General features: G+C 44.0%; 1 protein-coding gene across 1 annotated transcript; it reads right to left on the bottom strand.

Annotated features, from left to right (window-relative positions):
- Nucleotides 1-120,578: 120,578 nt before the first annotated feature.
- On the bottom strand, nt 120,579-487,295 carry ABCA13 (ATP binding cassette subfamily A member 13). Its single transcript, XM_065938900.1, has 65 exons — nt 487,227-487,295; nt 468,408-468,501; nt 466,384-466,507; nt 449,768-449,922; nt 448,442-448,470; nt 446,500-446,663; nt 443,491-443,621; nt 441,217-441,350; nt 439,920-440,084; nt 437,380-437,579; nt 435,632-435,759; nt 434,854-434,942; nt 434,330-434,509; nt 431,673-431,860; nt 430,427-430,566; nt 423,873-423,987; nt 415,596-420,365; nt 412,059-413,834; nt 410,154-410,263; nt 403,662-403,780; nt 400,836-401,011; nt 400,003-400,085; nt 399,209-399,330; nt 389,109-389,303; nt 384,725-384,889; nt 383,670-383,847; nt 380,714-380,853; nt 368,117-368,230; nt 363,806-363,896; nt 359,338-359,514; nt 357,169-357,475; nt 352,269-352,383; nt 350,805-351,134; nt 347,428-347,497; nt 345,025-345,156; nt 325,739-325,876; nt 324,693-324,873; nt 322,110-322,328; nt 317,868-318,064; nt 313,044-313,201; nt 311,635-311,865; nt 297,904-297,962; nt 289,737-289,750; nt 285,360-285,397; nt 280,238-280,251; nt 272,372-272,602; nt 263,285-263,374; nt 258,962-259,031; nt 256,265-256,383; nt 254,593-254,680; nt 248,968-249,076; nt 232,191-232,245; nt 229,993-230,170; nt 227,464-227,579; nt 222,270-222,426; nt 218,190-218,443; nt 213,587-213,779; nt 210,811-210,920; nt 161,830-161,980; nt 155,902-156,036; nt 153,776-153,879; nt 145,747-145,839; nt 123,079-123,184; nt 121,532-121,669; nt 120,579-120,711 (listed from the first exon to the last, which is right to left on the bottom strand). The coding sequence occupies exons 1-65, from the start codon at nt 487,293-487,295 to the stop codon at nt 120,619-120,621; spliced, it is 15,114 nt and encodes a 5,037-aa protein (XP_065794972.1). The 3' UTR covers nt 120,579-120,618.
- Nucleotides 487,296-504,865: the final 17,570 nt, after the last annotated feature.

A 504,865-nucleotide genomic window follows, 5' to 3' on the forward strand; every position in this document is an offset into this window, starting at 1 on the left:
TCTTTGGAATTAGATTGTAAACTTTCCCTTTCCAGTCCTGTGGCCACTGCTGAATTATACAAATTTGCTGACATAATGAGTGCAGCACTTTCACAGCATCATCTTTTAGCATTTTAAATAGCTCATCGGGAATTCCATCACTTCCATTAGCTTTGTTCTTGCATTTCTTTTTTTTTGTGGGATGATTTTGGTCACTCCCTCCTGTATAATGTTATGAACCTCTTCAGGCATTCTGTCTACCAGACATAATCCCTTGAATCTATTTGTCACTCTACTACAAAGAGATCAGACCAGTCAATCCTAAAGGAAATCAACCCTGAGTATTCTTTGGAAGGACTGATGCTGAAGCTGAAGCTCCAGCACTTTGGTCACCTAATGAGAAGAGCTGAATCAATAGAAAAGACCCTGATACTGGGAAAGATTGAAGGCAGAAGGAGAGGTGGACAACAGAGAATGAGATGGTTGGATGACATCACCAACTCAATGGAAATGAGTTTAAGCAAGTTCCAGGAGATGATGAAGGACAGGGAAGCTTGGCATACTGCAGCCCATGGGGTCACAAAAGGGTTGGATATGACTGAGCAACTGAACTGAACTGTATAACCATAAAGGATTTGACTTAGGTCATACCGGAATGACATAGTGGTTTTCCCTACTTTTTCAATTTAAGCCGGATTTTTGCAATAAGGGGCTCATGATCTGAGCTATAGTCAGTGCCAGGTCTTGTTTTCACTGACTGTGGAATTCTTTATAGAGATTCTTTATCTTTGGCTGCAAAGAACATAATCTGATTTCAATAGTGACCATCTGGCGATGTCCTTGTGTAGAGTCATCTTTTGGGCTATTGATAAAGGGTGTTTGCTATAATCAGTATATTCTCTTAACAAAACTCTGTTAGTCTTTTCCCTGCTTCATTTTGTACGGCAAGGCCAAATTTGCCTCTTTTTCCAAGTATCTCTTGACTTGCTATTTTTCATTCCCATCTCTTATGTTGAAAAAGACATCTTTTTTGGTGTTAGTTCTAGAAGATGTTGTAAGTTTTCATGTAGATGTTGTAGAACCAGTCAAATTCAGCTTCTTCAGCGTCAGTGGTTGGGGCATAGACTTGAATTACTGTGATATTGAATGGTTTGCCTTGGAAACGAACAGAGATCTTTCTGTTGTTTTTGAGATTGTACCCAAGTACTCCATGTCAGACTCTTATGTTGAGTATGAGAACTATTCCATTTCTTCTAAGAGATTCTCACCCATAATGGTCATCTGAATTAAATTTATCACTTCCTGTCCACTTTAGTTCACTGATTCCCAATATGTCGATATTCAATCTTGCCATCTCCTTCTTGACCAAATCCAATTTACCTTGATTCATGGACCTAACATTCCACATTCCTATGCAATATTGTTCATTACAGCATCCAACTTTACTTTCACCACCAGACACATCCACTTAGGTCCAGTTACTTTGTTCTTTCTGGAACTATTAATAGTTGCTGTCCACTCTTCCCCAGTAGCATACTGGACACCTTCTGACCTGGGGTGGGGGGAGGAGCTCGTCTTGTGGTGTTATATCTTTTAGCCTTTTCATACTGTTCATGAGGTTCTCGAAGCAAGAATACTGGAGTGCGTTACCATTTCTTTCTCCAGCAGATCATGTTTTGTCAGAACTCTTCACTATGCCCCATCAGTCCTGGGTGGTCCTGCAAAGCATGGCTAATAGCTTCATTGAGTTATGCGAGCCCCTTTGCCACGACAAGGCTGTGATCCATGAAGAGGTTATGACTTTGTACTGGTTGATAAATTACTGACTCTGTAAATATTTGGTAAGGTCACACGTTTCTTAGAGAATGACCTTAAGCAATAAATGTGGAAGAAGGGAGGGGAATAGTGAGGAGAATAGAAAACTGCTGTTAGAGTGATAGCTGCTGGCAAAACCTGCCTGTAAGTGAGAACTCAGTAGAAAAACTTTTGTACAGAAATTATATCCTTACAAAACTACTATGGTGGCTGAAACTTACTTCCATAAATTATTTGAAACTTCTCTTTCTGGAAAGTGGAGCTGAATTACCCTGTCCTTTAGTATAGGCTGGATTTAACAAGTCACATCTAACAAAAAGGAGATCAGAAGTACAAAAATAACATAAGATACAACTTAATGAAATGTTTGAGCTAATATCAATGGTAAATCATGTGTCTTCTGGTTTGATACAATGAAAAAGAAAAACATTTTGCCTCTGATATTCTTTCCCCAGTCCATAGCCTATCTAATAAGGAGAAAATATCAGACAAACCCAAATTGGGAAAACCTTATAAATTTCAAAACTGGTGATTTTCAAATGTGTCATGGGCAAGACAAGCAATAGGAAAAAAAACCGAGAAACTGTCATAGAATGGTGGAGACTAAGGAAACACGATGACTAAATGCAGCATGGTTTCCTAGATTGGGAAATAGTGTGAAAGCTGGTGAAATTCACATAAATAAATCAAGAAATTCTATTTTAAATAAGAATAATGTACTACCTGTATGTCCATCCACAGATGAATGGATAAAGAAAGTGTGGTACATATATACAATGAAATATTACTCATCCATTAAAAAGAAGAAATAATGCCATTTGCAACAACATGGGTAGACCTGGAGATGATCAAACTACATGAATTCAGACAGAGAAAGACAAGTGTTATGTGATATTCTTACATGAGGAACCTAAAATAAAATATGCAAATGAACTTATCTACGAAACAGAAACAGACTCACAGACAGAGAATAAGTGTCTGGTTACCAGGAAGAAAGGGTGGGGTAGGGACAGATTGAGACTTTGGGACCGACATGTCCACACTGCTATATTTAAATTAGACAACCAACAAAGACCTACTGTATAGCACAGGGAGCTCTGCTCAATATTCTGTGATCAACCAAAATGCGAAAAGAATTTGAAAAAAATGTTGTTGCTTTGTTGCCCAGTCGTGTCCGACTCTTTGCAACCCCATGGGCTGCAGCATGACAGGCTTCCCTGTCCATCACCATCTCCGGAAGTTTGCCCAAGTTCATGTCCATTGCATCGGTGATGCTGTCCAGCCGTCTCATTCTCTGACGACTCCTCCTCTTTCTGCCCTCAATCTTTCCCCGCATCAGGGACTTCTCCAATAAGTCAGCTGCTTGCATCAGATGGCCAACATGTATGTGTATGACTGAATCACTCTGCCATACACCTGATACTGATGCAACATTGTTAATCACTATATTCTAATATAAAACTTACATTTCAAAGAAAGAAAAAAGAGAGTAGTGTGCTGATGCTAATTTTTTAGTTTTGATAAATCTACCATTTCAGTGTAAGCTAGAATTTGAGGGAGATCATGTCAGAAGCTTCAGTTTCCTCATGGAGGAATAAGAATCTTCAACTGAGAGGGTGGGGAGGGTGCCAGGGGGCCTTGAACATGGAGGGGAAGCTAGGGGTGTGCCCACTGGGAGGTCTGCTATGGGTAGATTAGTAGGCAAAGCGATGAGAGAAGTGCTGACAGGAAGGTACAAAGACCCCTGAGGGGATGAAAAGAATGAATTTGTGAATTTAAGGGGTTTAGGGGATTTGGATTCCAAAATTAGTATATCAGTGCATAAATTTTTAGAGTTAAATAAAAGCATAAGATGTTGGACCACATTAATAAAGCTTTGGTAAAATAGTTTTTTGGAAAACTTTAAAAAAATAATGATACCCAATATTTGCAATAGTATGAGAACCCAGGGGTGTAACACACTCTTGCATGAGTATAAATCGATAAAAATTTCTCTAGAAGCAATCAAGACATATTTTCAAATACATCCAAGCTAATAAGAAACAAATCTTTGCAGAAAGAAATATCACTTCCAGAAACACATGTCAAAGAAATAAACAGAAATTGCAGAGATGTGTACATAAAGATATTCACTGTAGCTATTTTTAATGTCTTTATTTTTTTAAGCAGTGCTAGATTTATAGAAAAAAGGAGAAAATAGTACAGAAAGTTTCCATATACCCCACACTGTTTCCTCTGTTATCATTCCCATGTGAAATGCATTCTACAGTTTTAAAATTGTGAACTGGTGTGACTCATTGTTATCATGATTAATATCCAACCATAAATGTTCATTATTTATTTAAATCTTCATAGTTTTTACCTATTGTCCATTTTAGGTTTCTGAGTCCCATGCTGCTGCTAAGTCACTTCAGTCGTGTCCGACTCTGTGTGACCCTGTAGACGACAGCCCACCAGGCTCCCCCGTTCCTGGGATTCTCCAGGCAAGAACACTGGAGTGGGTTGCCATTTCCTTCTCCAATGCATGAAAGTGAAAGTGAAAGTGAAGTCGCTCAGTCGTGTCCGACTCTTAGCAACTCCATGGACTGCAGCCCACCAGGCTCCTCTGTCCATGGGATTTTCCAGGCGAGAGGACTGGAGTGGGGTGCATTGCCTTCTCCGGAATCCCACGCAGGTACCACGTTAAACTGAGTTGTCATGTCTCTTTAAGCTTCTCTTGGCTATGGCGGTTTCTCAGACTTTCCTTGTTGTTGTTTTGTTTGTTTGTTTATTCCTTTTCTTAATGACCTTAACCAATTTTGAGGTGTAAAATCAGTTTGATCACTTTCTCATAATAAGACTGGAGTTGTGAGTTATTGGGAAGGAGAACACAGTGCAGGGTCAGGGGTCAACGAGTGTCAACATTTGCCCTGAGTCAGGGGTCAACACGATTGCTGATGTTGACCTTGCCCACACAGCAGGGGGCTTTTTTTGTCAGGCTTCTCCACTGCAACGTGACCCTCCCTCCTTTACTTCCACGCCATGCACTTTGGAAACACGTGGATCTATGAGGTTCACACCTCAGGAACGGGAGTGATACCCCCCTTCCTTGAGGCTGGAGTTCCTACACAAATAGTTCAGAATTCTTCTGCATGAAAAGTTTGTCTCTATGCCTTTATCTATTAATTTATTCTATCACTTATTTATATCAGTATGGCTCATGGATGTGTATGCTATACTTTTTGAGTTATAATTCAAAACTACTATGTGTATTTTGATGCTAAAATTGTTTCCGTTTTAAATATTGGGAGCATTGTGAGTCAGCTTCTGCATTTTTTCTCTGAAATATCCTCAACAACTGTGTGTGGGCATGTGAGTGTGGGTATGTGTGAGTTTGTGGTGTGTCTTTGTGTGTGTGTCCATGTGCGGACATGCATTTGTGTGAGCACGTGTGCTTGAGTGTTTCCTTATTTTCTAGCACTTCAAGAGGCTTCAGGCTTATCTTCTATATTTTTTCCACAAATCACCACTTCTGCAAGGAGCCCTCATGTATTTTATTGGAAAATAGTGCCTGCTAAATTGCTTCAGTTGTGTCCAACTTTTTGTGACCCCATGGACTGCAGCCCACCAGGTTCCTCTGTCCACGAGATTCTTACAGAGAAGAGAGACTCTTCTCTCCATGGAATTTTGCAAGCAAGAATACTGGAGTGGGTTGCCAAGCCCTCCTCCAGGGGATCTTCCAAACCCTGGGATCACACCCCAGTCTCTGGTGTCTCCTGCATTGGCAGGTGGATTCTTTACTACTATACCACCTGGGAAGTCCTGCCTCTTCTAATACTTCTTATTGCAGATACTAAGTTGCTGCCCTTGGTGCCAAACTCACCCTTCTGTCCCTTGCTTTGTGAGTTTGGGGCTGTGATGTTTCCAGCACGTGGAGGGACCGGAGCTGCAGAAGTGGTGGCCGGCCCCCTCCTGTCGTCCCCTTGTCCCTCCTGAGGCCCCTACAGCAATGCATCCTGTCTCCAGCAGCTGCAGCTCTTGCGGGAGGGCAAGGCTTACAGGCACCTCCTCTGGGTTTAGAGCAGAAGAACCTGCTGGAGGTTCTCAGAGGACTGAGTGTCCGCATCCCCTCCTCCATTGCCATACCTTCCTATTGATCCTGCTCCCTGATTAACTTAGAGGTCATGCTCTACATGCCCAGCAGTTAGCATTTTTATAACTAAACGTTTAGTATTGAATTCTCTTTTGACTGATAGAGCATTAAATTGATGCACATAATTGATTAAACATTTTTATAATTAAAAGAATATCTGTAACAGGAACAAAAGATGGTTGGAATAGCTTGTATGTAGCAATGTCAAGACTCTAAGAAATAAAGGTCATAAAGATACATGTTGCCTATGTATTTTATACTACTGCTGCTAATTACTAATAATGGCTATTATTATTACTACTACTACTAATGGTAATTAAAACTACATTAAAGAATAGAAGAAAGGTTTAAACCTAAAAGCCTTACAGTTTATGTAGCAAAATTTTCTAATTACCATTGATGATGGTTTAATAACACACATTGTAATAAATCGTTCAGATCTGTAAATTGAAATATCTGTCTTAGAAAGGCAATTTGGCACAGATTTCAAGACCTGAATAGGAGCCAAATCCAGGAAAGTCACTCTTCAAATTTACAATGAGTATTTTGATAAAAGAAATCCTCTAGGAATAAAAATAATTATTTCATTTAGTATCCTGTGCTAATGAAAAATTGGAAAGAAAACAGATCTCCAAAAGAGGATACTATTTAATTATGCAAAGTGAACTGTAGTTTACTGGCCTGATGAAATATAATGTAGCCATTAATGATTTTTAAAACTATCTATCTACATGAGGGGGTTTCCCTGGTGGTTCAGTGGTAAAGAAGGCACTTGCCAATGCAAGAGATCTGGGTTCGATCCCTGGATCAGGAAGATCCCCCAGAGTAGGAAATGGCAACCCATTCCAGTATTCTCGCCTGGGAGATCCCATGGACAGAGGAGACTGGCAGGCTATAGCCCATGGAGTCACAAAAGTGTCAGACACAACCTAGTGACTAAAAACATTAAAATGAGAAAACAATTTAATTAGTGTAAAGTAACCAAATGAGAGTACAAAACAGTAATACGGTGTTAATATGTTAGAATTTATATATGAATGCAGAAAAAATAGATAGGAATGTGAAAACAAAAACAGAGAGGCAAAAGGATCATGAAATGATTTTTAAGAGCTAAAATTATATTGTTTTATTTACTACATTCAGTTCAGTTCAGTCATTCAGTCGTGTCCAACTCTTTGTGACCCCACAGACTGCAGCACGTCAGGCCTCCCTGTCCATCACCAACTCCCAGGTTTACCCAAACTCATGTCCATTGAGTCGGTGATGCCATCCAATCATCTTATCCTCTGTCGTCCCCTTCTCCTCCTGCCCTCAATCCCTCCCAGCATCAGGGTCTTTTCCAATGAGTCAGTTCCTCGCATGAGGTAGCCAAAGTACTGGAGTTTCAGCTTCAGCATCAGTCCTTCCAATGAACACCCAGGACTGATTCCCTTTAGGATGGACTGGTTGGAGCTCCTTGCAGTCCAAGGGACTCTCAAGAGTCTTCTGCAACACCACAGTTCAAACGCATCAATTCTTTGGTGCTCGGCTTTTTTTATAGTCCAACTCTCACATCCGTACATGACTACTGGAAAAACCATAGCCTTGACTAGATGGACCTTTGTTGGCAAAGTAATGTCTCTACTTTTTAATATGCTGTCTAAGTTGGCCATAACTTTCCTTCCAAGGAGTAAGCATCTTTTAATTTCATGGCTGCAGTCACCATCTGCAGTGATTTTGATGTAGTAAGTAAATATTTTTAAAATTTTGTTGGAATTTTTAAGTTTTATTTTCAAGTGACTTTACAAATACTAATTTTAATGAGTAGTACAATTTAACTTTAAAAGATTGAGAAAAGCATTGAGTTAGTCTCAATGTTACAGAAAGCAATCACTAAAGAGAGGAATTTTGTTTGTTGGAAATGTTGCCAAAAGTAGAATCCAGCTGCTCACCTCCTCTCAAAAGTCAATAAAGAGGTGAGGTTGGTGGAACGGAAACTTTTGTTTTGTTTCTGAGGCTGGCAACCATGGGTGAAGAGGTGGGGCAATGTGGAGGGGTGAACTCCTGTCCAAACGCTGACTTCCCCCAACTCCTACACTCCCCACCAGCCATCAGTGGGCAGGAGGCAACAGCTTTTATAGGCAGGAGGATGGGGCTATATGTAAAAACAGCAGGATCAGCTCTAACAGTCATCTTGAATTTGGTCATACAGTGGTCTGATCAGTGCCATCTTGATTGCTTTAGGTACAGTTAATCTTCAGTTCCATAGTTGGTTTGTTCCCTCTCTTTGAAGTCAGTACTCAGAATCTGGCAGCTTATGTCATGGCTATAGCCTGGCCATCATATAACTTCTTCTTCAGCAGGTAACTTCTTCTACCTGGTGGGGATTTCAGTACCTATAAGACAGCTCACAGGATATGGCTCAGAATACTATTTACAGCCGTGTAAATGTCCTTAACTTTGTTAATTATTAAACTATTATTGTTTTGTCCTGTTTGATTTCTCGCTTTTGCTTCTGCTTTTTCTCACTTCTTCTATTAGGCTTATTCTTTAGCTAAAATTTTTCCACAAACAAAAGGCAGGTGGAAAGATGGTGTGGAGGGAACCCCAGGGCCCTGCTCCATTTCACAAAGAAGAAAGGAAATGTTTCCAGAGGGTCAGGAGATAGATGGTGGCTTTCAGCAGACAGAGCTGCTGACTGTTCATCAAATTGGTACAATTTGAACAGTGCCAATGCAGCCTCAAAAGTATTAGTTCACCGTCAATTTTACATAATTTCTTGTGCCTCATTTGTTCCAGTGTCTAAAGACGAATTTTAAAATGATAATTTTTTTTAAAGATTTGATGAACTAAAAGACCTACCTCATCAAATAATGCACTCTTCCTTTTTGCTGGTGAGTGGGAAGGCAAGGGCTGAATATTACAAAGAAACGTGGCATAAACACATAAAAGACCCACAGAAATTCTGCTTTCTGGACCCTGTTTACACCCTGACTCCTCCATGCTTTGGAAATGGTTTGATTTGTGCCTGTAAATATTTTTAAGCTGTAAACTGAATAAATCCCTAATGTAGTTCCCAAATGACAGTTTTTTCCTGAGTCGTGTCGACTCCTAGGGCAGTTAGCAGGCTGTTATCTAAGCGACACGAGTCACCAGAGACATTTAATATTAAGATTAAATGATGACATTGTTCATCTAGCATTTCAGCTAAGGATGTGGAGTAAGGAAGGAAAGAAAACAGATTGTAAGTATTATATGAAAAATGAAGACACGGTTTTGATACAATGTTATACACATGAGTAGAGACTGCTACATTAAAATGCAGTAGGTTGTGTCTCAGAACAGCCTGAGAGCATGGCAGTTGCCCCAGACTCTGTTATTGCTCAAAGACTTGTGGCTTCTCCGTGGGCTGGATTGTCCTTCCTGCCTTAGTGACTGTAGACTTGGCCTCCCGCGTTGCTCTGCCCGCTGAGAGCACAGTTCACCTGAGCCCCTGGGTGCAGAGCCTCTGAGAAGCACTGGGCAGTTCTGCCACATCTTTTATCTCCTCTTCTATGAGACAAGAAAGTCCTCAGGTGAGAGCTGCTTGTTCAGGAAGAATCTCAGAGCAGCAGCGATGTGGGATGAACAGCAGCTGCCCACAGCTTCATATTCAACATCAAAATAAGGCCCAGAGACAGTCCTACACTCGCAGACTATGTAAGCAAATCTCAACATGTTCCAACATTAATTTTAAGAAGAACACATGAAAACATACTTATAGAGTATTATGCAACAAACATGAAACAAGTCAAACAATCTAAAACTCCTCTGATCTAAAATGACAATATTTAAATAGAGTTCGGAAAGAAGTCTACAAAGTCAGGAACTATGGCACATTTTACTGTTTTTTTTATTTACAAATTCTCTTTTTAAATGAATTCAAAAAAATATAGCATAATTTGATACTTTCTGGTGATAGCTGATTCTAGTCACACACTTTATTTCTTATTTTTGAAGGTATATTTAAGAATATATTTCCGTGGTCTTCTGTACCTATTTTGTTACAAAGAACACTTGGGCAGAGAGTGTACTGCAATCCATCCAGAGGTGGTAGAAAGGCAGCAGTGAACAAAATGGAACATTAGAACTATTGACATAAATCAAAATGATGCATCACCTTGGCTTCCCACTCAGATACTTTAGAAAAATGAAGCTGCCCTGAGTTTTAGAGCAAGAGGAGAAAGTACCCACGTGGTCCTTCTCAGGCCAAGACAGCAGCTGGAGGAAAAGCCTTTGGTTCCCCCTTTCCATTTCAACATCTCCGCTTGGTGGGTCCCATGAGAACGTTTTCAGAAACTCTTTGTCTCGGAATCATAATATTTTATTTATGTGAAAGGGCCTCTACTATAACCATTTGAAATAAAGCCAGAGTTAATCAAAAGGATTTATCTAAGGGATTTGCATTTCTAAACACTATGTATGCATTTTCATGCACTTAAATAAGAAAATAATCTTGCACTACTTTCTGACTTTGACACAGCGCACGATGAACAGTGACTGCATTTAAAGGAACACCTGGCATGCAAAGAGAGCTGCCGAACTAAATGACAACATATGTATGCACTATGACATCAATTCACTTGAAAACAGCTCTGTATTTAATACTTAGCAAAGAACCAAATATATGTATATTACTCACTACATATTCCCTTATGAGGCTGCACAGAATCAACTCCTCGTGTCGCCAGTTCTGGAAAGCAGCTGGTGTACAGGGGCTAGCATCAAGTGAACAGACAAGAAGCGTTACTGACTAGAGGAGGGAAAGGAGGTGGGAGATGGTGAAGTGGAAGGATCATCAGCAATAAGGGACAGAGGGCAAGCTGCAATTTCACTGATGCCTGATGTTGATGCAAAGGTTCTGGTTCCCTAGAATCAGATGCACGTTAGTATGTGAAAGTCTGCAAATTGACGTTTCATATGGAGGGGGCTGACTGTTGGGTATTGATCAGGATTGTTGTTTTGCAGAAAGTTTTTACTTTTGTCTCAGGTTCAAAGGATTTGTTAACCAAATAAGCCTCTCGTCCTATACAAATAAATAATACCAGTATTTATTAGAGAATTATCTAGTTTATTTTCAATATGCTAACATTAAAAGAAAAGAGAAATAGAAACACCAGAGGTTACATCACCAAATCGGGTTTTGATAAACATCCAGATTCAAACAGCGCTGGGAAGTCCCGTGTCACAGCACATCTGGAGTCCCAAGTGGGAAAAGGCCCCAGGCACTGTCCCCTCCATGGGTGAGACTTCAAAGATTGCAGTTAGGAGTTCTTGCTTATAATCCCAGGATGCAAATCAATATCATCATCAGTCTGTGAGCAAATTGCAGCTCTGGTTTCGTGTTAATGCTAACTGTTTTGTCTTGTCAAACTTGGAATGTTGTTAAGCCTGGAGCTTGGTTGGCCAAACTGCCCTCCCTCCCAGGGCTCAACAATCTCAAGATTCCTCCCCCATCTTACCTGTGATGCCACAAGACTTGCACTCACAGCATGCAATCAGGACACTCATAGTCAGGGCAGTGGCCAGGCAGGTTAGAAGCAAGGTCAGAGACCCACTCTGCTTTGTGTCTGAAGCTTATTTAATTTCCCCAAACAATTGTCACTTCGTAATTGTGATGCATGTGCCTCCTAAGTAGCTTCAGTCCTGTCCAGACTCTTTGTGACCCCATGGACTGTAGCCTGCCAGACTCCTCTGTCCATGTGTTTCTCCAGGCAAAAATACTGGAATAGGTTGCCATGCCCTCCTCCAGGGGATCTTTCCAACTCAGAGATCAAACCCACGTCTCTTGAATCTCCTGCATTGGCTAGCACTTATGGGAAGCCCGGTAATTGTGGTAGGAAACAGTTAAATTCTTCCATCCTCTGTCTGTAACTTTCCAAGGCGGTAGTTTTTCACAAACACCTGGCAGAATTATGGCAGGAGACGCTGATGGCTAGGAGTGAGTTAGGGACCAAATGAGTACTTGAGATGGAGAAACCTATCAGTCAAAGGGTGCTGCAGGCTCCTCTCGATTCCAGAAAATGAAAAGTTTATGAGCTTCATGTCTTAGGATCTTTAAAGACCGCAGGGTGTGTTTTGAATGATGGTTTTAAAAGAGCAGAACTATTTTCACTCACTGATTAAGTAGGGAATGTTGCAAACATAACCACGTTACCTGTCCCCTCCACACTGATTAAAACACAAACCCAAATCTTATTTCAGCAGCTCACACTGTAGACTTTGAATGGCTGTTGCTTATCGAGTGAGCTTTCCTTTGCCACAGGGTGTTTAGAACACTCTTAGGTTTTCAAGGGGAAATGACACCACAAAATAGAACATGTAAATCAAAAAGGACTTATTTGGAGAAAGAATTTTAACAGCTACTAAACAAATAGCAGGAAAACTATGACACTTTAGTGGGAAAATGAGTTAGATACCTTTTCCTTTCACCTGTGAAATGGCTCAGACAATAAAGATTCTGCCTGCAATGCAGGAGATCCTGATTCAATCTCTGGGTTGGGAAGATCCCCTGGAGAAGGGCATGGCAACCCACTCCAGTGTTCTTGCCTGGAAAATTCTATGGACAGAGGAGCCTGGTGGGCTACAGTCCATGGGGTTGCAAAGAGTTGGATACCAGTGAGGACTAACACTTTCACTTCACTTCACTGAAGTTTCCCACTCATAACACAAAGTAACATTATTCTGCTGATAATTTTACAGGCTATACTGTATTCTTCAGGGCTTATGAAAATATTATTAACATCTCCCAAGCACCAAATTATGTGAAAATGAAACATCTTTAGGCTGTAGACACAGGCTTTCCTTACAGAACTAATTACAGATCTGAGAAAAATCTCAGACCTTAGGCCCTTCATTGACACCCCAGGAAGCTGTAAGTTCACAGAAACTTCTCAAGATGGACACGTAGATGGTGTCAGGTGCTCCTACAAGGCAAGCAGCAGAGTTAGAGCAGGAGTTACCAGCAACACGAGTTACATTCACTTTGAATCATTACAGGAACAGTTTTCTGCAAGCCTCCTGGAAAAAGCCAGAAGGCCTTTGTCTCTCTGTATCATTGTTTCCATGGCTCCTGCACACACCTATGGAGCGAGTGCCCAAAGGTGCCTGCACTGTTCTCGATACTGAAAGTCAGCCTGGACCAGACCTGGTGTCTGTGTGGCCGAGGGTGACCTCCACGGGGCTGGTGGGCGGATACAGGTATAATTTGTACTTGCATGGGCTTCGGGTCATGAGAAATTGAGTGACTCAGGTCAACCATTCTGATGAAGACTTGTAAAAATACGTTATATCAGTTGTAAGTGGAATCTAAAACATGAAGGAATTCCGTGGAGGTCCAGTTGTTAGAACTCCAGGCAACCACTGCCAGGGGCCTGGTTCAGGGAACTAAGATCCCATAAGATGCAAGGTGTGGCCAAAAAATAAATGAATATAAAATAATTTAAAATAATAAAAAGTGATACAAATGAGTTTATTTACAAGACAGAAACAGACTCGTAGACATAGGAAAGATACTTATGGTTACCAAAGGGAAAAGGAGTGGGTAGGAGGATAAAGCAGGAGTTTCAGACTAACATATACAGACTACTGTATGTGAAAGATTTAACCAACAAGGACTTACTGTATAGCACAGGGAACTATATTCTGTATCTTATAATAACCTATAAAGGAAAAAAATCTGAAAAAAAATATATATACACATATATACAAACTGATTCACTTTGCTTTCACCTGAAACTGATACAATGCTATAAACCAACTGTACCTCACTATAAGATACCGCATATGTGTTATTGAAGGCTCTGGAGTTGTAATAAGTTGTTTAAGACAAAGCCACCCTGGATGCAAGAGTGAGAGAGCAGCCCAGGCTTCAAAGTCTTGCACTTGCAGATAGTTTTGTTGGTGGCTCAGATGGGAAAGACTCTGCCTGAAATGTGGGTGATCCAAGTTCGATCCCTGGGTCAGGAGGATCCCCTGGAGGAGGGCATGGCAACCCACTCCAGTATTCTTGCCTGGAGAGTTCCATGGACAGAGGAGCCTGGTTGGACACGACCGAGGAGCTGAGGCACTTTGCCTGTATCCCTGGGATCTCAGTAGAAAGTAGGCGGCATGATGTCACCGTCCTGAATGTCTAGGAGGAAAGCTGGCGTTGCTCAGGGTCCCCAGTGGAAGAGTCCTGGGAACCCTCCCACCCTCTAGGTCAGAAAAGAAGTGACAGAAGTGACCATCCCAGGCCTGCACTCGGCCTCCAACCGTCCCACTGCCTAGAAGTGACTGCAGAGATGCCAGAGGCCCATTGTGTCAGATGCCCAGCCAAAGAAAAGCTGACTCTCTTCAATAAAAGGTACCATTATCCTAGACTTGAAATTACTTTTTTTATAATCAATATTTCAAATACACAATTTAAGCAGCACAGTTAAAAATAACTGGATAAACAAATGAAATTCAAAGGAAACAAACTATACAAAGGCATATGTAGGAATTCATAAATAAGAATTATTAGGTAAATATCTTAAAATAACCATTCTTGAACTTTTTAATGGGATCAGAGAAATCATACAAAACAACCAAACACAACTTATGGAAGTAATAACAAAATTAAAGACATTGAATTGACTTAACAATAGATTAAACACACAAAATGAAAATCAGCCAACTGCATGATAGATCAAAATAAAATATTCAAAATAAATCACAAAAAGATAAAAGTAGAGAAAATACAGAAAAGAAAGTAATAGAAAAGAGGATTTGAGGATCAGGGTTAATAGATATATGATCTGAGTCCAAGACAGAAATGGAAGAATTGAGAAAAAGCAAGACTTGAAGAGATCAAAGCTAAGCAACTTTCTAGAGCTTATGCAATGTGTCAAACCAGTTTCAAGCAACCTCAAGAAAGTATGATGGTGGGAGGGAGATGGAGGCGAGGGGCTGATCATATTGAAAACATTGAAAAATAAAACAAAAATAAATGATAGAAATATCCAGTAAAGAAAAAAAAAAAAAAAAAACAGCAGCCATTTGGTTGTGAGTTGATTTTCTCAGAAACAACGGAAGCCTGGGGGAAAAAAAAGGAAGGAAGGTATCTTTAAAACATTGAAGGAATATAACTCCTAGGTTAGAATTCTATGCTTGGTGAAAATAACTTTAAAAAATGAAGATGAAATTTTAAAATTTCAAACAACCACTTGCTGAGGCCATTTGTCACCAGCAGATCTACAGGAAATGCATCAAAAAGTAGAATATTCTAGAGGAAAAGAAAAATAATAAGTCCTGTCTGACACAGATGAACAGGCAGAAAAATGCTCAATCTGTATATGAATGTAAATGGACTCTTATCTGTCAAACAAGAATGATAATTACTTATTTTAATTATTATCATGTAACATATGAAAACAATATAGAATGTGTATAATGTGTATAAATGTGTGTGAAATATGTATAAATGTGTATAAAATAATAAATAAAGGAGGAATAAAATGACTCAGTTTCAGGAGAAGGATTAAAATAACAAATAATGTAGATCCTGAGGAGTAGTTGGTACGTAGTCTATCTCAGAGCAACTATTGATATTAAAGGATAGCAAGAGTATAGAATAGAAAACCTAATGCAGAGTAAAAGAGAAACATAAACCATTCAGTCCAAATGTATGAAAGAAAGAAAAAAGGAAGATAGAAGAGGTGAGGCAAATAGAAAGTGAACCTAAATATTTAAACCTCCAAGTATCAATGATTCCAGTTAATAAATACACAGAGTACTCTAATTAAAAGATAATGATTTTAAAACATCAAGCTATATACTAATTTCAGACACACATAAAACATAAGAATGTGAAAATGGTAAAATAAACAGTGTACAAATAACATATGTATCACCTGAACATGGGCCAAAGGGATGCTGGTATGCCAACCAAAGCAGAATTTAAGACAAAAGTATTACTAGATTTTGTAGTGATGTGAATGGACTTAGAGTTTGTTATTCAGAGTGAAGTAAGTCAGAAAGAGAAAATCAAATATCATATATTGACACATGTAAGCTGCTGCTGCTGCTAAGTCGCTTCAGTCATGTCCGACTCTGCGACCCCATAGACGGCCGCCCACCAGGCTCCTCTGTCCACAGGATTCTCCAGGCAAGAACACTGGAGTGGGTTGCCATTTCCTTCTCCAGACACATGTATGAGGAATCTAAAAAAATCTAAAACTGCAGGGCAGGAATAAAGGCGCAGGCCTAGAGAACAGACATGGACAGGGCCAGGGGTAGGGAAGGGGAGGGTGGGCGAACTGACAGAATAGCACTGACATGTGTACACCCCTGTGTAAAGCAGAGAGCAGCAGGGAGCCGCTGCAAGGCCGGGGGAGCTCAGCCCAGAGCTCTGTGATGACCTGAAGGGGTGGGAAGCGGGGAGGAACAGAGGGAGGCCCAAGAGGGGAGGGATACGTGTGTGCATACAGCTGATTCATGTCATCGTACGGGAGAAACCAACACAGTGCTATAAAACAACTATCTTCCAATAAAAACTATTGCTTGAGTTAAAGAATGATTTCCTTTTTCACCCATAACAGCCATGAAATTATCAGAAATTTAAAATAATACTAAATCGGCATATACGTAGAACTAGCCTAAAAATATAAAAGGCCAAATTGACAGAACTAAAACTAGAAATAAACAAATCCACAATATTACTGGAAGATATTAACACACCTCTTTCAGTAACTTAAAAACAAGTGCACTGGGATGACCCAGAGGGATGAGATGGGGAGGGAGGTGGGAGGGGGGTTCAGGATGGGGGACACATGTGCACCCATGACTGATTCATGTCAATGTATGGCAAAAACCACTACAATATTGTAAAGTCATTAACCTCCAATTAAAATAAATAAATTAAAAAAACAACTATAAAAATCATGTTATTGTTGTTTAGTCTCTCGGTCATGTCCAGCTCTTTGCAACCCCATGGAAGGTAACCCACCAGGCTCCTCTGTCCATGGGATTCCTCCAGGCAGGAATGCTGGAGTGGGTTGCCATTTCCTTCTCCAGGGATCTTCTCAACCCAGGGATCAAACCCACATCTCCTGCCTGGCAGACAGATTATTAACCACTGAGCCACCTGGGAAGCCCATACTTTATGGTAAAACACTAAAATTTGTCTTTAATGTGGACCACAAGAAGAGATATCATTATAAGTAGGATATGCAGGAGACCACAGACAGTCTCCCTTCTGCCATGTTGGCACCTTGGCTATTTCTCCCTGAAGGGGACATCCAAGGCTTCCTTCCCAGAACCCCTGCCTTCAGAGGAGATGACTTTGTTGGTTAGCCTATATTTCCTGTTAAATGCTACTGATGGGTTGGAAGAACCACAAAGCATGATAGCGAACCCCTTGAGTTCCAGACTCAGTCTTTTTGGAGCAATTGTTCAATTTCCCCCTGACATTTGGAATCAATGATCCTAGAATAATAACCCCTGTCCACTGAGTGAAGTGATGGTCCTCACAGCAAGGCCAGGGCAGTGTCAGCCTTCCTGATAACGGGACTGACTGTGACTCCTGGTAGAAGAATGCTTCTCTGAGGACTAAGACTTTCCAAGTGCAGGAGGTCAAGGATATGGGAACAGGAAGTGAGAGCTGAGCCCACAGGTGAGTAGGGGTGGCCTTGGTGAGGCCAGGGCTGCTTCTATCACGTCATTCCCAGGTAGCGTATTCTGGTTATAAGGGAAGAAATTCTCCTGCCTGTCATCTTCCCACCAAAACTGGACAGAAATACAGAAAAGGGTGATGCAGTCCATAAACCAGTCCACGCTAATGTGGTCCATCAGCACCCTGGGGCAAATGTGAAGGGAGCAGAGTCACGGGGAAGTGGAGTAGACTGAAAAGTCAAGGCAAGCTTCCTGGAAGAGGAGACACCTGAGCTGGCAGGTAATGAACAGAATGTCATTCCTGTGATTCTGCCCACCCCAGGCCTCCCAGAATATTCCACCCATCACACCTGTCTACCCAGGCTTTCCTGTGCCACGTGACCTCCGTCCCAGGTTGGATCATTCACCAACCTGGCCAGGACCGTCCGAGTGTGGCATCATCAGGACCTCACCGGGGGTCAGTGACCTGGAAGACCCTGTGCTGAATCCACCCTTTTCCTCCCCCTCCATCTGCACATCAGCTCCACTGCATCAGCCGGGTTCTGTGCTGTGAAGTCAAGAAGAAAAAGCAAAGTAGGTTCGGGGAGAACGTCCAGGCAGAATTGTTGGCATCCCTAAGCATTCTGTCCCCACTCTGACCACAACTAGACATGTGATCTTTTTATAACTACCGATTACAGATCCCATGAAATATCCTTTTACTCAGAATAAAAAGCAGAGGGTTGACACATGTGAGTAACATGATTAACTTGTTTTTCTCACTCAAACAGGAAATAGTGGCTGAATCCCTGAGATGTGAATGAAGCAGATCAAGTTCAGTTCTGTTAATCAGGAATGAAATCACACGGAAAGGGTAAAACAGGAAACATTTCCTGAAAGCTGAGTTTTATTCTCTTCCCTGTGAAGAGCTAGCAGAGTGTCAGTCGTCCTCATGCTGTTCAACCCCTGAAAACATAACATTCTCTAGAATAGCTCTTCAGGCTTAGGACACCAAGTCTCAGCACCCGAATTAAGCCAAACAGTGAAGGACCTGTATCTGCATTCTTTTCTTCTAACAAAGGCAATGGTTTTGCTATTGCATAATTTTTAAATTATTTGGAGAAGGATACAGCAACCCACTCCAGTATTATTGCTTGGAAAATCCTGTGAATATAGGAGCTTGGTGGGCTACAGTCCATAGGGTTGCAAAGAGTTGGAGGTGACTGAGTCACTAAACAAAAAATTTTAAGATACTGCCATTTGCTTGTTGGCAATATTGAGCTCAGGTCTTTTGTGAAGGATGAAACGCTTTCTCCCACTTTATGGGGTTTCTTTAGGAGAGAACTTTTCCTCAGCTTACATGCCCATTTCTAACATCTGATCTTGCCTCAGTAAAGAGAAGACAATCATTTTATTGGTGATTTCAAGGAAAGCTGAGTAAAAATGGCTTTTCTCCTTCCCTTAGATGTCTTGCTTCCCAGAAGAAGCACTTGGGCCCACTCCTCTAGGTCACACATTTCTCAGAGCAAGTCTTTACCTGTATATATATAATTTATGCATATTATATATTTTTTATATATTATATATCTAACATGTATAATATATAATTATATTATATTATATTTATATATAATAATATATTATATTATATTTATATATAATAATATATTATTTTATATATTGTATATGCTATTATTACATTATATATTTAATATATTATATATTAATTATATAATTATAATATATAATATTATTATATGATTATTAGGTATATTATATATTTATATATAAATTATATATACAGGTAAAGACTGGCTCTGAGATACATATATAACATTATATTTATATATTATATTATATCTATTATATATTATATAGTAATTATAATATAATTATATTAATTATATATAATAGAATTAATATTATATTAATTGCATTATATATAATTAATATATTAAATATAATCTATATAATCTTATGGGAGGCAAGACATCTATATTATATATATTATAAACATATATCATTATATATAATTATAATTATATAATATATATTATATAATGATATAATATAACATTATATCATTATAATATATGGAGTATATGCAATATTGTTATATTAGATTTTATTATATTATAATGAATTATAATTATAAATTATATTATAGAATATTATATATTATATATTTATAATATATATTAATATGCCATTTTATATGATATTTATTGCATATTATATATTATAGTATAATATATAATATAATATTTATAATATATTTATTTTATATTTATAAATATATTATAAATATAATATCATAAATATATTTATAATATTATAATATATTATATCACATTTAAAATTGTTTATAATATTGTTATATATTTATATTATAATTATATTATTACTTTAATATTAATATTAATAGCATTAACAATATTAATGATATAATATTAATAATATTAATATATGATTATATATTATAGTAACATATAATGTTGATATTATAATATATTATTATATTATATATGTTACATTGTATTTATATGTTGTTATATATAATAATATATGATATATAATATATTATTAAAATATAATATTATATATAATATATAATATCATATATATAATTATATATATTAGTGAATCACTTTGCCTTATGCTTGAAGCTAAACACAACATTATAAATCAACTATACTTCAATAAAATAAAAATTAAGAAAAAAAAGATGGCCAAGTGGGTGGTCTATGGAGATAAAGATTAGAATCCCTGCCATCACTGGGTGAAAAGCTAAAACATCAAGATGGTCCCAAGGAAGCAGCTTTTACCTGTAGGCCTACCAAGATTTCCATAGTATATTTTAATTTTAGCAAATCCTAGTGTGATCATAAGTCATCCCACAACCAAATTTCTGTAGGAAGGCCTTAAGGGAGAAAGCATAGTTAATTCACATAATTAATTCACATAATTAACTATAGTCTGGTGTCCTCTCTGATCCCTTCCCAGCCTTCTGGTCGAAATATCACCTGTGTTTCCTAAGACGTAACTTGCATAAGACAAGATTAAAACTCAACATCTGTAATTCTCATAAGAAGTTCTCCTTTAACCCTTGAGACTCTTTCCCATCACACTCTTGTAGCTTCATCAGTTTCCTTGGCAACTATTTAGTCACATTTTGAGCCCAGTTTTTGGTTCCATTGTGTCTTTTTGCCTCAACTTAGTGTAAACAACCTACAATATCCAATTGTTGAGAGTCAGGGTGGGGCTCAGGTCAGCTTCTCAAACTTCAGGCGTCTAAACAAACCTATTTAATATTATGGTCCTCTTGGGATATAAAGCTATCTAGGCGAAGCCATCTCTTCATCCCTCCCAGGGTAGACACAGCTAGAAACAGAGAGCCTGGTTTTATGTTTGCTGGTTTTGCTTATTTGCTTGTTTTTTAATCTGGCAAATCCATGGAGAGTACACTGTTGGCTCTAACGAGATCAACCCTCTCTAAATAAATAAGTAGCACTGCTCAGGTGGGATGGACAGTGTGCAAGAATCCAGAAAACCTTGCTCTGGGCATTGCTTAAATTTCCTACTGGATAGTTTTCACCTTGGGTTTTATAGTGGTTAATTTTATACGTCAACTGAACTTGTCATAAGGTGCTTAGACATTTGGTCAAACATGATTCTGATATCTGGAAGGGTGTTTCCAGATGGAATTCATTTATCCAGTGAATAGGAAGACTGAACAAGCTGATGCTGTTCCCTAATGTGGGCCTCATCCCATCAGTTGAAGACTCAAGTAGAGCAAAAGGATTAGGGAAAAGGGACCTCTTCCTGACTGACTGCAAGAGCTGGGACATCAGTCTTTTTATTGCCTTTAGACTCAAACTGAAACATAGACTCCTTGTGGGTCTTGAATCTGCCGATTTCAGACTGGAAATTAAAATTCAGGGCCCCCGGGTTCTCAGGCCTTTGGGCTGAGACTGCAAGCTCGGTTCCCAGCCAACTTGGACTGCACGTTGGCTCTCCTGGGTGCCCAGCTCCTGCCTAATCACCCTGCAGCATGCGGGACTCCTCAGAATCATGCGTGCCAAGGTCTTAAAATTAATCATTATAGTTATTTCTTGATTAATTTTATTGCAGCATAGTTGCTTTACAATTTGTGTTAGTTTCTGCCTCACAGCAAAGTGAATCAGCCACACGTATACATTTATCCCCTGTTTCTTGGATTTCCTTCCCATTTAGATCATCACAGAGCACCAAGGAGAGTTCCCTGTGCTGCACATTAGGTTCTCATCAGTCATCAACAGTGTATATGCATCAACCTCAGTCTCCTAATTCAGCCCACCCACCCACACTCCCCCTTAGTGTCTATATCTGTGTTCTCTACATCTGTGTCTCTATCTCTATTTTGCAATAGTCACGTGTTTATGTATTTCCTATCAGTTCTGCTTCTCTGGAGAACCTTGACTAATTCAGGGTTAGATCACCAGATAAATTCTAAAGGACTTCTTACCTTCAAATCTATATTTTACTTGAAGGAGACAAAAAAATTATCTTTACCGTAATACAATACACTTTAATTTTGGAAATATACTTAGAGAGATGGAATTACTGCCTGGTGTAGATTTGCTTACAGCACAAACTGGTGGGCACCCTGGACAAGCAGTGCTGACGGCAGGAAGGCAAGCAGAGGTGACCACCCGGGGCTTGGCGCTGAGTTCCTGCTGAGCATGAACAAGGCCCCTCTGTGACGTGACAGGACAAGAAAACTGCAAGATCACTCTACACTCTTGTCAGAACACAGTATCATGGATATTGTCCATACTGCAAAAATAACCAAACAGCCCTTACCCCAGCTATTGTAAGTGACATGACTGCTACTTTACATGTAGGAGTTTTGACTCTACTCACTCTTTCTAACTTACAGATATGTTGTATTAAAATAAAACTCCTAGAGGAGAACATAGGCAAAACACTCTCCAACATAAATCACAGCAGGATCCTCTATGATCCACCTCCCAGAGTAATGGAAATAAAAGCAAAAATAAACAAATGGGACCTAATCAAACTTAAAAGCTTTTGCACAACAAAGGAAACTATAAGCTAGGTGGAAAGACAACCTTTAGAATGGGAGAAAATAATAGCAAATGAAGCAACTGACAAAGGATTAATCTCAAAAATATGCAAGCAACTCCTGCAGCTCAATTCCAGAAAAATAAGTGACCCAATCAAAAAATGGACCAAAGAACTAAACAGACATTTCTCCAAAGAAGACATAAAGATGGCTAACAAACACATGAAAAGATGCTCAATATCACTCATTATCAGAGAAATGCAAATCAAAACCACAATGATGTACCATTACACGCCAGTCAGGATGGCTGCCATCCAAAAGTCTACAAGCAATAAATGCTGGGAGAGGGTGTGGAGAAAAGGGAACCCTCTTACACTGTTGGTGGGAATACAAACTAGTAGAGCCACTATGGAAAACAGTGTGGAGATTGCTTAAAAAACTGGAAATAGAACTGCCATATGACCCAGCAATCCCACTTCTGGACATACACACCGAGGAAACCAGAATTGAAAGAGACACATGTACCCCAGTGTTCATCGTAGCAGTGTTTATAATAGCCAGGATATGGAAGCAACCTAGGTATGTCCATCAGTTGACAAATGGATAAGAAAGCTGTGGTACATATACACAGTGGAATATTACTCAGCCATTAAAAAGAATACATTTTAAACAGCTCTAATGAGGTGGATGAAACTACAGAGCAAAGTAAGTCAAAAAGAAAAACACCAATACAGTATACTAACGCATATATATGGAATTTAGAAAGATGGTAACGATAACCCTATATGTGAGACATCAAAAGAGACACAGATGTATAGAACAGCCTTTTGGACTCTGTGGGAAAAGGCGAGGGTGGGATGATTTGAGAGAATAGCATTGAAACATGGATATTATCATATGTGAAATGGATTGCCCATCCAGGTTTGTTGCATGAGACAGGGTGCTCGGGCCTGGTGCACTGGGATGACCCCGAGGGATGGGATGGGGAGGGAGGGGGGAGGGGGGCTCAGGATGGGGATACATGTACACCCATGGCTGATTCATGTCAATGTATGGCAAAACCACTCCAATTAAAATAAATAATTTTAAAAATAATAATAATAATTAATAAAATAAAATATTAGTTGTAACATTTTCACTACTTCGTGGCAGCATCCTTTCTAGAGTAGAACTCCATTTTCTTTGACCTTACCCCCAAAATTGCCTAACAGGAGCACAGCTCCTAAAAGTTCTTCCCTTGGAGATGCTCCATAACTCTTTCTCTTTGCTTCAAGTCTTAAACCCAAATTGTTCACCGACAGGTGTCCCTGGTGGTCTATGGCTTGAGGACCTTGGTGCAGAAAAGGTAGACATGTGACTTGCTCACTACTATGGTTCTGATTTCTACAGTTCTTGATTTAGAGACAGAAGAGAGAGAAGCAGAGAGAGAATCTGATGGGTCTTCCCTACCCCAGCTTAACTCCTCACAGTATGTTGCTGGGTTTCCAATGCATAGATTTGATTGCCTCTTTTCATGTCCTTATGATGAAAGGTCCTGCCATTCTCTGCTGTCTTGGGAAACTAAATCAATTTGGCCTATTGGAAGATTTTTTTTTTTTTTTTTTTGCTTCCTTTCCATTCTTGGCCAGGCTTCAATGCAAGATTGACATAATGACAGAATAAAATGCTCTCAGGGATAACATACAAAAATACACACACACACAGACATGGCTGTTTCTTCCTGCCTGCTCTGCCTTTGAGCAAAGGCCTTGATTACCTAGCAAGAGAAACAGAGATCTGAATTCACCCACTACTGTCCCCTGTGGCCAAAAAAAGAGAGTTATGTCCTTTTACTATCCTGACTGCAATGTCTCTGAGCCTTTATGTGACAACTTTCTATGAATTCTACCTGCTCTACCTCCAATATTTCTGAGATTATTTCCTAGATGCTACTGCTCAAATGATGCTCCAGAGTTCATAGTCCATGAATTACTTGCTATAGTTTACTCCAAACAAATGCAAAAACTGAGATAAATTCTATTCACATTAGAATTCTTTAGAAACAACTGCCTCTTTGCTAAGCTGCTCTAATCTGGTTACAAAAGAGAATAAAGGAAAAGATCTATTTAAAACCAAGGCTAAAATAAATGTACCTTGCCCTCAGAACACAGTCCAGGTTTCCCAAAAGTCATCTTGGGAATCAGTCTGCACCCCAATACATGGAAATAGCTCTTCATCACTAGCTTTTGTATCAGCATTGACAGAAATGTCACTGGTTCAGCAAAAATTCCTAGACTGTGTTTATTCCTTAAGAATATGCTACTCACAGATATACGTAGGATGCTAGAGCTGGAGAAGTCACTATTCAGTCCAGCAATTACCTTTACGTAGTGAAGTTGAGATGCAGTCAGTGCCATGACTCTACCCCAACCACATGGAACGAAGTGTGCTCCGGACTCATGACTGAGATAGTGGTTTTCCATGTGTGGTCCTTGGACCAGTAGCACTTGTATCACCTGGGAACTTGCGGAAATGCAAATTCCTGAGCCACATCCCAGAACCGCTAAATCAGAAACTCTGGTGTTTTTAACCAGCCTTCTGGGTGGTCGGGACACAAACCAAAATTTGAGAATTACTCACCTGAAGACTGAGATTCCGTCCAGCACAGGGAAAAAAAACCATTTTCCCTTGAACTTTGAGTCCTGGTCACTTGATTCATTTTCAATCACCATTTATTAAGCATTTGCATTGTGAATGAACTCCACATTCACAACACAAATGCAGTGTGCCGGCTTTTTAAAAAATATTCATTTACTTATTTGACTGTGCTGGGCCTTAGTTGCCTCATGTGGGATGTTTTAGCTGTGGCATGCTAACTCTTAGTTCCCTGACCAGGGACTGAACCCAAGCCCCCTGCAGTGGAAGTGCAGTCTTAACCACTGGACCACCAAGGGAATCCCATCTTTTTTTCTGAATTCTAAAGTCAATAATTCAATGAAATAATCATCAGTGGAAAATGAACATATTCGTGGCACTGAGGAAAGCTGAACATTTTAAAAACAGTGGCCTCTTACTTTAAGGGATGAATGCAAAGACACAATATCCTAATACCTGAGATGAAGCTCTTGTAACAGCAGTGGCAGACCAGAGACAGCAGAGACTAGGTTAAACTGGCTCCTCTCTGGATAATTTCTCGAAAGAGGGGGCCATTTTTAGGATATGAAAGGCTTCTGAGAACAGAGATAGGGTGATGTCGAGGGAGAGCATTTGAGGAAGAGAGAACTAAATTGGGAACACTAAATCAGGGCAGAAGAGGAGAACACGTGTCGTTCAGGGCACAGAGAGCAGCCTCTTGCAGGAGGAGCCCAGGAATGGTGTCAGGCGGAACATTTTAAAATTAAAATCTGAGATATCAAATTCCTATCAAGTCATGGAATATTGGAGTCGTGACTTTATCTGTGGCCAAGTGGCAGTTTCCATAGTCACTACGTGAGGAGCAATATGATGAAAGCTACAACCTGCAAGACGATTCAAGAGCACATGAGAAGGAGAAGCAGAGGCTGAAAATGGGGAGGATAATTCAGATGTAATTGTCAGAGATAAAGCAAGAAAAAACAAGATACAGATCTAGAAAATGATAGTAAAAAGAACTAAGGCCATAAAAATTCCAGAAAGTAAAGCCAAAGAAGGAACTTGGGGCTGATTCCCATGAGGACTGAGTAATGGTTTTATTTCTGCTGTCCAGGGGACAGCGGTCTGGAAAGTGGATGATAAACTCAGAGTTGTCTGTGGTGAATTTGAAGAGTCCTATAGGAACCTCAAGAAGCTTCCCAGATGGCTCAGTGGTGAAGAATCCCCCTGCCAATTTAGGAGACAGAAGAGATATGGGTTCAACCCCTGAATCAGGAAGATCTCCTGGGGAAGGAAATGGCAACCCACTCCAGTATTCTTGCCTGGAAAATTCTATGGACAGAGAAGCCTGGCGGGCTATAGTCCATGGGGTCACAAAGAGATGGACATGACTAAGCCCACTTGCACAAGGGACCTCAAGGTGAATCCTCAGGAAAACGTTTTAAAGTAAGGATCAATATTCCCACTGTATAGATGAGCAAAACAGATTTCATAACCCTCAATTTCCCAACCAGGCTCATTCAGTTGGAAAGCAGTGGAACCAAAGCTCCAGAGTTAGACCCAAGAGACAATGCTTCCTCCACTACTCAAAATGATATTTTGGGAGAAACACCTTTTCTGCTCAGTGGTCCAGAGAGAGGGAATTGAAAAGCTACACATCAAATGTGGAATCACCATGTTCTTGGTGATGTTTAAGTGTATGATTTCCAGAAACAGGAAACTGATCGCTATGAAATGAGAGTGAACCTGGGGTCAGGATGTAATGCCAAGAATACATACTGCACTATAAATGATTTTGGTGGGGGGAGGGCATAAGAAGGACAGTCAGGGACCTGGGGGACTTAACACATCTTGGATGTGAAGTACCGAGTGTATCATAGGCAGCAAGGAAGAACCTATGAAGAGAATGAGAGAAAGCAAGATGATGCTCACCATTGGAGAGGAAGTTCAAGGTCCTGCCTTTTAAAAGAAGATGAGTATCTGAAATTTGATGACAGGAGGACGAGAATGGGCATGATATTTCTGTCAAACTCCCTTCCTTATAAAAGCAAATCATGCTCACACAAGCAAAACGCTCAATTGTGGGCAGGGATCTTTATCTACCCCTCTACTAAGGTCAGCTGGACATCCTCAAGAGCCACAGGGAAGAAAACCCAAGGCCAAGTCACTGAGTCAGCAGAAGCAGACCAGGGACTCATAAGGTGCAGGCCAGCGTGGCTGCGATTGTTCTGTCCAGAGTCGGACCGGCCCTGATCTGGGTCACCTTTGGTGCCACTGGAATTGTGGCATCATTTCAAGTGGGGATGAATAAAATCTCAGAGGACAAATTCACAAGACTGGGGATTCTGCAGAATTGAGTGTGGAAGGGTCGAAGGCTGTGTGAACTTCAGATTCAGAAGAGATTGACTGAAACACTCCCTGTGATGCTCTCCACCCTCCCCGATTCTCAATTGCTATTCTGTTGGTAAGTTACCAATTTTCAGGAACTTCAGGGAAACTTGACAAGCTCTCTGTGACATTTGCTGTAACCACAGTAGTGTTTCTAACATAACCTTTGAGAAAATTCAATCTGATACCCGAGACGTGAAGGCTTTCATTTTGTCAAATTGCTCCCCATTTCTGACTCACCAAAGGGGAAATCAGGCCAGAGATGCATACAGATGGGGCTGGTGGCAGCACCCCTGGAGTAATGACGATCCAGGAGGCTTTGCTTCATTTCCCGCACAACTTTACAATCCTCACTCTAGACAATTCCCCACTTTTTCACCTGCTGTGAGGAATCCTTCCTCCCCCAGGATCTGGCCACTGACACAGGAAAAATAGCAGGCACTCCTGGGTGTCAGGTTCTTTGAGAAAAGTTCCTCTGCTCCTTAGAGTACTTTGTATACTCAGCCAACATTTTGCCTGCCTCTTGAGTTTTTGTTTCTTATCTTCCAAGTTGAAATCATTCTGGTTGGGAAAAGTCAACAGATACAGTGCACCAAGCAGAATTTAGACATATTATATTATTATATGATGTTATGTCATGTCATATCATACATTACCATGTCATTTTATATTGTACTATAGTCATGTAGGGATGTGAGTGGAGAAGGCAGCCCACTCCAGGATTCTAGTCTGGAGAATCCCATGGACAGAGGAGCCTGGCAGGCTACAGTCCAGGAGGGTCTCAAAGAGTCAGACATGACTGGCTGAGAGACTGAGCTCAGAGATGTGAGGGTTGGACGGTGAAGAAAGATGAGCACTGAAGAATGGGTGCTTTTGAGCTGTGGTGCTGGAGAAGACTCTTGAGAGCCCCTTGGGCTGCAAGGAGATCCAACCAGTCCATCCTAAAGGAGATCAACCCTGAATCCTCATTGAAAGGATCAATGCTGAAGCTGAAGCTCCAATACTTTGGCCACCTAATGTAAAGAGCTGGCTCATTGAAAAACACCCTGACACTGGGAAAGATTGAAGGCAAAAGAAGGGGTCAGCAGAGGATGAGATCTTTAGATGTCATCATGGACTCAATGGACATGAATTTAACAAACTCCAGGAAACAGTGAAGGACAGAGCCGGGCATGCTGCAGTCCGTGCGGGTACAGAGAGTTAGAGACTGAACAACAGTATATTAACAAAATATGTATTAACAGATTTACTTTTTCACTGGATTATAATTGCTTTAAGATGCAATTTATGCTGTTTATGTGACTTCATCCCGAACTGTGTCACAGCACCAGGTGCAATGCCTAGACTAATTATGTTCCTTTGGTGTCTATTGAATGAGGAAACAAAAGAATGAGTGAAGAAATGGAAAAATGAGCAAAAGTCAGATAATCTATATGACCAATAAGTGCAGCATTTTTTGCTTTTCTAACACATGCTAGTAAAGTAATGCTCAAAATTCTCCAAGCCAGGCTTCAGCAGTACATGAACCATGAACTTCCAGATGTTCAAACTGGTTTTAGAAAAGGCAGAGGAACAAGAGATCAAATTGCCAACATCTGCTGGCTCATCAAAAAAAGCAAGAGAGTTCCAGAAAACATCTATTTCTGCTCTATTGACTACGCCAAAGCCTTTGACTGTGTGGATCACAATAAACTGTGGAAAATTCTGAAAGAGATGGGAATACTAGACCACCTGACCTGCCTCTTGAGAAACCTGTATTCAGGTCAGGAAGCAACAGTTAGAACTGGACATGGAACAACAGACTGGTTCCAAACAGAAAAAGGAGTATGCCAAGGCTGTATATTGTCACCCTGCTTATTTAACTTATATGCAGAGTACATCATGAGAAATGTTGGGCTGGAGGAAGCACAAGCTGGAATCAAGATTGCCGGAAGAAATATCAATAACCTCAGATATGCAGATGACACCACCTTTATGGCAGAAAGTGAAGAAGAACTAAAGAGCCTCTTGATGAAAGTGAAAGAGGAGAGTGAAAAAGTTGGCTTAAAGCTTAACATTCAGAAAACTAAGATCATGGCATCTGGTCCCATCACCTCATGGGAAATAGATGGGGAGACAGTGGAAACAGTGTCAGACTTTAATTTTTTGGACTCCAAAATCACTGCAGATGGTGATTGCAGCCATGAAATTAAAAGAGTTTACTCCTTGGAAGGAAAGTTATGACCAACCTAGATAGCATATTAAAAAGCAGAGACATTACTTTGCCAACAAAGGTCCATCTGGTTAAGGCTATGGTTTTTCCAGTGGTCATGTATGGATGTGAGAGTTGGACTGTGAAGAAAGCTGAGCCCCGAAGAATTGATGCTTTTGAACTGTGATGTTGCAGAAGACTCTTGAGAGTCCCTTGGACTGCAAGAAGATCCAACCAGTTTATCCTGAAGGAGATAAGTCCTGGGTGTTCATTGGAAGGACTGATGCTGAAGCTGAAACTCCAATACTTTGGCCACCTCATGCGAAGAGTTGACTCATTGGAAAAGACCCTGATACTGGGAGGGATTGGGGGCAGGAGGAGAAGGGGATGAAAAAAAGAGGATGAGATGGCTGGATGGCATCACCGACTCGATGGACATGGGTTTGTGTAAACTCTGGGAGTTGGTAATGGATAGGGAGGCCTGGCGTGCTGTGGTTCATGGGGTCACAAAGAGTCGGACATGAATGAGCGACTGAACTGAACTGAACCTACTAAGAAGCAGCAGACCCCACCCAGTGCTGCGGACTCCACTCCAACTTGCCCGTCCCACCAACTGAAGCCTTAGTCAAGGTTGAGTTCTACAGTGTAGCCCAAGGCTACAGTGTGTACAAAAGTCTGAACCAACAGCCCTTCCAAGTGGCCTGGTCCTGTGTTCGCTCCATTATGCTGGGGAAAGCCCACATTACTCCACAGCTTCAGTTTCTTCACATATTAAATGTATTTCTCTCAGCAAGATTGAAAAGAGCAAGTGAGAGAATAATTAGGAAAGCATTTTTCTGAAGTTCAGGAAGGTATTTTTCTGGAAGTAGTTTTATTCAATTATACAATTGCCTCTGGGACTTCTTCTTTCAGAAAACCCCCCAACAGGGTACGTTTAAATCTAAGCTCATAAGCATCTTCGTCACCTGAGTTCCCCTCAATGATGAAAAGCCAAATCTATGGGGTCTCCCTGGGTTCAGTAATGACAGATGCCCTCCACCTCCAGGTTCTACCTCAGGCCCATAGCAAAGCCTGTTGATCTATTTTTCCTCCTTAAACCCCAACTTTTACCCTTCCTGCTTTTTTCTTTGACGTTTGTGTCTCCATTCTCAAGCACAGGGCTTGTCACCTACCACAGGTAGAGATCTATTTAACACTTAGGATTTGTTTTTTCACTTCTGCCTCCACTTTGTTCAGAGGGAAAAGGATTTGAGGCATTTGCAAATAATAGGGCAAAGAATAGGGATTGAATACTTGAGTACATTTCATGCAAGAAAGATAAAACCTCAGGTGAGGCATGAAGGAAACTTCATGCATACTTGTCAGTAACCTGCTATTCTTCTTTGCTGACAGAGCTCTGTCTATTTCATTTACCTGTGCTACCAAGTCATGTGCAAAGGGAATAGACCTTCAGCTCTAGGAAGGATCTGTCCTGAAAGTCTAATTCAGTGTTGATCATTCTGTTCCCTTCTCCTGGTTATTAGATGAGGAAAAGCATGTGAAACAATTTGCCGAGAGGCATGTGCAAAAGTTTGCGTGCACCCTCTCCTTCCTGCCTTCAACATGGTCATGTACTCATGTGATGAATACACCTACCGAGTCTTCCTGGCCTTCTGAAGAGAAGTCAACAACAAAACCAACATACTGAGGCAAAAACATGCAGACAGAAAGGGAGTAGCCTCACTGAGTCATCAAATTAACCAAAACCAGAACCACCACTGCTCCAAACTTCTTGAGTAATTCCATGCTCTCCCCAAATTTTCTTTAACATCAGTGGAGTAGGAGTTCCCCAGGGCCCATATCCTAAACGTTGCTGAAAGTTAATATATGAATGTGCATATGAGAACCAGTTGAAATAGTGTTCAATATGGTTCACAATCCTTGTTAAAGCAGATAGATAAATAAAATTGCAACTCTGTGTCCTAAATATCAAAACCAGTCATTTGCACAGAAAGAAGGAGATGTTTTCTGTGCCAAGACAAAGGAATCAACAATCAAAAAGAGAAGTTCCTCTTGTGGGCTGTTACAAAGGAACAAAAATTTATATGTTTGTGTTTCTGAAAAATCCTACCTGTAGGCCAGGGAGGCTGTTCGAGAAAACCATTCCCAAGCGGGCACAGAAGGGTGATGGGGGGCAGTCTTAGCTGTGTGGTGGTTCTGGGTGGCTCTGGGAGTAATATTTCAGATGCTTAGATTCTAGTCCACAAATAAGCATTTTGCAGACCTGCTCCTGATAGCAAAGTGAAATGTCCTGAGCAGAATAGGAATATTCCTCAGTTATTCTGTGCTGCGCTCCGGGTCTGGCACACAGGAGAAACTCAATGTATGAGATGAAATTTTAGTGGTAAAGAGTCCTTTAATGTATCAGACACTCATTCGAATAATTAACACTGACATTTTTTTGGAGGTGTACACAAATTTATTTCCTTCACTTTAATCCTCTAAATAAGCTAGTTGAAGACAGGCTTCCTGTAGTTGAAGGCCTCTGAGGACATTTCTAGAACTTTCTAAAAAGGACTGAACTTTCTCACTTGGTAGTTCTTATTTGAATAACGTCCTTCTGTTCTAACAGACCATCTGTATCCCAGAGACAGATGTGCCAACCAGGGTCTTCCCAGGGGCCCCAGGTCCAGCTCAATGCTCAGCTCAGATGATCAATAAATATTTGTCATGACAGTGAATAAAACATGAGAAAACTTGTTTTTTTCCTATGAAACAAAGCAGACTCAGACATAGATTTGCAACTGCCAAGGGAGTAGGGAGGGAAGTATTGGGAGTCTGACATTAGCAGATGCAAACTATGATATATAGGATGGATGAACAACAAGGTCCTACTGTAAGGCACAGGGAACTATATTCAGTATCCTCAGATAAACCATAATTGAATATATAAAAAATAAAGAATACATATGTGTGTGTGTGTGCATATATAACTGAATCACTCTGCTGTACATAGAAAACTAAGACAACATTGTAAATCAACTGTACTTCAAAAAAATTTTTTAATAAAATAATTAAAGGCATGCAATGGGAAAAAAAAAGAAAAATATGGCCTTCCCTGCTGGCTCAGACGGTAAAGCGCCTGCCTGTAGTGCAGGAGAACCGGGTTTGATCCCTGGGTTGGGAAGATCCCCTGGAGAAGGTAATGGAAACCCATTCCAGTATTCTTGCCTGGAAAATCCCATGGACTGAAGAGCCTGATGGGCTACAGTCCATGGGGTCGCAAAGAGTCGGACACAACTGAGAGACTTCACTTTCACTGGGAAAAAATCTGTACACTGTTAGTTTTTTTAAAGAATAGGGGTAGAGAATAAGGACCCTAAATGATTGAGAGTGAAGGTCAGGGTCGAGGCAGAGAGACTGAAAGAAGCTAAACACAAAACTTCCCACCTTCTCTGGCACAAAGTGCGATGTGGCTCAGAGAATCACAGAGATTTTAGTCAGGCAAACCCTGGGCTTTGGTAGATGTGTTTACTCCCATAAAATAGAAAACAACTTCAATTTACCTCAAAGTCAATAGTCAGGATACTAATTTTATCTCCAGTTGGAAAGCCTGACTGCAGACTGAGGCTTGTTATAACGCCAGGTTTTCCCACCCACATCAGCGCTAGCATCAAGGATAGTAGTGACAGCACTTGGTTTGCACAGGTGACTGACACGGGTGCCACATGAGCCAGTACCCTATTCTGCCACCGGCTCGGAGTCAAGGTCATGTCTGTCTGTTCTCAGCTGTGAAACCCAGCTCCCATTAGAACTAAAGGGGCAGTCAGGATTCCAATCCAAATGGGTGTGACTCCAAGGAAATGTTCATGGATGATCATTTCATTCTTGATAACAACCCTATCCAGTTTTCAGGTAAGCACTTTTAAATGCATCTCTTCTAAAGTAAATTATTTTTATTTGTTCCTGCTATTGCTACTAGTAATACTTCCTGCCCTAACAGGTCAAGCCTGCTCCATTAACAGGATGATGTCAGCTTTTGTTCATATTTTCTTTCTCTCCGGGGTTTGCACCTCTCCTCTCTGCCACAAGGCTGACTCCAGTGCTGGCAAGTACTCACACAAGACAGTCTGACCACACAGAGCATCTGATCCCCTAAGTTTAGATATGTTGCATGTCCCAAAAAGCAGCTAAAACCTCAAAGGGCAAACCTAACTTTTTTGCTCCTCCTAGCAGAAAATTGCTGGTTGCTTCAAGGATATCAGTTACCAGGTCGAAAACTTCATAGTTTATTTCTATCTATTTAAAAAAGAGGGAAAGAAAGAAAACAGAAAATGAATCCTGCTGAAATCTACAATCAGTGCCCCAAGCGTCGCAGTTTATTAGGTGATTCTGGCCATGTGGTATCTGCAATTTGAAGTGCAGAAAGATAATCGCTGCAATTAGGTGAACCCTCTCGTACCATTTGAGCAAAAACATCTCCGAGATAGCTATAAATTTTCTGTTTAATACATGTAACTCTTCCAGAGAAATCACCTTTGTTCTTTGGGGAATAATTGATGCACAGGCAATGCTCATTAGATGAATTTAACACTCACCTTAATTGGGCACTCCCGTATTTCATTAATTCCAAAGTAGCACATTTTCCAAATGGGTGATTAGGATACACAAATATTGCTATCTTATCATCATTGCTGCATAATATTTGTGAACCTCAGAGGCTTTGAAATTTCTCTGAAAATAAGGACCTAAGCTGATACTAACAATACTTTAAATTATCATCACAATGAAATAAACATATAAAGTGTCTTATAAAATAAAACGATAATAAAACATAATTTTTCTCCATTAAATGTCACAACATCCTTGTGTGAAATGTATAGGCCTTCTGTATTGTCACCATTTGTAACAAGGAAACGGGATTAGAATCCAAGGTTAAAAAGTCAGGTGAGTGACCCTAACTTGAATTGTTTTCACTTGTTAGTTCCGTGTCATACCCTGCTTTTTACTAGTTGAGAAATCTCTTTTTTTATAATGTGGCAAAATGTTCACATTCTTCTTCTGCAGCCTAGCAATGCATTGTGACAATACTGGTGCAAGAAAATAACTCTGTCAGTTTCTTTCACACACCTCTGATCACCTCCTCCTTTCCCTTTTAAGAATTCTTCACCATCCTAAATATTCTAAGATAATCTCTGACCTTTAAGTCAACCAGACCTGCGTGTTTCTTTTACCATATAAGGAAAGTTATTCACAAGTTCCAGAGACTAGGAAATAGACATCTTTGAGGGGCCATTATTCTTTATAGTCACTAAAAGCTGGTATTAAATTTACTGTTGTGTAACCATCATCATTAAAAAGAGATATATTTGTGAAGATTTTGAATTGCTCAGATTGGATTGCTATATGTGTAAATCAAAATATAAATGAATGACAATAGCTTTGAACTGGCCGAGGATGGACAAGCCTTGGTTACAGAAGTCCTAGGGCCAAACTATGTCCTTGACTTTGTCCAACTTTCATTTTTTCTTTTTTTGAACATCCAACTTTTTCCAGCTTTACTGAAATACAATTGACATGATGTTGTATAAGTTTAAGGTGTACAATGTGTTGACTTGACACACCTACACGTTACAGTATGATTGCGACTGTGGCATTAGCCAACACATCACCCAATTACCACTTCTCTTTTGTTGTGAGAACATTTAAGATCTAATCCCATAGCAACTCTGAGGAATAAAGCAGCATTGTTGACTATAATCACAATGCTGTGCATTAGATCTCCAGAACGTATTGATCTTCTAACTGGAAGTTTGTGACCTTTGACCACAATCTCCCTAATTCCTCTGTCCTTAATAACCACCATTATACTCTCTCACCATTCAACTTTCACAGCATCATTTTGAACATCATAATAGAAGACCATCATCAAATCGTTAGCCATTGTGAAATCTGGAAAGAGTATAAACTTCTGCTCATATGCCAATTTAGAAAGTTCTTCTAAAGGCTTAATTAATAAGTTTAATCTTGTGGGATGGATTTCAATAGATATTCATGTAAAACATCTTGCCTGAGTCCAAAAAGGAAATGGTATAATCACAGGATGAGGGACACACACTCTTGCAGCGGTGATAGTGATGACTTCTAAATACTCACTCTCAGGGGGGTTGTCACACCTCTGAGGAGGATGTGCATTCCTTTCACTGGAATTGAAGTTGTGATGAGGCCCCACAAAGGAAGAGCCTGAACTTAAAATGAACCCAACAAGAAGCAAAACAGAAATATAGAGAAAAGTTATTTGCAAGTGCCTTGATCAACATGCATCTGAAGCCATTGCTCCTGGATTTTTCAGTTCTGTCTGCCAATATGGCCTCTTTTTTGTTTAAACTCATTTGCATTAGGTTTCTCTCACTTTCCAGCAAATGTCCTGCCTGTTCCAAAGCTATAACACCAAGACCTTTTGCCTGTTTTAGTCACAAACTTGGACAATGTCTTTCTTTCTCTTTACAGTTGAAGATACAACTATGGGCCTAGTCCAATGGGAGTCTGATCACAGGCAGAGGTTTTTGGGTGAGCATGCTAATCTCCTTTCATTTACAATTTCATTTCATCCTCCCAATAACCATTTGAGTTAGCTGCTGCACTTTGCAAGGGACCTAATCATAGCTTGTATGATTTTCAGATATTGTCCACTTACTAAGTAACTCCCAATTCCTCAATCCCAATGTGGCTGCCTTTGCTTGCTTTATATTGTTCATTATGACCTCACACGCTGGCAGCATAAAAACCTGCAACATATCATTCATCCTTGAGCTCCGTGCTTGATTTCTCTGCTGAGGATGTGTTTCCCCAGAAGCACATAAAGAACCAAGAATGTGCATATAAGTCATCCCAGGAAACAAATGTAAGGGTAGTGGGAGGTGAGTCGACAAAATGAAGAGAGCTCATAAAGAAGGCTAACGAGCTGTGAGCCCATGGTGGGACTGGGAAACACTGCAAGCCTCGCCTGAGACTCCCTCCATCCAGGGCAGGACGCTGGCGCTTCTCTGGTCTCGGTTCACTTTCAACCTAGGACCATAGTCCTGAGCAGAATTCCTCTGAGCCTTTCTCCCCAACACTGACTGGGACAGACCCTAAGGGTTCTCAGCAGACCGGCCAGCAGGGACCCTGCGTGAGGAAAGGGCTGGTCTCCCCTGGCCAGAGCTGTAGGGCTGCAGGAAGTAAGGATACCCAGCCCTGGCTACGAGTGCAGAAAGTGGCCCTTCAGTGACCTTGAAGCTCTGGTCCAGCCAGACAATCCCCTCCCCTGCCTCCTTAAGCAGGTTTGCTGCCCCACACACTCCTGCCCATGTTGGTACATGCACCCTCCGTGCACCCACATGCCTGCCGGGGCCCTGGCTCATGGCTTCCTGGTTGCTCAGGAGCTGAGGATCAACTCTGAGCCCAGGACGCCTTCTGGCAGACTGCCCCTGTATTTCCTCTGGGGAGGCAGGAAGCCCAGCTGTGGGGATGCGGGCATCTGCCAAGTCTGAGGGGCATCCTCAGGTCCTCTCTACCCATCCTGGGCGCCTTGTGCCGTTTCCTTATACCTTAAGGTTACTCTTTGATCACATTTTACTATTTACACTCCAAGTGTTTTCAGTTGCAGTATGCTTTCTCTCAGATGAATATAAGGGGTCTGCCGCCAGTCCATCAGGTGAAGGTTGATCCCAGGAGGGTGTGGGGTCCCCAGCTTGCCGGCCAGACTGGCACTCAGGCTGAGTACTCATCTCCCATCGAGAATCGTCTCCTGGGATGGTGGCAGCCAGGGGTATCAGGCAGGGGCAGGGACAGAGGTCTACTTGGTCCAGCCCCACATGCTGGGGCCGCCGTTGCAGGGAAGCCTGGGGTGTGGGCAGGAGAGGCTGGGAGGCCGTCAGCAGGCAGGAAGCCAGGCTGACACATGGTCAGTGGTCTCCTGCCCTCGGGGCCGACGATGGTCAGGCACAGGGGACATGAGGTGATAAAATGCATTTTCCAAAACCCAGGACCCTGTCTTCCCATCCCCCTGTGGACAGGTCTGGATTTGAACTGTGGCTACACTTTTTTGTTTTTTTTCTAATTGAATTATAGTTGTTAACAATGGTGTAATAATTTTTGCTGCACAGCAAAGTGATTCAGTTTTACATATATATTCAAGACTTCCCAGGTGGCGCTAGCGATAAAGAACCTACCTGCCAATGCAGGAGATGTCAGAGACATGGGTTCGATCCCTGGGTCAGGAAGATGCCCTGGAGGAAGGAATGGCAACCCACTCCAGTATTCTTGCCTGGAGAATCCCATGGACAGAGGAGCCTGGCAGGCTACAGTCCACAGGGTCACAGAGAGTCGGACACGACTGAAGTGACTTTAACACACATATATTCGGTTTATATGCATATTTGTTGTTGTATTCTTTTCCATTATGCCTCCCTGTGCTGTATGCAGGACCTCGTGGTTTATCCATCCTGTAGGTAATAGTTCACACCCCCATTCGGAAGCCTTGGGAGGTAAACCCGGTGAACCACGCCTCCGGCACGAGGAGGTCAACAGGCTTTCCACACAAGTTTAAACTAAATCACAGAACCACTGCACATGCCTCCACTCTGAGGGGCTGGCTCTCCATGCCCAGAGGTGTTTCCATGGCCCTATCGCATCCACGGCTGAGGAAGAACACTCTACCTGACCAGAGGCTGCTGCACTCACCCTGCTGAAATTGGCCAGAGAGTGGAGACCCAGGCCACCCTCAGAGTAAGCTGCTGGAGGCTCAAAGGCTGAACCTGGGATGAGGGGGGCTGAGGAGAGTGGGAGAGGGGTGGTTAGCCCTGGAAACCCCCGTAACCAATCCCAGGCCACCTACCATAGATGAACTCAGCTGAACAACGCTCCTGAGAGGCAAGTGGACATCCCAGAGCCAGGAGTTGGGTCGTAAGTGAGGGACTGTTAGGGAAATTAAATCTAGTCTTGTTTAGGCTTCAGAGACAAAGCAGAGCGGGCCTCTGACCCGCTCTGCTTCTAACCTGCCTGGACACTGCCCTGGCTCTGAGTGTCCCGACTGCCTGCTCTGAGGGCAAGCCCTGTGGCACCACAGGTAAGATGGGGGGAGAATCTTGAGACTGTTGAGCCCTGGAGGGTGTCTGGCCAACCACGCCCTGGATTTAACAGCATTCCAAGTTTTACAAGACAAAACAAACAGCATTAGGTGGCACTAGTGGTAAAGAATCCACCTACGCTTCCAGAGATGCAAGAGTACTGGTTTGATCCCAGGGTGGGGAAGATCCCGTGGAGGAGGAAATGGCAACAACTCACTGCAGACTTCTTGCCTAGAAAAATTCAATGGACAGAGGATCCTGGCAGTCTTCAGTCCAAGGGGTCACAAAGAGTCAGATAGACTGAGCACACACACAGAGCTGCAAGCTGCTCACAGACTGATGACGCATCAATTTGCACTTTGGGATTATCATTATAAGAAGGAACCTGAATTGCAATCTTTGAAGTCTCACTCATGGAGTGGACATGCTGTCTGGGATTTTTTTCCCAGTTGGGACTCCAGATGTGCTGTGACATCCCAGTGCTATTTAAGTTTGGATGTTGGCCAAAACCTAATTTGCAGATGCACCCTCTGCTGTTTGTATTTTTCTTTTCTTTTAATATCAGTATATTGGAAGTGAGCTAGATAATTCTCTAGTAAATATTGGTATTATTTATTTATATGTAGCAGTAGTAGTATTAGTCACTCAGTCATGTCTGACTGTTTGTAAACCCATATTCTGTAGCCCGCCAGGCTCCTCTGTCCATGGAATTCTCCAGGCAAGAATACTGCAGTGGGTTGCTATGCCCTCCTCCAGGGAATCTTCCTGACCCAGGGATCAAACCCAAGTCTCCTGCATGGCAGGAGGATTCTTTACCGTCTGAGCCGCCAGAGTAGCCCTTTTGTAGGGCTTATTTTGTTAACAAATCCTTTAAACCTGAGACAAAAGTTAAAGCTTTCTGCAACACGGGGTCAAGGCGCAGAGTCCAGGAGAGGAAAAGATGGGACAGGCCTCGCTCTGCTCCCACAGTCGTGGTGGACGCCTAGAAGGGGGTCAGAGTTCACAGAGGTGCTGCTAGTCGGCACTTCTTATAAAGATGCTACTTTAGAGAAGGCCTGGTCTGGCCCTGTAATTCACAGACAGGGTCTGAATTGGGCGGATCATTCCGGACACTTAGTCAGACTCGTAATGCCAGGAAGGAAGAGAAGACAGCCTTTCCTTCCAGGATGTTCTAGGAAACAGGGCTACTTCTGTGCAGTGGCTCTACTGAAGGATTGTTGGGATGTGTGTGGGCTCTCCCGAGGTTGCGATGGTTGGCATTCAGCCAGCATTGACTGCATGCCTGCCGTGCAGAGTGAGGCCCCGGGGATCCACAAGGAGACAGGACTCCCCGTCTGGCCTCGAAGCTGGAGAGGACTGTGTGGAGAGCATCCCAAAGCACGGGCAAGAGCTCGCCGGGGATGCAGGGAAGGCCCCGGGGAGGTGCGCAGGGATGGACTGGAGCAGCAGAGCAGCCGCAGATGAGAATTTCAAGCAGACACCTCTAAACCCTGAATGTCCACCCTTGTGCACTGTGACAGTTAATTTTATATGCCAACTTGGAAGGAACCTTTGGATAAGATTGACACTGAATCTGTGAACTTTGAATAGGCAGATCACTCTCCATAATATGAGTGGGCCTTGTCTGACCAGTTGAAGGCCAGAATAGAACAGAACGTCTGGCTTCTCCTGCCCCTACCCCCAGCAGGGGAAGTGCACAGCCAACGGCTGACCTTGGACTTGACCTGCACCACTGGCTCAGCTGGGTCTTGAGCCGGTGGCCACACTGCAGACATAAACACGGCAGCCTCTATAATCACATGAGCCAATCCCCTATAATAAATCTCTGTATAGTATATATAAACACACGCATACACACAAGCACACACGTGTTTTCATTCACCATTGGTTCTGTTTCCCTGGAGAACCCGGATTGACATATTTCTGCTCACATCAAGAAGGCAGTCTGAGGGCCTGGCTTCATTCTGGTGGCATGGAGTGGTGCGGGAGCGGGGTGGGGTGGGGGGCCAGGCGCAGGGCAGATGGCTGAGGTGGACCTCCGCTGGCTAAAGCCCTTGGACAGAACTTTAAACTCACAAGAGTTTAGAGGTTCCAGAAATCCAGGCCGCCCACGCCCTAAGCGCTCTGTTAAAGGCTGTTATTCAGCCAGGTGTAATTGGAGCTTTTATCCCAGCAATATAGATTGTCCATTTAGTTGGAAATGGGTGATTCCACTACCGATCAATTTTTAAATTGTTCCTTTCTAGGACAAATTGTGTGTCTGACACATGTGAAAAAGAATCTTCAAAACAAGCTGGGCAAAAAAACAACATTTCAAAATAATGCACCCAGTATGATTCCTTTGGAAAAAGCTCAAACCCTGCTAAAACCAGACAATATAATGCTTAGAGATGCACATATTGCTGATGGGGTAAGGAGAATAAAGAAAAATAGGTGGATAATTAAGATAAAATGCATGGTAGTGATTTTCTCTGGGCGGGGCGGGGGGGAGTGCAGGGAAATGTGAACCAAGAGGGTAGGCAGGAGTTTCAGCAGTGAGGTAATTTCCTGTTTGTGCTGTTTGAGGCTCATTTTAATATAATCCCCAAGGCATTTGTGTGTGTGTCTCCATTCAAATTCTGTGCATTCAAACTAAAAAAAAAAATTTTTAATGACTACATGATAAGAAACATGATTTGTGATTTCCTGGTCCAAAACAACTTAAAGTTGTTGTTACAGGAATACAGAAAATAATCATAAATAGATATTCTTGCCCTCATCATGCATTCCAACGGTGGCTGCCACCATGCATTAGTGTAATATCTAATTTGCTTAAAGGCAATATCCGGCCTTTGAAAATATGAATGACTAAAACTAGCCCTTTGCCAATGTAACATGAATAAAAGGTGATCACTATGTGGAAAGCAGGTAAGATTGAAAAGAAAAAGGTACATTTAAAATGCAGTTCATTCTAATGCAATGCATCTTTGTTTGCTTTTAATAATTTTTAATTTGGTCTTAATTGCAGCATGTGCGTTCTTTAGTTGTAGCATGCAGAATCTAGTTCCCTGACCAGGGATGGAAAACAGATCACCTGCATTGGGAGCTCAGAGTCTTAACCACTGGACCACAAGGAAAGTCCCACAATGCATCTTTAAAGACTGTTTGAAACATTACTGTGTTCAATCAGAAACATCACTGTGTTTGATATTTAGAAAAAACAGAGAGCGAGAAAGACCCAGTGACTCCAGCATTGTGACAACTCTGCCCTGCACAGTTGCATTCACCCCAAATTGCAGAGGTTTCACTTTAGAGAGCCTGGTCCATAATCAGAGATCTTGGCCTCTGTCCCCACAAAGCCACAAGCCCTGTCTGGCCCTGACTCAGAGCACCTCTTGTTTAGTCACTCAGTTGTGCCCGACTCTTTGTGACCTATGGTCAGCAGCCCACCAGGCTCCTCTGTCCATGGGATTTTCCAGGCAAGATACTGGAGTAGGCTGCCATTTCCTCCTCCAGGCAGAGCACCTTACTGCCTTGCTTTTAGCCACGATTCTTTCATCAAGGTTCAAACAAATGCTTTGTTACAAGGGGCTTCAAAAGGCTTACATATGAGCATATACTTCAAAAATGTAATGGAAAGTAAAAAAAAAAAAAAAAGGCCATGCAAATTTTAATCATTATTGTTTTGAAGAATGTTCTAAGGCTCCCAAATTTTAGCTCATGAAAGATAAACAAGTATATAGTAGAAAGTAGCATAGTGGGGCTATTATTCTGGGTTCTTCAGAGAAACAGAATGAATTTTATACACACATATAGTATGAATATATTCTGGGAAAGAGAAAGATTGAGGGCAGGAGGAGAAGGGGATGACAGAGGATGAGGTGGTTGGATGGCACCATCGACTCAATGGACATGAATCTGAGCAAAATCCAGGAGAAGGACAGGGAAGCCTGGAGTGCAGCAGTCCATGAAATCACAAGGAGTTGGACACAACTTAGAAACTGAAGAACAATAATATTACTATATATATAACATGTATTTATATATGTAAGATTAATTGCTATAGGAAATGGAATTGGATTTGGCTCAAGCAAATTAGATGCTGAGAAATCCCACCTCTCCAGCCAGCTGGAAGGAAGGATGCTGTAAGTTCTGGTAGAAGTCCAAGCCTGAAGGCAGGAGCACGCGAACAGGCAAGCAGAGTAAAAGAACTCTTCCATCCTCAGTCTTTTATTTTCTTTGGGCCTTTGGAGATGAGGCATTGAGAAGGGCAGGCTGTTGCACTCCATCATCAATTCAAATGTTCATTTCATCCGGAAACACCCTCACGAACAGACCAGAAAAATGTCAGTGAATGGACATCCTGTGTTCCTGTGAGTTGACATATAAAATTACCCTTCACAGCAAGTTTAGTGCAGAGATGTTCAGACCAGCAGAGACCTGTCTGGAGCGGCAGCAAAGCTTTGTCCACTTTGACCTTCAGCACGTGCCCTGCATCTCCCCACGTTGGTCCTCTCCTTGCGGCTCCTTTGAAATGGATAATACGCAACCCCCTGAGGACCCAGTTCCCAGTCTGGGTTCTGCCACATGTTTGCTATAGGAACTCATACAAACTCCTGAGCCTCATTTTGTTTCTCTTAGAGATATATCTGTGCAGAAAGGTCACTTTGAGGGCCAAGGGAGATTTGTAAAATAGAAAGTATTTGGAAATAAAGAATAGGACAAAAAATAATAATAAGAGAGAAGACATTAAAGGCAACTAAAAGTTTCAATCCCAAAAAAATTCTAGCAAGTTATTTCATGGATATCAAAAAAAGTAATTCCAAAGTTTTTATGGCAAGGAGGCAAAAGATCCAGAATAGCCAACACAGTATTGAAGGAGAACAAAGTTACAGGACTGACCTACTCAACTTCAAGACTTACTATAAAGCTACCGTAATCAAAACAGTCTGATATTGGTGACAGGACAGGCAAATAGATCGATGGAGCCAAATAGAGAGGCCAGGAATAGACCCCCATGAATGTAGCCAATTGATTTTTGACAGAGGAGCAAAGGTAACACAAATGATGCTGGAGGAACTGAATACTGACACATACAAAAATGAATCTAGACACAGATCTCACACCCTTCATGAGAATTAATTCAAAATGGATCACAGATGTAAGTGTAAAGCACAAACCTATGAAACTCCCAGAAGATAATGTAACAGAAAATCTGGATAAGCTTGGGCAGGGTCAATGATTTTTCAGATATAAGACCAATGACATGATCCATGAAGAAGATACTTGATAGGGTTCCTTAAAATTAAAAATTCCTACTCTGTGAAAGATGGTATAAAGACAATTTGAGGATAAGCCACAGCCTAGAAGGGATTTGAAAAGACACATCTGATCAAGGGCTGTTATCTAAAATATACAAAAACTTTTAATATGTGGAATCTATAAGAATGGTACAGATTTGCACAGCAGAAGTAGAGCCATGACATAGAGAACGAATGTATGGAAACCAAGGGGAAAGGGGGAGTGAGATGAACTGGGAGGCCGGGATTGACATGTAAGTACTGACTATGATAGAACAGATAACTAATGGAAAGCTAAAGGGAACTCTACTCAGGGCTCTGTGGTGACATAAATGGGAAGAAGATACAAAAAAGGAGGGTGTATGTATATGTATGCCTACACAGCAGAAAATAACACAGCATAATAAAGCAAATATGCTCCAATAATTTTTTTTTAAACTCAACAAGAAGAAAACAAGCAATCTGATTTTTAAAATGGGCCCGAGACCTTAAGCAAAAAAGATGCACAAATGGCAAATAAGAATATGAAAAGACACACCACATCATATGTCATCAGAAAAAGGAAAATTAGAACAACAGTAAGATCATACTACACACCTATCAGAATGACCAAAATCCAGAACACCGACATCACCAAATGCTGGTGAAAATGTGGAGCCCCAGGAACTCTCATCATCGCTACTGGGGATGCAAGATGTTGCAGTTATTCTGGAAGACAGGCAACTGGCTTCTTACACAGCTAAATGTGCTGTCACCATAGGAGCCAGCAATCACGCTCCTTGGTATTTACCCAGAGGAACTGAAAACATGTTCACACAGAAACCTGCACATGGATTTTTATAGAAGCTTTATTCACAGTTGCCAAAACTGGGAAGCACTTCAGATGTCCTTCAGTAGGAGAATAGATAAATAAACAGCAGTCCATGCAGACAATGGAATATCATTCAGTGATAAAAAGAAATAAACTACCAGAGCACGAAGAGACACAGAGGAAATTTAAACGCATATTACTAAGTGAAAGAATCTGATTAGAAAAGGCTACATACAGCGTAATTTCCTTGATGACATTTGAAAAAGGCAAAACTATGGAAACAGTAAAAGGATCAGGGTTCCAGGGGTTGGGGGACAGGGGAGGAATGGGTTGAGCACAGAGAATTTCCATGCCAATGAAAATACTCTGTATGATTCTATAATGATGGATACGCTGGTCCAAACCCGTAGACCATACAACACCAAGAGTGAACTCCAAGATAAGCTGTAGAATGTGGGTCACATAATCTGTCAATGTAGATTCATCAGTTGTAACAAATGCACCATCTGGTGAAGGATATTCACAGTTGGGGAGTCTGCATATGTGGAGCAGCGGGTATTTGAGAAGTCTCTGTTCCTTCTCAATTTCTCTGGAAACATAAAACTGCTTCCAAAAAAAAAAAAAACATTTTAAAAATCCCTAAGAGTTTTATAAAAAGTAGCTTGCAAGTAAAGCTTAGATTAAACTTTGAAATTGACTATCATCCCCATGATGAGTGATCCTAATGAGTAAACACAATGAGTTTACCACAATGGGCAAATATAGCTGTACACACAACACAGCTCACGGATTTGTCACTGAGTAAACCCATCCATTCCACGGAGCAAATGAACATTTTCTTTTTGTCACTGATTTTCATGTTTAACTCTGAATTAATCCATAATATAAACAGTAACAAGAAAACTTTGCCTTATAATTTTACTAGGTCTAGAAGAATTTGCATCAGGCTTCTGAGGAGCCCCAGTTCTGCAATATTTAAACATTCATAACAGTCACAGCAGGGACCACTGCAAATCTGCACAGGCCAGGCAACTGTGTCATCCACAAATACCTTCATGGAGTATACCCCCAGAATGCTTCAGAATAATTTAGTTATCTAGACTTTCAAACCACTTTTCCTTCCTCCAAATAAGAAGGTGCTTTGATTAAAGATGACCTGTCAGGCCTTCCTTACCTTGTCCAGATGCCAGACCTCCCAGTGTCCCCAAGTCACCTCAAAGACATCTGTGTCTCCAGAACCTTTGTGTAAAGTCTCTGCTTGAGGCCATCAAAGTGCCTGAAGAAGCATGGATGGAAAGATAAAAGGAGGTGGAGATGAAAGGATGGAAGGATGGATGGGTGCATGGGTGAGTAAGTGGATGGATGGATGGACGGATGAGTGAGTGGATAGTTAGAGGGGTGGGTGTATGTATGGGTAAGAGAATGGGAAAATGGAAGGATGACTGGGAGATGAAGCAATGGCTTGCACAACTGTGATTTTGGCTGCCAGGATAGCTGCTGCAACATGGTATTGTCCAGTTCAGTTCAGTCACTCAGTTGTGTCAGACTCTTTGTGACCTCATGGACTGCAGCACGCCAAGTTTCCCTGTCCATCACCAACTCCTAGAGCTTGCTCAAACTCATGTCCATTGAGTCAGTGATGCCATCCAACCATCTCATAATTTGTTGTCCCCTTCTCCTCCTGCCTTCAATCTTTCCCAGTATCAGACTTTTCAAATGAGTCAGTTCTTCACATCAGGTGGCCAAAGTATTGGAGCTTCAGCTTCAGCTTCAGTCCTTCCAATGGATATTCAGGACTTATTTCCTTTAGGATTGACTGGTGTTTACTGGTTGCTAATTATCCAAATGCATACTGGGTAATTGTGCTAAGCATTTTAGTTTCTTAAGGAACCTCCTTAGGAACACTATGAAAGACTTAGAATTATTTTCTCTAAACCTGAAGGAACACAAGCTTTACTTATTAAATGGGGATCTGGAACTTGTATCCTTGTCTGTCTAACCCCAAAGACTGCTGTTGACCTCACTCTCCTGCAGCTACACATGACAGATACTGGTTACAGGACAACCATGGTTTCTGCCTAAGGACACAGAGCTTGACTTTCATCTCTGATTAAGTCAATGATTATTGCATTGCAAAGGAGGTTTCATTTGCTTTCCACATCTGCCCTGCAGAATTTTTCTTTAAACAATGTCTGCATTCAATTTCTTGCTGAGACTACTTCCCAGGGTTCAGTTACTAGACACCCAATGGTTTAAAAATAGTTCTGACTATGATCCAGATGCTGCACTTTACAAGGATCTTTCGTCTTTACAAGTATACTTTACAAGTATCTTTACAAGGCTCTTTCATCCTTCATGCCACTATGATTATTACACCTCCACATTTCAGGTGAGCAAATGGAGGCTCATATGAGTCTTATGTCCAAAGTGTGTACAAGCAGTAAGCGGCACACCTGGGATTCCAGCCCATGTTTCTTCTTTCCCTAAAGTCTATATCCTTAACATCTGTGTCTGAGGAAAAAAAGCGGTCCTAGGACAAGAGGAAGTAGAAGATAAAGGAGGACCCCTCCACACCTGACAAAAACCCTACTGGCTTGTCATCACCATGGCCACGTTGCTATGTCTCTGAAGTGTGTGTCTGTGTGTGTGTGTTCAGTTGCTCAGTTGTGTCTGACTCATTGTGGTCCCATGGACTGTAGCCCAACAGTCTCCTCTGTCCATGGAATTTCCCAGGCAAGAATACTGGAGTGAGTTGCCATTTTCTTGTCCAGGGAATCTTCCCAACCCAGGGACCAAACCTATGTCTCTTGCATATCCTGCATTGACAGGTGGATTTTTTACCACTAGCCCTACCTGCAAAGCCCATGTCTCTGGTAGGTTGTCAAAATCACCAACACAAACCATTAGGATCACCCAGTGCATTGTCTTTTGCCCCAGTCCAGGCTCACAGGGCCATCTTTGTTTCCAATAGGAATGTCATTTAGATATCCCTGTATGGGATAAACTTGTGGCCCAAGAAGTGTAGGTACCTGCAAGCTTTACCTCCCACACCTGAGGGTCAGTCTCCTGAAATTTCCTTGATGAGCATCAAAATTCTGAGGTCCTCACAAGGCCTAGTTGCTCTGAAAAGCCTAGTTTCTGGGCCTCAGTGACCTCTTGGAAGGCTTTCCCCTCCTTCTGCTGTATCCTGCTCTTAACCCAACTCCACCCAGACACAGGGTCACAATGCTTACTCTTCCTTTAGGTTCAGAATTAGAGACACAAACCAGGGTTAGATGAGAATAGAATTATCAGCAATTGATAACTGTCCTAAAAAGTACGATTTAGAATGAGATTGAAAAAGATGCCCCCTCCCCATCCCCAACTTGGTCTTGGAATCAGTATCCAGGCTTAGTGGAATATACACACTGACCCAATCTGCTGCCGTGACAATCGTGACAGTCTTGGTCTTCAGGGAACAGGCTAGAAAGAATGAGAATCATGTTGCTTATTGTCATGCAGGTTGGAGAGAAAAATGAAACAAGGGTGGAGGTTCCATATACAAAGTGACTTTTACCCCTAGCCTCACCCAACTGGTGAAGTGTCCTTCCCTGATGTGGAGGAAGAAGTGGGACTGGAGGAGATGGCAGACCCTTGCTCATAGCACTTTCCTAAGAGGGCAAAAGTGTCGGCAAAAGCCCATGCATACATTCCAAGAGGACTGGACCGTCCAAGAACGGTCATAAATTAAGGATGAACATAGAAATATGGGAGCTTCCCCGATGGCTCAACAGGTAAAGAATCCACCCACAATGCAAGAGACACATGAGACATGGGTTCAATTCCTGGATCAGGAAGATCCCATGGAGGAAGAAAATGGCAACCCACTCCAGTATTCTTGCCTGGGAAGTCCCATGGACAGAGGAGACCAGCAGGCTACAGTCCATGGGGTTGCAAAGAGTCAGACACAACCAAGTGACTGAGCGTGTCATAGAAACGTGAGGAGAAAAGGTCAGCTTTCTCCATGGATTCTAATACTCCACTGGACAGTTTCCTACCAGTGCTGTCTCCTCTTTGCCTTTCTGCTGAATGACAGCACAGGACTCTGTCAGCTATAGACTGATAGTGGATATTAGGAGCACTCAAATCTTTCCTGCTAATTTTTCCATTTTAACCTTCTAATTTTTTATGATACTTCTCCAAACTTGCACATGTCCTTTCCATTTCCTCCTTGTGGAGTGCATATTAAGTAAAGGTGACACGAATTTCCAAATATGACTTTTTCATTTTATTGAACTATAGTTGATTTACAGTGGTGTTAGTTTCTGCAGTACAGCAAACTGAACCATCTACACATATACATATATCGACTCCTTTTTAGATTATTTTCCCTGTGCTATCCAGTAAGTTCTTATTAGTTATCTATTTTACATATAGTCCAAACACTACCTTTTCCCTTGTGGACCAGTGATTAAGACTCAGTGCACTCACTGCCAATGCCCTGGGTTCAATCCCTGGTCAAAGAACTAATATCCCAAATGTGACACAGCCAAAAAAATTAAAATGAGAAAGAATTCCAAACACGTCCTTAAAAATTTTGTATCGCTGTGGGGTTTTTTTTTTTTTTCCTGCCAGAAGTTGTAATGATATTGGGTGATGAAACACCAGAGGTGAAAGATAAAGCAAACATGTTTTTCATTTGCATTTTTGGAAGAGGGTATACAGTACACCCTGAGTCCCAGCATCACCTAAAGACAGAATCAATGGTTGGAAGGTGCCAGTAATTTATCACCTGCCCAACTCCACTGCAAAATCTGTACAGGAAACAGAAACTGTAGTTTTTCTGCTCTAGTAAGAATAAAATAAACTTGTGGCTGCTTGACAGAGTCTGATCTTGTGATTTAGGTGTCCTTAATCAGAGAAGTCTCAGAAAGGGAAAGTAAAGTGCATTGGAATAATAAACAGGAAAACAGGAGAAATAGAAAAGTGGGTGCAAGCAGGTTGCTGCCCACTCACATCACTGATAGCCATGGAGGAAAAAGTGTGTGACTTTTCCCACAGAGGGTCCTGGGGTCCTATCCTCACATGACCGCTGACTTGGTGGGTAAGTGTGGGTGTATTACAGAACTTTAGCTTTCTTATTTATAAACTCTTGATAATTCATTCCTGCCTTGTACAGTTTTCTGATGGTGATGTAAAACCATAAGTGATTCAGCAAGGTAATGTGTAAGGTTGTGAACATATTGCAGTTATATTATTAATAATATGTTATCAATAATAGTATTTTGCAAGTATTAGACTTTTTCTTCACTTTAAGACTTCCTCAGAAATGATGTCTCCCAAAGCAAGCTACTCCCCTTTGCTTAAGAACTCACGTTTGTTAACTTGGAAACAATGGAGCCAATCACTTGCCCTATTTACTCTCTGAGTGATCCAGCTCCCCCTAGTCTCCCTAAGCTGCAGACAGTGGTTAAACCATAAGTTTGGTGAGACAGTGAGAAGGTCTACACCTCCCTTCATGGCCCACAGAAGGGGGACAAAAGCATGAAATCATGGTGTCTTGGAGAAAACCCAGAATCAAGCATCCTGGGTGGAAGACCAGGCTGGTCCATCCCAAACACACACCCACACATATGCACCTCACCATCTGATCTCACTAATGCCCTTTGAGCTTGACAGTGTGGAACATAAGTCAAATTACTTAAAAGATAACAATTAAATAGTACAATTGAACATATTTTACAAATTGCACAATACTGTACAAGTATTAACAATGTAAGCCTCTGACTAAAATTCAACACAGAAATTATATATTAATGTATATATGTGGAATTTAGAAAAGTGGTATAATTGATCTTACTTGCAAAGCAGAAATAAAATACACAGACATAGGGAACAAACACATGGACACCTAGAGGGGGAAGCAGGAGTGGGATGAGCTGGGAGATTGGGATTGACATATATACACTATTGACCATGTATAAAACAGATAACTAATGAGAACCTACTGTATAGCACAGGGAACTCTACACAATGCTCTGTGGGGACCTACGTAGAAGAAAATCCGAAAAACAGGGGATATATGTTTATACATATGGGCTTCCCTCGTGGCTCAGATGGTAAAGAATTGGCCTGCAATGCAGAAGACCTTGGTTTGATCACTGGATGGGGAAGACCTCCTGGAGAAGGGAATAGTTACCCATTCCAGTACTCTTGCCTGGAGAATTCCATAGACAGAGGAGTCTGGAGGGCTACAGTCCATGGGGTGACGAAGAGTTGGACACAAGAGCAACTAACACACACACACGTATACATATAGCTGATTCACTTTGCTATAAGGCAGAAACTAACAACATAGTATAGCATTTATACTCCAATAAAAATTAATAAAAAATAAAATTAAAAAATTATAATGCTCATTCTTCAGCACAGGAAGTCTCTAACTGCTCTCTTCCTCCACGATGAGAAAGGAAGTGCTCAAATAAAGAAGATGTAAGCACAATCTGGGTACACTGCAGGATATCCACAACTCCCAGACTCCCAGAACTGCAGCATTACGCAAGTCTTTGCAAACAGGAGGGGAAAGAGAGGAAGACAGAGAAGTATGTATAATTTAAAGACATCATCGTTCACAAAAGAAGGACTCTTTTCAACCTATATTTCACTTCTGATGAAAAGTCATGGACAGCCTAGAGGAGTGAATCGGAGAAGAGACCCACAGGTTCTCTCTGCCTTCAGCAACCAGGCAGAAAGCTGAAATTCATGAAGGAGGAAGACATAAATGCTGCAGTCACATCTTTCAGAGAGGTCTGTGGCAGGTGCCAGAGGTTCATGCCCACCTAACAGGGTCACGCCGGGTGTGGGGTCCAAAGGCACTAGCTTAGTGCCTTTCCTTGTCTGAGAAAATTGGGAAGCAGATTAGCAGTGTTTCATGTCGGCTTAAATTCAAAAACACAAACAGCGTATCTAAATCTCAGTGGAAGTCAACAAAGTGTGAGAGCAAAACCAGCGCCTCCAAGGGCTGCATTCATAGTCCTAGAGCATGATAAAGACAGGGACAATCAGGACTCCAGACTTCGGTCCCCACTTTACACTAAGGAAGGAGCTGAGATCATTACAGTGAACAAGAGCCAGCTAACGGCGCCTATCTGTGTATCTGTGATAAATTAATAGTTTAGTAAATAGCTACTTCACAGTATGTTGATTTCTTCCCAATGAGTAATTTTGCTAGTTCTTCTAAAAAACATGAGTTGTTCAGCTTTTTGTGTCTATTGAATCAAATAACGTATTATTAACATTTATTTTCCCTGTTTTTTTTTAATGAGGCTACTAGGAAATTTTTCATTTCATATAGAGATCTCCTTGTGAGACAAACCTGGAACCTGGGACCCTTTTGTAGCAGTGCATGCACCTGGATACACCTCTCCCTGAGCAACAAAATACAAAGAAACTATACAGGACTGAAAATAACTGGGTGTATGGGGAGTTAGGGCAAATTCTGGACAAAAAGATACAAAGAAACCAAAACACCCAACTGCCACTTTTGAAGAGCCTGGAGCAAAAGCTGGGGTTGTGGAGCAAAAGCAGGTTTCTGTGGGTGACCCCTGCACTCAATATCACCAAAGGAATGGGCAAAACACCTAAGCCTCCCTTTAAGCTCAAATCCTGGACACATCCCTACCCTTACCGGGTGAACTAGTTCTCCACCACCCTTGGCAAGCAAGCAAGAGAACTTGTTTGTTATCATTCCCCCTTGCTGCAGCAGGGGCTCCAATAAAGCCTTGCCTGATTTTCTGTTCTGGTCGCTGATCAATTTCTATTGATTAAGGGGGCAAAGTGATTAAAGAACCCTGGTGAGTAACACTTGTATTTATATTGGACAGCTCTGGTTTAGGCCAGACTAGAAACACACTATAACTGTGACATTGACCAATGACAATAACAAATGCAGTGGCACCTATGAACAATGCTTAAAGGTGAGTGCAGGGTCATGGAACCATCAAAAAGAAATGGTAGAGCTGATTAAAGGAAAAAGCATAATTCTGAGCAAGAGCAGAGACTAACATTTCATGCAAAAATCTGAATGCGCCTGGGTACAGGAGGGTGTTAATAGATCTCAGCAAGAGGAACACTATCAACACAGTCAATCAAGTTTTACTCAACTTGTTAGGACTCATTTGACTGTTGTTAACAAAAGATACATCAATGCAATCCAGTTCACACAATAAACATACTCATTCTCTGGCATGTCAGTGTCCCTGCAGGGTCCACCGGGAGTCCTGGGTTCTGCTTTGTTCAGGCTGGCCGCACATTGGCTGCCGTGCTGTGCTTCATCGCTCAGTCATTTCTGACTCTTTGCAACCCCATGGACTGTAGCCCACCAGGCTCCTCTGTCCATGGGGATTCTCCAGGCAAGAATACTGCAGTGGGTTGCCATGCCCTCCTCCAGGGGATCTTCCCAACCCGGGGATGGAACCCAGGTCTCCCACATTGCAGGCAACAGTGGCCGCTACACCTCCAACAGCCGCATCCAATCATAAAAAGATGCCTCCAGCTCAGACTCATGGCTAAGGTCGGTGCCACGCCTACTCCTAAACCAAGCACTTAGGCTCAGCATGGAGTCATCAGGATTGGCTTGCAGCAGTCATTTTGCATATAATAGGTTTGGGGACATCAAATACCACTGCCACTACTAAAAAAGAGAGGAAGCGGACCACATGGGAAATGACTACTGAACTGTACCATGACCAAGAGTGCCACGGAGACGCAGCACAGGCCAGATGTGACACACCAACACCTTCATAAGCTTCCTGGATTTTATGTGAGGGCAGAAAGTGCAGCTTGTCGTTGAAACTGAATCGAGAGCTTCTACACAACATCACTCCAGGACTCATAGCCCTGAGGGAGCTTGTAAACAGAATATGTGAGTGTGTATGTGTGTGCAGTGTGTGTGTGTGACTACAGATGTTTGTAGATGAAACTCTGCCATGGAAAATTAGTGGTTTGTCCTACTGTTCTACAAGGGGTCATATTGTAAGATACACTACTTGCTTTAATTTATAAAACTCAGGCTATATGTTGACAATTTTGTTAACTCAATACAATACATTGGGATCACAAACAGTCATAAATATATCCATATCTACCTATCTATACATATATATCTGCTTATATAAATGTGTTATATACTTACTTTTAATTAAGTTTTATTGGAGTATAGATGCTTCCCTGGTGGCTCAGATGATAAAGAATCTGCCTGCAATGCAGGAGACCTGGGTTCGATCCCTGGGTTGGGAAGGGCACAATTCTGGGTTCAATCCCTGAGGGAGGGCACAGCAACCCACTCTAGTATTCTTGCCTGGAGAATCCCCATGGACAGAGGAACCTGGCAGGCTGTAGACCATAGGGTAACAAAGAGCCAGACACGACTGAGCGGCTAAGCACACAGACCTTGGAGTATAGTTGCTTTCAATGGTGCATTAGTTTCTGCTGTACACCGAGGTGAATCAGCTATATGTATACATATAGCCCCAATATTTAAAAATACATTTGTATATACTAGTGTTTGAATAAAAACATTAGTTTAGAATAAAACTAATTTTATTCTTTCCTATTTCTAGTCACCTGTTATAGTAATGCTGCTTAACCTGCAAATGTGAAGATTTAATGCTAAAAATTGATATATATAATTTATGTAAATGATGAAGATATATATTCATATATTCTATTTTATAGCAATCTTTTATCTCTAGGAATTTCTGAAGTTTTAGGTTAAAACATAATAATATAAGATAAAATTTAGAAATTTAAAAAATTAAGATAAATAAACTAGAAAAAACTAAAGCTATGTTAACAATAATTTTCAAATGATAAATTTTAAATGATAATTTTTTCTTTCTATAAAGAACAAATACAGCCAAAGTCTGCTGTTAAAACTTTTCAGTTCCTCTATGGCCATGCTTAATGTTAACTACCTGTTACCTGATCTGTCAGGAACAAAGTTTAAGAATATTTATTGAAAAGGCCAGAATTAACCAGTCTTCCACATTTTTGCCCTTCCAAGAGGGGACATTCACTTCAGGAATTCCCCGAGAGTTTAAGTCCCAGACAGAGATTTCAGAGTTTTCTAGCTGGAGCCTTGATTCCCTCTCAATACAGACACACTAGAAGTACAAGAGAAGGTCATAAAAATTTACAGATGGGTATAAAAGAAGACTTGGATAGATGCAGAGAAATTGCAAATTTTTTTTTTTTTATGAGGAGCACAAATACCAATTTTCCAACCTAATTTCTGTACTTTAATGAAATATCAGTCAAAAATGCAAAGGAAAAACTTAGATAAATTACCTAATTGATTTTAAAATTCTCCTAGAAAAATAGAAACTGACACCATCCAAGATTGCTGTTAAAGGTAGCAGCGGCTGAAGTAAGCAATCCAATGTGTAAACCATGTGTATACAATGTGTAAACCATATCAGGTCACCATAACACTATAAATGAAATGTTAAGTATTTTGCACATTCAAATACTTACTTGTGAATGTAGTTGACAATCATACATCACTAAGACATAGCAGTAAATGAATCCACTGGTGGAATTTTGCAAAATCAACAAATTTGGGGTTGTGATTAATTACATTCAGGGAATTAGACGCTGATGGAAGCATTCTGGATCATGTGTGTGATCTAAGTAGCTCTCCCGTGGAACCCCGATAATCAGCCACAGTAACAGTGACATCTCAGACACTGAACTGAGTTGTTTCGTTAGGACTGCATTAGAATGTTTCTCAGCATGCTTACTCCTGTCTGTTATTATTGCTGCGTTCCTCACCATGGTGCCCCATCTGTCCTGACTCCTGCTCTCCCCCAGGACAACAGTCCTGAGCATCCCCTTCCTCCACACCACCAACCTTGCTATGAACCACACTCCTGTCCAACCTGGAAGAGCCTGCAACTGTTCATCTCCAGGGCCCGTCTGCTCTTGATTTCTTTGCTTTCTTGCCGCCTCATCCTCTTCCCCCTGGCGGGCATCGGGATCTTTCTCTCCTGGTTCGAACATCTATGGCAGAATTTCAAGAATGTACACTTACTCATTCTTTAGCCATTTATTAAGAAAAGGTGTCCAAATTGAAACACGGGCAATTTCATAAATATTTACAACATGTCTGTCAATTTATATCTCATGTTGTAGAAAGTCAAAGTTTATTTTAAAATTGGGTAAATAATTGCCTAAGCATACATCACATAATTAACAACCAAGTCCCTCTCTCCTCTCAATCCAACATCTATTAACTGACAGATATGCTGTGTAGTCTATGTCACAGTAGGTTCACATCTCCACAGATTGAAAAGATATTGTGAGTCAGCCCCACATCAGTGAATTGTTGGAAAAGCTTCCCTAACTCTAAGGATAGAGTTAGGGAAGACATTCTATCTAAGGATAGATAGAAATGATAACTAGAAGTCTGCTAATTGCTTAATATCAAGATATTTGAACAAATAAAAGAGAATTCAAAGAATAAAAATAAATATACATCAAGTACTAAATATACCTAAAAATGTTAATACAGAAAGTTTAACAATTTAAAGTTCACTAAAAAGCTTGATATAACTCCAATTATATGGGCAATATGTGATTTTCCAAACATAAAAGAAAACGCAAACACAGAATGAAAAATATTTCATTATTTAAATACTGAAGAATTTTGCTCAATAAGAATCCAATAAAAATTTAAAAATTAACTGAAAATGATTAAATGTAGCAAAGTTATTTTCAATTTCATATAAAAAGATCAGAAATTTAATAAAACATCGATTTTCAAAAGATAAGTAGCAAAGTAAATTGGTAAAAGATCAAACACTAAGACATAAAAAATTCTTACAATTTTTACCCTTAAATATATGCCTATGTATTCAATCCCCTTCATCTCCATTTCTGCTGCTTAATTCCAGAATATTTTCTCTTGTAAGCTCCACAAAGGCTGTGATTTTGTCTGTTATAATCACAGTTGGGTCACAAGTGTTTGGAAGAATTCTAGGCACATGACTATTTTTTGATTAATACTTGTTGAATAAACAGAAGAATGAACTTTTAAAACATTCTGCTACTTGTTCTCACTGAATCTATTTGCTTATTCATGTGACACATTTTTATAATATTGACCAAAATAATCCTTCCTAATATAAACACATTTTTTGAGTGAGAATGTTGTGACATCAGAAGACTGTCAGTTCATTGGACTCGTGTTATCAAAGAGGAGTCACAAGACAACAATCCTCTGGTATCAGGAACTATGTCATCTGTGCATCTGTCCTAGAAGAATCTCTTAATAAAGTGCGTTATCTCACTGCTACAGAAAGTGTTCCTTGAACCAGACTACCTGAGGATTTGCACCACCTTGGAGCTTGTAAGAAATTTACCACCTCAGGTGCACCTACACCATTTGAATTAATATCTGCTTTTTCACAAGATCCCAAAGTGATTTGTGTGCACATTAAATTTTGGAAAGCATCTTTGTGACCAAGATGTGGCTCAAGGATAAGAGAAACCTGACAGACATGGGAATACCAGACCACCTGACCTGCCTCTTGAAAAACCTGTATGCAGGTCAGGAAGCAACAGTTAGAACTGGACTTGGAACCACAGACTGGTTCCAAAGAGGAAAAGGAGAATGTCAGGGCTGTATATTGTCATCCTGCTTATTTAACTTATATGCAGTGTACATCAGGAGAAACGCTGGATTGGAGGAAGCACAAGCTGGAATCAAGATTGCAGGGAGAAATATCAATAACCTCAGATATGCAGATGACACCACCCTTATGGCAGAAAGTGAAGAAGAACTAAAGATCTTCTTGATGAAAGTGAAAGAGGAGAGTGAAAAACTGGCTTTAAAACTCAACATTCAGAAAACTAAGATCATGGCATCTGGTCCCATCACTTCATGGCAAATAGATGGGGAAACAGTGGAAACAGTGGTTGACTTTATTTTGGGGAGCTCCAAAATCACTGCAGATGGTGACTGCAGCCATTAAATTAAAAGATGCTTACTCCTTGGAAGGAAAGTTATGACCAACCTAGATAGCATACTAAAAAGCAGAGACATTACTTTGCCAACAAAGGTCCGTCTAAGCAAGGCTATGATTTTTCCATTAGTCATGTATGGATGTGAGAGTTGGACTATAAAGAAAGCTGAGTGCCAAAGAATTGATGCTTTTGAACTGTGGTGTTGGAGAAGACTTTTGAGAGTCCCTTGGACTGCAAGGAGATCCAACCAGTCCATCCTAAAGGAAATCAGTCCTTTAGGACTGAATATTCATTGGAAGGACTGATGTTGAAGCTGAAATTCCAATACTTTGGCCACCTGATGCAAGGAACTGACTCATTTGAAAAGACCCTGATGGTGGGAAAGATTGAAGGCGGGAGGAGAAGGGGACGACAGAGGATGAGATGGTTGGATGGCATCACCGACTCAATGGGCATGAATTTGAGTAAACTCCAGGAGTTGGTGATGGACAGGGATTCCTGACGTGCTGCAGTCCATGAGGTTGCAAAGAGTCAGACATGACTGCTCAACTGAACTGACGGAATAGATAATAGAGTGAATCTATTTTATATTTATGTGACTAGGAAATAAAGTGACTATCAGAATATTTTAAAATTAATAGTTATCATCTGATTCAAAAATCCTATATTTGTGAAAGGAGACAGAAAAGGGAATTATGATCCCTCAGAAGAGGTGGTGCCTATTTAATCCATAAAAGAAAAGGTATGTTTTCAGACAGTTTCTAAGACATTCTTCAGAATTTCTTAGTAAATTGGTTTTGGCTCTCTTGACCTTTTCCTGTAACTCCCATTTTCTTCAAAGAAATTTTATGCTCTTCTCTGAAGTCCTCTACAGTTTTGCTATTTGTTCAAATCTGTGTATTCTTCAACTGGTCACAGTATTGTAATTAAAGATTTACCAGTAAAAAAAAAAAATCCCCTATTAGTAAAAAATTAGCAAAATAAAGTATTTTTAGAGAGAAAGAAAATAACAGAAAAAGTGATAAAATTAAATTTTCACCTTACTTTGGGAAATATTGTATTATCTGAGATATCTTTATTCTCATTATAAAAACAAAGTATCAAGTATGTTTTGAAATGATAAGAGGATAAATATTGGAATTATGATTTTCAGAACAATGGGGAAAGTCATGAAAACTTAAACATATAGTAATAAAACAGGAAATGAAAAGAGTGAAGGAATATATAAAGTATAGAGGACATATCTTATAAAACCAAATGACACAAAATGGTTAAAAATAAAATTATGGTCAAAGGCATTAAAATAAAAAGCAAAAATGAGACAAAGAAAATCATTGTCAAATAAGATCAAATTGAAGACATAAAGGATTAGTGGAGCCAAGAAAACGTGAGTATTTTTATTGATTGATAATTGGTGCAACCCAGCATCCTGACCCAGACTCCCGGGACACAGCGCTGGCAAACTGGCCCAGGTGAAACCACGTGGCCAGTGTCAGACAGGGCAGGAGTGAGAAAAAACTGATGCCACCAGTATTTACGTTTGATTCACAACTAAAGCTTAGTTTAGTATAAGTGCATTGACTAATGCACCCCCCTCCTGGTAATTCTAAACCTAAAGGACACACTTGAAGAAAAGTGATGCAAGGCAAGTTACCCTGAAGACAAAAGGTGGTGAGCAGCAAAGAAAGTGAAAAATAAATGTGAAAACCCAAATGAATATTGATGAATAAACTAGAAAAATAATAATGCTTTGGAAGGTGAAGTAAACACACTCTACCAACAGAACAATTTGCTAGAAAAATATAACATCCTGAGAGTTTTTAAAAACACCCTTCTGAGGAAGAGATACAACACAGAAATGAAATACTTTGAAGATTTAAGCACACTTCATTAAGCATCAAGAAAAATAAATTCAACAGTTGCAAAATATACAACATGAACAAAGGAAGACTACTTATTTTATAATTAAATTTTACAGAATTAAATTCTACAGAATGTATCTCTTTAGCACAATGCAATTAGAAACCAATAAAAGAGAAATAACTAGAAATAACTTATATCTCTTTAAAGATTAAAACCATAATTATGGATAACACATTGTCAAAGAAGAAATCATAAAGGAAAATATACATTACTATGAATTAAAGGATAATTAAAATAATCCATCTCAAAAGTATTTGCTAAAGCCCCAACTAGAAGGAAATTTATTATCTTATGTGCAACTTTCTTGCGACTGAACTGACTGAACTAACATTCTTAGAAAATATAAGAGAAAAAACTGATAAATCTCTGAGTGAAGCATCCCTCACAGAACATAGGAAAATTTAAAAAATTAAAAACAAGAAAACAAAGATCAATAATCAAGGGAGATGCTAATATAGATAAGAGTAGCTATTACTGAAATAGAAAACAAGCATAAAGAGATGGCAGATAAGGCCAAAATTTAGTTCTTTAAAATGAATATTGAACCCACTACAATATTGTAAAGTAATTATCCTTCAACTAATAAAAATAAATGAAAAAAATAAAAATAAAATGAATATTGACACATTTTTAGCAGACTGAACTAGAAAAAAGAAAGAAGAGGCAAAGACAACCAATATAAAGAATGGGGGGAAAAATCACTACCAATTCTGCAGACATTATACAGATAATAAAAGGATATTATGAATACCCTTATACCAATCATTTAAAATTTTACCTATAATAAGAAAAAATAAAAATAATTGATTCAAAGATAAATTGGTAACTTGAATATATGAAAAATATAAATATTTTTAGTTTAAATTTAAAATCTATATTAAAAATGCAGAATATGTAATCAAACATCTTCCCACAATGAAACCCCAGCACTGCATGGTATCACTGGCAAAAAGTACTAGATATTCAAGAAAGAAATGTTTCAATCTCTATCCACTCTTAGAGAAAACCGAGAGGGAAGCTTACATTCTCCAACAAAAAAAGTGAGCTTGTATCTCATCTCTTTCATTAAAAAGGTGCATATATTCAGAGTAAAATATTAGCAAACTAAATCTAGCACAGATTTCCTAGAAAAAGGAAACTATATAATTACCAAGTTGTATTTATTCTGGAAATTCAACCTTAACATTTAAAAATTATTTCATGCAAAAGGAAAACATATGTAACCATCTTAAGAGACAGATTTAAGCTTTTTATAAAGCTCAATTTTCATTCAGGATTCTTGGCCGTCTAGAAAGAAAAGAGTTCTTTCTGAAATTAAAAAAAAAAAAAAAGAAAAGGAAAAGCTGAGTTTAGTAACTGGCCAGGGAAAGCAATGGAACCAGGGAGGCATTTCACTGATCAGCTGAATGAGGCAGAAAGTCAGAAGCTTTTCATGGCTAGATGGGGAGCAGGGAGCATAACATGCTGGTAGAACCATCCAGGATCCAACAGCCAGCCTCCGGGAGAACAGAAATAGTTCCTGCACTCCTACATGGTTGGTACAAAAGAATGTCCTTTATCCATTCGTCAGGAGACCCGCGGTGTATGGCATACTTGGGCTGCTCAAAGTTTATGATTTCTAAACAGCTCAGCTGGTAAAAATACGTGTCCCCCAGACACATGGTGCTATAAAGGAGTTTCTCTTCTCCATGCCTTATACCTTTTGGTGAAACAGTGAAGTGTTTTCACTGAGGTCTGCGGTCAGACAAGGATGGCCCACGCCTCCATCCATCCTGATGCCCCTGTGCCAGGGCTTACAGCAATAAAGGCACAAGAAACAGAGAAGGAGAGAAGGGCTTGGAAAGGAAAGAAGTTATGTGCAGACTCAGGACTGTAGAATTAGAAAATGCAAGTCGTCTACAGGAAAACAGTCAGAATCGCTGAGATTATTTAGCAAGTTTGTCAGATAACAAATAAATATATATATTAAAAAAAAAGCAAAGGTATTTGTTTAACAAAACTTTATTGAGGGCTTCCCTGGTAGTCTAGTGGTAAAGAATCCACTTGTCAATGCAGGGAACACAGGTTCAATGCACGGTCTGGGAAGATCCTGCATTCTGCAGAGAGCTAAGCCTGTGCACCACAGCTGCCGAGTGCTGGGACCACAATGACTAAAGGCCCGGACATCTAGAGCCAAGCTCTGCAGCAGGGGATGCCACCGCCTGCCGTCAGCTAGAGAAGAGCCTGACAGCAATGAAGACCCAAAAGTATTAAATAAATCCGAAACAAATGCTTTCAGATAGCGCCCCATACAGTAACGGCATTCCATAAAACGCACAACTCTACAGAATAAGTCCCGTCAGTTCAGTTCAGTCCCTCAGTCACGTCTGACTCTTTGCGATCCCATGGACTGCAGCATGACAGGCCTCTCTATCCATCTCCAATTCCTGGAGTTTGCTGAGACTCATCTCCATTGAGTCACTGATGCCATCCAACCAACTCATCCTCTATCGTCCCCTTCTCCTCTTGCCCTCAATCTTTCCCAACATCAGGGTCTTTTCCAATGAGTCAGTTCTTTACATCAGGTGGCCAAAGTATTGGAGTTTCAGCTTCAGCATCAGTCCTTCCAATGAATACTTGGGACTGATTTCTTTTAGGTTGGACTGGTTGAATCTCCTTGCAGTTCAAGGGACTCTCAAGAGTCTTCTCCAACACCACAGTTCAAAAGCATCAATTCTTCGGCACTCAGCTTTCTTTATAGTCCAACTCTCACATCCATACATGACTGCTAGAAAAACTATAGCTTTGACTAGACAGAGCTTTGTTGGCAAAGTAATGTCTCTGCTTTTTATATGCTATCTAAGTTGGTCATAACTTTCCTTCCAAGGAGTAAGTATCTTTTAATTTCATGGCTGCAATCACCATCTGCAGTGATTTTGGAGTCCAAAAAAATAAAGTCAGCCACTGTTTCCACTGTTTCCCCATCTATTTGTCTTGAAGTAAGGGGACTGGATGCCATGATCTTCATTTTATGAATGTTGATATTTAAGCCAGCTTTTTCACTCTCCTCTTTCACCCTCGTCAAGAGGCTCTTTAACTCCTGTTTGCTTTCTGCCATAAGGGTAGTGTCATCTATATATCTAAGGTTATTGATATGTCTCCCAGTGGTCCTGATTCTAGCTTGTGCTTCATCCAGCCTGGCATTTTGCATGATGTACCCTTGACATACTCCTTTCCCAGTTTGGAACTAGTCTGTTATTCCATGTGTGGTTCTAACTGTTGCTTCCAGACCTGCATACAGATTTCTCAGTAGACAGGTAAGGTGGTCTAGTATTCCCAACTCTAAGAATTTTCCACAGTTTGTCATGATCCACACAGTCAAAGGTTTTGGTGTAGTCAATAACGCAGAAGTAGATGTTTTTCTGCAACTCTCTTGTTTTCTCGATGATCCAACAGATGTTGGCATTTTGATCTCTGGTTCCTCTGCCTTTTCTAAATCCAGCATGAACATCTGGTAGTTCATGGTTCACATACTGTTGAAGCCTGGCTTGTAGAATTTTGAGCATTACTTTGCTAGCATATGAGATGAGTGCAATTGTGCAGTAGTTAGAACATTCTTTGGCATTGCCTTTCTTTGGGATTGGAATGAAAACTGACTTTTCCAGTCCTGTGGCCACTGGTGAGTTTCCCAAATTTGCTGGCATATTGAGTGCAGCACTTCCACAGCATCATCCTTTAGGATTTGGAATAGTCCAACTGGAATTCCATCACCTCCAGTAGCTTGGTTTGGAGTGATGCATCCCAAGGCCCACTTGACTTCACATTCCAGGATGTCTGGCTCTAAGTAAGTGATCACACCATCATGGCTATCTGGGTCATTAAGATCTTTTTTGTACAGTTCCTCTGTGTATTCTTGCCATCTCTTCTTAGTATCTTCTGCTTCTATTAGGTCCATACCATTTCTGTCCTTTATAGTGCCCATCTTTGCACGATAAGTTCCCTTAGTATCTCTGATTTTCTTGAAGATAGCTCTAGTCTTTCCCAGTATGTTCTTTTCCTCTCTTTGCACTTATCACTGAGGAAGGCTTTCTTAGCTCTCCTTGCTATTCTTTGGAACTCTGCATTCAGATGGGTATATCTTTCCTTTTCTCCTTTGCCTTTCGCTTCTCTTCTTTTCACAGCTATTTGTAAGGCCTCCTCAGACAACTGTTTTGCCTTTTTTCATTTCTTTTTCTTGATGGTGCTGCTGCTGCTAAGTCGCTTCAGTCATGTCCGACTCTGTGCGACCCCATAGACGGCAGCCCACCAGGCTCCCCTGTCCCTGGGGTTCTCCAGGCAAGAGTACTGGAGTGGGTTGCCATTTCCTTCTCCAATGCATGAAAGTGAAGTCGCTCAGTTGTGTCTGACTTGTAGCGACCCCATGGACAGCAGCCTACCAGGCTCTTCCGTCCATGGGATTTTCCAGGCAAGAGTACTGGGGTGGGGTGCCATCGCCTTCCCTGTTCTTTTTCTTGGGGATGGTCTTTATCACTGCCTTCTGTACAATGTAACAAACCTCCATCCATAGTTTTTCAGGCACTGTCTATCAAATCTAATCCATTGAATCTGTTTCTCACTTCCACTGTATAATCATAAGGGAATTGATATAGGTCATACCTGAATGGTCCAGTGGTTTATCCTGCTTCCTTCAATTTACATCTGAATTTTGCAATAAAGAGTTCATGATCTGAGCCACTATCAGCTCCCACTCTTTGTTTTTGCTGACTGTATAGAGTTTCTCCATCTTCAGCTGTAAAGAATATAATCAATCTGATTTCAATATTGACCATCTGGTGATGTCCATGTGTAGAATTATGTCTTGTGTTGTTGGAAGAGGGTATTTGCTATGACCAGTGTGTTCTCTTGGCAGAACTCTGTTAGACTTTGCCCTGCTTCATTCTGTACTCCAAGGCCAAACTTGCTTGTTACTCCAGGTATCTCTTGACTTCCTATTTTTCCATTCTAGTCCCCTGTTATGAAAAGGATTTCTTTTTTGGTGTTAGTTCTATAAGGTCTTATAGGTCTTCATAGAACCATTCAGCTTCAGCTTCTTCAGCATTACTGGTTGGACCATAGACTTGGATTACTGTGACATTGAATAGTTTGCCTTGGAAATGAACAGAGATCATTCTGTCATTTTTGTAGAGTTAGTCCCCTACACATGAATAAATTCCATCCTGAGAGCATGTTTATAAGTCCAGTTTGCTTGTAAGTACAGCAAAGTTAGCCTAGTTACCCACCTAGCACAATCAGATATATGGTACTATACTGTAATAAGTTTATGTTTTCCCACAACTAGTGCATAAAAAAAAAACACGAGACAGTACTGCAAAGTACACAACAGCACAAACACTTGTAGAGGATGCACACACATGCCAGTGTATGCCAGACACATGAGCTAATCTGTGACTGGACATTCAAATGCATATTCTCATCTTTGAAAGTTACAGCTTGAAGGTTCCTGTGTAGGAGACTCACTGTAAATGCACAGGAAGAAAGAAAAGCCCTAATAGGAAAAAAATTGGAAATAATTGGGTAAAAAAAAAAAAAAAAAAAAATATATATATATATATATATAAGCTTTTAAGAAGCAGATTTCATGTCTACCTTTTGGTTTTTAAGGCAATTTTTCAATTTTTTCCATATTTTCCAAGAATTGTTTTTTTTTTGTTGTTGTTAAATAACAAGTTTTTTGTTGTTGTTCAGTCATTAGGCCATGTCCTACTCTTTGCAACCCCATGGACAGTAGCGCACCAGGCTTCCCTGTCCTTCACCGTCTCCCTGATCTTGCTCAAACTCATATCCATTGAGCTGGTGATGCCATCCAACCATCTCATCCTCTGTCATCCCTCTCTTCCTGCCCTCAATCTTTCCCAGCGTAAGGGTCTTTTCCAAGTCTTACACTGAATACAAATACTTTTTTTCAATAAATGCTATTATTCTGACACTGATCCTAGACAAATCACTCACAAAAATTATAGATCAATCTTACTAATGAACATAGCTGCCTAGTAGAAAGACTAACACCTCCCTTCAAAATTTCCACATCTTTCTCCCAGAACCTGTGAGTAAGTTACCTTGCATGACATAAAGCCCTTGAAGTTGTGGTTAAAGTAAGCCTCTGAGATGAGGAGATGCTCCTGGATTATTCAGGTGTAAGCAGGAGATGCAGTGGTATACTTCCCACGTGGAGGAAGGACCACAGCAGGAAAACACAAGGAAACAGATTCTCCCTGGAGCCTCCAGAAGAAACCACAGTTGCACCATCCCATGTGAGGATGCTGAGCCTGATCCATAAGAAGATACATTTGTACTTCTTTTTTTAATTTATTTTTTAATTGCAGAATAATTGCTTTATATAATTTCGATGTTTTCTGTCAAACTTCAACATGAATCAGTCATAGGTACACACATACCCCCTCCCTTTTGAACCTCCCTCCCATCTCCCTCCCCATCCCATCCCTCTAGGTTGATACAGAGCCCCTTTTGAGTTTTTTAAGCCATGCAGCAATTTCCTGTTGGCTATCTATTTTGCATATGGTAATGTAAGTTTCCATGTTACTCCTCCATACATTTCGCCCTCTCCTCCCCTCTCTCCATGTCCATAAGTCTATTTTCTATGTCTGTTTCTCCATTTAGTCTGTTAGTGTTAGTCACTCAGTCGTGTCCAGCTCTTTGTGACTCTATGGACTATAGCCCACCAGGCTCCTCTCCATGGAATTCTCCAGGCAAGAATACTGGAGTGGGTTTCTCCACTGCTGCCCTGTAAATAAATTCTTTAGTACCATTTTTCTAGATTCCACGTATATGCATTAGAGTACAATATTTATCTTTCTCTTTCTGACTTACTTCACTCTGTATAATAGGTTCTAGGTTCATGCACTTCATCAGAACTGACTCAAATGCATTCCTTTTTATAGCTGAGTCATATTCCATGGTGTATATATATCACAGTTTCTTTATCCATTCATCTGTCAGTGGACATCTAGGTTGCTTCCATCTTCTAGCTATTGTAAATAGTGCTGCAATGAACAATGAGATACATGTGTCTTTTTCAATTTTGGTTTCCTCAGGGCATATGCCTAGGAGTGGGATTGCTGGGTCATATGGTAATTTTATTCCTAATGTTTTTAAGGAATCTCCATACTGTCTTCCACAGTGGCTGCATCAATTTACATTCCCACCAATGGTTCAAGAGTGTTCCCTTTTCTCCACACCCTCTCCAGTATTTATTGTTTTTAGACTTTTTGATGATGGCCATTCTGACTGGTGTGAAGTGATATCTCATTGTAGTTTTGATTTGCAGTTCTCTAATAATGAGCAAGGCTATGGTTTTTCCAGTACTCATGTATGGATGTGAGAGTTGGACTGTGAAGAAAGCTGAGTGCCGAAAAATTGATGCTTTTGAACTATGGTGTTGGAGAAGACTCTTGAGAGTCCCTTGAACTGCAAGGGGATCAAACCAGTCCATCCTGAAGGAGATCAGTCCTGGGTGTTCATTGGTAGGACTGATGCTGAAGATGAAACTCCAATACTTTGGCCACCTGATGCGAAGAACTGACTCATTGGATAAAACCCTGATGCTGGGAGGGATTGGGGGCAGGAGAAGAAGGAGACAACAGAAGATGAGATGGCTGGATGGCATCACCGACTCGATGGACATGAGTTTGAGTAAACTCCGGGAGTTGGTGATGGACAGGGAGGCCTGGCGTGCTGCGATTCATGGGGTTGCAAAGAGTCAGACACGACTTAGTGACTGAACTGAATAATGAGAGATGTTGAGCATCTTTTCATGTGTTTGTTAGCCATCTGTATGTCTTCTTTGAAGAAATGTCTTTTTAGGTCTTTTCCCCATTGTCTGTTTGGGTTGTTTGTTTTTCTGGTATTGAGTTATATGAGTTGCTTGTATATTTTGGAAATTAACGCTTTGTCAGTTATATCATTTGCTATTATTTCCTCCCATTCTGAGGGATGTCTTTTCACCTTACTTAAAGTTCCCCTTTGCTGTGCAAAAGCTTGTAAGTTTAATCAGGTCCCACTTGTTTACCTTTGTTTTTATTTCCATTACTCTAGGAGTTGGGTCATAGAGAATCTTTCTTTGATTTATGTCATCAAGTGTTCTGCCTATGTTTTCCTCTGAGTTTTTTTTTTCCCTCTAAGAGTTTTATAATTTCTGTTCTTTTAGGTCTTTAATCCATTTTGAGTTTATCTTTGTGTATGGTATTAGGAAGTGTTCTTATTTCATTCTTTTACATGCAGCTGTCCAGTTTTCCCAGCACCATTTATTGAAGAGGCTGTCTTTGCCCCCACTGTATATTCTTGCCTCCTTTGTCAAAAATAGGTACCCATAGGTACATGGATTTATTTCTGGGTTTTCTATCTTGTTCCATTGGTCTATATTTCTGTTTTTGTGCCAGTACCATATTGTCTTGATGACCATAGCTTGTAGTATAATCTGAAGTCAGGAAGTGTGATTCCTCCAGCTCCATTCTTCTTTCTCAAGACTGTTTTGGCTATTCGGGGTCTTTTCTATTTCCATATGAATTGTGAAATTCTTTGTTCTAATTCTGTAAAAATGCCATTGGTGATTTGATAGGGATCACATTGAATCTGTAGCTTGTGTTTAGTATAGTCATTTTTACAATATTGATTCTTCCTACCCAGGAACATGGAATATCTCTCCATCTGTTTATGTCATCTTTGATTTCTTTCACTAGTGTCTTATAATTTTCTGTGTACAATTCTTCTGTCTCTTTAGGTAAGTTTATTCCTAGATATTTAATTATTTTTGTTGCAGTGGTGAATGGGATTGATTCCATAGTTTCTCTGTCTGATTTTTCATTGTTAGTATATAGAAATGCAAGTGATTTCTGTGTATTAATTTTGTGTCCTGCAACTTTGTTAAATTCACAGATTAGCTCTAGTAATTTTCTGATACTATCTTTAGGGTTTTCTATGTACAGTATTATGACATCTGTAAACAGTGAGAGCTTAACTTCTTCTTTTCCAATCTGGACTCCTTTTATTTCTTTTTCTTCTCTAATTGCTGTAGCTAGAGCTTCCAGAACTATGCTGAATAATAGTGGTGAAAGTGGACACCCTTGTCTTGTTCCTGATCTTAGGGGGAATGCTTTCAATTTTCACCTTTGACAATAATGTTTGCTGTTGACTTACCATATATGGCCTTTACAACATTGAAGAAGTTTCCTTATATGATCATTTTTTGAAGAGTTTTAATCATAAATGGGTGTTGAATTTTGTCAAAGGCTTTTTCTGCATCTATTGAGATGATCATATGGTTTTTATCTTTCAATTTGTTAACATGGTGTATCACATTGATTGATTTGCATACATTGAAGAATCCTTGTATCCCTGGAATAAACCCAACTTGATCATGGTGTATGAGCTTTTTAATGTGTTGCTGAATTCTGTTTGCTAAAATTTTGTTAAGGATTTTTGCATCTATGTTCATCAGTGATGTTGGCCTGTAGTTTTCTTTTTCGTGTGCTGTCTTTGTCTGATTTTGGTATCAGGGTGATGGTGGCCTTGTAGAATGAGTTTGGACGTGTTCCTTCCTCTGCAATTTTTTGAAAGAGTTTAAGAAGGATAGACATTAGCTCTTCTCTAAATGTTTGATAGAACTCTCTTGTGAAGCCAACTGGTCCTGGGCTTTTGTTTTAGGGGACACTTTTGATCATGGCTTCAGTTTCAGTGCTTGTAATTGGGTTGTTCATAATTTCTATTTCTTCCAGGTTCAGTCTTGGAAGATTGAACTTTTCTAAGAAAGAGTCCATTTCTTCCAGGTAATCCATTTTATTGCCATATAGTTGTCCATAGTAATCTCTTATAATCCTTTGTATTTCTGAATTGTTTATAACCTCTTTTTTTTTCATTTCTAATTTTGTTGATTTGATTCTTATTTTTTTTCTTGATGAGTCTAGCTAAATGTTTGTCAATTTTGTTTATCTTCTCAAAGAACAAGCTTTTAGTTTTATTAATGTTTACTATTGTTTATTTCATTTCTTTTTAATTTATTTCTGCTTTGATCTTTATGATTTCTTTCCTTCTACTAGTTTTGGGGGGTTTTTTGTTCTTCTTTTTCAAGTTGTTTTAGGTGTAAAGTTAGGTTGCCTATTCGATGTTTTTCTTATTTCTTGAGGTAGGATTGTATTGCTATAAACTTCCATCTTAGAACTGCTTTTGCTGCATCCCATAGGTCTTGAGTTCGCATGTTTTCATTGTCATTTGTTTCTAGAATTTTTTTTTTTTTGTTTCTCTTTTGATTTCTTCAGTAACCTGTTGGTTATTTAGAAACATGTTGCTTAATCTCCATGTGTTTGTGTTTTTTACAGCTTTTTTCTTGTAATTCATATCTAGTCTTATAGCGTTATGGTCAGAGAAGATGCTTGATATGATTCAATTTTCCTAAATTTACTGAGGCTTGATTTATGACCCAAGATGTGGTTTATCCTGGAGAATGTTCCATGTGCACTTGAGAAGGTATATTCTTTTGCATTTGGATGGAATGTCCTGAAGATATCAATGAGATCCATCTCATCTAATGTATCATTTAAGACTTGTGTTTCCTTATTAATTTTCTGTTTTGATGATCTGTCCATTGGTGTAAGTGGGGTGTTAAAGTCTGCTACTATTATTGTGTTGCTGTCAGTTTCTCCTTTTATGTCTCTTAGTGTTTGTCTTATATACTGAGGTGCTCCTATGTTGGGTGCATAGATATTTGCAATTATTATGTATTCCTCTTGGATTGATCCATTGATCATTATTTAGTGTCCTACCTTATCTCTTGTACTCTTCTTTAAGTTCTATTTTGTCTGATATGAGGACAGCTACTCCAGCTTTCTTTTGCTTCCCGTTTGCATGGAATATATTTTTCCATCCCCTCACTTTCAGTTTATATGTGTCTATAGGTCTGAAGTGGGTTTCTTGTAGACAGCATATATATGGATCTTGTTTATGTATCCATTCAGCCAGTCTGTGTCTTTTGGTTGGAACATTTAATCCATTTACATTTAAAGCAGTTGTTGATATATATGTTCCCATTGCCATTTTCTTAATTTGTGGTTGATTTTGTAGATCTTTTTCTGCTCTTGTATTTCTTAACTATATAAGTTCCTTTAACATTTGTTGTAAAGCTGGTTTGGTGGTACTGAATTCTCTTAACTTTTGCTTGTCTGAAAAGTTTTTCTTTCTCCATCAATTTTGAATGAGATCCTTGCTGGTTACAGTAATCTTGGTTGTAGATTTGTCCCTTTCAGTACTTTAAATATATCCTACCATTCCCTCTGGCCTGCAGAAAGATCAGCTGTTAAACGTATGGGGTTTCCCTTGTATGTTACTTGTTGCTTCTTCCTTGCTGCTCTTAATATTCTTTCTTAGTCTTTGTTAGTTTGATTAGTACATGTCTTGGTGTGTTTCTCCTTGGGTTTATCCTGTGTGGGACTCTTTGCACCTCTTGGACTTGACTGACATTCCTTTTCCATGCTGGGGGGATTGTCAACTATAATCTCTTCAAAAATTTTCTCATACCCTTTCTTTATCTCTTCTTCTTCTGGGACCCCTATAACTCAAATGTTGCTGCATTTGATATTGTCCCAGAGGTCTCTGAGACTATCCACAGTTTTTTTTTTTAATTTGTTCTGCTCTTCAGAAGTTATTTCTATCATTTTATCTTCCATCTCACTGATTCATTCTTCTTCAGATATTGTGCTTTTGATCCCTTCCAGAGTATTTTTAATTTCAGTAATTGTGTTGTTTGTCTCTGTATGTTTATTCTTTAACTCTTCTAGGTCTTTCTTAATTGATTCTTGCATTTTCTCCATTTTGTTTTCAAGATTTTTGATCATCTTTACTATCATTATTTGGAATTCTTTTTCAGGTAGTTCACCTATTTCCTCTTCAGTTATTTGGACTTCTGTGTTTCTAGTTTGTTCCTTCATTTGTGTAGTATTTCTCTGCCTTTTCATTATTTTTCTTAACTTATTGTGTTTGAGGTCTCCTTTTCCCAGGCTTCAAGGTTGAATTCTTTCCTCCTTTGTTTCTGCTTTTCTAAGGTTGGTCTAGTGGTTTCTGTAAGCTTCGAATAGGGTGAGATTTCTGCTGAGTTTTTTATTTGTTTTTCCTCTGGTGGGCAAGACTGAGTGAGGTGGTAATACCATCTGCTGATGATTGGGTTTGTGGTTTTGTTTTGTTTGTTGTTTAGATGAGGCATCCTGCACAGGGTGCTACTGGTGGTTGGGTGATGCTGGATCTCATATTCAAGTGGTTTCCTTAGTGTGAGTTCTCACTATTTGATAGTCCCTAGAGTTAGTTCTCTGGTAGTCTAGGGTTTTGGAGTCAGTGTTCCCATTCCAAAGGCTCAGGGCTTGATCTCTGGTCAGGAATGAAGACTCCACAAGTGGTTTGTTATGGCATTACGTGAGGTTAAAACAAATACCGAAAAATAAGAAAGCAAAGATGAAACTCAGACAAATGGCAGTTACAAAATCAGGCAAATAATAATTAAAATATGGAATATGCACATATACATTTCCACCCATAAGCAAAATCAAAACAGTCCAACAAAAACAAAGTACAGTAGAGTGACCTGGCAAACAAAGGAAATCAAAAATGATATCTACCAGTTAAGAACAAAACGTATCTACAGCACAACAAACTGGAAAACAAAACTAAAGCAAGGTTCCAAGTGGGGAATAAAGCAATAAAAATAAACCAACAAATATGTTGAGAGGAAAGCAAAGAAAGAATAGAAATACAAAGTTAAATAGAGGTAGATAAAGAAGAATTACATACATTAAAGATTAACTGCAAGGGGGAAAGAACAGTAGGAAAAGGAAACAAAGGAATAAGTGTAGAAAAAATAATAATAGTTTCCAAAAAATTAAAATTAAAGAGAAAAGCAAAAAAAAAAAAAAGAAAAAGAAAAAAAGAAGGAAGGAAGAAGAAAGAAAAAAGGAAAACTCCTCAGAACTGCAAAAGCCCAACATAGAGGCAGAGGTTTGTAACAACAATTAAAAAATATGACTGAGGGGAAAAAAAAGTTCAAAAGCTTAACTAGATTTCATAGTGTCAATAAAATCAACAACTACACTAGGGGAGAGGAAAGGAAAAAGAAAAAAATCCAAAAGAATCTACAAAAGAATCTACAAAACATCATAATAATAATGTTTTCCTTGAGCCTCTGCTGTCAGAGTCCTTTCCCTCGCTGGGAGTCACAGTCCTCCTCGCCCCCCTAGGATGCCCTGCTGGCCTCTGGCCCCGCCGTGGGGGCAGCTCAGACTCTAACCTGGTCCTGCTCCTGTGTGTCCTCGCCTCCAGTGTCCACAGCTGTCAGCACTCGTGCGCTTTCTTCTGGGGGAGCTCTCAGTGACCTTCTATATATTCCATAGACGCAGAGTCTGCCCAGTTGATCGTGTGGATTTAACCTGCAGCTTGTGCAGCTGGTGGGGGGGTTTGGGGCCTTCTTCCTTAGCCACACCGCCCCTGGGTTTCACTTGTGGCTTTATTCCCACCTCTGCATGCGGGCCGTCCGCTGGGGTTTGCTCCTGAGGCTGCCCTGGGGGACTTGGGTTTGCCCCTCTGAGGGCCAGGTGCGGAGATGGTGCAGCTGCTTGGGGCGCAGGGGTTCTGGCAGCACCTGGTACTCAGGGGAGCCGGCGGCTGGGGCAGCAGGAGGTATAGTGCCCTAGAAGGGCATGGCCACCAGTGCTGGCCAATACGCTCCAGTATTCCTGCCTGGAGAAACGCCTCCCTGACATGGAAGCCTGGCAGGCCACAGTCTACAGAGACGGTGCAGAGTCAGACACTACCAAAGCGACCCTGCAGGCATAGACGTTAGACGTTTTTTGCCTGTGGCAGCTCTGCCCCCGTGAGGGTTGAACATGAAGGTGGCGCAGCTGCTTGGCTTGTGGGCACCCTGGCAGCACCCAGTGTGCAGGGACACGGACGCCTCCACTGCAGGAGTTATGGCGCTCTCAGAGCCTTTTTTTGAGCCTCTGGTAGCTGGCGATCAGAAAGCCTCTTTGGCCAGTCTTTTCCCATAGCTCTGCCTGTTCAGGCACTTAGAGGGCTCCCTTGCCTGGGGTCCTTCTCTGTTGTTTAGCACATAGAGGGGTACATAGAGGGGCCCCCTGGCTGGGATCCTACTCTGTAGATCTACACATCAGGCACTTAAAGGGGCCCCCTGGGTGGGGTCCTACTCTGTAGTTCAGTGGTGAGGCATTTGATGGGCCAGCGTCTCTATTGCTCAGCTGCCGATTCTGGCGTGTGGGGAGAGAGCGGCTATGGGGATGGTTCCACCCCGCTACGTGTGACTCAGCAGCATCACCTTGCTTCCATGGCTGCCTGACTTTCCTTCATAGTTATTTCCCACCACAATCTCCTCCCTCACATCCCCTTGATCTCTCTCTGCAGTCAGCAGCAGCCCTCGCCCTGGGATCGTTCCACACTCTCTAAACTCCAGCTCCCAGCCGCTGTGCCTTCAGGGGACCTGTGTTCCTGTCTGGGGTATGCATGGCTGCCGCAAAACTCTCTGATTCTCATTCCATTTAGGCCGCCACAGATCAGCTCTTTCCCTCTCAGCCTTAAATGTTTCTCCTCTGACTCAGACAATTGCCCCGATGTGGGGAATCGGACCCCTGCTTCAGTTCCCCCACCTGCTGAGGGCAGGGCCAGTCCTACTAACACTCCCGTGTTTCCCCCTCGTTCCTTCATCCCATCGAGTTTTGCATGGTTCTGTACATTCTTTTCCACTGGTCAGGTCCTCCTGTCGGCTCTCAGCTGGTGGTCTGCATGTACTTCTGTGTCTGAAGGTGTATTCCTGATATATACGTGGAGAGAGATGTCAACCTTCTTCTCCACCGCTTTGTTCTCCCCCAAATTTGTACTTCTTTAATGCACTACATTTGTGGTGTTTTTTGTTACAGGAGCAACAGAAAATCCATACATAGGCTAAAATCAAAGCTTAACATTAGCAAATCCAATCCTGTAGCTCAGCGGTCCCCAAACTCTTTGGCACCAGGGACCAGTTTCTTGGAAGACAATTTCTCTACAGACTGAGGCAGTGGGGTGGTTTCAGGATAATTCAAGCGCATTGCGTTTATTGTGCACTTTCTATTACTATTTTATCAGCTCCAGCTCAGATCATCAGGCAAGAAACCGTGGAGGTTGGGAACACCTGATCTAGTGCATTTATTTCAGGCCAGCTGTCCAGAAGCAAACAGTAGGACAGAGATTCCAAACACCATTGATTTATTTAGGAAACTCATCAAGGAAAACAGGCAAGAGAGGAGAGAAGGAGTGAAGGGAGGAGGCAAGTCAGAGAGGGCTCAGGTCAGGCAGAGTCCCAGGCACAGCAGCTTCAGCCACATCCTTGAGGGAGACTCCAGGGGTATAGGCATCTCAGGGATGCATCCTAGCTCCAGCCAAGTAGGAGCTGGGTTTTCATCCTCCTTAGGCTCTGACCATGAACTGATCCATGCTGCAAGTGTATGTCAAGTCACTTTAGTCGTGTCCAACTCTTTACAACCCTATGGGCCATAGCCCAGGAGGCTCCTCTGTCCATGGGATTCTCCAGGCAAGAATACTGGAGTAGGTTGCCATGCCCTCCTCCAGGAGATCTTGCAGACCCAGGGACTGAAGCCAAGTCTCTTATGTCTCCTACAGTGGCAGGTGTGTTCTTTACCACTAGCACCACCTGGGAAGCCTGCAGGCTGCTCCAGGGAGTATAAAATCACAGGCACTCTGCTTTCTGTGCATCTGCAAAGTGGATCAGGAGGTTCCAGTAGCCCAAGGGCAGGACTCCAAAACACCTTCCAGGTGTGGGTGTTCAGAACCTGGAGGAGGGGCAAAAGAACCTGCAGATGGAGCCCATGGGAGTAGAGTGTGGGCAAAATCCTCAAAGCAAATTTGACAGGTTGCATATGATAATCACCCAAGGACTAACTCTGCAATTCACTGGTATTTTTTAATTAAGAAATATATTAACATAACATAGTAAATCAATAGCTAAAGGGAAAGAAACTGCTTGATCATGTCACTGATGCTGTGAAGCCATTCATTCATCCTTGTCGAAATTTCTTCATCAAGCACATCTATTCCATACATCATATTCACATCTGATGTTTACATGTTTTATCCCACAGTCCTTTTTGCCCATCACCCAGGCTGCATGCACAGGCAGTCTTGCAGTCATGTAATTTTAGGACCAGTGTGAGGTGGGGGCACCAGTGGAGATTTAAAATAATGATAACAGGATATTCTTTGCTCTTCAGGAATTTTTTACACAAAGATAAATGCCACAAACCCTTTCAGGCAAACCCAGAATAACCAAATTGATTTATCATCCACTAATAGGGCATTTCCCTGGTGGTTGAGATGGTAAAGTATCTGCCTACAATGTGGGAGACCCAGGTTCAATCCCTGGGTTGGGAAGATCATCTGGAGAAGGAAATGGCAATCCACTCCAGTACTCTTACCTTGAAAATCCCATGAATGGAGGACAATGGTAAGCTACAGTCCATGGGATCACAAAGAGTCAGCCATGACTGAGCGACTTCACTAATAGGGCATTTCACATTACTTTTCCCCACAAATATAAGAATTTTATGCTGAATTTTCTGTAACCCTCAGGTCTTTCTGTCTGTCTAGTGCCCACTTGTACTAACAGGTCTGTTTCTGCTGAAAATAACTACACAAAAATTTCTCTCTGTGTTTGATACTTAATCAATTCAACTGACATTACTGTAAGTTTTTTAGTCCATCTTCTTATTATTAGGGATTCTGAGAGCAGCTGTGGAGTAGAAGGAGCTGAACCTACATCCAAGTTGGCTCGTTTGCCTACTTTGCATGCTGCCTGATTTATTTAGTCTTCTTCCCATTGTGTGAGGACTGCAGAGCTGGAAGAGTCAAGGATACTCAAATCCCAGATCATGACTGAGTGTAGGTGATCCTGACCTGACACATTCTCTGGGGACAGTCAGGAAGTTGCCTCATCGCCTAAAGCTTCAACACGGTTAACAGCATGTAGCTGCTCAGAAACACCAGAATGGGAATTCCAGAACTATCAGCCTTCTGACTTCTCACAACTAACGCTGATGCTGGAGCTCCAATACTGTGGCCACCTGATGCGAAGAGCCAGTTCACTGGAAAAGACCCTGATGCTGGGAAAGATTGAAGGCAGGAGGAGAAGGGGACGACAGAGGATGGATGGCACCACTGACTCAATGGACATGAGTTTAAGCAAACTCTGAGCAATAGTGAGGGACAGGGAAACCTGGCATGCTGTAGCCCACAGAGTCGCAGATTCGGACACGTCTGAGTGAAAGAACAGCAGCAAGGAGTCGTTATTCCAGCCAATAATGTCTTCATATTTCTGTTGATGTGTTTAGACTGAGTAAATCCCCAAAAGTGCTAAATATTAAGCTAAGTAATACAGAAGTTAATTTTTTTTCTCCCATCTCAGATATCAGGGCAGGAGAGAGGGAAAGCAAAAATATTGGATGAAATTCCACAGTGTTTTGCCCTGGGGTTACTAGTGCTGGTATCTGATCCATCACCAAGTCCCAGTCATTGAATGTCCGCTGTGCTAAAGAGGGCAGAAGAGCCAACATTCATGAGCCTTGAGATCGACTGTTTGAACTTCCAACAAACCCTCTTCCTTCCGAGCTGTTATGTTTTTCACACCCACTTAATTTCACCATGTGCAGCATCATAAAACCATAAACTTTTTGGTCATACCTGTGTGGCCTAACCCAAGTTTCCAAGAATGCTGAATGAATTGCCAAATTTAATCATTGGGAAGTTGTTCATTTAAAAAATCTGGATTTCCAACTTCTCTCTGAAAACCAGAAGGTCTGGTAAATCTGGGCTGACATTCCTCTCAGATTGCTATCAGCTAAACTCTAGGACAAGCTGCTCCTTTTAAGTACAACCACTGGGCTCCAGTCTCCACCAGCTGGTTTTTCTGATGGAACCTCTCCTACTTGCCTTCTCTGAGGCAGTGGTTCTTTATTTTCTTCTGAATTTATGAGTTTTTTTTCCACTTTCCTTCTGGTTTTATTGAGATATATATAATTGACATGCAGCACTGTCAACTGTGGCCTCCCTTGTGGCTCAGATGGTAAAGAATTTGCTGCAATGCAAGAGACCCAAGTTTGATCCTTGGGTCAGGACGATGCCCTGGAGAAGAAAATGGTAACCCAGTCCAGTATTGTTGCCTCGAGAATTCCATGAACAGGGAAGCCTGGCGGGCTATAGTCCATGGGGTCGCAAAGAGTCAGACACAACTGAGTTACAATCATACTGCAAAGTATAAGGTGTACAGCATCATGATTTGACTTACATACATCACAAAATGATGACCACAGTAAGTTTACAATCTTCTCATATAGATACAAAAGTAAAGAGCTAGAAAAATGTTCCGTGTGGTGAGAACTCTTAAAATTTACTACCTTAACAACTGTCATATGTAACACACAGTGGTGTTAATTATACTCATCCTGTTGTATATTTACATCCCTCGAACTGACTTATCTTACAACTAGAAGTTCGTAACTTTCAACACCTTTCCTCCAATCCCCTCCCCGTACCTCCTGTCTCTGGAAACCACAAATTGGGTCTCTTTTTCAGTCTGTTTTTTGTTTGTTTTTAGGTATAATTGACTTACAACATTATATTAGCTCCTGTTACACAACACAGCATTATACATGACTTTTTAAATAGTAATGAGTCCATAGTGTAAGAGAATAGTGGCCATGGTGAGTTAGATAGAATGTGACACATAAAGTGCGGAGAGCTGATCCAATGCTTCTCTGCAGTCTCACACTCACGTGACATCAGGAATTTCATTCCCTGGGTCTTCTTCCTCACATTAGCAAAATTTATTTGTTGAACAAAGGTTTAGTGAAATGCCTTTCCTAAGTCTGGACCTAAACACGAAGTCCAGAGAGATGGGACCTTAAACAGGTGCAACACCAGTCGTTTCCATGAGATGCACTGTTGTTGATGCCTATTCATTGTTTTTGTAGCAAGTTTTCCACTTGATCTTGCCTTTCCAGAGCCGAATCTTTTCTAGTTATGTCATTAGAGAAGTGCTCTACAGCTGGGCCAGAAAGCACTGCTGAAATGATCATAAATACAGCTGGATTTCAAAACAGGTGTGTGTGTGTGTGTGTGTGTGTGTGTGTGTGTACATGCACATACACACCCATGTGTCTGATCTGAGGCACCAGTTTGAGGGGATCTTGGAAAGGCAGGTTCAGGCACCTTGCCACACCATTAAACGCTGATACGAGAAACCTTGAAAAGTGTGATTTCCGTCCTCCATCATGGGTGATGATTTAAGTCAGCAATATTTCTTTCAGAGCAGAATTGGAAAGACTTTCCATTTTCTCGGCAATATTGGAGAAAAAGAGTTACAAAAGTAAGTGCCCATTCCTATGCCCTGTTGTCTGGAAAGTGTCTCTTCATTTTGTACTATAAGTAACTGCTCTTGAATTTCAGATTATTACTAATGAAAGAAAACCACTCTCCCAAGTTAAGGAATTTAGTGCTTTTCTATGTATGGGAAGATGCAGGAGTCTGGGCTCACTGGGGCCAGTTTCCTGTGTTTTCACATCCTGAGTTTCCTCAGCGCTCACCTCAGGGGGTGGCTATACCTGGAGGCTGCTGGATGGAAGGTATTCTTTCCTTCCTGAGTTCTCTCAGGGCTCACCATTGTGGTGGCTGCAATTGCTGATGACTGTGACATCTTTGCTTATTGATATGGCAAGAAATATCCCATTTTTCATGAAAAACATATAAACATCCTAATAAATACATCAAATGAATAATAATAATTGCAGTCAATTGAAAGTAATAAATGTCCTATCTTGAATGTTCTCTGTGTCACTGAAATCATGTGTTTTTCTGGACAGGAGGAATGCCTTGAGCGTGCCTCTGGCACGCATAAATGTGGGATAGACACTAATATGGCCATTGTTAGGCACTTAAGCCAAAGTCAGTACTGTAGAGTCCCTATCCTCATCCAGGGAGACCACACCACACAACTGTTGAAATAAAACCAAAGCATCTCTTGGAACCCAGAGAAGGGAAATGTAGGGATGGTTCACAGATGCCAACACTACAGGCATCCACTTAAAAGGAGAGTTTGCCAGATTAAAAATCTGAGGTTGGGGCTTTCCGTAAGAAGCAGGGGAGGTGATAACTCTGAGAATCACAGAATAAGACAGGGCTCCTGAATCACCAGGAGGAGGAGGAAAGACTTGAAAGCCGCATAGAGGATTTTTATGTTGTCACATGAAAACAGGAGTATCCTCTGTGAGACCACCCTGTCAGTGGAATGATTTGGCTTTGGGTTTTCTTTCCTATTCTCAGGTGACACTTGAAATCCTGCTTTTGAAAAATAAACACCGACCCTGAACTCTTGTCACCAAAATGACAATTCTATGATAGGTTTTAAAACTCAATTTTCATTAGAGTATAGTTATTTTAGAATGTGTGTTAGTTTCAGGGGTACAGCAAAGTGATTCAGCTATACATTATACAGATGGCCCTTCTGTCTCAAGCAGAGTTCCCTCTTTTACACATGGGTGCATGCTCAGTCATTTCTGACTCTTTAGAACCCCATGGACTGTAGCCCACCAGGCTCCTCTGTCTATGGAATTTTCCAGGCAAAAATAATGGAGTTGGTTGCTGTTTCCTACTCCAAGGGATCTTCTCCGCCCAGGAATTGAACCCACATCTCCTGCATTGACAGGCGATTCTTTAGCACTGCACCACTTGGGAAGGCCCTCCCTGTGCTACATAGCAGATCCTTATTAGCTCTCCAGTTGGCACATAGTAGGGTCTATACGGCAATTCCAACCTCCCAATGCATCCCTCCCCAAATTCTTTTCCCCTTTAGTAACTGTAATTTATTTTCTACATCTGTGACTCTATTTCTATTTTTTAAAGAAATTCATTTGTATAATTTTTTCAGATTCCACATATAACTGGTATCATATGATATTTTTCTATGGCACTTGTTGAAAGACAGGATGTTAGAGCTTCTGATCTTAGACTTAATTCACTTAATGATGAAGAGGTTACCCAAGACAATAAAGGAAACGGCTCCGATTCACCCAGCCATCATCCCAAAATCTAAGTCAGTTTACAAACCAAGACTCCTTGATTGAAGAGTTGGCCAGGGGTCCTTGAGGAATGTCCCTGCAACACTGTCATGAATATAACATGTAAACCTTCCTCTACATTTTTCCCAAGGTGGCCTGCAACTGTACCCCAGGACAGCAGTGCTTGGAGGGTGAAAATACCAGGACTTTTGGAGGATTTTGAGAGAGTGAGTCAGTTAATACTAATACCTGGGGTCCAAATTATCCCATCCACCACTGGTTTGAATGAAGGCACAAGGGGGTCAGAAGATGAATGGGTTTCTGACCCAAACCTCCGTTAAACGGGCCCAATGCCAATGGATTCATATACATACATGTATATACTTTCACTATTTAACTTCTTTTGTTGGGAGAAATATCAATAACCTCAGATATGCAGATGACACCACCCTTATGGCAGAAAGTGAAGAACTAAAGAGCCTCTTGATGAAAGTGAAAGAAGAGAGTGAAAAAGTTGGCTTAAACCTCAACATTCAGAAAATTAAGATCATGGCATCCAGTCCCATCACTTCACGGCAGATAGATAAGGAAACAGTGGAAACAGTGGCTGACTTTATTTTTCTGGACTCCAAAATCACTGCAGATGGTGATTGCAGCCATGAAATTAAAAGATGCTTACTCCTCGGAGGAAAGTTATGACCAACCCTATGGACTATAACCCACCATGCTCCTCTGCCCATAGGCAGTAAGACATACTTTCTTATGTCAAGACATACTTCTTGACATAAGAAAGTATTAAATAGCAGAGACATTACTTTGCCAACAAAGGTCCATCTAGTCAAGGCTATGGTTTTTCCAGTAGTCATGTATGAATGTGAGAGTTGGACTGTAAAGAAAGATGAGCGCCAAAGAATTGATGCTTTTGAACTGTGGTGTTGGAGAAGACTCTTGAGAGTCCCTTGAACTGCAAGGAGATCCAACCAGTCCATCCTAAAGGAGGTCAGTCCTGAGTGTTCATTGGAAGGACTGATGCTGAGGCTGAAACTCCAATACTTTGGCCACCTCATGTGAAGAGTTGACTCATTTGAAAAGACCCTGATGCTGGGAAAGATTGGGGGCAGGAGGAGAAGGGGACGACAGAGGATGAGATGGTTGGATGGCATCACTGATTCAATGGACATTGGTTTGAGTGGACTCCGGAAGTTGGTGATGGACAGGGAGGCCTGGCATGCTGTGGTTCGTGGGGTTGCAAAGAGTTGGACATGGCTGAGTGACTGAACTGAACTGAATTGAACTGATGTACTTTCACATACACACATGCATACATAGATACAAACATGTACACACACATATGGGCTTTCCAGGTGGCACTAGTGGTAAAGAACCTGCCTGCCAATGCAGGAGGTGCAAAAGACATTGGTTTAATCTCTGGATTGGGAAGATTCCCTGGAGGAGGGCATGGCAACCCTCTCCGGTGTTCTTGCCTGGAGAATCCTATGGGCAGAGGAGCCTGGTGGGTTATAGCCCATAGGGTTGCAAAGAGTCTGACATGCCTGAAGGGACTCAGCACGCATGCATACACATACACATATATACATGCATATGCATACACATGGGTAATCAATCACGCACATACTTGTTTATTTTTTTTCATTTATTTTTATTAGTTGGAGGCTAATCACTTTACAATATTGTAGTGGCTTTTGCCATACACTGACATGAATCAGCCATGGATTTACATGCATTCCCCATCCCGATCCCCCCTCCCACCTCCCTCTCCACCCGATTCCTCTGGGTCATCCCAGTGCACCAGCCCTGAGCACTTGTCTCATGCATCCAACCTGGGCTGGTGATCTGTTTCACCATAGATAATACACATGTTTCGATGCTGTTCTCTCAGATCCTCCCACACTCACCTTCTCCCATGTGATCTGGATGGTGGTCGCTGATCTCTGCAAGTCACCTAGGGCCCTGGTATTGGCTACAGTTTACTGTTTATATAGACAGAGGCAAGGGGAGCCACTAGACACACAAACACAAAACATGGAAACAGGAAAATTAATCACATCATCACAAAGAGTGATAAGTATTATGGAAACTTGAACACTAACAGAAACTGATCACTCTGGGGAGTTAAGGAAAGCCTTTAATTATTTCTTAATTAAATGTAATGTTTTCGAACATTGTTTTAAATGATTATATCAAATTGATATCAAATATGAATTTAATAGCTGCTATTACTCTCAATGCTTTCCATTTCTAAGACATATTTATCATCTGTGTAGAATCAGAACATCATCATCACAACTAATTAAATAAATTTCTAATATCTATTCATAGTCCCATTTCTTCAGTTCTACAGAATCTCTAGGGATAAAATTTAGGCATTAGTATGGTCTCACTTTGTAGGGTGATCACAGTGCATAGCCAAGATTGGGGAATCTTGCCCTTTCCTGAATGAAAGTTGGGTCTAAAGATTTGATTAGATTCAGTTTAAACATTTGCCTTAAGAGATTCCCAAGTGATGCTGTACCTTTTCTACTAAGCCACATCAGTGGGCACGAGTTAGTCAGGACATCACACTACCAGACATGCTCAGATCTTCAACGAAAGTCACATGTTCTCCTTTGCAATGAGCAAGTTATTTGTGGAGGTTCTGTTTCTTTTTGCACTGAAAAATTCTCTTCATCAGCAACCATCACATAGTTTAGCAACCATTGAAATTTCTGTCTTAATTGAATTTTTTCCAGAGTGTTGGAAAATGATGATTTTTCTAATTCTCTCATTCTTTCTTCATTTATGAGTTAGAATTATTCTTTAAAACAAAACATGAGCTTACCTTCATCAAAAGAGGCTTCTTTAAAAAAGAATTTGAACTATGGTGTATTTACAATGTGTTAGTTTCAGCTATGCAGCAAAGTGATTCAGTGTTATATATATTTGTGTGTGTGTATATATATTCTGTTTTATATATATATTCAGTTATACATTTTTTCAGTTTTTATATATGTTCAGTTTCATGTATTTATATTCTTCTGCAAATTCTTTTCCCTTATAGGTTATTATAAAATATTGAGTGTAGTTCTCTGTGCTATACAGTGGGTCTTCGTTGGCTATCTATTTTATATATAGTGGTGTGTATACGTTAATACCCAACTCCTGATTTATCCCTTCCCACTCTTGACCCCTAGTAATGATCCGTTTGCTTTCACAGTGAACACTGGGGTGTATTTTTTGAATTAAACTTTTCTCCAGGTATAGGCCCAGGAGTGGGACTGCTGTGTCATACACTAGTTCTGTTTTCAGTTTTTTAAGGAACCTCCATACTACTCTCCCTAGGGGCTGTTTTCATCCCCACTATCCATGTAGGCGTGTTCCCCCTTCTCCACGCCCTCTCCAGCATTTACAATAATAGAGTTTTTGATGATGACCATTCTGAAGAGTAGGAAGCGGTACCTCATTGTAGTTTTGATTTGCATTTCTCTACTAACTAGCAATGATGAGCATCTTTTCATATGCCTCTTGGCCATCTGTATGTCTTCTTTGGAGAAATATCTACTCAAGTCTTCTGCCTATTTTTTGATTGAGTGGTTTATTAAGAGTTTTAAAATTACAGTATTAATATTGCTACTTTCATAATACAGTTAATAGAATTATAAAATTCTTTTCAGTTTTTTTTTTTTACTCTTAAGACATAACCAACTGAAAGGTCTATGATAATATCACTGCATTGAAAATTCATTTTTGTGGTTATATTAATATATGGGTTAATTTGTTTCTGTTTCTTTTCAGTTTCAGCATGTGCTTTTTAAATAAATTTTATTTTTTTATTCTTTAACATGTAAAATATTTCTATGTTTCAAAAGTCCAAACTATATTAAAAGAAACACTCAGGAAAGTCTTGGTTTCATCCATATATCCTTCATCCAAATTCTCCCTTCCTGCCAAACAGGTATTTGTATTAGATTTTAGCTCATCCTTTGAGAGTTCTTTTCTCTAGCAAATAATAAAAGTATCATTTATTCATTCTTTCATTGGTTGATTCATTCAGAATGTATTCAGGAAGTGCCAACTATGGGACAGTAAGCTCAGCACAGGAAATATAGAGACAGGATGTTACAACTAAACAGAAAAAATAATCAGGAGAAAAAAATCATGACAAAAGAAATAAAAATGTTATTAAAGAAGAAGACTGCGTTAAACCTGGAGATTTCACACACTCAGTTCAGTTCAGTTCAGTAGCTCAGTTGTGTCCGACTTTTTGCGAGCCCATAAATCAGCATGCCAGGCCTCCCTGTCCATCACCAACTCCCGGAGTTTACTCAAACTCATGTCCATCGAGTTAGTGATGCCATCGAGCCATCTCATCCTCTGTCGTCCCCTTCTCCTCCTGCCCCCAATCCCTCCCAGCTTCAGGGTCTTTTCCAATGAGGTAACTCTTAGCATGAGGTGGCCACAGTATTGGAATTTCAGCTTCAGCATCAGTCCTTCCAATGAACACCCAGGACTGATCTCCTTTAGGATGGACTGGTTGGATCTCCTTACAGTCCAAGGGACTCTCAAGAGTCTTCTCCAACACCACAGTTCAAAAGCATCAATTCTTTGGCTCTCAACTTTCCTCACCGTCCAACTCTCACATCCATACATGACCACTGGGAAAACCATAGCCTTGACCAGATGGACCTTTGTTGGCAAAGTAATGTCTCTGCTTTTTATTATGATATCTAGGTTGGTCATAACTTTCCTTCCAAAGAGTAAGCTTCTTTTAATTTCATGGCTGCAGTCACCATCTGCAGTGATTTTGGAGCCCAAAAAAATAAAGTCTGACACTGTTTCCATTGTCTCCCCATCTACTTGCCAGGAAGTGATGGGACCAGATGCCATGATCTTAGTTTTCTGAAATTTGAGCTTTAAGCCAACTTTTTCACTTATGGATGCAAACATAGCTCCGGAAGGAAGTGATGCTTAATTGAAACTTGATGGGTGGGCAGGACAGAGCCAGAAGCATGGGTTAGGTTGAATATTTTACTTGCAAAGTGTAGTGTTTGTGCAAAGACCTTGTCATGGAAAAGAGCTTGGTTACAGATGAGAAGTTTTTAGCAATCCAACTGTGATGGAGCCCCTCATTAAGCTCAGCTTTCTCTCCAAAATGCTTCTTTCTTCTGCTTTTCTCAAGCTCATTCCTGTGATTCCAGCACCCATCTGGAAAATAGCATAATCTTCAGTTCCTCCTTGTTCAAGCCTCACATCCACCGCCTGATATCATCTGTTTTTCTTCTGTCTCCTCCCCTCCATTTCTCTGATACTTCGTAATTCAGAGCCACTTACCCAAATGTCAATTTTCACAACACATCTCTGCACAGTCAATGCAGTTCCTCGAATTCTCTGTTAAATTCAAACATTATCACAGTCACACTCTGTTTCAAACTGGTGCCTTGGGCACAGAGGCTTTCAGTACATTTTCTTCTTACCTTTTCCCCTGATCTTCAAATCTGAGTCCCAGGGTGCTTCTTGTGAGAGATCGTGGTATTTTCCCAATCTTTCACTCTGCATTCACATCCTTTGCCAGTAACTCTGCAGTTTCTCCACTAAAGGAGAGACAGGAGTGAGGCTGGAGGCAAAACCACACCCAGCAAGGCAGGATTCCAGGGAAGGGCTGCAGGGAAATGCAGGAAAGGACTGACCTTGCCCAGAGAAAGCTTAGGCCCTTGCTTGGCTCATGGAGGTAAACTCTAAGCCCTGGAATGTCCTGGTGGGAGCGCTTAGCATCTTGTTTGGCCCTGTGATGAAGCACGCGGGGCCCTGTAAACCTTCACCAGGCCCGCCTACCTAAACACGCCCCGGCCCCATCACTTCTGCTCCTCTGATGAAAACGCGGTACTTCTGAGAGTGGGACCTCTGAGCACTCACAGCCCCGGCTCTGCTCCACAAGGCAGCCGGACAGACTGACGACTGACAGATCTGTCTGATACCGTCTAAATGTGACTAGCTTCTGCCTCTCCAAAACTGGGTCAAGACAGAATCTTTTACAAACCTGTATTACTGTGGTCAGTACACATTTGTAAAGGTACATCACACCATTGCTTGTCAGGAAAATGTCATTCAAACCACAGTGTGATAGCATTACAATTGTCCTAAGGGCTGACATTTATGAAAATGGACAGTATCGTGTGCAGGGAGAATGTGGGACCATGAGCGTCCAGACACTGCTAGTTGCAGGTAAATTGGGAGTCTCCATGCAAACCTATGTGATGATATACTTAGCACTAAAGGTACCCATTAAAGGTAACACAACTCTTACATCAGTGGAAGTGTATTCATATAGTTATCAAAAGTCACTACAAAATATTAACAGAAATACCACTGACAGTAGCAAAGCTCAGAAAACTACCCAAATACCCATAAGCAACTGAAGAGATAAATAAATCCTGGGAGGTTTCTACGTGGAATATCATACAGCAAAGAAAAATATTAAAGAACTGCTATATGCAACAGCACAAGAAATTTCACAGATAGATGTTGAGAAAAGATATAAACACAAAAAGAAAATCCAGACACAAAGAAGTACTTACCACATAATTCAATTTATTGTATGTTCTAAAACAGAAAACGAATTTGTGGTGAATGACATGAAAACGGCATTGTTTCTGACTGTATGATGAAGGGGAGAAGTTATGAGAAAGTTTCTGGGGGTGCTGACCGTGTCCTGATCTGGGTGATAGTTACGTGGGTGTGTTCCGTTTGTTTTTTTAAAAAAAACTAACAACGAGATGTCTAACGAAGATTTGCTAATTCAAGTGTATGTTTGTTTTACTACAACAACCATTAAAAAGAAAAACAGTCAACTTATTTTGGGCTCGTCCAACACTGCAAGCTGCCATAATTCCACTGAGTATATCAGAAGGGAGAATTGTCTTGATAACGCCTGAACTTAAGTGGAACTTCAAGATATCCCTGAGGGAAAGAAAAAATTAATGCTAACAATGATAATTATCCTTTATGAATATCAGACAGTTTGCATACATGATTTTATTTGCTTCTTTCAGTAATCTCATGGAATAGCCATAACATACTCCCATAGCGTGTAAGAGGGAGCTGAGGCTTCCATAGCTGATTTATGTCAATGTATGACAAAACCCACTGCAATATTGTGAAGTAATTAGCCTCCAACTAATAAAAATAATTGAAAAAAAATTTAAAAAAAAAAGACTATACAGCTGCCCAGATGTGGGCTTGGAGACTGGCTTTATTCAAAGCTTGTGCTATTACACAATAATGCCTCTTTATAATGATCGCCTCAAACAGAAGAAAGTTCCATCTTGTGGAATTTGTAGAAAAGGTTGGATGCACTTTTGTAAAAAGATAGAGCCAGGGTTGCCAGATCAAGTGCAGGATATTTGGTTAAACCTGAATTTCAGATAAACTATGGATAATTTTTTACTGTAAGTAAATACTGTAAGTATTCCCCTTTTCAATATTTCAGATATATTAAACATATAATTAACCTATAATTATCCTATGCAACTATATATATATATATGTGATTATATTTATATATATATTATATGTATATACACACCAAGGGCTTCCCTGGTGGCTTAGATGGTGACAAATCTGCCTTCAGAGATTGAACTTCGGAGACACAGGTTCAATTCCTGGATCGGGAAGATTCCCTGGAAGAGGGCATGGCAACCCACTCTAGTATTCTTGCCTGGAAAATTCCATGGATGGAGAAGCCTGATGGGTTACAGTCCACGGGGTCATGAAGAGTTGGACATGACTGAGCAACTAACACACACACACACACACACACACACACACACACACACACACTTATATACTAAAATATGAGAATCAGATTTAACTGGGCACCCATTATTTTTATGTACTAAATGTGGAAACCCCAGTTAGGGTGTGGTTTCTGCATGCTGGTACTACTGCCATTATGAACTGGGTTCTTCAGTGTGAGTAGCTGTCCTGCACATTGTAGGATGTTTAGCAGCATCCCTGTTCACTCTCAACTAGATGCCACAAGTATCCTCCTTTGGTTGCAGCTCTGACAACTAAAAATGTTTCTGCAGATGTTGTCAAACAGCCACTTGGTTGGGGGAGGCAAATGTCCTGATGGTTCAGAACCTCTTGATGTGAGAAACCCAGGGGAGCATCCCCTCACCTGATGGTGCTGGTTAAAGAGTCTGCCAAACACAAGTGCAGCAAAAGCCAAGCTGATAACAAGATTCAGGGTAAATCAGATCATCTGCACCACTTTTCTAGATTTTATATATGTTAATATACAATATTTGTTTTGCTCTGTCTGACTTACTTCACTCAATATGACAGTCTCTAGGTCCAACCACGTCTCTATGAATAACCCAATTTTGTTCCTTTTTATGGCTGAGTAATATTTCATTGTGTACATGCACCAAATCTCCTGCATCATATAACCAATGAGAGCCTACTGTATACTGCAGCAAACTCTACTCAGGGCTCTGTGGTGACCAAAATGGGAAAGAAATCCAAAAAGAGGGGTTATATGTGTACATGGGCTTCTCCGGGGGCTCAGCAGTAAAGAATCAGCCTGCCAATGCAGAAGACACAGGTTTGATCCCCGGGTCTGGAAGATCCCCTGGAGAAGGAAATGACAACCCACTCCAGTATTCTTGCCTGGGAACTCCCATGGACAGAGGAGCCTGACAGGCTACAGTCCATGGGGTCACAAAGAGTCAGACAAGACTTAACGACTAAACAACAGCAATATGTATAAGCTGAATAATATGTATGACTGATTCACTTTGCTGCACAGCAGAAACTAACTGTAAAGAAACTACACTGCAAAAAAATTAATCTTAAAAAGTACTCAGGGTGTAGCATCGAAACTAGTCAGTAATTCTTTAAAATGTGTAGGGGAGAAATTTAAATTATCTCTGCATCAAAGCTTCTAAGGAGCCTCCTTCTAGGTCTTAACTAGCTCACTGGTCAGAGTTTGCAAGCTGGTGGAAGTTCTGCAAGTGACTCTCCCCCAGAGGTCACAGCACCTCCTTTGCCCTGAGAATACCTGAACCCAGATTTCTACTCCCGAGTTTATCAGTCTCCATATTTCTCTCAAGGAGGCACCAGACTCATTAAACAATCTCCTCAGGTGTGTGACTAAGGAGGCAGTGTTTGCAGGCAGATGAATGAAACAGGAGGTTTTCTTACATTCCCAGAACCTCGTGGTCACCTGGAACTATTTCCCGATCTGCCTGGAGGAGAGGAGACTGATTCTGACTCACTCATCACTGAGTGGAGCCTGAGTGGAGCAGGCTGGCCATGCGGAGTGCAACCATACAACACACTCGGTGTAGAAATCTTTCCCCTGGGGTGTCATTTTGCCCCAAACTTCTCCATCATCTCCTGAGCGTAATGGGTCAGCACTCCCTCCCTGACTTCAAAATTGACTTCTGGACTTGGAAAGCCACTGATGAGTCTGTCTTCCAAACACCAATTTCTCAGCGAGGTCACGTCCTGGATCTTGGTGGAGAAAAGGTTCATTGCTGAATCTACTTCAGTTGTAGAGTCGGGCTGACCCAGACTCCACTCAGTACATGAGGGGCTGAAGATGGTCTTAGTTTCTGGGCCAGCTGCCTGAAAAACAGGCCCACCCCCACCTGCCGTCACCAGCACTACTGCTCACAGTCTGGCCTCTGGTTTGCACTGTACCCCTGCTGTCCAGACCGCCTGGTGTGAAGATCTCATGCGTGTAACCTATTAAGGGGGCTTAGGGACTGCTCAGAGTATCCTAATTACAACAACCACAGCGCTGGCAAATGTCTGTTTCTAATTTTTTCCCCTTCTCCAGATCTCTTTGCCCCTGGGAGGTGTGACTCCTGCACAGAAGTCCACTTCTCCGGGGCTCAGGACTTCCCCTCATCTTCACGGAAACTGGAGGTGTGTTCCTTACCCACCCCAACCCGTAGGAATCCATCTTTATGACTAATGGACCCTCACCCACTGGGGGTCAAAACAGGAGCACGCCTGAGACCAGGCCCACCTGAGGGTCAGAAACCCCACTGCTGGCAGGATCCTGCCCCCAGGATTCCTGTTCTGACGCTAGGACTAGACAAGGAGCGCCCAAAAGAAAGCCTCAAGAAACCTTGAGTCCTTCCTGGGATGGGGTCAGGGCTCCTAAGCACAGCTGACTTAGCTCACGCTTCATTTTCAGGCCCCACTTCTTTCCCTGAAGTCAACCCTTTTTGCAACAGAAGCCACTTTAACTAAAGCTTGACTAAAAACACTCAGGGAGTATCTGCCTGGGAATCCCAGGTCAGCCTCCAGGCGTCCTCTGCCAGGGGCTCTTCTCTGGAAGACAACTTTTCAGGGCAGGGGTCCCCAACTCCCCAGATCTGATGCCTGATGGTCTGAGGCGGAGGTCCTCCTGATGGGAAGAGCCAACTGATTGGAAAAGACCCTGATGCTGGGAAAGATTTAAAGCAGGAGGAGAGGGGGACGACAGAGGATGAGATGGCTGGATGGCATCACTGACATAATGGACATGAGTCTGAGAAATCTCTGGGAGTTGGGGAAGGACAGGGAAGCCTTGAGTGCTGCAGTCCATGGGGTCACAAAAGGCTGGACAGGACTTAGAGATTGAACAACAAATATGATGCATTTGAATCATCCTGAGGCCATCTCCCACCCCGTCTGTGGAGAAAATTGTCTCCCACAAAACTGGTCCCAGGGGCCAAAAATATTGGGGATCGCTGCCTTAGTGGACCCTTTGGAGCATCACTCCCATCCCGAGATTTTGCAGTGTAATAGGGCCCGAGCTGTCAGACGTGTGGAAGCGGCTTCCTCATCAGTAGTGGGCAGGTATGCTCCAGTGGGGGATGCGCACAGGTGGGTGGCAGGTGAGCAGCCAGCCATGGAGGAGGTCTCTGCGACCACGTGTGCTGCTCACAGCCCGCCCCCCACTGTGAAAACAGACGTGGTGCTTCGTGCTGGGGAAGGCATATAATTTGCCAGGCGGCTTCGAAGCAGAGGGGGACCAGTAGATAGGATGATTTTAAAGGAAATGCATGAGTAACAGATTTTTGAAAAAAAAAAAAACCCAGTAAATAGCTCTTTCCCCTTCTAATTTTAAGCGTTGGGTTATTTGTTTTCCTCAAGACGTTCATTAGCCTCAGGCAGCACGTGCCGCTCAAGTGCCATTCAGAGAACAGCTGTGCGGAGCGGCTCCTTCCCAGTCCCCAGCCTCGCTGAAAGGGGCCTGCCACGCGAGCGCCGTTCTCTAGCCCCAATCAACCCTCCTCTTTCAGATGCTGAAATTGCGTGTTTTCTCTACGAAGCAGATGCTCCCATGGTTTACGACTAAATTATCTGAAGAGGTTAGGGAAAGGGTCTCAGGATGAGCCAAAACAGGAAGTCTGCTGTAGGTTTTAAATGCTGCTAAAATCCAGCCTTTGTTTATGTTGAAAAGAATGCAGTGAAAGAAGAGGACAGATGACAAGTGACATTAAATTCCAACCAAAGCTGGGGAAAAAATGAGCTCGTAGCTAGGTTTCTGTTGAAAGACACTGTGTGATGTTAACTCGATGTGTTGTCCAAATTCAGCCTCTGTCCACTGGTGCTGGATTAAATCTCAGAAACAGAGTGTTGGGTGAAATAGAAAGAGTTTAATTACTTTGCCAGGCAAAGAGGGAAACTGTGGGCTAATGCCCTCCTAACTGTGTGTCCTGATCTGGAAGGTGTAGTGAGTTTTACAGTAACGGTTCAAAGACGGCATGGTTAGTTTGTGGACATTCTTCTGATGGGTTGGTGATGAGGTCATCAAGAGTTATCGTCATCAACCTTCTGGTCTCAACCAGTCTACATGCTTGTGGGCAGCTTATAGTTAACTTCTTCCACTTGGTGGGGTTTTAGTATCTGTAAAACACCTCAAAGGACATGGCTCAGAGTATTATCCATGTTCCTTGGAAAGAACTAAAGTTCCCTGGAAAGAACTAAAGTTCCCTGGCTTTGTTCAATGGCTAAAGTATTATTATTTTATCCTATATGGCTGTTTTCCTTCCTGCATTTTCTCACTTCTCTGATTAAGTTTATTCTTTAAAGTTTATTCTTTGACAAAGGCAGGCAGAGGACATGCTGGGGGTCTTTTCTGGGAAGGTCCTGTTTGGTTACAGTTACAATTATTGAGGGTCTGACTAAAGGGGATAAGCCACCCCTGGGGCAGTGCCTGAGAGTGGGGGCTCAGGATGGTCTACCTGACTCGGATGTCACAATCTGGGGTGGCTCCTTAGAGTCGTCCAGGACTCAGCATGAAATTAAAATATTTCTTCACTCCAGCAGCCCACCTTGGGCTGGTACACAATTTCAGTTCCCTTATTTATTATGTATTATTAGTATTATTTTACTAGCAAGGTCATTAGAGAACGTCCTGGGTAGAACTGGAGGAATAGAACAGGCCTGGTAGCTGCCCAGAGAGAGGGAATGTCATAAGGCACCCACTTTAATGCAGGTGCTCAGAGATAGTACCTGTTTGATTAGTGTCACTTTATTATTTTTTGTAAGTTTGGGGATGGTAACTTTAATCCATAACCCATACCCAATGGTTTGCCCCTCCTTTTAGAGCCTCTTAAATTGTTCCTCTACCAAGTGGTCCTCCACTGGACTGCAAGAACCTCTAAAAGTCAGAGATATTCTCTGTGTCAGATTTGTTCAGCAAGCTTCAGGGTCTAAAACTGTGCATTACACTTTAATTCATTAAAATCTATATTAGATAGATAGATAACATAGCTGATAGGTAAGATAGATACATGATAGATAAGTAGATAGAGATGGATGGACGGATAAATAGATGATAGATAGGTAAATGATAGATGATAGATAAGACAGAGGATACATAGGTAGATGAGAGATAAATAGGTAAATAGATATAGAGAGAGATGAATAGAGAAATGATAGAGATGGGTGGACAGATAAATAGAGATAGATTGATAATAGATAGATAAATGCTAGATGATAGATGGATGATAGATAAGAAAGATGATAGATAGGTAGATAGACACAGAGAGATCATAAGTAGACAGATGGATAGACAGATAATAGATGATAAATAGGTAGATAGATGACAGATAGATAAGATGGATGATAGATAGGTAGACTGACACACACACAGAGACCTAGCTAGCTATATAGATAGTGGATAGACAATAGCTGAGAAATGGGTGGTAGGCTCTGGGAGGAAAGAATAGGAAGACAACCCTGGAAAATACTTATGGTCATTGGAGTCATACGTGGCCTAATAGAGAAGAAAATCTAGATTTTTAAGCTTCATATTTCCATCCTAATCTTAAATCTTCAATCTATCTCATTCTTAGTTTATTTTATATGTAAAAGAAGATCTTTCCAAGACTCTTCCATTTCCCCCTCTCTATTTATTTTAGACTCTCAGCTGTGAAGATGAGAAACCAAAATGATTTGAGCACTGGAAAAGAATTCTAGGCAGAAGATGATGAGTACCTTGACGTAAGATCTAACTCTCACACACACCTGGAAAGGTGAAACAAAAACCATGGGAAGCGGGTATAAGGCCATAGCCTGCATCCCACCAGGAGACAGACTTGCTGAGGGCTGGCAACAGAGAGAGTCTGGTAAAAAACAGATGTGGACGAAAGGTAGGACCAGATTGGAGAGTGCTGAGTGCCAAGAAAAGACATCAGATATTAAGGGGAAGAAATTATCCATCATGGAAGCAACTTAACTTGGGAATATTTTATATATGGTCCAACAGCATAAAGAAAAGGACCATCATGTAACTGAAAGTGGCATCTAGTTGATTGCCGCTCAAAAGCCAATAAAGAGGTCAGAAAGGTTGTCCTACTTCAGAGGCTGGCAACCAGGGCTGGGTGGGAAGGAGGGTGGATGCCTGTCCAAAGGCTGACTCCACCACTGATCAGTGGGCAAAAGCTTTTATAGACAAAGCGAGGGCGCTGCGTTCAGAAACAGCCAGTCCTCTCTGACAATCATCTTGAAATTTGTCCTGGGTGGTCTGACCAGTGTCATCTTGATTATTTTATGTACAGTTTATCTTCAGTTCCAGGATCAGTGTGTTCCCATTTCCTTGAGGGGAGGAACTGTGGCAGCTTACGTCATGGCTACAGTCTGGTCACCGTAGAGTTAACTTTTTCCAGCTGGTGGGGGTTTCAGTATCTAAAGGAACTAAAGGTCCTTGACTTTGCCTAATGACTAAACGATTACTATTTGGTCTCTTTTGACTGTTTTCCTTTGTTTCTACATGTTCTTGCTTCTCTGATTAAACTTACCCTCTGGCTAAAGTTTTTCCTCAGGCAGAAATCAGGCAGAGGCCATGAGGGCAAGGACCACAGGGTTCTGCTCCATTTCTGTTGAAGACTAGTCCCAAAGTTATTTCAGCTGATAGCACCCAATAAAAAGCAGAGATATCACTTCGCCAACAAAGGCCTGCCTAGTCAAAGCTATGGTTTTTCCAGTAGTCATGTATGGATGTGAGAGTTGGACAATAAAGCTGAGCACCGAAGAATTGATGCTTTCAAACTGTGGTGTCTCTTGATCTGCAAGGAGATCCAACCAGTCCATCCTGAAGGAAATCAGTCCTGAATATTCATTAGAAGGACTGATGCTGAAACTGAAGCTCCAATACTTCTAAGCTACCTGATGGGAAGAACTGACTCATTGGAAAAGACCCTGATGCTGGGAAGGATTGAGGGCAGGAGGAGAAGGGGACGACAGAGGATGAGATGGTTGGATGGCATCAGTGACTCAATGGACATGAGTTTGAGCAAACTCCAGGAGATAGTGAGGGACAGGGAAGCCTGGCATGCTGCAGCCTATGGGGTCACAAAGAGTCAGACATGACGTAGCTACTGAACATCAACAATAGGTGAAGATTATATTAAAGGGAATAGAGAATGGAGAGATTTGCTATAAAATAAGATTTTCAGGAATAATCAGAGGCCCTAATGGCTTTTCTTTTTCCCAGGGAAATCAGTAAATCAATAAAAGAAAAATAAAAGATGATTTTTATAGCACAGCTTTCAGAGACCCTGGAGGGGAAACCTGCAAGGCCAGCAAACAGCCAAGGCTCACCACACCTTCAGAATATCCTCTTACCCTTGTCTGAGATGGGTCTCAGCATCTGAAAACTTCATCTACTATGAAACTTACAGTTGTACCTTCACAATTTCAAAGTCAGTAATTCTGAACTAAAATATTTACTAAATCTCTGTTTGACAGTTTATAGGAAAAAAGAAAAACTCTAAATAAATCTATAAAGAATTTTAGACAAGAAATACATACAATATCAAAAAAAGTAAAAGACACATGAACAAAAGCAGTAAATCAATTTTCATTCAAGGGAAAGATTAGTCCTAAAATAAATACTATCAGATCTTATACATGTGCTATATTTGGAACACAGGTTTGGCGTCTCAGCAGCCAGAGAGGATGGGAGCTCTTCTCAAATACTATTCAGAAAGTTTCGCTGCCAACATAAACCAAGTGCATGGATTTCATTGTTCCCCAAACAATGCAACTTTCTCAACAAACTTTCTCAAACAAAAAAACTTTCTCCCAGTGTCTTCACGGTAATTTATCTATCCCTGCCCCCACAGTATCCAAGGCTGCTATTCTAGTCCATGAAAAAGAGGAGTCTCTTTTTTTTCCCACCGTGAATAACAGGTGATTTTGTGTTATTAGCTTCGGAGGTCCGAACGTCCTCCCCCAAGCGCTCACCTTTCTGTTACCAATTCCCTACTCAACAACTCAATTACTGCAGCTTTAAATTACAAGCAATAAAAAGTCCTGGTGAAAAGAGATATTACCCCTCTAAGGTGTATTTTATGACAACTGCAAGGAAGAGGCAAAATGGCCATTTATTGAAGTAAAGTCTCTCACGCCACACCTGCAGGGCAAGTTAGCTTCTGAGTCTGGGCATCAGTACTGGCCAGGAGCTATGCCTTCACCCCAGCTAACAGCACCTTGATTTTGCAAGAGGCACAATAACTTAATGAGGAGAAATAAATAAATAGCTAAAGAAAGGCACCTCTTTGGATGGTTTACCAGAGTGACAAGGAGCTGTGACGGGGTTCACAAGGAAAGCAAAGATATCTCTACTGCTACCATCAAATTTTAAATTATTACTTAGGAAGCATCAGGAAGCATATCTCTTTTAAAGAGCCCTGAATTTCTTTAAAAAAACAAGCAACAAACTGAAAAAGATAACTTTCAACACGTTTGATGAATTAGCACGTTTTATAAATTTATTTTTATTGAAGCATAATTGAGTTACAATGTTGTATTAATTTCTTATGGACAGCAAAATGACTCAGTTATACACACACACACATATATATATACATTCTTTTATATTTTTTCCATTATGGTTTATCACAGGATACTGAGTATAGCTGCCTGTGGTGTACAGTAGGACCGTGTTGTTTACTCGTCCCGTATGTAATAGATTGCACCCACCAAGTCCAAAACAACTAGTCAACCCATCCCCCACTCCTCCTCCCTGTTAGCAATCAGGTCTGTTCTCCAATGCATGCAATTCTGAAAATAATTACTTATATAAACTCAAATTCTTCTAATTAATATCCCCTCCTTTGTTTTCCTTCCCAAGGATCTGTTCACACATGACTCACATTTCTGGAGGAACTGGGAGGTTGGGATTGATACATATACACTACTGATAACATGTACAAAACAGCCATCTGGTGAGCGCACGCTCTACAGCCCGGGAACTGGACTGCACGCCTGGAGGTGACCTGGATGGGGGGACGTCCAAACAGGAGCAGTGTACGCATGCGTGCGCGCTGAGTCGCTTCAGTCGTGTCTGACTCTGCGGCCCTATGGACTGTGGCCCGCCAGGCTCCTCTGTCCATGCGGTTCTCCAGGCAGGAATGCTACAGTGGGTTTCTGTGCCGTCCTCCAGGAGATCTTCCCGACCCAGGGATCGAACTTGTGTCTCCTGCCTCTAGGCGGGTCCTTTAGACCACTCGTGCCCCCTGGGAAGCCCAGATGTGTGTAAACATGGATGGTTCACTTTGCTGTACATCGAAAGGAGCCCCACCCTGCAAAGCAACTAAGCTCCAATAAAAATAAACTCTGCTCACAAATATTATGAGTGTGACTTTTAAGAGCTATCTTATGAAGATGCCAGCCATCAGATTTAGCTGCCATCACTGTGCTATAATACTGGAATGGATCATTCCTTCCTTGTTTCGGGCTTTGAGTTTAGCATGTTTTATGTAGTCATGCTTTGATGAAGGATTATAGCCCTCTCTCCTTTTCATCCCTATATAATAGAGACAGTCAATTAGGATGCAAAAGTCTTGATTTCTGCACAATTAGATTTGAATCTTTGTTCTGTCCAGCACGACATTGATGAACCCCCATCAGACCGCCTAGTCTCACCCCGTCCCCGCTTCAAAATTACTTGTCTCAGGCTCTGCTTCAGAAAGAGTCCACTCATATACCGAGTGTAGGGGCCCTGCCACGGAGCAGGTGTTTCATCATAACTAATCTTGCATCTCCTTCTCTCCAAACAGCATTTCTAATTAGTGTGTGTTTGAGAGGATTTCTTAAGTAATTTCTTTAAGTAAGTTTACAGATCCCAACCGATGTGAGTTTTGTGACTCTTATTTGCTAAAGGACAAACAGAATCCTATAGCGATTTTGTAGACAAATTTCTTTATTTCTATTTGTCCAAATGTTGCCTTGCAAGAGGTCAACTACCCTGGAAAGTTTAAAGCAGACCCTCAAGACTGATTTCCTGAGGTTTGTTTATCTGGGAGGGAATCTCCAACCTGTGGCCACTGACACATGAACAAGTGGTAGGCCACAGCTTTCTTTACATAATGAAAGAAACACCGCTATAGAGATTAAAAGTCATTCTTTTAATGGAGAATGGGGAAAGAATCTAGGCTGAATCGTTTATTTGTCCCAGCACCAGTGATTTAGAGCCTACTTGATTTTAAAGTTTGCTGTGTAATCTACAGTTAACTTGTGTTCAAGAAAATGTACTGACCACCTACCGTGCATCAGACATGCTGCTAAGAACAAGAGGAATGAAACATTCAATTTCCTTGTCACTCACAACAAAGGTATAATCTGACTATTAGAAGACAGGCTGTGTGTGCTGTAGTGAAGCAGATACATGCCCTGGGGGAAAGCAGCATCCCCGCACAAGGGTGGGCTCTGGATCCATGCACACTGGATGCCAACCCCTCACACCTCCCTAATCACTGCTCTGACCGTGACCTCACAGGAGCCCAGTGTATCATTCATTCAGTGAATAGATGCTTGCAGAACATTTTTGACTTGGGAAACATTGAGTCTGATTCAAGATAGATGCTAAATAGATCACAATAGATCTGGATTGGTTTTGAAACAGACTAGAAACTTGTTACATGCGGCCATTTTTATCATGCTATCCCTGAGTATAAATTTCATTTAAAAAGCTAAAGGTAGGTGCTTCAAATGGTTTTTTGCTCCTATGCTATTTATAGACACTGTGCAAATCCATAATTTCTTTGACAAGCTGAAAACATTCAGGGCAGACACCTGAACAGGTGATTACTGTGGGTTGTCATAAGATGCCTGTTGGGAGGATGCCTGCCAAGTATCTTCTTGTGCAACACCTTCTTATTACATTTAATCAGTGACTTTTAGAAATTTAAAGTCAGACGAGTGTCTCTGTGGTGCTGACATGCTCCTGGAACACATTGTGGATGCGTGCGGACGCAGACAGTAAGTGATGGCAATGCTTGTTCCAGATGCACATCTGCTCTTGTGAGTTTCAAGATGGCGTGAAGAACAAAAGGAATCAACGCGCAAAGCAGGCACAGTCATTCTGCTGGCGAGTGCTGACGTTCATAAAATGCTGTTATATTTTTAGAATAGGAAGTAATGTATTGTGCTTTTTGCAACAAAATGTCATGATCTCTTCTTTTCAATGTTTTCATGACTATTCTGGACTTTTTGCCTGATTTACAAGTGTGATTTACAGGTATGAATGGGTGATGCTTGATGTTCCTTTTTGTAATTAATACAAAAAAGTATAAGCACACAACAGGGAAAAATCAAAATAGACTGATAACTGTATACTATATATAAATGCAGTACATTTACTTTATCATAAAAATCTTTGAGGTGGACGAACCTAGAGCCTATTATACAGAGTGAAGTCAGAAAGAGAAAGATAAATATCATATACTGATGCACATATATGGACTCTAGAAAGATGGTACTGATGAATTTATTTTCAGGGCAGCAGTGGAGAAACAGACATAGAGAACAGACCTATGGACATGAGGGGAGAGGAGGAGAGGGCGAGATGTGTGGAGAGAGTAACAAGGAAACTTACACCACCATGAGTAAAATAGACAGCCGCCGGGAATTTACTGAATGGCTCAAGGAACTCAAACAGGGGCTCTGTGTCAGCTCACAGGGGTGGGATGGGGCAGGAGATGGGAGGGAGGTTGGGGGGGGGCATGGGTGCACCTCTGGCTGATTCTGGTTGATGTTTGACAGGAAACAGCAAAATTCTGTAAAGCGATTATCCTTCAATTACAAAATAAAGTGGCAAAACCTCTCTTTTCTGAGAATATTTTTATCCATTTTTAAATGAATGTTTATCGGGGCACAGCTGCTCTGTAACATCGTCTTGGTTTCTGCCGGCCAGCACGTGAGTCAGCCACACACGCACATTGCTGTTGCCGCTCAGTCATTACGTGCTGGTGCAGCACCCCAGGCTTCCCTGTCCCGCACCATCTCCTGGCACTTGCTCAAACTCCTGTCCATCGACTCAGTGATGCCATCCAGCCATCTCCTCCTCTGTCGTCCCCTTCTCCTCATCTATCCCCTCGTTTTTGGGCTCCCTTCCCATTTAGATCACACCAGAGCACTGAGTAGAATTCCCTGAGCTATGCAGTAGGTTCTTACTAATTATCTGATAAGGAATATGTGGTTCATATACACAAACATTACTCAGCTATAAACAGGAAGGACAGGGGCTCACTGCAGAGATGTGGCGAACCCTAGAGACTGTCATACAGAATGCAGAAAGTCACAGAAAAACAAATACCACGTATTAATGCATATATGTGGAGTCTATAAAGATGGTATATAGATGATCTTATTTGCAAATCAGAAATAGGAAATAATATTTTTGTGCCATTTTCCCCAGTTTATTAGGGCTTCCCTGGTAGCTCAGTTGGTAAAGAATCTGCCTGCACTGCAGGAGACCCCAGTTCAATTCCTGGGTCGGGAAGATCCCTGGAGAAGGGGAAGGCGACCCACTCCAGTATTCTGGCCTGGAGAATTCCATGGACTGTATAGTCCACGGGGCTGCAAAGAATCGGACATGACTGAGAGACTTTCACTTCACTTCACTTCCAGTTTATCAACTGCAGAAAAGATTCACAATGATCATTTCATTTGATTTTTATTACCCATCAGTTCAACCCCCTCAAGCAGAATGCATCAATGTTATCACGGAATATTATTGAGGTCTTCAAAGTCATTGAGTCTCCGCTCTGGCTCTAAAGGAGGTCACAGGGAGCAGGGAGGAAGGCGGGCTTGAGGTTAGAGAGGGGAAATAATGTACTGAAGCCCCTGAGGAAAGTTGCCTCAACGTCTTGAGTCTTTCTGTTCTCCCTCCCTAAATCCTCCACCTGAAGGAAAAAGCAAAGCTACAAGAGTAGGCCATGCCACGGACAACCTCCCAAGAGGACCCAGTGTTCCTAAACTGTAGACATAATTTCATTGCAGCCCCTGCCACCTTGGACCCATCATGATATGTGGACAAGGTTCACAGTCAGAGAGAACTTGGGTCAAATTCTATCTTTCCCTTGTGACCTTCAGCAACTTACCAACCTCTCCGAAGCTCCGTGTTTCATCACGGTTTACTCACTTCTGTCTATTATTCTATTGGACTGTGAAGAAAACAAGGCAAAATTTGAGTAATTTTGATTCCACTTGTTTGACTTAGTATGAATAGAATGCTAGATTTCTAATTGAAAGAAAAAAGATATGCAACAAGCAACAGAGGTTTACTGTATAGCACAAACCACTACAGTCAATATCTTGCAATAACCTATCATGGGAAATAATTTCAAAAATAAGATATGTGCATGTGTGTAACTGAATCACTTCACTGTGCAGCCGAAACACTGTAAGTTAGTTGTGCTTCAGTAAAATATACACATAGAGAAAAAATACCCAACGTAAACAGGACGCCACGGTGGATGCCTACAAGTACAGTGAAGCAGGACAGAGGGTGAAATGAGGAGGCCCACTGACATGTGTAGCTTAGGCTGTGCGCTCCCGGGCATGTGGCCTCTGTGTCTGCTCTGCGTTTTGTCTTGGTGTCTCGATTCTGCTGGATTGGCCAAAACATTCTCTTAGGGTTTTCCATATGATGTTACAGAAAAATCCAAATGAACTTTTTGGCCAACTCAATACTTTACCAACTTAAAAACAAAAAATCGCTAAATATGAAAGTCTGTAGCATCTTAATGTCTTCTCATCCCAATCTCCACAAGCCTATACTTGATAAATAAGATAATGATAACTCTTTTCACTTCCATAATTGATTTCACAATGGGAATCCATTTATTCATTTTATCCTCTTTTAAAAAAGATTTTTATTTTATATTGGAGTGGAGTTTATTAACATCATATTAAAGTGCACAGCAAACTGATTCAGTTACACATATACATGTATCTACTATTGCAAAGTATGATCTCTGCTTCACTGCCTGAGTCTCTTCTCCCTCCTTAAATCCCTGAGCCTCAGTTTTCTCATCAGTAAAATGGGTGTATCTGTGTCTGTCCAGCAGGGCCAGTATAACATGAACACAAGATAAATTATGTATATAACAACACAGTTCACAGCTGGCTCATACCAAATGTGCATAAGATGATTGCAATATGATAACAAATTGTTTCACAATATTTTGTGATAATTCTTGCCCCTAGAAGAAGAAATCTTTTTCTCATACAGACATGTATCTCAAGGTTTGCACCCTGAGCTTAAACGTGTTTTATAAAAGTGTTAGACTGCCTACAAGGAAGGGGCAGAGTTTCTCTTAGATTTCAGATGTTCATTCTGCCTTCAAGGCTACCTGTGACAACTGCCATTTGGATAGTTACCCATACGTTACTAGTTCTGTCGTGCTGGACCAGTTGACTTTTCCATTTCCTCATCTCCTAACCAGAAGTCAGCCTCTTCCAGACCATCGGGACCCTAGAAGCAGAAAGGAGTGCAGAGGCTGCATGCCAGTGACAGTTGGTTTAGAATTCAAGAAGAAGCTACAAAGTAAGCATTTTCCAAGTTTCAGCCTCAATTTCCTCTCCAGTCAAAATGCCAGGAAAACCAGAAATTTTATCTTTCTGAACAGATGGGATTGTTGAAATCAGAAAGAACCACATCCCAGCCCCACAATGGAACCTGCAAGAGGCAGCCACTGCTCTTAGAATAGCAAATATTCAGGCAAAACCATGCTGATCGAAGCACAGCACAAACACAACCCAAGGTATTTTTTCTTGACACTTTCACATAAAAAGGTGAACAAGATTGATAAAAAGAAAAATAACTTTCAGTGAATCTCATTATGCAGCAACCGATTTTATGGTAAAACTATGTGAAAACACCTTTCTTAGACAAACTCCTACATATGTAGACACTGACAACCTGCTACTTGTAATAAGAGATAAATATAGTGAATGCCTACCCTCAAAATTTCTTGTTCAATAAGGGGATTTTCAAGGCCCTCAAACAAAAAGCAGCCTTGATGGAGTTGACCCTGGCCAGGGCCTCAAGACCTGAACATTCCTCAAGGACAATTCCCGATCATGGGCCTCCCCAGACTGGGCACCTGACTGTTTTGAATTCTAATCTTTCAGAAAGTCTAGACTCTCCTTTCAATTCCATGAGTCAACTTTTCTCTCTGAGGACACCTTCATGGAAACAAATGTACATTTCCTCTACCATTTCTTCACTCCAGCAATCCGACAGATTTGGTCTCTGGTTACACTGAGAAAGAAAGCGTCCTTCAAGAGCTAAGAAACATTCAAGCTCCAGTCATCTTCAGTGATCTTGGTTTTGTTTAAACAAAATCCAGAAAAGGATGAAACTTTCTAAAGTTCCTTCCACCAAAAATTGTGCTCACTGCAAATACTTTATTACCTTGATGCATTTTGCTAAAGTTATCAGTTATATTAGACTTTTGCAGACACCATTTTTATCTGCTAGGATTGTATTATGAGGAAATTTTAGTACCTATGTTGAAATTTCTATGTGATGAAATTTGGATTATATTTTCTATTTATTTATTGTATAATGTGATTTGAGATTACTAAAAGAGGAACCACAGACTCCCTGCTGTAACTGAATGAATGCATGTATATACAGAAATACATATATTATGACAGCAGTAGAAATTTTTTCTCTTGTGTACAACCCCTTCGGCAAGAAAGAGGATGCGTTTCAAATGTATTCAAAGTGAATGACTCTCAAAATGGTAATTCAGTGAAAATCTGCCGTCTTCAGAAACAGTGCATCTAAGAATCAGAATAATTAAAATTGAAATGGGTCACATGCCTTTAATTAGACATCTTCCTCTACTTGGAAGACTTCAATAAAATTGAAAGGTTAATTTTAGCCAGCAGGATAGAGAAAAAGCATAGATGTGTGTGTGTGTGTATGTGTGCAAATATTCTTAATAAAACAGAATACCCATTCAAGCTCCACTTGGCCACTCATCCTCTAGGAGACATATCATCCAGGGGCTCAGATGAGTACAGCTAACTAGTCCTAACATATGAGCATGTCCAAGTCTGTGCATCATGCCTGCAAATGCCTTATTATTCAGGGCAAGCTCCATAGACAAGCCCAGGTTCACAGGGCTCATACTGGACTCCATCAAGTATGCACTGATCAATCTCATTGCTTCAATCAAGTGGCCATGGTCAGCGTTCCATGGACCATGATTATCTTTGGGTGAGGAGCCTGGGACATGCATATTACAGGGTATTCATTCACTCTCTCATTCGGCAAGTGTTCATTACACTTGTTTATTATATTGCAGTGGTTTGAATATGTGACCCCCCCAAAACTTATGTCCAAGTGGAACCTCAAATCTCATTTGCCTGTAAGGTCTTTGCAGATGCAATCAGTTAAGACAGGATCATCCTGGGTTGGCTTGGGCCCTAAGTCATATGAGTGGTGTCCTTATAAGAAGAGAGATGCAGATGCATGAAGGATGACCTTTATGACCAGGAAGCAGAGACTGTGATGATGGGCTAGAAGCCAAGGACACCAAGGATTGACAGGAGTTGCCAGAGACACAAGCCTTCAAACAGACATGGCATTGCCCCAAATCTTCATTTTGGATTTTGATAAGAGAATAAATATCTGCTGCTTCAGACCATCTGGTTCGTGGTAATTTGTTACAGTAACACTAGGAAACAATTACATCTACTAAATGCCAATCACTGTTTTTCAAGAGCTGAGAGCAGATGAGCAGGTGACCAGGTAAGCAGATTACTATGTGAGCAGGATGGCACTTTGCAAAGAAGAGCAGAGAGCAGATGCCGCAAATTTTACCTCTTTCCACCTTGCCTTCTGCTTTATTTTCACGTGGAATTATTAATTTAGGAGAGAAATTTTGAGAAAAAGGAAAGTATGCTTCATCATTGGAAAAGAATTGCTTTAAAGTCAAACTTATCTTGGTTTGAGCTGCATCTCAACTATTTTTTTGCTAACTTAGTGAATACCATTTTTTTTTTCTTTACCTCATCTGTAAAATGGACATAATAACCCATGCTGGACAGTGCTGTAGGGAAGACTAGACCAATTAAGGCATATAAAGTGCCTGCTGGGATTTCCCTGGTGGTCCAGTAGTTAAGACTCTGTACTTCCACTGCAGGGCTTCCGTGGTGGTCCAGTACTAAAGAATCTGCCTGCAATGCAGGAGCTACAGGAGATTTCGGTTCAATTCCTGGGTCGGGAAGATCTCCTGGAGGAGAAAATGGCAACCCATTCAGTATTCTTGCCTGGAGAATCCTGTGGACAGAGGAACCTGGCAGGCTACAGTTCATAGAGTTGCAAAGAGTTGGACAGGACTGAAGCAACTTAGCACGCCTGCACGCACTTCCCCGCAGGGGACGCAGGTTCCAACCCAGGTCAGATCTCATCTGCTATGTGGTGCAGCCAAAAGTAAGGAAATAAATAAATACTTGCATAGAAGAAGCAGGTAACAGAAGAGAATGTGTTGGCTAGTTATGCTTGGTGTCAGCTCCATACACAGACCCCCTAAAACTTGAATTCATGTTTGATTTACCTTCATACTCTCCTCCCTTCACCCCTCAACTCTTTACGTGGTACCTGTCATCACGATACAAATGTCTGTGAAACACTCAAGGAATGAGTGAGTGAACGAAGAAACAAACCTCTGGATGTGTCTCCTGGTCTTCAGTCTGGCTGGGATGCCCTTGTCCCTCTGCTTTTCTAGCAACTTCCACCTACCCCTCTTAAAGTTTGTCTCTTACTCACCAGATCATGAGCACCTTGAGATACCCCTTAAACTCCCAGTAAATAATGCCATTAATGGAATTTAATCCAGTAGACAAGACAGTTTGAGCTCTTTGAGACCTTTTATTTTGAAAACTCAGGAACTCTCCCTTCCTCTGTTCAAAAGATGCTGTAATATTGTTAGATGATTTCTTAAAATTGGTTAAGGTTTAAAAAGAAAAAGAAGAAGGATCTGGTGTTAGCACAGTACAAATTGAGAGTTTCTTAAAAGCACTCGGGTACATAATTGAAAACTAATTGAATGTTCTAATCCATATGCATGAAAAACAATTTGCATTGCTTCATTACTTAAAAGCAGTGTGAAGATGAGGATGTGCTGGGAATCTACAGGAGAAGCATTCTTTTGAGAAAATTCATGCAAATGAAGCTTAACTCTTTAGGTCTTGGAAATAAATTTTGGAAATACCCAAACACTCCAAATAACCTGCATATTTTGATTTTGATTAATAAAAATTGCATTAGAGCTGGTTGTATCCACAATTCACACCATAACAGAACTCCAATGTTGACAGTATTTATTCTAGACAAAGAAAAATAGACAACTTGGTGTTCAAACAAACTTGTATTGAAACCTCCGTGAATGTGTGATCAGTAGTTCCACAACCAGTGTTGGTTCAGAAAATCAAAGGACATTCAACAATAGACCATGAGCAGAATTGCAGGTCACCACCACTGCCCTTGTCCTGCAATGGGGGAGTTCAGAATCTGGGTCAAAACTGTGCTGGACATTTTAATATAAGTCTTGCCACTTAGATGCATTCCAGGTAGTGTGGACTCTGGTTTACTCTGCTTCTAAGACGTCCCCTTTGTGTCACAAAGTGAGACTCCTGTGCCTTGAAGTCAGGTGGGTGTGGGTGTGTGTGTTTGTGTGCAGCTGTGTTTGATTCTCGCGACTCCACAGACTGCAGCCCATCAGGAAATCCACGGGATTTCCGAGGTAAGAATGATGGAGTGGGCTGCCATTTCCTACTCCAAGGGATCTTCCCAACCCAAGGATCAAACCTGCATCTCCTGGCACTGGTAGGCAGATTTGCCACTGAACCATCTGTTGTCAGGGAAAGCCTAGTATTCTTCCTACCTGGTTTCTCTTCTCCTCTGTCCAAACGATCTTTACAGAGAGACTTCTGTTTCCAATAAGACGGAAAACCAGGAACCAGATTTGCCTTCTCACCTTAAAGAACTAAAAGAATGAGAAACATATACATTTATAGAACAATGGTTTTCAGACACGAGAGTTCTCTGAGAACAGAACCGAAGGGTGAAAGCCCTCTGCTTGCCCTGCTGCCTGCCTGGGGAAGGATTCTGGGTCGTGACTGTTGGAGAAGAACACAGACGGAGCCTAGTGATTGCCATGGTGACAAGGGATGGAGTGGGGATTCTGGAGAGAATGAGTCAGAGATTGCAGGGCCAAGAACCACGGAGAGCTGAGGGGATTGGGTCTCCGAAGTTTGCAGAGGGCACCCCTCGCTGTTAGCTGAGGGGTGATGGGAGCACAGGCTGAGGAATATGCCTGAAGCTCTGGGAGAACCATCCCACAGGAGCGGGTGGAACCATCTTCAAAGCTCCCTCAGGCCAGGATAGTTGGTACCTCCACTGTACAAAGTGGAAAAGAGTCATAACACACGAGGATTGGGGAGAGAGAGTAACCCCATGGGAGGGTTGTGTTTCAACTGTGAGAAAATATGTCCCACACCAAATGCTGGTGTGGTTCAGTCTAAGAAAGCTGAAAAGCAAGTCTCAAAAACACCCCACTGTTTCAAAGTAATTTAACAGAATAAAAATGAAGAGTTGTTGAAAGTAAAAGGAGGTACAGAACTCAAAAAAGTAAAATTACAACATCGTCAGACATCTAATTAAACATTTCCATACATGAAAAGAAGCATAAAAATCTATCAAAGCTGATCCAGAAAGAGATGACGATGACAGAATTATTGTAGCAGGAACATTCAGACACTCATTACAACTTTATTTCATATATTCAAGAAAGCAGAGCATAGCAAAGTACGAGATGTAGAGGACATAAAATATGCAGCCCAAATTGAATTTCTAGAAATGAAAACTACAATGTCTAAGATGAAAAATAACTGGGTAAGAGTAACGGAGGGGACAGGTTATCAAATGTGAAGACACAGCAACAAGAGGATCTGAAAGGAAACTAGAGAGACCAAAAGCAGAGGAGCGGCTGTGAGCAGACCCCGGGCACCAGCAACATTTAGATGTTTCCAAACATGCAACTGAGGCCAGGGATTCAGGATGCCAAGAACTCAAGTCTCATAGCAGGAAATACATACATGTGTATCGTGATGTATATGCCTAATCATCCAGGCAAATGCCAAGCGCAAATGATTTCTGGGAAGTAAAGAAAGGCTTAAAAGTAGATGATATTCAAGGCAGATGGGTGGGGGATGGACTAGCCGTTGGGGTAGCAGATGCAAACTGTTATAGATATGATGGATAAACTACAAGGTAAGAATAAGATGGTGGAGGAGGAGGACGTGTGTTCAGCTTCTCCTGAGAGAACTCCAAAATTACAACTCACTGCTGAACAACCATTGATAGGAGAATGTTGGGTCCCACAGAAAAAAGGTAGCCCACGTCCAAAGGCAAAGGAGAAACCCCAGCAAGATGGTAGGAGGGATGAAATCACATTTAGAATCAAACTTCATACATGCCAGTGATGCTTGGAGGGTTCAAACAAACTTTGCACACACCAGGACCCAGAGACCCCACAGAGACTGAGCCAGAACTGTGTCTGAGTGTCTCCTGTAGAGGTCTGGGTCAGGAGCGGGCTGCCGCAGGGACCGGAGCTCTGGGTGCAGGAGACCTGGGTGTGGCAGAAGCCCTCTTGGAGGACGTTGCCACTAGCCCCACCACAGAGTCACCAAAACTTACACAGGACTGGAAAACAGGCTCTTGGAGGGCACAAACAAAAGCTTGTGTGCACCAGGACCCAGGAGAAAGTAGCAAAGACCCCACAAGAGACTGACCAGACTCGCCCGTGAGTGTCCAGGAGTCTCTGGTGGAGGCGTGGGTCGGCAGTGACCTGCTGCAGGGTTGGGGCACCGAGTGAAGTAGTGTGTGATGGGACCTTTTGAAGGAAGTCACCATTATCTCCATTACCTCTACTATAGTTTGGCCTCATGTCAAACAACAGGGAGGGGACACATCCCCACCCATCAACAGAAAATTGGGTTAAAGATTTGCTGAGCACGGCCCTGCCCATCAGAACAAGCCCCAGTTTATCCCTCAGTCAGTCTCCCCTATCAGAAGCTTCCATAAGCCTCTTATCTTTCCCCATCAGAGGGCAGACAGAATGAAAACCACAATCACAGGAAACTAGCCAATCTGATCACAGAATCACAGCCTTGTCTAACTCAATGAAACTAAGCCATGCCGTGTGGGGCCACCCAAGACGGATGGGTCACGGTGGAGAGGTCTGACAGAATGTGGTCCACTGGAGAAGGGAATGGCAAACCACTTCAGTATTCTTGCCTTGAGAACCCCATGAACAGTATGAGAAGGCAAAATATAGGATACTGAAAGAGGACCTCCCCAGGTCAGTGAAAGGTTGTTGCTGAACGATAAGATGCCGCGATTCTTGGCCTTCAGAGGAGACAAATTCAATTCGGGGCCACAGACGAGGCTGGATTGCTCAGAGCTTTTGTGTAATAAAGTTTTATTAAAATATAAAGTAGATAGAGAAAGCTTCTGACATAGGCATCAGAACACGGCAAAAGAGTACCCCCCTCCTAGTCTTTAGCTGTATATTATATAGTCACTCACAGTCTGTTAATGAAAGAAAGGAATGTAATAAAATTTAGAATGGCACCAGACAATTCATCCCTGACTTGAATCTTGTAGAAGGGCAGAATACCAACTAATAGTTTCCTTTACATAGATTAGGGGAACAATACCTGAGTAAGTAAGTTAGGCCGTTTGGTGGAACCAACTTGAAGATAGAGTCTGGGGTACATTAACATAGCTTAAGACAACATTTCCATACGAAAAAGAAATGTATTGGTTAACTCAAGGTTTGAGAGTAGTTAGCTTTAGGTGAGACCAGGTGTCATGGCAACACAGCATTTTAAGAGAAATCGCCTTTTAAATTTGTATAGAGAAGGAAAAACATATCGCTGGTTTGTTTCTTCCTGTCACTTAAGAGAGATAAAAATGTCTGGCACTTGTAGCCTCTTTCCTCCGTTTAGAGACCCCTGGCCTTCCTGCCTGTTACCCACTCATCAGTAGGTGCCCAATATGCTACTGGAGATCAGTGGAGAAGTAACTCCACAAACAATGAAGAGACGGAGCCAAGGCAAAAACAAAGTTCAGTTGTGGATGTGATTGGTGATAGAAGTAAGGCTGATGCTGTAAAGAGGAATATTGCATAGGAACCTGGAATGTTAGGTCCATGAATCAAGAAAATTTGTAAGTGGTCATACAGGAGATGGCAAGAGGGAACATTGACATTTTAGGAGCAAACTAAAATGGACTGGAATGAGCAAATGTAACTCAGATGACCATTATATCTACTACTGTGGGCAAGTATCCCTTAGAAGAAATGGAGTAGCCATCATAGTCAACAAGACTCCAAAATGCAGTACTTGGATGCAAACTCCAAAACAACAGAATGATCTCCGTTAGTTTCTAAGGCAAACCATTCAATATCACAGTAATCCAAGTCTATGCCCTGACCAGTAATGCTGAAGAAGCTGAAGTTAAACAGTTCTATGAAGACCTACAAGACTTTCTAGAATTAACACCCCAAAAATATGTCATTTTCACTATACGGGACTATAATGCAAACATAGGAAGTCAAGAGATACCTGGAGTAACAGGCAAATTTGGCCTTGGAGTACACAGTAAAGCTGGTCAAAGGCTAACAGAGATTTTCCAAGAGAATGCACTGGTCATAGCAAACACCCTCTTCCAACAACACAAGAGAAGACACTACACATGGACATCATCAGGTGGTCAATACCAAAATCAGACTGATTATATTCTTTGCAGCCAAAGATGGAGAAGCTCTATACAGTCAGCAAAAACAAGATCGGGAGCTGACTGTGTCTCAGATCACGAATTCCTTATTGCAAAATTCAGATGTAAATTGAAGAAAGTAGCAAAAACCACTAGACCATTCAGGTATGACCTAAATCAAACCCCTTACAATTATACAGTGGCAAACAGATTCAAAGGATGAGATATGATACAATACCTGAAGAACTATGGACAAAGGTTTGTGACATTGTACAGGAGGCAGTGATCAAGATTATTCCTAAGAGAAAGAAATGCAAAATGGCAAAATGGTTGTCTGAGGAGGCCTTACAAATAGCTGAGAAAAGAAGAGAAGCCAAAGTCAAAGGAGAAAAGGAAAGATATAACTATTGGAATGGAGAGTTCTAAAGAATAGCACAGAGAAATACGAAAGCCTGGGTCAGTGATCAATGTAAAGAAATAGAGGAAAACAATAGGAAAGGCTAGAGATCTCTTCAAGAAAATTAGAGATACCAAGGGAACATTTCATGCAAAGATGGGCTCAATAAAGGACAGAAATGAATGGATGTAACAGAAGCAAAAGGTATTAAGAAAAGGTGGCAAGAATACACAGAAAAACTATACAAAAAAGATCTTCATGACCCAGTAACCATGATGGTGTAATCACTCACCTAGAGCCAGACATCCTGGAAGGTGAAGTCAAGTGGGCCTTAGAAAGCATCACTACAAACAAAGCTAGTGGAGGTGATGGAATTCCAGTTGAACTATTTCAAATCCTAAAAGATGATGCTGTGAAAGTGCTGCACTCAATATGCCAGCAAATTTGGAAAACTCAGCAGTGGTCACAGGACTGGAAAAGGTCAGTTTTCATTCCAATCCCAAAAAAAGGCAATGTCAAAGGATGCTCAAACTAACGCACAATTGTACTCATCTCACACGCTAGCAAAGTAATGCTCAAAATTCTAAAAGCCAGGCTTCAACAGTAGGTAAATTGAGAAATTCCAGATGTTCAAGCTGGATTTAGAAAAGGTAGAGGAACCAGAGATCAAATTGCCAACATCTGTTGGATCATCAACAAAGCAAATGAGTTCCAGAAAAACATCTGCTTTATTGACCATGCCAAATCCTTTGACTGTGTGGATCACAACAAACTGTGGAAAATTGTTAAAGAGATGGGAATACCAGACTACCTGACCTGCCTCCTGAGAAATCTCTATACAGGTCCAGAAGCAACAGTTAGACCTGGATATGGAACAACAGACTGGTTTCAAATTGGGAAAGGAGTCCATCAAGGCTGTATATTGTCACCCTGCTGATTTAACTTACATGCAGAGTACATCATGAGAAACACTAGAATGGATGAAGCACAGGCTGGAATCAAAATTGCAGGGAGAAATATCAAGAACCTCAGATATACAGATGATACCACGTTTATGGCAGAAAGCAAAGAAGAACTAAAGAGCCTCTTGATGAAAGTGAAAGAGGACAGTGAAAAGGTTGGCTTACTCCTCAAATTCATAAAACTAAGATCATGGCATCCGGTCCCATCATGTCATGGCAAATAGATGGGGAAACAATGGAAACAGTGACAGACTTCACTTTTGCGGGCTCCAAAATCACTGGACATGGTGACTGCAGCCATGAAATTAAAAGACGTTTGCTTTTTGGAAGAAATGCAGTGACAAACCTAGACAGCATTATTAAAAATCAAAGACATTGCTTTGCCAACAAAGGTCTGTCTAGTCAAAGCTATGGTTTTTTCCAATAGTCATATATGGATGTGACGGTTGAACTATAAATGAAGCTGAACACCAAAGAATTGATGCTTTTGAACTGTGGTGTTGGAGAAGACTCTTGAGAGTCCCTTAGACTGCAAGGAGATCCAACCTGTCAATCCTGAAGGAAATCAGTCCTAAATATTCATTGGAAGGACTGATGGTGAAGCTGAACCTCCAATACTTTGGCTACCTGATGTGAAGAACTCACTCATTGGAAAAGACCCTGATGCTGGGAAAGACTGAAGTCAGGAGGAGACGGGGACAACAGAGGATGAGATGGTTGGATGGCATCACTGACTCGATGGACATGAGTTTGAGCAAGCTCTGGGAGTTTCTTATGGACAGGGAGGCCTGGCGTGCTGCGGTTCATGGGGTCCCAAAGAGTCAGACACGACTGAGCGACTGAACTGAAACAACAAGGTCCTACGTTATAGCACAGGGAACTATATTCAATCTCCTGGGATAAATCATAATGGAAAAGAATATAAAAAGCAATATATATATATATATCTGAATCACTTTGTTGTATTGCACAGTTTAACACAATGTTGTAAAGCAACAATATTCAGTAAAATAAATTTTTTAAAAGTAAAACAAATAGAGTGATTTGGAAGATTGAGATGGACACATATACACTATTGATACTATGTATAAAATAGATAACTAATGAAACCTACTGTATAGCCCAGGGAACTCTACTCAACGCTCTGTGGTAACCTAAATGGGAAGGAAATCCAAAAATGAGGGGATATATGTATATGTACAGCTGGTTCACTTTACTGCAGAAATGTAATGTTGTAAAGCAACTATACACCAACAAAAATTAATGTAAAAAATATATTTGAAATAATAGGATGATATCTGTGTTGAACTGTAAATAATAATGACAGGAATGATAACAGTGCTTTGGATGGAATGTTTGTGTCTCCCACAAATTCATATGTTGAAGTCTTCACTTCTGACATGGCTAAATTTGGAGACTGGCCATTACAGAATTATAGCTCAATGAGGTCACAGGAAGGGCCTGGTCTGATAGGATCAGCGTCCTTAGAGGAACAGAAGGCAGCAGCTCACTCTCTCTGAGAGCTCAGACCAGCCGAGTGCTCAGCCCTGAAAGCCAGGAAGAGAGCTGAGAATCAGACCCGCCTCCAGGCACTTGGGGCCTGCAGCCCCCAGGATCTGAGAGAAGTAGATTTCTTTTGTTTCAGCCCCCCAGTCCATGACATGATGTTATGGCAGACCTGGGGCAGTGATGCTGATAGCAATAACAAGACCATTTATTAAGTGTTCACCACATGAAAGCTCTACACGGGTCATATCACTGAGTTCCTACAATAGCAGTGATCAATATGCATATTTTATGTAAAAGCTGAATCATAGACAGTTAAGTAAGCTCTCAAGTTTGCACCACTAGGACCTACAGACAAAGCCCAGACTATTCATGTCAGTACAATCCTGCCTTGCAGTCTAAGGGACTCTCAAGGACTGATTCCAAGAGCTGCTAATATCACTGAACATCTACTGCATGCTGGACAGTGATGAAGAGATATTTGCATTAATGATCTAGCTTGATCCTGAGTTACAAGTGCCCTCCACATCTAGGGAGGTCAAGTAACATCCCCAAAGTTAAAGTGTTAGTCACTCAATTGTGTCTGATTCTTTGCAACCCCATAGATTATAGCCCGCCAGGCTCCTCTATCCATGGGATTTCCCAGGCAAGAATACTGGAATGGGCCATTTTCTCCTCCAAAGAATCTTCCCAACCCAGGGATTGAACCCAGGCTCTTGCATTGCAGGCAGATTCTTTACTGTCTGAGCCACCAGAGAAGCCCAGCACCCCCAGAAGACCCACTACTCTCAGGTCAAAGAGGCAAGACTTGAAAGTACGTCCTTCTGATTTCAGGAACCATCCTTCCACTGCCCTAAATTTTAGAGCATTTCTGCAAAGAGAGGAGAAACGTGCTTTTCAGAGGAACTACAGAGAAAATACTCATAAGCTTTGACATATTGGAGGAAAGTGTACATCACAAAGTGGGCTGAAGAAGATCACATTTGAGCTGGAAGCAGAGCCAGATCTGCTGGCACCCAGCTGGTGATCTTGCCCTTGACCCACTGTCTGACCCTGGCTCATAACCCAGGTTCAGTTCAGTTTATGCAAAGGTAAATGAAGCCTTCATCCGATTACATTTGGGTGGGGTAACTATGGGGCTGCCATGGTAGCTCAGCTGGTAAAGAATCCACCTGCAATGCAGGAGACCCTGATTCAATTCCTGGGTGGGAAAGATCTCCTGGAGAAGGGATAGGCTACCCACTCCAGTATTCTTGGACTTCCCTGAGGCTCAGGTGGTAAAGAATCTGCCTACAATGCAGGAGACCTGGGTTCTATCCTTTGGCTGGGAAGATCCCTTGGAGGAGGGAATAGTAACCCACTCCAGTATTCTTGTCTGGAGAATCTCCATGGACAGAGGAGCCCAGCAGGCTACAGTCCGTGGGGTCACAAAGAGTCGGACACAGCTGAGTGACTAAGCATAGCCCAGCACGGGGTAATTATGAATGGGGGGGGGTGTGGAGGAACAATGACCAATCAGCCATCATGACACCATAGGAAGGGTTTGTCTGAAGTTACATCCTGATGTTTAATGAAAAAAACCACAAATATATCCCCACAATTTGGTGACCCATTGGATTCAGTGTACAAAGTCACACCCTGGGACATAAGAAATTGAAAGTGAAAGCTGCTCAGTCCTGTCTGACTCTTTGCAACCCCATGTATACAGTCCATTGAATGTACAGTCCTGGGACATGCCATATGCCATGGCAAATACGGTATTCACAACAATGCCTCCCATTTGAAAGACAGTCTCGTGAAGCTTCTAGATGTGTTTTTTAACCAGTACATTTTATTGGGTTTGAGAAATTCATTCACCTCAGTAGACTCCATTTTCTCCTCGGAACATTTGAATGTAAAGAAAAATGTGATAAATTTACTGGTAAGATAGTGAAATATCCCCCATGCAATGACATGCAATAGCAAATAATTAAGAAAAATGCTTCTGACTTCTTTCAGCAATTTGAAACTCTTTCCGGCAAGAAAAATTTATCCATTAAAGCTCTCCATAGGAATCCTCACTGGGAGAAAATGTCAATGATATATTTTTAGCCCAAATGGAAAATATACATAAAATTTGTTCTTTTCTTTATCTATTGGATCCAATTTGATAATGCTTGTGAACACAAACAGCACCTGACCTACAGATGTTAATGTGTGGTCTGTGTATTAGTCATTCAGTTGTGTCTGACTCTTTGCAACTCCATGGACTGCAACCCTCCAGGCTCCTCTGTCCAAGGGATTCTCCTGGAAAATATACTGGAGTGGGTAACCATGCCCTTCTCCAGGGGATCTCCCTGACCCAGGGATCAAACCCAGGTCTCCTGCATTGCCGGTGAATTCTTTACCATCTGAGCTACTAGGGGAGCCCACAGGTGTTAATAACACTATGCTCATCCTAAAAATACTAGTGCTCTCAGAGTCTGGGCTGCACCAAAATAGTCACCTAGTTCCCTTGTCATGGCCAAAACTGATTTCATTCTGTTCTCACGGTGAAATGACCACAAAACCTGAGTGTGTTCCTGCGGTAGTAACAGCTGGCTGCCTATCCATCATCTATTTTATTCTTGCATAGAATCAGAACCCACATTTCATTTTAGGGTCATGGCTGACAGTGTATTGCCCAAACATTTGCAGTTAAGCTATGGCTATGTGATTATTTCTGGCCAATATCATATAAGCCAGGAGACTTCTTTAAAATTTGTGCTTCCCCCCACCCCACCCCAATCCAATTTTTTTTTTCGCTTCTTTGATTATATTGCAATAGCTAGAGCTCTAGCAGCCACTTTGGAATATAAGGGAAACTCTAAAGATGGCAGATCTGGGTTCTCAGCGTCTATGGATCCACTGTATGTTTCCTCCAGAACTGTAGGCAAATAGCCACTGCTCACTGAACAGTGTTTATCTGCTCTAAAATTCTCTTACCCTCAATATCCTTCTTCCTGTTCTCCATCTCTGGAGGCCCATCCAGATGGTGAGGATTCCATGAGGTCAGTACCCACACCGCTGGTTGCAGAGCAGAGGGTGGTCAGTGCTCACAGGTCTCAACCTGCCATCTCTACCAACTGCCTGCTTCTCAAGCTTTTCACTGAATACACTACCTCTTGCTTACTGCACTCACCTTTCATTTAGTACACAGAAAGGGCTTGATAATATTAATTGAAAAAATGAAAAAAAAAAGAAAAAATGATCATGTGCATGCACACTTGTGTGACTGAAAGGGCTTTGGACCATTCGAGGGTATGAAATAGAGCTGAGACATACCACAGACAGACCGCCCCCAAACCATCACTAAGCAGGACTAATGCAACAGCCAACAATAGCAAGGAGAAAACATGGCCATACCCGTTTGGAAATTTAAAATCTCTATATCCTCCATTTGGCTAGGAGTATCTGTGATTAAGCTGAAGTATTCGTATCCTACTTATGACATGAAATATCAAAGGGAGGGTATGTGAGAAGCATGCACTTCATAAGATGATTTGGAGGGATAATGTTATTGCTGTTCAGTCACTAAGTCATGTCCAACTCTTTGTGACCCCACAGACTTCAGCACGCCACGCTTCCCTGTCCTTCACTATCTCCTGGAGTTTGCTCTAGCTCCACTTTTTAATTTAATATCCACTAAACCAAACTAAGTGTAAGTTTAAGGCTCTTACTCTTTACTATTCCAAAAATATACTTCTTGTTTGCTTTTTACACTCTTGATTTTTCATGAGGGTCTTAATACATCCTCTGTTTAAACATCTGGGTAAAGATACACCATATAATAAAAGCCAGATCAGTGGAAGGGGAATCATCATGGCTGTGTCTGCCTTACAAAGTACTCCACTCATAAGGCTTTCAAAGGTGGGAGTTTGTTTAAAAGTCTCAGTTGTGTGACCTTAAGCCCAAAGGTCTTAAGACAAATGTTCGATTCCAAAGGCATAACATATCTGCATAACTTATGAATGCAATGACATTTTCAACATTAACGTAAGCTTTGACCTTTTGTGTCCAGTCCTCCGGGATACGGCATGTTAGCACGTAGAGTTTCTCTATGCCTTCCAGTGTATTGTTCAGAGGTACAACTTGAAGCATAAACTTCAAGATTACAGCATCTCAAAGCCTAGAAAACAATCCCTAAGAGCAGATTGTAGCAGAGTAACACTCAATGAAATTTTAACCTTTTCAAGCTTTAAAAGATCTAGTAGTTTCATTTCCTGCTTACCAAAATTAAATTCAATTCCTAAAGATGCAAGGAAATATACCGGTGGAAACACAATTACATTCCAAGAATCAAGTTAAATTAAAGCACATCTCATTTATTCACAGCAGTATAAACATGTTCATTATTCACAGATTTTATCTACTGATTCAACAACAACAAAAGATTACATCTTCCATTTTGACAAGGAGACAATGTGAGAATTTGGGGAAAATCATAAAACCCCGAATTATAACTTCTTCAAGAAAGCATAATTCAAGTGATACAAAGTGAATCAAAACCATTCCACCAAAACAATTCATGATTGGCTTAATCCTTACCATTTAAAAAATCTCTAGTGTAGAGTTATAGTCAGGAAAGATTATATTTTAATGAAATCTTGCTTCAGCAAAGAAATAGCATAAGAAGGTGTTTTGCTTTGATCACAAGCTACTATTATTCAATAACTTAATTGGATAAAGTTAAATTTTAAAATAAAGTCAGTACAGTCCTCTATTTAAGAAAAATGTTATTCAATGAAGGTTGAGAAAACTTTCAACTCAGAAGTGTCTGACTAGAAACTCTTTTGAGGAGCAGACATGGTGATTTTATTCAAGTTTACACAGCCTTTTAGAGCCACACTTTTAGAGCACTTTATATCTGAGAATACTCTGAGGACAACAATTCTGAGAATGACATAATTTTAGAAATATAAAACTTTTCTAAAAATCAGTGTTTCCTACATATGGTGCTAATTCTGCTTCTATAATTAGAAGGTACCTAGGTATTTCTTAGATCATTGATTTTAAAACTGACAAGTGCTTCAGAAACCCAGGGGACTTGTTTAAACTGAGACACAGGGCCCCCACCCCACAGTTTTAGATTCTGGGGTCGGGGCTGAAAACCTGGATTTCTACCAAGCTCCCAGGAGATGCTGGTGCAGCTGTTATGGGCACCAGCACACTCTGAAAACCACTGACTTAGAACAACTTTAAGGACAATAATAACTAATTCAAATTAATAAAAGGAAAATATGTCTATATCACAATTCTTTCTATATTTCCCTAAATCTATAATCTGTGAAATTCTGGTAAAATTTTTTGTAAATGATACAGAGCCCCCAGTTCAATTTACTTAATTTTGATAAAGCAAAATTGACTAAAAATTTCTTTAATTCCTATTTTTAAAAAGACTCTTTTATAAGGAAGAAATGGTATGCTTTCATCTCATACCATATAATGTCATCCAGGGTTATGGAAAGGGTGCATTTAAATCATTGAATTTTTACTTAGACACATGTAAAGATAACTCCCCTCGAGAAGGAAATGGCAACTTACTCTAGTATTCTTGCCTGGGAAATTCCATGGACAGAGGAGCCTGGTGGACCACAGTCAAAGGGGTCGCAGAGAGTCAGACATGACCGAGCGACTGAACAACAACAAAGACAACCTAGCAAACGGATTACAAAAATAGGAAACAATCCTGGGTGTTATTTTCTATGCACATAAGGTAAGAAAGTCTTTAACTTTGGGGGCCTCAGTTTCTTTAAAACTAAAATGGAATGTTTGACCCGGACAACCTCTGACAGCCTTTCTAGCTCCTGAAGGCATGTTAGTTTCTTCCTGTGTCCCAGGAAGCCACCTCGGCTTGGCAAAAAGAGTAACTAAATCAGAGAAACTGTCCAAAAGTCTGCAGAAAAGCATGACCTTTCAGCGTGTTCATTATTAACTAACAGGGAGCTTCAAAACAGAATATGAAGGAGAGAATGAGACTGGACTACCACCCGTGTCTTCCACCTTCTCTGCGGCCCACTTGCTTCTTTGATCTTTGAACTTAATTAAAACAAAAGATAAGGTTTTATTTCCCTGAAAAACGTCTTCTTAGTGCTTAGATAGGCAGGTGCCGTGGTTGATCACACTCGGCGGACAGATACGAAGGCGATGGAGTTTGCCACTGCTCAGTCGCAAAATTAACAAATATCTGAAAGAAATGATGAACACAATTGCTAACTTCCAGGAACCCTCAACCCTTTGTTCTCATACAAGGAACATCTTCTCTAAGCCCTGTTCAAATTTTCCTAAGAATCACAACCATTCATTCACACCAATCCTTCTCAATCACCTTCAACATGTAGGTTCGAACTTCAGGAATGATAAACATTTCCAGACACAATAAATTGCCAGGAAATTCTCGATGCCTTAAGCACGATTTTAGATTAACCTATAATCTAATTTCACCCGCCAGGACTCTTAGGGAACCAAGCATGTTTCTTCCTAAAGTCAGCTCACAGTGAAGCCCCTTTAATTATTAGCGGTGTGCGTGGGTGCTAAGTCACTTCAGTCATGTCTGACTCTTTGCAACCCTATGGACTGTAGCCCACCAGGCTCCTCCATCCAGGAGTTCCTCCAGGCAAGAATACTGGAGTGGGTTGCCATGTCCTCCTCCAGGGGATTCTCCTGACCCACGTCTCTTATATCTCCTGCATTGGCAGGAGGGTTCTTTACTGCTAGCGCCACCTGGGAAGCCTGGTTACTAGTGGGGGTGGGGAATAACTGGAGATGCAGTGGATGACAGCCTGACCTGCTTATTGAACAACCAGTGAAACTAGGAGCAGATGGAAGCCCTGAATGTTGAATACTTACCTTGAGTGGAGAGCACACAATAAACAGACCTCCTTTATAAACTCAAATGGTGATTAATAAAAGAAATGGTGACCTCAAGAAGTAATCTGACCCTTTTTTAAATCAGCTGGAGCAGGCCTCAAGAAAAACAACCCCGTGTCTCCTTCAAGGTACTATACCTGCTCCAGAGTGGTTTGGTTGATGGAGTAATGTCTGATATTCAGGAAGCTTTTATTGTCTTCTAGAACTCTGAACAGGTTGGCTAAGCACGCTTGTCTTTTTGGCATGTGATATTCCAACAAATTAAGGCGCTGTCCCTGAAAGAAAAAAAAAAACAAGATTGAATCATAGGATTAGGAATCATTAAATCTGACCACACTATAGTTAATTGCCAAATAAATTATCTCTTTTCAAAGCACAGCCTTTTCAAACCCTTTTCAAACTCTTTTCAAACACTTAGACACCAGCTAAAGTCAGAGGTCAGTTTTGTGAGCCTTCCAAGAATGTTCATGGGCTAAGCTTTACCACGAGGCATATATGATAAGAGGTATCCCCCAGCGGTGGTGCTGCTCTGCCCATTTCTGTCCCCACTGTGCCACAAGCCTGGGAAACCCTTTCTCGGGGAAAGAAGACACCCGTTGACAGCTAGGGAGAGGGAGGTAGACATGGTATCACAGAGAGAGATGCACGGAGACCCTTGAACCTCATACCAGAGCATCCGCCGTCCTCACCACTGGCTGAGCGACTCCTGGGAAGATGCTTAACTCTCTGAGCCTCATTTTCATAGGGGCATGTGGAGATCCCAGTAGAAGCTTCATGGGGTAGAATGCCTTGAATGTGGACCCCTGTAACCTAGACAGTATGCCTCTTGCTGGGTAGGATTTTACCCAGTGGCTGTAGATGAAATAGACAAGCAATAGCTCCTTTAAGGACGACATCTATTAGAAGCTATGGCAAACTGCAATCTTGGGGTCCTCCAAGTGAACTGCAAACGGTGCCTCTCAGAGGTTCCTGCGCACGGGGGTTGCTTGGTCCCCTTGGTAACACACAGGTCTAGGGTTAGGAGGCTGGGGATGGAGATGCTACGCGTCTCACCCACTCCCAGGTGAGGAACACCCACTGGGTCGGGGATCGCACTTTGCATCAAGTGTGTGGAGGGTTTTGACCTCAAGCCCAGGGCCGTTCTTGTGAATTAATGCTGAAACCACAGAAGCTACAAACCCCCTAGTAAATGTATGGAAGAAGCTAACTTGTGTATCTTCCCTCCTGAAGAAAATGAACTATGTGATGAAGTTGTGCCCACAGGAAAAGGAAGAAGAATAAGAACTAGCTGCACTGGGAGACCTCTTAACGGGACCAGACGCTTGCCATCCTTCAGAGAGGCCAGGTGACACCCACAGACAGCCCCTGCTGTTTTGGGGGAAGAGGCATGGCCTGTACTTTGCAGTGAGCTCACAACAGTAGACAGGAAAGGGAAGATGAGTAAGAACTAGCTGCACTGGGAGACCTCATAATGAGACCAGACGCTTGCCATCCTTCAGAGAGGTCAGGTGACACCCACAGACAGCCCCTGCTGTTTTGGGGGAAGAGGCATGGCCCGTACTTTGCAATGAGCTCACAACAGTAGGCAGTGTCTTTGAAGCATAGACTTAAAATAGGGGAAAGACAAGGGCATTTGTGAGAGGTTTTTAGCTCAAAATGAAGTAATGTACAATATTAGCACTACCTTAAACTGGATTCCTGGAAAATAGAGCTTCAAGCAGTCAGAAACAGCACTGTGTTGATCTGCTTCCTTGTGGAGCCAAACCTTGACTGTATAAACATCACCAAACCTGAGAGTTGAATTTAAAAAATACGGTTACTATTATATAGATCTAAGATGGATAAACTCTAAGTCCATTTTCACAGGAAGGCAGCAAAAGTAAGTAACTATTCCAAATTGTTGGAAGATTATATGTTCTCAAAAACAGAATATTCAAGAATTAATAATAATTCAGTTATGTAGTTTGCTGTGACTCATTGATACAGACTGATTTATCTGTTTGAAAAATTAGCAAATCTTAGAATCAACACCTGGTTCAATACAAAACGGAGGGTGAAAATGCAAGCTGTGAAAAACAAAGTGCTAAGTTAAGAAGCCAGAGCTGACTTGGAAATGAACCCTGAGACCATCCAGTGTCAGAGACTGCACTGATGCCCAAGTGGCTGGAAAAATGGAAGGTAACAGGGACTAATTATGGGATCAAGACAGACACTTGCTTATCATGAAAAACAATTCCCTCAACTGTTCGTCAACCCCAAGGGCCCAGAAACTGTAGGTGGCAAGGCCCTGACCTCACAGAGCTGTGAATGGAGGTCTGCTGGGGTCTGAGCAACAACACCTGAGGTGATGCTCATACCACACACAACCTCAAATAGTGGAGGAAAAAAAAAAACCCCAAGAGAAAGTGCTTCTGAAATAGGTTGCAAACTCCTCAGGATCTCTCTAGAATACTTGATAAGACATGCAGACAGAAAATTATACAATCACAGCATCTTCAATAATTGAGACAATCTTTGCAGATTATCAAATTATGATGTGAGTATCTAATTTACATTATTCTTACTTTCTGACTTCTGCCATAACCTACACTTATGCCAATGATCTAAATTCCATGAAGGATTTATTCAATTCGTGCACTTTCCATTCTAAAAGCTTTCAAAGTAGCAAAGGAGTCATTTGTGTAAACTCACTCATCCCTCTCACATTTGGAGATAACCGATCACATCCACATCATTTGCAAAGCTGGCGATAGCATAAAGACCTGCCACTGAAAATGCCTGTAAGAAGCACTCAATCACTCTTGAGACTCAGCATTTAGGTACCACAAATGTTCAGTGTAACATATGCAATAAACAGTAAAACAGGGGGGTAGTAATGGACTAGTGGAATAAGAAATGTACACACGTATACTGTAAAAGCCAGTGAGGAAATAAGGAGGGAGTGACTGAGTGATGGATACTCATCAGTTATATTCAGCTTCCGGAGGATCCTCGGCAAATCACTCACACTCATGGCATTCATTTAAAAAAAAAAAAAATTTATTTAGTTGCAGCATGCGGGCTTTTGTGAAATATATCTCCTGCTATATAAACAAACAAGAATGTCAAAGCTATCCTGACCTCCAAATGTGAATTTCTGAGCCATGAAGACAACAAGCGTGCCACTCCCTACACAACTTAAGGATGTCACAGCCATCAGTGATTAAAAATCTACCCCAGGGTGAGCCCTAAGGGAATTCAAGAAAGAAAGGAATACCTCTGTAAAAATACACAATGCTTGGCCTTAGATAGTTGAGATGCATACAAAAGGAATGACTTCAATAACCCCAGACTCCTGCATCTTCCCATACATAGAAGAATACTAAATTCCTAAACTTGATATCCAATTTTCCTTAGTTAACAATAATATTTGATGCTCAGACTGCCTGCCCCCTTTGTTGCAAACTTCTGTATCAACTGACCTACTGCTCAGGGCTACCTGGGATACTGTCTCTGGGGCTTGAAGTCCTAAGATTTTCCCACCAAATAAAACATCTCTACTTTCAGTCTGCTTCCGCGTTGTGACTATTTTCTAAGTCGACACTTTGCTCATGGCATGTGGGCTCTTAGTTCCTCCATCAGGGCTCAAGCCCAAGCTGCGTGCACTGGCAGGCGATTCTTAAGCACCAAACCACCACGGAAGTCCCCCATAGCATTCCTAACAGTAATGCTCTCACATCAAGCCTCCTGAGAAACCTGCATGCAGGTCAAGAAGCAACAGTTAGAACCGGACATGGAACAATGGACTGGTTCCTAACTGGGAAAGGAGCACGTCAAGGCTGTATATTGTCACCCTGCTTATTTAACCTATATGCAGACTACATCATGAGAAACACTGGTCTGGAGGAAGCACAGCTGGAATCAAGATTGCCGGGAGAAATATCAATAACCTCAGATATGCAGATGACACCACCCTTATGGCAGAAAACGAACAGAAACTAAAGAGCCTCTTGATGAAAGTGAAAGAGGAGAGTGAAAAAGCTGACTTAAAACTCAACATTCAGAAAACTAAGATCATGGCATCTGGTCCCATAACTTCATGGCAAATAGATGGGGAAACAATGGAAAGAGAGAGACTTTATTTTTCTTGGCTCCAAAATCACTGCAGATGGTGATTGCAGCCATGAAATCAAAAGACACTTGTTCCTTGGGAAAAAAGCTATGACCAACCCAGACAGCATATTAAAAGGCAGAGACATTACTTTCCAACAGAGGTACATCTAGTCAAAGCTATGGTTTTTCCAGTAGTCATGTATGGATGTCAGATTGGACCATAAAGAAAGCTAAGAGCCAAAGAATTGATGCTTTTGAACTGCGGTGTTGGAAAAGACTCTTGAGAGTCCCTTGGACTGCAAGGAGATCCAACCAGTCAATCCTAAAGGAAATCAGTCCTGAATATTTATTGGCAGACTGATGCTGAAGCTGATACTCCAATACTTGACCACCTGATGCGAAGAACTCACTCACTGGAAAAGACCCTGATGCTGGGAAAGATTAAAGGGAGGAGGAGAAGGGGTCGACAGAGGATGAGATGGTTGGATGGCGTCACCGACTTGATGGACAAGAGTTTGAGCAAGCTCTGGGAGTTGATGATGGATGGGGAAGGACAGGGAAGCCTGCTGCAGTCCACGTGGTCTCAAAGAGTCGGACACAACAGAGTGACTGAACTGAGCTGAATGAGAACGTAACGTGTAACAGGGAACTCTACTCAGTGCTTTGTGGGGATGTAAACGGGAAGGAAATCCAAAACAGAGGGGACGTTTAGAGCTGATTCACTTTGCTATACAGTAGAAACTAACACAACATTGAAAAGCAGCTTTGTGCATGCGTGCATGTTCTGCTGTGTCTGACTCTTTGTGACCCCATAGACTGTAGCCCACTAATCTCCTCTGTCCATGGGATTTCCAGGGCATGAATACTGGAGGGGGTTGCCATGCCCTCCTCCAGGGAAGCTTCCCTACCCAGAGATTGAAGCCATGTCTCCTACATTGGCAGGTAGATTCTCTACCACTGACCCACCTGGGAAGCCCTAAAAAGCAACTATACTGCAATAAAAGTTCATTTAAGAAAGAGGCTTGGTCATCAAAGAGAATGGCATTTTTGTGGTTTTAATGTCTGTCCATCCTGGGTAATGTCAGCACAAGAAGAGAAGGGTCTTTAGGAAATATAGAAGTTTCTAGCAGTTGGATAGATGTCCTGCTACATCAGACTTCATAACAAGACAAATTCTGGAGATCTGCCTGCAGAGTCTCAGCTGCCAAGCTGTGCTCACACCAGGGTCCCCTGCAGAGGCAGATGGGATTAAGGTAAACACTCTCCTCCTGACTTTTCCCTCTGAGCCTCTCCTATATAATTAAGCAAACGCCCCATGGAAAATGGCCAGGGCAATTTACTGCCTGACCTGATGAGTGCTGCCTGGAGAGATGGCCACAGAACTTATCCATGAGACCCCAGGAGGGAAACAGCATCATGAAAATGGGGACCCTCAGTGCCTGTACCCCACTCAGCTGCCCTCTGGACAAAGATCACAGCTTCATAAAGCCCTTCCTGGCAGCAGGAAGTGCTCTGTTCCAGGCCCACAAGCAAATGCACTTGATGCTATTTGGCTGGAATTTGAAATTCCTGGGATGTAAGGGGGATGGTCCTCTTAGAAGATGTGATTAAAGCTCTTCTGAATTTCGTTTTAGAGAGTTCCCAAATAATCTCTGTGGACTCCAGTCAGATCCTATGTAATACAGCCTTTAAAACAATAAGGGAATAATGAGAAAAATGAATGATTTTCTTAGCAGGGAGGAATTAAGAGGCAGACTCCTTCCCCTTGTTGAGAAAACGCTTCGAGAAGCCAGATTCAGGGCGAAAGTCTCTGGGGCCTGAATGTGGCTGAAACATTACTTCTGGACACCAGGGTAGATACACGCTGCCTGCCAGAGGAATGTGGAGAGTGAGAAATAGAGGGTGCAGGATGGGGCCAGGCAAACGGGAAGCTCTGTGCTGCCCTGCACCCACCTTGCCCTCAGCTCCATGTTCAACAACATCAGGGAAGTGACTAAGTTCACAGCACACTGGAGCCTGATGTGTTTGGGGCGAACGATGAGAGGGTAGACGGCTGAGCTGACCTGTTCCCAAGGGCGGCGGCAAGCGCTCAGGGGGCCCTGCAGATGCACACACACAGCAGGGCGCGTGACAATGTGTTGACGCACCAGGAACTCACAAGGCCCCGGGACAGGCACTCAGGACCCTCACTGCCATGAAGCCAGGCAGAATGTCCCAAGGTTCTCATGGTTAGGGAAGGCCGTAGTGATGTATGGGTTGTGAAAATAGGTGATCAAGACTGTAAATATTTTCCAAGTACTATTCTGGATTCCTCCAAACATGAATTAAAAACTAGGTGATTTTGGAGACTTTCCTGGTGACATGGTGGATAAGAGTCTTCCTGCCAATGCTGGGCAGGTGTGTGTGATCCCTGGTCTGGGAAAATTCCACATGCCTCAGATGAAATGAGCCTGTGCACCACAACCAGTGAGCCTGCACTCCAGAGCCCGCACACTGCAACTACTGTGGCCCATGTGCCTGAAGCCCACGTTCTGCAATAAGAGAGGCCACCGTAACGGGAAGCCCATGCTCTGCTGCAAAGAGGGGCCCCCACTCACTGCAACCAGAGAAAGCCCACACAAAACAATGAGGACCCCGTGCAGCCATAAATAAATAAGTGAATAAACCCAGGTGATTTTTAAAAAAGAAAATGCTAATTGGGATAACAAATTCTTCTAAAAAATAGAAGAGGAAGAACAACTGATTTTATGAGGCCAATATTACCATGATATCAAACTAGATACAAGCATTAGAAGAGAAGAATAAACAGAAACTACATATGAACATCTGTTAGAAACGTGGGCACGAAAATGCTCAACAAAATACTACCAAGTTGAATATGACAACATAAAAAAAAAGTATATTCCATGATCAAGTGGCATTTACCCTAGAGATGTACAGTTGGTTGCACATTTGAAAGTCAGCTAATATAATACATAATATGATCATCTCAGTAGATGCAGAGAAAACACCTAGCAAAATCCAGCACATTTTTATGATAAAAAGCACTCAACGAAAAAAAAAAAAAAAAAAAAAAAGCACTCAACGACATAGGAAAAAAAGGGAAATTTCTACCTAGGGTAGAAATTTGTAAGAAAAAGAAACAAAAGGCATCCCTATTGAAAAGTAAAGTTATATTTATAAAAGGCATGAATGTGTACATAAAAATGCCTAAAGAATCCATAAATGAGTTCAGCAAGGTTATAAGATACAAGATCAATGCCCAGAAATGAATTGTATTTCTGCATGCTTGCAATGAACAACCAGAAAATGAACATTTTTTAAAAAAATTCCACTTACAATATCATCAAAATGAAACACTTAAGATTAAATTTAACAAAAGAAGTGCAAAATTCATATTTTATATTATAACTAGAAAATATTGTTAAAAGAAATTAAAGAACATTTAAATTAGCACAAAAGCACATCTTGTTCATGACTCAGAAGACGTAACATTGTTAAAATGGCAACACTCTTCAAATTGATCTAAAGAATCAACACAATCTCTATTAGAATCCCTGTTCAATTCTTTCCAGAAATCAGAAACTGATTCTAAAACTCACATTGAATTGCAGTGGATCTAGACTAGCTAAAACAATCTTAAAAAGAGGAAGAAAGCTGAAGGACTAATACTAATTTCAAAACGTGCTCAAAAGCAACAATAATCAAGACAGTTTGGTGTTAGCATCAGGATAGATATGTGGACCAATGAACAGTAATTGGGACCAGAAATAAGCCTGTGGGCCTATGGTCAACTGATCTATAACAAGGTGGTCAGAACCATTCAATGAGAAGAATAGTCTTTTCATCAAATGGTCTGGATACACAGCAATACCAACAGTTAACACATATAGTTTATGCAAAATGGATCAAATATCTAAATGTAGGTGTGTAAAATTACAAAACTCTTGAATCATACATAGTGATAAATCTTCACTCTCTCTGATTTCACAATGGATTCTCAGATATGACAAAAAAACATGAAAAACAAAAGAAAAGACTGGCTAAGTTGGGCTTTATCAAAATTAAAGACATCTGTGCTTCTAAAGGTGTTATCAAGAAGACGGAAAAGCAAACCCACCAGTTAAGAGAGCGGCAATGACACATATACCCTGCAACGTGTAAAACTGCCAGCTAGCGGAAGGCCGCTGCGTGGCACAGGACGCTCCGCCCGGGGCTCTGTGGCGACTGAGAAGGGTGGGAGGATGTGGAGGGGAGCCCCAGCGGGAGGGGGTGTGTGTACCTGCAGCTGACTCACACCGCTGTACACAGAAACTAATACAACATCGTAAGCAATCATACTCCAATTAAAACATACATGTAAAAATGAGGCAGTGTTTGCAAGTCACCTATCTGGAAAGGGACTTGTGCCTAGAATGTGCAACTCTTTCAACAATGAAAAGACAACCTAATACTGTTTAAATGGGCAAAAGACATGAACAGACATTTCCCCACAGCAGACAGGCAAGTGGGCAACGAGCACATGGAGAAATCAGAGCCACAACACGATACGACTCTCCACTGGGATGGCGAGAATAAAAATTCAGATAATAAAAAGGGGTGGCCAGGGTGCAGAGCAATTAGAAACTTCATTCAGGGCTGACGGAAATGTAAAATGGAACAGCCAGTTTGGAAAACAAACCGACAGCTCCTTTCATGTTTAAGCACAGAGTTATGATATGACCTGCTTCCTGGAGGCTCAGCTGGTAAAGAACCCACCTGCAATGCAGGAGACCTGGGTTCGATCCCTGGGTTGGGAAGATCCCCTGGAAAAGGAAACAGCCACCCACCCCAGTATTCTGGCCTGGAGAATTCCATGGACTGTACAGTCCAAGGGGTCACAAAGAGTCAGACACAACCGAGTGACTTTCCCTTTCACTTTACTATATGACCTAGCAGTTTTCCTCAAAGGTATATACCCAAAGAAATAAAAGATATGTCCCTATGAAAACTCCTAGCTGATTGTTTGTAGCAACAGAATGTATAATAGCCAAAAGGTGGACATAACCCAAAAGCCCACTGACAATGAACAAACAGAAGTGCTATTTGGCCATAAAAAGAAATGAAGTACTGATAACACAAATGAACCTTAAAATATTACGCTGTAATGAGTTAAAGCCACTGGTCAGAGAAGACCATATATTATGCAATTCCATTTATAGGTCAATAAGAGACAACTTTATATAGAGACAGAAAACAGACCAGTGGAGGTTAGAACTAGAATGAAAAGAAAATTGATAGCTAAAGGGACAAGGCTTCTTTTTGAGATGATGAAAATGCTCTAAAATTGACTGTGGAGAAGGTTGCACATAATTGTGAATATGCTGAAAAGCACTGAATTATACACTTTAAGCAAGAGAGTTGTATGACATGTAAAGTATATTTCAATTGATCTGTTAAAAGACAAAGAAAGGGTGGCCACTGTTTTAAAAAATCAATGACAAGTGGTCGGGACCGTAATAGATTGTAAAAGTGTGAGTCACTCAGTTGTGTCCGACTCTTTGTGATGCCATGGACTGCAGCCCATCAAGTTCCTCTGTCCATGGAATTCTCCAGGCAAGAATGCTGGAGCAGGCTGCCATTCCCTTCTCCAGGGGATCTTTCCAACACAGGGATCAGGAACAAATCCGGGTCTCCTGCACTGCAGGCAGTTTCTTTACCATTTGGGCCACCAGGGAAGCATGGCTCCAACGTGATGCCCTTGGCCATATCACCCTGTCGTGTTCTCGCCTTAAGAGGTGAGACTGTTCTCCTACTCTTCTTCTTAACAGCCGTGTGACACGGTTTGGCAGGTGCGATGTGACCTCAGGCTTGAATGGTACTTGTGCTCTCTAGACATTTTCCTGTCTGGAAAATGCTCAGACACTGATTCTGGAAGGAGGATGAGTTACAGATGGGACAGCCAGCCCCTTTGAACTATCCAGACCAGCCCATCTTCAGCTGCTGGAGGATGAATGAAAATCCTAATCAGCCACTGCATCTCATAAACTTCACTTTGCAGCTGTTTATAACGAAAGCTAACTTGTGCAAAAGTCTTTTTAATGCTTTTAATAAAAGAGAGCCCCAAATCAAATTTGCAAAATGCTTCTCGACTATGAAACCTTTGAAGTGTTGTGGCTTCATGCATTTTCTTTGAATACACACACACACACACACACACACTTACATATGCACATACAAACACACACATACACAGACACACATGTACACTGACACACACAGAAACACGTACACACACATACACACAGAGATACATATACACACACACCTAAATTTTAGGCTAACTGAACCCTGAGTAAATAAACTTCCCAAATTTTAATCCTGAATTATTTGAAACCTGAAGTATAGTTCCGACCTAGTTTGCAGTTTACCGCACTCAGCTGACCTCCTCACTGTGCTGTGCTTCATCACTCAGCCATGTCTGACTCTCTGTGACCCCATGGACTGCAACCCGCCAGGCTCCTCTCTTCATGGGATTCTCCAGGCAAGAACACTGGAGTGGGTTGCCATGCCCTCCTCCAAAGGATCTTCCAAGCCCAGGGATCAAACCCAGGTCTCTTGCATTGCAGGCAGATTCTTTACCATCTGAGCCACCAGGGAAGCAAAGTCTTGGGCTAAGAGGAATCCATTTCTTTGGCTAGTCTGGGTCTTCCTGTGCTTATTAAGCTGCATGGACAATCAGAATTCACCATCCCGCCATGCCCACTGAGCTTTGGAGAGGCACATTTTTGCTGTCTATGGGCACATTAGTTCTTGGCAGGTCAGGCTACGTCAGTCCTGAGTCTGGCTACCCTGCAGGGAAGTGACAGGAAAACACTGCCAAGACTGAGCAGCAATTAGGCCCGAATCATGCACTTGATGGTTCCTGTTAGTGGAGACACTGAGTAAGACAGAGCCTGTTTCTAAACTCAGTCAATGAAGGATGAGCAATGCAGTAGGTTCTGGGAGAAAGCAGGCTTCATCCCGTCCAGAGATCAGTGGGATCGGAATAGAAATCTTTATCAAAGGGGTTGATCGTTGTTATTAGTCATTCTTCATTAAGCTGAGCAGAGCCTAAATTTTCCCACAGTCTCATCTGACTGCTCTTTTAAAGTCCAATCAAAGCAACCTGGAAGAAGATATCATCTAGCAAAGGTCTCCCATGCACTATAGAGTTTGCATTCATTCACTCATCTATTTATTTGTTCAACAACTACCGTAAGCATATGTCATGTACTGTCCCAAATGTCAGAGATACAGTAATGAACAAAAACAAAGGTCTACTGTCAAAGGATTTACATTCTATCAGGAAGATGGCAGAGGAACAGGACGGGGAGACCACTTTCTCTGCTACAAATTCATCGAAAGAACATTTGAACGCTGAGCAAACTCCACAAAACAACTTCTGATCACTAGCAGAGGACATCAGGTGCCCAGAAAAGCAGCCCATCATCTTCGAAAGGAGGTAGGACAAAATATACAAGATAAAAAGAGAGACAAAAGAGCTAGGGACAGAGACCCGTCCCGGGAAGGAAGTCGTAATAGAGGAAGTTTCCAAACACCAGGAAACCCTCTCACTGGCGGGTCTGGGGGAAGTTTTCGAATCTCAGAGGGCAACCTAACTGGGAGGAAAAATAAATAAAACCCACAGATTACATGCCTAAAAGCAACTCCCAGCAGAAAAGTACCCCAGACGCTTGCATCAGCCACCAGCAAGTGGGGGCGGAACGGAGAGGAGAGGGCAGCATTGTTTAGGGTAAGGACCAGGCCTGAGTGCCCTGAGGGCAATCGGAGGGAGCAAACGTGAGATACATTCTATCGGGAAGAAGCTGAAAATAGTCAAAAACACTAACGCTGTGTTTTATATGTCAGAGAGTACTAGTCTGTCTAGATTCATAAATGAGTGGCAGAAAACCCAGAGAAGCAGGATGTTAGCAAGTCTAAAATCTGAGGTCAGGCAACCACAGAAGAGTAAGGCCTTTCTTTGACCCATTCTGTCTATTGCTCTGCTCACAGGTCTCCATTGCTGAAGTTGCCTCATGGCCCAAGATGGCTGCTTCATCTCCAACCATCACATCTGCATTCACATCAGAAGGAAGGAAGAGGCAGAAAAAGTGCACATCCTTCCCTACACATTCATATCCTTGAAGTTGCTAGTACCTCTTCTATCATCTCTTTGCCCACATGTACAGATAGTGACAGCTGGAAAATGCATTCTTATTTCCAAGTGGCTGAGTTGCTAGCTAACATCCAGGGGCTCCTGTTCTTCTCTGAATAGGCAGACTAGATACAGGAGATCCCACTGGAGAGTAACTTTTGAGAAAAGAACTGAGGAAATAAGCCACGATTTCATCTCAGGGAAAGAGGATGTCTTGTCCTAGCCCTCAGAGAGAAACATGATCACTGTATCCAGCTTCTTTCCACACTACCACAAAATATGTATGATTGTCCCCATTAAGAGAAAAAAACAAGCTTTCAGAAATGCTAAATAACTTTTTCAAAGCCCTAGAAGTGATGTTCCAAGTCTGACTGTAACGTCTGCTGTCTCATCCAGCCATACTAGCTTTCAAAGAGGAGTCAGCCCATGTTTCAAAATGAGGGGAGTCTGTTCTCTCCGTAGAGGCAAGAAAAGAAAGTTCTACAGAGGAAGCTCACAGCTGTCATCACAGATGCCCCCAAGAGCTCCCAGCAGCAGAGCTCTGTCACATCATCAGTTTGGGGTAAGGTGAGTTGGGGAGACAGCCGTATTATGAGGATCTTAGGAGTTGAGAATTGAGTTCTAAAACTGGTTCTTCCCGTTGTAACTCTGTGCTCTGAGCCAACTGCTGAACTTATCTAGGTCTGAGCTGCTTTATGGTGAAGTGGGTAAATCACAGCTATTCAGGCTATTAAATGAGATGATGCACAAAAAGCACTTGACAAACGGCCCAAATTCAATCATGTTTCGGTAAAGGTAAGCACATGGATGAGAGCCCCGATCCATGATATCCAAATTCACAAAAGTGACACAAAGGTGGCATGAATCCAGCTACTCCCTGTCTGTCTCCCAAGAGAGTCGATGATCACCATCACTGTAGGCTTCTCTCCCTGTCTCCTGCCACAACTAAAAGCATCAGGGCAGAACACAGCATCCTTTCTTCCTCATGAACCCCTGGGCAGTCCTCAGGCTCACAGAGAACATGCTCCTAGCTCCTCCCTCTCAGCCCATCCTGACTTTGTGTTTCTCCCCTGACATCACCATCTTCCACCTCCCAGATCCCAAGGCTGGTGACATGACAGCTCCTTCTCTCCTACTGCCTCAGACCAGCTGGCTGTAAAGCTCTATTATTCTTCTGCCAAGCCTCCCCACCAATGCTTTCTTTCCCACCTGCCCTGTTCCCAGCTGACTCCAGTTCATCTTAATTTCCAGATAAAAAACAAAAGTCGCCTTTTAATTGACCATTTCTGCTCCTGTTTCTTATTGCTCCCCTTTGTTCCCTAATTTTCCACCCCAGAATTTAAACCTCCCTTGGTTTAACTCCAAACACTGTCTCCAAGTGGATGCCTCCATTATTCACCCTGCACTTGTGTGACAGTTCAGCTTTTCTCAAATGTGATTTGTGTTACTCATCTCCAGGACTCTCCCACCACCAGAAGAGCTCACACAGTTGATTCACCTCCCATGAATACACCTGGTTTAAATGCCTCCTTATCCAGGAAGCCACCCAGGCAATCCATCTAAAACAACCCACCTAAAACACTGGGCTGTGTCCTCCTAAGCCTTACCATGAGTAGCACTTATGGTATCTTATGTAATTCTTTATTTGATGAGCTGCTTTATGTCACACCTTTGTGTCACTTTTGTGAATTTGGATATCATGGATCGGGGCTCTCATCCATGTGCTTACCTTTACCGAAACATGATTGAATTTGGGCCGTTTGTCAAGTGCTTTTTGTGCATCATCTCATTTAATAGCCTGAATAGCTGTGATTTACCCACTTCACCATAAAGCAGCTCATCTATCCAGCTAAAGACCCTGTTACTAAAGAGACACCCAATAACAGCTGCATCATACAGCATTTTGTTCACCAAATTACCGCACTGTGTTGCATTTACATTTCTTTGTATGTGGGTCCATCTGACACCAGACTTGCTGACATAAGGGAACAGGCTCAAGTTGGGGTCCTGACACAGGCCCTCACCAAATGTGCAGGAATGAAAAGGAATCTCGGTTTGAGTCTGACTCCAGGAAAAAATCTCCCATCAGTTCCGTTATACATCTTCACAAGGCAAGCAGCAGTCCAATTGTTCTAAGAAAATATGAGAAAATCAAGCACCACGGTGCTCCCTCTGGTGAAGGGACACTCTGGATGACATCCCTCATGAGCTGAATGCCCAGGACCAGGGATATTGCCCAAGAAGCCCAGCGGGAGAGGAGCACCTAGATCAGAAGCCCTGGAGCGACACTGAGTGTGTTCACGCAACTTGGTGTCTTCAAAGCAAACAGGATAATGAACTACTTGCCTCTGCAAAGTGCACACATGTTGAGGAGAGCTCAGTCCTTTCTCTCAAAAGAACCACCTCTAGTGAAGAGAATGAATGCGCCGTTTTTAGAAGTGGTGAAATGCTTCTAAACAAGCAAAATGCAGACCAATAGAATTTATGATTCAAAAGCTCTGTGCCATGGCAGAAGTCATTCTATGCGCCCATGTACAAAGTGCCTTCTCATTTGTGAAGATGATATAAACACACAGAATTATCAGATATTTCGTTTTTAAATGAGCCAGTTTATCATCAGGTGATATAATCTTAGTCTAGGCTTTTATGTATATGGTAATGTTTTGTAGAAGTAATAAATTGAAGTTGTCATGCTTAAGCATATGGTGTCACATAAGGTGATATGTTAATTTGCAGATGCCCAGAAAGTCACAGTTTGAGAACTGAGACATCATTGTACCTCCTCTTGTCTCTTAGTGGAAAATTAATGGAGAAATCCTCCAGATTATTCTTTATATTTTGGGCTTACCTTGTAGCTCAGTTGGTAAAGAATCCACCTGCAATGCAGGAGACCTGGATTTGATCCCTGGGTTAGAAAGATCCCCTGGAGAAGGGAAAGGCTACCCACTCCAGTATTCTGGCCTGGAGAATTCCATGGACTGTATAGTCCATGGGGTCACAAAGAGTTGGACACGACTGAGCGATCACATTTTTTATATTTTAAGTAAAACACCAATATAAATGACTGCTGAGCACATCCTTTGAGGTTTGTTCCATTTTCTTCCTCGGTTCCTAAAATTTGCATGTCAGACAACTCAAGGAAATGAAAATTCTCGTCATCTTAAGGAGTCTCTTTAAATCACATAAAGTTTTATTTTGGGTATACATAAACAGCCCCAGCTTCCCTCTCCACTGAAACTGGCCCAGCAGACTTCAAATCATAAACTCTGTGCTTCAGAAATGTGACTTATTTTTCCTTCCTGGGAGGGCTGCTTTTCACCTTCAGACTTAACTCTCCTGCTTAAGCCAGTCCCAAGGGAGGGAAAGCAAAGGGGTGCGATGCACAGCTGGTATGGGTCCCTCCCTGGTGGGTCATGAATGTGCCCACAGCCTGCGGGTGATAAGGCAGCTGCCCAGACTCAGGATGTGCTCCATTACGACCAGCATCCCTCACTACCTGGGACGAAGCACCAGTGTCCCAGAGGTCGGTGTCAGTCATCCCCCATTACCAGGCAGCCACCACTGCGTCCAGCTTTCCTTTACACAGACATACACATGTGCACACAACGTACGGACATATATCCCATACCACACATCAGTCTTGACCAGAAGCCACAGATCACAGCCCACTGAAACTGACAGCCACTCTCAACTCAGGACACAACTCTATCAGACCGTGAAGCTGCAGAGAACCACAGCAGCTACCTCCCTTGTCTTCCTCGTAACAGAAATCAACTCTACTTCACTGGGGAAGCCCCTAGCTCAGGTCTGTATTTCTTAGCCTTTCTAGTAACCAGGGTGACCAATAACACAAGTGCAAGTCGCCGGGTGGGACTTGGAAAAGCCTGCTTTAAGAGGGGACGGTGGCACGTGCCGCTTTTGCCTTTCCCTCCTTCTTCTTGATTCTTGTCTAGAACACGGATGTGACGGGTGGGTGGAGCCACAGCAGCTACTGTGGGGACCAAGCAAATTGTGAAGACTCAAACCAACTGACAAGTGCCAATAACCAGTTGCTTCTGGGTTTTTACCACATATAAAAATGAATATGCCTAATAAATATTCCTCAATGTGTCTGATGTTCTGTTACTAATAGAGAAGTGTATCTCACAACTGATACAAAAGAAAACGTGAAAGATCCAGAAGCAGAAGGAGAAAACCACTGGAGAAAGGTCTCAAGGTGAGATCATGTCAGTATCAAATGGATAAAAGAAATACACTTGATAAAGACGTAATTATCTTCCTCAAAAATAGGGACATAGGAAGAGAAGAATGTTGAATAAATATTCAGTGAGACCCCACTGAAGCATCTTTCAGACTTAGAAATCAGAACACACACATTAAGTGGGGGGTCAGATTCTCAGTGACAATCAGAACATGCAGAAACACACCAAGAGGAAGGCCAACAGGGGCACGTTGTCAGGACAGATGTGGCTGAAGAGTCTGCAGCCATTCACATCTGTACAGCCCTAGGTTGCAGCCAGCGGGAAGGCAGCCTGGTGCAAGCTGAACATCCAGGGGCGCAGCAGTCAGACGGACCACAGGTGAGCCCCGACCTCACCCTGGCTCACTCTCTGCACTTGTTAGATGGGGGCGGTCCTGAGAACATGCCACGGAGGACAAAGCACAGCCCAAGAGCCTGGGCTCAAATCCAGCTCTTCCATCTACTAACCAGGGACCTACAGAGACTCCCAAACTTCCCAGTCTTATTTTCTGTACCTTTAAAAGCAGACAGGCTATAAGGTCGGCTCCTGGGTTAGTCATCATGGTCACGAGGAATAAGTTACCTGATACACATAAAACCCCTGAAGAATGGAATAGCAACCCACTGCAGTATTCTTGCCTGGAGAATTCCATGGACAGAGGAGCCTGGTGAGCTACAGTTCGTGGGATCACGGAGTCAAACATGACTGAGTGACTCACACACACACACACACACACACACACACACACACACACACACATGTGCATGCACACTTAGGACCAGCATCTGGAATACACTCTACATGTGTCATCTCTTGGTATTACTACCTAGCAAGCTAGATGATCTACACACAGTACTTAGTCCAGCAGGGATGAAAATGGGTGATCAATGGCCATCAGGTAACAAAGGCAATTTGGGACTTAGAAGGGCTGACCCAGAGGCTGGGGAAGTGAGAAAGGACAATGGGCGTGACTCCCTGGAAGGGCCCGGAAGCCAAGGAGTGGTGGTCTGGGACCGTGGGCTATTGTCATGCTCTATACATTTCAGAGAAGGTGACTTCTTTAGCCACAGGCTTCCCATGGAGCTCAGCTGGTCAAGAATCCTCCTGCATTGTTACAGGAGACCCCAGTTCAATTCCTGGGTTGGGAAGATCCCCTGGAGAAGGGAATGGCTATCCACTCCAGTATTCTGGCCTGGAGAATTCCATGGACTGTATGTATAGTCCATGGGGTTGCAAAAGCCGGACATGACTGAGCAACTTTCACTTTCAAAAGGAAAAGGCCAAATGATGAGGGACACGTTCCCAAGTTTCCTGAGCCTGAAGGGGTCCTCCGGGGTGCCAGGAACTCTCCTGCTCTGACTGGAAACAGAGGACAAAGGAAAGTGGTGTCCAAGCCCCACGGCCAGTGAGCACGGGCAGGACCACCCCGGAGGCCGGGGGAGGTGTGATGATGTCCACGAGGTGGTCTGGCTGGGCGCAGAGAGGCAGGGAGTGCGGATGAGACGGAGGGATCTGAGAGGAGCTCAGAGACGGCGAGAGCCCTGCGGCTGGATGGGGACAGGGACACACTCCAGTCTGAAGCAGAGGCTGCAGGGCGCGGGGTGTGGTGAGGCACAGGGATGGGGTAGAGGTGGGGGCAGGGCCAGAGCGCCACCCTTCCAGAGAGATCACACCTCAGAAGGTCAGCTCACAGACCCTGTCTGTCCTCCTGGCCCACCAGTTCCCACTTTTTGCCAAATCCTCCTGTCTCCACAACAGGCAGGTTAAGGATGCAATGCTGGCTGAAGCCGGGACCAGCAGAGCCAGAGCCTGGGTAAGTCCCAGGAAGAGAAACCTAGCGATGATCAGACTTGAACTTGGTTTGTTCTTTGTTTGCGAACACAAAGAACATTTAAAAACAAATTAGAACGCCAGCTCTAAGGTTAAACACACTGTTTAGTTGTTTAGAAATATGACTTAAGATACCTTAAAAAGTTATAAAAAGAAGGCCTGGAACTTGAGACAAAATAGGATGTCCAGTTATTAATAAAGGAGTGAATTTAGAGTCTGACAACATGAGGTCTCCTGGGAATCAAAGCCTGAACATCTCAGGACCATGTGCGCATCTCTGAAGTGGCTCTGTTGGGTTCCCTGGGCCGAGGCGTCCAGGACTGGCTCTCCCTGCCCCCAGGTTCCATCCCTGAGACGGCGCGGATGCTGAGCCCAGGGTGATGCTGGCAGACAAAGGACCCAGGCGGTGTTCCGCAGGAGCGCCAGGTGGGTCTGGCACAGACAGATCTCCTGGCAGGGAGGACGCAGCCCCTGCCAAAGGAGAGACAGGCAGTAGCTGCGGAGAGACAGAGCAGGGAAGTGCTGAACCTCGGAGAGGCCAGAGGCCCCTCCCCACCCAGGAGGAAGGACAGCGCGGGCGGCTCGGTGGGGGCACAGTCACAGCTGCAAGGTGTCCAAGCAAGTGGGAGACAACGAGGCAGGAACAGGAGGGGTGTTCAGAGGACGCGGGGGACCCCACCCTGCCATCGTCACAGTGCCCTCCAGGTCCGCTGACACCCAGGTACCATTTCTCACATCCGAGCTGGACCAGACTGAGGCTGGAAGGAGAGGAAGATGTTCTTCTCACTAGATCCTGGAACTTCTGCAAAATGAGATCACCCAGGGCCCAGAGGATCAGCCTGTGGGAAGGACCATTCCCCAGTGTGTGTGGAGCTGACCCCTCACCAGGCCTGTTCCCAGCCCATCCCGCTCACGGCCCCTCCTCTAGCTGACTCAGAGCCACACCTTGGAGGTCAGGGAAAGGGCAGGGCTAGGGCCTGACCTGTCTTGAGGATTCTGAGTTCCAACCTCAGTTCTGCCCGTGTGTCCAGCCATCTCTGACTGCCTGAAGACATGGGGGAAAGTGCGGGTGAGATGGTGCTTCAGACCAGGGCCGTGTCTGGGGACATGATGTGCTGTCATCCCCAGGCTGGGGGTGCTGCCGAACAAGACACAGGATAGGCTCCGCTGAAAGAGTGATCCACCCCAAAATGAAAAGAATGCACGTTTGTGAAACCCAAGATAAGACCAGAAAATCTGTGGTTGTTCAGCCATATTTATTGCTCAGTTGCTCAGCTGCATTTGGCTCTTTGCGACCCCATGGACTGCAGCACGCCAGGCTTCCTTGTCCTTCACTATCGCCCTTAGTTTGCTCAAACTCACGTCCACTGAGTGAGTGACACCATCCAACCATTTCATCCTGTCGTCCCCTTCTCCTCCTGCCCTCAATCTTTCCCAACATCAGGGTCTTTTCCCAGCAATATTTAAAAATCAGCTATTCCGAGGACTGGTTTCACTAAGCCCAATGATTCCCTTTAATTTCAACATTAAATCAAAGCATTCTTTGGCTGGTGTACATTCATCCCTCTTACATGGTCTCACATCCAGAATTTGTAGAGGTGTGTTTCTTATGCAATCAAGAATCCAATGCCCTTTAAACAGTCTCCCCTGGTACTTTTACCTGTACTCAGAGACTTCTCTATGACCTCCAACCAGAGCGGTCTCTTCTCCTGGACCCATGGTTGCTACCTCTCCTGAGATGCCCACCTACCAGGCCTATGGATGCCACAGGCACCATGAGCTCCACTCCCCAGACTGATGGGCACCCAACAGGAGAGACTATATCAGGCCAACCTGGTGCCTCCCCACTGAGTTCAAGCTGCACACCTCCACTCAGGAGAGGTGACAAACCCCTCAGTTCAATCACCTCTGAGCCTGCTGGCCTCATGACAACTCATATTTTGACAAATGCGTTTAAAACAGGAGGGATGGAGGAGGTGGCAGGATGGGTGTGCAGCAGGATGCTGGGCTGTGATGCTCAAAAAGGACTTGGGGAGGGGTTGTCCTCTGGAGGAACGTTCTCTGACTGGGGGGCTCTTGGGGTCTGCCCCTTTGGGTCCAGGAAAGAAATTTAAATGAGCAAAGGTGGAGAAACCATCACAAGATTGTAAAGGAATTATCCTCCAATTAAAAGTAAATAGACTCTTATAAAAAGAAAGGAATCAGACCTAACACCATATACAAAGATAAACTCAAAATGGATTAAAGACATAAATGTAAGACCAGAAACTATAAAACTCTTAGATGAAAACATAGGCAGAACACTCGATGACATAAATCAAAGCAATATCCTCTATAACCCACCTCCTAGAGTAACAGAAATAAAAACAAAAGTAAACAAGTGGGACCTGATTAAACTTAAAAGTTTTTGCACAGCAAAGGAAACTATAAGCAAGGTGAAAATACAATCCTCAGAATGGGAGAAAATAATAGCAAATGAAACAACTGACAAAAGATTCATTTCCAAAATATACAAGCAGCTCATACAACTCAATGCCAGAAAAACAAACAACCCAATCAAAAAGTGGGACAAAGACCTAAACAGACATTTCTCCAAAGAAGACATATAGGTGGCTAACAAATACATGAAAAGATGCTCAACATCGCTCATTATTAGAAAAATGCAAATCAAAACTACAGTGAGATATCACCTCATACTGGTCAGAATGGCCATCATCAAAAAGTCTACAAACAATAAATGCTGGAGAGGGTGTGGAGAAAGGAGAACCCTCCCGTACTGTTGGTGGGAATGTAAATTGATACAGCCACTATGGAAGATGGTATGGTGATTCCTTAAAAAACTAGGAATAAAGCCACTATATGACCCAGCAATACCAGTCCTAGGCATGTACCCTGAGGAAACCAAAATTGAAAAAGACACATATATCCCATTGCTCACTGCAGCACTATTTACAATAGCTAGAACATGGAAGCAACATAGATGTCCATCAACAGATGAATGAATAAAGAAATTGTGACACATTACACACAATGGAATATTACTCAGCCATAAAAAGGAATGCATTTGAGTAAGTTATAATGAGCTGGATTAACCCAGAGCCTATTATACAGAGTGAAGTAGGTCAGAAAGAGAAAGATAAATATCGTATACTAACGCATATATACAGAATCTAGAAAGATGGTACCAAAGAACTTATTTGCAGGGCAGCAATGAAGAAACAGACATAGAGAATAGACTTATGGACATGGGGAGGGGGAGGAGAGGGTGAGATGTGTGGAAAGAGTAACATGGAAACTCACACTACCATATGTAAAATAGATGGCCAGTGGGAATTTGCTGTGTGGCTCAGGAAACTCAAGCAGGGGCCCTGTATAAACCTAGAGGGGTGGCGTGGGAGGGAGACGGGAGGGAGGTTCAAAGGGGAGGGGACATATGTATACCTGTGGCTGATCCATGCTGAGGTTTGACAGAAAACAAAATTCTGTAAAGCAATTATCCTTCAATTAAAAAATAAATTAAAAAAAAAAAGAATCAGAGCAGCAAGAATAGTGTGTCCACGGAAACCAGCCAAGAAGAGGCAGTGTCATCCAGGAATCGAGGCAGAGGGAAGACCTGGACCCGGCCCGCCCCCAGGCTCAGACATGACGTGATGGCTCTGAGGTTCTGGGGGCACCGTCTTCCCCGAGCTGTCTCCCGAAGCCCCCACACCCGGAGGAGAGGAGCAGCACCACACGGGTGACCCAGGTTGAGAAGCCCAGCACCCCATTTTACGATGGACCCTGGATTCTTTTTCTCAATATCATGGAAACACATGCACTCGGTTCGTCACAAGAAAACACCAACTTCGCAAGTCATTGCTTGAATGTATTAAGTTCAAGGTTCCAGTCAAAAACCCAAAACTATCTCTCCTAACAAAACTGTACTGTTCACACTTACTGGCGATGTGTTCTCAGCCCTGTTACATGTTGAAAGTGAAAATGCTAGCTGCCCAGCTGTGTCTCGCTCTTTGTGACCCTGTGGACTGCAGCCCACCCAGCGGCTCTGGGCGTGGAATTCTCCAGGCAAGGATACTGGAGTGGACTGCCACTGCCTCCTCCAGGGGATCTTCCCAACCCAGGGGGTGAACCCACTGCAGACAGATTCTTTACCGTCTGAGCGACACATCACCTGTTATCAGACCTAAACCTCAGCGGCCGCTGAGAGCACGGACCGGAGCGGGAAGAGGACGCCCCTCCCAGGGGCCTTCTCACCGCCACTCCCAGCGACGTCAGGAGACCTCTTGAAAGGCAAGTAGCCAAACTCGGACATACATCACCCAACAATCAGGCAAGGGCTGTAAAACTTTATGTGGGCATTCATACAGGTGAGGGAGCGTGAAATATTATTTTTCTTTTGATGATCCTTATTAAAGGTGAGCAGAGCACATTCTGAGAGCAGTTTCCAGCGGGCTATCTGATGAGGGGTTGACCTGAAGTGAGAGTGAGCGTGGCGGACAAGCGGTCCCCCAACTCTGAGCCACGGGAAAACAGCGGTCCACTTCCCACCTCAGCATCTCAATCCAAGCATTCATTGTTATTTCCTCCATAAAATAAAAATATTTCGACCTAATATATTACAAATTTAACAAATCTCCGCTAGGGAATTCCAACTTTAAAAGCACTGAATAAATGAAAAGAGATTTATCAAAATACACGGATAAATTACTCTAGGTCAAAAGGGACAGATTAAACAACACATTTAAAAGAAATGACAGGCAGACCTTAGAGACATTGCAGGTTTGGTTTAGGCCACTACAATCCAGCAAATACCACAATTACAGGGGTTACATGATTTGGGGGCCTCCTCAGTGCATATAAAATTATGCTATGCTGTAGTCTATTAAGTGTACAACAGCATTGTCTAAAAATGTACATGTGATGTGAAGTCGTTCAGTTGTATCTGACTCTTTGCGACTCCATGGACTGCAGCCTGCTAGGCTCCTTCATCCATGGAATTTTCCAGGCAAAAATACTGGAGTGGGTCACCATTTCCTTCTCCAGGGGACCTTCCCGGCCCAGGGATCAAACCTGAGTCTTCCACACTGCAGGCAGGCTTTACTGTCTGAGCCACTAGGGAAGCCCAAAAATGTACATATCTTGAATTTAAAAAAAGATTGTTGCTAAAAAAAAAAAATGCTATCATCTGAGCCTTCAGTGATTCATAATCTTTTTGCTAGTGGAGGGTCTGAAATACTGCAAGAATTACCAAAATGTGACACAGAAAGTGAGCAAATGCTGTTGAGAAAATGGTACAAACTGACTTATTCAGTGCAGGGTGACCACAAACCTTCAACTTGAAAAAAACACTGCATCTGTGAAGCGCAGTCAAGTAAAACACAATAAAATGTGGCATGCCTTATAAACGTTGAAAACAGCTTGGCAATACTGAATTTTTTTAAGTTATATGAATACCTAAAAACACTCATACAACTTGATTACAAAATCATTAATAATCCAAAGAGTAAATAGAAAAAAAGACAAATAACCCAGAAAGAAATCTAAGGTATTAAAGCACAAAGTCTCTAGTTTATTAGCTGAACTAGGAAGCAACCACAAGGACCATCTTTCACCACCCTGAATCCATGAGGTCTTTCTCCAAGTGCAGCACAGGTTACTGACCCGCTCTGGGAGAGGGCTGTGTTAGGACAGTCTTTCCATGTGGCTTTGTGCATCAGTGAGGATGTTTTTGGTCCCGCTTCATCTTGACTCTGCAGTGGTATTTCGAACCCTCCCAGGGTCACCACAAAGAGAGTGGGTGTCCTTGGGGGCAGAAGACCTCGTGGGGAAACGCTGAGCTGCGTGGGGCTGAGAGTGGGCGCCCCCTGGCGGTGGTGTTTCACACACGCCCTTCCCGGCTCAGCCCCATCTCCCCTCCCAGGCCGTGTGGAACCACGCCAACCCTCGGGCCCCTCCGGCTATAAGCCGTCCGGCTACAAACTCACAGCAGACGTCTAAATGAAAGGACGGCACGCACCTGTTTTTGATGTGCTGTGGGGAACCCAGGCATCGGAAGCTGCCGTGGACCATGATGGCAAGCCTTGTGCACACAGCCTCGCACTCCTCCATGCTGCGGGAGACAGGACCAGGGGTGAGCCGCAGCCCCAGACAGGGCTCGAATCAACAGTGGGATGGGCGAGCAGAGAGACACACCATTACTGAAAACCAGCTGACTTTCCATACAGGAACCTCACAGAACTCAAAACAGCACACTGGAAATGGATAAGACTCCACTTACATGGCCAGCTACACAGTTAACCAAAATATTAGTAGTCTTTCCATACAGTAGGAAGAACTGAATATATAGGAGAAACCTTTTAGCAATAGCACAAAAATGCAAAATAGATCAGAAAGACCTTCATAAACATGGAAATCTTATGAAAAGAAAGAAGATTTACTGATGGAAAATTAAACTTTGAATCAGTGGGAAGATATATCAGAAAGAGAGAAAAGAACAAATATAGTTTAAATGAGAAATTGTTTAAAAAATAATTATAATATAAATAATATAATGCAAGTATAAAATGTAACAAGTATAAAATAAATTTTGTATAAACTATAAACAAAAGTCATACTTTAATACAGTATATTATATATAACAAATAACACTGTAATTTGTAACTATAACTTAGCTTGTAATATAATCTAATATTACATTGATATGAAGTATGTTATCAAGGTTTAAAATTTACAATTATATCATTATAAATATATAAAAGTATAATATAAATTTTAAGAAGAATTTAGTATAATACTGATCAAAAGTTTATCACTCCCCACAAGAAAAATTGCAAACAATTTTTTAAATATACTTTAAAATTATTTAGAGACACGTAGAAAAAGGTCAAACGAGAAGTAAAATAAGACTCATTCCAGAAAATATTAGCATTTTCTTAAATAATTAAAAAGAGACAGTATGCTAAGGAATTACAAGGAAGACCTTTAGAACAAAATATGACAGTGCAGATGAGACATTAGTATTTTACATACAAACCGGAGAATGGAACACAATTTCAAGCATAAGAGCAATGGAATAAACTGTGAAGGAAAAGTTTTATGTACTTGACAATGAAAAGCTACGAATTTCTAGTAAGTATGTCAAAGTAACATTTAAAAAATTGCAACAAACACAAAGGGTGATATTTGACGTACTTATAAAGAACTCATGTGTGTGTGTGTTAAGCTGCTTCACTTGTGTCTGACTCTTTGTGACCCCATGGGCTGTAGACCGCCAGGATCCTCTGTCCATGGGATCCTCCAGGCAAGAATATGGGAGTGGAATGCCAGACTCTCCTTCAGGGCATCTTCCTGACAGCAGGAAAGGAGTCACAGGGATCCAACCCGTGACTCATGTCTCCTGCATTTGCAGTCAAGTTCTTTACCATTAGTGCCGCCTCAGAAGCCCAAAGAACTCACATATATTACTGTAAAAATAAACAAAAACTCAAGAGAGGAAAAAGGGTAAATAATGTATAGATTTTTCAAAAAAATCATTCATGCGTAATAAACATACCAATAAATTACAAACTAAACCATGAGATAAGTGATCTTAAAACTATTTTCTAGCCTGACAGGCATTTGTCACATATACCTGTGTGTGTTACAGACAAAAATTCTTTTCCCCTCCATCTCCTGTGTGAATAAAAAAAATAAATTCTCAGATCCAAAAAAATACCCCCAAAGTTAGACACTCTCTCAATAATTTTAAACAGGTCAGTGTATATATGACTGTTGGGAATAAAACATTGGCATACCTTGGTGAAAAACAATTTGCAAAAAATTCCTTTCCTAGGGACTCACCTTAGGAAATACAGAAAATATGAATGCATAGAACAACTTATCTATAACTGTAAAAAATCTAGAAACAGGATCCACAGTAGAATAATACAGAAACATAAATGAGGGTACATCCATATGTGTGTCAGCCATTGAAATGAGGGTTTCCAAAGTCAGTTCATTGGATATGGAAAAGGTAATGATTTAGCAATGGTAAAATGACAATGCATGTTAGGAAAATTGCACATATATGTTAAAAAAAAAAGTAAGAAAAAGCACAAAAAAATGTATGACTATCAAATACCTGAAAAGTGAATTAATGGTGGAATTTTTTTCTTTCTTTTACCATGCTGTATTATACAAATTCTAAAGAAAGTATGGTAGTCTTCCTGTTGGGGAATGAACATAAAACAGTGTGTTCGTTGGGTCAGTGTATATTCTTATCAAGATTATACCGGTCAGCCTTCCATGCAGCCAGAGGTGGACATGTGACCAAACAGGCCAGTGTGAAGGACAATTTCTGAGTCACACTGAAGTAGGCAAGCCACTTGCCCTGGGTTTTGATCTTTCCACTTCCCATAAGCTGGGATATGGACACAGCTACTGAGTCAGCTCAACCCTGAAGATGATGAGTGAGTGACTTGGTGGAAAGAATCTGAGTCCTTGGATGCCCCTTGGCTCTGACATAGCCCCCCAGTGTGAACTGTGAATGCAGGAGAGAAATGTTTATCTGGTCTGGGTCACTTTCATTGGGGGTCTTTGTTACAGTAGCTTAACATGAAGTCTCAGGGCTCTTCACATCCCAAGTATGCTTTATATATTTTTCTGTGCAGATGTTATCTTTCTCTATGTTTCCTAATTAATTTCAGTTTAAAATAACCATATCATTTTTTAATATGAGTGCATAGTAGGTCTCTAATTAAAGTGATAGAACATCTAGTCAGTTCTATATGACCTTCCTAAACATAGGACCCCAACAACAATTGATATTACTTCAGGCCATAGAACAATGACTCACAATTTCCAACTGCCTGAGTATCTGCTATCGAACAACTATGCTCCAGAAACTTGGGATTCTATAGTCTTGACCCAGAGGCAGAGATTTGAGATGCTGATGGTCTTCAGCATCAGGAAGGATACATAAAATCAAGGTTCTACACAATGAAAGGAATCTCTGACCATTTATTCAAAAATAAACACTATGCTGTTTATTTTTGGTGATGAAGCAGATGGGGACAGAACTGGGTCAGGTGACTCAGAGCTTTAAGTGTTTATAGAGTAAACCCCCTACAGACCAACCTTCAAGTCAAAAACTTTCAAAGACACAAACATGTGTTCACACGTCCAATCATGTAAGTTAGTTCACGTGTCTGGCATACATTGTCACATGCGTGCATCCTCTATATACGATTGTGCTTTTGTGAACCATAGAGTACTGGATACGGCAGTACAGTATGTTTATTTCAAGCCCTGGATGTCCAGGAACAAGTGTAAACGCAGTGGTGATGTAGCTGGTATTACTGTACTTTTCAAGGTACTGTAAGATTAAAAATGTTTTACTGTTGTGATTTTTATTTATTATTCGTGCAGACAGTTATATAAACTTACATAGTATAGTACTAGAGACCTGATTGTGTTAGTTGGGCACCTAGGCTAACTTTTCGGACTTACAAACAAATTGAACTTACAAACGTGTTCTCAGAATGGAACACGTTTGTATACAGGGGACGTCCTATGGTGAACTTCTCAGATCAGCGTCTGATGAGTGAGGAGGAAGCAGGCCTGGCCCTCCTGGGCTGATTTTAATTCCTCATAGACAGTAAACTAGGACCCAGTGCTCCTACTTTCGTGTCCTACCCCTGCTCTACACCGTAGTCCCCTAGCATACGGACTTGGGGAGCGGGGAGATGGACTCCTAATCAAAAGGAAGCTCTAGTTCAGAGACTTCCTAGAATCGGGGGATCAGCCCAAGGCTGCCTTGCTCTCCACTGTCAGTCACTTAGAACTTCGTGCTGTATGGCTACAGACAGATTTTTGGAAATAAGGATACATCATTAATGTGAGACCAAATGAACAGGAGGATATAAAAAAGAAATTACAGTGATATGTGGTCTCTCTGAGAGCTGTCTGCAATAATTATATGTTAAATGAGAATTATAAAGACCTTTTAACGTGACACCTGAGTTCCCAGTCTTAGAGCTTAGGGGCCCTAAGTACTGGCAGAATGACAACAGAAATCAGAGTTCCCAGGACTGGCACAGAAAGATGGTCACTGGAAGCAAGAACGTATTATAATAAAGTAAGGGATTTGCCGAATTTAACTTACCTCGATGTAACATTTTATTTTCTGAATAGAAACAGAAAAAAGACACACACAAAAAATAGCATAGTCAGGACTTTCAGCTAACTGCCATACTGCCAAGGGCAGTCATGTTCAAAAGACAATTAAGAAACCGGACAAAGTTAACAAAAATGATACATTTCGGAATTCTGGAAATTGACCAAAAGCATAGGACAATATGAGGAGCAGTTACAGCTGACAAACTGCTGAACAAGGGTAAGAAGGGGGGTGGGCTGTGGCATCCTGGCTCACAACAGGCAGCTCCTAGCAGAAGACAGGCCACGAGCATCTCTGCCCCATGGAGGGATGCACGCCCCGTGCATGGCAGGGCAGAGCCCACACCTGTCAACACCGTCCGCACTGCAGACTCCACAAGCAGGGAGGGCCAGCAGCTCAGCATCTGGCCTGTGGCTGGGTCACGCGCGGAGCCCGTGAGGCTGCGTGTACAGCACTGGAGGGTGGAGAAGCCCAAGCCAGCCACACACACCACGTGAGCCCAGAGGCCCCCCGCCCGCCATCCGCATGCACCCTACACAGACCAGAGGGACCAGGAAAGACAAAAGCAAGCCGGCTAGAAAATGCCCTGAGCTGGGAAAGCCCCGCCTTGCCCACACTCGGATGACAGCAGAGACTGAATCCTTGTAGGCCTGCTGCTGCTGCTAAGTCACGTCAGTCATGTCTGACTCTGTGCGACCACATGGACGGCAGCCCACCAGGCTCCTCTGTCCCTGGGATTCTCCAGGCAAGAATACTGGACTGGGTTGCCATTTCCTTCTCCAATGCATGCATGCATGCTAAGTCGCTTCAGTCGTGTCTGACTCTGTGCGACCCCATGGACAGCAGCCCAGCAGACTCCTCTGTCTACAGGATTCTCCAGGCAAGAATACTGGAGCGGGTTACCATTTCCTTCTCCAAAGCCCAACAAAGGCTGTATCTGGCAACTCGCCTGGACAAAAGCAGCATGGCTCCAAAAACACCCAGGCTTCAAAAAATGAAAACAAAGTTGAAAAAAAACAACTAGACAGAAGAATCAGGAGCTGCTCACTGCAGGAGAAAGCGTTTTCATAGATTCATCCTCCAGAAGCATGAACAAAACCCAGGTGGAACACATAGAGATCTACATCCCGACACATCAAAGTCAAGGTGTTGAAAGGCACCGAGAAATCTTGATAGAGTCAGACAAAGTGACTCAGGACATCCAGGGAGCATCGGCTTTGCTAGCGGCTGGCTTCTTACAAGAAGCAACGCAGGTGAACAGACAGCGAGGAGAGATGTTCATTACGAAAACGTGAGTGAAACCACACATCACCAGGACGGTTACAAACAGGAAGACCAGCAGCGTTGATGGCAGCGTGGGGATCCTGGAAAGTCCCGTCATTGTTCTTGGGATTAAAAAATGATTGACGCTTCGGAGAACAGCTCTGCAGCTTTCTAAAGTGCTGAACACAAGTTACCGTACAACCCAGAAAAAGACGGCTAAGAGAACGAGAAACGTGGGTCTAGACAAAGGCGTGTGCGCGGCTGTTGACAGCACCCTGCACTGCACGGCTGAGTGTGGGGCCCACCCAAAGGGCACGGGTGGAGGGTGGGCAGCACACGCGGGACACCGCTCACTGCTGGGCTCTGAGTGCTGACTCTCCGACAGAGTCACATACCAATGATCACAGGTCACATGACTCCACGTGGATGGAGATCCACGAAGGGCACACTGATGGAGACAGACGCCGGAGTGGACGGGGGCTAAGTGAGAACACTCCAAAGTGATGGAGACACCCTGAACTGGGTCTGGATGACGAGGCATGGGACTGCAGTGACGAAAATCACACAGGAAGGTGCACTTAAAGTGGAGAAGTCACACGGCACATAAATCATGCCTCAAAGAAACTTTTTTTAAAGGGCAGTGGTGAGTCTGACAGTAAGGGCTTCCCTGCTGGCTCAGCAGTAAAGAATCCACCTGCCAATGCAAGAGATGCAGGAGACCTGGGTTCAATCCCTAGGATGGGAAGAGGCCCTGGAGGAGGAGGTGGCAACCCACTCCACTATTCTTGCCTGGAGGATCCCATGGACAGAGGAGCCTGGTGGGTCCACAGGGTCATAAAGAGTCGGAGATGATTGGGCTACGGAGCCTGAGGTCTGACAGTCAAAACTTCAGGAAGGCTGGGCAGCAGGCAAAGCACCATGAGTGCCGCTGCGCTGTCTAGTTGCTCAGCTGTGTCCGACCCTGCAACACTGTGGGCTGTAGCACGCCTCTGTCCACGGGATGCTAGAGGGAAGGATGCTGGAGTGGGCTGCCGTTTCCTTCTCGAGGAGATCTTCCTGAGCCAGGGACTGAACTCAGGTCTCCTGCCTGGCAGGTAGATTCTTTACCACTGAGCCACCTAGGAAGCCCATCACTGAGTGAGTGTAAGTTAAAACAAACAAAAAAAGGAAGCAGTGGTGTGAACAGCATCCTTCCTCAATGACTCCGCCTGGACCCGAGGGTGGCCCCAGCACTCCCAGGGGAATTAGCTCGATAACCAGCATTCCCGCCCGGGTCTGTCACCTGGATTGACAGCAACTGGTTATTTTTCCAGGAACTGACACTGCCGTAGTCATCGGCAACGTCTCCCAGGACCCCCCCGGAGACCTCCCATCCTGGTGATGGGCTGGCTTTGTGTTTCACTTCTAGCCACAAGGAGCAGGCCACTCACTCCAGCTCAGACTTATCCATTCAGGAAATCTGGGGGACACTCCTCAGGGCCCCTCCTCCCTCACAGGTCTGGTCAGGAATCCCCAGCCTGCAAGATCCCAGCTGGTCTTGACCTGGGCCTGTGCCCACAGTGAGGGCCCTCCGCCCCCAGGGGCAGAGCTGGGTGACTTGTCAGCTGCTGTCAAGCAGAGGGTCCCCAGGGCTGTGCTTCTCTCCGGGGCCCACAGGTCTCTATCTGAGCCTTCGGCATCCCTGGGGTAAGTCAGGCTCATGGAACCAGATGGCTTTTTTGATGCTGGTTGCTTTCTCTGACCCATGGGTCTCCTGTCTTCTGGAAGCATACAGGAAACCCATATGCCGGATCTATAAGCTTGCAAGTAAGGAAGAACCCAGATCCTTCATGTGGCTAATTTGCTCCTGGCACATTTAACTTACAAGTCAGAAGCAAGCACGTCTAAACTCTAAAGCCTGATCTCCACTGCAGGACATACACTGCTGTGTATAAAACAGACCACCAATAAGGCCCTACTGTAGAGCGCCCGGAACTCTCCTCAGCACTCTGTAAAGACCAATATGGGAAAAGAATCTGAAAAGGAGAGAGTATACATATGTATAACTGATTCATTTTGCTATACAAGAGAAACTAACACATCATAAATCAACTCTATTCCAATAAAAATTAAAAAAAATAAATAAATTTAAAAAGAATGCTTATAAGCCAGACCACTGTGCTCACTCTCCCTCAGTGAGTTTAGGAAACCAAAGAACGCCATCACTCTGTGACCTAGAAGAGTGCAGCATAAAGCTGAAAAGAAGCCAACGATGTGAAAACCTCACCACAAGACTAATTCTATGAGGAAGAAAACATGTGACCCTGTTTGGAAACGTGCTGAGTTTTCATTTCAGCTAACTTTCATGCTGGAATAAAGGGGCTGAAACTGGTCGCGGAAGGGCCCGAGGAGGACGCCCGGCTCTCCAGACGTGACTGACAGGCAGTAGAGTGTGGTCACTGGGGGGCCACTGGCTTCGGAGTCCCCGCCGGGCCACTCACGGGGGCGGCCTGGATGTGTAACCTGGTCCCTCCCTGGTCAGTGTCCCGACCTACGTCAGGGGTGACACATGGCATCGTGTGGCAGCGCTGCATGGGGCAAGCGGGTCGGGTGGGGGCACCGCACTCGGTCTGGGAGCTGCCAGGCTCACCTGTGGGAACTCAGGACCACAGCACAGCCCGCCTCAGCCTCTGTCTTCACCGCTTCCCACAGGTGCCGCTTGGAGCAGGGGTCCATCCCTGAGCTGGGCTCGTCCTGAAGGGGAGAGGACACAGGGTGAGGGGTGGGGGAGAAGGCACGTGGGAATGCACTCCCCCGGTGCAAGGATGCAGGCTGGAGGGAAATCCAGTCCCAGCGCCAGGCCATGCTCTGTGCTCAGCAGACGCCAGGAGCCCTCAAGTCTGCTGGGCTCCGCTTGGAGTCCAGGGAGGTAGGCCTGCCCTGACGCACCCCAACCTCTTTAAAACACCAGAAGCATCTACCCTAGAAGATATACAAGAGAGAAAACGGCTTCATTGATTTCACAGCGTCAAGGACAGTGAAATTTCTTTTAAACCCGAAGCTTTCTCCTTTAATAAACACTCCAGCACTTCTTATCTGAACCCCTTTAGAGAGAGATGTGTGCAGGCTGCCTGATGCATTTCTGTGCCCTTGCAGTCAGGGAGTACCGAACGTATTTTTCTTAAGAGCTGAGGTCATCAACTGCCCCAAAGAAAGAAACAGAAGGAAAGTGGACAAAAAATGGCACAGAATAGGAAAGCAAACGCTGGGTCTTTCGTGCAAATCACGTTGATACGGTGAGTAGTTATAAACCAACTAAGTGGAAGGCATGATTGGCCACCTTCCCCTGAGAGAGTCGGAGCATCACTCCATGTTTTCACACACGGATTGGCGGGGGGACACTTGTCCTGTCTCTGGGGAGGATGCTGAGCGTGCTTCAAGTGCACGTCCTCCACCAGATGCACACACTCACAGTCACCCCCGTCACTAACGCTTCACGTGGAGGATTTCAAGGGTGCCTCCAAGGACTCTGAAAGACACACACTGTCATCAAGGACCATTTCAGATGAGGAGGAAACATGCATAGGACTTGTGAGTCCCCACCCAGATCACTGCACCCAAGCACAGGAGACCTAGCGAACTAAGAGTGGGATCGAGGACCAAAGGGCCCATCCAATGCAGGATATATGGGGGCAAGGTTGAGCGGAGGATCCTGCTGAAGGCAGGGAACAGCCCCACCAGGAACTCTTAAAAAAAGGCAAGCCAGCCTCTCCTCTTGTAAGGAAAAGGTCTTCTGCAAACTGCAAAATCACACAAGTGTAAGCTTTGGTTACCCGGTTTCAGAAGATGCAATTACATAGTCATCTTTGAATTCGGACCTTGGGAAAAAGTAAGCTTAGGGCAAGTAAGAGGAGAATCCAGCTCAGATTCCAGAAGACTCCACAAATAATGGGGCCCTTTCTCCAACTCAGGTCTTCTGAATCTCCCTTAAGTGCCCCCACTGAAATGCTGCCTCCACTGAACAAACAAGAACAGGCAAAGAAAGGTTGTCTTTTGTCTCCCATACTGTTCCATGTTCCTCGGATTTCCTTCCAGTGTGAAGCCCTGGGTGGCCCTCTAATGGTTAGAATCCAGTCTATGGTCCACAAATAATGACTTTTTTATTATTTAAATGATACTACTCTTAGCGATTTTTGAAATGCAAAACGATTGGCTCTGTTTATTGACAACTGGGCCACCTCTAACTCATGCTTCTATCCAGCCAAACTGGATTAATTTCAGTGCCCATGTGGATTATAGATGGCCCTGTCTCAGGTCCGCTGTCTGTGCTCTGCTCTCCTGCTGGACGCCCTCCCCTCACCCGCAAGTTCTTCCCTCCCCGTGACCCCGACCCTCAGATTCAGCACAGAGTCCCTACAGCTCTGACCATCATATCTGCAGGAGAAGACTTAAAGCAACAAGCCAGAGGACAGGCATGCTTTGGTTTTCAGATTACAAGCAGGCTCTGGTATTCTTTTAAAATACTGTCTTCAGTGTTAAGATTTTATGGAATCTTCAATTGGATAAATAAAAGGGACTCCAAAGAGTCTGCTTCATCTCAGTAAAATTCCAATGGTATTACAGATTCTGTTTGGAAAATGTTGATTCAGGGCAAAGCATTTATTAGTTCAGAAATGTGACACTGCAAATTTTGAACATCCTCCCTGGAGGACCTCTGATAGATCAAAGCATCTTATCTGGAGACACTGGCATGTCACTGCTCCATCCACTACTCACCAGTAAGAGAAGGTCAGGCTTCCCCAGCAGGGCCAGGGCTGTGGACAGCTTCCTCTTGGTCCCCCCACTGTAGGTGGCCACGGGTTTGTCCACATGCGCTTCTAGATGGAGACGCCTCACGAGGTCCCCAGCCACCTGGAGGAGAGGAGCTCTCTGTGAGGGCACCCCATTCACCAAGGGCCCCCCACCCCGGTACCTGTTTCTGGGCCCAGAGCCCTGCTTCCTCCTGCCCTGCCCACACCCACACTCAGCCCTGCTCATGAACACCCCCCCGCCATGACACAAGGATGCTCAGAATGAACAGGTAGAGCCCCCCTGGACAAAGCTGGGTTTTCTGAGCTTATGAGTTACGGAATTGATGGCCAGAACCCTGAGATCTTGGGCTCAGGGAGCAGCAAGGGCCAGCAGCAAGGGGTCCAGCGTGGGTCAGACACACCCCCATGCTGAGGTGAGCAATCACAGGTGAGCCAAACAAGGACAAAGATGGAGCTGATGGGGGTGAAACCCGAGGAGAGGAAGCTTCAGGGGACAGAGGAGCAAGGGGGAACCCTCAATATGCCAAGAAAGGAAGACTCTTCCCCAGAGAGTGCACACTCAGTTCAGTTTAGAGAGAAGAGTGGGTGTCCTGTTTATCTGCAACCACTGAGCACCCTCTAATCAGGTCCAGAGGATGCTGACCGCCTATCACCAGAGCACCTCCAGCCCCCTGGTACGTCAGGCAAGGTTACTGCTCCTCTTCCTCCTCCACCTTGCGGCCCATCACACATTTATACCTCCTGGAAGCCCCAGATCCTTTCCTTCCCTCCCAGCAGAAAATAACTCCCCGCCACCAGCTCAGCTGCTTCGCACTCTTTCTGTCTGATTACTGGCTGCACTGGTTCCTCTGGGAGCCAAGATGAAGAAACCTTTGTTTTCAACTATGCATGATTTTTACATGTTGTAAACAATTTTATTTAACTCTTGTGATCCTAGAAGTATTAATACAGATTTGTTTCTTTCAATATCATCATGTAACTGAACTGGTCAAGATCGCACCTCAATTCAAACATCAGAGAAGTGGGGAAACCTCTGTAGGACTCGGGATGAGCTAATAAGCGTGTATTCTAAATAATCCCATAGAGCACAGTTTTAAGCTCATACATACACTTTTTTTGGATAAATGTATAAAAGTTGGGATAGTAATAATAACAGTGGTAATTGCAATGATGAAATATTAAGAACTTCTAAAAAGATATGGATAATATTTAGGCCATCCAATAAAAACTCCTTAACATAAACTGGGGCTCCCCTGATAACTCAGACAGTAAAAAATCCACCTGCAATGCAGAAGATCTGGGTCAGGAAGATCCCCTGGAGAAGGGAATGGCTACCTAATCCAGTATTCTTTCCTGGAAAATCCCATGAATAGCGGAGCCTGGTGGGCTACAGTCCATGGGGTTGCAAAGAGTCAGACAGGACAGAACAAGCATCATTTTCACTTTTCAAGATAATCTGCTCTTTCACTTTATTGGTACAGCCTCAAAATGACCCAGAAAGAATTAAGAGTCTCTGGTCTCTTAACCATGACTGGTCTAGTTGTGAAACAGTATAAATCAAGGAGGTGAATACTTCAAGGCCCCAGAGATTCCTGAAGATGGTCTTAAATCCCCTGAGATCTGCCAAAAAATAATATCTCAAAGTCAGTAGTTTGTTCATCTTGGAAATAACATCGTTTTCCCAGATGGGTTTATAGGTACTATCCCTTTCCATAGCTCCATTAAGTATAATAATTTCAATTAACATAAAGTGCCTGTGTGCTAAGTCACTTCAGCTGTAGCCAACTCTTTGCAACCCCATGGACCACAGCCCACCAGGCACTTCTGTCCATGGGATTCTCCAGGCAAGATCACTGGAGTGGGTTGCCATGCACTCATCCAGGGGATCTTCCTGACTCATGGATCGAACTCGCATCTCTTATGTCTCCTGCATTGGTGAGTGGGTTCTTTACCACTAGCACCACCTAGGAAGCCCCTAACATAAAGCAAATGAATGAAGCAAAAAGTTGTTCAAACAAAACAAGCGATTCAAGACAGACAGAAGTATGAAAGGCAGTCCTGTGAGACGGAGGCAGAGATACGATGGCTGGAATCAGAGAAGTAAAGACTGTGGTGACTTTTCCCTCGGAGAGGGTCTTCCAAGAGAATAAAACCAGCCCCCAAGTAGACATTCACATAGAAAATGAAAGAAGGCAGCCAGGGAGGCTTCCTGGAAGAAGAGGCTCTGTCTGTGAACAGGAGGAAATTGGGAAGGCAGAGTCTGCTGGGAAGTTTACCCCTACTGGAAGGCAACACCAACAGCTGTGGGCAGAAAAGTGATGCACTGGGAAAATGACCTCAATGAAAGCTGATAAACAGAAAAGTGAAATAAGAGAATCATAAAAGCAGAGCCTGTTGCTATAGAAAAATGCACTGCAGGATAAGAGAACTTCTGAACAAACCTACCAAACTATTACTGACAATTTTTATGAAATCAGGAAACATGTGTCATGCTTTTCCAACTTCACAAAAGGTTAAGTATTGCAGCCTTCAAATTATGGACTGGTTAACCATAGCAAAGAATCCAGAGTATACAGGAATGGACATATTAGTCTGATCCACTTTCGGAATGTCATGTTTTCAGAAAAATAACTGAAATGGTCTAATAAGAAGTGTTTTGTTGCAGTCTATCCTGCACTTAGTACTCCTGTCAAAATAATGGCAAACGTAATGCCTTAGTCACTGCGGTTGCAAAATACCATCTAAACACCAAAATGTCAATAGTTACGGAACCTCTCTCCGCTACTAGGTATTTTCTTGCCATAAATTCTAGAAATTGTACTGCACTTAAGGCAAGAATTTGGGATTACTCACTTTTATCGCCTCAACCTCTAATCACCTTTAACACATAATGGCACTTCTATAAATATTATTTGAATCAAAATAAGTTGCCCAGAGATTCATACAACCATCCATTTGATTCCAAAGCCAAAATTTTTCCACGACCTTACATGTCAATAACCATATTGAAATGTTCCATGAGATTAAAAGATCAAAATGAAGCGTTAAGTAGAAAATGGGAGCAAAGGGCTTAAGGCAGAATGCCTTCCTTCTGATCCTCTATTTCCTTGTGGCCCCTGTCTCTCTTGCCTTATAATTTCTAGTTCCTTCTAAGAAAACTGGGACTAGAAGAAAATTTGGGGAGACAAGTGATATCTGTGGAGACGATAAGTAGAAAGATGCAGTAGGGTTTTTCCCTGAAAGCTGTTTGCCGGTATTAACAAAGAAGAGATGGCTAAGGGCCTACCTCATCTACTCCAGGGAAAACAAAAATACAGAAATCCCAGTCCCATCCCACTGGCAGTGTGGTTTGGTGTTTTGAATATGACTCTAACTCTGAAATTTTCTTACATGTGTCTCTAGCAATCCAGACCATGTTATAATCATTTTGTTATAACTTCACGTAAGTTTTTAAAAATTGGATTAACTGAATTCAGGCTCAGACAGGGATACAGTCCAAAACCATGCAGTGTGGACAATAGGGGGGAAAAAAGTTAAATGATTACATCAATCTGCTGAGCTAAATTCAAGCTGAATGAAGACAGCATCCTTTTCTTACCAAACTGAACTTTTGGAAGGTCACGGAAATGGGTGACACAACCATACATTGGAGACCCCAAGCTGGACAGGCCCAGGTGGGCTCTGATGGAGGACACTTGGGGGCGGACCTTCCCCGGAGCCAGAGGGGCTCTGCCTCCAGAATCACAGAAGACAGAAGGGCGGGTGTCGTGTGACAGTGGGGACAGGTGGAGAAGAGGGCCCAGTACAGCGCAGACACCAGGAGGGCATCCTATAGGACCTGGGAGTCCTGAAACCCAGCGCAGCTCCCTGGCAGAGGAGCCCTGACATAATCTCATGAGGTTTCCACTTCTTCAGCCACTCACGGGGTGCGGAAAATCAGACTGAGATATTCGGGGCACTGGAAACTCCGTCTGACCGACCAGCCACCCAAGTGTGCTGAGAACCCACACTCTGGAGCCAGTTTGTCTGCGCTAAAACAAACCACCCACATCCCAGCCACTGGTTTGGGCGGCTTCCTATCCTTTTGGTGTTCAGTCGCTAAGCCGTGTTCGACTCTTTGAGACCCCATGGACTGCAGCATACCAGGCTCCTCTGTCCCTCTATTTCCTAGACTTTGCTCAAATTTATGTCCGGTGAGTCAGTGATGCCATCTCAGCATCTCATCCCACCATTTCTGAAATGAGGAATATACCCTGCACAGCTCCAATGGTTGCTGTAAAACAGAACAGTGCCTTGCTCACAATAACCGAACCATTGTTTTTCTGCTCTTTTATCAAAATCCCTTCTGGTCACGTAGTGATGAGTGCATTGGAACAGACAAGCCTCTTCTATATTTCACATATTTCTAAAATTTACAGGAGAGGGAAATTTGTCATCAGGGGAGCTAATTCCTCTCGGAACACATGTGCTGACATCTTAGAAACCTCTGAGCAAGCAGCAATCCTGTCTGCAAAATCACTTGCCATTTCATGAAAGAAATGAAGCCAGTTCCTAATTGGCAACCATTAAGATAACTTTTCTCTGCGGAGGCGCTTAGCACAGTGAGCTTGTAAGACAGCTGAGGATCAGAAGCGATTGCTCTGGAAGTCAGGAAGCTTCACTGTCTTAACAAGAATGCTTTCAAAGGGCGTGCTTCCCCCTGGGACAACAGAGGAGCTAGCTTAGAGCACTCGCCAAGCATCCACCTCTCTAATCAGAAACCAGCCAGGGGAGCTGGCAGAGATGAACACCCATTAAAGGCTAAGCCAGCGACTAGCCCTGGATGTCAAGAGCTGCTTAAACTGTGGTGAGCAGGGTCCTTTGGGCGGACACGTGTCTTTGCCTTATTGAGATGGGAGGTGGGTGAGTGGACTAGCACCCCTCTAGGGACATGGAGAGATTGCATTCTGGTTTCACTTAGAGGCACAGAGCATAAATAAGAAAGGAAGGCTGTGGCACGGCATGGCAGCACAGAGAATGAATTTTCATGGGCCAGTGAAGGCGACGGCTGTGGGTTTGTCTCCTGGGAACCCCATGATTGCTCCATCTCCTGCAGAAGCTCATTGAAAATGCATCCCACACACCCCTTATTTCTGCTCCAACTTCAGAGTCTAGACAGGCAAGCAGCACCCCGCACCCTCCACAGTGAGGTGCAGAGGAGGTAAAACCACTCCCTGAGCACCTGTCGGTCTGAGGCTGCCCCCTGGCCTGAGCTGTCAGTCAAGACTGTCAGCTCCGCCTCGCTGGCCGCAGCTGGAAGCAGACAGAGGGCTGCTGCTTCTGGTTCTCTCAGGGGCACCCACTCCCTCAACCCCGGAAGGGAAGGGGGACTCTGTGGCTCCCCACACACATCAGCCCCCCTGGGCCCCCAGAAAGGAGATGCAGAACCCTCCAGAAAGGAGCCCAGGCATGTGCTGGCAGCCCGCCCAACAGGAAGTCATCCTTTCCATCCACCCACCAAATCCACACATGAGCTAAGTCCTTCTCTACAGGCCCTGGGGATCCAAATCTATGCTGTTTGCTCTTCAATATAAATTAACAGCCCACTAAAAGTAAAAGATGCTTGGTGGGGGAGGGGGTCCTATAGGAAACAAGACTGCAGATGGCTGTGGGCTTTCACTCCTACCCACAGCTTCTTCTCTGGGCAGGGACCTATTCTAAATATACATCATGAATGTAACACAGACATATTTGTGTTTACTGCAGTGTGACAATATTGGAAATTTATTTCAGGGACACTTCATCGGAAACTGCAGATCCTCATCACGGGGTGAGAGAGCTCGCCTGGGACCCGAGGTGTTGCCACGCACTCCTCAGCTGGTCCCTCCTTCCGGAAGCCCTAGGAGGCTCTTACCTTGGGGACGGACTGCTTTGGAATCCCATGGAGGCAGCAGTAGTAGCGCAGGTGCTCCCAGCCCGTCAGGAGCTCGTCCAGGGCGTCCTGCTGCGGACAGTAGCCAACGCGGATGCCGGCTGCACCAGCAAGAGACAGAGTCACGTCCTCTCTGCCAAGAGAAGCAGCAGCATACAGAAAATCTGCTTCCCAGACACACATCATCCGTTTCTTAAATCTGACTCATCAATCACAAGTCTGCTGCAGTTTGTGCTGTGTACTAAGTGCATGCTAAGTCACCTCAGGCATGCCCAATTCTGTGACCCTATGGACTCCCAGAGGACCCTCCAGGCTCCTCTGTCCACGGGATTCTCCAGGCAAGAATACTGGAGAGGGTTGCCAAGCCCTCCTCCAGGGGATCTTCCCGACCCAGGGATCAAACCCACATCCTTATGTCTTCTGCACTGACAGGCACGCTCTTTACCACTAGCACCACCTGGGAAGCCCTGTTGCAGTTTGTTTAATGCAATTAGTTAACTTAGTATAAATGGGTTCAATGAACTAGCAGTCCATGTGTGGGTAGGACAGACCTAGCTCTAACACCACAAATGCCCTGAATGTCAAAGAACAGGCATAAGGCATAGAGCTTCCCAGCCTCATCCGGCTGCACACGATGTTTTGTTTGTGACCTCCAAGAGTCTGTTTCCCCAGTCCTATAGAACTTCTGTAATCAAGTCCCACTGGACTCCAAAGTCAAATTCCCTAGGGGGTTGGCAACAATGGCTATTGCTCCATAAATGGCCACCACAGCTATTATTCCCCCAACCAAAACAACTTGTATGAACATCTAATAAATCCATGGTGAGGCTATCACTCAGTGTCAATTTTTTAAAAATCACTTTTATGATAGCAATAATATATATATCTGATTGAACATACAGAAAAATAGAGATCTAAAAGAAAAACTCATGGTCTCAGCCCTCAGTTAAGGTCTACCATTAATATTCTGTTAATTCTTTAAGTGTAGCAATGCTCCACAAGTACATGCTGAGGATTATACAAAATTGTACTTACTTAAAGGAAAAGAGCTCCTGTTTTATTCTTATTTTATTATTAATAGATATTCATCATGGACATTTTTACACTACTCAAATGTGATCACATTTAACATGAAACACTGACATCTTTCTATGCATTTTTACATAGATAAATCATAAAGTCTATAAATTTTCCTGAGAACACTTCAGAAAAGAAAATTTATAGCTTCAAAATGAAACGTTATGTAAAGAAAAACTTGCTGAGAAATCATGACCACTACAGAAGTTATTATGAGCATCTTTCATTAAAAAAAAATGTGAATCTAGTCATTCAATGACTAAAAAAGCAAAATGGCTGTCTGAGGAGGCCTTACAAATAGCTGTGATAAGAAGAGAAGCCAAAAGCAAAGGAGAAAAGGAAAGATATTCCCATTTGAATGCAGAGTTCCAAAGAATAGCAAGGAGAGATAAGAAAGCCTTCCTCAGTGATCAGTGCAAAGAAATAGAGGAAAACAACAGAATGGGAAAGACTAGAGATCTCTTTAAGAAAGTTAGAGATACCAAGGGAGCATTTCATGCAAAGATGGGCTCAATAAAGGACAGAAATGGTATGGACCTAACAAAAGCAGAAGATATTAAGAAGAGGTGGCAAGAATACACAGAAGAACCATACAAAAAAGATCTTCATGACCCAGATAATCACAATTATGTGACCACTCACCTGCAGCCAGACATCCTGGAATGTGAAGTCAAGTGGGCCTTAGGAAGGATCACTACGAACAAAGCTAGTGAAGGAGATGAAATGCAAGTTGAGTTATTTCTAATCCTAGAAGATGATGCTGTGAAAGTGCTGCACTCAATATGCCAGCAAATTTGGACAACTCAGCAGTGGCCACAGGACTGGAAAAGGTCAGTTTTCATTCCAATCCCAAAGAAAGGCAATGCCAAAGAATGCTCAAACTACCGCACTATTGCAGTCATCTCATACGCTAGTAAAGTACTGCTCAAAATTCTCCAAGCCAGGCTTCAGCAATACGTGAACCGTGAACTTCCAAGCTGGTTTTAGAAAAGGCAGAGGAACCAGAGATCAAATCGCCAACATCCGCTGGCTCATCAAAAAAGCAAGAGAGTTCCAGAAAAACATCTATATCTGCTTTACCTATTATGCCAATGCCTTTGACTACTGTGGAAAATTCTGAAATGAATGGGAATAGGCAGACCACTTGATCTTCCTCTTGAGAAATCTGTATGCAGGTCAGGAAGCAAGTTAGAACTGGACATGGAACAACAGACTGGTTCAAAATAGAAAAAAGAGTACGTCAAGGCTGCATATTGTCACCCTGCTTATTTAACTTATATGCAGAGTACATCATGAGAAACACTGGGCTGTAGGAAGCACAAGCTGGAATCAAGATTGCTGGGAGAAATATCAATAACCTCAGATACGCAGATGACACCACCCTTATGGCAGAGTAAAGAAGAACTAAGAGCCTCTTGATGAAAGTTAAGAAGGAGAGCGAAAAAGTTGGCTTAAATCTCAACATTCAGAAATCAAAGATCATGGCATCCAGTCCCATCACTTCATGGCAAATAGATAGAGGAACAGTGGAAACAGTGACTGGTTTTATTTCAGGGGGCTCCAAAATCACTGCAGATGGTGACTGCAGGCATGAAATAAAAGATGCCTACTGCTTGGAAGGAAAGTTATGACCAATCTAGACAGCATATTAAAAAGCAGAGACATTACTTTGACAACAAAGGTCCGTCTAGTCAAGGCTATGGTTTTTCCAGTGGTCATGTATGGATGTGAGAGTTGGACTATAAAGAAAGTTGAATGCAAAATAATTGATGCTTTTGAACTGTGGTATTGGAGAAGACTCTTGAGAATCCCTTGGACTGCAAGGAGATTCAACCAGTCCATTCTAAAGGAGATCAGTCCTGGGTGTTCATTGGAAGGATGGATGTTGAAGCTGCAACTCCAATACTTTGGCCATCTGATGCGAAGAACTGACTCTTTGGAAAAGGCCCTGATGCTGGGAAAGATTGAAAGCAAGAAAAGAAGGGAGTGACAGAGGATGAGATAATGGATGGCATCACTGACTCAATGGACATGAGTTTGAGTAAACTCCGGGAGTGAGTAATGGACAGGGAGGCCTGGCATGTTCCAGTCCATGGGGTCACAAAGAGTCGGACATGACTCTTTGCAGCAACTGAACTCTTTGAGCAACTGAAGTGAAATGACTGAATGTTTTAATCTGTATTTAAGTGGTACAAGTACCTGGTAATAAGTAAACAATGCAAGAAAATTTGGTTTTGAGTAAAATTTTGTGTAAAATTTTATGTTTCCCATTTCATTTTGCTTTTGTTCCTAACCTTGTAAGCATTAATCCATCAAACAGTTTTTCCCTAAATTTCAAATAGCAAAAGTTTATTTCAGCCTGATTTTTGCTACTCTTTAGAAAATATGTTCATCTGTTCAATCACTCTTAGGAACTTTCTTTATCAGTGTATTTAAGAGATTTCACAAGACATATAGTAGTGTGCATCTTTTTCAACAAATTTACTAGCATATTAGAATTTTTTATTTCAATATGCAACATCAGGTTTTATTTTGAACCACTGCCTCTGGAAAAATTTCACTCAAAAACATTTTTCTATCCTCTTTTTTATTTTTCAGGGTGGTAAAAGACATAATACAAAACTTATCATTTTAGCCATTTTACATTTTAAGTATAAAATTTACTGGAATATTAAAAGCATTCTATGCAATCATCATTACTACTAACATCTAGTTCTAGAAATTTCCAATATCCTCAAAGGTAACCTCATAATTCTTGGTATATTTAGAATAAAAGAAAACAGAAACCTTAATCAGTTAGTCGAGGTGGCTCAGACAGTAAAAAAATCTGTCTGCAATGTGGGAGACCCGGCTCGATCCGAGTTGGAAAGATCCCCTGGAGAAGGGAATGGCTACTCACTCCAGTATTCTTGCCTGGAGAATCCCATGGAGAGAGGAGCTTGGCAGGCTACAATCCATGGGGTCACAGAATCAGATATGACTAAGCGACTAACATACACAGGAGACCAGCAGGGGGCGCTCTCAAGCCCTGTGACACCGGCATAGCCCACAGGGAGAAGACTTCCTCGCTTCCCACCTGGACTCAGCCAATGGAAAGTCAGCAGTAGGCTCCTTGTTACTGCCCCACCCACCCTCCCTTCCACTCTATAAAGGCTTTCTTTTTTGCATCTTCACAGGGAGACTTGCCAATGCATTGCCATGCTTGCAGACCCCAAATTATAAGTTCTTTGATGATCCCCAAAACCCACCCTTGCTGGAAAAATAATCAGCAGTCTATTTGTTTTAGATGAACATGCATGTATGAGTCATGCCTCATTTCCCTGTCCCTCCAGCCCCCCACCTTCTTTTTTAATCACCACTTTCCATTTTGTAGATGTTAAAACTAAACCCTGCAAGGCACCGCTGCCTTGAACTGACTACAGAACCAGTTCTAACACCTTTACGTGGCCCATACAAGTCTGCCATTGTTTTCATTCTTTAACACTTTCACACAAAGATAAAATGACAATATAAAAAAGGAAGGGGGAGGTTATTACTTTTTTAACTAATAGGTTTAATTTTTAGAATGGTTGAGGTTTATGGGAAAGTGGGATAGAAAGTACAGGAGGATGAAGGAGGTCACCTAGAATCACCCCCCTCCCATCATTATCTTCATTGCTGTGGCACATTGGTTAAAACTGACTGATATTCCTGTTAACAAATGCCCACAGTCCACACTGGGGTTTGCATTTTGCATTGAGCATGCTGTGGGTTTTGTCAGAGTCATGACGTCAGCTACCCACAGAAGCACCCGGGTCAGTCTCACTGCCCTAAAGTCTCTGCACTCGGCCTGTTCACCCCTCCCTCCCTCTTCCCTGGAAACCACTGATCTTTTATTGTCTCCATAGCTCTGACTCTTACAGATCACTATATAGTTGAAATTACATCAAAATATAGTCCTTCCAGATGGGCTTGTTTTACTTAGTAATATGCATTTAAGTTTCTTCCATATCTTTTCATAGCTTAATACTGAACTGTACTCCTAAAAATTGTCACGATGGTGAAGTTTATGCTCTGCGTGTTTTACAACAAAGTTTTAAAAGATATAGTATGCAAATGGTATCCGAAAGCATTTTGGAGTGGCTATACTAGTATCAGACCAAAGAAATTGTAGTATAAAACTTGACAGACACACAGAAAAACACATAATAATAAAAGCATCAATTCCTTGGGAAAACATAACAAATATTAACATGTTTTTACCTTAGAACAGAGCCCCAGAATACATGAGGAAAAACTGAAAGAAGAATAAACAATTTAACAATAAAAGTTGGAATCTTTAGTATATCACATCTGATAATGGATAGAAAAATCAGACAGAAAAATCAAGAAGGAAACAGAGAACCTGAACAACACTATAACCAACTGAACTGAGAGACGTTTATAGAATTCCTCACCCACAACAGCAGATGGACGTTCCTTTCTGATGCTCCGAAAACATTGTCAAGATAGAATATTTGTGAGCTTATGAAAAAAATACCAATAAATTTTAAAGGATTGAAATCATGGAATATATGCTTTCTGACTACAATAGAATGAAATTAGAAATAAAGAAGGAAATTTGAGAGGACCACAAATATATAAAATTTAAGTTACATGCTCCCAAGAAAACGATATGCCAAAGAAAGAACTTTATGCCAAATAAATAAAACTATAAAATATTATGAGATGACTAAAATAAATATAAAACATATAAACATTTATGAGATTCATCTAAAGGAGTACATATAGGGAAAGAAACAGTTGTAATATAATTAATTAATTATATTTATAATTAATTATAAATTAATTATAAATTAATATTAATATAAATATTAAAGAAAGTCAAAAAATAAAAATAAAAAAATTTTAAAAATTAAAAAAAAAGAAAGTCAATTTCAAAACAATAACCTAACATTCCCAATAAGAAATTAGAAAAATTACAGTAAGCTAAGTCTTAAGCAATCTGAAAGGAAAAAATAAAATCACAACAAAAATGAAAATGAAAGAAAATATGAAAAATAATAGGGAAAATCAACAAAGCAAAATGTTGGTTCTTTGATAAAATACAACAGGATTCACAGGCTAGACTGACCAAAGAAAGAGGAGAGAAGATTCAAATTATTGAAATCAAAATTAAAGAGGAGACATTAGTATTAAACTAAAGAAGAGGCATTAGTATTAAACTTACAAAAACAGAAAAATTTATAAGGGAATATTGTAAATACTGTACAGCAAAAAATTAGATCCATACCTCACCCCATATGTAAAAATTAACTCACAATTGAAAAAAAAAACTTCAAAAAGTATGAAACCCCTAGAAGGAAACATATGCCTGAATCTTCTTGATCTTGGAGAAAGCAATGATTCCAAGATATGACACAAAAAGGACAAGCAACAATAGAAAAGGCAGCATCTATCCAGACTCTACTAAAAAAAAAAACAAAAACTGTTAGAATGAATCACCAAATTCAGTAAAACTTCAGAATTCAAAATCAGTGTGTAATATATGAATTCTTTAAGCAGATGAGAGAAATCTTTCCACAGTATATACTGTATATCAAGTCATCACCATATGCACTTTAAACATCTTAAAATTTTATCAAAATTTATTTTTTTGTGTTTCAAAACACTATCAAAAATATAGAAAAAACCCCATGCAACTGCATAAAGTTTTTGTAAATCATATATCTAATAATGGACTGACTCTAGAGTGTAAACAACTCATACAACTCAATAATAAAAAAAAAAAGTGACCCAATTTGAAAGATGTTCAAAGGATCTGAATGTATATTTCTTCAAAGAAGATGTACAAATAACCAATATGCATAGAAAAAATTGTCAGCATCATTAGTCATTAGAGAAACACAAATCAAAGCCATAATAATATATAGTTCACATCCCATGGGATGGCTATAATAAAAAACAAGAAACATGGTAAATATTGGTGAAGATGTAGAGAAATTGGAACCCTCATATATGACTACCAGGAATGGTGAAGCTACTTTGGAAAACAGTTCGGCAGTTCCTCAAATGCTATGCTTAAATACCTAGCTATACAACCTAGTATTCCACTTCTGGTTATATACTCAATAGATCTGAATACATATGTCTGATAAAATATGTACATTAATGTTCACAGAAGCTTACTCATAAAAGCAAAACAAGCAGAGAACTAAATGTCCTTCAACTGATGAATGGATAAACAAAATCTGATAGATTCACACCACTAAGTACTGTTGTCATAAAAAGGAGTAAAGGACGGACACAGGCTACAACGCAAATGAACCCTGGAAACACGCCAGGCGAAAGCAGCTAACACAAAAGGCCACATACTGCATGACTCCACTTACACAGGCGTCTGTAACAGGCCAATCCACAGAGACAGAGAGGAGACTGAGAGCTGCCAAAGCGGGGAGGGACAGCAGGGAATGGCTACTTGACAATGGGGATTTCCCCGGCAGTCCAGTGGTTAAGACTCCAGCCTTCTACTGCAGGGGGCACAGGTTCGATTCCTAGTGGGGGAAATAAGAGCCTGTATGCCAAGCAGCATGGCCCAAATAAAAGTGATGAAAATGATACGGAATTAGTAGAAACAGTTGCATAACTTTGTGAATTACTAAAAACCACCGAATTTCTACACTTAAAAGTGTGAATTTTATGGTATATGAATCATATAGCAAAACAGTTTGTCAGTATCCACAAAGGCTGAAAACACACCTGCTCCATGCGAATAGCTCTGTTTCTTAATATGTATACAACTGGAATGCCTTATATGTTCCCCAACAAATGCAATGATGCGAAGAGCTGACTCATTGGAAAAGACCCTGATGCTGGGAAAGATTGAGGGCAGGAGAAGAAGGTGGTGACAGGATGAGATGGCTGGATGGCATCATTGACTCAAAGGACATGAGTTTGAGCAAATTCTGGGAGATAGTGAAGGACAGGGAATCCGGGCATGCTGCAGTCTATGAGGTCACAAAGAGATGGACATGACTGAGCAACTCAACAACAATAAATGCTCACAACACATCTCTGTCAATATTAGCCAACTGAACTACTGCAACACATTTGTGAGATGGATGCATCTCACAAATAAAACACTGCCGGAAAGAAGCCACTCACCAAAGCATACGCTGGATGATTTCCTTTCTATAAAGTTTACAAACAAAAGAACTATAATCTAGGGTGATAAAAGTCAGAATATGGCTTTAGTTTAGATGAGGGCTCTTGACTTAGTTCATGATGGTGGTTTCTCAGTCCTGGCAAAGGTTAATTTCTTGCTTATGTGCTTATCTGGGTGGGCTAACCTTATGAAAACCCACCAAGCCTTATACACTGAGAAGTCCTAGGCGTTACATATCTCAATGCAAAGTTTCCATTTTAAAAACTGTTGTGCATATTTAATTTATAAGACTCCCTGCTGGCTCAGACAGTAAAGAATCCACCTGCAATGCGGGAGAACTGGGTTCAATGCCTGGGTTGGGAGTAGGGCATGGCAAGCCATTCCAGTATTCTTGCCTGGAGAATCCCATGGACAGAGAAACCTGGTGGGCTACAGTCCATGGGGTTGCAAACAGTTGGACATGACTGAGTGACTAAGCACAGCACACAACATAATTTTTAGTGATTAAGAAGTGAAGTGAAGTGAAAGTCGCTCAGTCGTGTCCGACTCTTTGCAACCCCATGGTCTATACAGACCATGAAATTCTCCAGGCCAGAATACTGGAGTGGGTAGCCTTTCCCTTATCCAGGGGATCTTCCCAACCCAACGATTGAGGCCAGGTCTCCAACATTGCAGGCAGATTCTTTACCAGCTGAGTCACAAGGGAAGCCCACGAATATGGGAGTGGGTTCAGTTCAGTTCAGTTGCTCAGTCGTGTCCAACTCTTTGTGACCCCATGGACTGCAGTACGCCAGACCTCCCTGTCCATCACCAACTCCCAGAGTCTACTCAAACTCAGGTTCATTGAGTCAGTGATGCCATCCAACCATCTCATCCTCTGTCATCCACTTCTCCCCCCACCTTCAATCTTTCCCAGGATCAGGGTCTTTTCCAATGAGTCAGTTCTTCACATCAGGTGGCCAAAGTATTGGAGTTTCAGCTTCAGCATCAGTCCTTCCAATGAATATTCGGATTGATTTCCTTTAGGATGGACTGGTTGGATCTCCTTGCAGTCCAAGGGACTCTCAAGAGTCTTCCCCAACACCACAGTTCAAAAGCATCAATTCTTCGGCACTCAAGCTTTCTTTATAGTACAACTCTCAAATCTGTACATAACTACTGGAAAAATCATAGCTTTGACTACACAGATGTTTATCAATAAAGTAATGTCTCTGCTTTATAATATGCTGTCTAGGTTGGTCATAGCTTTTCTTCGAAGGATCATGGCTTCAGTCACCATCTGCAGTGATTTTGGAGCCCAAAAAAATAAAGTCTGTTACTGTTTACACTGTTTCCCCATCTATCTGCCATGAAGTGATGCAACCAGATGCCATGATCTTAGTTTTCTGAATGTTGAGTTTTAAGCCAACTTTTTCACTGTCCTCTTTCACTTTCATCAAGAGGCTCTTTAGTTCTTCTTTGCTTTCTTCTATAAGGGTGGTGTCAACTGCATATCTGTAGCCTATCCCTTCTCTGGCAGATCTTCCCAATCCAGGAATCTTACCTTAAATTCTGCAGGAGTAAGTTTTCATGGTTTCCTATAACAACTTTCCCCATCTCAAGTCTTTGTAACAATATGAAGCTTGTATGAATTTAAACATTCTAACCACCTAAAGAGATGGAATAGCTTTTTAAATTACCCTTTTCAACATTCAGTGGGCTCAGGACTTTCTGCCCACACCTTGCCTGTAACCCTGCAGTTGGTATCTTTGAATTTGGGAAAGTGGAAGTGTTAGTCACTCAATCGTGTCTGACTCTTTGAGATCCTCTGGACTGTAACATACCAGGTTCCTAGTCCATGGGATCCTCCAGGCAAGACTACTGGAATGGGTTGCCATGCCCTTCTCCAGGGGATCTTCCTGACCCAGGAATCGAATTCATGTCTCTTATGTCTACTGCATTGGCAGGTGGGTTCTTTACCACTACTGCCAGTGTTGGTATCTCTGAACTTGGGAAGAGGTGAACAATTGAGAGCAGGTGAGTGATGGTGGGCTGGGGAGGCAGGGGTCCAGCCATGGAAAGAGTCTGGTCCTTTTTCTTTTCAGACTTACTTGTTACTTAGCCCAGTGACTGCTGCCTAATCTCTAGTCACACAGGACTGATAGTTTTTAACTAAGGACAAGATTTCACAATGGAGCAGAAAAAGCACTTTCACCCTCTCCGTTTGGAGCAGGGCATCTTCTGCCTGCTATGCTATTAAAATGTTTGCATGTGCTCTGAGTGAGAAGGAATCACTTCCCTGCTCACATCTGGCACAGGATGTTCATCAGTTCTACAGTTTTTATTATGAGTTGGCATTCATCCCTGTGGGGCTCCTGAACCACCACACTGGAGCTAGATACTCAAACAGCATTGAAGACACATGAAGTCAAAGCATGTCGAGGTTTCCCTAACTATTTCATTAGCTTAAATACCTGCTGCTCTGTAACTAGAAAACATTTTTTATCAAAATTTGGGAGGAAATAAGGGCCTCGAAGAGATCAACCTGACACCTCAAGTTCACCTTGAACATAACTCACTCTCAATGACATCAAGTTATAAACCAGAGACAGAGTGGGCACAGCCTTGTAAAGGCATACATCTATACCATTTTTTTGGGCTTCCCAGGTCGTACTAGTGGTAAAGAAGCCACCTGCCGATGCAGGAGACATAAGAGATGCAGGTTTGATCCCTGGGTCAGAAAGATCCCCTGGAGGAGGGCATGGCAACCCACTCCAGTATTTCTTGCCTGGAGAATTCCACGGACAGAGGAGCCTGGTGGGCTACTGTCCACTGGGTCGCAAAGAATTCGACATGACTGAAGCGACTTAGCACGCATGCACATACCATTTTCCTAGATTCAACGGCTGAATCTCATATGCAAAGCAGAAACAGCGATATGCACGTGGAAAGCAAACATATGAATGTCAAGGGGGGAAGTGGGGATTGGATGAACTGGGAGATGGGACTGGCATATGCACACTACTGATACTATGCATGAAATGGATAGCCAATGAGAACATGCCACGTGGCTCAAGGCGCTTCACTCAGTGCTCTGTGGCGGCCTGAATGGAAAGGAAGTCCAAAAAAGGGGGACACGTATACGCAGAGCTGACTCACTTCTCTGTACAGCAGACACTAACCCAGCACTGCAAAGCAACTAGACCCCGATAAAGGGTACTTTAAAAAAAGAGAGAGGAAAAAAACACCCTGAATGTACAAAAGGGCATCATGTGACAACAAAGCTATGGAGTAAGGCCAGAGTACAGGACCAAACCAGAGTTCACTCTAGCTGACCTAAAAGAAGATGAACCTGTGGATATTAATCTCCCAACTTATCTCTGAGCGATGCCAACCAACCATTTTCCAAATCAAAATCACTGTCAGTCACATCTATGTGCTATTGGAAAATGCTCACATCTATTTTTCAGTTTCCACATACTTGCATTTCAGTTATCTCAAACTAGTAAGGAAGGTCATAACACTGTATGCTTTATGCTCTAGTGCAGATCGGAAAGGCAAGACGTTTTTCAGTTGAAGGTCTGACACAAGAATGAACTTTCAGTGACTTTTACCACGATGCATGCTGACTAGGCTATTTTTCTCTTTATTTAATAACAGGGCACGAAATTCTGAAAATTAAATAAAATGTCTGGAGCATTCTGAGAGGTCTTTACCAAACCAGTGGTTTAATGTCGGAAAAGGTTTTACCAAGGTTTCACTTTTCACTTCAGGCAGTTAATTTTCTTTGTATTATCAGCAGTTTGTAAGCTGCCACAATAGGTCAAAAAGAGCCAAGAAAGAACTGTTTGGTGGCCCTGGTTTGATTGCTTTCCCGTCAGTATTTCAAACCTGTTTGCCCTAAAAATGCTTGATGTTTTGCTGACACCGTCCACATTTCACTGCAAGGTTACCCACTAATTCACCCCCACTCTGCCATCAGGAGAGTACAGGGCTGTGTCCACACATGATTCCTGAGCAACTGGACTGAGACAGTCTCACCTAATCCTGGACATGAGCCCTGTGTCAGGAGAAACCCTGAACCCAAGAACAAACTCAACGACCGGATTTCCAGGAGCTGAACCCGGATGTCAGGAGAAACCCTGAGCCCAAGAACAAACTCAAAGACTGGATTTCTGGGAGCTGAACCCCCGTATCAGGAGAAACCCTGAGCCCGAGAACAAACTCAACGACCGGATTTCCCGGAGCTGAACCCCCATGTCAGGAGAAACCCTGAGCCCAAGAACAAACTCAATGACCGGATTTCCAGGAGCTGAACCTTCATGTCAGGAGAAACCCTGAGCCCAAGAACAAACTCAATGACCAGATTTCCGGGAGCTGAACCCCCATGTCAGGAGAAACCCCTGAGCCCGAGAACAAACTCAACGACTGGGTTTCCAGGAGCTGAACCCCCAAGTCAGGAGAAACCCCTGAGCCCGAGAACAAACTCAACGACCGGGTTTCCAGGAGCTGAACCCCCATGAAAGGAGAAACCCTGAGCCCAAGAACAAACTCAAAGACTGGATTTCTGGGAGCTGAACCCCCATATCAGGAGAAACCCTGAGCCCAAGAACAAACTCAAAGACTGGGTTTTTGGGAGCTGAACCCCCACATCAGGAGAAACCCTGAGCCCAAGAACAAACTCAATGACTGGATTTCCGGGAGCTAAACCCCCATGTCAGGAGAAACCCTGAGCCCAAGAACAAACTCAATGACCGGATTTCCGGGAGCTGAACCCCCATGATGACTTGATGTGGTTTTAGGGTGAACATGATGCTACATGCTGCTTTGTTTCTTCAGTGGGAATCAATAACATGTTTTAGCGCCTTCTCTGAAGACAGAATAAGTTCATTGCCCTGGTTCACACATGAACACACAGACACACATAAACACACAGAGACACAGAAACACACACACACATAAACACACAGACATACCACACACCACACATACTCTACCGTCTACTACAAGTAGAGCTCTCTCAGGTCCTTCAGATCAATATTTAAACACAAGCACACCTGCAACATTCAGAGGACATGGTCACTCCTTTAGGGAGAACTTAAGCTATGACTTGTATTTATTTTTATTACCTCTTTGCAACTGACAAAGGGAGAAGCCAGCAACCTGATTAAGTAATGTCCTTTCAAAACAGTAAAATGATACCCAATCACATTTTTCTCTGGCTGAGATTTTGCCTTCCTGCCCAAGACAACACTACAAGCTTCTGGCAACAAAGTGGCTCATTGCCTTAGATACACTGCTGGTGCACAAGTCTCCAATCTACACATTTACTCCAGGAAAGATGAAGTGAATGTATTCAAGACTTGTTCCCAAAGAACAAACACTGGGATTCCATCTGTTTCCTGCTGCACTGTCAGGAGACGGCCCGTTGAATGCTTTCTCGCTTGATGTAAGACATCAAATGAGATGTGGTGGTCCACCTGGGAAACCACTTGAGACCAGCATGTCCTCAGCATCACTTCAGCATACACACTCCTCCTCAGGTCAGGGTTAAAGGTTAAATACGTCATCGGTGAGCTCACAGAGTCAGGACAGTAAGCCTGAGTGTCACTGGTTCACAGGATAATTGTAATATATCTTGCATATATTTGTACCTATGTGGGCTCAAATGATATTAAATGCACTATGAGTAGAAATATAATATCTATTTCTGACTATACAGATATTGTCAGGAAGAGAGTTTTTTTTTCTTTAAATAGGTCAAATTATTCTAACAGTGGATATCTCTGTTTAAAATTATACAAGGCTAAAAAAATTTGACATTTTGATTCCACTTGTTGACTTAGTATTAATGGAATGTTAGATTTCTAATTAAAAAGAACAGATATGAAACAAACAACAAAGATTTACTGTATAGCACAGGGAACTATGGCCAGTATCTTGTAATAAATAACCTATACTGGAAAATAATCTGAAAAATAATATTTGTGTATATCTATAACTGAATCACCTTGCTGTGCCCCTGCAACACTGCACCTCAACTGTACTCCAATCATATATATATATATAAAGAAAAAACAGAGTTTTATAATGAATCTTCATATAAAGAAATACTAAAACACCAGGACATTCATAAAAAAAAAATGACAAATTGGGAATGTTTGTATTCTCTGAAAGAAAGAAAAAAGTGAAAGTGAAGTCGCTCAGTTGTGTCTGACTCTTTGTGACCCCGTGGACTGTAGCCCACCAGGCTCCTCTGTCCATGGGATTCTCCAGCCAAGAATATTGGAGTGGGTTGCCATTTCCTTCTCCAGGGGATATTCCCAACCCAGGGATCAAACCCAGGTCTCCTGCATTGCGGGCAGACCTCTGAGTCACCAGCAAAGCCCTATTTCTCTACCTACCTACTTAATATTTGGAACATTTAAGCAGGGACAGGCAAAGTTGCTATGGTTTTTTATTTTCTCAATGTGAGACTTTAAAATAATTCCTACATTAGAAGTGAAAGTTATTTTACTATGTCATGTGTCAAACTCTACTGAGTCTCATAAAAATAACAAGCTACAAATAATACTATTAGCAAAATAACTTCATTTTTAGTGCTAATAAGCTGTTGATAAACAGTAGACATAAGATGATAATGCCTCAATTTTATGGCATTCTTTAAAGTTTTTGGAGTCTCAGAAATTCTAGCATATTTTCTTCAACTAAAAGAAAAAACACTCTGGAAAACTAAAGGTTGTTATTTTACAAGTTTAGAGGTCAGAGAAAAAAGCTAATATATGAGTTATACTGTTTCATGTGGAGACACCGGTAAAGGTCTGACAACTAAGTCACACCAAAGTCTCTGCTTTTGTCCCATTCTCACTCCTACATCAGGATGCCATATCATCCCCTACCCCTCAAAAAATGCTAGGGGTGAAAAGTGAAAGGAGAAAATTCATTAAAAAAAGAAAAGAGGGGGTGATGTCTGAAATTGGGAATGTATGGACTTTGCTATTGTTTATATTGAGGAGATAATAGTCTCTATAAAGTAAAAAATTAAGTATTATATACAATTATATTCATAGAAGAAACTAGAGATGCTGAACACAGTCTGAAAACCCTCAAAATTGTCGGAAGAAATGTGAAGCATACAGAAAATAAAAAAGGAACACTCAACAGGAACAAACAGACCCAGAAGAAATAAGGCATGTGAAAATTTCCTAGTGAATGAAATAAAACCAGCAGAAAAACAAAACATTGCACAACTTTGAAATGTCAAAATAAAAGTTCTTTCCAAAATGAAAAATCAAATGACTGTGCAAAATATATGGAAAATAACAAAATGAAATCATACATGGAATATTGTCAAAAACAATGATCAGAGGAAAGTTCATGGGTTTAAAATTTTCAATAACAGAGAAGAAATAATTGGAATTAATGCATTAAGCAGCATACTAAAAATGCTATAGAAAATTTAAAAGGACATTGGAGGAAAGAATAAATATAAAGCAGAAATTAAATAATTGGAAACAAAAAATAGAACAAATGAATAGCCGATTTTATGAAAAAAAGTAAATAAAAGATCCATTCCTCTAGGGAAAGAAAAGATAAAATCACAAAGCTTGAAATGTGAAATAAAAACAATGACATTACAAATACAGAGGAAAGTAAAACAATAAGAAGACATTATTTTGCCCATATCAAAGCAAATAAACTTACATTTGGATGAAATTATTTTCCAGGAAATAGAAATGGCCCCCCTGACCCCAGGCTGGCAGCTGAAACGAAGACCAATTACCATTTCAGAAACTGAGAAACAGATGCTAATGACTAACTCCCATTCATTCCCTCTCCCTCCACAATGTCTAGGCACACAGGAGCAGAAACTGAAGCATGAACCCTTCAGAGGGGTACCGGCCCATTAGGGAACACAGTTACCCTATAACCTACAGTCTTTGAATATTTCTACCACATGTATGCACTGCATATTCCAAAACAGTTAAAATGAGGATGACAAATGCTGAAGCAACATCACAAAAATTATTTACCTGATAAAAAGAATGCAAAAAGGAAACTGATATTTTAGACCAAAGTATTAAGTAGTATCCATACAAAGCCCACAGCCTTTAAGATATACTCTTTGTGACCTAGGTGACAGCTTGAGGCTAAAAAGCATCATCCTTCCCCATGGAAATCACAATACATCAGTGTCATTACAGATACCAAATGTTTACTATTTATGTTAAATAATTTGGCTAATCATCTACCATATTCAAAGGCAACAATTTACATCAAAAGCACAACTTCATCCCTGTCTGTCTCAGGATGCATATTTACCTTTTACAGTTTTCTCTAGGAAGAAAACAGAAAAATAACATAAATATGATGCATTAGTCCCTTTTAGAAAAGAGCATATATTGCAGGGAACATAAGACTGAATATAAAACTAAAAAAAGAAGAAACAATAATAAAGCCCTAATCTTCTGCCCTCAATGGTATTTTTGTTTTTTGGTTTTTATTTTGCAACTCTACTGCTGGTTAACACTTCAGTCTTCAGAGAATCCTGACTCACACTTCTCAACCTTCTTTCAATGCCCCTGCTCAAAATTTATGGCCCTATGTTCCCAGAACTATTTGGCCTATTTCTTTTCTCCTCAACTCTTCTCTCCTGGTTTAGTTACCACTGAACCTTGCCTACATCTCGGAGGAAAAAAAAATATTAATTGACATTAATCCACATCAATTCTCACTTTACTTTGTCAGAGTTACAACCAGAGGTCAAACTTCCATTTAAAAATTACATCCATAATGTTTACCCTAAAATGCCTCTGTATGCGTGTGTGCAAGTCATTTCAGTCATGTGCGGCTCTTTGTGACCCCATGGACTGTAGCCCGCCAGGCTCCTCTGTCCATGGGATTTCACAGGCATGCCCTCCTCCAGGGGATCTTCCCGACCCAGGGATCTAATTCACGTCTCTTATGTCCCCTGCATTGGCAGGCAGGTTCCAGTGCCACCTGGGAAGCCCATAAAATTCAACAAAATTTTTTTATACAGAGAAGCAATGTAATAATCTTAGAGGGCATTTTAAAGTTATAACCAAAGGACTTGGATTTTAAGAAACTATTAAAAACCCAGTTCATAATAAGGATTTGAATCACAGAAGAGAATATGGGAAGAAAGATAGGTAAACCTACATCCACCTTCCCCCACCCACAGACGCAGCACCTGGATCCTGGGTCGGAGAAGAAAGAAGAATAGCTGCCGGAAGACAGGGCCCAGAAACCTCAGGTGCCGCTGAGCCCCAGCTGGTGTCTATGTTCTGCCCCGGTGCGGAGCTGCAGGACAAGGCAGCGCAGGCGAGGAGCAATGCCCCCTCAGCACAAGGAACCAACACAGGGAAAAGCCTGCCCGCCACCCACACGGACCTGCGACCAGCCCTCTCCTGCAGGCATCTCTAAATTTTACACACCAGTCCCACCTGCATAGAGAGGCCTGCTCACCACTGCTCCCAAGAAACATCAACTTAAGAAAGAGCATGTCTTTGCTAAGAGAAGTAAAATGATATCCCCTAGAAACAGTGCTGAAGAGTGGAAAGGGAGCAACATCCAGAAAATTCATCAAGAGGATGTCTGAAACATTTAGGAAATATGTAGACAATTTCATAGAAATTGCAGAACATGAGATGGAACAGCCTCAGTGAAAGAGAAACATTAGTCCATGGAGAGAAATGGCAGGTAAAAGAGCGTTAAAATAAAATAAAAAGTCTCCAGGATGAGAAAAGCAGGTCGTAACTTCAAATAAAGAAGGACAGTAAGGAAACCAAAATTATCTTCTTGAATTTAATTTAAAAATGTATGAGAGAGGGCTAAACATAACTCAAAATGAAAACACTATGAATTCTCTAATTCTAGAAGGATAGTTAATAGGTTTTGTTTTCTTGCTTGCTCTGGTAAATTTTAGGGGAAAGAAAATAAGACAATACAAGTATCTGAAAGAGAAGCAAAGTGAGGCTGATAGGCAGAAGGCAATGTAGCAGCATCTAGAGCTTCTGAGAAAGGCCATGAGACCTGCGGACATCCTCATACCCAGGCTATCTTTCATCACGAAGGCAAGTCTCTGACACTCCAGCAACCAGAACACATATATCCCCACATCCCAGTTATCCTTCATCAAAACAAACAAACAAAACCTAGGTAGGATTAGAAACTATAAATATAAATGAAAAAGCTGATGATCAGCACTGACACAAATTAAAACAGGCATATATCTAAATAAATGATGCATGCAATACACATGCATCTTCTTTAAAAGAGAAAGAACAATACAAAAATTTAACAACAGTCTGAATCTAAAATCTCTTTATATGATCAAGTTAGAAGAAGAAAAAGATCCAGTCACCTCTGGATTAATGAGAGGTGAAGAAAAAACCAAATAGAATGTCATGCTTTGTAAATAAATAAATAACCACAGAGAATAAACCAGTAAAAATGTAAAAGCAATGATTACATTAAAAGATGAGAAAATCTCCCAGAAAGTAGAACTAGAAAATAAAGATGCTGAAAAGAGAAGAGAAAATGTTTCATTCTAGGAGACAAAACAGCTGAATAAAAAAGACCAAGAAAGAGATAACAAAGAAACACAAGTGGGGAAATTATAAAAGAAAAAAAATCAAGAAGGTGTCTAAGCATCAAAGGAAGCAAGCTTTACGGATTAAAAGAACACATAGAGTCTTCATTAAGACTTTTAGTGCAAAAAAGAAAAGGGCTCAACTACAAGTATTATTTATATAATCATAATATTATAGACAATGAACAGTAAGTTAACCACTGTGCACATGTATTCCTTTAAAAATATGAAAAATAATACAGTCCAAATGATGAAAGATCACTGATATTCATGATTTAGATAAAATCAGCAATCATTCCTAATGGAAAAATTCAGAAAAGTGAGTTCTTAGTAAAAGATACTTATTACATATGCAAGTTTAGCATAATTCTAGTTCAAATAAATTCAATCATATAAAATACAGATATATAAATATCAGAAAATAAGAAGTAATATTTTTCCCTACCAAGAAAAATGATGATACTCAACTAAGAAAATGACAGATCAAATAAAATAATTTTACAAAATGGATACAGCTTTAAAAAATTAGTTTCCTTGGATATCAACATTAATCAAAAAGTATACTAAATCAAAAAGTATACTACCTATACTAAAAGTATAGGTGAAGGAAAATTTCTTTCACAGCACTATCAAATTACATAAAATATGAAGACATATCCAGAATGTGAAATATGGAGGTTATGTTAAAATTTAATGAATTTAATGAAGAATCACTAGAAAACTGCAAAAAGTGTATCAACCATAGTCCTAAATAAGAAGGCTCAGAATCATCAATATTTTCAGTGTTTTAACAAGTGTTTACATCTATGTAGATTTCACAACAGGAAAATTCTGATAGTTAATGATGAAGGAACTTGCTTTGATCATAAAACATATTATAAAACCATAGTCTGAAAGATGTAGGGTAGAATTTGTGCCAGAAAATGCAAACGAGTTTGAAACTTAAAGCACAGAAACATGAAGTTTATATAAATAAACCTAACAGTGTATTAAATGGTAAGTGGGTCACTTCAAATCAATAAAGATCAACTATGCAAAAAAGGGTATGGGAATAAATGGATAACCTTTTTTAAAATTCAAATTTTAATTGCATCTCACTCTTGTATCCCTGAATAAGATACAGATCCAAAAGGATTTTGATATAAACAAGGAATCAGAATTATATCTTGGATGACTATCTCCACTACTGAGGCGGGGAAGACAGTACTGTGCATTCCTGTGCATTACTCTAGGGTCGAACACCAACAGCAGGTAGAGATCAAGTTATTGGAATAACTAGAAAGGAAAAACCAAAATCATCTCATCTCTAATCATAAAAATATGTCTGGGAAGTCAGTGTTAATGTCAATTACCTCCATGAGGATGTCAAAATAGTGGTGTATGTTTAGTTTGCTTCTTTTCTTGATTCTTAGAAGTATTTCAGATTATAGCATTTGTTTTCTCTCAGAATGCACTTCCAGCATTCCTGCTACAGAAGGTGGGCATGAAGAATGACATATGCAGACCTTATTCTAGAAGCCTGTCCGGCTCTCCTGGAGGGCCCACACCCTGTGGTCAGGCACAGACGAGGCTCCGCCTTGCACCGCTGCACTGCAGATGCTTCTAATTTATTCCACCAAGTTTGATGCAGAGGGAAGCCGAGATGTGTAGGAGACACTTGCACTAAAGTGACAGTGTGAAATACAGAATGAGGAGATCAGAGTGTAATAACTGAGAAAGCAGTGTCTGTTCAGTTTCCAATGGGCGTGGCTTCTATCTGTTGTACATTCACCATCTTAGCTCTTCCAGAAAAGAGGAAGAGGGGAAGAAGGAGGAAGGCGGGAATGGTGGAATCTGGGGAGGAGGATCCCTTATGACTACACCATGGAAGTTACAAATAGATTCAAGGGATTAGCTCTGATAGACTGCCTGAAGAATTATGGACAGAAGTTCGCAAGACTGTATAGGAGGCAGAGATCAAAACCATCCCCAAGAAAATGAATGCAAAAAAGGCAAAATGGTTGTCTAAGGAGGCCTTACCAATAGCTGAGAAAAGAAGAGAAGCAAAAGGCAAAGGAGAAAAGGAAAGATATATCCATTTGAATGCAGAGTTCCAAAGAATAGCAAGGAGAGATAAGAAATCCTTCCGCAGTGATCAATGCAAAGAAATAGAGGAAACAATAGAATGCGAAAGACTAGAGATCTCTTCAAGAAAACTAGAGATACCAAGGGAGCATTTCATGCAAAGATGGCTACAATAAAGGACAGAAATGGTGTGGACCTAGCAGAAGATATTAAGAAGAGATGGCAAGAGTACACAGAAGAATTATACAAAAAAAAATCTTAGTGACCGAGATAACCATGATGGTGTGATCACCCATCTAGAGCCAGACATCCTGGAATGTGAAGTCAAGTAGGCCTTAGGAAGGATCACTGCAAAAAAGATGGTGGAGGTGAAGGATTTCCAGTTGAGCTATTACAAATCCTAGAAGATGATGCTGTGAAAGTGCTGCACTCAATATGCCAGCAAATTTGGAAAACTCAGCAGTGGCCACACAGGACTGGAAAAAGTCAGTTTTCATTCCAATCCCAAAGAAACGCAAGGCCAAAGAATGCTCAAACTACTGCACAATTACACTCATCTCACACACTAGTAAAGTAATGTTCAAAATTCTCCAAGCCAGGCTTCAATAGCACATGAACTGTGAACTGCCAGACATTCAGGCTGGTTTTAGAAAAGGCAGAGGAACCAGAGATCAAATTGCCAACATCCGCTGGTTCATCAAAAGAGCAAGAGAGTTCCAGAAAAACATCTATTTCTGCTTTATTGACTATGCCAAAGCCTTTGACCCTGTGGATCACAACAAACTGTGGAAAATTATTCAAGAGATGGGACTACCAGACCACCTTACCTGCCTCCTGAGAAATCTGTATGTAGGTCAAGAAGCAACAGTTAGAACTGGACATGGAACAACAGACTGGTTCCAAATAGGGAAAGGAGTACATCAAGGCTGCCCATTGTCACCCTGCTTTATTAACTTATATGAAGAGTACATTATGTGAAATGCCAGGCTGGATGAAGCACAAGCTGGAATCAAGATTGCCAGGAGAAATATCAATAAGCTCCGACATGCAGATGACACTACCCTTATGGCAAAAAGTGAAGAAGAACTAAAGAGCCTCTTGATGAAAGTGAAAGAAGAGAGTGAAAAGCTGGCTTAAAATTCAACATTCAACCAGAGCATGGCATTCGGACCCATCACTTCATGGCAAATAGATGGGGAAACAATGGAAACAGTGAGAGACTTTATTTTCTTGGGTTCTAAAATCACTACAGATGGTGACTGCAGCCATGAGATTAAAAGATGCTTGTTCCTCAGATGAAAAGCTATGAACAATCTACAGCATTATTAAAAGGTAGAGACATTACTTTGCCAACAAAGGTCAGTCTAGTCAAAGCTATGGGTTTTCCAGTAGTCATATATGGATGTGAGAGTTAGATCATAAAGAAAGATGAGCAGCAAAAAATTGATGTTTTTGAACTGTGGTGTTGGAGAAGCCTCTTGAGAGTCCCTTGGAGTGCAAGGAGATCAAACCAGTCCATCCTAAAGGAAATCAGTTCTGAATATTCATTGGAAGGACAGATGCTGAAGCTGAAGGTCCAATACTTGGACCACCTGATGCGAAGAACTGATTCATTAGAAAAGACCCTGATGCTGGGAAAGATTGAAGGCAAGAGGAGAAGGGGACAACAGAGGACGAGATGGTTGGATGGCATCACCGACTCCATGGACATGAGTTTGAGCAAGCTCTTGGAGTTGGTGTTGGACAGGGAAGCCTGGTGTGCTACAGACCATGGGGTGGCAAAGAGTTGGACATGACTGAGCAACTGAACTGAACTGAACTGGGGAGGAGGAGCACAGAGAGAAGTCTTAGCTGACAGCGCTCTTGTCCCATTTGCCATGTGATGGAGTGAAGCCCTGCGGGCTGCCAGGTGGTGACAGCTGACACAGCAGGGGTGCAGGGCAGGAACAGAGCAGTGATGACTTGTCCCTGGGTAGAAAACATGAAATCCTAACCCCCAGGGCCTCAGAATGGGACTTTCAATCACACTGGGGATGGGCCCTTGGAGGCAACCGACGCCAAATGTGGTCATAAGGTTAGAAAATCAGACAGACCCCAGGAAGCGTGAAGACCCAGCAAGAAGTAGCCCTCTGCAAGCCCAGGAGGGAGGCCTCCACAGTACCAAACCTGTGGACATCCTGATCTCGGACTTCTCCTCTTCAGAACCATGAGAAAATAGGGAGAGAAGGATTGGGGTTATTACATATAGGATGGATAAACTAAAAGGTCCTACTGTACAGCTCAGGGAACTATATCCAATATCCAGAGATAAACCAGAATGGAAAAGAATATAAAAAGAATACATATATATGTATAACTGAGTCACTTTGCCATACAGCAGAAATTAACACAACATTGCAAATCAATGATACTTCAATAAATTTTTTAATTAAAAAAAAGTAACCATAAGAAAATAAATTTCTATTGCCTAAGCCACCCGTCTATGTAATTTTGCTGTGGCAGCCCTAGAAAATTATTATATGTATATAACAGTATAACACTAGGGCTTCCCTGGTGGCTCGGACAGTAAAGAATCTCCCTGCAATGCCAGAGACCTGGGTTCGATTCCTGAAGAGGAAAAATGCCCTGGAAAAGGAAATGGCCACCCACTCCTGTATTTCTGCCTGGAGAATCCCATGGACAGAGGAGCCTGGAGGGGTACAATCCATGGGTTCACAAAGAGTGGGACACGACTGCGTGTAATATTACACACACACACTTACATACAAACACACATATACTGTCATTCAACCCGTGGTGTCATCCACTGCAAAAAGGAAAAAAAAAGCCACTGGAAAACAACTGTTTCAACAGATTTGTTGTTCAACAATAAAAACAAGAAATCTATAAAGCACTTGATACACAAGGAGTACATGAAAAGCTGAATTTTCTATGAAAATATACCATATTCAGACATTTCGTGATGGGCATGGCACAAAAATGTCAGCTATGTTCCATCTAATCATGAACTTGAAGGAGAGATGGAGTGTAGAAGTGTTCTGCTGAACCAGGCTGTTACAGTTCATGACATTCTTCCTGTTTTCTAGATATCTTAAGGTCAAAACTTCAACACAGGCAGTAATAGAAACAGCAAAAATTTACTGATCACTCCTTATGTTCTAGCCATGGACTATCTCATTTAACCCTCAAATAAACTTGGGGTAAGTTATCTCAATCTAGTGTTTTCTCGTTTTAAATATCAAAAGCTTATATTTAATTAAGATAAAATAACTCACCCAAGCTCACATAGCTAGTCAGTTGCAAAACTAAGATTTAGACCAAGAGAGATTCACTCCTAAGCTCCAAATGTAAAACACTACCCTTAACCCAGGAAGATTCCCGAAGGTCAAGATCGTGGTTTATACATGAAAATGCGTAACAAACAGAACAATGTCTGTTCTGTGCAGTAAAGATATAATGGCAATGGCTGGAGATACAAAGCACTGTGTTAAAGTTTTAGTTACTATTTTAATACATCTCAAAGGTTCAGTTCAGTCGTTCAGTCATGTCTGACTCTTTGTGACCCCATGGACAGCAGCATGCCAAGCTTCCCTGTCCGTCACCAACTCCAAGACCTGCTCAAACTCATGTCTATCGAGTCAGTGACACCATCCAACCATCTCAAACTCTGCTGTCCCCTTCTCCTCTTGCCCTCAATCTTTCCCAGCATCAGGATCTTTTCTAATGAGTCAGTTCTTCGCAGCAGGTGGCCAAAGTATTGGAGGTTAAGCTTCAGCATCTGTCCCTCAAATGAATATTCAGGACTGGTTTCCTTTAAGATTGACTGGTTTGATCTCCTTGCAGTCCAAGGGACTCTCAAGAATCTTCTCCAACACCACAGTTCAAAAGCATCAATTCTTCAGAGCTCAGCTTTCTTTATGGTCCAACTCTCACATCCATACATGACTACTGGAAAAACCATAGCTTTGACCAAATGGACCTCTGTCAGCAAAGTAATGTCTCTGCTGTAATCTCAAAGGTTACAGTTTTATTTCACTTATATGACTAGTTAAATATTTGATTAATCCCACAGTGACTGGTGTTGTCTCCATTCACATGGTTGTGTCCTTACAGATTGTATGATCAATTCAGTGACAGAAAATATTATAACTCTCACTTTTAAGTCAATAGAAAAATCTTTTAAATCATTTTTCCTGAGTCATATTAATCATGTTGCTTCAGTTAGAGCATTGGGAAAATTAATCTTATAAATGACATGTGAAATGCAATCTAGGTAGCTAACATGTTCATAGGTATAGTTCATGAGAGGAACCAGGAATCTTTAGTATCAGACTAAGAGATAAATAATGACCCCTAAGGTTAGGTTTTTGGCCACAGGTATTCCATGGAAGTGACCACCTTCTCCATCAATTAACATGTTGCTGCTACTTAGTCACTAAGTTCTTTCTGACTCTTTGGTAAGATTCCATGGACCGTTGCCCAGTAGGCTCCTCTGTCCATGGGATTTTCCAGGCAAGAATCCTGGAGTAGGTTGCCATTTCCTCCTCCCCCCAGGGAGTCGAAGGATCCCAAGGAGTCGGACGTGACTGAGCGACTGAGGATACCGGGCGAGTAGAGAGGTGCGGAGGACCCACATGATGCTGGGAACGGGTGCCGCCAGCGGGGAGGGGCACCAGCAACGGTGATGAGGGTTCACAGACAGTGACTGAGCTGAGACAACCAACTCGATTTTAATATTCCAAGCTCGAGATACAAGCTCTAAATTTGTGATATTTTTAAATTTTTTATTTATACTGGAGTACAGTTGACCAACAATATTGTGTTAGTTTGAGGTGTACAGCAGAAGTGATTCAGTTCAATGTATACATATATCTATTCTTTTTCAAATTCTTTTCCCATTTAGGTTACTATAGAGTACTGAGTGGAGTTTCTGTGTGATGTTTTTTGACATTTAAAAATCTTTGGGTAAAAAATGTCTGAAGTTGCTGTTCCTACTGCGCACCCTACTCTTTGCAGCCTAATCTATTTATTAAAGAAAATATGGTTCTGTGTTAGAGTAGTCTGAGAAAAAACACATTCTCAATTTACAGAGGCCTCCACAAGGTTTTTGTATTTCAGTGTCTAAGAAAGGAAGCAATTGCCTGCAATGTCCCTCTTTGGTGAGCATTATCCCTAATTAAAAAAATGTTTAAGGACACAGCTCTGCCAGGGGATGTTCAGAGTTCCTCTAATACCGGTTTGTAATGAAACACACAGATTGCCTAAGATGAGGCAATTACACTGGCATATCACGGCAGGAGAATAGAGCAATTTTGCAGGCATAGGATAAAGCACCAGCAAGAAATAATAAGCGATGCTGCACACTCCATATGAAAGGTCAGCAATCCTTTACATCCTGAAGGTATTTTCCATTTAAAAAATTGCATTCTAAAAAAAAAAAAATTGCATTCTGAGCTCCAAAATAATATTGTTATTGCAACTAGGTATTTATGTATATATGCATATATACATGTGTATATAGATATATAGCTACATTTCTTTTGCAAAACTGAGACTACAAGAATGAAAATAACTTTAATGTAAGATTATAGAGGGATTTCTTTCATTGTTTCTCTAACTGCATTAGTGTTGTTAAATTGTGATCTAATTTAAAACAAAAATACGTGTTCAAGCAATTCCTAGTTGGTGAGGTTATGGTTTAAATTACTCTAATTTGGGATTCCTATCAATCTAAAGGAAGATAAGGCTTTTACTAGCAATAAATGAACTCCGTGTATTTTTATATAGATATTGCAGTGGTTTAAACGAAGCAGAGAAACCTGTCTATAAGTTCCTAAGTGCTGTAATTCCATAATACTTAGCAATTTGATGGAGTTACAGCACTTTATAGTTACTGTTCCCATGAATCCTATGATAGTGATCATTTAAGACAGGGAGAAACTAAGGTGGAAAAAAGTCTATCACTTGTACATATTAAAATAGAGCAGGTTCAAAAATCACTGGTTTGAAATGTGAAGAAAAAGCCTTGTATCTTAAGTTTTTCTATTGCTTATTACTTAAATATCTGACAATTTAACATATGATCATGAGCTGAAAAACAGAGGAAAGAATAAGGAACAAATAAAAATTATCTGTAATTCCCCACTGAGATGTAACAACTGTTGACCTATCCAGAAATTTCAGATTTTTCATTCATGCTATTATTCCATTATTTCTGTGTATAATCTTGCTGCTAAGAGGGTAGTTTTGGTATACTTCCTCACTGCCCAGTGAAAATCCCTGTGACCATGGAAATGTTCTGCTTCCAGGTCATCTAGAACAGAAGAAACTGGTAAGCTGTTGAAATGTTGCTAGTGCTACCAAGAAATTAAATTTAAAATTAATTTATTTAAATTGAAGCCTAGAAGCCATGAATGTTTAGTAATGACTATTTTGAACAGGTACAAGTCTAATTTCACACCTTTATGATGATCTATGTTTTCTCCTTTTTTCTTTACTTTTGAATTCTGCCATTTCACTGTAAAATGTGTATGAATATCTTCTTATTTGTTATGCTTGAGAAGCATAGTGCTTTTCAGCCTGAAGAATCATCTTTTTATTTGTACTGGGAAAGTCTTAGCTAAAATTTCTTCCAGTGGTGGCTTTATTCTATTCTCTGTTTTCTGTTCTTCGCAAATCTGATTAAATGCATGTTAGATCTTCTCTTTCTACCCCTCATATCTCTTAACTTCTCTCACACATATTTTTTTATAAGCTGTGTATTATTTGTTTTCAACACAAAAACTATATTTTATTTATCATTCCAATGATCGTCTTTTTCAACCTTAGAAAGTGGTCGTTTTTCAAACTGCTTCTTTTTTGTGATGTCCTGTTGCCTCCTTCATGTTGAAAGCTCTCTATGAGGTTGCAGTTCTATTATATTAGATTCTTTGAGGATAACTGTCCCTTTGTCATGGGCTTCCCAGATGGCGCTAGTGGTCAAGAACCCACCTGCCAATCCCTGGGTTGGGAAGATCCCCTGGAAAAGGGCAAGGCAACCCACTTCAGTATTCTTGCCTGGAGAATCCCATGGACAGAAGAGCCTGGCAGGCTACATTCCATGGGGTCACAAACAGTCAGACATGACTGAAGTGACTTAGCACGCACACATGTTCCCTCTGTCACACCCATCAGTGTATATCCTCAATAAATAATTTTCTGTGAGTTCTACAATGTGTGATTGGAAACTCTATTTTAGTGGGACTCTGCTTTTTTAAATGAAATTCCCATAAAGTCTGGGTGGTGGAAGCACCCTTTTAAATAAATTTTGTGTTTTCTTCTTGAAGATGCCCATGGGGACCATCAGCCTGAAGTTATCTTTATGTTACATTCTTGGGTAGGGAGCGATGCAAATCCTTCCACAGGTAGTTAAATTAAACCGCCTTCGCCACAGCTGGGAGAATCCCAGAGTTTCAAAATTCCAGGGGAAACCTTGCCTTTAAATTCTGATCCTCACTTGAAACCAACAAGTGTTCTTATCATCTCTCTCTCTGCCAGTTTTTCAAAAGCCCATTGCATCAGTGAGGACTCAGCCCTTCAGTGATGCTAGATTTACACCAGTTATAGATTCAGTCTTCCCTTGTGCAAAGCTGCAGCCACATCTCTTCACCTTCAGGACTACAACCTCCAGTTCCCAAATGGGTGCTCTGCCCCTTGTCAGGCAGCCAGAGCACCAGCCCAAGCAATCACTCTGCTTTGTGAGTTTCCTCCTCAGTCACAGAACCGGGATCCCCTTTCTTTCTTGTGGTCTCAGATAAGCACTTATAAAATAATCATGGTTTAACTAGTAATAAGAGCATTGTAAGGTTATTCCAGTCTTTCACCTTAGCTGTCAATAAATAGTATTCAGTCGAACTTGTAACTACTTTATATGTCTATCCTGTCTTATTTGATCCTTGTTTTTGCCTTTAAATCTCAGTGTCTTCACTTACAGAAAAATGTAGAATTTCCACATTTAAATATATCTGTATTTTGTATGAATAATTTTATATTAATGTTCAGAAATAGGTGAGTGGTCCTAAGATGGCAGAGGAGTAGGACAGTGAGACCACCTTTTCCCCCACAAATTCATCAAAAGAACATTTGAACGCTGAGTAAATTCCACAAAACAACTTCTGAACTCTGGCAGAGGACACGAGGCACCCAGAAAGGCAGCCCGTTGTCTTCGAAAGGAGGTAAGACAAAATACAAAAGATAAAAAGAGAGACAAAAGAGTTAGGGATGGAGACCTGTCCCGGGAAGGGAGTCGAGAAGAAGTTTCCAAACACCAGGAAACCTTCTTACCGGTGGGTCTGTGGGGAGTTTTGGAATCTCAGAGGGCAACATAATCCAGATGAAAAAATAAATAAATAAAATCCACAGATTACACACCTAACCGCAACTCCCAGAGGAGAAGTAGTCCAGACGCTCACGTCCGCCACCAGCAAGTGGGGGCTGAACAGGGAGGTGCGGGATGCATCCCTTAGGGTAAGGACCAGGCCTGAATGCCCTGAGAACAATCTGAGGGAGCTAACGTGAGATACCAACACAAACTGTGGGATAGCCAGAGAGGAGAAAAAAAAAAAAAGAGGAAAGAGAGACAGAACATTCCCGCAAAAAGCTCTAACCTAAGGCATTGCCAGTCCGCTCACAGAACAAAGGACTGAGTGAATACCAGAGAAGAGCTAGCCTGCAGCAGACCAGCCCATCCCCTGCTGGAGGCAGGGAGGCAGGCAGGCGACAGCCAGAGCTGGAAGGCAAGGGGCAATCTCAGCCGCAGAGACGGCATCCTCCATCAAACTGCAAGCAGGCTCCCAGCTGCTAACCAAGTCTTCTTGGGATCCTGGACGGTTGTCATCCACCAGGAGGGTCGCAGCGAGAGATCAGCTCACCAGAGGAGGCACATGGCACACCTGAGATGGTGCTCTCGCTGCACACCCGATAAACCAAATGGCTGGGGCCAGGGGGGTGATTAAGACATACCATACACTTGGGAGAGTGCCCTTGCCAAGCACCTGGTCACCTGAGCTGCTCAGACCTGGGAAGGGCACAAAACGCAGGCCCCACCAAGTCTGTGCCTTTGTGGAGTACCCGAGAACATGAACCTGAGCGGCTTAGACCTAGAAAGTACAAGCAACCCAGAGCTCGCTTTAGATAGTTCCCATGCAGAGCAGCCTGAAGCCTGAGCAGTGGAGATCAGGAAAGCACACACACCGTAAGCGGGCACAAACCCAGTGTGGCCCAGACACTGCGCGCACTCCCCACACACGCCAGTGATATTTGCTTGCAGTGTTCCTCCCTCCCCACAGCACAACTGAACAAGTGAGCCTAAATAAATGACCACTTTCACCCCCTTGTGTCAGGACGGAAGGTAGATGCTGAAGAGGCTTGCAAACAGAGGAAGCCAAAATAAACAAACCCTGTAGTTAGCATTGACTACATTGGAAGGGGCCTACAGACCTTGAGAAGAAGTATAAGCTGGAACAAGGAACTATCTGAAACTGAACTGACCCCACACTGCCCTCAACAGCTCCACAGAAATTCCTAGATATATTTTACTAATATCATTTTTAATTTTTTTTATTTTTAAGTTCTGCATTACTCCTTTAATTTTCATTTTTAAAACCTACTATTACCTTGCAAAAAAAAGACCCTATTTTTAGAGCAAATTTCATATCTTTTTTATAACTTCTGCGATTTTTTTTTTTAATATTGTATTTTTGAGAGTCTAACCTCTACTCTAGATTTTTAATCTTTGCTTTTTGGTATTTGTTATCAATTTTGTACCTTTAAGAATCCAATCTTCAGTATACATTTTTGCTTATGAGTGTGATACTGGCTTGATTGCTCTCTCTCCTTTTGACTCTCCTTTTTATCCCCCAGGTCACCTCTATCACCTCCCTCCCTCTTCTCCTCTATACTTAACTCTGTGAATCTCTTAGGGTGTTCCAGGCTGTACAGAACACTTAGGGAACTGATCACTGGCTAGATTGCTCTCTCTCCTTTTGACTCCCCCTCCTCTCCTCCTGGTCACCTCTATCTCCTTCCTCCCTCTTCTCTTCTCTTCCCTTCTCTATGGAACTCCTTGAGCCTCTCTGAATGTTCCAGACTGTGGAGCACAAACAGGGAATTGATTACTGGATAGATTGCTCTCTCCCCTTTTGATTCCCCCTCTTCTCCTCCTGTCATCTCTATCTCCCTCCTCCCTCTTCTCTTCTCCATGTAACTCTGTGAACCTGTCTGGGTATCCCTCACTGTGGAGAATCTTTTCACCATTAACCTAGATGTTCTATCATCAGTGCTGTGTGGATGAAGAAGTCTTGAGGCTACTGTAAGAATAAGGCTGAAAGCCAGAGGCAGGAGGCTTAAATCCAAAGATTGAGAACACCAGAGAACTCCTGACTCCAGGGGACATTAGTTGACAAGAGTTCATCCAAAACCATCCATAGCTACACTGAAACCAAGTTCTACCCTAGAGCCAACAAGTTTCAGAGCAAGATATACCACGCTAATTCTCCAGCAACGCAGGAACATAGCCTTGAGCATTATTATACAAGCTGCCCAAAGCCATGCCAAACCCATAGACACCCCAAAACTCACTACTGGACACTTCATTGCACTCCAGAGATAAGAGATCCAGCTCCACCCACCAGAACACTGACACAACTTTACTAACCAGGAAACCTTGACAAGTCACTTGTCCACCCCACCCACAGGGAGGAACCTCCACAATAAAGAAGAACCACAAACTTTCAGCATACGGAAAGGCCACCCCAAACAAAGCAATCTAAATGAGATGAAAAGGCAGAGAAATAGTCAGCAGGTAAAGGAACATGATAAAAGCCTACCAAACCAAACAGGAGGAGATAAGGACTCTACCTGAAAAAGAATTCAGAATAATGATAGTAAAAATTATCCAAAATCTTGAAAACAAAATGGAGTTACAGATAAATAGTCTAGAGACAAGGATTGAGAAGACGCAAGAAAAGTTTAACAAAGACCTAGAAGAAATAAAAAAGAGTCAATCAATAATGAATAATACAATAACTGAAATCAAAAGGACTCTGGAGGGAACCAACAGAATAATAACTGAGGCAGAAGATAGGATAAGTGAGGTGTAAGATAGAATGGTGAAAATAACTGAAGCAGAGAGGAAAAAAGAAAAAAGAATTAAAGGATGTGAGGTCAATCTCAGAGACATCTGCGACAATGTCAAACACTCTAACATTCAAATCATAGGAGTCCCAGAAGAAGAAGACAAAAAGAAAGGCCATGACAAAATACTTGAGGAGATAACAGGTGAAAACTTCCCTAAAATAGGGAAAGGAAATAGTCACCCAAGTCCAAGAATTCCAGAGAGTCCCAAACAGGATAAACCCAAGGCAAAACACGCCAAGACACATATTAATCAAACTAACAAAGATCAAACACAAAGAACAAATATTAAAAGCAGCAAGGGAAAAACAACAAATAACACACAAGGGGATTCCCATAAGGATAACAGCTGATCTTTCAACAGAAACTCTTCAAGATAGAAGGGAATGGCAGGACATACTTAAAGTGATGAAAGATAAGGTGTCCATAGGTTCGTGGATTTATCTCTGGGCTTTCTATTCTGTTCCATTGATCCATATTTCTGTCTTTGTGCCAGTACCATACTGTCTTGATGACTGTGGCTTTGTAGTAGAGTCTGAAGTCAGTCAGGTTGATTCCTCCAGTTCCATTCTTCTTTCTCAAGACTACTTTGGCTATTCAAGGTTTTTTGTATTTCCATACAAATTGTGAAATTATTTGTTCTAGTTCTGTGAAAAATAACGTTGGTAACTTGATAGGGATTGCATTGAATCTATAGATTGCTTTGGGTAGAATAGCCATTTTGACAATATTGATTCTTCCAATCCATGAACACAGTATGTTTCTCCATCTGTTTGTGTCCTCTTTGATTTCTTTCATCAATGTTTTATAGTTTTCTGTGTATAGGTCTTTTGTTTCTTTAGGTAGACATACTCCTAAGTATTTTATTCTTTTGGTTGCAATGGTGAATGGTACTGTTTCCTTAATTTCTCTTTCTGTTTTTTCATTGTTAGTATATGGGAATGCAAATAGAAAGCCCAGAGATAAATCCACGAACCTATGGACACCTTATCTTTGACAAAGGAGGCAAGAATATACAATGGAAAAAAGACAATCTCTTTAACAAGTGGTGCTGGGAAAACTGGTCAACCACTTGGAAAAGAATGAAACTAGAACACTTTCTAACACCATACACAAAAATAAACTCAAAATGGATTAAAGATCTAAATGTAAGACCAGAAACTAGAAAACTCCTAGAGGAGAACATAGGCAAAACACTCTCCGACATAAATCACAGCAAGATCTTCTATGACCCACCTCCCAGAATATTGGAAATAAAAGCAAAAATAAACAAATGGGACCTAATGAAAATTAAAAGCTTTTGAACAACAAAGGAAACTATAAGTAAGGTGAAAAGACAGCCCTCAGATTGGGAGAAAATAATAGCAAATGAGGAAACAGACAAAGGATTAATCTCAAAAATATATAAGCAACTCCTGAAGCTCAATTCCAGAAAAATAAATGACCCAATCAAAAAATGGGCCAAAGAACTAAACAGACATTTCTCCAAAGAAGACATACAGATGGCTAACAAGCACATGAAAAGATGCTCAACATCACTCATTATCAGAGAAATGCAAATCAAAACCACAATGAGGTACCATTACACGCCAGTCAGGATGGCTGCTATCCAAAAGCCTATAAGTAATAAATGCTGGAGAGGGTGTGGAGAAAAGGGAACCCTCTTACACTGTTGGTGGGAATGCAAACTAGTACAGCCACTATGGAAAACAGTATGGAGATTCCTTAAAAATCTGGAAATAGAACTGTCATACAACCCAGCAATCCCACTGCTGGCCATACACACCGAGGAAACCAGAACTGAAAGAGACATGTACACCCCAATGTTCATCGCAGCACTGTTTATAATAGCCAGGGCATAGAAGCAACCTAGATGCCCATCAGCAGACTAATGGATAAGAAAGCTATGGTACATATACACAATGGAATATCACTTAGCCATTAACAAGAATGCATTTGAATCAGTTCTAGTGAGGTGGATGAAACTGGAGCCTATAACACAGAGCAAAGTAAGTCAGAAAGAAAAATACCAATACAGTATACTAATGCCTATATATGAAATTTAGAAAGATGGTAACAATGACCCTATATGTGAGACAGCAAAAAAGACACAGATGTACAGAACAGACTTTTGGACTCTGGGAGAAGGTGAGGGTGGGACGATTTGAGAGAATAGCATTGAAACATGTATATTATCATATGTGAAATGGATCACCAGTCCAGGTTTGATACATGAGACAGGGTGCTCAAGGCTGGTGCACTGGGACGACCCTGAGGGATGGGATGCGGAGGGAGGTGGGAGGGGGATTCACAATGGGGGACACATGTACACCCATGGCTGATTCATGTCAATGTATGGCAAAAACCACCACAATACTGTAAAGTAATTAGCCCCCAATTAAAATAAATAAATTTTAAAAAAAGAAAGAATTGCCCATTGACTAATGAATATTTATATATATTTGCATTATTTCTAGGTTTCTAAGAGAAACATTAAACACTGATCTTAGGAAAACTTGGTGATATGATCACCAAGGTACTAGTAATAGGGAATACTTGAAGTGGTAAAGTTCTTGAGTTGGAGGCTAAAAGTTAACTACTGTTGCCAGAGATATTTATACAGACTAATCAATGACCTACATTTTTCTTTTCTTTTTTTTTTATGTGTTATCTTTTATTTTTTTTTATTTATTTTTTTTTTTAGTTGGAGGCTAATTACTTCACAACATTTCAGTGGGTTTTGTCATACATTGACATGAATCAGCCATAGAGTTACACGTAATCCCCATCCCGATCCCCCCTCCCATCTCCCTCTCCACCCAACTCCTCTGGGTCCTCCCAGTGCACCAGGCCTGAGCATTTGTCTCATGCATCCCACCTGGGCCGGTGATCTGTTTCACCATACATGATATACATGCTGTTCTCTCAAAACAAATCCCTTATGATTATACAGTGGAAGCGACAGATAGATTCCAAGGTATCAGATCTGATAGACAGAATGCCTACAACAGACGGAGGTTTGTGACATTCTACAGAAGGCAGTGATCAAAAACATCCCCAAGAAAAAGAAATGCGAAAAGGCAAAATGGTGGTCTGAGGAGGCCTTATAAAGAAGCTGAGAAAAGAAAAGCAAAAAGAAAAGGAGAAAAAGAAAGATATACCCATCTGAATGCAGTTCCAAGGAATAGTAAGGAGATATAAGAAAGTTTTCTTCAGTGATCAATGCTAAAAAAGAAAGAAAGAAAGAAAAACAACAGACTGGAAAAGACTAGAGATCTCTTCAAGAAAATCAGAGATATAAAAGAGAACATTTCATGCAAAGATGGGCACAATAAAGGACAGAAAAGATATGGATCTAATAGAAGCAGAATATATTGAAAAAAGGTGGCAAGACAGTCATCAAGACAGTATGGTCCTAGCACAAAGACAGAAATATAGATCAATGGAACAGAATAGAAAGCCCAGAGATAAATCCACGTACCTATGGACACCTTATCTTAAACAAAGGAGGCAAGAATATACAATGGAAAAAAAGACCAACCTCTTTAACAAGTGGCGCTGGGAAAACTGGTCAACGACTTGGAAAAGAATGAAACTAGAACACTCTCTAACACCATACACAAAAATAAACTCAAAATGGATTAAAGATCTAAATGTAAGACCAGAAACTAGAAAACTCCTAGGGGAGAACATAGGCAAAACACTCTCCAACATAAATCACAGCAGGATCCTCTATGACCCACCTCCCAGAATATTGGAAATAAAAGCAAAAATAAACAAGTGGGACCTAATCAAACTTAAAAGCTTTTGAACAACAAAGGAAACTATAAGCAAGCTGAAAAGACTGCCTTCAGAATGGGAGAAAATAATAGCAAATGAAGAAACAGACAAAGGACTAATCTCAAAAATATACAAGCAGCTCCTACAGCTCAATTCCAGAAAAATAAATGACCCAATCAAAAAATGGGCCAAAGATCTAAACAGACATTTCTCCAAAGAAGACATACAGATGGCTAACAAGCACATGAAAAGATGCTCAACATCACTCATTATCAGAGAAATGCAAATCAAAACCACAATGAGGTACCATTACACGCCAGTCAGGATGGCTGCTATCCAAAAGTCTACAAGCAATAAATGCTGGAGAGGGTGTGGAGAAAAGGGAACCCTCTGACACTGTTGGTGGGAATGCAAACTAGTACAGCCATTATGGAGAACAGTATGGAGATTCCTTAAAAAACTGGAAATAGAACTGCCATATGACCCAGCAATCCCACTCCTGGGCATATACACCGAGGAAACCAGATCTGAAAGAGACACGTGCACCCCAATGTTCACTGCAGCACTGTTTATAATAGCCAGGACATGGAAGCAGCCTAGATGCCCATCAGGAGACGAATGGATAAGGAAGTTGTGGTACATATACACCACGGAATATTACTCAGTCATTAAAAAGAATTCATTAGAATCAGTTCTAATGAGATGGATGAAACTGGAGCCCATTATACAGAGTGAAGGAAGCCAGAAAGATAAAGACCAATACAATATAGTAACGCATATATATGGAATTTTAAAAGATGGTAACGATAACCCTATATGCAAAACAGAAAAGGAGACACAGATGTACAGAACAGACTTTTAGACTCTATGAGAGAAGGCGAGGGTGGGATGTTCAGAGAGGACAGCATTGAAACAAGAATACTACCAAGGGTGAAACAGATCACCAGCCCAGGCTGGATGCATGAGATGGGTGCTTAGGGCTGGTGCACTGGGAAGACCCAGAGGGATGGGATGGAGAGGGAGGCGGGAGGGGGGATCAGGATGGGGAACACATGTAAATCCATGGCTGATTCATGTCAATGTATGGCAAAAACCACTACAATATTGTAAAGTAATTAGCCTCCAACTAATAAAAAAATATTTTGAACTAAATGAAATAAAAATAAATAAAGTCAGAATAAAGCCAAAAATAAAGTGGCCAGAATACACAGAACTTACAAAAGAGATCTTAATGACTTAGATAACCACAATGGTGTCATCACTCACCTAGAGTCAGACATCCTAGAATGCGAAGTCAAGAAGGTTGTAAGATGGGTCACTATGAACAAAGCTAGTGGAGGTGATGGAATTTCAGTTGAGCTACTTCAAATCCTAAAAGATGATGCTGTTAAGGTATGCACTCAAAATGCCAGCAAATCTGGAAAACTCATCTTTGGCCACGGGACTGGAAAAGGTCAGTTTTCATTCCAATCCCCAAAAAAAAGCAATGCTAGAGAATGTTCAAACTACTTCACAATTGTACTCATCTCGTATGAGATTCTTTCTCCCTTAAATTAGGGTAACAGCCTCCTCTCAAGGTTGTTGTAACTATTAGAAAAGGTGGGGGAAGCCGAGACCACAACACAGAGCTGGTCAGTACTTGAAGACTGTGCTCAACTAACGACAGGGTGGGTGGGGTTTGGCCTGCAGTCTCCCACTTAGTGACTGCTGTCATTATGCCAGGAGCTCCTTACCTTTAAACCAAATCCTAATAATCACATCATATTCTCACGTTTGGGCTTTTCTAGTGGCTCAGTGGAAAAGAAACCTCTAGGTTTGATTCCTGGATTAGGAAGATACCCTGGAGGAGGACATGGCAACCCACTCCAGTATTCTTTCCTAGAGAATTCCCGTGGACAGAGGAGCCTGACAGGCTACAATTCATGGGGTTGAAACAAGTCAAACATAGCAACTAAACAGCAGCAACATTCTCAAGTTTGAGGACAAGCAATCACAAAAATTAATAAATTGAAAAACGCAACTATTTCTGATAACATAATTTCAAAGGAGAGGCCAAACGAGCCCTAATCTAACAAATGAATGAATTGCTGTGTTTCAATTAGGTAACAGTTAAATTATGACCTTCCAAGGCAGAAAAGGTATATACTAACTCTCTAAATTGTTAAAAATTCCATTGTGTTCTAATTATCCATTTAATCCCTTGAATACCAATGTACAATTAACACTACAAATAATCAAGGTTAAAAATAAAATTAATGCAAGTGTGACCTAGTTATAATTAAACCAATTACACAGATATGTAGCATAATAAGGGTCTTACAGACCATTATAAGGATGTAAATTTATTCTTCCTTTCAAGATCAGCTATTTGAATTTCATTTTCCAATTACTTGACAAATGACAGAATGGGATTATTAAGCAGAGACTCAGTCTTGCAGGGCTGAAAAAATAAACCACATACTTCTGTTTTCTTTTGAAATTCTGATCCTTTTGGCCATATATACTTAGCAACTGAGCACACATGCACCTATTGTTCAAATAAGCAGTAATATTGTTCTATTTGGGTCTTCCCTGGTGGTTCCATGATAAAATATCCACCTGCCATGGCAGGAGACTCGGGTTCGGTTCCTATGTCAGGAAGATCCCCTGGAGAAGGAACTGGCAACCCACTCCAGCATTCTTGCCTGGAGAATCACCACAGACAGAGAGGCCTGGTGGGCTGCAGTCCATGGGGTCACAGAGAGTCAGACAGAGCTAAGCAACTGAGCACACATGTACTTGCAAATAGAGCAACTGGAGAGGAAAAGGCACCACAGAATCAGCAAAAGCACCTTCTACTTGCATGACTACATAGGAAAATGAGCAACATACCTGCTGAGAGTCTCGGGTGCACAGGGCTTGGTTCCCTTTCAGGGTAATAACTAGGATCTACAGCCCTACCTCCACAGACCTCACTCACTCACTCACTCAGCTGATCAATTCTTTCTATTCTCTGTTCTTGAACATATTAGTTCCAAATACTGACTTTTTAATCAATTGTCACAGACTCACCGAAGTTTAATACAGCCTCTGTCCACAGACAGCAATGATTATAACAGTTAAGAACCCATACAAATTAACTATAACATAAAAAAGAATTTAAATTAAAAACAAAACAAACAAGAGCCAACAGATAGCAGAACAACTAGACATACAGTCTTTGGAGTAAGACAGATATGATTTCAGGTCTCCAACTGACCTCACAGAAGCCAAGAATGGGAACAGTCCTTGCATGAGGAGTGCACACCAGCTGCTGGACATCAGACCTCTCTGAATCTTTGACATCTAAGAACATCATTCCTAGTACAAGGATAAGGAAACCAGACTGGAGGAATGGGGAGATGCATGAAAAATGCCATCTTAAGAAGTGAAAGGGATGCTGAATTTTGTCAAAGACTTTTTCTGCATCTATTGAGATAATCATATGGTTTTTATCTTTCAATTTGTTAATGTGGTATATCACATTGATTGATTTGCAGATATAAAGAATTCTTGCATTCCTGGGATAAAGCCCACTTGGTCATCTTTTTAATATGTTGTTGGATTCTGTTTGCCAGAATTTTGTTAAGGATTTTTGCATCTATGTTCATCAGTGATATTGGCCTGTAGTTTTCTTTTTTTGTGGCATCTTTCTCTGGTTTTGGAATTAGGGTGATGGTGGCCTCATAGAATGAGTTTGGAAGTTTACCTTCTTCTGCAATTTTCTGGAAGAGTTTGAGTAAGATAGGTGTTAGCTCTTCTCTAAATTTTTGGTAAGAAACAAAAGACCTATACATAGAAATCTATAAAACACTGATGAAAGAAATCAAAGAGCACACAAACAGATGGAGAAATATATCGTGTTCACAGATTGGAAGAATCAATATTGTCAAAATGAGTATACTAGCCAAAGCAATCTATAGATTCAATGCAATCCCTATCAAGCTATCAACAGTATTCTTCACAGAACTAGAACAAATAATTTCACAATTTGTATGGAAATACAAAAAACCTCGAATAGCCAAAGTAATCTTGAGAAAGAAGAATGGAACTGGAGGAATCAACCTGCCTGACTTCAGGCTCTACTACAAAGCCACAGTCATCAAGACAGTATGGTACTGGCACAAAGACAGAAATACAGATCAATGGAACAGAATAGAAAGCCCAGAGATAAATTCACGTACCTATGGACACCTTATCTTAAACAAAGGAGGCAAGAATATACAATGGAAAAAAAGACAACCTCTTTAACATGTGGTGCTAGGAAAACTGGTCAATCACTTGGAAAAGAATGAAACTAGAACACTCTCTAACACCATACACAAAAATAAACTCAAAATGGATTAAAGATCTAAATGTAAGACCAGAAACTATAAAGCTCCTAGGGGAGAACATAGGCAAAACACTCTCCAACATAAATCACAGCAGGATCCTCTATGACCCACCTCCCAGAATATTGGAAATAAAAGCAAAAATAAACAAGTGGGACCTAATCAAACTTAAAAGCTTTTGAACAACAAAGGAAACTATAAGCAAGCTGAAAAGACTGCCTTCAGAATGGGAGAAAATGAAGAAACAGATGAAGAAACAGAAACAAATGAAGAAACAGACAAAGGACTAATCTCAAAAATATACAAGCAGCTCCTACAGCTCAATTCCAGAAAAATAAATGACCCAATCAAAAAATGGGCCAAAGATCTAAACAGACATTTCTCCAAAGAAGACATACAGATGGCTAACAAGCACATGAAAAGATGCTCAACATCACTCATTATCAGAGAAATGCAAATCAAAACCACAATGAGGTACCATTACACGCCAGTCAGGATGGCTGCTATCCAAAAGTCTACAAGCAATAAATGCTGGAGAGGGTGTGGAGAAAAGGGAACCCTCTGACACTGTTGGTGGGAATGCAAACTAGTACAGCCATTATGGAGAACAGTATGGAGATTCCTTAAAAAACTGGAAATAGAACTGCCATATGACCCAGCAATCCCACTCCTGGGCATATACACCGAGGAAACCAGATCTGAAAGAGACACGTGCACCCCAATGTTCACTGCAGCACTGTTTATAATAGCCAGGACATGGAAGCAACCTAGATGCCCATCAGGAGACGAATGGATAAGGAAGTTGTGGTACATATACACCACGGAATATTACTCAGTCATTAAAAAGAATTCATTAGAATCAGTTCTAATGAGATGAATGAAACTGGAGCCCATTATACAGAGTGAAGGAAGCCAGAAAGATAAAGACCAATACAATATAGTAACGCATATATATGGAATTTTAAAAGATGGTAACGATAACCCTATATGCAAAACAGAAAAAGAGACACAGATGTACAGAACAGACTTTTAGACTCTATGAGAGAAGGCAAGGGTGGGATGTTCAGAGAGAACAGCATTGAAACAAGTATACTACCAAGGGTGAAACAGATCACCAGCCCAGGCTGGATGCATGAGATGGGTGCTTAGGGCTGGTGCACTGGGAAGACCCAGAGGGATGGGATGGAGAGGGAGGTGGGAAGGGGGATAGGGATGGAGAACGATGTAAATCCACGGCTGATTCATGTCAATGTACGGCAAAAACCACTACAATATTATAAAGGATTTAGCTTCCAACGAATAAAAATAAATGGAAAAAAAAAAGAAAAAAAAAGTGAAAGGGATAATGAAGCACAAGTAAATGTCTGATATATTCTAAATCTATCAGAATAAAATTAGAATAATAAAACCAAATACAAACAAGGAAAAACTCCTAATTTTTTACATCTCAGGGTGATTGTAATCAACTGATTATCTTGAAAACTGAATAGATAGAAAGGAAAAACAAAAGCAAGCATTAACTGTTCTTTTTTACGTGAAATATACCCCTGGATACTGAAATAAAACGTAGGAACAGGAACTCCTTATAAAATTATTCCAGTTAGTAAATGAAAACAAAATGATGAGTTAATACATAACCATTTTGCAATCTTCAATGAATTAATGCATTAACCTTAGCATTAGGCATCAAAAAAGGGGGAAAGACCAAATATTATATGTTTCCTGATGAAAAATCAAAAAACGAAAATACTACTGCCTGCTTACTTGTGTCAAAGGACAGACCCAAACATTGATTATAACTCTGGATCCAGCAGCAACGTGTAAGAAACAGGACAGAGCATCACCTCAGGCCACATCATGTGTACGCAATCGTGTGATCCACAGGCAGCTCTCTACGAGTCCAACCGCCCAGAATCAAAGGTAGATTAGAAAAGAAAGAAAGAAAGGAAGAGGGGGACCTGCAGACTGAGGTTCTGAAAACTCCTATGAGATCTTTACAAATGAGCAAGTCTAAGGGCTCATGTCCAGGGCAATCTCAGGTGATAAAGCCACACGGGATCCTCTGCAGAGAGGGGATGTGGCTGGAACACGGCAGGCAGACTGGCTTCTGGGTTACCTGCCAATGTTCTGGGTCATGGTCAGAGTCTTGGTGATAAAAGTTTGCCTTGTAATAATATACTAATTTACATTTTAAAAAATATAACTGGAGTTACCTCTGAAGGGGAACAATGACTGGATAGGGACTTAAGGGGAACAGTCCTGTGAAGATGGTACTATCAGACCATCTCACCTGCATCCTGAGAAGCCTGTATACAGGTCAAGGAGTAAAAGTCAGAACCAAAAATGGAACAACAGACTGGTTCAAAATTGGGAATGAAGTATGTCAAGGCTGTATATTGTCACACTACTTGTTTGCAGAGTACATCATGGGAAATGCCAGACTGGTTGAAGCACAAGCGGGAATCGAGATTTCTGGGAGAAATATCAATAACCTCAGATACGCAGATGACACCACACTTATGGCAGAAAGCAAAGAGGAAGTAAAGAGCCTCTTGATGAAAGTGAAAGAGCAGAGTGAAAAACTCAACATTCCAAAAATGAAGATCACGGATCTGGTCCCATCACTTCATGGGAAATAGATGGAGAAACGATGGAAACACTGAGAGACTTTATTTTCTTGGGCTCCAAAATCACTGCAGATGGTGACTGCAGCCATGAAATTAAAAGATGCTTGCTCCATGGAAGAAAAGCTAAGATAAACCTAGATAGCATTATTAAAAAGCAGAGACATTACTTTGCCAACAAAGATCCATATAGTCAAAGCTATAGTTTTCCTAGTAGTCATATATGGATGTGAGAGTTGGACCATAAAGAAGGCTGAGCACTGAAGAATTGATGCTTTCGAACTGTGGTGTTGGAGAAGACTCTTGAGAGTCCCTTAGACTGCAAGGAGATCAAACCAGTCAACTCTAAAGGAAATCAGTCCTGAATATTCATTGGAAGCTGAAGGTCCAATACTTTGGCCACCTGATGCAAAGAGCCAACTCTTTAGAAAAGACCCTGATGCTGGGAAAGATTGAACGCAGGAGGAGAAGGGGATGACAGAGGAAGAGATGGTTGGAGGGAATCACCAACTCAATGGACATGAGTTGGAGCAAGCTCCGGGAGTTGGTGATGGACAGGGAAGCCTGATGTGCTGCAGTCCATGGGGTTGCAAAGAGTGGGACACGACTGAGTGACTGAACAAAAGTTCTGAATTGTTTCTTGAGAGAGACACAGATTACAAAAGTATTTCACTTTGTAAAAATTCATTGAAATGTTATTTTCTATAACTTCAATTAAAAATTTTTAAAGACATTTTAAAAAATATATTAAACCAAGAAACACAAGATTTTGAGATAGTAGAAATGTTCTTCTAATTACATTTTAGAAAGATGAAATCAAAATTATATATATTATGTACAGAGCAATGATGGCAACAATATCACTTATGAAATTTTTAGGGTTAAAATAAAGGTATACAAAAAAACATATTTATAGACTTGGTTTGATTATTTAAAGAAAAAGATTTTAAAATTCATTCAAATTATGTTAGAAATAAAACAACAAAACTAAACTGAGAAAAGTAACAAAGGCTAACAAAAATGACAAAATTTAACCTAGAGATAGTCATAGTGAGTGAAGTCAGACAGAGAAGTGTCATATAACATCCCTTAATGCGGACTCTAGAGAAAAAGATACAAATGAACTTATCTACAAAACAGGCTCAGAGACTTAGAGAGTGAATTTAGGATTGCGGGGGAATGGAGGGAAAGGACAGCTGGGGAGTCTGGGAGCGACGTGCACACACTGCCATGTTCACAATGGATAACCAGCAAGGACCTTCTGTATAGCACAAGGAGCCCAGCGCAGTGCTACGTGCCAGCCTGGATGGGAGGGGAGTTGGGGGGAAATCGGTACTTGGATATGTACGGCTGTGCACCTAAGCTACCACAGCATTATTAACCAGCTATACTCCAAAACAAAATAAAAAGCTTGAAAATAAAGTAAAATTTTAAAAACAAGATTTTTTTAGAAGGTATTAATTAGAAAAACTGGTGTGTGGTTTTCTCGGCTGAAGCAAATTAAAATGGAAGATCTATTTTTTAAATACTGATTTTAAACTTGGGTAAAATAAACTGATCTGTAACTGTTAAAAAATGACAAAATTGAATAAATTTGGAAACTGAAAAACACTGAATTACTAGGTAAATTCAATCTTTCATTCTTTTTAAAGTAAAATAGTCATAGTCTGGAAAGAACAAAGATAATTTAATAGAAAAAAATCACAACTAAACAGGTACAGAGAGAGGAAAAATACAAATATTAAGATGATAATAGTTATAACTCCATGTAGGTACTTAAAATTTTAAATTAAGTAAATAGGTTACAAAACAGAAATAGAGTCATAGATGTAGAAAAAATGTATGGTTACCAAATGGGAAGGTGGGAGAAGGATAAATTGGGAAGTTAGGATTGATACATGCATACTACTATAGATAAAACGGCTAGCTAATAAGGACGTACTGTACAGCACAGGGAACTCTACTCAACACTCTGTAATGCGCTCTACGTAGAAGTGGAGTACAACAAATAATGAATATACATGTAACTGAGTCAACCTGCTGCATACCTGAGACTAGTACTATTCTGTAAATCAACGACACTTCAATAAAAATTGACTTTAAAAAATAAATAAAGCAAACAGGTTCATTAGAAGAGAGAAATATTTTGCTGTCAAAATAACAAAAAAACAGAAGTAACTTAGCAGTAGGGCTCCCACGGTGGCTCAGCAGTAAATAAGCTGCCTGCCAATGCAGGAGACGCAGGTTCCATCCCTGGGGGTTGAGGAGACCCCCTGGAAGAGGAAATGGCAACCCACTCCAGTATTCTTGCCCGAGAAACCCTATGAACAGAGGAGCCCAGTCCCAGGGGTCGCAGAGTCAGACATGACTGAATGACCAAATGATAACAAATTAATAGTATGGATTTAACGTCAGATTTTTTTTTAACAAAACAACTAGTTTTGTTATGAATCGTTAAGTTTAAATGATACATGAAATTTAACAAATAAGAAAATATTTAAATTCCTGACAAAAAAGAGTGTGCTGCAGAAATAAAAGGCCAGATTGATAATCGACAATCTTTTATTTGTGACATAAATGTGTCACAGGGATGAAATGTTCAGTGTGGAGAATACAGTCAGTAATGACATAATAACTCTGCGTGGTGACAGATGGTAACTAGATTACCCTGGCGACATTGCTATAATGCATGGAAACAGCTAATCACTGTGCTGCACACCAGGAACTAGCATAGTGCTGTAGGTCAATTATACTTCAGACTGACAAACTCACGGAAAGAGAGATGAGATCTGGGTCACCAGAGGCAGGAATGGGGGGAAAGGGGAATCTGACGCAGGCAGCCAAAAGGTGCAAACTTGCAGTAATAAGATAAATAAGTATTAGGGATGTAAATGTACAACAGGATGAATACAATTAGCACTGCTGTATGTTACACATGACAGTGGTTAAGAGAATACAGCTTAAGAATTCTCATCGCACAGAAAATATAATTGTCTCTCTTTCTTTTATTTTATATCTATACGAGATGATCAATGATCACTAAATTTCTGATAATAATTTCATGATACACGTAAGCCATCCCATATATATGTACACCATTATGCTGTACTCCTTAAGTTTACACAGGTTTATAAAATGATACTGTATGTCCATTATATCCCAATAAAGTTGGAAGAAAAAAATAGAGGAAGGAAAAAATAAAAAGAAACACTATTATTAGGTGAGCAAGAGACACTACCATTGAACATTGCTTGGATGGTTTTAGGGAAAACAAAAAGGAAATAGGAATCAGAAGCATTACTATAGGAGAAACAGAAGATTTTCATGAATTACTAGGATAAATATTGTATTCTGGATGGAATAAAATACTTTTTTAAAGGAAATAGATTTATTTCAATGAATGGAAAATATAGAAGGCTTGGAGAAAAGACCAACATTCACATACCAGTTCAAGTTAATCTATTAATATAAATGCAATATAAAGTCAATTAAAACTCCAGTGAGAATTGTGAAAACAGCTTTACATTTTTTCTCTACATTGAAAAAAATAACTTATATGCAAAACAGAAATAGATCCACAGACATAAGAAATAATGGTTACCAAAGGGTAAGGGTGGGAGTGGGGGATAAATTAGGAGTTTGGGATTGACATATACACTACTGTATAGGTGGCTCAGTGGATAAAGAATCCGCCTGCAATGCAGGAGACACAGGAGACACGGGTTCAATCCCTGGGTCAGGAAGATCCCCTGCAGAAGGAAATCATGACCTACTCCAGCATTCTTGCCTGGAGAATTCCATGGACAGAGGAGCGTGGTAGGCTACAGTCCACAGGATCACACAGAATCTGACACAATTAACACTTTCCACTTTCAAGAGATGAATTACCTCCTGATGAAGACAAATTCATTGCAGATCTAAAACAGATATGCAAGGATTCTATAGAGAAAAGTGCAAAACAAGTAAACGATGCTTTTTAAATGACCTGAATGAATGGCTCTGTACCAGGGTTAAAGATAAAGACAAACTAATCATAGAGATGTAAATCTCTTCAAAGTATAAAATAAATTTGACTCCATTCCAATCAAGATTCAAACACTGTGACACTTTTATACAAGTTACCAAAGTGATTCTAAAAATAATAACTCATAAAGGTACCAAAGTAGTCCAGATTATTCTGGAAATGAAAAATTAGGATGACAGTCAGGTGGGACCAACTCACCAGCATACATCTGAAGCAGAAGAAGGTAAAGTGAGTCCCAGCCTAGCTGAGAGCTCAGTGCAAAGAAGAAGACAGACAAAAGACATGGCTGTGAAAATAGCCTCAGACAAACTGGAACTCAAATCATGGATTGGAAAAGAAATCAGATTATATTTCCACTACACCATATGTTCAAACATAGACTCCATGCAAATTAGAAACATGAATGTAGAAAAGAAGCCTCTGAAAAGAAAATAGCTTTATCATCGTAGAAAGAGAATTTTCTGAGACTCAAAGAGGAAGAAATAACAAAGGAAAAAAAGAACAAACTGTCTTATCAAACCTGTGAATGTCTATACACAAATTTTTAAAACAAAATTAAAATACAAGGAACCACTAACAGGTAATACTTGAAACATACAAAGCATGTTGAAGATATTGAGTATGTGAATATATTGCCAGTTGAATATATTAAAAACTCTTACCTAATGAGTAAAAAAGACAACCTTATAAAAAAGAACCATAGTCATGACGGCTACTGGCAGAAAGAAACCCTAGGCAACAGATAAATGTGGGGAAAACACTCTGTCAAGTTCATGAGTAATTAAAGAAATGTAAATTAATCTAACAATGACACTGCCTGCCCACCAGGCTTGTGAAAAATTAAAACTTTTAATAACAATTGCTGAAGAGGATTATGAAATGTTCATGGAGTAAGTGTAAATGAAGTCTACACAATGATCTTTATAATCGTGTTTGATTTTAAAATATGCTTCTCTCCACAAATTTAATCATCTACACTTGACATACATACACATATGCAGATAACTGATAAAATTAGATACATACACATAGACACCTATGTATGTTTAAACTAAACAAGCAGAAGACATACAAATATTAACACTGGATATTAGGATTAGAGGAAAAATTTCTGTCCTCCTGGTGCCTGACACATCATAGATGGATGCTAACTGTTTGTCAATGCAAAAAATTAGCTAATTAATGAGTTCACTTCAGTTCAGTTCAGTCGCTCAGTCGTGTCCGACTCATTGCGACCCCATGAATCGCAGCACGCCAGGCCTCCCTGTCTGTCACAAACTCCCAGAGTTTACTCAAACTCATGCCCATCGAGACTATTAAAGAGTACTTACAATATTTTTGAAAATTTTTCCATGGCTTTATTTGAACCTATATATAAAAATCTCAAGTAAATTATTTCCAAGTCTATTAAGAGATAACTCTAGGATTCCTGGTAGACAGGCTATGAAACTGAGAGCTTGGTGGCTGTTTACATAATGACCCTCAGAGAACGTAGCACAATGCCTGTCGCTTTCTTTATGTCAGTTCAGTGACAGGTTTCTGAAATCTATTCTCAAGTTACAATTAATTCACTCTAGGAGGAAAAGCAGAAAGATATATGCCGGGACCTATCACACAGCACTGATAATCAGAAGGGCAGGGTCCAGGGTGGGAGTGGGGAACAGCTACAGGATTATTAGGACACAAACGCATGGCACACATATGGGGCAGATGGAAAATTGCTGAACTGCCAGAAAGACACAGTCTGGGGGCGAAACACATGAAAACTACCCTGCCCCTTCCAGCCCCTACACTGCAGTGAGCGCGTCTGAAGCTCTACCCATTCGACGGCAAAGCAGAAGAATCAGCCCCTGGCTACTCCCAACCACCTGGGTTCCATGGGGCAGAGCAGCCAGCATCACCGCCGGAAGGGGGTGGCCCTGGGCTGCTTTCACCACCCTCTGACCGGAAACATCAAGTCCATTTCATTCCCTTTTGGAGGCTTTTTTCCCCCTCTTGTGAGCCGTGGTCACTGGAAATAAATTTGGAAGGCAATGACCTCCTCTGACTTTAGAACACAGGATGGGCGGGGAGGCTGGGGTTCTCTGGACTTGATGATCATCTCTACAGGCAGTAAAGTGATGAAATCTGGACTTTACCCCGTGGGAGTCCTGACGACGGCGTGTCCCGAGCTTGGACGCAGGTCCCCGGTCAGCATTTTGAAAGTGGTGGTTTTCCCAGCTCCGTTCACCCCGAGAAGCCCAAAGCACTGAAGGCAGAAAAGAAACAGACCATAAAATCAAAACTGTATTAGAAACAGCACTTGCTTTCAGCCAACTCTGTGCTACTTTTGGTTTGTATTATTTGAAGCCTTTTACAATCATAAAATAAGTGTATAAAGCATTTTATAGCTCACACAGTACTTCTGAAATCACTGTGACATTTGAGCGGTGTAATTTCAGCATTAATTCACAGACAATATATTCACGTCTGGAAAATGAAAGAGGATGACAAGTAAGTGCAATTACCACAAATTATGCTGAATCCTGTCTGATAAGACAGGGGCCCACATCACAGGTTCCTGTGTCCCTCGGGTTAGCACAGTATTTTTTAGGAGTCACAGCATCATAATCATGAATACCCCAGTGCCTCCTTCTCTGTCTCTGAATCTCTCTCTGTCCTCTAACTGATGATAGCCTAACCCTGACAACTGGTGAAGAAGACCCTCTATTTCCATATTATCACACTCAGCATCAGGTCATGTTTTCCTGCTTCCCTCTGTCTTATATTCTGTGTGGAACACGGCCCTGCTGTCTTTTGCAGCCCAGTCTCTACCTTGAACCTAGGCTATGCTTAGCTGGAGATGCTGTGGTGGAAGCTGAGACTCTGATCCTTAGTGACCTCCTTCCAGGACACCTGTTTCCCAATGTCTGGGCACTGCTGGCTTCCTGGCTCCCTGAATCCTGGGATTCCTGTGGCTGAGCCCACTTAATTAGCACAGACCCCTACTCTGTAGCTCTGGGTCTCTTCTACCCTCTGAAACATGGGGCCATCCTGCTGCAGATATGTGCTGTCCCATCACTTGTGTCAGCCAGACCACACCTGAGCTGCTGTCCCAGGTACAACACCATCAGCTAATTCGAGCACAGTCTACCCTCCAGGCTGAGGCTGAAGTTTATCTGAGCCCTCCTTTCTCACACTCTTGCCTCCCGACTCCGCCCATTCCTGCCTCCCTGCTCTCAGGCTCCACCCCCGCCATGGGGCCGCCCTCTCTAGACTTACAGCTCTAAGGCCACTCACTTCACTCTGTGCCTTTCAACCTTGATCTGCTGTTACATCACACTGGGTACTGTTTATGACCTGCCATCGCCTGCCCAATTATTCATTCCTGGAGGGACAGGGACACATCATAGCCATCTCGGTGTTTTTCGTAGGCTTCTGCACAATTCTTTACATCTAAGTCACTAAACTCAGATGCTCAAAAAAACCATAGTGAATAGAATCCCAAGATGAATGCATCCTGCACTATTTCAGATACCTGGAGCATTTCTCTTAGAATATTTTTCAAGTTTTTTTTTTCTTACTCCTTAAATCTATCACGGAGAAAGAGCTGTTGGTTAGTCGTTCAGTCATGTCTCTTTTGCGACTCCATGGGCTGTAGCCCACCAGGCTCCTCTGTTCATGGGATTTCCCGGGCAAGAATACTGGAGTGGGCCATTTCCTCCTCCAGAGGATCTTCCTCCTCCAGGGAATCATTCCCAACCCAGGTACTGAACCTGCATCTCTTGCATTGGCAGGCAGGTTCTTTACACTGAGCAACTATGGACGCCATGGAGAAGTAATAACAAAATGGAAGCTTTTTCTTTTTTTAAGCGAGGGTAAAAAAAATAGTTCCATAAGATGGCAAAAATCACAATGTTAGTCTTAGAGTTGAGCAGCAAACACAAACTCTGCAAAAAACAGTTGCTTAACATCTGTCCTGTCTGACCGCACACCTCAGTGCAGGGTGCCATGTCCCCGGATAGACAGATCCATCATCGCTCAGCTCCTCTCTACCACAGATCCACTCACAGCAGAGCTTGGATGCCAATCAGATACCCATATAACCTACTTTGAATTCCTCAGAAGTCTGGAACAACATGAGTGCAAGACAATCTCATTTATTTTTAACAGTTAATTAAAAGTAATCACTTCCAGAACTGACTTCCCTTTATGCATTAAGCACGCATCAGGAACAATTTACGTGGCTTCTGTCAGTTCAGAAAAAACATTTCTACTAGAATTAATGCCATGCTCGTGAAAAACAACTCTAAGCAAGCTGTGGTGTGTGAGTGCTTTTACTTTTTCAGAATAACATTTCACTAGATGGCTTAATTGGCCACTTAAAGAGTATTGAAGTTCAAACAGGAGTTGGAAGTGTTTTCCTTAATTAATCGGATTTATAAAATATTTGCACTCAGTGGAGACTCACTCTATAACCCAAACAATAATGAAAGCTCCTGGGTCACTTGGCCTTCCGTGGTGGCTCCCTGGTAAAGAATCTGCTGGCCAAGCAGGAGACGCGAGTTCAATCCCTGGGTTGGGAAGATCCCCTAAAGAAGGGAATGTCTACCCACTCCAGTATTCTTTCCTGGAGAATCCCATGGACACAGGAACCTGGTGAGCTACAGTCCATAGGTTAGCAACCAAACAACAACAACCTTGATCACTTCAATTTTTTAAATTATGAAAGAGAGTAAACCCCATCAATCAATCAATCAGCAGAGTTTTCACCAGGGAAAGTCAACCGACTCTCTATATAGATCCAGGAGAGATTCCTAAAATGTGCAGATGCTTTTAGCTGTGATGTCAGATATTCTGAGAATAACATGAGCAGATCCACAATAAGACTGATGCCTGTCTGCAGCAGAAAAAGTACAGACAGAAGTCTCTTACCTCTCCCCTGTGCACGCCCAAGCTGATATCTTGCACAGCAGTCGTGCTCTTGAAGAAGCCCCTGTAACTCTTACTGAGGTTGTATAGCACAAGACTGTCTCCATTGGTTCTGCCTTTCAGCACCCTCACTTGCTCTTTTTCAACATCTATGTCTTTGGAAGATGTGACTGTGCCTTGAACGGCAGAGTGGCCCCTGGGAGGATAGTTCAGAGTTAATTCACACCTGGGAAATGGGCTGGAAGAATCGAGGGGGAAAGAAAGGTCAAAAATCCTCCAAATAGTGACATGAATGGACACCAAACTGAAACCACTTGCTGATTTTATGAACAATAAAGTCACACCAGACTTTCATGCTAGAGGACAAATAATTTATCACAAAGTTGTAAGAAATCAACTTGTCTGACCACTTTGAGCAAGTGAAGTCAAGAGTTAAAGCTCAGCTGTGTATGACTCTGGGACCCCATGGACTATGGCCCACCAGACTCCTTGGTTCACGGAATTCTCCAGGCAGCAATACTGGGGTAGGTTGCCAGTTCTCTCTCCAGGAGGTCTTTTCAACCCAGGGACTGATCCGGGGTCTCCTGCTTTAACAGGTGGATTATTTACTATCTGAGTCCCCAGGGAAGCCCTTGAGCAAACAAGCCCTTTACGAAACTAGATTATACATGAAAAGTCCCCAAGTGCTACAGTTCCACGGCACACGCTGGGCTGTGTAAAAGAATGCGCAGGAAGCACTCGCCAGGCACCTGTCAGACGAGCACAGAGCTAACTCTCACCTCCGATTTACTGCCCCTAGATCTGAGCTAGCTCACTTTCTAATCTTCATGATTTTCTTTTCTGGTGCATTTTGCCTTTTGAGTAAATCTCAATTTCTGCAAACTGTAATAAACCAATATCTTAGTAACTAAATGAGTACAGATCACTGAGATAGTGTTGTACCCACATCAATTTCCTGGTTTTATCAATGTAACATTGTAGTGTACTGTGTTATTATATTATTACAGTATTGTTGGGAGAAGCTGGGTGAAGGGGACATAGAATTTCTCTGGACTAATTTTGCTATTTCTTATGAGTGTTAAGCTATTTTAAAATTTAAAAAGTATTAAAAATACAATGAAATATCTACAGCTAGACCCCAGTGCCCCAAGCCTCTTTCCCTATATTATTTTTTCCATGCCTGATATCACCAGTGGACAAACATATAATTTTCTCAACACACAACACGGATGATGAGAAAATACATCTACACAGGCAGGAGTATGTGTTACATGATAGATTTTATATAGTGTTCAAAAGCATAAGAAATGAATCCATCTATAGCATGGGACAGGAAAGCCTGGTGTGTGGCAGTCCAAGGGGCTGCAAAAACATGACTTAGGGACTGAACGACAAATAGAGGGATTGACTGACAGCGGGCTCTGAGGGGGCTTCAGGTGCTGCAGAGTGGGAGAAGGTAACACGGCTGTGTTCAATTTACGAAGAGTCACTGAATTTGACACTTTCTTCTGGACTGTCAGGCGCCCGTCCCCAGGTGAGGGTGCGTCCTGGGGCCCTTTAGCCTCGTCTGGCCATCCCGAGGCTGTCTCTCACTCCACCAGGACACACATCACCTTATCCTTTCCTGTCTCCAAGACCCGTCAGCAGTTCCGACCGTCTCCTCATCAGCATCACCCGGCAGCTCTGCACCTGCTGCCTGTTCTCACACTGCAGCGTCCACTCTCAGGGCACGGTGGATCTGGTGGGTGGGGGGCTCTGAGTGAGGGCACTGCTCACTGGCCTCCTCCCCACAACACAACATGCAGTTCATGCCCCTGTACGCAGAAACGAGCTGCCTGCCCAGCTTCCAACTGACAATCATGGAAAACGGCATCTGTGTCAAGAGGAAGGAGCCTGGCGGGCGTCCGTGCAGCAGATCCTTGCAGGGATTTAGTGCTGCTGATACCAGAAGGGAGATGCTGCCCGGGGCCATGTGGCTGCTCAGACCCAGCAGGCAACTGGGAAACTGGCTCAGACCAGAGAGACAACAAACAGGGACCGCCCACCCCCACCCCGACCGAAGCCCACCCAACCCGACGCGTGTGTGGGTGGAGCTCAGGTTCCGATGTGGTCCTGGGTCTGAGCAGACAACACAGGCTGACTGCAGGCTATAAGCGGGCGCCGGGTGGGGAAGGGCAGCCGGGAACCCGCCCCAAGCTCAGGCGGGAGACAGTCCTCTCAGGAGGGGACGCAGGAACTGTCTGTCCAGATGCAGAGGGCAGGGTGTTCCTGTTCTTTCCAGGAATTCACTACAACAGTGTAAAATGTTTCCTGCACAAGGAATTTATAGAGTCAGGTAGAGGAGAGTAACATACAAACATGTTAAAACAACACTGACAGCCCTGATAGTAAATGCGAGCCGTAATAGAAACACATCATGCCAGGCCGGAGAGGCAGCAATGATTAGTGACCTGGTTAGATCTGGATTTTAAAAACATATTAATTTGGTCAGATCACTGTCATTCATAATGGAGTGACAGGTAACTAATGTCTAAATTACATTTAATTTCTGGCTTCTATAACCTTCACAATGACAAAGAACAACAAATATTGACTATTTACTGCAGATAACAAGGACATTATTCTAATATTTCGTTCTACTCTAAAATCACTGCAGATGGTGACCACAGCCATGAAATTAAAAGATGCTTGCTCCTTGAAAGAAAAGCTATGGCCAACCTAGACAGCATATCAAAAAGCAGAGACGTTACTTTGCCAACAAAGTCCGTCTAGTCAAAGCTATGGCTTTTCCAGTGGTCATGTATGGATGTAAGAGTTGGACTGTAAAGAAAGCGGAGCGCCAAAGAATTGATGCTTTTGAACTGTGGTGTTGGAGAAGACTCTTGAGAGTCCCTTGGACTGCAAGGAGATCAAACCAGTCAATCCTAAAGGAAATCCGTCCTGAATATTCATTGGAAGGACTGATGCTGAAGCTGAAACTCCAATACTTTGGCCACCTGATGCGAAGAACTGACTCATTTGAAAATTCCCTGATGCTGGGAAAGATTGAAGGCAGTGTAAGAAGGGGACGACAGAGGATGAGATGGTTGGATGGCATCAAATGACTTGATGGACATGAGTTTGAGCAAGCTCTTGGAGTTGGTGAAGGACAGGGAAGCCTGGCATGCTGCAGTCCATGGGGTTCCACATAAAGGTAACACCCAAAGTCTTTACAGAAAAATCTTTTGATGATGCAGGAAGACTGAATACCCTGAAATCTGCTGAAAGGGGTTCTACAAAATAGGTTTTAAAATAGATTAAACTATGGAGGGCCGAATACAGGGCCAATTACATTTGAAAGGCACTCAGAATTCTATTTCAAACTCTGCCAGTATTGGATATCTACAGACTCCAGAGGGATTGTGGCCAATTCAAGAGAGTTTTTTGATGGGTATTCAAATGGTTCTCCATTTTAGCAGATTCTAAAGGAAGTATGTCGATGAAATGACTGAGAGGGGGGAAATTCTATAAGGAAATCATCATGGAGTGTTAATACTATATCTATAATATTAAACAGTTTCTTCTGTGATATGGTCCTAATTAGTACTTTCTCTATGAAGGATCCCTTTCTTAGAGAAAGTCCACAGATTCAGGCCACAAGGATTACAGAGGGAGAAACATGCCATTGTGGGCCCTACATAAGAAAGTACATTGTTTGATATTTAAAATGTGTCATCTGTCAATATTTCACACGTCCTTGCAAAACCACTTGTGACCCTATTGAGAATATAGAGATGTGGGTATCAGAATGTATTTGTGCGGACATGGGCACACACAAACTCACGTGAACAGCACACATCATTTACACACATACCCCTTGGGCTGCTGACTTTCATTCTCTCCTAACAAAGGGGCGGAAATTATCAGCATCACTAGTGAATGACATTAATTAAATAAAATGTTTTCAGTGCTAATAACAAGAGGATCTGGCAAAGGGCAAGTGGTTACCAGCACTGATTTTCTACAGACACCTGCTTTGAGGCCACAAAATGATATTATGTTATGAAAGTGAAAATATTAGTCGCTAAGTCATGTTCAACTCTTTGAGACCCCGTGGACAGTAGCCCACCAGGCTCCTCCGTCCATGGGATTTCCCAGGCAAGAACACTGGAGCAGGTTGACATTTCTTTCTCCAGGGGATCTTCCTAACCCTGGGATCAAATCAGGGTTTCCTGCATTGCGGGCAGATTCTCTACCATCTGAGCCACCAGGCAAGTCCAGAGTATGTTATGGGATCAACTTAATTCACCCTAGGTGCTACAGAGTAAGAGGAAAACTGAGCAATTTTAAAAAGGAAAATTCATTAAGGTGACTAAAGAATTGGGTCGATTATCTCACAGGTTGACACCTTTTCTTTTGACATTCCCCTTCCTAATGTCAGTAACTCACCAATGAAAAGAAAATACAAACAAAAAACAAAGCAAACAAAAACTGTCAAATCCTAACTATGAGATGTGGGTATGACACTGTTCAGAACCTTTCTTGTCCCGCAACCTCCAGGATGGATTTGCTGCTCCATCTTTATATGGACATTAGTTGCATCAAGGACGAGCCTTGCAGGACATACCTGGGTTGCAGCCAGAGGTCTCTGTGCAGCAGCACCCTCAGGAGGAGAAGGACTGAGCCTTGTACAGCCAACTGCACGAAGATCCAGCCCAGGAAGTTCATCTCAAATGGGCTCACATAGGAATCGATGCCGAAGTTATGGGTCAGGTCGTACCTGATCTGATTGTAACAGAGTTCTATCAGCCCCTGACCCAGGCAGAACTGAGGGAAAATGGTGAAGACCCACTTGAGGACGTCATAGATGTTCTGTAAGTTCTGTGCAGTGAAAGAAAGAGAAATCAAAGTGAGAGCTCTTCATAAAGAAGACACACAAAACAATCAATTATCTATCTCACAACCAATACCATCCAGTGTTCCCTTAGTGTAAACTCACAGCTGTTCACAATGAGTTATCTCTACTAGTATGATTCAAGGACAATAGAAAACCCAAAAAAAGGCTTTTAGGCCAACACTAAAAATCAAAAAACCCAATCGAAAAATGGACAGAAGACCTAAAGAGACATTTCTCCAAAGAAGACATACAGATGGTCAATAGGCATAAAAAGATGCTCATCGTTTCCAAGTATTAGAGAAATGCCAATCAAGACCACAATGAGATACCACCTCACACCAGTCAGAATGACCATCATCAAGAAGTCTACAAATGCTAGAGAGGGCGTGGAGGAAAAGGAGCCCTCCTACACTGTCGGGGTGGGAATGTAAACTGGTGCAGCCACTGTGGAAAAGAGTATGAAGATTCCCGAAAAAGCTAAACACAGAGCCACCATATGACCCAGCAATCCCACTCCTGGGCACAAGTCCAGTGAAAATCTAGTTTGAAGAGACGCATGCACCCCCGTGTTCACAGCAGTACTATTTACAACAGCCAAAACATGGAAACAACGTCAACATCCATCAACAGATGAGCAGAAAAAGACGGTATGGTGCACACACACGATGAACCACCGCTCAGTCATAGAAAGGGGTGACAGCATGCCATCTGTAGCAGCGCGGATGCAACCAGAGGTTATCACACTAAGTGAAGTAGGTCAGCAAAAGACAAATGACACGTGGCATTACTCATGTGTGGAATCTAAACCATGACACAAACCAGCTTATCCATGAAACAGAAACAGACTCACACAGAGGACAGATCTGTGGTTGCCAAGGGGCGGGGGGGTGGGGGGAGGGGAGGGATGGAGAGGGAGTTTGGGATTAGCAGATGCAAACTACTACTATACAAAGAATGAGTAAACAACCAGGTCCTACTCTATGGTACAGGGAACTACAATCAGTATCCTGTGATCAACCATAATGGAAAAGAGTATGAAAAAGAATATATATATGCATATGACTGAGTCACTGTACTTCTGTACAGTGCTAATTAACACAACACTGTAATTCAACTATACTTCAATAAAAAATAAGCTAAAAAATAAAAGTAATAAAACAAAAAAAAAAGACTTCTGGGGGCATGTATTGCTACATCACAGTTTACTGTCTTTTGCATGCAGACATGAGAAAAACATTAAAGGCTCATTTAATGATCCTTTGGTTCCGGTCTTGACCAACTACCACTATTTACAGATTTCCACCAGTCCTAAAGGGGCTTATTATCCCACTTTTCATAAAACTATGTCCCTGGATCAAATAATATATTACTTCAAAGGGTTCTGTTTTAATAAGATGGAAACAGGAGACTACTACAGCTTTTAACTCAGGATCTGACAGTTCAGGGAATAATTAATTAATGGTGAGGACTCAGACCTGACTGTAAGAAATTCACACACTGGTATCTATTCCCACGTGAACAAAGCTATTTGCAACTCATAACACCAAGTTGGTAAATAACCCACGCATGTTGAGTGTAGCCACACAAATTCACAGAACAGCAATTTATAAGTGTCTGATTCACAATATGTAGAGATTGATCAAGTAAAGGAATAAATTACTGAAACTATGAGTTTTTTCCAAAAGCCAAAACTACTGAGTGGGCACACCACAACTAGAGAGCCCATGCACCACCGTGAAGATCCACACAACAAACCAAGATCCCACACGCCACAACTAAGACCCGACGCAGCCAAGTCAGTAAACATTAAAAAGAAAAGCTATGATTTTTTTCACCTACCTGCATCCCCCACCCCTCAAAAGAGAGCCTCCACAGTGGGAGAGACTGACGCTCCACAGCCTGAAGTAGAACCCCAAATGCCTTTTCTGTGCATATCTGCTTATAAACTGCGACTTGGTCAAAAGTAAAATGCTCACATTAACAGTACTGTTTGTCTACATAGTGGTTAATACCAGCTATACTGGTCTTTGACACTGGTCTGAAAATCTAGTCCCCTTTCTCGTCTTATGTCATGATTTCATAGGAATATGTTACCTCTTGAGCTTACAAAGGAATGTCTGAAAATCACCCATTTAGGATGTTGATCTTTTTAAGCAGAACATATCAAAATAAAGAGCAAAGGAAAAGAAAGACCTCAGCAACAGCAACGAAATGCCTTTTTTTTATCTGTTAACAATTGAGTTTGACTCATTTTTTTGCAAACAACTTACTGCCTGCAGATTTCTCTCCAAGTGAACAAAGCTGTTTACAACAGGAGGCAACAAAGCATCCCACTGATCTCAGTCTCAGGATCTCAAGACTCTGGGTGGGTTTGCTCTGCAGGTCCAGAAGCCTCCTCCTCCTCTTCTGTCTGTGACCCATCCCCAGGGCAGGGTCTGTCTACCACGAATCTGCCTCTCTTACCTTTAGTTCATGACTGAGATCCATGGTATATCAGAGTTCTGATGGGGACAAGGAAGCTCTGTTCTGCCTCCACTAACTTCAACACTCTCTCGAGTGAAAGCCAATGAATCGTTCTGCTAGTTTGCTATTCAAAGTCTAGACTCGCTAATACAGATTAGTGTCAATAACAGATCTAAAAAAATCACCAGAACAGACTGTTTCTTTCATAGGATCCAAAATGCATGTTTACAGAGCTCGCTGCTTCTGTACAAACTTGAGGAAAAGAACTCAGGCTGATGCTGGAGAATCAGTCACGTCCCAGTGCGTCCAGGCACAGGAAGGGAGCTTAGCGTCTGACTTGCCAGACACTGACCAGTGGCCCATCCTCCAGACTGGGCCTCTCTGGGGCTGTTTTCTCAGCCTCTGAGTGGATCCAACACCAGGACTAGTGAGAATGGGGCCCACACAGACAGTGGGGCATCGGCAGAGAATGGTGTGGCCAGAGCCAGAAGGGAAAGTGTAGAAAGACAGGGCAGAGGAGGATGCAGACTCTGAAGTCCATCCCCACAGGCAGCCCAGGGGAGGCCGAGAAGGACGGAAGATGAGTTACTGTGGAGAAGACTCCAGCAGGCCTCGCGGGGAGGAGCCTGGCCCGACAAGAGTCGGCGGGTGCTGGGGGGGGGGGGGGGGCGGTCAGCACTGCTGGGTTCCATTGGACCCCGATGCCTGCTGGAATGACAGCCCCAGAGTGGCCCTCCAGATACAGACAGCCTGATGGAAGGGGTTCCCTGAGAGAGGCACCTCCTCACCAGGATAAATGTTCCTGGGCCAGGAGTCCAGTCTTGGGGAAGCCTTCTGCTCCAAAACTCTGAGAGCAGCAAATCTAAATCTTTCCCAGGGCTCCAAGGGGAGAGGGCAGAATCACCCAGAAAACTCAAACCCGCTGTGGCCTGAGAGTGTGGTCTGCGCTGTGGCAAAGCCCAGGCCAGAGCATTCAAGCCCAGAGACAGGAATGTCTGAGCCCAGTTCCCGAGAGGCCCAGACAGGACACACTTCACACAAACAGCCATTCTTCCAACCATCTGCAAACAGGGACGCAGCCGTGAACGCACTGCCCAGTCTGCCCTTCACCCGTGAAGCGGGAGCACAAACAGCTCATCTTCTGCCCGTGGCTGCCAGCCTGGGTCTGCTGCGTATCAAGGCACAGATGTTTCTGCTAAGTAGAGTCCCTGTCTCTCTCTGTGGAGGTAAAGACAGTGGACAGCAGCACATCTGCAGTGAAACCCCATTGGAAAAGGAATGGGCTTGGTGTGAGTTGACCCTTTGTCCCTCCCCTTGCCCCGGGAGGCCATGCAGAGGGTCACGAACCTGAGCCTTGGAGACGATGGCCAGCAGCCGCGGCATGACTGTCATCAGCATGGTACAGAGGCCAAAGATGAAGTTCAAGGAGATGTAGGAGATGAAAGCGACATCCGAGCTGGAGAAGACCCTCGAGACGAGATACATCCAGGGGAGAGTGGCATACCTGAAAAGCAAAGCAAAAAGTCGCGCTCCTCGCCCTGCAACTCCCCTTTCTCTAGAGGCCGAGTCACAGACAAGATGCCGTTGGCCGGCTAGTCTTCCTCCCTCAATGAACAGAAGCACACTTGACTTAGTAAAGCTGGCAGTATTTTCTAAAGACGAAGCACATTTTCCGTAATACAGTGGGCAGAGCCTGGGTCAGGTCAAACCCGGGCCTGGGCATGCAGCTCCATGAGCCAAAGAGAGGCCCATACCTCCCACCTCCACGGGGCAAGCTTGGCCTTGCTCCTCACTCACAGCTTCTCAGCAAAGAGGCATGACACCTGTTTGTTAGAGTGAGAATTAAAGCTATCACAAGTGGAAAACGATACAAAAAGGGGAGCGCAGATGAAAATGGAAATCTCCCTCTCTGGGGTGCCCTTGTGGGCTCCATACCGTATGCCTCCAGCGTGTGCTCTGACCTCCCCACTGCTGCAGCCTTATAGGTGGGAGCCATGGCCCCATTTCATCATGGCACTGACAAGCCTCAGATACCTGACTGAGGACCCACAGCTGGAAAGGAGGAGGAGCTGGAAGTGGGAGTCATTTCTGTGTGACCCTGAAGCTGGGCGGTGAACAGCGAATCCTAGAAGTAGCCCCTACAGGTTTCAGATGGCCTCACACTGTAAGAAAACACCCACAATGTTCCTCAAAGGAAAACACCTCTTCGTCTTTCTTTCTCCAGAGCACAGAGCCAGGGTTTATTCATGGTTGACTCCCCTCAGCTTCCTCCTGCGACCTCCCTGCCCCATTTACCCCACCAAGCAAAGGAAGCTGGTACCTCAATGTGGACGCCAGCAGAGAAGTCACTGACTTTTAAAAAAAATGTTTATTAATATTTTTTAACTTTTTATTTTATATTGGAGTAGAGCTGATTAATGATGTCATGATAGTTTCAGGTGGAGCATATACCAGATCTACTCTCCCCCAGACTCCCCTCCCACCCAGACTGCCACATGGCACTGAGCAGAGCTCCCTGGGCTATACAGTCGGTCCTTGTGGGTTACCTACTTTAAACGTATCAGTGCGCACGTGCCTGCTCAGTCGTTTCAAACATGTCCAACTACGACCCCGTGGACCGTAGCCCACCAGGTTCCTCTGTCCATGGGGTTCTTCAGGCAAGAAGACTGGAGTGGGCTGCAAGAATACCGGATCCAGGGCATCTTCCTGACCCAGGGATCGAACCCAAATCTCTTGAGTCTTCTGCTCTGGCAGGCAGGTTCTTTACCACAAGCGCCACCGAGTAAGTGCAGCAGTGTATACACGCCAATCCCAAACTCCCTAACTATCCCTTCCCTCTATCCTTCCCCCTTGGCAAGCATGAGCTTGTTCTCTAAGTCTGTGAATTTGTTTCTGTTTTGTGAGTTCATTTGTATCATTTCTTTTAAGATTCTGCATATAAGGAATGTCATAGGATATTCCTCCTCTGCCTGACTTACTCCATTCACAACAATCTCAGCTGAGCGACTGAACTGAACTATGCCCATCCACGTTGCTGCAATTTTAGCATTATTTCATTCTTTTTAATGGCTGAGTAATATTCCATTGTAAAGTGATACAGCCACTATGGAGAACAGTATGGAGGTTCCTTTAAAAACTAAAAATAGAACTACCATTTAACTCTGAAACCCCACTCCCTGGCTCAGTAGGTCCTTGAAATAGTTTTTGAGTGTAATTCCTTATCCACGTGAAATTTATGGTATTTGCCCCTGGATCAAAGATACATCCCTGTATTTCAGAAAATATTAATGTATGTTTAATATTAAACATAAAATCATACAGTATGTTAGAAACTTCTGTCAACAGTCTGCCTCATAATTCAGGCATGAAAAAATGATTTTTGACACACAAGGAGGAGGTGAGTGCTTTAATGCAACCGCTCTTAATTAGCTGTTGCATCAAATAGCTCAATGATTAATGATCATTGAACTAAATTCACACTACTATGTATAAAATAGATAACTAATAAGGACCTACTGGATAGCACAAGGAGCTCGACTCAAGCTCTGTAATGATCTATATGGGAAAAGAATATTAAAAAGGGTGGAAATATTTATACACACACACACACACACACACACACACACACACTGGTTGTTGTTCAGTTGCTAAGTCGTGTCTGATTCTTTTCAACCCCTTGGACTGCAGCATGCCAGGCTTCCCTGTCCTGCACTATCTCCAGAAGTTGCTCAAACTCATGTCCATTGAGTCAGTGATGTCATCCAACCATCTCGTCCTCTGTCACCCCCTTCTCCTCCTGCCTTCATTCTTTCCCAGCATCAGGGTCTTTTCCAATGAGTTGTCTCTTCACATCAGGTGGCCAAAATGTTGGGAGCTTCATATGAGTAACTCATTCACTGCGCTGTACATCTAAAGCTAACACAACATTATATATCAACTATACTCCAATAAAAATTAAAATAAACTAAATTAATTACCAAAGAGGTCATGACGCCATGGTCTCTATCTGAACTACAGAGAGCAGCCAGCTCCCGGCCTATGTTCTGCCCCACCCGGCCACTCTTCCCTTCTCTGTTCCCTGGGACATAAACAGTCCTACCCCGCCGCTACTCGGCTGTTTGGATGAGCACCTGAGGCAGCAGTGGTCAGAGCAGATTTTAACTGAGACACAGCAGCAGCAGTCTGTGAGCCAGTCGTGGGAAGCAGCTGTAGTTGCTGTGAAATTCCTTTCAAGAATGAGCTAGCACTCCCTCCCCAACAACTCAACACTACTGATTCAGGGACTTCCTGTCCGTCCAGCGCTTAGAACTCTGTGATTCCACTCAGGGTGCATGGCTTCCATCCCAGGCCAGGGAATTAAGATCCTCGCGCCACTCAGCAGGCTTCCCCAGTGGCTCAGTAGTAAAGAATCTTCCTGCCACTGCAGGAGGTGCAGGAGACGTGGGTTCAGTCCCTGGGTTGGGAAGATCCCCTAGAGGAGGGCATGGCAACCCAGTCCAGTATCCTTCCCTGGAGAATTCCAAGGACAGAGGAGCCTGGCAGATTACAGTCCATGGGGTCGCAAAGAGTCAGACACGACTGAGCACACACACAAAGGGCATAATTTATTTTTAATGAAACCTATGGTAGCTTCTAACAACCTCTATTTTTTATTGAACTACAATGTCATTTTAATATTTTAACACTGGAGGTTGGAGGCCTGCTAACTGTTATTCTGCCATTTATGGGGTTTTCCACCCTTTGAAACTGACCCCTCCCCCCACACTGCAGGAATTTTCTAAGACATGGAACAGGATTCTGGAATCTCATCTTTATCATCCTTTAGTGTTAAATGTGCAGTAAATAGTGGCTAAGGTTTCATGTTTTTATATAAGTTAGATTCTCTTTTCTCTCTGAGGTTTTTAGGTTTTATTTTTATTTTTTTCCTTTTTGATGCTTATTCTCCCTTTCCAGCTTAAATATTGATTTCTCCTCCATGGAGAGAAAGAAAAGAAAAAGGGAAATCGTAACTGGGCATGTTTTCCTATTATATCTTATGAGACTCTGATCACTTACACAATCCCTCGTTTTTCCAGATTCCAAACAGCCCCTTTTAATGCCCGACTGTGTTCTTGGGTCTCAGCTTACTCTGGGACTAACCTTCCTGAGATGGTTCTGGGGCTCCGTGTGTAGACAGGAGGGGAGAGCCAACACGCTGTCCACTGGGGTGCTCAGAGGATGGGGTAGCATTTGGGGCCCCAGGGATCCCTCCCTTGCAGGGGAGTCACCGTGTCAGGGTCATGCACATTCCTGGGCTCCAGTAGAGGAAGAACCCCTCTAAAAACTGAACCAGCCTGGGATGTCACCTGAGAGCCTGGGGATCCCCACTTTGTGCCTGAGTCACCTTTCCAGGTCCTCTGGGTCCCCCTCACCTGAGACCCTCCAGTTGACATGTCACCTTCTGAGCCCCTGGATTTGCCTCGACCCAAGACCTGTGAGTCTCCCGAAATCCTCTGAAGAGGGCTGCTGTCACAAATGTGGAGAGAATTCTCAGCTTAAGGTTTCTCTGTCTCTCTCTTTGTCTGTCATCTATTCATCTCTCTATCTATATATTTGTTTTTCCAGTAAGGATACAACTGTTCCCTATTTAGATGCTTTGGAAAGTCTGAATTGCTGATACAACTGTCATCTATGTAAAAACCATTTTATAAACTTTGGCTTAAATAAAAGCAGAATGGTCTGTTTAAAATATATATATATATAATATACATATATATAGTGTATGTGTGTGTATGTGTGTGTGCTCAGTCGTGTCTGACTCTTTATGACTCCATGGACTGTAGGCTCCTCTGTCCATGGAATTTTCCAGGGAAGAATACTGAAGTAGAAAGCCATTTCCTATTCCAGGGGATCTTTCTGATCCAGGGGTTGAACCCATGTCTCCTGCATTGGCAGGTGGGTTCTTTACCAGCAAGTCATAAGTTAATTTTTTCCCTACTATCATCAAGCATCTCTCACATGCCTAGCCTAGACCGAGAGTCAAGTGATGATCGTATGCATTCTTGCTACCCGGCAGGCACACTCTGGGGACTGCTAGCAAGGATCCTGATCAGTGTGTACAAAGGAGAAATTTGTAAAATGACTTTTCTGCTTTTGCTACTTTGACCCTGTGAGAAAAAAAATAAAGTGACAGAAGTTACACAAAATATTTCCAAACTACTGAGACCAGGAGAGGGAGAAATACGGCAGCTGTAGAGCTTCTAGGAGGACAGTTCCGGAGCTGAGTGGGTGGTGTGTCTGAGCCCCAGAGGAACATCAGAGACAGAATAATGGGCTCTCAGACAGATGGGGCCAAGCCGTCCCCATCACTGCCTCCCCCCCACCATGAGCAGGCACCAGGCGTCCTTCTCAGGCTGCTCAGCTCCGTGCCCCTAGAAGCAGTAGCATAATTGGTTGGAAGGAGAGAAAACCATGAAGCTGGCAGCAGGTTCAAAGCTGCCCCGGGGGGGTTCTCCTTCAGAAAACAAGCGGTAATTCTGCAGCCACGCGTCTCATCACATACCCGAAAAGTACCAGCAGCAGGGCCGTGGCCGCCAGGTTCTCCCGGAAAGTGAAGGCGGTGAGCTGGAAGGCCATGATCACAGAGACACACAGGCAGACGGAGACCAAGTAAAAGAGCTGAGAAACAAAGAGAAGAGGATCTGTTAGCACACAGGTTTGTTTATCACCATCCCCTGACCCCTGCCTGCCAATACAGGAGACATAAGAGAAGCGGGTTTGATCCCTGGGTCGGGAAGACCCCCTGGAGGAGGGCATTACAACCCGCTTCAGTATTCTTGGGCTTCCCTGGTGGCTTAGACAGGAAAGAATCTACCTGCAATGCAGGAGACCTGGGTTAGACCTCTGGGTTGGGAAGATCTCCTGGAGGAGGGCATGGCAACCCACTCCAGTATTCTTGCCTGGAGGATCCTCATGGACAGAGGGGCCTAGAGGGCTACAGTCCACGGGGTCGCTCGCAAAGAGTCAGGCATGACCGAGCAACCCAGCACGCACACCTGACCACAAGCTCTCAGCTCGGCTCCCACTTAGCCTGTGTCCTGTCTGGCCCAGCACACGGTTGCAGCGGTGGACTCAGGCCTGGAGAGTCACAGTTTGAGACTGAAACATGTCCCCTTCAAGACTCATGTCAAATGAAGTCGTGAGGATGGACTCTTGACTTACAGAGAGATGAACTGAGGACACAGGCTCCCAGAGTGAGGACGTGGGGAGGAGACGGCTGTCCCCCAGTCCTGGAGGGAGGCCTCAGGAGTGTCACCAGCCCTGGGATTCCAGCCTCCAGAGGGGACACGAGATAAACATCTAACGTCTACACCACCCACACCCACCTCCCACGGGAAAGGGCAGGAACCCAGCCCCACAGGACACACGGCTTTTTCCCACACTAAGAACCAAGGATAGAAACCCCTCCTGTAGGGAGCGGCCCCCGAGCGCTGACAACCCGAGGGCCAACCCCCCGACGCAGTACCCCTCCCGAAGTGTCAGACCCTAGTGCCGATCTCAGGTCACCCTCCGTCCAGTGGCCCTCTCTCACGCCTCTGGTAAACTGAGTCTCAAGATGATTGCATCTTGTGTATTTATTTGTATTGATCTACTTGCTTTCTGCTTCCACCCATAAGAACACAAGGTCCTTACAGGCACAGACCCTCTCTGCCCCGTTCATGGTTTGTCCACAACACCTCAGACACACCTTAAAGAAAGTGAAAGTAAAGAAAGTGAAGCGGCTCAGTCGTGTCCGACTCTTTGCAACCCCTTGGACTGTAGCCTACCAGGCTCCTCTGTCAATGGAATTTTCCAGGCAAGAGTACTGGAGTGGGTTGCCATTGCCTTCTCCAGGGAATTTTCCCAACTAGGAATTCAGCTGCATTGCAGGCAGACGCTTTACCATCTGAGTCACACGTTGGCCCAGAGCAAAACCTCAAAAGCCTCCATTAAATCAGTGACTGACTAGGTGGGCAATGACTGGATGGAGGTGGGATACCGAGAAGAAAGCAGTGCTCCCTGACTTATGCCCCCAGAGTAAAGAGAAGCCACAGTTAGTCGGAGGGAGAGGAGGACAAGCAACTCATGACTTCAGGAAGGGGGAGGCTCTGGGTCTCTCCTGCCTGCTATTATGTTCTCCAGGCATGTTCCGCCCCTTCTCCTCCTGGGAAGCAGGGGTCACTCTGCATCATTAAATAGCAGGCATGGCGATGGGCAGCCAGGGAGGCCCCTGAACCAGGAATGGGCAACTGGCACTGCCCCACCCGCTCTGCACCCTCTGGAGCAGTCGCCCCCGGTTCTGTGCTTCTGTGTCATGGCCCCACAGGGTCAGCCTTCAGGACGTGGCCTGGCCCCAAGCGGGCATCCAAGGAGGTTGCTGTTATAAACAGCAGGGATGGATGAGTTCACCCACTCCTCACCCATGTTAGAATATGAGCCTCTCAGAACTCACCGCCACGTTAGGAAACACACGCCCCGTGCAGGACTTTGCTGTGCTCACCTGCCCTGCTGGTATTCTAATTAATGGTCATTTCTCCTAAAAATCAGCTTTCAACGTCCTTTAATCTGTCCTGCTCTTCTGAGTCAGCCTGTTTTGAACTGTTTTCTCTTCTTCCTCTTGCTTCTTTCATTCTCTGTGCACACACTGCGTCCTGCAGGAAGGCATCCCTGGCTACCTCGGTTGGGGTGAACCTCCTTCTCTTTGGGGTTCTCACAACACCTTACATTGCCATTTCTCGTGCTGATTGCTATGCTAGGTTTTAACTGTCTTCCTGCTAGTTCACCTCTTATACAGCTCTGTGCATTTCGCCTGGGTGGGAATTACATCTTTTGTCCCCATAGCTGCACAGATCCCAGCTTATGTCCATCTTCGCCTCCTCAGAAGAACACTGCTGGAAAGTGCAGGGAGGAGGCTTAACGTGAAATGTGCTCCCAGGAAATGGCCAGCAAGGGGCAGCCACACACACACACATGCACGCACACAGACCCACACACACATGCACACACACCTCCAATGGAGCAGGGAAACAGAGGGACAGCGCCAGAGTCCTACCATGTCAAACAGGAAGTTCGTGAGCCAGTAGGTCCGGTAGCCCAGGCCGCTCATGTGCTGCAGCCTCTTGGCTCCGGTCACCCTGTCCCGCACCACGGAGCTGCCGATGGACGCGGAGAGGATGGAGAAGCCAAGTACGATGCACAGGGCGACGCCGCACTGGCGGATGCTCTCCAGGCTGCGGACGGGAGCAGAACGGGCATCAGAGGCTGACGGGGACCCGGAGCTTCTCCTGCTGCTACAGCCAGTGAACTGTCAGTTATCCGTTGAATGGTTATAGGGATGGGCAGGACTGACTTTTTGCAACCCCACGAGCTGTAGCCTGCCAGGCTCCTCTGTCTGTGGGATTCTCCAGGCAAGAACACTGGAGTGGGTTGCCACGCCCTTCTCCAGCAGATCTTCCCAACCCAGGGACAGAACCCACATCTCCTGCACTGCGGGCAGATTCGTTATCCCCTGAGCTACCAGAGCAGCCTGAAGGGAAGACAGGGGTGGGGAAAAATTATTATATGATATGAAATCATATGTGTGAAACCTCTGGAAACTGTAAAGCATGACAGAATTTAAAGAATCTTCCACTTTACTTTCTTTAAAAAGTGGGAAAAAAAGATCTTGCATCCATTCTCTACTGACTTATAAGGTCTCACAATCTCAAGAAAACTAGCTGTTGTCAGATGTGTTGCAAATATTTTTGTTTCTCTCTTCACTTTTTAAAGTTTATTTTTTGACAGACTTACTTTTCATTTGGAATATATATTATATAGTTTATATATTCTTTAACTTTATAGACTTTGCATTGGGCTTAGAAAAGTTTTAGTTCATGAAAATTACAAAAATATTCAGACATTTTCTTTCATTATCTTAAAGTTTTACTTTTAAGTGTTTGTTTCATATGGATTTTATTTTACTGTAAGAAAGTGAGGTTAAAACGCAGATTTGTTCATTTACTTTTCAAATAGTCAGTGAGTTCTGCCAACACTGTGAATATATATATATCTTCTCAAAGGAAAAATAAAAGAAAAACAGGACCAGCGGCATATTGGCTACGGGTGTGGATTCTCTTACTAAAGCCCCTTGATGCCCTTTCACGGCTGGGGTTACAGCTGCCAGCACCCAGAGGCCACAGAGGAGCGTGAAGGTCACCCGCAGCTGCCCATCTGCCCACCCAGGGCCTTGACTCGACGCTAAGCCTGCTCTCAGGTGAAACGATGGCCCCTGCCGCCTGGCCTGCACACCGAACCGTGCCCTCTGCCCACTTGGGGCCACCTCGCTGGACAGCAGGTCCCGTGGGGCAGGGAGGCGATCGGCCCCACCTCGGGATTTAAGCTCTCAAAGCACCGAAGCTCTGCATAGATGGCGGTGCTCGGCGATGACACACGCTGTGCCTTCTGGGCCATTTTTAACTGGAGCATCGCTCACACCTCTGGTCCATCACCCCCTCGTCCTTGGGGATGGTCAGAGCCCAGGTGCCTCCAGTGATACACGGAAGAAATGACTCAGCTCAAACCGTCCATCACGTCTTACTGTATGACCTAAGTTGACAGGCCCACACCTAGAATCCTGGGCAGACGTCAGGTAAAGAAAGAACCCCAAGAGTCCACGTGCAAACGTGAGGACCACCTGCCGTGTTCCGGACGTTGAGGGGAGGTCGCCCATGAGGCAGATCAGTGTCCTCCCACCCTGGCTGATAGGTCACAGGAAGTACATAAACAATATTTTTTCTTATCATCAATTTTTAACTAAAAGTTTGCTCACTGGATGGCAGAGAAGGGAGATGAGGAGAAGGAGACTCTAAGGTCCGTACATAAAGGGCCTCACTCCACCATCTCCATGTCAACAGCGAGGACAGACTCGCAGGAGCTGTCAGGAGGCGTCGCTACGGTGACCTCAGTAAATACTGTGCTTAAAATCTGCACTTGAAAAAGATGTTCAGTCCCATGGGCTTTGGTGAATCATCCCCTTAGAACAACTTCTACCTGGAACTAAGCTCTGCAACAGGCGCATCCATTTTAGACTCAGCTGATGCACTTCCTCCTTCGTCATCCCTGCCCGCATGCTTTGCACAGCAATGCCCAAGTCTTGTTCCACTCAGCGTGTCTGCCAGCACCACTCAGGGATGAGAAGAGGGACAAGACACACCCCTGCCAACCCCAAGATGCTCTTCCTTAGCCAGCCCACCCTCTGCTCCTTCAACTCACATCTTGTCCTCATTCAGTAAGGCCCCTCCATACGGGTGGCTGTAGAGCGTGATTCCTACGAAAGACAAGTTGAAAAGGAGTGAGAGAGCCCTGCCTGCCATCCAGACACAGCCCGCCTGCCGCCACCCGAGGCACCATGACCAGTGCTGCCTGCCCACCTGGCCAGGGCCAGTCCCTCCGCCTCGAAGATGGCGAGGCCCAGCCAGCAGCTCAACCAGGGTGCCCTGGAACTTCTGCAGCCGCTGTGCCCAGAACCCACCCACACGTACTGAACACACCTGCACCACACGGGAGCCTCAGCGCTAACACGTCACTGCGACGGCCTGTCCGTCACCGCGGCCCAGGCAATGTGTTACCCGTGATTTACTGTGGGGAGTCAGGCTCAGGAAGACCAAGCAACAATACACCAGGGGGATTCCTTCATGGAAACCAGTGAAATGCTCAGAACTTCTCCTCTAAATCAAGCCATGTCTAGGCAGAAAACTGAAACACTCCACTGGTCCAGCTTTGCTCTGAGGATTGTTTTCTTTTTGCTTTATTAGCTTTTTGAGGCTTTTAATTACTGTAACCATAGCAGCTAATACGGAGACCTTGCCATCAACTTATCAATTAAAAGGACTTCGTCATCTGTACCGTCTTTCTAGATTCCGTCAGTTCAGCTCAGTTCAGTCGCTCGGTCACATCTGACTCTTTGCGACCCCATGAGTCGCAGCACGCCAGGCCTCCCTGTCCATCACCACCTCCCAGAGTTTACTCAAACTCATGCCCATCGAGTCGGTGATGCCCTCCAGCCATCTCATCCTCTGTCGTCCCCTTCGCCTCCTGCCCGCAATCCCTCCCAACATCAGGGTCTCTTCCAATGAGTCAACTTTGGCATGAGATGGCCAAAGTATTGGAGTTTCAGCTTCAGCATCAGTCCTTCCAATGAACACCCAGGACTGATCTCCTTTAGGATGGACTGGTTGGATTTCCTTGCAGTCCCAGGGACTCTCAAGAGTCTTCTCCAACACCACAGTTCAAAAGCATCAATTTTTTGGCGCTCACCTTTCTATATAGTCCAACTCTCACACCCATACATGACCACTGGAAAAACTACAGCCTTGACTAGACGGACCTTTGTTGGCAAAATAATGTCTCTGCTTTTTAATATGCTATCTAGGTTGGTCATCACTTATATACATTAATATGCAATATGTGTCTTTCTCTTTCTGACTTCACTCTCCCTGATAGGCTCTAGGTTCGTGTATTAGTTCAATTCAGCTCAGTTCCTCAGTCTCAGTTGTGTCTGACTCTTTGTGACCCCATGGACTACAGCACGCCAGGCCTCCCTGTCCATCACCAACTCCCAGAGCTTGCTCAAACTCACGTCCATCAAGTCAGTGATACTATCCAACCATCTCATCCTCTGTCATCCCCCCTTATTCTCCTGCCTTCAATCTTTCCCAGCATCAGGGTCTTTTCCAACAAGTCAGTTCTTTGCATCAGGTGGCCAAAGTATTGGAGTTTCAGCTTAAGCATCAGTCCTTCCAATGAACACTCAGAACTGATTTCCTTTAGGATGGACTGGTTGAATCTCCTTGCTGTTCAAGGGACTCTCAAGAGTCTTCTCCAACACCACAGTTCAAAAGCATCAATAGGTTCATGCTGAATACCTAGGGCTGATTCATGGAGATGTATGGCAGAAATCATCATAATATTGTAAAGTAATTATCCTCCAATTAAAAATAAAATAATTTTTTAAAAAACAGGATTTCATTCTGAAGGCTTTTGAGACATCCATGTGTGCTCCCCACCCCAGCAAATTCCATCAGTGTCGTATCCAAAAGAACTCCACGGCGTCAGGCGTCTCATCTTACTATCAACGATAAAGACCAACCCCGTTTCCTGTTCTGACTGGTCATCTCAGAGGTGCAGAGCTGAGGGGCAGCGGCGCATGGAGCTCATCACTGCATCCTCGCCCCACCTCACCCGCCTCCCCTACACGCCTCCTCCTCTGGTGGCTCTAGCCAGTCACCTGTATTTTGCACTCTCTTACGACGGCATGTCAGATATTTACAGAAACACATAGGGCAGAAGTAAACATAAATAAAGAGCTTGGTACCAGAAGAGACGACAGAAGCCAGGGTCCCACCAGTCCTGCCACCAGGCACTCTGACCCCTGTCCACCCTCGTGCCTCCTTCCCACTCCGGGCTTTGCTCCTCCCGCCTGGGGCTCAGCCACACACCAAAGCACCAGCTTTCACAGCAGAGAGAACAGTGGGAGCTACTAGTCCAGCAAGCTCCCTGCACAGTTTCCAGAACCATTTCTGGACTCTAAACTAATACTGTCTGGGTGCTCTCCCGCAGACTCTCAGCCTGTGCACCAAACACCCGCAGCGGGCTTCCCACCCCCTAGACTGGATGTACACATCTGCCGTGGGCCAGCCCTGGTGCTCTTGCCTATCGGGACCACTGACACCCCCTCTTCTGTCTTCCTTTCCCTGAACAAGGCTCTTCCCCCTCCTTAGGTATCCTCCAGCTCTGGCTCCTTCAGGTGCTGAGTCACCTGACAAGCGGCCCAGCATCCACCAGCCCTGCTGAGAGGCGGCCCAGCAGCTAAGGGACTGAGGATTGTGCCCAAAGCATGCAGATCCAGCCAAACTCTGGCAAGGGTCCCACCAGGCACTGGCAATGCCGTGCAACACTCAGGGCTCCATGGATGAATAAGCACATTCTAGAGATGAAAACATCTAAAGAAATGCAGCTAGCTGACAGGCAGCTTGGAAAATATTTTATTTTAGTGACACGGGAAAACGTTGGACTTGACTAACCCGAAAATAACCCGTGGAGCAAGACGGAGCCTGAAAATGCCTTCAGGTGGCTAGAGGATTGTCATGAGCACAGAAGACGGACTCAGTCTGCAATGTTCTAGAAGTTAGTCCAAGGAGGCAGATTCAAAAGGTATAAAAAAGCATGTCATTTAGAGGGTTGAAACTTTGGGTGAGCCTGACCTCTGAGGAAGGAGGTTGAGTCTTCAGCATCTTGTGTTTGGCTGGTGTTTCCTACTTGCAGTCTTTGCAACAGAACAACACTGTGATTGTAGGGCCAGAGCTTCCCTGAGCTCTATGAGCTTCTAGTGAATTCTCTACCGTGATGGAGAGGCTGTAGCCAGCTGGTCAGAAGCTGCAGAGTTGAGAGCGGGCCTAGGGGAAGGGAGGAAACTGAGGTGGAGGGGCTCCAGTGGCCTCTCTAAGAGAAAGGCATGTCTGACTCTTTTGTGACCCCATGGACTGTAGCCCGCCAGGCTCCTCTGTCCATAGCATTTCCCAGGCAAGAACACTGGAGTGGGTTGCCATTCCCTTCTCCAGAATATCTTCCTGATCCAGGGCTCGAGCCTGGGTCTCCTGCATTGTAGGCAGATTCTTTACTATCTGAGACACCTAAGGCCAAACACAATCATCAGGTGAGTGACTGCCACAATCCTGACCACCTGGGCCCCAAGTCATCCACTGTCCGCATCTACAGCCGGTGATGCCTGTGCTGTAGGAGCCACGGAACTGCAACAGCAATCCCTGAAACTAGGTTTGTCTCCATCACACCGCGTGTCCTCAGAGCTGCGCTAAGCTAACGACTGGGAGCTGATCATGAGGGAAAGGCCCAGGCTCCTCTAGAAGGACCGCGCAGGATGAAAGGAAATCACTCACATCTCTCTTCAGTGTCGCTTCCAAAGGCTTTCAGAAATGGCGTTTCGAAAAATACATTTTGAATACACTTGCCTGATTTTTCTTTGATTATTCTTGTCATTTACATTCCAGCTTTTCTTTCTAAGAATTGGCCCACGGCAATGTATAAATGTATAAAATTAGGTTTTAGTCTTTTCATTAGAGCATGTCTTCTATAGTTTCCAGAGTCCATATATCTGTCATTTGTAAAAATGCACATCTGTGCTTTTGTCCATTATTCATTATAATAGCAAAGTACTTAAAACTTGTCTCCAATTCAAGTAGTCGCTTTTGGATTCATTTCTTCTGTAAAAGTTATCTTTGCAAGTACTAATGCCCAGATGTCTGTAAACATCTACAACCCAAAGAAAAGACTGGCTTTGGCATCAACTGTGGGTAAAAGTTTTTGTTCTTTTAATTAATTCACTATAAGAGATGGAAGAGTTTATTTAATCTGACAGGGTATTAAGAGAAATGTGTGAACTTCTCTGACTAGAAGGCATTTTGATGGCTTTCTATCTGTCTCTTCTTCCTCTTAATATCTCCTGGAAAAAAATATTTTGTTATCAATATTAAGATTAATTATTATGCTTATTGAGTAGTAGATGCCAATCATAAAAAGGTTTTAGATAAAGAATAGGGTACAGAGTAAAATTAAATCATAATCCAATCTAAAACCAACCAAAATTAATCACTATTTGCATTTTGATATTAATTATTTCAAAATGTCCAGGGTTTTGTCTATACACACATTATTATTAAATTATATTTCACTTCAGGTATCTTCTATCTCATGGATCATTCGTGAGCTTCAATTAATTTTTTGCTACATTCATGCAAACGTGTGCATAATCTACATGTTTCACTAGAGTCGATGTTCACCAAATTATTTTATTCACTCTATGGATTTGATACTTCTGTGATATTACTCCTGATGAATCTCTTACATGACTGCCTTTGGGCGTTCTTTTTTCCTAGGAATACTGATGATATGTTTCTGAGGTACATCCCACAGAAGGGTATTTCTGTGGTATCTTTACAAGCAACACTTTTACAATGTATGGAGTTTGGTGAGAGTGTTAGTAGTTCACTCGTGTCCAACTCTTTGTGACCCCATGGACTGTAGCCCGCCAGGCTCCTCTGTCCATGGGATTCCAGGCAAGAACACTGGAGTGGGTGGCCATTCCCTTCTCCAGGGGATCTTCCCAACCCAGGGATCGAACCCAGGTCTCCAGCATTGCAAGCAGATTCTTTACCACTGAGCAGGCGTTTGGGTATCTGGCTTTTTCCTGCCATGTTCTATAGGCAGTGGTACAGGACCTGCTGCCTTGGAGACTGTGGTTAGAGTCAGAAATCAAATTCTGGTTCCTCCAAATGGAGTAGCCCAAATACCCCCAGGTTGTCTCCCTTGTGAGACCACAAAGCCTTGGCCACCACCTACAGAACTCAGAGGAAGGTTCTGACAGGCAGGAACAAGGGTCTGAGGACACAGGGGAGGACACTGTGTGTGTCCCCCAGTTTACGTACTGCCCCCACACATCCAGACAAGATGCCACCTCCAAGTGGGAACAGCCAGCAGGGAAAGACTTTTTGTCTGTGCTGGCTCCAAGAAGCCAGGAAGTCAGAAAAGTGTGGCCCAGTGAAAGGAAACCCTCCTGGAAATATCCACTCCAGCCGCCATTCCAGACAAAAGTCTCTAGGAAAACTGCCCTACAGCAGGTCCCATCTGGAAGTGGCTCCCCTCCTACCTGGGGAGACAGCTGGCACCCTGGACCCTCTGCCAGTGTTCAAAGGCAAGCTGAGCCTTTTCCCACACCTGGCCAGTGAGATCGACTGAGGGAGGCGGAGCGCGGTGAGGAAGCAGGAAGCCCAGCCCCGGTCCACCGGGAGCACCGGTCAACGTGGCCACGTGGGGCAGGGCTGCCAGCGCTCTGCTTCACCACCATGCTCTGTCCTGCCCTTTGGCCCGTCAGGGGCCACACCTCCATCCCAGCAGCATCACTCAGGCTAAGGGGGCTTGCGGTGGGGCACGTGGTGTGTCAAGGGGCCTCTGGGAGATGAATGTAAACCCTCACTTGGGAGCAAAGAGCCAGGGCATGCTGATGCCTTATTTGCCAGGCTCAGTATATCTCAGCCCACCCTCCGAAACAAGGCAGATCTGTTGCAGGGCCCAGGGGTAGGTTCAACATACATTATCCACCTCGTTCTGAGGCCAGATTTCAACAGAAGGACTGCCTGCTTCAAAACAAAACGAAACCACTTCCCTGGATTCAGAATCTAATAATCTGGCATCCAGAATGTCCAGGACTGAATTGAGAATATCCTTCATAACAAGAACCAGGACAGTCACAACCTGAAAGAGAAAAGACAGTGAACAGACACCACCAGCGAGATGAGGCAGGATGTTAGAATTACCTGACGACACAGACCATAAGGACGGTTCAACATGGAACTGTGAATTCTCTTTAGATGCAAAGATGATTCAGTGTATCAGTGAAAAAATACAGCAGTGATAAAAATAATCATGTGGGAATTCTAAAACTGAAACTAACAGAAATAAAAAAAATTTTCTAGATATACTCAACAGTTGGGTGGAAATAGAATGATAGAATCAGTGAGTTTGAGGATGAACAACAGAACTTACCCATGCTAAAAAGCAAAGAAAATAAATCCCAGAAACTAAGGGGCCTATGGGAAAATAATAGAAGACCTGACATTCTTATTACCATAGTCCAAGAAGAAAAGAAAGAGGGGGATTGGAAAACTTGAAGACATAATGACTGAAAACTGTCCTACACTGGCAGGAGATGTAAACCTATAAAGTCCAGAGCTAATTCCAAATGAAACTTAAATGAATCCCAAACAGGAAAACACAAATAAATCCATGCCACAATATATTATAATTAAATTTCCAAAAATTAAAGATAATCTTACAAAGTCTTAAAACCAGCCAGAGAAAGAGATGGTAACAAAAACTCAAAATACAGTGGATTCCTCATTTGGAACCATGGTATCCAAGAGAAACTGGCATATTTTTCAAGTGCAGGATTTTCTTTTCTAATTGACAGCTGTAAGTTATATATTCAGAGAAACTACATTTCAAGAATGAAGGAGAAATTAAAACATTCTCAGTGAAAAGAAAATTAAGAGAATTGACCATCTGAGAATTGCTTATCTGAGGTAACTGATATTTCTCCCGGAAATCTTGATTCCAGCTTGTGCTTCATCCAGCCTGGCATTTCACCTGATGTACTCTGCATATAAGTTAAATAAGCAGGGTGACAATATACAGCCTTGATGTACTCCTTTTCCAGTTTGGAACCAGTCTGTTATTCCATGTATCGATAATCTGATATGCAGATGACACCACCCTTAGGGAGAAAGCAGACAAGAACTAATGAGCCTCTTGACAAAAGTGAAAGAGGAGAGTGAAAAAGTTGGCTTACAAGTCAATATTCAAAAGATTAAGATCATGGCATCCAGTCCCATCACTTCACGGCAAACAGATAGGGAAACAATGGAAACAGTAACAGGCTCTATTTTTTCTGGCTCCAAAATCACTGAAGATGATGACTGCAGCCATGAAATTAAAAGACGCTTGTTCCTTAGAAGAAAAGCTATTACCAACCTAGACAGCATATTAAAAAGCAGAGACATTACTTTACTGACAAAGGTCAGTCTAGTCAAAGCTATGGTTTTTCCAGTAGTCATGTATGGATATCAGATTTGGACTATAAAGAAACCTGAGCACCAAAGAACTGATGCTTCTGAACTGTGGTGTTGGAGAAGACTCTTGAGAGTTGCTTGGACTGCAACTCTCTTGGACTGCAACCAGTCAATCCTAAAGGAAATCAATCCTGAATTCTGATTGCTGATGCTGAAAATGAAATTCCAATACTTTGGCCACCTGATGTCAAGAACTGACTCATCAGAAGACCCTGATGCTGGGAAAGATTGAAAGCGAGAAGAGAAGGGGACGACAGAGGATAAGATGGTTGGATGGCATCATTGACTCGATGGACATGAGTTTGAGCAAGCTCTGGGAGTTTGTGAAGGACAGGCAAGCCTGGCATGCTGTAGTCCATGGGGTCACAATGAGTTGGACATGACTGAGCAACTAAACTGAACTGAACTGAAACCTACTCTAAAAGAGCAAAAGTCAGTCTTCTAAACAAAAAGGAAATCATAGCAAAAGACGACTTAGAACTTCCAAAAGGAAAGAAGAGCATCAGGATGTGTTTAAAATGGAGATAAACACAGCAGACCGGCCTTTATCACCCGAGTTTCTCAAGTCATACTCTGTGACACAAGGAATCGTTAGAACAGGATGTAAGGTGGCGCTCAGCTATAAGTAAATACTTAAGACTGCTGTAATTCACAAAAGGAGGGACCTAAGGGGCCTAAGTTCAAGTAATGTTTCTATGCAGCACTCAAAGTGGCAAATGCCAGTACCAGTAAGTCACCCGTGCACACTGTAACACCTAGAATCACTAAGAAAACTAGATCGGGGAGATACTCAAAATATGACAGCTAAACCAGACAGAATCCCCAAAACCGCTCCAGACTTCACAGGAAGGAATGGAAAAGAAAACAGAAGAAACAAAACAAATAATAAAGTGTCAGAATCACAATGCAAATCCATTCAATGTAAATGGTCTCAATATGCCAATTCAGTGGCAGAGATTGGTAAGAGTGGATTAAAAAGTAAGATCCAATTATACTGTCTACACAAAATTTACTTCAAATATAATGACATAGGCTAGAAATAAAAGGACAAAAAAGATATACTGTGCAAATACTAATTTAAAAAAGCAGGAAAATTATATTAATATCAATTAAAGTAGACTTCACAGCAGGCAAAATTATAGCAACAGTGAGGAAGGCTACACGATGACAAATGAATTAGCCCACCTAGAACACATAACTATGTACCTACCATCAGAGCCTCAAAATATATGAAGCAGAAATAGGCACAGCGGAAAGGAGAAACAGACAAATCCACTATAGTATTTGGGAACTTCAGTACACACCACTCAGCATATGACAGAACTACCAGACAGAAAATCAGCAAGTGTATCGATGAACTGAGCCACAAAACCAGGCAGTAAAACCCAATCGATATATATAGAACACTCCACCCAACAACAGCAGAATACTCATTTTTTCCATCCCCCATGGAAACTTCACCAAGATAAACCACAACTGAATCATAAAACAAACTTCAGCCAACATAAAATCATTAAAAGATGCAGAGTGTGTGTTCTCTAACTATGATGAACTAAACAAAAAGTCAATGACAGAAAGGTAACAGGAAAATTCCACAAGACTAGAATTTAAACAACACACTTCTAAATAATCCCTGAGTACAAGAACAGGTCTCAAAGGAAATTTTTGAAAGTCAGAAGCTGATCTTATTTGTATTGCTTCAAAAGTAATCAGTCACAGTTTTATAAAAGAAACTGTTCTTCAGCTTTGAACTTTAGAAAAATCAGATTTTTTAATCAATAATTTCTATCTCATAATCTCCAGTTTGGGAATATTGCTTGATTCATGGCAAACTCCTTTGTTGGCCCAGAGTAATGCTGTTTTGTTTTTGATGCACATTTTCTTCTCTCATCATTCCTTGTTACTTTAATTAGTATTTGTCTGTTTTCTTTCTCTACCTAATCTGAATAGCTCTCCTCCTCATCATCAGTTTAATGACATCATCCTTTCCCTCTGTGCTCTAAGGAGGCTGCACATGGGACAGGAAGACTTGCAATCAATATGGTGACTCTGCATCCAATGAAAATTTATGTCACCATCTGCATCTCGGCAGTCATCTTCTGCCCCAACCCTGCCACTTGGGCTGGCTGTCCTTCCCCTTTTCTCTTCTGTTTGACGAGTTCGCACATCTCCCTGGACCTGTGCAGACAGGAGTTCATCCTAAGATGCTCTCTTGACAATCCCTTCTCAATGTGTGCCGTGTCTTCCTTCCATGAGACATGGGGCAGGCCCCTGACCCCATGCTGGGTTTGACAGCTTGCTTTGTCTTCTGCTCTGACTCCTCCTTGTTGAGGCCAGGGGCTGGTCCTGACACCTCAGTGCCTACGGCCCTCTCAGCACAGGGAGCTCGTCACCTCCGCTTGGGTGAGACCGGATTTTCTCTCTCAAATATCTCCAAACAAATTGAAGGCCAGTGCTGACGGCCAGTTCCTGACACCCAACATCTCTTTGTGCAGAAACTCTGCTGGACTAATCTGAGCAGACCTCTTGTTCTCAGGCCTGGCTCTCTCACCAGGACTCAGGGGTTTATTCCTACGGGATGTGCATCTTATTCCATCACAAGGAATGTAGGGAGGAAATTCTGCTAAACATATTTTCCTTCTTATCACTCTGAGGAAATGGTCTTGTATTTACTGTTCTATTCTAGGCTTTGAACAGTGAAATTTTTTAGGATAAAAATTCTGGGCAGAGCTATCTAACTGCTGTTTTTACTGTGAAACACTGATTTTTTTTCAAGCAGTGTCTTTTTTAAGTTATGCATACATGGGAGAAAATTCATACCTTACTGCATGAGACAGAACATTTTAAACATTTTATGTGATTCATGTACTCAGAGAAAAAGCCACCATTAATATTTCTGAATCAGTGTGTGTGTGTGTGTGTGTGTGTTTGTGTGTTATATACATAGATACCTATTGTCTCTCTATACTATTCCACTATATCAAACTCCTGCTTGGAGGTATGTATGTTGCTATAATTTTTAAAAAACTACTTTAAACATTAGGCAAACATAACTTTAAAGATAATTCTGAAATTACATGCTCATTACTTCCTCCTGAAAAATACCAGCAAGAAGAATTGTTTGGCTATGTGCTTTCCCTAAAACCCTCTTACGTAAGAATTACTTTGACCCTTAAAACAATCCTGTGAGTAGGTAGGCTCGCTCTTACCGTAACTAAAATGGTACTGTGTTTAAAAAAGTAACCCAGAGAACTGCAGCCTGCTTCCCTCCTGCTCACAGGCTCATCTCACCCCCAGCTGCAGGCTCATCAGCCCTCCCATGTGCTCCCCGCCACAGTCACCTTCCCCTCTCCGGGGCTGAGAGCACCTCTGCCAACTGTCACCTCCAAGGGGATTCAGAAAGTGGGGTATGGAGAGGAGGAAGGGGGAGTGGGAGGAAGGGGCAAGCTCCTTCTGGCTCCTGATGCAGGACTACACTTCCTGCCCCCAGCTTAGGTGTCCGTCCTGCCGGGCAGTGGCGTCCGAGCAACTCTGAGTTCAGAGGGGAGGCAAGGGGGGAGCCCTTGACCGTGACTCCCACTCACCCACTGTCTGTCTCCCTGCCGCAGTAACCGAAGTATGACTCAGCCAGGCACTCTCAGTTCAGCCCATGTGGCCATCTGCGTGTCTTCTTTAAAAAACATCTGCCCGTTTCTTATTCAAGTTATTTATTTATTTTGCCTATTGAGTCTGAGGTGTTATACATATTGGATATAACTCCGTGGACTATATGGTCTGCAAATATTTTTTCCCGTTCCATAAAGTGCCTTTTTCATTTTATTGATTGTTTCCTTGAATTAACTAGGTCAGACTCAGAAGAACAAATACTACATGATCCCACTTACATGAAAATTCTAAACTAGTTTAACTCCTAGAAGCAGAGAATAGAATAGTAGTTATCAAGTGCTGGAGGAAGGGGAGATGGGGGGTGGTGTCAAAGGTATAAAGTTTTAATTATACAAGCGTTAAGTCTTAGACCTCTGTGCAGAGCCTAGGGTTTAAGGCACTGTATTGTGTATTTAAAAATCTGCTAAAAGGATCAATTTTATGTTATTTAATCACAAGACGGATTGATAGATAACAGAGGGACAGACAGATAGATAATAGACAGATTGCTGTTGTTCAGTTGCTAAGTCGTGTCTGATTCTTGCGACCCCCAGGACCTCAGCATGCCAGGCTTCCCTGTCCTTCACTATCACCTGGAGTTTGCTCAAACTCATGTCCATTGAGTCAATGATGCCATCCAACCATCTTATTCTCTACTGCCCACTTCTCCTGCCCTCAATCTTTCCCAGCATCAGGGTCTTCTCTAATGAGTCAGCTCTTCACATCAGGTGGACAAAGTATTGGAGCTTCAGCTTCAGCATAAGTCTTTCCAATGAATATTCACAGAATTCTCCAAGCAAGAATACTGGAGTGGGTAGCCATTCCCTTCTCCAGGGGACCTTCCCAACCCAGGGACTGAACCCAGGGCTCCAGCACTGCGGGCAGATTCTTTACTGTCTGAGCCACCATGGAGTGATGGTAGACAGATAGAGGGAAACAGATGGATGGACAGACAGATGTATGGGACAGAGGGAGGCAGAGGTAACATTAGGGGCCTGACCATGATGATGGTTTCAGGTTGTATAGCTACCCCAAAGCTATCAAGGTGTCTATATTGTGTTTACAACTCTTCCTATGTCAAATGTATCTCAGTACAGTTCTGTTTTGTTTTTTTAATGTAGAAAGTTGAGCAGAAATGTTTTAGGTGAAGAAGAGTGAAAGAGGTGCTTTGGACAGAGGCGGAGCAGGAAGCAGGCCCGACGGGGCAGCAGGTGAGTGGCGTGTCGTGCTGGTCACTGAGGGGCCAGGAGGGGAGCAGGGCAGGAACGGGCGCGGTGACAGGTCAGCAGCGGGTTAGAAGGCGGCGTTCGACGTGGGAAGAGACACAGGCACTGATGCCTGAACACGGGGCCAGGACAGCCTCAGCGCTTCAGAACCGCTTCCCCCAGCAAAGCGTCAGCATCTTAACCATATGCTTATTCTTGAGTCACTATCCATGGAATCGCAACAAAAGCACTTTCCAAGGGGCTCACCCAGGCTGCGGCAGGGGGTGCAGACGTGTGCACAGCGTGGGGGGGGGGTGCCTGTGGTGGGCAATCAGCACTGAGCGTGGGTCAGGGTCTGAAGGCTTTACTACTATCTCATCCAGGGGGCTGTGACAAACGGTCAGACTCAGCAAGGACCATGAAGGAGGGAGGGGGCGGTGTGGCGGAGAGGGATTCGGAAGAGAGTCAGGAGGGGCTGTCTGGCCAGAAGTGGGGGCCTCAGGTTGTGGGGGAGTCTATTTTATTTGATTACTGGGGATACAGGAAGGCAGGTGGGTCTGTGATCGCAGGGATGGACTCTGTGGGAGATGTGGGCACTGAGAGGACATGCAGCTGTGGGCTTGGGGGCAAGTGGGAGTCCAGGGACTCGCCCAAGAGGCTGACACAGGAGCCGGTGGTACAGATACTGAGAATATCCAGGATCCCAAGGGCAGAGAGACTGGCTGATGGTGGGAGCCGCAGGAAGACACTGTCCAGGCTGGGGGGGCTTGGCCTCCACTGACTTAATTTCCCTCGGAACCCAGAAAACATCATCACGTGACCTTGCTGCTGTGGCTGCTCAGTTGCCAAGTTGCGTCCGACTCTGCGACCCCACGGACTGCAGCACACCAGGCCTCCCCGTCCCTCACTGTCTCCCTCACCTTGCGACTGTCCCGCTGACATGAGAACGAAGCCTCCAAGTTGCCACATTCTGTGACCTCCACTCCTCAGATGAACTGAGGCCACCTCCACACCTGCCCCCGCCCCGGCTGCAAGACGCTCTGCCCAGAACCCACAAATGTCCAGGCCACTGTGGCAGTCACCGAGCAGGACGCGTGGACTCATGCAGGAGGCAGAGTCTCCCTGCAGAGTCTGGGCGTGAACACATCTACTCATCTAGACCACCACCAGCCTGCCAGTGGGCCTAACGATGACTCCAGGTGCTGGGCTAGGCTAGTCACCTGCTTTACATTGAGTTCCATGCTTAAAATCAGGGGGGCCCTGACAAGCTGCAAATTTGCTGGGGCCCAGCAGGGTGGCCAGGCTAGGTCAGGGCTCAGAACGCTCCTCCACTGAAGGCAGGGATGTCCAGGTGTGCCAGGACCCAGGTCCATGCAGACGAGAAGCAGGTATGTCATATGCAGAGTGGCTCATCAGCGGTTGTTGACAAGATGCCCACTGATCAGGTTCCCCGTTCTGCTGGGCTCAGGGCTCAGGCTCCGCTTGCACGGCCCTGCCTGAGTCCCACGGCCCGTGAGTCATCATAATGGCTAAGCTAACAGCTCGCTGTCTATCCGTCACAGACGGACAGACAGCTGGGGATGTGAGGAGGGGCTTCTGTGAAGAGCCCTGCTCATCAGAGTCCTTAATTAACACTCGGCTATGACAGGTCACCACACACTCTCCCGAGGGACTGTGCTCCCGGTTCACCTCATAGACCCTCCTTCCCATGAGGACGACGTACACACGCCAAGAGGAACTGGGATGTGGCACAGATAACACACTGGTCAAGAAGTTGCCAGTAGCTGATGGTAAATGTCTTCTTCACGTCAACACAACCTCACAACAAAGGAACAAAAAGTCTGCTACCAGGGGATGCTTCTCAGCTGACCCCCTCCCCAGGAAGGCCTGGGGACCCAGGAAACAGGGCAGAGGAGACACAACTGGTGGACGCCTACAGGCTAGTTACACTCTTCCCAGGCCCAACTGCTGCTTGTGTTACACACAGGTGCACATGCCTGTGCACGCACGCACGCACACACTCCCTGCTCATCCTCACAGCCAGCCTCCCACAGAGCAGAGTTTATCCATCTGGCCTCCTAAATCCCGGAAAAGGCCTCCCTCACCACCCTCCTTCCCTCTGATTCCATCTCCAAAAGTCCCCATGTCCAGCTCCACAGAAGCCGCCAGCCAACGCACCGCATACCCATTTTCCTGGAGATGCTGGAATATTGGGCGATTCTTTTCCTGCTCTTCCTGACACTCTACCTTCCTCTGGACTCTGTGCCGAGATCTCTCACCTCGGACCACAGCCCCTCTGCCTCCTTCCTACTCCCACCCTCTCCCGCCCCAGCTTTCCTGTCTCCACGTCAGTTTGGGCTAAATGGTTTTTATTCACGACCCCTCTCCTGACCTTATCTCTCCAGCTGTCTGAATCCTGTTGCATGTGTATTTTCATCTGACATGTGACATGAACCCACCACCTCTGAGCCTGTAAAATCCCTCACTCTGTCTCTTTCTCCTGAATCATTCCCAGGCCATCAGTACTGACCACTACATCATTCATTACTAAAAGCTCAGATTTATATTTTAATCCTTTAAACTCTTCCTCTAAATGTCCTGGTGACAAATTCTTAATTTTTCTTTCTGTTCCCTTCTCCAAAGGCTCAACTTTTCCTCCCACCTCTTTGAAGCTAATTTTCACTTGTTTGCCTTGAGGTATCGTGGCCTTACCTGGGTTACTTCTAACTTGGGAGCAGCGTCCTTCCAGCCAGGGATCCTCCCTTTCCCACGTGGTTTCAGATTATTCTTCCTAACACACTCCTGGGATCCTGCCATCCTCACTCTCAGACACAGACCAAGCCTTCTGGCTGCCCATTACATAAAGGCCATCATCCTCCCCTGTCAGCCAAGGTCAAGCAGAAGCTGGCCTCAGACGCCCTCTCAGAGACATCAACAGTGCTCCTGGACACTCGCCCTCAGGATGAGGTCAACTGGAACTTCCTCCAGAACTTGAGCAGATGCTCTAATTTCTCTCATATCAGCACCACTAGTACCCACAGTAGCATCCTGACATCAGTCACACTTTTGCTCATGTTCCAGGTCCAGTGTTAGTGACCTCCTCCATGAAGCATGTTCCATGAAGCATGTTCCCCTCCATGAAGCACATTCCATGAAGCATGTTCCCCTCCATGAAGCATGTTCCATGAAGCATGCTCCCCTCCATGAAGCATGTTCCCCTCCATGAAGCATGCTCCATGAAGCATGCTCCCCTCCATGAAGCATGCTCCCCTCCATGAAGCATGTTCCATGAAGCATGTTCCTCTCCATGGAGCATGTTCCCCTCCATGAAGCATGTTCTATGAAGCATGTTCCCCTCCATGAAGCATGCTCCATTTGTGCCTATTAGAAGCACCCTTTCAGTTTGTTGCAGCAGAAAGGCAAAGACTGTGTTATCAGCTGTACCTAGAACCGAAATGTGGCCCCATCACTCAACAAGCAGGTAATGGGTGATTCCTCTGAATCTCAGTTTTTTTAAACAGTGAAAGAGGCAAATGCCACCCACCTTACCAAATAAACACAAAAACTAAATGGGACCATGCATATAAAAACATCTAATGCCCCTAGTACATTTCAGACATAATAAATACCACTCTGCTATCCCTCATCCATAGCACTCTATACTCTTTAGTACTTCACTTGGGCATACACATTTTTATATTTTATGTACTGCCATCCCAAAACAATTGCAGTGCCACAGAATAATTAAATCTGTTTTATTTTGAAAACTGGTGGAGAAGGGAAAACAAAAACGGCAGAATGAATTTGGAATAAAATCATGGCATACTGGGGAAATGGTTTAACATTTATTTCTATGTGAATTAATGCTTCAAAAAAATCCTGTAAATAAATTATGATAGCTATGACCTGCTGGTATTTATACATCTGCTTGGATTCTTTCTTTTTTTCCCCCAAAGAACTGAATGAATTTGATAAACTACTCAAGTGAAGCATATAACACCCCCTTAAACCAATAAATCCACTCTGGGTTCCAGAAATTGACCCGTGTCATTTACCAAAATGAGCAAACACAGGGAGTGAATTCACAGTCAGCACAGGTAACTGATGAGTGGAGGGCTCAGCATAGAGTAAATTATGGTAAGCGATGAGCTCCCTCCCATCAGTAATGGTGACCTGGACCATACGATAGAGTCTTTAGAAAGAGCAATTACTCCTGCTTCTGGAAGACGCTAAGTCACTAGGAGTGAGCTCTCTAGTCGCCTTTGACTGCTGTCCTCTCATAGCTGAGGTCCCAACTCCACAGGTAAAGACACTGAGGGACACACACAAGAGCCACCACAGCCTCTCGATGTGGACGCATTTCCACACGGACTGGCTGCCAAACAGAAACTTCGCATCGCTCTTCACATTTCTGCTCACAACTTTTTCTGATTCTTTCCCATTTAGCAACACTGTCTTTGGAAAGCAGTGGATTAGAAAATGCACACAGAATAGCATTACCGTACTGTCTCCAGTCTGCGGCAGGGGGTAAGTGCCTCCACAAAATAAGATTGTTGAGATGATTTAGGTAGGAAGGCAGGGAGTGGAAGCCTTTCTGGTTGTACCACACCTAAAAGAGAAAGATAACTTAATGGCACTCCTGAAATTAGTTCTTAAGTCTGTTCATAAGCTGCTCTCGGATATGAGGAACATGTGTAAATTTGCTTCTCCAGCACCTGACAGGCCTCAGTGTAACGGTCCTGCATGGCTCACAGTGAGCGGTGAATTCCAGCCTGCTAATTTTATATTTATCTCCAGCATACAATTTATAGCTAAAAATAGATTAATTTTCCCCAGAACAAATGTAAGTGTTGCTCTATAATTATATTCTCACAGCAAAAAAGGAATCTAAGCCCATCATTTTTTTTTTCTTTCTCCATTGGTAAGCTAATAAAATCTGACCTGCAAATTAAAAGCACGGAAATGATAAGAAAAAAATGATGACTCTCAAATTAATAACTGAATATGGAACATTATTCCTTAAAATAAATTGAAGTGAACATTTGCTGATCGTGGAGAATAAAGCAGCAGGCCCGTCAGACAGGAGGAAGGTGAAGGAGAAAACAGGAGACAGACAATATTATTAAAATTGAAATAAGAAGTAGCATAAAAAATACTAATTGAACCATCAGTATCTACATCTCACAATATTGATATTTTAATGAAAAAAAGTTTAATGCACTCAGTGGAATGCTGGTGAGTGTCTTTAAGAGATAATGAATCAACCAGCAAATCCTGACCTTAATTCAAGTTCATTTCTCTAGATGACACTGTCTTTTGTGACAATCTTCTTTGTGGAATTAGAGCTGTGCTCTTGCTGGTTCCTACTCAGAGGAAGTTGTGCAGGTTCTCACAGTTGGTGCAAAGTTAAGGCCAAAGCTCAGGTCCCTGGGCTTCCAACCCGTTCCCCTGCCCATCCCCATCACATGGTGACCAGTTGTCTCCACCAGTGTCCTGAGTTCACAGGGAAGAACCAAGTATCCAGTGACAGCTCATGAAAATGCCTATCTCTGCAAGACGGCGGCCCAAGTCTTTCTTAGGAAGTCCACCTCACTGGGTGATTAAGGAGGCAGAACTCTGCCCTCTGTCACAGCAGCTGCCATTACACACCCCCATCTTCAAATAGTTTCTTAGGTTCAGGGAAACTCTTAGCAGTCACTCTTTCCAGCTCCAAGGAGGAAGAAATTCTGCTCAGGACCAACTATCCACAGACCCAGGACAACCCTCGGCTGTGCTCACGTGGATCTGAGACTGGTGACAGAAAAATCCACAGACTCACAAACGGGTGTAATTCAGACACAGGATTCTGAGAAGTAGGGGAAAGCGTGGGTTCCTTTCACAGGGCAGCCCGCCCTGCCCTGCACTGAGATCACTTACCAGAGGGTATCTGCCCCCCTTCTGTACCCAACAGTGACCCCAGTCCCTGCAGGAACCCCGTCCACCTCTTACCACCCCCACCGTCAAACACACACACCTGCAGATTGCTAACATACAGGGACTAGCTATGCTTCTGAATACAACGACGTAAAACGCGAGACTGCTAAAGTTAAAGGACGCACAGAAGAAAACCTCTGCTGTGGACGGGACCACAGTCCACAACCTGCGCCCCCCACCACCCGTCTTGGCTCCACTAACTGCTTAACTGGAGGAAAAAACATGAAAGCCGAGGGTGCTCTCTGCCCTTGACGTGGGGCCTTCAAATCAGTTTGCTTGAGATTTTGTTTTAAAAGCAGGGTGACGTTTTTTTCAGCTTAGAAATGACACTGCACATGGAAGTGCCATCGTGGTCCAGCGGCCAAGACACCGCACTTCCAGTGCGGGGCCTCGGGTTCCGTCCTTGGCTGGGGAACTAGGATCCCGCCTGCCTCACGGTTTGGCAGAAAAATTTTTTTCATCTTTAAAAATTAATTGATTGATTAAAATAAAATAGCAAGAAGGATTTACTGTATAGCACAGGGAACTGTATTTAAAAAAAAAAAGAAAAAAAAAAACCACTGTACAAAAACACAGAGAGCAAACTCTCCACTCAGGGACACAGTCTGCAGGCCAAAGGTCAAGAGGGATGCCTCATGGTCAAGACCAAGTCACAGGTGTGGCTGTGAAACTTGGCGATGCTTGCTGAGGGAGGGGTGGTGCCCAGTGACCCTCTCAGGGGACAGAGGGGCTTCCTGTCTAAGCAGTATAACCCTGAGGACCCTGATGTCCCAAAATGCTCATTATGAGACACCAGGGTTCATCAAGGGGGCCAAGTCAGAGGGCAGAGGATGTGGCCATGCTGGACCCTGAGGGCTCCAACCCTGCTCTCTGCAGGCAGGAGGCCAGTGAGGAGCTGCCCAGTCAGCCTGTTTCCAAATCCCCACTCATGGCCGTCAGAAACGATGGGAGAAGTGCCCGGCAGAGAAGAGTCTGGGCATGGGAACACGGCCACGGGGACAGTGCCGGGTGCTGGGTTAGATCCAGTCAGGGAGCCTCCCCATCAGAGGGAGAGCAGGCATTCTGTGCAGAGCGCAGCCCCCCAAATCCCCGCCCAGCCCCACAACGGCCAGCTGCTGAGGGTCCTGACGACCGTGGTGTCATTGTGGGCACAGGTGACCAACACACAGAGTTTCAAGGAGCAATTTGAACATCATTTCGGTTCTACTACAAATCAGGTTTCGCTTGGGAGAAATTTTATAAATTCTTTTAAGTAAGCGATAGATACTTCATGATGATCTTAAATAAGTTGTGGGACTTCCTTCCCTGCTGGTCTCTAAGTCAGGACCAATAAATCCAATAACTGAAGGAGGAAGTTAACCTCCTTTAAGGAACTTATTATGACACCTCAAAACGGGACTTTTCATGTCAGGATCCATAGTAACAGTTCATCAGAAAGGCAACTAAGTTACTGAAAGGAAAAAAAAAAAATCTCTGGGTGGACAGTCAAATGCCTAAAAGTCTACATGAGAACAGAACAGAATGAAGGCCAAACACGAAGAGGGCAGTGTGTTTAGCCTTTAACTGAAGTGTATACATTCTAGAGGGTCTCTCTGGTGGCTAAGAGGTAAAGAATCCGCCTGCCAACACAGGAGACATGGGTTTTATTGCTGGATTGGAAGATCCTGTGCAGAAAGGAAACGACAACCCACTCCAGTATTCTTGCCCGGGAAATCCCATGGACAGAGTGACCCTGAAGGGCTACAGTCCATGGGGTCGCAAAGAGTTGGACAGAACTTAGCGACTGAACAACAAAATAATACATTCTAGAGGGTGCTTAACTAAACCAGCTGAACACTCACGACATGAATGAAATCATTCATTAAGGTTCCATGAGAGATATTATAAAATATGATGAATTTTAAGTATTAAGCCTATTCATATTCTAATTTCCCATTTTCTCCTCAAAAAGACTCCGAAAATTGTAAACTCTATGTCTTATGAATGTACCTCAAAGGCCAAAGTAAAACGCTGGTGGTTAATTACCAAAAGGTTAATGTAATAATTTGACATGACATCAACCACCAACAGTGCTATGGGAATTTGAGACAACAGATGCCCTTTAGAGTCGAAGGCAGACTCACGATCATTGAGCTCCCTGCAAAGAGGCTCTCTCCCCAAAGGGCTGGATACTTGCACACCTGAGTATGGCAAAGTCCATGTCAAACAACATCAAAAGCTGCAGAAGTCACTGCTCAAACACGTTGATACAGAAGACAAACAAAGAGGAAAAGGAGCAGGTGTCAGGGAGACACAGGGTGCTGAGCTCTCATCATGGGAGCAGAGACACAGGAGAGCCTTCGCTGCACTGCCCCAGGCCCTAGAAGCACAGACAGGACGCTCCACCGTCAGCAGGAGGCTTGGTATTCACACAGAGCAGAAACTTAAAATGCTCTCAGAGGAAATGAGCAGATTCCTCCTACAAACTGGGTTTACTTTAATAACAGTCACATCATGTGTTCAAAAAGCCAGCAAAGGGAGTTTAGATTATTTTTCTATCAAGCTATGAATCTTGATCTTTTCATCTTAAGCTACAAATCTTTCCCTGTGTGTGGCCTGCAGCGTGAGAGAGATTTGAACAAGCCTCAGTTGAAATAAGGGATGTCTGAACAGTCTACACAGGGACTGGAACTTTTCATCAGGGATTACACTGTGAAATACGACTGTTAAAACTTCTCTCTGTGATTACATTGTGAAGTGTGAATGTTAACATTTTCACCAGGGATTACATTGTTAAAAACCTGTAAAGCACCTTTATTTCACTGAATAATCCTTCAACAGGCACAAGCCTGGATCCTGAAAAGCTTTTCCATGTCACCATGAACCGTGAAAGGCCTCATGACAAGGCGGAGACATTTCATCAGTGATATGACAGGTATACAAGCAGATTCCACTCCCAGGTGGCCTAGTGGTAAAGAATCCACCTGCCAATGCAGAAGACTCAAGAGACACGGGTTTGATCCCTGGGACAGGAAAATCTCCTGGAGTAGGTAACCTGCTCCAGTATTTTTGCCTGGAAAATCCCATGGACAGAGGAGCCTGGAGAACTACAGTCCAAGGGGTCACAAAGAGTCAGACACAACTGAGCAACTAACACACATACACACCAATCCCACGACTTACTCTTTCCCAATTTCTCTCAAAATCGGGACCAAAGCCAGACTATTTCCCCAATCACCGAGACTGCAAGCTTCAAATCTTTCCCATCTTAAGGTTGTACCAAGCTTTTTCCTTAGGGAAACCTGTCCTGATTCCCTGCCTCCGGGTTCCTCGGTGGGTAAGGGGGTAGGGGTGGTACTGGTGGGTAAGGGGGTCTTTCCTGGCCACTCTCGGTAATGCCAAAGGGATTTTCCTCATTCATAGGGCCAGACCCGAAGGACTTAAAAATCCAACCCCTGGGAGGGGTCCTGCCTGCTCACCACACTGGGTCTATCCAGTCATCAGGAAGAAAAGGAATTTATTGGGTTGACCCAAAAGTTGGTTCAGAATGTTACAGGAAAAAGGCAAATGAACTTTTTGGTTAATAAATGCACGTATCAATATCACTGTCATCCTGATGCTGCTGCTGCTGTGGCTAAGTCCCTTCAGTCGTGTCCGACTTTTTGCAACCCTATGGACTGTAACCCGCCAGGCTCCTCTGTCCGTGAGATTCTCCAGACAAGAATACAGCAGAGGGTTGCCATGCCCTCCTCCAAGGGATCTTCCCGACCCAGGGATAGAACCTGCATCTCTTATGTCTCCTGCACTGACAGGCAGATTCCTTACCACTTGCGCCACCTGGAAAGTCCCACCCTGACGATAAGTGTCTTTATTATTATTTTTTTTTTGATAAGTGTCTTTTAAAGAAGATTACTTTCCTTATTGGCTTTAGATCTATCAGGTGAATTCCCATCTTAACAAAAAACAGTGAGCTATTTCATATAGTTCTAAATAGCCTAAAGGAAACGATTCATTTTCTCTTTCCAAGAGAATGTTCATGTACAACTGGCTGTATTTCAGGGTAACAAACACTGGTATTTGGTTCGATGTTGCCAATACCCACAAAGGGTACAAAGCAAGTTTCCCTGAATGCTTTCTAACACAAGAAGAAAAAGGAAAAAGGAAAGACTGTACCTTTGCCAGATTTTGGGGTTTTGACATATTTGAATTTGTGTCTTGAACTTGATCAGGGATTTGCACTCCAAAAGACCATCCTCCGAGCCTGGGGAAGTAAACAAGAGGTTAGAGCTTCTGCCAGGCAGCACCAGGCCCTCCTAGCAGAGGGTGTCCCCCACCCACCACACCGGTCATAGAGGCCATAAAACAGTGGCTGCTGAACTTCCAGGCTCTGGGTCGCAGCCCCCTGGGTCAGCCTGCGGCGGGATGCGGCCTGGCCCCAGGCAGGTGTCTGAGGAGGGTGCTGAGTTTTTAGCAAGGATGGATGAAGCCACCCACTCCTCACCCACGTTAGAATATGAGCCTCTCCGAACTCACCATCACGTTAGGAAGCATGCCCCGTGCAGGACTTTGCTGTGCTCACCTGTCCGGCTGGTATTCTAATTAACGGTCATTTCTCCTAAAGATCAGCTGTCAGTACCCTCTGGTCTGTCCTGCTCTTCTGAGTTTTCAGCCTGTTTTGACTTGTTTTCTTCCTCTTGCTTCTTTCATCCTCTGTTCACACACTGTGTCCTGCCGGCAGGAATCCCTGGCTACTTCGATTGGGGTGAATCTCCTTCTCTTTGGGGTTCACACAAGACCTTACATTTCCATTTCCTGTGTTGATTGCTATGCTGGGCCTTAACTGTCTTTTTTGCCAGTTCATCTCCTATACAGCTCTGTGAGTTTCTCCTGGGATGTGGGGTGAATTACATCTTTCCTCTCCATATCCCTTGGGTTATATACTATATTTAGCATTTATGAAGCTTCTAAAAATATTGAACATTAGAAATAAAAACACACACTAAACTTTGTTTCCCAGTCTCTGGATAAAGGAGATTAAAACAACAAATTTCCACCATTGTGCCTGGATTTTGAGCAGAAATTTGGGGCAAAAGAAGAAGGATCGATTCCCACTAGGCTCAATTTAATTCAACCATTCATTTCAGAGACTCAATCATTCACTGATTGAGTGCCTTTTGTATACCAGATACTATTCTAAGTCCTGGGCACACAAGTGCCCACCTTCAAAAATCAGAGATTCCTGGATGTGTTCAAAGGCACAAAGGGAGGGCAGCAGGGGCCAGACATGGTCCAAGAAGCATCAGAAGGAAACAGAACCTGGGGGTGGGGTGGGAGGATGTTCTAGGCATCACAGACACACCATGCAATGATGCATTTGTGTTGGGAGGTCTCAGGAAATTTGATGGAATAGTGAGTATGATTGCAATTTAAATCAATGAGCAGCTCATCCCTATCCTCTCATCTAGATTCCCCCTCTTAGGCTCAAGGAAATGCAGCACAGAATAAAACCTTGCCGCAAAATCTCTTAAGAGGGACTTTAGGATACCATGGAGAGCTTCCCTCATTATGCTGTGAACGTCTCAGGGCTTATCCTCTAAAGCAGTCAAGCTGCTTCTGGCTCCCCCAGGTGACACTCCATGAACATGACTCCCCCACTTCCCCCGGGGCCAGAGTGAAAGTCAGCAGGAGGAATCTGATTAAGTTCTGCAGCACTGCTTTGGAATTTTTATGAGTATCAAGGTTAGCAGGAGATTTCTGAGCTTTGGAGAACATCAGCATTTGAAACGATCAGATTTCCTAAGCAACTCTGAGAACAGGAAAGATACAGCAGAGGTTTCAAACCCACCTCAGTTTTTCCGTCGGTGCCAGCAAATACTCCTCCAGGGGGAGGCCAGAGAGGTTGAGAAGCTGGTGGCCCAGGTGGTTGGTGAGGTAGGGAGCCCTGGAGCTCTCATTGGGGCACTTCTGCAATCATTTCCAAAGATGGGAAGTAGAAGCTTGTTCACAACCCACACGCAGGTTTCCCGAGACTACTTAAGCAAAGTCAATGTGACTCTTCCCAGCCCTCACTTTTTCAGTGACTCATCGGTGGCCTTTTTATGTTCTGATTCCTCGTGTCTCTCTTAAGAGTCACCTACATTTGAGAGTTATACCAGAATTCTGCTGCGACCTTTGCCATTAGTTAGATTGGGGGACTTCCAATCCTTTCCTATATATAAGTTGGGCAGATGGGTAAGAATTCAAAAGGGAAAATACATTTTCACTGGGGTCATCCTGCATTTGATGAACCACCAAGAGAGTCAGAGGTTGATAAGCGAGAAAATTCAAAAGAATGTGTTTCTTCCCTAAATGCCTGAAACAGAAACTAAACTCCTCTTCTGCAGCCACTCAGAGGCTTGGAACCTGGAAATATTTGCCCGGCAGGGCACCTGACTCTCTCTCTCCTGAGGGCCTCTGACTCCTAAAGAGTGGACTAGCGTTTCCGGAAGATTCTGCCAAGGCACCTATGCGCCACACACACACACAAAACCAAGGATTCTTTAGTCACATAAATTAAAAGCTGCCTCTTTCCCACTCCTTGTGATTTGAGCATCTCACAGGAGCTATGGCAAAGAGACCTGTTACATGGGGCTTTCTCTGACATTTCTGAAGCTCCCTTGGCTATGGAGCTTCTTCACAGGAAATGCTTTTCTCCTTGCACACATATTTCTGAGATCTCACAGTTAGAGCGAATCAACATCAACCATTCTGGTATTCCTTCATTCATTCCTCTGATACTGACACCCAATCTAATTCCAATAAATTTCAGGGAACTTGTAATAAAAAGTACCACTCTAACAGAATGAGTGAATCAAGGCCAAAGAATCAGAGCATGGAGTGAAAACTTATAGGGTTCCTGAATTAATGGAATAAACAAGATGGGGAAGAAACAAATCACTGGGTCCATAAAGAACTTGGGCAGAACAGCTGGTCACCACAAAGGAGCAGCAAATAGAATCACCAATGGCCAAGGTCAAAAGGGTAACATGCGGCATACATCAGTGGCCTCTGGTGGGCCCCACCTGGATGTCCATGGTGCTATGTAACTGCCCCACCTGAGTGCAGACATTTGGTCTAAGAGAAGAAAGGAGACTAGGTCTATCGAAAGGAAGCCTTTCTAAAGTCACTGCACTATTAGGAGGGCTTCCCTGGTGGCTTAGACAGTAAGAATCTGCCTGCAATGCAGGATACATGGGTTCAATCCTTGGGTTGGGAAGATCCCCTGAAAAAGGGATTGGCATCCCACTCCAGTATTCCTGCCTGAAGAATTCCATGGACAGAGGCTACAGTCCATGAGGTCCCAAAGAGTCAGAACCAACTCAGCAACTAATACACACCCTGTGGACCACTAAACAGAAAAGACTTATAAACATGCGCACATGGTCATTTTCTTAAAACTCAATTTAAATCAAGATTTTTTTTGTCTTACTTTTTTCCTGTAAATTAGGATAGCCATATCTGTTTGTTGATTTTAGCCAATAGGCCTGTGCCTTTTACCAACTGCCTCTTGAGATTTCCTTTGAGATGAGTTCCAACCAGTTATCCACATAAACTTCACTCCATTCTCAACAGACTGGACATTACTCTCACTGTAACGGCGGTAACCTACTTCTGTGCGCCATTGTATCGCTCAACCATAGTTAGAAGAGCCACGTGATATCTTAGATTTTTAACATCCAGCTTTCAAAACTCAAATAAAAATACAAGAAACCTGAGGTCACTGCCTTGAAATTCTGGGAAACTTCCCCCCAAAGTGCAATTCTAGCTCCACTGTTGGACTGCCGCTGATTGCGACCAATGGAAAATGAATGGGAGGGTCACCCTGGAAACCACATCATGACACCTTTCCAAGAAGCACCCAATCAAGGAAACCTAAGAGTCATTTAGTCCAAAAGTTCATTTAGTTACCAAAAACGAAGATTTTTCAGATGAGGGTGAATTCATTTTTTTTTTAATTGGAGTATAAATCCTTTACAATATTGTGTTAGTTTCTGCTGAACAAGGAAGGGAATCAGCTATATGTGTATTCCCACTCTCTTGGACCGCCCTCCCACCATTCCCCTCATCTCACCCATCTAGGTCATCACAGAGCACCTATGGAAGCAATCTAAATGTCCATCAACAGGTTAATGGAGAAAAAAGAAGCGTGTGGTGTGTATATATATACGTATGTATATACATATACATATGTATATACACATGCATTAGTGTTAGCCATAGAAAGGAACAGAACTGGACTTTTGCAGAGATGTGGATGGATCTAGAGTCTGTCATACAGAGTGAAGTAGGTCAGACAGAGAAAAGCAAATATTATATATTAATGCACATATATGGAATCTAGAGAAATGGTCCAGATGAACTTATCTTCTGGGCAGGAACAGAGACACAGACGTAGAGAATGGACATGTGGAAAGGGAGGCAGGGGAAGGGGAGGGTTGGGTGAATTGGGAGAATAGGTGAACTCACTTCTGTTCCTTGAGGTTTAGGCTTTGAGGAAACCTACCAGGCAGCCACAAGACTCTTGGACGCCCCGGGGAGAGGAAGGGTCGGTGTGCCAGCAGGAAGAATTCTCCCTGAGAAAAAAAAGGAGAAGGTGGGATGATACTCAGATCACACAGCTGCTGCGTCTCCACGACAGCATCCCCCAGACCCAAGCACAGCTGATGAGAGCATCATCTCCCCATGATGCAGAAGGCAGAGTGCTCACGCTTGTTTTCATGGCTTGAGCTGTTAATCCGATGACAATGTTTTATTACAATCACATGAATATTCCCAATATATTAAATGATGCTCTCACTCTGTCCACGGAGGCTCCCTGGGGGCTGTGATGAACCCTAGGGCTCCTGGTGGCCAAACCAGGTACCCTCAGCACCAGTGTAGCAATCCCCAAACACAGGAAGTTGCTAGCTCCTTTTCATCATGTGACATCATAATTGATCATTGTTTAAAGAAAAGCAACTAGTATTAAATTTCTGTTATGAAAAACAGTGGTGCCACAAAAACCGCTATGAAACCAATTCACTGCAGAGTTCCAGAACCTCTGTATTCCAAAGCTCCCTATCACTGTTCTCCTTGTTAGTCCACTTGTTTTGATTTTTTTTCAGCCATGTTTACAAATCGAAACCTGCTTTAGTACTAATAATTGTTATTTACTCACAAATTGGGAGAGAAAAGAGGAAATTAACTTTTACTGAACTACGGGCACCTGGCTAGATGTTTTCACCACAAACATCTGCAACCTCACTTGGGAAGAAGGACTGGGGTTCTCAGAGGTCAGGGGCTCACCTGACATCACCCTTTGGAAGATAGTCTCCCGTGCTACAAGCCCTCGCTCTCTGCTCCAGGTCTCTAGTGTTAGAACATCAAGGTGAAACACGTCCAGTCCAATGAAAGGAACCCTGCCATTTCTATTAACCAGGTCAGCAAAATACAATTTCCATGTAAATTTCTGAAATATCAAAAATTTCATGGCTTCCCCGATGTGACTTTCTCGGTCAACCAGCCTATGGAGACTCCTGTTTTGAGCCTTGAAAGTGATCAGGGAGACAGCATCCGAGGGAGTAATGTGCTTAATCAGACTGCTTGCTGTATCTGATAATCACTTGGAAAAAAATTACTCCACTTAACACTTCTGAAGCTTGCAGCCTTCCTTGCTTCCACTGCTAGTCTTCAATGACTGTTAGCAAGTATTTACAACATAAATGCATTTCTTTAAAATGTCCTCTTTGTCTCTTCCAAATCCTCCACTGGTTTTTCTCTTAGCTTCCAGTTTAGAGAGTAAAGAGATGCACCTTGGAGCTGCACAGGGAGCAGCAACAGCACTTAACAAGTTCTAGATGTGGGAGCCTCCCAGCCTCCAGAAGTCCTGGGAAGCTGTGCTCACAGAGGGCGCAGGCGATGGGAGATGTGGGATCAGACTTATTCGAATCCCTCCAACGCCAGGACCCCGGGTGGTGTGTGGCCCACCAGCCAGGCTCACAGGACACACAAGCAGTGACATCATCCCAAGGGGGTGCCTGACATGGTCCCTCTGTCTGATGGGTCTGGAGAGGCTGGACTGAACGGGTCTCCTTGACGCAGGCCCGCCTGCCTGCAGTTTTCAACATTCAGATGTGCACTTTGCATCTCAGTGCCAGAGAGAGGTTCTCAGGACCTACTCTCAAGAGGGAAGGTTCTGGCACAAACCTGCCTGAAGGAACAAAAGTCTCAGCACAGGGTACCCTGTGGTCTGAGGGGACACTTGCTCACTTGCGAGACGTGGGAGCACTGTGATGCTCAAAGAGCAGAGGGAGGTGAGTCACGCCCACACCACTCAAGAGAGTCTTCAGCAGAGCTGGGATGTGGGCTCTTGTGGCCCCACCCAGAATCTGGGTCTCCCCTAGTTTTCCTGGGTGCTCGATACGTGCATTCTGGGTGTGCTTTAGATTCCTGACCTCAACTTCCATTGCCCCAAGTCCTTTGCTGCCTGGAAGCTGTCACAGCTATGCCAGGAGTGAGGACCTGGTCTCATGAGCCTGGGAGTATGGAACCTTGAAGATGACTGCTTGTGCTGCTGCCGTCCAATCATGGAAACCAACCTGACCCATCTTCCCACCTGGATTTGAATGTGCCCTGGAAACAGAAGACTTGCTCACTGCCCTTCTGTTCTATGCAGAACACTATCTAGAACCAGTGGGGAAAGTGTTTCACTTGAGCTATAGCAGGGACACCAAGGCTGCAGTGTCACCAGACATGAGCCTTGTGACATTAACCTCAGTGTTGAAATCTACCCATCTGCTCCTAAAATTTAAGTTAGGCATCATCTACTACAATAGGAAAACAGATAGTTCACTTCACATTTATACCACAATAGCTCTTTCGGGGGACTTTTACTGCCTTCTGCCTTGGTTCAGACGGTAAAGAATCTGCTTGCAATTCGGGAGCCCAGGGTTCAATCCCTGAGTTGGGAAGATCCTTTGGAGAAGGGAATGGCAACACTCTCCAATATTCCTGCATGGAGAATTCCATGGACAGAGGAGCCTGGTGAGCTGCAATCTATGGGGTCACAAACAGTTGGACATGACTGAATGACTATCACTTTCTTCACTTTTCTGCCTGAGAAGAGGTAAAGTTGGGGATTCAATACGCTCCCTCAGTAGAAGCTCAGAGTCTGAGCAGAAAAACAGTCAATAAACAGAATCTCATCTACTGTCTTAAAATGTGTCTGCTAACTCATAATCAAATGATGGCTAAAGTCTGCCCACAATGGAAAATGTAGATACTGAATTCAATGTTGTTTTACATTTATAGAAGCAAAATTATTTGTTTTAAATAAAACCTTGTATTTCAACCTAGACTTCAGTAAATAAGACTTAATTGTGAGACATGGAGAGAAATTATTACAGATGTAAGTATGCAAAGTGCCTCCTTGAATAAGACGCCCTCCTCCAGCTTTTGGTCATGCTGACCAAGGAAAAGCATAGAAATGGTTAACAATTAGGAAGGAGTTAAGGGACCCCGTGGCTTTCACAGAGAAAGAACAAGAAGCAGAAACAGACCAGGAAGTCAGAGGAAAGGCTGAGGAGGGAACAGTGAGGATCTGCAGGATGTGGGGTGGGGGCAGAGCTCGGGGGTAGGGGTGAGGCAGGGGGGTCTGGGGGCTACTGACTCCCGGCAACAGTCCGTGAGGGTAAAATTGACATCTGAACAGAATTTGGGACATGTTCTCCTGTCCTAGCACTGATTCTACCTTTATCCCCCCTCTTGAAAGGCCAGATAAATAGCTTTTTCTTTTCTGCCAACCGTTCTTTCTTCTTTGTTGCCAGGTTGGGCCCGGACTAAACCCTGTAGGGCCCCAGATTATATTTCAATTTCTCAAAGGTAGACAGTTTTTACATCCTGCATGTTTCTTTAGATGAAAGGGAAATAAAAGCATCACCATGGAAGCTTTTATTTAGTTAAATTAATTACTTCCTTTTTCAAGAGAAGACTAAAGTAAAACGATGTAATTAATTTTCTATTAATTCTTCCTCACTGAGACCAGTAATAGTTATTCAGTCTCGTATTCATTACCAACATCAATAATGCACAAAACGAGTCATCACAAATTAGGAAAACATACACTGTATGATACAGCATTATTGTCTGGATTTTAGTATTTATGACTGAAAAACATACACTTTAGTACTTAATACATCATTATGGTTTTTTATCACTTCCCCATTTGCAAGTTCCTAAGTCCTCCATCAATCCTGGAGTAGATCCTCAATAAATAACAGTCAAGCAAAGTGAGAGAGAAGACTGTTTATGAAGAAAGGCATGCTTTATCAAGGTCTCATCTCTATACTATTAATATCACTTTCAAATCTTAGAAAAAAAATTTTCAAATTAATTCACCCCCATACTGATGTTATTGACTTTTTAACCTTCTTTAGTAAAAAAAAAAAAAAAAAAAAACACACAATTAATCTTTTCATAGGTACAAGTTTACCCTGAAAAGTAAATAATAAATATTAATAATAACTATTTCATATTTAATTGTTACTTTGTTCTTTTAACAGTTTCATTCTTTGGAGGTTTTAGTAAGTTAACTGAATGCTATTCATTACTGACGTTACTAATTGATTCTTGCAATGATATAAAGCCTGTATTTACAGAGGAAGGGAAGGGAGAGAGATGGAGCTTCTACTGGGTCATTTTATCAACAGACAGCGTGGCGCATGCTCAGTCCCCGCCCTCTCACCCGGCTACTGTTCTCCCTGGAGCGGGAACAGGTGCCAGGAGATCCTGCCAGCCTATGGGTCACCAGCTCGAGCCTACACTTCCGCAAAGGATGTCAGGTACTTACAGGTCTGGGTATGAGTCAGCACAGGGCGGGTCCTGATCCCTAAACTTCCGCAAAAGCACATGGGCGAGCTCCAGGCCATCGTTGTCACTGCTGCTCATCCTGAGACAAAGGACAAGGGGGAAGGTCAGTGCTCGGCCAAGAGTTCTCAGGACATCCTGCCTCAGAGCAAGCCCCAGGCCCACCAGGCCAGGCACATGTTCCCAGCCTTGCAGACAGAGCTCATTGTTTACCTTGTCTATGGTGATGTCAACCAGGATGAAGAGGCATTGTAAAAGCACAGTTTCGCCACCACAGATAAACCCATTTTTATATATTTGCATTCGAGTGCATCATTTTTCTCATCTTTTCACGTAAAATTAAAATATTACTAACTCTAGCATTTTTGCATGTTTTTTAAAAATTAACTTTAAAGGCTGCATAATACTACATCATATTAACATATTAAAGTCCATAAAACTATTCTCTTAATGCCAGAACTCTGGTTTGCTATGAATATTTGCTCTACTACATAGCCCAGTAACAAAACTTCTTATATTTGGTTTTCTGTGTGTTTCTCTATAGGCTTCCCTGACAGCTCAGCTGGTAAAGAATCTGCCTATAATACAGGAAACCCTAGTTCAATTTGTGGGTTGGGAAGATCAGCTAGAGAAAGGGATAGGCTACCCACTCCAGTATTCTGGCCTAGAGAATGCCATAGATGGTATAGTCCATGCGGTCTCAAAGAGTCAGATACGATGGAGTGTTTCTATACAGGCTTTCCAGGTGGCGCTAGTGGTAAAGAATCTGTCTGTCAATGCCAGAGTCACAGGAGACGTCGGTTCAATCCCTGGGTCAGGAAGATCCCCTGGAGGAGGAAATGGCAGCCCACTCCAGTATTCTCGCCTGGAGAATCCCATGGACAGGAGCTTGGCAGGCCCCAGTCCACAGGGCCACAAAGAGTTGGACACGAATATGTAAACTACACTGAATATTTTCTTGATAGGAAGCCCTAGGTATGCTTTAAGTACACAGTGAATTATAGTCTCTAGCTTAATGGCATGAATCTCAGAAGTTAATTAGCAGTTCAAGCAGCATCCATGGGAACCAAGCCCTCCAAGATGGTATCCCCTTATTGAAGACACCATCAAAGATAAGACACACTATTCCTCTAGACTGGGGGAGATGTGGAAACAAACTTTACAGTAAATTTTATACATCAGTTTTACAAAACATCTTGACTTGAGAAAATGCAGAGGAAACAGTATTTTAAACCTGTCTAAATTAGGCTGATTAGGAGTGGGTCTTATTACAATTAATCACAACTATGCACATGCGTGTTAAGTTGTGTCTGACTCCTTGCGACCCCATGGACTGTAGCCCGCCAGGCTCCTCTGTCCATGGGATTCTCCAGGCAAGAATACTGGAGTGGGCTGCCATTTCCTCCTCCAGGGGATCTTCCCAACCCAGAGACTGAACTCGGGTCTCTGGCCTTGCAGGCAGATTCTTTATATCTGAGCCATCTGTGAACAAATTGTGATCTCGCCAATATGCTGAAATCATAGACCTAATCCTTCATCTCCACCCAGTTATCTTATTTCTCTCAACTGGATCTTCCTGGAAACCTCTTACCTTTCAGAAAGGACCAGTTTTAATGGAAAGGAAAGAGCAACTCATTACACCAAATAAGTCGTATATTTCTGCTGAGGACAACTTTACTTTCATACCTAAGCTGGAATGCAAACACTGCTACAGCACCCAAAACCAAAACGAATAATTATTTACAGGAAAACGCCACCTTCCCCACTCCATGAAATATAACCATGAGTTTAAAATATCCAGGTGGTTTACAACTGGCCTAATCTGATTGCCTACAGCCGTGGCCAGAACTCTGCAGTGATGAAAGATACTGAAATTTACGGCAAAGCTACATCTCATAAGTAGGCAGTGTGACCTCTGTATAAATAGTCTTCAAGTTTCTGACAAATGAGAAAACACTTTTAGAAGGAAAGGGACATATTTTCCAAGGAAATGTGGCTCGTAAAATGAAAACATTATTTGTGGCATCTGTGGAAATACTCTGAATTGCTCTCTTTTGACCCATTTATCCAAGAACAAATATGAAAGTTTGAAATTTTTTTTTTCTGAAAAAAATATTGATCCACAAAGTTGTTTCCTTAGGATAATTATTAAAAGCAAGTTTCAAAGTTAGGGTTTACTTTTACCACTTTTTTGCTTAGGTCTAAAGGTCACTTTAAAAAAAAAAAACTAGCTTTACATTATCCATGTTGCCATAAAATTCAAATGCTTGTTCTTTGTGCATGCATGCATACTAAGTCACTTCAACTGTGTTCAACTCTTTGTGACCCTATGGGCTAGAGCCCACCAGACTCCTCTGTCCATGGGATTCTCCAAGCAAGAATACTGGAGTGGGTTGCCATGCCCTTCTTCAGGGGATCTTCCCTACCCAGGGATCAAGCCCACGGCCTGTTCTTTAACTCCTTTTTTTTAAAATCTTCAAACTCTTGGCTGTATTTAGAGCACTGCTGGAAGCATGAGAAGCCTGTCCTTACTAGACTGCAGGAATTGGAAACAGTGCTAGATCGGAATTCCTGAGGCATCTCCTACACGGGCACTGCTTCCTCTCTGTCTGCACGTCTCAAAACTTCTGGTGCAGCAGCGTGGCCCAGGGGCTTGTTTGAGCTAATGAGGATTACTACATATCATCCCAAAAGTCTTCATGTTGTTAATAAGAGTCCCCAGGTCTCCTGGAGATCAAACCATATCAAGAAACGTGGGGCTTCTGGGAGGAAGTGACCTGCATGCGACTCTCCCCACCCTGCTTGCTGTCCAGAGCCCTGCTGCCCCAAGCCAGCCCCGGATCTGACAGGCATTGGCTCCCGGGGCTCCTGGGCTCCGTGCGTGCTTCCTCAGGCAGAGCTGTCTCAGGGCCAGGCAGCACAGGGATGGCATCTCAAGAACAACTGCAAAGCACCCAGGGCAAGGAAGAGAACGGGCCAGTCCTCAAGAGGATAGCCCTCAGAGACCCGCTGACTGCAACCTCCCTGGTCTCTTGGCCCCAAAGAGGAGCGTAAAGCTGAATGAGAGGGCAGACGCCTTCCTTCTCCTGAGCCGGGAGCAAGCAGGGAGCAGAGGGGGAAGGCGCCGCAGCTTGGGCCCCTCTGCACCACCCGAGCGTCTCAGAACAAACGCGGCCCCAGGGCCCCAGCAGCCAGAGAAACCCAAACAGCAAAGACACTCAGTGAACATGAGGTTGATACAGCTAGAACCAGTTAACATGGTTACATTTCCCAACAAAAACAAAGTCACTGAATGAGCAGACACCTTGAACCAAACTAAACAAATAAAGTAACAGTGACTGAGACTCACACACTACACAGGGCTTTCTATCTAAAACCAAGACATATGGTTTCAAGGAAACTGCTGAGCGTGAAAGGATATGATTAACTTATGCACCAAGATGCCAGGCCTCACCTCTAGTAAACCAGGACATAGGGTCACCCCACTAGGGCATCCGGGACCCAAAGCAGGCAGTGAGGGCGATGGCGAGCCCTAAGCAGCACAGCTGTGCCCGCTGTGAGGCTCTCCCCTCACCCACAGCAAACGTAAGAGACGAGAACTCAGATGAGGAAGGAACGTTTCCAGCAAAACTAATGATCTCTGGCAGCATCTTAGTTTTCCCCCCATATTTAGGTACACTCCTACTCTACTAAAACAAAAAGTAACAACCTGTAAAGTTGTTCTTTTCTGTTTAGTCTGAAATCAAAGACAAGAAGGGAAATATGCAATCTCTGATGGGTCCCTGTCTGTAAAGAAGAGAAAATGAGCATCGAATATGTAGGCTCCTCTGTTTCATCATTTACGCAACGTGAGAAATATCTTTGTTCTCACTTAAAACACTTACTCTTAGAAATGGAAGAAAATATTAAAAGATCTCTAACTCTCAGCCTCAAAATAATTTTGGAGTGCATTACTTTTATGAAAGATCAATACTGTGAGAGCTGGAAGAAATGCTCACAAACAAAAAACCATAATTACCAAATTAATAACACAGCAGAGAAACTGAATTGGTATTGGCAACCAACTCAAAGTATTTCAGTGCCATGAGCCCCATGAAGAGAAATGCTCACCTGCTTGAGAAGAAAAGGTTAGGATGGGACAGAGGAGCGGGGAAAAACACTGAGAGTGGTGATTAATTGTATGTGATGCTTGATATATTCAATATGCAAAGTAAAATGTATAATAACCACAAAGCGACTGAGAACATTCAGTCTTAAGAGAAACCTAAGAGCTGCCTAACAGAAACACAGTAGCAAGTCATGGCATCTAAAGTAATAGAGAGCACTTGGGAGAAATGAGCTTCCTCTCTCCCACGAATGTGGGGACTTTAGCCTGTTCACATGTATGTGACTGCAAAGAATAGTATCTGCCATACAGTAGGTGCATAATAGGGCTTCCGCCTGCAGTGCGGGAGACATAAGTTCGATCCCTAAGTTTGGAAGATCCCCTGGAGAAAGGCATACTCACTCCAGTGTTCTTGCCTGCAGAATTCCGTGGACAGAGGAGTCAGTTGGGTTACAGTCCATGGGGCCACAAAGAGTTGGATACAACTGAAGCGACTGAGCATGCACACGCAGATGCATAATAAATACTTGTTGAGTAAAAGAAACAAAAGTGTAATGGGACTGTCAGTTAGTGCACATCTGTAAGGATGGCGGTGGTTCCTGGTGGTGGTGATAGTGGTTGAGTGCCTAAGTTGTGTCCCACTCTGCACTCCCATGGACTGTAGCCCACCAGGCTCCTCTGTCCATGGAATTCTCCAGGCAAGAATACTGGAGTAGGTTGCCATTTCCTCCTCCAGGACTGAACCCATGTTTCCTGCACCGGGAGGTGGATTCTTTACCATTGAGCCACCAGGGATAATTTGGTAATATCTTCCCTGAAATTATTGATGGTATCCTGGAAAAACTTGTAACAGAAATGTGTGGTAATGGAAAAAATGGACAGTTGCATAAATCCAAAGTATTCCTACACCACTGTCTATAGTTGGAAAACTTATCTAAATAAATAAACAAATCTCTACATGCCCCTAAATAGACTGTTGACATAAATTATGGCCCCTCCAGTCAACATTCTACAGCAAGTCCAAGGAACCAGCACCACTGTACAAAAACAGATCCACAAACGCACTATCAAGTGGAAAAGCAAATGATGAACAGTGTTACAGTGTGAGCTCATCATTATAAAAATAAAAATGCATGCGTGTGTGCTAAGTTACTTCAATCTTGTCTGACTCTCTGCAACGCTAAGGACTGTAGACTGCCAGGCTCCTCTGCCCATGGGATTCTCTAGGCAAGAATGGGAGAGTGGGTTGCCATTTCCTCCTCCAGGGGATCTTCCAGACACACGGATCAAACCAATGTCTCCTGTGACTCCTGCAATGGAGGCAAGTTCTTTACCACTAGCACCACCTGAGAAGCCCAAAAGTAAAAATGCCTGGATTGAAAAATATTTTATGTAACAAGGGGTAGATGACACACCAACAGGTTTGCAGTAGGTAGGGCTAGGAGGAACATGTATGATTTACTTTTAAATTTAGGCTAGCCTGTACTTTATAGTACTTGCTTCAAAAAACAAACTTTGCAATTGAAAAGCTCAACATAGATACAGGGTTATATAACTTATAACTTAGAGGGTTAGATAGTTATAGCTTGTAATGGATATAACAGTTCAGTCGCTCAGTTGTGTCTGACTCTTTGTGACCCCATGGACTGAAGCATGCCAGGTTTCCCTGTCCATCACCAACTCCCAGAGCTTGCTCAAACTCATGTTCATTGAGTCAGTGATGCCATCCAACCATCTCATCCTCTGTTGTCCCCTTCTCCTCCTGCCTTCAATCTTTCCCAGCATCAGGGTCTTCTCCAAGGAGTCAATTATTTGCATCAGGTGGCCAAAGTACTGGAGCTTCAACTTCAGCATCAGTCCTTCCAGTGAATATTTAGGACTGATTTCCTTTAGGATGGACTGGTTGGATCTCCTTGCAGTCCAAGGGATTCTCAAGAGTCTTCTCCAATACCACAGTTCTAAAGCATCAATTCTTCATCACTCAGCTTTCTTTATACTCCAACTCTCACATCCATACATGACTACTAGAAAAATCATAGCTTTGACTAGATGGACCTTTGTTGGCAAAGTTGTCTCTGCCTTTTTAATATGCTGTCTAGGTTGGTCATAGCTTTTCTTCCAAGGAGCAAGTGTCTTTTAATTTCATGGCTGTGGTCACCATCTGCAAGTGATTTTGGAGCCCAAAAAAACAGTCTGTCACTGTTTCCATTGTTTCCCCATCTATTTGCCATGGAGTGATGAGACCAGAAGCCATGATCTTAGTTTTTTAAATGTTGAGTTTTAAGCCAGCTTTTTCACTCTCCTCTTTCACTTTCATCAAGAGGCTCTTTAGTTCTTCTTTGATTTCTGCCATAAGGGTGGTATCATCTGCATATCTGAGGTTATTGATATTTCTCCCAGCAATCTTGATTCCAGCTTCTGCTCTGTCCAGCCCAGTGTTTCTCATGATGTACTCTGCATTTAAGTTAAACAAGCAGGGTGACAATATACAGCCTTGACATACTCCTTTCCCTATTTGGAACCAGTTTGTTCTTCCATGTCCAGTTCTAACTGATGCTTCTTGACCTGCACACAGATTTCTCAGGAGGCAGGTCAGGTGGTCAGGTATTCCCATCTCTTTAAGAATTTTCCACAGTTTATTGTGACCCACATGGTCAAAGACTTTGGCATAGTCAATAAAGCAGAAGTAGATGTTTTTCTGGAACTCATTTGTTTTGTTGATGATCCAATGGATGTTGGCAATTTGATCTCTGGTTCCTCTGCCTTTTCTAAATCCAGCTTGAACAGTTGGGAGTTCACAATTCACGTACTGCTGAAGCCTGGCTTGGAGAATTTTGACCATTGCTTTACTAGCGTGTGAGATGAGTGTAATTATGCATTAGTTTGAACATTATTTGGCATTGGCTTTCTTTGGGATTGGAATGAAAACTGACCTTTTCCAGTCCTGTGGCCACTGCTGAGTTTTCCAAATTTACTGGCATATTTACTGCAGCACTTTCACAGCATCAGCTTTTAGGATTTGAAATAGCTCAACTGGCATTTCATCACCTCCACTAACGTTGTTCATAGTGATGCTTCCTAAGGCCCACTTTACTTCACATTCCAGGATGTCTGGCTCTAGGTAAGTGATCACACCATCGTGATTATCTGGGTCATGAAGATCTTTTTTGTACAGTTCTCCTGTGTATTCTTGCCACCTCTTCTTAATATCTTCTGCTTCTGTTAGGTCTATACCATGTCTGTCCTTTACTGTGCCCATCTTTGCATGAAATGTTCCTTTAGTATCTCTAACTTTCTTGAAGAGATCTCTAGTCTTCCCCATTTGATTGTTTTCATCTATTTGTTTGCATAGATCGCTGAGGAAGGCTCAGTAGGATATAAGCTCCTCCTCCCTGAGGAGCGTGACAGAAATCTGAACACTTGACCAGAAGAAGGCATTAGTCGACATTCGTCTTACACATTTAAAGCATAGCGTAAACAAGGGATGAGAGAAGGCAAATAAAGCACACAGTCAGAGAGGCGGAGCCCACTCGGAAGGGACCAGTCAGAACAGACACAGAATTCTTCACATGGGCAGGCAGTGGAGAGGGCTTTCTGATGGTCAAACCCAGACTCCACGGAGTAGGCAAGTACGAATAACCATGGGAGACAGAAACAAACTGAATAGTTTAAAAAAAAAAAAAAAATAGTTTATTCTCAGCTTTCCTTTTTGGGCCTATATTTGTTTAAATCTCATTCCAAAAGTGGCCCAAAGGTCAGCAGGCATGCAGAGCTGAGCTAATGAAGCTCAGTATCTTCATCAAGATGTGCATCTGACAAAAGAAAACCAACCCAACCTCCTGGCTGCCCGCGCCGTGCACAGCCCAATGAAGACACAGGCTCAGCGAGGGCCAGGTGCCCCGAGTCCTGGTCTCCACTCTGACGGGACTGGGCTTTGCCTCCCGGAAGGAGGAAGGGCCAGTCTTGGCACTCAGTGTAAAGACACCATGCAGGTGCCCAGCAACAATGCTCTGAATGCAATCTAGCAGAGCCAACCCGCCCAGGACAAGGGTCTCAGGGGGCCAGGGACATCTCTCGGGCCCCCAACCTCACATGAGTGAAACAGCACCCCTTGAAGCTCTGAGAAATTCCTACCTAAACGTATCTGGTGGCAACATTCAAACTGGCCTGAACATGCTGGCAGAAATAGGACTTAATTTGACTTGGAGCTGTGCCTGGACCCATCCTGTTCAGAGAGAAAAATCCAGACATTTCTCTGTAGAGGGGCATGTGCAGTTGAGGGCTGGTGTCTGGAAGCAGCCTTGAAGTGTTGGTGAAATATGCAATCTATATACTCTGCTAAGGGCTTCCCAGGGGGCACTAGTAGTAAAGAATCCCCCTGTCAATGCAGGAGATGTAAGAGACGAGGGTTTGATCCCTGGGTCAGGAAGATCCTCTGGAGAAGCAAATGGCAACCCACTCCAGTATTCTTGCCTGGAGAATCCCATGGACAGAAGAATCTGGTGGGCTACAGTCCATGGGACCGCAAAGAGTCAGACACAACTGAGTGACTTAGCACGCACGCACACACATACTCTTCTAAAGTCATAACCATCCTGGACCAGAAACAGCCCTCCCAGTCCTGGCTCAGGGCCTGTGGGTGGCTGTGTTCCTGACTTCTGCACATCAGAAGTCATGGCCCTTTCCACCGAAGGGATTCGGCCACCCGGGGGCCGGGGGTTGGGCAGGACCCCAAGGGACACAGAGGTTAGACCAGGTCTGCCTCATGTGCCCCTAGCATCTATCACATGACAGACTCCAAAAAAGCAAAAACTATTCAGCACTCACCCTCAAGTACACAGACCTCCAAATTGATAACAACTTGTTTATATTTGAAATTCTTCAAGAATCAGAGCTACTGCTATTCATAACCTGTCCAGATGTAATTTGGAAGCACAAGGGGGAAAAACAAAGAAAGGCTCTTACCTGAAGAAGTAGGTTTCTGCCTTGTCGTAATGACCCAGTGTCAGTTTGAGGGGAGGGTAGTTGATGGCCAAAGGCCTGACCATGAACAAGGCCATGGCCAAGGCCACGAAGAGCACAGGCAGCAGCAGGTTGGAGACGGTGCCCTTCCAGGCCCGGCCAGCGTGGAGAAGCCGCTTCCGCAGGAGGGCCCCAGTCTGTGCCAGGAGTAGGGGGCCGCCCCGCACCAGGGGGGTGCCAGCAGGTGTGCGGTCTGCAAGGAGAGGAAGATGTGGCAGGTCTGAGCCCCCGGGATTCCTGCAGCGTCCCTGACAGCCCCTACCCTGCTCTCATCCTGCAAGGCCCCGCACCAACCGTCTTGAGTGCACCCTAAGTCAGGATACCCTGGGAAGTTACACACACAGGGCATCTCACAACATCAAACACAACGACAGAAATCCTGGTAGCCCCACTTGGCTCCAGCTGCTGAAGGGGGGCGGGCAGATGGGAAAGGACAGGGAGAAAGGCTTCATGTTTATTCCGACAGATAAAAACAAAGCCTGTAACATGAGCTTGAATTCTAAACCACCAACGGAGGGCTGGGGGTGACAGAGATGGCGCCGCCCAAACGAGACCTCGTCTCCAGGCTCCTTGTCTCTGTCCTCACCCTGAGTCCCCACCCCTGCCGATGTTACATCTCGTTTTGGATCCAGGCAGCACACGCCTGCCTCCCCCCAGGTCCCCATGAAGCCCGCACCTGCGTCCCCTGCCCATCCAGGATATCCCAGCTGAGGAGGAGCCTGGGGCAACCGCTGGGGTGGCAGGGGGTCCCAGCCTCTAATTCGGCTCCCCTTAACCTGTCAGTCTCAGCAGTCCTGGCCTCCCTTCCTGACGTGGCAAATCTGAAAAGAGCCCTCCGTGAACAGAGGGCAAAATGCAGACCCAGGAAGCACAGTGTGAGCTGGCGCCCTGGCTCGGTCCTTCTGCCAGGCTCCCGCTGAGGGTGGGCATCTGGGCCCACACCCCACAGTGACCCTGCCCCCATTCCCACAAGTCATGCCGGCGGCTGCGTCCAACAATGAGGACACCAGGCAGGGGCAAACTGAGATGCCCAAGGACCACTGTCTCCAGCTATGTCTAGAGGACGACGCGGCTCAAACCACAGGCCAGGCCCGTGGTCCCCCAATGAGTCCTCCTAAAGCACAGTACTAGAAACGTGGATTTCTGAAAGAACAGATATGGGAGCTCCCTGGCGGCCTAGGAGTTAGGTTCTGGGCTTGCACTGCTGGCAGCCTTAGTTCAATCCCTGGTTGGGGAGCTGAGGTCCACAAGCTACGCAGAATGGCCAAAAAACAAAACGAAAATGCTAAATTGATCATACGGCTTATTAATACAAACATCAAATTGTTATACAGTTAATAAAAGAGCAATGAGTAAGCTTAAAGTCCCAGAGAAAATACTTCTAAAGAAGCTACCATTTTGAAAGATAAATGACTGATAATGGCACTCAGAACAAAGGTGCAAAGGTGCGGGGGTGGAGGTGGGGAACACAGGTCTGGAAAAATCCCTCATCTGCAGGTCCTCAGTGAGCACCAGGGCGTGGCAGGCTCTGGGTGATTTGATTTCTGTCCTCAAAAAAGGCTGTAAAGTAGGGACTGAGATAAAAATATGAACAATCCAACACAATGCAAACACAACAGAACAGTACATGCGGAGCCCAGGCGGGGCTGAAAGGGTTGCTACCAAAGACACAGTCTTGGGAGGCTTGAGGGGAAAGTGCGGACATTTCAGCAGAATCTTTAAGACTCTGGAGATGTCTGAAAGAAAATGTGGATGCTTAAAGACGAACATGAGACACTAACCCTCATGGTATATTCTGTGTGAGATGCAGAGTGTATGTGGCTGGTGGCAGAGGTGGAGCTTAAAGATTAATACGCAAAGCAGAAATAGAGACACACGGACGTCCCTAGTGCTCCAGTGGTTAAGAATCCACCTGCCACAGGGGACACAGGTTCGATTCCTACTCAGGAAGACTCCACATGCAACAGGGCAACTAGGTCTGTGCACCGCAACTCCTGACCCTGAGCTGCAGAGCCCACACACTACAGCTCCTGAGGCCCGTGGGCCTAGAGCCTGCGGTCTGCAACAAGAGACGCCACTGCGGTGAGCAGTCCACGCACTGCACCTGGGGAAAGCCTGCATGGCAGTGGAGACCCAGCGCGGCCAGAAATTAATTAGCTCAGACACTGAGTGTTGTTCTGAAAAGGAAAGAAATAGAGACAGACGTGAAGAACAAATATGTGGACGCCAAGAGGGTCACAGGGAGTGGGGTGACTGGGGAGACTGGGGCTGACACGTACACATCACTATGTATACAACAGGTGACTAATGAGGACCTGCTGTGCAGCGGAGGGAACTCCACTCAGGGCCCTGTGGGGCCCGAAACGGGAAGGAAACCCACAAAGCGGGGAGGCATGTGTACATACGGCTGATTCACTTTGCAGCAGAAACTGACACAGCAGTGTAAAACAAATACACTCCAAGGAGGCAGATAAATCTTTAAAATAAAATACAGGCAGACACTGACTCATGGAGCTCTTTGCCAGCGACGTGAAGGATTACAGATTTTCACTGGACTGAAGGTCCCACGACAAGATGCACATGATGATATAAAGCAATATTTTACTGCAAAACAAGAAGCATTCTCTAACAAGGGTGGGCACTGTGTGGTGAAAACCGCAGTTAATACTTTCGACTACATATCAGATTCACAAGGGGAACTTTTTGAAGAATGCTGATTCCCAGGTCCACCTCAAACAGAATCAGATCTTCAGACTCAGAGATAAAAAGACTCAGAAATTTTAAAAAAGAAAAACTTCCCAGAGGCTCCTGATGTTCAGCTGGGTTTATGAATGGCTGATACAAAGCACAACCAATGGGGATTCATATGTAACTCATGAAGCAGTTATTAAATCAGCAGATGGAAAGATTCTAGTGCTAGAAAAAGGTGTATTATTAAGCTAAATATGACCCTTTCTCACATAAATACAGATGTGAATATAAAATACCCCCTTCCAAATCATTTTAGGAGATTCTGATGTGGAATAATACTGATTTTGGGCATTATGTGTGCAGATCTATTAGGATAATTATGTGAATTATCTAGCTCAAGCTGAAATAACTGAGATGTTGCCAGTTGCCAAACCCTAGATTTCCAAAACGATTGCTGAGATAATTGCTTGATGTTCACAGCCTTGGGCTCAGGAGCTCTTTCTCTGCCAGAACAGAATGCCTCATTCTTTCAATTCAAACCGGAAGTCACTGGTGGACCCTGGGGCTTTGGCCCTGCCACGCCTCTGGACACTGTCCACTGGAAGTCACACCCCTCGGGTCAGCCTCTAAGGAGCATCCTTTGAGTGCATGTCTGGCCACTGCAGCTGCTTCCATACCGTGCATCCTCTCACATACACGTACCTTGTCACACACATGCACCACAGGCCGTGACTGCAAATACCTGTTCACATCACAAACGGTCTGTCTATGCAGCAGATGCGACAAAATGGAAAGAGGATATGACCACTTGAGTGTTGGATTTGCCTGGTGACAGAGCAGCAGGACCTGAGTCAGAGAATGGCCCTGTGCCCTCTGGCCATCACTGTGGGGTGGGTACAGCCTCATCTTTTAATCCACGTAAATTAGGATTTGAATCCAATCTCAGCCAACAAGCTGTGTGACTTCTGGAAACTTACCTAACCTCTCTGAATGCCATTTCCCTCAGTTGTAAAATAGAAACTTGTAGTATTTTCCCTTAAGATAGTGAGGATTACTATTACCACACTTATTAAACTACCAATAACAGTAAATGCTCATCAGACAGCGCCAATAAGTCTGCAGGGAAAGGTGTTTCTTATATTAAGAAAAAAGAATTTTCCCCATCTTCCCATAATCATTAATTGGATATAAATGGAAAAAATAAAGGGCTAAGATACTGAGGCTAAGACAGCTGATGTCATGAATCAACACCAATCAAATATTCATGGCTAAACTCATAAAAGTATTCATATGAATAATTTAACAGACAAAACTGAAATACTGGGCCAAACTGTTATGAATTGTCTCATTTGACTTATGAGTCCAATTACATTCAAGGACTCCCATTACATCCATAATTATCCACCCTCATTTACCCTAACCATCATACTGCTTAGGTAAGATGTACAAAGGTGTTTTTCTTTCTTTTTTTTTTTTTCAGTCAGATGGCCTCGATTGTTGAAACATTAATGCCTACTAAGGAATAACTTAAAAGGTCAAGGACTCTGTATACAACCCAAAGTGTGATTTCCACATCACCAAGTTCATTCAAATATTCTCAAAGAATTTAAAATGAAGCTTTACAAACGTAATGCCTTAAAATCAATTTTCTAAAAATGAGTACTCCAAAAGAAAACTGGGCAAACAGCATATCTGAATATGCAGGTCATTAAAAACACTACATAATAGCAAAAATATGCTTACTGGGAAATCAGATATTTTCACAGAAGAAAATTTATCTGGAAAATAAATTTTCAGATGATCAACATGGTAAGGATTAAAAACAATGTTAATCTCTACTATCAGTGAGAGTTTTAGGAAATTGGCCTTATCAACAGCAGTGCTGGAGGAACAGACCTGGTCAGTCTTTCTGGGGGAAGCAAATATGAGCCCCCTCTGATCAGCTTAATTCCAATCCAAGAGTTGTATTGGTCAAAACAGCAAGAGAAATTCCTCAAATAGAGCAAACAAGGTGGTTTGTTACATCCTATAGAAAACAGTAGTAAGAAGTAGGAAACAACTTACATGTCTGACACACAGGAATGAACTGAACAATTTAAAATACAACCATGCAGTGGAGAAAAATTCATTACAACATAACACATGGAGAATAAATTACTGTTTTGTGTATATACCTTGGTGGAAAGTTGTCTGTTATGAATTGCTACACTCTATACATTATTTGAATTTGACCAAGTGATTTTTTTTAATTCAAAAAACTAAAGTGCTATATACATTTTCAATCTACTTAGTAAAGATTTGTAACTCTTTGTGCAGCAAGACCAAGCTACTTCAGTTTTCTTCTTCACAATTTCTGGGTTTTAAACAATGAATATTTATGCATCTCATAAGTTTACAATCCATGGGGTCTCAAGAGTTGGACACGACTTAGAGATGAAACCACTACTAATCAATAATTGTTTTGTAAAGACTGTATATTTATCTGGGAAATGAGGTATGATTTTATGAAACAGAAATAGTATCTTTATTCACTGAGTTAGAGAATTTTACAACTGAAGTGGATCTTAAATACAGTAATTCAAACCTTTCACTTATTTATAAATACACCCAGTTCAAGAGAAATTGTGAAGTAAAGTTAAATTTGGGAGAACAAAGCATAGTATTTATTATGTAAAAGTGCTTTGCTAGACCCTTAGGTTGTCTCTTTGAATAAAGTCCTCAAACCTTCTAGTCCTGTAATAGAGCTCAAACGTAACAAAACATGACAATTACCAAGACCAACACAGCATACTCTATTCAACAGTGGGTCAGACTTCTCCAAAGAGCTGTCACTGCCAGAAATTCAAGTTGTAAAAAATGTTCTCTGATGGGTGCAGAGGGAGCCTGGTGTATGAGAGGACCTCTAGGGAGAAGAAACGAATTCTGAGACAGAAACATGGTAAGTGGGGTATTATGGATATGACCAGCCCTCCCTATCTGCCTCAGATCAAAAATATTCAAGAAAAAATGTTCCAGAATATTCCAAAAAGCAAAACTCAGATTTGTCACATACTGATAACTATATAGGATTTACATTTGTATCAGGTATTAGAAGTAATCTGCAAGCATGCGAGCTCACTCACTCAGTCGTGTCCAACTCTCTGCAACCCCATTGACTGTAGCCCACCAGGCTTCTCTGTCCGTGGGATTTCCCAGGTGAGAAAACTGGAGTGGGTTGCCATTCCCATCTCCAGAGGACCTTCCTGACCCAGGGATCGAACCTGCGTCTCCTGCATTGGCAGGCAGGTTCTTCATTGCTATACCACCTGGGAAGCCCTGGAAGTAATCTAGAGGTGATTTAAAAATATAAGAGGGTGTGCGTGGATTATACGCAAATACTACACCATTTACAGAAGAGGCTTGAGCATCTGGGGATTCTGCTGCCCATGGGGTCTGGGAACTACACCTACCCCTTGGACAAGGAGGGACAACCATGTTTTCTACTGCACCCCGGTCATTACCTGGGATTTCAAAATTATTAGCAGACAGTAAAAAACTTACAGCATTTCACCTGTTCTCACCAGTACAAAAACTAGAACCAGTGAGCTGTATGGAAAACTAACAGTGCTGGATGGCTCTTGGGGGGATATGCTTTCAGTTAACCCGGTGGGCACCTATAGATGGCCATTAACATTGAAACCATGTCACAGGGACACAGTTTCCAGCATCGGGTCCCAGAAACCCAGCCTCATGTGGACACCCTGACCTTTGGGCAGGGGCTGTCCCACCAGTGACCCTGTTCAGAACACAAAAGAGGCAGGTGGGGTGGTTCCCAATCTCTGTTCCGGTAAAGACTATAACTGTGTGACATTTATGCAAATTATGACTGAATTATGAATAAGAACTCATACCATTTAAAGAAGAAAACTAACAAAACCAAATGTCCTGCAATTAAGAAAGGAAGGAAAGTGGGCAACAGGGTGGGAAAGAAAGAAAAAGAGAAAAGAGAGGAAATTGAAAAAAGAATGAGGAAAAAATACACAAGGAAAGTTTCGTGACACATTGTAGGCTTATTAATATGACATAAAACCCAAAATACCTTAACTTCTTAAATGTTAAACATGGTAATATAAAAATATATAAAATGTAAAACAACATAAGTTACTGTAACTTTTGTTAACTATTCTTTTATAAAGCAATTGTAAAGTTGAATTCTTTAAAAAGCTAACAAATAGAATCTATTTTATCTAAACTGTTTTGAAAATAATTTCACAACTCTATTTTACCCAACATTTATAGCACTTTACTTGTTTGTTTCTTGTAATAACCATACTATTTTCTTAGACATGATTTTTCTTTAAAAAAAGAGAAAAGTACGTGATAGAATAATTTTCTATGTGACAAGTCACTGAACGTTCCAGTTTCTGTACAGGTATAGATCCTTGATTTGATTCTTTAAAAAGCACTATGACTGGTGAAAAGATGTTCAGCATCGTTAAATGTTAGAGAAACATAAATCAAAATTACAGTCACACCTGTCAGAAGGGCCATCATCAAGAAGTCTACAAACAATAAATGCTGGAGAGGGTGTGGAGAAAAGGGAACCCTCCTACATTGCTTGTGGGAATGAAACTTGGTTCCCACACTATGGAGAACAGTATGGAGGTTCCTTTAAAAACTAAGAATAGAGCTACCATATGACCAGTAATCCCACTCCTGGACATATATGCAGAGAAACGCACGGTTTGAAAGGTTTCATGCACACCAATATTCTCTGCACTATTTACAATAGCCAGGACGTGAAAGCAACCTAAATGTCCATCAACAGAGGAATAGATAAAGATGTGGTACATACAGTGGGATATTACTCAATCATAAAAAAGGATGAAACAATGCCAACTGCAGCAACGTGGACGGACCCAGAGGCTGTCACATGAAGTGAAGTAAGTCGGACAAAGATGAACACTGTATGAAGTCACTTACATGCGGAGTCTAACATATGAAACAAATGAAGTTATTCACGAAACCGAAACAGACTCAGACATGGCAATCAGACTTTTGGTTGCCAAGGGGTGGCGGGTGAGGGACGGAAGGAGTGGGAGCCTGGGAACAGCGGACGCAAGCTGTTAGATGTAGGATGGACGGACAAGGCTCTACTGTACAGCACAGGGGACTACATTCACTCTCCTGGGATAAACCATATGGAAAAGAACATGGGAAAGAACGTACATATCTGTGTAACTCAGTCACCGTGCTGTCCAGGAGGAACTTTCGCAACACTGTAAATCAACCGTGCTTTAGTAAAATTTAAAACACCACCATACTGTGATAACCAAAAGGCTAAAAGAATCAAGTTAGCATTTTATTTTGGCATAGGGTCACCCCTTATACCTAGCCGTATTTTTTTTTTAAATAAAGTAAAGGTTGCTGAAAACCCTTTGTTTAAACCTACCTTGGAAAAACAAGTGACTTGACCTCAGAGAACCAGGGTGCCTCCCGGCTCTGCCACGAGCTACAAACATCAACTAGGCAAGTCACAAGCTCAGGATGTGGGTTTTGTCCTAAGTGCACCAAAGTGAGGTCCTCCAGAAGCACCTAAAGGGCCTCACTCTTGGGTGTTCAAACTTGAGCTCCCTCCAGAGTTCTAACACATGATTAGGAAAGAGGACTGGGGACACTTTCCACTGCATCCCCATCTCAACCTCAGCCCTGACCCTCATCTTGGGCACTGTTCTGCATGGGTTGGATGGATGAAGGGATGCGTGGACAATGACCAGATGCTGGATCCAGCGTCCCCATCTATTTATAACTCACTGGGCTGCGGATCCCCCCCGCCACCCCAGGCCCTTCTCCCTCCTTGAGAAACAACCCCTGTGCATTTCCCCAGGCCCCGTACCTTCTTGGTTGTCAAAGTCATGCCTAGTGCGCCTCATGTAAAGCCGTCCTCAAGCCACCAGCAGTGGCTCCATCTCAATCTGACTTTAATCAGCATGAACAACAACACTGAAGCCGGTGACAAAGCAGGACACGACTCTGCGGTGTTCAGATACCCTGAGGGAGCTGCAACCATCAGGGCGGAGGAAACCCAGGTACCAGTTCAGGATGCCCAACTCAATCTCTACCCACTCCAGCAAGGGGGAGTGTGTGGAGGAGGCGGGAAGCATCCAGGGCACATCTCTCCTCAGATTCCTGAGGACTCACGGGCCCCCAAAGGTGCCCAGAGCTCCCCTGTTTGATTTACCCGAGTTGGTCCATCATGACTTTTGAGGCAATGACTACACTTCAGAGAAGTAAAACACATTCTCCATCAGATATTTCACAAGATGAGATTCCAGTTCAGGAAGTTCAGGAAATGAGGATGGTAACTATTCATCACCAAGCTTCCCAGGTGGCGCCTGTGGTAAAGAATCCACCTGCCAGTGCAGGAGACTCAAGAGACGTGGGTTCACTCCCTTAGTCAGGAGAATTCCCTGGCATAGAAAACGTCAACCGACTCCAATATTCTTGGCTGGGAAATCCAACGGACAGAGGAGCCTGGCGGCCTACAGTCCACGGGGTCGCAAAGAGTCAGACATGACTGAGCACACGTATCACCAGCCTCGGGAGCTTGCTCTGGCAGTTCTGATCCGCATGCCAGCTCCACACACTTTCCCTGCTTCCTGAGTCCCCTGTGACCAATGCTGCTGCTTTCTGGCACCTGCCACCAGCATTTATCCCACCCAAGTCTATTTCAATCCCATTTTTATTTTGGCAGACCATTTTCCGCAAAGCACCCCGCCAGTAGCTCTCTACTGATTTTAGCGAACTTGGCACACAGACCTTCTCTGGCAGGTGTAAGCAGCAGCAGACACGAATCCCCGCCTCCACCTCTTACAGAGAAGGCAGCATTTGAAGTTTGAGGAAATGTGGACAAAGAAGAAAAGAAAGCTCTGCACCTAATGCCAAGGCCAAGCCCTAGGAGACACACAGAATCTGCAACAGTTCAATGAAGAAGCAGAGAATACTGGCCTCCCAGTAGGATGGGAGTCAACAGGATGATCTCAAAAACCACAGGAGAGGCTGCAGAGCCTTCAGATTACTCACTGCTGAAATTGCTTCCCATCATCACAAAAGCAGTAATTATAGACAAAGCACAGAGTATTAAATCAAGGGAGAAGAAAGAAGTTTAGGTAAAGTGATGCTGACAACCAGAGTTATCAAAATATCAATGCAATCTCAGATCTCACAAGGCCGGCAAGGGGTGGAAATATGGCTTCTTTAAGAAAAGGCACAGCAAAGTCTTATAGGGGGAAAACACTTGTTTCCTATATTCACTATTAGATGGATATATGAAGTTTCACATCAAATTTGCTTTAAAGAGATTCTTAAAGGGTGCTTTTATAGCAGTAACCACAGACCACCTAAATCAAAGGAAACTGGGGTGAATGCTTAAAAAAGCAAATGTCAAAATTTGTGAAAAGTGAAAGTCGCATCGAACTCTTTACAACCCCATGGACTGTATAGTCCATGGAATTCACCAGGCCAGAATACTGGAGTGGGTAGCCTTTCCCTTCTCCAGAGGATCTTTCCAACCCAGGGATCGAACCCACGTCTCCCACATTGCAGGCAGATTCTTTACCAGCTGAGTCACAAGGGAAGTCCAAGAATATTGGAGTGGGTAGCCTATCTGTTCTGCAGGGGATCTCCCCAACCCAGGAATCGAACTGGGATCTCCTGCATTGCAGGCAGATTCTTTACCAACTTAGCTATCAGGGAAGCCCAAAATTTGTGGAAGTCAGGTGTAAAAATCTGCCACTTTACCTGCTTTATATATATAAAATACCTGCTTTATATATATATATAACATATATAAATATAATATATAATATACATAATATATAATATATAAAAACATATCATATACATATATGTTTATACAATATATAAATTATATTATATATTATAAAAATATATAATACAAATGTATTATATATAATAAATATATATAAACAAAAATATATATAAATAAATAAAAAATATATAAAATAGCCAACCTAACACATACAAGGTGATTCCCTTTGTGGTTTTGATTTGCATTTTCCTGATGGTTAGTGATTTTGAGACTTTCTTCATTTAACTGTTGTCCATCTGTATGTCTCCTCTGGAAATATTACAGGTCCTCTGCCCATTTTTAAATCAAGTTACCTGTTTCTTTGTTACTGACTGCGGGAGTTCCTTATGTATTTTGGAGATTAACCCCTAACAGGTACATAGTTTGCAAATATTTTCTTTCATTCTGCAGGCTGCCTTTTCATTTTGTTGTTTCCTTGGCTGTGTAGAAACTTTTGGCAAGAATGTGGAAAAGTTAGAACCCTGTACACACGTTTTATATACACATATTTATAATGGAATATTATTTAGCAATAAAAATGAGGAACAACTAGACCAGCCGAAGCTGGGATGTGCTCAGAGACGCAGGGAGGGGAGGGGTCTTGGGGGCAGGAGAAGGGTCAGGGTGAAGGTCCCAGGGGCCAGACAGAGCCCCATCAGCTCAAGGAATGGAAGGGACCCGGGCTGGCTGCAGCACAGACACTGGGAGGCAGCCCCAGCTACGGATTAACCGGGTCTGTGGGCAGAATCTGGGTGCCAAAAAACGGAAAACTTTGAGTAGGAAATTTGCAACCAAATACTTCAATGCCTCTGGCTACAGTGGAGGGTGGATGGGTGGGATTTGGAGGGAGTGTCATGTAAACCAAGTGGAGACAGATGATGTCCTCTGAAGGGTGGAAGACTGACAGGTGGGAATCACAAACTGGGCTGGACCACACAGAGAGAAAGCGGCTGAGAGGCTCTTGGATGGAGCTGCAAGCAGGTAGTCACAGCTCTAGTTTGTGGGGGGCAGTCACCAGAGATTCCACAAGAGCTACAGTGACCAGCACCACAGACACTGCCCCCTCCGGCCAGGAAGACACAGCCGTGGGCAGAGTGGTGCTCAGAAAGGAGTGCAAAGAGGAGAGGCCAGGCTTCTGGAGCAGGGCCTGGAGCCTGCGGACGTACGATATCACCAAGTTCCAGGAAAGAGGGTTTCATGCACAGAGTCAGGGCTGAACACTGCTCATCGGTCAGGAGTGACGCTTTCAGAGCAAGCAGCGGCCACTGGGGAATCAGAGCAAATCCTGGGTGAGCAGTGCAGGCACAGCGGGGGGGGATGTGAGGGCATCTCATCGTCCGTGTCAGGGGGGAGCCCTGCAGGGAGCTGGGAGGCAGGCAGGTCTGCAAGCAGCAGATGCTTCAGAGAAAGGTTCTGCTGTCATGCGCCACTTGGTTTCCCAAAGGAAGTCAAGCTTCCCTTACAGAGCCACGAGCCTCTTTAAGTCCTGATGGGAGAGACTTGGGAGATGGGAGACTGAAAGACAGAGGAAAGGACTTCTGCTCAGAAAGTGGCAGGCTCCTGTCCTGGGCAGAGGACCTGTGCGTACCCAGGAAGGGGGACCCTCTCTCCCCTGGGAGGAGACAAAGGAAGAAGGGGTGGAGCAGGCAAGGGCAGTGGCTGGGGGCAGAGGTCCGCGCTCTCTGTGGCAGAGGAGGCGAGGGGGAGGCCAGAGCCACAGGAGGGCCGGACTTCCAGCGCTTAATTCTCACCAGGACCGTGGGAGCCCAAGGAGGCGAGCTGGACAGCCGAGAGTCCGTCACCGAGCATCCACACCCCCTGCCGCCACTGCACAGCCCAGAGGAGTTCCGGAGCCTCTCGGAAGAAAGTGAACGTGGTGCAAGTGAGTGAAGAGAACTCAGCCTGGCCAAACCTGTGAAGGACTAACACACTGGACGTTGCAGGGATGTGCCCACTCAGGAGAGACGAGAGGCCTGGGTGCAGAGGCTGCCCACCACGCCCTGGGGTCAGCGGGTTCAAGGCAGGCAGAAGGTCACGTTCACCAAGGCTGCGGCTGCGCTGCGGGGCTGGACCCCGCAACCCCACCTCCGTGTCCCGTGTGAAGAGCCAGCAAGCAGACACCTCGCGCTGTTTGGCTGCACCAGTTGCTCTGAAGGCCTTTCAAAGGAGGCAGTCCTGGTGGATTCAGCTTCAGAAATGTGGAGCCTGGCCTCGAGGCTGGAGGTCCAGGACCAGGGGCCAGCAGGGCTGCTGTCTGTCCCTGAGGCCTCCCTTCCAGGCCAGCGGATGGGGTCCTCACAGGGCTCCTCCCAGTCGGGCACGCCCCCTGCTGTCTCTCTATGTCCAAACCTCCTTCCCTAAGGAGCCGGCTCACGCGGGCTTAGTGCCCACTCCTGGGACCCCGCTTAACGCACCTGTGGGCGCCTCATCTTCAACAAAGGAGGCAAGACTACACAATGGAGAGCAGACAGCCTCTTTAACACGTGGTGCTGGGAAAACTGGTCAACCACCTGTAAAAGAATGAAACTAGAACACTGTCTAACACCATACACACACAAAAAGAAAACAACGCAAAATGGATTAAAGATCTAACATAAAACCAGAAACTACAAAACTCCTAGAGGAGAACATAGGCAAAACACTCTCCGACATAAATCTCAGCGGGGTCCTCTATGACCCACCTCCCAGAATATTGGAAATAAAAGCAAAAATAAACAAATGGGACCTAATTAAACTTAAAAGCTTTTGCACAACGAAGGAAACTATAAGCAAGGTAAAAAGACAGCCTTCAGAATGGGAGAAAATAATAGCAAACGAAGCAACAGACAAAGGATTAATCTCAAAAATATATAAGCAACTCCTGCAACTCAATTCCAGAAAAACAAATGACCCAATCAAAAAATGGGCCAAAGAACTAAACAGACATTTCTCCAAAGAAGACATACAGATAGCTAACAAACACATGAAAAGATGCTCAACATCACTCATTATCAGAGAAATGCAAATCAAGACCACAATGAGGTACCATTACACGCCAGTCAGGATGGCTGCTATCCAAAAGTCTACAAGCAATAAACGCTAGAGAGGCTGTGGAGAAAAGGGAACCCTCTTACACTGTTGGTGGGAAAGCAAACTAGTATAGCCACTATGGAGAACAGTGTGGAGATTCCTTAAAAAACTGGAAATAAAACTGCCATTTGACCCAGCAATCCCACTGCTGGGCATACATACTGAGGAAACCAGATCTGAAAGAGACACGTGCACCCCAATGTTCATCGCAGCACTGTTTATAATAGCCAGGACATGGAAGCAACCTAGATGCCCATCAGCAGACGAATGGATAAGGAAGCCATGGTACATATACACAATGGAATACTACTCTGCCATTAAAAAGAATACATCTGAATCAGTTCTAATGAGGTGGATGAAACTGGAGTCTATTATACAGAGTGAAGTAAGCCAGAAAGAAAAACATGAACAAAGCAAACTAACACATATATATGGAATTTAGAAAGATGGTGATGATGACCCTATATGCAAAACAGCACAAGAGATACTGATGTAAAGAACAGACTTTTGGACTCTGTGGGAGAAGGCGAGGGTGGGATGATTTGAGAGAATAGCATTAAAACATGTATATTATCATATGTGAAACAGATCACCAGTCCAGGTTCGATGCATGAGACAGGGTGCTCAGGGCTGGTGCACTGGGATGACCCAGAGGGATGGGATGGGGAGGGAGGGGAGAGGGGGGTTCAGGATGGGGAACACATGTGCACCCATCACTCATTCATATCAATGTATGGCAAAACCCACTACAATATTGTAAAGTAATTAGCCTCCAATTAAAATAAATAATTTTTTAAAAAAAGAAACTGCATTCCAAAAAAAAATGATTTTTTAAAGACCCTGCCTCCAAACACACTCACCTGCTGAGGTGCTGGAACCAGTGCTTCAACAGACAGCATTGAGTTCCTGTGCCTCAGACAATAAAGAATATGCCTGTAATGTGGGAGACCTGGGTTCAATCCTTGGGTCAGGGAGATCCCCTGGAGGAGAGCATGGCAACCCATTCCAGGATTCTTGCCTGGAGAATCCCATGGACAGAGGAGCCTGGAGGGCTACAGTCCATAGGGTCACAAAGAATTGGACACAACTGAGTGACTAACACTTTCACTTTCTTCCATCATTCATCATTCAGTCCCCAACACCAATGCCCTGCTAGAAAGCAGCAGAAAGAGCCAACAGAGTTGAAACTTGTGATTCTAAGTAGAATTGCCCAACTCTTCCACCCAACCAGTGGACTCAAGGTGTGTGGCCTGGAGCAGCAGCATTGCCTAGGAGCTTATCAGAAATGCAGGTCCTTGGCCCCCGTCCTAAACAACTGAACTGGGAATCTGGGGGTGAAGCTCAGGGCTCAATATCTTAACAAATTCTCTGGGTCAGCATTTTGATGTGCACTCAGTAAATTTTTCAGGAAGTCAACTAGTGAATCCAGTTCTCTAGGTATACATCAAGTATTATAACAAACACAAGTATATTAGATCTTGGAAAAGCCTTTCCAGAAAACAAAGGCTCCAAAGAGCCTGAAACAGCAGGCAGTGCGCCTGTACGGGTGTTTCCTGCCGGACCCGCTGAGGACGGGCAGACAGGCAGGGTAACTGTAACCTCGGCCTCCTCACCCAGACAGGTGGGAGGGCCCGCCTCCAGGCTGGCTGCGAGCGTGCCGCGGGGACATGCACAGTGCGTGTCACAGCGTCTGATGCCCACCGGGTGCCTCTGTGTGGAGGCGCTGCCCACGCCTGCCTCACAGCACCGTACTCGGGCTTCACAACTGGGGCTCCAGGGATTAAGTCTATATTCTGTATTTTGTTCTGCCTTCATCAGTCTCTCAGAGAAATAAGAACTGACTTACTGGAGGCTGTTTCTGAAGACACACGGTGTATAGAGAGAAGGGGTACCTGCGGGGGGTGCCCCCAGGCTCAGGAATCCAAGACAACAGTAAGTTTCCAGGGCATTCGTAGGAAGAGGAACCTTTCTGTAAGTGGTTACTCTAGAAATCATGTTTCCCTAATGTGGACCACGCAAACAAACAAAAATTGACATAGTAACTAAAGCATTTTACCCAGAAGACATGACAACACAGTGTCTCCGAAATCCTGATCTAGCTTTCTGATAAAATTACTTCCAGGAAATAGCATAAATTTTATTTAGGTACAGGCCTCATGCTGAGCTGAACAGGAGGATTTTGCAGAATATGATAAAATTGGTAAATGTAGGCAATCTGGTACCAAACTTGTTTTAATGCATCTTGGACTCACTTCTTTTTTAGTAATGAAATACTTAAATAGATTTTCAAATGATGTATTTTCCAGTTCCATAATTTGTAATTTCAATGATAAATAAGATTACATTTTTATATCATATTTTACAATGGTAATGGAAAACACTATAATTTTTCTTTCCTTCGGATTCTCTTTAAATTTAAAATGTAACTCTTTTTCAAGTAACATTAGCCTTTTTGCATGTCTATTTCTAACATATTTACATGGATTTTCATAATGTTCCCCAAATTCAGAACATGGAATTATCATTTTTCAAAAGAGACATATAGCCAGAATGAAGAGGATATATATGTAGGCAATACATTTTCAGTGTAAATTATCTTAAATTCTCAACAATGACAAAATGTTTACGAGAGCATAATCATATTTTCTTTAAATCTGTGCATATATATAAAAGTCATTTAACTAACGTAACACAAAAAAGTGAAGACTCAGAAATTAAACATTTAGGCAACATTCTAGTACTGAAAAGAGAAAATAATGCCTATGTTCAGCTAAAATAAAAATTTTATATGAAACAGAAACAAGTTATGATATGTACAGTGGAATATTAACACACAGAAGTTACACAGGCAATAACACAGATGAATCTCAGAGACAAAACATAGAGGAAAAAACACATAATTTTGTGCATATTGTGTTATTCCACTCATATGAAGTTAAGAAAACAGGCAAAACCACTTGAAAGTCACAGCGCTACTGTCAGGGGAAAGGTCAGCCCTGGTGAGGACATGAGGGCCAGCCAAGGCCAGCCTGGGTGATGACAGGCGCGCACCATGGGACGTTCACCCAACTGCGCCTAAGAACTGTGCCATTCGTGGTGAGATACACGCAGTTTCTGTTAGTAAAACCACATGTAAAACACTATTTTTAAAAATTAATGATTCACGGGAAAAGTAAACAATTACAGGATTACGAAACAAATTCAAATCACTGTAAATACGAAGAGGGGCCCAAATTAATTAGCGACATGGAAACAAGCTTGGCAGTTACAGTAATGTAAGTCTAAAGGAACCCAAAGGCTGAGCCTTCGTAAAGGGTTACAGGCCTTTTCCCTTGACTGTAGGGGCAGACCTTGAACGTAATAGCTGTCACTCCTACACTCAGACTACACAACAGCAGAAGTAACAATTTTACATGTTTAATTAAGATTGCCGTTAAAAAGTCAAAACAGATTTTCCTGTTGAGTCTGAAGAAAAAAACTCACGCGCTGTGTGAGAGCCACATGTAAGACCTGAGGGTGACCCGCAGGACCGAGAGCAGACCCACCGACCGCCGGCCAGCCCCGGTGGAGCCCAGTCCTACGAGCACAAGGACCCGACTTCCACCCACAAGCTGAGAAAGGCTGGGAGAGGAGCCACATAAACAGGGTTCCAGACAAGAAAGCAGAGCAGATGGCCCCTCTGTGTCAGCCGTGGGAGACTCCAGACTTCTGACCTACAGAGACCAGGAGATAAGAAGTAACATTCTGCACACAAATATGATGTGAAAACCAGCAATTGTAAGTAGAGGAGACTACAAATGTAGGATATTGGAAATGCCTTTGAAACTAAAAGATCAGTAACTTAAAGCACTCTTGTGTGTATATACATAAGTCTGTGTATATAGCCTGCTATATCAAAACCTTATGGCAAATGCAAACTGAAAATGTCCAACATAATGCGTGTACGCGCGCGCGTGCGCGCGCGCGCACACACACACACACACACACACACACACAAAGCAATCCAAACACAACACTAAAATCAGGCATCAGATCACAAGAGAACAAAAGAGAAAGGGAAGAAAAAAGACCTACAAAAACAAACCCAAAGCAATTAACAAAATGTCAATAAGAACATACGTATTGATAATTACCTTAAATGTAAATGGGTTAAATGCTACGACCAAAAGACATAGACTGACTGAATGGATACAAAAACAAGACCCATATATATGCTGTCTATAAGAAACCCACTTCAGATCTAGGGACACATAGAGACTGAAAGGGAGGAAATGGAAATCAAAAGAAAGGTGCAGTAGCAATTCTCCTATCAGACAAAGCAGACTAAAATACTGTTACAAGAGCCAGAGAAAGACACTACATAATGATCAATGAATCAATCCTGGAAGTTATAACAATTGCAAATACATATGTACCCAACACAGGACATCTCAATATATAAGACATATACTAACAGGTACAAAGGGAGAAATAGACAATAACACAGTAATAGTAGAGGACTTTAACACCCCACCTGAATCAATGAACAGACCACCCAGACAGAAAATCAGTAAGGAAACACAGGCCTTAAATGACACATTAGACCAGATGACTTAATTAATACTTATAGAACATCCATCAAAAGCAGCAGAATACACATCCTTATCAAGCGCACATGGAGCATTCTCCAGGACTGACCCCCATGCTGGGCAACAAACAGCCTTGGTAAATTTAAGAAAACTGAAATCATCAAGCATCCTTTCCAACCACAACACCATGAAATAAGAAATCAACCACAAGGAAAAAAATCTATTAAAAAACAGAAACATGTAGAGGTGAAACAATGTGCTACTGAACAACCAATGAATCACTAAAAAAAATCAAAAAGGAAATCAAAAAATATCTAGAGACACACAAAAATGAAAGCACAATGATTCAAAACCTATGGGATGCAGCAAAAGCAGTTCTAAGAAGGAAGTTCATAGCAATACAATCTTACCTCAGGAAGCAAGAAAAATAAAAAATAAACAACCTAACCTTACACCTAAGGAAACTAGAGAGAAAAGGACAAACAAAACCTAAAGTTAGTAGAGGGAAAGAAATCAAAAAGATCAGAGTGGAAATAAGTGAAACAGAAATGAAGAAAACAATAGGTAAGATCAATGAAACTAAAAGCTAGTTCTTTGAAAAGATAAACAACACTGGTAAACCTCAGGCCAGACTCATCAAGAAAAAAAGGAAGAGGGCTCAAGTCAACAAAATTAGAAACAGAAGAGGAGGAATTATGGGCAGTCCAGTGGTTAAGACTCTGCACTTCGAATGCAGGGGACGTGGGTTTAATCCTGGTTGGGGAACTAAGATCCCATGTACCACACGGTACAGGCAAAAAAAAAGTTAAATGGACAGAATCACAAAGGGCCAGAAGAAACTGTCATAAGCAACTATAGGCCAACAAAATGGACATGAAAGAAATGGACAAATTCTTAGAAAGGTACAATCTCCCAAGAATGAACCAGAAAGAAACAGAAAATACGAATAGACTAATCACAAGTAATAAAACTGAAACAGTGATTTAAAAACTCCCAACAAACAAAAGCTCAGGACCAAATGACTTCACAGGTAAATTCTATCAAACATTTAGAGAAGTGTTAACACCTATCCTTTTAAAACAATTCCAAAAAGTTGCAGAGGGAGGAACATTCCCACATTCTATGAGACCACCATCACCCTGATGGCATGATTCACACAAAGACAACACAAAAGAAGAAAATTACAGGCCAATACCACTGATGGACATACATGCAAAATCCCTAACAAAATACAAGCAAACCAAATCCAACAACACATTAAAAGAATCATACACCATGATTAAGAGAGATTTATCCCAGGGATGCAAGGATTTTTCAACACCTGCAAATCAGTATGATACACCACCCTAACAAACTGAAGAATAAAACCATATGATCATCTCAACCATTGCATAAAAAGCTTTTGACAAAATTAAATACCCATTTATGATTTTTTTTTAAATCTCCAGAAAGTAAGGCATAGAGGGAACCTCAGTTCAGTTCAGTCGCTCAGTCGTGTTCGAGACTCTGCAACCCCATGAACTGCAGCACGCCATGCCTCCCTGTCCATCACCAACTCCTGGACTCTACCCAAACTCATGGCCATTGAGTCGGTGATGCCACCCAACCATCTCATCCTCTGTCATCCCCTTCTCCTCCTGCCCCCAATCCCTCCCAGCATCAGGGTCTTTTCAAATGAGTCAGCTCTTTGCATCAGGTGGCCAAAGTATTGGAGTTTCAGCTTCAGCATCAGTCCTTCCAATGAACACCCAGGACTGATCTCCTTTAGGATGAACTGGTTGGATCTCCTTGCAGTCCAATGGACTCTCAAGAGTCCTCTCCAACACCACAGTTCAAAAGCATCAATTCTTCTGCACTCAGCTTTCTTTATAGTCTAACTCTCACATCCATACATGACTACTGGAAAAACCATAGCCTTGACTAGACAGACCTTTGTTGACAAAGTAATGTCTCTGCTTTTTAATATGCTATCTAGGTTGGTCATAACTTTCCTTCCAAGGAGCAAGCGTCTTTTAATTTCATGGCTGCAATCACCATCTGCAGTGATTTTGGAGTCCAAAAAAATAAAGTCAGCCACTGTTTCCACTGTTTCCCCATCTATTTCCCATGAAGTGAAGGGACCAGATGCCATGATCTTAGTTTTCTGAATGTTGAGTTTTAAGCCAACTTTTTCACTCTCCTGTTTCACTTTCATCAAGAGACTCTTCAGTTCTTCTTCACTTTCTGCCATCAGGGTGGTGTCATCTGCATATCTGAGGTTATTGATATTTCTCCTGGCAATCTTGATACCAGCTTGTGCTTCCTCCAGCCCAGTATTTCTCATGATGTACTCTGCATATAAGTTAAGTAAGCAGGGTGACAATATACAGCCTTGACGTATTCCTTTTCCTATTTGGAACCAGTTTGTTGTTCCATGTCCAGTTCTAACTGTTGCTTTCTGACCTGCATACAGGTTTCTCAACAGACAGGTAAGGTGGTCTGGTATTCCCATCTCTTTCAGAATTTTCCACAGTTCATTGTGATCCACACAGTCAAAGGCATTGGTACAGTCAGTAAAGCAGAAATAGATGATTTCTGGAACTCTCTTGCTTTTTCGATGATCCAACGGATGTTGGCAATTTGATCTCTGGTTCCTCTGCCTTTTCTAAAACCAGCTTGAACATCTGGAAATTCTCAGTTCACATATTGCTGAAGCCTGGCTTGGAGAATTTTGAGCATTACTTTACTAGCGTGTGAGATGAGTGCAATTGTGTGCTAGTTTGAGCATTCTTTGGCACTGCCTTTCTTAGGGATTGGAATGAAAACTGACCTTTTCCAGTCCTGTGGTCACTGCTGAGTTTTCCAGATTTGCTGGCATATTGAGTGCAGCACTTTCACAGCACTATCTTTCAGGATTTGAAATAGCTCAACTGGAATTCCATCACCTCCACTAGCTTTGTTCGTAATGATGCTTCCTAAGGCCCACTTGAACTTCACATTCCAGGATGTCTGGCTTTAGGTGAGTAATCACACCATCATGATTATCTGGGTCATGAAGATCTTTGTTATACAGTTCTTCTGTGTATTCTTGCCACCTCTTCTTAATATCTTCTGCTTCTGTTAGGTCCATACCATTTCTGTCCTTTATTGAGTTCATCTTTGCATGAAATGTCCCTTGATATCCCTAATTTTCTTGAAGAGATCTCTAGTCTTTCCCATTCTATTGTTTTCCTGTATAGAGGGAACCTACCTCAACATAATAAAGGCCATATATGACAAACTCACAGCAAACATTATACTCAATGGTTAAAAACTTTATTTCCTCTAAGATTAGGAACAAGACAAGGATGTCCACTCTCATCTCTATTATTCCATACAGTTTTGGAAGTCCTTGCCATAGCAATCAGAAAACAAAAGGAAAAAAATGAATCCAAATTCCAATCCAAATTGGAAAAGAAGCAAAACCGTCACTGTCTCCAAATGACATAATACTATAGATAGAAAATCCTAAAGATACTACCAGAAAACTACTAGAGCTAATCAATGAAACTGGTAATATTGCAGGATACAAAATTAATACATAGAAGTCTGAGGCATTTAGACGCTAAAAACAAAAATTCAGAAAGAGAAGTCAAGGAAACAATCCAAATTACCATTATCTCAAAAAGAATAAATACTTATGAATAAAGTTACCTATAAGGGCTTCCCTGGTGGCTCAGACGGTAAAGGGTCTGCCTGCAGTGCGGGAGACCCGGGTTCGATCCCTGGGTTGGGAAGATCCCCTGCAGAAGAAAATGGCAACCCACTCCAGTACTCTTGCCTGGAAAATTCCATGGACTGAGGAGCTTGGTAGGCTACAGTCCATGGGGTCGCAAAGAGTCGGACACGACTGAGCAACTTCACAGGTTCACAGGTTCAAGGAGGGGAAAGACCTGCACTCAGAGAACTATAAAGCACTGATGAAAGAAGTCAAAGATAACACAGACAAATGGAAAGATACATAATGTTCTTGGATTGGAATAATCAATACTATCAAAATGACTACATTAACCAACAAAATTTACAGATTCAATACAATCCCTATCAAACTACCAATGGCATTTTTCATAGAGCTAGAACAAAAAATCTTAAAATCTGTATGGAGACATAAAAGATGCTGAACAGCCAAAGCAATCTTGAAAAAGATAAACAGAGTTGGAGGAACTGGGCTCCCTGACTTCAAACTATACTATACAGCTGCAGTCATCAAGACAGTATGGTACAGGCACAAAAAAAGAAATACAGATCAGTGGAATAGGTCAGCAAACTGAGAAATAAACCCACATACCTATGGTCACATATCTATACCCAAGAAGGCAAGACTATACAATGGAGGAAAGACAGTATCTTCAATAAATCTTACTGGGAAAACTGTAAATGGTACCAAAAAAGCATGTAAAAAATGAAAGTAGAACATTCTTTAACACCATTCACAAAAATAAACTCAAAATGGATTAAAGACCTAAATACAAGAGTGGATACTATAAAACTCTTAGAGGAAACATAGGCAGAACACACTTTGACACAAATTGCAGCAATATCTTTTCCAAGGCATCTTCTAGAGTAATGGAAATAAAAATAAAAATAATCAACAGGACCTAATTAATCTTAAAAGCTTTTGCACAGCAAAGAAAACCGTAAGAAAAGCAAAAGAACAACCACAAAATGGGAGAAAATATTTGCAAAAGATGTGAGTGACAAGGGATTAGTCCCCCAAATTTATAAACAGCTCATGCAACTCAATATCAAAAAAACAATCCAATCAAAAAAATGGGCAGATCTAAGAAGACATTTCTGCAAAAAATGACATACAAATGGCCAAGAGTACATGAAAAGATGCCAATTATCATTAATTATTGGAGAAATGTAAATCAAAACTACAATGAGGTATTACCTCACACTAATCAGAATAGCCATCATCAAAAAAATCTACAAATAATAAATACTGTAGAGACTGTTGAAAAGGGAACCCTCTTACACTGTTGATGGGGATGTAAATTGGTGCAACTGCTATGGTGAACAGCACAGAGGTTCCTTTTAAAACTAAAAACAGAGCTACCATATGATCTACCAATCCCACTCCTGAGCATATTTTGAACAAAACTGTAGTTCAAAAAGATACATGCACCCCTGTGTTCCCTGCAGCCTATTCACAACAGCCAAGACATGGAGACAACCTAAACGTCCATTGACAGATGAATGGGTAAAGACGTGGTACTTACATACCATGGAATACTACTCAACCACTAAGAAGAATAGAATAATGCTATTTGCCTCAACATGGATGGACCTAGAGATTATTATACTGAGTGAAGTAAACTTCTTTAGCCAGACAGCCTGAAACCTGAACTTTACAGATGTCACCAAGGAGGCTCCAGAGGAAGTGAGGTACCTGTTGCTGGAGACTGGAGGAAGTTCATAGTCTGGCAGTTCCTCACATGGCTAACCAGTGATCTCACTCCTAGATGCACGCCCAAGAGAGAACGTATGTCCACAGATAACTCATACACAGATGCCCATAGCAGCAACTTCATAACAGCCAAGAATGGGAAACAACCCGAAAGATCATTAGCTGGTGAAAGAACAAACCAATTCTGGTGCATCTGGACAACGAACATGATCTGGCCACCAAAGGAGTGCAGCACTGACAGACCAGCATGTGGTCCCTGGAAAACATCAGGCCGATAACAGACGCCAGACACAGACATGCACGTGCCGCGGGCTCCACTTGCACGAGCGTCCGGAGCAGACGCACACACAGAGACAGACGGCAGACAACAGCTCACCTAGATTGGAGCAACGGGGGTCAGGGGAGGAGACAGGTAAGCTGACGAGAGCTTTCTTCCTGTGGCAATGCAACTTGCTCTGAACTTGATGGGGGCAAGGGATCCACAACTCTATGAATAAACTACAAGCTGCTGAACTGTGTTAAATGGACAAACTGTGTGGCGTGTAAATTATTATCTCAATAGAGCTGTTAGAATACGATACACCCGACATCATTAATCATTAGGGAAAAGCAAATTAAAACCACAGTGAGAGACCCCTACTAACCAATTATGATGCCTAAAACAGATAATTTTTAAACCTGACAGTACCAACAGCTGAAAAGGAAGCAGGGCCGATGGAAAATCATATGCTGTTTGTGAGAATGCAGTCTACCAAACATCTGTTGTCAACATCCGGAAGTGCTTAGTTCTGGTCAGTTATTTGAGGGTCTATGTGTCTGGAGTCTCTGAGGAAGACTGAGGTCTGTCATCCTCCAGGCATCTCCAGCCCAGCTGTGTCCTCCTTTCTGGGGCACTGTGCACAAATCGGGCAGGAACTGGCCTCACTGAGGCCCAGCCACACACCCAGGTTCTGCTCCACAGCTGACGCCTGTGCACGCAGACCTGCACGTGAAACCTAAGAACACACTTCAGTCCCACGCGGACAGAGGCTCCAGGGAGCAAGGCTCACATTTGGATTTTTCTGCATGTAAACCTGTCCTGGCAAAGCCCCTGCATGTAAGGCGCACACTGAGAATGATGCTGGACTGGCTTGTTCGTGAGGCAGGAGAACAAAATGGACTGATTCTCTTATCCTCATTTTCTGTACTAAGACATTGCTTCTAGGATAGAGTTCTGAAGAAATGTAGAGCTGTCCCACAAACACACAGATGTTTGATTCAAGTCAAGGAAAAACAACGAGCTTTCTGCCTCCATCCAATTACACCCCTCACTCTGCTTAATCTCCTCCTCTTCAACTTTTCTTAAATTTATTTATTTTAATGGGAGGACAATTACTTTACAATATTGTGATGTTTTTTTCCATATATCAGTACAAATAAGTCACAGGCATACATGTGAACTCTCTCTCCTGAACACCCCCTCCCACCACCCTCCCCACCCCATCCATCCAGGTTATCACAGAGCACCAGCTTTGGGTGCCCTGCATCACACATCAAGCTTGCACTGATTATTGATTTTACACATGGTGATACATATGTTTCAATGCTATTCTCTCAAATCATCCCACCCTCTCCTTCTCCCGCTGAATCCAAAAGTCTGTTCTTTACGTCTGTGTCTCCATTGCTGCCCTGCACATAGGACTGTCGGTACCAGATACCATATACATGCGTTAGTATATGGTATTGGTCTTTCTCTTCCTGACTTACTTCGTTAAAACGTGGTGGTAAGGGTGGGGGGCCTCACCTCACGCCCCCCACCCCCCCACCCAGTGGAAACGCAAAGAAACCCCCTGACTTACAGTGACCAGGACCAGGCTCTGGGGGTGCCGACTCCAAGCTCAGGGCAGCATCAGGTTGCTTCTTGGAATCTTGCAGAAGATGCAGAAACACCTTTTTAAATATGGAAAAGAGCTTCACATTATTTTATGTTCCTTTCCACATTGTACCTCTTCTGCCTCAATTACCCAACTGGGTCATTATGACAATAGTCACCAAACAGCCACCATACTTGATTTGGTTGTTCAGTTAAAGGACAGAACTCAAAGGCCACCTGGTCCTGCCCAGAGGACAGAAAGGTGAGTGAAACCAGTCTGAAGCTCAGGGCACCTCGGTTCTGGCCAAGCTGCCAGGCAGGAGTGGGCAGGGCACGTGAGGCTGACCGCACAAGGCATCCAACTCAACTGCGGCTTGTGAAGCACTGTCCAGCGTCTGAGAGAGTCAGGAAGAACCAGGCCACAAACTCGTGAGCCGCACACCCATCCAGAGTGGGCGGGACCACGAGCGACGGTCCCCACCGCACCGTCTTCTCCACAGGCGCGGGGACCTCACGCTACCTAAACAGGTTTGTCCTGCAAACTGGCTTGAAGTCAGTAATTGGTTAGTGCTGGATGCTGAGGCCCTGCCTCACTGTTCAAACTGAACGGCTGTGGCTGTCATCAAAGTCCACAAACAACAAATGCTGCAGAGGGTATGGAGAAAAGGGAGCCCTCCCGCACTGCTGGCCAGAATGTAGAGCACTCCCTATGAAGAAGGGCAAGGAGGCTCCTCACAAAACTAAAAATAGAGCGACCACATGACCCAGCAATCCCAGTCCTAGGCACGCATCTGGAGAAAAACACAACTCAAAAAGACAGATGCTCCCCAATGTTCATTGCAACACTTTACAATAGCCCAGTCATGGAAGCAACCTAAACGTCCATCAACAGAGGAATGGATAAGGACAACGTGGTGCATATATACAATGCAATATTACTCAGCCATAAAAATAGTGAAATAATGCCATTTGCAGCAACACGAATGGACACAGAGATGATCATATTAAGTGAAGAAAGGCAGAAAAAAGAAAAACACCATAAACATTGCTCATATGTGCTATCTAAAATATGACACAGATGATCTTATTTACAAAAGAGAAACAGACTCACAGACATAGGAAACAGAGCTATGGTTATCAAACAGGGAAGGAGGGAGGGATAAACTAGGAGTTTGGAATGAACTTATATACACACTACTATAAAAGAACTAGATAACCAACAAAGACCCACTATATAGCACAAGGAACTATACTGAATATCTTGTAATAACCTATTAGGGAAAACAATCTGAAAAAGAACATATATATATTCATATATACATACACATATATGTATATATATGGGTTTCCCTGGTAGCTCAGCAGGTAAAGAATCTGCCTGCAGTATAGGAGACCCCAGTTTGATTCATGGGTCAGGAAGATTCCCTGGAGAAGGAACAGACTACCCACTCCAATATTCATGGGTTTCCCTGGTGGCTCAGACAATAAAGAATCTGCCTGCAATGCAGGAGACTTGGGTTGGATCCCTGTGTTGGGAAGATCCCCTGGAGGAAGGCATGGCAACCCACTCTAGTATTTTTGCCTGGAGAATGCTTATGGACAGAGGAACCTGGTGGGATACAGTCCATGGGATCACAAAGAGCAGGACACAACTGAGTGACTAACACTACTATACATACACAAAACTGAATCACTTTGCTGTGCACCTCACACTAACACAACATTGAAAATCAGCTATATTTCAATAAAAAAATTTTTTTTAATCCAAGGACTAGGCCCAAAATCAGTAACAGCAAGGTGCAAAAGCACATGCTGGAGACAGGGAGATGCGAGGACAGGCGTCTGTGGGTGACTGCTGGGGGGAGGGAACAGGCCGCGTGCAGAGGAGGGAGGTGTCCCTGATGCGAACCCTCGCGGGTGAGGGGAGAGGCAATCTGGAGAGTGCAGAGGCGCTGGGCTCTGAGGCAGGGGCTCCACGCCCAGCTAAGGTCTGGTCAGCCCTGCGCTGCAGACAGAGGACTCACACATCCAGAGGGCGGAGTGACAGTAACTCAGTGCATGACGGCCACATGCCTGGGAGCAGGCAGCGGGTTTCCTCACTCATGGCTCAGCCCTTCCCAGGGACCATCGCTGAGCCAGGCACTGCCCAGGGCTGCCCTCCCCCGGCAGCATCACCACACACACACACACGCCCCCTCGCCCCTGCCCACGGCTGCAAAGCCCTGGGGTCCTGACCTCAGCCCCGCTGCAGCCTCCCCGCCAGCTGGGTTCCCGCTGCAACTCCAACTCCCCCCCTCCCTGGACTCTGCAAACAGCACTTCCATCCTGACTGAGTTTATTTCGGGGACCGAGCACAGAGGGACTGACTGACTCTAGGCCTTCCTAGGAGCCCGTGGACCCTAGGAGAAGATGGGGAGAGGGCGCCGGGGGAGAAGCAGCTGGCAATGAGGGAGAGACCCGCTTTCTCAGTACATATGATGAATTAGTTTGGGCAGACTCCTGCTGAGAGGATTCTGAGTCCTCCGAATTGGTGATGAGCCATGAGATGTCATTACTTTTGATCTGATGAGGTTGCTTTTATTGGTAAGATAACCCCTTGCTGATTCCCAGTAAGACCCCAAGGAAAAGCTGCAGACCTCACAATTACTACAGGTGGAAACAATAACTTAATAATAAGAGAAAAGCAACGCGGTGCCACATGTCACCCTGGAGAAGGATTCACCACCCCAGCTTCGCTGCCTCATCTAATAAATGGTATTAATGATAAGATACAAAAAACAGAAGTGTTGCAAAGAGTGAATGCGTTTGCAGGTAAAGCTGGGAAGGCAATGACAGCCACATGGGAAGTTCGTGATATCTGACCCCAAGAGTGATGGGAGGAGGAATAAGGACAGCTGGGTGCCTGCAACGTGTCACATCATTTAATTATTAAGTTGACCCAATGAGATCAACACGGTCACCCCCCTAAGAGGAGAGCGCCGAGGCCCAGTGAAACCAGCATTCACCTGGTGCGTTTACCAAGAATGAAATTAGAAACAGCAGAAACAGTGCGACTCAAGATTCATTCACTGAGCAAAGACTTCCTCTGTACCTCATTTTAATGGGAATTTTCATTGGATTTTAAAATGTAATTGTGAATTATACAAAACATACCTTGATAACAAAAAGGAGTCTTGACAATCATCTTCATCTACTCTTTTAAGTTTCCCTCTTTCTCCTTTCCTAGCAAGGCAGTGTGTGTGTATGTGCACACACACTGTGTACTTGGGAGGAGAAAACAGAAAAAAGGCAGAGGCCCTGCTCTCAGAAGCTCACAGACCACCAGACAGATCAGCACAACACGGAACTCGGCACCGTATGGACTAGTCTCAGCATCCTGGGGCGATGAAGTACAGCAGGGTGACTGCACCTAACAATACTGCACTGTACATTTGAAAGTAGCTGCAAGAATAATTTCTTTAATTTCTCATAACAAAAAAATACAATTATGTAAGGCAATAGATATAACTAAATAGATATAACTAAATTTATAATGGTGATCATTTCCCAATATATACATAAATCAAATCATTTAATGTTGTGCTCTTTAAACTAATACAATGTTATATATCGATAAAACTAAGAAGAAAGAAATGACCAAATAAAACATCAGAGACACTAAACAGTGTGAAAACAACTGACAATTTAACAAAAATATGGATTTAAGTACAAAGCCTATGGCACCTCTAAAGGAACAGAAAGTCAGGTGTTGGAGAGTCTTCATTCTGGGATTTGTGTTTTTGTAATTGAGAAGAGCTGCAGGATCTAACTTCCATAATGGTCCCAGATCACCTCAGTGTCAACCGGGCCATCAATCCTCAGACCGCAGGGCTGAGCCTGCGCCCTCGTCAAGCACGGTTAGACCCCAGACTTGACCTGCACTGAAAGTGCCAGCTTGATGGACTGCACCCTGGAGACGGCCAGGGCAAGACGCCTTCTGCCTGGACGCTGCAGAAACTCATGAAACTGACCAAGCTCTGTGAGACAACGGCGGCACCACTGCAGGAACGTGAGCAGAGCAAGAATTTCCAAACTTTGGCCAATGTAACATAAGCTGCGTCTTTCAGCTTCCCCACAGAGATTTTTTTTTTTTTAAGAAATGGAAGATAAAATCAGGAGATGGTTTAAATGATAAAGAATAAGACAGTCACTGGCCAATCCTCTCCAGGCATGGGATTCTGGGCAGGGCTGCCCCCTGCCAGGTCACACCGTGCACACAGGAGGACTTCCATTATTTTAAAGAACTTGAATGCGTCCACAATTGCCGATATAACAAATTGTCACAAACACAGGGCTTATGACAACGCACATCCTCCACCTTATATTCCTGAAGGTCAGAATCTAAAATGGACCCAAGGACTAAGATCAGGACGGTGCAGGGCTGCGTTGCCTATGCAGGTGCTAGGGAAGGAGGCCCTCTGCTGACTTTTTCAGCTCCTAGTGGACTGTTTGGCTCGCAGCCCCTTCCTCTGTCTTCAGAGCTCATCGCTGAGATCTCTGCTTCTATGAAGGCATCACCTGCTCCAGGGTTCCAGGGATACAACGGCTCTGGAGGTTCTGAGTGGTTCTCAGTATATATCAAGAGATGGAGTGGGTACGGAGCCTGAAACCCCACCAGGAAGGCATCCGAGGGAGCAGCCACCTCACGACCATGACTTCATCCAGCAGCCAGGCTCCTGGGAGACAGGATGATTCCAGCTCCTGGGAATTACAATAGAATCTGTAGCTCAAAGATGGGGGAATGTGTTAGAAGACACGGGTCGGCCCAGTGGGGTCCACCGGCTAAATCTGATGTGAATTCCAAGTAAATAATTACAACAGTGAATTGTAGCTCACTGAACAAAATAGGAAGCCATGCGTCACTATGGATATCAAGAGACAGGGTGAAGATAAAGTGCTTCCTTGTGCTAATGTCAACTTAAAAATGTAGAATCCACGCTGGGGTTAGGAAATTGTCCCCTTGGCAGATGTCTCAGCCACAAGGAACATGGAAAAGGGCTAAAACCAGTGAGGAAAGTGGAGTGAAGAAAGAATGGGAATTTGAAGAATCTCAAAGCACATCCTCAAAAAATAAGCAATGATGATAGAAAAAGGAAAACAGCTTCCAGGGGAAACGCCTGGCAGACACCGCGTGACCTGGACGATCAAAGATCTGGTCACAGTGTGACGGGTGGACCCCCAGCACCCGGCAGTGAGGAGCAAAGAGACAAGGCACCCCTCCTGTGGCTCTCCAGCCAGAATGGGAAGAGGAGGAGCCCACAGTGAGGGGGTGCGCAAAGCGAGGGCTCGACCATCTGCAGGAACATCCAGATCACCAAGTCAAGGAAACAGGAATCCTTGCTGCTTGATGGCTGCTCCGGAGATCAGCAGTGAGCTGAGCGAAAACTCACGTTGATGAATCAGATCCTTTTGCTCTGAAGGGCAAGGGTGGGATGACTGAAACATGATGGGCGAAGACTGCCTGGGTGTTCTTTGTTCTTAGAAGTTGTTCTCAAAGAGTAAAAATAAATAACTAGAACATGAATGTCAGGTCCTTATTCCCACTCTGGACTTGATCTTTTCATCCTCTTAATGCTGTGTAAGATGAAGGCATCTGAGTTCAGGCACCTGAGGGAATGACACTCGGGACCCTCTTAACAGAGAGACAAAGGAAACCCTCCTAGAGGAACTTGGCAGGCTCGGTGGAAAGAAACTGTCCATCTCACATGGGCAGTCTGACCTTCCTAAAATACTACTAGAAGCTTCAGGTTTATTAAAACTGCCCTAGGACACTAATCATGGAGGGAAACGCTGTTGGGCGGGGGAGCGGGGAGGTGTAAAGGATGTATGGGAAACCTTGGTACCTTCTGCTCCACTGCTGTGAACATAAAACTGCTCCAAAGACTAGTCTGTTCAACACCATGCTACTCACATTCACCCTATGTGCATTATGTCAGCAGATTCTGTCTTCGCCTCAGAGACGGCTGTAAACAGAATGCATCTGCATGTTGGGGACTCCCGCTCTCCTGGCCCACAGCCCTACACACAGCAAACACTATCCCTTGCACTGCAGACGTTGTTCAATCGCTCAGTCGTGTCTGACTCTTTGTGACCCCATGAACTGCAGCATACCAGGCCTCCCTGTCCATCACCAACGAACTCCCGGAGCTTGCTCAAACTCATGCACATTGAGTTGGTGATGCCATCCAACCATCTCATCCTCTGTTATTCCCTTCTCCTCCTGCCTTCAATCTTTCCCAGCATCAGGGTCTTTTCTAATGAGTTGGCTCTTCACATCAGGTGACCACGGTATTGGAGCTTCAGCTTCAGCATCAGTCCTTCCAATGAGTATTCAGGGTTGATTTCCTTTAGAATTGACTTGTTTTGATATCCTTACAGTCCAAGGGACTCTGAAGAGTCTTCTCCAGCACCACAATTTGAAAGCATCAATGGAGGGATGGGTATGTAAATGCCAAAATAAAGACAGTGAGGACCACAATCAAATTCCACATCCCAGTCTCACTGGCCTGGGGCCTGTTTAGGGACCGTGACTTACGAGGACATGATCGCAGCTCAAGAGAAGCCTGGGCTCCAGCTGCAGAGGCTGGCATGCTGCTGGCAGCCCCTCCTCGCCCACTAGGAGGTCGTCAGGCAGAATGCAGACAAACAAAAGAGAACGTCCTGGGGTGCCGTTACAGCCCCGCTAACCGTAATCGAGCGCAGACACAAGACAGCAAAGTCAATACTCGCCAAGTGTAAAGACACAAAATTGGTGGAGATAGGTATTTTATAGACAATACCAAACAAAAGAATTTTTTTAAGGTGCTTAATCTCTTTTCAATTTAAGAAGGCTTTCTCAAATAGATCCAAATATACTATAAAACTGTATTTCATTAAATCTCCTATCTGAGGTATATGAAATGTTGGCTGCCCCTAACAACAGATACTTTCTTGTTTAGCATCTGTGTGTGTGACAGAGAGAGGAGAGAGATGAAACTGTATCAGTCAATATTTATTTGGTACCTATTACACACAAAGCATGTGCTAAACTTAGCGGGTGGAAATTACTGCAAGGAACTGGAGGAGCAGATGAGACTTTCAAAGTAATTGAGTAGCCGATTCTGTGACTCCTCACTGAGCTTGTGTGGGGAGGATTAACAGGATGTGCGGTGGGAGGAGGGGGACCCTGGAAGACAAAGGGCAGTTTACGGGGAGGCAGGTGTGGGGCAGAATGACTCCTTCAAGGAGCAGAGACTGGAGACCTCTGTGGGTCCAGTGCGGTGGAGGCCCATGACCCTCTGCAACGGTCTCAATGTTTAAGAGTGGATTTTACTGCATGCAATTTAAACAATATGCTTTTTAAAAAGAGAGTAAAGAGAAGAAGATTTTAAAATGCCCAAAAGGGATGACATTCAATATCTTGTGATAAACTATAATGGAAAATAACCTGATATATATATATATATATATATATATATATATATATAACTGAATGACTTTCGCTGTGCACCAGAAACTGACACAACATTGACATCGACTATAGCTCAACAAAAACAAAGAAGTGTTCAAAAAGAACATGGACGGGTAAAGTGAAAATATTTTGGAGAAGAAAGGCAGATACTAAACAGATAGAAATATTTAAGGAGTACAGCATAAAAATCATTTTTAGAAGTCATGCTATGATGAAACACCGATCATGACATTAAAAATATTAAAAAAATGTTTAATTTCAGAATAAATCATTGCACAGGTACTCTGGAAATAAGCGGCAGGAAAAGTAATATTGTAAGTCTTCACCTTTTTTGTTTTCTTGCTATTTGTAGCCTGTACTCAGCATTATTATATTACTAGATCCAATTGAAAACTGCGTGTGAAGGTTAGGGAAGATCTGTCTCTTTGAGCAATGAGAAACATGGAGTTCCAGCCTAGGATGCAGGACGGGCTTCCCCTGGCAGCAGGTACAACACAAGAGCCCGCTCACTCCCCGAAGCCCACACCCCCTCCTCCCCAGTGGGGCAGGGGCAACTCGGGGACTCGGGGAAGGGGTTACCAGGGGGGAAAACGCTGGGGTTACAAACAGGTGCAGTCACTTTGGGAAGAAGTTACCTGTCAAGATTACAGGTCTGAAGGTTTGTATCTTTGTCCCAGAAATCACACTTCTGAATCTAAGGCGAGGACAGCAGAACACCCCCCACACCCTGTTCTCCGACATCTGCACCATCTTACTGACAGTATGGAAACACTGCAAAGGATTTAAGTGCCCACAAGGCAGGAGTGAGAAGTTGCATGATGGAACTTCTTTGTGTTAGAAATTATGCAGTCATAAAGATAATGGTTATGAGGGAAATGGATACTGCTTGAGATAAATAGTATTAATTGGGTAACTCCTGATTCTTTTATATACACACACATATATATATGCAATGAGATTTCAAACCTAATTTAAAATTCTGGGCAAGGGAAGTCCCTCACCATCCAGTGGTTAGGAATCTGAACTTCCACTGAAGCGAGCACAGGTTCAGTCCCCGCTGGGGAATTAAGGTCCCACCTGCCCTTTGGCCAAAAGTAAATAAATAAATGCAAATTATATTAAGGAAAATAGAAATAAATTAAACTCTGTGTGTTAATTTTATATCCTGCAACTTTATTATATTCATTGATTAGCTCTAGTAATTTTCTGGTAGAATCTTTAGGGTTTTCTATGTAGAGGATCATGTCATCTGCAAGCAGTGAGAGTTTGCCATATGACCCAGCAATCCCACTTCTGGGCATACACACCGAGGAAACCAGATCTGAAAGAGACACGTGCACCCCAATGTTCATCACAGCACTGTTTATAATAACCAGAACATGGAAGCAACCTAGATGCCCATCAGCAGACGAATGGATAAGGAAGCTGTGGTAAATATACACCATGGAATATTACTCAGCCATTAAAAAGAATTCATTTGAATCAGTTCTAATGAGATGGATGAAACTGGAGCCCATTACACAGAGTGAAGTAAGCCGGAAAGATAAAGACCAATACAGTATACTAACGCATATATATGGAATTTAGAAAGATGGTAATGATAACCCTATATGCAAAACAGAAAAAGAGACACAGATGTACAGAACAGACTTTTGAACTCTGTGGGAGAAGGCGAGGGTGGGATGTTTTGAGAGAACAGCATTGAAACAAGTATACTATCAAGGGTGAAACAGATCACCAGCCCAGGTTGGATGCATGAGACAAGTGCTCAGGGCTGGTGCACTGGGAAGACCCAGAGGGATGGGATGGGGAGGGAGGTGGGAGAGGGGGATCGGGATGGGGAACACATGTAAATCCATGGCTGATTCATGTCAATGTATGACAAAAACCACTACAATACTGTAAAGTAATTAGCCTCCAGCTAATAAAAATAAATGGGAAAAAAAAAGAAATAAATTAAATTCTGGGCAAGTTCCTAACAAGCTGAAGGTCTCCACGGAGGAGAGAGGAAAGAGACAGGAGTGAGCTGGGTGTGGTCAGAAATCAGGGAGAAGCCACGAGAGGGGGCCCAGGGGAGGCTGAGCAAGGAGGCTGGCGGATGAAAGAGCCCAGCAGGAGAGGGGACACTCCCACACACTGGGGTGGAGGCCCCAGGGCTGCCCCATCCAGGGAGAGGGGTCCCAGGTGCAATCGTGGCCACCTGCCGCATGGCCAGCCCGAGGGACACCCAGACATCCCATGCAGGCCCCAGTCACACTGAACCGCACCAGGCCTAAGCTGGGGTCCCCTCCATCAGCCCCGCTCCCTGCTCCTCGGGGCACCCAATTTCCAGGGGAGCCACAGAGCCAAGGGGGCAGACATGCCAACAGCCTGAAGGCGGGACCACAACCCGTGGGCTCTCTGTCCAGCGCCTGGGCTGGGCCGCCCATAATTCTGCCAAAACCTCAAGGGCCATCCCACGAGGCAGCCAGACCCGGGCTCCCTGAGGCAGGTCATCACAGCCCAGGAATGAGGGCAGCATGCAGAAACCTCCATTTCTACCCCGAGATGAATGCTGTCAGAGGATAAGAATCCCTACCGTTTAAGGCGTCGCCACACGTGTCCTAGGGCAGCCAGCGCAGCCACGGTCAGCAGTCTGACGGAGGTCACTTCACTGCTGCCCCTGCTTCAGCAGGCCGCAGCTTTCTGTTGCACTGCAAGTCAACTTTCCATCAGTTTTTCTAGCTTTTACCAAACTAAGGGGTTTCCCAGGTAATATTAGTGGTCAAGAACTGCCTGCCAATGCAGGCAGACGTTAAGAGACCCAGGTTCGATCCCTGGGTCGGGAAGATCCCCCGGAGGAGGACATGGCAACCCACTCCAGTATACTGGCCTGGAAAATTCCATGCACAGAGGAGCCTGGCGGGCTACAGTCCCTGGGGTCGCAAAGAGCTGGACGTGACTGAAGCAACTCAGCATGCAATAAGAATAATGCTTATGAAGGAGGTGAGTGGCTTAAAAAGACCTGGCAGACGACCTAAGCGACACACACAAACAGGAAAACAGCAGGGCGGCCATCTCTCCTTGTTGCAGTTCAGGGCAGGGCTGGAACATGCGACCACAACCATCATGTGAGATAAAAGAAGGAAATGACTGGAGAAAAAGAGAGAGAGGAGAGAGGGAGCAAAGGGGAGGAGGAAGGAAGGGAAGGAGGGAGGGAAGGAAGGAGGAGGGGTAGTTACTAAGAATACTGAAGGATCTGATTTACATAAAGCACAGTCCTCAATAAGCCTCTCCTTGGATGTCCATGCTGTCTCGAGACAGTACTGACTGGTTCCTGGAAGCGCACTGATTAACGAAATGTTTAAAAGCTAAGCATCTGCCCAGAACTTAAAGACCCTCCTCACCACATTCCCCGCGATGCTTAAAGCCATAAAATGGTCAGGCCGATCCCTCCCCGAAACCTCCCTCCACCTCACAACAAGCATCACAGGATTCCTGAGGGTCCCTGCTTCACTGGCAGCAGAGTAAGATGCCACTTACATGAGAAAACACTTGCTCCAGCTGTGAATTTAGTTGTAAATAAGTGAGCACACACATGAGAAGCGGGAACACTCATCGTTACTGGTGTGTTTGGTCCGAAAGGCTGGGCCATGCCCCCTCAGGCCCGGCGGCCCTAGCTGAGTCCAGCGAGTGCAGGACATGTGTCCATCCGTCCACACCAGACACCATACACCAAGAAAACTCCAGAGAGACACCACATAACATGTCTGCACATGATTGGCAATCCCCTCTTCTTACAGTTCAAAAGAAACTCATCTTCTTTTTCAAGTGACCTAGGCTGGCGAAACAACGCCCAAAGGCACCTCCTCTCCATCTGCAGAGAAGCTGTGATTCACACCACATGGAGGCTCCTAACGGTACAGATCATGAGCTTCCTAGTAACTAGTGACTAGATTCCGGGATGACTCAGACTGGTCACCCAGACTTCAGAGGACAGTACCCAGTAGCGTGTGGCATCACCACAGCCCAGACCGGCCGGGGCTCCAAGCAGCTGCCCGGGCCATCCACCCAGGTCCACAGAGAACCCCGACCCACCTTGACTCAGACACCGTGGGAGGCGGTCTGGGAAATGCCCCGTCTGCTGCATCCACACAGGCAGGACGGATGACAGCCAGAAGCACTGGACAAGAGGTGCCTTTTCCTAGAGCATACACGCAGTTTAATTCCATTGTTACCCCAAAACCCCAACAACAGTCTCACATCCCAAGGCAAGAAGGACCTTTACTGCTTTGCCTGGTTCATTCTAGGCATTTAACTATTACGGGTAATTCCTGGAATAATTATTCCATTTTAAAGAGCAAAAAACTGAGGCTCAGGTTTTGAATGACTCATCCGAGGCTGCAGGCACTGGAGGGAGAAAGGTGTAGGCTGAGACCCACCGCCTCCACTGTGACAGGCTGTCCCCACAAGCCGAACACACTGTCATCTAGGAAATACTCATCAGGACATGACGGTGATGTGGTTGCAACATCTGTCACCCCGCAGATCGCCAGGGTGACTTGGCTGACCTGGCTGCCTAGGGGTCTGTCCCCTTCCTTCCTCACCGCTCCACGGGTATCCCTCCCGAAGCTGCAAGCTCAGTTGAAGAGGATGACCATCCCTGATAGAGGAGGATCAGGCTTTGTTCAAGGGTGTACCAGTAGCTGTGCTCCCCTGCTAGAACCTCCAAACAAGCTCTCAAGGAAACGCTGATCAGCAGCCACTGGGCCGAGCGTGCACCAATGCAGCTGGAGTGCAACTGGGCACAGAAGACCCTCAGCATCCCAGGTGCAAGATGGCAAGTCAGAGGGGGTCACGGAGAGGACCACAGTTGGGCAGGCAGAGGAGGTGGGCAGAGCTGCTAGGACTGTGGGATCAGAGCTGCCTTTCAACAGGGATGGCTTCCATGTCTCAGGTGGAAGGACAACAGAGGGAAAGCCGGCCCTGACAAAGAGGGTTCAGGACTCCAAGCTCTGGCTGAGGAAGCAGCTCATATCCATCCTTCCTGGTTTTGAATCAGGCTGTCCCCCATTGTTCTGTAGGCCTCAACTGCTCTATTCACAAGAACAAGATGATAGCTGACAGTCCATGGAAGCCAGAGCATCACCCCCAAGGTCATGGCCCATTGAACTTGACTCACTCTCAGAAAACCTAGGTCCAAAAGCAGCACTGTCATTTATAAGCCCTGTAATTCAGGGTAAAACTAGTCTATTGGAGCCTCAACCTTAAAACAGGAATAATGAGTTACAAAGTTAGCAAGGGAAAATAAAATACACTCTATGCATAAAAGCTGTTTGCAGCACTGCAAATCTTTTACTGCTTTCCAATCTTTTATGACCACTTATTCGAGAGAAAAGTTGTAGTGGCTGCCGTCACCTGGAGTCACACTGATTTACACACAAATGGCTGCTTTACCTCCTGCCACTAACGCCGGCATGTGCCTTCAGCCCCCAAATCCCTTCCAAAACCCAACCAGAAGTTCAGCCTTCGACATTCTAGGAGCCTCAGTATTTTAATTCTCGTGGCCACTGAAAGTCCCAAGTGTTACTCTATACTATTCTTGGGTAATACAGAGAAGGTGGCCCAAGGTTCTTTCCAGACGTTTTTAATCTTTAGTGCTTGACTTTTATTTTAAATCTGCAGTGCTTTATAAAACTCAGATCTGGCTAACAATCAAACTCAAGGCCCCCACTGAGGCCATTGTACACAAAATAGCAACTTCCTCCAGGAGGAAAAGCCTGGCTCTGGCTCCCTGGAGCATCCAAGAAGAAACCACACCCATACTCTGAGGGGCTGGTGCCAGCACGGGAAAGGAGGGGGAGTGGGAGGGGAGGAGAGGGAAGGAGCATCGTTCGGTGTGTGAGCTTCTGCCCATCTTTTCCCAAGGCGGGGCTGGGACTTCTGAGCAGAACTAGGTCCAGGGAGAAAAGAAAAGGACGCCTCCAGGTGAGGAAACAGGACCAGCCAGCCTCCTGCTGCTGAAACTGTCTGGAGAGCTAGTGCTTCTGGATTAAAGAAATCAAAGTTCTCAAATATAAAAATGCTATCCCCCTTAAAGAACCGCAATCACCTATCGAGTGCATTAAATTCATGTAAACGCCATGCCCGCTGCCAAGGAGCTGGGAAATGAATGAAAATGCACAGGGTCCCCAGCACGTCCTTCCCCGCTGCCTCTCCCACGCACAGCGGCAAAGCACAGACCAGAAAAGCCTGCTCGAGCATCTGTCATCAGCAGGTACCTCTTCTAAGGTGGTGTCTGAGAGCCCGTAGCCTGTCAGGTGCAGCTGGTGGAGGTTCTGGTCGAGGGCCTGGAAGAGCCCTTCGAAGCAGGCTCTGTCTGCACCCTCAGGGATCATGTAGCTCAGCTCGACCCGGCTGCTGCCTTGAAGAGATGCTTGTGGGATGTGGGTCTGGATCAGAGACGTGGCACAAGCTGTGTCCTTCGGGTCATCGGCCTCCAGAACAGAAGGCTACCCCACAAGAAAGCAAGCGAACAGTAAGCAATGCAAACCCAAACATACTGAATTTACATCAACTGGTTTCACCTCTAGCCCTAAGCAAATTATTTTGAAATTTCAACTCCAAGCAGCAAAATCAAGAAATAGCATTTCCAGGAGGCATTGCACCTTTTCCTTTTTAAATTTAAATCTAGTGGGAAAGCTGGCCAGGCAAGATGTAACACTAATTGGTCCCCAGGTACATGAGACAGGCCCCTAGGAGGTCTATGCTTACAGACGCTCTTGCTGCCTATGGAGAATCCTGAAAGCCACTCCAGCCCAGCAACTGGACCACAGAATATAGAGCCTTCCCGAAAGGAAGACAAGGACCCCCACCCATGGAGGAAAGCCACCACCCTCCCCCCCAGGACAGCAAGACACTCACCCTGAATAGAGATGAAGCAAACAGGAACCTGGACTCAGGGCCACCAAGGGTCAGACCATCAGGACTGGGGGTGTGGGGGCAACTTAGAGACGTCAGCCCTGAATCCCAGCCCCAGAGCAGCTCCGGCCTGCCCCCCAGCTGACAAAGGGCAATGAGGATGCCTCTCATTGAGAACTCTGACTTCACCCTTTCTATGGTACAGCTTTAGCCTCTGAACCAAGCATCAGGGTCAGAAAGTTACCTGGGAACACGCGGGGCCATGGCGGTGCCCAGCCAGCCACTCAGGCCAACTCTGTTTCCCATCAGGGGCCCTGAATCCCACCTAACTCCTCCTGGCAGATAGAGAGCATCTGGGAGGCCCCACTCATTGCTATAAAATTTATTTTAGCACCAGGGCCTCCGTACCAAAGGCCTCCACGTAATTACCACCTCCTTTTCCAGCCTCATCCCTGGCCCTCCCAGCTCCCTGCCCCCGCCTCCCAACTCCACACCCACCAGTGTGGAGTTTCTCTCTTTCTCGGGCACACTGTTTCCTCCCCAAAGACTGAGATCCCAGGGACCCTGTGCAGAAAGCACGCACTCTATTTTGTCACCTCCCCCAAGACCCAGAGGCAGCAAGGCCCTGCCTAAATTTGGGATAAAGATCTGCTGAATGACTCGACTGCAACATGGAAATGCACTAACTGAGGAACAGTCTCAACTCGTCTCCTCCATTCCCCCAACCGAGGAGGTACACATCTCCCTGTATCCGCAACCAGGGTCTCACCTGCCTGCTGAGCATCAGGCGGAGCCCCTGGGCGTGGGCCTGGGTCAGGCTGGCAGGGGGCCCAGAACAGCGGAGCCGCCCCTGCTGCAGCACGGCCACGTGGTCACTCAGCGCCTCAGCCTCGTCCAAGTGGTGGGTGGTGAAGATGATCGTCCGACCTGCGACCCAGGAAAGGGGGCATCAGATCTGCACGGCACACTGGGGGTTCATCCCCTCCCTCCAGTGGAGGAGCAGGGGCGGGGGTGGGGGTGGTGTCAAGAGCATCACAGGGTTTTCAGTCAATTGAGATCACACCCCCCCCAGTCAGAGCCCTGGAAACACCTCAGGGTTAGGACATGGCTTCTGCAAACCCACCATCACAAGGTGTGACGCTAAAGGGCAAGCCAGGGGGTCCCCGGGTCCAGCTGCCCCATCTGTGAGCCCCGAGACAGATCGCTGAGTGGATGTAGAGGAGAAATTCATAGAGAGACAGCTGAACGGGACATCCTTCTCTGTCCTCTGATCCTCGACTCTCCACCCTCCGCCTCACTATCACCCCTGCTGGACGCTGGGAGCAGCTCTGTCCCATGGAAGCACTGCTACTGCTGCGTAAGAACATCAGGAAGCACCGTGAAGGGGGGCAGCAGCCAAGGGGCCGGCCGACGCCCTTGTCAAGGGATGTGCCCACGAGTCAGGGGGGCACCACGCTTACCTCCTCCTGGGAAGAGCTCACAGCAGCCACGGCCACAGAGAGAGCATTCTGGGCACTGGGCAGGGGGCGAGGTGGGGTGGGCACGAGCCAGGGCCTCCCCAGGGAGAAAGAGGGCACATGGCCACTTTTCGCAGAAACAAGTGATCAGCTTGTATGTATCCTCTACGAATTCTCACATCTGGCCACATTTTCCAGCCCTTTCTGGGGGAGGAAAGGGCCCAAACTGACCTCAGGGGGCCAGAGGCCAGGGAGCCTGGAAGGCATTTTCAGAAAGTTCATGTCAGTTACATGAAGGGACACTCTCAGGACTTTTACTTCTGTTGGCTTGGCCAAGAAGTTTCTTGGGGATGTGACGGAAAACTCTGAAAAAACTTTTTAGCCAACTCAATACATTCCCCCACAGGCCTACATCAAGCCCAATTCTACCTATTCTGGTTTACTGAATAAACACACTGATTGATTCTTATCCCAAAAGCAAATTTTCCAAATGCAAAGGCTGAACATGATTTTAATTCTGCATACCTCTGTGCTAGGTCGTTCGAGTCATGCCTGAGTCTTTTTAACCCTATGGACTGTAGACTGCCAGGCTCCACTGCCCATGGGATTCTCCAGGCAAGAATACTGGAGTGGGTTGCTATGGCTTCCTCCAAGGGATCTTTCCAACCCGGGGATTGAGCCTGCATCTCTTATGTCCCCTGCATTGGCAAGTGGGTTCTTTACCACTAGCGCCACCTGGGAAGCCCGATTTTAACTCTACCTGAGTTTATATTTTTTAATAGCAGAGAAAGATAGAAAGACCAGGATTCTCAACTCATCTTTTAAAAACCACATCAAAAGGAAACCATGATATGTAGACCCTAGAGTAACAGAGGGGCAGGGGGCATGCCACTTTCACCACGTAGTGTATGTGTGCTCAGTCATGTCTGACTCTTCACCACCCCATGGACGGCAGCCCGCCAGGCTCTTCTGTCCATGGCATGAATTCTCCTGGCAACAATACTGGAGTGGGTTGCCATTTCCTTCTCCAGTTTAAATAAAAGGTATGTGCCTATTCTATTGTTCACCATAGATGTGTCCCAAAGACCAAAGTCAAATCCCCTCACAACACAAGTTCCTTCAAGGCTAAAAAGATATGCTCAGTCCCTGATCTGGAGTTAGAGACAATTTAGAGACCAGATAATGTGTTTGCAGACAATTAAATCATCTAAAAATGAAGTCAGCTGGAATGTAAACTCCCCAAAAATGTAGATGAAGTTCATAGATGTTTGATGCTTCTCAGTGGACATTTAGGCAACTTGAGACACAGCTCAACCCTCAATGGACAACTGTCACTCTACAAGACACGTCTTCCCCGGTTCGGGTGCTGTGTCTGAACCCCTCTCCCCATAAAGTCATCTTTCCCACACCCACTTCTCTTTTTTAACAACAGTGATGAACAGCCACTGGCCAAGCACCCATGTACCCAGTGCTCAGCTGTACACTTTCACACACTTCTCACACCACCCTACCAGCAGCATGATCCTCTCCACTTGCAAACAGGAAAACTCTTTGCCCAAAGGAGTGAGATCGTTTCTCCAGGTCATATAGGACACGTGGAGCAGGAGGGGGACAAGCATACCAATTTGCTCTGGTACCTTTCCCATCCTTATTGCTCCTACCAAGGGAGGCACGGAAGCACTGTTCAGAGGTGATCAGCACTGCGTATCACTCAGAAGGAAGCACGGGTCAGGTCCCAGGAAGATAGAACCCCAAACACACGGGTTCTGCCAGCAGAACCCGCTTCTACTCAGCAGGGGTCGCTTGTTTTCGTGCTGCGCTTAGATCTGGTTTACAAAGCTGCAGCACAGCTGCTTGGAGGTTTGGGGCTGTTTCCAGAAACGGCTGCATTTTGATTCTTGAAAACATATTTCCCTCCTAGGACCCCCCCCCAAATCCTACTGATTTTTCACGTCAATCAGCTCAGGGACTCTTCGAAGGAGCCCCCGAAAAACAACCATTGCCAAACAACCAAGAACAGTGAGAAAACATTTAACTTATAAGAAGAGAATCTGAAGAAAGTTGCCTATTTCTGAGATTTTTATCAGATCTGGTTTTGTATCCAAAGTTACAATTACACTGGTGACTCAAATGTTCTGTCAGCTGAGCCCTCAAGACCCCAGCTCTGATTTTTCAAGTAAACAAGAGTCATGAACTTGTGGTATGAAATTCGAATTGCAGTTCATGTGAGCAGGGAAACAAAATCTACTCATCTGTCTGCCTCTCACCATCCTTGTCATCTGTCCCCATTCTAGGAGCAGGGAAATGATTTACATTTGTTTTATCTCAAAACTCCATCAGTCCCTTTAAATAGTGTCCAAAAGTCACGAGTTTTCATTTCTGGTCTCTACTTTCCTTCCCAGAGGGCCTTAGGTAAGTGGATGGATGGGATCTTGGGGCAATGGGCAGGCAAGATGCTTGGGCGCAGTGTGGTCAGTGTCTCCTGGTCCCAGGTGATGACTCAGACCTGTCCCCGCCCTACCTGTATAGCAGAGCCTTGGACAAGGCTGACCTTGGACAAGGTCAGCCCATGGCCTCGAGCACCTCCTGCTCCCTGGGGTCCCTCAGTCCAGCTGGCTGCCCGTCCCCCAGGCTCCCCCGGCTTCCAGGGCCCACCTCGTCCCTCCAGGCAGCCTCCCTGGCAGGCTCTGCTCCCTCTCAGTCCAGAAGCTGGGAACTGTGAAAGTTCAGGACACCGCCCTGGGCATAGCCCTGGGCCAGGGTCCTGCTCGGCCTCATGAGTCTGACGTAGCTGCACCAGGTCCGATGAATCCGTGCCCCTGACACAACCTCAAGATCCTGGGATGGTCGCCCAGCGCAGGCCAGTGCCAGAAAGGAATAGAAAGCCACTCCTGCATCGGATTCTCCTGTGTCCCTCAGCATCTCCTCTACGTTTCTGGAATATAAAGGACAAGATGGTCCTTCCCGGGCTTCTCCCCGCCCCAGACTAAGCTTTAAGTGCCAGGGGCATCGTTCCTGCCCTAAGGAGAGAATTTGAGGACTTTTCTTGGGTCCCTTCTCCTTGCATTTCTTCAGGAGCAAATCCTAACTTCCCTCAGGGAGGTGAAGGCTTCAGGTCAAGTCAGAAAGGCTTTGTACCCAAAAGGGCAAAAAGAAAAGCAAAACCATGTTTTATAAGAATCAGCAATAACCCTGCCACTGACGCTCCCACACCTGCCTAGAAACACCAGGTATGTTTCCCTATTCCTGAGGTTTCTTTCCAAATTCCAGTGTTTCTATACAAAACGCCCATAGTAATGCTTCCTGGCTGTCACACAGGAGAAATCAGAAGCTGGAAATCAGTAACTGACCATCTAAGGTCCTAAGTTAGAAATGCACCTTAATAAAGATGAGAAACCGGAAGCCTCCAGACCAAGGTCTCCGCTCCTCCCTTGGCCTGGTGAACCGCCGCTGTGGCTGGCTCTAAGCAAACCCACACCCGTCTCTCTGTGTCTCAGTTTCCTCACTGCAAAAAGTGAGAAAACTTTTTTCCCCCCCAGATTGTACCCCTTCTGATAATCCCACAATTACTCCAGAATGGAAGCCACTGTGGATGAGTGCTGTGTCCGCTCATATCATGGATAACATGCTCGAAAGACACCACAGCTGGTGCTGAGCAACCCCCAGCCCCCCAATACCACGGGGATGTCACGATGGATGTGTCTCTTCTCTATGCGCCCCTGGGTAATTTTTTTATTGTTTTGGGGGAGTGGGGGGGAGGCGTGCTTCACGGGCATGTGGAATCTTAGTTCCCCTACCAGGGATGGAACCTGCACCCCCGCACTGGAAGCCATGAGACTTAACCACTGGACCAACAAGGGAAGTCCCGGGAATTTTTCTTTTCCCCAGGACGACGTATTACTGGGACACGGGCCTCATTCCTCTCCACCTCAATATCCAGGAGAGAGAACAGAGCCATATCGTCTGTCATAGCAACAGGACCGAAGGAGAACATGAAGCACCGCCCTCCTCCGTGATATCGCGGGGAAAGGACATGGAGCGCAGCCCTTCACGGTGATAGGACGGAAGGAGAACATAAAGCACCGCCCTCCTCCGTGATATCGCGGGAGGAGAACTAGCGCTCCGCCGAGCCCCACCTCGTCGGTACTTGAGAAGGATGTCCCAGATGCCACGGCGGGAGCACGGGTCCACCCCGCTGGTGGGCTCATCTAAGACCACGGTCCTCGACGCGCCCAGGAAGGCGATGCCAATGGACAGCTTTCTCCGCGTGCCCCCCGAGAGCACTCGAGCCTGTTGGTGCTGGTGCGGCGTCAGCCCCACATCCTGAAGAGTTCTGTAACGAGAACAGAGCCCTCACTCTCCCGGACTCCTCAGGTGGGCTTGACGTCCCACTCTGGAAACAGGCACCCGCGAGGACTCGTCTCTTTCTCTTCCACGGACACATGGAGGGGGCCCAGAACCACGTGCCCATGATTCTGACGCTGCAGCACCAGCCTCCTCGGGGCCCAGATACGACCACATCCAGGGACCCAGCATGAGGCCCTGGCAGCAGGGCCTGCCGAGTGGGTCCTGTTTGTAGGAAGTACGTGCTGTGTCCCCTCTGGATTCACTCACCTTCCAGGGTACCTCCATCCCCTCAGGACCCTGGGGAGGATGGACGATGATGGGTAGGTGTGGTCAGAGCAACAGCCAGAGGCCGCCCACTGTCCATCCACATGACTAAAGAAGACACCTCGCCCAGGAGCACTAGCTCCGCATCAGCCCCTTCCTGCCTGAGCACCTGGGATGCAGTCATGAGTCACCACGTGCAGAGCAGGAGCGACAGATGCCCCTAACATGAGGACCAACCCTTTTCTCTCCAGAAGCGTCCAGTCTCCACACTGACTGCAGACACCCAGCATCTCCCGATGCATGGGAGGTGCCACTTCACAAGTAACCTCTCACTCTGCACCACGTGCCCAGTAACACGTGAACACTTAAGACTCTCACCACCTACTTTATCTCACTCTCTGTTAAGCCCCCTTTTAGAGCAGCAGCACCCCCCCCCACCAAAGGAAACCTTCCTCTGAGCACCCACACCCAGCAGATTCCCTCCCTTTGAGCCACAGGCCAGTCACAATTTCAAGAGGCCAAGGAGCAGTCAGAGGAGGAAGAATAGGGGAGAGAAGGGATTACAAGGTTCCATGCAGTTGAGCTTCAAGACTGTTGGGACCCAGAGAACTGCAAAACTCTCACACAGACACGGGTAAAATCCCAGGTACTTGCACCTGATCACCGAGTGAATGTTTCACTGTTGACAGATTCCTCATCCAGACCCAGAAGGAGCCCAGGCTCCCTTCTCAGGTCTGGTTGTCAGTCGGCCCACTGGATGGTTAGTCCGTGTGGCCCTACATTTCCTGTGGAGTGAACCTCAACCTACATTTATAGCAGTTTTTGCCCTTGTCTGTCAGATGCTTCCATTATGGACAGCAGCCCAGTTGGGAGGAAGAGGACAAGTGGCCCGTCTCAGCAGGGGGCTGTCTTGACCTTTATTCCCATTAGAAGCCAGCAATCCCTTCCCACCTGATGGCTCCCGCACCAGAGGAGGTGACCCTCTGGGGGCTAATGCCATTAGTTCCATTAACCAGGGAAGGACCGGCAGAGAAAAACAAGGCAGTGAGCTGTCAGATATTCTCAAACATCCATATCCTAATTACATTTCTACCTTAAACCAAATCCCTCCCCGTTCTCTGCTGACCTTGAAATCAGCACACTCCTAGCCACTCATGGCCAAACCACACCCTGGACCTGGTTGTTTCCAGCATCCACGGCCCCACCAAAGGCTCAATTCCACACATCCTCTTCCACACATCCTTTCTCCAGCCGGTCCCTGACTCTAGCCATCACTCACAAAACCGAACTCTCCTCTCTTCCCCCTCCTCGTTTCCTATGTCCACGGGATCTAACCGCCACAGTGTCACTGCTACCCCCCACAGATCCCAACCACTGCTCACGGGACGGCACCCAGAAAGCCACCCACCTTGTGTTTGCCTCAGTGGTTTGTTCAGTATTTGAAATGCCTGTTTCTCTTTCATCTTGATACTGTCCCAAATCTTTGCTCCATTTTTGCATAAATCTCCTGGGAAGAGTTCGGTTTCTAATCCCTTCCTTCCATCCTTTCTCCCCTGACTCCAGAGAGACCTCACTCCCCATTGTGCTACCGAGATGGCTCTGATCCAGTCAACTAGCGACCTCCTCACACGAAGTCCAGAGGTTATGCTTCAGTCTTCATGTTACTTGACCCTCAACAGCATCTGATGCACCAGACCTGTCCCTCCTCCTTAATGGTCTGGTCCCTCCGCCTTCCTCACTGATCCCTGCTCTTTAATGGACTAGTTTCTCCTCTTTCCCCATTGCTCCTGGCAGGTCCTTCTTCATCCCCCCATCCTCTTCACACGGCAGCATACAGGATTCAAAGCTGTGTCCTTTCCTTGTGTCCACGTCCACACATGCCCTCATGGGTCTCATCACCATCAAACAAGGCAGCCTGCAGCTCAAGCCCTGTGATGCTTGCCAGAATCCTCAGGACTAACGCTAACCTCATCATGACATCTCATTGATTAAGTTCCCCTCTTGACTTCTACCTTCTCCTTCAAATAAAAGGTAAAATGGTAAAGACCTGACTCTGGACAAATGTGCTCTCTAAAGAGTCTACCCCGGATTGCATCAGCTCGACTATAACCGAGATGGCCATTAAGGGAACCAAGTTTTGCCACAGGAGCTGACACTGATCGCCCTGCCTCCAAATCAGGGCTTTCAGCCCTTGCTCCTCTAATTGAGCATGGCTGTCCTAAAACATGATCTCTCCCCGCCTACCTCTGTGCACACCAGCGTCGTTGCCAGGTAACTCGCAGCAAACTGATAACCAGTGAGGTTGCTTTGCCCATATCAGAAGATGAAGCCCTCGGAGCATCCTTAGGAGCTGGTTTGGTCCCAGCCCCCAGCACAGCAGAGTCTGCCGCAGTCCAGGGTAGGCGCAGACTTTGAATGAAAACTGGTGGCCTGGGAATTTTTTTTTAATGTAGGTAGCACGTAACCAGTTTGTCCTTTAGTAATGTGCACTATTTCTCCCTAAGTTCCCACTGTCATCTAGGACAGGCTTGGCTGGTGCAAAGTAGATGTTTCCTGTGTATCTGAGTCCCCAGCATCACTGGCATGGTTGTCATCAGCAGTCCGTCTGAGGATGAAATGTGAATCAGTCCACTTTGGTGGTGAACGGCCTCAGACACCAGTTAACTGCCAGCCATGTGACTATAAATCATTATTTTTACAAAACAAATCTTGCAAACATATTTTAAGGCAGCAATAAGCAGTAACGGGCATAGTTCCTCAGGGGCCCCTTTTCTTCTGAGGCGCATGAGTGACTCACCACCTGTTCTTAGGCCCTGGCCTGGCCCCCCATGGGTCAGGCGTGACTGACGTCCTGCTTCATGAAGTTGGCTTGAGAGTGAGAAGCCTGCACACTGGTCTCACGGTGCGTCCCCCCAAGGGGCAGAGCCCAGCTTGGGCCACAGCCTTCACACACAGCCCTGCCCCACATCTTCTAGATCAGTGGCTCCCCCACAGGACTCAAGCCCCACTGCAGCACTGTCCTTCCCCCTCGGCCCCCAGCCATACTCCCCTCCTGGAGACACTGACTTGTTTCCTGACTGGGGACCTCGGCTCCTCTCCTGCCTCTGGGCTCAGCTTCTGTGAATGAGTGTGAGACTGGAGGAGCTCCGTGACCCCGGCCTGTCCTGCCATCCCAGCCCCTGCATCTTCTCCCCACACACATGTCCTCTGCTCCCCTTGGAATGCATCCTGACCCCAGGCTCTCCCCCCCTCACCCTGGACGCCCATCTGGTCAAGCTGGCCTCCAACAGCCTTCAAACCTGGGCCTCCCCTGCGGCCTCTCCATGTCCCGTCCCCACCCAGGGCTGGTACCCACCCTGGGTCACAGGTACACCTCCAGGCCCCAGGCTGCTTGCCCCCTCCTGTCCACAACCTCAAATCTGCAGGGTGACATCTAGACGCCTCGGCGGGACTGCTCAGGCTCCTTCACCCACTCCTCACGCCCCCACCCCATCCTTTTCACTTTAGGACACCCACAGGCACCCACACTCTGGACACAGACCTCAGCCCCCATGCTGTCTGCTCCCTCCTCGAGGACAGACCAGGTTCTGTATCCTCCCTGGGACACTTTCTGATCCCAGAGCTGGGGTCGTAATTCCATAGTTAGAACCACTTGCTAACACTTTCTTCTCACAGATACAGGCAGCGGCGAGGCTCGGAAGGCATCTCCCTGCACCGCCCACACCCACATGAGACGGAGGGCAGGGAGCAGAGGTGGTGTCACCCGCCTGTGGACTTGCTCACGCAGCTTCTGGTGGGTCCCAGGCAGCACCTTCAAGGAGGCGAAGAGCAGCAGGTGCTCGAGCACTGTGAGGTGGTCGAACAGGATGTCCCGCTGCAGACACACCCCCAGCTCCGCCCTGACCCCAGATGGGTCCTCCTGCAGGCTCCTGCCATTGACAGTGATGGTCCCAGATGTGGGGGGGTAGAGTCCTGTGAGCAGGGATCTGCAGAGAAGACATGTCAGTGGGGGCATGGGAGTCAGATGTGCTGCTGCCCTGACCACACGGAAGCCCCAGGGACGTCCTCATCCCATGGGGCACTCACATCCAGCCTCCCCCGCCAGCGCCTGCTACACAGTGAGACAAAGGCCGGACAGAGCTTGGTGGGACATGGGCTTGTGATTGGTCATGCTCGCCTGGGACGCTCTGTGCCCAGTGACCTCCCTGCTGAGGGTTTTCGATGGTGATGCCAAGGGTCTTCACAGATGAGGGAACAGCCTAAATAGGCAGCTTAACCACTCAAGTCCTCATCATTAGGTGTGAGCTGAGCAGCAGCACATACCTCCCACCTTCCCCCACAGCCCTGGAGCCAGGCTTCCTGCTTCTATGCCTGAGCCACCCCCCTGCCAACGTCAAATCCGTGACAAGCCCGGAGCTCATCTCCAAAACTCCTGTCTGCTGGCCCACAGGACACCTGAAGACTGCCATCTCCTAGTTCAGGTTATTTATTATTCATGCTTTACACTATGTTTTTTTCCTAAAAAGTCAGACATATACCTACCACAGCAAACCACACCTAACTACTTACAGAAAGAACTTAAAATGTATATCCACACAAAAGATCTACGTGAATGTCCATCATCACCAAAACCGGGACACAGCCTCAACTGCACCAACAGATGAAAAGATAAACTGCAGTGTTTCCATGGCATGGACTTCTCAGGACCTGACAGCTGAGCACCACAGGTGGGTCTCCAAGCATCATGCCAACAGGAGCCTCGGTACGACTCCATTATGGGAAATGCTAGAAAATGCTAACTGTACCACAGCGACAAACACAGGACTGTGGTCGCTCAGGGGCCAGGACTGTGGTCGCTGGCCAGGGGCCAGCGGGGGTGAGGGTCACATGTCAGTGTCCTGTTTCTCCCCCGGCCTTTGTGCAGCTTTAGCCAAGCCCATCAGCTCATCAGATGCCACCTGGACACATACTGTTTCCCGGGAATAAACTGCACTTCAGTAACCTTGATTGACAACTGTTTGCTACATGGTTTTCAGACCCTGCCGGGGAATACAATGAAACAGAGTATACACATCTCAGTGTACCTCAGAGCTTCTCATTTCAGACCAGCCCGGAAGCAGCCTCTCAGCCTCTCCTCCGAGAAGTGCCAGGAAGAGACATCCCTGGGAGGACTCACAACTAATTTCCAACAATCACTAAAAGTGCTGCAGCCAGTGACCCTCGAAACATCCAAAAATTCCTAATTTAATTCTCTTCATTGTGCAAAACACAGACTCCAGGTTTTCCTGCAGGAAACATGCATTAGTAAAAGCATGTGTGGAGGCTGCTTTCGGCGTCATTAGTGCAACGTTTCCCGATCTGAAAACACTAAAAACATCCTTCGTGAAATCTTCAGTTCTTTTTCGGCATCCAAGAAAAGAAAAGAGATGTTTCTTTTCAATTTATTGTCAGTAAGAGATTGCTGAAGCTTTTTGAATGTTATTTTTCTACTTTTGTTAAGAATCTTGAAGCAAATAGTCCCTTTCCTTGCGTTAACTAAGCATACTTTATTTAGCCCTACTAATAAAGAACAAAAAGAAAGTCACTTGTTCAAAACAGAAATTCCATAATTTGGGTGGTTTGGCCTTAAAAATGCCCCATTTCCACAGCCAACTTGGGGCTGTTTTGTGGCCTGTGAGTGTTTCAGCTCATTCTTTCTCTGGGATCACATGATTCGATTCTTTAAACAAATCTGGAACTACTGGATCCCATATCAAAAATAAAGGCTTCACAAAAACACAACCACATAAAAAGCAGAACATTAAAAAGAAAAAGACTGAAGCGTTAAAAAATTTGCAAACATCATTAAAATTTCATCTTCCTCTAGGTATGTAAGCAGAATTAAACTTAGCCAGAGGGGGGAAAAGAATGTCATAAGACTTTCAAAGGCCAAAGTAAACCCATGAATATTTTGCAGGCAATAAAAAAAGAATTATATTTATTTTAAAATATCCCCACGCCCACCTGAGTCTGCTCAGACCTGCAACAGCTCTAGCGAGAGGGCTGTCTTTCTGATGTGTCTGTAAACTCTATACTGAGATGGTTGGATAGCATCTCCAACTCAGTGGACATGAATATGAGTAAACTTCAGAAGACAGTAAAAACAGAAGCTGGTGTGCTACAGTCCATGGGGTCACAATGAGTCAGACAGGACTTAGCAACAGAACAACAAGCGAAACTAAACAGAAATAAACAAACAGAAAAGGGATCTAGCCCCTGTCTCACAGGGAAACACATCTCTAAGATGCACATCTTAAAACACATCTCTAAAGCCTTGGAGGGAAGGCAGGAGAAAGGGGAGTGGGACGCACATGACAGTGGTCTTCCCAGCACCGTTGGTCCCCAGCAGGGCAGTGATCTGGTCCCTGTGGAAGGTCAGGGTCAGGTCCCAGACCCCCGCCTTGTGGCGATCATGCTCCTTGGTCACAGACAGCAGGACAACGCCGGGGGAGCCTCCTTCCAGCTCTCCTTCCCCATTTTGCAGGGATGAGCCTGTGAGGAAAATGCAGTCCACGCTGAGAAGATTTCAAGTCTCCAAGACAATGTTCACCGGTAATAAACCAGCGGCTACCTCAGGCTTGAATTCTAGCTTTGTGAAATTTATGAAGCAATTCCAAAATCTTTCTCTACCTAAGTCAAGAGGCACATCATATGATAGCTAAACTTAAATGAGAGCAGTGACTGTGAGCTTTTGCACCCTTACCTTATACATTTTGCAAGAAAATAAAAATAAACACACACATGTGTTTGTATATACATATACACAGAAGACCGAAATCAGATTAGTTACACATGACTGAGAGTCTCCAGAGGTGACCGTTAATAGGTGGTGCTGATCCAAATCTTCTGTAAGATTTGTATTTCTGACTTGTATAGTCAGAAAATTACAGTATTGACTTATAGTATAAAATTATCATGGTGAGAACCTGTTTTATCCACAGATTTTTTCTCCCAAAAGTTGTGCTCTGTGAATGAGCCCCAGGCCAGGGCAGGTGCCCACCAAGGCTCCTGGGAAGCAGGTCCACATTTGTAGGGACAGTGACAGTTTCTCTGTCATGGAGCTTGGAATAAACTAGCACCTGTGAAGCACTGAACATTCTAGGGCATATTACCCCTCAGTAGCTGTCCACCTTTGCTTTCATTATTTACACAAATTCACGTTAGTAATGAAGTTCCAGTTAGCTGAGTTACAACAGAGGCACAGAGGGTGCTGTGGACAGTGACACTAACACACGGGATGGAAAGGAGGCCTCTGGGCAGCCACGCAGTCACAGTTACAAAGGCTTCAGCTGGAGAGGAAAACCCAGCCAAAGCTGACTGGAAGAAGAAACACACCTCCAACGCGCCCTTTACCCACCGTGACCATCCAGGTTCTCACTAGAGGAGAACAGGGTAGAACTGGCCGGGCTCTGCCTTTTCACCACTAGCCCACACAAGTCCTTCCAGTAGGATGCGGTGAAGGGGAAATACCACGGTTTCCTTAAACCAAAAGTTCCTAAAAAATAAGATGAGTTGAAATCAATGTGCTTGTTTTTCTACTTAGAAGAAGATTCTGTAGTGGAATATCTTAGCTAAATTATGATAAAAACTTACCCCATCTTATCATGTTCGATCCACATCCCATACATGGACCAGTGGCCACAGGGCACAGAGCATCAGCCCCCAGCCTCCCTCGGCCTGGCCAGGGCCCCCTGTGATGTCCTCACACCCCCTCCCACAAAAAGTCATCTGAGCGGGTATTAGAAGACTAAGCTGAGCCCCGAAAAATTGATGCTTTTGAACTGTGGTGCTGGAGAAGACTCTTGAGAGTCCCTTGGACTGCAAGGAGATCCAACCAGTCCATCCTGAAGGAGATCAGTCCTGGGTGTTCATTTGAAGGACTGATGCTGAAGCTGAAACTCCAATACTTTGGCTACCTCATGTGAAGAGTTGACTCATTGGAAAAGACCCTGATGCTGGGACGGATTGGGGGCAGGAGGAGAAGGGGACGACAGAGGATGAGATGGCTGGAGGGCATCACCGACTCGATGGGCATGAGTTTGAGTAAACTCCGGGAGGTGGTGATGGACAGGGAGGCCTGGCATGCTGCGATTCATGGGGTCACAAAGAGTTGGACATGGCTGAGTGACTCAACTGAACTGAACTGAACATTAACCCTTCCCCCTCCTGTTTAGCTGTCACTCTTCCAGTATGTCTTTGCCATCTGCATGGATTACTAGACATGATTAAAAGCTGAAGGAATTAATCAATTAAAACCCTACAGAGAAGGATAATTTAGAGTGCTAACATTTCTATGTTAGACATACAGCCATTCTTCAAATGGATTCTCCAAATTCATTTCGTCCACTTAACAGTGACAGCCCCATTGTATGTCAAAATGAAAGGGGATTTAATTATTAATGCTTCTCCATTTTCTTTCAACATAGTCAGACTAGCTTAAGTTTGATTGTGGTCTAAACTCCGCAAGTGATTGAGGAGATAAAGACCTCCACTCAGACTGCTTCATGTTTTAGCTCTCTGACCACAGAGCACAGAAGAGACACAGTCCCTCACACACTCCACACAAAAGATTCAAAGAGGTGACTGCAAAGAAGAGCATCGGGTCCCTTGTCTTTTGATGTGAAGGGAGATGATGGTGTTTGGCCCGGTGTTTACCACCTGTCATGGATTGCTGGAGTCTTAGCCTTGGTACCTTGGAATGTGACTGTATTTGGAGGAAGAATCTTTAAAGAGGCGATTAAGATATAACGAGGTCATGGGGGTGGGCTCTGACCCAACAGAACTAGTGTTCTTATAAGGGATCAGGACTCAGACACCCACAAAAGGACAGCCATGTGAGGACACAGGAGGGAAGAGAGAAAGAAGAGATGGTTGTCTGGAGCCCAGAGCTGTCAGAGTATAAACACCTCCTCTTTAAGTCGCAGTCTGTGTACTCTGTAAAGGCACACCAGGCTGAACAGAGCACATGGAATATTCCCCAAGACCTCACATGCTAACGACCGTGCCTCATGGGGAAGAGGAGCAGCAGAAGGTACTTAGGGCACATCACAGCCTGCACTGCGCTTGCGCGCTGTTCCAGGCACTGTCCAGGGTCCTGAAAACACTGTCCATGGGCGCAGGGCCGTAACCTCTCCTCCCCACGCGGAGGGGAGGCAGCAAGGCGGTCTGGGACAAGAGGCTGCAGAAGCCACACAGTGAGCTGCCGGGCAGCCTCTGGGAGCACCTGTCCATCAGCCCCTTCAAACCAGCAGAGTACCTGCCTTGGCTCCTGGACCCACTGTCTTCAACCCCCTGGTGGGGGCCTTGGGCACTCGCATGAATGACAAGTCCGTGGACATAAAAGAGAGTGAGCAACAAACCTATCAGGAAAACTAGTCTGCGATGCCAGCAGCTGCCTTCTCTCCCTCTGGCCCGTTCGAGCAGCAGTAGTTTCCTGCTGGAACCTGGCCTGGGTGGCCAAGCTCAGCAGCAGCCGCAGCCAGCAGAGGGGGCGCCTTCTGATCCCAGGCGGGATCAGAGGCGGGGATGAGGCACAGGCTATGAGTTAGCAGAGGTATGGTGGGGAGGCCCCTGGAGGCCTGGACGGGCATTGGGAGGAAGCTGAGAGGGCCAGGTGGGGTGCCTGAGGCCTGAGCCAGGGTCACGGCTGCAGGGATGGGAAGGACGGGGCAGAATGGGAGAGGCCATTCAGAGTTAGAAAAACAAATTAGAAGTAAATTGAATATTAATGGCTGATTTGCTAATTAAACCACCCTCGCTCTGCTCTGTCTGGACTTTTAAATCCTCCTAATTAACCTATTAATCTAAGCAGACAGGGAGGGGCCAAGGCTCAGGCATCACAGAGGCCAATCAGCTCTCCCCTGCCCTTGGCTCTTGCTCCTAAAGTCACACCTGATTCTTGGGCGCCCTACTCAGGTCACCAAGTATAATGGGAGCATTAATAGAAGCAAAGGTCCTCAGTCCATCTAGAGTCTGCTCCTTGAGGGTGTAAACCGGGAGCCTGCACAGACCAGGAAGCTAATGAGCGTGTCCTCTAAACCGACAGCCGTGCAGGAAGAAGCCAGGGATACGAGATAGGTGGGGCCAAACCCAATCCAGCTGGAGATACATAAAGAAGAGTTCATGAAACGAACTCCCAAGGAGGACCAGATGCCTGCTCATGCGCTGAGTGGAGCTTGGGGGCCCTGAAGTGGACACAGAACCCTGCTGGCAGCAGTGGCCTGTGACTGGGTCATCTGTGACTCGGGGTCTGCAGGGCATCCCCTCAGACACCGAGCCTGGGAAACACCAGGCTGTTTCCATACCATCGCTTCATCAAAATAAAACAAGAAAATACAGAGAAAGCACTTGTGTGGGGGTGCACACATGTGTGTGTGAGACAGAAAGTGGCCACCCACCCCCCAAGCCGGGAAGACTGTCACACAGTGACTGTCCTGATCCCCAAGCGCCTCAGTGGCACGTCCCTGGTGGTTCATTGATAAAGAATCCTCCTGCAATGCAGGAGATGCAGGTTCAATCCCTGGGTCAGGACGATCCCCTGGAGGAGGAAATGGCAAGCCACTCCAGTATGGCAAGAGCTGGAGAATCCCATGGACAGAGGAGCCTGGTGGGCTACAGTCCACGGAGTCACAAAGAGTCAGAAACAACTGAAGTATCCCATGGACAGAGAAGCCTGGTGGGCTACAGTCCACGGAGTCACAAAGAGTCAGAAACAACTGAAGTATCCCATGGACAGAGGAGCCTGGTGGGCTACAGTCCATGGGGTCACAGAGTCGGAAACAACTGAAGTATCCCATGGACAGAGGAGCCTGGTGGGCTACAGTCCATGGGGTCACAGAGTCAGAAACAACTGAAGTACCCCATGGACAGAGGAGCCTGGTGGGCTACAGTCCACGGGGTCACAGAGTCGGAAACAACTGAAGTATCCCATGGACAGAGGAGCCTGGTGGGCTACAGTCCATGGGGTCACAGAGTCAGAAACAAATGAAGTACCCCATGGACAGAGGAGCCTGGTGGGCTACAGTCCACAGGGTCACAAAGAGTTGGAAACAACTGAAGTACCCCATAGACAGAGGAGCCTGGTGGGCTACAGTCCACGGGGTCACAGAGTCGGAAACAACTGAAGTACCCCATAGACAGAGGAGCCTGGTGGGCTACAGTCCACAGGGTCACAAAGAGTTGGAAACAAGTGAAGTACCCCATGGACAGAGGAGCCTGGTGGGCTACAGTCCATGGGGTCACAGAGTCGGAAACAACTGAAGTACCCCATGGACAGAGGAGCCTGGTGGGCTACAGTCCACGGGGTCACAGAGTCGGAAACAACTGAAGTATCCCATGGACAGAGGAGCCTGGTGGGCTACAGTCCACAGGGTCACAAAGAGTTGGAAACAACTGAAGTACCCCATGGACAGAGGAGCCTGGTGGGCTACAGTCCACGGGGTCACAAGGAGTCAGACACGACTGAAGTCCTGAGCACCAAGTGCCTGGGAGCCCTCCAGGGAGTCCTGGATGTGTGGGAAGGGGTTCTTTGGGTTGGCACAGTGAACGGGTGTTCTTAAACATGGGCTTCATTATTATTCAGGCACAGTGAGGCCAGCAGAGTCTGGTCAACCCCATTCTCAAGAGGAGGGACAAGCCACACCGGCAGGGCCTCCTACGGAAGCACCAGAGCGGGGCAGGAAGCAGAGGAAGCCAGGGGACTCGTGGGCAATAGTTTGTACTGTGGCTTCCCGGGAAGGAATGAGTGAGTGGGCTTAGGACCAGGCGATCTGGGTAGTGCCCGTGGGCCCTGGGCACAGGGCTCCCCCTGACTGTTCCTGGCCTTGGGTGCCAAGGGCAGGGGACAGTGGCCAGAGGGTGGAAACATGTAGCAGAGGCTGGGGTATGGCCCAGATCTCCTGTGTTAGTGTGAAAGGCATGCTCATGGGCAGAGCCTTCACCGTCTCCAGGGACTCATCTGCGGGGTAGAAAGGGCCCCAGCCCCTGCAGTCCCTCCAGGGTCAGGAAAGCCCCAGCACATCACATTAGCAGGAATTTATATTTATTTTAGAAATAAAAAGGCCTGATGAACGGATCAATGAGCAGGGACTACACAAGTCCCCTCCAGTGGGCAGGCACCTAGACGGCAGGTATTCTACAGAGGGAAGACCTGTCCCTGAGCTGCGTGCTGTGAGACCACCACACACACTCACACAGGGGACAAGCCCTTGTTCCTGGGAGTGCAGGACACACAAAGCCAGAGTTTCCGTGCAGTTTCATCACACACTGAATTCTCCGGGAATGCAACCGCCTTAACGCCCAGTGAACAATGATCGGATGGGGAAGTTGTGCATCATTGCAGGAAACCCCATCATGAGTGTGACAACAACTTGCGGCCGGTCTGCAGAGCAGCACGACTGTGGCCACAGCTTAGCACAGGACCCAGAGACACAGACAAGAGAGCCGAGAGGCTTCTCACACACTCAGAACCAAAGTGCTTATGGCAGCAGTTTTATGAGTGCACTAAATCTCACCCATAAGGGTTTTCTGGAAACTGTTTTGCATTATTATCATTATATGTGTGTATATAAGCATTATAGTACAATAATAAGAAATCCATTGTGTAAAACTACACATTAAAATGATTCATATGGAAGCTTCCTATTAGATTTCAATCTCAGTCTGACGCTGTTCTCAGGTATTCACCCCGTCTTCTCCTCAAACTCTCTTTATTACTGTTCTTTTATCCCACCCACCCTCCATTTCCTGTCACTGGCAACAGAATATGATACCTAAAATCTAAAAACCTGGAGTCTGAATGGAGGCTCTGACACAGGGTGAAATTATAAGACAGATGTATCTGCTGCTTCATCATTACCAGTCCTGTTAAATGACCTAGGGAATTATCTGATCATACACCGTTAAATAAGACCAGATCATTTACCAAAATAGCATTCTTTCATCCACTCCATTTGTGTCGAATTTTTCCTTTCACATTTTTCCTATTTTAATTAATGTTATTTCCATATTTTTTATCATATACAAACAAGTCTTATCTGGTATTCCTTACCTTAATATTAGCTTTATTTTAGTCTCTATCTTTATCTCCTCTCATATATTTCTTCTACTTTTAGTACCAATGCTTTCTGATCATTTCCCTTCCCTTAAATAAAAATTTATACCAAGCATCTGAGTATCTACCTCATTTTGTGTTTTAATAAACTCTTGGTTGACCATTGAGAATTCATATATTATTTCATTATGAATTGCTTTCTGTTTTATATTACAGTTAAGACATTACACTAATTTTTTAAATCACCTGCAAGAATCACATATGTATGCAGGTAGGCTTTATTATCTGTGTCTTTCATCTTATGAGAGTCAACGGTGTGTTACAAAATATTTGTCTTAAAAGGAGAGTGCTGAACAACACTGGAAGTGTCACTTGTCACTCATTTGAAACCATTTGTCACCATGGACTTGATGCCCTTTAGAAATCCTTCTAGTTCTATCATTATTGTATCCTGTTTAAGTAGAGAGGCTTTGAAAATTATGGAACAATAAAATTTATTCACTTCCCCGCCTGCCAAAAAAAGTGTGCTGAGTCAGAGACTGCCTAGAAACTGTAATCAGTACTGATGGATCTGAGAGTCCACTGATATTTTCTAGCAATTTCATTTTTTGTTATTATTGGCAGATTTCATCAAAGTTGAAAATACTGTGTTATTTAAGGGTACATAAATTACCAATTACAGTTGTCTTTTAACTTCTGAAATGAAGAATCAAGGAATTTCATGATTTAAAAAAAGGAAAAATATTTATTGTCATCTCTGGTAAACTCTGTGTCTTTTTATTTTTATATCATGTTACAAAGATCTTGGAGTTTTGATATTTTATTTTGAAACAGACTTTGGTCTTCTTCCTAACTAGCCGGTAGTTCAGCCACAAAGAGAAGTACAAAAACCCACTCAAATTCTCTACACAAAATGCAGAGAGGAGTATTCCTCATGCAAAGGTTGCTTCCAGGTTCTCTGCCTTCACTCCCCTTTGTGAGGAGTAGAGTCTGACCTGGAGGGAATCCCACGCATATCCAGGTTACAGACCCCATAAGACCTGCAGGCAGAGTGGAGGTGTCCCCTGTGTGGGGTAGCATGGGGGTCTGATTTGGGGGTGAGGTTCTGCCCTGGTTAGGGATGGGAGGACAGAGTTGATTTGGCGCTCACACTACTGGCGGAAGTTAAGGGGCAGAAATGCACCAGGAGAGGAGCGGGCAGCAGGTCTGGCACCTGGATACAGTGCGCTGTTGCTGCAGACACAGCAGAGGAGCCGGGAGACACATGGGCCTTAGAGGAGCAGCAAGAGAGGAGCCAGAGGAATGGGCTCCCCAACCCAGAGTGGCCCTCATGACCGTGCTCTTTCCAAAAGATAAGCAACTGGGCTTTTAGGTCTCCTGGTCACTTAAGGAAAATGACTTTTCCTTCCCCTCTGAGCCCCAAGTTGACCTTATTTACCTTTTAGAAAAAAATCAAATACTCTCTAAAAATCACTAGCTTAGCTGATCTGCTGACTCACACAAGAAGGGATGACTCAGCAGTTCCTCCCTCCTGAGAAATTCCTGCCATCTCTCAGCCTTTCTGAGCAGACTTCCCCTCCTCCAGGAGTCCACTCATGCTTCCTTTTCTTCCCCTTAAACATGCTTTAAAAAGTGGGATTTCTGAGCACCAAACACCTCCCTCAAGGGTTCAGTTTCTTCTTTCAACTACTATAAAGTATATATCACGAAAAGTACCATCTGAACCAAGTTTAAGCAAACAGTTCAGGAATGTGAAGGCCATCACACTGTTGTGCAGCCACCTCCAAAGCTACCTTCATCCTGTACTATCCAAACTCCCACCTCCTGCCCCCCACCCCTAGTGAGCCCCGTTCTACCTTCTATTAATATCTGATGGCCTGGCAGGTGTGTCACTCAGCAATCTCCAGAGCAACAGGATCCAGTAGAGGGGTGTGTATGTGTGTGTGTGAGTGAGTGTCTCTCTGTGTACAGACAGACAGATAGAAAGAAGTTTACCATGAGAGCTTGGGTCACGCAATCATGAAGGCTGAGAAGTCCCACAACCTGCTCTCTGCAAGCTGGAGGCCCAGGACAGTGACTTGTGCAGTTCTAGTTCAAACCCAAAGACCTGAGAACTGGGGGTGGGGAACGCTGCTAGTCCAAGTCTAGGTCTGAGTCTGAAGGCCCACGAAGCAGGCACACCGTGTCCAATCACAGGGGAAGATCCTGTGTCTTTCTGTTCTATCCAGAGCCAAGGCAAACCCAGCGGATCTCATCACCCATGACACGGCACATCATCGTCTTTCTAGGGACACTGCCTCCTGCCTGCTCACAGGACATCCACGATGCACTCATAGCTCTGTTCGTCTGGGGCTCCTGGGGGCTCACACAGCAAGGAGTCTGCCTGCAGTGCAGGAGACCCGGGTTCGATCCCTGGGTTGGGAAGATCCCCTGGAGAAGGGAGTGGCAACCCACCCCAGTATTCTTGCCTGGAGAATTCCATGGACAGAGGAGCCTGGGAGGCGACATTGCATGGGGTCGCAGAGTTGGACAGGACTAACACTTTCACTTTTTTTCCCTGTTATTTTTGTTCCTTCCAGGAGAAACAGAACCAAGTCACTCACACTTTTTAAAAGAAGAATAGGAAGAAATAGTTTTTCATCACCAAAACCACTGAACTAAATTCTTTCAGCCACATTCCCAAAACATGTCTCTCTCCTTTCTATGTTGCCTTTCACACCACCACCTCTCCAAAAATGTTTGCTTTCTTTTCCTCTTATTAAATTATTTAGCATGTTGAGAAAACAAAAAAGAAAATATAGTCAGTTTTTACAATTTATCTTCTGCATTAATTACTGTAATTTTTATCATACAGAAGAAAAACTGTCTCCTATGTATTTGCAAATTTATGCTTCTGTATGCTCATTAAAGTTTTTTATAAATTCGCTAAATATAGACTTTACTTTCTAACAAATGGTTCAAGTTATTTGCAATGATATCCACTGAGATATATGTTTTTAAAATTTGACTCGAGAATTTCAATTTCCATATTCTCATTAAATAGCTTTTATAACTTTGAAAAGCGTAATTTTCATTTGGATTTTTGAAATACTAATTAAAATTCTTATAATAGAAACTGGTGATTTTTTTTTGCTTTTTGTGTTTTTTTAACTTTTTACTTTATATTGGAGTATAACTGATAAACAACATTTTGATAGTTTCAGATGGACAGCAAAGAAACTCAACCACAGACAGATACGTATCCCTTCTCCTACAAGTTCCCCTACCATCCAGGCTGCCACAGAACATTGAGCAGAGTTCCCTGTGCTACACAGTAGGTCCTTGTTGGTTATCCATTTTGAATATAGCAGTGTGCACATGTCCATCCCAAGCTCCGTAACTATCCCTTCCAACAAACCATTTTTCCTGCCCCAGCAACCATAAGTTCATTATTATGGTTCATTCTGTGAGTCAGAAACTAGAGATTTTCTTCATTTATGTCCTTGGCATTATGGTGCAAAAGGCCTTCCCTCTCTTTAAAACCATACTTTTCCTATTTGTTCATTATTTTAATGATATCACTTTTGATGAATTTATGAATGAGTAATATTTTTTCTCCCTAGTGGAATTGACTGAATTATATATCCTTTCTCTTCCATTAAAAATGCCAACTTTGATTCAAGGTCAGCATCAAGGGGCATAAGATGCCCTCTTCATCTCCCTGCTTCAATCTACAACTAGTAAAACATCCATGACTCAGCAAAGGTTCCTCTGCCCACCACACCAGGACCCCAGAGAGACCCCCACACCTGTGTGTCTGAAGGTGGGTGGACTGGAACATAGAGAGGAGGCAGGATTAGCAGAGCAGCGGAGGTGGGGCTGCACTCCCCAACTGGGGACGCGCCATGAGGTCAGGTTACCAAAACCCACGGTGACATGGCATCAGAGACAAGATGACACTTACCCAGACACTGACCCCAAAGTCACGTGAGTCAGTGCCGTGACTGACATGCTGCTGTCGCTGTCCATTCCCTCAGTCACGCCGGCCCTGCGACCCCACGGACTGCAGCACACCGGGCTCCTGGGTCCTGCACAGCCCCTCCCCACTGGGGCCGCAGCAGCAGATGCTGAAGCCCCAGGCAGAGAACCACAGCAGCAGGGGTGTGGTGCCCAGGACCCCGACTTCCAGCACAGAGGTGCCCACAGCCACGGGGAGGAGGCCGACAACCCCAGCCCCTCCAGCGGCCCCACGCCCTGCCTGAGGCAACAGCACGCACAGAGCAACTGGGCAACCCCAGAAGCAGGGAGACGCCAGCCACCCAGCTCATTCCCGCTCCAACTCTCACTACTAGGACGCAGTGACCCGACCCAGGCGACCCCCATCGTGGGGGTGGGGGCGCACTCCATCCCAATGCCCCCTCAGCAGCAATGCCCGTGGCAGCAGGGACCCAGGACCCCAGAGACACACGGAGCGACGACAAGCGGTGGGGGGGTGGAAACGCTGAGTCTCAACTGCAGCCAGAGGCCACTCAGGGAAGAGACCCCAAAAACTTGAGTTACAGCGCCACCTACTGGAAAACCAGGGGGAAAAGGCCTCTAGTCATCAACCTGCCGAACTCAGAATCAAAGTAAAAAAAGCTTTACTGAAATGAGAAAGGTGTTTACTACTTCAAATGTACCAGCAGAAGAGAAATTCATCCAGCTTCACACACACAAAAAGAAAAAACATGATAGCATGGTATCGAAGAGACAAAAATGACAATTCTTCAGAAATCAAACTTAACGAATTTAGTAATCTGATTTGTTGTTGTTGCTATTCAATCCCTCAGTCGTGTCTGTAACTCTTTACGACCCCATGGACTATATATACAGCACACCAGGCTCCTCTGCCCTTCACTATCTCCTGGGGTTTGTATAGTGAGTCAGCAATAATATCTAATCATCTCATTGTCGGTTAACCCTTCTTCTTTTGCCTTCAATCTTTCCCAAAATCAGGGTCTTTTCCAATGAGTCAGCTCTTCGCATCAGGTGGCCAAAGTGTTGGATCTTCACCTTCAGCATGGGTCCTCCCAGTGAATATCCAGGACTGATTTCCTTTAGGATTGACTGGACTCTCAAGTCTTCTCATTCAAAACATCAATTCTTCGGCGATCAACTTTCTTCATGTTCCAACTCTCACATCCATACACGACTACTGGAAAAACCACATGGGCCTTTGTTGGCAAAGTGACGTCTCTGCTTTTTAATCACTGTCTAGGTTTGTCACTGCTTTCCTTCCAGGGAGCAAGCATCTTTTAATATTATGGCTGCAGTCACCGTCCGCAGTGACTTTGGAGCCCAAGAAAATAAAGTCTGTCACTGGTTCCACTTTTTCCCCTTCTATTTGCCATGAAGTGATGGGACTGGATGTCATGATCTTAGTTTTTTAATGGTGAGTTCCAAGCCAGCTTGAATCACCTTTCAGGAAGCACAGCCTTGTGGTGAAGAGGCTTACATAACTCAACGAATCTATGAGCCATGCCATGCAGGGCCACCTAAGACAGACAAATCACAGTGAAGAGTTCTGACAAAACATGGTCCACTGGAGGAGGAAATGACAACCAACTCCAGTATTCCTGCCTGGAGAACCCCATGATCAGTATGAAAAGAAAAAAGATATGACACAAGAAAGATGAGCACCCCTCCCCGCCCCAGGTCAGAAGGTGTCCAATATGCTGCTGGGGAAGAGAAAAGGGCAATTACTAATAGCTCCAGAAAGAATGAAGTGGCTGGGCCAAAGAGGAAATGACAGATGTGGATGTATCTGATCTAACTGATAGAGAATTCAAAATAGCTGTCAAGAAGAAAATTAATGAGCTTTAAGAAAACTCAGAAAGGCAGTTCAACGAGCTTAGGAATAAAATTTAACGAATAGAAGTAATACTTTGCCAAAGAGACTGAAACTCTAAAAAAGAACCAAACAGAAATTGTGGAGTAAGAAATTCAATCAATATGATGAAGCAGGAAGCACTGAAAACAAAGCAGAGCACATGGAAGTGAGAATACTGAGCCCAAAGATGAAAGTCTGGGAGTGATTCAGGTAGGAGAGGAGAGAAACCATGATTTCTAAAAAATTAAAAAATGCTAGAAGAACTATCCAGTTCCACCAGGAAAGGCACGTGAGGGTAATGTGTAACCCAGAAAGATGAGAGAGAGAGGAGGGAACAGAGTGTTTAGTTAAGGAAACAGTGACTGAGAATGTCCCAAACCCAGGGAAGGGCCTGGGTACATGAGTCTATAAAGCTACAGTAATTACCTCAGCACAAAAACACCTTATCACAGTATATGAACGCTGTCAAAAATGACAAAGAAAGAATTTTAAAAGCAGCCAGGGTTCTAAAAAAGGCAGTAACATGCAAAGGAATCCCCATTAGGCTATTAGCAGATCTCTCATCAGAAACTACAAGCAAGAAGAGAGCAGAATATCCGAGTCAAAGATTAAAAGATGAAAACAAACTCTCAGCCAAGGATACTCTGTCCAGCAAAGTTATCCTTCAGATACAAAAGAGAAATAAAATCTTCCCAGACAAACTATGAGAGCTCATCAGCACTAGACCTGCCTTGCAAGAGAAGTTGAAAGCAGCATTTCTATCTGAATCAAAAAGGCAAAAGTACACAAAACTTTGAGTAAGGTAGACAATAAGCAGACAGAATCAGAGGAGTGAAACTCTGGGAATTCCCTGGCGGTCCAGTGGTTAAGACTCAGAGCTCCCAATGTAGAGGGCTCAGATTTGATCCCTGGTTGGTTAGGGAACTAACATCCCATGTGCCACGCAGTGCACAGTTAAAAAAAAAGAAAAAAAGAAAGAAAAGTGAAATTGTGTAAGAACAGATTGTTAAAATATTATAGAATAAAAGTTTTTTAAATGCAGTAAAAATAGCTAATTTGGTCACAAACTCACAACATAATGAGGGATAATTTGAGAAGACAAAACATAAATGGGAAAGAGGGAAGGATAGAGCCCATACAAGCAAATGAAGTTAAGATGAAAAATATCATCATTAAAAGGACTATATTATCTATGATGTATTTTACACAAAATTTATAGTAACACAAAACATACATCTAAAAGAGGTACATAAAACATAAAAAGGAGGAAACTGAGGAAACATCATAGGAAATTACCTAGCTCAAATGGCAGACAGCAACACATGGAAAAGACATAACGGAGATACAGAACAACCAAAACACCAAAGATAAACTGGCAGCACTATGTCCTCACGTATTAATAATCACTCTAAATGTAAACAGACTGAACTGACAAATCAAAAGACACAGGGTGTCTGGATGGAATATAAAGTGAGACCCAACCATATGCTGCCTCCAGGAGATTCATCTCAGCTCCATAAACAAAAACAGGCTCAAAGTGAACAGGTGGAAGATGATACTCTGAGTAAATGGAAACCAAAAGAAAGTGGGGTGGCTATGCTTACACAGACAAAATAGACTTCAAGCCAAACAAGGTAACAAAAGACAAAGATGGATATTATGTCATGATAAAAGGGACAAGTCATCAACAAGTTTTAACAATCATTTTTTTTTAAAGAGAAGATATAACACTTATTAACATACATGCACCTAACATAGGAGCATCAAAATATATAAAGTAACTATTAACAGACCTAAAGACAGCAAACTTAACATTCGACTTACATCCATTAATAGATCAGCCAGACATAAAATCAACAAAGAACACCAGGCTTAAATGAAACATTAGATTAGATGGATTTAATAGACTTACAGAGAACATTCCATCCAAATGCAGCAGAATACACATTCTTCCCAGATGCTCTTGGAACTTTCTCAAGAATAAGTTGTATGTTGGGACACAGAACAAATCTCAGTAAATTTAAGAAGGCTGAAATCGTATCTTCAAGCATCTTTTCCAAACACAATGATATGAAACTAGAGCTTAACTACAAAAAGGAAGCTGGAAGAATCACAAATTTATGGAGACTAAAGAGGATGCTAACGGACAGCTATTGGGTCTGTAACCACACAGGGCCCTATGGAGTCTTCCCAGGACAGATCCCCTCTGCCACCACTACCACGCTCTCCCCTTGGCTCTGTTGTAGAAAAACTTTGACCTTCCCTGCATTCCAAAGAATAAATTTAATCAGAGAAGTGAAAAAAGGCAGAAACAAAGGGAAATGGTCAAGCAAGACAAAATAATAATTGTTTAGCCATGAAACAAAGTCAAAGGGCATTTAGTTCCTCCTCAAGGACTATAGATAATATTCTGAGCCATATCCTTTGAGCTGTTTTGCAGATACGAAAACTCCCACCAGGTGGGAGAAGTTAACTGTATGCTGCCCAAAAGCACATGGACCCCAGGCTAGTTGGAACCCGAAGGTTGACAATGTTGACTCCTAATTACCTCACTATCAACCAATCAGAAGAATGTCCATGAGTTGAACGCACATATAGCAACCCTCTCCCTCACTCTTCTTTAAAAACCTTTCCCTGAAAGCCTTTGGGGAGTTCAAAGCTTGGAGGCATTAGCTGCCTGGATTTCTTGCTTGGTGCCTGCAATAAAGGCTGCATTTTCCTTCCCCACAACTCAGGGTCAGTAGAATGGCCTTACTGAGCACAAGCAAGCTCAGTTCAATAGCAAGTCAGTAAAGAAATTAAATGAGAAATCAAGAAATACCTGAAGAGAAATGATCATATACATACCAAAATCTATGGGGTTCAGCAAAAGTGGTATTAAAAGGAAAGTTTACAGCAATACAAACCTACTTCAAGAAACAAGAAAAATCTGAAACAATCTAACCTTAAACCTAAGTGAAAAAACTGAAGGTGTTAGTCGCTCTGATTCTTTGTGATGCCATGGACTGTAGCCCGCCAGGCTCTTCTGTCCATGGAATTCCCCAGGCAAGAATATTGGAGTGGATTGCCATTCCCTTCTCCAGGGGATCTTCCCAACCAAAGGGTTGAACCTGGGTCTCCTATACTGCAGGCGATTCTTTGCTGCCCGAGCCACTTGGGAAGCCCTATCCTTTAACCTTAAACCTAAAGGAACCAGAAAAAGAAGACCGAGCAAAGCTGGAAGTCAGCATAAAGGAGGATATAATTAAAAATCAGCAGGAATAAATAGAGACTAAAAAGACTATAGAAAAGATTGATGAAACCAAGGGCTGGTTCTCTGAAAAGAAAAACAAAATGGACATACCTTCAGCTAGACACACTAAGAAAAAAGAGGGCCCAGATGAACAAAGTCAGAAACAAAAGACAGAAAGTTACGGTGGATGCCACAGGAATACAAAGAATTACAAGGGGATGCCATGGAGAACTATACGCCAAAAACTGGACAACCCAGAAGAAAGAGACACATCCTTAGGATCACACTGCTCACGGAGACCGAAATGTGAAGAAACAGAACATTTGAACAGGACTCCCCTGGTGGCCCAGTGGTTAAGAACCTGCTTGCCAACGCCACAGAGCAACTAACCCCATCTGTCAAAACTGCTGAGCCCACGTGCTGCAACTGCTGAAGCCTCTGCACCTAGAGCCCGTGGTCCACAACAAGAGAGCCCACCACAATGAGAAGCCTGAGCACCGCAACGAGAGAGGAGCTCCCCTCACCTCCACTGGAGAAAGCCCCTGTGCACGAAGACCCAGGGCAGCCAAAGTAAACTAATGGATTAAATTTAATTTTAAATAAAAAATCTGAATAGACTGATCACTAGAAGGAGACTGAAACAGTAATAAAAACATCCCCCCAAACCAAAGTCCAGGACCAGTGGCTTCACAGGTAAAGTCTACCAAACATTCAAAGATTCAATACTTACTCTTCTCAAACTCTTTCAAAATACTGAAAAGGAGGGAATGCTTCCAAATTAATTTTACCAGGCCAACATTACCCTGAGAGCAAACCTGATATGCCATATGAACAAAATGAAAGATAAAAATCATATGATAACCTCAATAGATACAGAACAAGCATCTGACAGGACATGACATGTATTTATGATTTTAAAAAAAACTCTCAAAAAATGGGTACAGAAGGAGGATACCTCAACATAATAAAGGTCATATGTGACAAACCCACAGATAACATTATACTGGTGGAAAACTGAAAGCTATCCCTTTAAGAGCAGGAATGAGGATACCCACTCATATATCTGACAAGAGGTTAACATCTAAAATATACTATTAACATACAACTCAATATCAAAGAAAATAATGTGATAAAAAACTAGGCGGAGGCTCTAAAAAGACATTGAGAAGGCCAACAGGCACAGGAAAGATGTTCAGTATCAGTAGCTATTAGGGGAGAAAAATGAAAAGCACAGTATTACTTCATGCCCAGTTAGAAAGGCTGTGATCAAAAAGACAGGAAATAACCAGGATGTGGAGAAGAGAACTTTCTACACTTGTTAGTCAAATGTAGATTGGTACAGCCACTATGGAAAACAGCATGGGGATTCCTCAAAAACTTAAGGGTAGAACTACCATATGACCCAGCAATTCCACTTCTGGATATTTATCCGAAGAATATGAAAACACGAATTTGAAACAGTGTAAGCACATGTATTTATTTCCACCACAGCACTATTTACAACAGCTGAGATACGGAAATGATCTAAGCGCCCAGAGTAAATTATGATATACAAATGGGTTGGTTACTGAACTTTTCAATATATTCCACTGCTTTATTATTGCATGAGTACTCCATTGTTTTAATCCTTGTCAAATATGGAGGTTTTACATAATTATCAGACTCCAGTCCCTCTTATCATTTTCAGTAAATTTTGATACTTGTTGTCAAGTCATATCTTAGCTATCTTTAGAAACATTTCATCAATTAAAAACAAATCCCTTGTAACAGTATTTTTAATTTAAATGATCTATGCAAGTTTCATTATTTTACATTGACATGTTTCATAGTAAATGTTATATAATTTAAAATTATATAAATTTATACATCAACTTGTAAAAAAATCAACATATTCATGACAAGTAGCCACGTTGAGGAATGTGGCATTTCCTTCTGTTTATTCAAACCTATTTAAAATATTTAATTTGATATACATTCTCCTCTCCATTGGATTCACACTGGTATTTATTTTAATGCTACTTTCCCCACTGCAGTCTCTATTTACTGACAACAGACAGTCAGGCATTGATGTTCACGGATGCATATTTGTGATCAGTCATCTGACGGGCCTGTTTTCACCTGATTCTCACACTGAGCTGGGGACACCATGTTTTTCTCTATCTTCTCCATTGGCTCTGATTCTCCATTTCCCACAGCTGGAACCTGTGTCTCCCAGCTTATCCCTGTCACAGCGAGCAAGCAGGGGCAGGCAGACAGCTGAGGGGCGGAACAGAGACAGCAGCCGCCCCTCCCTCTGCCGCTCCACCCCGTCTCAGGTGCCCCCAGAGCATCCTCAGGCCCCGCACCTGAGCCCACACGTGTGGCGGAGGTCCCTGACGCCCAGGACAGGCAGACAGACAGAGGCACACCCCTCCAGTGTGCGGGTCCCTTGTGGCACCTACTCCAACCCTGCCCTGCCCCTCCCACAGAAGCACAGCAGGGCTTCTGAGCCCCAGATGCCCCTCTCACATCCCAGCATCCACAAGAATTATCATCAGATCGAAAGCCTGTCCTCTGCACTTTCCCCATAGCCACTGCCTCCCCGCTTCCAGATTTTACCCAGTTCCTCCCCAAAGCCTCCCCAGACTTGCAGGATGGTCCCGACCAGGCCACCTCCCTCTGGTCACTCTGTCTTCTGAATGTGTCTCTGTCTCTCTCCCTCTTCCTGAGCAAGACCCCAGGCTCACTCACAGATGACGCCTCTGAAGTCCCTGTCTGACCAGCCTCCAGTCCCTTGGCCGCGGGTCTGGACAGAAGCACCTTCCCACGTAAGACTCGGGCTTCCTCCACTGAAATGTCCTGGCGGGAACTGGGGGACAAGCCCTGGCTGAGCATCACAAGCCCCTTTGCCTCACTGGAGTATATGAAAATTAGAACCCGGGACCCTCAAGCCTCAGGGCCCTAGGGCTAAGGAAAATCTCAGCTTCTTCTGGATCCATGGACAGATCTGATGATAATCTTCACGTGGACAAGGGCAACACGATTCCCTGGTCTTTACACTCCTGGAATTCTTTTCTTTTTCTGTGGACTCCAAGACATCTGCCATTTTGCATCTAAATACAGCTTTTTTAAATTATTATTTTGTATGCCATGTGCTCAGCCTTTACTTTGCAAATCCAGGTTTTTCTCATTGAAACGTGATGGTTCCTCTTCTTCCCCTGGATCTGTGTGGGGGTGGGGGCCTGGGGTTCACAGGCTGCCTGATCCATCACTTTCCCGGCACCATCTGGGCACATCACTGTCCTGACTGCATGGTCACTCCTCTGCACCACTTCTTGTGCATTTCAAACCGACATCCCACCATCTTCTGCAACATCCCTCGTGGTTAACCAGCTTCCTGGTAATATCCAGCCTTTTCCAGCTTCCCTTCACCTTGGCCTCCTCAGTTAAATTTTTCTCTCATTTCCTAGATCTACCTTTTCTTAAATTTTATTCAAATATCACGACAGTGCAATCTAAATTTTTCCAGAATAAACCACATTTCTAAATTATGCTCTCTCTACCTCTTGGGCATCACTTTTCCTGCTCATATGTAAAATAATCTTTTCAATGACCCATTTTATTTTGATTTTTACTCATCCTTACATGGTGCATGAACTCTCCAAGCACAGAATATATTTTTGTAAACAGAATGAAGGTTTTTTATTTTCTCCTATCCCTTCATTTTCAAATTATATATGATTAGAATCTCTTTTAGTTCTTAACTTTAAAGGTTAGATGCCGTTTGAAATGCCCAGTTGTTTGGAAAGTAAATAGCCAAAACCACAAGCAATTTCAGCAGGAAAGTATAATACCATTTAAAAGCTATTTCTAAAATATATAAAATAAAAAAGGTTGAAGTGCTATCTCTGCTGTTTGGGGCTGAGCCAGGCATGTGGCGTGAGCACCTCCTCCCCCACTGACCGAAGGGGAGGACCATCGCCTTGGGCAGCCAGTCCTGCATCACCTCCACACACAACACTACTGACAGCTCTGGTTTGGAAGGACTCCCAACCACCAGACCCCCGCTCAGTCCCCCGTCGCCAGCCCAGCTTACCTCCAGGTCCTGCCACCCACTGACCTGGCTGAGAACTAGGTCCTTTTGTTCCTACCGCTCTCTGAACCCCTGATCTTGGTCTCCAGGGGCCCAAGACACATGAGTGCCAGGCCCTCCTGCTCTCACTCCCTCATCTCTGTCCTCCTCACACATGGTCCTCAGAGCCAGGCTCTCTGCCGTTGCGTCTTCTGGAGCCCCAGGCTGGGGGGCTGCATGGGGCCCCTGGGACCCCTCCACCACCTGTCCTCACAGGGCCTCGGTGGTCTCAGGATTCAGGAGCACCACTTTTCCCTCAAACATGCTCAGTTCCCGTTAAAACACATCCTATCAACTCTCTTTCTTGTGTCTTATTTAAAGAACAAATAATTATCCAATATTCACATACATTGCTCAAACTGTTTTTTAAGGTGATTTCGTCATAAAGTGAAGATTCTTACCAGGAATCAAGTTGTTCAAGTACCATCCACATACAAAATAAAGTCCCGAATCAAACAGAATCATCCAGCAAACCCAGCCAAATGTCATGCCCGCTAGTTCCGGAGACTGGTACATATTATCCCACTGAATCCCTGGAAGGAAGAGAAGGGTTAGCGTCAGCACTGCTCATTCTCTTTCAGGGAAGACTTTGATAACCCGAGTCCTTTGGGCCCGGGGACAAAGCTAAGCACAGCTAAAACAAAAGGAAGGTCAAGGCCATGGGTCCTGGCCTTCCAGTGAAAAGTTGGCTTCATCTCACACCAGCAAGGACATCAGGTGGGTGACCATTAACGACACTTGAATATCTAACATTTAAAAATTTTTAAAGGTTGCTTATACCTAGTTGTACTTGCTTAACTAAGAAAGTCTATATTTAGGGGAAATAAACCTGTTTAAAAACAAGATGAAAACTCCTTGAGCACCCACTGTAAATTACACTATTCTTCTTGTTCTTGGAATATATATAAACAGGATATAGGATCTGCAGTAGGAAAGAATCACTCTCTTCTAACAATATGTTTGCAAGGTATTTCTGGATTAAAATTAATTAGGTGGTGGTTTAGTCACTCAGTCGTGTCCGACACTTGCGACCCCAAGACTGCAGCCCACCAAGCTCCTCTGTCCATGGAATTTTCCAGCAAGAATACTGGAGTGGGCTTCCGTTGGCTACTTCAGGGGATCTTCCCAACCCAGAGACTAAACCCAGGTCTCCCACATTGCAGGCAGATTCTTTAAGAGAAATATTCATCTTTCTCAATTTTCCTATGGTACTAACCTAGAACTCAAAAAAATAAATGTTTTGGGGCTTCCCTGGTGCTCCAGTGGTTAAGAATCTGCCTTGCAGTACAAAGGGCACTGGCTGGATTCCTGGTCCAGGAAGATCCCGCATGTCATGGAACACCTAAGCCCATGCACCGCAACTGCAGAGCCCAAGCTCCAGGGCCCAAGAACTGCCACCACTGAGCTTGCCAGGCCACAACTCCCAAAGCCGGTGTGCCTGGAGCCGTGTCCACAACAAGAGAAGACACTGCAGACCGGAAGCCTGCACTCGGCCACTGGACAGTAGCCCCTGCGCTCCACAACCAGAGCAAGCTCCACACACAACCACCCAACACGGCCAGTAAATAGGCAAATAAATGCTGTAACACTTGTTGGAATCTGGATCAAAATATTCAAATACTCTAACAGTAACCATTTTTCTCCCACATTCTCATGTGGAAGATGAGATCAGTTCAAAGAACTCAGGATAGGTCATGTCAGGATGACTCATCTGTTTTAATAAAGTTTTAGTGTTATATAGTTCAGGACACTTCAACATGTTTTACTGAAAAGTCTGAGAATTTCAAGATGGGCACAAATTCATGAGCCAAAGTAATGAAATCTAGAGTTCAGTCACATATATGGCATACATTTTCCCTGCGTCTTCAATGCACCACAGAAATCATATAAACATCTAATATCCATAATCATATTAACATGTTTATATAAACATATAAACATACACGTCTGTTCTGATCTAGAATTTTCGTTTCCAAAATCCCAATATAAGTGAAGATCACTGCCAACGGATTTTTTAAATGTCTGTAGGGTGGTCAATGGGCTTCCCAGGTGGTGCTGTTGGTAAAGCACCCATCTGCCAACGCAAGAGACGTAGAGATGCAGGTTCAATCCCTAGATCAGGGAGATCCCCTGGAGGAGGGCATGGCAAGCCACTCCAGTACTCTTGGAGACTCCCATGGACAGAGAAGCCTGGTGGGCTACAGTCCAAAGGGTCTCAAAGAGTTAGACACGACTGTAGTGAGTTACCATGCAAACACGCACACAGGGTAATAAACAGGAGTGAAATATAGAGAATAGAGGGAAGATACTTGGTCTGTATTCTATGCTGGTTAGATTTCCTCTGGATCGTGGCTTCGGGAAGGATCAGAAACTCTGCAGGTGCAGATGAGAGCTAACAATACATAAAGAGCCATCATGTGAGAGAGGCAGTTAGAAAGAGAAACCAGAAGGGTGGACAGGAATCCAGGAAGACAACCACAGTTCAGTAACAGTCTACGACATGGGACCCCCTTCTGGGGAGAATTCTAGGGGTCACTAAGTAGAATGAGTCACAAGGACTCCCCGGGCACTACCTGAATGGCCGCCCTGGAGCACGAGGCCAAGATTATTCTGGTTGTGCCTAAAACCAGGGTAGCTGGATGGAGGAAGGGGCTTACATCCGATAAACCAACACCAGGATCTCCTTCCAAGCCTTCTGCTTAGTAACTAACACTCTCTAGTCTATCACTTGAAACATGATCACTATACATTTCCAAGAACCTGAGTCACTTAGAGTCACTACTTAAAAAACTGCATCCTCTTACCTGCCTCTTGCCCTTCTAGGAATGTAATAAAAAACACTCCTTGTCCAAAGGCAGTTGTGGAGAGGAGGCACTGCCCGCAGATTGAGGGAGAGAAGAGAAAAACAGAAAGTTAGTGCTTGACTGGGGACCAGAGAAAATCCACAGCACTAAATTCAAAGGAAAAAACCACTGCACGTTCAGGCTCTAATGATGGAAACCATCGCTCCAGGTGGTGGTTCCAACATCTGAACCCAAGACTGGGCCACGGATCATTCCGTTCTGAAAAGTGTGATAACAAGCCAGTTTTTAATGTTAAAAGGAATTATTTCTCTTTACTGCAGTGTTTGAAGTGTCATAAATCCAACTCACTGTACACAGAAACATATAGCACCAAACAGTGGAAAACGGAATAGAGCAATTTACCATGTTTTATTATTAAGTGAATGCCCTGGAGCACACTGCAGGCAGACTGGATGCCGAACACGCACAACTCTACATGAGAAGAGGGTGCATTGGAGGAAAATGTTATTTCATCTCCAGTGGAGAGGTCTTGTGTTTAAGAAAAAAAATACCTTACTGGAAAAGTATCTCACATTTAAAAATATAATGTACTGGAGTCAGACTTTTTATTTGCTAGAAGCCCTTCCAGCATATAAAAAGGAAATCAACCTTCATACACATAAAACCTTAAATCTGAGGACTGAAATAAAAAAACAAAAAACATCATTTGAAACTCAGGCCGGATGGTCAATGGCTCGCTTTCCATATGTAAGGAGTATATGATGGCGGCACCAGGTGGTCCCAGATGTTTTCATTATTCTGCAAACACCTAGTTAACACGCAAGATTAATGGTTATGAATGACCACAGGTAGGACACAAACTAATCCAAACTGAGAACCACATGTCAGTGGATGACATACTGACTAACACCATCAAATCTATCCACATGACGTAGAAACCAGGTCGGACTGAAGGGCTTACTGATGTTAGAGAAAAATAATTCTGTTTTCTTGGAAGCACTGATATTTTACTCTGAGGCATGAAATGAGCAGAGACCTTGACCCCCACCACCAGTGCGGGGGCTGGGAGACCTCTGAAGGCCTTGGCTGTCCCCTGGCAGCACTGGGAATCTTTTCCTTAATAACTTAAGAACAGTTGACTTAAGAATATTCTGTTGGTTTCAAGTGTACAACATAGTGATTCAATATTTTTTTGTTGTTGTTGCTGTTATTTTTTTTTTCAGTGGGTTTTGTCATACATTGACATGAATCAGCCATAGAGTTACATGTATTCCCCATCCCGATCCCCCCCTCCCACCTCCCTCTCCACCCGATTCCTCTGGGTCTTCCCAGGCCACCAGGCCCGAGCACTTGACTCATGCATCCCACCTGGGCTGGTGATCTGTTTCACCATAGACAATATACATGCTGTTCTTTCGAAATATCCCACCCTCACCTTCTCCCACAGAGTTCAAAAGTCTGTTCTGTACTTCTGTGTCTCTTTTTCTGTTTTGCATATAGGGTTATCGTTACCATCTTTCTAAATTCCATATATATGTGTTAGTATGCTGTAATGTTCTTTATCTTTCTGGCTTACTTCACTCTGTATAATGGGCTCCAGTTTCATTCATCTCATTAGAACTGATTCAAATGAATTCTTTTTAACGGCTGAGTAATATTCCATGGTGTATATGTACCACAGCTTCCTTATCCATTCATCTGCTGATGGGCATCTAGGTTGCTTCCATGTCCTGGCTTTATAAACAGTGCTGTGATGAACATTGGGGTGCAATATTTTTAAAGATTATATTCCACATAAAGTTACCATAAAACAGTGGCTCTATCCCCTGTGTTGTATGTCACATCCTCGGAACGTTCATTTCCTCCCTAGCAGTTGGCACCTTTCAATCCTCTACCCTCTCTTACGCCTCCCTCCTCTCCCTTACCTTCACCAGCTCCGGTAACCACTAGTTTGCTCTCTGTATCCATGAGTCATCTTCTGCTTTGTCATGTGGTCCTTTGCTGTATATTTTAGATCCCACACTGAACAGAAAACATACAGCACCTGGAGGTTTTTGTCTTTGCCTGACTCTCCCCCTGGTCCCTCCTCAGGTCCTCCCTCCAACTGGGGGATTCCAGTCACACTCCCCGGCCTGCGGGGAGGACCTGCCCTGCCCATGAGCACGCGGGCTGTTTCCGTGACAACAGCGCATAACCTCAGCTCCTCCTCCCTGCCAGGGGTGGGCTCCTGCCCTGTGTCTCTGCTGTGTGTCGGCACCCTGCTTGCCAGGTCATCAAAAAGCAGGTGAGTGTCTGTCTTCCGAGTGTTTATATCACAGACCAGCAAATATTCTAATGCTTTGAGAGGTACATTCTAAATGAGTGACTCTGATGCTGCCAAAGGAGAGGTCTTTCCACCTAATGTAGAGTAATCCATGATACTTCAAGGAAAAATGGTATCTCTTACTTCCAAAATAGCTCTGGAAATCTGTTTCATTCCACGGGGAACATAAAGAGAGACCGAGTCAAGTGCTTCCTTTGAGATGCTCCTGAGTGAGAAAGAGTCTTCAGGGGACAGGCCCTGTAAGTAGCAAGTGACACTTTCTCAGCGCCGCCCTCTGTGGCTTCAGTGGCCCCACCCACGGCAAGGCGGCCTCTGGGTGGGCAGGACAGACGGGCGGAGGTAGGCAGCCCCGGAGCTGAAGCGGTGTGCTGACACATTGAACGCAGGCTGTGTGCTGTTGGGCGCACGCAGTTTTGTTTTACAGTTTCACAGCACAGCACACCTACCAGATTTTCTCTTCGTGGGCTCTAAAATCACTGCGGATGGGGACTACAGCCAGGGAATTAGAAGATGGCTGCTCCTTGAAAGGAAAGCTAGGATAAACTTAGACTGCATATTAAAAAAGCAAAGACATCCCTTTGCCGACAAATGTCTGTCTAGTCAAAGCTATGACTTTTCCAGTAGTCATGTACGGATGTGAGAGTTGGACTATAAAGAAAGCTGAGCGCCGAAGAGCTGATGCTTTTGAACTGTGGTGTTGGAGAAGACTCTTAAGAGTCCCTTGAACTGCAAGGAGATCCAACCAGTCAATACTAAAGGAAATCAGTCTTGAATACTCATTGGAAAGACTGATACTGAAGCTAAACCTGCAATACTTTGACCACCTGATGTGAAGAACCAACTCACTGGAAAAGACCATGATGCTGGGAAAGATTGAAGACCAGAGGAGAAGGGAACGACACAGGATGAGAGGGATGGATGGCATCACCGACTCAATGGACATAAACTTGGGCAAACTCTGGGAGATGGCGAAGGACAGGGAGGCCTGGTGTGCTGCTGTCCATGGGGTCTCAGAGTCAGACACGAATGGGTGACGGAACGACAACACACTTACCAGGAGCGTCTGCAGGAGGACGCCCAGCTGGTCGTGCAGCACCAGCAGCACGATGTAGGGCAGAAAGCTCGCTGTGTAGAGCAGGCTGCTGCAGAGGGCGGCCACGCTGGCACGGCTGAACAGCGCACTCAGGAGATAGCTCAGTGTGACCACCGACACGCCGAAGTCCAGGAGGAAGAGGAAGACGATCCAGGCGCTGCTATAGCTGAAAACGCCGCTGACCTTGAGGATGAGGGCCAGGGCCGCACTGCTCACGGTCAGCACGGCCACGTTCTCCAGGAGCCACGCTAGGAAGTGGATGGCAGGGTGCACGCCCATCATCTGCATGTACTGTCAACCAGGGAGGAGAGCAGGTCAGCATGGGGATGGAGAGCAAGCAGGGCAGGTTCCCCGGAAAACCACAGCTGCGTGGAGCGGGGGGCCGCTGTTGTGGACACCTGGCCCCAGAGGCAGTGTACCAGACACTGTCCAGAGTCAGCGCCTAGTATGAGTGAGACCCTGACAGAGCAGGTCACTAGCTGTGAGGAGGTGAGAACTGGGACCAGGTGACCTGAGAACAACCTCCCGACTTTAAAAAGGCAGGAGGAAAGGAGGGACCCCAGACCCCAGCTTGACCAGCCACACTCTTGCTGCCTTCCCTTGTTTATTGAGCTTCTGTCAATTTCATTCTATCTTTTATTTGTCGTTTGGTTTGTCGTGGGTTTGTTTAATAAAAACAAACAGAAAAATGAAGGAGGAAACACTGAGACTTAAGTTGCTCTCTGTGAGGGTTATTGCTCAGGTTCTAGAGCGAGTTTTGCAAAATAACTCAGTTTAAAATCATAACACTAAAGTTAATTTACCCACTACACCTACCGCTTGCCAGTCTATAACAGGGTGACATCTCTGGGTGTGGGGCTGATTCCTTGAAGATGAGAATGATTTAGATGCACCCGCGCCCCCACAGCCTCACTAACCCCAAGGCCCACAGCTAACACCGGAGCGCAGCTGAATGGGGAAGAGACACAGAAATCCAGGAATGCGTGCATTCCAAACAGGTAAACTACCTACAAAACCAAAGTGCGATTCTAGTCAAACCTCAATGAAAAGCACTTTGTAGTCTCTGCACTTTTCCTTTTCTTTAAAGAACAAGTGGATAACATGTGCCCAGGCATCAGCCCAGTTGGACGGGAGGCTCGGTATTTTCTGGATGCTTTTATGAACTTTCATTTTTAAAAGCAGTTTTGAGAGTTTCAAGTTTTAACAAAAATGGCAAGGCTACACATAAAAAATTCCAACTGTAAATGAAGACGGTAGTTCTGTCTGTATGCCCGTCTAAGTCACATAAGCACCAACACTGCTGAGTCAGGCAGGGCACGGGGCTTCCGAGTGCACGTGTCTCCCGGGACAGTGCGACCCAGCCAAACACACAGGGTAGCCGGTCACCCCCAGTCGCTGCCCCTTCCCCTCCCCCAGGCCACTTACCTCTTCCAGCTGGATCTCCCGCTCGTAAACCAGCTTCCGGACCATGCTGGCCACAGACACCATCCACGTGAGCATCATTATCAGGGGGAAGAAGAAGCCGACGTTGTTCAAGAACCTGTGGGGACGGGCCAGTCAAGGTCCGGGCTTCCCCAAGATGCTCTCAGTGAGTCCAGCTCCCACACTTCACCCTGCAGTCCTTACAGCCCTGGGGTTCACCCAGGAACACAACCGTGTTTGCCGCTATGACTGGGGCAAAACCACTGCTGGGTGCCCTGATTTTCTAGGACACTAGGTGCTAAACTGCAGAGAACATCACCTATGTAAAGAGAGAGTCATGAGGGGCCTGGAAGTGGAGGAACCAGACTCTGGGGTTCTTGGAGTCACTATCCAAGATCCAGAGAAGTCCAGATATTTTGCACAGACTCTCAGAGTGAGGCCATTTTGTGCAAATTAAAGAGAATAAAAAACAAAACAGAAGAGAAATTACAATACAGGGATGTATAACTCAACCCTTTCCAATCTGCTCCTGTAAATGAGTCCAAACCAACAAGAGAAGGAAAAACTGACACTGCGATTCTGATACATATTTGGAAGAGACAGCCAACTATTTGAAAAAGCTGCTAAACATAATCAAGTCCACATGGGAGTTACACAAAAAAATGTATGTGAGAATTCAGGCTAAATCATCTCAAGAGATCTTCTTCAGGAAGTTACCAGAAGACAAACCAGCCCACAAAAGAATGACTGGTACAGTGAAAGGATAAAGATAGAAGTGACTATATTTCCAGTAAAAATAAGACTGAAACAAATATTAAAAATAAGGCGACAGGACAGACTGGAAATATTTTGTTTCTGGAAATGTAAAAATGAGACAAAAAACAAAAATTGCAAGATTGGGGAAATGAACCAGAGAGGAAGAATAAAGCTGGTGAAATCCAAAATCAAAGGCTATTATTAGGCTATTTGTTTCGGGCTTCTCTGGCGGTCCAGGGGTTAAGAATTTGCTTTGCAATTCAGGGGACATGGGTTCCATCCCTGGTCTGGGAAGATCCCACATGCCGCAGAGAAGCTAAGCCCATAGGCCACAATTACCGAGCCAGCGCTCTAGAGCCCGTGAGCTGCAGCTACTGAGGCCCATCCATCTAGAGCCCGTGCTCCGCAATGAGGAGCCACCACAGTGAGGAGCACGCACACCACAGATACACAGAAGCCACTGCCCGAAGCAACTCAAGAAAGCCCACACGCAGCAACGAAGACCCACTACCGTCAACATGTAAAAATAAATCAAGCTTCTTTTCAAAGGCTGTTTTTAACACTGACAAATGTAGACTACAAGTTCAGTCATCTGCTAATGATACAAAGGAGGACATCAGTGGACAAAGAAAAATCATGCTTTTTATTGGTCATGGTAAAAAAGAAATGAGTTGATAATATTTATACAAAGTTACAGCTATAAGGCAACCACTAGAACAACAGCAAAACATAACTAAATGTAAGTAAGAAAAATATAAGACACAACTAAGACCATATACACATGAAATTGCATTTCATACTGTTAAACAGCTAACCTCACCTGTGTAAGAAGTTATGTGCTGCTCACAACAGACACGCCTAAAAGAAAACACTTCAGAAAAGTTTAAGATGAAAGGATGGGCAAAGGGCATGGCAGCAAATGGAATCCAGAGAGAGAGAGAGAAGAAAGGAGGAAAAGCAGAAACCATTCATTTAATCATATACAAAGCAGAATGACATACTACTAAGGACAGACTAATGAGACATACTGAAGACACACTACATAAGAAAGACCCAGAACACAAGTTATTCACAGCTCTGCGCGGAGCAACTCAACCTCAAGACTAGAAGGCCAAACCACAGGAAAAATCAAGGGCGCATTCCAGAAGCAGGGACTGTGATTTCTCTCTTAGCTCAGGACAGATGAAGTGGACACAAAAAGGACAGAGAACTCCTAAATTACAAAGTTAATGTAGGTAAAGTTTCCACTACAAAAACAGGAAATTAAAAATTCTTTTCAAGTGCCCATAAATCCTTCATCAGATTATATATTAGTTGACAAAGGAAAATGCCATAAATTCAAAAAGTGAAAATGATTAAGGCAGTATCTTCTGGTTGCAAATGCAAGAATTAGGATTTATCAGCAACACTGGACAATTTAGGGTATGATGCAATCTTTGGATTTTTGTAAATCTGATTTTTTAAATGCTATCTCAGACTAGTTTTAATTTGAATTTTTCTTATTAGGAGTAAACTGAGTAATTTCATATGCTTAAAATTCCTGAGAATTTTCATCTGGAAATTGAAAGAAATTTTACTTAAACAGCTCTTGGGTCAAGAAGACAATAGGAACCCATACTGCAAGTGTCTAGAAAACAATGAAATTTAAGTCATATATCAGATCTATGGGAGGTGGTTAAAATAAGGATTGAAAGAAAAGTCGTCACCTTAGGCAACTATATAAAGAGGAAAAAAAACATTAAAAATAATGAATCAAACATGAGTCTCAATTATCAAAGACACAGGGACTTCCCTGGTGGTCCAGTGGTTAAGAATCTGCTTGGCAATGCTGGAGGCACAGGTTCGATCCCTGGTTTGGGAAGATTCCATACTCTGAGGGGCAACTAAGCCCATGTACCACAACTAGAGAATATCCCTCACATGCCGCAATTATTCAATGCAGCCAAATAAATAAATAGATATCTTTTTAAAAAGTACCAAAGAAACAGCATAACAATTGACAGTACATAAAACTGAAAAAGTAACAAAAATAAAAGCAAAAACAACAAGTAAGTTGGAAAAGACAAAAGAGGAGAATTGATAAAGTCCAAGTGCAGTTCTTTAAAAAAATAACAACAGAACAAGAAAATAAGGAAATTATGTGTATACCAAGTGAATTTTTAACATGCAGAAGGAGAAAGTGTGTTGAAAAGGGAGTAACTACAGACAGAGAGGAGGTGAAGGAGCAGGAGGCAGGGCAGGAGGACCATGGTCATTTTGCTTGCCCTCAAATCCTCACTAGGACCTCAGGGAAGAGGTTGGTATCCAATGTTGATGCATGTGCACCTCCACCAGCTTCCCAACTGGGCGAGAAGAAGTCCTCTGACTCTCACCCCTGGGGAATCCCACAGGGGAGGGTGACCACAGTTCTCGGGTTCACACGGTCCTGGTTAACCCTGGTCTGCAAGCTTCCAGAACGCGGGGGCAACACCTATTTTCACCACCAAGTACGACAGTCAAGTACATACATGACACATAGCAAATGCTCCATAAATGGCTTCAAATGAAGAAACAGCATAAAAACTTGCACTCTTAGCAAGAATAAAAACTTGCACTCTTAGCAAGATGTCATGATTTCAAGTATATAAAATGTGTATGACAAGGTCCACAAACAATATAAACAAACTTATGATTTAGGAGAGGGTATGAAGTATGGGTTTTTTTCCTCTATTTTCTCAACTCTTGACAGCCATTTGTTTATAAAAACTAACAAAAAAGGAAACATATTAAATCAGAGATGTCTAAGTGACCTCAGAAACAGGACTGTCTCTCACCTCCCTGTTATCTGGACAGCATGAATCAAACAAACATGTTCCAGACTCTTCTGAGTATTTATCCTTACTCTGGAACCCAAACAAAAGCCTGTCAACAAACTTTGAAATTAGGAAATCAAACATTCTCATTTAAGTCTTCTTAAAAGGATATTCTGATCTTCATAAACATTTCATTGTCACCATCATTTTTTCTGAAGGTGGCGAATCCCTGATCTGCATGTTAATAACACCTTTGTTAATAGTGTTTTCTCTGTGCCCTGCCTCTATTAGCAGCGTCCCGGGAGTTCAAAGACAGAAAATGATGAGCATGATGAATCAAAATCGCACATGCAGGAAGCAGCACTGGAGAAATAAGCTTTTGTTTTTTTGTCTCTTGAGATGCATGCCACCAGTCCAAGTGTAGGGTGGTGGTCAACCTCCAGCCCCCAGCACCCTTCACCCCAGCTCTGCCTTCCAGCCTCTTGACGGCCATTCCCCTTCCTCCAACCCCCACCCACCCACGACCCCCGTGCCAGGCTCCAGCACGGGGGCTGGAGTCCCTTGTGACTCACGATACGGGCAAGGAAGGCACCCAGAGAGGGGTGAATTCGGGGCTCTCAAGGCTCCCATCAGGGCTGTGCCCTCCCTCCCGGCCTGCGCCAGATGCACACACAGAAGCGTGTGGCTTTCCCAGCCCTGGGGAAGGGAGTCTGATTTCACCCTCTCCTTTCCCAGTCCTGTTTGCTAACCCACTGGGATAATCAGTGAGGAGGAAGGATGAGAATGCACGCACACCTCTCTAAACACAGCACCACCCACATCACCTCCCGTGTCTCACTCTGGAGTGTCGAAAATGGAAGAGCATCCCAAGGGTGAGCACTGCCCTGGGTCCCCTCAATTGACCTTCCCCTCACTGTCACCCCAAGAGATCACCCACTGAATCACCCAGTTCAACAAGGACCCCACTAAGCCACCGCCCCAGGCCTCTTGGAATCCCCCACCCCCCACACGTGGGTGGCACAGACCTAAACTGTAAGGATTTGTGCTGAAGAAGAAACAAGCTTTCTCTGATTCCCTAGTTCAGGTGGGAGGGATCCCCCTTGAATACTACTCATCAAATTTATCCCAAAGGGTGTTTGAGGCTACAGATGCCTAATGTCAGCTTTAACTGAACATATTGTCTCAACAATTATTCTTCTATCTGGATGGCTCAGACAGAAATGAGCCTTAGGAAATCAAAATGGAGAATGGATTTTCTTCCAATGCTCTTTAGTGGAACGACTATGAAGAAGCTCCAGGATTTTCCTCAATCCCGTCTCCGAATACAGGTCCCCTCCCAAGGCCAGGGTACTCACAGGTCGCTGGTGTGGCAGGGGTACGGGATGGCCTGGGCCTGTGCAGCTGGGTCCAGGGCCTCTTGCCCCGTCTGCACCGAGATGATGGCTCTTTCGATCATGTCTTGCAACGGCACAAAGATGTAATTATACTTGAACCCGTCAGCTGGGAGGCTCTGAGGGTGGAACTTCCAGAAAGGGTTTTTCACCAGATCCGTTCTCATGCTATACAAGATACTGGTCCGGATGCTGTAGGTGACCTGGGGCGGTAGCTGCAGAGGTTCTGAGCTGATGTTCTTACCAACTAAGGAACTGTTGAATATGATGCCTAAGATAAGAAAAGGGCAAACAAGGGGTCATCACAACCTGGGAGAGGCTCACAGCATGTCAGTACCGGTCTAACCAGACCATCCAAGACATTCATATCCTCAGTCCTTCCCCCATCATGCAGGGGCCTTCTCCGGGGGAGGTGAGGCTAATCTGTGTGACACAGCCCTCAGCCATTAGGTAGAACCAAGACCTCCTACCTCCCTATTTTTTCTTGAGTACTTGCTCTAGCTACAACTTCTAATACAATATTGATTGTATATGTGTGTGTACACTCAGTCATGTCCGACTCTCTATGACCCCATGGACTGCAACCAGTCAGGCTCCTCTGTCCACAGAATTTTACAGGCAAAAATACTGGAGTGGATAGCCATTTCCTACTCCAGGGGAATCTTCCTGACCCAGGGATCCAACCGGTATCTCTTGTGTCTCCTGCATTGCAGGTGAATTCTTTACCACTGAGACACTGGGGAAGTCCATAAAATTGACTAGAAGTGGTGAAAGTGGCCATTGTTCCTGATTCTAGGGGGAAAGTTTTCAGTCTTTCACCATTGAATATTTTGCTGGCTGTGAGTTTTTCTTATATGGCCTTTATCATGGTAAGTTTCCTTCTATTTCTAGTTTATTAAGTGTTTTTACCATGAAATGATGTGGAATTTTGTGGAATTCTTTTATTGCATAGAGATGATTTTTTTCCCTTCATCTTATTAAAGTGACATATCACATTGATTAATTTGTGTCTGTTAACCTATTCTCAAATCCCAGGAATGAATCTTCCTTGGTCACAGTAATATAACCCTTTTAAAGTACTGCTTTGGTTTGCTTGCATTTTGCTCAAGATTTTTATGTCAATATTCATAAATGATATCTGTAATTTTAAAAAATTATCTTTTTTCTATTTTAATAAAACCAACACTGTGGTGTCATAAATACATAAAAATTAATTTCCTTTGCATTTTTTCAGGACTTGAAAAGTCACACAAGGCTGCTTAAATAATCAGGATTTCCTTCTATGGGATAACAGATATCCCAAAGAATTGATGTCTTTGGATTATATGTTCTGCTCTAGGAATTCTTCCAACTTCATATATAAAATCCCTTGTGGGTTGAAGTCTGCCCTCCCAAAATTCATAAGTTGAAGCCCTAACCCCAGACTGAGTCTTTACAGAGGCCACCAAGTGAAAATGAAGTCACAAGATGTGCTCTAACCCAGAAGGACTGGATACTTATAAGGAGAAGTTTGGAAAGACACACACGGGGGGGGGGGGGGCGAGGAGAGACACAGGGAGCAGACAGCCTTCCACAGGCCGAGGAGCGAGGTCTCTGAGGGAGCCAGGCCTGCCCACACCTGGAACCCAGAACTGTGAGAAAACAAATTTCCGCTATTTAAGCCACTAGTCTGTGGTACTTTGTCACAGCAGCCTTAGGAAACTAATACAAAGCTGAATAAAAACAATTCACTGTTCATTCAAAAGTATACAAGAATACATCATATTCATGTTGACTCAATAAGACTTGAACTAGTTGCTGTCTCTTCTTCCCTGACACCAACGATGTTGAGACACCATGGTAAAATAAAAGAGATGTAAGGAATCACAGATTTAATCAAGAAAAGTGTAATGTGTCGTGTAATGTGTCATGCAAAATTTAACCGTAAACTAGTAAATTAGTTTCATAAACTGGGGAAAAGACACTGAAAATAGCATACAAGGCCCATCTTTCCACCAACTCAAGGCAACCCATTCTGCTTTACTCATTTTACCTGGAAACCACTCCTTTTCTTCTGGAGCCATGATAAGACACGTTTGGGGAGACACATTCACGCACTGCCCTTATGAGCAAGCGTGTTAACTTAATACTTACTGGCCAATAAAGTGTTCTTCCGCAGGAGGGCCTGTGCTGTGGCCTCCAGGGCGGCGGCGGAGGCCAGGCCCCGGAAGCGGTTCAGCCGGACGCAGGAGGCCAGGTCGACCAGGACGCGGCCCAGGGAGCGCAGGCGGCCGGCGCCCGTGTGGTTCAACATGGCGCCCAACTTCCCTCCTGAGGAGAATAAAACAAGGACATAGCAAGTTTTCTCAGCACAGCATGCACTGGTCCTACAATGGGGATTATGCAAATAAACTCCCTCATGAGAAAATTACTCGAAACAGTCCAGTTCTGTTCCATGCAAAAACTGCTACTTACTTGCTGAGGGCAAACTTTCACAAATGCTCCCTGTAATATTGATACTTGGAAAGAAAACAGTTAAATCACACAGGGTGAGGCTTCTACCAATGGGCAAGTCAGTAGCAGCGGCCGGAGGGAATGAAGAACCAAGCGAAAGACGGTGAGAGACACGGGCCGGAGAAACCCAGCTCTGGGCAGAGAGGTGGCTTTGCCCCCTCTGTACCTGCCCAGGGCAGCCGGGTAGCAGTGTCCGCGATGGGGACAAGAGCCAGTTTTGCCCCTGAAGCAGCTCTACTGTAACTCATGTTTACACTGGAAAGTTATTTGACCTGTCAAAGTCTGTGTTCTCATCTGCAGTGTAAAGAAAGCAGAATCCCCTATGGGGACGTCCTAAGGATTAAGCTTCTGTGGGTACCTCCTGTGTTTAAGTGCTTACTGAGTACTCCTGTTGTCATGGTTCCAGCTGCTGAAGAGAAGAACTAGGCGCCAATCTTAATTCTTCCTAATGAAACTAAGCTCAACAGCTAGAAAAATAGGAGTGCTGCACACTCTGAGGGGCTCTGGCTGCTGGGGATTTTGTCTTCTTGTTTTTGAAAGAGAACTGGAAAGTGTTCGATTTGACAGCATAGGGCAAACCGGGGCATTTCTGTGTTGCTGATCGTTTGTCGTTTGCAATGTGTGCTCTACAAGCTGACCCAGGAAGCTTGCCAAAAATTTCACCATGTGTCATTCCAGAGGCTTCGTGGAATGAGGAGTGACTTGGCATCTGCAGAGTGCGGCTTTACTTGTCTCCCAGGGACAGAACCAAAGCTGCTTTCAATGGGCTTTGCATAGCTGAATCACTATATAACTGAATCTTCATAGCTGTGTGTATGCACACGTGTGCATGTGTGTGTGCATGTGTAATAGAAAAGCAGTGCCACACAAATGCTACGGGCTTCAGGGTCCCATGCAGAGACCTCCCTCAACGCCCAAAAGCAGCAGCAAATATGTGGAAAGAGCTCTCTCTCAAGTGGAATCAAAGTAACACAGAGAGCCCCTCAAGTCTTCACCATTTGTTCTGAGTCTGAACACTGCAATGCCCTCCCCTGCCTGACGGGGGCGCTGGGGAGTGCTGGGGGGGCACCTCCACAGGAGAGGATGGAAACAGGACAGGGCACAAAAGCCCACCGTGAGAGGGCTGGACCAGGCCGGCTTCTCTCTCCTGGGTTCATATCACACACAACGAGGAGGGAAGACACACGACCAAGCAGCAGGAGGTACAGGAAGGCCATGGGGCCCCAGTCAGCCTACAAAGGCAGCAAGACTCAGAGGCTCACACAGGCACAGGGGAAAGATTCTACAGTGGTTTCAGCCAAGCTTTGCCAGGAGAAACTGGGCATTTTTCCCGTTCGATGCTTATGACTGAGGACCTGAGACACACTGGTATGTGTCAGCTGTGACCAGCAAGGAGATTTAAGATCCCCGGTGTCTGGCCCTAAAGATGATGTTCAACAACTGCCTCCATCCTGATGCTTACAGCTCTTCCAGATGAAGGCTTCCCAACATCTGGGGCCACAGCTATCTGTTCGGGGAGCTGTCCTGGCCACAGCATCTCACCAGCTGTGACCCTGCCAGGTGCCCCTGGGGACAAACCCCCCCTCAGCTGAGACCCACAGAGGGAAACTGAGGCACAATAAGCTCCATACACATGAGAAACATCCAACTGGGTTTTAGCACCTCATTCTTAACCACACCAAACATTTTAAGGAAACCCTCCAACATGAAAAGAGAGAATTCAAACAAAATGAATAACAAAAGCAGAAACAATGGTCAAAAATGAAACAAAAGATTAAAATGACATTATTCTTTACATACAAGTGAAAGATTCAATGAAGTGACAGGAAAATACCTGATATGTGAAGGACAATTATCTGCAGATTAAAAGAATTCAATATTAAAGTAATAATAGTGATGGACAACTTGCTGAAGACAAACAACTAGAAAATACAGATGATTTTTAAAAATCTGTGTGAAGGCTTCAAAGAACTTCCAAAGATACTGCCAAATGATTAGTATTCATGGACATAAAACAGAATAACCAAAAACCCAGAGGAAAAAAAAATGAAAAACTAACAAGAGACTCAACACATGCTTCAAAAATCTTTGGATACAATTGTTCAAAAATTAGATGAAATCAGGGAGAAATTCAGCAAAGAACTGAAAACTATTATTTAAAAAAAAAACCCAGGGCCTTCTCTAGTGGTCCAGTGGTTAAGACTCTGCACTTCCACAGCAGGAGGCACAGATCTGAATCCCTGGTTGGGGAGCTAAGATCCACATGCCAAGAGGTATGACCAAAAAAACAAAAACAAACCCAGAATCAAATTGCAAGTTTAGATTGGGAAATGGGACAAATTAAACAAAGAACTCTCAGCTGAGGTGAGAATTAGTGGATTTTAAAAAAGCAAGGAAAAAAAAACTCAAGCTGAAGCACAGAGAAAAAAAGATTAGAAAACAAGAGAAAAGGATAGAACAAGCATATGGACAAAGAAAATCTTTCATGGTGTTTAATTGGAGTTTCAGAGGAGAATTAGAGAGAAAATTTGTCAGAAGTAATATATCAAGAGAAAATGGCTAAGACTCTCCCTAAATGTACAATATCAAGAAACTAATTCAAGAAGTGCTTCAAAACCAAAGCAGGAAACCCGTGATGTAAAACATACCTAAGCAGGTCAAAGTAAAACTGCTGGAAAGAAACAAGAAAAATTTTAAATATAAACATAAGAAACAAGAAAAATTTTAAATATAAACATAAGAAAATAAAGATCTTGCATGTTCTCAGTAGTAAATTAAACACAGTCTCAAAACAAATCATGCCTAAACTGACAGAATTAAGGAGAAATAGACAAATCCACAACCATAACAGGAAATATAAACACATACTTCTTAATAACCAATAGAACAGGCTCACAAAAACCAAGGACATACAGGGTTGCATCCCCTCCCCGTATAGAACTGTTACATGGAGAAGCCAGGGTAACCATGCAGGGGCATTAAGTCAACAAATTTGGAACAAATGAAGTCATATTGATTGTACATGCTTTGACCACTGCGACCTGAAGCTGGAAGTCAGTAACACAAAGATACATGAAAAATCCCAAATATTTCTAAATTAAGTTATAAACTTTCAAATAATTAAAGAATCAAAAAAAAAAAAAAAATAAAACAACACTTCACTGAATAATATGGAAAATAGAAACGTGTTGAGAAGTGGCATGGGTTCTCAGCAGGGTGCTGGAGAAGCATTTGGTCCCTGCGCCCCAAGGTAACCCTAGTGGGGCTGCAGGCACACAGAGTAATGAACCTCAGTGGCGGGACAGGAAACATCTGGTCCTCACCCCACAGCTCGCAAGAGAGCCACTTGCTAGTTTTCCAGAATGACTGCATTTCCAAGTCTGCTTTAACTACATGAAAACATGATTCAAGGCAGTAATATCTATTTAAAAATACTGTTAAACTTTCTAAGGCCGTAAATCACTAATGCCTTGCCCCCCACTAACCCACATGCTCCAGGCAGACGCAGCCCCTGTCCTGGGCACGAGCACAATGCCAGGGGCCTCGGATGGCCTGACACCCTTCCTTCCCTCCCGGAAGTACTTCCATTCCATCTGCCGGTCCAGGCTCCTGGGAGCATCCCTGGGACACACCTGGCAAACCAGATTCTCGCTCAGAGCCTGACTCTCCTGCATGTTCACAAAACGGCTGTTGAGTATCTAAACGAAGTCACGGATCGATATCACGGATCGATAAACTGTAGACATGCAATAAACATTTGCTGATTTATGAATTTTTTATCTAAGCTTCAGATCTTCAAATCTTCAGTATAAATGCTTTCAGTTGACTTAGTAACTCGGTGATTTCTTTTATAAACTTGTGTTATACCTCACAATTCACATATTTAAATCAGAACCCTTCCTTTTGAACTAAGTCCCTTACTATTCAAGCCCTGAATCAACAAGTCAGAAAGCTTCAGTTATAAGCAAACTATGGAGTATGTTTAATTCAAGCTCTTTATCTAACAGATGAGAAACCAGAAACTGGGTGAGGAAGCAGTGGCTTATCTGTGTCACCCAGAAATTTCCTGGCCAGAGGGTGGACCCACCACACCATCCACCGCACTTACCAAAGATCTGAAGCTTTTCAGTCAGTTTGCCTACATCAATGTGCAGCTGGCTTTTTATAAAGCTTCTTATAAATTTGTTTTTCAGGGCTTCCTAGAGGAAAACAATATAGTTGAACAAAAATAATCTCACCATTCCTCTTGTGAAACAATACTTGCTAGGTTTATTTCAAGTTTCATGATACAGGAAAATGGCACAAAAAATGAGTCATCTGAAAAGGGTTTTAAAACACCCCAGTGAATAACAGGACAACATTTGCTTAGGACTTTACTTGAAAAACAAAAGTAAACCACTTAGGTTATAATTGTAAATATGCATTAGTACTGAAATCAATTTGGGTTATAGTTGTAATTATGCACTAATATTAAAAATAAGGGGCTTCCTGAGTGGTGCTAGTAGTAAAGAACCCTTCCGCCAGTGCAAGAGACCTAAGAGATGCAGGTTCGATCCCTGGGTTGGGAAGATCCCCTGGAGGAGAGCATAGCAACGCACTCCAGTATTCCTGCCTGGAGAATCCCATGGACAGAGGAGCCTGGTGGGGTACAGTCCATGGGGTCACAAACAGTTGAACACCCCTGAATCACTTAGGACACACTCATTAAAAACAAAGAATGAATTCAGTGTTGACTTTTTTTCAAATCTTTAACAAAACGATTTGGTGGTCCTTTATATAAATCCTTTGTGTTGCCTTTTCCAAGGGCCAGTTATAAAGAGGGGGTCATTGTCACAAAAACATTTGACGAAAGGTTTCAGCCTTTTCCCAAACCCTGTCTTGAACCCGCAGTATTCAAAGCCTTCCCACTGGAAGCACATTTAGTATCCTTATGCACATCTTCTTTCACTATTGACAGTTCCAGCTCCACTCACTGGTCAAAGGTTTCCCTGTGGAAGGTTCTCCAAGATTACTTTCATCAGCTTGATGGCAACTTGCCTGCTTATCCGGCAGCTGGCACGTGCACCCCTGCACTGTGGTACCACTCACTACACTTGACAAGCCACTGAGGGTGAAAATATAGATGCAGGGGGCCAACGCAGGATTAGGCAAAGGGAGGGGGAGTTTTGAGTGGGGATTAATTTGGGGATTTGTCAGCTCCCTGGAGAATATTGATTTTATCCTGACTTAGCTTTACCAAACAACTTGATAACTTGAGGATTTCTGACAATTTTCAAATAAGAACCACCTTCTGCATTTAGCTCTTTAATTTCACAGTCACCTTATATGTGATGATTTTATTGACTCTTGTCTACAGATGACAGGACTTCGTGATGAAACCTCAGTGTCTTCTTTTTTAAAATCTTATTTATGTTCTCACACTGCCACTGCTGCTGTTCAGTCACCAAGTTGTGTCCAACTCTTGTGACCCCACAGGCTGTAGCCCACCAGGCTCCTCTGTCCACAGATTTCTCCAGGCAAGCACACTGGAGTGGGCTGCCATTTATGTCTCCAGGGATCTTCTTTCACTGAGCACTAGCTACTCACCCACCATTGTGGGAGGCACTTTATATGTATTAGTCGTTTAATCTCAGCAACATCTCCACAAAAAGATGCTTTTAATTGAAGGAAAAAGTAAGTCAGGGTTGCCGGCATCAGCAGAATACTAACCTGGCCCTCTGGGGGCAGAGCCAGACCAACAAAGGACCCTGGCATCAGTTACTGAAAGTCCAAGGATATTATGGACACTCCTTGAATGCGATTCTGATGCTAAGAAATAGAGCCACTCACCACACTTCATTCTCTTAGCAAAAAGTTCTTCAAGTAACTGAATAAGTGGCTTTAATTTCTAACTTGACTACTGTGTAAACAGCATTCAGCTAAACTAAAGATTTCGCCATGAAACTACCTGACTTTTTCTCTTTTACTGAAGAATGTTTGATTTACAAAGTTGTCTTAATTTCAGTTGTACAGCATAGTGGTTCAGTTATACATATGTGTAGTCTTACATTCTTTTTCATATTCTTTTCCATTTTAGGTTACTACAAAATATTGAATATGGATCCCTGTGCTATATAGTAAGTTGTTGTTTTTCTATTTTATATATAGTAGTGACTATCTATTAATCCTAAGCTCCTAATTTTTCCCTACCCCTCCACAAACCACCTGATTCTTGAGATGGATTTGGTCACTGTTACATTCTCATGCTACTTTCTAGAGGCTGGATTTGCTGTTTATTATCCTGCATGCAGGGCTTCCTCAGTGGTTCAGTGGGAAAGAATCCGCCTGTAATGCAGGTGCCATAGGAGATATGGGTTCAATTTCTGGGTCGGAAAGATCCCCTGGAGGAGGGCATGGCAACCCATGCCTGTATTCTTGCCTGGAGAATCCCACAGAGGGGCCTGGCAGGCAACAGTCCGTGTGGTCACAGAGTCGGACACAACTGAAGGGCCTAAGCATACCCACACATACTGCATGTAATCGTCTGTAGTCACAGCAGAGCCCTTATCAAAACCTGAACTATTTACCGTATACGATTCATAACAGAAAATGTCTACTGATCTTTATGGCAGCAGATGAACCCATGAGTAAACAAAGAAGAAAGCAATAACAGCCATGCCCACACAAGAGCATCCCAGGCTTCCAACTCCAGGAACGGAACCTGCCAAGGCCCACTGCTATGCTTGGAGATCCTCCTCAGCTTGCCCAGAGGCCACACCTCCCCAGGCTGCTCTCAGTCGTGACCACCACCAAGGTCACTCCTAAGAGCCACGGCGCCCCGACGCAGGAACCCGTCCCCATGGTAACTGACTTCAGCTCGATGGAGGTGTTTCTCCCGCTCCCCAGCAACCCCCCTCGGCCCCCATCCTGCAGGGCCAGATCTGCTGACTGGGGACCCAGCACCCAAACTCCCCTGCCTCCCCAGCCTCCCTCTGCCTCCATAGCCTCCCTCATTCCCCAGCCTCCCTCATTCCCCTGCCTCCCCTGCCTCCCTCTGCCTCTCCCACCTCCCCTGCGCCACCAGCCTCCCCTGACTCACCATCCTCCACAGCCTCCCCAGCCTCCCTCTGCCTCCCGCTCCCTCCCTGCCTCCCTCTCCCTTCGTACCTCCCCCACCTCCCTCTGCCTCCCCAGCCTCCCCTGCCTCCCTGCTTCCCCTGCCTCCTTCTGCCTCACTGCCTCCCCTGCTTCACCAACTTCTCCTACCTCCCTGCCTCCCTGCCTCTGCCCCAACACCTCTTTTCCTGACAAAATCCTCACACATGCAATCTCATCTCAGTATCTGCTTTGGGAAGGACCCAGACACAGAGACATCTTCCTACATACCAGTGCTTTACATAATTTAAATCGCTTCACAGCTCACAACTATGGCTCTTTCCTCCCTTCACAGGTAAGAAGCCCAAGGCACACAGAAGTTCAAGATCACACACACTGAGGACAGGGCTGGGAATCCAGACTCAGCTCTGAGGCCCTGCTCAGAACCAGCTAGAACTACATCTCTGGTGGATAAGAAATAAACCAAACAAGAACAAGACATAGGTATATTTTCTCAAGCTCAAGTTAGAGCCACACAGATGCCCCAAAAACTTATCATGTGATCTACCCTGATTAAAGTTTTGTAACCTCTCTGAAGAGATTGAGACATTTGAAGCTACAGTCCATGATTTTTTGGAATACATTATGTTCTCAATACAGAATATTAGGGAATGAAGGGTTTTAATAGGCCCACAGTTCAAAGGCATGCAAACCTTCCAAAAAGCTTTCAGTTGGCAGGGGCTGATGAACTGGAATTGGGAGCCTGAGGCTGACATATATACACTGCTGAGACTATGTATAAAATAGGTAACTAATGAGAACCTGCTGTAGAGCACAGGGAACTCAAACCAATGCTCTGTGGGGGCCTATATGGGAAGGAAATCCAAAAGGGGGGATATACGTATATGTGTGGCTGATCCATTCTGCTGTATAGCAGACTGACACAGCAGTGGAGAGCAAATATATTCCAATAAAAAACTGAACCCCTTTGGGGAACTCAGGGATTTTCAAGGCACGAGCTACTTGTCTCCTTGCATGGCCCTGAAACAAACCATTCTCTGCTCAAAAAAAAAAAAAAAAAAGCTTTAAGTTAATATGGAATTTAAAGCACAAATAAGTATTAATGAATTATTGATCATTCTCACAGCAGTAAGATCTTACACGGGCAAAATAACTGATCATTTACAAGAAGTTTTCACACTTACGCAATTTTACATCAACATTACCAGCCACCCGGGAAAGCCAAGCCCCAGGTGACTCTCTAGCACCCTCTGAAGGACACTTCTGGTTTTGCAGACACACCTGGGGTCTCCCAGCCCTTGGTGGCAAAGGGGCCACCTCTCACCTGCAGCTGGTGGAGCATCTGGCCGTTTCCGCTGCTCTGAAAACTGCTGGACACATTCAGCAGTATTTCTGATAAAGTCTTCAATTTGCCCACAAAATCAAAAGTATGATTTACCTGAAAAACAAAGCACATAAGGGTGTGTCTCTAGTCCAGCTGTGCTGCACTAGGAAGATTCTTCAGCCCTGTGGCTGCTACAACAAGGAGATGCACATTGTATGCAACTTGGCCATCACAGCAAAGATCTTCCAAGGTCACACGTCACCGGATGAGGTGACCATGCCAGCGCCCCTTCCTCCAGGCTTCTTCCACTGGGTGTTGCCCATCGTTCACCATGGAGTCCCCAGGGTACACGTCACTCTAAGAATGAATGTTCCAGTATATACTGGCTACATAAGGCAACATCTGCCCACAAGTCCTCCTCAACCATACATTCTCAACTAGCATCTATGATCTGGTTTATGATACCCAACTCTATTTAGGAGAAAGCAAAACTGTATTTTTTTAACTGTATTTTTTAATTAGAGGATAATTGCTTTTTTGTGTTGTTTCTGCCATACAACAACTCAAATAAGTCATAACTATATATATATATATCCCCTCTCTTCGAGCCTCCCTCCCCCTTCCCATCCCATCCCACTTCTCTAGGTTTTCACAGAGCACCGGTTTGAGCTCCCTGTGTCATACAACAGATTCCCACCAGCTATCTATTTTACACATGGTAGTTTTGGGCTCCAAAATCACTGTAGATGGTGACTCCAGCCATGAAATTAAAAGACGCTTACTCCTTGGAAGGAAAGTTATGACCAACCTAGACAGCATATTTAAAAGCAGAGACATTACTTTGCCAACAAAGGTCCATCTAGTCAAGGCTGTGGTTTTTCCAGTAATCATGTATGGATGTGAGAGTTGGATGGTGAAGAAAGCTGAGCACCAAAGAATTGATGCTTTTGAACTGTGGTATTGGAGAAGACTCTTGAGAGTCGCTTGGACTGCAAGAAGATTCAACCAGTCCATCCTAAAGGAAAGCAGTCCTGTGTGTTCGTTGGAAGGACTGATGTTGAAGCTGAAACTCCAATACTTTGGCCACCTGATGAGAAGAGCTGACTCACTTGAAAAGACCCTGATGCTGGGAAGGACTGGGGGCAGGAGGAGAAGGGGATGACAGAGGATGAAATGGCTGGATGGCATCACCGGCTCAATGGACATGGGTTTGGGTAGACTCCGGGAGTTGGTGATGGACAGGGAGACCTGGCATGCTGTGATTCATGGGGTCGCAAAGAGTCAGACATGACTGAGCAACTGAACTGAACTAAACTGAACTGAATGTAATGTTTTTACATTTCAATGCTACTCTCTCAATTCATCCTACCTTCTCCTTCCATCACTGTGTCCACAAGTCTGTTCACTAAGTCTGTGTATCCATTTCTTCCCTGCAAATAGGTTCATCAGTACTATTTTTATAGATCCCATATATATGCATTAATTACAATATTTATTTTTCTCTTTCTGACTTACTTCACTCTGTATAATAGGATCTAGGTTCATCCACTTCACTACAACTGACTCCCAACTCATTTCTTTTTATGGCTAAGTAGTAGTCAATGGGGCTTCCCTGGTGGCTCAGATGGTAAAGCATCTGCTTGCAACACAGGAGACTGGGGTTCGATCCCTGGGTCAGAAAGATCCCCTGGAGAAGGAAATGGCAACCCACTCTAGGACTCTTGCCTGGAAAATGGCATGGACGGAGGAGCCTGGTAGGCTACAGTTCATGGGGTTGCAAAGAGTCTAACACGACTGAGTGACTTCACTTCAGTAGTCAATTACATATATGTATCACAACTTTATCCATTCTCTGTCAACGGACATCTAGGTTGCTTCCGTGTCCTGGCTACTGTAAACAGTGCTACAATGAAATCTTGGGTGCATATATCTTTTTGAATTGTGGTTTTATCAGGGTATATGCCCAGTAGTATGAAAGTGGCTCAGTCATGCCCAGCTCTTTGCAACCCTGTGGACTGTAGTGTGCCAGGCTTCTCTGTCCATGGAATACTCCAGGCAAGAATGCTGGAGTGGGTAGCCACTCCAGGGAAATAGAAGGGGAAAAAGTAGAAGCAGTGACAGATTTTATCTTCTTGGGCTCCCAAATCACTGCAGACAGTGCCTGCAGCCATAAAGCGCTTGCCCCTTGAAAAGAAAGCTATGACAAACCTAGACGGCATTAAAAAGCAAAGACATCACTTTGCCAACAAAGGTCCATCCAGTCAAAGCTATGGTTTTTCCAGCCGTCATGTACGAATGTGAGAGTTGGACCTTAAAGAAGGCTGAGCACCAGAGAATTGATGCTTTTGAACTGTGATGTTAGAGAAGACTCTTGAGAGTCTTTTGGACAGCAAAGAGATTGTATCAGTCAATCCTAAAAGAAATCAACTCTGAATATTCATTGGAAGAACTGATGCTGAAACTGAAGCTCCACTACTTTGTTCATCTGCTGCAAAGAGCCAGCTCACTGAAAAAGGCCCTGATGATGGGAAACACTGAAGACAAAAGGAGAAGAGGATGTCAGAGGATGCGATGGTTAGATAGCATCACTCAATCAGTGGACATGAATTTGAGGAAACTCCAGGAGATGGTGAAGGACAGGGAAGCCTGGCGTGATGCAGTCCGTGGGGTCACAAAGAGTCAGACACAACTCACCAACTGAACAATAACAATGTCCAGTAGTGGGATTGCCAGGTCATATGGTAGTTTTATTCCTAGTTTGTTAAGGAATTTCCATACTGTTCTCCATAGTGCCTGTGTTAATTTACATTATCACCAATACTGCAAAACTGTACTTATTTATTGTTGCTGGCAGAGCAAATGAGCATAAGGTTTTTGTAAAATAATTTGGTATTGTAAAAAATATTCATAGTCACTGACCTACAAAAACCTCCCTTGCATTTTTCTCTCAAAATAAAAGGATACTATCCTAAGGAAATAATTGGAATGAAATACAAATCTATACCCATGAAGATGCCTGTGTGTGTGTGTGTGTGTGTGTGTGTGTGTGTGTGTGTGTGTGCACACTCAGTCGTGTCCAACTCTTTGCAACCCTGTGGACTGTAGCCTGCCAAGCTTCTCTGTCCATGGAATTCTGCAGGCAAGAATACTGGAGTGGGCTGCCATTTCCTAACCCCAGGGTATCTTCCTGACCCAGGGATAGAACCCACGTCCCTTGCATCTCTTGAACTGGCAGGTGGATTCTTTGCCACTGAGCCACCCTGAAAGCCCCATGAAGATGCCTATGGCCACATTACTATATTTCTATATCAAAAACAGTCTAAATGCAAAGAGATAAGATTAAAGAGGGTTTGGGAGTGCAACCACACACCTCTGAGGTCACAAGGGCACAGGTCACACCAGTTCCGGGGCTGGAAAGAAGCGAGGGGCTCCTGCCGCTAATTCCCACAAGGAGTCCAGGCCAGGATGAAGTCACCAGCACACAGCTGCCTCTGCTGCCTCCTGCCCTCCCTGCCCTGCACCTGGGCCCCACCCCTGCTCGTCTGCTGGGGGTCTGAGCCGTAAAGGGAGGTGCAGCCTGTCCATACGCCTCCCTCCTGCCTTCAGACGACCCTGAGAGATGCGAACCCACACAACGTCTGTGTTATTTACCCACCCGGGTAAGTGTGAGCCTCTTCCTAAGGATGAGCAAGCATGGGAAACACCAAGGGGCACATGAAGAGATCCTTCTGTTCAAAAGACGAGGCCGGTGTATGCGTCAGAATAAAGGTCTTAATCTGGAACTGATTTAGGGTAAGACAGGAGAAAATTATAAAGCAACTACTTTGTATTTCAAGAAACATCCAGGAGCACAGAGGAGGTGGTGGGAGGCCGTGATGACACCCGAACGACCCCACAGGAAGAGGTGCGACCCAGAGGCTGAGCACAGGCTCAGAGTCAAAGCAAAGGGGACAGACTGGGGGCTGGTCTGGAGCCATAACAGGGACCCCACTCCAGCCCTCAGAGGAGGCTGGAGACAAAGAAGGAAAAGGACAAGTCAGAGACAATCAAGACAGGTGCAAGAGATCTAAGCCAGTGAGGACTCGGAACTCAGAGCAGAGAAAGGGCTAGAGAACAGGCCCAGTTATCACAGGAGGGGGAAACCCATCACTGCTGAGTCTGCACATCTGAAGACCATTTCTGGTTTGGTTTGGTTTTGTTTTTTAATTGAAGTATATATAAGTTACAGGTATACAATATAGTGATTCACAATTTTTAAAGATTATACTCTGTTTGAGTTATTATAAAATATTGGCTATATTCCCTATGCTGTACAATATATCCGTGTAGCTTATTTTAAGCATAAGAGTTTGTACCGCTTACTCCCCAACCCCTATTCTGCCCCCTTCTCCCCACTGATAACCACTAGTTTGTTCTCTACATCTGTGAGTCTGCTCTCTTTTTAAGGGCTGTCTTTTTATTATTATTATTTGCACTGGATCTTTGCTGCTGCACAGCGGGCTGTCTCTAGGTGCAGCGAGCAGGGGCCGCTCTTCACTGCTGTTCGCAGACTTCTCACTGCGGTGGCTTCTCTTGTTGCAGGGAACAGGCTCCGGCACACTGGCTTCAGTCGTTTTGGCTCTCGGGCTCTAGAGCACAGGCTCAGCAGTTGAGGCACATGGGTTTAGTTGTGCCTTAGTTGCTCCACAGACAACAACTACGATTCCACAGGAAGCAGACTCTTCCTGGACCAGGGATCAAACCCATGCCTCCTACATCAGCGGGCAGATTCTTATCCACTGCAACACCAAGAAAATCCTGCTTCTTTTTTGTTATATTCACTAGTTTCATTCTTTTTTTTTTTTAGATTCCACATTTAAATGATATCATACAGTTCTTGTCTTTCTCCGTCTGACTTATTTTACTTAGCATAAAAAATTCAACAAATCAGCAAACAAAACAGAAACACACTCAGATTCAGAGAACAAACTGGTGGTCTCCAGTGAAATAGGCAAAGGGGATTAAGAGGCACAGACTTCCTGGAGAAGCCCTCCCCACTTTAGGCAGCAGCACTGGAAACTGCTGGAAGCCTCATGGGCACCAGATGAACCGAGCAGATCAAAATAACAGCACAAAGCCCATGATGATTAAACATCCTTGGAGTCACAGCCTACAAACGAGGCTGAGACCTATGTGCTAAACCTAAACAACAGACTGTCTGCAAAAATGAAAGGCATTTTTTACAGTCTCTGAACACAGCAGTCAAAATGCCCACAGTACAACTGAACATCACATGCCGCGCATAGAACCAGAGAACTCACAAGCCGTCAACTGATGCCAGTATTGAGACAAACCTGATGTTGGAATGATCTGGCAAGTATTTTAAAGCTGTCATCATAGAAATGCTTCAACAAGCAATTAAAAATTATCTTGAAACAAATTAAACAGCAGAAAAATCTCAACAAGAAAATACAAGTTATTAGAAAGACAGATACGCACAGAGCAGTACAGAACTGGAAAATGCCGTAACAAGAAGTATTTTTAATTTGCCAGATGATCTCAAGTAGAAGAGCAGAAATGACAGAGGACAGGAGCAGTGAACTTGAGAACAGGACAATACACATCAACCAGTATGAGCAAGAGGAAAACACAGACAAGGTGGCCAGAGTTTCGGGGACCTGTAGGATAATAACAAAATGTTCCATGTTTGTATATGAGTCCAAGAAAGATAGAAGTGGGGCTGAAAAGCTATCAGAAGGAATAATGGCTGAAAACTTCCCCAAACTGGTGAAATAGAAAACTTACAGAATCAAGAACTTGAACAAAACCTTCAGAAGGTTGTAGGGAGACCGGGAGGCTCAGAGCTCAGAGCCCCACTTGGAAGTGGGCACACTTCTCAGAAATGCCACAGCCTCAAGTCTTGTTTTCACTTCTACCTCCTTGGGAGAAACTGCTTGGGTTCTCTTTTCACCTATCCATCACCTAATAACTGCTGGTTTTAGACAATAGCCTCTCTTACTTGCAGTTAATTTTGACTTTAAAAAAAAAACAAGGGTGGAGAAGGAAATGGCAACCCACTCCAGTATTCTTGCCTGGAGAATCCCATGGACGGAGGAGCCTGGTGGGCTACAGTCCACCGGGTCGCAAGGAGTCAGATACACTGAGCGACTTCATTTTCACTTTCACTTTCACCCCTCAGCTGAGAAGACTTTCAGCTCTTATGTTTGCTATTGTTTTCTTGAGTTCTCAAAGACCTGTGACCATATTTTTTTTTAAGTTGCCTATTTTCTAATTGCATCACTTTACACACTGTTGTCTAATAATATGTGGTATTTAGAATGCCTTCTTAATTATTTTGAGCAGCCATTGCCTGTATTTTCTTAGCACCTCCTTGGTTTTCTTACGTGAACTCATCTGACAGGGAAATGCAGCTTTTTTGTTTGCCCTCTCTGCATACTGGACCGTCTGAGTCAGCGTTCTAACTAATCCCTGATGGTCTATGAGCTACTGTTCTAACAGACTCAGTAGTTATGTGCTTCAGGAATTTTTCGGTAGAATTGATCCTGTTAGGAGACTCTTGGTGTCACCTTTGTTATCTTAAAAGCTGGTCCCTTCGCTGAGGCTCTTAATTTTTTGAAAACTTTATGCGATTTCATCTGAAAATAATTGGCAAGGCTATTTAAAAAACTGAGGGAAGCCATTTAAGAAATTGAAAACTAATCGCAAACAACTTTGGGTAGTTGTGACTTTCAGTTCTGTATCAGTTGAATTTTTGTGCTCTTTTCCTTGTGTACGTGGTGGTTCTACTTTTCTCCAATAAAACTTTTCATTTAAAAAATAAATAAAATAAAATAAATTTAAAAAAAGAAAGAAAGAGGTGACTGGGTCGCAGCATGAGATCTTAGCTATGGGTTTATTTTTTCTGCTCATTATTTTCTTATTTACATCACCCTGCTTCCTCCTCAGCATTCAGACTATTTGCCTATTGCTTCTAAGGGGAATGAGGCCTGAGGGACCTGGAGGAGGCCAACAAGGTTTTCGAGTCAAAGGACATGAGATGGAGGCCAGGTTGGCCAAGGACCATGGAGAGACCCTGAACAAACTATCTCAGCTCTGAAGCTGAGTTTATAAAAGCAGCCTGGTGAAGGTGCTCATCTCTCATGGTGCTTGGATGTGGCTGGCTGTCTGTCTGTCCTGGCTTGTCCATCTCACAGCTGTCACCTTAATTAACCTGTGGCCTTGGAATCGAGGACAAAATGATGACAGTGCATAGACATCCACGGTCTATGCGGAAGCAGCATGCATCTCGGGGGCTGGGGATTATCTAGTTTCACAGAACAGTGTATTCCCAGACCTACTGATGCTGCTTTCTCAAGGAACTGCTGCTTTACAGGGGATTACATCAAACTAGTCTATTTGTAAATGTAATTACTTTTTCTCTGGGCAATTTTGCTGCGTTTTGATAAAATGTTCCATGTTGAACATTTCCACCCACCCAAGAATCTCGCTCCGGGGTGAACACTGAGGACCTATTTTCAGATGAGTGATCTGATGCCTACAGTCAGACATCGAATGAGTGCGAGTTCTGTTCCCTCCGAGGGGCTCCCCGGGGACAATCGCTGCCTCCTGGGGCCACAGTGCTCTGTGCACACACACAGTCCTGTGTGCAGGGCGCATGCACCTCCAGCTTGTACCAGGTTCACTTACGGACTCCAGTCCTGGGAGGCTCCCACCTCGTGGACATCTTTCATCTTTGACAAGCAGCAGAAAGCAGAGTATTTTCATTTCTATTCAGTTACTTAATCATCAGGCTTTATATCCACTTAATGGTAAAAACACCAGTAGCCTCTGTCCATCTGTAAACTGTGAGGCTGATTCTCATCCTCCCAAAGCTCCCCCGAAGGCATGCTGAAGGTGGATAAACACCACGCACCAATACACAAAGGCAGAGCATCTGATCGGGAATCTAGTGTCCCAGGCTGATAATAGTAAAGGGTGCTGCAGGGTACAAGCTCTTTCCCACATGATAACTAACACTGTAAATATGGCTGGTGAAAAAGCATACAGCTATGGAGTTCACAATATGCTTCCATGTACCAGTTAATGAGGGCTTCCCTGATGGCTCAGCGAAAGAATTCGCCTGTAAGGCAGGAGACACAGGAGACATGGGTTTGATTCCTGTGTGAGGAAGATCCCCTGGAGAGGAAATGGCAACCTACTCCAGTATTCATGCCTGGAAAATCCCATGGACAGAGAAGTGTGGTGGGCTACGGTCCATGGGGTGGCAAAGAGTCAGACACAACTGAGTGACTGAGCGTGCATGCACCAGCTAATAAACATGGGAAAGTAAACCTTACCAGCCTTCACTACGTTCCGTCTGCAAAATGGGCCTACCAGCACCTGCCCGCAGGCTTCCTTGATGGCTCGGTGGCACAAAATCCACCTGCCAATGCGGGAAATTCGGGCTCAGTCCCTGGGTCGGGAAGATCCCCTGAAGGAGGAAACGGCAACCCACTCCAGTACTCTTGCCTGGAGAATCCCACGAACAGAGGAGCCTGGTGGGCTATGGTCAATGGGGTCACAAAATTGTCGGACACGACTCAATGATTTTCAACAACAAGCACCTGCCCTACTGGTCTCTTCTGAGAAGTGAACGAGAGAGGATCTGGGAAAGTGTCCGTGATGGTTCCCGGAACCTTGGAGAAGCACGTGGTTCAATCTGCATGTGAACGTGTTAATGTGAGTGCAGAACCAGGAACAGGTGTCCACCCACACTGTACCCACCCCCGCACCTCATCCCATCAGAAGCCCTAAGGCCAGCAGTGACCAGCCTCCCCTACCATAACCTCCCATAACCACCCATCCTGCGGGAAGCAGTCTTCTCACCATCCCCCGACCCTGCTGTCACTGAGGATCCATGTCCCATTTGCCCACAACCAGCTCCTCTGAGGACAGAGCTGCTCTGCTAGCATGTGCATGCCAGGGTAGGGGTACAGTGAGGTGCGCCAGAGAAATAAAACATGGGCCTTGGAGACACACAGACCTGGCCTCAGAAGTCATCACCGACCCCTGCTGAGAGATTCTGCCATGCTGACTAACCCGAGACTCATCCGAGGAGTGAGTGAGGTCACTGCTAACACCCCTCATGGGTGTGAGGGCTGGATGAGGCTCCAGCAGGGTCAGGACTACAGGCAGGAATTCCTCCCTAGTATCTCTCCCTCCACCTCCTCTCAATACATATTTGATAAACTGAGACTTAACATTTAAAAGCTGATGAGCTTTGTACTTTAATTCCAGGTGCAAGCATGCTCAATTGTGTCCTACTCTTTGCAACTCTATGGACTGAGCCCACCAGGCTACACTGTCCATGGGGTTTCTAGGCAAGAATACTGAGGTGGGTTGTCATTTCCTTCTCTAGGAGCTCTGTGAGAACTCCTTACACCTCAGGAGCCCCAAGTCCCTAAGATAAAAAAGCCCACGCAGGACCTGCTGTGTGGGTATCAGGTCATCCCCCCACTCCAAGTCCACACTCAGGCCTGGTGTGAAGAACAGGGCTGGCCCGTGCTGGCTGGTTCGACCTGAACTCTGCCACAGAGAACCAGGGGGCTGCTGGAGAGGCTTCTCCCTCTTGATCTCCCTGTGGAGTCCCCCCGACCCTGGCAGGCAGCTCCCCCCAGAAGCTCCCTCAAAGGTTTCTCCCCCTTGACCTCACTGTGGAGTCCCCCCCGCCCCGGCAGGCGGCTCCCTCCAGAGACTCCCCCCGAGGCTCCCTCAGAGACTTCTCCCCTTGATCTCCTGTGGAGTCCCCCCCAGACAGGCGGCTCCCCCCAGAGTCTCCTGGTCACCCAGCCCCCACACACCTGGCCCCTCCACACACAGCACCTTCCCAGGCTCTTCTCTGACAGCAGGGGCTGCTGCTGGCCTGGCTTCTCCTTGTGGAAGACTCCCTGCTGCAGATGATCCCCCCGGGTCTGGCCTGGTCCAACCTCACTGAGAGTCACCGAGTGTAGACCTTCTCCAGCCCCCAGCATGCAGACGCCCCTGAAACCATACCAGGAAGGCTCCTGGGCGACCCAGCCACCCAGTTGGCCAGAACCACGCTCTCCCCAGGGAGGTCGGACCCCAGCCCTGGTTGGAGGCCACATCAGGTCTTGTCCCTTCCTTGGACACCCTCGTGGCTAAATGAGAGGAGAGGCTTCGTGCTAAGTGAGAGGAGAGGCTTCGTGCTTTAAAATTCTCTTCACATCACTGACCAGCCCATCACCTTAGCACCTTGCTACAGTGGGAACACTTCCTCTTAACTCTCCCTGCTGTTACTCTTGGTCGAACCCTGACCCACAGACCAGGAAGGAAGCCTGCGTACACTGCTCTCAGAATGAATCTCTCATCACATTATTTCTGAGTTATTTCTTCAGATGTTTGTTTTCTCTTTCCCCATTGCAGGGTGAGTTCTTCAACAAGAGGATGGTCACACTAGCTGTTACAGTGCAGAATATAGCTCAGTATATAATACCATAGTGCATATAATATTGTTATCAATGATATTATGTGTAATAATACACTATAATATAAATAAATTCTTTCTTTGTTCAATTTTTTAAACTGAATTGAAAATAAAGCTGTGATATAGAGTCATTTTCTGTGAAATTTCTAAAATACCCACAATCCTTAAACGCTTAATGCACTGGGATTATGCGAATAACACTGGCTTTGGCTCCAGGCCCCTCTGAAGCACAGCCCTGAAAGGATGAACGCCTGAAGCCCGTCTAGATTAACGTCACTTCACTGTGAGAGCCCAGGCTTTCAGTAAATACCCTGCCGAATGGATATTCTCAAGATAAAAGCAGAAGTTATCAAGTACATTCAGAATCAGCTCAGTTAAGTAGCTCAGTCGTATCTGACTCTTTGCGATCCCATGAACCACAGCACAGCAGGCCTCCCTGTCCATCACCAACTCCCGGAGTTTACCCAAACTCATGTCCATTGAGTCGGTGATGCCACCCAACCATCTCATCCTCTGTCATCTCCTTCTCCTCTTGCCCTCAATCTTTCCCAGCATCAGGGCCTTTTCAAATGAGTCAGCTCTTCACATGAGGTGGCCAACTTATTGGAGTTTCAGCTTCAGTATCAGTCCTTCCAATGAACACCCAGGACTGATCTCCTTTAGGATGGACTAGTTGGATCTCCTTGCAGCCCAAGGGATTCTCAAGAGTCTTCTCCAACACCGCAGTTCTGAACCATCAATTCTTCTGCACTCAGTTTTCTTTATAGTCCAATTCTCACATCCACACACGACCACTGAAAAAACCACAGCCTTGACTAGACGGACCTTTGTTGACAAAGTAATGTCTCTGCTTTTTAATATGCTGCCTAGGTTGGTCACAATTTTCCTTCCAAGGAGCAAGCGTCTTTTAATTTCATGGCTGCAATCACCATCTGCAGTGATTTTGGAGCCCAAAAAAATAAAGTCAGCCACTGTTTTCCATCAGAATAAACAGTGGCAAATACAGTCCCTGAGCTGAGTCACAGATGGGAGAGAGACTCCACATGGCAGCCGTAAGGGAAAGGAAACATGAACTTGTAAAACCTACTTGGACCCAAAATAACCCAACTGCTTGGATGACTGCACACCACCACTAACTTTTCAGCTTCTAAGTTGTGAGTAGCATCTGAAGCCTGGAAGTTCAGCACTAATAGGACTTGTGATTCCTCCTCAGGTCTGACAGGCCCCATGGCCTCCTGAAGCCCCTCAAAAGTGTCTGTGGACTCATAAGCCACCATCAGAAAAAAAGATGAGACCACGGGAAAACACAGCACCATCATCTCAGAAGAAGTGTAAATATGACCAATGATAAATCCTGAGCTGAACGGGGCTTCCCAGGCGGCACTAGTGGTAAAGACCCCACCTGCCAATGCAGGAGACATAAGAGACCCGGGTTCAATCCCCCGTCAGAAAGATCCCCTGGAGAAGGGCATGGCAACCCACTCCAGTGTTCTTGCCTGGAGAATCCCATGGACAGAGGAGCCTGGCGGGCTACAGTCCATGGGGTCATAGAGAGTCAGACACGACTGAAGCAACTTAGCATGCACAAGAAGGTAAGGAGCCTAAGGAAGGGAAAACGTGCAGAGCTGTGCAATGCCCAATCCTTCCAAGGAAGCTCTCTGGCCTCTTCACCTGAGTTGCCTGCCATTGGGCGGAGTGAGGCAGGGACCAAGGAATGAAAGTGGGGGCACCGAAGGCTCACCGCCAACTTGGGAAACGACACGACCAGACCACAAACACAGGGTCTGACTCTCCCTTCATCGCCAGATGCCCACCTGTTCTCCACATCCTCCTGGGACCACCTGACCGGCCTCCTTCTGTCTGATTGTTCCCCCTGCATTATTTACTCTAAATAACACCTCCTCCCCCCAAGATGTCCTCTGAGAGAACGATGCAGCATGTCTAAGCTCAACAACAAAGGGCACAGCCAAAAAAAAAAAAGGCAAAATGAATTGTCAACATAAGAAAACTGTGTGTAATCTGAGCTATACAACAATCACGGTAAATATTTTAACAGCCTGCTCCCCACTGCACTGCTTGTATGGTCTATAACACCCTCATTCAGTCACACTCACCTTCTGAATGACTTTATTAATCTCTGGAGTGTTTGGTGTATACAGTATTTTTCCATGTAATACAGGTTTTAGGAAGGACCACACCAAAGCGCCATTTGGAGACTGCAGAATTTCCTGATAAAGCTTCAAGCAAAATGGTGCTGTCATCATTAAAAAAAAAATGTTACTCATGATACAGGATGCCCAGAGTAACAGAATTTACTTATATAGCCATGACACCTCACTTTCAAATGAGTGGTTTATATGTATTTTCCATGACTCAATTCTGAATTGGGGCAGTAAAGTCAGAAATAATTTTTCAGTCCCTGTCGTTAGCAGTGCTTTTCTCAAAACTTTGTTCCCATCAATGTTTTGAATGAGAAGGAAATATGATTTTCACATTTTTAAACTAAATCGTCAGTAAAGGTACCAAACAATGACAAAGACCCTTGAAAATGAAAACAGTGATGTAAAAGGAATGCATCTGGTGTTTAATCTAGAAAATTTTCATTTCAACAGTCAGAGTATCAAGATAAGAATTAGGTTTTTCTCATGAAATGCTACAGGCTTTTTCATAATGCTAAAGATTTAACTTTATGAAATGCTACAGACTTTCCTTTGCTGCATTTATGAAGAACTATTGCACTGACTGCTTTTGTTGCATTAAAGACCCTAGCTTTCACCCAAATATCAGTTCCTCATGATGGCACTCATACCTGCTGTGGTGCTGGTTGGTTTCAATGGAAGGTCTACTTGACTAAGCCAATAGGTACCTAATGAAGGTGGTGCCTTTACCACGATAATGATTAGTAATCAAATATTAAAGGTTTTAAGTTAGTGATAAATGCTTCAGTATAACCCATTCTTCTACTCCCAAAGAGAACATTTAAAATGAAAATATTATCTTAGCTTTGATACCATTATCTGTAATACCCAGTATATGAAAATTACTGTTATGATAATTTTCACTATTAGTTTCATCTTTCTAAATTCCCCATTTGAAAATAAAAGCAAATTCCTTTTATTCAATAAACACAATAAAATTGAAAAAAAATTTCACAAAATATAAATTAAGTGCATGATTCCATAATGACATTTTATAGCATTATGTATAGAGGTTGTTCTTCTTACTGATATTTTAACAACTTACACTTTAAATTATAAACTTAATATAGATGGTGGCAATTTTTAGCTTGGAAAACACATAAGAATATGAACATAAAAAGAAATCTGAAACCAAGAATCCTGACATCTGCCACTTGGGAGCTGTGTGAACTTGGGCAAGTCACTTAACCTTCTCTAAGCTTCTATCATGTCAACTGAAAAAGGAAGGTATGGTTAGTGTCATAATCATTTGAAATAAATGTATGAAAGAACCCAGAAAGACTGGTCCTCACTGTTAGCTGAATGACCAGATGGATGAATGGATGACTGGATGGATAGATGAGTGGATGAGTGGATGTGTGGATGGATGGCTGAATGGATGGACAGGTGGGTAGATGGATGGTTGTATCAATGGATCAATGGAAGGATGAATGGATCCATAGTTGGGAAGATGAAAGGATAAAAGGATGGGTAAATGGGTGAATGACTGGATTTGATGAACAAATCAATAATCCTCAAAAAACCCATATGCAAGAAAAAGGAAGAAATGAGGATTAGCATAGGAGACAACAAAATTATTCACATTAATAGCTTTCATGTGTATCTACACTGCCACCCAATTACCCATCAGCTGATGAACACACCAACGCACTGTCTCTAGGGCAGCCCTGAAGACACCTTGCAGCTCCTCCTCTACGCAGCCCAGCTCTCTCCTTTACCCTGGCCCCATCAACACCTCCACCCATCCCAGGCACAAGTATAGAAACAGGCGTGGTGGGCACAGCAGACACAAGTCTAAGACGGCTTCAAGGCACTCACGCCTGGTCGTGTGGACACACCCGTGGTCAGGTTACCCGGGCCTGGTGCATGGATTCTGACTTGTAGTTGATCAAAGGGGAGGTTTCCCTGGCCGAACCATCAGCCAAACCCTTTAAAAGAGTCCAGAAGCCTCCCCGTCAAAGAGATGCACTGCTGTCCTTAAAGACGCAGCCACCAGGGCTCCTACCAACAACCACCTCCAACGAGACCCCAGCCCTGATCAACACTTTCGCTGCGGCCTTGTCAGTCCCGACAGAGGACCCAGCTAGTCAGCGCTCAGACTATGAGACGATGAGTGTGTGTGTCCTAAACTACTGACTGTCTGTGCAGCATGGACGAGTAATGAATACACTAGGACACACTGGAGCACTGTCCTCACAGTTAGTAGGACACTCCTATTACCTCTCACAACAACATTATGAGGCAGGTATTAAGTTTCCACGTTAAACACAAGATGAACATGATTCAGAGACATGAAGTCACAGGACCAAAGACACACAACTTGTTGGTGGGACTGAAGAGTCTAAACCTTTATCAGCACACTTACCCTTAGTCTGTCTTTCTGATTAAAATGCAGCCACTTAAAGTGGGGCCAGGAAATCACTTTTAACTCTGTTATTATTTGCTACTGAGCTTTATCTAGAAGACAAGTTTGTGGGAGGCTACCTACAGCTGCCCTGGCTTTGTGAGACACCCATCCTGCAGGAACCAAAATGCTGCTCCTGGTCTCTGGGCCCAGACCTCTCACTGTCACTGGCTATCCCAGGGCCCCAAAGGGCTGGGGCTTCAGGTACACTGGAATTTTAAGACCCAGCTCCTTGGCATCACAGGTGACAGAATTAGCCTGTGCTCAAGGGTGCAGGGGTTTTGCAAAGCCAACTGCCAGGCCAGCATTCACTGACTTTACACTAAATGAAGGATACAGGTTGGACGGTGGAACAGGATATTCTTGGCAAGTATGTACCCATTTTCCACACAGAGTATCTTGTACGAAGCAGGGCTAATTATCAAAATGCAAATTAATCTAAACACATATGGATTACTGTTTTCTTACTTGAATCTTCAGGAATGTTGAATTTCTCTTTGTCATCTCCTAAGATTTCATTAACTCTAGGCAAGTTAAGAAAGGTGTCAGAGCTGCTGAAGAAAGACGCTTGGTCCTTGCAAACCATCTTCATCAAAGATTGGAAAGTACCAATGGCTGAACTTCTGGCCTGGTTACTCTGTGAGGCCTGAGAACAAAAGAAAAATAAACCCCAAGCAAACGGTGGCCTAGAGTGATTCCCTCACAGGCTCCTGAACCTGACGTCCCTCCTCCAAAGGAACACAAGAGATTGTCACCACGTCAAAGCTATGGTATCTGAGCTTTAGTCTTTTCTGTCTTTGATTTTGCTGGTCTATATGAAGAAACAAATGTCATACACACATAAATTATTAATCAATAAATATCACTAACTCAGACTAATCAATAGTATGAATATGTGTCTCTACAACCAAATTTCCCAGATGCCTGAGGGTCATCAAAGCAGCCCTCAGCTGATGATGAACCCAAGTACGGCCTCCAAGGTAGGTCCAAAGACACACCACCTGCCCCTCACCCTGCCCCCCTTCAGAAGCCCCCACACAATCCCCTCCCCACCATTTCATTTCAGGCAGACAGAGTCCAAGCAAAACGAACCTCAGGATACTAACCTCACTGGACTTTGTGTTTGTATTTTCGATACGTAATCTGTAAGCCAGTTATTTGTGTGCAAATAAATGTATTAAGGTTTTTGAAAGCAATGTATTCTCTGAGAAGCTAAACAAACCCCTGGAATTTCATTTGTGTGGGTGATCAATTCTGTGATTTCTTCGGTCACAGAAAACACACGTGCATAGATGGATGTGCATCCCTGGCGTCTGGTTCTTTGGATTTTGAAGGACACTTCAGGCTTTGCTCTTCATCATGATGTCATGACACTGCTGCCTCCAGAACCATTAAGAGGTCCCCTCAGCCCCATGCTTGGTCATCAATGCACATTTCAGATGTTGGAAGAGAAAGAAAAACAAAGACACAAACACAAAGACAGTGAATCCACACCTTTCCCGAGGCTAAGATCAAACACCCACCTGCTGGAGGTCGGGTGCATCCAGCAAAGCAGTGATCTTAAATTCATGGAGGAATGCAGGAAGGCGTTCAAGGACGCGGCCAGCTCTGGGAAGCAGGTGGTTGAGGCTGGACACGACGTCCAGCAGGGCGCTCAGCAGGGTGCTGGCTTCAGCAGGAAGCAGAGTCTCAAAGGAAACATAACATGACATAACCAACGCTGGACTTGGGACCTCTCAAGCCTCGTTGGTGCAGTGAAGGGAGTGAAGAGTGTTCTTTGATTTTATTCTCTTGAGCCTGGGAGACACCTCTGTTGTGCCCTATGAGGTCCTCTCTCTCAGCTCCATTTCTGGAGCACACTCTACCACCCCGGGATTGTCAGCACGTAGAGCAGGGGCAGATGTCACCTATTGTTAAAATTCAAATCACTTTCAAAATTCTTCTTTCTAGTACTTTTCTGGTGGTCCAGAGGTTAAGACTCCATACTTCTACTGCACATGGGAAGGATTTGATCCCTGGTGGGGGACCTAGGATCCCACCTGCCACGTGGCCAAAAATAAACAAATGAATAAATAAAACAATCTGTGTGTGTGTGCTAAGTCACTTCAGGCGTGTCTTACTCTTTACAACCCTATGGACTGTAGCCCCCCAGGCTCCTCTGTCCATGGGATTCTCCAGGCAAGATTGGAGTGGGTTGCCATGCCCTCCTCCAGGGGATCTTTCCAACCCAGGGACTGAACCTGGATCTCTTACCTCTCCTACATTGGTAGGCAGGTTCTTTACCACTAGCACCACCTGGGAAGCCCAAAATAGTTCGCATCTGTATCTAAAGGCTGAGTCTTAACCTTGAATACTCACATTTACAAAAGAATTGAATAATTAAGCATCCAATTTAAGAGGTTAGAAAATGAGCAACAAAATTACCCCTAAAGAGATCAAAAAAGGAGATATTTAATAATAATGATAAAAGCAGAAATTAATGAATTGGGAAACAACAGCAAAATGATAGAACTAAAAAACATTTTTTTTTCAGTCTAAAAAAAATATTTGTGTCTTTGGGGTGCCCTGAGTGAAAATTTAAGAAGAGGGTCAAAATGAGACAGTTGTTACATGTGAGACAGTTTCCATTTACCCACTGCCTCCCTGGGTCACAGCACACACATCCTTTCTAGTTCTCCTCACCCCTGCAGGCTGTGTGCTGGGGCTGATTGTGTGGGTGAAGAACCTGAGTTCAGAGAGATGGAAGGGCTCCCACAGTACCACAGCTGGATGGTCAGGGCCAGGAATGCAACCTGGGTGCTTTAGAGACATCAGCGTCTCCTTATCCTGGAACCCACCTGTGCCGTCACCACTGACACGCTCTGCACTTGACTTATGAACGGCATCCTCTCGGTTCGGGGATGCAGAGTCCATGGAGGCAGGGATTTTTGCCTGTCATGGTCACTGATGTGGCCACAGGAACTAGAACAGCCTTTGGCAATACTGGTTGGTTAGCAAACGGAACTCTACTCAATGTTTTGTAATAATCTACAAGGTTATTTGCCCTTTCCTATAAGGAGAAGGCAATGGCACCCCACTCCAGTACTCTTGGCTAGAAAATCCCATGGACGGAGGAGTCTGGTAGGCTGCAGTCCATGGGGTCGCTAAGAGTCAGACACGACTGAGCAACTTCACTTTCGCTTTTCACTTTCATGCATTGGAGAAGGCAATGGCAACCCACTCCAGTGTTCTTGCCTGGAGAATCCCAGGGATGGGGGAGTCTGGTGGGCTGCCGTCTATGGGGTCGCACAGAGTCGGACACGACTGAAGCGACTTAGCAGCAGTAGCAACAGCAGCAGAAGGGGGAAGGAGCTTCCTGGGTGGCTCAGTGGTAAAGAATCTGCCTGCAGTGCTGGAGATGCAGAAGACTTGGGTTTGATCCCTGGGTTGGGAAGATCCCCTGGAGGAGGGCATGGCAACCCACTCCAGTGTTCTCACCTGGAGAATCCCATGGACAGAGTAGCCTGGTGGGCTACAGTCCACAAGGTCGCAAAGAGTCAGGCACAACTGAAATGACTGAGCACACACATGTAAGGGGAAAGAATCTGAAAAAACAGTTATGCATGTCTAAGTGAATCACTGTGCTACATATCTGAAACTAACACAAAACTATAAACTAACTACAATTTAAAAGGTTAAAAAAATTTTTTAAGGTTGTCATGGGACTTCCCTGGCAATCCAGTGGTTAAGACTTTGCCTTCCAATGTAGGGGCTGTGGGTTCAATCCCTGGTCAGGGGGACTAAGATCCCACATGCCTTATGACCAAAACACCAAAACATAAAACAGAAACAATATTGCAACAAATTCAATAAAGATTTTAAAGCGGTCCAGATCAAACAAAAGGTTTTTTGAAGACTGTGTTAGGAGAATGTCAATGAACAAACAAATAAATAAATAAAAATTTCCCAAAAATACCAGTCTCTGGATGAAGGGGGAAGTCAACAAACACAGCCTCTTCGCACAGAGGTGGAGGCGGCACAGTAGGTTTGCAGACTCAAGCCTCGGCCCCTAACAATTCTGCTCCTGCCACAAGCCTGCTGGCTCTGCCCCTGACCCGCGGGACACAAGTCCCACTCTGTCCCTCACACACTCTCTCTGCTCAAAACACAGCGACTGTCCTCAGTTAAGGCAACAGAGACACCTTGGACAGGAGCAAAGGCAGTGCAGGCTCTTGTCACATTTCCACCCGCCTTCCTAACCGCGGCTGCACCTGAGAAGTTTCCCTCAGGGACACGGGTTGTTGGGCGTGGCCGGATTTGAGACCCAGCACCTATGGGCCAGAGGAACACACTGGACATTAACCGCAAATGGTGTTTTGTGAAATGCACCTTAGCTTCGCTGTCAGTCAAGAGGCCCAGGGCATAGGCTGAACCTGCTGATGCCTGGGCTTGGTGTGGCTCCCATGTGCGTCCATGGGGCTCTAACACCCGGAGCATCACCATGGACCAACAGGCTTCCCTGGAGCCGGGCATCTAGAAGAAGTTGGTGTTATTAACAGTGGTGTCGATTTCATGGTGTCTGGGAGAGCGACTCCAACCCAGCATTTCATCCTTATGGCTCTTGTCAAAGTAATTGTCTGGGCCCGAGAAGCACCAGTTTCAAATCGGTCGCTTCTGTGTGCGTGAGAAAGCTGGCCTCCGCTGGACGGCACGTTTCCCGAAGTGCCCGTGGCACAGTGAAGACAGACGTGCTGAGGACAGGACCCACCCACCTGCACGTGAGCTGGAGGCCCAGACACACCTCGATGGGGGCGGCCTCACCAGTCATGGAGACATTCAGGACACAACCATTCTCCCGCTTGTGAAATGAAAATTCTGAAATGTTCAGAATTAATTCTGAGTTATTCTTTGTTCTGTGTGTGTGTGTGTAATCCAGCATCCACCCACCGGATTCTTGGAGTTACTGAAAAGAGGGAGGACAAGAAGGAAACACGACTGGACTGCAAATCTGCCTTTTCCTAAGCCCAAACTCTCCTTTGGGATGTGGAGCACCTAAAGCCACTGTGCTAACTCCGCTCGGCCCAGATGTCGGCTGATCTCCCTGGGGAGAAACTTGGAGCAAGACCTGCCCCTAGAGGTCAAGGGCTTGGAAACATAAACAGAGTGGAGGCCAGAAGATGAGGACGTTCTAGAAGAGGCAGGACCAAGAACGCAAGATCGAGGCCATAAGCCATGTGCATGCAATCCCTTGGGCATAACTCCTGTATGCAGAGGGTGACTGGGCTCCCCCGGGCAGCTGTCCCTACGGTTACCTTCAGCTCCGTCTCGCTCACACTATAACCCTTGGTTCCTCCCATCTCCCTCCCCTCACCTGCTGGGAGTGGGCAGGTAACAAGCTGGTTCACACAGGAAGGGGCTGCCCCATGCCCCCACCATCTGCACACCTTCCCCTGGACAGGCCCCGGCAGAGGTGGGCATGTCCCCTCATGGGACACAGTCCATGTGCCCCAGGATGTAACAGGGGGCAGAGGAGGTCATGGCCAAGGCAGGGGAGTGGCTCTGACTCCGAGGGGCCTCTAGAGGTGACGGGCAGCAGAACCCAGCCTCCCGGAGAAAGACAGACCAGTGCCCATCAAAGAGGAGGGAGCAGGTGCTAAGCTCGGGTGGTGATTCTGTTCACTGATCCTTCCCACTGAGCACAATGACTGCCACCAATGCTGCACCAAACGTCCTGCCGGGCCTAACCGCAAGGACCCCAGAAAGTCTCCTGAGCAACCCCTGGCTCCGAGACCCCCACCCAGAGGTGGTGTCCAGGGGGCGCGGGGACAGGCCAAGGTTGTGAAGTCTGCACCTGCCTTGCTGGCCCTGATGTACCCACACCGGCCCCTCACACTGCCCGAGCCAGGCCAGCACCCGTCTTCCCCTTACTTTGTAAACGAAGTTCCGCAGGTCCAGGTTGCGAGCCAACACCACAATCACGGAAAACAACTGGGCCCTGGGCAGGCCACACAGCTCCCTTGCTGCAGACTCAGACTTTCCGTCTTCAGGGAACTGGAGCAGGAGCCGAAGAATGTCCCTGTTGCAGCTTCCAGACAAAGCCACTGTCAGGGCGCTGGACAGCACCTGTCGAAGCATTAGGGTTGGACGTAACTATGCCTGAGACGTGCAGCCCCAGGACTCAGAACTCCCCCAGAGATGAGACCTTGGAAAGCCCATTCTCCCAAGACACTGAGGCTTTACCTGCAGTGTCATGGATTCCCAACACTCTGTTCTATTTTAAACATTCTGAATGAAAAGGTTTCTAAAATGTACACATAATCCCCTGAAGCTGTATGCAACAGAGAGATGACTTGGGGCCTTCAGGCCCCCAGCTGCCTCCCGCCCTCCACCCCAGATGCTCTCAGAAGTCATGTCTGTGTCTCTCCCTCTGACAGTGAGTCTTAGCCTTTGCTCTCAGGCTATCAGTTTTATTTTTCGTTGCTATCAGTGTGAACTATTCTTTCTCCTCCATCTCCAACTGGAAACCAGATTTCCAAGCCAGTTATCATTTTCAACAAGAAAAAGCAAACAGTGAGAAGCAGGGCCTGAGGACAGCTCTGCTGCTGTTCCCTCTGTGAGAGGGTCGGGGCTGCGTCTCCGCCCGGGAATGAATTCCAGTTAATGATCTTCTGGTTAATGTGACAAATTATAAAGCAGAATTTAAAACAAGCAGCAGACTTCCTGTTGTGTTCATATCCTGATGACTGCGATTACTGCAAAACGTTCCGGCCAAGAGGGACCCTCTGTGAACAAGAGGTACCGTTCCCTTATTAGGAGCCTTGTGAACATGTAGAGCTCATCAGATGCTTTCAGGTAATGCCACAGAGAGACCTCAAAATCATTAAGTAGTAGAATGACAGATTAATGGGGGTTCTCCAGAGAAACAGAAACTAGAGGATGTGCATCTTCCAGGAGATGTTTTTAAGGAACTGACTCACTCAGTTGTAGGGGCTTGGCAAGACCACACTCTGCAGGGTGGGCTAGCATCAGGGAAGCCCAGGGACAAGACACTGTGGCAGATTAGCCCCAGGAGCCATCTGGAGGCAGAACTCCCCCTTCCCCGGGAAGCCTCTGTCTTTTCACTTAGTTCTTCAACAGACTGGATGAGGCCCACCCACAGTACAAAGAGTAATCTGCTCAAGACTGGACTTCAAGGAGATCAAACCAGTCAGTCCTAAAGGAAATCAACCCTGAATACTCATTGGAAAGACTGATGCTAAAGCTGAAGCTCCAACATGTTGGCCACCTGATGCAAAGAGCTGACTCACTGGAAAAGACCCTGATGCTGGGAAAGACTGAGGGCAGGAGGAAAAGGGGGCAACAGAGGATGAGATGGTTGGATGGTGTCATTGATTCAATGGACATGAGTTTGAGCAAGCTTGGAGAGATGGTGAGGGACAGGGAAGCCTGGCATGCTGCAGTCCATGAGGCTGCAAAGAATCGGACACAACTGAGCAACTGAACAACAACAAACATCTGCACAAAGTCTACAGATTTCAATGTTAATCTCATCTAAAAATAACTTCACAGGGACACTTAAATTGCTATTTGGCCAAATATCTGGGTACTGTGGCCTAACCTTATAGACATATAAAACTAACCATCACAAACAGAGAATTTAATATGCTGATGGACATTTTGAATCTTTGAGAGAGATGTTGCTTTCATGCCTAATTAACCAAAAGTGCTTTTTCCACAGGGGACTTAAGAGGCACAGATGTACCTTGGGAAAGATTTCCTTGTTCCACTGCTTCCATCATGGTCTCTAAGGGAAGGTGCATGCCTCTGGTTGAAAGAGGGTTTCAAAGAGGGGCTGGGGGGTAATGCACATCCACCCTTCGCTTTGATTAGGGAAGCCCCTCTTTGGCCAGTTCTGTAAAACAGACTTCCATGGAAGTTCTCCTTGAGTCGGGATCACTGTGCCTGGTCTCATGTGGACACCAACCAGAACCAGCTGGTGAGGGTCCCTCTGCATCATCTCAGCATCAAGCGTGGTCCCCAAACAGGATCATATTCCATGTATCTCTTAGAATTTAGCCCCAAAGCCAACATTTGTCTTAAAACTTGTATACATGTCTTTCAACCAATGCGGAGGTCCCAGGGGCTGCCTTCATGCAGAAACCTCACGGCCACCCCACACACAGGAACAGCACCTTGCATTGTGTTTGCTTCCATGCCTGCTCTGTGCGTCCCTACTTCATTCTTTATCTGTTTTCAATTTTACTGTGACCACTTTCCCTGCTCAAAAGGCACCTGAAACAGGCAGGTAGTAAGAAAAACAGAGAAAATACTCAGTTTCGTTGGCCCCGGAATATCATGGGTGAAACCGTTTTAGAGTCAGTCATCTTTCAGCTCTGACTGGTCCAGGCAGTTTAATTAAACATGTGGACGCCAAGTTGCCAGCACCTCTCCTATGTGTCCACACCTAGCTTGGAAAACTTCAGGGAGCCAGGGTTCCGGGGCAGCCCACCACTGTGATCCAAGCACACAGGCACACACTCAAAGAGACATTCATTCATGTTCACAGACTCCCTATAAAAGTGGAAGTGATCACCAGGAGAGATATTTGCATTTTAAGCAGGAGCTTGTTTCCTGGGATCTGCCAAAACCCTAACTGTGCTCAGAGCAGCAGTTCAGAGGTGGGTTTGCATAGCTGGTAATTTCAGACTCAGAGGCGCACAGAAACATTGCGAGGAATCACTGTTCTCAGCCTAATTGTGACAGAAGCCCCGACAGTGACCGGGAAGGATGGGAACATCACCGGAGGTGACTGGGTCGCCTCCGCTTTTGTCAAAGCAAAGAAGTGGGGTTGGATGCTAAGCACCAGTTTCTATAGGACAGAGAGGAGCTGCAGCCTGGCTCCCAGGGTCCCATCGGGCTCGGGTCTGCCTGCACAATGAAGAGGCCTGGATGGGGTGCTATGAGAGGGCAGGAGATGGCTCTGAGACCGTCGGGAAGGGCTGCAGCCACACACAGTGTGAAGACCGTGCGGAGGACTCAGGAAGGATCCAGAATAAGGCAACTCCAACTCCTCCTGTGTGACCTCCCAGAGGTCATTATCCGTCTGAGCAAAAGAGACGATAACAAGACCCAAAAGTGCTCCAAAGGGAGAAGCAAATGAGATCATTATAAATGACACACAGCCCAGTGACATCCATTATAGCTGACACGAGGCTAACAGCAAAAACAGAGCTTGACTTACTGGAATGTGAAGAAAGATGTGTAAGAAGTAGATGGGTTTATTGACTGAAAAGTATTGAATTTAAGAACGAGAGTTAAATTGGTGAATTCCTTCTTTGCTCCAATACTCCCACGAAAAGTCTGTGGGCCAGCATCAAGCCCCCCCGTCCTGTCCAGAGGTGGCAGTAAGGGGGAGGGCCTGCCCCCAAGACAGTCATCCGCCAGCTGCAGGCCTGGTGGGAAACTCACTCCCCACCCAGGACCCCGCCCCAGCCCTTCCCCAGGACCCTCTCCTCCCAGGGCTTCAGACAGTATAACTTTCTATTACCAAGAGTGTTTTCAAAGCCAAGAAGAAAGTTAAAACCACCTTAGCTTTATCTCTTAAAGTAAACTTTAGAAATGACTGTCAGATAATGTCAGTCCTGGTGTGAATTCCAATCCTGGGTTAGCCACGAGCACTTTAAGAATATGACAATTGCTAAAACCATCCGGATCAATACAAAGTCATTTTCTTTCAAAGGCAGAGTTATTAGACTAGTATGTTATCAGGGCACTAATGGTAAAGAACCCTCCTGCCCAATGCAGGAGACATAAGAGATGCAGGTTTTATCCCTGGGTCAGGAAGATCCCCTGGAGGAGCACGTGGCAACCCACTCCAATATTCTTGCCTGGAGAATTCCATGGACAAAGGAGCCTGGTGGGCTACGGTCCATGGGGTTGCAAAGAGTCGGTCATGACTGAAGTGACTTAGCACACATGCACACACGCAAGTTAGCAGTTGTGCTACAGTGGGTTTAAGAGCCCAAACTGTTAAACAGGTGTGGGCTGGCGCCTCCTCGGGTCACAAGCATCTTTCTACATTAATAACACGAATGAAAATATAGAAGGTGTGGTCTTCTCCTTTGTGACTGGCCCTGTTGACAGAAAAATGACATTCTGCAAAGTAGATCAGGATTGAAAACACCTTGATGGTTAGAATAACTGGCCGGAACCAGTAAGAAATACTTTTTGTAGAAATTAATGCAATCAAGCTTAAGACTTAGGCTTAAAGATATTTACATAAGTGTGAGTAATGGAAGAGAGGCCCCATTAGAAGGAGCCATTCAATGCTTTTGTTTCTTTACTGGCAGTGAGGGTCTGAAGTTCCCCAAGTTAAAAGGACCTTATGTAAGCTCCAGTATGAAGCCACGGGGGTGGGGTTACCTGCAGGCACAGCGAGCAGCAGCTCCCTCAGGTAAGATGCTCTGCGGCTGGCAGTGTCTTTTTTTTTCAATATTATTTACTATTGATGCATTTGAATGAACTAGGTCTTAGCTGCAGCACTCAAGATCTTTGATCTTCACTGTGGCATGCGGGAATCTTCAGTTGCAGCATGTGGGATCTAGGTCCCTGACCAGGGATGCAACTCAGGCCTCCTGCTTCGGGAGCTGGGAGTCTCAGCCACTGGACTACCAGGGAAGTCCCTTAAAGAGCACACACGGCCACAGTCCTTTGCGTGGGCCTGAAACTCTTCACTCCACTCACAGAGTAATTCTTTCTGTCTTTCTCAGGTAAGAGATAGGCCGGAATGAGCCAGTTGTTTACCGGGGTCTGCTCTGAAGCGAGTTACACCAGGAACTACCCACTGCAGCTCTCCAGAAGACAAGCCTCGTGCGCTGTAACAAATGGGATGTGTGGAGCTGGCTGAACCCTGACCAGGCATCTCTCAGCTAACAGGGCACCAGTCGTTCCTGGGGCTCACTGAACGGCCTTGAGTGACAGAAACTGTGGCAGGCCCACCACATGCACACATTTCTGCCCGAGGGAGGTAAAGGTTTCACAATACCTCCTCCCTTTAGAAGCCTCCCAGGAGAGATGGGAGCCGGGGCGCCCCTTCCCGTCCTCCCTCCAGTACCTGGCTGCTGGGGGAAGGGAAGGGACAGACCTGCTAAGGATGCTAGAACCCAGTCGTCCCAGCTGAGACCATCCAAGGAGGAGAAGAGCCTCTGGCTGCTCTCTCAGTCTATCTGGTCCTGAACCCTTAGACCTCACTGTGACATTTAACAGAATAAAAACGTGGCCTGCAACAGACAGGGAGGAAGTCACTGCTGACCTGAGCCAAGAACACCGCATCCCAGCGTAAGAAGCTTGGTTGGTCTCAGGGCGGGTGGCGGGGATCCAGTCCCGGCTAGCAGTGCAGGAGGTGGACTCCAGGACCCAGGAGTCTATGATTTGGGTGTTAACCTGGAGATACAGGCGTTTACGGACAGAGCGTGGGGAGAGAGGGGCTTCCCAGGTGCCCATGTACCCATCAGTCGGCCTGGCTCCGTCCTTTTCTGCCTCCTCGGGAATGCTGACCCGAGTCTCCCAACCCGTGGCTCTCCCGTGACTTTTCACCGCCAGGAGTTTCTCCTCATTTCCGTCTGAGCCCTCAGCCCCATCCACGGGGCAGCTCCTCATGCCTAGGGGCCCCGCCACTCACGGTTTACACTGAAATCCCACCTCACACCTGCTTCTGGAACCCTGCTGCACAAACATGTCTATTTATCTCGCAAGCCAGCCCACAGACACCTGCTGCCTTCGGGGAACTGCAGACTCCACGTTCTGGAAGCTCTGAGACCTCTGAGGTAGGTGATGAACTCAACATTGACTGAGGGTAAGGCAGAGAAGTTCAAAGAGAAATGCTGAAAAGTTACCACAGATAATATGTATTAGGAGATGCTACCATCAACCTAACAACCTAGAAGAATCTAGGGCCCCAAGTGTCACCTAACCAAACATGAATTTATTACCTCAGATCTGTAGGCACACATGAGTTCGTGTACCCACTTAGGTAGCACATCAAATATTAATAACTTTCATTACTGATTTGAATCCCAAGAATGCAAGCTTTTTAAATGGCCCTGCCGACAGCCTCACCACCCAGCCACTCAGGCGACCATCCGCAGTGACTCACATGGCCGGAAGGACGCGCACAAAGAAGGCACTGCACCTCAAGGCAAAGGCGCCTCGGAACCGCAGCCCTCCCGCAGCAGAGCGTCAGCGACACCTGGTGGCCGCTCGCCAGTGAGGCAGCAACTCTGCCGCGCTAAATCGCTTCAGTTGCTACAGACTAGAGCCCGCCAGGCTCCTCTGTCCCTGGGATTTCCCAAGCAAGAACACTGGAGTGGGTTGCCATTTCCTTCTCCAGGGGTCCTTCCTGACCTGGCGATCAAACCTGGCTCTCCCACACTGCAGGCAGATTCTTTACCAACAGGGGAAGTACACCCCCAAGCGACGAGCCAAAAGGGGATCTCAGCAAAGCACTTGCAGAGGATCCAGATGAAATTCGCCTGCTCTGCCCTCCATGGGCACACCCAGCCCATGTGCCCATCTCCTCACTCCTGGGCCTCCTCAGTGTCCCTCACCTACCAGCCAGAGGATTGCCCACTGCTATCACACTGCTCCAACGGTGCGGTCAGGCTGTACAGCATCCCCTACTGAAAGCAAATCAGTTTGGGAATCAGGAACGAACATCACCACCAGTTTTACCCTTTCTAACTTGGTAAAGTTCAGAGAACAATTGTAAAGAACAGTAGTGCATAGGAAGCTGGAAAGTTAGGTCCATGGATCAAGGTAAATTGGAAGTGGTCAAACAGGAGATGGCAAGAGTGAACATTAACATTTTAGGAATCAGTGAACTAAAATGGACTGGAATGGGTGAATTTAACACAGATGATCATTGTATCTACTTCTATGGGCAGGAATCCCTTAGAAGAAATGGAATAGCCATCATAGTCAACAGGAGTCCGAAATGCAGTACTTGGATGCAATCTCAAAATGACAGAATGATCTCTGTTCGTTTCCAAGGCAAAGCATTCAATATCACAGTAATCCAACTCTATGCCCTGACCAGTAAAGCTGAAGAAGCTGAAGTTGAACAGTTCTATGAAGACTTACAAGACCTTTTAGAACTAACACCCAAAAAGATGTCTTTTTCATTATAGGGGATGGGAACGCAAAAGTAGGAAGTCAAGAGATACCTGGAGTAACAGGCAAATTTGGCCTTGGAGTACAAAATGAATCAGGGCAAAAGCTAACAGAGTTTTGCCAAGAGAACTCACTGGTCATAGCAAACACCCTCTTCCAACAACACAAGAGAAGACTCTACACATGGACAACACCAGATGGTATATACCAAAATCAGATTGATTATATTCTCTGCAGCCCAAGATGGAGAAACTCTATACAGTCAGCAAAAACAAGACTGGGAGCTGACTGTGGCTCAGATCATCAACTCCTTGTTGCCAAATTCAGACTTTAATTGAAGAAAGTAAGGAAAACCACTAGATCATACAGGAATGACCTAAATCAAATCCCTTATGATTATACAGTGGAAGTGACAAATAGATTCAAGGGATTAGATCTGATAGAAAGAGTGCCTGAAGAACTATGGATGGAAGTCTGTGATACTGTACAGGAGACAGTGATCAAGAACATCCCCAAGAAAAAGAAATGCAAAAAGTCAAAATCGTTGTCTGAGGAGGCCTTACAAATAGCTATGGGAAGAAGAGAAGTGAAAGGCAAAGGAGAAAAGGAAAGATATACCCATTTGAATGCAGAGTTCCAAAGAATAGCAAGGAGAGATAAGAAAGCCTTCCTCAGTGATCAATGAAAAGAAATAGAGGAAAACAATAGAATGGGAAAGACTAGAGATCTCTTCAAGAATATTAGAGATACCAAGGGTATATTTCATGCAAAGATGGGCACAAAGGATAGAAATGGTATGGACCTAACAGAAGCAGAAGATGTGGCAAGAATACACAGAAGAACTACACATAAAAGATCTTCACTACCCAGATAACCATGATGTTGTGATCACTCACCTAGAGCCAGACATCCTGGAATGCGAAGTCAAGCGGGCCTTAGGAAGCATCACTATGAACAAAGTTAATGGAGGTGATGGAGTTCCAGTTGAGCTATTTCAAATCCTAAAAGATGATGCTGTGAAAGTGCTGCATTTAACATGCCAGCAAATTTGAAAAACTCAGCAGTGGCTGCAAGACTGGTAAAGGTCAGTTTTCACTCCAATCCCAAAGAAAGGCAATGCCCAAGAATGTTCAAACAACCACACAATTGCACTCATGTCACACGCTAGCAAAGTAATGCTCAAAATTCTCCAAGCCAGGCTTCAACAGTACATGAACCGTGAACTTCCAGATGTTCAAGCTGGATTTATAAAAGGCAGAGGAACCAGGGATCAAATTGCCAACATCCACCGGATCATCAAAAAAGCAAGGGAGTTCCAAAAAAAATCTACTTCTGCTTTATTGACCACACCAAAGCCTTTGACTATGTGCATCACAACAAATTGTGGAAAATTTTTATAGAGATGGGGATACCAGACCACCTGACCTGCTTTCTGAGGAATCTGAATCTGTATGCAGGTCAAGAAGCATCAGTTAGAACCAGACATGGAACAACAAACTGGTTCCAAATCGGGAAAGGAGTACGTCTAGGCTGTATATTGTCACCTTGCTTACTTAACTTACATGCAGAGTACATCACGTGAAATGCCAAGCTGGATGAATCACAAGCTGGAATCAAGACTGCTGGGAGAAATATCAATAACCTCAGATATGCAGATGACACCACCCTTATGGCAAAAAACAAAAGAAGAACTAAAGAGCCTCTTGATGGAAGTGAAAGAGGAGAGTGAAAAAGTTGACTTAAAACTCAACATTCAGAAAACTAAGATCACAGCATCCAGTCCCATCATTTCATGGCAAACAGATGGGAAACAGTAGAAACAGTGGCTGACTTTATTTTTTGGGGGCTCCAAAATCACTGCAGATGGTGACTGCAGTCATGAAATTTAAAGACGCTAGCTCCTTGGAACAAAAACTATGACCACACCCTAGACAGCATATTAAAAAGCAGAGATGTTACTTTGCCAACAAAGGTCCATCTAGTCAAGGCTATGGTTTTTTCAGTAGTTATATATGGATGTGAGAGTTGGACCCTAAAGAAAGCTGAGCGCCAAAGAATTGATGCTTTTGAACTGTGGTGTTGGAAAAGGCTCTTGAGAGTCCCTTGGACTGCAAGAAGATCCAACCAGTCCATCCTAAAGGAGATCAGTTCTGAATATTCATTGGAAGGACTGATGCTGAAGCTGAAACTCCAATCTTTTGGTCAATACCTTATGTGAAGAACAAACTCATTGGAAAAGACCCTGATGCTGGGAAACATTGAAGGCAGAAGGAGAAGCGGATGACAGAAGATGAGATGGTTGGATGGCATCACCGACTGGATGGACATGAGTTTGAGCAAGCTCCAGGAGTTGGTGATGGACAGGGAAGCCTGGTGTGCTGCAATTCATAGGGTTGCAAAGAGTTGGACACAACTGAGCAACTGAACTGAACTGAACTCTGGTAAAGACACTATTATGAAATTGAGGACTCCAAGGTCTTGGCAGCAGATCATGACGCCCTTGGGTTGCCAGCATGTTCTGTGATCTCCTTTCTGGCTCCATTTACATGGTTCAGGGCCTCCCCTGGTGGCTTAGATGGTAAAGAATTTGCCTGCAATGCAGGAGACTCAGGTTGGATCCCTGACTCTGGAAGATCCCCTGGAGAAGGGAAGAGCTACCTACTCCAGTATTCTTGGCTGAATTTCATGAACAGAGGAGGCTGACGGGCTACAGTCCAGGGGGTCGCAAAGAGTCAGACACGACTGAGCAAGTAACAAACACACACACACGGTTCACAGGGGACCCCTGGCCATGGGGTAGGGGTAGGACCACAGGAGGCAGACAGCTCTAGCCATGAACAGAAGCAGCACTCAAGCCCCACCTTTGAGTGGGAGATGTTTGCTTCTAAAATACTGTTGATGGTTCCATCTGAGAAGTGTAGAGAAGATCGGAGCTCCTCAGTTAACTTGCTGATATTCTGCATCAAATCTTTTACTTTTACACCTGAAAGACAATCAAAAGGAAGGAAATCTTATAATAATAAACATTCAGGCTACTCCTGACTGAAGTAGTGAAGACAAGATCTGATATGAAAACCTGGCAAGGATTATTCTCCCACTACATCCAGCCCACAACAAGCACCAAATAAAGCCGTACCTTACTCTTCCACAGGGGAGCTGCGATCGTTTGTTATCAGAAGTAAAACAAAACCCCAGATTATCCAGCAATTCTGCTCAATTGCTTCCTCTAAGACCTGTGCATTTTAAATTTTACTCTAGAAAAGAGGTGTTCCCCGCCAAGGGAACAGTGATCAAGGAAACTCACTTCTCTCCACCTATCTACTCATCTCACTTTTCCTAAGTAGAGATTTGCCAGAATTCTTCAGACCTGACATGGTGATGCAAGGGGGCTTCAGGATCTATAAGACAGGGAGACAGGGCCAGGGAGACCCCTGGACCACAGAAGCTTCTCTCATTCATTCTTCGTTTTGGTACCCAGGATTCTAGGACTTTCTTCTCAGCCCCAAATACATCAGAGAAGCCAGGCTCTAAATTGCTATTTACTACATATAGATAGCATAACTCACCCTTTACATGTTTTATTTTAATGATATATTTGTGTGAGAAACTAACTTTAATTTTTAATCAAGCACACTTGGAGGAACTACATACTCACCCTCAGCTACTGTGAAATTGCTAAGAAAAGTCATTATGGGATTCCCAGACAACAATAAAGTCTTCTCCAGGCTTTGGGCCAGCCTAAAATGGCAGAAAATTAAAGCTAATTTAGGCAAGATAAAACCCCAGGAACAATGTTGGTTGAATACACTGCCTCAGTTCCCAGGAAATGAGTTAGATAACAAGATGGTATTTCCCTAAAATTTCTCAGATAATTGGACACACGATGTATCTGTGTGTGAACACCCATTAATATCACAACACCCCTGCCAGGCAGGAGGAGGCAGGGGAGTAAGGATGCATAACAAATGATTCTCATAAATGCAGAAAGAACAGTTAGGGTACATCATGGAATGTACGAGAAATGAGGACACCAAAAAGTCAGAGGAACACCATTTCTTCTGGGAATAAGTCATTTTCAGAATACAAGTCCCCACCTTCCTCTTCTGAGGCTTAACACTTCGAGAACACAGAGCAAAATTAACCCAGTATGAAGGTGCTTTGGAAAATCACTGACTTACCCTACCGAACATCTTTACTACCATATTATAACCTTGAATCTCTACATTTTCATTCAATTTCTTGATCCCCAATAAAGCCAGCCTCAGCACTGATGCTGCTCCTACCACTTACAATCTCAAAAGTTAAAGTCATGGGAAGCTTTGGTTTGGTGAGAAAATACATTAATAAATAATTAATAAAATGATTATTCATAAAATAATAAATGTACACTGATGTGTACATTAACAGTGTTTGTTACATATTATTGCCTGAGATTCATAATTTACTAAGGCACAGCATCGCCCTTATGAAGAGAGAGACTGAGGCGGCATGGGCCCCGCCAGGGCATACGTGTGTGGCTTGGAGGCTGGCCCAGGCTGGCATTCACAGTCCTGCTCACTGGCATCTTCCAAACTGATCCTGAAGCTTTCCAAGGCTCTGGAGAGATTCCTGCGAAGGCCTTCACAGCTTAGCTGATGGGGAGAGGTCCATATCTTTTCCAATTCCTAGAAAACACAGCAGTGATATAGTTGGAAACCATTGGCATGAGCTCAAGCAGACACACAGGCATCCTCGCCGAGCATCGCATGGACTGTCAGTCTGCTGTCTACACAGCTGCCAGTCTTCTGTCCTCACTATAAGGAAACAGGGCAGAGGAGACGGACAATGTCTGATCCTGCCCAACTGCCTGGGTGCATACTGCAAGGCCTCGGAAGGAGCCCTTGGCCGGGCACCAGAAGAGCCTTGCCTGGGATCCTCTGCCTGGCTCTGCCATTTACCCAGTGGACGCAAGGCCATGGCAAGGACCAGCACTGCCCAGCTGAGGGCCTGACACACGACCTCCTGGCCTGAAAACGACACTTTTCAAGAAAGGTGCCAGGCCACTTTTGTCAGGGGAAGTAGGTGCTTGGAGAAGCCCTATGGAAGAATCCCTGGCCTAGGCCCTGACTCTTAAGACTCCATGGACACATTATCAGCATCTTTTACAAGCATCAACAGCTGTATAAAAGACTGATCATTTTATAAAATATATAATACCTATAAATTGATAAGAATGTAAAATACCTATAGTTCATAAAACTAACTGACAAATATAACTTAAAATGTAAAATGACCCCCAAAGCAGAAGATCACATGTGTTTATTTGTATAGACACGCATATAAATCTATACACACTTCCCTGGACTCAGCGGTTCTGCTGTATATCATTTTTCTTCCAAACTTAACACTTCTAATTTTGTATCGGGGTATAGCCAATTAACAATGTTGTGGAAGTTTCAGGTGACCAGCAAAGGGCCTCAGCCATATACATGTAATCCACTCTCCCCCAAACTCCCCTCCCATCCAGGCTGCCACACAACACTGGGCAGAATTCCCTGTACTATACAGTAGGTCCTCGTTGGTTATCCATTTTAAATACAGTTTTGCTGTACATCATTTATTTCACATCATCAGAACTGATTTATTTCATCACCCAGTTCTTCCTGATGTTGCAAGCACAGTCCCAGGTTGTAGTGATTTGGGGAACGCATCTTATGTAACTCATGCGTGCTCAGTCATGTCTGACTCTCTGTGACCCCATGGACTGTAGTCCGCCAGGCTCCTTTGTCCATGGGATTCTCCAGGCAACAATATCGGAGTGGGTTGCCATTTCCTTCTCCAGGTACTCTTCCTGACCCAGGGACTGAGCCCTAGTTTCCTGCACTGGCCAGCGTATTCTTTACCACTGAGCCACCAGGGAAGCCCCTGTCTCATGTAAATCAACACATACTATTTTTTTCCTTCGGCTAAGACAGAAAAAGATACAATTATTGTACACGTTACATTCAGCCACAACTAAGAGGAGAACTAGTCCATAATATCACAGGTCCAGGGCAAAGGACCAAAAGGGACTGCTTTGATACAGGCAAGATGAGTCAAAGGTGGTTGAGGAGATCAGGATGGCCACTGAGACCATTCAAAGTTCCAGATCCATTGAGACAAGTTCTGGATAGTAAGCATGCAGTCCACAATTTGCCCCAGCGTCCCTGGCCTCTGGTTTCCCTTGTTTCTGCCTCTGTGGCTTCCATGGGGGTACAAGTTTGCTCGGACCTCTGCCTCATCTTTCTTCTTCTGTGCTTCAGCCTGCACATTGGTTTATTTCTGTACTTCACTCTCATGGCACAGAGGTTTCTCAAAAGACGCTGCTAAGGCTGAGAGAACACATGACATTTTAATAACACTTCTAAACATCTTTCTCAAAACTGTCACTGATCACTCTCACAAAGCAAAGTCATGAATCATTCAGATGATCAGAGAACTAACAAATGTGTGTTCCAAGCAAGTTAAATGTGAAGCATTCTGAAGTGTCACAGTACAGAGTCCTGGGTTCTGAGTCCCTGCCTTGGGGTTTCTGGGGCACAAACGAACTTCTCTGTATGTGATCTGAGCACCAAAACACAAGTCCCCTGAAGAGGCCACCACACAGAACCTCTGAATTGAGGAGCAAGGAAGACGGGAAGCCTGGGACCAGCGGTATTCAGAGCATGAGGCCTTGGCTGGAGTCTTGTCCATCTGAGGCCTGGGGAGGGTGGGTTGGGCGGTCCATCAGACCAGACTGTTCGCCTCCTACTTGGTGGCAAGACTCACGCACACATGACTTTTTTCCTCTGCCCCCATGTCCCTTCTGCCTGCCAGACTCTCAGCATGACCTACTCAAACAGGCAACATGACATCACTGAACACAGGATGGGGAAGAGACCAGCAGTACCATCCCCACTGTGCAGATAAAAGAGTGCAAACCTTCTCAGACAAGAGCAAAACATACTAAACTAATTAGGAAGTGAGGAATCTTGAATGTTTACTGTCTTTCTTTTCAACTTTATCTTACCATACATAATTTGATTCTTAATGATGTCTATGTCTAAGAACCAGCTTGCAACTCTTAAACATTTAACAACCAGCTCTCCCAAGCCTGTGCCAGCCAGTCAAGCAACAGCTGGAGGACCTGGGGGAAGGAGGTGTGGACACCCAGTCTGCAGCCCTGACTCCCCACACAGCTCTGCACCATGGTCCCTTGTCTTTAAGACCAAGCCAGCAAGCCTGGAACAAGAAACTGTCCTGCATAGACCAGTCATAAGGAATAGGGAGGTCTCTGAGACATCAAGGATACCAAACCTGGTAGTGGTCGTGCACCAGAACGACCCCTCGCAGAGCAGATAACAGCAGAAGCCTCACCACGCCCTGCTCACAGTGCAGAGCGGCACACAATATGTCCTTCGTCAGAGACTGGTCTTCTGCAGAGGAAACACACAGAGATGCCATCAGTATGCAGTTCTCCCCGACTCTCACAAAGACACTGTTTAAAGGTTCAAAATGATTCAGATTCATAAAGAATTCCAAAACTACCAGAAATGAGGGGAACGCTGCTCCTTTTGAGTCTCAAATGCAACTAATTAAACACTGTATGATTCTGGTCTAACTGAAAGTATAGAAGTTAAGATCTTTCTCCCCCGGCCCCAAACCACCTCCTCTTTGCACCCCTTGGGCAACGTGCCCCCGGCACCCAGTTTGCCCAGGACAGTCTTGGTTTTCACCAACGGGCCTAGAGTAGCGACAAGGAGAAGGGCCTCCGTCTGAAGGTGCATCTCTCGCTTGGTCGAGCTCTCTCTCTCACACACTCACTCACACATACACGATGGATGGCAGGCCCCCACCCTACACACACACACACACACACACACACACACACACACACACACACACAATGGACGGCAGGCCCCCACCCTACACACACACACACACACACACACGACGGACGGCAGGCCCCCACCCTACACACACACACACACACACACACACACCCTACACACACACACACACACACACCCTACACACACACACACGATGGACGGCAGGCCCCCACCCTACACACACACACACACACGCACACACACACACGATGGACGGCAGGCCCCCACCCTACACACACACACACACACACACCCTACACACACACACACGATGGACGGCAGGCCCCCACCCTACACACACACACACACACACACACACACCCTACACACACACACACACACACCCTACACACACACACACGATGGACGGCAGGCCCCCACCCTACACACACACACACACACACACACACACCCTACACACACACACACACACACACACACACCCTACACACACACACACACACACCCTACACACACACACACGATGGACGGCAGGCCCCCACCCTACACACACACACACACACGCACACACACACACGATGGACGGCAGGCCCCCACCCTACACACACACACACACACACACCCTACACACACACACACGATGGACGGCAGGCCCCCACCCTACACACACACACACACACACACACACACCCTACACACACACACACACACACCCTACACACACACACACGATGGACGGCAGGCCCCCACCCTACACACACACACACACACACACACACCCTACACACACACACACACACACACACACCCTACACACACACACACACACACACACACACACACACACACGACGGACGGCAGGCCCCCACCCTCCACCCCTTCGATGCGGCATCCTGGGAGTCCCGCCTGGCTCCTCACAAACCCCACCGTCAGTCACACTCAACACCTCTGGACATGGAGCCTTGTCCAGGGCCCCCAGGTCACCCCCAGGACAGGGCAACACCCTGACAGGCCTGTCTCTCGCCACTCCCTCCCCGCAACTCGCCTCCACCCTGAGCCACGCGCTCTTCCCAAAGCAGGCGGCTGGTGAAGGACCCTGCGGTCCATCTCACTCGCTCTCGGCGCCTTCCCGGGGCTCCTGGCCTCTTGTCTCCTCAGGACTACAAGTGCCTTGCCTCCCGGCTGCTCGCAACCCGGCCCAGCGCAGCCTCGCGGAGGCGCCCAGTCCCTGGCTTTACACGTGCTTCTGTGTCTTCACTTTACAGAAGACAGAATGTACTCTCGTGAGTAAGGAAACTTCTGTCACTTTCAATGGTGGGGGGGGGGGGGGCGGAAAGCAACAGTCCTGCTTATTTCATTTTTACATTGTTTCTCAAAACTTCTTTTTTTAAAATGGTTTTGAACTGCAGACAAGGTAGAGTGCATGGAACAGACCCAAAGTCACACTTTACAGAAGCAGACCACCCAGAGCCACCTTAGTTTACATTTTCTCACTAATTTTGCTATTTCTCTGATTTTGAAACCCAACGTATTATTGTTAAAAATATAAGCAATCTTTTATTAAAATGGAAGACGAATAAGGTAAGGTATATGAAGCATCCAGCATGTATCTTTGAGGACGAATGTGTGTATGCTTAGTCACTCAGTCGTGTCTGACGCTTTGTGACCCCGCCAGGCTCCTCGGTCCATGGGATTCTCCAGGCAAGAATACTGGAGTAGGTTTCCATTTCCTTCTCCAGGGAGATCTCCCCAACCCTAGGATCGAATCCAAGTTTCCTTCATTGCAAGCAGATTCTTTACCATCGGAGCCACCAGGAAAGCCTTGAGAACACACGGACCCTCTATTTTGGAGATGTAGCTGCCCTGTAGGCCGGGAAATGCTCACCTCTGTCTCCTACCTTCCAGGCCCATTCCTGCTGCACCTCACTTGGCCTCTGCAGGCCTGCCCCTTGACCAGTCCTTGCTCTTCCCACCTGCTATTGGCATTCTCCCAGCATTTGGTCACATCAGATCCCCCATGCCTGCTTTCTGGCCCATCTCCCTGTCTGGACCCTCTTCTCTGTTTGGTCAACCCAGAGCCCCCATGTGCTTCTCCACAGAAGAGGGACTCTGACTTCTCCCCCACACCCCAAGCCCTGGGCAAGTCACTCATACTCTTTGGACCTTCGCTTGCCAATTTGGGAAACCAGAAGGTCAAAGGTGACCACAAGGTCCCTTTTGGTTTAAGAGCCGTCAAACTACACACCCTATTCCCAGGCAGACTTTTCTAATGTGTTTCAAGTACTAGATCCGAAGGACAAAACTGTTACTTTCCTCATGGTGTGGCTGAACTTAACTCTGTGACACACAAATCAGTACTTCATTGTCAACAGTCATCGTAGCAGATCTGACTGTATTCCCTCCGTGTGACAGAAGAGGACGACTTGCCCATTTTGGCCCATTCTATCCCAATACCCTACTGGCTAGTGTTTGTAACTTTTCTGGGCCTGTCACTACAGAACGGAGTGACAACTTAATAAGGAAAGTGGAGATGAAGTTTGAATGTTAGTCATGCTTAAGTATGACATGCTTGGGTTTTCTTGAAATGAAATATAAAAATTAGAAATTAATCTTCAGTAATGAAGGGACTCAAGTGTGCTATATTAATTTAGCAAATGCAGTACAGAATGGCAAAATGCATATAAATTCAGGTATTAATGAATGTTTAATTCATTTTAAAGCCATTACATTAGCTGACTATAAAACAGTGAAATAATTATGCTTTAAAGTGTGGCTGGGTTCACTATGTCACATAAGCAACCACATTTTAGAGTGAGAGCTCCACATGTGAGGATATCTGTCAGCCACGCAAAAGTAAGCCAAGGTGCATGATCCTCCATATCTGACAGCATCAACAACACTCATAATATCTTTAATTGGAAACAGAGATTTCTTTAAAGAAAAAATAACATGACAACTGGGATGTCATTTATAAAACAAATTCACCTTGCCTCCCCAAGCAGCCTCATTCCTCTCCCCTGCTCTGTCACTAAAAGATTCATCAATTCTTGGGTGTAAGAAGGTATTACAAAAGAGAGGTGAGTGAGTGGATCAAAGCTAAGCCTGTGTTAGACCCTCAGTTACCCTTTTTCGCTACAAAGAGCTCTTTGTAAGCTGTGGGATGATGTCCCCATGGTGTGCAGGGTCACCCATACTCAACCTGCCCTCTTAACGGAATCCAGGAGCAGGACTAGTACATGCCAAGCACCCATGTGTCCGTGCCTCACTGATTTCATCCCCTCACTTGGAAACAGCTACGAGCTCCAGCCTCTGTGTCCAGCTCAGGGCATCCCTCGGCCAGCCTGTGTCTGCAGGCACTGGACCCCGGCCCATTTGGTCTGGAAGCCCTGGTCTTTCCCCTGCCCCAGCCACCATGATTCTACTTAATGTGAGATCAAAGTTGATATCTTCCCTGGTGGCTCAGACGGCAAAGAATCTGCCTACAATGCAGGAGACCCGGATTGGATGCCTGGGTCAGGAAGATCCCCTGGAAGAAATGGCAACCCACCAGAGTATTCTTGCCTGGAGAATCACATGGACAGAGGAGCCTAGTGGGCTGTGTCCAGGGGGTTGCAGAGTCGGACACGACTGAGCAAGTAACACTTGACATGCTGGGTCCTGCCCCAAACAAGCCTCTCCTCCCAAAGCCCCAGCCTCCGCTGCCCACACCCTTAGTGAACCCCCCCAGTCCCTAGATCACTCTGTCTGTGGCAGGTGTAGCCACGCCTGCACTGAGCCCCAAGCAACCTCTGTACGTTGTCCTCCAGTCCCACACAGCCACTCAGGGACTCCTGGGCCCGGGTACTGCCTGCCATGGCCACACGTTCCCTCCAGGATGTCAGCGCAAAATTCACAGACCACGCTCATGCAGGAGTCCCAGGGGACAGAGACTTGAACCCAAGAGGGCCGCTGACATGTGCTCACGCGTTTATTCACCAACCCTCTGCCAGCAGCCCCCGGGCTCCAGTCCCCATGTGCTGGGTGGATGCTAATCACAGGCAGATGCAATCACAAGGGGTCCATGGGCTCACTACCCAGAGGGCACAGCTAAGGGGCCTGAAACAGGGCCACCAAACCCAGGCAGGGGAAGAGCTTCCCAGAGGACATGACACCTCACCTGAGAATAATCATCTAAGCAATAACAGTCATCAGAGAGTAAGTCAGGAGGAGGCAGCAGCGTGAGACAAGGTGTCAGGTCCACCTGGGATGACAGGGAGGGGGCAGAGCTGGCCTGGCAGGATCCACGCAGGAACCAGGGCTCATGGCCTGCTCCACTGACCCCGGCTCCTCTCTTCTCCTGATCAGCCCACCTTAGCTTCCCTGTGTCCTCATCTGGGCTCACACCCATCACCCCAGCATCCCTGCCACCTTTGCTGTCAAGGACTTTAGGTCCGACTGCACCGAGAGAGCCGTGTGCAAAGACTTCCCTGGTGACCCAGTGTTTGAGACTCTGCTCCCAATGCAGGGGCACAGGTTCCATCCCTGGTTAAAGAACTAAGATTCCACATGCTGCAGAAAGTGGGAAAGTGTTAGTCGCTCAGTCCTGTCTGAATCTTTGTGACCACATGGACCATATCCTGCCAGACTCCTCTGTCCATGGAATTCTCCAGGCAAGAACACGAGTGGGGAGCCATTCCCTTCTCCAGGGGATCTTCTCAACCAAGGGATCGAACCCAGGTCTCCTGCATTGCAGGCAGATTCTTTACCATTTGAGCCACAAGGGAATGTGGCCAACAAAAACATTTTTTTAATTAAAAAAAAAGAGTGGAGAAGGAAATGGCAACCCACTCCAGTATTCTTGCCTGGAAAAGTCCATGGACAGAGAAGTCTGGTGGGCTGAAGTCCATGGGATTACATGACTGAGCATGTGTGCACAAGGGTGGAGGGAAATGGCTTGGTAGCAATAAAGTGGTAGAACTAAAAAATAATAATAATAAAATAATTTAAAAAAAGAGGTCTGGGTGCAGCCTCATTTAGGAGCCTCTGCGTGAAAGGGCAGCAACATGCACGCGTGGGTGAAATACACTCCAGCAGCCCTGTGCAGTCTACGGTCCAAGAGTGCTCTGAGGCCAGTGTTCACATCTTGGAAAGAGATCTAAAAATCACCCAGGAGCCCTATGAGGTGGCTCGTGGTACTTTCCTTCCACAATGCCAGGAAAATGTCACTGAAATCAGTAGTGATGGATTTGTTAAGAAGGATCTTAGATGAATGAATTCATTTATAGTGTAAGTAGCAATGACTCGCTGTCACAGACTCTGTGCTGAGTGTCATGGAGACAGAACTGAACGAGTAACAGATCCTGTTCTCAGCAAAGTAGCAAACAAATGCAGGAGAGGTTCCAACAAACTTGAAGACAAGCACTCAGCGCCAGGACTTTAGGGAAAGTGTTCTAGAGTCGAGTCACTGCATGGACCACCCAGCACCCGTCAGTAGAGTGATCTTCCACGCCAGGCACTGGGGACGCACAGGAGATGGAGACACGGTTGCTGCCTTCAAGGAACATTGACGTAGGCAGAGGAGGGGGACTTAAGAAATAGCAGCCTTAATACCACATGAGATAGAGGTCAACCCAAGGTCACCACCAGCAAAGGGGACCAGGCATTCCTCCTAGAGGAGATGCCCTGGCTCCAGTCACAGGGCGTGGCCGAAGTCCAGGCCACAGAGACAGGGACGCACATTCCACCAGCAGAGGCATAGCCTGCAGGCAGAGCTTGGAGCAGGGAGGGGGATGTTCCCCTTGGCTGGAGGTCACAGTGCTGGGGGCAGGGGGCGAGGGGGTCCTCAGGGTCTAGGGAACCGGGCAAGAAGGCTGCAGCTGAGCCCAAGAGTAGTTCAAGGGCATCCAACCATCTCGTGACCAGCTGAGCTCTGGAAATGGGCGGGGACCAATCAGCCCTTCTCCCGAGAGCAGCTCACCTGCAAGGAGGACGAGCACGCGCTGGACCAGTGTCTCCATTCTCCACAGGGTCACCACGGCATCCGTGGGCTCCGGGGACTGCAGAAAAGCCCGACAGGCATCCAAGACACTTGGGGGAAACAGACAGGAATATTAGAGGTGAAGACCAGCTTCTCTGAGTGAGTGCACGTGTGACACTCGTGAAAGAACCATCCCACTGCTGGGCCACTCCGCAGACATCGGAGGATAAGGCAGAGGAGACAATAGTTCTCCTGTTTTCATTCACAGCATCATTTTGTTGCCAACAATCCTGGCATTCCCTCCCTACCAGTGGGGTTTTCTGTCTTAGACTTTTTGTATCTTCCTCATCAAGAAGGCAGTGATCAAAGAGTAAAGACTAGAGATGGCATCACCAACTCAATGGACATGAGTTTGCACAAGCTTCAGGAGATGGTGAAGGACAGGGAAGCCTGGCATGCTGCAGTCCATGGGGTCACAATGAGTCGGACACGACTGAACAACAACAAAAAGACAGGAAAAAAAATAGTGGAAGGAAGGAATCGCTAAAGTGGAATGAAACTGGGCACCGTGCCTTGGGAATTTAAAATGAGGGTGGCGACCACGCCCAGCCAGATCACAGCCCACTAGTTTCCAGTCTTGGGGCCACGGTGTAAAGTACGTCCATGAAGGACTGGACACTTCGGGGTGAAAGCCAGGACTGGTGGGGAGCAGGGGTTGCCGGCATCACCTCCAGCTCAAATAAAAATTCAGAGACAAGTGTCAAGTCAGACAGAGTTTAGGATCAGAAACAGTGAGGGTCTGAAAGCCAGCATTCAAATTCCAAGGCACTGATATTAACAGTTCTTCGTGCCAATAAACACCTGTTTCACTAAGGAGACCCTTCCAACTTTTTAAAAAGGAGTGGATTCAAGGTGCAGCCCTGTGGCAACAGAACTAGAGGAGAGCATGTCAGGCTGTCTGGCAGGTGAGTGAGGTTTCACTTTCCATCTCCCTTTGGACTCACAGAAGCATCGGTACCGCGGAGCCCACAGACCACTGGAACCGTGTGTCACATGCGGAGAGGATGGGCCAGGACGGAGCTGCTCTCGCCCACATCCTTGGGCAGCAGACGGCCTCCGGAGCATGACGGCCAGTAGCACCGGACCTTCCAGGAACCCGCCATTCCCCTGACCCACCATTCAGGGGTGGGCAGCTGGTGCATGGATGTGGGTCAACCACATGGTCTTGGATGGAATCTGAGGCAGGGTGAAATCTGGCCTTGTCCAGGGGGCAGTTACCACTGCAAGTGCAGACTTCTATGTGACTTGAGTGGCCCCAAATTTCTATTTCCATGTCAAGTAGCAGGACCCTTGGCTGCCAGAGCAGGGGAACAGAAACACCAGTTCCGTACCTCATCTTGGGATGTGTGCATAGAATGAGAGGTTTTTACTTTTGGGAAAAAAATGAATGGAAAAATTTAGAATAAATTCAAATCATAAATAAGTGCTGACTAGTCAAATAGAGAGCAGGGACTGGGCTTGAATCATTCCTGTGGAAGTCAGTCTCAGAGGGAGAGGAAGGCTGAAATTAAAGACCTCATCCCTGTGGTTCTTCCCTATGTTATTCCAAAGCGTCACTGAGATGAGGTTGATCACCTTTCTCAAGTAACCCCCTAGTTTTGTGCTGTTTCGTGAGAGGATTTCACGCAAAAACAGGATCACGAGTTCTTTCCCTTTGTATCATGAGGGAAATTATGAGTGGAATTTGGGTTCGAATATAAAAAGTCTGTTTAAAAAGTTCCTTATTTATAGGAACGTACTTATACTTACCCTGGGTCAGTGTGATTCCTGCCTGCTTCTGTTTTATAGTTACTGCGTGGGGGCGGGGCGGGCAGGCAGAATGAATCAAATTGGGTGTTTCATTACCTTTGATCAATCAGCGAGACCCTCTGCCAGTATTCAACCAGTGCAATTAATGCCTTCCGGTATTCCTCAAAACGCGATAATGGTTTGAGTATATCAGGACTGTCAACCAGCTCTTTCTGGGTCTTCTCACGTGTTCCAGTGGTTGCATGAATAAAAATTTCAAAAAAGGGCTGAAGCAAAGTGCTCACGGAGTACGTCCACTGAGAGCTATTGAGGAGAAGCTCTTTCTTCACGAGAGCTATTTTATTCAGAAGGGTCTGGATGGCTTCTTGCAGTTGTTGCTCAGTCACATTCTGAATCCAAGAGGTGTTAAAAAGTGAAGCTTCACGGGGGGCCTCTATCACTGTCGTGATGATTTTCAAAAGGTCATCTGGATGCGGAGCCAATGTCAGCAACAGATTAAAAACATCCCTGTGGTCCTTGCCTGTGTCATTCCAAAGTGTGACTGAGATAAGGTTGATCACCATTCTCAAGTAACTCCTAAATTCTGTCCTGTTTTGTGACAGGATTTCACACAGAAACAGGACCACTTCACGAGTTCTTCCCCATTTTGTATCTTGAGGGAAATTACGAGTGGAAATTGGGTTAGAATATAAGAAGTCGATGTGACTGGTGATGTTATTTACAGGAGCTAAGTAATCAAGGATTTCTTCACATAAACTGACAGAATCCACAGAAAATATTTGGGCCCCATTTTTAAATGCTGCCAGGAGACGGTCCACGTCTCCCAAATTGATTTTCACAGAAGTTAAAAAGTCAACTATTTCTTCCCTAATATCATAAAGCTCTTTGGACTGGTTCATGTATGTGAATATGCCAGATGACATATTGAAGATATCTAAGTCTTGGGAAATATTAGGCTTAACTCCAATCATCCCAAAGGCCAAGTCAAGAAATGGCATCAACAAGTCATCTATATTTTCAAATATTAAATGATCTGCTTTTTTCAAAGTAATCATTTCATTGACAACATTTCGAACACTTTGTCGCAAAAGAAAATAAAGAGTGTCAAAGAATTTCATGGTGTCATTGGCAGTGGAAATGAGATGAGCTTGCAATACAGTGACCACCTTTCTGGCAATTTTCTTGGCTAACTTAAGAAATTCCACAGTGGAGGTGACTGACCTGGCAAGACGTCTCATCTCTACACCATCATCGGCCAGCATGGTCAGAGTGTCAGACATCTCCAAGAGTGGGTCAAGGGCACAGTTGTCCCCACCTGCTCCTGAGATAATATCCAGTAAGTGCCTGGTAATTTCTAATGTTTCTCTGTTTCTTAGGGGGAATGAATTGTTTACAAAGGAAAGCAAATTGGTTAGATTTGCAAGTATAACTTCCTGGAGGGAAGGGTACAGCACACGGAGGTCCTTAACAGGAGAGCTTAAAAGAGTGTCCATGAAATGTGCTATCACTATGGAAGTTTCTCTCACGAGGTGAAGAGCTGACTGGAGATCTTGATTGAGTTTGAAAAGGTCCTCAGAACTGTTCATATGGGAAAGCAACTGATTCAGCACCATAAGAAACTCCAGATTATTTTCAGCCTCCTTTTTCATTGATGTTTCCTTTAGAAGAGTGTGGAATAAATCTCCCAGGAGCTGCAGTCCTTGATGATTATCAAAATATAATTCTCCATCATCTAACATAAATGAGTTCTTTATTAGATGATACACAGTCTCCTTTAAAGTTGAAAGAGTGTTCACCAATCTATCTTCTTTCATGGAGGTGAGAAAATGATCGAGTTTCAAATTTTCTAGAATTTTATCCTTTAGGACAAAACTGCAAATATATATTTTTTAATTTCACGGTTAGTAATGAAAAGAGTGAAAACTTACACAGTGGACCCTTAACAATCCAAAGCTTATGGGCACTAACCCTCCACATAGATTAAAAACTGTGTCTGCCATTCCCCACCCACGGATTCACCCAACCGTGGATCGGGCAGCACTGTAGCACGTATTTATTGAAAAAATCCAAGTATAACTGGGCTCATGAGGTTGTTCAAGTGTGAAGGGTAGTGATTTCTTGGGGGCTTTATAATAGCATTATAGGAGGATAATACTGAAAAATTGAAATGCTACAATACATTCCAGATGAAAATTAATATTTTGTTGCCAAATAATGAAAAGAGTGGGTGGATTTTATGTATCAATCCATTGCAGATCCTCAAACCTAACAACTTAAAGAGCCATGCACTTTTGCCTTCAGAAAGGAAAGGAATGTGAAATGATCAAATGGGACTCTCGGGGTAGGAGGGAACATCCTTCTGAATATCCCAAGTCCTGGCAAGCTGCTTGGCTTGCTGGCGGCTAGCTGGGGCACTTGACAGCCCCAGAGCCCTCTCTAGTGTGTTTCTGGTTTGCTGGGCTTCACAGGTAGTCCACTTATGAGAGTCAGGATGCCCACATTGTATCATTGTAAACACTAACACAGGTGCTGCTTAGGGAGATTTGTCAGATGTGGCTAAAGACCCAGTCATCCAGCTCTAAGTCAGTGCAAAAGCATGTTGCCCTGGAAAGGCTGACTTCATAGACAGAGGGTCTTCAAGAGGGTTAGGACCTCCTGGGCTCTAATGGGTGGGTGGTTAGACATGTCCTGGACTGGACACATCCCATCACCCCCTGACTGGCCACCGTGGATGGGAACTTGCAGCTCCTGTCTGTGGGACTCTGGCTTGTTTCCTAATGGCCTGCCCTGCTGACTCTAGGCTCGCTGAGCCAACCCCAAAACTGCAGAAGTCAGTTCTGGTGTGAAATCTTTGTTCTGGTTCTGCTTCTGAGGTTGACACCTTACTGATGCAGACATCCTAGAATAAATGAGAATTTCCCTCCAGTCTTTTCATTGGCAAGCTTCAAAGTGGATGAAAAAATAATATATGAAAAAATATAATGTGACTATCAGTTTTAAAATGGAGTTTTATCAATTCCAAATATAAACAACATAGTAAACTTATTAGAATGAAAATATTTAAGCCCTTCATTTGTGATTAGACAGTTCATGCCTTAATTCAAAATATGACCATGATATATATCCATCTGGGTTTCCCACGTGGTGCTAGTGGTTAAGAATCTGCCTGCCAATGCAAAAGGCGTAAGGGAGGTGGGTTCAATCCCTGGGTGGGGAAGATCCCCTGGAGGAGGGCATGCCTAGAGAATCCCATGGACAGAGGAGTCAGGTGGGCTATGGTCCATAGGGTCACAAAGATTCAGACACAACTTAGCATGCACACACACACACATACATACACACATATATCCATATATGTATATAATAATTTTTCAGTTCCATATAAAATATAATTTTGACAACTACTTTCATAATCCAAAATATAATAAAACATAATACTATAATATATACATTTGTATATAGGTTTATTAGTTATATGACAATCATTAAAGTTACTTTACCTTGGTTTTTACAAAATGTTCATTAAGACAAAATTCACTTCAAAGATCATTCCAAGGTTTCGTAGAAGTTCCAGGAAATAAACTTAATTGTAATATACAACTACAGGTACTCTACAAGCAAAAATAAACTCACCTCATCTCTGCAAAGAGATCTTTGTGGATGTCTTTTAGCAGAAGAAATATTTTGTTCCCAGAATTTTCCTTTAGTAAAAAGAATGTTTTCAAAAGCTGTTCCATGAAACCCACTCTGCTTCTTGGAGGGAGAATGATTCTCTCACCATTTTCTGACTGTGTGTGGTTCAAGACGAGGTTAATGAGATTCATTATTTGAAGGTCAGTATCACTTAAGTTCAAGGCTGCTCCTTGAGAATGCTCAGCTAAGTTATTGATTGAATTAATTAGGAAGCTTTCAAAAAGCAGCTGAACAACTGAGAAATTAGTTAGCTGTTCTTGACTTAGCTGACGAGTAAGAAGGGCAACATCAAAATTACCTTCTCTAGAAACATTTTTGAGATAACCCAAAAAGGTAGCAATGTCTTTAGTCACCAAAGCAATATCATCACTTGAACTCTCATTAGCCAAAAGAAAAAATAGTGTTTGTACCATTTTGGAATAATCTTCATTTGCAAATTTATGAAACCAGTTTTTTATGACCAGTAAAAATTCTTCAATAATTTCTAATGTCTTCAATGATGATAAATCCAGGCTTTCCAAAAAGTGGGCAAGTAGCAAGGGTATGTTTTGAAGAGTCACTGAATTAGTCCTTTGCATCACTTTGTCAATTTCAGAATATAGGGGTCTGATACTAAAATTATGGGTTAGGTCTTTCATGATTTGTTCCAACTCAAGCCATTGTTTTTCCAAGTTGTCAGCTGCTTCGCTTTTCTTAATAAACCATGGTAATGCTTCTAAACTACTGCCTGTGAGGTTTGAATTCAGCAGTGTCATGAACGGAGAGACTAGAGAATTGGTGCTGTTTACCAGGTTCTCCTTCCTAGAAAGAAAGTCTATTATCCTTTTCAAATGAAAGGAAATATTATACCAAACAGATGTTCCTGCTCCTTCATCCACATTAAGAATCTTGTTTAAACTAACTAGTTTTTCAAGAAGGTTTTCATCTGATGTGACTTTTGTAAAGTTGAAGTTTTTTAATTTTTCTATAATTGGCAAAGCGACTTGCTTTATGAGATGACCAGGACAGACCTCAGGGATGCTGCCACTGCTCTGGTTTCCAGAAAGTGGGACAAATGGTAACACCTTATGCCAAAATTCTTGCACAGATTTCACAAGTGAGGTTTTAACATGGAAAACTTCAGACAGCTCTAGAAGAATGGAACTCCAGTCCATTAGTTCATGAATGACACAGGCTACTTTCCTAGTTATTTCCATCTGTGAGCTTTCATTCAAACATTGTGAATCATCACCATGAGGAGACAGGTGGAGGTGGTCAAGGATACTGGCTACTTTGCTGTAAAAGGAAGATGTGAGCTGATGGGCATTACAGGCGTCTGATTTTGGGTTCTGCTGAAACCCAGAAGTTGTATGATTCCAGCACCAGACCACAGGAAGACAAGTTAATGTCTCCAAAAGGATGCCCGGTTGAGCTGATACTAATTCAATTGTGTCCATAAGAGTTTTTATCACAACAGTGAAGTCCTCCTTGGTGACATCTGAAAGGTGTATGCCATGGAGGAGTGTGAAGTTATAGACATCCTTGAGGGCCTCTGTGATGTTTTTGTCACCCATGCCCCTCAGGAGCCTCATGGCATGAGGGAGCATGTAGTACGCATCCACCACAGCATCAGCATCCTTTTTAGGAAACAGACGTGAGAGCCTTAGCAGATGGTTAATACTCCAAGAATGTGAGCTGTCGACAAACTTTTCCATTAAATCAACAAAGAAGCCGATCCCCAAATCACTAGCACCTAACCTGCTGATGTTCTTGAAGAAATCCATCGTGCTTTCACTAATGCGTTCAAGCTGATCTACTAGCAGGTATATGTCTGTTTTCTTGACACTGCGCAGGAGAGAAGTCATCTTCTTTAAAATTTGAAAGTCACCTGGCTCTTGTGGAATATTGTGGTAAGCGGAGGGTGTTAGAGAGTTGAACACATCCCTCATAAGTTGAATACTGAGACCCACAACTTTCATTACTTCATGAGAAATTATTTTGGGTGAATTTTGGAGATCATGAGATAAATTGAAGGCAAGGTAACTAGCTAACTGGTAAAATGAATTGCCTAAGCTGTGTATATCCTTTTCCTTTGGACTGGTAGCAATTATGTTTAAAATTTTTTCAGCTTTATAAAAGGTGCTATTTTCCAGGATGTTAGGGGAAATATCTTTCACAAGATTTTGAATTTCCTTCCCCAGAGCTACTAAATGCAGCCAGATATTTTGAAATTGAAGAGGCATTTCATCTGACATTTCTATGGGTTTTAGAATTAATTCAGTAAAATGTGTCCAGTTAGATTGAGGTGCAAAATCAAAGTCTCTCGAGAAGTTGTTGATAATCATCCTTACTTGGTTTGTGGAATCATTTAAAAGAGTTAATAAAATCTCAAAATTTGGTACCTTTTCTTTTCCAAAGACTGTGGTCAGTAGAACATTTAGAAAGTCAGTCACGTTTTTTAAGTAAACATTCACACAGTTTATGTTTGACGTATTCAATGAGCAAGGCTCCATCATTATATTCAACATCCAAGTAACGAGCTTCAGAGTAGAGTTCAGTTTGTCTTTCACATCTCTGAGACTCCTCAGAACACCGTGAAGATGGCCTTGTGAAAAACTGGAGTTATACATAGCACACAGGTGGTTCACAGTGCTGACCCACGTGACACAGTTTTTCAGCCTGCTGACTGTGTCCACAGAGGAAAATGTGGAATTCAACGTGGCCAGAATCTGTAATGCCCTCTGGGAAGAATTTTCATACAATAAACCATCTTCCAAAATAAACTCAGTGACATTTTGGAAAATGTCAGCACAGGACAATAAATCTTGGTCATGGGACACATTTTTAAGAAATAATACTGTGTCTCTTAGGTCGGTGATGACACTTGCAAGCTTTACTTCATAATTTGTGAGATTCCTTAAGAGAAAGTTATTCATCAAATGTACAGTTCTATCTATAGATGCTGAGGTATTGCTCAACTCAATAAAAATATTGAGCAGAGAATATAAAAACTCTCTGCTCACGTTGGTGTCTAATGGAAGTGACTTCAGCTGACTCAGGGTAGTTTCCATGGTGAAAAGGGATTTCTCTATTTGGTCCAGGTTAAGCAACTTTACTCGAACTAATCCATCACCTAGTGCTACCCAGAGATCCCTGAGGTTCAGGAAATCATTCCAATCATGAAAGCCATCAGTTTGAGTTACATTCTTAAACAAATGTAAGATGAGTCTAGCAGGATGATGATTGGGAAGTATTTCCTGACAGCTTTTAGGAATTTTCTCATCACTTTCCAGTTCATCCAAAAGCTGATTGAGACCAACCCGAAGAGGAGTGAAAACATTCGTGTCCAGCTGAAATATCTGAGCTATGTGTCCACAGAGCTCAGTCCACATGTGAAGCCACAAAGTGGTGCAATGAAGAGCTGTAAACTCATGGAATTCACTGCCATCTGCTGAGAAGTTTGAAAGGATTTGTGCCCATGGGAGAATAAATGGAGACCCCTCATCTGGTGAATAATTTGCAGAAGAAATGCTTTTATTATCCAGAACAAAGCACTCATCACCCAGCAGGGCCTCTGCTGAGCCATTGAAGAGTTGACTCACATACTGAAATACAGAATTACGAAAACTGTCATCCACCATGAAGAGCTGCTTGAGGCCTCTCAAAGTAGCATGGATGATTTCCATTGCAGGGCCCTCTGTGGACATCAGGGATTGGGCTTTAAGCTCCAAAAATTTAAAAATTGAAAGCAATTGTTGACAGTAAGATACTTCAGATATCCTCCCAAGGACCCCTGTTGTCTCATATAAAAATGAAAATGCTTTGCTGATGTTTTGGAAATTAAATTGCTTTAGGATATCCAAAATGTGTTTTGAGATTTGCATAAGAAGAGAAAGCAAAGACTCTTTGCTCTGAATGCTCAAGAATTTATACATATACTGGTGAAATGAAGAATAAATCTGCAAAAGTAAGGCTGAATCTTTGTCCTGGAAGACATGTAGATATATATGAGTCAAAATTTTCTCAATGTCTCGTTTTTGAGGTTCAGAAAGGGCTAAGAAAAGATTGGATGCATTCCTCATAGCATAGACTGTGCCCACAGTTTCTGAGACTTGTTCCTGCCTCAGAAATCCAAACTCACAGAGACTATTTATTATCACTTCAATTACATGAACAAAATCCATCTTCACGGCTGGTGATTCAGACCAATCTAAATGAAACAACTGGGAAAAGTTAAAGCTTTTCCTATGAATCATCTCATTTTCTGAATCAGAAGAATTTACAAGGGTAGGCAAGATTCCCAGTTCAGCTCTCTTTCCTTTTGAAGTGCCATGCATCCACAGTGCCAGAAACTTGGGATTCATCCCCAGAAGTATTAATTCCACAAATCTCAAGATATTTATTGATTCCTTCCTTATCCAGAAACTTTCATGGGTTTGTACTTTTTCAATCATCTCTTTGCTGACTTCCAGAAGTTTCTGAGTATCCATGCCAGGTATATCTCTCTCTAAACTTGTTGAATGATTTGTCCACAAATGCCTTGTATTTAGAGTCATCTCAGGGACAGATGGGAGGTTATAGAATTTGAGAATACTGGATAAGTTGAATGAATTAGGCAATAATAATTTCTCCAAAAATTCCATAAAAGATAAAAGGAAGTTTATTTGCTCATCTTTAAGGGTCTGCAACTTCTTTTCCATCACTAGAAGTTCCTTTGTATAATTTAAGACCCTACAATATTAACAGAACAGATTCAGTATCAGAAAAAAATACCTTTAGGAAAAATTCAACTTATCAAATTTTTAGATAATATGCAGTCTTGTTTGCAGGAAAACATAAGTGAAATATTTACTAGGCAACATATTTTCCCACAGAGATTAAATTAATGTAAACATCTGAAAATGTTTTTGAAATCTACAATGCAGTTGCATACTTTTAGCTTAAATTCTGCTTCTTGCACTAAAAACAATGCATTAAATTTATTTTACTCAATGAGTTGATATGCATGATCACTAACATCTGCTATTTATTCTAGAAGAATCTTAGCATTCAATTCCTTATTACGTCTCAGAGTGTCCTAGTGATAGAGGTTGTCCAAATGGTAAGACAATTTGCCCCTGTATGATCTGAGGACAAGTGTTGAGATTTCTCATTCTAAAAAGCAATCACAGTGCTCTATAAACATTCTGTACTCCTGACTATTAGAAACTTATTGTTTTACATGGTATAAAATAAACCTCTCCTCCAGGAGTTTATTTTTAAAACACAAAGAGGTCTCAAAGGAGCAGCTCAGCAATTACGACAAATCTACACCCTCAACGTGAGTCCTCACTTGAAGAAGTTACTAACTTCTCAGACTCAGGAACAACAAGCCCGCTTTTGAAACCCTTGGGGCCTGTGTGTTTTGGACTCTGTAAAGTAAACTTGTGCCTGTGTCTACCACATATGCATTTACAGCCCCTCCACCCATGGGCACCAGGAAGCCCTCTATCAGCCCACTAACATTTATGCAGGGAAACTTCAGAACAGGCTCAGTGTGTGTGGGCAACAGACCCTTAACACTTAAGTCTGGGACTTCCCCAGCAGTCCAGTGGTTACGACTTCGTACTTCCACTGCAGGGGACACGGGTTTGATCCCTAGTCAGGGAGCTAAGATCCTATATGCTGCAGGGCAAATAAGCCCATGCACCACAACCAGAGAAAAGCCTTAATGCCACAGTGAAGAGTCCCCACAACCAATATTTCTTTAAAGTTAAAAAAAAAAATTTTAAGTCTGCAGAATGAGTTGTGCTGCCAACCATAAGAAAAGCTTCAATTTTCAGAGTTTTTAAGATTTCAGAACTGTGGGTACAGGATTTTGACCTGTACTGGCTATTATTGCCTTTAAGGGTGAATTACTTTCTGAACTTCCTTAATTCTATAATCCTGTGTGTAACCCAGCCTGATATAGAATAGGGATAGGATGGATGAGATGCAGGAATAGTTTTCCTCTCCCAGAGCTGAGATCTGAAAGCAGAAAAACTATAGGCTCAGTTTAGTTTGCTATTATTTGTAGAACAGAGAGCTGCTAGTTTTAATCATGGAATTGAAAACATTTCCTGGGAAAAATTCCATTAGGAAAAATAAAGCTCAACTGTGAAGAATTTGAGATAAACCTTACTCAGATCCAGCCGTGCAGAGAAATATACCCACAACTGCAGGAGATTGTGTTATTGGTACAGAAGAATGCAGAACGATCTTGTTTTTCATTAACAACTGGAGGTCATGGAGCACTAATCGTCAGATGACTGAGAACCGAGTCAGAACTGCTACTACTAGTAATGATGCTGCCTCCCACATTTATATCGCCTTACAGTTTATAAAGCACTTTCTCGACTATCATCTTAGTTCATTCCCACAACAGCCCTTTGAAGTAAACATCATTATTTCCATTTCATGAGGAAAGAAACATTTCCGGATTTTTTAAGTTAGCAAATTCAAACTATTATACAGCAGGAACCAGATATGGGCTGCGTTTTCTCATTTCAAGCTCAACTGTCTTAATATTAATTGTACTTAGTGTCCATTCTTCTTCATTCATTCATTAAGTCAACACCTCTGTACCTAGCACCTGTCACGAAAGATGGGCTTCCGTGGTGACTCAGATAGTAAAGAATCTGCCTGCAATGCAGGAGACTTGGGTTCAATCCCTGGGTCAGAAAGATCCCCTGGAGAAGGGAATGGTTACCCACTCCAGTATTCTTGCCTACAGAATTTCACAGAGAAACCTCGTGGGCTACAGTCCATGGGGTCACAGTCAGCCACAACTGAGCAACTAACACTACTACTAGTATCATTAAAGACTCTGTGCCAGCTGCTATGGATCTACAAATACAAAATATGCTCTTGGAGCATCTATAGACTGGCTTCATTGCTGGCTTTCTGTGTTATTAAGTAGTTAAGACCTTCAGGAAAGGGAGGTATTATAAACCTAACTCATGTGAGCAAAGAGCTGATTCTCCAGAGGGTCCGTCCCCTGCTATTCCTCCTGTGCCCACTAATAGTTGAGCTTAAAAAGCTTCCCAGGGTTTTTCCATCTATGTTCATCAGTGATATTGGCCTGTAGTTTTCTTTTTTTATTTTGTCTTTGTCTGGTTTTGGTATCAGAATAATAGTGGCCTCGTAGAATGAGCTTGGAAGTGTTCCTTCCTCTACAATTTTTTGAAAGAGTTTTAGAAGGATAGGCATTAGCTCTTCTCTAAATGCTTGATAGAACATGGAAACTTACATTACTATGTAAAATAGATAGCCAACGGGAATTTGCTGTGTGGCTCAGGAAACTCAAACAGGGGCTCTGTGTCAACCTAGAGGGGTGGGATGGGAGGGAGATGGGAAGGAGGTTCAAAAGGGAGGGGACATATGTATACCTATGGCTGATTCATGTTGAGGTTTGACAGCAAACAACAAAATTCTGTAAAGCAATTATCCTTCAATAAAAAAATTAATTAATTTTAAAAAAAGCTTCCCAGAAGTGACAGATCCCAGTGATGGATAGATGTAATGGGATGTTTCTTAAGCTTTGACCTACACCAGAGCCACCTGTAGAATTCTTCATATCTACAGAAATCTGAGTCCCACACATAAGCAAGATTTAGCATGTCTGGGGCAAAGTTCAAGTGCTCATATTTTCAGCAAACTTTACAGATAAATTTTATCCATTTCCAAGTTTGAGAACTACTACTCTAAGGCAAAGCTTCCGTCACATCATGTCCCAGCACACCCCACAGACAGTAAAGTGTGCTTTTAAGCTACACATGGTATCCATAATTATACATTAAAATGTCCATTTCAGTACATGCACTGAAATAGCATAGCAATATATAATCTGGCAGATTTGGTCCAAAGATCACTTCTCTCCCAAAAGTCTCCAGAACTTCAGGCTCTTAAATCATTGACCCCAAGTGTAAACTCTAAGTAAATATATAAGGCTATTTCTCAAAGAAAAAATTTTTTGTGGTGGAGGGATTTTATAATAAATTACATTCTCAAAAAGAAATCTTATTACTATAATTTGTTTCCTTTCAAAATCCATGGAAACACGAGTCATATATCCTATGACACAAACATTTATTGAGAATTGAATACATATGAAAGACTTTATCAACAGCTAAATCAGGATCTCATGTTTTAAAGCAAGCGTTTTGTTTATTACAAATAATAGTTAAGTCAAGACCTAGAAGTTGAATTCTGAAAACTCACCTGGACATGGAAGCTATTGGAGTCTTGATCAAGTTATTCAAAAATGCAAAATAATTGTCACTGATGCTTTTCCAGTCCATGTTTTCTTTATAACAAGGAGATTCCTCAGAGAAACCTAAACAGAAAGGCATTTCATATATCAATTTCAAATTGGGTAAAAAGTCAAGTCTAGTAAAGTGAAAAATGCTATAACGTCTCAGTTAACATGGTTGAAAGTATAACAAAAGAGGATTAGAAGTCCTTCTGATTTGCCTTCCACGTCCGGCCAAGATGAAGCGCCATTGGCCATCAAGCAGTGTAGGACAGAGACCCAGGAACCACAGAAAATAAACAAGGTGAGGCCTTCCAGGCTGTGACTCAGACAGCAGGAACAGAGCTGGGACCTGGTGGGCATCCTGAGTTAAGGGGAGAAAGTTTAGGGTCCAAGAGACAGGAGAATTGACAGGACAGGGGAGCAGAACTAAGGAAACTGAACAGAGAGCTTTCTGCCGTCTGCCCTCTCCAAGTACACAGCGGAGGACAGACTGATCCGTGCATGCGAAGGGGCTCCCTGAGACCAGGCAAAGAGCCACACCAAGATTAAAGATAAGGTAGCCAGGGACTTCCCTGGTGGTCCAGTGGTTAAGAATCTGCCTCCAGACATAGAGACCAGACTTGTGGACATGGGTGCGGGGGAAGGACAGAGTGGGGGAATGGAGAGAGTAGCAGGGAAACATATACATCCCCACATGTAAAACAGACAGCCAGTGGGAATTTTCTGGATGACTCAAGGAACTCAAATCGGGGCTCTGTGACACCCGAGGGGTGGGATGGGGCCGGAGATGGGAGGGAGATTCCAGAGAGAGGGGACGTATGTGTACTGTGGCTGATTCATGCTGACGTATGGCAGAAACCAGCATGATACTGTAAGGCAATTATCCTTCAATAAAAAATTAATTAAAAAAAGAATCCACCTGCCAGTGCAGGGGACACGGATTTGATCCCCAGTCCGGGAAGATCCCACATGCTAAGGAGCCACTGTGCCACAAGTACTGAGCCCGTGCTCTGCAACAAGAGAGGCCACCACAGTGAAAAGCCCACACACCAACACCAGCGAGAAGCCTCCGCGTGAAGCAACAAAGACCCACACAGCCAATGAATAAGTGAGCGATTAACTGGCCAGTGATCACACAGGACCAGGAAAAAATTTTGAACCCATTAATCAGACTGGAGTGATCCATGATTTGTTAGACATTGAGGATAAGATGAAAAAAAAAGGGGGTCGTGACTCAATAACGAGATATTTACAACCACTCCAAGCACTGCTCTAGCCCTGCCCAACAAATCTTAAAAGCAAGACCCTAAAGGATCAAACTATTTCAAGCAATGTTTTCGATAAAAGGAAAACAAAATAACAAGCACAAAACAAGGTTAAATTCATAATATTTAGCATTCAATCAAAAATTACAAGGCATGCAGAAAAGCAGGAAAATGTGACCCAAAACTAGGAGAAAAATTAATCAAAACTTACCCAGAACTGACAGAATTCAAGTAGAATTAGTAGAGAAGAGGACTCATCACATAAAAGAGTTTAAACTATTTAGTTTAAAAACCCCAATTAAAAGGCAAAATTTGTCAGGTCAGACAAAACTAGAATTAGTTATATGTTGCATGTACAAAATATACTTGAAATAAAAGACATAAAAACTTAAAAGTAAAAAGATGAAAAAGACATACCACCCTATATTTTCAAAAGGAAGCTTTCAGATGAAGTAGATGTCAGATGATAATACCATTGCTATTCCATAATCATAAAAGCAACAATTAATCAGGAAGACATAACAATTCTAAATCTTGATGCACATTGTAACAGAGCTTCAAACCACATGACACAAAAACTGATGAAATACAGGATAAATAGACAAAGCCACAATTATAGTTGGAAATGTCAATAGCTCTCTCCAAATAGTTGATAGAAGAGGAAGACAAATATCAGGATACAGATTTCTACAATGCTATTAGATAACATGATCTAACTGATGCTTAAAGAATGCCCCATGCAACAACAACATTTTACATATTCTTTCCAAAAGCAATGGGATGATTTATAAGCTCATGCATATTCTAGACTATAGAAAATAATCTCAATAAATTTAACAAGATTATAGAATGTTCATTAACTAAATTAGAAATCAATGACATAATCTTTGATATTAATTTCTCATTTTGATAATAATTTCTCATTTAAATGCATTTTTCTCTGCAATCACCTATGTTTTTTCAATTTTTTAACTTTATTGAAGTTTGATATAGATTTCTAACATAATTCCACAGTGATAAGAGAATAGACTCTATGTGATCTCAATACCTTTAGACTATGAATTTTTGCACCTTGTTTTATGTCCCTGGATATGTTCCAGTATCTCCTAGTTTATAGTCTATGAGAAATTGAATAGAATTTATATCCTACTGTTGTGTGAAAATTGTATAAATCTTAATTATGTTGAATCGGTTCATAGAGCTTTTCAGGTCTACAATATCCTTCTACTTTTCTGTCTATTCAGCCTATTAATTTTTGAGAGTTTGATATTGAAACTTCAACTAAAATCTTAATTTATCTACTTAAAAGATAATTGTAATATAGTGGAACTTTGTTCTGTACTTTCCAAGTTTCCTATAAATGTGTTATCATACTTTCATAATTAAAAAAAAAGAAATCAATGACATAAATATACCTGGAAAACAGCTTACAGGTCAAAAAGAAATCAAAAGGTAAATTAAAAAGCACTTTAAAATTTTATGAAAATGAAAGTACAGTACACTAATATTTGTGAGATGCCATCTAAGAAAATGTACTTAGGAAGAAACTTATACCATTAAGTTCCTGTATTAGAAAAAAATAAAGGTCTCAGTTTCCAAGTTAAGAGAAATGAAGAGTCATTTAAACCTCCAGTAAGTAGAAAAAAGAAAATAATAAAGATCAAGGTAGAAACCAAGGAAACAGGAAGAAGAAAAACAGTGAGTAGAAAATGAACAAAACCAAAGGCTTCTTGTTTGAGATCAGTAACACTGACAAACCTCTGACCGAGGGATCAAAAAAAAGAAAGGCATACATTACTGATAAGGAGTGTGAGAGAGACAAAGATTATACAGATTCTCTCACATTCAGAGAACATGGGAATCAGGGTACTAGCCCTCCACACGGTGGAAAATCCATGTGTAATGTGTAGTTAGCCCTCCACATCACATCCCCCATATCTGCAGATTCAACCAACTGCGGATCACACGGCACTATGGCATTTTCTACTGGAAAACATCCACGCACAAGGGAACCAGCGCAGTACAAACCATGATGTTCAAGGTCAGCTGTGTCATGAAAAACGTGTAACACTAAATTAGACACTTCAGATGAAAGAGAAAAATTCCTTAAAGACACAATCCACCAAAGCTCATTCAAGAAGGAATAGACCATCTGAATGGCCTTTAGCTATTAAATAAATTGAATTTGTAGTTTAAAATCTTCCTACAAAGAAAATAAAAGGCCCAGCTGGCTTCACCAGTGAAATTTGCCAAATGTTTAAGGAAGAAAAAATACACAAACTCTTCCAAAAAAACTAAAAACGGGAAAATATTTTTCAACTCATGAGGCCAGGATCACTCTGATAACACAGCAAGATAAAGATATTAAAAGAAAACAAAGCTACAGTCTAATATCTCTCATAGCACAAATGTAAAGTGTTAAATAAAATTTTAGTACATTGAATTCAATAATATAAAAAAAAAATCTATGTCTTATCAGTTGGGATTTATCCCACTTATACAAAGTTGGTTTAACATTATATATATATATATTTCATTATCATCTCAATAGCATAAAAACATTAAATATTAAGACAACTATAGTGAAAAACTACAAGTCGTTAAGAGAAAATAAAGTAGACACAAATAAACAGAGAGATACTCTATGTTCATGAGTCAGGAGACTCATTATCACCAGAAAAATGTCATTCTCTCTTAAATTTACCCATAGATTGAATTCAAGCCAATTAAAAAATTCTACCAGGATTTTGAGAATTTGACAAGCATTCAGATTGGAAATTGCAAATGACTTGGGATAGCTAAAAACTTAAAAAAAAAAAAAAAAGAAGTTGGAAAGCTTACACCACTTGACTTTAGGATTTACCATTAGACTATAATAATCAAGATCAGGTGATACTGGTGTAAAGATGACAGGAAGAGATTAAACAGTGCAGAGAAAGACCCATGAATTTGCACAATGTATTTAACAACAGTGCAAATGTAATCAGTAGAGAGAGAATTGTCACAATAAATTTTTCTGGAGCAATTGGATCTCCATGTGCAAAAAATAATAAAATCTGGTATATACCTACATCATGTGTAAAAATTAACTCAGAATGCACCAAAGACCTTGTTTAAAACCTAAAGCTATTAACCTTCTAGAGGAAAACATAGCTCAAAAATCTTTGTGACCTCGAGAGTTAGCAAAACTTCTCAGCTACAAAACCAAAATCATGATTCACTGGGGAAAAAAGAAAAAGATAAACAGAACTTGATCAAAATTAAACCTTTTGCTCCTGGATGACACTGTTGAGAAAAGTGGAAAGACAGGCTTGAGAGTAGGAGAAATATTAGCAAAGGACATATGTGATAAAAAGGCTTCTATATCTTACCTTTACAAGGAAATTTTAGACTCAACAATAAAGAAACATACAGCCTAATTTTAAAACTGGGGAAATGATCTGAATAGACAATTGACAACTAAAGATGCAGGGAGGATATGTAAGCACACAACAAGATAGCTGCTCAAATCCCTAGTCATAAACGCGAATGAAATCCATAAAGAGATTCCACACCGACTAGAATGGCTAAACGTTTCTAAACCGACCTCAGTAAGTGCTAGGAGAAAGGGTGCTGGTGGAAACTATATTAGAAAAGAAAATCTGAGAATCAAAAATCCAGGAAAAGAACATCAAACTAAATTCACTAGAAGGAAGGAAATAAAGACAAAAAAAGAAATTAGTGAAATAGGAAAAAAACATACAGCAGAAACCAACAAAACTTAGTTCTTTGTCAGCGGAGGCTGTATTTCTGCAATGAAGCATGTTTATTTAGGCAGAGTTAAGCCCTTGCAAGGATCCCTCCAAAGGGAAGCGACCGGTCAACCTTGCCGGCACCACAGTGAGGCTTCCTGGATTTGACACTTAGCAGTTTTGTGACCTCCCCCAGGAATGTAATCTGCATGAGCTCTGGAAAGAAGTTATACCCAACTCATAGGTTGCTATGAGAATTGTGTGCGATTATAATACTAGAGACTTCTGAACCTGGGCCTCTGGCTGATGGTGAATATGTTTGTAGCCTGTGTTTCTGGAAATGGTAGAACTGCACAGAAATATGTGATGGAAAGGACAAGGTGTTGAAGCAGGAAGTTAACACGTAGGTGGTTATGTTTTAGTCTCTAAGTCATGTCTGACTCTGTGTAAGCCCATGGACTGTAGCCTGCCAGGCTTCTCTGTCCATGGGATTTCCCAGGCAAGAATACTGAAGAGGGTTGCCATTTCCTTCTCCAGGGGATCTTCCCGACCCAGGGGTTGAGCCCATGTCTCTTGCATTGGCAGGCAGATTCTTCACACTGAGCCACCAGTGATACCCAACACGTAGGATGCGCACCCAATGCAGGAGAACGTGGCCAGCGCACTGGAGGAGCCATGTGGACCCAGCACTGCTACATGGGGTACAGAGCCTGGAGAGTAACAACAGTGAGCGCAGGGACCCCTCTCATGGCTGACGAGCCTGACGCCAAGAACCAGAGACACGGGGTCTCTAGCAGCCCCTCGGATCAGTTTGAGGAGGAAGAAAGGAGTATTAGACGGACATGGCCACAGAAAAGGAAGAGGAAACTGTCATCTCCAGGCCCAAATCCCCAAGTTTAAGACACAGGGGCTCCAAGGAGATGCTGATGACCCCAAGAGACCAGAGCCTGTGTAACACATGGGAACCAGGGCACGTGGTTCCCAAGGTAGATGGAAGCACACCACTGGCTCTAGACCCAGAAGAGGCGGACACAGAGATGGAGGTTTCTCCCTGCCAGCATCTTCTCTAAAAACAAAGCCTCTCGGAGACCCGTACGATTCTCTGAGTTCTGTAGTGGCCAGTTGTAAAGTTCATATTTTAAGGGGCTTCTGGCTTTGAGACTGGTAAGGAGAGAGGGGAGTCTACTTCCGCAGGGTTCCCTGTGGCAGGCACACAGCCAAGGGAGGTGGTATCTCACACAGAGCATCTGGGCTTTCAGAGGCTGGGTTACGATGAGTCTGCACAGAGAAGTATCTATGGGCCAAACTGGGCCAGTTTAGGGTGGAAGCAGTCACTGTGCTGGGACCTGTGGTCAGTCCTGTTATCACTGACGAGAGTAGGCAGGAAATCTCAGCATGCCTGTGCGGGCAGGCCCCCGCTCTCAGCCCCTCCATTCAGCAGGACTGCTCGTCTCTGAGGAAGCTGTGCTGCCACAGTGAACGGGGAAGACACGCACGTGGTCGGAGTCGAGACCACTGACTCACCCAGTGAACCGCTCTCGACACCCGCCTGCTCATTCACGTATCGAGCCACTTCGCAAGTCTTCCTGATAAACCCCCTGAAGGCTTTCCAGAAGTGTGTGTGTTCCAGGACTGATTGCGCTTTCTCAAATGTATGAAACATCCTGCAATTAAAACCAATCCAGAAAAAGACAAATTTTAATAATGGTTCTCCAGAAGGTCTTACTACAAACTCATCTAAATACAAATATATACAAATTAGTCCAGTTAAATAGGAAATTAGAATCTTTGAAATCATTTTCTCATTTATGAACATTCCCATCCTGATTTGCAAAATGAGGAAAAATTATTTATGGAAATACATAAAATATAAGACAACAAACTGAGAGAGGAGAAAGTGGGAAATTAAAGGATATGATATGGATTTACATGTATTCCCCATCCTGATCCCCCCTCCCACCTCCCTCTCCACCCAATTCCTCTGGGTGTAAATCCACAGCTGATTCATGTCAATGTATGACAAAAACCACTATAATATTGTAAAGTAATTAGCCTTCAACTAATAAAAATAAATGGAAAAAAAATTTTTTTAATAAAGGATACGATATGAAGCGAGTTCTGAGTTACAAAAAAACACATTTCCTATTTGACATATTTGACTGTGAACATCCTAGCAGCTGAGGAGAATGGAAATTCATTGCACGTACAATCCATGGTTTGAGAAAATAAAAACAAGGCAGATTTTCTGGAGAAGCACCGCTCCTTCGAAAGCCACTTGCTGGCAGTTCATGCCAGCATCCTGGGTGACGTGATAAAAAAGCACCTTGGGAACCTCCCTGGTGGGCTAGTGGTTAAGAATCTGCCTTCCAGTGCTGGGGATGTGGGTTTAAACCCTGGTCGGGGAGCTAAGATCCTACCTGCCCCAAGGCAACTTTAAGCCCTCTCACCTCAACTAAGACCCAATGCTGCCAAAAATATATATATTTTTTCTTAAAGAAATAAAGCTCCTTGGACTAAAGGAGGGTTCTAGATTTCCTGTGAGAGATTAAGCCGACGGTTAAAGGGGACTGTTTATGATTTTATATTTTGTAGATGCTTTCCAATAGTACTAAACAGGCTAGTATTTTTAAAATAGAAAAAAAATTAAGTGACTATCTTATTTATAAGTAGAATAAGCCATGCTGACCTATCGCTCATATAGGAGGAAGCCATGGGAATCCCTTCGGTTTCCAATTGCACAGACATTTTCCACCTAACAGCTACTACTTACACCGCGGAGAAAAGCTGGTCCTCACAGTCAGCAGCGGAGACATCAGCTCTCGGTAGCCGCAGGAGCCGAGTGCAGGGCAGACTCACTTCCTGCAGATGCGTCCCCAGGTCCTGCCAGTCTGGGGCGTCTTCTGGTATTGAAACTGGCACACCTGTGTGCCCAGTAATGACTGCTTGCAAGAGTTGATTCTGCAAAGGCAGAGACAGCATGGCTTGAGGTCCATAAAGTGATTAAACTGTGGCAACGTGCTCTGTTGTCACTCAGCAGTGGGTCCCTTCGAACTGCGCGCCACGTAGGGTTGGGGCCACCGAGTCCTGGTCCTGGACTTGTGTCTCTGTTCACTTGAACAAACCCTACATACAGCCTCGGGCAGACCTAAACCAGACAGCACCTACTCTTCAAGCCCGTCTGTACTGGCTTGCTGCCCACGTGATCCCAGTGGAGCGGACTTCCAGGCATCACAGCCCTGTAACTGCTCCCTGCAGCTCGTCGGGGCTGGGCTGGGACCCACGTTTAACCAGCGCAGTGCAGAAGGACACGGCCCTTCCGGCCCCACCCTTTCTGAGGACATCGGCTCCCAACCCCACTCCCTTGCCTGGGATCCCAGGCTGCCACAGGAGAAGTGTAGCCACCCTGCTGGGGGCCACGTAAAGAGGCCACAAGGAGCAGAGCGATCCTGGGACTTGGAGGAGACAGTCGCCCCAACCCATGTTCCAGCTACCCCCCAGAACCCCGCAGCTACACGAGAGGCGTCCAGTGGGACCATCAGAACCGCCTGCTGCACTCTGGGGTTTGTGAGTGACACGTAGCCTAAGCCCCATCAGAAAGGCTGTCACGTGTACATAAATATATAAACATAACGAGCTCACGGCACCAGCAGATCCTGGCTCTGTTGGCTCCGTGTGTGCGGTGCGCTCAGTCGTGTCTGACTCTGCGACTCCATGGACTGTAGCCCGCCAGGCTCCTCCATCCACAGAACTCTCCAGGTAAGAACACTGGAGTGGGTAGCCATTCCCTTCTCCAGGGGATCTCCCTGACAGGGATGGCCTCTGAGTCCCCTGTATTGGCAGGCACGTTCCTTACCACTGAGCCACCTGGGAAGCCCATGGGTGCCATGACATAGGCCTTATAGACACAGAGAAACGTGGCTGGGCTTTCAGTCGGGAAAGAGTTTACAGACCGAGAGCAGAAAACAGCTGTGCCAACAGGCGATGGTTTTCATGCCTGCACACAGCTTCCCTCTGGCCAGCATTCTCCCCGAGTTCTCCTCGCTTCCAGTCCCCAGCCTCCTAAGAGCTCATACATCATCTGGAGGACACTCCCCACCCACAGGTGATGGTTTTCACGCCGGCACACAGCTTCCCTCTGGCCAGCATTCTCCCCGAGTTCTCCTCGCTTCCAGTCCCCAGCCTCCTTAAGAGCTCATACATCATCTGGAGGACACTCCCCACCCACAGGTGATGGTTTTCATGCCTGCACACAGCTTCCCTCTGGCCAGCATTCTCCCCGAGTTCTCCTCGTTTCCAATCCCCAGCCTCCTTAAGAGCTCATACACTCATCTGGAGGACACTCCACACCGGGGACCCACGCTGCCCCCTGCCCTCTTCAGTCAGGTAAAGCATCTGCCTGCAGTGCAGGAGACCCAGCTTCTATCCCTGGGTTGGGAAGATCCCCTGGAGAAGGGGATGGCTACCCACTCCAGTATTCTCGCCTGGAAAATTCCATGGACAGAGGAGCCTTCCAGGCTACAGTCCACGGGGTCGCAAAAAGTTGGACACGAATGAGCAACTACACTACTGCTGCTACTATAGTTCACTAGTTTCATCTTTTCACTGATTTTATTTCATGGTTTATATGAAGGAAGATAAACATGAAACAGGAAATACTGAAAGTGAGATGAACTATCGATACAAAAGGATGAACATTAAAATAACTTCCAGTGTTCAGTAGGGCTTCCCTGGTGGCTGAGAAGGTAAAGAATTTGCCGGCAATGTGGGAAACGCAGGTTTGATCCTTGGGCCAGGAAGATAACCTGGAGAAGGGAATGGCAACTCACTCCAGTATTCTTGCCTGAAGAATCCTACGGACAGAGGAACCTGGCGGGCTACAGTTCATGGGGTCACAGAGAATTGGACATGACTGGGCAGACATGACAGTGTTCAGTAGGAAAAATGCGGGCTGGACTTGGCACGGTCCTTTTCACTAATGCTGCACACTTCACACACTTAGACACTGGGAGAAGGAAGCCCCGGTTCCTAGGCACGATTTAGGGAGAGCACGTGCCCGCCAAGGCCTCCAGCCACTAGAGCTACAACTCAGCCATCAGCTGACTGACCTCAGACACGGCTTCATCTGCTGTGGCATCTGCAGCTGGAAATGGAGCAGGACAAGGAGCCTGGACATAGGGAAGCAGACACAGCCTGGGGACAGCCCCGGGTGCTCTTGGGGAGACCCATTAAACATGAAGTAGATTTTGGCCAAGTGGGGCACACAATCTCCTAAGTCGGCCAGACAAGGGCCGAGGTCCCGGGCCAGCTGGGGCTCAACAACATCAACAGCTGCCTCATAAAACCACAGCTCCAGGACAGACATCTTCAGTGAATGTGCCTCCGAAATGAGCCCCCAGGGCCTGGAAAAGCCGGACGGTGGATACTCACAGCGTCCTGCACAGACCCAAGCAGCCTGTGTAAAGTGCTGGCCTCACTGGAGGGGAGAGGACCACAGGTCAGTCCCCTGAGGGCCTCCTGGACGCCAGCCACCCTGGGACGCAGGGGAACGCCCCTCTCGGACAAGCATCCACTGAGGCAGAGAGAAGTGGCGTTCTTATTCATCAGCAACTAAGACAAAAAGAGCCAGGGAGAGCAACATGAGACAGTTTCTGAGCCAGAGGCCACAAACAGGAGCCAGACTTACAAGAGAAAACGAAGTTCTTCAAAAATCGCCTACTGGGACTTCCCTGGCGGTCCAGTGATAAGAATCAGCCTGCCAATGCAGGGGACACGGGTTCGATCCCTGCTTGGGGAAGTTCCACATACCACGCAATATGGCCAAAGAAAAAGTATAAAAACTGCCTACTGTTCTCTTTACTTTGCTAGCAAAGCAGGAGCAAAAGGAAATACCGCCTGACCTTCTCGAGTGTTCTAGCCAAGTTGTTTATTTATGATTCTTTTTTGTGTTTTACCTTAAAAAGCATGTCCTTTTCCAGTTTCGATTGGCCAGGCCCACGGGATCTAGAATTGTTGGCAGATGCCTCGAGACAAACGAGGATTTCTGAAGGACAGACAGATGGGTTACTGTTCAGCCCCTGGGGCTGCTCCGTGCCTGACTCAACACATGACCGTCAAATAACAGACTGAACCCTGGAAGCAGGCGTGTCAGCAACCAGACTTGCGGTCAGACATTCCTGTCTCCCTGAGGAGGGAGCTGAGAAAGTCACCACGATTCTGGCTCCTCTTTCTGAAGACATACAAGGGGGCGTTCCATCAGCCACCTTGCTCCCCCTCCACCATGAGAAGGGACAGAGCCCTCAGTGCCCAATGCACACGGCCACCTCCTGGGACCACAGTCAGGAAAGGTGCCGAGCAGACAACGGGGACTGCCCTTCCCAGGAGGATGCCAGGGCGTGGGGAGGGGCGAGAGGAGGGGCGCGCGCATCAGTCCCACCCGAGCAGCGGGGATGGGAGTGGGTGGGACCGCAGACCTGGTCCCAGGAAGGAGCCCGTCTAGGCCCCAGGAAGGCTGACAGGGAACAGCAGGGTGTGATCTCCAAGGCGACAGGCTGTTTATTCATCCTGGATGTGCTAGGTCTGAAGCACCTCGGGCATGTTTGCTAAGTATGTACTCCACGCCTGCACCTCACCTCCAAACCCGACAGGCGTCAGGCGGCGTGGAGTCTGCCCTCCCTGTGCTCACATTTGCCCTGATGTGCAGTGTGGACAAATAAACCTGGCACTAGTTACCGCGGACGAGGTGTAGATCCTGGGCCACTGCATTCCTGAGAGCCCCGTCTAGCTCGAGCAGTCTCGTCGGGGCCGGCCCCGGGGGCAGCTTCTGGAGGACGCTCTGCAGTCTCTGCATATACAGTAATCTGAGGGCAGAAATATACAAATGAAACACCATGGAAAGCAGTTCACTTGCGGAAATAAAATCCCACTCACAGGAGAACGCCCCACGGCTTCAGGATTTCACACCCCCACAGACACAGATAACCAAGTTCCTGACAGATTGTGCCCCCGAATGCTGTGATTTGGGGATTCTTTTAGGTACTGAACATGGATTAAACACTCTCTTTACCCCAAAACAGAAAAGTTTATTCTGAGTAGTGGGTAGAAGAGACAAGGGTTAGGATAAAATTCCAGGTGAGATTTAAAGACATTTGCATGAAACCTGAGTTATTAGAAAACGTTTTGCACAGAAGTGTATTTTAAGAGTGTTTCAGTGTGCAGATGGTATGTGGTGGAGTCCAGGCTGCCCCGCTCCAACCAGACTCCTGCACTCTGTTAGGTGGCTTCCAAAACAGGGCCTGACAGGATGACCACGGGCAAGTCACGTTCCTCCAACTCTGGGTCACTCGGGAGGATGCCTGCCGAGTGGGTTCAGTACTCAGAGCATGATGTGCTCACTGATGCCCCAAATCCCTGAGGAGCCAAGAGCGGGGGCAGGGCTCCTGGGGCCCCCAACACTGGTCCATCACAATCCAGGCAGGACCCTGGGCAGAAGGGCCAGGACATGCTGGAAGTTGGCAAGATTGTTATGGTGATCCCGTGTGCATTAAGTAACAGAGGTGCAATTTTTAAACAGATTCAGAGTAGACAGCCAAGCAGGGAAGTTTTTAATACCCTCGTTCGTGTCCTGTACGTGAAGCTCTCGTGAGACAGGACCATGTGTCTCATGGTTTCTCCAGCTAATCAGGCAAGTGTCTGCAGCTGGCTGACCCCCTCACCCCTCCTGTGGTGCTCACCCCTCCCTCCTGAGGGAAGCCTCACCATGGCACCCACATGCCCCGGGCAACCACTCGAGTTTTGTTCTATTCAAAGCAAAGCCCTAACTTTAGGAGTTTAACAGCTGGATGGCATCACCAACTCAGTGGACAAGTTTGAGCAAGCTCCAGGAGATGGTGAAGGACAAGGAAGCCTGACGTGCTGCAGTTCATGGGGTCGCAAAGAGTCAGACATGACTCAGCAACAGAACAACACAAGATTCATCAAATCACTACAAACAGCCACCTCCGCTGAAAAAACGGACCCCATGTTGCTCTAGATTCCTCCCGCTTCCATGTGAGTGAGTGTTGGTTTCAGTATCTTAAACATGAAAACACATGACCCACCTTTCCTACTTCTGAAATATTTGTGGACCTCATGTAAACATTTAAACTACACAAAAAGTTATGAATAAATAAGAAAATAGGTTTAAAATATTTTTGTTCGTTTTTAAACAAATATCAAAGACACAAGACCTAAAGATCGAGAATCTGAAAACCTCCTCAAACATTGTACCCTCATTGGTTGTTTTTAACACCTGAACAGGCATGTAGATTGCCGCAAACAGTCCTACCAGGGTCCACAATACAAGCCTCACACTTTGCAGTCACTAACTAGCCCTTTGTTGTCTAATCAGGGGTGCACAGAACGCATCCCAGGAGTCATGCACTCTTTAAAATTGGAGTTGTCAAACCCCGTCGACAATCAAACAGGAAAAAGTGCCTTACATCCTGGCAGGTGTGTGGCTGCCTTCGGGGCCATCTGCTGCCACGCTGTCATTCAGGAGGAGGAGAGCGGCCTGCAAAGCCCTGGCCACCTTCCAGGGCTGGCTCCCCTCCCCAGCCTGAGTCCTCAGTGCCTCCAGGCCACAGCCAATCCCCGCCAGGACCTGCTGGAAGAGGCTGCCTTTCCACCACTGATCAAATACCTGCATGTCAAGAAACAAGAACACTGTTATCAACAATAATAAACTGGAAATGATAGAGTTTAGTTAAGAAATAGTAACAAAACTTCCCTGGTGGCACAGTGGAGAAGAATTCGCCTCCCAATGCAGGGGGCACAGGTTCAGTCCCTGGTCTGGGAAGATTCCACATGCCAAGGAGCAACTAAGCCCCTGCATGACAACTACTGAGCCCGAGCTCTAGAGCTGGGAGCCACAACCTCCGAGCCCACACACCCTAGAGCCTGTGCTCCACACAAGAGAAGCCACTGCAGTGAGAAGCCCATGCACCACACTGAAGAGGAGCTCGCACTGCCGCAACTAAAGAAAGCCCACACAAAGCAACGAAGGCTCATGCAGCCAAAAATAAGGGAAAAAAGAAAGGAGTAGCAACAGACTGTTCTAGGAGACAGATGGCCTGTTTTCATGTGGTTGGCAGATTGAAACACCTGCTAACAATTGTATTAGGATTTCATTTCTACCCAGAAATTAAAAATTGCAAATTGCAACAATGGATGCATGCAATTTTTTCATTGGCCCAATTTCTCTTTTTCGTCCCCTCTCCCCATTTTCAAAAGAGAAGGTAATAATAGTGCTTAGTCACTCAGTCGTGTCTGACTCTTTGTGACCCCATGGACTGTAGCCCACCAGGCTCCTCTGTCCATGGGATTCTCCAGGAAGGAATACTAGAGTCGGCTGCCATTTCCTTCTCCGGGGGACCTTCCCAGCCCGGAGAGTTTCCTGTGGCTCCTGCATTGCAGGCAGATTCTTCACCTGCTGAGCCATCAGGAAGTCCGAACGTAATCACGTACATTTCTAAATAAGTGAAATAAATATTAAAAACTAAGCTGATGTGGAAAGGTATAAATATATTCATATGTCTGAAAATTATATAGCTAATATATAATTACTAAATATAATTTTAAGTCATGAACTTGGGGATACTAAAGGCAGTTCATATTGTGCATTATCAGCATTACACCCAAACAGAGCTTTCTCACCCAGACTGAAAGCATGGGGAGGTATGGTGAACAGGGATGTGTGCTGACCATCTTCCATTTCTCCACGAGCTCGCCACCCAGACAAGGTTTCCACTGACCGTGACAATGCTGGTCAGGTCAATGCTGTCCCTTTGGACTTTCTGATGATTGCATACAGGATGGATAAACAACAAGGTCCTACTGTATAGCACAGAGAACTATATTCCATATCCTCTGATAAACCACAATGGAAGAGAGTATGAAAAAGAATGTGTGTATATATATAACTGAATCACTTTGTTAAACAGCAAAAATTAACATAATATTGTAAATCAACCATAGTTCAATAAAATAAAGAGCTGTCTGTGCTGAGTGCCCAGTGAGCTGAGGCCAGGGGATGCATATGAAGAAGGTGCAGATGGAGGCCAGGCTGTGCGGCTCCTCACGCCTCCCCCCACAGAAAGATGTAGAGTTAAACAGTGGACACGTGGAAGGGGGCAGGCAGTGATGAATGGACTGACTCTTGTAAAGTTTCAGTAAGCCAGGTGCACCCTCTCTGGGCTTTGCTGGATGGCCTTAGCTGTAGACTGCACTTCTGTGCTGGACACATAAAAACCAGGTGAGAGGGTAAATCTGATGTTCAGTGTTCTCCGTCCAATAAAATAAAATAATAAGTATAAATAAAATCACCAACAAGGACCTACAGTATCGCAGAAGGAGCTATATGCAATATTTTATAAGAACCTCTAAGGAAAAAAAAAAAAAAAAAGAACCTCTAAGGAAAAAGAATCTGAAAAGAAAGAAATATATATACACACATATATATACGTATATATATAACTGAACCACTGTACTGCACATCTGAAACTAATACAACATTGTAAATCAACTGTGCCTCAGTTTAAAAAAATATTAAAAAGAAATCAGGACTTCCCTGGTGGCCCGGTGGTTGGGAACCCACCCGCCAATGCAGGACACCAGTTCAATCCCTGGTCAGGGATCATGTGGGTAAGACCCCACATGTGGCGGGGCAACTGAGCCCACACACCACAACCACTGAACGTGTACCCTAGAGCCCATGCGCTGCAACAAGAGAACCCGCTGCAATGAGAAGCCTGCACCCCGCAACGAGAGTAGCCTCCACTTGCTGCAACCAGAGAAAGTTCTTAGAGCAGCAGCAAAACCCCAGCACAGCCAAAAGTAAATAAGTAGGAAAAAAAGAAGAAATCAAACCCAGAAAAAAAATCCAAAAGACTAGGTAAATAAATTAAATCCAGCAGTGAAACACTCAGGAGGAAGGTGCTTGGGTCTGGGCACGCCAGGACAAGGTGTCTCCTGTGGACGGCACCTGTCTGCAGAGGTGCAGCCGGCTGACCGCGTGGACCAGGTAGTCTTTGGCCGCTGACCACCGAGGGTCACAGTCGGCAGGGCGACCCTCTCCATCGTCTTCATCCTCAGAGGAGCCAGACAAGGCTAAGCACAGCATCTGCTCCAGTGAAGTGTCTGTGGGAATCTGCCAGTGATACGGGAACTATTTAGAAATCAGGGGCTTTTTCCTGGGATGTTTTTCTCCTAATAGTACCACAGTCTTGCCAAAGAAAAAGCTCTGACATTTGTTTGATGGAAGACATAACAAGTTGATGGAGCACTATTGTCCATGTGCATTTACCTGGAGGAGAGGCCTTCAGAGTGCAGGAGTAAGTTGATGACTCTTTTCAGGAGAACCGCAATTTCTCCAGGACATGGGATGATTTCAGATACTGTTTGTCTCCACTCTCTTGGGCCAAAGGCACCCACAGGCTGGCCCAGTGTAACTGATACCTTGGACTCACAAATTTGCTTTGCCAAAATTGTTTTCTAAGTATCAGAGCTGGATGAAGTTGGATCAGAGTTCTGGGTCAGAAATTACTTAATATTTTCAAGCCAAACCTCCTTTATTGCTATGAATGAACTTCACATGAAGTTTCTCTAATACAACTCCATTAAAACATGTATGTTCTTGTTGGAATGAACTGTGTTCCTCTATTACATAGTTTTATAACAATCGTGGTGTCATCCCATCTGGAGGTGGGGAAGGGGTCTGGGGAAGTGGGCCCAGGATGCAGACAGGTCTGCAGTATTTGGCTCCTGCCCTGCGAGAAGCAGATGTACCCACAGATGTGCCAAGAAACTAAAGGGTCAGCAGGTAAGGGCCTCCCAGACCCTCAGGGGCAGCTGCTAGTGGGACTTGGAGGGGTCAGTGGGTCAGAGCCCCTGATTTTACAGTTTGGAAACTGAGGCTCCGATCTGAACTCTGGTCCAGCTGGTTCCCCAGGCCTACACCTCTGCTCCCCAGGCACCGCTCTGCCTGGAAACCAGCCCTGTCATGCCCTCTGCCCCATCTGGACCCCACCGGGCTTCACAACCTCCCCCCCTCAGGGGCCTGGCTTGTCCCCCTGCGGCTACGAGGTGTTCTATTACATCAAACTGTGTTTGAGGCAGGATCATGAGACAAGGAAAGAGGGAAGGAGCAGTTCTAGAGAAGTCAGACACAGCAGCATCCCGCCCAGTCCAAGGAGCCAGATTTCAATAAAGGCACTCCCGCCCCAAGGTCCCAGGAGAAGGTTCTAGAGTTGCCCTCGAGGAGAGACCCAAAGTGTGTTTACCTCCTGTAGGTCAGAAGAGTAATTCAGGACTCGTTCTGCGTGAAGGTCATCAAAGCCAAATCGGGATTTCAGGTCAGCCTGAACCTTCTGTGGGTCCCACATCAGCTCCTTCACGGACAGGCTGTAACCTGACTCTGCAGGACAACCAGTGATATATACCATCGGCTGGGGCAACGCTGAGACAGGTCAAAAGTCATTTAGAAAATGATGTCTTTTCCACTTCAAACAGAAAGGCAAATGTGGCACAAAGGCCAACTGGACCACTCACAGGAAGAGCAAACAAGCTAATCCGGAGCTAGGGAGATTGCGGTGATACATCACTTGCTTCCTTGCATGCTCAGTCGTATCCAATTCTTTGAGACGCTATGGACTATAGCCTGCCAGGCTCCTCTGCCCATGGAGTGTTCCAGGCAAGCACACTGGAGTGGGTTGCCATTTCCTCCTCCAGGAGATGGTCCCGACCCAGGGATCAAACCCTCATCTCCCGCATCTCCTGCATTAGCAGGAGGATTCTTTACTACTGAGCCACCTCCTGGCACATAAATGACCACAGATTTCTAGAGGGTCATTTGATAATGGGCTTCCCTGGTGGCTCAGATGGTAAAGAATCTGCCTGCAATGCAGGAGACCTGAGTTCAATCCCTGGGTCGGGAGGATTCCCTGGAAAAGGGAGTGGCAAGAAGTTTATGAAATTCACATATTGAACCCAATAATTTTGTTTTAAAAAATTTATCTCAAGAAACCTAATAAGATGCCTGAAGGAAAAGTCATGAACCATGATATTACTGCACTGATTTTACACTGTTTAAATATTGAAAATCAACTCAGTGTCTAGTGCTGGAGGAGGGAAGGAAATACGATTTATTTATAGCACAAAATACTGTGGAGTCTTTAAAATAATATTTATAAAAATTGTTTAAAACCAAAGAAAATGTTCCCCTGCAACAGAGCTAATCAAGATATAAAACTCATAAGGTACCCAAGTAAGCCAGCAGGGCCATACAGAAATGGCAACCCCCGTCCCAAAATCTACACCCGAGACCTCCAAGGTCGGGTGATCTCTGGTGAGTATGGCCTGGCAACTTCAAACCTAAAGGCACATAAATTCCAAGGTGAACCTGCATCTGGAAACCCAGCTCTAGGTCATTTCAGATCATGATTCAGCAAGCATCAGCTACCCAAGCCTCCACCACAAGCCCTCCTACGAGACTTCACGTGCCCTGAAATTAATGCTGTGAAGATGACAGAAAGTCAGGGTCACAGGGAACTCTGGGCAGGTTCTGAAGTCGGGGCGGGGGGTCTACCCAGGAATCTGGCTTGGGAAAAGACAGGTTCTGAGATTAAAACGAGCACTTCCTATGTGTGGAGAGGTGCCAGGCAGGAGATATGGGTCATACATAGTACAGACTTTCAGTGAAAGGTAAGTTCTGGAGATTTCCTGCATGGCACTGGGATCACAGTCAACAATGCTGTATCATATACTTGAAATTTACTCAGACATCATTATCACCCCAAAAAGGCAACTGTGTGAAGTGGTGACTGTTTTAAGTAACTTGTTTTTGGTGATCATGTTACCACATATACATATATTAAACCATTACCTTGTACACTTTGAATATATACAATTTGGTCAGTAAAATAAAAGAAAATGAACACTTAAGGAAAAAAGAAAGGATACCTGGGTCAAGCTAAGTCATTTTCCTGCGGAAAGACTATCTATTCGGTTGGGAGGGGGTGTGGCTCTAAATCCATATCACCTTTCTCCTCTTATTGTTTTTCAAATACGTCAAATATTTTTCAAATATGTTTTCCTAATAGGAGTTCAGGAGGGAGGAAAGACTAAAATCAAAGAACGAATGGGACTTCCCTAGCGGTCTAATGTGTTGGGCTCTGTACTTCCATTAGGAGTCCAGTTTTCCTTCCCTGGTCAGGGAACAAAGATCCCACAGGTTGAGTGGTACAACCAAAAAAAAAAAACAAGAACCAATGACAGGTCTATTCTTGAAGGGCATCAAGTCCTAGAGTTTTAAAATCAGTTATTTTTTTAATTAAAAAAAACATTTATTAGAAATGACTGCAGAATTTTGGTAGAAACTCAAATTGTTTTGAGTTCCAAATTTTCGGTCTACCTCTATCAGAAACAACTGATTGTTTCTTGCGTTTGATATTTTATTTCAATCATTTCTTTGAACAGCATGTGAGCTCTGTGGTGGTGGCTGATAAATTTAACCAGTACAACTGTGAAATGTCACAACAGCGGTAAGATGCCCATACCTGTGGCCACCGCTCCACTCTCCCGCAGGAATGCCAGCGTTGAAACGGCCGCCTTTAGCACCATTTCAGAGACCCTGGAAAAGGTGTGGTTGAGGGGCAGCCAATCTAAATCTTCTAGAGCTGATAAGGAACTGGAAATGAAGCAGAACCAGAGCACCATTAGCAAAACAGGTAGCATCGACCTGGCCCGCCCCGCCCCACTCCAGCAGGACGTGGCTGGAACTCCCAAGGCTGGAGTGTGACCCTAACTCTCTGGACCAGGAATGAAACACAAAAGTTAAGTGCTTTCTTTGGTCCACTCAGGAAGCCGACAGGTGCCAAGTGCCGTGACCTCAGAAAAGTGCTTATCAGCCCGCCTGTGTCAAGTCTGGACACTCAGTCTAATATCCAGGGGCCCTGTGCCTGCTGGAGAACCCTGTGGGAAGCCTTGTTCAACTTCATAATGTTCTGATTCTGAGTTATGCACCAGGATGAGGGGGTAGGAGTCCCTGGTCCCCCCACCCCTGCCCAGTTCTGCCTGCCCCTCAGCTCTGTCTGCATCTCAGAGCCCCGTCTGCACCCCTGGACACTCCTGCCTGCACATCCAAGCAGCAGCCACAGCCTCCACCTTACGCTCCTGCCCACAGCAGCCCCTGGCCACCCAGGGACCTGGGGGTGCACACTCCAGTGGGGAGCGCTGCCCTCCACGGGGGTAGGGAAGGGGCCTATGGAGCTCTCAGAGTGGGCTCTGGCCCCTTGGGCAGGGAGCTCAGGTGGGGGGTGCTCTGCTGCAGAGGCCAGAATGGAGGCCACAGCTGGGACTCCACCCCCCTGGCCTGAGGGCTCAACTTTTACTAATAAAATGCCCTGTTCACAGGACAGATTCACACAGAGTCCAATTTGGGTGGGGGGGAAGACCACATTATTAAAATGCGGGAAGCCAGCTGGGACGGAGTCCTCCAAAAGGTCACCCTGTTATGGAAACCATGGCGTCAGAAAGACACAAAGGCACTCAAAGATGCACAACAGCTGAGTTTATTCCGCACCGGTGTGGGCCCAGCAGAGTCACCTCCAAATGCTGGGCCCCCGACTTTGTTCTGGATATCTTTAATACACAGGAAACTTTCTGCTCAAACAACCCAGATCCCTCCCCTCCCCAGGTAGCCCTAGTTTCCATGGGTAAGTAAGCAAGAACACAGAAGTGAAAGCGGTGATTGATGAGCAGCAGCTATTTAAAACAAGATAGAAGGGAAAGCAGAAGGTTGTTACTTTAATCGGGGGCTTAGATCTCACTCCTATCTCAACCCAGGGTAACATGGGGTCAGGTCCATCACAGGAGACCAATGGGCTGCTCCATGAACCACAACTGGTAAGACTGAGTTAGCTGTTTTCGGTAATATTTGGGGCCACTGCAGCATCATTTACTAAGAAACTAGTTTAAAGTGTTATTGTTGCAGGGAGAGGTCAATTCTGACTCCATGTAGGAACTGTTTCTTTGACTTGCTTTCTGTTGTTTTTGTTATTGTCAATAATTATTATTATTATTATTATTATCATACAATGTCCTGCCTCAGAGAATCCTGCCCCTCTGTCTGACTGTTAAACTGAAGTCCCTTTGTTCGGAACCCTGTCCACTGGAGATGGCAGAAAAAAAGAAATTAACACATCCCCCTGCCTGAGGCTTGCCATTCTAAGAGATACTTGCAAGACTGAATGGCCTCTTTACTTTCCTTCCCCACCACCCCCCATCTGTGATCCATAAAAGAACCCAGCATCCAGACCCCAACCAGATGGTAGTTTGCCATCTTCTTGCTAAGCCAGTCAGCCTTCTGAATAAAGTCAGATTCTTTGCCTCAGCACCTTGTCTCTTGGATTCATTGGCCTGTCATGCAGCGAACAGAGCAAGTTTAGCAAGCTTGGGGTCAGTAATATTATGTTCATGTCATATCTCCAGTAACAAAAAGCTCAGAAACAACTGAAGACCAGTTATAAATTATCAAGTAAACTGTGGTCAACCTAGACAGCATATTAAAAATCAGAGACATTGCTTTGCCAACAAAGGTCCATCTAGTCAAGGCTATGGTTTTTCCAGTGGTCATGTATGGATGTGAGAGTTGGACTATAAAGAAAGCTGAGAGCCGAAGAATGGATGCTTTTGAGCTGTGGTGTTGGAGAAGATTCTTGGACTGCAAGGAGATCCAACCAGTCCATCCTAAAGGAGATCAGTCCTGGATGTTCACTGGAAGGACTGATGTTGAAGCTGAAACTCCAATACTTTGGCCACCTGATGCGGAGAGCTGACTCATTGGAAAAGACCCTGATGCCAGGAAAGACTGAAGGCAGAAGGGGACGACAGAGGATGAGATGGTTGGATGGCATCACCGACACAATGGACATGGGTTTGGGTGGACTCCGGGAGCTGGTGATGGACAGGGAGGCCTGGCGTGCTGCGGTCCATGGGGTCGCAAAGAGTCGGACACGACTGAGTGACTGAACTGAACTGAAACTGCAGTCTACTATACCTTATCAAAATGGAATGTTATTCAGCCAGTGATGATGCTCATCTGAAGACTATCAGGATACAGGAAACGTTAATGATGCAACGTTATATTGTTTAAATCAGGGAGCACATGCTCTGAATAACATCACCGCACTTATGTAAAATATTTATACAGGGAGTGAGAGGCAGGCGTGGAGAAGCAAGAGTTCCGCCATCTCTGGGTGGTATAATTCCAGAGATACAATGCCTGTTTTTCTTGTATCAATCACTCAGAGATGTATTTTCCCATTAAAAAGTGAGGAGGAAGAAACCAACACAACATTGCAAAGCTATTATCCTCCAATTAAAAACAAGATTAGAAAAAAAAATTTTTTTAATAAGATTAGAAAAAAGATGAATATACAAAAAAAGAAGACCCAGTACAGCCAAAACTAAACAAAGCAAAACAACAACAACAACAAAACTAAAAAAAAAAATGAGAAGGATGATCAAATCCTCTGTAACTGGTTACGTTTCTCATTTTAACTTACCTCAGAACTGCATGGAGTAGGTGTCCTCCCCCGAGGACGCCATCTGCAATGTGGAAGTTGTTTGCGTAGAATCTTGGCAGTAAAAGCAGAAAATCCCAGAGGTGAGGCTGCTGGTGGAGACTCTCTAGCTTCCCAATCACGTCCTCGGTCTTATTGAGATCCACCTGATGGAACAAAACGCCAGGTGGGAGGAGGAGGGGCAGGGCCGCGACAGCGGTAAGAAGGCAGAAACCCTGGGGGCCAAAGTCGTGCCTCCTGAGTCACTATGAACAGACCTGATTTTAAATTTACTCTGTGAGGTTGGTTTTTTAACTGTTGTGGAAGTTTGAACTGGGGAAGAGAGGTAGATGTCTGTTTTTGTAACAAGCTGAACCAATTTCCAAGATGTTGAGATAGATTTTGGAAATAGATGATGAATTGTTCAAATCTGAACACAACTGGAATAACTACTGTTATTTGGGTTTTTTCTGTTCTTGCAGCTGAGCACAATCATGACTATATCAGTTATAGTGTCAATAACTGAATACTTCCATCCTCACAAAAATTCGTCCTCCCCCCACCCACCACCATTGAGCAAAAATATGTTCCACACTGTCAAATGTCCCTTGGAAACAAAACGTCCCCCAGCAATAACTGGGGCCTTAACTGAAGGCTGTGTATCTAATGCAAGTCAAAGGTTTGTGCCAAACACATGAATCTTTTTGTTTTGCTTTTTTTTTAACTCTGCTGTGGCTTGCGGTATCTTAGTTCTCTGACCAGGGATGGAACCTGGGCACCCTCCAGTGGAAGAATAGAGCCACTTGCCCTGAGTCACCCACAACCATCCAGCCTCCATGTCCACCCTCTGGTTTTCTAAACTCATGACCTTACTTAAGAAGAGTACACTCGTCTTTTAATCCATCTCTTGCAGGATTCTGGCTATCTCAAATACAGCTTCTATACAGTGTTAACTAACAATCAAATCACTGGAAAGATGTGTTTGCAGAATAAACTTAAAATCAGTGCTTTGAACTTAACTGTGGTGGAAGAAGGATGTCACCTGCCATATCAGTAAACAGGGAATGCTGCAGTCATCAAGCCAGCAGGCACTGCAGCTGAGACCACTCTACCACCCCTCCACTCCCCTCCCCTCCCCACCCCTCCACTCCCCTCTCCTCCCCTGTGCACCCTGAGCAGGTTCAGGATGGAGAAAAGCAAGACACTGGCCCAGATAACTGAGATGCACATCCAAAGGATGATTTTGATGAGCCCAGACTCTTGCATCTTCCCATGCGTGGACAGCACTAAGTTCATTCACACAACACGTGCTTCTTCCTTAATCAACAGTAATCTTTTGATGTTCTGACTTCCCCGTATGTGTTGCAAAAATTCCTACCTGTCCAGGTTCCTCCCTTGCCTCTTCAGAGCAGTTCCTCAGAGAGAACTGACAGATTGTAAGTGTATGTGAAAGTGTTAGTCGCTAAGTCATGTCTGACTCTTTTGAGACCCTATGGACTGTAACCCACCAGGCTTCTCTGTCCATAGAATTCTCTAAGCAAGAATATGGAGTGGGCTGCCATTCCCTTCTCCAGGGGAATTTTCTCAACCCAGGAATCAAACCTGGGTCTCCTGCATTGCAGGCAGATTCATTACCATCTGAGCCACCAGGGAAGCTGTCCCTGACTTAAGTCCTCAGCAAGTCCACTGAATAAACCATAGTTCTTAAAAAAAAAAAAGTTCTTGGAATTCCCCAGCGGTACAGTGGTTAGGACTCTGTGCTTCTACTGCAGGGGGCATGAGTTCCATCCCTGATCAGGGAACTAAGATCCTTTGGGCCATACAATGCAGCCAAAAATTTAAAAATTAAAAATGTTTTTAAAAACATAATTCTCAGCTTTTTTTTTTCAGTCAATGCCATTATATCTCCAAAGACTAAGTTTCAAACTTTTGTTAAAATACTTACTGTTAAAAAACTGGAGCCATAAGGAGAATCTACAAAAAGAAGACGTCAGAGATATTAGTTCAGGCAGCAACCAGACAGCATGTGCCGAGCACCTATTCTAGTTCCAAAATCAAATGCCAATCACAGAGTCCTGCTCTGAGAGGTGATTACAACAACCTGAGAAATAAATCTGAAGGCAACAGTCACTCCTTTCAATACACACCGATATTAAATAAATTCCAGGGAAGTGATTTAACTGGTAAACCAAATTTCAACCACTTGCCATTTATTATTTATTGGAATAACCAATAAATTAAATGGAATTACCAAATAACCATTTATTATTTTCTGAGTCTCCAATTCCACAGCCATTGTGAGCATGCAAGACAGAGAGAATAAAGGGAAAGTAAAGAAAAACAAGAGAAAAAAAAAATTGAAGAGAGAGAAAAACATGAAAGTATGATTTTTCAGATTATATTTGGAATCTGGTTGTGATAAAATAAGAAATATGTGCTGATCTCTGCTTTCGGCTACTAACACAGGCTCTTAAAACTCTCATTTCCCGAGCGGTGGGTGTGATAGGAACATCTCTTCGTGTATCAGTCCTTGTTCCTGACAGGAGAGCTTCGAAAAGCCCTGTAACCTCCAAGTGATGACCATGCCTCTGAACACTAAGGACATGCCTGAGGGCTTGGGTGCCCAGATGGCTTCACTGGAAAAGCCGAGACACATTTCTGAGACAGGCTGGACTTGGGGCCTGCTTGCATCTGGACAAATATCTCCTGCAGTTGGGCCAAAGTATGAACAACAGGATACAAAAAGGCCAAAACCCAACTACAAAGCAGTGTCCTGAACATGATCCCTGCAGACAGCACCTCCAAGGGGGTGGGCAGATCACTCAACATGACCCACTTACCCGCCCCCACCCTCATCCCACTTAAGGGAGCCTCTCACTTGTTCTCACTCCCTTCTGCTGCAGCAGGGGCCTCAGTAAAGCCTCGCCTGAATCTCTCATCTGGTCTCTGATCAATTTCTACTGACTTTGAGGAGCCCAAGAACCCAAGTTGGTAACAGAGCTGGACCTTTCATTCCCCCCACACCAGTGACCACCCCTGACCATCGAGAGTGAGGGGCTGGAGATGGAGTGAATCACCAATGATCTAATCAATGGAGCCTACCACAGGAAAAAAAAAAAAAATGAAACAATAGCTTCAGAGAGCCCGTAGCAAAAATTATATACCAAATATACTTATGGTAAAAATTTAAATGGATGTCTTTTGTTTTCATTAGCTAAATCAGCAACCCTAAGTACCAGGATGGAGTGGAGAGTCTGAGAGATTTACTTGCCTGGAGTCTTGGATCTTTCTACCCAGAGTTTTTGTAAGTTTCTAGCCTTGTCCATCACTTCATAAACTTCCTGGGCGAGGTCCTGTATCTCTTTTAAGAAGGCCAGGTCGTCAACCTTCTGGTGAGGAGCAGCTGCAGCTGGGAGCCTAGGAGAACTTTAAATAAATGAAGTAAGCACCTGGGTAGAACTCATCTATAGCCACAAGTCTCCTCAGCAGTTTAAGGTTCCTGATACCAAAAGGCCCAACTGTCCTCAATTAAGCCTGCGCACATTTACACCTCCTCCAATGCCCCAACAGCCCAGCATGTTGCTTGAGGCACACGGTGTAATCAATGAAAGGAATGAAATGACTAATAAACATATAAAACGGCCTCACAGATAAGGGACCTGTGAGCAGGGCAGCCCAGAGACAAGTCTGTGTGTCTTGCCCTGATTCAGACCCACTTGGGCATCGTGCAGACGGGGCATTAGGCAGAGCGGCCCTGGGGGATGTCCAGGGAGCGTTGGGGGTGCCTCCCCAGGAGAGATCAGCTGTGGGTGGAAGCAGGGGAGCCCCAGACAGAAAGGATAGTGTCAGGCCAGGTCACAAGGACTAGCGATCAGGAGGAAGGAGGCCGTCCCCACTGCGTGGTCAAGGCCACTTTTTCTGCTGGGATGTCCCCTGTCTTCTCATGTTTGAAACACAGCTTCCCTTTCTCATATTTCTAAGAAATATTCTCTCCCAGTTTTTTTTCCTTTAATTTTATTTTGTTTGTTTAGTTGCTAAGTCATGTCAGACTCTTCTGCAACCCCAAGGACTGTAGCCCTCCAGGCTCCTCTGTCCATGGGATTTCCCAGGCAAGAATATTGGAGTGGGTTGCCATTTCCTTCTCCAATTTATTTTAGCTTTAGCTAAATAATAATAGTAAAGTTTTTAAATAATAATAAAGTTTTTAAATGAAAAACAATACAGTTAGAAAGCTGTCATCATTCTCTTAGAATTAGCTTTGAATAATTTTACCACTAGAAGACACTAAGGAATGTAAAATGTGTCAACAATAATGTCCATCAGAGCAATGACCTAAAAGGGTAAGATCTAGACCCAATGTAAATGTCAAGTTCTAGGAGAAGTGTTAACATCACATGCTTACAAAAAGATTTCCTTTCATCTTTAAAAACGGGGTTCCAGGAAGCAGACTCCCGCAGAGAGGGTCAGAACCGAGTGGGAGTCTGTGAAGTACAGACTCTGAGCCCACCTCCCACCCTCAGCCAGGAGGCTGCCCAGGACTCTGCATTTTAACCCACCCTTCCTAGTGGTTCTAATAGGGATGATCCTGGCCAACCTCACGGTGTGGGAAAACGTACAGGCTCCAGATGGAGTCCCCCATGCTAAAACCAAGACTTAACCCCCAACCTAACTGCAGGTCGGTTTCCCCAGGAATACAACCCTGAAGGAGGTAATTTCACTGTGAAATTCTCTGATCGACAACCAAGGAGGTGGTCCTTTCCATCCCCAAAGAAAGATGGTTTGCCACATGGGCCCTCTCTTTCCACACAGGAAAGTTGCCTAAGCTTGAAATGCTTTCTTTTTTTTTGGCTTGGGAGGTTTTTAAAGGCAAGACAAGGAGCCCTCTCTACTGACCAGATAGGGTGCTGCTGGATTCATGAATCACCCAATACAGTCAACTCAACCTTTAGAATCTCCTTGGGTGAATTTTTGTTTTAGTAACACTATGTAATTCTAATAAAATATGATGATAAAATTGCTGTTTTATCTTACCTTTATATTAATACTTGTCGTATGTGGAGGAAAAATGATTTTTCATGAGTAAACAAGAGAAAACATTCTCACGACCTTTAAAATCGCACATTCTACCCTCTATGGCAGTCCATGGGGTCACAGAGTTGGACACCACTGAGCAGCTGAACTGAACCCTATCTACATCCAATCTCAAATTCAGTGGGAACTTACCTTAGTCAGTAAGAAACTATTGATTTAAAACAAAACAAGGAAATAAATAAATAGATAAAGTAAAACAAGGAATCATTTCACAAATTGCTGGAAGCTTGTTAAAGTAAGTAGGTGTCCAATTACTTTTAGCACACCCGAGAGGAAACAAAAAGTAAAATTGGGAGAAACTTTTCCTGATTAAAAAGTCAGATCCCATTAGATTTTTTAAGTCCTAGACCTTTTATTACATAAATTCTCAAACACTGTGACTGAAGGAACGGTTGTCAACAGGTAAATCCACCTGCTGCATCAGCCCCCCGGGACATCAGCCTTTTTTTTTTTTTTTTTGACATCAGCCTTTAATTGTCACCACCTACAAGGAAGCAGAGGCTTCCCAAGTGGCTTAGAGGTAAAGAACCCACCTGCCAATGCAGGAGATGCAAGAGACATGGGTTTGATCCCTCGGTCGGGAAGATCCCCTGGAGAAGGGAAGGACTACCCACATCAGTCTTCTTGCCTGGGAAATACCATGGACAGAGAGCCTGACAGGCTACAGTCCATGGGGTCACAAAGAGTCGGACAGGACCGAAGCAACTTAGCACGCACGGGGAAATCCCAGGGCTGAAACAGGCATTGTGTGGGGACCAGTTTCCTCCTTCCCAAGTCCAACTCTTTCTTTGGTCTTTTTATCAGGTGACATTGGACCCTGCCAGGTATGGGAGGAGCTGTGAACGGAAGTGGGGACAAAGGAGATCTGATTCAGGAAGACAAGAAAAGGCCACCTTGCAGGTGGCCCTCAGATCAGTAGGAAACCACCCTCTCAAAGGGCCCCGAGCCAAATGCTATGTCCAACAACCCCTGTGGGATTGCAGTGAAGGACCTGTGGATGTCAGAAGTGGGAGGAATCACTCAGGCCCCTCCCTCAGTTTGCAGACAAGGAAACTGAAGCCCGCTGAGGGTCCCCAAAGCCAAAATGTTTCTCAAGCAATGTCTCCCTTAGAAAGTCATCATTCAAATAATGGGATCATAACCGTAATAGGTTATTATTTAAATAATAAAACCCTTTATTTTGGGGGGGCTCCAAAATCAGTGCAGATGGTGACCGCAGCCATGAAATTAAAAGATGCTTACTCCTTGGAAGAAAAGCTATGACAAACCTAGAGAGAATATTAAAAAGCAGAGACATTACTTTGCCAACAAAGGTCTGTCTAGTCAAGGCTATGGTTTTTCCAGTGGTCATGTATGGATGTGAGAGTTGGACTATAAAGAAAGCTGAGCGCCAAAGAATTGATGCCTTTGAACTGTGGTGTTGCAGAAGACTCTTGAGAGTCCCTTAGACTGCAAGGAGATCCAGTCCATCCTAAAGGAAATCAGTCCTGAATATTCATTGGAAGGACTGATGCTGAGGCTGAAACTCCAATCTTTTGGCCACCTGATGCAAAGAACTGACTCATTTGAAAAGACCCTGATGCTGGGAAAGATTGAGGGCAGGAGGAGAAGGGGACGACAGAGGATGAGACGGTTGGAGGGCATCACCAACTCGATGGACATGGGTTTGAGAAGACTCTGGAAGTTGGTGATGGACAGGGAGGCATGGCGTGCTGCAGTCCATGGGGTCACAAAGAGCCAGACACGACTGAGCAACTGAACTGAACCCTAATAGGGTTGTCGGAGGGTCAGCAGAGGGAATCTATGTAAAATCTTAGCACAGAGTCCAGCTCCCAGCTCTCTTTAAAAGGCAGTAATAGGGACTTCCCAGGTGGTCCAGTGGTTAAGAATCCACCTGCCAATGCAGGGGACACGGGTTCAATCCCTGGTCGAGGAGGATCCCACATAACACAGAGCAGCTAAACCCACCCATCACAACTACTGAAGCCCACACTCTAAAGCCCACAACAAGAGAAGCCCCTGCAATGAGAAACTCCCACACTGCAATGAAGAGTAGCCTCCATGATCAGAGAAAACCCATGTGCAGCAATGGAGACCCAATGCAGCCAAAATACAGGTAATTTTTAAATATAAAGTAGGACCGTAAAACAATTTAAAAATTAAAAATAAAGGGCAGTAACAATACAGCTAATGCTGGGACAGACACATTTTCAGCCCAAGAGCTGCAGGAATAAGCAAGCAAGATAAATAGGATTGTTGCTTCTATTACGTGTGTGTGTATGTGCTAAGTTGCTTCACTCTTTGTGACCCCATGGACTGTAGTCCACCAGGCTCCTCTGTCCGCAGGATTCTCCAGGCAAGAATACTGGAGTGGATTGCTGTGCCCTTCTCCAGGGGATCTCCCCAACCCAGGGATCGAACTAGCCTCTCTTACATCTCCTTCCTGCACTGGCAGGCAGATTCTTAAGCACTACCACTGCCTGGGAAGCACCGTTTCTATTATAAATTCTGCTGGTGTCTCCTACTGGGATCTTCCCCAATGGCTCAGTGGGAGAATCTGCCTGCAATGCAGGAGACGCAGGAGATGGAGGCTCAATCCCTGTGTCAGGAGGACTCCCTGGAACAGGAAATGGCAACCCACTCCAGTTCTTGCCTGGATGGAGGAACATGGTGGGGTATATCCAGTCCAGAGGGTCACACAAAGTCAGACCCAACTGAGCATGCAGGCAAATTTTTCTTATTAGTTTATTGACAAGGCACAGTCTAACAGAATTAGAATTGTTTCCTAAGACGGCCAGATCCCAATGGAAAAAAGTAATTTTAGGAATTGTCTTGTCTTGAATTCTTGTCTTGAATGCCCCTCGGCTGCCTTGTGGCCGCTAAGGCCAGCCAGACCCCTACCTTCACTGCCCACTGGTAACCCAGGGCAAGTGCAGACAAGCCGAGTCTCAAGGATGTGAAAGCTTCTGAAACCTGTAATAGATCTGGAGTTTAAAAGAGAGGGAAAATTAGAGAAATTCCCAACTGAGGAAAGAAGAAATAAAGTAAAAGTCTTTGGGATTTTCTTTAGATCTATTTTAGTTTTTTAAACCAAGTCCACCTGGAATTACTCACTTTTCCTGAAGAATACAGCTCTGAAGCAACATGTGACTTGAAGACTTTTTTCCTGTTAAAAAGATCACCTCCAAAGTTATTGCCTTATTGTCCCTATTGGAGCCAAACAAACTTTGTGTCTTACCTACAGAATTAATGTTCATGTTTTTAAAGGTTGACATAACTAGTTTCTCAACTGTTCCTTGACCCAACTTTGTCATCCTACTGATCACGTAATTAATGAGGTAACACTCAGTGATATATCTGTTATACAAAAGACATTTTTAATTTTTTAAAAAATTTACCTCTGACAGAATCTATACTCATTCCCCTACACCGGATGTGTAGAATCTTAACCACTGGACTGCCAATCAAGTCTCCCCATTCCTATGCTGATATTGCCCTATAGTTATATAAGATCTCACTATTTGAGGAACAACTCCCTTTACATCTAAAATTATTTCAAAATGAAAGTTTAAAAAAAAATAAAGTCAAATAATACATCATAAACTCAGGAAAGGATATTTACAACTCATACAACAGATAAAGGGTTTAACTCCTTAATATGTAAAGAGTCTCTAGGAATCAAGAAGAAAGATAATAAACAAGAAGACTTGACAAAGGCCATGAAAATAAGTATAAATTGTACACAGATATAAAAACAGGCTCAACATCCTCCATAATAGGAAAAACCCAATCAAACAAGATATCATTTCTCATCAAGAAATTAATAAAAAATCAGATTGGCAGAAATCTAAAATTTCAACCAGATCCTCTATTGGCCTTACTAGAAAAAGAGATAGCCTCATATTTCAAAAGGTAGAGTGCAGTATATTATAATCCCCATATAGGATCATTTGCAAAAGGCTATTAAAATAAAAAATGCATTTTTCTCTTGACTTGCAATTCTGCTTCTAGTAATCACTCCTATAGGTACATTTATCTTAGTATGAAAATGCATAAACCACTAGAAAAATATAACAAAAAGGTATAGTTCATAAGTCAATAATAGAGAAACATTAATATTTCAAAATATTAACTTTGAAATATTAATTAAATATTTATTGAAACAAAATATTCAATTTATATGAACAAAAGCAACAAAGAGAAAAATAGGAATACAGAAAGATGACAAAAGTAGGAAACAAATGGCAATAAGTAAATCCAATATAATAAAGCAAATGGTCTAAACACTAAAAGGCAAAGACTGTCAGACTGAATAATAAGAAAGAACCAACTGTATGCTGTTTAAATTTTAAGTATAAAATTTAAAGATAGCCAGAAAGTAAAAAAGATGGAAAAAGATGTATCATGTAACACTAATAACAAGAAAGCTACAGGGTTTATGTAAATATCAACAAAATAGACTTCAAAACAAGAAATATAACCAGGGATAAAGAGATTATATTAACATATCATACATTATGTATTATAATATTTTAGATAATGGATGTAGTATAATGTGTATAACATATTGTGTGATATATTGTATGTACAATGTCTTGTATGCATAATGTCTAATAACTGAGATAACTGGATTAAGTTATATAATGATAAATGAGTCAATACAGAAAAGATTTATTCTAACATGTATGCACTTACACCAGAGCTTCAATGAAGCAAAAATCAGTAGAACTGAAAAAACAGAAAAAGCCACAATTACAAGGATTACAAATCCTTTCTTGATTATTTATAGAACAAACAGAAAATCAATAAAGATATTGAAGACTTAATGCCACCCAACAGTAGCAGAAGGCCAGCAGTTGCTTTGCTGCTGCTGCTGCTGCTAAGTCGCTTCAGTCGTGTCCGACTCTGTGCGACCCACAGATGTCAGCCCACCAAGCTCCCCATCCCTGGGATTCTCCAGGCAAGAACACTGGAGTGGGTTGCCATTTCCTTCTCCAGTGCATGAAAGTGAAAAGTGAAAGTGAAGTCGCTCAGTCGTGTCCGATTCTTTGTGACCCCATGGACCGCAGCCTACCAGGCTTCTCCGTCCATGGGATTTTCCAGGCAAGAGTACTTTAGTTAACATTAAATATTTATTAAAGGAGATAAGATGCTATCATCAGAAAGTAATTCAAATTGAAAAAGACCTAAATCACATAGAATTCTCTGACCATAGTGGAATTAAGCATAAATTAGTAATAAAAAGATTTCAGGAAAATCTTCAAATATTGAGAAACTAAGCATCTGACCTACAAGTAACCCATGGGTCAAAGAATAAACTACAGTAGAAATAAGCTAATATTTTTAACTTGATGCAAACAAAAATGCAACAAATCAAAATTTGTGAGATGAAGTAAGGTAGTGTTCAAAAAGAATGATAAGGCTTTTAATCTTTATAGTAGAAAAGGTATAAAACTTATTATCTAAGTTTGAACATAAAGAAAGTAAATATCACAAAATGTAGTTAACTACAAAATGTGTAAGCTGAAAACCACAAAAACATTCCTCCTCAGAGATAGTCAAGAAAATCTAAATAAGTAGAGAATATATCCTGTTCATGTATTAGAAGACTCAGTGTTAATATTGAGTCTTAAGATTGAGAAATCAATTCTCTCCCAACTAATTTATAGATTAAATGCAATCCCCTGAAACAGCTAGATGTTCATATAGAAAAGAAAGAATTTTGACTCCTTCTTCACACCATACACAAAATTCAACTCAAAATGGATAGATTAACATATAGGAGCTAAAACTACAAAGCCCTTAGAAGAAAACACAGGAGTAAATTTTCATGATTAAGAGTTAGCCAAAGACTTTCAGATATGACACCAAAAGAAAAAGCAACAAAAGAAAAAATAGATTAGTGGGACCTCACCAAAGATTGAAGGCAGGAAGTGAAGGGGACGACAGAGGATGAGATGGTTGGAAGGCATCACCAACTCAATGGATGTGAATTTGAGCAAGCTCCAGGAGCTGGTGATGGACGGGGAAGCCTGGCGTGCTACAGTCCATGGGGTCACAAAGAGTTGGACATGAATGAGCAACTGAACTGAACTGAACTGATACTTCAAAGAATAAAAGTAAGAAAGTGAAAAGACAAGCAACAAAATAGGAAAAAATATATGCAAATCATATATATAGTAATGGACTTGTGTCCAGAATATATATAGGACCCTTACAACTCAGTAATAAAAAGACAGATAACCCAATTAAAAATGGGCAAAGGATTAGAACAGACATTTTTCCAAAGAAGATACACAAATGATTGATAAGCACATTAAAAGATTGTCAACATCATTAACTATTAGGAAAATGTAATTGAAAACCACAAGAGTTACCACTTCACACCGCACCACACATATGAACAGCTATAATCTGAAGGAAAGAAGAGTAAATACTGATGAGGATTTGGAGACATGAAACCCTACTACACTGCTGGTGGGAGGGAGACACGGTAGAAAACAGCCTGACGGCGCCTTAAAATATTAAATACAGAATCACTGTATGACTTTCCAGATATTCAAGAAAAATAAAAATACATAATCATAAAAAAATTGTACATGTGTAGCACATGCATAGCAGCATTAACCATAATAGCCAAAAAGTAGAAACAACTCGTATGACCATCAACTGTTGAACAAAAACAATATAATATAATATACAATGGAATAGTAACTATCCGCAATAAAATGAAGTGAAATACTGACATCTGCTACAACATGAATGAATCTTCAGGACATTACGCTACACGAAAGAAACATTGCCAAAACCCCACAAGTTTCATATTTTCATTTCTATAAATGTCCAGAACAGTCAGTTCTATAGAGACAGAAAGTTGATTAGCAGATGCCTAAGCCAAGAGTAGGGAAAATGGGGAGAAAATGAGGGGTGAGTTTTGATGAATACAAGTTTTTTTTTTTTAGTGATTCAACATTTTCTACAGTTGATTGTGGTGATGGTTGCACAATTCTGTAAGTACACTAGAAACTATTGAATTTTATGCTTTACATGGGTCATTTTATGGTGTATGAATTAAATCTCTGTAAGGCTATTTTTAAATGTAATCCTCATCAAAATCCCAGCAAACATTTTTAGAGAAATAAATAAGCTGATTTTTAAATATATATGGAAATTCACAGATGTCCTAAAATAATTTTGAAAAAAAAGTTGAAGGACATATAGTACCTGATTTCAAGACATTTGCTCTAAAGCTATAGAGTATTGGCCTAAGGATAGTCCTAAACACCATTGAAATAAAAGAAAACAAAACCAGATCTACAATTATTAGATCAACTGGTTTTCAACAAAGATGTCAACTGTGTTTAATGGGCATAGGTTGGTATTTTCAACAAATGGTATTAGAACAGCTAGACAACTAAATGTAAGATAAACCTCAACACTTACATCATATACAAAAACTAACTCAAAAATGGGTCATACACCCAAACAAAAGTTAAAACTATAAAACTTCTAAAAGAAACTGCAGTAGGTAATTGTAATGATCTCCAGTTACACAAATATTTCATTGTTATAGAAAAATACAAAAGGCACAAACAAGACATACAGAGGGCCAAAAGGCACATGAAAAGATGTTCAGCATCACTAACTATTAGAGAAATGCAGATAAAAACTACAATGACATTTCATCTCACAATGGTCAGAATGGCTACCATCAAAAAATCTACAAACAATAAATCCCGGAAAGGGCGTGGAGGAAAGGGAACCCTCCCACACCGTTGGTGGGAAAATAAATAGGTGCAGTCACTGTGGAAAATAGGATGGAGGTTCCTTGAAAAACTAAAAATAGAGCTATCACATGACAGCAGTCCCACTCCTGGGCATATATACCCAGAGAAAACCAGAATTCAAAAGGATCATGCACCCCAGTGTCCACAGCAGCACCATTTACAATAGCCAAGACAAGGAAGCAACTAAATGTCCATCAACCAATGAATGGATACAGGTGGATGGATAAATGCGGGGAGCGGCTTGAAAGAGCTGACTCTGGGAGCTGCCTTGATTGATTATCAAGGGTCCCTTCAAGGACATAGCTCTCTGTCCCGCCACCCCTCCGGAATTTACTATCCAAAGTTAAACAGAACACTAGTAAGCCTTGAATGCACACAAGACGCAGACAGATAGCCTTTTTACGATTACCCCTAAGATAAATCAGGATGTCATTCCTGTGCTCTGGCACCTAGTGAGAGTTCTAGTGATTGTTATCTTAAAGATGATGTACATGGGGAAGAATTTTCTTTGGGATGCCTCCTTCTTGGTTTAAGTATAAATGAAGCTTAGAGAAATAAAGGAGCATCGCTGACTGCAGTGATCCTCTCAACCCCATCTGTCCTGTGTCTTTATTTCTTAGCCTAAAGGAACGCGTCGTGTTGCTCGCTGAAATCTCCCGGCTGGTCCGGCAGATAAAGAAGATGTGGTACATATATACAGTGGAATAATACTCAACCATAAAAGTGAATGGAACAATGCCATTTACAGCAATATGAGTGGGCCTAGAAATTGTGATACTGAGTGAAGTAAGTCAGAGAAAGACAAATATCATATAGTGTCACTTATATGTGGAGTTTTAAAAAAGGATACAAATGAACTTATTTACAAAACATAAGTAGATCCATAGACATAGAAAATGAACTTATAGTTACCAAAGGGGAGGGAAAGAGAGGGATAAATCAGGAGTTTGGGATTAAAATATACACATTACTGCATATCAAGTAGATAATCAACAAGAACCTACTATAGTACCTACATTAGAACTATACTCAATATCTTGTAGTAACCTGTAATGGAAGAGAATGTTAAAAAAAGGAATACTGACATTTATATATAAATATATATATATAACTGAATCACTTTACTGTATAGTTGAAACTAACACACTATTGTAAATCAACTATACCTAAATTTTAAAAAAATAATTTTTTCAAAGCATTAACCAAAACATAAAGAAGTGATAAACTAAATTTCATCAAAATGAAAAAAAAAGGTTGCAGATTGGAAGAAATATTCACAATACATTTTTCTGATAAAACATTTACAAACAAAGTAAGTAAAGAGTTCTAAAAATGCAGTAAAACCAAAAATTACAAAATAAACTGTTAAAAGATATGAACAGGGAACTTCCCTAGCGATCCAGTGGTTGAAGAATCCAGACCTCCACGGCAGGGGCCACAGGTTTGATCAGTGACAGAGGAACGAGGATCCCACATGCCATGCAGTGCAGCTCTCCACACCACCAAACAAAAGCTTTGAACAAACCATCTATACACAGAAAGTCAAATAGCCGATAAAGATATGAAAAGATGCTCAACATCACTCATGATTAAGAAATGCAAGCTAAAAGTATGATCAGATCACACTCAATAAAAAATATGCATGGCTTTTAAGCAAAAATATTATGAAGCTATAAAGTAAATTAAATGATGTGTCATTTAACCATGGAACTTGATGCAACTCCAATCAAAATGCCAATAGGGTTTTTTCATTGCTCTTGACAATGAATTTATAAATTTAAATGGAAGAGCAGAGACTTCCCTCAAGGAGCAGACCAAAATATGTCAGACATCGGATGTCAGACATTATCATAAAAAAGACACTGAGGAATAGTTCAGGGATGGCCTGCTGGATAAAACAGACATTGAAAAAAGGGCACACAAGAGGCTTGACTCACAGACCCTCGGGACTGCAGATCAGGACAAGGTGGGCGATTTCCTTAAAGAGTGAAACTACAGCAATCACTCATCCAAATGGAAAAAATCTAAAGTGGATCACTATGACACCATTCAAAGACATAAAGCCCAGATGGATGAGAGATTTACACGTGAAAGGGAAACCACACTTCTGGAAGATAATGAAGATAATGTAGGAAGTTTTCTTTATGGTGGTTTAGTTGCTCAGTCGTGTCCGACTCTTGCAACCCTGTGGACTGTAGACCACCAGGCTCCTCTGTTCATGGGATTTCCCAGGCAAGAATACTGGAGTGGGTTGCCATTTTCTTCTCCAAGGAAGTTATCTTTATTAACTAAAGCAATAAACATGTTCTAAATATAAACCAAGTTTTATGGAGAGAGAAACTTACAAATAAAAAATAGCAGAACACACCTGAGTCCCCCAGTTCTTGAATGCCAGAGACAGGAAGCTCAGCTGGGCCTGGAGGGGCTCCTGGGGGGAGACCCTGCCCACACGCAGCCCAGCCGGAGGACAGACCAGGACCTCTGGGTGAACGCAGGTCAGAGAGGGGGGCTCCGTGCCCAGGGGAACATCCCTCACACATGCTGAGCCAGCGCTTCACTGAAACATGGGAAATTCAGGGCCTGAAAACAAACCCAGAAGCCCGCAAAACTGTCTTTCCTTGTGGCTTGTTGGAGAGAACACTGACTGCAGAGAAAGAGGAAGGGCGTAAGGACAGGGACCAAGCTGGAATTAGGGCTGGGAAAGCCTGAGAGAGAGAGGAGGTTCATCGCACAGCGGGCAGACCCCACAACTGGGCAGGAAAGGAAGCGCCTTCGCTCTATGGACGCATCTGTGTCACCGTGGAGAGGTGCTGACAGCTCCCCGTCTGTGATCACCCTAACGGTGACCCCTCTTCTCCAAGGCCAGGAGGGGAGGGAGATGGCAAGAGCCTGGACCAGGAACCCGCAGGCTCCCTGCTCTGATGCAGCAGGGGTAGCCAGAGAATCCACACCGCTCGCTCGGAGGCCACAAAGTTCCATCCCAGGAGGAACCTGGACCACGGGGAGCAGCCTGCCTCCAGAGGCTGGGGACGGGGACAGAGTGAGGGGAAGGAGGCTCCCAGGAGTAGGTCAGGGTATGGGAAGGGGCCACCTTAATCCTGCCTTGGACTCGAGCCTTACCCCGTCAGAGGAGTCGCTGATGACACTAGCATCACATTCTTAGCTGCTTTGGTTGGGAAAAGATGATTCAACTCATGGCAAAGGGGCTGGACCCTGTGATCAGGAAAACTATACACTAGAGACACAAAAGCTTGGAAGACACTCTAAAGGGCATCCAAAGAGGGAAAAGCCAACGGAGGAGAAGCCAAGAGGCAGGCGGCAGCAGCCAGGGAGCAAATGAGATGCACAGCAGGAGGCCGCCCTGGAAGGGAGGTGGAGACAGCGAGATGGCTCTCGGGGAGCTGGGTGTGTTCGAGGAAGAAGAAAAATTAAAATATTGAAGATAAGAAAGTGAGAAGCGTAAGGGATTGTCAGGAACAGTTAGATGAAAACCCTTCAAGGGGCTGGCACTGAAAGATGTCTCAGCCAAGGAAGAGAATGAAGGATGTCCTGGCCTGGGGAGCAGCTCCTGAAGATATTGATAGTGAAGGGATGCAGGGGGCAGATTCAGAGAGTGTGTTCATGTCGCGAAGCATTTTCAATTGTTTTTATGCTATCAGCTTGACTTTAAAGAATGAGGAGCAATTCCTTATACTGCATGGCAATACCCACTTAATCTGTGGAGTCATGATCCATGGTTTATGATTCCACCTCTGAGATCCTCTTTTAAGCATTGAGCATTGGCTCCGTAATAAAACCAGGAATCTGAAAGTGGATTTTCATAATCATAACCTAGATCAGATGAAATTTGGGATTTCTGCCCAAAGCGAACTTTCCCCAGGGAATTACAAAGGGCACAGAAATTCACAAACTGTTAACTGATGTTAACATTCACAAACATCATCACAAGCTGTGATGTTAACTGTGATGTTTAAATGGAAACAGTGACAGATTCTATTTTCTTGGGCTCCAAAATCACTGTGGACAGTGGCTGCAACCATGAAATTAAAAGATGTTTGCTCCTTGGAAGAAAAGCAATGACAAACCTAGACAGTGTATTAAAAGGCAGAGACATTACTTTGCCTACGAAGGTCCATAGAGTCAAAGCTATGGTTTTTCCAGCAGTCATGTATGGATGTGAGAGTTGGACCATAAAAAAGACTGAGCGCCAAAGAATTGAGGCCTTCGAGCTATGGTACTGGAGAAGACTCTAAAAAGACCCTTGGACAGAAAAGAGATCAAACCAGTCAATCCTAAAGGAAATCAACCCTGAATATTCATTAGAAAAACTGGTGCTGAAGCTGAAGCTCCAATACTTTGGCCACCTGATGCTGACTCATTGGAAAAGACCTTGATGCTGGGAAAGACTGAGGGCAGGAGGAGAAGGGGACAACAGAGGATGAGATGGCTGGATAGCATCATCGACTCAATGAACATGAATTTGAGCAAACTCCTGGAGATGGTAAAGGACAAGGAAGCCTGACATGCTGCAGTCCATGGGGTCACAAAGAGTCAGACATGACTTAGCGGCTAAACTGAACTGATCCTAGATCAGATGAAATGTGAGATTCCTGCCCAAAGTGAACTTTCCCCAGGGATCACAAAGGGCACAGAAATCAACAAACTAGTTAACCATGATGTTTGAATAGACTTATACTTTTGCTTTCAGATATTCATAAGCTGAGACAATTCTCAAAAAGTGATCAGAAGTGAATTTTTAACTATGGTTTGGGGAGTCCACTGAATTCGTCCTGGACCACCATGAAAACAGTGAGCGCCCCTGAGTGGAGGAGGCAGGTCCGAGGACAGAGCCCAGCACCGGGAGGGACTTCTTTCCTGCTCATCAGTGTCCAAGGCTCTGAAATGGACTGTGGTTTTCAGGATGTGGGGAGAGGTCTTCGCAGGCTGTGTGACCATCTGGTGTCAGCAAGTGGAGGTGAGGGTGCAGAGTGGATTGGGGGACAAGAGCAGAGCTATTCTCTGAGTGGAGACTCCAGTGTCGGTGTGATTGCTGGATTGGAGCCGTAAGGACGGGTGAGTGCCAACTCCCAATGCAGGAAGGCTACCCCGCCAGCACTTCAGCACTCACAACATGGAAGGAGGGGAGTGAGAAGCAAATGCAGAGACGGTAAGTAAATTGCTCAGAAGCACACAATGAAGAAGAGATGGGGTAGATACAGTTTGGGTGCAAAGCCCCACTTTTCCCCCTTCAAGGACACGCACATTTCCCACTCTGAGTGATGAAGAGATAAAAGAGAGACCTGATATGGGAACGCTGATCAGCCTCAAATGCTTCTCATTTTCCCAGAAAGGCACTTTCTTTCCCACACATACAAAAAGGCCACCATGTATTTCAGGGTTATGACTTTACACTTTGCTCTCAAATTATTTTCTTAATATCATATGTTTATAATACCTCTCTCAAAAAAAAATGTAAGCACCCACCATTTAAAAATATCGTACCAGATGTGTCCAAAATTACCTAGAAGCTTTGCATCCTCTTCTTGTAACTTACAGTTGAAAGTTAAAGATCACTTATGTTAGCAGGCCTTACACTTCAATGTCATAGACGGGTCAACAGCAGGAAGGATGGAGGAAGCAAAGACAGATTATTCACATGTGAAAAATTCAAATCATCTGATGACTCAGCTGCTTCCTTTCATGTCTAACTCCACTGAGAAGTTTCCAGAGCCTTCAGGGAGCTCTAAGTTAAAAACCTTCTGTGTTTTGACTCTTCTCACGTAAAATACCTCCCATCGCTTCTCTTTTTAGTCTTTGGTGCCAGACTGCTGCCACAGGCAAACACAGGCCTGGCTCAGCATCCAGAGTCACGATGGCTATTGTCACCTGGTCCAGGTGAACGGCCAAGTGTATCTCAGCTGCAAACAGATGCTGGTCCAAAATAGCACAGTGGGAAACTCCAACAAATACTTGTTGTCGAGCATTTGGTGCCAAAAATGCATAGTTGGCCAAGAGGGTAATTTTGAGGTCAGAGTTTTAACCTACAGAAAACAAACTATGACAAGCAAATGGCATCTGCTAATCAGCAATCACTTTGTGACTCTTGGAACAGCTATGGAAAGACCTGTTACTGGAAACGAACCATTACTGGAGGTTGTTTGCATGTGAGTCTGAACGTCATAAAGCTGATTTTCTGGTGACTAAATTCTGTGTTTCTTCCGATCTGAAAGAGACACATGCACCCCAATGTTCATCACAGCACTGTTTATTATAGCCAGGACATGGAAGCAACCTGATGCCCATCAGCAGATGAATGGATAGGGAAGCTGTGGTACATATACACCATGGAATATTACTCAGCTGTTAAAAAGAATTCATTTGAATCAGTTCTAATGAGATGGATGAAACTGGAGCCCATTATACAGAGTGAAGTAAGCCAGAAAGATAAAGAACATTACAGCATACTAACACATATATATGGAAATTAGAAAGATGGTAACGATAACCCTATATGCAAAACAGAAAAAGAGACACAGAAGTACAGAACAGACTTTTGGACTCTGTGGGAGAAGGTGAGGGTGGGATGATCTGAGAGAACAGCATCAAAACATGTATATTATCAAGGGTGAAACAGATCACCAGTCCAGGTTGGATGCATGAGAGAAGTGCTCGGGGCTGGTGCACTGGGAAGACCCAGAGGGATGGGGTGGGGAGCGAGGCGGGAGGGGGAATCAGGATGGGGAACACATGTAAATCCATGGCTGATTCATGTCAATGTATGGCAAAAACCACTACAATATTGTAAAGTAATTAGCCTCCAACTAATAAAAATAATTGGGAAGAAAAAAAATAAAATAAAATGAGAAAAAAATGAAAAAATAAGTAAATATATAAATTCTTTGTTTCTTATGATGGCTGGCCCATCCCAAATTATTGAGGCTGAGCTAAAAGCCTCACGTCAGTTCTGTACAGGAGTTTGCCATGAAAAGGATGTCTGTGTTTCTCTTACCGAAAATGCTGTTCCATAGCCCCTTCATAGCTTGTGTTCCTGCACCTCGACCCGGTGTTGCAAAGAAGGCCTTGGACAAAGGGGAAAACGCCCCGGTTGGGCAGATCCCGGGGTTGCAAATAGCCTGGATGTGGACACAAGGCAGAAATGAGTCCATACGACTGGTCCCAGAAATGGAACACCTAGTGAGTTCAGTAATATGTAATATCACGTTATTACATTATTAGTCCTGTTGTTAGTTTAAAAAATACCTCATCAGCCCAACAGAAAAAAGAAAGGACAGCAAACCTTCACATTAACACCTTTCCTCCAGGGCCTGCCCACAGGCGGCAAGGCAGGACGGCTCTGCCTGGCCATACGCACAACTGCGTGAGGGTCCTCTTCCTGCTCAGTGGGTGTCAACACTTCTGTCATTCAACCTCACTTCCAGACACTGTGCATAGGCTGTGGGTTGGGAGAATCGAAGCAAACACCTCCTTTCGTCTCATGTAAAAGCCAACTTAAGTGTGGTTACTAAAGGTCATTTAATGCAAAGATGTTTAGAAAAACTGGATAGGATCCAAGGTCTTTGAGGACAAATGGTACAATAAACCACTTCCTGGAGAAAGGAGAACTCTCTGACGCGGTAAGTGGGAGTGTAAGTCGGTGCAGCCGCCATGGAGAGCAGAGTGGAGGCTCCTCAGAAAACTAAAAATAGAATCACCGTATGCCTCAGCGGTGCCACGCCTGGACGCGTGTGTGCGTGCTCACTGTCGTGTCTGAGTCTTCACAGCCCATGGACTGCAGCCCACCAGGCTCCTCCATGCGTGGCATTCTCCAGGCAAGAACACTGGAGTGGGTTGCCATGCTCTTCCACAGGGGACCTTCCCGACCCAGGGATCGAACCTGCATCTCTTAGGTCCCAGCATTGCAGGCAGGTCCTCTACCACTCGTGTCTCCTGGGAAGCCCTCCCGTCAGCACTCCTGGGAAGTCACCATCTTCCACATCCTTGAAAGCTTTTACGGATCTGAACCTGTTTGCTCCTCCAGCCACATGTCTGCTTCTCACTCATATAAGCTCCTTTTATTCCAGTCTTCCCCATGCTATCTGCTCTGCCCAGAGCTGTCCTCCCCTGAACTCTTTGATCTGACAAAGATTCACATCTGCTAACTCCTCACAACCCCTTCTTCAAAACGGAGTGGTCACTTCTCCTTTGTGCTCCTGGTGCCCTGCATGGAGTCCCAACATGACACTATCCCACTGCATTATCACAGTCTGGCCCTACAGTAAGCTCTGGAAGGACAGGGAAAACACTGCGTCCACGTCATCCTCAGCAAAGCTTGGACACAAAGGCACTCAAAACATTATTTGCCAAATGAATAAATACATTAATTTACTATTGTGAATAGTGACATACTATTTTAGATAAAAGTCACCCCTTAATAATTTCTAATCATGTAACATTTTTGGAATTAACCACATTATCCATATTTCAAGTGAGCATAAGCATGACAGAAACAAAACAGGCAATCATTTCTCAAGGAGTGATGCTGTTGAGGTTTAAACCAGATAAACTAAATGGTCTGTCTGATAAAACACCTGGAGCAGAGGAAGTTATTAATAATGATTTCTAAATGCTTCACCACCATCATTGTCATCACCATCATCACCACCAATATCATCATCCCATCACCATCACCACCATCACGTTAGTAAAATGAAATGCATCTCCCCCACATTTACCTCTTCCCCTACTCTTTCTATATTTATAATGACATATACCTATATCCTGAATTGAGACAGCTCAATTTAAGGACTAAATCTATCTGTTAGATTGGGCAAATGTGAATATCATTCTTAAGAGAAAAAATCTAAATAGATGCCTACTGGCATATATCCCAGAAACAGAGGTATAAACAAGAGAACCCTATCCATTCATTTCACTCAGGATGCAAAATTTATAAAGAACAACAGCAAAAAATGAATGCTGCATTTTCTTCTCTAGATGTTGGTGATCAAAAAGTATAATAAAAATGAAACTCACAATTGTCTCTGTGTCTGGGAGGTTCTTGAAAACGAAGCACTGTCAGAATCATGAACAGGATACAAGGCCAGAAGAATTCAGCCAGGGAGAGCACCTGGAAAGTTGTCCAAAAAATTAGTGTCTAAATGAATCACAAAGCATTATGAGATCTCCACCTGTTGAAGGAGGGTTCATGGGCCAGACTAGGATTCCTTTAAAGGAAGTCATTGTCATCCCTCCCGTGTGTCCCTAAGAATAATCATTTGAGACGGGCCCCACAGAGATGTGTTCACTGTATCCAGATCTACAACTGTCAGCTCCCTGTGCTTCTCCTACCAGACCTGGCTTCTGTTCCTCGCCTTTTTCTCCACATTTTTATTATTGAAGAACTTATGACATTAAAGAAATTAAACAAATAATTTCATCCATATTTGTCACACTCCAACAAATTCACTATTTTTATTTTTCTCATTTCTTTAACATGTCTGACTTTTCCATCCAAGTAGATATTTTTCCAGAGTTGGTGGTGGCAGACACTTGGTTTCATTTTATGAATATTTTCAAGTGTTGCCACACACTGTTTTTAACTATCATCTTACTGGTTATGTAACATTCTTACAAATGAATGTATCATAATTTACATCTTTTGTCAATAAATTTTTTTCTAAAAGTAATTTTCTTTAAAATTACTCTCTTAAGTTTGGAACAAACTCTGAAAAGTCAGATTATTGGAGTCAAATCTCTTGACACAGATTACAAAAGAGCCATTCATACAGATTGCAGTAATTTGTATAATCCTGAATTTTCAAAATCAAAAGAAAAGGAACTGACATTGATACATGGAATTTAATTATTTAAGAAGGAAACGCCCAAGGAATAGCCTAGTGTAAAATTAATATAAAATCCTCAATTATCACAAGATTATTTTCATTGCCAACAGTCTGCAATACTGTTTCTGGTGCATAATGTTCTGTTGGCTTCCACTCAGTTTGTAAATACAAAAGTTTATAGCCAGACACAGACCAAGCAAGGCATTCAGTAATGGCACAGACAAAAACCTCAGAATCTGCAGGTTAGGAAGTTAAGGATGCTGTCAACATGAAAAAGCATGTCTTGTTCTTTCAGACTCCAAAATCATGATGAACTGAAGTGAGCTTCCTGTCACTTTACTGCATTAGTCTTTGAGCTACCATGGCCCTACATGGTCCCAGCCTTTCCCCAGGAGGTCAGCAAACAGCAAACAGACCTGTTTCCCAGCAAACAGACCTGTGTGACCAGGTGAGCACATGTGGTCTGAAACCATAAAGACAAAACTCAGGTGGGACAGAACGTTTTCATCCCTGGTGTAATTAAAGAAAAAAAGAAAGCACTCTCTTGAAAATGAGTCATGAGGAAGTATTTCTCGTGCCAGAAACTGTATCCTTATGGAAAGTTCTCTGAAAAAGTCCTGAAAACCAACACCACCACCTTGATAATAAAGAAATGTTCGAGGGAGGGCACCCTCTGGCTCAGTTCAGTTCAGTCGCTCAGTTGTGTCCGACTCCTTGCGACAATATGGACTGCAGCACGCCAGGCCTCCCTGTCCATCACCAACTCCCAGAGTTTACTCAAACTCATGTCCATTGAGTCAGTGATGCCATCCAACTATCTCATCCTCTGTTGTCCACTTCTCCTCCCACATTCAATCTTTTCCAGCATCAGGGTCTTTTCCAATGAGTCAGTTCTTCGCATCAGGTGGCCAAAGGATTGGATTTTCAGCTTCAGTATCAGTCCATCCAATGAATATTCAGGACTGACTTCCTTTAGGATGGACTGGTTGGATCTCCTTGCAGTCCAAAGGACTCTCAAGAGTCTTCTCCAACACCACAGTTCAAAAGCATCAATTCTTTGGTGCTCAGCTTTCTTTATAGTTCAACTCTCACATCCATACACGACTACTGGAAAAACCATAGCCTTGACTAGATGGACCTTTGTTGGCAAAATAATATCTCTGCTTTTTAATATGCTATCTAGTTTGACCATAACTTTGATCCCTCTGGCTTAAAGGATAGTAATTAAACCAAATTAATTGATTTAATTACCAAAGGTCAAACACTGCAGAAGAACTTAAGTCACCTGTTCATTCTCTGTAACAAATGAGTCATTTCTTGAAGTACAGGGGTGGTGAGATGTCTGTAATTAATTTTGGCTAAATATAAATGTCAAGATTGAAAATATACCTCAGTTTAAACAATAACTTGACCTCATTAGGAAGAATAAATACATAATTGAGGAGGTTGAAAAAAATGTTAGTAATAAAATTTTTATTATTAATAAATAAAATGTTCATAACATTTAAAATAACATATAATGACATTTATTATAATACTTAAAATATTTTGTTATTAACTTTTTTATATTATAATTTAAATAATACTTAAATTATAAAATGTTAATAATAAAATTTTTACCAGCTGAGCCACCAGGGAAGCCCCTAATAATATAAGAGAGCCCTTTTTTTAAGACAAGCAAACATAAAGAAAACTGAAAATGGCTCATAGAGTCAAGACTCATATAGACCCTTTTATTTCAACATTTATTTATCTGGTTGCACCAGGTCTTACTTGCGCACGTGGCATCCTTGGTCTTCACTGTGGCATGTGAACTGTTAGCTGTGACTTATGGGGTCTAGTTCCCTGACCAGGGATGGAACCTGGGCCCCCTGTGTTGGGAGCACAGAATCTTAGCCACTGGACCACCAGGGAAGTCCCACCCTTTTGATATTATAAATTCACAAATAGATGCATGGTTAGGGTATTCAAAAAATACAGAAAGAATACAACCATTCTCCCAAAAGATTTACACAGTTTTCTTAGCTCATTTTTTATAAACATAAATAAAAGTAACGAGTATTTTTAGAAACAATTTTTTGGGATCAGTACTTGTAGATCAGCTCCATTGTTTTTAAAGAAGATGTAAGAAGATATGGTCAATTTTAATTTATTTAACCAATCACCCAGTTATAGAATTTGCAGTTTTCTGTTTGGCACCAGCGCTATCGGGAGCTTTCTGTACATTTGGCTGACTTTTGTAAGTATAATTTTGAGGTAGCAATGTTAAGGAAGATTTTTGAGTCAAAGTATGTATGACTTTTTAAGTTAGATTTTAATGGGTAGATATAACCAAATGCCATCAATAAAAATATTTTCTCCAACTGTTTATTAGACTTTTTATTGTCTAAATCTTTTTTGAAATATTTATTTATTTGGATCTTAGTTGTGGCTCAAGGGCTCAGTAGTTTCAGCACTAGGGCTTAGTATCTCTGCAGCATGTGGGATCTTAGTTCCCCAACCAGGAATTGAACCTGCGTCCCCTGCATCTCAAGGCAGATTCTGAACCACTGGACCACCAGGGAAGTCCCGTGTGTAAATCTTTCAAGCAGCCAGTTTATCAATCTTTTTATTTTTAGTATCTAGATTTTTTTCTCTACACAAAAAAACCACCATAATTTTAAGGATCTTGTCAAGGCCAAATTAAAATAGGCAATGGCAACTGTGAAATTATGAATATGTGTCATCCCAGTCATAAAATCAATGGCAAATCACTAGTTTCAAATGAGAATAATATTTAAAAAAAAAAAAAAAAAAAAAACCCAGCCGCTCTCTCCTTGTGAGATGGCCCACACCCTGTGGGGTGTGTTTCTCTCTAAACAAATCCACTTCTTATCTACCAATAAATAAATAAAACACTTAGAATTGAAAAGTTTCTCTGAAGATCTTGAAGTAAAACTCCAATGAAACATAAAATTAGATAACTCAGTTTGTTTTTATTTACAAGCCAATCAGTGAGCCTCTGAGAAGCAACGGCAGGAAAAATCTTCCACTGGTCTGAATGTGAACTTCCTTGGTTCAAAAGAAAACTATGGACGCACCCAGGTGCCCCGTGTGGCTGTCCCTTGGAGCGAGTGAGTCACCTCCTTTCACGGGGCTCTCTTTCCGCAGGGGCATAAAAGCGGTCTCCTCTCTCTCCTCATACTTTCGTCTCGTGTTTTTCTTCTCATGTGTTGTTATTGTCCTCGACTCTTGCGTTCTGGTTAATTTTTGTGCTTCCCCAGGTCTCCCACACTGCAGGCCCCCGAGGCACAGCTTCTTAGCGGCGGGAAGGGGTCCCAAAGCCGTGTTAGAGGCGGCCAGAAGGAGATACTGCCGGAGGCTCTGCTCTCGAGAAAGACAACCTTCTGGAAGTCCCACTAGTGCTCATGAAACAGGGGCCGCTCTTCCAAACAACCACAAAGCCCCTCTTCCTGCCATGAGTGCCAGCAGAGAGGCTCCCCCCAGAAGTGCCCAAATGCCTGTTCTGTGGCCCAAATTCCACACCCCACAGCGACGGTTATGGATGCTCTGCCCTCAGCCCCCTCAGAACCACGGCGTATGGGGGGAGCCCTTAACACACACACACAAATGTACACATAAAGGAACCCTGGGCGAAAGGGTATACTGAAATCTCACAGACTTGTCCTCCCAGACACCATAAGAGAGAGAGAAATGAAACAAAGCTAGAGGAGATGGGAAGGGGGGTCACCTGCCTAATGGGGGATCACCCACCAGGGCTCAGTCCCAACGCGGCCCAGAGTCTGCAGAGCCAGTGACTCTCCCCACCACACGCGTCTGTGGAGTCAGAGGCCCTGAAGGAATCCCCTTTTCTCCTGCTTCTGACCCCGGGTGTGAGGAAACTGCTGCCGGGGATATTCGAACGACACACAGAACGTGAACAAGGAGCTAACTGCTGGAGATGCTCCCTAGGCTACGCACAAAAGTGAGAAAAGAAGCCAGTCAGAGAATAACCTCCCTAACTGGATAGGTGAATACGGTATAAAGCCTCTAACAAGGTTTGAAGGAGGTCTTCCCTGGTGGCTCAGGTGGTAAAGAATCTGCCTGCAATGCAGGAGACCCACATTTGACCCTTGGGTCTAGAAGATCCCCTGGAGAGGGGAATGGCAACTCACTCCAGTATTCTTGCCTGGAGAATCCCATGGACACAGGAGCCTGGCAGGCTACAGTTCGTGAGGTTGCAAAGAGTTGGACACAGCTGAGTGACAAGATGTAGGAGAGTTCGGAGCCCAGCGAGGCTAACACAACTGCACATCATCCCCACTAGCTCCCCAAGCCTCCCTCCTTCCTGCGGGAGAAAACTGGCACATGAAGGATTTACTCAGACATTGCACCCGAGTTTGAGGGAGAAATCAAACTCATCTCAGATTTACTGAAAAGAGAGTCAAGGACAAATGCAACACCTGGGCTAAGCTGCCCAAGGATGAGTCAGATGAAAAGAAAAACAGCTGTCTAAACACTGTGAAGGGAAACAAAACAAAAGAAAGTCAAGGAGCATGACTGGAAAAGAAATAACTCAAATAATATGAAGACTTTCTTTATATCTGCTTCATAAAGAGCAATGTAATAAGAACAAACATTCAGAAAATAAGAGCTTAGGAAAAAGATGCTAAATGAAAAAAGTGGTTACAGATCTAAGGGGAAAAAAACAACAAAAAACATTACTGTGGAATTCTAAGTGATTTAGAAACCAGAAAAAAAGAAGTTAGATACTGGTTAAATATACTTTCTACATTAGACAAACAGTTTGAGATAACAGCAAATTCTTAAAAAATGTTTTAGAGTCAAAATATTAACACAAAAAGCTAATAGAATCAGCTTTGAAAAGCAAAACTCCACAGCATAATGATAACTGCTATACTTAAAACAGAATCCAACAAATGTAATGAAAAATATGCTCAAAGATATAACAGTAGAATTTCCCTAAAACAGAGAAAACTGATGAAAATTTTTTCTCCAGACTGAAAGAGTATGCTGTAATTAAAAAAAAAAAAAAAGCTGCAGTTGACCTAGGGTTATTAAACTCCCAAGATGAAGAAAAAGTACTCAGTTCAGCTCAGTTCAGTTGCTCAGTCGTGTCTGACTCTTTGCAACCCCATGGACTGCACACTAGGCTTCCCTGTTCATCACCAAACCCCAGAGCTTGCTCAAACTCATGTCCATCGAGTCGAAGATGCCATCCAACCATCTCCTCTGTTGCCCCCTTCTCCTCCTACCCCCAATCCTTCCCAGCATCAGGGTCTTTTCCAGTGAGTCAGTTCTTCACATCAGGTGGCCCAAGTATTGGAGTTTCACCTTCAGCATCAGTCCTTCCAATGAATACCCAGGACTGATTTCCTTTAGGATGGACTGGTTGGATCTCCTTGCAGTCCAAGGGACTTTCAAGAGTCTCCTCCAACACCACAGTTCAAAAGCGTCAGATCTTTGGTGCTCAGCTTTCTTTATAGTCCAGCTCTAACATCCATACCTGACTACTGAAAAAAACCATAGCTTTGACTAGATGGACCTTTGTCGGCAAAGTAATGTGTCTGCTTTTTAATATGCTGTCTAGGTTGGTCAAACTTTTCTTCCAAGGAGTAAGTGTCTTTTAATTTCATGACTGCAGTGATTTTGGAGCCCAAGAAAATTAAGTCTCTCATTGTTTCCCCATCTATTTGCTATGAAGTGATGGGACCAGATGCCATGATCTTAGTTTTCTGAATATTGAGTTTTAAGCCAACTTTTTCACTCTCCTCTTTCACTTTCATCAAGAGGCTCTTTAATTCTTCGATTTCTGCCATAAGGGTGGTGTCATCTGCATATCTGAGGTTATTGATATTTCTCCTGGCAATCTTGATTCCAGCTTGTGCTTCATCTAGCCCACCATTTCTCATGATGTACTCTGCATATAAGTTAAATAAGCAGGGTGACAATATACAGCTTGACAGACTCCTTTCCCAATTTGAAACCAGTCTGTTGTTCCATGTCCAGTTCTAACTCTTGCTTCTTGACCTGCATACAGGCTTCTCAGGCGGCAGGTTAGGTCTGGTATGCCCATCTCTTTAAGACTGAATTACAAAGGAAGAATTTCCCTCCAGGGGACTAGAGAGAAAGCAGGTGAGACAATATTTAAATAACTAATGGCTGAGAGTTTTCCAGAACATATAAAATACACAAGTTTCACTGATAAAGGAAATAGAACACGTACCAGGAAACAGAAATCCACATTAATAACTTCAAATACAGAAGTCGGAGAGAACATCTCAATAGCAATTCAAATAATAACAACACATGACCTCAAAGGAATATGAGACTTACCAAAAGCTCATTAATAGCAGGAAACCAGAAGACATTGAAATATCTTTAGATTCCTTGGAGAAACTTGGTTGATCTAGAATTGTGTACCCAGAAAACTCATCTCTCAAAAATGAGGGTAAAAGAAAAGTTTCAGATAACCAGAAACCAGTTTATTCAACATAAGGATACAGAACAGATGAAAGTAGAGATGAAAAAGATAGAGTAGGTAAATAATAAATGAACTACAGTAATATCAAACAAGAGGCTTGAAGACACAGAGCATTATTATACACACAGAGGAGCACTGCCTAATAAAAGAGGTGTTACCCATACACAAAAATAAACTCAAAATGGATTAAAGATCTAAATGTAAGACCAGAAACTATAAAACTCCTAGAGGAGAACATAGGCAAAACACTCTCCGACATAAATCACAGCAAGATCTTCTATGACCCACCTCCCAGAATATTGGAAATAAAAGCAAAAATAAACAAATGGGACTTAATGAAAATTAAAAGCTTTTGCACAACAAAGGAAACTATAAGTAAGGTGAAAAGACAGCCCTCAGATTGGGAGAAAATAATAACAAATGAGGAAACAGACAAAGGATTAATCTCAAAAATATACAAGCAACTCCTGAAGCTCAATTCCAGAAAAATAAACGACCCAATCAAAAAATGGGCCAAAGAACTAAACAGACATTTCTCCAAAGAAGACATACAGATGGCTAACAAACACATGAAAAGATGCTCAACATCACTCATCATCAGAGAAATGCAAATCAAAACCACAATGAGGTACCATTACACGCCAGTCAGGATGGCTGCTATCCAAAAGTCTACAAGCAATAAATGCTGGAGAGGGTGTGGAGAAAAGGGAACCCTCTTACACTGTTGGTGGGAATGCAAACTAGTACAGCCACTATGGAAAACAGTGTGGAGATTTCTTAAAAAACTGGAAATAGAACTGCCATATGACCCAGCAATACCACTTCTGGGCATACACACTGAGGAAACCAGATCTGAAAGAGACACGTGCACCCCAATGTTCATCGCAGCACTGTTTATAATAGCCAGGACATGGAAGCAACCCAGATGCCCATCAGCAGATGAATGGATAAGGAAGCTGTGGTACATATACACCATGGAATATTACTCAGCCGTTAAAAAGAATTCATTTGAATCAGTTCTAATGAGATGGACGAAACTGGAGCCCATTATACAGAGTGAAGTAAGTCAGAAAGATAAAGAACATTACAGTATACTAACACATATATACGGAATTTAGATAGATGGTGGCGATAACCCTATATGCAAAACAGAAAAAGAGACACAGAAATACAGAACAGACTTTTGAACTCTGGGGGAGAACGTGAGGGTGGGATGTTTTGAAAGAACAGCATGTATATTATCTATGGTGAAACGGACCACCAGCCCAGGTGGGATACATGAGTCAGGTGCTCGGGCCTGGTGCACTGGGAGGACCCTGAGGAGTCGGGTGGGGAGGGAGGTGGGAGGGGGGATCGGGATGGGGAATACATGTAACTATATGGCTGATTCATGTCAATGTATGACAAAACCCACTGAAATGTTGTAAAGTGATTGGCCTCCAACTAATAAAATAATATTAAAAAAAAAAATAAATAAAAAAAAAAAAAAAAAAAAAAAAAGAGGTGTTACAAGAGGAAGCTATAAAATGTTATGCATTTATACGCTTAACAAATGTAGTCAATATATATAAAGTAACAATCAACAGAAATACAGGGACTGAATCCTGGCCACAGCAGTGAAAGCGGAGAATCCTGACCACCAGACCACCAAGGAACTCCTTGTATTGGACTAGTTTTAACCTCTAAAAAAAGGTTCGACATAAGACTTACTTTTTGAAAAGGTATTACACTTGTTTTCCAAAGGTGTGTTCAAGACTGCGTACAATAGCATTATTTGTGAATGGAAAAAATTGGAGGAAGTCATGCAGGAAAAAAAAGAAAGAATAGGAGGATGGATCAATAAAGTACTGGTGCACTAGAGCAGTAAAACAAGTGAACGAATTCCTTTGTTAAGCGGCGTGTACAGCTCATAAGGGCTGGGGAAACAGCAGAGAACACACAGGACCAGAATCCTCGCCCAGAAGGAAGGCGTGAGCGCCTCTGGAGGCATGTGGAGCCCAGCCTCCAGCCCCACAACAAGGAGGCAACGCTAAAGACACATTTGTGAAGAGGACCAGGCCTTCCTCCAACCATTTGTTGTCATCGCCCTGAGTGCTCAAGAGTGCTCATTCATCCATCATCTTATCCTCCCAATATCAGTGAGGACCCCAATGAGGATCACTGGGGACCACAGAGAAAATTTTTTTCTCTGGAGCCCCTGTACCTGTTTGTGATGGAACCTGAATCTGGAGACTGAGCCTCATGCCTGCAAATTAAATATGCTAACTTTCCATCTCACTTGAACAAAACATCTGACACATTGAGTTTAAACCCTTCTTAAAAACCTCCAAGTTAAAAAAAAAAAAAAAAAAAAAAAAAAAACCTCCAAGTTGCTCTGGTAGCATGTGGGTTTGATTACAGCTGAAAACCACAAAAAATAAAACACATTGGGACAAAAAGCAAAATTGTAAACAAATGAAGAAGGAAAGGAGGGTCCTTGGAGGGAGGAGCAGGTCACGAGATCTCAGAGATCTTGCTGAGAAGAGGAAAACAGCCTAAAAAGTTTCAAATATCCAGGACCCTGAAGTCCAACCTGTAATTAGGCTGCCACCCTTCTCCTTAGAAACAAAGGGTTTTGCAGTAAGCGTGAAATTCTATTGTGTCTCTTTGGAGTGCTCAGGTTTCTGGATGCCAGGCACTCAGGAAAGGAGACTTTCCCAGAAGTATTATAAGGTCCCTGCTATAAAACACTGCAAGAGAAGTGGGTTCAGACAAAGAAAGAACCAAAGTCCAATGGCAACCATCAGTTGAGCTGGTCCAAATCCACCGCTGCTCAGAGCCAGGGCTTCCGACAGTCCCTCCTTCAGAGTGTAAACTTCCCGCCCAAGAGGACCTTTTGCAAACCTTTAAGTTGGTTATGGAGTTAGTTTGATACTGAAAGGGAGAAACAAATAAACTCTGTCTTTCCTTGATTTTTTGAGCTTTATATTGAAAAACTACTGCTTTTCTTTCAAACCCATACTTTAAACATTCATTTAAATGCATATAGCTGATTTACTTTGCCATACCGCAGAAAGTAATGCAACATTGTAAAGCAACTATACACCAACAAAAATTAATTTGGAATTTTTTTTTTAATTTAAAAAATAAACATTCATTGGACACTTCCTTCTTTTTGGCACTGGTGGGGAGAGTTCGGAGTGAGTCATAAAAATGAATGAGAAATAAATTCTTCCCTCAAGGACTGGAAGGAAACAAACAGGTCCTCCAAGTTAAAGGGAACACTGTTAGGAGGAACACATTGGTGCAACCTTTCCAGAAGTCAGGTGAATTATTTATTTCAAAGCAGTTGATGTGCAGACTTTTTGAAACAAAAATTCCAATTCAACAGATGCTTCTAAGGAGACAATTGGAAAATACCTACCCCCCAAAAGTGATTTTGATATTGTTTCCTGCCACAGCTAAGTCATACAGAAGGCTCCAGCTGAAAGGAGGCGAAGGTTATAGGCGAGGAAAAAGGCAAAGGGAAGCACATCCAGGGGCTGACTGCTCCTTCCACAGGGACATAGATGGCCGAGATGACCACAAGGCACAGAAGAGGGGGGCTGAGAGCACACCCCCCCCAGGCACCCACTCACACCCAACACAGTGCTGATCCAAATTCTAACTGATACCACTGTTAACTCAAAAATGACACTGAAGTATAATTGGTGAGCATATATGCTCCAAAAGCAAAGAAGAGCTGTGAAAGAGTACAATCCCACAAAAACAGTATAATAGAACATACTGAAGTGTGAAGGCATGCGTCAGTTGCTCAGTTGTATTGACTCTTTGTGACCCTACAGACTAAGGCCTGCCAGGCTCCTCTGTCCATGGGATTCCCCAGGAAAGAACACTGGAGTGGGTCACCATTTTCCCCCTCCAGCGGACCTTCCTGTCTCAGGGATCGAATCCAAGCCTCCTGTGTGTCCTGTACTTCGGGCGGATTCTTTACCTGCGGAGCCATCAGGGAAGCCCATATTAAAGTATAGATGCTTTTTAAGAAATGAAATTGGTGTAAGAACAGATATGTATGAAACAGCATGAGAAGTCAGCTGTGCTTCACAACATATGACAAAAGCGTTTTGGCTCAGGGAGGCAAGGAAGCATTCAAGCTTCGGTTAGGCCACCTGAATTTGAATTTTGTCACAAAGATAAAGTAAAGCCTTACACAGTGCTCAAACGTGCACTCTGAGTAGACAGAAGTCTAGAATAGTACATTCAATAGTAGAAAAACTAGAAGGCAGTAGGAGAATGTTGGTCAAACCTAAGGATGAATGAAGTATGAAATTCCTGCAGTTTGGGAGTTACAAAAGACTTTAAAGAGAAAGAGAGATAAGATACACAAACTTAATCTGAACAATAAAAATAAGGAAACACAAAAAAAGAACAACAAGCTGTAGAAACTGATAATACATGTAGCAAGGTCTTAATAACCCATGAGCAAGAGAAATTGCCAAGCCTCTAATTATGAAATTGGAAGAGGGACTTCCCTGGTGATCCAGTGGCTAAGACTCCATGCTCTCAGGGCTGGGGGCCCAGGTTCAATCCCTGGCCAGGGAACTAAATCCCATGTGCCACGAGTAGGAGTCCACATGCTGCAACTAAAGATCTTGTACGCCACAACTAAGACCCAGAGCAGCAAAATAAATTAAAATAAATAAAATTTTTTCAAAGAAACTGGAAGAGGATGGGCAGTTTGTATGCAACTATATATATATGTTAAATGCTCCTTACACTAACCCTCAAGGTAGACTATTGAATAAGCCCTAATATGCACTCGTAGACGACACACACACTCTAATGGCTAGAGAACGACAGGGCCGAGAGACAGAACCTGGACACACCAGCTGGCATCACGGCAGTTGACATCCCTTCTGGAGAGAAGCCACCGACAGGCAGCACAAACCCTTGAGATGGATGGTAATTTGAGTTCTTGTTGGCTTACCTTGCTATTTTGGATTTATTCTAAGACCATTACTTCTTAAGCAGGCTGGGACAAGGGAGCCACCTCAGGAGGGCAGTGCAGTCCCTGTGTGGCTGGGTCTGACACCACACCAGCTGTGAGACTGACAGATTATGAAGCTGCACTAGAGACAGGGCCCTCTAGCAGCTCCGCATGGAGATGGCCAAACCATTCCCAGCAAGAAAGGATTTCCTAACCCTTGTTGTTTGTAGCGTCCTGTCCTATTCAGCCATACGGGTGCGACCTTTCTGGAGCTCAGCTGCTCTGCTGCTGCTGCTGCTAAGTCACGTCAGTTGTGTCCGACCCTGTGTGACCCCATAGACGGCCGCCCACCAGGCTCCTCTGTCCCTGGGATTCTTCAGGCAAGAATACTGGAGTGGGTTGCCATTTCCTTCTTCAATGCATGCATGCATGCTAAGTCGCTTCAGTCATGTCGGACTCTGTGAGACCCCATGGACAGACAGCAGCCCACCAGGTTCCTCTGTCCACAGGATTCTCCAGGCAAGAATACTGGAGTGGGTTGCCATTTCCCTCTCCAGCTCTAGCCCTCAACAAATAAACCTTGCACGTGTTTTTTGAAGGCTGTTCACTGGAAGAACTTGGGAGGGAGCCCTGGGGTCCCCAGCAGTGAGGCTCCGGACCTAGGCAGTGAAATGGGACTGAGAAAACCTGCCAGGCAGGCTGTGGCAAGACCAGGCAAGTCTGGATCCTGGTCTGAAGAGGTGCCGGTCTGAGGCCACTGGGCTGGGCAGCACGACCCAGACCCAGGCTGGAGGAGACGGGCAGAGGAGGGGCTCCCTGCCCACAGCTCCGCCTGGCCACAGCACAGCTCTGCTTCCACTCCCAGTTTGGCTGTTACGGCAGCCCCTGGCCCCACCCTCAGCGGGGGTTTTGTAAGTCTGAGGCTGAAGGAGGAAACAGAACAGGCTCTGTCCTAAAAGCAGGACTCCATCGTGGGCTGGACTGTGAGCTTTCTGCGCAGTATCTATGCAAACGAAGTACCAACTGGAAAACCAGGCCCCCCGGAAGGAAGAGCCCCAGGGGTCTCCATCGCCTAAAAGAAAACCCTAATTATCTGTGTAACCAAATAGAATCGTACAATCTCTTATGCATATGGAGGTGTGACCACGAGCCTATTGATAACAGTCCACTGTTAACTACCTCGGCTTACTAGGCTTAAGGCATATGAATCATGGGTTAACTTTGATTGTATCTTTCTTTTTCCTTTGTTCAGACTAGTTTCAGGGAACCTTATACACTTAGGGTATACAAGGTTTTCCCAAAAACTGGTCGGGGCCCTTGGCTAAGAGGAGGCTCTGCCTTGGGCCCGCTGGTGTAATAAACTGCACTCCACTATCTGCATTGTCCTTCTGAGTGAGTTTGTTTCCCGGAACACGCCACTACAATGAGACAAAGCTCAAGATGAGATGCAGTCATCATGCCTCTGCTTCCCTCCCACCGGCCCTAAGAAACAATTCTTTTCCAAATCGGCAGTGGGAGAGACTAGGGTATCCAGGCCAGACTCTTGCCAGGAGCTTCAGCTTCAAACCGGTCTGTGCTGGTGAGCGCACCCCAGGACCAGGGCGGGTAGGAGGGAAAGGTCCCCGGCAGGAGAGAACCAAGGGGAGAGGAGATGCATATGGAGGGGAGAGCGCAGAGCTGACCTGAGGGCGGGGCCCTACAAAGTGGCCCCTGGAGCCTCGGCTGGAAAGTTGCTCTTCAGTCTAGAAGTTTCCCCAGGAGACAGCCTCAGCTCCAAGACAATTGCATCATGCAAGCCCCAAGGTCCTCTGCCTCTGTCTCTGCAGGTATTGTTACTAGGAGGTCAGGTTGGTTGGTTTGGGTTTTTTTCAGTCTTTCTAATCATTGAAAAATCCAGGCCTATGCAGGCTAAAGAAAACAGGGAGACTCCAGGATTTCCATCAAATAAGGAGGCAGCTTGTTTTGTGGTTTTCAGGTGTTTTTTTTCCCCACAGAAGCTAACCCACCATCCTAAAAACAATCTTCCTTGTGAAGATCTTATCATTTTCCCTCCCATATGAAAGAAAGTAAAAGTGTCAGTTGCTCAGTCATGACCGACTCTTTGTGATCCCAAGGACTGTAGACCACCAGGCTCCTCTGTCCATGGAATTCTCCAGACAATAATACCGGAGTTGGTTGCCATTTCCTTCTCCAGGGGGTCTTCCCAGCCCAAGGATCGAACCCACGTCTCTTAGGTCTCCTGCATTGGCAGGCAAGCAGGTTTTTTATCTCTAACACCACCTGGGAAGCCCCTCCCGCCAATATGCTGGTAACCATTTCAGCAAAAGAGTGAAGCAAAGAGATGTGTTTTTTCACTCTGACAGACAACCAAACTGAAAAATGAGAAACTGGATGCCTTGCTTTTGAAATCCCGTCAGTTTTCCATACCTTAAAAAGAGTGGATATTCTTACATTCTTAAACTCAGGCAGTGACGCAGGACAGCAGGAACTTCCAGTCAAACAAAACCCTGAATAAGAGGCTTCCTTTGCAGGCACTCCTGGAGCACCCTTCAAAATCACCTTTTGTTCCATTGTTTATTTAATTGCCAGTGCTTTGAAAGACTGCAAGGGAGGAAAACCAAGCTACAGCCAGAAAATTAGAAGCAAATTAAGATAAATCATAATGAAAGAAAGGGCTCTGCTGAGATCATGATTATGACCGGAGGGAAAAGCAAACAAACCCAAACAGCCTAGTTTGGGGCTGCCCCACACTCTGAAAGGATGCCCGCCTTTCCATACGCCATTGTTTCCTAGATCAATGCTCTGAGTAAACCAAAAACACATGCAAATGACCTTTGCTGACCTTCCCTGACTGGGCTTGTTTCCTCCCAGGGCCCAGGCCAGCCGAGAGGACCCCGCAGAGGTGCACAGAGGCAATGCCCACTAAAGCTGATCAGCTTTGTCTCTTTAGCTGGACAGAATTCTTCTGAATGGTTTTCCAGTTTTAATAACAAGGAGATCAAACCAGTCAATCCTAAAGGAAATCAACCCTGAATATTCATTGGAAGGACTGGTGCTGAAGCTGAGGCTCCAATACTTTGGCCACTTGATGCGAAGAGTCTATTCATTGGAAAAGACCTTAATGCTAGGAAAGATTGAAGGCGGGAGGAGAAGGGGACGACAGAGGATGAGACGGTTGGATGGCATCACCGACTCAATAGACATGGGTTTGGGTGGACTCTGGGAGTTGGTGATGGACAGGGAGGCCTGGTGTGCTGCGGTTCATGGAGTCGCCAAGAGTCGGACGTGACTGAGCAACTGAACTGAACTGGACATAAATTCAGGTGGAGAAGCATGGCTCATGGCTAGGGGATATTTGTCAGTGTTGGAAAGGTTTCTTAGAAGGGTCCCACCTGGTCTCCCCTGGGGCCACCACCAACTGCCGTTACCTGCCCATATGCAGGTGTCCTACATCTGAACCAGAAACCTGCTCCAGGAGATTCCTTCAAGAGCAATGAGTCAGCATGAGACATCAAGTAGTTATTCTTGATGTCTTCAGGCATCAAGAAGTTATTCTCAATAGTACACTGGGAGGAATGTGCACACCCAACACGAGAATACAGTTGGATAAATTATGCATATCCCACTGATAAACTACTGTCCATTAAAGCCATTAAATATGAAGACTAAGCAGCAACTTTCAAAATATTGTGATTCAATGTTAAGTGAAAAAAAAGCTACCATTTTAACCGCATAAAAATATTGTATTACACCTACCAAATGACAAGACCACAACAGTAGCAGACACATTTGGATAATGGAATTTTACATGATTTTTAAACTTTTCCCTATTGTTATAGTGCTGTTTGTGCAATAAACAACATTCAAGAGAAAAAATAAGTAATTTAAAGTAATTATAAAAATGTGCTTGTATTAAAACCGCCTTTTTCCAAGAACAGAATTTCAAAAATCCATAAAACTAAGAATTAATATAAGTGTGATGGGTCATATTCATTCATTCTATACTATTCCTACTATTTTTCTCTGTTTGAAATGTCACTAATAAAAGGTTTCTTAAAGGAACTATAATAATAAAATCTAATAGAAATGAAGGGATTTTTAAAGTAAATATAAAAAGAAACATGCTTCTCTCAGTGGTATACTCATCTTACATGCAGTGCTCAATTTTTATTCACTGAGGAAACATTTATTTGAGGCCATGTAGTCACTCGGTCGGATTGGCTACTCCCCCACCCTGTTTCTGCTGACACCCCATTTTCATAGTCGGGAAGCTGCTGTGAACAAAGAATTTACAGATGACCACTGGAGACCAGAAGAAAGCTATGAAAAGTAGGTCAAAGACATTCGCCCAGAGGGGTCTGGCCTCCATCTGTACAAGGCCATCGCGTGAGGAGATGTGAGCTCCTCCTTGCGTGTGGTCCCCGGGGCTCCATTCCAGCCCACTCATGCGGCAGGACCCACGGGTTGCCCTTGGATCTCTCTTCTCTCTCACTCCTCTGGGTCACCTCCCACCCCCCACCCCCCATGGATGTCTGAGACCCCCATCTCTACCATCTCTGACACTGGCCAAATAAGAAAACAGGTCTCACTCCTATGCTAGGCATTGCTGCAAACGCATGGCACGCATTGACTCTAATCCTTCAAACAACCTCCCTTTACAGGGAGGAAATCTGCCTCAAGTGAAGGAGGGAGGACAAGGTGGGACGTGCTCTCAGCACCAAACCCCGGGGTCATCAATGCTCCTTTACTGTTACACGCAGCGCTGCGGTGCATAACTGTGTGCAAACATCTCTTCCCATTTGTGCAGGGACATGTGCGGAATATTTCCCCAAAGGCGGGTTCGTTACACACGCGCTTGTAAACCCCATCACGTTCTCTGTCCTAACCTGTAGCTCCGTGAGAGCAGAGCACACCTTTGGCAGGTTCCGCAGGCATCTATTATTAGCACACAGCAGAGATGCAATAAATATTATATTCCTTTCTTCTTTCACTCATTCAATAAATAGTTATTGAACACCTGTTTTGTTCCAAGTACTGTTCTGGGTGCTGGGGAATATGTTGGTGAACAAATCAGGAAAAACTCTCAGCTCTAAGGGACCTGACAATCTAATGTGAGTTCCAGAGCAAATGAACCAATCAGTAAACTCATGATGTGTTAGGAGGTGATAAATACTAAGAAAAATAAGGCAAAGATTGATGGGATACAGGAGCTACCATTGAAATGAGTGGTCAACAGACCAATAAATGCATAAAATATTTCTGAAGGGGATATTTATTTCAGCAGCATTCAGTCGTGAAAATATTAAAACAATTCAAGGGTCTGATAATGAAGGAGAGACAGGAGGTCCTACTGAGCTGTTCTGAGGTTTAAATCAGTGGACAAAAAGCAGAAAGTGTGGAGCCTGAGAACCTAACTTCTACCCACAACATTCTTTCAGAGGAAAATAGGCTTCATTCCCCCAAACCAACTAAATGTCAATAAAATCTGCTTTTCATAAATTGGAAACCACTTTCACAGACACCAGTGCACTGATAATCCATCAAAAGCAAAGTCTGACTTGTCAGTTTCTGACCTTCAAAATTCTGCACAAATTTCCAACTGAAATAATTTTCATCCTGAAGATCTTTGCATGAGAAAGCAAGCATCTTTTTTAAACATTTTTTACATTATTTTGAGGAAGCAAGAATATTTTGCAGATGAGAATTTAGCAAAATGAAATTCAATGTCAAACGCTGAATTTCTTCCAAAAGAAGAACTGGTCAGCATACATACACAGACACACACACACACACTCCATACGCTAAGTGTGGACTTTAAAATCAGAAATGACGCAGATATTACTGCAGGCCTACTTCTACTGGAAATGACATCTTCAAGTGTTTGTTTTAATCTTGTAGCATTAGGAATAAAGCATAGTGTAATAATAGGAATTATTAAATTAAAGCATAGGAATAAAGCCAAGTGTAATAATAAGCCATTGATTCTACCTCATTAAAACACACCCGTGCAGGATATTTATGTAGCATCAGCACAAATTTGGTTTGAACAAGTCCAGTCTACTTAGGAGAGCCTTGCTATGCAATTTGGATGCAGCTCCCAAGAGATGTGAATTAACATTAAACATACAACATCAAAGAAAAATAGAATGGATGCTTCTTGCCAATTCTGGTTACCCAGGCTGTGTAGCCTCCTGGTTGGCAGTCCATACCTGTGATGTTCTGTTTATGCATTAAAAGGATGTAATGCTCTGTCCTTTCAACCAGAAGATTTGCAGTTCAATTTTTACCACAGATGCTCAAAGTACCAAGTACAGTTCAAATTCTCTTAAAAAAAAAAAAAATAGGTTTTTCTAAATTAGCAGTTTTCTGACCGAATGCTGCAGATGATCAGGAAGGCTCAGCTTTTGTTAATAATACTTTAACCCCGGGGGGTAGGTTCTGGATTTCAATAACCCAGTGTCCCCCAATTCCATGAGTGTGTGGGGTGAGCCAGATCAGCCCCTCGCCCCCACCTCACCACCCTCTACGACCCCGGAAGCCTGGGGGCATGCCGCACTCACCGGGTGTCTGACCCTGCACAACCAATTCTTCCAGACCAGGGCCCGGAACTGGCGCCCCGCCCGCCCCATGCCTGCCCTCCAGGGCGCTCAGGACACCGGCCCCAAGCTCCCGGCTTATATTGGCCTCCTGGGCGAGGCCGCCGCGGATTAGTCAAGTCCAACAAAAGTGAGTGATGCAAGACAACCTGCAGGCGACTGAGCAAGGCGGCATCGAATGTCCTCCTGCTCTGCATGTGTTGAGAAATCTTACCTTCTCGCTCAGTCCAGCGTCGGGGAGAGTGGTGTTACAGAGGCAGCCTCAGGGCCTTGTAGGCGCGCACACTTCCAAGGACCCACGCAGCTGCGGAGCGCGCAGCCAGGAGCAATGCTCACATTAGCGCTGCCGCTTTCCCCTTGACGTTAACCGGATGGAGTTACCCCCAGCCCTCCCCTGAAACCTCCGCTGTCACACCAATCCACGACAACAGGCTCCATTTCGGACGCCCGGTGGCAGGTCATCAGTGGGAAGGAGATGGGAGGACAGAGGGAAGCAGTGTTGGTCTCCGGGGGATGGAAAGAAGATGCTTCAAATTCTGCTGCGCTGTCACGGCCCCCTTAAATCCACGTGTTTCATCTGTTTTCCCCCAAAAGCCCAGGAGACCTGGCTGACCCCTCCTGGTTCTGTGAGTAAACCCCCTATGCTCTCCCATCTGTAATTTATCGCTGCCCCTGGAGAAAAGCAACTGACAGAGCTCTGGGCACCCGGTTGGAGAGCAGTGAGAACCAGCAAGTTGCCGGCTCCTCTGAGCCCGGCTGGTTTTCCCACATCTTTAGCTTCCTGACCAGCTAGAGATTTCAGCTGGGCAACAGTTGCTCCATCGCCTAGTGGCCAAGGCTCCTGGGTTCCTTGGCCTTCCTCCGTGTTGTGCTCAGGAGGATGTCAGGCAACCAGCTTCCTGTGATCTTCCATTTCATAAAGCCACTTTCACAAGCTACCAACGTTCTATCAGTGGGCTTTGCAACAGGAAAGGGCACAGGCTTCAGCAGAGTCAATTATCCTACAAACCTATTTTATAAAAGAACACCATTTTAAAGTGGTATTCTAGGGGACTTCCCTGGTGGTACAGAAGTTAAGGTTCTGGGTTTCCAATGCAGGGGGTGCAAGTTCCACCCCTGGTTGTGGAACTAAGATTTCACATTGCTGTGCATGAGACCAATATGTAAATAAAATTTAAATATTCTTCTATTTGTTAAGCTTCCCAGGCGGCGCTAGTGGTAAAGAATCCGCCTGCCTATGTAGGAGACTCAGGTTTGATCCTGAGTTGGGAAGATAGCCTGGAAGAGGAAATGGCACCCCACTCCAGTGTTCTGGTTTGGAGAATTCCATGGACACAGGAGCCTGGTAGGCCACAGTGCATGGGGTTGCAAAGAGTCAGACACGAGTGAGGGTCTGAGCACTTCTTTTATTTGTAACCCAGGTGGAAGCACCAAATTGAAGGTCATGGGGGTGGAGGGGAAGCGCACAGTCCTGCCTGATGCTTCAGCCACAGGTGGCCTCCCGCTGCTACTGCTGCTAAGTCACTTCAGTCGTGTCCGACTCTGTGAGACCCCAAAGACGGCAGCCCACCAGGCTCCCCCATCCTTGGGATTCTCCAGGCAAGAACACTGGAGTGGGGTGCCATTGCCTTCTCCGCAGGTGGCCTCCACTCCTTCCTAAAACCCAACCCTTTTGCAGACAACACTTCACATCCCAGGGGACCGTCATTCTTCTTAGAAAATCCAGTGTAAAGAAAAGCCCCCAAGCACAGAGTTTCCCCCATTTCATCTCACAGCGGCCAGTGCTCTGCTCCCTTGCCCGTGGCTTCACTCACCCGTCTTCGGAACCATGCCATAAGCGTGGCATTCAGGTCCCAATTGCACCAGTAAAGGGGGTTCCTGCCAGGGCCGCTGTCCAAGATTCAAAAAGTGACTTTTAGTTAAACAGAGAATTGCCGGTGACTGTGCAATTCCGGTGCTAAGTATAAACTGCTAGGAATCCAAAATGGGAAAGCCTCTGGGTCCAGGCACACCCACTGGACCCAGAGGCACTGCAGCACATTCACAATTGCCAAAAGCTGGAAACACGCACGGCCAGGAAGCCACGAGTGGGTCAACATATGGTGGTGGATACATGCACGAAACGGTGAAATGCGGACACCACAATAACACTGAAGATGCCCAGTGGAGGAAGGCGGACAGGAGAGGCCACACGCCTGAGTCCTGCACACGGGCGTGGGCAGAGGAGACAAAACCACAGAGTGTGAAGCCAGTGAGCAAGCTGGAGCGAGAGACGGGGAGGCGAGGTAGGGGTGCAGGGCGCAGGTCAGTCTCCCCAGGGGAGGCCGCGCTCTGGGACCAGGTAACAGAGGTGGTCGCACCCGTGGACGCACTGACCGTTCACTGTCAAATGGCCAGTGTTATGTCAGGTGCCCGTGACCCTCAGGGAGCTACTGTTCGGCAACTGTCCTCAGCCACTGGGCCGCGCTGACCCGAGGCTGAGGTGGGGTGCCGCGCCGCCGGAGAACCAGCCTGGCAGCTTGGACCACGCTGGCCCCTCGCGGGGACAAATCTGTGGATCTGCCGCGTCCACGTCCCCACGAGTCAGGCGGGAGCGGCTGCGGTCGGTTCGCCTGAGTGAAGCCAGGCGGACGCTCCTCCCAGAGGGTGCCCACCCTCCCCGGCGCTCCGGACATCTGCCCCCAGCGACTGCGGCTCCCCGCGCGCACACGCGTGCACACGCAGGCACACAAACACACGTGAACGCACACGCACGCACACCCAGGTGCAGGCAGGCGGGCACGCACCTGCACACGGAGATGTGGCGGCCCGCGGCCAGCCTGCTGCTCCCCCTCGTGGGTGGAGGGGACAGCGCCCGCCTACCGACCCGGCCCGGCCCTCCACACTGGGCGCATCCGCCTCCGGGCCCGGCCGCTCGAGAGCGCAGCCTCCGAGGGTAACGTGCTGGCTAGAGACCCGAGGTGAGTCCTGCAAAAGCTCCACGGGGCTTGAGGACGCTGGCGGTCGTGGGGGCCAGCGGCGCACGCAGGTCCCCCCGGTGGTGACCGGCCCGCGCCCCTCTACAGGACTGCCCCTCTCCCGTCTCCCTGCCCCCAGAAAGCTCCCAGGATGCGAACCAGCCCAGTGCCGGCCCCAGCCAACCTCTGGCCGCTCTTCAGCAGCCGGCTGAGCCCGTAGGCAACTGTAAGCAATAATCGCGCAATAATAATTGTATAGCAAGACTGCTGGGGGATCGGAGTGAGACCCCAGCAGCCCGGATGGCGCCCCCACAGAGGGAGTGGCTCCTGTGCGGAGATGGGAGGGGGCTGCAAGACTCCGCATCCCCACGCACACAACCTAGCGAAAAGAAGGAAGGAACCTGGGCCCCGGGAACTCCCACCGGGGGCACAGCCCGGACAAGGAGCCTGTGTCATGCTCGCTGAGGCACGAGGAGTGCTGTTACCTTGGCCAGGGCCCACGGGGCGCCTTTCACGACACCGACCCTCCTTACACTCCCCTCCCCTCCCCCTTCCTACCCTCCTACTCTTCTCCCTTCTCCCACTCCCGTCCCCCATGCTGATTCTGGGTTACAGTGATCCCGCCTCTGCCTGCCCTCTCCCAGTGGGGTTCCCCACCCAAAACCCCGTGCAGCAGGCTCCCAGAATGTCCAGCACCAAGAGCACTCACCTGTTGCACGCGCGCGCACACACACACACACACACACACACACACCCAGCCATCTTACTCAGACAACCTCCCGTATCACATTCTCTATTCAAGGGCCATCACATCCAGAGAGAAGCACGAAAGTTCAAATGTCACCATGGCAATTAGAGGAAGACACCATGAGAGGAGGCTCACCCATCACTCTTTGTTATAATGCACAAAAATGAAACTTTGCTGCTTCTTCGGTGATAGGCAACAGGAACTGTGAAACCCATATCACAAGGTAAGTGGAGGAAGAAAAGGAGTGTTATGGATGGAATTGTGTCCCCCCAAATTTATGTTGAAGCTCTAACCCCCGATGTGTATTTGGAGATCAGACCCTAAGGCTGAATGAGGTTGTAAGGGTGGGCCCTGACTCAATAGGACTGGTGTCCTTACCGGAAGAGGAGAGCAGAGATCACTCTCTTTCCACACGCACACAGAGGAAAGGCCACGTGAGGATCCAGCCAGAAGGTGAGAGAGGCCTCAGCAGGAGCCAACCCTGCTGACGCCTTGGCCTTAGACGTGCAGCCACCCAGCCTGCCGTGTTCTGCTCTGGCAGCCCTAGGAGGCCAGTGCAGGGGTCTTACAGAAGGGGCCTGGGAGGCTAGATCTGCATCTGTGTCTCTGCAGGTGAGGCTTGCTGATGCTGGCAACTTACCTAGATCTGGGCGTTCCTCTGGCCATGGAATACACTCAGATCATGGAGTTAGCAGAAAAGTCTTTGAAAGGATCCTGAGAATGGAACTCCTGGAGATTTTCTGTAAAGCTGACGTTTCCCTGGAGGGAGAACTGGTCACTTGCATTAGCACAGACTCCTGAGTGATCTGTGCCAGGCACACAATATGCCTCAGGCACCAGTCATTACAAATCAGGATTCCCTTCACTGACCCTTTGTCAGAAGGCATCTCATACCAGTTTATAAAGATGACATTTGGCTTCAGAAGTGATCACAGGGCCTGCCCCCAGCATCTGCTCTTTGCCCACCCTCACCCCACCCACCACTCCTTCATCCCACTGCCACTCAGCTGGATCCTTTGCATGAAGGTCTGAAGCCCAGCAAGAGGAGTTAGGTTAGCAGAATGGATGAGAGGCCAGGCACGCAGAGGGGAGGGTCGGAGGGCTGATTCCAGCCCTCTTCTATCCCAGCTGCACTTTGGTCCCACTCTCCTTAAACAGGCCAGTTTCCCCAGCCCTGCCAGTGAGTGAGTGAGCGAGAGCTCAGTCATGTCCGACTCTTTGCAACCCCAGGGATTGTGGCTGGCCAGGCTCCTCTGTCCGTGGAATTTTCCAGGCAAGAACACTGGAGTGGATTGCCATCTCCTACCCCAGGGGATCTTTCTGACCCATGGATCAAACCCTCGTCTCTTGTGTCTCCTGCATCGGCAAGCAGATTCTTTACCACTGTGCCACCTGGGAAGCCTTCCACAAGGGCTTCTCCAAGCTCCCAAAGAGACAACCACGTCTTCAGAGAGTAGGCTGTGAATTTGAATGCAGGAGATTACTTTATACACATGGCTGGTCCCTCTGAAAGGATATGGTAATGTCATTTGAAAGTTATAATGCAAATTCTTCAGGATCTTCAGGTAAAATTGCCTCTTTGTCTCTGTTTAAAAGTTTTATTAAAATTAGGGACAATAAGCAATTAGAAGTTTCATAGCAGAAAGAATTTCCATGACCCAGTTGTACCTTATTTAATTGCAATTTTTATTATAAGTCTTGAAAAATAATAACCTCGTGGGCAATTTAAATAATGTACTTTTCTCTGATACTGAAATTCTGTCTTTCTAATTTCAATAATTTCCCATGAATCTGAATTAGTTTCTCTTTTTCCTCTAATAGAACACCATAACACCAATTTGGATCTAAAAGATGTGCATTCAAAAGGCAATAAATTGACTGGAATATGTGGTTTTCATCCTCTAATGCCGCCTGGTGCCCACTGAGCTAAGAAAATGAAAAGATATCCTCAGCAATCCACTAAGAACAGTGAGAGGAGAGTTGCCCAAACCTATGACCCAAATATACGGGCATGGAGTAGGATTCCTGTGGTCCCCTCTGGACAAGCTGAGGCCTGATTCATGCCTCTTGTACCTTCCATTTGAGTTGTATTTCTCCAGGAGAAAACATGAAATGTGATCTCTGTTTACCCCATGGCCAGAGAGTTGAGCTCTTTATAATTACTTCTTTATTTCTTTGGCTCACAAGATCTCTTAGTTTTGTGGCATGCAGACTCTTAGTTGCAACATGTGGGCTCTAGCTCCCTGACCAGGGGTTGAAGTCAGGCCCTCTGCACTGGGGATGAGGCATATCACCCACTTCAGCACCAGGGGAAGTTCTGAGAGTCGAGTTCCAATTGGGAAGCCCGGGACCACATGCAGGGTGGGCTTCCTCTGCCCCTCTCTCCCACACTGCCATCTCCACTCCACCAGCCTCACAACGGGTTCAGGAGACAGTGGAGAACCAGCCCTGCACACTCAGGCCCCTGTGGTGTCCCAGCCCCACCCTGGAGATAATGTGAGAAGGAAGAGAGAGTGGCTAAGGGTCTCCTGTAAAAAAATAAAATCTTTCCATTCAGGTTTCTCCAAGAATCCCATCTGCTTACATCAGACAACTTTATCTGGACTCCCAGAAGAGGAGACACACAGACAAAAATCAGTGAATAGCCCTCCAAATAACTCTGCCTTATATCTGGACCAGTGGCCTCTTGACCTAAAAGCTCAGATGTTGAGTCTGGTTCTGGTTACAATGGATTAGGCACTTTCTATCCTTTCTGTCCCACTGAGAGCAGCTAAAACTCCTGGACAGAATATAGAAAGTAACTATTGGCAAACTGAATAGCAAATCAGACTCGAACATTGATCCATATGGTGGTGAGTTTCCTTTTTGTTTTAAGGGGTTTGGGAGGCATTCCTTCCATACTGCCTGCTTGACAGTTGAGGGTCCCCCAAATCTTGGAAATGTGAAGAAACTCAGATGGGGAAGCTCCCAGAATAAAACCTCTTCCTTGAGCCAGAGGAGGTACAAAGAGACCTCACGGACTTCTCTGATGGTCCGGTGGATAAAAATCTGCCTGCCGATGCAGGGGACACGGGCTCGACCCTGGCCTGAGAAGACTTCACTTGCCGTGGGGTAACTAAGCCTGCGTGCCACAACTACTGAGTCTGCACTCCGGAGCTGTGAGCCACAGCAAGAAAAGCTGCTACAACTAGAGAGTAGCCCCCGCTTGCCACAGCGGGAGAAAGCCTGGGTGCAGCAGCTTTAGGAAGAGAGGCTTCGCAGTATGCGTGGAGTTCTGTTGGGCCTCCTGAGCCTCTGGTGTAGACCCCAAAGTAGGGAAGGGCAGCCGCAGCACAAGGACCCTAAAGGCCCTGCTCCCCAGCCGGGGCACCAGGAGAAAGTAACCACAGGGACTTCTGTGTGGGAAACATCACAAATCACACGGGGCAGAGAAGGAGAGCCTGTAGCTCTGTTCATGAAACCCTGGGATCCCCCTGAGCTGTGCACTCCTGGAACAGAAAAAGCATCAACATAGCAAAGGGCTTGCAAACAGAACTCCAAGTAGACACTGCTCGGGACTCAGACTGGCCCCTGGGGGACACACATGTGAAGCAGACCAGACTAGCACTGCAAAGTCTTTGAAAATTAACACTGGCAGCAAAACCCACAAAAGATGGCTCAGGACTTGCACAGTGAACCTAGCTGTGTTGACTGCTTGCTAAAACAAAGTGAATCAACATTCCCTGGAAAATTTTAATAGACCCAGTCATAACATTCAGGAGGGCCCCGGATAGAATTCACAGTCACTCAACATACATTAAAAGCCAGAAAAACCTTAAAGAGAGAACTCTCAAGGGAAAAGGCAAGCAACCTGTAGCAAACTTGAGATGACCCAGAGGTTGGAATTATTAGATAATTACTTTAACACAGGGCTTCCCTTGTGATTCAGCTGGTAAAGAATCCACCTGCAGTGCAGGAGACCTGGGTTCGATTCCTGGGTTGGGAAGATCCCCTGGAGAAGGGAAAAGCTACCCACACCAGTATTCTGGCCTAGAGAATTCCATGGACTGTATAGTCCATGAGGTCACAAAGAGTTGGATACAACGAAGTGACTTTCAGTTTCACTTTAATATAATTATTATAACCATGCTCCACTAAAGACAAAGGCTCTTGTAACAACTGGAAAGATGGACATTCTCAGAATTATTATGTATAAAAAAGAACCAAATGAGAAATTTTAAAACTTAAATATAAATAACAAAAGGAAAAAATTCATTGAAGAAGCTCAGCAGCAGAATGGATATGAAAGATGAAAAAGCAGCAAACTTGAAGATAGATCAATAAAAGTTATCCAGTCTGAACAATAGAAGGAAAAAGATTGAAAAAATAATAATAATCAGAGCCTCCAGACCTGTCAACAATATCAAAGTTTGCAACATTCATAGTGTTGGTGTGAAGGAAAAAGTGGAAACAGATAATTGGTACAGAAAAGAAAAATGAAGAATAAAGAGACATAACACAAAAAAGACAATCCATGAAAGGAAAAAATGCATAATTAGCTTTTATCAAAATTAAAAACTTTCTCCATGTGAAAAGCATTGATAAGAGAATTTATTTATTTTTTTTTTGATAAGAAAAGTTAAAAAGAAGCCACAGGCTGGGAGAAAATATTCGCAAACCAAATCTGACAAAGGGCTTATATTTAGAATATATTAAAAACTGTCGAAACGTGATAGTTAAAAAATAATAGGAAATAGCCAAGAGACATGAAGAGACATTGCCCTGAAAAAGATGTACAAATATCAAATAAGGCCGTGAAAAGATGTCCAGCATCACTAACCATCAGGGAGATGCAAATTAAGACCAACATTAGATATCACCACCTACCTCTTGCTGCTGCTGCTGCTGCTGAGTCACGTCAGTCGTGTCTGACCCTGTGTGACCCCATAGATGGCAGCCCACCAGGCTCCTCCGTCCCTGGGATTCTCCAGGCAAGAACACTGGAGTGAGTTGCCACTTCATTCTCCAGTGCATGAAAGTGAAAAATGAAAGTGAAGTCGCTCAGTCATGTCCAACTCTTAGCGACCCCATGGACTGCAGCCTACAAGGCTCCTCCATCCATGGGATTTCCCAGGCAAGAGTACTGGAGTGGGTTGCCATTGCCTTCTCCACCTACCTCTTAAGACTGCTAAAATAAAAATTGGTGAAAACAGCAAACACTGGCAGGGATGTGGAGAAATTAGATCTCTCCTATATTGCTGATGGGATGGCAAAATGGTGCAGCCACCAAAATAATTTGGCAGTTTCTTTAAAAATTAAGTATACACTTAGCATACTACCTAGCAATTTTATTCCTGGGCATTTATTCTAAAGAAACGAAAACTTATGTTCATACAAAATTCTGTACATAAATGTTCATAGCAGCTGTATTCATAAAATAGCACAAAACTGGAAACAGTCATAATGTCCTTTAACAGGTGAAGGGCTAAACACTGTCACTCATCCACACCCTGGAAGACAAAAAGGAATTAAGTGTTGATACATGATGAATCATATGAAAAACACCCACCTCCAAAGTCACATACTGTATGATTCCATTTCTGTAACATTCTCAAAATGACAGAGTCGTAAGGATGGAGAACGTGTTAGTGGCGGGGGCGGGACTGGGTCTGACTACAGAAGGGAGCTGGAGGGAAGTCTCTGTGGGCAGGAACAGCTCTGCGTTATCGATTGTGGGTCCTGAACCTGCACGTGTGATACAACAGCACAGAACCGTATATACGCGCTGCGCCCGTGTCAATTTTCTGAGTCTGGTGTTACACCAGATAAGTGAGCCATAACCCCTGAAGGAGACCATGGGAAGGTTCTCGGGGTTTCTCTGGACTGTCTTTGCAACTTCTTCTGTATCTACACTTATTCCAAAATAAAATGCTTGTGACAAGCCATAGTACTGTGTATTTTAAAGGTTCATTACGCTGTATGTAAATCAAAAAGGACCAATTGGCAGAGCTCCAGTTTTTTCCTGTTCTGGAGGCCAAGCTGCTGCATGAGACTTAAAGCAAAGAACATAATCCCCAGTTTCAGAAGCAAAACTCAACTGACCCACCTAGGCAGTCTCATCCCCCTCCCACAGAACTGGGGCAGGGGTCTCACATGAGACATCTTTGACAGGGAAAAGTGGTGGTGGTGGGGTAGTCACTCAGTCATGCCCGACTCTCTGCGACCCCATGGACTGGAGCCCACCAGGCTCCTCTGTCCATGGGATTTCCCAGGCAAGGATACTGGAGTGGGGTGCCATTGCCTTCTCCAGGGGATCTTCCTGACCCAGAGATGGAACCCAGGTCCCCTGCATTGCAGGCAGATTCTTCACTGAGCCACCAGGAAAGCCCAGGGACAAAGTAGGCGATTAAATAGTTAATCCCACCAGGAGATTGTAAGTAAAGAAAAATGTATGGGAGATCCCTGTAAGTTAATGATCACTCAAGAAAGTGGGTTTGCATAACCACAAAATCAAGCAGGCTTGCTTAGCAATGAAACCATGCAACAAAAGCGTGAAACTTGCCCCCAAACAATAAAAGAATGGTAGCATGAGCCCCGCATGCTGCCCAGTGAGCTCAGGAAGTTAATGACCCCTAGGACATGCTCTCTGTACACAAAAAAACAAGCATTTATGGAAAAATGACATTTCAAAGTGAAAGACCCTCATTGTACTGAGGCCTGAAATAATTTTTCCAAAGTGCCATGAGAATCTTGGCCTGACCACATAGGGATGAGAAAACTCCCCTCCCCAACATGGAGGAAGAGCTGACAATGGAAGCACTTCTACTGAAGAATGAGGAAGAAGAAGGTGTTTTCCTCCTCCCCACTTTTCCTTTGATTATAACACTGTAGCCCACTCCGTTCTCAGGGCATGGTCTGCTTGTCAACCTCACAAGCGTCTTATTCTAATAAATAACTTCTCTATAACTTTTCCTCTTGCTGAACTCTCCCTGTGCAGAGACATAAAGAACCAGAGATTCTCAGGGCCCCCAAGACATAACCTAGCAGTTTCATTTGGGGCTGGGCGCTCTACTGCAGCTTCATTGACAGTTGTCTTGGCTCTTGGGAAGAAGACACCAGGGGCAATGGCCTTGGCTTTGGCTGTGACACTTGCATACCCCATAGTCAGCTCACTGCTGCGTGGAGGTGAAACTAATCCTAAAGGAGAGCAAAGAGGGAGACCCACAGAAAAGCGGAATTGAGACCCTCTCCAGTAAGTGACCCTGATCCCCACCCAGCTCCACCTGGACAACTTGCAATGTGAGTTATAAACGACAGAGCGCAGAGTGGTTACCTGGAGGCGACAGCGTCCCAAGTGAGGCGGTCAGAATCTCCTTGTTAGCAGAACTGTGTTCCCCTTGGTTTTGTACACTGTTCTCAGACAGGAACTTGTATCAGAACCACCCAGAAGGGCTGTTAAGTCATAGATTGTGTCCCACTCACAGCATTTCTAACTCAGTTCACCGGGGGCCTCAGGATTTGCATTTTCAACAAGTTCTCAGGTGATATTCATGTTGCAAGTTCAGCACCATGCATCCTGAACCATGGTTTGGGGCTATGGCCATGTTTCCTGAGTGAATTTGAGCTCATCTGCAGGGCAGCCATACTTCTTGAAGAGAACACACCTGAGCTCCATGTAATTCAAGGTGACTCAATCCAAAGGCATCAGGGAATTCCACACAGAACACCCTCCCCCAGAACAATGTTCTGCTATCATATGATAAATATTTCTTAGAGGAACAACATGATCACTATGCAAGCCATTCAGATTATGGTCATTTCGGGATCATAGAATTCATTTCATGTGCTATGAAATAGGAGTGACCTGCTGGGGAATTACTTGTTCCAGCTCATTTGGCAAACTGTTCCTAAGGGGCCCCAAACACTGGTTATAACGGGAGCCTGGACTGATTATGGTACATGAGGTTATCTCTAAGGGACGAGCACCCTCCAGAGAAGCTGGTGGACAGTCTGCAAACCCTGTTAATCTATTCTCTCCTTGGACTCAGGGCAGGGACATTTTTCTCATTTCATAAAACCTCAGGCACGCTGATGCCCCGGGACCTGAGCACACTCACTATAGAAGCGGCCGTGACCCACCCGCACCACAGTCTCTGGCAGGGCTTTCCCACCGGTGACGGGCTCAGACTCCCCGGCCTGCTCAGCGCTGCTTAGCATCACAGGACTGATGGTCTTTGCAAACAGCCAGCTCGTAGGCAGTAACCTGCTTCAGGGAAACTCTGACAAGAGTACACCATGGGGCATCCTTGAGTTCAAAGCAGATTCAACACCTCACAGGAGTCTTCAGGTGGCTTCTCGATACCAGGCCCTGGAAAGCTGATAACCATCTTCTGAAATAACAGCTCAAGTTTGAAGAGAAATCAAGCCGTCCCCGCCGGCATCACTGCGGACTCCACCCCAGTCGTTCAATGCCAAATGTTCTCCGCTCCTCCAGTGCTCAGCAACCTGAGGGCTGAGTATGTTACTGTTCTAGTCTATATTCTGGCTCTAGAGTAGATTTTAACTCAGGTCCATTAACTAGATGCAAAATGAATTCTTTGGGCTTTTCCTTATTCCAGAAAATGAGAAAGATCCTTCCAGTTTTGCAAAATGTTGCTGGACGGAATGAAGTTTTTCAACAATACTATTCATTTCCAAGGCATTTTACCCACCTAAACTTACTCATTCTTATATTTTTAAGGGTACGGGTTTAAATGTCACCCACCCAGACATGCAGGCGACCCTCATTACTGGGGTTTCTTGTGCTCCTATGCTTGTATGGGGGTGTGCAGAGGCAGGGCCTGCTCGAGAGTGACCCCCGAGTGTGCAGCCCCATTGCACCCCTCCAGGCCCCTCTGCCCCAGCCCTGCCCTTGCCCCACTCTGGGCCCCGCGGCTCCAGCCCGATGGGAGGCTGCACCTCCAGGCCGCGTCCCAGGTGTTTGCCACTGAGCAGAACAGCCCCTGGCTGCAGTCACACGTGGCGCTCCAGCCGTTCAAGACAAGATGAAAACCTGGATTTCCCTGTTAGATACCTCGATGCTTAAAATTCCACGTAAGCTAAAGTGTAGCTCCCGTCCCAAGAATCTGTAAGAATATATTGAGCATGTCATTTCTGGTCTAGTCCCAATACTTCTGTTAATATGACCTAAAAGAACAGATTTCTTTAAAAAGCAGTTTTCAGCAGCTTTTCTCCCCTTTTCATAGTTGTGAGTTACTGCGGCAATTCTTTAAGAGCTGAAAAATGTGATATTTAGTATTAAGACATCCTTGGCATCCATGATCATCTCAACATGGAAATTAATTTGGGTATGTGTGTATTTTTTCTTCCCTTTCAGGTTTTCTGTTGTTAAAGAACAAAGGCCATGTTTCTTCATCTTCTTTTGCTTTCTTAAAAGATTTATGTTACACACTTCTGAAAACTAGTAGATTTGGCATAATTCATAAAAGCTGTATGTGTGATATTTACACTTTTAGAAAAATCAGGTCAAGTTCAAAAAATCAAACTGTTACATACTCAGTGGCTTTCGATTTATTGTAACTGCCTTCTTATTGGATGAAACTCCTGATTCCTTGTACATGAAATGAATAAATCTTATTTCCATTTGAAGGGGAAAAAAGGACACATTATGGTCTAAGAAATTCTGGGGCCAAATCTACGGACCAAGTGAGAATGTGTAACAGCTCAAGAGAGCATCCAGAGATTGAGCCAGGAGAGTTTTTGCAACAAGCAGGGAGGCGCTGGGTGTGTGCTTTAATCCTTCCAGCGACAAGGGCTGGGAGGCCCAGCACCTTGTCCATCTATTCCTGCCTGTCAGACAGCCATCCAACTCAGAGACTCAGAACTGCCCGTGAACATTAATAATGTATGTGAGTAGAACTTGAAATTGATTTCTATTCAAATAGAAATGTGAACAGATTTGAAAAGAATCGATTTTTCTTCTAACAATAAGTCTATTATGACTGACTGGAAATAAGGATGAGTTCTGTCAATTAGAATATATGAGACACCTGAAAATCAAATGAGCTAAATTTTCAGCTCTGAGGTTTGATTGGATACATTTAAAGCAAAGGTACAACAGATATCCTAGATATTACATCCTTTGCCTCTAGTAAACTTATGATAAAAGTTAGATGTAAACCTAAAATTTTCCTAGGAGGTACACAGATTTTCAAATTATATTCTGGAATTTTGTTGCTGTTGTTTAGTTGCTAAGTTGTGTCCAACTCTTTTGTGACCCCATGGACTGTAGCCCACCAGGCTCCTCTATCCATGGGATTTTCCAAGCAGGAATACTGGAGTGGGTTGCCATTTACTTCTCCAGGGGATCTTTCCAACCCATGGATCAAACCTGCGTCTCCTGTATTGCAGGTGGATTTTTTACCTCTGAGCCATCAGGAAACCCATATTTAGGAATACATGACCAAAAAACTTAGAGACCACTGCCTTAAGGATACTTAGGTTTAGCAACATGATAAACTTAGATGGTATTATGAGCCAATAAACATATATATCTGGCCTTTATCCTGGTTCAAAAATCCTTGGAATGTCTTATTTTACCACCATGGACTGACTGAGTCCCCCCAGAATTCATGTGTTGAAACTCTATTAAAAGGCAATACAGGTAAATATTTTACCTAATAGAAAAACTGCCTTTCATTTAAACTAGTCCAACATAAACTTTCATGCTGACTTTTTAAATATAAGCATCTGATGGGTTTGTGGTTAGATGAGGATATGCTGTCTGAATTCTGAAATTTAAAACAATATTTTTGTTAATAAATAGTAAATCTAAAGAACACAAAAAAAGAAAGAGAGAAACTCTAACTCCCAACGTGATGGTGTTTGGACGTGAGGACTTTGGGAGGTAATGAGGGTGCAGTAAGGTTTTGAAGGTGGGGCCCTCATTAAGAGATTAATGTTCTTATAGAAAACAGTCTGCAGGCTGGGTTGAGGGTGTTTGCCAGGGAACAGTATCAGCAGACACCCTGATCTTGGACTTCCAGCCTCCCTAAGTGTGAGAAATGAACTCCTATCATTTAAACCTCCCAGTCTGTGGTGGTGCAGCGGCCTCAGCCACCTGAACAGTAACAACCCCCTTTCTACCCTATCTGACGTCTGGGAAGGGGAGGGCAGCAGAGCTGGGGGCTGGATTCACTCCTGTGGCCAATGGTTTACTCCGTCGTGTCTAGATAGTGGAAACTCAGCTTACCAATGCTGAACGCCATTCTTGAGGGAGCTTCCAGCTGGTGACCGTGTGGATGTACGGGAGGAGGCTCACACTGAGCCCTAGGGATGGGAGTGCCTATCCTTGGGCACTCCTAGACATGGTCCTCTGGTCCACTGCTCACTTACAGCCTGTGTGAAATGACAGTTGCAAGTATAGCACTTCGCCAAGTGTTCCCAGTCATTCTAACAAGTTATCAGACCTGAGAGCATTGCAGAAAGCCCCAGATTTGATGTGTGGGTAGCCTGGGGATGTCCTTGCAGCTGGCATCTAAAATAAGGGCACTGTGGTCAAGACCTTTCTCTTCAACTTGTGGACTCAGACATAGCTCCAGGTAGGTAAGTGTCAGAATCAAATCTAATTATAGGCCACCCACCCACCTGGTGTTGCAGATGGTCAGGGAAGCACACTGGGGTAGGTGGGGGGTGGGGGGTGGAGGGGAGGCTCCAGAACTTTCTGATCTTCCCAAACTGAAGCGCTGTCCCCGGTAAACACTGACTCCCCATCTCCCCTCCCCCAGACCCAATAACCACCATCCCACCTCTGTCTCTATGGACTTGAGAACTCTAGGAACCTCATGTACGTAGACTCCTACAGTATCTGTCCCCTGTGACTGGCTTATTTCACGCAGCATAGTGTTCTCAAGGCTCTTCTGTGTTACAGCGCGTAACAGAGTTTTCTCCCTTTCTAAGGCTGAATACTCCCCATCTGTCTCCACGGGCGTATTTTGTTTATCCCGTCATCCACTGATGGGCATTTGGGCCATGTCCACCTTGTGCCTATTATGAATAACACTGCTGTGAGTACAGGTGTACCAACATTCATTCAGATCCCTGCTTTCGGTTCTTTCGTGCAGGTGCCCAGACGTGGAATTGCTGGATCCCACGGTGATTCTGTGTAGAATTCCTTGAGGTACTGCCATATTGTTTTCCATAGCCACAGAAGTTGCACCTTTTCCACTGACAGTTTGGCCATGTGGCTTAGAGGAGTCACAGAATCTCTGAGCCTGGAGGGGGTGGCGGGGTGGGGGGAGAGGGGCTGGGAAGCCCTTGAGGATGAGAATCAACAGACTCAGAGGTCTGTGCATCCCTGAGTCCTAGACCCGAGCCTCACCCAGTGCTGGTGGAGGGGGCAGCTCCCCTCCGTGGCCTCAGGGGTCAGCAGAGCACAGTAACGCGAGGCCATCCCCCACAGCAATGGAGGGAGACCCTCGGAAGGCAGACCAGCGGCATTTCCAGACCGACCGTGACAGAGGCCTTCCCAGGGCGGCAAGCACCTCAGGACCCCCTAGTTGCCCTGCGTGAGTGTGATAGGAGGCGCTCCACAGCGGTCCAGGGGCGTCCTCCACGGGGCCAGGTGATCCTCATGTCTGGGTCCATCACACCCTCATGACGAGAGAAGTCTAACGTCACCGATGAGCGAATTCCAGCGAAACAGCTGCCCCAGGTCACAAGTGAGCCAGGCTCCCCCACACTCATGCGTAGGTGCACCATGCCTCGAGGGGGTGAGTAAGACGCCACCAGCGCCTTGGGCAGAGCACTGTCCTTCCAGTCTGGGGCTAAAAGGAGCGACACAGGCCTCTTTTAAAGGCCCACACAGGATGGGAGACCCAGCCTCAGCGTACAGCTCCCGCTCTGCCGGAGCCAGTGGCAGCTGGGCCCCTCTGGACACAAAGTCCACCCCCTCCTCACACACCTGGACGGATGGAGGGACCCTTCATTTCTACCACACACGCTTCACTGATGCCTGTGTGATGGTCAGCAGTTCAGTTCACTTCAGTCGCGCAGCCGTGTCTGACTCTTTGTGACCCCATGAACTGTAGCACGCCAGGCCTCCCTGTCCATCACCAACTCCTGGAGTTTACCCAAACTCATGTCCATTGAGTCAGTGATGCCATTCAACCATCTCATCCTCTGTTGTCCCCTTCTCCTCCTGCCCTCAATCCCTCCCAGTATCAGGGTCTTTTCCAATGAGTCAGCTCTTTGCATGAGGAGGCCAAAATATTGGAGTTTCAGCTTCAGCATCAGTCCTTCTAATGAACACCCAGGACTGATCTCCTTTAGGATGGACTGGTTGGATCTCCTTGCAGTCCAAGGGACTCTCAAGAGTCTTCTCCAACACCACAGTTCAAAAGTATCAATTCTTTGGCGCGCAGCTTTCTTTATAGTCCACTTCTCACATGCATACATGACTACTGGAAAAACCATAGCCTTGACTAAACAGACCTTTGTTGACAAAGTAATGACTCAGCTTTTTAATATGTTGTCTAGGTTGGTCATAACTTTCCTTCCAAGGAGTAAGCGTCTTTTAATTTCATGGCTGCAGTCTCCATCTGCAGTGACTTTTGGAGCCCAGTTACAGTCATACCCAACCTTTTTTAAACTTTACTTTTTAAAACCACGCTCTGGTACATGTGTGCCCAGCCGCTTCAGTCATGTCTGACTCTTTGAGACCCTACGGACTGCAGCCCACCAGGCTCCTCTGGCCGTGTAATTCTCCAGGCAAGAACACTGGAGTGGGTTGCTGTGCCGTCCTGGAGGGGATCTGCCCTATCAAGGGGTCGAAACCGAATCTCATGTCTCCTGCATGGCAGGCGGGAATCTTTGCCATTAGCGCCACCTGGAGGAGATCCTAAGAGGAGCAGGCGTGCCCC

The sequence above is a fragment of the Muntiacus reevesi genome, chromosome 6, assembly GCF_963930625.1.
Source record: "Muntiacus reevesi chromosome 6, mMunRee1.1, whole genome shotgun sequence".
NCBI classification, from domain to species: domain Eukaryota; kingdom Metazoa; phylum Chordata; class Mammalia; order Artiodactyla; family Cervidae; genus Muntiacus; species Muntiacus reevesi.

What these genes read in the sequence shown, in the direction of transcription:
- ABCA13 (XM_065938900.1), bottom strand. Translation starts at nt 487,295, where the DNA reads ATGGGGCGGGCGGGGCGCCAGTTCCGGGCCCTGGTCTGGAAGAATTGG. An exon ending in GTCTCGCTGATTGATCAAAG is followed by an intron (nt 410,264 to 412,058) that starts GTAATGAAACAC and finishes GTTTCCCCCAAG; the next exon opens with TGTCTTGGATGCCTGTCGGG. An exon ending in GTCGTCAGGACTCCCACGGG is followed by an intron (nt 161,981 to 210,810) that starts GTAAAGTCCAGA and finishes TTCTCTTGGCAG; the next exon opens with AGAGGACGTGACTCTGTCTC.